This window comes from Podarcis muralis, chromosome 1 (genome assembly GCF_964188315.1).
Source record: "Podarcis muralis chromosome 1, rPodMur119.hap1.1, whole genome shotgun sequence".
Classification (NCBI taxonomy): Eukaryota; Metazoa; Chordata; class Lepidosauria; order Squamata; family Lacertidae; genus Podarcis; species Podarcis muralis.
The window spans coordinates 96,629,014-97,205,729 of NC_135655.1; the positions used below are offsets into that span (position 1 = coordinate 96,629,014).

General features: G+C 41.7%; 3 protein-coding genes across 4 annotated transcripts; all 3 read left to right on the forward strand.

Annotated features, from left to right (window-relative positions):
- Positions 1-66,793: 66,793 nt before the first annotated feature.
- On the forward strand, positions 66,794-423,629 carry THSD7B (thrombospondin type 1 domain containing 7B). Its single transcript, XM_028744996.2, has 28 exons — positions 66,794-66,994; positions 127,755-127,929; positions 209,799-210,636; positions 213,117-213,368; positions 219,096-219,262; positions 228,433-228,588; positions 230,621-230,818; positions 278,010-278,204; positions 281,266-281,500; positions 285,145-285,260; positions 290,899-291,031; positions 293,576-293,679; positions 321,472-321,666; positions 328,855-329,118; positions 340,642-340,820; positions 387,634-387,767; positions 388,670-388,823; positions 398,199-398,340; positions 400,165-400,280; positions 401,295-401,412; positions 410,630-410,775; positions 412,036-412,195; positions 413,807-413,980; positions 414,709-414,804; positions 416,756-416,838; positions 419,134-419,326; positions 420,190-420,277; positions 422,464-423,629. The coding sequence occupies exons 2-28, from the start codon at positions 127,791-127,793 to the stop codon at positions 422,543-422,545; spliced, it is 4,857 nt and encodes a 1,618-aa protein (XP_028600829.2). The 5' UTR covers positions 66,794-66,994; positions 127,755-127,790; the 3' UTR covers positions 422,546-423,629.
- A 32,914-nt stretch (positions 423,630-456,543) lies between these two features.
- On the forward strand, positions 456,544-473,571 carry LOC114604668 (carnosine N-methyltransferase 2-like). The gene is made up of 10 exons (XM_028745024.2): positions 456,544-456,849; positions 462,332-462,551; positions 463,956-464,093; positions 464,226-464,284; positions 468,596-468,734; positions 469,693-469,745; positions 470,519-470,626; positions 470,716-470,846; positions 471,342-471,435; positions 472,544-473,571. Exons 2-10 carry the CDS (start codon positions 462,526-462,528, stop codon positions 472,897-472,899), a joined length of 1,104 nt encoding a protein of 367 aa, XP_028600857.1. The 5' UTR covers positions 456,544-456,849; positions 462,332-462,525; the 3' UTR covers positions 472,900-473,571.
- A 37,346-nt stretch (positions 473,572-510,917) lies between these two features.
- LOC114604687 (histamine N-methyltransferase-like) lies at positions 510,918-534,281 on the forward strand. 2 transcript variants are annotated; one of them, XM_077935718.1, is made up of 7 exons: positions 510,918-510,997; positions 513,826-513,970; positions 514,691-514,743; positions 517,467-517,574; positions 521,074-521,204; positions 523,303-523,396; positions 531,733-534,281. In XM_077935718.1, exons 2-7 carry the CDS (start codon positions 513,840-513,842, stop codon positions 532,086-532,088), a joined length of 873 nt encoding a protein of 290 aa, XP_077791844.1. In that variant the 5' UTR covers positions 510,918-510,997; positions 513,826-513,839; the 3' UTR covers positions 532,089-534,281. The 2 variants fall into 2 exon arrangements, with proteins under 2 accessions (XP_077791844.1, XP_077791852.1); XM_077935726.1 differs by lacking the exon at positions 531,733-534,281 and adding an exon at positions 530,791-531,726.
- The last annotated feature ends 42,435 nt before the right edge of the window (positions 534,282-576,716 follow it).

Genomic DNA, 576,716 nt, shown 5'->3' on the forward strand with positions numbered 1-576,716 from the left:
GGGTCACCATTTAACAAGACTTATGAAAGCTGCTTTCAGTTCAGTTGAGCTGTAAGGTCCAAGTGGCTCTGCAAGATATCATGGGTGTTCAGGGGGCGGTGGATGTTGGTCTTTGTCTTTTCTGCTGGTTTCACTTAAGTGCCCACACACAATAGAGATTTCAACTGAGTGTAGGAACAAGGGACAGAAAGGTCACCTTCTGGAGGAGTTCTTCTGAACAGTTGGTAATAAGGGTTGAACAGTTTGGGGATAGGAGCATGACAGGCTGCTGTGCTTGAGACTAAGTAGAACTCTCAAAAGTACCTTGTAGTTTGGGATGTCATGCTTGTGACAGTTATTAATAGGGGTGGAAGTTGTAAGATAGCTATTTAAAAATCTATGTTCTAACCCAGGGTGGCTTCTTTTAGGAGCTCTGAGGCTGGATTCTGAGCGACATAATTTGTACTCTATTGGAGAAGATGCCAGTTTTCTAACACACCGTGTTAAATAATCTTTCTTGTATGGGCATATCAGTGCTGTTTTTGTTTACCTCCATTTAGTTTTTGGTTTTTTAGAGTGTCCCTTGCTGGGATTCTTGCTTCCTATGTTTATTGCTGTTTTATTATGATGGTGGTTTGATGCATTTTGTGGTTTTGTATTGGGTTGTTTGATATTTTATGGTGCCTTGAATTCTTAAAAAAAAAAAAAGCAGGAAATAAGTTTGTTTGTTTTTTAAAAAAAGGTGGCCCTAATATAGTTGGCAATCACAGAAAAATCAAAGGGTGATTCAAGCTACTTCATAGGCACCAACCAGCACCCATAGTGAGCTCCCTATTTGCTATAGATGGGTGTTGGTTGGTACCCAGGGCGCATGGATCATTTACAACGTATCTGCTTGAAAAGAGAGGACCAGGTGAACTAATTATTTGTCCTGACCCGTAACAATTTATATATTCAGAAGGCACTGATTGACCCAAACAAGATGGTGGAAGCATGCTCAGAACTACCCAAGATGGTTTCATGCTTTTGATCATGTGGTTGACCTTTCTGGTAAATAGTAATAACTGGGGGGAGGGCAGAATTCCATCCCTCTCATCTCCTGGACAAATTAAAGCCACATGCTGTGGCCACAGCAAGTTTGTTACACTCTTCCCTCCTTGCCCCTTATGTATGACTCTGACATGCACCATGTTCACCCTGTAGCCATCCCAAACTACCATAGGAATTATTGCAAATCCTATTTAAATTCCCTCACCTGCCCAGACAAAATACTAATTGGGCCAAATAAAGAACATGCCTCTGGTCACACAGATGACACCAAACAGTGTGGAGCACAGGTGAAAAAGAGGAGACCCAGGGCCAATGAGGAGCTCTCCCCCAAATTCCTACTCAGCCCCCCTCCAAAAGGGTGAATAGTAATGCCTACACTGCAAAGGGTGAGATGGCGGGTGCCAACCAAAGGAAAGTGGGGGCAGGGCAGAGCTGGCTTGAGTAGCCTGCTCTCTGCCTCTTCCCTATTGGACAATGCAGCCCATGTGTTTGCCTCCCCCAGCCTAACCATCTCTCCTGTTCTTCCAGCACCATTATACCAACTCCTGCCACACTATCAGTTGTCAGTGGGAGAGTGGTATAAAGAAAGGGATCAACAGGTAACTCTTTGGGGTACAGGTAACTCTTCAAGGGTTACTCACTTGGTATCAATTGTGTGAAACAAATATTTTCTAGCTGTTCAATCAGAGGGCTTTTCCAGCAGTGTTCTGCTTATGGCTTTAACAAGTAATGCATTGGACCCCCAAAACAGCATGTTTACTGAATCTCTGTTCAGAAAAATATCAGCTCTTAGGAAGCATTATATCTTCCACTGAATTATTACAAACGTAATTTGATGCAATTATACTTCCAAATTATACTATATACCCCCATTGTGTTTGCTTTGTATATTTACATGAACTAGGCTAAGGATGAGTTTATTATTGGGTTTCAGAACAGTAATTATAACGTAGTTATTTCATCCAACTTCTAATGAAGCTTACAGTCAGGCAAAGCCAATGGAACATTAACATCAGAGTGCAAACACTCCTTAAAGCAATCCACAGGAAAGGATCAATCAGTGTAAAAAGTCACAGCCTTCATGCGGTATCGCTGTGCTCTGATAGTCTCTAAAAATGAATTCTTAAGGATCATTTAACAAGGACTGTTTATCACTTAATATACAGTAACCATTCTGAATACACAATCATGGCAGTTAAAAAGACGGTGGAAGAAAGTTGCATTTTAATTATTATTTTTACCTTTTTACCACTATAGAGTGGTAGTGAACAGAGAACCAGGGTGAAATTACCCTGGGGTCCTCCAGATGGGTGTTTTATTACAGGTGTCTGCTCTTTGACACCCTAATGGTGCATTAGTGATGGATTTCTTCTGCTTTAGTTTGTTCTATGATGCTTTCCCAATGCTACCAAATTGGTGGCATTCTGGCATGGGGTTTGTTGCATTAGTTTTTCTGGTTATATTGCTAGCACTTCTGTCTGGACTTTGAACATTCCAAGTGTTGCCGGACTACAATTTCCATTAGCCCCAGCATAGCAAATAGTGAAAAATAATAGGAAGCAGAGTCCAGCAATATCTGGAGGGTATCCGGGTGGCTACCCCTGCATTATAGCCTGCCTATCCAACATCTAGAGCTACAGACAGACACAAAAAATTAAATTAGTTCCTCTGCAATCTCCTTTTCCTCCTTTAGCACACCTTTCAGTCCCTTGTCATCTAAAGGTTCAACCTACTCCCCAGCCAGTTTTCTGCTTCTGATTTATTTAAATACTTTTTGTTCTTATTGTAATTGGTCCTAATGCTTTTAGCAGTATGTTCCTTGTCTTGAATTATCCCCCTCACTGATCCCTCATTGTCCACTTGCATTTCTTTCGCCCACTTGCATTTCTTTTGTGTTCTTTTTTGTCCTCCACATTTGGGCAAGATTTCCATTTTCCGAAAGAAGCCTTCTTGCCTCCAGATGCTTCCTTGATTCTGCTCCTTAATGACATCCTGTTAGACCTTTCTGCTCTGTTGTATCTGATCTTTTTCTGTTGCGGTTTTAATAACCCCTAAGCATTCTGGTGAGATTTGACCCTCCTGACTTTTCCAGGAGTATGTCCTAACTGAATTCTGTGGGACACCACACCTCTGAGTAGACATACTAGAATGGTGCTCTTAAGTCTGTGTTAGAATATGGAAGAAACACTGAAGCAGCTTCAAAACAAATGGAAGCAATAACAATTGGTGGCAAGTATCTATTATTTGTCATTTCTGACCAGAAAGCATTGCTGTGTCTGTCATGGGTGTAGCCAGGATTTTTGTGGGGGGCATGCCTTTTATTGTGGGGCCAGCAGTGGCGTAGCGTGGGGGGTGCAGGGGGGGCCGGCCGCACCGGGCGCAACATCTGGGGTTAGGGCAAATCCATGGGTTAGGGGGCACAAATCCACAGGTTAGGGGGCGCAAATCCACGGGTTAGGGGGCGCAAATTACTTGCCTTGCCCCGGGTGCTGACAACCCACGCTACGCCACTGGGGGCCAGAACCTCAGTCAGCTTTGTATTTATTTATTTATTGGGGGGGCAGCTGTCCCTCCCTGCCCCCCTTGGCTACACCCATGGTGTCAGTGGTGGGAAACCTGTGGCCTTCCAGATGTTATTGGACCCCAACTCCCATAATGTCTGACCATTGGCCATGCTAGCTAGGGCTGGTGGGGTTTTGATTCCAGCAACATTGGGGGGGGGCAGCACAGGTTTTCCACTGCTACACTATTTGCTTCAGATAGCATGTATATATTACCTGTATATACTTTGAAAGGAATGCCTCATTGCCTTGCCTATCACAACCTAAGCAGAAACTCTTTTAGCACGCTCTTATTGAAGACATTAAGCTGGGGGACATCTCCATACTTGATTAAATGGAGAGACAGAAATGGCCATTTCACTTTGCTGGTAAATCGTTTTGCCCAGCTTTGACACAATAATTTGCTTAATTTCTTAATGCGCTTCTACAGTTCAGACTGCGCTCCCAGCTTTTAAGTGCCATCATTAAATTCTCATTTCAAATCAATGTACTAGTTGCACATTGCTGGGCAAACAAAGTATTTAAAGAGTTTCCCCCATAATGCAAGGTAATTGGTGGATCCTCAGCAAGGCCCATGAAGTTGCAGTTGTCTTTGCCAGTAGAAGGCCAGCAAAAGGAGAGGGAGTCTAGAAAAGACTCATTTGCTGCCAGTATCACAGTGTTTGGCCTGGAAGTCAGCTGCCCTTTACAGAAAGAGCCTGAATAAACCAGCAGCACAAAACACAGCTGACAAGGCCCAGCAGCTGAACAAATGGACAAGTATGTAATTTAGCTCAGCCTTCCTTTTGGGTGTGGGTGTGCTTAATTAATGAGGGTGGTATAAAAGGGTGGTAATGAATACTGAGTGTCTGTGAGGTCAGTTAAAGATCATTTTTGTGCACACAATGGCTTCATTTTCGACTAAATCTTTCAGCCTATGATAAAAGAGCTTACCTTGAGAGAGTTCAAGGAATTGAAAGCAGAACAGGGTTTTTTTTTTGGGGGGGGGGAGGGATATTCAAAAACATAAGAAAAGAAAAGAGGGGGGATTGATACCAAATGGGACAATGAAAAGATACAAAGCAAAGAGAGATAATTGGGCGCTTGTGAAGAGCAAATAGGAAAGTATGGTGACGTGAGATACAAAATTATACAATAAACACCTGGTCTTCAATAAATGTGCCATATTCCACAACTGAATCACATTGTAATGTAAAATCATACCATTCATACCAACCTTTTTTGTCTTTCTGTTTACAGATTTTTAAGAGAAGGGAAGTTAAAAGTAGTTCTCAGGATTAATTTTTTTTAACACTACCACAATAAAAACATCAAGTTAAAGGAGTGAGCATAATAATATGTTTTGGAATTTTTGCTCCCTATTTTTCTTGATTTGTTATTTTCTTTCTTTCTTATAATTATTGTCTATGTCCCCTCCCCCCCTTTGCCAGAGATGTAGTTGTTTTGAAGGGACTAAGGCAAACTCATAGAATTGTAGAAATGTAGAGTTGGGAGTGACCTGAAGGGTCATCTGGTCCAACCCCCTGCAATGCAGGAATCTAAACTAAAGCATCCATGTCAGATGTCCATCCAACCTCAGAGATGGCCATCCACATAGGCGCCGACTCCATGGGGCTTGAGGGGGCCCGAGCCCCCTCAAAAATTCGTTTGGGGGGGGGCTCTGCCCCCCCAATAATCTCCGGCGCCCCTCCAGCAGAGCGCCATCGCCGCCCCTCCCCCAGCCCAAAATGCACAGGGAGGGGAGGGCTGCATGCCTCCTGCCCTCCCTCCCGAGCAAAAGCTCCACCCAATTTCCTTTGGAGCTGATTAATAGGCGCAGCACGCTCTCCCCTATTCGCTCACGAGGAGGCGGCGCCACTTTATTTGCATATTCATGAGCTTATTTATTATTCATGAGCTTTCCCGGGCCCCCCCAATATTTTTTATAAGTCTGCGTCCCTGGCCATCCAAATGGTCTCAGAGCTGCAAAAAGGAAACCATGGTTCCAAACTGACCTCATCGCTTCATATTATAGCATTGTGCACAAAATACCCAACAAAGGGAGGCTATTTTAGTTCCCTGCTGTGGTGAATGTTTCCATCTGGTTAGGTATTCATGTGCACTCATTTGCAGTCAGAGTACGTGATAAGGATAGACTCGACTCAAGATCTGAAACAAGGTTTGCCACATGAAGACAGCCACCGAAGGCAGCAATATAGTCGCTATTATGGTTGTTCTGGCCATTTTTGGACTACACTTCCCATCATCCCTAATCATTGGCAGTGATGACTGGGACTGATAGGTGCTGGAAATCAATAGCACCTGGAGGGGCACAGATTCCCTATCCCTGTGTTATGAAATCACACTGTTTATGTAATGGAATATCAAAGATCGCAGCTGCATAAGCAATTTTCTATGCTGGGAAGAAAGGTGAGAGCAGCATAATAATTCAAAGCAATTCCAATTCATTTCAAATGCAACATGCAAGTGACCATGATTTGTTCACGCTGGACCATTGTGCTCAACAAGGTGTCATAAATAGACCTCTGCTGAATATTCACGGGAAATCAGTTTTTTGACCACTAGAGGGCTTCCATATTTTTATTTAAAGCAATAGAAACACAACATGGGGCATAAGTGTAAATCTATAAGATGACTGTATGCAGACATACAGGATCTACATTATCGAAGAAATATATATTTCAGTGACTAACATAGCAGAACTTTTAAATTCTTGCAGCAAAACATTTTTGCTTCTGCCTTCATCAGTTGCTCTGATTAAAATGTTGCTGTTTCCAAGGTGGCAGTTACAGTGTGTGTGTGTGTGTGTGTGTGTGTGTGTGTGTGTGTGTATGCAACATTGTCTCTATCATTATGTTGCCAGTATCTTGCAAAAGAAACAGCAGCTATAAACATCTAATATGTGAATCCTAATGGGAAAGCTAGCAAAAAACCAGAACAAAGTTGTCAGAGCAAATAGTTTAAAAAATTTAACATTGTATATGAAATTTAAATAGCAATACATAGGATAGTATGTATCATCAAGTCTCAGTAGCATATCATCAAGTCTCAGGAGTTCCACAGGTCTGGGTATAAATTACTCAGGTTTGAATAGAAGTTCATCTCTTGCTTTGGATGCATGGCATTTTAGTTTTGTTCCACCCTTCATCATTGCAGACATTTATTTCATTTTTTAAGACCTGGATCTGACAGAAGATCATGATTGCAATAAAAATCTAGGCTGAGTTTCAAATTGGTAAGAGGCAGCACACTTCATACTACACAGTGTAGAAGTCCTGAAATATAGATAGCTTCTTATCTTCCACATGCCCCAAGCTCAGTCCACAACAGCCATAGTGTGCTTACAGCCTAAATGTGTTTAATTTGCTCAAATTGAAGGTTGGGAGAGAGATGGGGAGAGAGGGGGGGAGGGGGAGAGAGAGAGAGATTATAGTGCCATTCTAACAGATATGATGCTAACTGAAGGTTTGGGATGTGGGAGTAAGTTAATTGGTAGCTCTTAACATAAGCTCTTGCTTATTAGACCCCCACCTGATCTATACATAAGGGAAAGGGCATCTGAGGTTTAATTGGGTGAAAGGAGAAGGGATGTGCAAGGACATCTTATGTTTGGTTCTGAATGCTTGATTATAGCCTGTCTTAAAAGACTTAAGAAGAACTGCATCCCAGTGGATTTAGTTGGCTTCCTAGCTTTGTGTATCTCCATTTTCTTTTTAATGGACCTAAAGGGGTTTAATAACTTGATCTCATAAAATCTGGGGGGGGGGGGGGCTGAAGATTGTTTTGCTGGGCAGGTACAGAAGCTGACCTAGCTGCTAAATATTACATCAAAACTGGTGATGGAACATGACCTCTTCAGAACTTATGGGCAGGAGGCTAGTTCAGGCGGTCCCACAGCAGACACTACTCCATCTTTACTACCGCTTCCGACATCACAGCATTTGTCGCCTCAGGCAGCTGCCTCATTCTGCCTAAACGGTCGGGCTGGACCTGACAAAACATGTCCTGAGGAAGCTGTCCTGCTTCACATATGTTACTATTATTGCGAGAGGAAAACCATATTGCAGATGCCTTTGGTAACTGCCCTTGCTAGAATTACAGAATACTTTGCTATGATATTTCAGGGACAGAATGGATCTTGCAAATGCTCTGTTGAGCAAAGTGCTGAAATGCTATAAGCATAGAAAAGGTACAATAGGCAGTTTTTCAGGCAGAGTGAGAATGGCCTTCCGTACAGCCTAGTATTGCTTATTATGAGGCTATAGGGTGGGAGGGATGCACAATGGATGTTTACAGACCAGTTTCACAACTGTACCTTTAAAAGGGAAGGAATCTCAGAAACTATTTTTAGCTGCTGCCAGCTTCATTATATTTTAAACTGAAAGACAGATGAATTGCCTTGAGAATACAGCAAGAGGTTTCTTGGAAGCAAAGCTCAAATGGCCACATTATTCATGGCCCAAAAACTATAGTTGGTGAATCCAGAATTGCCATGAACCTGCCCCAGGGGCTTGTGGTGTATACGGTGTCAAAGACCAAATGAGGCAGCTAACAGCTTTTTGCTCAGAGAAGAGGCAGAGCTAGCAGGCTGGATCCAGACTTAGGTTGCAATTTTATTCTCAGTTACCTGGGAGTAAACCCCGCTGAAATCAGTGGAACTTACTTCGAGTTTATGTTGTTAGGATTCCAGCCTTAGTCATGCTTAGGGTAGACACATTGAAATGAACTGGGCAAGTAATGATTAGGAATGGGCAAATCTGTCAGTTCTTTCAACTTCTCGTCCCCCCCCCCGCCCCAATCTTCAGTTCATTCCTCCACATTTCCTCATCAGTTTGCAATGCTTTCTCATAAAAATTCTTAAGTGTTTTACTGTGAATTCCTCCTAATATTCACATTTTTGTATGCAGTTTTGCCTAACAAACATAAATTTTCAAAGAAATTTCCCCCTATACAATACATCTTTTAAATGTTATTTTCTCCAATATATGCATTCTTATTCAAACTTTGTCCTAATGTATACATTTTTGCACACAGGAAATCTCTGGAGAACAGGACTGCATAATTTGAAGAAGTGCAAATTTTTCAATGGGTGGCTGTGTTTTGGTTCCCATTTTATTTCAGGATGTGCAAATAAGGTAGGTTCTCTTTCAATGTGAACTGAATTGTATTTTCCATACCCTATAATGGTTAGGTCCCATTGATTTCAGTGCGTCTACCTTAAGCATGGTGGTGTCTGGTTCCAATGGAATAGGTAATATCAGAGTAAGTAATACTTACATTGTCTATCACTCAATGTTTTTAATAAGGCTGGAAATCATGGCACTTTTTATTTTAATCAAGCAGTCAACCTAGTAACAAACATTGAGTCAAGTTATTAAATAACTCATACAACATGAAGTCAATAGGTAAACTGTGTCAGTTTATGTTGCACATCACACCAATCTCAGAATGACGCGATGTTCCAGGGACATACCCAGGGTTTACGTTTCCTTTGGGAATGAGGCAGAGCAGAGACTGTGGTGTCTTAATGATATATGGTTTACACAAATATACAACCTAAGCCTGCAATGGTGGGATTCACAGCATTAACACCCCAAGAGGGTCTTGCTTCTCCCATGGCCACAGCTTTGGATTCAAATGGAAATCAAACATTGCTCTCAAATGTTGCTTTGACTCTCTCTCCAGATTGCTGCTTTACCTCTAGGTCACATCACTGTAAACACTCAACTCTCACCTTTCTCTTTTCCTAACTACCAGCCAGTTGAAGGTGATGGTGGTACCAGCTGTCTCACCCAGATCTGCTTCCTTTGTTCCCTTAATGGCCCACCACCCAGGCCATCACCTCAACAGGAAGCTAGCCTGGCTATTCCAAGAATTAGAATGGGCGGCAGCATTAGAAGGGTCTTGGCCTACAGCCTACTCCCACCACCCAAACTCATAACAATAATCAATCAAATAAGCTACTGATAGAGTCAGCAAAGTAAACCAGTCCCAACATGTTTTGGCTTGCAACTATTACTCATAGCATGTTAAGACTCTTCTGTTGTCTCCTTCATCTGTGTTTTGTTACACCAAATTCTTTCCCAGGTGCCTTCAGGTTCACTGACCTAGTTTTCTCAATAATAACTAATGACCCTGTTCAATGTGGCTTCTTCTTTGATGCAAGCAGCACCTTGAATTAAGGCTGTGAGAGAAGAGATGAAAGGTCAACAAAGGTTGCTCCTGATTTGTTCCATGCCAGTTTGTCCCTGTGGTCCGGTAGCAGCTAATGCCTTTGTTTCCCCTTTGCTCACTCACTAAGACAACGGAGCAACAGAGCACTTGTGAAGAAGGGATGTGCCCACTGTTCTCTGGCCAGCTAGATAGCACTTTGATATTTGGATCAAAAGTCTTGCTTTCAAGGGGACAGAAGTTATTTCCTGGGGAGGGGGGAAGAGGAGAGAGGCCTAAATGGAGAGAGATTTCACCTATGTCCAATCCTGTTCTGTGTAATTATCTCCTGTATCTGCTTTAGCAGTGGGATTCTAATGGGATTCTAGCCCATTAATGACAACATTGTAAATAAGATAACAGCACAGTGCCATGTAGCTGGCTAGCCAGATTTGGTTGTGTGATGAGACTGGTGGCAAATAAAGTCTACCATGAATGATGGCAGTGCTTCCTGGATCAGTCCTATGCAGCCAACTGGAAATCATACAGGTAGTAGGATGGTGCCACAACTATTTGCAATGTCACCAAAGGCAAACAAAGTGCATTCAGACTGAGGGCAATGCTTCCTGAATATGAAACTAGCTTTGATCATTATGGCAGCTGTGGAGAGGCAGCGGACTGGACAAACTGGAAGCAATGCCTGTTTATGTAGTATGACTTACTGGTTCGCGTACAGATGATTACTGCCCACTCCCCTACATGCTTATTCATTTTGAAGATGAACATGTGGCGGAGCATATTTGCTTTCTGTTTGTGCAGAGTAGGACCCATTTCAACAAGTTCAAATGATAAGAAAGGAGATTTCAGCTAAATATTAGGATGGTATGAGCTGTTTAACAGTGAAGCAATCTGTGTCAAAAGGAGACGGAGCTTTTTAAGCAGACCACTGATGACCGCCTCTCGGTGATTTAGTAGCGGTGGCTTTTCTGCCTAGGTGGGTGCTGGACTAGATGACTTTTGAGGCTCCTTCCAACTCTATGCATCTATGATTGCACTGGGAAAGACTCCTTAACTACAGCATGCAATTTGTAGCTTATTTCCAAACTGTAAATTGGATGATTTTTATGATTTTTAGTGTCAATCTTATGTTGTATTTATTGTATCCCTTGCATACCTCCTATATATCTCTTTTATCGCTTTAGTTGAAGGGCATTTTAAAAATGTAACAAATGAAAAGTAGTCTGTCATACTTGCTCAGGACTCTTTTTCTGTTTAGGTTAGGGTCCTTTGGTCACCATCTCCCTTTGCCATAATGCCCTTGTATGACTTGAATTATCTGCACTCGGACAGCAGAATCCAATCTGTCTTTTACTAAAAAAAAAAAAACAACCTCCACTGAGTTATGTGACACTTCTAAGAAAAAATGCTTCTGACTATAGCCAGAGAGTACTCATGGTCCATAGCATCTGTAAAGATAGATAGATAAAAATCCTGCACATAAGAGTCATGATATCTTTATATTTTTTTTTTTAAATATTTTTTATTGCTTTGTTTTCCAGGGTCAAAGTACAGCATTAATACATCGTCAATAACACAACAAAAGCTTTTTTTTTTTTTTTACAAAGTAAAGAAAAATTCACTTTTTCAAGTCCTTTTTCAACATCAACTGGACTTCCCCACATCCTCCGTCCCTGCATTCTTTACAATAAAAATCAATCAGCAAATTAAAACCTTGTTTCATGTGTATTTGTATTTTCGTCTAATTATTTACTCTAAAAGTTGAACTTTTCTCAAACATAACTTAGTTTCAATCATTTCCGAATCTCAATACTGAAGCATGTTTTTCTCAAAACTTAGCAAATTCTCAACATTCATATAACTTAAAATGTTTTTGTAAATAGTCCTTAAATTTTTTCCAGTCCTCTTCCACTGCCTCTTCTCCCTGGTCTCGGATTCTGCCGGTCATTTCAGCCAATTCCATGTAGTCCATCAGTTGCGTGTGCCATTCTTCCAGTGTGGGTAACTCCTGTGTCTTCCAGTATTTGGCTATAAGAATTCTTGCTGCTGTAGTTGCATATAAAAAGAAAGTTCTATCTTTCTTTAGCACTCTCTGGCCCACAATGCCCAGGAGGAAGGCTTCTGGTTTCTTATGAAAGGTATACTTAAATACCTTTTTCAACTCGTTGTAAATCATTTCCCAAAAAGCCTTCACCCTCGGGCATGTCCACCAGAGGTGAAAGAATGTTCCTTCAGCCTCCTTACATTTCCAACATTTATTATCAGACAAATGATATATCTTTGCAAGTTTGACTGGGGTCATGTACCACCTGTACATCATTTTCATAATATTTTCTTTTAAGGCACTACATGCCGTAAATTTCATACTGGTGGTCCATAACCTTTCCCAGTCTTCAAACATAATGTTGTATCCAATATCTTGTGCCCATTTTATCATGGCTGATTTAACTGTCTCATCTTGAGTATTCCATTTAAGCAACAAGTTATACATTCTTGAAAGCACTTTCGTCTTGGGTTCAAGTTCTGACTCTAATTTTGATTTTTCCACCTGGAAACCAATTTTTTTGTCCTTTTTAAAAATCTCTAAAATTTGGGCGTAATGAAACCAGTCTCGCACCTTTCCTTTCAATTTTTCAAAGCTCTGCAACCTCCAAGTGTCCCCTACTTTTTCTATTATTTCACAGTATTTTGCCCAGCCACCCCCCATATTAAGTATTTTTGTGGCCTTAGCCTCCATTGGTGACAGCCACCTCGGAGTCTTGTTTTCAAGTAAGTCCTTGTATTTAGTCCAGACAGTAAACAAAGATTTCCTGACAATATGGTTTTTAAATAACTTATGAGACTTTACCTTGTCGTACCACAAATATGCATGCCATCCAAAAGCATTATTGAACCCTTCCAGATCTAGGACATCAGTGTTTTCTAGCAAAAACCAATCTTTCATCCAGCAGAGGGATGCAGCTTCATAGTACAACCTTAAGTCCGGCAGGGCAAATCCCCCTCTTTCTTTCGCGTCTGTTAAAATTTTAAATTTTATTCGGGGCTTTTTGCCCTGCCAGACAAACTTCATAATGTCCCTCTGCCACTTTCCAAAGCACTCCACCCTGTCCACGATCTGCAGGGCCTGAAACAGAAACAGCATTCTTGATATCTTTATAAAACCCTTTGCAAAAATTGACTCTGTTCACAGCTAAGAGTCAGGGACATGTCACAACAGCATCGGAATTTGCTGTTATTTCTGCGGCATGTTGTTTTCCTCTGTTCTCTGTTCCCTTCACTCCTGGCTTTTGTACAACACCCAGGTCCATGTCTCTGAACATCTGATCAACTGTAGTACTTCTTAGTCACGCACAGTTTCTTATAGAATGGGAAGCTTGCATGACAGTCTAGATAGGTTTGGCTATTCCTCATGGATGAGCATCCCTCTCTTTTCCCCCTCTGATGCATTGTGAGCATAATGTGTCCTGTCCTGCTGCCAATACATCCACAATAGATGGCACCACTTCTCTGCATACAGATGCACAGGAGTAATTCCCCTCCTGTTGCAATTATTTATTCATTTCTTCTGGATTCTTTGGCCTTCTTGCTCCCTGCCCCCAAGAGAAGAGATGCATTGGGAATTGGACCTGTTGTGATTTCTGAAATGAAATGGCCCGATTTGCACTTCCCAGAGTCATGTGTGGATCAGGTCACAGCTCTCTATGAGATTCTGCACTTTTTCTGAATGTTGCAACATGATTCTTAGAAAGAAAAGATAGATATTTAAATAATCCAATGCAGATACAGTGGTACCTCAGGTTAAGTATTTAATTTGTTCCGGAGGTCCATTCTTAACCTGAAACTGTACTTAACCTGAAGCACCACTTTAGCTAATGGGGTCTCCCGCTGCTGCCGTGCCACCGGAGCCCGATTTCTGTTCTTATCCTAAGCAAAGTTCTTAACCTGAAGCACTATTTCTGAGTTAGCGGAGTCTGTAACCTGAAGCGTATGTAACCTGAAGCGTATGTAACCTGAGGTACCACTATATATATAATTTAAAATCCCAATGCAGATCCAAGTGGAGATGGGAATGGGTTCATGGTGCAAATGTGTGAAAATGGCCAGTACTGCAAATAGTATCTGTCTATCCCTGTTTAATATACAACAGAACTTAATTTAAATCACCTTCTAGACAACTTGAGTTATGATCATCACAGGGACTGCATCCTCATGCCTGGTCCTTCTGGCTTTTTAAGATCTATGCATTTTGTCTTGCTGTACTGAGTCTACTCCGCAGATATTGGGTGTGGAGCAGGTGGGCATGGATTGGGGAAACTTGTGGGCTCTCTTAGGTTTGCATGGTTAGAGGTTGCCCTCTGCTCCTCTACTGAACTTTAACCTGCAAGGCCATGTGGCCAGGCTCTGAGTGGTGCCCAGATAATGAAATCCCTTTCTTAGTGTTCTGCCCCTTTATTTGCTTTGATTTGCTATCAAGTTAAATGCAAAAATGTATCCTGAGGAGCTAGCACTGGGGAGAAGAGTGGCTAATGAAAGCACTGTGCTCTGATTTTTTAAAAAATGAAATGAAATGGTACAATTCAAACATTGTACAATTTAAATATTGTTTCAGAAATGAAACTGTTTTCATTATGCATGCACGTGAAGGGATGGTGTGTGCCCTGATGTGCATAATAAGCTTCAACATAATCAGTTTTATCATGTACTTGACAAAGTAGGCTTTAGTGCACAATAGCTTGTGCCATAGAACATTTGATACGTACTGTGTGCATTTTCCCTATGAGGAAAGGTTGCAGCATTTGGGACTTTTTAGTTTAGAGAAAAGGTGAGTAGGAGGTGACATGACAGAAGTTTATAAAGTTATGCATGCCATGGAGAAAGTGGCTAGAGAAAGATTCTTCTCCTCCCTCTCATAATGCTAGGACTTGGGGACATCCAATGAAGCTGAATTTTGGAAGTTTCAGGACATATAAATGAAACTACGTCTTTACACGGTGCATAGTTTAACTACAGAGTTGGCTCTCACAGGACACAGTCATGGCCAGCAATCTAGATGGCTTTAATGGAGAAGTAGACAAATTCAAGGAGAGTTCAATCAGTGGCTACAAGCCATGATGGCTGTGTTCTGCCTCCGCAGTCAGAGGCAGTAGTGTTTCTGAATGCCAGTTGCTGAGAACCATGGCAGGACAGGGTCCTGCTTGCATCCTTCCCACAAGCATCCTTCTGGCCAGAACAGGATGCTGACTAGATGGACCATTGGCCTGATCTAGCAGATTTTTCTTATGTTCTTATGATTGTTGTTTAGTTGTTTAGTCGTGTCCGACTATTCGTGACCCCATGGACCAGAGCACGCCAGGCACTCCTGTCTTCCACTGCCTCCCGCAGTTTGGTCAGGCTCATGTTTGTAGCTTCGAGAACACTGTCCAACCATCGTTCTTATGATAGGCAACAAAAATAACCCCTCTTAAGCCACCTTCAGAACTCCTCCAATCATTTCAGTGAATGTATGGGAATGGTAGTGAGATTTTACTCACTACTCATGCTCCATGTTCACAGTTGGGTGAAGGTGGCCTGTATGCATATAGATGCTATGGTTTCCACTTCATTGGAGGTGGCCTTCATGCATCTGTTTATATGGCAGCCCCGTACAGGCTACCACTGAATATGTGGCCATCAGGCTGCATCATCCATGGATGAGATCCTTCTATCCCTTCACATGTTCATTGAATCCATAGGCTGGGAAATGACTTTAATTGAACTTAGTGGGTCTGAATGTTTAGGACTTCTCTCTTTGTCTGTTAGATGCTGTTACTACTTTTGCTGCAAGAGAACATGGCTACTGTTTTGGAACTCATGACATCACTCAAGGCTCTTCTGTGTGTGATTCCAAGCAATGCTCACAAAGGTAAAGTGAGAGTGCTTCTAATATTCTCTTCAAAATAGAGAATGTACGCCTTTATATGCCTGGAAATGGAGGTGTTATGTCTTCATTTTTGCTCCCATGATGCTTTCTATATGGGTGTAAATTGACTCATGATCTGCTCCCAAGGGTGGCTTTTGAGAAACTTGTGGGATTTTATCCATACTCTAATTGGAAATCCTGCTTCTCTTTGTGTTTATTGTGCTTAGATTATCCGATACAGTTCAATGAAAATCAGTTCAATGAAAGCATGACATGCCCAATTTGTCAGCTACATTACCTTGGTGATTCCTCTCTCTGCTTCCTTTCTTGTCAATGCAGCACCCAAGATCAGAGTGAATTTGCACTAGGGCTTTCTTTATGTCTGATCCTATTAGTACTCATTTTGATATAGTAGAGTTATTCTCCAAAATGGAAATAAGGAGAGGGAAAGTGTTCACATAATATAGAAATGATTTGAAATCCGTTAGAGTGGAACAAAAATGTAGCTCAAGAGGAAAATGGCATGGAGATGAAAATTAAAAATAATAATGAAACCGGAGTGTTGAGTGCCCACTAAATCATTCCCAAAAATTTGTGTAAAAAGTGAAGGTTATTGCATAATCTTTTGGGCTAGATGATGGGAATGGAATTGGCATGTAACTCCCCAGTCACTGTAAATTACAGTGATCACTATACTACATTTTATTTTAGCAGAAATGCTGCAGAGTTCCTTATTGGGCCTTGATTGCTTTGCTCCTGCGACTCCCTTAGTAGGCAATGCAGAAGAACTACCTCCATGCACATTTCTGGAATGCTTTTGTGAAATACCTCCATTCATCAAGGGGGTTGTGAGAGATACTGCAATACTTATTCATGTCTAGGCATATACTATGAAAGGTACAAGAAAAACGTGTCTCCTAATATACTGCTGTATGCTACCCACTTCCTTGAATGATGAGTGGTTCCAATGTAAGTACTACCTGGGTTTGGCTTCCTTTGAAGGAGAGAGAGGGAGAGAGAGAGAGAGAGAGAGAGAGACAGAGAGACACAGAGAGCGTACACACTAATCTGGTTCATTACATTTTTTGTAGCATTTCAGTAGTTACCTGCAAATATGCAAAGCCTAGGCAAGCAACATATACCCCTCCAAGACAACCATAACAGCCAGAAGTCCTCTCTCTCTGACTCTCTGTCTGTCTGTTCCAAATTGCAAGTTCTTGTTTCATCTCTCTCTCTCTCCCCTGACTCCTCATAGCTAGGAAAGTTCCTCAATATTGGTTCGGTAGGTTCTCATTATGATGCAAACTGAGCAAACCCATCCCTCTGCACTCTAGAATGCTTCCCAGTGACTGCCAGTGAATTGCTTTCCTCATCTACCCTGCCCTACTTAATTATAAAATGTAACCCAACCCAATAGAAAAGCTTCTATTATTGTAGGAACAGTGTTGGGGAAGTGAAAAAACCTGCTTCTCTTGATCAATTTTGTTGACTGGCCAAACAAACAAACAAACAAACAAACCTATCACCACCCCTATTTGACCCAGAAGCAACCAACTGTTCCTACACTGCCTTTGCTATGTGAGGTGTGTGTGAGAGAGTACCGCTGAGCAAAATTCAAAGAGGGCTGGCAAAGGGGTGGACACCCTGTGACTGGTTTCTTACAATCAACTCTAAGAATGTGCTACAGAAGTCTAGTGCTGGCAGGAATTTCAAGGTAATAGAGCGTGATTAGCTGTCCCAAAGCCAGAATAGCTGCACAGTAACCCCTTTTGGTTAACCTGTGTAAATGAGCCTTAGTCGCAAAAAGTTCTCTTACTTAACAATAACATTCTGAATCTTTGTTTAAATTTGTTTTCTTTTTTAACACTCTGCATTAAAAAGCGGGGTACAGAAGAAGCAGCCCAGCCCTCGTACTCTTTGATTGAGCTAGAGAAGTCAGGGCTTCAAATTAGAATAATTTTAGTGGCCAGAAACTCAGACAATAGCAAGAGCAATTTTCTTCAAATTTTGCAGGCAAATCTCGTTTGACTTCACAGCAAACCTGGCAATTTTCAGGCCAAACCAATTTGTGTCATTTTTTCCCCCTGGCCAAAATTACAGGGGTATAAAAATAGGGTTTAGATTATAATGACAGTTTCTGCCTTTAACCTGTGAACATGAAATACAAGTCTCCATTATACTGCAGTTCTTGCTAATTAAGTTGGGGGGGTAGCGACAGGGGAAGAAAGTCAAGTAAACCATTAAAGCCGTAGTGTTGCCCTAAGTCAACTATTCTGAGCTTTTTCCTGCGAGCTTTTTTTGGTCTCTCGATACGATCTCAGAGATAGGACTTTATAAGTAGCATCTATGAAATGTTTTTGATCATTGTCATTCTGTCTTATTGTCTTTGACAAATGATTGTGATTTGGGGGGCACTTTTGTTCTAATGGGAGGGAGTCCTGCAGTGTGGAACTATTGAATAGTAGTGGCAGGTTGATTTTAGACCCTAGACTGCAACATGCTGCTATACAAAGCTATGGACTGAACCTTAAGCGTAACAACAATTTTTTGTTCCTATTGTGCTTTAAAGAAGCACCCACAGCCCAAAATAATTTTGCTCTTAAACAAAGCTTTCAGATAAACTACAAACTTTTTGTAAATGCTTCACAGATACGTTGGGGGCAGAACCCAATATTGATTTCAACCCATCTGAAGTAGTTTTATTCAGTTTATATATGACTTCATACAAAAAGAATCCCAAATATATTTGCAGGGGCACCAACAATGAATAACCACTTAAACAGAAAGGATTTAGATATAGTGTTGAAATCTTATCTGTTATTTAAATATCCCAGGGTACTTTCCGAACTATGTTGTTGTTGTTTAGTCGTTTGGTCGTGTCCGACTCTTCGTGACCCCATGGACCAGAGCACGCCAGGCACTTCTGTCCTCCACTGCCTCCCGCAGTTTGATCAAACTCATGCTGGTAGCTTCAAGAACACCATCCAACCATCTCATCCTCTGTCGTCCCCTTCTCCTTGTGCCCTCCATCTTTCCCAACATCAGGGTCTTTTCCAGGGAGTCTTCTCTTCTCACGAGGTGGCCAAAGTATTGGAGCCTCAGCTTCATGATCTGTCCTTCCAGTGAGCACTCAGGGCTGATTTCCTTAAGAATGGATACGTTTGATCTTCTTGCAGTCCATGGGACTCTCAAGGGTCTCCTCCAGCACCATAATTCAAAAGCATCAATTCTTCGGCGATCAGCCTTCTTTATGGTCCAGCTCTCACTTCCATACATCACTACTGGGAAAACCATAGCTTTTACTATACGGACCTTTGTTGGCAAGGTGATGTCTCTACTTTTTAACTATGTGTTACTATAATAAAACCAATACTTTGTTGTAAGACCACTGTTGTTCAACATGTGTTTTCTTAGCTGAGCTCATGGTAAGTGACTCTTACCTGGTTTGGGGTGGGTGCTGGTTTCACCCCCCACCCCAGGAGCAGAAAATCCTTCCCCTCACAACTAGCCATTGGACATCTCCACAACAGGACACAATGGGTTCTGGGATCACCCAGGTCCACTTCATTCCAGTCCGCTGTTGGAGAATAAAAGCCTGCTGTGGTGGGGACTGTCAACACAGTTGGCGGAAAAGCAACCTACCTGCCTCACATGTTGCTTTTAGTTGATTAGTATAATGACCTTGCTGTGGTTTAAAAATGGTTGCCATATTTGGAGCCAGGAAGGAATTTGCCTGCAAAGACATTGGACTTGTTTGGGGTTTCTGCTTTCCTCACAGCTATTGTCACATCTTTCGGCAAATAAAGCATTGGGTAATCCTTAGTCTGGTTTCTGGGTCCAGGGTGATTTGGGGCATCGCCCTGACCTCAGGCAGGTGTGTTCTCAGGGTACCCTAGTAAAGCGGTCTGAATGGAAGCTTCTGTCCTGAAGCCAAGCATGGGGCAGAAGGGCCATAGAAGCTCTTTTTTTTACCCATATGTGACTCTCTCCCTCTCTCTCTCTCTCTCTCTCTCTCTCTCTCTCTCTCTCTCTCTCACACACACACACACACACACACACACAACATACTCACCCCCCAGAATAGTATTCCAGTACCTTGCTGTAGGCAGTATAACAACATATTCACAGGGCTTCAATGACTCCATAAGTACATAAAAAGAGCCTGCTGGATCAGGCCAATGGCCCATTTAGTTCAGCATCCCCACCGTGGCTGAACAAATGTCTGTGGAAAACCTGCAATTGGTACGCAAGCAAGCAGTCTCCCCTCCTGTGGTTTACAGAATCTCCTATTCAGAAGCATGCTGCCTTCCTATGGAGGCAGAGCACAGCCACCATGGCTGGTAGCCATCGATAGCCTTATCTTCCATGAATCTGCCTAATCCTCTTTTAAAGCTATCCAATTTGGCTTTCTATCACCTGTCTGGATTCTTCCAACATGCAGCTTCATTGGATGTCCACAATTTCTAGCTTTATGAGAAACTAGAGCTTTCTCCATGCCATGCATATATATCCCCCCCCCCCAGTTCTATCATGTCACCTTTTACTCGATTTTTCTCTAAACTAAAAAAAATCCTACAAACCTTTCTCATAGAGGAGTTGCTCTGTCCCCATATCATTTTGGTTGCCCTTTTCCAAACCTCTTCCAACTCCAACGTCCATTTTGAAGTGAGAAGACCAGACAGGTACACAGGATTTCAAATGCGGCTACACGGCATTTACATTGACAAGTTTGTTTTCCTTTCCTAATGATCCCTTGCATGGAATTTGCCCTTTTTACAAGTGAAATGATGATTACTGCATTACTGTACACTTGTTTACACTGAATTGCCTTTGCCATTTTACCGCCTATGCACTTAGTCTCTTTACAGCATTTTAGAATCTCTTTTTAACTATCCTGAACAGTTTAGTATCATCAGAAAACTGGGCCACCTCGCTGCTCACCCACAACTCTAGATCATTTATGAACTAGTTAAAAAGCAACATATCCCTCTGTCCATCCATTCAGGGAACCATCCCTTTATTCCTACTGTTTCCTAGTCCACAAGAGGAGCTTCTCCTCTTATTTCATGACTGCTCAGCTTACTCAAGAGTCTTTGGTTTGGGGATGTCAAGCTGGGAATCACTCCTTTGAATTGTTTCAGACTAGATATGTTGATCAAAATGTTATTTATTGTAACTTTCTTTCATGGCTGTCATTGTGCATTTATCCATTTTCACCGTAATGACATCTTCCTTTCTCTCTCCTCCTCTGGGTCTCATTATCTAATTCAAAACTGGCAGGATTCCTGCTTTAATTGGATGGTCTTGGCTGTGTTTCCTGGGCACTGATACGCTGATTCCAAGGTGAAGGAGTGGTGCCCTTGTAGTTGACAGCTGGGATAGATTTTCAGCAGTCGCTGTTTAGAATTGTCACCTTGCAGCTGGGCCTTTGCCCAGACCTTGGACTGGGTATTGAATGCCAAGGACCCAGAAGCCAAGTTGCAGCCTTGCACTGTGATCTGGAGTACAAGCTGGTAGCTGTCACTCTGAACAGACACTAACGGCTTCCTGCTGACATCTTCTGTAGACCATGGTGGCCAATTGGGAGTAAAGTGTGTGTGACCAGTCAGCTAATTAGAGAAAACATTGCCTGCACACAAATGAAGCCATTGATGGGAAGCCTCCACTGTATATTCACAGAACTTTTCTACATGTCCAGGTTTTATTAAGTGAGCATTTGTTATAAACTACATTAATATCTAAAATGAAAAGTCCTTAAAGCCTGCCTGCGCATATCACATTTTCCCGGGAAGCCGAAATCCACAATGAGAGACACTTCTTTTAGTGCCAAGCGACAAACACTTTGCACATGCTTAGACACATTCTTCTTGGTCTGATTTTTGTCAGTTCCAGCCTAAGCCCTAGCTCATATTAAGCCCTGATTATAAATGAATCTTTCCATTGGGCTTTGCCAAGGAAGGAATCTTCTGATTTTGTTGACTGTTTTATCATAAACTGAATCCACAGAGTCTATAAGCACCAATAAACTTTTGTGCTTCCCCCTTTATCTCTACAATATATTTTCTTTTAATATTTACTACGGACTATTTTATTACAGGTTAGAAAGAAAACTGGGAATTATCTGACAGATAAAGAACAGAGAAGCGGCTGAACTCTAAATTACGAACCATAGCAAATAACTGTTATAATCCATTTGCGGTTTCCCACCCCGCTCTTCCCCTCCTTCCTTCTCCTGTCTTAATAGAATATAACTGATGTTTCACACTGTGGCCTGCATTATAACTTCACAGTGGCTGTAGAGATGTATTAATGTGCTTATAAATCTTTTATATTTCAGCAGGTTTTTAAAAAATCACACCATCATTCCTAATATAATTTTGAACAGTCATAGTGGATTTTCTGGCGTTGTTTCTTTCTTTCTTTTTTTAACAAAACAGTGAATGACAAGCTTACCCTGGGCCTTTTAACTTCTCCATCCATTCCTTCTCTGGCATCTAAAATATGCCCCGGAGGCTGCATCAATGTTTATTTAGGAAAAACATTCATGACGACATTTCAAAATGTGCAAAGACAGATTAGTTTAGCAAAGGAAATCGCTAATGTAATTCTGTTCATCATTTCCAGCGAGATTTTTCTTTCCCTATCGATTCTCCAGTGTGCTCTTCTAGGAGCCAAGCAGAACCCCCTTCTCACTGCTGGACCCGCCACTTAAGTAGAGCTTGGGAGGGGACCATGGCTGAGGTTTTTGCATGCAGAACATCACAGGTTCAAGCCCCAGTATCTCTGATTAGGAAGTATCTCAGATAGGTGATAGGAAGGACTAGAGACAAAGTAAAGAATCCTGGCAAAAAAAGACTAAGCGTTTGATCTGGTAGGCTGAATTCTGTGGGTCAAACTGAACAAGAGATAATCACGTAGCAGGCAACTACAGAACAAGTGGGGAAGTCTGATTCTCACTGCAAAGGCAGCATGTGGGAAGGAAGGGCTTATCTATTCACTCCCACACTGAGCCTAGAACAAACATGTCCCTTGTCATTGTTCACTGCCCATGGGGGAGCCTTAAAAGAAGGTCCCCGTTGGCACCAATGGGACTTCTCTCCTAAGACTTCTAGCCCAACAGTGGATAGTGTGGTGTGGGGACACTGTCATGGGCCAGGAGTCATCTTCACCTGCTGAACATCAGCCTGAAGAGGGGATAGAATGACTCCACCTGTAGCTGATCAGCCTTCAAGGACACAGAGGAAAAGGGACTTATGAGAACCAGCTAGCTTTAGCCTTCTTAAGCAGAGCTTCCAGCTGCAGTCAGATGCTGATAACAATGCTTGTAGTTCGTGGCCCCTGTCTTGCTGCTTCCTGCTCATCTTGACCCTTGACCCCCTGTTCATCAGATTCCCTGAGCCCTGGACTGTCTGACAATGTGGATTGCTCTTCACCTGACCCTTGGACTGGACCTAACTTTGGACACTGACTCTGTCTCCAAGCAAGTATACCTCAGACACTCTTTGGGTTGGTCCCACTGAGTTCTGCACATTGTGGCTTAGCAATGAGACCGACAGACACTTCCATTCCAATCCAGGTTGAGCACTGAAGAGATAAACCCCCTTTTCTTGTGTGCTGCTTTTACAACATTAATTTACATCCCCTACTATATATTCAAGCACACATCTAGAGATTATTTCATATTTTACATAGCAAAATTGACAAACCTGTTAATTCCTGGGGTGAATTAAGTGATATCATGAGAACCACAGTTATCCTATTGTATGTCTTGAATGATTCAAGTGCAGCACATCTGCATTCAGGGTCTCCCTGTATTCATCATAACAGCTTTGAGAAATCACATGAGCTTACTAGTGCTAGGGGGATGCACACTCATACTCACACCAAACACATCTAGTTTCCTACTCCATGCCATGATATGTGAGTGTGATGAAGTAATTTTTTTTCTCCGTTCACTTTAAATGCCAGGGCTATGTGTCTAAGTAGAATTTTATTAGATTGTTTTTATGGACTAATACAGACAGAGGCAGTGATGGCGCAATAAAACGGTTAGGTTCCCTTTGAGAATTTGGAGGAGCAGACTTTGGTTTTCTGTCAGAACTTCCTGCCACCATCCATCTCTATGGATTGCTGCTTGCAGTGCACACAAGAAGTAAATTGTTTTATTGCTATTAACTGCAAATGCTATGGAAACCCAAAATAATTCTTCCCCTATGATCAGGGTCTGTAGAGCCTGCTAGTTGGATCTACCTACATTTTCATGGCGTGAGTGCCATGTTTCTGGCTGTCAGTATCGCTTTTCCAAAAAAACTTCAGGCCCCATTCAGCAGAAGCTGGCTTATCACACTTTGAACTAAGTGAAGTAATATGCACATTATCACTGTAAGTTCAGAATCCAGAATGACCCAAATGAACCACTGCAGCTACAAAGCTATTCATGTAGGAGATGTGCTACCTACAATTGCTGGTCAGGAGCACCTCCCCCCCCCCCCCACTAATTCACTGATTTTGTGCAATGAGTAAGTATTGTTATAAACAATGAAATGGCCCTATGACCTTTGAAGAACCACTCTAAGAAAGGGGCAAGTGCTGTATCTACATCTCCTAAAGAAATCTACCAGCAAGGCTTTTTTTTTTTTGCCACATATACACTTCCAACATACTCTGCTGGGGAGAAAGGTAGCCCTTTCAAGGGGCCATATTTCTTCCAAGGGTTCCAGTTGCTACCACCTTGTACAGTGTCAAAGGTATTAAAAATAACTGTGCTACACAACAAAGGTACTAATCAAAGTGTTTGTGTGTGAGAGAGAGTGCGAGGGGGGAGGGGAGATTGAGAGACAATTTGACCTGTGGTAATTAATTCTGGTAGTATAGTTTGTTATTTTCAGTGCTAATTGCATGCTTCAAAGCAGCTTACAAAATCAAAGCATTAAACTTTCCCCCCATTTTTTTTAATCAAATAAAACCATACTGCTGGGCTGGAGAAGCTGTGATTCCCCAGCTGTTCTTCTCTAGCTGTTGATACAGCTCCTCTCATCCTTTACTTTTCATTGGCCATGCTGACTGCTGGCCATTGGAGTATGGAGGGCCACAGCTTCCCCACCCTACAAAGCCTCCAACATTTCTCTGATGAAATAGGGACGTCCCATTCCATAGTGATAATTTTACTGCTTATACCCAACACATCTTACTGGGTTGCCCCAGCCACTCTGAGTAACTTCCAACATATATGCAAACATAATAAAACATTAGAAAGAAAGAAAAATTCCCTATACATGAGTTGCCTTCAGATGTCTCGGGGGTTGGATAACCTCATACCCTCCAACATTTCTCCAATGAAAATAGGGATGTCTTAAGGGAAAGTGGGACATTTCAGGATAAAGTCAGAAAGCGGGACAGCTTCTCTAAATCAGGGACATCCCTGGAAAATAAGGACACTTGGAGGGTCTGCACCCCCTCATAACAGATCACATCATAAAATATCTATATGTTAAAATATCAAAAAATGTTTGACTAAATTAAATGGTTTTTACCTGATGGAATTTCAGTTGCAGAACTTTGCAATGGAAAAGACCACCCACCTTTCTTCAGAAGGCAGAGGACATGGAGGTCTATGATAATATACCTTATTATGAGGTATTATTTGCCGCAGTATGTGCCCATAAAATACACTACTTACCTAGACTAGAGCCTGGTTTTCAATCTCATTAGTATATTTGCCTTTTCCTTGCTGAGATCTGGAGTGAGCTGTTAAAACCAGTCTTTCTTGAATGCTACCAGGAACTGAATAATCATTGGTAGGTTCTGCCATATTAAGGTGACGACTCTAGCATGTCAAAATGCACACAGCCTCCAGAAGGTAGAAGGTGCAGTGTCCAAATGCAGTGGTGCTACAAGGTTTAGTCACAGGGCCACTGGGCTAAACCATGACTACATTTGGGGGAAATGAGCCAAGTGCAAGCTAGGTACCAAGAAATGCCTGACAATCCAAATTTGGTGCATCTGTATCCAGATCATGAAGATAATCATCTAGATGATGATGATGATGATATAACAATAACAGTTTTCATTTCACTAGGAAGAAGCAAAGTCAGGGTGATGTCATCTAGATGTAGGCAGAACGGGGAGTCCCAATCTCTTGCTCTGTCAGACTTTTCAGGAGTTGTTGAGGGAAGGAAAATAAGAATATATGTATGGAAAAATCTGCACAAAATGTGGCAATCTCATCTTATTTCATGCAAAGCACTTTGAAGCTCTTTGAAACAGCATGCGATCCTTTATCTTTCTTTAGCCTTCATGTGACATGATACTTCTGTAAGTAACTGAGATAAAGCATCACAAGAAGAAAATCTTTTGAATTACCTTGGTGACCTTGCTTTTTCAAAAAATGCAAATGTGTGTGGGAAATGTGATAGCCCAGAAAAGCAAAAGTTGAAGAGAGCCTGTCTTCCCTAAACGAATGAGAGAGAAAGCATATCTCTCTCTCTCTCTCTCTCTCTCTCTCTCTATATATATATATATATGTTCTGTGGCGCCTTAAAGGCCCACTGGTTTATTGTTGCAGTGACACGCCCCCCCCCCAAAACTGTATCCATGGTAGAAATGGCTGTGGAATGGCTAAGTTTGGACAGGGCCAGTGGGCCTATAGTAATTTATCCAGGATCAGGCTGCATACACAAGATACCCTTAAGCCTGTGGTTCCCAATTAGTGGGTTGTTCTAAAGTGAATTTCTTAGGATGTTTTCAAAGGGTTTTGTTCTTTAGATATGTTCCAAATTCTTTTTAATGTATTATTTGGTGGTTTTGCATGTTCCTCTGAAGAAGGAAAACTTTTTCTAAATGTAGTTGGCATTAACAACCACAATAAACCTTAAGAGGGCATGTTTAAAACTAATTTGGCTGTATCCAATGCTAGTCCTAGGGACGCGGGTGGCGCTGTGGGTAAAACCTCAGCACCTAGGACTTGCCGATCACATGGTCGGCGGTTCGAATCCCCACGGCAGGGTGCGCTCCCGTCATTCGGTCCCAGCGCCTGCCAACCTAGCAGTTCGAAAGCACCCCCGGGTGCAAGTAGATAAATAAGGTAAAGGTAAAGGTACCCCTGCCCGTACAGGCCAGTCTTGACAGACTCTAGGGTTGTGCGCTCATCTCACTCTAGAGGCCGGGAGCCAGCGCTGTCCGCAGACACTTCCGGGTCACGTGGCCAGCGTGACGAAGCTGCTCTGGCGAGCCAGCGCAGCACACGGAAACGCCGTTTACCTTCCCGCTAGTAAGCGGTCCCTATTTATCTACTTGCACCCGGGGGTGCTTTCGAACTGCTAGGTTGGCAGGCGCTGGGACCGAGCAACAGGAGCGCACCCCGCCGCGGGGATTCGAACCACCAACCATGCGATCGGCAAGTCCTAGGTGCTGAGGTTTTACCCACAGCGCCACCCGCGTAGATTAGAATTAGAATTCATCATGCGAAAGGCTGGGCTGGATGAATCCCAAGCCGGAATTAAGATCGCCAGAAGAAATATCAACAACCTCAGATATGCTGATGACACAACCTTGATGGCAGAAAGTGAGGAGGAATTAAAGAACCTTTTAATGAGGGTGAAAGAGGAGAGCGCAAAATATGGTCTGAAGCTCAACATCAAAAAAACGAAAATCATGGCCACTGGGCCCATCACCTCCTGGCAAATAGAAGGGGGAGAAATGGAGGCAGTAAGAGATTTTACTTTCTTGGGCTCCATGATCACTGCAGATGGTGACAGCAGTCACGAAATTAAAAGACGCCTGCTCCTTGCGAGAAAGGCGATGGCAAACCTAGACAGGATCTTAAAAAGCAGAGACATCACCTTGCCAACAAAGGTCCGTATAGTTAAAGCCATGGTTTTCCCAGTAGTGATGTATGGAAGTGAGAGCTGGACCATCAAGAAGGCTGATCGCCAAAGAATTGATGCTTTTGAATTATGGTGCTGGAGGAGACTCTTGAGAGTCCCATGGACTGCAAGAAGATCAAACGCATCCATTCTTAAGGAAATTAGCCCTGAGTGCTCACTGGAAGGACAGATCATGAAGCTGGGGCTCCAATATTTGGCCATCTCATGAGAAGAGAAGACTCTCTGGAAAAGACCCTGATGTTAGGAAAGATTGAGGGGACAAGGAGAAGGGGACGACAGAGGACAAGATGGTTGGACAGTGTTCTCAAAGCTACAAACATGAGTCTGACCAAACTGTGGGAGGCAGTGGAAGACAGAAGTGCCTGGCGTGCTCTGGTCCAGGGGGTCACAAAGAGTCGGACATGACTAAACAACTAAACAACAACAACAGCCTGAGCCTGCAATTGAGAGACTCACAGCACTGAGACCTCAAGAGGGTCTTGCTTTTCACAGAGCCCCAGCTTTGTATTCTAGTGGTCATCAGGCATGGCTCTCTTTCTCTCTCAAGCTTTTGCCTGCTCCTAGCCTCTAGCTTCTAGTTCACACACCTCAACTCTGGCTTTCATCTTTCTAACTAGCAGGCAGTTGAGGGGGAAGGGTTGCTTCCATTTGTCATCTGGCACAGAGCCACTTACTTTGTTACCTTAACGCATAGGTTCCAACTCATTGTAGCCCTGGGTGCCCGAGCAGCCACAAAATTCCGCATGAAGGGGTCGGGCACCCACAAATTTCAGTGTCAGGGCCATGCACACTGCCTGGCACCCATGGCCCTGAGCACCCATGGTCGTGGGGCCAAGTTGGCATTGCTGCCTTAACAACTCATACTATGGAAGGGCATTATCAAGACACTTGTCTTGCTATTCCAGCTACTGGATTCTTGTTAGAAGGATTAGAAGGAACTCGGGCATACAACATACCCCTCCCACCCCTCACGAAACTCACAGCAATACTTTTCAAATGTAGCCTTTGAAGGGTAACACAAGAGCACAGTATTAACACATTAAAAGCTGTAACAGAAAATAGGGCAATCTTCCAGGTTACAACACAAGTCCACATCCGACCCCATAACGGAACTCGTGTATTTTATTCGGCTGGTTCTTGTTTGCTAAATCTTGCTGTTTCGGACAAAGGACAAAGAAACCTGAATCTGCTAAACCAAAGCTTCCTTTTAATGCTAAATTCACTTTTATGGCCTTTTAAGAACTGACAGAGTAACATAAAAAGGAGAGAGAGATGGAAAAGCAAAACCCTAAAGAACTAGAACATGTTTTGAGGTATAACACAGCAGGGGGATATTGTAGACTGATCAAGTGGCAGTTAGAGAGAGGAGAGGGAGAAATAAGAACCCAAAGGAAAACAAAATGTAAGGCTGAGCAAAAAAGCCTGGCTTTGGTAAAGGTAAAAGAGAACAATTTTATGCCTTAATAAAAGATTGCTTATTTTATTGATTTCAAAATAAACTAGCCTGTTCACTCCTGAATAAACCAGCTGAAGCTTGAAAAACACAGGCATTCATATGGCCTTGGGCAGCACTGAAGCCCCAAGCTAATAACTCTTGCCTCAGCCAAATAAGTATACCAAAACTGGTGTTCTCTCACTGCAAGGGCATTCATCTCCAGGGTGAGGGACATGTGGGATAAAGGAAAACCATTGCAGCTATCAGATCTCTTTAACTATGTACCAATCTAAATAAAATGAGGATGCCAGTGCTGCTATTTGTTCTGCTTTCATTGCTACTAAATGGAAGCATCTACAAAAGCTAAATTTTTAGCACTCCGGCAGCAAGAATTTTGCCAATATTTCTATTTTCCAATGGGATGGTTTTACGTTTTAAAGCCGTTTGCTCTGCCATAAGCAAGAACTTCCCTTCACTGTCTTACAACGATAAGGCAACAGAATTAAATAAGGACAAATCAATACAAAGGAGGGAGGTAAGGGGAAAAACTACCGTATTTCTAACAACCAATGTCCAGGAGGAAAGCTAGGCAAAATAAAGCAAGCAAGCAAGTAAGAGAAGTACCCAGGAATACCTTTTGCCAGTATCTCGCTAGTAGGGCAGCTAAGGCCATTCCTGAACAGAAACAGCATGACCTCAGTTGTCCATGCATTAGAATAATAGAATTATAGAGTTGGAAGATACCACGAGAGTAATCTAGTCCAACCCTCTGCAATGGAGGACTCTTTTGCCCAACGTGGTGCTCCAACGCATGACCCTGAGATTAAGAATCTCATGGTCCACTGACTGAGCTATACTGGTGCCTTCAAGATTAGTTTATTGCAATGTGCTCTGTTAGAGGCTGCCCTTAAGGTTGGCCTAGAAGCTGCAGCTGCTGTGTGTCATTGTGGCTTGACTGCTGATTTGTGTCATCAGATAGCACCTTTGCTGAGGGACTAGCATTGGCTCTAGTAGCAGGGCATGGGTGGCAGTGGTGCAGTGAGAGTGCCCTCCCAGCAGCAGAGGTGCTACATTTGCTGGGGAAGGGCAACAGTGAGGACAGGGGAGCTCCAGGCTGGTGGCAATGGCTGCTCACAAGTAGGTGCATCATAAGCGATGCCAGAGGGGGGCACAGTCCCATCCACCACAAAACGTAAGATAGCATAAAGGAGGAGGCAGCTTTCTTGATGCATTAAGCTCAAGCCAATTAGGAGTATTGGGAAGCCTATTTGTAATTGAATTTGAGATATCATCTTAACCCACGTTCCACCAAACCCAAAAGGTTTCTACAATATGGCGAAAAACACAGTGAAATTAGGGTTGTTGACTTTTCAGAGATTATGGGTGGTATTCAACTACATTTTACTCAGAACTGACTCCCTGAAATGAATGAACATTCATTAGGTCCATTACTTTCATTGGGTTTACTCTGAGTAAAACTTAGTTGAATACCACCCTATTCCAAGCTTTTTTGGCCTACCATTTCATCACTAGGTTTAGGTACATATAACATTAAAAGAAATCAATGAAGCTCTGCGGGCCATTTAGGGAACATATAAAATATTCTTTTCACTGCATTTAAGCAGAATACTTGTAGGATAACCATCTATGTCCTAGTGAGCGATGAAAATGTACTTTGAGATAACAGTGCTTTCGATCTCACCTAAATGTTGGTGTGGGGACTCCAAAATAAATTGAAACATTTGTCTATTTTACTTGTTTAGCCAGTTGCATTGCTTTTAAATTTTGAGATGGCTGATGTTTGTTAAAATGATTTTTAACAAAATGATTGCCTGCTGCTGGTTATGGCCTCTCAATAAAAATAGCACATTAGTCAGTGAGGAGGCTGCCAGCATGATATATAATTTACTGGTTTACTGTTTTAGGATCTCTGCTGTTTTAAGATATCTTACTGTCTGGTATGATCAAAACAAAGATGGATTTTATGCATCTGTTTTGCAATACCACGGTGCTGCGGTCTGTGAAAAATTGGCACGCTTTCCTTGCTGACTGTTTATGGCTTATTTCAATATTAATGCTATGGCAACCTCTAGTGCCCCTACAATTTCTGGGTATTGTTACAGATCTGGGGTAATGGAGTTTGGGGATGCAAAGGCACCCATAGCTTCTATTCACAGAACTTTAGCCACATTCCATGTTGATTCTGTAGTTTCTTGACAAATATTGCTTTTCGACGTGTTTTATTTCCTCAAAGCACCTTCAGTCTGATTTGATGAGAAAACTTAACTCACATTCACTTTGTACTGCTTTGATGCCAACAACATCTGGGGACCCAAAGTTGAGAAAGACTGAATTAGAGACTTGGACGCCAATCATTGACCCATTTGCCTGTGAGTAAGTCCCACTGAATTCAATAGGACTGACTTCTGAGTGGATGTGATTATGGTTGTGCTGTTAGTTACAATGGGCAATGGAGGCTAAGGTCTCATATCTTACGAATCTCAACATACTAACTGTTCATTAGTTCACTTAAAAATGATGTCCTGCTTTATCTGTATTCAAACCTCACAGTGGTGCACATAGGCTTCCATTAGCATGAATCAAAGTATACTGTATAGCAAGGTAATCTCCTAATGTAAAATAACTATGTCAACTTTATATTAGAACCTCTATCAAGTAGGCAAACCCTCTGTAGGTTTTGATTCTCATCAAATCACCACTGGGATTTGATGGTGGTTTCTTTGCAGATGTCTGCTTCTTCCCTATGATTTCTGCACAGTGAGCTGGATCATAAATATCATCCCAAGCAAGTATAAATGTACGGCATCTATTGCTGTGGTACCTTCAGGCTGAGCAACAGCTTCAATAGTGTGGCTCACCACCAACCAGGGGAAGAAATAAGATTTTAATCCAGAAGAAGTAAAAAGTGACTTTGGTTTATTTATAACTGTTGGAAAGAGATGAGAAATCAAGGAAGGTTTAGATTGTTCACAAGGCTATCAAATACTTAGAACCCCACAAACATTTAATAGTAGCGGGTCTTCTGTTCCTCAAATCCCTGCAGATTAGGCTTCACCACTGGGAAGCAGTAGAATTAGATGGCAGCTCCGCTCCCAATATATGTTTCTGTCCTGGGGGATTCTGGATTTGTAGCTTTGTCTGTCAGGGCTCAATTAGGCTTCCTTAGAAATCTTTACAAGGCCTCTACTGCATAAGCTCTCCTAGCTCTGTAAAGGCGGCTCTGATCTCTCTTGTTCACAGAGATGGGCCGTCATACCTGGTGCCCGTGGGGAGCCCAGACAGGAAATGGAGCCAGAGGCAGTGGCAGGCAGAGCCATACCCCTCAAATGTCCTGATTTAAGCATGGCATCTTGTTTTGGGGGACCGTGCTTTCATGATTCATCTGGTTCTTGCAAGATCACAGCTCTGAAAGACGTGTGTTTTGTGGTGCTGTGCTGCTGTGCGAGTCACCAGGCTCCTGCGAGATCACGGTCCCCAGAGACACGCATTCCAGTTTTCCTCTGGGCCTCATTGGAAGGTACACACCTCTTGCCTTCTGTTCAATGCCCAGTGTGGCAGAACAAGCTACGCTGCCCTAAATCCGTCTCTGATGCTCAGCTCCTTGGCTTGAGTTGAGCGGCCATTTTCTCCTCTGCCTCAGGCAGCAAAATGATTATGAGCCATTCAGTACATGTAAGATATTGCCAGGGCTTTCTGGAGGCTTCATTAGTGTCAATAGCACATTTAAAAGGGCTATCCCTCTCCTCAGAGGGTCAGTTACCAATTTTTGGAATGTGGAGGGGGGAGCCCACCATGGAGCACAGCTACTTGCAATATTTCTTTGGCAATTCTAAACCTGTGCAGTGTAAGCTAATATCTGAAGGAGGACGAGAGAGATCTGTCTACTCATTTCCCCCCGCCCCACCATCCGTAACACTTATTTCACTGTAATTATTCTACTGTTACTGCTCCCAGCACCTCAGTTAAGAGTGTGTCAGCACTTTCATTATGAAAGATCTATTTACAGGGCCTAAGGATTTGGCTCAGGAGGAGACTGTGAACAATCTTGTATTGTGAAACTTTTGTGTGTGTAAGAGAGAGACTGTTTATCTAAATTACATGAATATCACTTAAAAAGAAAGAAGGAAACGAGGCTAGCTGAACATAAATCTGTTAAGCCATACTACCCTTGTCAGGTCTGATTCATGCAGCCACTGAGCAGGCATGGCCATCTGATTTCTTTTGTGCCCTGACATACACAGTTTCTGAACTTGGAGGAAGTTCTGAAAACAGGTGGCTAAGTGACACAGTACAATAACAAAGTTCAATAGCAAACAGCAAATATTTGAAGCACATTTAAAGTTCCTGAAGAATCCTGGGCACTAGTTTGTTAATGGTGCTGGGAACTGTAGCTCTGCGATGGGGTAAACTACAGTTCCCATGATTCTTTCGGGGAAGCCATGTGCTTTAAACATGCTTGAAATGTATTGGGTGGCTGTGGCTGTAAAGTCATCATCCCATAATCCCATTTACTATGAACAAACGGCATACTGGCGAGGCATGCTGTTAACTCAAGCTGTGTGAAGTGGCCATTAATCAGCTTAAATCTGAGAGGTCTTGTTTAACTTGCTTGTGGAATAAGCTTCCCCTACAGGACTGAAATGAAGAGATTGGATGTGAAATACGATTCATGCTACCTGGTGTCATTCATTCCTGCCCTTAATTAGGTAGGCTGCAGTATGGGAGCAGGGGGACGACAACATGAGTCAAACATTTTAAAACTTTGGCTTGGCTCCAGGGTTGTACGGAACAGAATTCTTCCAACTGCATGCTCCCAAGGGAGGAAGGGAAGAGACAACCCCTCTCCCTTGCCAGTCCCCAGTGTCCCCTAAAATCTGCTCTCACTTCTGCGAATGAGCAGGTCTGGAGTTAACTCTTTGAAAAAGATACTGTTAATAAGAGAGTTACCACTGACTTTTGCTCAAGAATGAACTGAGGCCAGATCAATTCCAAGTTCAACCTTAAGTAGGCTGTGGATTTGTGGAAGGAGAGGTTGGGCTCATCATAATCTGAGGAGCTCTGATGTATCCCAGCCCTTGGACTTTTCCAGATGATCTGTTTATTGAGAATTCATCTACATTTGCTTGTGCAAAGTTAGACCAGGGCTGCATTTGCACACCACACATATAAAGCAATCCTAGGAGCTGCAGTTTAAGAGTTGCAAGGGTCCTTCTATTCCTCCTCCTAGAGCTACAATTCTCAGAGTAGCTCACAATAGAGTTCCCAGAGGGATTGAGAATCTGTTAACAATTCTCAATCCCTCTGGGAACTCTAATGTGAGGCATCTCCTAACAACTCTCAACAACTCCTAGGATTGTTCCGGGGGAAGCCATGACTTTATTGACAATTAGATGGTCCTGTTTCCCATTTCTATATCTATGTGTCTCTTCCTTGATTGACTTTATTGAGTATTCATTCTGATTTGTTTACATTCCTTCTTGTTAGCCATCCATTCACCCCACGTTTTTCAGAGCATCTCCTTGTCACTCTCCAAATTGAAAAAAGTGCAACCGGGATATATTTTTTAAGTGGTTTTTTTTTGGGAGGGGGAGCTTTGTTGCAGCAGGGTGACAGGCCCTTTAATCCACTTTAATTGTCCCAAAGGGATACCATCAAATCCCTCCCCCAAAATACTGACAGTCTGGAAGCAGCCACTATCTCCGATGTACACAGCAATCCCTATCAAAACTCCTATTTGGGACATTGCAAATGCATTGGAAGCGACCATTTTGTGAGCTCATCAAGAAGACTCTTTGTCTCCTTTGTACAAGTGCATTAAACCACCCGGGTAGTTTTGATACATTTCAATTCCACCACCCATCCCATGGCTTTTCCTGAGGCAGGTTATTTATTTATTTATAAAGAAATAAAACGATTGTATTTCTATCCTATCCTCTTCTCAGTAAGGTGGCATGTGAGGCATAACCGTAGGGTTCAGTGAGTCGCCTTTGATTTAATAACATTTGCTTCACATAACTTATCTACAGGTAGCAAGAGATAAATCAGCCACAGGTTAATTCTTGAAAGTTCAAAAGCATTTTGGATAAGCTGCATATTTGTGCATGTTGAGGCTGCCCTTAAGCTGCTTTAATTTATGCAACCAGGACTTACTCAGCAAGTCACCATAACTCTTATTGACCTTGGCAGCTGTCGAATTGCTCATCCACTTTTATGTAGCCTGGGTGTCAACATTCAGGGAAAGTAACTGGAGTTTATAGGCACAGTTTTATTTTCAGGTCAGAACAAAACTTACCTTTCCAAAAGCACTCGGTAGCAACCAGTCATGATCAATCAAGATCTCCCTTGCAGGGCAGATTCTCAGGAGCAGTTATCTTGCCATGTAGTATGATCCATGTGGTATGATTTCCACATCTTAGGGCCTAATTTCATGCAACTTTAAATGTGTAGCTTGAAATGATTTTTTTTTAAAATGAAAGTAAGTGCCTGGACAGAGATCCAGATGGAGATCACAATAGAGAGGGAAGGGAGGTTTAACCCTTCCCTCTCCTTGCAATTTTGAGGGGCAAAGAGCATTCTCCAGCACAGCAAACAGTAAGGGTGAAAAACACCCTTCTATTTGCCTTTTTTTCCCCAGGATTGCGAGTCCTGTTGAACTCAATAGGAGTTACTTCTGAGTAGGCATAAATAGGATTGCACAGTAAAAGACAACAGTGTATCACATCAAGGGTCAACACATGGATAACATACACAATGGTGTTGTGGTAACAAAAATATGTATCCATAGACACTAAGCATATTTATTTTATTAATTTCCCCCATATAATATCAGAAAGCGATTTCAAAAACAATTCCAAATATAAAATAACAATTCCATATATAAAAAATCCACATATAAAAACAGTTTCATATGTGAAAATAGTTTCAGAACCTGCCCATTATGTTGTGGTATGTAAGTTGAAATTTGTCTTTGAAGTTGTTGTCCTTATTTATTCATTCAGCAATGTGTACCCAAAATGGCCCATTGGTTAGTTGCCATTGCTATTGTTGCACTAAAGAAGGCTTAGGCTGCAATCCTAGGCATACTTACCCGAGAGGAAGTCCCACTGAACTCAGTGGAGCTGACTCCAAAGAAAGTGTTCACAGGATTGCAGTCTTAGTGGTGTCAAGCTCGGCTGATGGACAGGTCTTGGAACAATTATCCCCCAGAGTAGCCTGGCACAAACAATCAGGGCATAGTGCCATCTGCTGCAGTAACTCTTGATGACAGATGTCACCACTGTTGGACAGTCAGTGTAATATGTGGCATTTTTGTTTTGACCTAAAATTGATTACCTCACCTTTTGAAAAAAGACTAGCAAATAACTATGCTAATCAAGATGTATCAAGTCACACAGGTCACCATCAAACTGCCAAGGTCTGCATCATTTAGGCAACAAAACACTCTTTAGGTATTATCTCAGAAGGGCTAAATCTGTACCAAAAATATGGAGCACAGCATTTTTATTACCCACCTATTGGATATTTGCCCAATGTGCTTTTGCTATTTATTCTCTATCTGGCAAATAAAGTGGGGGAGATACATAAAAATAAAAATTAGCAAGTATTAAATATACGGTATGTTCCATCACAGACCTACAATTTTTCAGAGTGGTTTAACAAGAGCACTTCCTGGGGAACTCGTAGCTGTGTGAAGGGCCAGTATGTCAGCCCTTTTCTAAATAAATAAATACAGGTAACTCACAGCTTACACTTGTTACATTTATGCGATCACAGCTTTACATGGGTCGGTGGGTAATAAATAAATGGAGAGCAGAGGAACCTCACCATTCCCTACTATTTATTTATTTCCCACCCTTTGTGCACACCTGCAGTTGTGGGCTTGCCAGGCTTTGGGGGAAAGGTGGAAGGGCTCTGGCAGCATCCTAGAGCCCTCGTGAAGCCTTCCCAGAGCTCAATAAGCAGCCCCTCCACCTTATGGGCTGGAGGCGGTTCCTGGGGTTCCTGGCTTTACTGGGTTTTGTGTTTACATGTGGGCCCCCAAACTGAACCCTCACATCAGATGCGATTTACCTATACAGACGCCAATAAGAGGTGAGAATAATCTATTCATCTAGGCTCAAATTTTAAAAGGCCACGAGAAATACTTAAATCTATAGTACTTAAATATATATTTAAGCTTTCTACCACATCAGCTTGCCCAGTCCATTAAGATAAACTTGGGAGGCCCTGCTCTGAATTCATATCTGGAACCCATTCTGATGTCTTTCTGGTAACTGGCTAAAACACCTTTTTATTTTTCCAAGCCTTCTTAAATTATTGCTTTTAGCTTTTATTTCACGTACTTTTTCTTACTGCTTTGGTTTTTCATATTACTCTTTGATTGTTAATAGGTTTATTTGACTGTAATGCTGCAGTCCTTATGCATACTTTGCTCAGGGGAGGGGCAAATGAACAACTTACTTCTGAGTAGGCATCTACAGAATTGAACTCTGAGCTGTCTTGATGGTCAGCGCTCATCGTCTTTCTTATATGACTTTTCATTGACGTGCAATTGTTTGTTAACCTTTCTAGACAAACTTGTCCTTAACCTCAAGGCTGTCATAGGTGGCCAGTAAAGATATCCAAATGTGTGCTGAGGTGAGAAAACCCTTGGAGCAATCTCCGGAAAGGAATCCTCCAGACACATGAAGTACCTGCCATTAGAAATTCACCAGAGAAACTGAGAAGGAAAACAGGAGCCCACCATTTGCAAGTTCAGCTTTTCAAGGGACTACTTGACCTGCTTCTACACATCTTCCTTTGCCAATGAAAAACAGAATCTCTCACTGGCCAAAAGGTGATAGAACACACATTTCTCTTAAATGCCTGAGGATCTGAACTTTTGAGGCCACATAAACTAATATTTACTTCTAAGCCAGCATGTATAATATCAGAATGCAGAGCAATGATTCCACCCTTCCACATTGCTAAAGGGATATGAAAATGATGTCTTCAACCTGACACAGGATTCACAATAAAAAAACCCCTGACTCTTGACACTAAACCTAATGATCAATAAAGGTAAAGGTAAAGGGACCCCTGACCATTAGGTCCAGTCGTGACCGACTCTGGGGTTGCGGCGCTCATCTCGCTTTATTGGCCGAGGGAGCCAGCGTACAGCTTCTGGGTCATGTGGCCAGCAGGATTAAGCCGCTTCTGGCGAACCAGAGCAGCGCACGGAAACGCCATTTACCTTCCCGATGGAGCGGTACCTATTTATCTACTTGCACTTTGACATGCTTTTGAACTGCTAGGTGGGCAGGAGCTGGGACTGAGCAACGGGAGCTCATCCCGTCGTGGGGATTTGAACCGCCGAACTTCTGATCGGCAACTCCTAGGCTCTGTGGTTTAACCCACATCAAATGGCACGTTAAGATCCCCTGTGCCTTTTCGGCTTCATTTTTATGTACACACACACATACCTGCTCATACACACAATGTCCAATGTAAAATGCATATTTATTTATTTGATTCCATTTACAAATTGCTTCCCATAATATATATATCTATAGGACATCAAGAGATTTCACACTAAAAATATCAACAATTCTGCCTGCAAGAACAATTCCATCTATGTAAACAGTTAAAACAATAACATATATAAAAACAATTCAAAACTGAAAGAGATACGGCAGCCTCATCTTCCCAAGAGTAGTGCAATTTTTTTCTTAACTGAGTGCACTGTTCCCACGTGGAAGGAGCCTCTCAAACAAGATCTGAGAATCATATGTTCATTTTTATCAGACATCAGTTGTCACCATCACTGTGAAGGTTTCTTCACAATGCAGTAAATCAGATGTGCTGAGAGCTGTCATCAAATGGCTTCAGCCTTAAATATGTGGATGTTCCTGGCAACATGTTTACTTCTGGAGTCTGTGACACTCTGGCTGTTGTTGGGCTACAACTCCCATCATCCCTGACCACTGGACATGCTGGCTGGGACTGATGGGAGTTTGAGCCCAACAACTCCAGGTCTGCCACAGGTTAGTTACCCCTGCTTTGAATGGTCCACTTCTGCCCATCATCAAAGGATTTATGGGCATGTGTGAATGAGCTCAGTTCCTTGTATGCACATATGATTTCACTTGATTATAAGTGCATTAGTAGATAATTATTAATACTCCAGACCACTTATTTTGGATCTTAGGTGCAGATATTTAGAAAGATTTCCATCACCAAAGACTGTTGCACCATTCTAAAGAGTTTTCTTTGCTGACTTTTTGCACCCAAAACACATTGATTTTATTGACTGTGCTAAGTTAGCAGTTCTGAGGGCTGATGATCATAATTCTAGTATACTGCACAGCTTGAAGAAAGAGATACGTTGAGAGGTTAATGCTTTCAGTTATCTAATTGCAAATTAACATCATTCTTTGTAAATGACAAGTAAATGGGTTTTCCCCTTCCTTCTCATCGCAAGTCACATTAAATAGCTCAATTATTCGGGGGACCATTGCCAGTTTGGTCTGGAGAGGGAAACTAGCCAAGGAATTATTTTTTTCTGCCTCACAAAGAATCTGTATCTGCAGATTTTGAAAGTTCTCCTGCAGAAGGATGCTCAGACTCTTGCCTTCTCTTCTACTAAGAGAAATTAGTCCAATAAAAAGTCACATTATCTGCTTTATGTCAAGAATTCTGGTGACAAATTGCAAGATAATTTTGAATCACATCCACCTAATTACAACCTCTTTACTTACACTAATGAGATAAATATTATGCTTGGATATCCTCTGTTTTGACAGCTGCAGATGAGTGCAGGCACTTAGCAGACTACATTAAAATTAAAGAAAGGCTTGTTTTTAAAGTTGAATAATAATGGAACTGGATTACACAAAGCTGACTGCTTCCAATACAACATTTCTATACAATTCTGTGACTCAGTCCCAGGAAAAGTGCTGAGAAACCACTCATTTGCAAAGTGGAACACGAAGATAGCCTCCTGTTAAACTAACATTGTCATTAAAGACAAGGATAAAATGTTACACTCAGGTCAATTTTGGCCACCCATTGCTACACCCTTTTAGAGTGGGGTGGTTTTTTGTCTGGTTCATGGCCAGGGAGGGACGGGGGGGGGGGGAACCTCCCTCCCTGTACACTGCAATGCAGTTGAGAATTGGTTTAGGTAGGAAAAATCCGTATGAGACTACAAATATAGTGTGACCCTCCACAAAAGGTGTTAGTGCTGTAGCAAGATAAGTGAACAAGAAATGATGTTGAAGTGAAACAGGTTTGGACTTGGCTGGTTTCTGGATGGGAGACTGTTTGGTAACTATCTGTTTAATGCCTTTAGAGATTCCAGAATAATAGCTGTCATTTGCGCTTACTGATGAAATGTTGCTCAGTTAATTTCTGATCCAACAAAGGATGGTAGCTATGCTTTCACACATAGTATGTAGTAGTAGTAGTAGTAGTAGTAGTAGTAGTAGTAGTAGTAGTAGTAAAATAACCTTCAGTGTATTCAATAACGGGCCTTTGAGCCTTGCTGTGAATGTTGCCACTCTCAGATTAAAAATTGACTCTTTCTTTCTTTCTTTCTTTCTTTCTTTCTTTCTTTCTTTCTTTCTTTCTTTCTTTTCAAAAACCCACAATAACTTTCAGGGCTGTTGTAAATATTGATTAGATGAAAATCATAAAGTACTTTGTACATTGTTTTAAAGTCCAAGGCACTTTTTAATATTTTGTTTAGCAGCATGAACGAGGCATGAAAACTATGGAAGACTTCTGCCAACAATTGGACTGGATGAAAGTGATGCATTTTCCATTGTTCTATACCAAAAAATAGGAGAGATGTAGTATGTAGACAGTGGGGCTGACAACTGAAGAAGAGGTGGAAAAGAAACATGGGAAACAGTCAGGGAATGTGAACAAATGGAGCTCTGTGTTTGGAAGGTGCAGCCAGTTTGAACCTGGGTCATCCCTAGTGTGGGCTCACAGTGTGCCAGAATGGGGAGAACATGGGATGTCTCCTGATAGGAACAGAAAGGAGATGCCATGGTTATCATGGAAAAAAACATCTTTCCCCCCACCAACTGCTTCAGAAAGATGCCAATTATGGATGGAATATAGCACAGCAATTCTCATTTTGCATGAGTGGCACTCTCTTAAGCAAATAATCCCACTGATGTCAATGTGACTTCAGAGTACTTCTCAACTTAACCAATTAGAATATTTATTGTGTCACGCCTCTGTGCTACAGGAGCTAGCTTCACCTCATTTCATATGAATATTGCATTACTTCTTGGCTTGTCGGTACGAAATTATTGCACATCAGCTACAACTATAGCTGTCTGCCACCTCCAGTCTTGGGGATTTGCAAGCAATCTCAGCCTTGCAAAATGTGGGCTGTGCTAAGTAGCCTTTTTCTAAACTTCCCATCTGCTTTTGAAATCTACCAGATCCATCCCCTCCCCAAAAGCTGAATTTTAAAAATGAATTGCATGTATAATACATTTTCCATTCCGTTTCCCAATGGAAAATGTATTTTACCCTCTGTCAAATAGAAAATGAGTCCTGTGCAGTATAGGTAACAAGATTAATGAGCCTCGGCACTTATTTCTTAAGTGTATTTTAAAGGCAAGCAGTAACTTTTAGTCCAAGGGAAGTTTCCATTCCCTTTATTACATTTTTGCATTTGATTTTGTTTGGCAGCTTAAGACAGCAACTTTACATAAAATGGAAGATAGGCTAAGATTGCACGAATTCCTATTTCCATGTTATTGCATTCCTAATAAATCATTTGTGGCGAAAAAATTGGGTTCTCTCATCAGCATGATTTGAAACAGACAGCAGTTTATTTATGGTCAATTTCTGAGGGTATATACATTGTTCATCAAGAGTCTCCTCTGCTCTCCCTCTGTGCTCCTTTCATTTGATTTTAGATTTTGATTATGAATGGAGCTATAAAAGCAATCTTCTAAAGCTCATCAACACTAAAACTCTTTGTCCTGGCATCCAAGATCTCATCCATCATGTAGAAATCTATGGACAACTGTGGGCATGAACTTGCTGAAAGTATTATGTTTGTGTTTACAAAGTCTTATGCAAAAAGCAATTTTTGGCAAAAGGTTCAGGATGAAATGTGTCGTTGAAAGATGATCAAATCATCCAGAGATCTGCCAGTAGACATCTATCTTCCAGCAGGTTTACACATCTTTGTTGTGGATTATTTTACTGCTGGTGGACTCACCTGAACCTTGTCTTAAAAGCCAGCTCTTCCAACAGGAGGCAGTAGTAGGAACCATTCCAACACATAGTACTTTCGCTTCTTAGACCTAAACAAGCCCTTTCATTAATTAGGGTTCTTATGTGAATGTAAAATCTATTTGTCCAAAGTGTTCATGTGCATCACATCTATACAAGCAGCACTCAGGGTTAATGTAAATGATGCAAGAGGCTCCAGACTACTGCAGCCTCATATGTGAATGTGCCATTTGATGCTGTGATTATGACCAACCCAGTCAACATGGTCTTGTACAAGGAACTGAGACAGACTGAAAAGCCTTACTGCTGATCCGACCACCAGGCATTCTAAATTAGGTCAGGTATCAATAGGTATAAAAAGAAAATGCTATCAGTTTTCACCTGTGGAACAGACCTGGAAATGAGCTCTGAGCCCTACAGAAGAGTTTCTTATAAATCACCCTTGAAATATTTCTATGAAACATAGAAATTGCTTTATAACAAGTCCAAATGGCTCAGTATTGTCTACACTGACTGGCAGAAGTGATGGGGTCTCTCCCAAGGCTACCCAGAGGCCCTGGGGATTGAAACTAAGACTTTTTGCTTGCAAAACAGATGTTCTCCTGAGCTATGGTCCTTCTCTGAGTGAATTATTAGTGGATGACACATAGATTCCTGTGCTGGAGCTCACACAGTGCTATATTAGCAGTTCATACATCTACTTGTGCAAGAGGTTGTGTGATATATCACACTACCTATGTTGAACAAGCAGATGCACATCAGAGTTTTGGTCTTCTTGCCCTATCCTGTTGTCAGCGTGTAAAGTTGCCCTCGTGGGAGCGGAAGACACCTTCCACATGTCGTAGCTCATTTCCAGACTACTGTGCTCATTCCTAGATTTTGCAAAATACTACTATATTCTCTCATTATCTGCTAAAACCATTTGAGTTTGTGTAACATGTTTAAAATAACAAAAATACAAATATTACGGCTGATAATTATTCTATATAACAACTAACCATCACCCTTTCCTTTCTTTTTGAAGCACACTTTCTGATGTTTTCTGCTGTCGCCTTCTCTAACATTGTATTGATTTATTTAACACATTTTTATCCTGTTCTTCAGCCAAAAACAGGGACCTGGAGCAGCTTACAAATGAAAATGAAAAGACAGTCCCTGGCCTAAGGCTTAACGCAGACTTACAAAGCTGCTCGTAAGTTTGTTCAGATGCACAGCTCTGCCCTCACAAAGTATAGGAGCAAACTCCCTAAAAAGTTCTCGACTTCTTATGGATGGAGCTTCTGAAATATGAACCATCAGTAACAACTTTGCTCGGGTTGCAACCATTTATGCTTCACATAAACAGCTCTTAAATCAAAACCGTCTCCCAATAGAAATGCAACCAGCCAAGGTCACTGCCTCAAGCACTTGGCTTGTGCATTTGTTTCCTCTTAGGATACTAGTCATCTTTCTCAGTTTTGTTTTTCCAGTACATGCTGCATATTTTCTTACAGGTTTGCAGAGCAGAGCCTCGCATTACCTATAATAATAGGGGACTGTTTGTGTAGCAAAATGTACATCAAGAATGAAATGAAAATGGGGGAGACTTTGAACAATTTAGTACTATGTTGCCTAGCTGTTAAAATAATTGTTGCCGATTCTTTTGTAAACTAGCTACTGTTGTACAACATATCACAGAAGTGATTGTTTTTTTAATCACTCCTAAAGCTTATAGAAACGTTATCTATGTAGACACCTGAAATCTGAGTTATATAGCTAAGTTAACCTGGTGCTAATGCACCTTTTTGCTGGCTGCTCAAATAGTTAATAAACGACGAGAAATCTGTCCAGTGACTTGGAAATATTACAGACTGGAAAACTGCGTGAACACCCAATCTTTCCAAATGGAGCACAGAGATAAAACTCTTTTAAAAAAAATCAAAACATGGAATGGTGATACTTTGCATACTTTAAAAAAGTTCCTTTTATTGTCTTTGTTTCAGCCATCATGTTTAATGAATCAGGTTGGAACATACATAGCCCAGAACAGTGTTTTTCAACCTTTTTTGGGCAAAGGCACACTTGTTTCATGAAAAAAAATCACGAGGCACACCAGCACTGTGAGCAGAGGGAGATGTCAGAGCCCCGCTGCTCTCTATGGGGAATCGGATGAGAGCGGACCGCCTGTGGGCGAAAATTTGACTTTAAAAAAAAAAAAAATCTTTCAAATTTTTCAATTTTTCCCATGGCACACCAGGCAACATCTCGCGGCACACTAGTGTTGAAAAACACTGGCCTAGAAGATAGTATGTTATTTATTGAATTTATATCCTGCCGTTTCTCCTAAAGGAGCTCAGGGTGGCAAACAATAAGTAGCAATTAGCACATGGATTCCTAAAAAGGGTTGGAAAGCAGGGTTCTAGTCTGACTCCAACAAAATTTCAGAGTGTTCTGCCCTGACTATAACTTCTGAGAATAAAAACCTTATCACACAAAATGAAAAAAATAAAATAAAAATCCCTCCCTCAGAGATGTGTTTTGGAGGTGAAATGGATGGGGAGCAGGAATGGAACACACAGAACCTTTTCTGTTTAGTGAGTGGAAATCCTTCCCCACAAATTTCTCCTCAGCTAAGTTAGGACAAAAGTGAAACAGCTCCCTTACTCTATGACAGTTGATTGTGGCAGCTGGTAAGATTTTTACTTGGTAGGGCTGCAAGTTTCAACCTTACAATATTTATTTATTTTTTCAGCCCATGAAATTTATGCGCTGCTCAAAGTGGTTTACAAAAGGAATGAAAGAATACAATTATGAGCAAGAACCATTAAACATTCAAAAAATTTAAACCAGGACTTGCACACCACTTATTTAGGAAAGTGTGCCATTAAACATATGCAGAATTCCATTGTCCTCTCACTAAACAAAATATCAATCATTCTCTGCACATCTATGGACAGAGGAGGAGATTTTGCTTAAGAGGATCCAGGTATGATATTCAGACTCCATACCTCTTATTTAGAAATCAAGCCATATCATATGGCATATGTTTTTCAATTTCTGTATTGATTACACCTAACATCCATTGCCAAAAAAGCTAAACAAGCAAAAAATTCTTTAAAAATAGAAGTAAGTAACACTTGCTTCCAGGTGCATGCAGTTTTCCTTGCCCTAAAGTAAATGTAACTTTTCATTTTCCAAAACATTTTCCACCCTTTAAATTTGAATCAAGTATTCCAACCAACAGAGAAAACAATGATTGCTTCATTTGAGCCAGGGTACATCAGAGCGCATCAGAATGTATTTACAGTGCATGGCTCAGTCATGAAAATGTGAAGTAATAATATATGTTCGTGTGCAGAGTAGATCACACTGAAGTAATCATAATCAACCTCTTTTGTCTGAGATTAGGAAGAATATCTCCAAGGTTTGATGAAGGATGTAGAATCAATCAGAGTGACACCCAGACAGGCATAGAGCCCAAACTTTTCATTTTACAAATTCATTGGGGGGTGGGGGAAGCAAGCAAGAAATAAGAGCAAGAACATTTTGCTCAGTTCTGCAGTCCATAGGCTTGCCATATGTCTGGAAAATTCTGGACATGTATGGAAATCAGATGCCTAAAATGGTGGCTGGCGGGAAATTTTTGAATTTTAAGAGATGTCCGGAATTTCCTGCATGCATGGCAACCTGGGATTTTTGGGTTTCTGTTTGTGTGTATGTGTGTGCCACCGAAGCTTTCTGTCTTGCTTCAGCCGCTGTCTGCTTCCCTTTTGGCCCTGTCCTCTGCCTCCTGGCACGTCTGCTTGGCCCACTGCTAAGGCTCCACCCACCATATTGCAACCGTCTTTGTAGGGAAGAGAGAGCGACGGATGAACACAGGCATGGGTGAGGCAAAGCATTCGGCAGGGAGGGTCTGCTCCAGGCATGGAGTGTATCCCTTCCTTGAGCACCTGTCTCTCTCTGGGTTCTGGGGGTGAACATCTCCCCTCTTTGATGGGGGTCATCTCCCCTCCATGACGGCCTCTTTGGTCCTTCTCCCCCGGAGGTCTCTGGATCTCCTCCCCAGCTTTGCATCTCTGCACTCTGGGGTCGCTGCTCCGGTGAGGCCTTTGCGCTCCATCCCTTGTACATGGGGTGGGGGCTGCACCCTTGGGCTGGGCGCAGGGCTCTGCTGAGGCCGGGGCTGTATTCTGCTGCCCTTCCGGGCTGCCTCACAGCAGCAGCAGCAGGAAGAGGGAGTCAACACTTTCTCCACCCACAGCTGAGTTTGAGGGAGGATAATAGTGGAAGCCCTTCACAATACGTCTGTATGTGAGGGGCAATATAGAAATAACCAGCAGGATGGCGGGCAGGTCGTCAGGCAATTCTTCCTCCTCAGCTTCTTCCTGAATCAAGATAATTAACAGTCCAACCCTATGCATATGTACTGCTGTGTTCACTGAGACCTATTCCTATGCAAGTGTGAACAGGACTGCAACCTAAAGATGGTTTTTAGAAAGCTGATGAGCTCATCAAAGTCTGCTATCTTTTCACAATGTTTTATTGTACAAGATCTCACAAAACTAAATGCAGCCCATTAACCTTGTATGGTCACCAGTTGCAGATGGCATGGTGGAGCAGAGGCACTTTCCTGACCTCCTAGGCAGTGAGTCATTGATGCTTACTGGCAGGGGTGAGGTGGCAGAGCAAGCACAGTGCAGTGGAAATGTATCAGCAGAACCAATCTGGCACTCCTGCCAATGTGTTTGCACTGTATCACCCTCACTGCCTAAGCAGCAGTGACTCACCTTCTGCATGGTCAGGTAACTGCCTCTGCACCACCACACCATCTGCTACTGGTGGTGACTAGCAGGGTTTGACATGCTCCCTTGCTGTCTGCCTGGGTTATCTAGCTCTTGGTAAGTCTCAGTATATGGTTGATTACCTGCATTTAGCCATTGTGGGTCAGGCTATGCAGACCCGCATGAACAACTTTCTGTAATTGTAGACTCTAGAACTATAGAGCCCCGTGCAGTGTGTGCAACTGAATGCACAATCTAGAGAAGCCAAATGCAAAAACTAGATAAATGCAGTAAATGCACACTTCTTCTTGTTGTTGTTAAAAAGCAGCTATCATGCAATTTCTTTGTTGCAAGGCTACCTCTTTCCATTGTTTGGGAACAAAATATTGCACTTCTGGCATAGGATCAAGATTAGCTCTACTTCAGCACTATATAAACCTAGGTGTTCTTGATTCGCAAGAAAGACCCTGAGGGAGTTCTATACAATTGGTTTTGTGCAACTAGTGAATTACAGCTTCATAAGTGACATCACAGATGTGGATTTCATTATTTTTGTATATACAATCGACAATGGCTACCTTGAAAAAATACAGAGCTAATCAATTGACTACTTTAGCAGTTCTAAAAATAAGTGACTAAGCCTTAGGCTACTACATACTGAGAGCCTGTAAGTTCAAGGACTAGATAAAGAAGCTGCCATTTTTATTCTGAATGTTAATCTTCAAACATAGCCCATCCCCCTGCACAGTTTGTTATTGTCAGAAACACTGTTATGTATATTGTGAAGTAAAAATAAGCCAAGATGGGGAATGTTTTAGACCAAGGTAATAGAACTGTACGAGAACAGAATAGAGATGTTTTAATCATGCTTGCTGCTGATCTTTATATGTATATGTATATAAAATTATTAATCTGAGTAGTTAGGGGGGAAATGACACAATGACAGTTAATTATAAGTAATCCTGCAGCACTTCAACACAGACTAATAAGAACAGAGAGCTCTGCCAGCAGTTGGTTATATCCTCAAGGGGGAAAAGTGATTTATTTTATTTTTTGCCTAAAATAATTTCACTTGCTTCAGATTCAAAACTGAAGTATAATTTGCTTAGTAAATATACCAGATGATTGGTTTCTAGTACTCAGAAAATCAAGAATGTAAGAAAGGAACTGGTTGTTTAGATCTAAATGCCTGTGGAGGTTTTTCAAGAAGCGAAGTTGGGAAAGAGACTTATCCACATCTTGCTTTATTCAAATAACCACAGCAACTGAATAAAAACCCTGCCCCTTCTTAGAGGACCATCCCCATTCCATCATGTGGGATGAGGGACTGGTCACCATTTAATTTCCAGGAGGGCTGTTGCACAATACAAGCAGAAGGTTCATGGATCTTCTTGGACTCCATTTGCAAAGGAGACAGATCAGACTCTTCTGCTTCCTCATATTATCTATAACAGAGGTGGGCAGAAAGTAGAGCAGATTCTACTGGTAGATCTCTGGGTGATTTGCAGTAGGTTTACAAAGATTTCTGACTCCCAATGGTTTGACAATAGCAATAAATGAAAAAGGGCTCCGACTCAAATTTTGCTGTTGAAATTAAGGATGCTTAGGAAGCGGAACTCAGTCTGGGTTTGTGGGTGACAGAAATGCAAGCTGTGTTCTGTTACTGAAAACAAATTCCCTGGGCTAAGAATTGCTCAGAGTTATCCTTTTCTTAATTCTAAATGTATGCCTGCTCCATGAACCACTATGCTTCACTAAAACCTGGCTGATGATCTTGGGATTCTAGCTAAAACCTGAAGGTGATCATGTAAGATAGCAGTCTGTTCACTCCTATTCTCTAATTCTCAGAGAATTCAAAGGAAAGGTGTTCACCCAAGGAGGAGGTCTCTTTCTATCTAAGAGCTGGTAAAAGGATTTGTGGAGCTTTGTGTATATTCTTTAGTGGATTTTAGTCTTACTAATCACAGGAACAATGCTTTATTAATTACCACTCCTTTGTGAGAAGTTGAGCACTGTTAATCCCCACAGAGCCATAAGAGGAGAGGGCTTGCATAGCACCTTGAGGCTTCTATACAACGTTGGTCAGACTTTCTGAATTTGGCTCCTTTTTTTTTTATCTCCTCCTAACCTAATATTAGTAATCTGCTGCATTGATAAGCATGTGGAGAGACTCATCTTCAGTTGCATCTAGACTGCTACTGCATGCAAGGATCATATAAATTGGAGGTAAACAGCAAGAGGAGTATTAGAAGAGAGATATCACAGGACATATCTGATTCTTTATTAAAATAGCAAATCAGGAAGGAATCATCAGCAGAATAAAGAAACAGCTCTTCCTGAGCTTCTTTAGCCCAAAATCAGTTTGGGTTCATAAGGGCACTGGAGGTGCAGTCATCTCCACTAATTCTTTTTTTTTTAAAATGATATTTATTAAAGATTTAATAGTTACAGAAAAAAAGGAAAATAGAAACAATAAAAAGTTAAACAAAACAAAACAATACCTTACAATACATCAAAGAAGAAAGAAAAAAAGCAAAAAACAATACATCAGAACAATAAGAAAAACAAAAACATTTAAAAACACATCCAATATTTCCGTATCTTTATCTTTCATTTACTTGTTTCATCGACCTCCTCACACCTCCCTTTTTTGTATTCTAGTTCAATTAGCTATTTCAGCAAATCCTTTTCATCTTTCTCAATTTTTGTTCTATAATTTATCTTAACACAATCTGACCTTAAATTTTACACTTTGGCCCATTAACAATCTATTTTTACTTAATTCTTAATAACATTTCTGCTAAAACCATATAACTTCATTCTAGCATCCTTCTAACATTCATTAATTTTACAATATTTCTGTAAATATACTTTAATTTTTTTCCAATCTTCTTCCACCGACTCTTCTCCCTGGTCTCGGATTCTGCCAGTCATTTCCGCCAATTCCATGTAGTCCACATCTCCACTAATTCAAAGGAAATCAGGAAGGGTCTTCTGCCAGATGGATATGGGAAGCAAGTCCCCACCTGCTGTAGAACCTTATTTCCCCTCCCCATGTAATTTGTGCCCTCCATTAGGTCTCCTATAGACCCCAGTTTGAGTATCACTGGCTGTAATGATCCAAAGATGCTTGAATTCCACTCTTGCATATTTCCCTCATAAAGATCAGCCTGACTTCCTAACAATTAATGCTGTCTTCACAGTACCATGGACAGCTCCCAAACACACGTTCTGTGTTCTTTCTCTTAATCCATATTCTTAGGAGGCGCTCTTTGAATCCCAACCTAAAAGCTTTATTCTACATGTTATTAAATTAGTGGTGAGATTCCTGTATTGCAAGTGGCTGGACTAGATGACCCTCAGGATCCCTTCCATCCCTACAATTCTATGATACTATGGGTGTATGATTCTATTTTTAAGAAATACTAGTTAAAATGTTTTTTTAAAAATAAAAACAACCTCTTTGAAGCATTGGGCATCCCTATTTATTAAATTATTGTATTAGTGCTCAGATATTCATGAAAAGGCAAGCCTGCCCAATCTGCAAGACATCAAGTCAAATAAATATAGTTCAACAGCAGTAGAACTGCCCAGACTAGCAGGAGAAACATGGTGTTTATGAAGCTGTCATGCATGGCTGGTGTGCTGTGTTTGACTTTGTGGGTTTCAGACTGTGCAGGTCTGATGTAAATATTTTAAATACCATTTTCTTATATGATCCATATAATTCCAAAGTCAGCTGTGCCTATCCTCTATATCAGCCATTCCCTCTTTCCATAACAGATTCGAGTTTTCAATGCAAGGTTATTCTGACTGCTCTATCTAAAATTGTCACACAAAGGCACATGTAGGGAGCCTGGTTTACAATTATACAATTGCTGGCAATTTCAGTATTAGACTCCAAAAGGCCTTCAAAACTAGAAAAGATTAAATTGCACTGCTGTCAAGAAGTCTGCATAATCAGGGTCATGAAATGCTATGCAGAAAACTCTTTGGAAGAATTATATTAGAATTTTATGGTTGGTTCACACATACACATGATTGGCATGTGTGGATGAGCTATCAGATTAAGCTCTATTTTCAATATAAGCTCACATCACGAGAATCCCACTTTTTCTGTTTAGTTAATTCAGACACACCAGTTGAATCATCAAGGGCTGAGTACTCGAGTGACCAGAAACCAAGTTTATGTACATGCATATAGGAATCTTGCACTACCTTTGAAAAAGAAAACAAGTTTCTAGACCTTCTGGTTTATGGAGAAGGTTTTAAAGTCTGCTAATGTCTTGGCAGTAAAAAAATAATAAAAAAAAATTCCCCTGAACCATAACTTGCTTTTCAGGGACAGTCTTGTCAGAACAGGCATAAGGCATCAAGGATGAGACAGGGAGTCCCAATGATTCCCTTACAGCACAGGGAGTGGCTGTAAAACACTTGTCCTTTTCCCTTTCAGTTTGAAGAAGTAGGGTTGACCTCTTTGTCTTTGCACTGCAATCAACAGACTTTGTTGCCACTGATTGAAATGTTGATCTAATCCTCAGTTGTGCCACTCCGCCATGCTTGTGAGGAAGGAGGTTTCCTGCTTTTTCTTTTTGATTAAAAGCACCACTTGTATGTTTATGCAAATGAAAGTTATTTTAAAACAAACCCTCTCAAACATCTTTTTAAAAACTTTGGAAAAAGTTCTCTGGGCTGGGAGCATAGATTCAAAACATCACAGGCACCCCTCATTCTGAATTTTATACCACAAAGTTTTCCAGTGAATTGGCAAATGGCAAAACTCATTTTCCCTAGTGGTGTTGCCAGTACCCATAATTAGCTTGGTATGTATAATTTAATTTATTTGGCTCGTAACGCTCAGCTATTATGTTCCCAGAAACATCTTCTCTGATATTAAAACAGATTATGTGCATTTAGACCAAGAGAATTAGAGTGGTGATACTCTTTAATGTTAACCACTTATTCTCAATTAAGCCTTCAGTAAGCTTTCAGTAATTGCTGTGAATACATGTCAGGATCACTCAGATAAGCAGCTTTTTGTTGGGTGAGTATCCTGACTATTTGGGCTGCCATACATCCAGAATTTCTAGGATATAGCTGAAAGCAGTGTCTGGATGGAAAACTTGAAGCAAAGCTTTAAAAAGCTCAACAACGTTTGTGTCCAGATATCCACTTTTTGAAATATGGCAACTCTATATTTGGTTAAATCAATAAACTCTTTCATTCCTGGGAACATTTTTATGGGGTCAGAGTTGACTTTCCAAACAGCAAACCACCATGCACGATGCTACTAAAAGTGGATGCAGGGCAGGTGAAAATAAAGCAGTTTCCAGAGATCTTCAGTTACATCATTAATGTTCCATCATGCGCCATGCACAATGTCAGGCTCAAAAACTAGTTTCTGAGGTTGATAATGATTTTTAATTTTGTCTCCATTCATAATGGAGCCCTGCTTTGAAATAGGTGAGCTGTGGGTCAGGTGAAGCTGATTCAACTTCTCCAGGGAACTTCTCTGAGGAACTCCCAATTTTCTTCCAATTGCTCTTCCTTCCCTTGCCTACCGCCACCACCACTGTGGTCAAACTTTATAATGCTTCTTCATGCGCCCTTAAATATGGTATGAACTATGAATCACTGGATGTAAATAAATCTGGTGGTACTTGCAGGCATCCATTTTATGCACAATGTTGATAAGAAAGCATGAGGAGAGGAAGTGGAACTGCAAAAGCCAGAAGAAGCTGTAGCAATGATTGCTTTGGCGAGAGAGGCCAGGAATGTGGTTGGCCCTTCTGACAATGGATACCAATGTCCTAGAGCAGCTTACATGATGCAATATTATTCCATCTTATCAGAACAGTAATAAATCAGAGGAAGAATATACTTGAGAAGCAAATCTGAGCTTGACAACAGGTAGCATGCAGCCACCTTCTCTAGCTGTATGTTCAAGACTCCAATCAGGAAAGGTTAATAGCTTGTAAATTTCTTTGCCAGGCTTCTCTTGTTTTGCACGACAGGTAAAATTCCTGCCCTCTTAAAATGGTTGAATAACTGGGGAGGGGAAATACATTGCTTTAGGCTACACTTTACTAAAATTTCATTTCCTCCTTTCCCCAGCATCTTTGATACATAGCCCATCAGGGAGACAGTGTTGACCACTGTACTTTCTAATTGTCCTTTTCAAGTGTTGTAATACTTGCTATATATTAAAAAAAAACTCATAGCAATAGGCTTCCCAAATATTTATCTCTCCTCTCTTGTCGCTGATAACTCAAGTTTTGACTCACAACCTTGTAATACAATCTTTTTGTTACATCAACACTCTTCACTGGCAAATCACCCACCAGTCAAGGGAACTGGTGTGGCAGCTGGTGCCCATTGGTATGGTAGGGTGGAAGGCCAACACCAGGTGGAGCCAGAGTCGATGGTAGACAGAGACAGAGACAATGAGGGGCAGAGCCAATTAAATCCAGCTTTGCTCTTGTCGTCCTCCTTGGTGAATTCTGCAAGGGCAACACTGAGACCAAGGAGAAGCAAGCTGACAATGCCATCCTTTTGGAATGGTCATAGATAGGAAGGCAGGCAGGCAGCTGGCTGAGGCTGGTGGGGCTGTGTCTGATTTGGATCAACCTCCACTGGTAGAAGGACAAGCCAGTGTGATATCATGGGTAAATAATGTTTAGTCGGCAGAATGCTTCTATGCTTTAAATATATAGCCAAGAATATATACTTAGCTTTCTAAGAGGACTGGCCCTTACATGAAGCAGAGTAAAGATACCGCCTTGAGTGACAGATGCAGTGAGTGGTGGCAAGGTGTTGGAGCAACGTGTGCCAAGTGGAGGACACTGTCCCATCACCAGTGCTGAACTAAGATTTAACTGCCAGTCCAGTCAGCTTCTCTTCGTGGAATGGAGTTGGGAAGGATGCCATGCTGCCTCAGGCACCAAAAGTCTTGGGCCAACTTTGCTTCCAACCACGTCTAACATTATTCTTTGCAAGTCAGCTACTACATCAGCTATAGGAGGAGCAAGGCAGTATTCAAAGCACCAGCATAGTGGAAGATTACTTAGAAGTTCCTTCGTGTGGACTGTAGCTAGGTTTTCATCCAAGTGCATGTAAAAGTGTGTGTGTGTGTGGAGGGGGGGGGGGGCTTTATCCTCCTAAGCCAGATAAATCATTATGAAATAATGTATTTTCTCTCCCTACACAAATATGCGGTGAAATATAGTGATACAACACTTGCAGAAGTTTGGGCTCAGTTTTCTCTTCTAACAAACTTCCTAATAGAAATAGCATTGGGATTCACCTCCACAACCACTTGCCTCTCAGTATCTCTGTCTTTCCATCCCCAAATAAAGTAGCTGCGATTGGTTTGTGAAATAAATGTTCTGTTTACTTGCACAGAAGTGGCAAAAAAGCAGCAGCTTTATGCCCTAATCTTGCTTTGCCTGATATTTTGGGTGCGATAGAACCTATTTGGTAACCAGTGTGGTACCTGCAGATAATGAGGAGCCTGATTGGACTGGGAAACATCTCCATAGCATCCGCATTCAGTCATTATCTGATCCACCACCACTAGTAATAGTCTAGCTAAATATTCTGTCTATCTGCATTTTTTCATATTCTCTGGGGATCTGCTGACCTATCCTATCTTGAAAAGTTGTTGTTGCCACAAAATGAGGTGCTTTCTTTTCTTTCTTGCTTCTTCATTATTTCATTCTGTTTTTGCTGGGGTTTCTCTCTGCCTCTCTCCTCCTCCCCCACTACACAGGAATATTATTAAATGGAATGTTTTGTTAATCAATCTGTGCTCAAGCTGCCAGGCAAGGAGATAATACCCTGTGTAAACCATGGATGAATGACTTCCTGCCTATCTCCTCTGCTCTTCTAATTGCACACGACAACACTCTGAGGGGCCCCTGTGAATCTCTGGCACTGACAGAGCAGAGGAGACACCAGCTTCCCGTTGCTACTCTCTGTTCATTAGCATTGATGCTGCTGAGCAACCATCCCTAGGGATGAGATGGGGAGTTCTTTATTCCTTTCCTTTTCTAGGCCTCCTAAACCAGCACAGGAGCTCCGATCTAAAAATATATCTATGATAACTAAGAAAACAGCTGGTTGACCAATACACAACAATACTTTTAAAACAAGGCCTTTCCGTAGGTAGTTTCATGCCTAGCACAACAGCTCTCCTTGAGTAGTTTCATGCCCCCAGCTGATACTTCTCCATTCTTGCCGACCCCTCTGTAGCATGTACCACCATCTGGGCCATTATATTGCATAGTCCTTTGGGATTTTAGACCTATTATCTGCTTGGCTGTTTGCTTCCACTACTGGAATAGTTATCACAGGAGAAATTAGGTGATAAAAGAGTACAGAGTTGCTGTGGTTGAGATATGCCAGTATAAATAATGGTGTGTGTTCTCTTAGGCTCAAGGATCGTCTTAACCATTCCTATCCAGACAGAGGTCTGATGGGAATAACAAGATTTTGCTTCTAATTAGATGTGTTTCAGATAGGAGAGTCAGTTGTGTTCCTTCCTGTCTTCTTGCCATAAAACACAGTCCCAAGTGTTTTGCAATTGTCTAAAGCCAGAGAACAACAAGCAGCATTTACAGATCAAGTTAATCACCTTGAAGTCCAATGGATTGCAGTGGGAAAATTAAGCAAACCACTCGTATTGAAATCAATGAGGCTTTAAAGTCCATAATGTTTACTGGATCACACCCAACAGTTCTGGAGCAAATTGAAATGGCATAAAGGAGACGTGTTCCCTTTGGAATATGCAAATATTTATTTTGCTCACTCTTGTGTCTGACCATATGTTTTTGCGGGATTTTCTGGTAGTCAAAATGTCTGCAAACTCTGTAAACAGAGGCAATCATGAAGTGAACATACACTGCAGACAAGGATCCTTCCTTCAACAATTCTTTTGGGGGGAGGGATTTTGTGTCACCAGCTTCTGTTCATTTCTAGAGTTATCTCCCCACCACCACCTAAGAGACTATAGACAAGTACTAAAATTTTATGGAAAAAATTTAATTTTAAATTTGATCGCAGACTTATCCCAGTAATGCTTTGTTTATGTGTTATTATTTATTGCACCTCCTCCAGAAACCATTCTGTACGCCTAGGGTGATGAACTCCACAAAATAAACATGCAGCAGGAAATAATTAAAGCAAATATTTCAGGAACCAGCCACATGCTCAAGAGGTGCTTGTTCAAACTTTTCCAGGTATGTCAGCAAATAATTATTTCCATCCAGAAATGAACCAGGAGTATTTCTTTCAAAATGAGCTGGTATTTGTAATGAGTCAGGCTGACTGCTTCTAAGACAGGAAAAGGAAGAAGACAGTGACCCTATGTATTAGTTATAAAATGGGAACTTTCCATATTGCTTGTTATAATCCAAGGGGGTTTTGTGAGAAGAATCCTCACAGTGATACATTTGTTAAATACATGGTGCTAAATTCAGACTTCCTTTGCCTTTTGAGATTCAGCTTGCGTGCTCTCCTAGAAGCTCTTCAAAAGAACTGAAGATACAGCAGCAGGCTTCCCATGCCCATGGGACACAAGCAAAAAAAAAAGGGAGCACCCCTTGTCTGCCTGGTTTAGTATAGGACTTGCTTGAGCAAATGGCTTTGTGCCCAGCTTTCTTGGAACTATCAGTTGAGCAGCAGGGTTGCCAAAATGATGCACAATAACAAGCTCCAATCTACATAACACCTGGCCTATACAAACCAGGTCATTATGAATTTGATCCAAGCTGTCATTCACGTTGCTTTGTTATTCCCATACAGGTTTGCACTACTCATCCATGAAAGGGAATCGTCTCTTAGCGTTTCCATTCTCACTTCCAGGTGCCATCCTCCTTTACCTGAGCATCACATAGGAGGACTTGCAAGATCCATTTAAGCAACAGGGACAGCGATGAAAAGAAGAAGCATCTGAATGCTAGATGAGGCAGGAGGATAGCTGGAGGAATCCTGTGGGTTCAAACTCCTGCTTCTGGCTGCTTGCACCAGGTTAGTCATTCCTTTTTCTTTCACTGATACTCTGCTTTGCAATTCTAATCCCCCAAATGCCTTTGATCAACTTTGGAAGGAATGCACATCTTAAAAATTTACTCAAGGTGTATATCTTTAAAATACAGTAGATCAGTAGATGATATAGTATAGAACAGGAAGATGCAATAACAGTATGTGGTCCATTAAGCTCCTCCCCGTCCCCCAAATCCATACAGATTCTCACTGCCATCTTGTGGCATCCTATCTGCACAACAACCATTCCATATAAACTCTTTTCCTGGGTGAAAGACTTTGCTGGGTTTTCCTGATGCACACAACAGGTTTTTATGTTGCATAGGCATTGTGTACAAAAAATGGAAATTTGTTAAACTTGTCTGCCTATTCAGATTGCTCAGTTTCGGTAAACATGGTGGATGTTTTGTGTAGGGAGTCACCTACCACCACCACCACATGTCTCTTTCTCCTCTGGGCAGTAGCAGGAATAGATAGTTCTATACACTGTACCTTCCACATCCACCTCAATGTATTCTGAGATCTGCAACTGCTGTTCTTGCTCTTCTGGCCCAGAATCGGTGTCTGACGTGAGGGCATGGAATCGATTTTGCAGCTCCAGCGACACAACATTACTTCTGACAGTCCTGCTTCTGAGTGTCATGATCCTCCAGGGGTTCATCTTCTGCAATGGACAATCTCCCTTCTCCTTAGGGGCACCCCACCTGTGTTGTTCCAGGGCAGTCCATTTTGCTGTATTTAGAATTTCCTTCTCTTGCTCAGTAGCTCAAAGTGTGTATAGGCAGGCCTCAAGTTGCTGTACCTTCTCTTGCACTTGCTGCAGGTGTAGTTTTGCACATTCTCAGGCAGGAAGGCAAACATGGCACAAGTGCTGCAGGCCACATGCCATCTATGTTTCTTGGTTCTATGTACACTGTGAGACAGCACTCTTGGCCTCCCCTTCAGAATACCCTCACAAAGGCTCCTGTTTACAAGTCTGGTCACAAGCTCCCAGAGGCTACAATCAGCTAAATAGAATTGATAAGCTTCATCAGATAATCTTTGGTTGGCAAGAAGTCACAAATTTTGGCCTGGCAAATTCTTGCCAGAAGTTATTCCAGTAACATGTGGTAACTTTACCTGTTTGCCATCTGATCCCTAAACCTGTTAGTTCAGTTTAAAGGAATGAAATTTCAAGCAGGCATGCTTTAGGAAAGCACACTACCTGGGTTGAATCCAGGGATCTTGTGAGTGAGGTTGTGCTCATGGAAACTCCTAGCCTTGGAAGGAGAGGGGAGGCAGTCATCAGCAAGTCCCCACTCAGAACCTGTCGAGAGATAGAGGACTTATGGAGAAATGGTATGGGAATCTGCAGTGGAAAGCAGTCATTGGTAAAAATGTCCTTTCCTCTCTCTGCCAGTAGCAGTCTGTGTGTGATTACAAGGCTTTTGGCAAATGGAAGGAGCTCTTCTATTCATGAAAGGAATCCTCTGAATCCCAGCCAAGGCACTTTTGGGGTTCAACTGTGGCTCCTGGGGGCTGCAGCTGTTCACATTTTTAGACCTTTTCACTTTGTTCTTGGCTCGTTTTTTGTGCATAGTTGACACTCAGGTCATTCACTCTACTTGGAGAATCTGAAAGTGCAATGTAGTTTGAAGTCTACAGTGGGCTAGAAGCAGGAGGGGAACACCTATTAGCCTAGATTTGGCTTTAGAGAAGTGACAGCCTTGGAGATTTCTGTGTTGCTACAGTTTTACAAGAGCTTGTGTGCTAATCCCTTCAGGACTGCAGCATTTATCACCTACCACATAGGTGTTAAGCGCTGCTTTCTAGGGGAATTAGTGCTTCCTCTCTCAGCTGCTTTTCCACTGAAAAATAAGCAAGGAAAAAGGATGGCCCACAGAAGGAAAGCTAGAGAATAATCTTTTGTCTTTTTGTTTGTAGATTCTTCTTCTGGAAGACATAGCTCATCGGGGTTTAATGTCACTTCTAGCTGGTAAGCTCAAAGAAAGAGTCATTCTTCAGAGGTATTGCTGCCACTTCAGAATGCAAATGAAAGTAGGTCCCTTTTCCTCTTCCTGGGTAAACAGACGGTTTCTAAAAGAGGGCATATCATGGTCAACGAAGCTTTGTTTATAAAATGGTGGTTGTCCTGCTCTATCTGGGGTTGCCCCTCTCCCAAAATCCTAGCTCCAGCTTTGTCACTTGTGGTTTAGGAGGCCTGCTTCATAAGGTGTGCCTCTCATCAGCTTAGACTGCTGCACCAGCTGTGACTTCTCCAGGACAGAGGTGGCCTGGCTGCTAACTTCTGAATTCACTGCTGTCTTTGAAGACAGTAATGTAGGAAATGGGGCGGGAGCCAGCCACTGGCAGAGGAACGGGAGTGCAGAGGGAGCGGTCCACCCCCAGCATCCTATTCCAGTAGGGTGCCATTGCAGCGGGCCCCCCCGAACTGCGGGTGGCGTACCATACCCCCAGGATGTACGCCACACCCCTGGGGCACACGCCATGCTCACCGCCCCCAGTAGCGGAGCATGCAGCTTCGCCACTGGAGCAGGCACCCATCAATTAGTATTTGCAAATACAGCACATCATAACAGATTTAGTAAGATTATTTGCTGTACTAAGAAAGCAATCCAATGGTACAGCCTGCCAGGATGAGCAGCTTAAGATGCAGCAGATCTCCCAAGAGACACCAATGTCGCTCATCCCAGTTTAGTGAGAGCTCAAGCAGTGTATGTCCCCCAACCAGGGTATAGTGGAAGTGTGATGTGGCAGGGAACAAGAGAGGCAGGACTTGGGCTAGATTTTAATCCTGATCCTGTTCAGCTCAGTCACATGACCTGGCAACCAAGCGTACAACACTGTTTTAAATGCTTGCTTTTCTTCTGCTGGGCTTTGGGTTTGGTGGGCTGCTGCTGCTGAATGGCATTTGTTGTATCACAGTATTTTAATATTTTTTTGGAAGCCGCCCAGAGTGACTGGGGAAGCCCAGCCAGATGGGCGGGGTATAAATAATAAATTATTATTAGTAGTATTATTAATATTATTAATTATTAATTATTATTATTATTATTATTATTATTATTATGCCAGCTTCTTGTACATAGGAGTGTGTTCCCTCAGAAACAGCATAAGATCTGAAGTATTAATTTCAAAAAGTGACAGGTCCAAAGTAAATTTAGGAGAAATCTATAAAATAATTACAGAACTGGAATCATCACAACAAATCTATTGATCAAAATGGGATGCAGATATGTCTAGCAACATATCTTAGCGAAATATGGACATAGATCTGGGAAAAAAATGTTTTCAAACTTTGTAGGATATTAAAATAAAATTTCTATAAAATCGTGACTCGTTGGTATCTGACTCCAGCTAGACTGACTAAAATATATCCAACAATAAATAATCAATGCTCAAGATTCAGAAAAGTCCAAACACAAACATTTATTATATAATTTTGGAATGCCCAAGTTTTAAAATTATTTTGGGAGTCCGTATTAAGAGAAATAAATAATTTCCTAGGTCAGTATCTTCCAATAGTAGTATACTTTAAAATATCTCTGAAGAGTCTTATTCCACCCCACCCTCCTTTGTGGAGATCCCATTAGAGAGAAGGGAAAAGCAAAGCAGCAATATCAAAAAACCCCAAACAGGTCCTTCTGCAGTGCTAAGAAATGTTAATCTAAAGGCAGATTTGGAGTGGGAGATGCTGCTGGTGCTCAGCGGATGTGTTGATTAATTGCCCCAAGTCAATCTCTGCTACCCCAAATACAGATAAAGAAGCTGAACACCAAAACACATTGCAAAGCGATCACTCTAATCAATCCAAGCCCACTCCTATGGTGCCCACAATTTACATGGAATAAGTTCATTTAGGTTCACCCTTAGCCACACTTACTTGGAAATAAATAATGACTGGATTTCACTTGTGTATAAACTTGCATATCAAAAGCGTGCAAATGGGAAGTGGCTTTTCAAAAGAAAGATGTTGTCGCTGCCTGTAGTAGGACAGGCATAGGAATAAAGGAAGCCTTTAAACCAAGACAGACAACTGGTCCATCTAGATTGTCAGACTGGTAAGAGCTTTCCAGGGTTGTAGTCAGGCATCTTTCCCAGTCTCCCACCCAGAGGTGATGACAATTGAATATTGCACCTTTTGCATGTAAAGCATGTGCTCTACCACTGACTTACCACCCCTTCCTTTAATATGTTGCATACTGCAGCTTAGTTTCATCTTGCCGGGCATGTCTAGTTACAAAAAAAAAAAAAACATCCCACGTTAGGTAGTAGGCGATGTGAAAACCCTCTTCCTGAAATACTGGAATGCTGCTGCTGCTAGTCCATGTAGTCGCTACTGGTGTGGATAAACAAACAGACTGGCCTTGAATAAGGCAGCTTCTGATGTTCCTAATAGCAGCTTAGTCTGCAGCTGGTGAAGTTTCTAAAAGCATAAATATCTGCTCTACCCAGTCTTCCGTTCATAAAAGAGATCACTGGAGGCTTATTTACTGATTTTATATTATTTAATAAAACATTTATACCAATAACTGGAATAAAAAAAGCTGTTTTTATTCCCCACCCCTTCAATATTTGGGTTAGTTACAGTTATGAAGCTGTCCCATAATGCAGCTCTCCACAGCAAGCCACCCTTTGCCTCAGATGCTTTGAGCTATAGCTACCTCTGTGCCTCTTTGTTCTTTTCTCCAAACTACAGTTTCTTAAGAACATATAAATCTGCCTAAGGTTGAGTCAGATCCTTGTTCCATATAGCTCAATATTGTCTACACAGACAGGCAGTAGTTTTCTATGGGATTTTGGGTGAGTTCTCACCCAGCCGTACCTCAAGATGATAGGGATTAAATTAGGGACCTTTTGTTTGCAAAGAAGGTGCTTTACTAGTTAGCTACAGCCCTTATCCACACACTGACCATTAAATTCTAGGAACAGCAGCTGGTGAGGATGGGTGAGAAATGATGAGTCCACCATCTTCAAAAGCAGGGGTCGGCAAGCTTTTTCAGCAGGGGGCCGGTCCACTGTCCTTCAGACCTTGTGGGGGGCCGGACTATATTTTTTTTTGGGGGAAATGAACGAATTCCTATGCCCCACAAATAACCCAGAGATGCATTTTAAATAAAAGGACACATTCTACTCATGTAAAAACATGTTGATTCCCGGAATGTCCGTGGGCCAGATTTAGAAGGCGATTGGGCCGGATCCGGCCCTGGGCCTTAGTTTGCCTACCGATGTTTAAAAGGGTTTCACATTTCAGCAATTATCTCTGTAAGGTCCTCCAACCTTTGCTCCCACAGAGGAAACATGAACAGCCATCCTAGTAATTTGCTTAACAAGAGATCATAGACAGCGGCATTCATCATAACTCTATTGTCGCCTTCTGATGTCTGCACATCAACCTGCCATTAAAGCTACAGGGGCAGTTCAAAAGCTGGCAGTCCCTTTTGGATGCTTCACACTGAAAGGGACAGTGATCACCAAACTGCCCTCCTTGCCCTTTCCACCCTGGCAACCTCAGAGGCAATTGTGACAGCAGCCTCCATAAACTGCTGTACAGCCACCGTCAGCAAAGCTCTTTCTATATTATTTAACAAACCACAAAATAATCTGTGAAAGATAAATTGGTTTCCTTCTTAGGAAAAAAAGAAAGAAAAAAGAACAACCACATTTTTACCTTGTAGACACCAATTAACAATCTGTAAGATTCAAAAGTGGAGAAGGAAAAATTGCTTGCTTCATTGACTTCAAAAACAAAAAGTGTTTTGACTCCATCTGGAACACAATAATCATAAATTACTACAAAGTGGAACCTGAGGGGAAAACATGACTTCTTCAAAATCAAAGTACAAAACAAGGCAAACAATGGGAAAGCAGAAAATATTTTTTAAAAGCAGGGTGGGGGGAAGCCAACAGAATTCTTCAAAGGAAAAGAGTAATGTATAAAATTCAAACCATATTCAACTTGATATATCAGTGACTTACATATCTTAATAAGTGAATACCTGAGACCTGAACATTCGCCAAGTAGGGTTCTCAACCGTTCAGAATAAACCAAAACAGACAAAAAAAATACAGTCTTGTCTTTCAACAGCAACATAATCTGTGGAAATCGGCAGGCATGCTTAAATTTAGGGGGAGCCACCCAAGTGAGTGTGTGTATGTGCTTGGTTTCGGGAGGGTGCCTGTCATGAATAATCTACTTGAGTGTTCTCTTAACAGCTGGAACAAAAAGTACAAAACAGTTCATTTTCAGGTGTAAAGCTGGTGATACTGGTCATCACGTGGCCATCGCTGTATTAATTATTGCTTTTGTTTTTAATTTAATGGGGGGAGGGATGCACAACACCAGTGCCCATTCAGTGAGTGACATGCATGTGAGAGGCTGTGACCAGATCCATGCAACATGGATAAATCATCCAAGAAAATCATGCATCAAAGTTGTGAAAAAGGGAAAAGCCATAAAAAGCATGAAAACTTTTGTGTACTTTGGGTTGTTTTTAATGGCTACTGTTGCCTGTTTCACAACTTTGATGCATTATCTTCTTGGATGCTTTATCTGTGTGATATAGGACGTTAAATCTGTATGCATGGATCTGGTCACAGTCTTCCGCAAGCATCTACTGGAATATGGGAGCTGATTGCTCCTAATGTTCCTGTGTACACAGGGTGTTTGAGCAGAGAGGGACTTGAAAGAGTTTCAGCCAAATGTGCTTACAAAGTCTCCTTGTGATCAGGACTCCAATAATGCTGGATGTGCTTATAAGCTGGGATAGCTCAGTTGGTTAAAGCATGGTGCTGATAACACCAAGGTTGCAGGTTTGATCCCCATATGGGACAGCTGCATATTCCTGCATTGCAGGGGTTTAAACTAGATGATCTTCAGGGTCCCTTCCAGCTCTATGATTCTAAGCCTCCTTTATTGGACTGGAGAGGCACCCCCACTCCTCTTTCCTGATTTTAACCCTCATGCGTTTGTTTTGCATGAATATGGCTAGGCGTACTTGGTGGTGGGTAATAACACTCTTTAATCTGTGTAGTGTTGACACACTCAGATATGACATCATTCACACAACTAGTTTATCTTCCTGAATATGATACATAAATCACCTGCTGTCCCTTAAACAGGATCACTATGGAAAGCGACTGATCTAGTTGATTGTACACCCATGGTATTGTCAGAACACATAGTTTCTTAGTTTTTAGCACTCTTAAGCAAGGCCTTTTCTTATTCTTAAGACATGACCTTAATTCTCAGTAACAAGAGGTAGGCCTTTTGCAAAGGTTCATGTGTTCCTTATCTCAAGGCAGGTTATTTGTCTTCCTTTTTGCTTAACCAAACAGCCAAGACAGTGAGAATCTCTTGCTGTGTGTTCTACAGCTTCCCTCCTCTAGAATGCCTCCTAAGGCAGACAATCAGTCAACCCTTCCCTTCAGAGCACACCAAGACACTTCTGCCATTAGTACTTCTGGCCAATGGACAGATGCAACCCAAGACTGCATGCAGCAGCTGAGGTCAGAAATCTATAGAAGCAATGGGATATATTACCATTTCCTGCTTACAAACCGTGTGGCTTGCTATTACTGTACCTGTGTATGGGCCATTTCCTCCCCTTCCAAGATCTTAATAAACATATGTTTTTACAAAGCTCATCATCACGATGTTTTACACTGTTAACCACCATTAACACTAATTTTGGAAAGAGAAGGGCTGTTATTGACTGAATTGGAAAGGTTTCATTTGTAAGAAGGCAAATTGGAGAAGTCATGTGGGCAACAAGCTTGCAGCTGTTTGGTCATTTGTGATGCTTTGGATGTGTATCTGGACACCCTTTCCAAGATTTTTCAGGGCTGCTGAAATATGTTACCTGACTACTGCTCCTACTGTCTCTTTGTTGTACAATGTGGGTGTAACTGGTTGGGTTGATCTCTGGCAAGCAACTGCAGTGGATAGTTGGGGTGCCAGTTTTTCAACTGGCATTTGTAGCTGTGTCTTAAACAGTGGCACAGTCTGTATAAATTAGCAGAGAAAAGGTTTTCACGAGTAGATATGGAGGTCGGCAAAGCAGGCACCTAATTGCCGGAATCAAGCTTTGGCAAAAAGCTAGAAGCAGTAGTATCAGCTGTAATTTCTTTTTGTATTCACTCTAAGTCACAACAAAAGAAACAATGTCTGTTATGCAAGTTCCAACGTTACACATAAAAAACCCTCACCTAAATATAATAAGTGTGGATATCAGTAAAGAAACAGCTGTCTGTCTATCATCACACATCACCCACATAAGTATCAAGAAATCTGACACGGGGGCTGACTGAAAAATTGCCCCCCTTAATTGCTGAAAACTTCTCTGATTCAGAAGCGCCTCTATTAGCTACAGACAAAAACTAATGGTACTAGGTTTATTCAGAGCTGGGAGTACGCAAACAAATGAGGTGGCACAATGGACTATACCATTTCAGATACAGTTTGTACTCCTTCCAAATAGAAAAAAAGCACAGCAGGAAAAGAGTTGTGTTACAACATTCTTGTATGCTATTGTGTTGTTGCTTTTATTCCAACAGGATTTTTTTACAAACAAACAAACAAAAAAAAAAAAACAATGGGAAGTAAAAAGTGGTACCCCTCACTTACAGTATTGCTGTGGTACAATCCATACCTCAGAGCTCTACCACTTCATTTACCCTGTTGTGTAGGTCCATCCTGAGTACAGGTGCACCATATGCAAGCACAGAGACCCTATTTTCCTCCTCATTATGACTTTATACAGACAGGCAGGCAGGCGTCAGGAAGCAGCACCCTGGAGTAACTGCTAGCCAGTCTTGTTGGGTGGATGGGGACCTGGTCTGTGCTGTGCCCAGCAACAATATCTCGTCCCCTTCGCACCCAGGTAGTGCAGGGCATAGGCAGGGAGGCCAACAATCTGCAGAGCCAATGACAGGCCAAGTCAGCACATCCTAGCTTGGTGCCCCTCCTGTTCCCTGCTAGTTCCACACAGGCAAAATGGATCCTGAGGAGGAAGCTGGCAGCCAAGGCCGCCTTCTGGTTTGGAAGTAAGTCAGAACCCAGGTTGGCTGAGGGTCGGGAGGGCAGTGCCCCCTTTGCCTTAATGGACCAGTCTTCCTTGGACTCCTTTGGCAAAAGGATGGCTTTAAGCTTTTTAATGCTTTTCAATGCATGGTTTCATTTCTTTTTATTGCTGCTTTTGATTCGATGCACAGGGGCATACAAATGTTTGTCTCTCTCTCTTTTTAAATAAACCAACAAATAAATAAAGGTTCCAAGGAAGGGTCGCTGTTGCCCCTCGCTCCCAAGGCTGCGGGCGAGCAAGTGGCACCAGTGGGACTGCACTGCCGGGGGCCCAACTTATTACCTCAGCCCACTAATTTGCTCCCCTCCCCCCCCCTCACGGAGCTCCAGGTGAGGAGCATTGTGGTGACGCTGCGGGGGGCGGGGCAAATGGCCCTCCTCTCCCCGAGAGTCTTTCTTAAAGTTCCAGAACTTGCCCTTTCTTCCCCTGGCTTGTGTTCTGGGTCTAAACCAAAGAGCTCCCTTGGGCGGCAGCAGCAGCAGCAGCCGCCCTGTCTGCGGGGCCCCCGCCTTCCCTCTCTCCCTCCGCCTCTCCTCCTGAGCTGAGCGTCCCCCTGCCATTGATTCCTCTCGCCCTTCCTTGGCGGAGGCAGGTGGACGGGCTGCGCTGGGCTGGGCTGGGCTGGGTTGGTTGGCTGGCTGGCTGCCGGCGGGAGCCTCTGCGCAGCCAATCGGGTGGCGGCGCCGTGGAGCAGCTGGCGCGTTGGGCCGGCGCGCCTTTCGCTCCTCGCTGTTCCCCTGCGAAGCGGCCGAGCGCCGGGCGGCTGTTGCACAGGGGCGCCGGGCTATGGGTGCGCTGCTGCCGAGCCACCATCTTCCTCTGCCCGGGGAAGTGCGCCGCCGCCGCCCACTTGGCCAGACCCAGGCGAGCCCGGTAAGTGCGGAGCTGCTTCGCAGCCACGAGCGGGGAGGCAGCCGCAGCAGCCTCCTCTTCGGCGCCGCCTCCTCTCGCTGCGCCCGTGCAGGATGCCAACTTGGGAGCAGGAGGGCGCGGGCTCCCCTCCTCGACCTGTTAGTTTCCCGGCCGCCTTTTCTTTAGGATCGCGAAGGGATCGGGCGGGGCAAGCCCTTGGACCTCCGGAGGCTGCAGTCCGGGTCTCGCTTACCTGCGCGTAGGCTCCATTGAACTCGGCAGGACTTACTTCGGAGTAGGCAGGCAGATAGAATCGCGCTATTCGTCTGCATGCTAATAACTGCGAGGAGGGTTGCGCTCCCCGTACTGCTGACTTTTTTGGGGGGGTGGTTGTGGTGGTATATCATTGCTTTCATTTCTTTTGCTTTGTTTTCAGCGCGCGTCCTCGGAATATTCAGGGAAGGTGTAAAATCTATATTGCCTTTGTAGTGAACTGTCCGTGCACAATTGATCCAAAGGGCTGCCCTCTCGGGAGTGATCCAGCGAGCTCCCAGGACCGTTCATTTTCGCTTTCTGACTCTCTTTTGGGGGGGGGGGGCGGCCGTCAATCTGCATTGCGATTGTTCAGATCTGCAGCCCCCAATACAGGAAAGAAGTTTGCGGGCGTCTGCGGAAGGGAACGTGATAGCAGCTGATCCCTACATGAGATCATGTAGTCTGTTCCGTAGTGTTCACTTTGGCGAGGAAAAAACGACAGCGAACGGGAGTTGCAAAGGAGTCGCTGTAGCATCAGCTGTAGCTGACAGCGCGGTCCTTAGGTATGTTTTGGCCAGAAGCAGTTCCTAGAGTCCAATGGCACGGAACTGCTCAGTATACCAGCGCAAGATTGCAACAGAGCAATCCGAGGTATTAATTGGAAACCAAGCCCTCCTTTAATTCAGTGGGATTTAACTCTTAGCAGACAGACATAGGATTTGGTTGCGCACCTTTTGGCCAGGGTGTTTGAAGGGCTTTGATCCCAAACACGCTTGCTAGGCAGTAAATCACCGCTGAACTCCGTGAGGCTTATTCTTGGGTAACGCGATTAGGTTTGGTGTGAATGTGCCTTTAAAGTGAAACTGCTTAGTTCAGTCATTCTGTCTCCCTATCTTAATTTCAAGCATGTCGCTGTATAAAAGGAGTTTCAGTATCTTGGGAATTCTAAACACACTCGCCTAAAAACACACACAACCCCATCAACTATCTTCCTACCGCTTCAAGTACATTCATTTTCCTTGTAACACTTTTCTAGAGATCTTAAGAATGGGATCAGTTGCTTATCATTTCCTTGGAACAGATAGTCTCTTATCAACGTGGTTAAAATGCCTTGCAGGTTTGTTCCTTAGTATGTGTCTTGGTTGTATTTCATGGGGGGGGGGAGAGGAGAGATGTATTTAATTGGGAAAGTGATAGATGCTGTCATGGCATTTCTGAATGCATGCTATATTTTTTGATACTGTGTATGATTAAAATTTTCGGGGGGGGGGGAATCCAAGTAGTTTCCCCCTCCCTCCTTCCTTTAAGTGTGCCTCAATATTTTCACTGTGTTTTATTAACCATGCCTGGTACAAGGCGTATGGTAAAACGTTTCCTGGTGTGTGTGTGTGTTTCCAGGCAGTTGCTGAATGTCAAGATGATGAATTTATGTTTCAGATGTAGTGTCAAGGATAGCACAGGTTTGTTGGGTAACTAGAAGGCAGCTAATCTTCAGGGACATCCCTTTTGTGCTTTCTGGTACGTGAATCTAATAGCTGCTTTAAGGTTGTTCCATGGAAGAGGGGGGTAGGAAACTTTTTCCCTTTCTAATAAAGGCAAAGCCTTTTATTAAGACTGCAAGCTCTTCATTGTGAATGTGATTAATTTTTTCATGTGTAGCAAGAAATATATAGTCTTGGGAAGAAAAAAACCCTCTGCATAAATTGAAGATTTCTCTCCTTTTTTCAAAAGTAGCTATCACATTATTCTTATTGAGCTGTCATTTTTTAAATATATTTTTCATACTATGCTACACTTCTCTCTCCCAGTAAAATACACTAACCCCTGAAGTTGTTTCCTGCACATTAAACCTGCATCATAACCCTTTTTATTTGTCTTCTGCTTTCTTTGAAAGACTGAAATTGACCCTTTGAGTCAATGGATTTCACTGTTCTTCTTACCTGCATAACCTTTTGGTTTGGGTCAGCTATTGAAAAGCCATTACTCTTGGGGTCGATCAGGTCATCTTCACATTTCAGTTTCTTCCCCCAGTGTTCTGATAAATGCACCAAGGTCAAGCCATGTAGAAATTTGTTCTTTGATAAAGAGCAATTGGCAGCAATAGGTTTTTGATTCCAAGTCTCCCCCCCTTTATACTTCAAAACTCCAGGAGTAATCTTGCCCTTGCTGTAGGATCATTCTCTAATTGTGTAGACGCTATTTGAAAAAGTTGGATGTTCCTAAAAATAATAAAATCAATTTACACAATTAAGAATACGGTCATCTTGTAGTCACTATGCTTAGCTGAACTCTGTGAGGCTTACTTCTGAGTGGACATCTATAGAATTGCACTGCAAAGATGAAACCAGCACACACATGAGTCTTCCTCTAATATTAATAGATTTTAATATCAAAGTATTCATGAAGTACCGTGGTAATTAATAGTATAGCATTCAGTTAGCCTGTGGTGTGCTTCTGCTGGTGTCAGGAAAGTGAGTTCATTTTACATATGAATTCTGCACACCCAACCAAAGTTACTTAGAAGACACTTTCAACTGGAGTGATTGAGGTATGCTTCCATATAAATGTGTTTAGGATTGTGCTAAATGAGATGTTTTATAGAAATTGCTGGTAAAGTGGGAGAAAGGCAGTCATACCACACTGATTTCAACCTATATGAGAAACTACTGAATATTACTAAATCTCAGAAACCTCCAGTCATCTGTTAAACAGGATGCCAATATTTCTGCTTTAAAAATAGTTTGGGCTCACTTTTTAAAATATGTGGTGCTTTGTTCAAGTTAGCGTCACTTGTGCAAGTCAGTTGTGTTGTGGTCACTTCTTAATTGATTAGTCTGTACACACTCAGCAGGACATTTTGTGTGTGACTTGTGTATAGGAGACTTTATATGGAATGCAGATAACATTCAGGATGCTGAACTTTCTCTCCTGCCTGTTTTTGAATTCCACCTGTCCCCATTAAAAAGAGGGGGGAAATAAACTCTCCTTATGGGAAATATGCCATATATTTGCCCAGAAGAAGTGTGTCAGGTGGTGTGAAGACTGTAATGTCCACATCTGAATGATAGTGGGAGAGGTAATCGACCAGCTGAAGAACTGGTTTGCAACGCACAAGTTCTTAGGACAGGTTGTTACATGTCTTCAAGCCTGGCTGCTATTTTTATTTATTTATTTAGAAAATTTATACCGTGCCCTTGAGTAAAAACTCTCAGAGCAGCTCCCAATCAATAAAGTATAATAGATTGATCAGAAACAGGGAGGCTTTGGAGCTGACACTGTGCTCTACTTGATTGCAGTTTCTCTTTTATCCTTGATACCGAAGGATGTGCAAGACGTAAGAAAATCTACATTAGGAAGTTATAATATGAGCATCTATGTAATTTTGTTTCAGAGTTTGCATTGTAATACTCTCAGTGTGCAACAAAGTACTCCGACAATGCCATCCTATATATACATGTCAGCCCAGAAGTAGGTAAGCAAGTAAAGGATTGCAGAAGTACATAAGTGTGTATAAACATCGCAGTATGACTGCAAACTTTGACAAATGGGTCTTCCTAAGTGGAACTGTGCTGATAATTCAAGAATACCTTTTCGAAGTACCTTAAGATTGTAGACTCAGGCTGCAATGTTGCTTGTAGGCTGATTAAAATCCCTATCGGGGCTGCTAGGATTTAAGAGGCTTAGTTGTGCACAGGATTGCAACCTCAGTTTGTATTTTTGGCATATCATTTTAGTGCTCATCTTTCACATAGAGGACTAGACAGATGCTAGCTGCTGTGCTCCATATGTATGCATTATGGTAGGCTGTTGACTTGTGCCCTAGGGTCATGTTCCTTCCTACTTCATTACTTCTGTTTGAGCAAGGACATTCAAACAAGCTCTGTGTCTTGTAGCTATTGTTTCCAAGAAGTTATATGGCTTGTTTTTTTAATTCTGGCTTCTGAGCTGCATTTCTTTTTCCAATAGGCTGCCTCGATCATTGTGAAGCATATTTTTTGCGTTGGCAACTGCAGCTTATACGAAATGCTGTGTTATGCTATATGAAATCTGGAAACTTCCCCCCTAGATTTCTTGATCAACGTGCTACTTTGTATGAGGCATATGTAGGAATCCTTTACTTACGTTGTTTTTCAAGGACTGTCTGGGCTTCTTATTGCCTAATTTTTTGGGCTATCCCACCCTGTCCTAAAGGATAAGGGTAGTTTACGAAGTATTGTATGATACGGAACAACCCATGCTCCTTAAGGGTTCTCAGAAACTGACAGAATTTTAGAAAGTGCAAAATAAATATTAGACTAATGTTTAGCTTGTGATGTGAAGGTGGGTGAGTATTGGAGGTATCGGCAACAGCAGATGTAATAATGATATCTCCCTTTAGAGCACAGGTGGGAAGCTCTTGAGATTCTTCTTGGCCATACTCTTGTTCCCCAGACCAGAGGGTGTTTGCCTGGTTGGAATGTGCCCTTGAACTTTGATGATGCCCCTTCCTTGTCTGGATGGAGGATAGGGTGGGCTGGGTGAGTGTGTGTAGAAACCTGCCTCCTGTTCAAAAGTAAAATTTACAATCATTGCTGCACCCACTCTGGCCCCACCTAGCACTGACATGTCCAGGAGTGAATGTGGCCTTCAGTCTGAAAAAGGTTCACCTCCCCTGCACTAAAGTAGGGGTAGGGAATATAGCTTCCCCATGAACCAGCCCGTGTTACATAATAACTGTGGGTGGAGATAAGCCATTTCAGCTTCCTTTTCCTTCTTTGCATGCTACTTAAACATAGCCAGGATTTGTTTTCCTTCTCTGCATGGCAGATTGCAGCCATAGCTTCTCATCCTGTGACAAGGTTGTGGGCCAGGCATGCCGCACGCCTCAGGGATTTGTGCATAGGCAACCCAGGCCGTATGATGAGACTTAGATATGCCTCTGATCTTCTGCAAGAAATATACAGTATATATGAATTAGTATGCATGTATTCCATTGCATGTGATTGCAAATATTCAAGCACTCACACTTCTCCTTCAGGAGCAACTGCATATCCTAGTGTCTGGATGTATTTACTGTTTACATAGCACTTCCTTAGGCATTCATATTTGCATATCTTCTCTATTTCCACATTTGAGGATTCTCATCTTCACACTTCTTAGTGAGGTCTATTGAAAGATGCAAACAAGAATGGCAATCAACTGCAATAACTATAGTGAGAAAACTTGGGTAGCTCTTTCAGAACAAGGGTAAACTGGGAAAAAGGAAGGGCATGTGTGGGAAAGAGTTTTATAAATGCTTTGTAACTGGCAGATGTTCTGAGAAGTGGTGAGAGACGAGTTTCCCGGTTGATATCCAACAGACCAGTAGCATAATTAGTTGGATAACCTGAGAAATTATTCTAAGAATGAGGTCATGAAATCTTCTGGGTAATTATTTTCAGCTAAGTGGCCTCCAACATTGTTGCCATCTGGTTTTCTAAGGAAAAATTATTTAAATGGGTTAGTTCAGTAGTATCAAAACAGTCTTATGTTGCTGTGTATTTCAATATATACTATAGTATTCATATACCCCCTGCTACTGTTGTCTAGGGTTGCCATATTTCAAAAAGTAAAAAACAGGAACCCTGAAAGTTGTTCAGGTTTTTTTAAGGAAGACCCCAAAATTGTATTGCATTAGAGTCCAGGTGGTACTTAGGATGGATAAGTTTTTTATATATTGCTTTATTGATAGTTACATCAGTGCCCAATATAAATAATTGTATTTATGGATTTTTAATTGCATTTCCCATTTAATATATTACACATCACCTAGAGGCATTGGTACAGGTGACACACAAATGAGTAATATTAATTCAGGCAGCATCAGGTCTGAATTTTGGAGGGAAGTGGGGTTGTTGTGCAAGACCTCCCCATTCACTATATTTGTGCAACCCACATTTCTGGTATATGATGGAAACTCACTGGGCCAGTTTCAGTCTGTCTGCCTAACCTACCTTACTGGGTCGTTGTTAAAATGAAATTGGGAGAGAGTGCAGGGAGAACCATGTTCTCCACCTTGAGATCCTGGGGGTGAGTGGGGGAAGGAGAGTATATATGTAATAATAATAAATAATAATAAAAACCTGGCAGAGAAAGATAATCAGATCACATTAATAAACTATTTAGTTTTTGCGAGCCAAACATGGCCCCTTTCTGTTGAATGGTTTGTACCAAAAGGGTCCAAACAGGCTGCTTAGACAGGTAGAGAAAAGGGGGGAGGCTCTTTTGTAGGTCAGCAGCTGTAAGGGAAATGGGTCCAGCAAGAAAGCAGGAGCTGCTTTTAAGAGAGTTAACAAAAACCACATGTGTGAAGGGAGGCTTGGGAAAGATGATTGGAAGTATGGTATGTGAACAAAGACTGAGATGCATGAGTGACAAAGGAAAAGGTGCTGGCCACCCTGAACAGAAATGATATGTGACAAGAAAGAGTTCTGCTGAATGAAAATAGAAGTTGTGGGAGGCAGGAGAGGCGGTGGGGGTGGGGTGGAACCAAGAGGCAAGGTAATATCAAACTGATTGGGACAGTGAATGCATGAACGAGGAGGGTGGAAGAAAAGGCACAGAAAAAGACATGGTATTAAGTGATGTTGAAGCAGAATGAGCGTGGGGGGTGGGGAGGGAGAGACGAGTGTGTATGCCAATCAGATCATGACTTGAATAGGAGATAAGGAGAAAGAGAGAGGAAAGGAGCGTGAATTTGCAAGGCAGGTGTGGAAGGAAATGGCATGGCAGACAGTTTGGCTTTTGCGATGGGAGGATTCCTATAAACAGGGCTGTCTTAAGCATAAGTGGTGCCGGGGTGCAAAGATCTGCCCGGTGCCCCCCCAGGTTGCTCAGTCCCAGGCACGCAGGAGGGTGGAGCCGGCTGGCCACCTCAGCATCTCAGTGGCTCGGTCGTCCCCGAACTCACAGTGCAGAGCCGCCCATAGCAGAAGAGCCTGCTGCAGCGCTCCAACCAACGGGCGGGCTCTTCCCTGGACTCAACTCTTGGGCCCCAGACTCTCGGCCTGGCGCCCCTGAGAGCCTGGTGCCTGGGTGCCCTGCACCCCTAGCGCCTATGGGTTAGATGGCCCTGTAGGCTGAAGAGTTTGGGGGCTCTGTTTCAGTACAGAATTTCATTAGGAGCTAGTTTGCTGCATGCATAAGACTCAGCACAGCTTGTCAGTGTGTGACTTGCAAGTAACAGTAGGAATCCTTCCTACACAGCAGTTGTGCCCCTGGAGTGATTTGGAATGCACTTTCCCGCCCGCCCCCAGGGAAAAATAATGGGGGCAGTGACTTTTGGCAAATGAAAAAGTCACTGGATGCACCCAATTCTTTTGTATTCAAACCTTTAACATGAGTAAGGCAGCTTAATCAAGAGCACATGCAGAAAAGTTACAAAGTAGTAGAAACATTTATTATGATACAACGTTAGCGGGGCTATGGCATGAGCTGCCAGTTTGGAACAGAAAGAAAGATTCTGAATATGAACACATTCATGTAAATGTGCTGCCTCTTTTCTAGATCACTGAGGAGCACATGGAGCCCCAGCAAAAACCCCCATTCACTTTGTGCAGAACCGCCTCTATTCATCTGAATGGGCTGACCTTTTGTGGATGTGGGAACCCCTTTTATGCCAACCTGATTTCCTATATCTGCAAACAACTACAGGTTTGGTGCAGATATGGCAGGTGGAAGTGAGGATAAGCTGGATAGCAGAAACCAGAAAGTCTCTGACCCATACTTGGTGCTTCCCTAATGTTACAGACTTTGCTTCAACTTCTTTGCTTTACTAAAATAACAGAATAAAGCTAGCCACGATTTCTTGGGTAAATAAAGCACTGTCGGAGAAAAGCTCTACCTTCAAGAGGCTGGAAGTATCCTCCAGTGGTTGCTTCACAATATTTCTTGTTGCTTTGGGAAAACTCTGCATGTTCAGAAACACAAGTGGCAGTGCAAGAGAGAAGGACTGGTAGGTTACAGAATATGTGTTTGTTTCTGGGTGCAAGCAGCCACTTCTGTGCCAAGGAGATTTATATGAGAATTGGTGTGATTGTGATTGGTCTTCATTTTTTTTTTTAAAATAAGGACATGTTCTTTTTCTGTTTCCTGCTAAACTTGCAATGTAAAAGCAGAGTGGCCCCCTTGAGGTGAATTTCCTGAAGTCAGAAATACAGCTCTCATGGGAATAATTTTAAAACAGCAAATGATTTAATGTTTTGATGGCGAATCATAAAGAAGTAATCCCTGATGTGAGGATATCTGCCTATACGGGCACAAGTCATAACAGGACTGTTTCTACACAGTCAGAGGTGAACTGACAGACTGAGGCAGTTTGTAATCTGTGGCTAATGAAGGCTACCTACTGAGTCTCCCTGGAGGATGCAGAACTTTGTTAACCCATTTGACAGATTTGCATGTAACCTCATATATATATATATATTTATTAAAAACCCACATTAAACGTTTAATGTATGAAATGGTTGGATTAAATATTTCTAATTATCTCCTGCAAATGCCTTCCACTGATAGGCAAACATGTAATTCTTCCACTGGACACCATTTCCGCTCAAGATGCCTTTATTAATCATTAAAAAAGATTTAGCTACTTGTGCATCTCTATACTTGTGCATCTGCTCTGACACTGAGCTGTTCTCAATAGGTCGAACTTAATAAATGTAGCAAGTGAATTATACCAAGTGCTTGCTGAGCACTGGTATGAATTTTATTCCTCCAGAGTCTTGTCATTTGAATGCATTATAGTACTAACATACACATGTTTCAAGTGTTTTTCTTCTGAGCTAAATATGAACTATAGTTGTGCTCGCATTACTTTTATGTTATCTTGACCCTGTTGGAATGTGAGAAGTGCAAGGCCACACTCGGGGGGGGGGGGAGGAGGGGATCCTCACTACCCACAATGCACATCTTATTTAGAGAATGAAAGTCCAGCAAGACTACAGCAGAGAGTCTTTCCTTTGCAACCACTTCATACTAGGAAAGGGAGCATGAGTGAAGGGCCTTGGGTTATCCGATGGATTAAAACAAGCCCTTTGGAAAGTACCAAAGCGTTGAAATCTGGGACCTAAGGCAAGAAGGGTTTATTATGTACTAATCCACAACATCTTCAAACACAGCATTGTCTGACATATTAGCTTACCAAGAATCCAGATCAGTGTTGCTCACGAAAAAGAAGAAAAGTGCATGCTTCAGCCAGAATGGCCGCTGGACAGGGATGGGGTGCAGGGAGTTGTAGTCCAGAAACAAAAAGTAAGGAAGAACCAGGCAGGAAGAACCAGATGCACAAATAAAGATGGGGGGGGGGGCTCCTGGTGGACTAGTCCATCTAGGGGTGGACTACAAGTGTAACACGAGTCAACAGTGTGATCCTTGGAGGTTTTTAAGTAGAGGTTGGATGCCCATCTGTCATGGATGCTTTAGCTAAGATTCCTGCATTGCAGAGGGTTGGACTAGATGACTCTTGGATCCCTTTCCAACTCTATGGTTTTATGATTTGAAGGGTCACAGGTTCCGCATCCCAGATAGGTTCCCCATCCCTATTCCTGAAAGCTGCTTCAAGTTTTCTGCATCTTGGTACTGTGACTCTATGATTAGTGTTTCTCATTTCTTATTCTCCATGGAAATGCTACATGGAGTAACACTGAGAGTATTGGAAGTGTTGTAGACATAATCGAGATTGTGTGTACCTTTAGATTGGACTATAAAGCCCCCTGTGTTTAGCTTTGACATGCGTTGATTTGATCTTTAGGGTGGCAACCTGGCAAAAAGCAATACAGAATCTGTCTGGCAGCTGTTCACCTGTTTGATCCCTGAAGTCAATTGAGTGCTGCACTTTCTTTCTCAGCTAAATGCCTTTCTGGACTAGGGCAACTATAATGAGACACCCATTGTGGAAGGTACTACACAGGATTTTCTCTAAACATAGGAGTCATTCTTCCTCAACTAGATTAAACGACGACATCACAGATTCATTCTGATTTTTAATTATCTGTTGTTGTTGTGGAAGGATGGAGAAAAAGTATTTTCAAAAAAATATTTGATAGAGGAATGCTTTTAATGAAATGGGGTTTTTTTGCGGGGGATAGAGTGGGTTATTCCCTCTAAAAGATACATGATTAATAGCACCAACACTGCCTTCTGGATCACCTTGCAAGAGGTTTCCTTCATCAATCTGGCAAGTGGATTGTATAGCAGTTTGCACCCTAATTAAACTCCCCAGTTGGGAATGTGCTGTTTAACAGATTACCTGTAGTTAAAGTGCAGTCACTGGAGATGTAGTTAACATGTCAATGTTTAATACCGAGTTCCAAACATCAATTTTTTAAAGGGGAAAAAACAAAAACAAAGAAAGCAGGCTCATTGCAACATAACAAATGCTTCCTTAAAATTAAATACCTAAGTTACAGTGAGTCCTGTCTATTTACTCAGAAGTAAGCCCCACTAAAAAAAAGAAAAAAGAAAAAGAAGTAAGCCCCACTGAGCATATTGAGGTTTACTTCCAGGTAAGCATGCACCGGATTGCAGCTTCAGTAGTATAATAACAGCAATGTTAGGCATCTTATAAGTCCTCCTGTGATTTCGATGCTCTAATGATATCACCAATAATGCCTTAGGTTTATCCAGGGCAGAAATTCAGGTGATTGTCTCCACTTGGAACCCAGGAATAATGTTAAGTATTTGATTATTTCAGAGTGGCTTCTACCCAAGATAAATGCCACTAATTGCAGTTGCTGGGTTGGTTGGATGATCAGGAAGGTACTGAGAGAGTTGTTTTCCTCCTGCCCCCCTCACCACTAAGGGTAATAAGCAATTCCAATCCATTCTTTGCTACCAAATGTAATACACTCCTTAAATGAGGACTTAATGGTGTGGAAACAGAAGGCTTTTTGAACTTTAGATAACTATAACCACAGGCAGTAGCTAATAATGCAGTGGTTATTGCCACACTGAAGTCAAGTTATTCTACAACATAAAAAAATTGCTGATCACTGAGTCTTGGTTTTGGGGTAAAGCAAAGGCAGGTCTATTTTTGAGCTGGTCCAAGTAGTGATCATGTTGGGATCTGCAAATGTAGGCTACTAGAGATACCATTATCTATAGCATGGGTAGGCAAACTAAGGTCCAGGGGCCGGATTCCGCCCAATTGCCTTCTAAATCCGACCTGCAGATGGGAATCAGTGTGTTTTTACATGAGTAGAATGTGTGCTTTTATTTAAAATGCATCTCTGGGTTATTTGTGGGGCATAGGAATTCATTCATTCCCCCTCCAAATATAGTCTGGCCCCCCACAAGGTCTGAGGGACAGTGGACCGGCCCCCTGCTAAAAAAGTTTGCTGACCCCTGATCTATAGTCTAACCTATGGCCTCCAACATTCTTCAGATGAAAACTGGGACATTCTGTTCTACATTGGTACCACTGCTTTAAAGTAATAGGCATCCCCTTTGCCCCCAATTCTCTCCTCTGTCTCCTTCTCCAGCATCCTCCCCCCCCCCCTCCAGCATGCTGTGAGCAGGGAGGAGACGGGTGTGTGGTTACCCCTGGTACTTCCATCTGCATGCCAAAGGGAAAGAGAGGGGTCCCCCCCCTTCTTCCCACACTGCTACAAGACAGCAAAAGGGAGCTGGAGCGCTCAAATGATAGGAGGTTGTGGAGGCGAAACATCCCTCCTTGTTAATGTTACAGCTCATCCTAGAGCATCAAAATATTCCGCACAATTTATTTTGTTGCAATAAATTAATTTTGTTGCAATAAATCTGTTTCTATTCTTGAAACCCAGGATTTGTGCATTAGATGTGTACGGGGCCTAAATAATGTATGTATGTGTGTATGTATGTGTAATTCATACATTCATTCTACATATATTGCTCCTCCTCTTATTTTACTCTCATGGTGCAAGCCTGGATGTTTAACTCCTTGGAAGTAACCCCTGCAGAGTGCTAAGGATTTTGCTCACAGGAAAATGGGAGATGTGTATAGGATCGCACCTTCAGTTGTGACATACTTTTTGAATGTGTGGTGTGTACAGTAGATTGTAAATTCCTGCAGGCAGGGACCTAATTATCCCAGTGCCGCTCTGTGTATATATACCCAGCAACAAAATAACCATAGCAATAATAATAGTGTATTAATGTGAGAGAGTTATTTCTCCCACTGGTATTGGAAAACAGGATACCTCCGCGTATATTTTTCAGGCTGAAGCCCTGTACTTTATACATTTACCTGGGAGTAAGTATCAATGAACTTAATGGCTTTTGCTTATGAATAGGCACATGTAAGGCTCGCATTGCATTTTGACCTGATCAGGTCAGCGCACACGGAGTTGCGGTCCTGTTCTGTGGGTCACAGTCTGATAACCCGATTCAGTGCATACTTACTCAGGTGTAAATCCCATTATGTTTAGGAGTACTTACCTTCATGACGTGTATGTGGAAGATTGCATCCTGGTGCCTCAGAAGTAAGTCCACTTGATCCCATGTCCGTGTTTGGGTGCAATAGGACCCTCCACACAATTACTCTGAATAAGATTTCATTGAGCTTGGTGGGAGTAATTACTTCACCTCCCTAGCCCTGCATAATAATAATAATAATAATAATAATAATAATAATTTATTATTTGTACCCCGCTCATCTGGCTGGGTTTCCCCAGCCACTCTGGGCAGCTTCCATAGAAACCAAAAATACACTAAAATATCACAGATTAAAAACTTCCCTGAACAGGGCTGCCTTAAGATGTCTTCTGAATGTCAGGTAGTTATTTATCGCTTTGACATCTGATGGGAGGGCGTTCCACAGGGCGGGTGCCACTACCGAGAAGGCCCTCTGCCTGGTTCCCTGTAGCTTTGCTTCTCGCAATGAGGGAACCGCCAGAAGGCCCTCGGCGCTGGACCTCAGTGTCCGGGCAGAACGATGGGGGTGGAGACGCTCCTGCAGGTATACTGGGCCGAGGCCGTTTAGGGATTTAAAGGTCAACACCAGCACTTTGAATTGTGCTCGGAAACGTACTGGGAGCCAATGTAGGTCTTTCAAGACCGGTGTTATGTGGTCTTGGCGGCCGCCTCCAGTCACCAGTCTAGCTGCTGCATTCTGGATTAGTTGTAGTTTCCAAGTCACCTTCAAAGGTAGCCCCACGTAGAGTGCATTGCAGTAGTCCAAGCAGGAGATAACTAGAGCATGCACCACGAATAACATTACTCTTATACATGCCTGCTCATAAGTAAGCTCTGCCTCGTTCAGTGGAATTTATTCTCAGGTAAAGGCATGGGATGAAGGGAGTCAATACAGCTCCTTGCCAAGGGAGCCTCGGTATGCCTCTGCATGTGGGTAAAGGTAAAGGTGAAGGGACACTGGACCATTAGGTCCAGTTGTGACCGACTCTGGGATTGCAGCGCTCATCTTGCTTTATTGGCCGAGGGAGCCGGCGTACAGCTCATGTGGCCAGCATGACTAAGCCGCTTTTGGCGAACCAGAGCAGCACACGGAAACGCCGTTTACCTTCCCGCCAGAGTGGTACCTATTTATCTACTTGCACTTTGACATGCTTCCAAACTGCTAGGTGGGCAGGGGCAGGGACCGAGCAACGGGAGCTCACCCCGTCGCGGGGATTCGAACCACCGACCTTCTGATCGGCAAGTCCTAGGCTCTGTGGTTTAACCCACAGCGCCACCAAAGCAGAGAATGAGAATGTGGGTGGATCCCTGGGAGGGACAGAGTCCATTGAACAAAGGCTGCCTGCCTTGCCGGGTGAAAGGACTGAAGGAGGCGGTGAGACGCACAGGCATAACTGGGCAACCACCCTTCCTTCCCTGGCTGAAAGGGAGCCCCATGTGGAAGAACCTCAATGGGCAGAGTTCTCTGCTGCCTTCCAGCCAACACTGGCAATGAAACCAAAAAGCAAGCCCTGAGGAAGAACTTGTGATGGATGCCAAAGGTCTGGCTTCTGGAAGGAGATGTGAGGGTTTTGACAGGGTCCACTTGCCTTCTTCCCAAAGCCTGGTAAGCGCTAACTAGGTTTTGGGCAGGAGCCCTCATGTCTCCTTCCAGTGTCTCCCTTGCCGCCTTAGGAACTGCTTCTGTGGCACCTGTCCGTTGGCCAAGGGAATTTGGGATTCTGAATGGCCAAGTGAGAAGCTGTGATAAGGGTTTTCATGACTGTCTCGGCATTTTCGAGGCAGTTGGAGGGTATGCTAACGTAGATGTCAGGGTTGATGAGCAGCACAGACATGTATCCCTCATGACCTCTTATTTTTATTAGATAATCTTCATTTTATTGATGCCTCAGATGTTCACAAAAAGCTTGGAATTATGATGCATATTTCCTTGATCCATGTCAATTACTTAGCATCTCTTACTTTTCTAGTAGAGATGTTAATTTCCTACATATTCTTTGATCAAAAAGAAGAAAGTTGACCTTTTGTGTTGACATTGGTTGGAGCTGCCTTTGTTCTATGTATGATTACGATAGCTATAATCCTTGAATGTTATGCCTTTCTGTTTGTAGAAGTGATCTGGTTCTCCAGTGTTGTTAACTTGGCCTTGGTTGTAATTACATCTATTGTCTATTGTCTATAATTATATCTATTGTCTGATATTTTTCAACTGGGTGCCTTGAGGAGGCTGTTTGAGTTTCTGCATCAGTGTTGCGAAAAAACACATCTGATGATGTCATGCATATAAATTGCAAAATGACACATTGCCTGTTACTTAATGTTAGAAAGCATTGTTTAGCTTTTTACTTATTGTTTTAAGAACAGATGAGTGCATGTTCTGAAGACAGAATGCATTCACCCTTCAGTAAACTTAGCAAACGGAAACATACGCTAGCTGGAGAGAGTTTATTTTGGCTTTGAGCCTATGCGAATAGTGCCATCATATAGTTCAGACAATAGGGTGGAATCTAGACACATATTAAAAATGCTGTGAAAATGTTTTTTAAAAAGTTTTGAAAAATATTGAATTTGGCATAGCTCACCATCACCATCTAGCGTCACATTTGTATAATGCACTCTACCATACACTTAAAACATTTTATTTTCAGATGTATAGCTGAGTCCCCAGTGTCACGGGACTTAGTTGTATCTGGGTGGAGTCAGGTGTGCCATGGTGTGTTTGTCTTTCTTGTTTTAAGAGACAGTAAAATTATTGTTTGCTTCCTGACTGGCCTGCCCTCTAAGCCTTCTGTGGCAGGATTCGGTCATACTGTATACAGATGAATAAATTAGATGCTTAGTATTTCAAGCTTTACCTGGATTAAACATTTTTTTATGTACTGGAAACCTATCTACTCCTGCGGCCACCATGTTTCACATGGAAGGAGGCTTGAGTACATTTATCAGTGCTTGCAACTGGAAAAGAGAGATTTGATTCTCTAACTGCTAATTGAAACCCAGCCTTTTAGATCAACTTTTAATTGGCAAAAATAGACCTGCAAGCACATGCAGATCTTGCCCCCCTCGGTTTGGAATGCTGTTTTTACAATTCAAACGGAAGCCTGGTTACTTGGCAACTACATAAGCTCTTATAATGAAGCCCAGAAGTTATAAAACAGATTACTATAAATGAATAGTTCATGTACATATTTTTTCACAAGTTAATTGAGATTATGTTTAGGAGCCTTCACTAGGTGCTAATTCAGATGCATCTCCTCCTCCTTGAAAGAAAAGAAAGAAATGATAGAATGGCAGGAAGACTTTTGAGAAGTCAAATGATTATCTTAAATAAAATGTTAAAGAAGATGCATAGGATGCTAAAGAGTAATAATTTAAGTGTATTTAAAGGGTGTTCCAAGTCATGAGATGTTTTGAATGGTACCTACTTGCTGGGGAGAGTGTGGCTTTCTTCCTGTATACAGAACACTGGAGCCTTTTTTGTAATATTCTTGCAACTATACAAGTTGCAAGCATTAAACCCTAGCACAAGCATTCAACCCTAGAAGACATCAGGTTGACCCCACACCAAAGCACAAGAAATAGGCCCTGTACCCTCAAACTGTTAACCCACAGTTTTCTATGCCTTTGTCTCACTTTGAGCCAAAATTGCTGTTATGAAGTCACAGGCAAATATAAAGAGTTTCATCAGCCTCACCCTTTAACTGTGTGTCTGTGTGTGAGAGAGACCGGTCCAATTATTCTTTCATTCAAACACTGAGAGAGTGTCAATGATATCCCAGGCATTAGCTCCCATCAGAAGATTATTATGTACTATTAACGAAAGAACAACCAGTCAGAAGCTGCAAGTGGGACATGCAACAAAGGGAGTGCTCCAGTTCAGAATACTCAGTACCATTTCCCATCTCTCTCAGCTTTCCTTTATTTCTCTCTGCTTCTTTGTCCACTCCATCTGCTAGTCAGCATTCTCTGGGTCTAATTTTGGTGATTCCTCCTTATGTTTTTTTTTTCTCCTTTGAAGAACTTTTGTATTCTGAAAACCTCAGACCCCTGTGCCCCACCCAGCAACCTACTGATATTGCCATCTTGTGCATGGGTGGTTCTGTTTGTCTACATCAGCAATGGCAGTCCCTCCTGATCACTGGAAATAGATGGAGTGCTAACCTCACCAGGTAAACTGTTGTTATTCAATCAAAGGCTATGACAGACATGTAAAGCAATGAATCAATATTACACTGCAAAGCTAGAATTTCAAACCGTCTATTATAACACAAATAAATGGCAGAGGTGCAAACACAGAGTCAAGGAGCACTAACAATGGAAAGAAGTGTGCCGAGTCAAAAGACGGTTGAAGATGGGCAGCAATGAGACAGATCTCTGTTAGCAATAACTTTTGCAGGTGTGGAAAACTAAGCCAAAAAATTCACTCACAAACTGGGAAGATCACTGTGGGTTCAGCTTCCTGGTGTACAGAGCAATGCCAGATGAACCCAGTCAAATAGCAGCTCAATCTTCAATATCCCTCTTTGTGAAAAGGTTATGGCTGCCTTTGAGAAGGCAACCTGATGATTTGGAGCAGCGGGTGGAGAATCATTTTCAGATAAGTGGGTGAAGCCAGAGGCAAAAGTGGACAGAGTAATGGATGTGCCTATTACCTTTTGTCCTGTTCACCTGCATTCTGGCCTCACAAAAGTCAAGAGTTTTCTGCACACCCACACCTACCTCTCCCTTCACCATCTAGGCAAGAAAGAGGCATCACCACAGCTCATGAACACATTCACAGCCAGGCAAAATCACTTGAGGCAGTTGTGAAGCAGGGCCAGTGAAGGGCATGGCCAGAGGAGGTGGCAACAGTCCTGAAGACCTGGTAGAGAGGACTGGAGGGCTTAGAGGGCAACACTTGGTCCCCCTGCCTGGCATTAGAGGAGTCTTGTTTAGCATCAAGGTAAATGTTGCTGCATTCGTTGCTAAGAATTGCAGCTTTAAATTGGATGTGAAATTCCAGAATGAGGTCTGGGGCCTAATAAAATTTTGTGGGGAAGAAAGATACACATGGGATATAGAGACCCACCTCCTGACCATTATAAGCTTTGATTCCCAGCAGGCCCCACACTCCCTGAAGCCACAACCTTTGTCTTTGTGTACTTCGCTTGAATTCCTTATAATGCTAAATCATATGTACTGTACTATTATAACAATCTTGGCTGCTTTTTGGAAGGAAGTGGTGGACCATAATGGCAGGGGTTTAAAGTCCCCAAGAACAAATACGTAAATCACGAAACGGTATGAAGATTCCTACAGGAAGACTTCCCTCCATCTTTAATTACACACACAAAACAAACTCTAGAAGCCTTTAAAAAAAAAAAAAGCTTTCCTCCATAGCCCCAAGAGGCAAGACGCATGGCTGTTTCACAGTAATTAAATTCTTTTAACGCCAAATTGCATGCAAAATAACTGTTAATAAATTCGCCAAGCTTTGTCATGGAGATCAGAAAGTATCTGGCATGCTCTTTGGTCAGAAGGTACAGCTCTTGAGATACGATTCTGATTGGGTTACTGCTGAAAACTGTAGGGACATCCCCTCCCACACCTTTAATGGGTCCTGTGCCCTCACCAGGCAAGCCCATCATTCTTGTTTGGTTAAAGCTCTCCTATCCCCAGGTCACATTAATCATTTTACAGATCAGTCTGTTCCTAGAGCTGTAGATATATAAGCTGTTGAAATGGAGAGTGAAATTCCTCTTGTACGAAAGCTCTTGTAAGGTTTTCAGATTCTTTTTAGAAATATAGGTTTGTGATTTCAGAAAGTTTTAAAGCCACTGATACCAACTTTTTAAAAGCAGCAGTGACTAGAAATCAAGGTTTAGACATGGGGGGGAAATGGAGGGTTCTTATTTTCACTATTTTTGCTGGACTTGTCTAAACTTTCTCTTGAGAAATCATGTCTGAAAAGCTGTTTATCAGTTTCCATATGCACTGCTTCTTCTGTCATTGTTCTTTGTTTTTGGCTGCTGTGACCTAGAGTTGCACCTTCTTCAGAAATTCCTTCTTGTTTATGGAAAACACCTCTCTTCTGCTTGTACTCGAAGCACAGCTTAATCTTTAGATTCACTGACCTTTATTCCTGAGTTCCAATCAAGACTGTCACTTACTGTGGGTTGGTTGAGACACATTATAAATCATTACTTCCTCCACCAGTCAATCAATGGCCAGTTCTGTTCTTTAGCATTCTGAAACTTCCTTTCCTTGTTAAATGCGACTTTCTTCTGTTTTCTAACCTTAGCTCAATTCCCACCCTGCCCCTAGCTCTGTTAGTTTGGTTGGGAATTTCTAGGGGCCAAAGCACATGTACTGAATGAGATCTATGAATGACTCTTCCAATTTTTATAACTGGCACAGGGGACACTTAATTTCATTGGCAGAATTGTGCTGGAGCAGGTTGTGTTTAATCTTCCAAAATCTGCCATTAACCTTGCAGAAGAAAAAGTAAATTACTGTTTCTGTACCTCTTTTTCCACTCTAGAGGGCTGAGAGATACTGTGTTTTGGAGAAACCTCAACCTTCTTCATGCTCTGGATATATGCTGCATAAGCATTATCACTTATTCTGGTTCTAGTGCAGTCCCACAGCTGTTGTTTGAAGCTAAGTACAAATGATGTTAGGCACTAATTCATTCGCATTCTATAGTTTCTCAAGAAATACTGCTGTTCCCTCAAACCAACTCCTATCCATTTTGAAAATGTATGCTGTAGTTAAGGTGAGATATGTGCTTTTGAGACATCCACTGCACATATGCAGATGACAGTCCATGCACAGATGATGGCTTCATTGAAAAGGTGTTTGAGTGGTTTGCATGAGCAAAATAGTACCAGTCACCACTGGATTAAATTTGGACTTTTAAAAAATGATTGGTCCATTTCCCCCCCAAACTCTATACTAGAAAGAGTGTGGGGAAAATGTTTATGCAGTTCACAGGTATTTAGAATGTACTGTTAATATATTCAATATTTTGGCATATTACACAGTTTCTTGTTCATTAAAATGATTGCAACTACAGTAAATTCCAAGACTCTGAAGCTACTAGACTTTGAAACATAATACTTTGATAAAAAAGGAAAAAAATTAAAGAGCTAGCACCCTTTTAATTTTTTTTTTAAAAATCCGACTGTAAAAGTTAGATTGGAATTAAACATAATTTTAAAATGATAAAATATCTCTTTTCTTGAGGCAGATGGCACTAAAAGGATACTTATTATAAATCAAATGCAAGCTGAGACTTTCATCCCATCTTTTTTGCTTCCTCTTGGCCTATGATTTCTTTTTGTTTTGAAAGTGCCTCCATTTCAGTTGACTTTTTTTCCTTTTTTGGCTACTGTGGGTGGAGAATGAATTATCATTACAGACAGTTTCTGTTTATGTGTGAAGACTGTATTTCCAATTATAGCTTCCAATTATAGCTTCCAATTGGAAATAAAATAAGGAAAGAACACAGGAAGGACCGGGTTACTAAATAATATAATACAGTATTTTATTTTATTTTATTTTTTATCTTATTTTATTTTTGTTCCTTAGACCAGATGGATGGGAGGTTGCCTGCTCTTACATTCCCTTCTAAGGAGCAGGTACCATGTTTGAAACTCCCATTGCTCTAGGCACATTTTATGACAGGGAATTTCATTAGCGCAAGCAGTTTCTGAGGTCTGGGTGCAGTACTGCGCCTAAGATTTCAGATTAAAACTGCAGAGTGGAAGGAAAGGAGGACCTTTTTCTGCCTCCCCACTTCCAGCTACTCTCCGTAGACTGGAGAAGAGACCCTCTTAAGAATATTGGGAGGGTGGGCAGGGGAAGGACTAGACCACATGAAAAATGAACATAATATTTTAGCTGCATTTTCAGCTGCATGTGTGCATAGGCATTCCATTGCTGCGCCCATAACCTAGGTTTAAGGTGCCATTTAGCTCCTAGCTTTCATATCTCAGTTTCTAACACTGGCAGGTGCATAGTTTTGGGGGTACTTCTGGATCTGGAAGTGCAGGTATCTTCTATGAGATTTCTGTGACGTGAGAGTGGTGTGGCTACCTTTTATATATTTTCCTTGTACTGAGGAATGTTTTTGTTATTAGATAGCACCAGTGTGTGCATGCATGTTTGATCTCCATAATTGGGACCAGCAGGACATAGTTGATCTCCCATGCTAAGCATAAGGTGGTCAGGGGTGTCTCTTAATTTTGTGTTATGCTTCAACTCCTCCGTGGCAGCCATTTTGTGAGTAGAACCCCCAGCACTCTCTCAAATTCCAAAATGTGTCCGAAACAGTTGTTTACTCCTGCAATACAACTTTCAGCAACTGTGGTGGTTGTATGGGAACTTACCACGTGGCTGCCCCATACATTGCATACTGTGGAGGTCGCCATATGGAAACACTTAATTAGGGACGGTCACATACTGTATTTGCTTCGTCGCCGTCGCCATCATAAGGCTATAGACATTTTTACTGCTGGTTTGTAAGCTACTTAAAGTGCATCTTCAGTACCTCTGTCATTCAGTACCTGAAATACAGGCCAGATGAATAGTGAGGCAGTTGCCCATCTTCTCGCTTGTTCTATCTGATATATACTGTTCTTGCATGTTTTAAGAAGAAGGGGTTTTAGTGGCCAGGACTAATCACCTTTCCTTTATTTCTGCTTTCACTGGGGTTGTATCTTTCCAGCTCTTTTGTGAATGAAATATCCTATAAAAATTAAATGACTATTAAAGTGTGTTTTAAAGTCCTCTGCCCTTTACTTTAAAGCATCTTAATGTTTTATGAGGCAATTCTTGAAAGATTTTATAGGATAGCCCTTTAAAAAAAACCCTGGAAGTGTGCATTTTATAGGGGCATTTGTACCTGTAAAACTGTATGGACATATGGTGTCTGTTCTTTAAATCTTACAACAAAACAAATAAGCTTGAACATTCAGTCAGGAATAGGCCTGTCGGTGGCTATTACAAAGAGCAAGGCTGTTGTGGATGACCAGGGGATATGATGTTATGCCATATTGCCCCCTAATCACTCCTGAGAGTGAATAACTAGACCTGAATGTTTTCCTAATTGTATGGTTGTGCTTTCTGAAACATTAATTACTGGCCACAGTTGGAGATTATAGTTGGGCTAAATAGATCATTTGTGTGGCTCAGTATGATATTTATTGTATCTATTTATTAAGATGTTTAGATAGAACAGAAAAAAAATGAACTGAGTTTTAGCATCGAGCATCTTAACTTACATGACACCATGCTTCTTATCATTAAAAATAAAATTTAACAGCTGGTTTGAGTCAACATCTAAATTTATGCTGTAAAACCTGGAAAATAAAGAAGTAAAGGGTCCTTTATCTTAAATGGTGGTTTCATCCTTTCCTTTAGAATAATTTGGGCTGTTGCAGATAAGACTTGCATTCTGGTTTCTAAGTAGGGCAGACAAATGATGAAAGGGGGGAAATGTCTTTCAAAATGGTGGACACTTCAGTGTCTCCTCCTTCTAAATAGGATTATTTGGAGAGAGAAAAGATCTTTGAGGATTGTTATAAATATGTGATAGTGCTAAAATGATTTAAGATCTTGAATACAAACAGCTTACATATCCACAGGGTGGCAAAATGCAGCATTTTACCTACATTGCAGCAATTTTATGCTGGTTGCAGATAAAAACAATAGACTAAGATCTTCTTGTAGAAGCAGCATGTATCTGATGCAGATGTGCCTATCCTATCTAACTCTGTTAGAAAGTTCATTGAACTAGAGGATATGGTTTTTAAAGGCACCAGAAACTTACATGTATATATATCTAGTCACATGCAAGTTGGACTGGAGTTAGATCATTTGTACCAGAATACAACTGAGTCCCCAACATATCTGTGCCAGGTTCCCTTTAGGGTAAAGGCTTGGGAGAACCTACTAATTTGAGGGATGATTGGTGATAGGTCGTTTTAGATCCTACAAGAGGGTCATATTGTGAGGAGCAGAAGTGAACATTCAATTTGCTAGTGACGTGATTAGAATTTTACCTTTAAATATATGGGGGACTTGCCCACAGAAGCAGGATTAGTGGATTTCTAGTCCACCAGTGACTACTAGTCTGGATCTGAGTGCCAAGGCTGTGTGCGTTTGCCACAACCTGTTGTGATTGCACTATTTTTGCAATGGAGCAAGTAGATAAAAAACAAAGACTTTTGTAAACATGAACAGAGATTTTTCACTGCATTTGGTTGTTTTTATAATCTGAGAATTGCCTGGTGTAAATCCTTAAATTGTAAATCCTGTTCAGTGAGTTGGGGCAGATAGAGTTGTACCCGCATGTAGCCTGTGTGTGACTATTTGCCTTGTCAGATATGGCCCTGTTACCTCTTGTCCCTTCCCATTTTATGCATTTTAGTGAGGCAGAGAGAGACAGAAGCAGACAGGGAGACATACACAAAAGCTTGGAGGTCCAGCCACTGAGTGTGATGTAAAGTATTCTTCAGAAAGGCAATCTAGCCACCATGCTCCATGGCTGAGCCTCCAAGCTCATGTATGAGCTTACAGGGAACCAGGCATGAGGGCCTTGTCAGTAGTGGTGTTCACCCCATGAAATGCCCTCCCATCAGATGTCAAGGAGATAAGTAACTATACAACCTTTAGAAAACACCTGAAGGCAGCCTGTATAGGGAAGTTTTTAAATTTTTAATTTAAAATGTTTTTAAACATGTTGAAAGCTGCCCAAAGTGGCTGGGGCAACCCAGTCAGATGGTAAAGGTAAAGGTAACCCTGACCATTAGCTCCAGTCGTGACTGACTCTGGGGTTGTGGCACTCATCTTGCTTTATTGGCCAAGGGAGCTGGCGTACAGCTTCCGGGTCATGTATCCAGCATGACTAAGCCGCTTCTGGCGAACCAGAGCAGCGCACGGAAACACCGTTTACCTTCCCGCCGGAGCGGTACCTATTTATCTACTTGCACTTTGGCATGCTTTCGAACTGCTAGGTTTGCAGGAGCAGGGACCGAGCAACAGGAGTTCACCCCATCATGGGGATTCAAACCGCCGACCTTCTGATTGGCAAGTCCTAGGCTCTGTGGTTTAACCCACAGTGCCACCTGCGTCCCTAGTCAGATGGTAGGGGTACAAATAATAATTTTACTATTATTATTACCTGCTTCCTTTTTGCTCATCTAGCCTGCAGTGATCTAGGCTCTGCTGCAAGAAGATAGACTGGAAGGCGCACCCTGCAAATTCATATGGTGAAACATGGAGCATGGCAACTAGAGCAGCACAGCATCCTGCTGTAAGGGTTAATGGAATTGGTTTATTTGTGTGTATGTGAGTGGATGGGCTGTTGGGCTGCATAAATGGATGGATATGGTAGGAGTGAGACATGGAGAACATGGGAAGAGTATTCCTTTGTAGAAATGTCTTTAACTCAAGCTGGGCTACAATGGAAGAAAGGAATAATGGAAAGGGCACTTACGTTTCCTTTGAAGTTCAATAATTCCTTTGAAGTTCACTAATTTGAAATCATAGCTGAATGATAGGTAGGTGGCTAGATCCTCTTGCTCAGGATCCTTACTGCTTAGGTATAGTTTCATCAAGGATAATCACAGAGTTTACAAGGTCAGATAAATTGTTCAGCACCTTGGAAAGCTCCCGTTGGAATGGGCCTGCCTGGAACTTTCCCCTCAGAATAGGACATAGGGTGAAGTTGCCACTGTGAAGATTTGGAGCCTGTTTTGTTTCAGGACTCACCCTCTGAAAAGAGCTGGCTATACTGTTTGAAGGGCCTGGTCTGTTTTCCTGTTCCAAGCTTCTGCAGAGCTGAGGAGAGCTCTGTGCAGCTGCTGGCCTATCCTTTGAGTCTGAGGATGAGGCTAGCACTACTATACCTTCTGACCAGGAGGACATAAAGTAGGGTCCTCAGTGATCCCCATTGGGTACAGCTCTCTGAACCTCATCTTCCTCCCTGTGCCCTGTAAGACCCTAGGGTCAGGCGTCATGACACTAAAGAATGATAAATACTCTTAGTATTTTAAATTGCAACCAGGATGTACTGGTTAGTATTCATGTACAGCCGACACATGTTTTCTCCCAAGGAAGGACAAAACTAATTTCTGTTGTCTCTCATTAAATATTAAAGATTTTTGTGTGATAAATATTTAATTGGCCAGGTATATTATGAGTAATGATGAAATATATAATATTTGTCTTTAGCTTCTGTTTGTGTTAGCTTGTCTAAACAGTTTAATTTCACCAAGCAGTAGTTAAATGCCTAAAAATACTGTAATAATGCAGTTCACTTCTCTTGCACCATGCAGCATGAATTGACTTTTATAAAGCTGCTGTATCTAGAATTGCATGACCTATGTTCAGATCTCTCTTTTCCATTTCAAAGATTTGTTGGCAGGGGAGGGATTAAAGATTTTCTATTTTTTAATTGAAAAATGTATTCATATTTCCCGATATACAAATTGCTAATACATCAGCCTATAAAAGACAAATGGATCTTTAAAAAAAACTATAAGGCTCTGTTGGAAATGAGTTCATGGAAAAAAAGAAAATATGAAAAATCAATCAAGGCATAGTTGATCATTATGTTGGCAGTGTTAAATGTACAATTAGGTTATTCACCAAGGACTAATTTGGAAACTATACTACAGATTGAGCCTGCCATACAAATATTCTCTTGGAGATGCTTCCCATTCCAAAAAGTAGTAAGTTTTCCGCATTCTTTAATGTACTTGGAAATTTCCATTAATTGCCATTCCACATCCTAAATAATGCAGAAAGAATAGCAATACTTCTGTTTCAATAAACAGAGTATAGAAAGACAAGTATAGCCACTCTCCTTGCTCAGTAATTTTCCATAGGTAGTTTCAGAGTCCAATTAGATTTTTTATTATGTTACACCTCCTCAAATGACCTTAATCCACATGGTCCTTGGGTAGTTTCCATCCAGACACAATATCAAAGAAAACTTGGCTTAAGCAGTAGAATGAGCAGATTTCATGCTTCAGAGATTTGCATTCTAATCCATTGACCTGTTCTACCTCTAGCCATCAAGCAAGGATATCTATCTACAGGTTTCCTATAGAAACAAAGTTACAAAGATATATTATTATGATATATGCTCTGATACCTTAGTATATTCCAGATTACAAGTAGCAAGAAAACAGCCCCAGTTGCCTCAGTCAAGCAACCCATACATCCCAGAAATTGTTCCTGCTCATTGAATGGCTCCATTAATTCCCTCTTTGCTCACATATTAATTTTTTTCCATATAGGTCCAAGGGTAAACACCCACAGAAACAGTTTTCCATTGTATTAGGGGTCAATGTGGTATAGGAGGTCTGATGAAGGTCACTCAGAGCTGCTAAAGAGTCTTGTATATTCTTCATTCTGGTGCATGATTGTAGCTTGACATATCTTTCTATTTCTCACACCCCAGCAAGGTCCAGGCAGGCAGAGACAGTTCTGCCCCTAAGACAGATATACAGGCCTTCTTAAGCCATTAGCTAAGTCTCATTGACCAAAGTTTGTTTCATTTCTTTCCATAGCTTCCGGGGTGATCACTTTCACCATGCACACAGATTTGCCTCTGACAGTTGAGCTCAGTAGCAAGCTTGAGCCAGCACTGGGCCCAACATTGTCTCTAGTTGTTGCAGTCCTCAAAACCACTGAGGAGATGGGACCTCAAAATTATACTGCAAGAATTCTAACTTCTAGAATTCCCTGAATTTTGATTAAGATACCAGAACAAACATTGCAATGTATCATCTGTGAATGTATCCAATTCTGGTTCAAATTCAGTGAAACTATTTGTTCCCTCTGTTGTCACAGGCACATTTCTGGATTTTTTACACATTTCATCTTCTAATATATTCCTTTTTATATTAAGAGACTTAGGCCTGTTTGGCACAGTGAGACTTACATGCATAGGATTATGCTGTAAATTTGGTAATGGCCACTAGTTCATAGGTCAGCCATCCCCTCCTTGAGTAGCCTTTTGTCTTCTGATTACTGAAATAGCTTCATATTTTCACCATGCCTTTCAGTGACAACAGTGAAAGGAGGTGGGAAATAATGGCTAACTCTGCATGCTTATAAAAATGAATCTTTATTCATTGAGATGTTTCTAGAGAAGAACTGAAATGTTTTCAAAATGTCCAAATGTTCTTGCAAAAACCCAACCAAATCCGTTCTTTGTACTATTGGGGTTAATTTTGTTTTGTAAATGGGTTTAGCGACAGACCAGCTTTTACTGGAAATGCAGCAGAAGTGCATTGTTAAAAATTGTATGGATTCCGTGTCCATAAATGCAAAGGATTAAAACTTAGAAAATAGCTAGTAGACTGCTCCAGGGTGCTTTGCCAATTTCCTGACATACTGTGATTCTGCCAGTACACCTGATTCCTGACATTTAATATTTCTGCTGTTCTGGTTTTTAGCTTCTAAGTTCTGAATGTCAATTGGAGGTGAGGAAACTCTTTGACATATGCAGTAATTTTTCCAGTACCTTTTGGGTACTTTTTTTTTATTTGCATGTACTGCTGCTTTCATTACTGCATTTATGTTTATTGTGGTTAGCTTTTGTGTACATCAGCTTTGTGGATTATGCTGGAAATTGGCCTTAGCAGAATACATGCATAAAAAATCTGTCACTTTCTAAAACTTTAGTTATTTACATTGCCCTTATTTACATTGCCACAGTTTGTCATAAAACAGAGATTTGTGCAGGCTTATGACACTTAGCATCCCATCAAAATATTAAAATGGTTGTCCCTCCCCCCCCCCCATGCTAGCTAGGGAATGTTAAACTTGTGGAAGCATGGGGAGGTGTCCATTAATTCCGTTAATGGTGCAACATGCATCAGTGATTTATATTTCAGTGAATGAAAATTGCGTATTGGCAGCTGCAGATAAGTGCCTCAGTTGTAGCAACAGGTTTCCAAACAATTACTGCAGGGAGAAAGAAGAGCTACTTGTCATGCGGATAAGCCAGTGGCACAAAGTTGTATAGGCTTCATAGTAGCCAATATCTACATTTGAGTACAGTTGCCATACATCCAGGAATTCCCGGACATGTCCTCTTTTGAGGGTCCTACATGCCCCTCCGGGGGGATTTTTACATTTTAAAGCAACTGTCATAGATTTGGGGTTGTTGTTGTTTTAAAAATATTTGTGTGCAGGTGACACTGGCTCTGGCGTAGGCGGCTCAGGCTTGGCAGTGGCCGAGGGGATGTCGGGCGATTGCCCTAAAAGAGCTCAACAACTTTTTGTGTCTGGATTTTTACCTCTTGAAATATGGCAGCCCTACATTTGAGGCACCTGTATTCAGATGCCCATATGTAGGTCTGTTAGAGAATAACTAAGCACGCTGTGTGGGTGTAAGCTCATTTCCTTTAACACAATCAAGGAGAGAGGCTTGATAATGATGAGGCAGATGTGCAGATTCTATGCTGCAGAAGCTTCTCATTCCCTGTAGTCATCTTGTGGTGCTGAGTAGCCATATATGCCAGTTTGCCACAGGGGAAGGGAGGACGCAGGTGGTACAGTGGTCTAAACCACTGAGCCTCTTGGGCTTGCCGATCGTAAGGTCGGCAGTTCGAATCTGCATGATGGGGTGAGCTCCTGTTGCTTTGTCTCAGCTTCTGCCAACCTAGCAGCTCGAAGGCGTACCAGCATGAGTAGATAAATAGGTACCACTGTGGCGGAAAGGTAAAAGACATTTCCATGCACTCTGGCTTCCGTCACGGTGTCCCATTGCACCAGAAGTGGTTTAGTCATGCTGGCCACATGACCCTGAAAGCTGTCTGTGGACAAATGCCAGCTCCCTCGGCCTGAAGCGAGACAAATGTTGCACACCAGTCGATTTTGACTGGACTTAACCATCCAGGTGTCCTTTACCTTATTTATTTTTTTACAGGAGAAGAGGCAGAAATATTTTCTTACATCAAAAGGGAATCACTTTGTATGTGCATGCTGTATTCACATAGGATTTGACTGAGCCTAAAACAGTTTTTCATGTTATATTTTGTAACTTCTTATTTCCCCCCCCCCCAAATAAAAGCCAGGAACAACAGGTAACACTGATGCAACTTAATTTATTTGCCTAAATTGTCAGCTGTGAATAATAGCTGATCACAACAGTTCAGAATCTACTTTTTCCTATTTCAGATCATTAAGTAATTTTGTTGTGATTAGCTTAAATTATGGTTCTATTGAATTAATGCTCTGTGCAGAGTGCTTTGAACACTTGACATGCACTTTAGAAATGCTAAAGGATTATTCTTACCTATCCATTATTTAAATGGTAAACTGAGAATTTTTAAAATACATGTCAAGTGGCCAAACTGATCTAAACAATCTGTCCCACTTAGAAATAGAAAACAACCATTGTTTAGTGTCAGACAAAAATACTGCTGGAATCACCTGTATGTTAGCCATGTCAGGAGAGTGGTGAGCTTTTAGTGGGAAGTGTAATGCAATCCGCAAGAGGGGGGAAACAATTGATCTACTCTATTTAAGACCAGATGCATGTGATGCTGAAAATCCTCTTCCCTTTTAATTTCCCATTTGAAACCACAGCAGTTTGCTGAGTCCACCTAGCTTTCACCATTGCTTCCTTTGGATCTTGCACTTCAACAGGATTTTTGCATTCTTCTGCTTCCTTCAGCCACACTGAATCCCAGCCAGCCACTCCTGCCACCCAGGCATTTCATCTCTTTTCCTGTCAGCAGCACATCACCTCTTATTTTCTTAACCAATGTATGGTCTTTCTCTGCTGCTCTCCTCCCCCTGCTGCCTTTTCCCTGGAGTCTCTTTTTGCATGTATTTCCATCAGGTTTCATAGGATTTTCACAGAATTGCAGAGTTCTCATGTTGCCCGCTATGACTTTTTCCTCTATATGCTTTGTTCCCAACCTTCCCTACCTTATGAGATACTTCTGGCCTTTAGCCTTTTCTGCACAGTGCCTCTCCATTTTTAACATCTCAGCCAAACTAGGAACTTACCCTTCCCTCAGTGGAATCATGTTGTTGACACCTTCCTTCTCTGAGCTGTTTGAATATTTGTGAATATTCCATGATGGGCCTGTTGCCAGACAATTATCACAGAAGTCTTTAGTATGCTGCACTGAGATCTTCAGTGGCAAATGCAAATTGCAGGATTTAAAAGTAAGTTGAAAGTATTGTGTCTTTTCTGATGAGCTTCATATATTCTAAGAAAGTACAGAGGAGAATTCAGTTTATGCATCAATGGAGAAAAGTTTAATGAATGGGAAAAAGACATTCTTTACTCATTTTAGAATCTACTTCAAATGAAGTCCTCAAAGAAGCTGCATTATTAACACCATGCACCAAAATTCCCCGTGGTTTTCTTAATGTGTATGCAAAGAAATTGGAGAAGCTGGACGATTCTCCAATTTCCAATTGGACGAATAAGTCAGGAGAGTATTGGCAGATTGAGAAAGTTATGGCAAGCATTGATAAGATCTTTGGCTTCAGAATATAGATGTATTTAAAGGATGACCGCATTACACATACAACAATAACATAAATACAAGATCAACTTGTATGTCTTTTCTTCCATCGTTTGGCAATGGCATTGGGGACAATAAAGAACACAACACAGAGGAAAACGTCCCTACAGCTGAAGTGGTGCTGAATTAGGAATAATTAAAACTTAGAGATGTGGACGTTTGTTTTTCTTTAACAAAGGATGGTTATAATGGTCATGAAGTTTAAGGAACAATAGCCTTTTTTTCTGAAGGCGTACTAGTCAGTCAGGTGGCAGTATAGCTAAAACAAAAGGTTAAATGTTGTCTCTCACATACACCCTAATTGTATAAGAGTCACACAAATTTTACAGAAGTTATTTTGATCATCCAGTTTGGGGAAAGGTGGATGACCAAATCCAGCTATTTGTTCCTTTTCTTCTCACCTTTCTATATCTGCTAAGCAACAGACTATAGACATTTTTTAAAAAACAGGCAATATTTTATTTGCTATAGGAAAGGAGGATTAAAAATATTCATTCTGAAAATTTCGTCCTCTGTGACTGACAACTTTGTGTATGGGAATCATTCTGCAAACTGTTGTCTGCAAGAATTTTATGGTGCCATTTTTGTGTGGCTTTGAATTACATTTCTCATACAACATTCGCCTTAGAAGACCATATGTTTAGTCCTTGGTTCTTGTTGTAACCATTTTCTTTTTTGTGATATACCTGTTGGAGTGAGATTACATGGCCCAGGTTTTTCTCATATCCTGTACCCCCAAACACCCTTAGTATATTTCGGTTGGGGTTACATGATTGAGCCAAGTGCAAAATTGGGGTAGGTACGAGTTTATGTGGGGCTGGGAGAAATAGATGAATGGAGTCGGTGTGGAAGCAATAGAGGTCACGAGGACATCACTGGCTCACGTGGTTCAGCCATCACATCCAAGGGGGTTGTTTCTGTGGGACTTCTGTAAATTGAAGCACATGAGAAATCCCATTTTGGACCAAACTAGTTTTTGCACAATAACTCAGGGACTTTCCTATTTCCCAGCTGTGCCTATTTAAGATGCCACAGGTAAAATCAAGATTGATTAATGCACAGTAAGGCACTGATGAAGCAGCCTTCTGGCTTCTGGCTGCACCAAACACAGTCATTTTTTCACCTTATTACATATGGTACCTGCCACCTATTTTATTATGTTTGGGAACTTCTAATATAGTGCCTCCTGTCTTGTTGCTGATAGCAAAAAGTCATGGAAAAAAAAAGATATTTAATATACGTCCCCCTTCTGTTTTCTCTGATAAGATATTTCTGTCGAAATGGATAAGGAGATGAGATGAGGATCAGTCACGATTCATATGCAAAATCAGTGCTGTAGGATGCATGTTAAATCCTTGATGCAGCATCTCATTAACTTCCCATACGTTTAGTGATAGGCACACGGACTGCCTGTAACAGGCAGCTATGAATTATTGGTGATGGTAAACTTCCATTTACTAAAGCGCTGACAAGATATGCATGTCAGTATATCTTGTAGCTAGTTTTATGTTCACCTAATGTGAAGATTGTGTCTGTTTAACCATATCTTTCATGACGGTAATAGATATGGGGAATTTACATTTATTTCTGATTGATTGACTCCTGAAATGCAATGTTACAAAGGGAGAGTGACGATCAGCTTTTCAGTATGCAAATTTGATCATAACCAGAAACAACAGCAGCGGCTTAAAAAATTGTCACATTAATATTTGATGTACATTTTTTCTTCGGCTACATATTTCAAAGTCTCTTTTCCAGGGCTTATGGTTAAGACAATGTAAATCTTTATGTTTTGCTGTTCCCAAGCACTTTAAATAGTATGCCACTCTTGAGAATTTTAAAATTAGGTATAAGGAACATGGAGGAGATAAATGGCTTTGCTCATCTGCAGCTGGGAACATGATAAGTCAAAATTTTCCTTTCGTACTAGGACTGATCTAGTTAAAATTTCAAGAGAAAAAAAAGAGGGTTTCAAATATGAGAGAAGGAGTGGGGGGAAGGTGCAAGGCTCAAAATGATGTTGAGAGATCTACAGATTGTATTATTGTGTCCCTTGGGCAGGAATGGTTTCACCAAAACACCTTGGGTTAGGTCATGTACTAGTTTAATTCCCTGCATGTGTGAGTACTCTGGCCTGGTAGTTAGCGTTGATGGTCCTAAGACATTTGTTCAGCCCTACAGGTTGTGCAAGATGACAGTTCTTTCGCTGGCATCCCTAGAGCAGAAACCTTTGGATGTACTGTGTCAAATGCTTTTTTCAGAGTAGAGTGGGGATGTGTGGAATCCTGAGGGCCTTTAGAATGGTTCTGGATCCTCAATACTGGCAAAACATCATTTCTGTAAGCTAGGGTTTTGAGCAGGTTTCATACTTGGGCACTGCTGCACTTACCATTGGAGATTTTCCTGCTCAAGTGTTTCAGCTCTGTGACCAGTTTCACCTTGAACTTGGAGGCTGTTTGATATAATCTCAAACGTTGGTTCCATGTGTGATGACAGTTATGCTTGGGCACCACCATACATTACAGGAAGGCTTTACGCTAGAAGATCTATCCTATGCACAGTGGCACTTGTGGATTTGCCAGTTTGCTATGAACAAGGAGGTAACCTATACACTGATTTCAAGTGGGCACTTTGTCATGTGAATCAGCTCTAAGTGTTTAGCTTTGTTTATTCAAGCCAGCGTAGTGCTCTTCAGGGGTTTTCCGCTCCTGCTTTCTTAGACATGTTGCAAGTGATTTGAGAGTTCATAAAATGCAAGAATAACAGCATACATTAATTTGCATATTCTGAAGAGTGCTCAAGGATGATTGAAATGAAGAAAATGGTTCTTCTGCTGAAGCATTACATTGATAGTTATTATTCCTAATGGTTTCTGACTGTGGGTTTTCCCAAAAGCTCTGCAGTTTTCCAGAGCTTTGTTTAAAAAGCAAAGAGGAACAGCACAGCAATCTCTTCCAGTATATTAAGTTAATAAACCCAGAAAAAAGAGCAACATCTGGTATCTTACAAAATTGGAAATGAGGAGAAGGGCTGTGCAGATGCTATTATTTGATAAATTAGATTTGGTATGTAAACCAGTTGGTGCAGATTCAGTTAAATGACAGCTATGTCAAGCTTCAAGGTAAGCATTTAAAATAAATTAAAATAATGACGGTCAGGTAAATTCAAACAATCCGTCATGTTGCGTTTGGACACTGGTCACCACTTGGAGAGGGGCTGTAGCTCAAGGGTGGAGCATCAGCCTTACAGGCCAAGGTCTCCTGCTCAGTCCCTAGCATCTTCAAGTAAGGGTGGGAGAGACTTCCTAACTGAAACCCTGGAGGGTCACTGCCAGTCAAGGTAGCCTTTACTCAGCTAGGTGGCCCCATCTCTCCTGACGCCAGCTCTCAAATGGTTATAGAGTATAAGTCACAAAACAAGGTAAACCCATGCTCAGTGATTTCTTGGAACCGTGTGATAGCCAAAAGCACCATCATCCTGTGCATTCAGAAATAACATTGAAGTCAGCGGAGCTTACATCCAGGCAAGCCTGCTTAGCTTTGAGCTGTCAGGGAATCGCTGTGTAAGTTCACTAGCCAGTTCCATGCCTCTGCCTTGGGATCAGTGAGGGCACGTTGTGGGATATCTTGTCAAACAACTGGATGTGGTAGACCTGGAAGGTAACTGATTACGAAAGATACTTGAAGCGTTAGTAAGTACTGCCAGTTCTGTAGGGACATGTAAAGGTTGTAAAACGTATCTGTTAAATATAAAAAAACCTGCAATAAAAGTGTTAATAAAAGCTGTTTTATTGTGGCATAAATGTCCAAACCATATGAATACCTATAGCTTATGTTGTATATATGCGACACCGGCTACATAATTGGAGAGGCAACCAAGGTTGTTTTGGAAACGGTTGAAATCAGAAGGTTCCATGTTTGTTGCATGCCAAAGAGAGGACTTAATTTAATATATTAATCTTCCTGGGGGCAGGTCAGCTTGTGGAGGGTTCCCAAGCAGTCTCTCATGTGTGATCTGACCGAACCTTGCTTATCTTCAAAGTGGGCCTTTAGATCTTGCCCCAAACACTTATCGCCTGCAAAAAAAGAACTTATTGTGTCATGTGTCACAATGAATTAAATGTGCACTCTCTCCTTAACTTCAGCCTCCAGACTCTCCAGCCCCCCCCCAGCCTTGCTTTGAAACACTTGCTGCAGGCCTCTCTTTCAGAGCTTTATCAGAGCATCCTGTTACATCACCAGTGGGTGCAGAGAGATTAAATCAGTAGTCAAGAAGCACACAACTGTTATGTTTCGAATTCTGTTTGTTTGCCAAGTGAGGACAGGCACCATTTATAAATGCACAAATGCAACCTGAACTGCTAGTGTACTGAAGGACCCCACACATAGTGTTTGGTGTGTTGGTTTGTGATGCTAATACATCATGTCTGTAGCGCCAACATAATTTGTTATGTTCTGTTGGCACAGCAAGTCTTAGGATCACGCTATTTATTGTTAAAGTTGGTTCTTTCTATGTGATTCATTGCTTAGTTCTTTTTTAAACAGGATTAAGGGAATTGTTGAAGTAAGTCTATGCTGTGTGACTTTATTGAGGTTCAAGCATAGGTTAAGTGGTTCAAAAGGGCTCAACAGGATCTTTGTTTGAAATATCTTTTTTATTTTCCATTTCCATACTCAAATGTGTATTTTAAAAAATTGCTGATCTAAGACAAGTCTGGAAATGCAGAAAGATTGTTTTATTGTCTTCCAGAATGTGTTGAAGGCTTCACAGAACAATTTTGCCAGACTTTTAACACCTTATTTTTCTTCTTTAAGAAGCAACTAATTAAAACAAACCTGTTGTAAGAGTGGCTAAAATAGAAATGTTGTGTCTGCGCTGTGAATTCCTGGGACGATTGAGAATGATTAGAGCTTTGCCCTTTGGGGATTCTGGATTTACATGGTGAGTGAGCACAGACTATGTGTATACCTAATATAATAATTAAAAAATAGGAAAAACACCTGGGGCTTGCAAGACTCACTATTGCAAGACTTACTCACTACAGAACAGCTTTTTATTTTCTATTCCAGTTCAGCAAGAGTGATGTTCTTATATGTATATTTTTTAAAATGGTATTGGGAATCTTTTGATTTGACTATTTGCTTTAAAATATCTGATAGCTTGTGATTTTTTTAAAGTGTAATGGCAATAACCAGTTATAGTAAGAAAATGCAGAGCTGCTGATTTGGAATATTGGTGAGGAATGGGGGTCTGCTGACAACTCTCTTAACAGACTACATCTCCCGGGATTCTTAGGGGGAGACTTAGGCCTTGATCTGATTGGGGGTTTGGTTCTCGTACATGCAGTTCAAGGGCTAGAGACACATATTACAGTCAAATAAAGACTGTCAGGTTTTGTATCCGGTAGGCAAGAAGGTTGAGGTGAGATGGGGGCATATTCCATGGGACAAGATGAGGAACCAGTCCTGGAGCAGCTGTGTCAATGGAGACAGCCATGCCCCTATTGTGGTGGGGAACTTGTGACTCTCCAGATGTTATTGGATTCCTAACTCCTATCAGCCCTAGATAGTATGGCAATTGGTCAGGGATTATGGAACTTGTAGTCCTGCAGTATCTGGAGATCCACATATTAGCCACCACTGCCCTCTTGGTTTCTTAGGTTACTTAGCCTTGCAGGGCTAATCAGAAGCAGCATGCTCTCTGTCCTTTATATGGCTTGTAGTGCAATGTAGGAAAGATCAAGTAATGGCTTTGGTGTGCAAGCTTCTTGAGCCAAGCTGCCTGAATTCCCTTTCATGTATCCTGGTGCTTAACAATACGCAATCAAGTTGCCAGATGGTGTGTAGTATTACAGTTGAGGAGGGGCACATTTTCAGCTTGAGCACTGCATCCCATCATGGAGGTGCTGTTTGGTGTGTGGGACCAGATGCAAAGATCAGAGGAGCAACAGATGGGCCTCTTGCCTTTATACCATGCAAAAGTCAGGGGTGTCTGTCTCTCTGTCCAGGCAAGCGAGAGGCATGATGACAATTCAAGGACACATTCCAATGAGGCAAAGACATTTGAGGAGTGCGTAGCGCAGCACTAATGTGGATGGTTCCAGCTGTGGCTTAGGGGGGATAAAGAGAGCATTTGGCTTCTAGGCTTGAGGTTCCCCACCTTCCCCATTAGCAGAAGTACAGATGTTTCCTTTCGCCTACTTTCCTGAAAAGGGATCGCAGGGCACCATCACTGTGAAACAGCTACGGGCAATGTAAGTATCTCCTCTGCCACACTGTTTATATGAGTAGACAACTTGCACAGGCAGTTATTTGTCTATATCAGCTGGCTCAGTGATAGATCTAAGAGCTCTCAGAGGGATGCCTGCTGAGACCCAGAACTGTACAAGAGCCCTGTTCTTTTGCTGCAGCTAAAAATATTTGGCGAGCAACGCTGAAATATCTGTGCATTCTGAAATGTTATCTGTTTTGGTTAAGGAGTTGTTTCTTAATTCCACCCCTCCTTTAAATTATAGGCTATGGCTGTCGTGTCCCTCAGAGCCATTAAGACATGTAGGTGAGCCCCATGTCTCATGGCACCATGAATATTTTTATTATATCTTGTTGCACATAAACTAGTGTATGCTGGAGTTTTCCAGGGGAAAACCTTTAAAAGCAATCATTTTAAGGATTGCTCAAACTATACCATTATCCTTTAGCCTTTTCATCTCAGTGGTTTCTGTATTTTCAGGATAAGCCTTCCACTTATGATGTCTTATTGAAAAATAGCCTCAGATTATTTTATGGGTGTCAAATGCTGTAAAAGGTGCATACTTACTATATATTAAATAGTAAAGCAGTTTGTGTGCCTTGTACCTTGTCCAAAAATAATTGACTCATTAATCTTAGCCATATCAACCTGGTCCCATTAGGAGGGTCAAATGCAGGTTAATTTTAATAGGAGAATGGAAATCAGCTTATGCAGATGTATGCTTTTGCTGGTGATTTTTGCAGTATGCAATTTGTTTCTTATTTTAAGAAGGCACAACTCCAGAAATATAAAGAATTATGGTTGAGCAAAAAATTTGTTGCATACCTGAACAATTCTGGTTTTGGAAATCGGTAATAGCTGAGTAGAAACCTTAGATGATCTCTCAAAGTGATGTGTTGTGAAGGAATTATGTAACCTTTCTTTCAAACTGTCTTAAAATGCCCTTAGCTCACCATTCCCCCACCACCACATCCACTATTTACTTTTATGGTTGAGCTGTAGTGCAGGCACCCCCAACCTGCAGCCCTCCCCTCCAGATGTTTTGGTCTACAACTCCCATCATCATTAGCTAACAGGGCCAGTGGTCAGGGATGATGGGAACTGTAGTCCAAAACATCTGGAGGACCGAAGGTTGGGGATGCCTGCTGTAGTGGATCCAGCTGGATCATCTGATGAGGCCAGCCTAAACAAAAAAATGGCTCATGCCAAATCTCTCTTGGCAAGGAGTTCAGCAGGACAGGGTTTGCCCCTCTAAAGGACAATGCCTCAAGGGGCATATGCAGGCACCAAAAATATCCCATCAGAAGATTTCAGTGATAGAGGTGAATCTTTTATTGGTTTTCAGGTCATCTGCTGCATGCTTGGTAGCCTGTTTACAAAGAAATTGCATCATACTTTGAGATATTATCTTTCCATAGCAACCAAGATTCAAAGATATAAAGGGAAAATCATTAAATAATAAAAGTTTGCTAGCTAGCTACCACCCTATTTTGATCTTATTTAATTGAAACCATTAAGTGTATTGCTGTAGAGGCAAATAGAGTCCACTGAAAATGAACCTGGTTCCCACATATAATTGCTAGACCAAATCCACAGGGAGAGATTCTGTAGAGTTTAAGTAGGATTAAACCAATATGTATTTATAGAAAAATCTTTGATCCTGGAGAATGCTGTAATATACAGCAATATTATTTCTATATATCTAAAAAAATAAAAAGCCATGGTGTCTAGTGGAGGATTATAATAATTTTATATGAAGAGTGACTGTGCTGTATAACATAATTGGATGGAAAGATGAATTGACGCTGGTATTATTTCCTTTATAAAAAATAGAAACTAAAAATAAACTAACTTTGTATCAATTTTCAAAAGGATTAGTATCCTTTCCCCATATATTTTACAAGAGCATTTAATGTCCTACTTCTCTTTGGGAGGGTTTTTTATAGATACATTTGAAAGAATATCGAACGCTGTCTTAATCCACTGTTGATGTTTGCTACTAAGTCTATGAAATGAAGTTTAGTCTTATCAGGAAAATATCCAGTGATTCCAAATAAAATTAATGGGTGGCATTCTTTCATTTGGTTGTTGGTATTGTTCTGTTTTATCAGCAGAACATATGGTTGCATCTGCTGGAGTTAATGTTGTATGACCATTTGCAAGTTTATGAGAAGTTCTGCTTTTATACAAGCTAGCAACATAATGTTAGCCTCTTAATGGATTTGAATGGCAGAATGTTATGGAGGTCTAACTTGGTATCAGCTGTAGGCTTTGGAAAATTCCACCCTGAATCCAACTAATCCTTCTTCTCAAAGGTGTTATGGTGTTAGGCTTACCTTTTTGTTTCTTTGGCTTGTATCTTAAGGGAAATTAGCTCTAGCAAAAAGTGGTTTTGCATGTGCAAGGCAAAGGTCCCAGTTTTCACAACTGCAGTCCTCCGTGGCATATTCTGGACTGTTCCAGAGCCTCAGGAGAAACTGTTTGAGTGGCTCATAAGCCAGCCGAAAGGTACTCGTTTTGATCCATATAGGCCCAAGGGTTTTCATCCTCTTAAGACTTCTCTTCTTTGGGCTTGGTCCCAGTAAGAAGGTGGTGGGGCATAGCCTCTAATTAGCCAGCGGAAGCCTTTATTCAGTAAAATTCACCCATAATATATAATGTGTGTACCTTTGCTGTGATACATGTGTATAATAATATACATGCTATGATACATCCTTCCCAAGTAACATTTGCGTGCATCTTTAGAACACATTTAATATGCATCTCTTTGGAGGGAAGTGGTTCTGAGTTAGGGCTGAAGCTCAGAAGAAAAGGGAGCTGACAAAAGTATAAGAATGGGAACAAGGATGCACACTCTTTAATGAGAAAGGTAGTCTCCGTTGTGTATCATTCATGCTCTTAGCAGTCCTGTGGGAAGATTTTCCCCCCATACATGCTCTCAGCAAAGGGTATAATTGAGGGCTGAAGGACTTGCACATGTTACTCAGTAAGCATGTGCCAGACGATAGATTGCAATCAAAGTCTAGCATACCATTAGTTTCATCCCATTAACTCCCTTGACCATTGGTTAATTGGACAGGTAGAGCTTCTGTTTTGGTCATCTTGGCTTTGTGTGTGTGTGGCGCTTTTGCACGCTCACTGCAATCAAAATTGTGAGCAACAAACGGGGAGTTGTTTCAGTTGCACCAGTGTGTAGGGCCAGCAAAGCACAGTCTTAAATATGTCTTCTTGGATTGTGTAGATGTGGAGGGAATGAAGGGATTGACCCAAAGCTTGTAACTGGATAACTTTGTAGGTTTTCATTTTATTCTCAGATCTTTGAGAGTGTCTTTGCTCCTCCTCAGATCCTGGCTGTCACACTACTGTAAGTATTGCTTGGCTTTGCATTACATCTGAACCTGGGGTCTTGGTTTTTCTCACTCCAGACAAACAATGTGCTGTAGCCAGGGTTTCTTCTGTGCTTTCTACTCATGGGTTGTCTGGGGAATATAAACCAGGAGCCCAGGTTGGACATAACACTGTCAAAACCATGGCTTAGCTCACATCAGTTCAGCACCAGCAGCACTGCAGGAGGAGCAAAGCAGCAACAGCCTTCTCCCTTAGAGCCCACACGTTTGCTCATGCTAAGCCATAGTTTGGCTTACTGATATGTGCAAACTGGACCTAGGAGGTAAATATTCAAACAGAAGCTGGATACGTCTCTCCTTTCCTTTGATGGGGTTCTTACTTCATGCTGGCAATTTAAGTATGACACTTATTCACCAGTTTATTTGCACTTCTAGTTAAAAGCTAATCTTTTGCTAAATTTTGGTGTGTTTTATAAATTAATCCTATGCAGTCAGAAGTAAGCACCACTGAGTTCAGTAATGCTTAACCTCAAATAACTGCACAAGCTTGTAGTCATGCAGTATTAATAAACTGAGTATTATGCTATGTACTGCTGCTGTTTGCACCCTCTCTCTCTCTCTCTCTCTCTCTCTCTCTCTCTCTCTCTCTGTGTGTGTGTGTGTGTGTGTGTGTGTAAGTGTAATAATGGATCAACACTGTGGCCTTCATTTTTGAACTCTCCTTGGGAATGTGGCTCTGAGGGCTGTCATGTTGAACTCCTGCACTTAACAGATTACACCAGCGATAAGGCATATACCGTAGGTTGCCATGGATAGCTGGTGGTATGGTTTTAAATGTTTTTATGTGTTTCCCCCCTGTCGAAGGGAGGCCGCAACCTATGGTCAAGACAATAAACTAAGCAAACTGTAAACTGTTGACTGAGAGATGGCAATCATTACAGGATCATCTCTTGGACAGTACCCTGATGATGTGCTAGTCAATGGGAAGTGGTTTCCTGCAGATAATTTTTTCATTTGTAACATTTCTGTTTTGCTTTTTAAAAATTCATGGCTGACTGGCAGAGCAGCAAATGGCCCCCTCTGCTCCAATCAAGGTACATACTATCTAAAGTCTGTTGAAACATTTTGAAACCAGCAGTAGAAAATATGCCCTCAAAATGCATCAATAATAAATCAAATAACTGACCAATTTGTTGTCCTTTTCTGACATCCCACATCATCTGCTAGAGTGATTCAAGTCACCTGTCTGAGTCAGCTGCCTTGCTCTGTGTCATTTTATTTTATTTTTTTAAAGAAGGCTTGCTTGATGATCAATCAGATTTCTTCCCTCCTTCTGTTCCATGGCAGTATGAATGGCAGGGCAAGTTCCAGACCTGAGGTTGTCAATAAAGCTCCCACCGTCTGCATTGGATCAATCAAGCTCTTATCAGGAGAACTGAAGGAAATATATGTGCACATAAATTTTTCCCTTCCCCTGGACAAGCATTTCAGAATGCACAGGACGAAAGTCTGCAGTTGATTGGAATAGCTAAAAAAAATAAAAATGTGTGGGGTTTGCCCTCCCCCCCCCTGAAATGGTATGTAGTTGTGGATGGAATTGGCAATTCTAAATCATTTCTGCCTTAGTCATTCCCCCATCCCCTTGCAATCGTCCATTCAGAGGGAAACAATTGAGCTGCTAGAGAACTTTTCCCTCTTATTTGTTTTGGCTTGCGTGTCAGCTTGAGAACTTGTGTCCCTTAAGTAGAATCCTCTTAAATGTGTTACTGAAATTAAAACTGAAAACTGGGAGAGCTCTAGAACCATCCATAATATTAGCAGTCATTTTTCAACATTATGGCTTACCTTATGGCATGTGTAGCAGTTCTGCAATTCAGGGCAGGTCTTCAGGCTGAAGTGATAAATAACCCCAGCATCCTGATAATAAATACATGAAAAAGATGCATATGTACAGTCCCACTGGGACTGCAGTGGAAAGAGGTGATTTATGTCCCCATGAGCCTGGGTGGGAGGTTGAGCGCCACCGGAGTGGAGTACTCCACTTGTCAGCCCTGTCAGAATGCTGCCCGGAGTTCTGTTTTGCAGCAAAAGCAGCAGAAATTCCTGAAAATAAGTGGAACAAAATGAATTGAGAGTTTTATTTTGATCTCTTATATGCACAATCAGAAGCAGTGGCTCTATAGCAAAGCCAAGCCTCCTCTGTGGCATGTGGTTGGGTTTGCTTTCTCAAGACATCTGCAGAACCCACCTCTGCAGTTCATCTCTCTCTTTGCACTGCACTATAGTATCTATAACACAGCGATGGGCAGCTTGTGGCCCTCCAGATGTTGCTGGACCAAGTTCCATCATCCCTGACCATTAGCTGGGGCTGACAGGAGTGATGTTGCTGGACTACAAGTCCCATCTTCCATGACGCTCGAGCATGCTTGACAGAGGCTGATGGGAGTCCAACAAGATCTGTTCTAACTAGAACTGTTAAGAGTTAGTGATCCACCAAACCCCATATATACTCTGTCTTATCAGGTGCTTAGCAAGCCTTGAGGTTGTTTGTGGGTTTTTTTTGTTTTTTGTTTTTTGTTTTGCTTTGTTGCCTGCCTGGGATGGCAAAAACAGGTTGGGTGGGTAGATGAGAAAAGTAACTGGCAGGCCATAATACATGACTGGTGATGCCAACTCACTGATGATCGGTTATGTTATGGGTTCATATAAGGCCAGTCCTTCCTTGAGTCAAGAGGGTAACCTTGATGGTCTTTACTCTTTTAAAAAATATAAAGAGAATTTATTTATTTATTTGCATTTATATGCCACTTAATATTTCAAAAATCTCCAAGCAGGTATATATCATAAAACACCGAAACAAAAACACAACCTAAAACCAGTAAAACACAAAGCACATAAAATGGATATGAAGGCAGATCGAACAGAAATCCAGAAGATGCAAACATGGTCCAATCCCAGGGATTAGGAAGAGCCCGGGCAAAAAGATAAGTCTTCACAAGGTGTCTGAAGCAACTAGTGTTTGCTGCTTCATGCATGGAAGAGGGAAGGATCTAAACTAGAATGTAAACATGGCACTTAAGGATTGGGTGGGTGGGGATTAGGTGTCCATTGGATGAGCTCCTGCACCACCCTCCATTACTGCATGGATCACCCTAGAAGATCAGGGAGTATTCTTACTTTGAATAGTTCTTTGAACAAGGCTGGGGAGCCCCTGTGGCCCCTCTGTTGTTCGGTCCCAACTCCCATCTGCCCCAGCCACTATGCCCAATCATCAGGAATCATGGGAGATGTAGTCTACCAATGTTTGGAAGGCAACAGGTTCCTCACCCCGGCTTAAAAGGATCCACTGAGGGCCCCTTAAAATCTTGCCACAAGCACTGATGAGATAGTAGTACATTGTATAAGGGTTAAGATAGAAAGTGAGCTGCATGACTTTTAAAAATGCTTGCTGAGTTTTCCTACAAAACCCATGTGGTATGTCCATTGTTTGAGGGTTAATAATCCTGGTGCTTCAGCCTCAACATATCTACAGCCACTGGGCTGGTACAGATATTCTATTGATGTCCTCCATCCTCATCTCTTGGATTGCCATGGGATATGTTAACTCAGTAGGAGGCTGTGCTACTAGGAGAAGAAAAAGCTGCTTTGTGTCCCAGAATGATTTGATGAAACTTCTAGTGTGAGTTGCCTTGGAACTTAAATTGGGATGGAGAAAAGAATGTTTGCTGTAAAACATGAAAGGATATCAAGTGACTCTTAAGGATGAGGTGTTGTTGCCCAGTAATTATCCGAGTTTATAATTAAATAATAGATTATGTGTGGCTGGCTGTGTCTTTAGATTTTTATTTTACATTTGTGGCAAGATTGCTTTTCTTTCTTTTTAAACCCAGGAGTCAGTTAGTTTTTAAGCAACTGTTATACAGATATAGGTTTTTACTTGATAAATATTTGGGAGAAGGGTTTTTGTGTATGTATCCTGTAGCTTGGTCTGATAGCATATGATGCAGCAACCGTGTTGAAGTGAAGGATGTTTGGCCATGGATAGGAGATCATCTAGGAACTCTAGATATGTTGTCTGTGTCCTGTTCTGTGAGAACCCTAGGCTTGCAGTGGAAGCCAGTCAGAAGCCCATCAGGAGTTCAGAGCGTCCAGAGCACTGCAGGACCTTGGAGAGCTCCAAGCGTCTTGGTGAGTTAGCTTTACAACTGCTTAGCTCTGCAAGTACATAACTCCAGCTGAAGCCTTATATATGTTGTCTGGACTATAGTGACAGATGGGCTGACTGGCTGTTAAATGTAATCTTTGGTTGTTTTTTTAAAAAAAACTAGCTGGATAGAGGCAGTGTTTAAAGTTCATCTTCCCAATCTAGCTGCTAGGGCTGTGTTCCTGAATTTCCCTTAGAAAAAGCAGTAATTGTGCTGAACAGACATTCAGGAGAAACATTGAGATAGGATGGGGTTACACCCTTTCCCCTCTTTGTCACTGAACATTGTTCTAAGAGGGCTCTATGTATGCAGGCATGGCTGTTGGGTATGCATATTGTGCATGGATTGGAGACATAATGTGAAAAGGAAGCTCTTCTCTTAAATCTTATTCTTTGCCCCTGTCACTCATTGTATCACTGAAAGCGTCATGATTTCAAAGACTATTACCCTAATCCACCAATATATCCATGCGTGCTCCTGATGTAGATATGCATTGTGATGCTTATACCATCTCCTGTGAATGTAATTGATGAACCCAGTGCAGAGTTCAAGACCTATCCACATCTGGGGCCACTAGTTGCATGCAACTAGTCCAACAATGTGCAGTTTGGTAGGGAAGCTTTATGCTTTTTAAGTTGCATCAAATCTCCATGGTGCCTCCATGGTGAACCCTTGGAAAATTAGGGTCATTGCTTAGTGGTAGAGCACATGCAACCACTGCAGAAGGTCTCAGTTTAAATCTTCCAATTAAAATCTCTCTTGAGATTTTGGAGAGCTTTAGCTAGGCAGCAGTACAGGACCTGATAGGCCAAACAGTCTTGATAGACCCAGTGTGCAGCAGTTTCATATGTTAGCAAAGTTGACTGTTGTGAGTCGGAAGTCTTGGGAAAATATGAATGCTCTCTGCAGCTTTACCATCCCATGTGCAGTGCTTAACAGATGCGCCTTTCTGAATGGATATGCTGTGTATTTTTATTTATATATTCTTTCTTCACCTTCTCCAAGCCTTGAGGCATCGTGTAAAATGAATAAAAACAATATTCAGGTATAAAATGAAAAAATAAATAAATCTAATATAGCAGAATTAAAACAATAGGTTTAAAGTGCTATAAAATAAAAGCAACACAATTCTCTGAAATGTTTCCCACCTCCCCCCCCCCTTTTGATGTTATACGCACCAAAGTTAATAGTGGGTACAGGATTGATTCTAGTATGAGTAAGTATGGCCTGGTTTTTCAAAAAGTTAACAATTTAACAACTTCTTCAAACTTAATGAGCAGATAATGAGTTCTGTTGCTTGCTTTGGCTAAATGCAACTTTGTTCATGAAGCATTTTAAGTAGGAACAGTTAGGGCTGCCTTTTTCACTTATTCCACTTTTTGGTCTTTAAAAGTTCCTTATTCCATGGACTCTAGGTAACAATGCTGATCTCCATACTATGGAAACCGTCATTTGCCCTGAAAACCTTCACTTGATGACTTCTGCAGATCAGACTGCTGTGAAAGAATAGAGCTGACTATTTTTTTGGCATTTTTTTTCTTTCATCTTCCTCAACACTTGGTTGGCAGCACTGGGAACAATGGTTTGGATCTAAAGAACTGAAAGCAGGAGGAGAAAATGCATATATTTGTACTGATCTGTGAACTCTTGCTGAAGACTTCTTGCAGTGCAGTTGCACAATGTATTGTGGTTTGCATAACGTATCAGAAATGGGGTGAATAAAAAGTTAGTAGCTGTAGTATCAGGGCTGGCCCAAGACATTTTGCTGCCTGAGATGAGGGTCAAGGCAGGATTCCCACACTTTGTACAGAAGCCAACACGACTGGCAGTTGAATCTTATTCCAACCCTGGCAATGAGATAGTATCCTCCTATTGCAGGCATACTGAACTGTGGCTCTCTGGATGCTATTGGAGTCCATCATCCCTGATTCATGATTTTGAAGACTGTTCCCATTATCATCCTAGCTGGAACAGAGGTTGGAGTCTAACAACAGCTGAAAGTCCACAGGTTCCCTTGTTTCACTGCAGCTGTAGTGGGGTAGGTGAGCTGAAAAAAATTCACATCTGGCAACCAATGTGCCTCTTTGGTTTCAAATACATTGATAGATGAGTCTAAAAAGCCTGGGGCACAAAGCGTCAGGCAAAAAGGGTCCATATGTACATACTATTAACACCTTTAGATAACTCTCATTTCTATTTCTTATGAAACAGGTTTAAGCACCATTTTGAACTTTTTTAAAAAAACCCCATATAACTACTTATTTATTTAAGATTGTCCGTATAGTAAAAAAGGTAAAGGTACCCCTGCCCATACGGGCCAGTCTTGACAGACTCTAGGGTTGTGCGCCCATCTCACTCTATAGGCCGGGGGCCAGCGCTGTCCGCAGACACTTCCGGGTCACGTGGCCAGCATGAAAAGCTGCATCTGGCAAGCCAGCGCACACACGGAACGCCGTTTACCTTCCCGCTAGTAAGCGGTCCCTATTTATCTACTTGCACCCGAGGGTGCTTTCGAACTGCTAGGTTGGCAGGCGCTGGGACCGAGCGACGGGAGCGCACCCCGCCACGGGGATTTGAACCACCGACCTTTCGATCGGCAAGTCCTAGACGCTGAGGCTTTAACCCACAGCGCCACCCGCGTCCCTTATAAGATTGTCCGTATAAATAGGATACAAATAAAGGAAATGTAGAACATGAAGAAAAGGAAGGGAAATAATATAAGATGGAGTAGGCAACCTCCAGATATTATTGGATTGCAACCTGCATCATTGTCCATCTGGATGGAGGGTTAGCTATCCCTGATCTAAGACATAGCAAAAGCAGTTTTATAAATGTGTGCAGCTCCTACATAGTTGTTTTAATTTAGTTAGGTTAGTTGATTTAGGGAGCACAGAAATTTGTCTTGTGTCCATTTAGACCATTATTAGTGATTCAGAATGGCACTGGCTTTCCAGGTCTTGGAGAGAGATGCTTCATTAGTTCTGTCACTGAGCTGAGGCCCATTCCCATAGACACTATTTCCCACTATATCTAATGGCAAGAGATGAAGATGTGAATGGTTGGCTGTCAAAGACTCTCAAAACTGCTAGTTAGGAAAGCATCACTGTTTAACACCTGAATCTTTAGAAAGAGTATTCTTTCTTCACCTGATACTTCTGTATAAATCCCAATCTTTGAAAAGGCAACAGAACACAAGGACTCCTGTTAAAGGAGAAAGGTGAAGAATGGCAAGCAAGCGAAACTTCTTCAGCATGTCTGCTTCTCTGTATGTAAGAGAAAATCTTCCGTTTGGACATTAATCTTACAAATAAGGTGCTCACATGAAGCAATTTCTGGCATGGCGACATCCTCATCTTTTAAAAGTGGGACGCGATAGATTTGCCATTTCTTAAGAATCAATCTCTCTCCCTTCAACCCTGAGCAATTGCAGCCCACTTCTAAAATGCTCTTTGAGGTTCATGTATTGAAGAAAAATCATGTAACAAATATAGCTCTAACTCATTCAATAGCATATGATTCTGTACTATTTTGAGGCTTTGAACAAAAATGTCTTTAACAGATGTAAGATTGCTACTATCCTTTCCGAACTGGCTGTGCACTCACACACATTGTTCCCTAGTCGGATGCATTCAAAAACAGAACATGGCCCTCACTTTATTAGGAGGAGGATGCAGAAGCCCCTGCTACTGCTTTGCTGAGTTGGAGAAGTCTTTTTATTTTATTTATTTAGCAAAACTTCTATACTGTTTGATAGTAATAAAACCTCTAGGTGGTTTGCAAGAAATAATAAAAATTATCAATATAAAGCAGTTAAAAATAAATAATTAAAAACATTTTAAAAGGTAATTAAAATTAAGAATAAAAAATGAAAACGCATCAGCACCTGTGCATCTTGGTAGACTAACTGAAACCAAAATGCTTTAAAGAGATGCTGGAAAGAGTATAGTGAAAGTTTCTGGCCAATGTCAACAAGCAGGGATTTTCAATGTGAGAATTCTTACAAATTCTGAACTCCACCAACATACTTGCAAATGGAAACAGGCTGTAGAAAAGCCTCACAGAACTTTAAAAAAAGGGCACATGTTGTCGGAAGAAGAAGGAAGACTGATATTCTGAGCAGATGGGCAGGCTGATAAAGCAGGAAAGGAAAGGTTTAATCCTTCTCTCTCTTGTGATTTTGTGTGATTTTTGTTCTGCAAGTTCATTGTAATGAGTTCACTTTTGGATCCTGCTGATGAAAAGCTGTGTTAGAACATGGTGTAAATGACAGGTGCTGTTATTGCTTCATATTGCATCAACTCTAGGTTTTACGTTGGAGCAGGAAACTGAATGTCTTGTTCCGATGATAGGCCAAATTAAATAAGACAAAATCAAACTGGCCTTTAAAACAAGAATGAACATTTCTTATAAATATTAAAATGCTATTACAGAATTGATTGGAAATTAATTTGCCATACATTTAAATCAAATTAAACTAAAGAATGCACTCCCGGTTCCAGTGAATTTAATGAAATCTAAACTCCCATCTTCAATTATTATTTTAGCATCTCACTAAATTATGACAATATAATAAGTACGCCACCAACGATGTATCAACGTACATAATGATTAAACAGTAACTGGCCAAGTTGAATAATCATACCAGAAAAGTGTTTGGAATGTTATATGGCTATTGGACTTATTTTTCAGTTCTGTGCAGTGTTGGCAATTCATATAGTTATTCTTCACAGCCATCTTTCTTCTTCTCGTCTGTGTTAGACTAAGACCTGGAAAACTTGGGTTCTAGTCCCCACTCAGCCATGAAGATCACTGGGTGACCTTGGCCCAGCCACCAGCTCTCAGGCTGACTTACCTCATACGGTTGCTGTGAGAATGAATTGGGGAGTGGGAGAATCATGTGCTTCCCAAACGTTTCCTGACCGTGGTCCCCTTCCAACCTTGTTTCCTTCCTGTGGTCCTCCAGAGGCATAGCCAAGGGGGCCACCAAATAAGTAAAAATCAATACAAATCTGAGGTTCTGTTACCCTAACAAAAGCCTGCCCCCTAATAAAAATCCTGGCTATGCCCATGCCCCCCACCCTACCAGTAGAAATGTAGCTATTTAAATGTTTTGTTTAAATGTAAAACATGAAAATAGAACATGTTTTATTTTATTTTTATAATTTATACAAAATACAATTACATAAAATGATAGGAACATAATGAAATATTGTCGAAGCAGAAAAACATAGAATCATGGAGCTGGAAGGGACCCCAAGGGCCATCTTTCTAGTGAAACCTCCTTCAAGCAGGAAACTCAGCTTAAGCATCAATGACAGATGGCCATCCAACCTCTGCTTAGAAACCTCCAAGGAAGGAGAGTTTTGACTCATAATCATTGCCATCAATCTATATTCATTTTGTGAAGCACAAGATGACCACTTGCTGCTGCCAGGAGTCTACAATCAACATTTTAATATGTGAGAGACAAAATAGTGGAAGAAACGTAATGGAAATGGTGCTCAACTGGGAAAGTGCCTGGAAACTGCATGGCACTTCCAGGCAGAGGGGATGGCAAGAGCAGCATGAGCAGCAGGCCTTCAGGCAACTGAGGATGGCAGGGAGCTAGAGAAGCAGGAGTCATTGGTATTACTGGGATTTAAGTGTGGACAGATAAGAGTGGGTGCAAGACCATGGAGGGCATTGGAGATAATGGACAAGGAATCTGTGTTGTATCCTAATGAGAAGAGGAAACCAGTGTAGGGATTTTAGGAGAGGTTTCATGTGGGCGGAGTGATGGGGGAAGTGAGTGGCTGTGGCAGCAGAGGGGTCTGAGTGGGCTGAGGTGAGATGTGCTATACAGCCATTTATAAACGCCATCTCCAACTCCTTGAAAGATTCCATCAACAGTGTCTCCAAAAAATTCTATATATCACTTGGGAAGATGGGCGAACTAATGCCAGTGTACTGTAAGAAGCGAAGATTCTTCAACATCAACTTCGTTGGACTGGTCATGTTGTTTGGATGCCTGATTATTGTCTTCCAAAGCAACTACTCTATTCCGAACTTAAAAATGGAAAGTGTAATGCTGGTGATCAACAAAAGAGGTTTAAAGACTGTCTCAAGGCAAATCTAAAAAAATGTAGTATAAACACCAACAATTGGGAAATACTGGCTTGTGAGCACTCCAATTGTAGGACAACCTTTACCAAAGGTGTCATGGACTTTGAAGACGCTCAAACTCAGGGAGAAATGTGCTAAGAAAAAGGCACGCTTGGCAAACCCTCACCATGATCAACTCCCACCCAGAAACCTACCGGTATGTCCTCACTGTGGAGAGACGTGTGGATCCAGAATTGGCCTCCACAGTCACGAACTCACTGTTAAACCCATGTTAATGGAAGACAATCTTACTCGGCTACAAGTAATCGCCAAAGAAGAAGCTATACAGTCATGGAAGCTGTCCCAGGTAGTGCTATTACTACTGTGTTAGGACTCTACGCACTACATAATAGCTTTGCCACTGCTGTTGAACACCTATCCTTAGCAAGAAATGTGGAGCAGTCTCCTGTCTGCTTAGCAAATCTTGCTGTGTTCCAACTAGTAGAGGCACTCATACCTAACCCTGTATTTTCCTGAGCAGTTCATGGGATTGAGTGAAAATCAGACACACATGAAGTGGGTCTGCACATAGAGGAAGGAACAGGACTGTGCCTTACCCTCATGTCACTTGCCCAGCCTAAATCTGCCTGTGACATCCACCCATTGAGTATGGAAGTCTAATGAGGAATCCATACACATGCTCTCTTTGCTCTGCATATGTGTATTGAGTGAAAGGAGCCTGGTCATTTTTTCTGCAGTGAGAAGTTCTGCTGCTAGTCATTTAATGGGTATAGCTAGGCATATAAAATTCTTAAGAATTAAGCTTTCCATTTTACAAAGCATATACTAGCAATGCTTATGTCACAGGAATTTTTTTGTCACAGGACTAAGGAACATCTTGACTTCAGTACAGGTAGAATAAACAAAAGCCTTCATCTTTTCAGGTGGTAATAGCATGTTTAAAATCCAAAATGTGAAATGAGTGGATCATTTTCTGTAGGTCGTGCTCCTTCCCATAAGCCAAGCTGCTCTGCATTCTCAAGGGGAAAAGGAACAACCGAGTTGACTTCTCATTATTTCTTCCTATGGTGCGTTCTTATTGAATTATTGCCAGGTATTGCCAGCAGATGCTCATCAAGCCACTGCAGGGCTCCTCTGTTAATTGAACTATAATGGGTATGACAGCAGGGAAGGTCAAAAATGATAGGACCAGTGATGATATAACATGAACTCTGGTCTCCTACAAACTGAAGAGATAATTGCCCTTGCCAGGGTATGGTTCTGCAAAAGTTTTCTTTGGAGAATCTGCAGTGTTCCTCTTTGTGTGCCATAGTTATACTAGACATCTTGGTAAGAACAAGGTCAATGTTGCACATGGGCCGGTAGCTTTTACTCTGAAACTACAGAAACGGTCACTGTAGAGGGTGAAAGGTAAAAGTGTTGCAAAAAGCAGTGGTCACGGGCTTGAATTTAAGGACAACCCAATTGTTTTCAAAGCTTGTTACCGTAAGTGAGCACAATACAACTATAGGATCTTTTTTCTCATTTGCAGTAGTAATTATTGAATTGTTTGAGAATAAGGCATGTTGTTGGTAAATAAGCGGTTCTTTTCAAGCAAGAATATTTAGCAAACAATAAACATGTTTAAAAGGATGGGGCTTTCCAGGAGTAGCCATTTTTATTTTTTATTTTGCTTACAAATGAAAGAATAATAATATGGGAGTATCTGGTGCCAACTTGATTGCACATGCAAGCCATTTGGTTGTTCTGGACCAACAATATTTTGGGAGCATCTTTCTCTTTCAAAGATGGAAATCCCTAAAAAAGTAATGCTATGTATAGGTGCTTTGTGTTGCTGTTGTGAGACCTGATGATGCACCTGAATGCCCACATTGGTCATGGATTCAGTGTGGACGCATCAGTGGCCAGCTATATTCTGACAGATGGACATTGCTCTGCTGCTAATATCTAAGCGTTAAAGGTGCCTGCCTCTTCCAAGCCATCTTGATGCATTTTTTTGTTTAAGTACTAAACCACAGAGCCAACAACATGGGAGGTTGGCTTTTGGATGTGTGTGTGTGTGGTGGATTGATTTTTAAATCAAGGCAATTTAAATAATTGATATTGTCCTTTGGTCATGCAGCCCTCATACGCTGTCTTTATTTAGAGACGCAGAGACTGATTTCCACTTGACACTTTTTCTCTGCATGCAAGGATTCTAAGCAAGGATACATATTGAAAGCTAAGGCTGTAACGCTAAGCAGCAAAAAGCACTGTGGCATGTTAAAGACTAACAGATTGATGGTGGCATAAAGATTTCGTGGACTAGAGAGCTTACACGAAAGCTTATGTCACAGTAAATCTGTTTGTCTTTATGGTGCTGCAAGACTCTGTTTCAGCAAAAACAACAAATACTTGGGATGCACACTTCCTATCCATGCTTCTAGAATTGTCTAGAAGCAACAGGGTTACTCGGCAAAGTAGTGTTCCTGAAAACAGAAAGCAAATAGCCATGCTGTTTGGCTGAAAGTCATAAAGATTCATAATTTGAGAACTAGACACATTGTGGAAGCACTGGCAGAGGAAGAGGCATGCGGGGGGAGTGCACCGCGCCTGGCAGCGTGATCCCGGCCAGGTGCCATCGTGGCTGCCCCACTGCCCGCACTGGGCACCACACCACTATGGGCGGCACACCACGCCCCCAGGACGTGACCACACCCCTGGGAGGCGTGCCAGCCCCGCCTGCTCTCTGCCCCCCCCCCGGTGCCGGAGCATGAAGCTCCACCACTGTGTGGAAGTCATTTTGTATTTGGTTTGCTGGGGACTCAAAGGTCAGAGTTTGCCAGCTCAGATAATGTGGCCATTTGTGGTTTGCCTTAAATGAAGAAGGGAAGCAAGACATTGTGATGCTTGCTGGAAGTTGGAAATGCTTGGCCAGAGGATCCTGTGAGGCTCGTTCATGTAACAGTGAACCATAGTCTGATATTACATCTGAAGCAGACCAATCTGTTGCTGAGCTTTAAGAGATTAGGCCACAATCAACTTGTATTTAGCATAAGATTTTATTTTAAACATGATTGTATTTTTATAGAAACACTGGTGATAATTAAATTGAATTTTTTTTGTAATCTGCAAATTGATTTTTATATATTGCACATGTGTTTGTGTATGTGTGTATGGTTTTTATTTTACCCACTTATTAACCATTTACTTCCATTTCCCCATAATTTTAACTTGCATTTTATTTTCAGTGTTATTTTACTGCTTGTATTTTTTATTTTTTTTTTGCTAGTGTGACACAAGATCACTTGTGTCGAGAGGTGGGATACTCTCTAAACAAGCAAAATAAATAATATTGTGAACAATGTTATTGCTGATTCTCCCACTGTCTCCTTGTTACTCCCTGTTCTCTGCTCATTTGCATAGCAGGTACAAGGTGCAGAACAGTTTCACTTCCAGCACTATTTCGGCATTATTTCTGAGCACTGCTTGTATCATATTTACGTTTCCCCAAATATTTTCACTTATGCGTGCTGCCTTTCAATTTTCTGTAGCGTAAGGAATCTGTCCCAATCTTTTGATTACGGTTTTATTATGTAAGTGCAGGCATATGGGCAGCAGTGTAATGTGATATATTTGCATACAGATGAAACAAGCCTGGCTTCACTTGCATCTTTTTGAATGACCTGCTCAATCTACACCATCAGGAAATACGGAAAAAACAATGCAGTGCTTTCAGAAAGTATCCAAACTTGGGACTCATTTCTTTGCATGTGCTGGAAGTACCTAATGATAGAATGGAGTATAAGAGTAATATCACTTCACAGAAGAGTTCTGTTCTATGATTCTTTTAATTAAAAACCTTTTTGCTGATGGAAAGTTCATTCTCTGGTGTTTTCCTTAATGTATTCGTAATGCATCTGTTTGGTCTCCCTTGCTAGAGATATCTTTCATTATAATCCACTTAACCGAGTTCATAATTAAACTTCTAAATGCAAAGCTTCCTTCATTAAATTTCCAGGTCGTACACTGAAAATCAAGGTTTGTGGTACTAAAGTAGGAAATGTGTGGGTTTCTTTTCTCTTCCTAATTATATCAACAGAATGAAAGATATATATTTATTACAACAGCCTTCACTCCTCTGTACATTGCAACCCTATATACCCGGAGACAAGGCTTCTTGTACTCCTTGTGGTTTTCTTCTGAAAGTAAATGTAGAGGATCACATTGTTAAAGAGTTCTTCATAACTCTGCCGGGGTGGTGTCAACTAATGATGTAAGGTGGGGCACAATCTAACTAAAAACTAAAAGAAAAAGACTCAAAAACCTGCTTGCTAGATTTTAATGAGTCAGGTCTTTGACTGCAAAGCAATTTATCTCAACATTAAATGACCTCCCCACCCCACCCCTGCTATGGTATCTACCTAACACAATCCATTGCAGACACACATTGTGGAATGGTTGTTTTAAGGTTTTCTGTACACACTGATAGTTCCTGCTTAATGAGGAATGATGCACAATGTGTTGGCATTCCTAGATGCTGGAATACAAGCCAGGGATGGATGTTGAACTACAGTTATTTGTGAGCAAATAGTCTATATCTATATCTATATCTATATCTATATCTATATATCTATATATCTATCGTCTGAATATCTTCAAAGTTTGCTGCATAGCTTCAGTATCTGGGCAAATGCACACTCCTACTCTACACAGTCAAAATGCCCTCTTAACTCCCTTGCCTTTAGGTGAGCTCTTTGTACCCAAAAGGACTTCCATTTGTGATACAACATTAACTCGCAAGCATTTCCTACTAAACACAGGAACTTGCCTTATAGTAAGCCAGATCATTGGTCCACCTTTCTCTGGATTACCTACACTGACTGGCAGCAGGGCTCTGGGGTTTCAGGAAGGGACTGTCCCAGTCCTAGCTGGAGATGGAACCTAGGACCTTTTGCATGCAAAGTAGATGCTCTACCACTGATCCACAGGCCTTAGAAAAAGAGAAACAATCTTTGCCTTTTCTCTTCTGATTTCCCCCCTTCCTGCAGCAGCTCAGCCCTTCACAAACCAGTCTCTTTTTGTTCTGTAATCAGTCTGCAGTTAAGAAATGTTAAGTGGAAATAATAATAATAATAATAAGTTGTTTCCATAGCACAGTTTCAACTTAAAATTTTCATTTATTCTTAATGATTTTCAACTGCAAAAGAAGTGAATCAATTGGCAGAATGCATGAAAGGAATTTGAAATGGCAGGGTATACTACCTGTTTGCATTTAAGTCATATATATCCCCTGCTGAATGCTGAATGGAAAATACACAAGCATTCCCTGCTTCATCAGCCATACTACTACATGTGGAAGCTGAGATACACAGTAACTTAATTTTAATCTGAAAATTGGAGGCCCCCCTAATGCAATTTATTCATGGTGCTGTGGATTGGCATATGGTGTCTGTACGTTTTTATTTTATCACCTTGACAAAAAATTTAGTGTGTCAGATTGTGTTATGGAAACCTTGCATGTGATTCTGATCTTGCTATTTTACTTGGGTGCAAATTATTGGAACCAAGTAGTTAACCTGCCATATGAGAGATGAGAATCTGGCTCAGCCTGGTCTAATTTATTCCTGTTTTCCCTGAATTGATATAACCTCTACATTCATGTCAGAGAAAGCGCCAGCCTGTTTTTGCTGCCTTTCTTAAGAAATTACAATATGCTGAGACTTAGAAGCAACAGCCTCATAATATACACAAATTTCCTTCCAGCCATTGTCTTCTATGAACACGGTCTTAACAGTGTGTTCATAAGTGACTGTGGAGGCCAATTCTGGATCCCCACATCTTTCCACAGTGGGGACGTAGGTTTCTGGGTGGTAGTTGATCATGGTGAGGGTTTGCCAAGCCTTCCTCTTAGCACGTTTCTCCCTTTCATCCCAACTTCAAGCGTCTTCAAAGTCCATGACACCTTTGGTAAAGGTTGTTCTACAGTTGGAGTGCTCACAAGCCAGTGTTTCCCAATTGTTGGTGTTTATACTACATTTTTTTAGATTTACCTTGAGAGAATCATTGCTTTGACACTAGTGATCTTTGCTTCTTCCAGTACACTGGCAGTAGTTCGCCTGTATTCCCAAGTGATGTGTAAATTTTTTTGGAGACATCATTTATGGAATATTTCGAGGAGTTGGAGATGGTGTTTATAAGTGGTCCGTGTTTCACAAGCATACTGTAAGGTTGGAAGTACTTTACAAAATGCTTTGTAAACAAGCATTTTGGTTTCCCAAACACTGCACTTCAGTCGGGAGAAAGCTGCACTCACCGAGCTCAGGTGATGCTGGATTTTGGCATCAGTGTCGGCCCTTGTGGAAAGGTAACTGCCCGGGTATGAGAAGTGATCAACACTTTCCAATGTTACACTATTGAGTTGGATTTGTGGTGCTACGGGGGGCAGGGTATTTTTATGCTTGTTGGAAGTTTACTCATAAGCCACCTCCACTGTGTTCAGTAGGCATGCCAGTATTGTAGCATGAGTGTGGTTTTTCAATAACATGCAGAAACGAGAACAAAGCAAAATACGAATATTCTCACTGGATTTGGGTTCTGCAGTAAAATCTGGGATTTGCAGTTTAGGAACCTGCTCAACTCAGGGAAGAACAGTTTAGTAATATATTCATCTCCAGCAGGATCATGGGCACTGGGATACGTTTTCACTTGCAGCTGTCACCATCTGCAAGAAAAGGGAGAGGGTGACTAGGGCTGAGCTAAGTATGGGCTGAGTGTGAATTTCAGTAAGGCTGGGGCTCAGATTGTAATTAGCTGGGAAATTCTGAATGCGTTAGTATTCCAAAGTTCTCAATGATCCATCCAATGATGTAGGTGCTTCAGGAGGTGCAGGAGAGATTTTAAATAATAGTAGCAATTATTTTCCTGCCCCAGCACAGGCTCTGGAGTCTAATTCAAACTGAATGAGTGTTTACTGTTTTCACAGAGAAGCTCCATTGAATGGCTAAACTAACTTACGTTGCTTCTTCTTTTCCAGCAAGACCAGCTCTATAGCTTCTAAATTATTGCCATTTGCTATTGGCTAAGCTATATACGTGAATGAAGTTAGATAAAAATGTCATTTCACTTCCATTTTGGGTAGCCTCTATCTGATAAATATAATTGCATACGTTTATCATGATAGAGACTGTTTCAGAGTAATTTAAATAAAACTATCTTTTTTTAAAAAAAGTTTTTTTTTTATTTTGTACATCTACTTTGTGTGGTATTTTCAGGCTTATCTTTGCCTTATCTGCACACCATGTATTGTGTATAGTAATAATAGTTCATTTTATAAGGTTACAAATGTAATAGTTTGGAAAGAAGCTTTTAATAACTGATAACTATAAAGAAAAGCACCAAAAATGATGCAACTAACCTTTTGTGGAACGAAACCTGTTCCTAATATTTGACTCTTCGTATTATGAGATATGAAGCTTCACGCTACAAAACATGAGGGAAATGACCAGTAGCAAATGTAAAATGTTAGAATCTGAGATAAATGCCTGGCAGGCAGAATAATTGCATGGAATGGGAAAGGGAGTTCGATGTTTTATAAATTTGTTCTTGGTAACAAAGCAATTGACTTTTGTTGATGCATTTATTTTGGTGTTTGAGATGCTACCATTTGTATTTCAGCTTTGTGAAACATCCTGCAAGTTGGCAGTATGCTTTCCTATTACAAATATGGGTCCTAACATACCGACATAGCAATCCTGTACTCTATAATTATTCTGTCACAGGGAGAGAAGATATGCTGCTATTGCTCTAGTGGATATGGCCACTGTATCCCTATGCAAGATTATCCTCATAGTATTTTTGTGTGTGTTGTACACTCCCTTGTTATCTTTTCTAGGCAAATATAAATAAAGCAAAACAACTGGTTTGCAGCTCATGAAACTCAATTTTTACACGGTTTAGGGATGGCACAAGACTACTGGAAGAATCTTGTGCCTTTATCAGCTGTGTGGCAGGCAGAAATTCAACAGATTTAGCTATATCTTGTAAGAAAATGTAAATCTGGGAAAAGCTTCACTTGTTGACATTCTGTCTATCAAACATCGCCCTGATTTATTTTGGTGCTCTCTGCCCCAAATTTACCTAACTTTGAGAATGGCACAAAGCATACACAGCTGTCATGTAAGTTTGTGTGTGTCCTCTTTTGTACATGTGGTAGAGGATCAAATCCACATGTAGTGTACTGGACCCAGAAAACCCTGTTAGCAACCTGGATCACTTCTGCTTTGCAGAGATCTTCATATTCTCCTCAAAATGTCACTGTAAGCGACATTTGATGCCACCTCGTATCCCAAGTCATATTAATTTTGCTATTGCAAAGCGGTATATTTCCACCAGAGAGGTGGATTATATTAAATATGCTAGTAAGGTAAATAAGAAATAGGAGTATCAAATCTCAAAGGGCCTTTGCAGAAATTCTGTGAAAGTGGAGAGTGGCGGTGGCAAGCAGACGTGGGAATAAGAATCTCTTCCATTTATCCAGTCGCTTCCTCGTTAAAACACTATTTCTTTGAAGGGAAAGGGCTAACAGGGTCCAGTGATGTATGCGCTTTTGTGTGTGTAATATGTAGTTCAACCATGTAGTGTAAGACTTATTTCCGTATAAAATACCTTAGTGAAATATTAGGGCCCGCTTCAAGTTGGCTGTCACTTCTGCACAGGGGAAACCACGTACATTTTCTTTTTCTTTTTTTTTGAATAAATTTTTATTAGTTTTCCATAAGTAAAAAAGAAACAAAGCAAAAACATAAACAAACACAAAATCAACTTCCCCATACCACCCCTTTTCTGCATTCTTGTTTCAAGATTTTTCAGCAACCCTTTCGTAATAAACTTGTTTATATTTCATAAATTTAACTTCTATAAGTTATTAATACAACTGTAGTTCTTTATCTCTTATTACCCTGAGCCCCTAATTTTCCAAATTACAGCAGTTTTTAAGATAAACTTTGAATTTGTTCCAATCTTCATCCACCGCCTCTTTCCCCCGGTCTCGAATTCTGCCAGTCATCTCTGCCAGTCCCATATAGTCGATCACCTTCGTCTGCCATTCTTCCAACGTGGGTAAATCTTGCGTCTTCCAATACTTTGCTAGAAGATTCCAGTTACAGATGGGTAGCCGTGTTGGTCTGCCATAGTCAAAACAAAAAAAATTCCTTGCAGTAGCACCTTAAAGACCAACTAAGTTAGTTCTTGGTATGAGCTTTCGTGTGCATGCACACTTCTTCAGATACACTGAAACAGAAGTTGCCAGATCCTTCTATATAGTGAGAAGGTGGGGAGGGGTATTACTCCCCTCTGAGTAATACCCCTCCCCACCTTCTCACTATATAGAAGGATCTGGCAACTTCTGTTTCAGTGTATCTGAAGAAGTGTGCATGCACACGAAAGCTCATACCAAGAACTAACTTAGTTGGTCTTTAAGGTGCTACTGCAAGGAATTTTTTTTGTTTTTGCTAGAAGAATTCTTGCTGCTGTTGTGGCATACATAAAAAATGTCCTATCCTTCTTTGGCACCATTTGGCCCACCATGCCCAAGAGAAAGGCTTCTGGTTTTTTAATAAAGGTTCTCTTCAGAACTTTTTTAATTTCATTATAGATCATTTCCCAGAAAGCCTTAATCTTCGGGCAGGTCCACCAAAGGTGATAGAAGGTTCCCTCCGTTTCATTGCATTTCCAACACTTATTGTTGGGCAAATGATAGATCTTTGCTAACTTGGCCGGAGTCATGTACCACCTGTAGATCATTTTCATAATGTTTTCTCTTAAGGCATTACATGCCGTGAATTTAACACCAGTGGTCCATAACTGCTCCCAGTCAGCAAGCTCAATGTCATGCCCCATATCCTGTGCCCATTTAATCATACTAGATTTCACCATTTCATCTTGAGTATTCCATTTCAACAGCAAGTTGTACATTCTTGACAAATTTTTAGTATTGGGTTCTAACCACGTACATTTTCTGCTGTAGTGAGTGCCACCCATATTTGTCTTGTTGTATATACAACCAATCCCAGCTACTTAACATATATGTTGTTGTTGTTTAGTCGTTTAGTCGTGTCCGACTCTTCGTGACCCCATGGACCAAAGCACGCCAGGCACTTCTGTCTTCCACTGCCTCCCGCAGTTTGGTCAAACTTACCATATATACATAGGCGTAAAAAATGCATGTGCATAAAATGGTGTATATGTTGCATTAGGGTTGCCATATTTCAAAAAGTGATTTTTAGATGTTTTTGAGCAGTTTTTCAGGAAAATCGGCAAAAGCAACACTGCAGACATGGGTTGCCATACATTTGTATTTTCCTGGACATTTTGCCAATTTCTGCCCGGACACTGCTTCCGACAACAGTATTCCAGATATGTCCAGGAAATTCCAGACGTATGGCAACCCTAGTCGTATACATGTTTGTTTTTAACATGTGACTGGCAATCTGTGTATGAAAATGTGAGACACCACTTAGAGGTGAATGTTCTTATGAACATAGTAGTCTTATGGCCCATACCATAGGCTATAAGACTGCTACATTCCTTCATAAAATCTGTACAAGTGGCATATTTAAAGGGTTAGCTGGTGACTCTGCTCCTCTTTAATTAACTCTTTCTCTATTTCCCACCTCCCTTCTCTTTATTTTAGGAATAGTGAAGTGATCTGGATTGAACTTCATGAAGTATGGTTCTAAGCGATAGCTGGCTTTGCGCTCACTGGGCATGGCAGAGCACAAGAAGGTGCTTGGTTGTGCTTGCTCTCTTATTATTACACACATCTGATTTGGAAGGCAGGAAATCACATCCATTTGTCTGGAAAACAGGTAGGGATGCACATATTCTTCCTTACTGTGACTGTGGTTCTGTGTGAGTTTAGGCTGGTGGTCCTCAAACCTGTACCTCCATGGTCCACTGGAAAACGACTGCAGGTCTTGGAAGTCCGCTTAATGATTTTACCTACCCGTTGTAGCAATTATAATGTGCTGTATGTTTTTTAAGATCAAACGTCTTAATTTTAGCTCCCTGTTAACTTTGCTGCTAATCCTTTTCACCGCTTTCAAGTGCCTCTTCCTCTTGTCACTTCCAGTTTGTTCTGTTCACCTTCCAGGTGACAATGCTCCTGCTGTTCTTCACAGGTGTGCAGCAGAGCACCTGAATGAAGCTTGTGGATCACGGTTTGGGAATCCCTAACTTAGATGCATTGAGCCAAACTGCTTTTTCAGAATATCAGGTGGTTCAAGCTCTTCAGAACATAGGTGAAGTTGACTCCTCTGAGTATAAATCTTTCTTCATGTAAAAACAAATTAGTAAGTGTGGGGCTAGATGCCATCTTCTTGATAGACTAGCTTTCCACATGCATTTTTAAAAAAAATGTGGCACGGGAGTATGAAGATTCCTCTACACATTTCCCCCACCTGTATTCTGGTATAATTCCAGGGGGCTGTACTGCACATTTTACTTGAAGCTGTAGAGGAGTTGTTAGTTCTTTTTTTTTTTATTAAAGATGAATAGTCTCAAAGATGCATAAGATAAAAAAATATATTCAAATTTATCCTGATAGCTGGGCCTACAATAGCTAAGTACTGTTCCTATTTGCTTGTCTGTTCAACTTGAAGGAAGACCAGAGGAGAGAACTTTGGACCAATTTAAATTCATGCATTTCTTTGGCAGAGTGACTGATTTTTGCACATGAACAGAGCAGGAATTAGTCTACATCTGCAAGTTGTACAAGGGGAAGTGGTCATTCCCTGAAGCAATCAGCCCATAATTTGAGTTTTAGTAGTTAATCAAGCACAGCTCTTCAAAGTCATTCTGGGGTTATGCCAAGACAAAGTGGTAGTTTCTTTCTCCCTCCACCCCACAAGTCTGGGTTTCTGTAGGTCCAAATGCCTTGTTATATCTGGAGTGCCACATGTTCATCATCCCTGGGACTTCATTCAAAAAATTTCAAGGGCCTAGAGGCAAGGGGAACAAATATATCCAACAAAATTTTAAAGAGATGTAAGACTGACCACTATTCTTTTTTACTGTAGTATCTTAACTTAATGTCCCAAATTATATCACACCTAAAAGATGTCTTAGAGATAAACATGTGTAACAGACTATGCATCTCATTCTTTTTTCCTTCAAAAAAGGCATAACTTATATTTCACTAACCTTCCCTGTCTTGTCCAACAAGTAGCAAATGCAAAAGCAGTCATGTTGGGATTTCTCAAGGCCACTTTTCTTTGCTTACCTCTGACAGTTTAAACAATAAGTTCATTACTTGTTGGTTAAGAAGAAGAAAACTTTGCCTGAGCCTTCCCCAAGGGTATGTTTATATATAATTATGTCTTCTCCGAGTATGACATAATCAGATACAGCCCAATAACACAAGAATAAAATACCACTAAAATCATAAAAAATATGATAGAACAATCACAACGAATAGTAGCAGTACCTACATAACCCCTCCCAAAAAAAGTTGACTAGCTTAAGTTAAATTGCAACAAGTATGTTTTAATCCAGAGTCCAAACCTCTGCAAATTTGGAGCACTGGTTGCCTCGAGTGGGAGAGAATTCCACACTGCAAATTACATAGGATTCCTGACCCCATGTCCCTACCTTGGGGGCCAAACCAGAGAGTGAGAAAGACCCCTCTTCTGACCCCAGAGCCCAGGTCAGCTGATATGGGGAAGTGTTCTGTTAAATACCAGGGTTCAAGACAATGGAGATATTTATAAGTCAATACCAACACCTTAAATTTGTCCTGGTGGCATAGAAACAGCCAGTGCAGGCTCCACAAACTAGACGTTACATGACTGTGCAGACACACAGGCAGTGGCGGAGCTTCATGCTGTGGCACTGGGGGGCAGAGAGCAGGCGGGGGCGGGGCTGGCGCGCATCCCGGGGGTGTTGTGGATGTCCTGGGGCATGGCATGCTGCTTGCAGGGGCGGGGCACCCAGCACGGGCGGGGGGGGGCAGCTGCGATGGCACCCCACCAGGATTGCACTGCTGGGGGCGGTGCGCTCCCCCTGCACTCCTCCTCTTCCGCCAGTGCACACAGGTCAATTTTCTAAAGGCTGCATATTCTGCACCAGTTGCAGTTTCCAGAACATCTTCAAGCGAAGCCCATCACAGAGTTCATTTTGGCAATATCATACCTGAAAGTCCAAACCATCACCTTTTTATGTTGAGAAGAATGGTCAGTTCCACCTATCAGGTTTACTCTGTGTATTTTTATTGCACAGAAAGGAGAATGCATGGGGCCAAAGTTTAACTATCTTGTGGGCCAATTGATTCAATTGTAATATATACATATAGCAATATGCAGTAGAAAATAGGAATCGTCTGCCTGTTTTCCTTAATGTCACTTTCAGTCATGTGAATGAGACAATTATTATCATGATTGTTATTATTTGGTTCCTGATTTCCATGCTCGGTTTTGACTTGGTAGTTTCCTTTTCCCTGTGGAAAATGCAAAGATTCAGGCTCTGCAGCTGCTTTCTTGCACTCAGGCTGTAATGAGCACACTGGAATGCAACAAGCAAGAAGTAAGCATGCTTAGGTTTGTAGCCTTGACTTTTAAAACTTGAAGATGCTGAAATTAGATTACATAAGAAATAACCTAATGCAATTTGGAGCATTCTAAAAATAGATGTTATTGTCACTTATATTCACTTAGTGAAAATTTTAAGAAAGAAAAATAGCTATGTTACATATTTTTCTCAGAGCATAGCACATTCAGCAGAGATTTGGAGTGCTGATCTCATGAAGTAGCTTGGGGGGGAATGTTTCAAGATATAATTTCAGAGTAAGTGAAGTTTCTCATGTTCATTGTTACATTTCTATTGTGAACTGAAAGTGTTTAGAGATGTGCATTGTTGTTCATAAGAAAGTGAACACCCTCTTTGGGTGCTTCTCCTGGAAATATTTTGACCTTTGCAGTTATGCCTTCATTGATTATATGAAATACCTCAGAAGTTTTAAAGATTCTTAAAATGCCATTGAAAATGAGCTAATCTCTATTTCTGTTTGTGATATTTGTGATCAAAACACTTGTGAGGAACATACTGGTTTCTGATTTCTAAATAGAGAAGTATCGGGGTAAACATGGAAAAGTATGTTAAGGGAAACAAAACAGAATAAAGCATTTGGTTCCTTTTCCTCACTGATAATTGAATTATAGATAATAAGTACAGTCATTGTTTTGCATGTCTTTAATGGACATGGTTGCATTCAACAAATGTTATTGTACTGGACATAATTATTTTGTAAGTACTATCCTTATTTTAGGATAAATTAACAGAAGTTTGCTTGGAGGATTTTCCTATGCTTTGAATATTTATTTACACAAAATGCTCAACAAGGAGTGACATGGTTTTTTTTAATGGTTATTTTATTATTGTTATTTTTTATCATGTGTTAAATTTGTATACCACACTTCATACGAATATCACAGGGTGGTTCACAACATAAAAACACAAAATAAAACACAAAATAAAACACAAAATACATAATAAACACACCCACACACCCAATATGTTTCTCAGAAATCGCCAATAAAGTATGAGAGTACTAAATGCTTTTATTTGGGGGAGATAATGGTTTGCATTTTCCTGCAAGGATCCCAGCTAGATATAGTTTAGAAGCAGGGATAGGGTGAAAGCAGGGTAAGGGTGAGGAATCTAGCTAAGGAAAGGAAATCTTTTCTCCGAAGCCATTCATGAAAAGAGTGGTGTGGATCAGTATATGAGGAGCACAGAGCTTCCTGATGAGCATGGGATCTGACACACAGAGTAATCTCATTCAGGACAGGCCCGGTTGAGGGACAATACATGGCAAAGGGCAGAGGCAGTGAACTGCCACGAAACACCACAATAGGATTTTTTCGCTGGGGGATCACAAGAGATCTCTGAGCCAATCAGTGTCCACTGCAGGAAAGGTAGTGGTACTATCCTAGAAATTGTAAATTTGGACTTAATCCAATTACAGGAGAACATGCTTGCTGGAGGCTGCGCCTTAATTTCTTTGAAAGAAGGGCATCTACTTGCAATAGATGTAGCACATATTCCAGGGACTGATTAGACTTGCAGTTACATGATCCATTATGCATATCAGTTATTGTGAGAAATTACCTTATGCAGCAGCCACTCTGGGGATGATCTTCGGTGTGAACCACTGGGGCTTTCCTTAGATAAATGATACTGGGGTTAAGCTTCCTCTGAATAACGCTGGAGCTGTTTCTGATTACGAGCGCTTCACCATGTTGCTTAGAGCGATGCCAAAATAAATACTTTGGGAAGGATTCACCTAATGAGCCCCGCCAGTGGAAGTCCTGTCTAAGAGCAGGCAGTAATAACAACAATACAAATAAGAATAGGAAAAACAACAGTAGCAGCAAAATTTTTATTTTCTGGAGCTTTTAAAAACTGATTTTGTCTATACTGTTGCAACTTTCATTGCAATTTTTTTTTAGTTATTACATTCTTTGCTTATGTGGCTTTATTATTCAGATTTCCCCACTTTTTTGTCAACATTAAAATCCATCATTTCCAAAAGTTGAAAAAAATCAATTTAATATTAGAAATCCCACAGAAGTGTTATTTTTCTTGCTGATCATTAAATAAATGCATTAATTTAGGGTGAGTGAGCCTTGTTTATCCATTTTTGTGTGGCTACGACCTGCCTTCCTCATTTAATTCTAATATAGGTAGCCAAATTAAACCGAATATTCACTTACTCTGTTTTTCCACCAAAGTTGATGTGAGAAATGCTCTCCCAGCATTTAGCATAATGTATTGCTGCAGTGACTATGGGATTGTGTTGTTATATCGTTTTGATTTTTAAAAAAATCATATTGATTAATAAAAGTAGCATTGTCAATGTTTATAGTTTTCTTTTCTGTTGCATGCCTTTGTTCCTTCTAGTATATCTTAACCTGATCACATCTGCCACACCTTGAAACTGCTGTCCTCTCCCTTCTATCTGTGACCCAACATTTGGTGTTAATTATGTCTTACATTTCATAGTTTCCAAAGGGCAATACACCATCTGGTCATGGTCTTAAAAGAAAAACAACATCAACAACAATTTTTGGTCATCCGAAATGTATTGCATTCATCAGGGATAGGGTAACACGTGGTGTTGGACCCCAAAGCTCACCAACCCCAGCCACCATGGGTTGTAATCTGGCAAAATCTGAAAGGCCACGGGTTCCTCACCCACTCCTGCCATACCTCTAAAGTCACCAGCTAACAGAAATTCTGTACCCACCTTATTATCTAGCTCTTAACATGTTCTTACCCACTGGAAACTGGTCCATTAGGGCAAATGGAGGCAATACCCCACCAACTTCAGTCTGCACTTAGTCCTCACCTGGCTGCTGCCTTCAACTACTCACAGTGTGAGCTTTGTCAGGCATTGGCCCTGTCTCCACCTACTGGTGGTTTCCCAGCCTTCTGCGTTAGCCACCATGGCTCTTAACTGTACATCTTTGCACTTCTTAACTTATTCTTCACTGTGAAGTTTTATGAGTTTTTTTTTTAAAAAAACCCTCTGAGATATTTATTTTACTCTGTGTGTGTGTTTAATATTTCCACAGTTATAGATATTCAGAGCACAGCAACTGACAGACATTCATTAATGGCTTAATATCTTAATATGTCCAGATTGATTGCAACTGAACAGATCCATATACACATTTCCCCCCCACACAATTCAAAATGCCCCTGCTCAGCATTTTAAACAAAATTATAGATAGCAGCGATGGGTGATTTTAGTAGGGCTAATTTTCCTCAGCATCCCTCTGTGTGCCACTGCAGTGTGATTCAACCAAAGTTAAGCTCTTTTCAAGCTTTTTGACTTCAATAGAACTGATTTGTAAGAATGCCCTGAAATCTCTCCCACTGAAGTCAATGGGATGCAAAAAAAGAGAGAAGATGATTCGCTTTCACTGGATTATAATGTATGATTATTACATTCAAATGTACATTTTTTTTCTTTTTTAAAAAGCATAATTAAAAGTGTTTCACTTTATCGCAGTTTGGAATATGTATACTGGGCAGAAACTCGCAGGCTTTGCTGAAGCAGAGTTTCCTTTTATGCCCTGTGTCTTGGAAGGCTGGTCATGAAAAATCACTTTTCAAATTAGAACTTAATAAAAAACTTTCCTGCTCCGAACAGTAAGCCCTACTCCCTATGCGATTAGTGGTTTCATTTCTTTCTCAGCAGTTGGGTAATGATTATAGCTCCAGATGCTGCGGGAGCGATAAAGAGATTGATTAATTTCACTTGAAAGGGCATATGTTCAAAGAGAATCCAATCGGAACACCACGAAAAGGGTGCTGACATCCTTGCAGCAAGAAAGCTTAACACAACTTGCTCCCCGACTGTTTCTCGGGAAAAGGATCCGCACACAAATATTATTCATCAAGTCAACATATGAAACGTTTAGCTTTTGCCTACTCAACAATGAGAGAGGTTTCATTTCTGGGTGGTAGTTGTTTCACGAGTTTATGCTGAATCATTCTAAAACACACACACACAACACAACACAATAGAGGTTCTGTTGTACTGGAAACTGCCAGCGAAACTAGAGTGAGTGCCTTCAGAGCTGACCTAAGCATTGAAGTATATTTGTTGAATGATTTATATGGATAACCCAAGGCTAATTGCTCAATAATATTGCTGTGTCTGAAGATCAGTTGAAATGCCTGTGAATCAGCATGCTTGTAAGGACGATGCTTTGGAGGGAGGGAGGCAGCCTAGCATCATCCTGCGCTACAGTTTAGTTGTGTCAGCTTGTACCATTGAACCAGGCAGAGTAAAACCTAGCTTTTCTCCAGTACCTTCTCCCCCAAATTCTAGTTCTAACAGTACAATAAATCAGGTGGGGGACCCCTTAGGCCTGGGGCCCCCAAATATGGTCCTTCAAACATCTGTCTGGCCCTTGGAAACCTCCTTCGCTGGTCCTGCTTTGCACCCCAACTTTTTTGAATGACTAGAACGTGCCCTTGAATTCTGAGATTGCTTGCTTATCTGGGTGGAGAACAGAGAGGGGCATGTGGGGGCGAATAAAAAAGTAGGCTACTAGACAAAGATTTTAAAAAAATAACATTTGTCACTCTGTTCACTTTTGCCTGTGGTCCTTCCCACCACCACTGTCAAATGGCCCTTGGAATATTGACCAGGAGGAATGTGGCCCTTGAGGTAAAAAAGGGTTCACTACCCCTGAAGTAGGAAGTAGGAAGGAACGTGCTGGACACAGCAGCTAAGGTTTGTGTGTATGCGTTAAAAGAGAAATCCTTAGCTATGTGGTCTGGAATGGTAAGCCCCACCTCTAAATGCTTGGAATTTGTCCCCACTCCCAGCAATTTTACTGAATATCCTGCCAACTTCTGTGGGCAACAAATGGGTTCTGTGAAAGGGGACAGGGATACTCACCTCAGCTTTATTTTAGTTATTGCAGGTTCTTCAACAACCCACTTTTGATTTTTAAGTGTTTTTTTTTAATTTCTGGTTTAAAAAAGAACCTTTGCAAATCATTCAATAGCCTATTACTTTTTGTATTTAAGTATGTATTTACTGTGCTTTCATAAACAAAAATAACAAGGCGGTATACAACATATTGCAATGACAAACCTAGACAGCATCTTAAAAAGTAGAGACATCACGTTGCCAACAAAGGTTTGTATAGTAAAAGCTATGGTTTTCCCAGTAGTGATGTATGGAAGTGAGAGCTGGACCATAAAGAAGGCTGATCGCCGAAGAATTGATGCTTTTGAATTATGGTGCTGGAGGAGACTCTTTAGAGTCCCATGGACTGCAAGAAGATCAAACCTATCCATTCTTAAGGAAATCAGCCCTGAGTGCTCACTGGAAGGACAGATCCCGAAGCTGAGGCTCCAATATTTTGGCCACCTCCTGAGAAGAGAAGACTCCCTGGAAAAGACCCTGATGTTGGGAAAGATGCAGGGCACAAGGAGAAGGGGATGACAGAGGACGAGATGGTTGGACAGTGTTGTCGAAGCTACCAGCATGAGTTTGACCAAACTGTGGGAGGCAGTGGAAGACAGGAGTGCCTGGCATGCTCTGGTCCATGGGGTCACGAAGAGTCGGACACGACTAAACGACTAAACAACAACAACAAATACAACATATTAAAAAAACCCCACTATGACATCAATAAAGACTGATTGCTTTAAAAAAATCACATCCCAAAGGCCTGCCTGAATGGTAGATATTTTAAAAGGTATCTGAAAGGAGGCAGAATAGAAATCCTGAAGGACTTCTGTTGGCAAGGAGCTCCACAGGGCAGGGCCTGCCACACCAAAAGCTTGGTTCTTGGTGAAGGCCAGCTGCAATGCAACATCAAGGGGGAATCACTGAAAGTGCCCTGTAAGAAGATGTCAGTTGTCAAGGATGGACGATAAGCAGTCAGGCTAATGTACTTTGGGCCCAAGTTGTTTAGAATTAAGCACAGGAACCTTGAACCTAACCAGGTAGCAAATTGGGAGCCTACCAGTAGACCCCTCTCTGCCTTTGGACTGCCTTTGCTCTTTGCCTTCATCTGTGCCCTTCTGCCTCACCACAATAACACACAGTCTTAGATTATCAGTCCAAATAGTATGTTCATATTTTCTTTTTAGATTTTATTACTCATATTTTTGCATAATGAGAAAAAAATTGATTAGTTTCAGCAAGCTAAGGCATCTAGATAGCAGTGGCTGGCGATAATCTTGCCGTTAAACTGCATCTTCCCACGATAGCTTATCATATATTACTAGTAATCTAATCTATATTTTGCCTGACAATTTCATTTATCTGGAATACATTATGGAACCATAATCCTCACACAAGTTTCCAAAATCCATTATTATTTTCCCCAAGTCTAGCCTAGTCAAGAAACATTCTCAACTTTCCTCAGTGTGAAGTTAATGTCAGGCAACATTAAATTCCAGACCAGTAACAAGGTTAAAGTCCATTCTCTTTTGATCCTTCAGAAATGGTTCTATGTGTCATTTTATATGCCTTCTTAATAGGGCAAATCATTTTTGCTTCTAGTCCCTTGGAAGCTCTGAGACATCACTGTCTTTAGTTACGACATTTTATGCGTATGGAAGATTCCATAATTAAATTAGTAATGTGCATTAATTATACATTTCTTTCCATAGTAGTTGTCTGTGCTGTTGGCTCTATTAGAAAATGGCAGAATACCATCAGTAAATTTAAAAATATACAGCAGTAATTAAAATCTTTTAAAACTATTCTAACCAGCTTTCCATCTGTTAAGATGTACTGGGGTGTGTGGTATTACACAGAAATTGGTAAGCAATGCATTTTAGGTGTTTTTTCCTGTGTATAATTAGGCATTTCTGAACTCATGACGAAATGCATGTTGGTATTTGTATCCAAGCAGCCCATGTTCTTGACACCGTCCAGTCAATTTTCAAACTGTTCTGTTCCAACTCCATTGATATGGTTTGAGGCCTGAGCAGCACGGCTACTGTGGTTCATAGATAAGATGTGGGGTTTTTTTCTGGATCTTTGTATTCTCCACAGTCTCTTAGCAGCAGCTGATGGAGCACAAATTGATTTTCAGTGGGACTGATTAAGGTTTATTTTTTATCAATTAACTGTCTTGCTTTTAACTAATTAATCTGTCAAGGTATATAATATATTATTCTAAAGGGGACATTTTGGGAATGTTAAATATAAGATGCTCTTAATTAAATAACAAAAGAAAATTATTCAGGCTGCAATTTGCACCAGGTTACTGTATAATTTGCCCTACCAAAGGCAACAAGGGTTAGATAGCGCTTAAACTTAGGGGCACCTTGTTGGTTTGAGAGCATACATGTAATAGGCACCTTACTGGTTTGAATCAATCTTATGTCTATTTCCTAACTCAAGGGTCAGATACGCAGTATTTTGTACCACATTTTTACAAACAACATTTGGTTTTAATCTTATAACAAATGTACTATTAAAGTCCACAATAGGGAAATGACACTATCACTGCTTTCAACTCTACTTGGGAAAGTGAAACAGTGCTTCTACACGGTTGGGAAAGGACCCATGCAATCATGAAACAAGCCCTGGTGGGGCTTTAGACTCCTTTCTCTAGAACAAGGATAGGGAACCTTTTTCAGCCTAAGGGCTGCATTTCCTCTTGAATAACTTTCCAGTGGGAGGTAGGGGGAGTCTTCCCCCTTGGGTATTCTGTGTTTCTCCTTTTGATATACAGAGCAAGGCCACCTCCAGAATAGCCTTCCCTGTCCTTCCTGTAGAGACAAACATGCCACACTGGTTATTTCCATTCTACAGTCGTACCTTGGTTCTCAAACACCTTGTGACTCAAACGTTTTGGCTCTCAAACTCCACAAACCTGGAGGTGAGTATTCCGGTTTGCGAACTTTTTTTGGAAACTGAATGTCCGACTCGACTTCCATGGCTTCCAATTGAGTGCAGGAAGCTCCTGCAGCCAATCGGAAGCCACGCCTTGGCTTTCGAATGTTTTCGGAAGTCGAACAGACTTCTGGAACGGATTACGTTCAAGAACCAAGGTATGACTTTACTAGGTTTCTGTTATGCTTACTTGATCTCCTTTAAGATCAAGCATCATGGCTTGGAGGCTTCTAGTGCTAACCTACAAACACTTATGTATGGTATTTCTCTCTTCAAATGTCTTCAGTATTCCTGGTCTAGCCTACGGTGCTTTGGTGTCCTTGAAATACTAACATATGTCCCTGCAATCTTGGTGCTTAATTCTACCTCCCCTCCTTTGAACAATCATTAACATCTCCCTGCTCATCCCTGGGAGTTGATTTGTTCTGAACAGCATGCTCCTTATCGCCTGCTGGGTCTTTAGAAGCTTGACTCCACCTTTTTTTATTTTAAGGGCAAGCAGTCTAGTTCCATCTGGCTCAAGTGGAGCCCATTCCTTTTGTCTAGTCCAGGGGTCTGCAACCTTTAAGACAAAAAGAGCCACTTGGACCCATTTCCGAAGAAAAAAAAACTGGGAGCTGCAAAACCACTGCGACATTTAAAACAAATATAACACTGCATATATTGTTTCTTACCTTAATGTCCAATCTGACAGCGGGCGGGAAGGTGACACCGGGACGGTGCGTGACTAATGCACGCACTGCCCCCATGTGACGTCACAGCCAGTACAGCACAATGCGCCTCCTCCCCTCGCTAGTATCCGCCCCGGAGCCGCGGCAAAGGTGTAAAAGAGCCACATGCGGCTCCGGAGCCGCGGGTTGCAGACTCCTGGTCTAGTCTAGTTCCATCTGGCTCAAGTGGAGCCCATTCCCAGCGCCTATCCACGTCCCACTGTGTCTTAACAAAGTCAAACCCCTTCTCCCAGCACTACCATATCATTCAGACTACACAGCTGAGTCTTTCTAGTTGGCATTGTGCAGGGAACCTGTCTAGGTGGTCCTGTGCATGGAAACTGTAGCGTTTCAGAGAAAGTCATGTTGAAGATCTTAGCTTTCAACATCCTACTTAGCAGGCTCTCCCGGACCTTCTGCAAGCTGCACACTCACCACACACTTAGCTATCAAAGTTGCTAATGATTGAATCACCCCTACAAGGATCTTCCCTTTCCTCAGGAGGAGTATTCTAGGTGCAAAGGGATAACTGTTCATCTCCCAAGTAGTAGGCCCCTTCTAAGGGATTATTTCTGTCTTCCTTTCTCTTCTGTCTGTCTACCTCCCCCTAGACCCTCATATTCCATGGCAAGAGGGGAACTATCATCCTGGTATTGGAATGCAGTTATCACACCCCCAGAGGTCTTGTCTGCCAGCCTCTCTGCCTCTCTCAGCCACCTTGGCCATGAGGCAATGACCCAAGAGCTCATTGCACCGAATACAAATTCACAATTTCTGTCCAGTAGGCAGAGAGTCATCCTTGTGACACTCTCGGCAGTAGACTGGAAAAAACCCACACCCTGCTGTCTTTCAACCTGCAACAGAAAAAGAAAATGCTTCATGTAGATTAGCAGGATGAATGAAGGTACAAAACAAAAATTTTAGACATGGCAGCTGGAGAAACCCTTGGCATCTAAATGTAGGCCATAAAAGTAGGAAAAACAACAACCTTTGGTTCAGCCAAGGCACAATAGGAGATTAAATCTGCATGAGTGTGAACAATAGAGCAAAGCAGGGAGAATGCAGCCAGAGAGGTAATGATATTGGACTGTAGGCAAAAGAGAGAGGTTGGGCAAAAAGGGGGACGTGGTGATGGGAGAGAAGAGGAAAAAAAATACAAGGAGCTTGCTTTAATATACCCCTATAGTTCCCAGCTAGTCAAATTATTGGCTATCTTCAGGATTACTTCTATTCTTTCCACATTTGCCACTGATGTATTGCAGGTCTGCATAACTAATCAGCCAGCAAGCATATTTCAACCCACTATCCATGAAATGAGTTTCACCAGAAATTTAGGCTCCCTCCCATTTTAATGTCTGCCTGGGACTAGTGAAACGGGGGTTATCTGTCAGACGATGATATACAGAGTATAATCCAACATAATGCTATTATGATTGCTCCATCAGAACCCCCACCCAGCTGATTTGGAAGGGGCGGGACACACACCAGGGGAGGAGATGAGAGAAAGTCCCATTGCACTAGTGGGGCTCATTGTGCTTGCTCCCTCCAATGCAACTATTTAGTGCATTGGTGCCCTATGTTTGGCCTGGCGGCTCTCAAGCGGGACCTAGTTTTTGCCCTCCTAGAAAGTTATGTGAAGTCAGAATACAATTTAGGAAGTTTAGCAATGAAGGTGTACTAGGGTAGCTCCAGTACTTAACATTTTCACCTCTTTAGTGTGTATTGATGGGCGTTTGACTGCTGACCTTTACTAGCATACCTTCTGAAAATGCACAGACGGTGGATGAATGATATTTGAGGATAACAAGCCTATGACACTGGAATAAATTGGGCTTTTGAGGAAGATAAGGGATTAAAGCTGTCCCCTGCAAATGGATCTTTCTGAAAAACAGCATCTGTACGTACTTCTTAAAGTCTCAAGGGATGGTGTTGCCACACCTGTACATGAATTTTGCACTATTACCATAAATAATAAAAGCTAATCTTGGGATTTTTCTACTTTTAATGCCATCCCCATCAGCATTTATCCTCAATACTTGCTGTGGAAACAGCAAAAGGATGTATGTACCGCAAATTAAAAAGTTGCCAGGTGAATATCTTCACCTTTGCTGATATTCTCATTAGTTTGTCCTTGATTGATTCTGGGAGGGGTAGACCAGCTTTTGGAGCCCTCACAATGATTTAATCATTACAGCACACGAGGTCCCAAATCAGATTTGAGGTACATTTATAAGTCTATGGGGGGGGGGGAGGAACTAGTGAACAGCTGCAGCGCATATGAGGTGGCTGATAACTGATAGCACCCAACTGGCCTGTTACTAATGGATTCCCTCTAGGCCTTCTCTGAAAGATCATAGGGATGAAAGTAAAAACGCTATTTCATCTGCAAAATATCTGGGGCTTTATTCACAGATACCTGTGTTTACACAGGTGCTATATGCTTACAGTACCATGTGCAAGAGCAAGATTCACCAAGGCTTTTTCTTCTTCCTGCAAAACCATGGTTTTGCATATAAGAATATATGCAACACACCTGTGTGTGTGTGGATCTGTGTCTGCAAACATATGCAGATATATACTACACTATAAAAATGTTGCTGTATCATAAACGTAAAGATAAAGGTACCCCTGCCCGTACGGGCCAGTCTTGACAGACTCTGGGGTTGTGCGCCCATCTCACTTAAGAGGCCAGGGGCCAGCGCTGTCCGGAGACACTTCCGGGTCACGTGGCCAGCTTGACATCGCTGCTCTGGCGAGCCAGCGCAGCACATGGAAACGCCGTTTACCTTCCCGCCAGTAAGCGGTCCCTATTTATCTACTTGCACCCGGGGGTGCTTTCGAACTGCTAGGTTGGCAGGCGCTGGGACCGAGCAGCGGGAGCGCACCCCGCTGCGGGGATTCGAACCGCGACCTTTCGATCGGCAAGCCCTAGGCGCCACCCGCGTCCCTTGCTGTATCATAGCAATAATTAAATACTCATAGACACTAGAAAACAATCCCCCTTTCCTTTTCATCTTTTATGAAAACAATAATACTAAATCATTTTCTTTGTACTTGTGTTACACATTATTTGTGCACGTGTATATGTATGTATCAGGAGAAGCTCTTCAATGTCCCATGCTTTGAGCTGCATAACTTAAGCCTCTTGGTAGAAAATAAAATAAAAGGACTCCTCTCAAGATCTACTGTCTTCTTCCCCTTTGGGGAACTGTGTAACTACAGCCTCTCAGGGAAGAGCCTTCCAGATCTGGCATGGTTCCCCTCATCCAGATTGCTTCCTCCTAGGCAGGAAGGATTATTAAAAAATGCTTCTTTTTCCAGTTGACCTTTGCCTTCACAACAAGGTTGTTGGAACTCCACTGTGTCCTGAACTGCTTTTTTTTTTTTTTTTTGGAAAGTCCTAAATCTTAGCTTGTTCTCTGGTCAGCTGAACTAAGTGACTGCACTCTCTATTTAGAACTAGTAACAGAATAATTAAATAAAAGCACTTTTAACTTAAGCGGCAGTTTCAGTATTAACACCAGTGACCCATGGTTAACTATGTGAGCCTCAGCAGAACATTCTAATTGAAACATAATAAGTCAATCTCATCTGCCACTATGTAATAACATGGAGAAACTTGTTTTGTGTTTTTTTTAAAAAACCCTGGCTGGAAAGAAGCATTTCAGTTTAAAGTGTTGTAAATTTAAACAGGAAAAACAAGTAGAGAAAAGCAGGACTCTGCATCGCCATCTGGTGGCACAATGTTGTATCGCATATACAATGCATATAAATCGTTTTTTTCTTTACCAGTCTAGCTGAGTCTCCTGCCTTTTCACCATTCCCATTCATGCAAAATGGCTCACAGTGTCCAGGGGCTAAATAAATCTCATGTACTTATAGATGAGTTGTCAAATGAACATAAATCATCAACAGGGTTTTTTCTTTAGTGTGCAACAGCTCACTCCTAACCGTGTCTACTCAGAAGTAAGTCCTATTGAATTAAATGGGGACCTACCCCCTAATAAATGGGGTTTAGGATTGCAGCTCTTGGAAACTTGGGAAGAGAATGTTTTCCCCCTCTTGGTGTATGTTGCTAAATTCTTGATGCTGATCATTTGTGCAGTTTCATACACTGACATCTTATGCAAAAAATGTAGATGGAGGAAATCATTTGATGCTCTGCTTGCTTTAACATTTTTATGCATATCAAACTGTGGTGTGTATCTGACCCAATTCTCTCTTCAAATTCGTGGGGGGGTTATGTGGAAAATATTACTTTAATTAATTACTTGTTTTGATCTGTTTTTTTTTACTCTGATGGCTGAAATTTCATGTACAATTTCATCCACTTCTAATAATAAAAAAACCACCCTTCCATTGCTTCCCTGGAGATGCTATTGATGTCCTCTCCTTTAAGGCATACATTACAAATTAAATGTGAGAACCTGCAGCTAAAAGAAATTGCTCTAAGGCACTGATTTGCAGGGATGAAAAATCAATAACAGTTTCATTAAGGAAAAGAAGGATGGGAAGTTTAGACATGCTTTTCTTTTTCCTTTTTATGAAAAAAAGAAAAGAAAAGGGACAATCACTGATCATTTTGCTCTGTTGTATCCTAAGAAATTAGTTACACCACACAGCACTGATTGGGTGGACTTTCAAGCCTGTACGACTGTCCTGAAACAGCCAAGTAGAAAAGGCAGATTAAGAAATCTTGCTATGTAGAGGAAAATGGGGTGAGGTGCTCTTAGTTGTTGTTGATATCCAGTTCTGCTTTCCTTTAACATCTGAATCAGGAGAGGCTGTGCAAGCTCTGGACTGGTGCCTGAATTCAGCGGTGAGCAGAGTCATAAACCAACTCTGAATCTTGGCAAGATGGTGGGATTGTGGGTGGCTCCCTAGTCCAGGTAATTGGTCAATTTCCTGCTTTAGATGGGGTCATCCTTCCCTTGAAAGAGCAGGTTCATAGTCCAGGGCTTCTCCTGGATCCATCTTTATCACTAGAGACCCAGATGACCTCAGTGGCTAGGAGAGCCTTCTGTCACCTTCAGCTGGGAAGACAGCTACCACCATATCTGCACCAGGGTAGCTGGACCACTGTCATCCATGCTCTGGTAACATCCATCTGTATTTGGGTGTGCTGTATTTTGGGTTGCCCTTGAGGTTGGTGCAAAAGCTGTAGCTGGTGCAAAATACGGCAGCTGGACTGCTCACTGGGGCAGGATATTGCCAACGCATCACCTCACTGTTGAAAGATTTGCACTGCCAGTTAGCTACGAGGCTATTTTCAAAGTGCTGATTTTGGTGTCTAAAGCCTTATACAACTTGGGACCAAGGTGCCTGAAAGATGGTTTCACTCCTTATATACCCAATCAACCTCCACACTCTGTAGGTGAAGGCATTCCGCCACTACCATCGTATCAAGTAGCTGGCTCCACACATTGTAGGAATTGGGCCTTTAATGTTGTAGCAACTTTGGGATTCACCTCCCCTTGAATATTAGCTGTCATCTTGGTTGTCTTTTAAGTTAAGACATTTCCTAGTCTGTATCGGTATTGTAATTGTTTTTAAGATGGGTTTTATTGTTTTATCACATGTTGTTTGCCTCCTGGGCTCCTTGGAGTGTGTGTGGGGGGGGGGGGAGAGTGGGCTGTTCAACAAATTAAGTTTGAGGCAGCTTAAATCTATTTTCATATATAATAGGTTTACACAATCTGTAACCTCCATGCTATATGTGAGCCACCAAACATGTCTTTTGGCTTGGTAACAGTCTTTCTTGTTGGCTTGCCTGGGATTGTATAAATAAAATGAAAGCAACTTAAAAACCAGACTACATAGTTTATGGACTCCATAAAAATGTGGGGGGACCACCTGTTGTGCAAATATATCACATTTTGAGTCTTTTGACCATGCCTTTTGTGTGTGTGCCATGAATGTTTAATGTATGTTCACTTTCTTCTCTGCTGGGATGAGGGAGGTTAGTTACAAAGCTGAACAAAAGACAGATTCAACCCCCTCCCTTGTGGTGGGTTGTAAGATTTAGTTTGGGCAGCCTCCCACTGGTAACCACCAGTGGAGTGATGCGAGTGCCATTTGGCTGGTACAGAGTTTATCCTTCCACCTGCTGTGGGCAGGTGGAAGTGCCACTGGTGGAATCCCTGTTGGCAGCAGTCACCGGAAGACCCCAAACATGGTGCTCTGGAGCTAAGGAGGGGCTGAGTAGTCTAGGATCTGTTGGATCTCAAGCTGGATCCGCTGCTATTGTGTGATGGCATTGGACCTGTTTGAGGCCCTGCTACTCTGTAAAGCCTCGACAGGCAACAGCCAGGGTTTGGGATGCCCCCTAGTTGGCGGAGAAGAAGGAACGCGTCTCATTGTTTGCAAGATTATAAAGTGCCTGTAAACCGCAGAATCCACTTATTGCTTGATAACAGTTCCACATGTCCTTGCTGTATGCAAGGTGTTTTGTCTTTTTGAGGCATTGGACTTAGTCAGCCCTGCAGCTGCCAGAGCATTTCAGAGTTCTGTAGCGGAGATTTATCTGTGCACATTTGGGTTGTAAAATGTCTCGTATCGTATGCGGTGAACAAAACAGAGAACACTATCATGTATGGCATATTAATCCCAGGTCCTGTTCAGATGTCACAAAAGCAGATGGCATGGGATAACCAGTGCTATTTAAAGGTCTTTTGTAGCAGGCCAGACTTAATGCTTTCCTTCTCCTCCCTAAGGGCTTCTATACCTCCTGCTGACATCAGTATCAATCATGGAAAGATGGGAGTAATGAAAATGGAACTCTGGCAATCGCTCGATGCCATAAAGGTAGAAAGGTAAAGGCATCATGAGAGGGTCAATGCCACTGGCTTTACCAAAACAGGCAAAGAAAACAAATGTACTCTAGATTCCAGCCCAAATTTGTTTGCAGTGATCATGGCAGTGCAATAATATCCAAGAGCATTGATGTTTCCACTTCTGCTGCTGCTGCTTAGAAATATTATTTAGGTTTTAAAATCAAGTTTTTATTTGCCTGCTGCCATTTAAAAATTCTTCACGTCTTGCCCCTCTCAACTACTTAGCTGAAAAACCAGCCACACCAGGTTTCTCTATTTTCAGGGAAATCAAAGGGAGAAAGTGAAAGGCCACTCCACTGACCAAACTGTTAGCAACTTTTGGCTCCTCCTCTCCTGTGTTCCATCCCAGCTGGTCCTTATAAGAAGTTTGTTACTATAAGAAGTAGCACCTGAGGTTGTTTTCTCTCTCTACCTTCTGTGAAAATGGATGCTGGACAAGATAAAACTTTGGTCTGCTTGAGGAGTGATCTTCTTGGGTCCTTATTTATCTACTAAAGTAAGACCTCTACTAGTAGAAAACTGTGAACTTGAAGAAAAAGTTAAGAATTTAATATGCATATGTTCAAATAGTCTCTTTAAAACACGGTCTCAGTTTTTTTGAGTCAGATTAATTTTCTGTTTGGGAGTCATTCTCCAGCCTTCTTAGGAAGCTCCTGCATTTTCGTAAATTTGTGGGCACTCATTAATTGCATTCAGATCCTTAAAAGTCTTTTGGTATTCATGTAAAGGCTGAATTGATACCCAGTTGTCTTCACAGCAGATATAGGGAACCTCCCATTGTCTATTGGTGCCTCAAATAGAAAGCTGAAATGTTGGCATCAAAGGACAGATGCTGGATTACCTTATGCAATTGAGCTGTATGATCAAGAACATTGCCAACTTAGAATGTGGAGAACAAGAAAGAGAATGAATGCCTTTCACATGTGCTGCATCTCTGCCGTTATATAGGTAGCATTTAATGGTAATCAGAATTTCCTTTGCCAAAATAAGGTTTGTTGTATACCGTGTCCATTCATCCAGTGCGCACAGATATTGGTTACAATCTGAAATTGTCTTAAAGTTCTATCTTATTATCCACTGAGGAGCACAAATGTGGGAAGTACTGGGGAAGGTGACTGAAGGTGACATTTGTCTATGAATGCATTTGCCATCGTTGTAGTTGCGGACAGCGCAGAATATAAACTCACAATTTGTGTATATTTAGAGAATGTATGTCTTTCAGCTTTACATCTACCCTATACTTTTTGATGCCATTTTAGCTTTGTATTATTATGCCTTGGTGATAATAACACATTGAGACAAATGCTGTCAATGCATATGGCAGTTATAGGCCTGTTTAGTGTTCCCATTATACACTCCCATTCTGGAAAATGTAATGACCAACCCATTAAAATGTACTTAGGACTGATTATTTTGGTCAGCAGCAAGATTTATTTGCAAAAGCCTGCATGGCTTTCTCTCTGGCTTTTTAATTTTAGCATAAAAACTGAAAGGAGAGCACAAGTGATCATGAGAATGAGCCTCTTTCGTAGCTGTATTGTTTGAGTCTTTTCAGGGCTGCATGGTTTTTTAGGATTATGCTGTGGAATGGACAATTTACTTGGGTATCCAAATACATATATACCCAGGAGAATAACCTTCCTGTTAAGACACAGTGTTTTTACAGGTTTTAATCCCTAAACTTTTCTGTGATGGCTGTGTTTCAGCTTTGTGGCTGTTCAGATTTATAGATCAGGAGTAGAAAACAACATCCTACACAGCCAGTTTCAGAATGAAGCAAAGGTAACTTTTGACTTGTTATTCTTGAATAGCATACTAATTCATGCTACATGGAAAAATGATTTAGAGACTTAGGACACTTTTTAAAATGGTTTGTGATGTGGCCTGCCGATAGCATGGAAAAATTACAATTCTATTGCTAAACAGGTTTACCTCTTTCAATCCAAAGCAGTTTTACTGAGATACTTTTTGTATTGTGTGGAGCCTTCCTTGTTCATATAATCAGCATTTTATTTGTCTTATGTGATAGCTCTAAGGCATTCACTTACTTACACTATTGAGAAGCTAAGTTGCTATATGTTTTCATCTGTACAAACAAACATGGATCCAGATATGGAAAGCTGGGAAGAGCAGTATGATGGCAGTATGATGATATATCTTGCTCAATGGTTTAGTAGCTGAACTTTATCTTTGGAAGCATTGAATGTATTGGTTTGCTGTTGATCCTGGACTAGATTGCCGGCGGATGTTGATGTTAGTGCAAAAGACATTCATATCAGGTCGTCACGGTGGGATAGGAAAGAGAATGCTATGTCTTATAATTGTGTTTTCCAGTAGGCAGGGAGGGAACACGAGACAGTGTTTAGCCTATTCATACTTGCCCACATGTGTTCACATCCAGTTGTGTTCTTGTGTGATCCATGATGGTTTAGATTTGCATGAAGATTCAGATCATTGTATAGAGTGCAAGGTTGACAGGTTTTGCAAGGTGAGTTGGAAGAATACAGATCAGACTTGACTGAAAGATACAGTGCAGACTTGGGGTGTGGAGTGAAAAACTGAGAAGTGAAGCTGCAATTGGTGGAGACAGCAATTTGCCACACAAAGGAAGTCTGGGTGGAAAGAGGGCCTGTAGAAAAATCACAATAGATATAAGTATAGAATGTGCTATGGATTGCTGAATGGAAAGAAAAGTGGATAGACAAGTTTGGAGCTTTATGGGCATTGAAGACTAAAAACATGATAGGAGAAAAATTTGCAACATGATTTTAACTGATAATCTCTAAATCTGGCTATGATCGTTTCCTCACGATTGTGGGTGTTTTGTTTTCTAAATTGTACTGGTGTATTGTATGGTATAATCATGAGTTATATCCTACCTAACAATGTGAGGTCAGATCTTAGTATAATCAGCAAAATAGATTTTATTTACCTGTTCTAAGTTTTCCGTTATACTATCCTTCAGTCATATTCACATGGCTATTTACAAAAAGAATGAAACAATTAAAATGTAAATACAATGTGTGTGTGTGTGTGTGTGTGTGTGTGTAAACGAAAAGTCACACAATCATAAAAGAAACAAGCAAAATCCCCAACTGGGACAGTAGAAATGATGCCAGTTAACCCTCAGGAAAGGTTTCCTTGCATAACATAGCTAGGTATTGGTGTAAACACAAACTGTACTTTTATATATGGATGTGATTTTAAAACAATCGTGCACAGATGCTGTGCAAGTCTTTAAAAAAAATTGTTCAAGACCATGGCAAGTGATCAAGAGACAAATTCTCAAAACTGACTTAGCCCCTGTCTTAGCAGGGTTGTACACAAAGCTTTGGTTAATGTATACTGTGCGTACTGAGCTAATTATACAGTACAGCAGTTAGTGAACTTAGTTTTTCATGGGTTGTAGATTTGTTCTGGGTTGTTTTTTTTAAAGTCAATTAGCTGAAGAGATCTTTGTGGTTCCTCTTCAACTTACACTTTGTTGTATAAGATATTTTTAATAGGACCAAACAGCTGTTCAGTGCTTAAGTTTCAAGTCCCTGGGAGACCTTTTCCTGACTAATGGGCTCTGTCCACCTTTCCTAGTCTTAGAATACCAATTAGCGTACAGAGTGAGACAGATCTCATTTCAGCGCAGTCTGTTCTTTGAATTGAAATGCTCACATCATATCAATTATTGAAGATACAGGATATGTGTAACTGGAGCCACAGGTAATGGCTATGGGCTCGTCTGTTTATAGAGTGTGGAAACGTCCAGTTTGCCTCAAGCTGTTGCTGCACATTTAAGGACCATCTAACATCAACGTGGGAGTCTCCCATAACTGCCATTCATTTCACTAGAATTCCTCCAGGGATACTTTGGGCACAGCAGTTAGCAATCTCCAGTTGAAATTTAAACCAGATGCTTTAGACTTCCAGAGATGGTGAATTTTGCACTGGTATATGGTGTATAAGCAGGAAACCAGTGCATGAAAGCCTTCCATTGAAAAACCCAAGGGGCAATACATGCAGTGTTCATGTGACCTAGTTTTTAATTTAATCAACCAGTCAGTTCACTCCCTGAAGAATCCTCAAAGTAGTGACCAACATTCATTTCAAAACAATTCATAAAAGAAGAGGCAGCATGAATTAGAAGAATACCAGTACAAGAGGAAATCAGCCTGAAGTCATCAGCTGGTGATGGGTGACAAATAAAAAGGTGCAATTGTGTGCTCCATTTTAAGTGGGATAAGCACCCCTGGTCAACACTGCCGCCATTTGAGAACGTAGGAGCAAGGCCAAGTGTAGGAACACCCATCACCTGTAAACTTGACCCTTGAAAGGGAATACAATCCTGTCCCAAACAGGATTTTTTCCTGCTTGGCAGGGGGTTGGACTCGATGGCCCTTGTGGTCTCTTCCAACTCTATGATTCTATGATTCTAGGTGAAGTTTCTATCAGCATGCATATTGGCCAAGAGAACTGTGTCATCCAGATTGAGTTTGGATTGTTAGCCCATATTTGGTCCATTACCATTCTCAGACAGCAGTTCATAACTTTCCCTAAATAACGTTGGGAAAGAGAACCAGTGTTGCATAACATATGCATGCTGATGACAGCAAAACACCATCTCTCAATCTGATAGCTTCCTACAGGTGCATGCAAATGTTAAGCAGCATGTGATAAGGGTGAGGTGCAATCCTGTGCAACACTAAAGGCTGAAGCCTCAACCGTAAATCACCCAGGACCACATTCCGTAATTGCCTATCAGGAAGAATAGAAAACTCTGCTAAATAGTACCCCTTATCCTCAAGCCTAGAAATGTGTTAACACAGATTTGTCAGTCTTTAGTTTGCCTCCATAGCTAATAGCAAAGCCAAAGGGTTGTCACTGAGTACATTAATTCACTCTGATTTGGAATAAAAGTGGGAGAGACTTGGGAGTTTTGATGGGCATTTCTTTTGTGTACATGTGCATTTGCATTCATATATTCCTTCTTAGTGAGCCATTTACAAGAGATGTGATGCCTTCGACTTATTTATGATCACTCTTCAGGAGTACTTAATGTAACAAGGGCAACATATCAAAACACTGCTCAAGGGTTTGTGGGGATTTGTTCTCGTCTGGTGTCATTCTTCTGCTTCCATGTGGTATTCTTTCCCTGAAACCCTGGAGAGCTGCTCCCGATCATTGCATACAATGCCAAGCTATATGGACCAGTGATCTGACTCAGTAGGAGGCAGCATCCTATGTTGAATCTGAAGAACCCCAAGGACTCCGAATCATACAGGGAAGCTCCATAAGCAGAAAAGACTCCTCACGGCAGAAGTATATCCAAACACAGGGAATCTGTGGGGAAGCACTGGGCAGCTGAGTTTCCTTGAAGAAGTGAGAGGACTCAAGAGGATGAAGGTCAGTTGGATGATAGGCCCATCTGGCACTTGTAGCACATAGTTTATGCTTGGTTCTTGCTGCTAAGCCAGCAGCTAACCATTCTCCCTTGCAGTGGACAGCAGCCTATTTAAGACTGTAAAAATGTTGCCTGACCAGCTGATGCTGCCTCACAAGTCCTGTAGAGTAAATGGAACTCTTTATCGCCACATACCAAAGCAGGAATTTAATAAAAGAAATATCCTTTCTAAAGACCAACATAATTGTTTTATTTTTCTGTGTCTCGCCCCCCCCCCCAAGTCTTACAAGATTGTACCGGAGTACAATCCTCTGTGTTCCATTGTGTTCAGTGTGGATTTCTCCTGGATAAGTGTTTTTAAGTTGGCAGTCCTATGACAGAATCCCATGCATACTTACTTGGAAAGAAGTACAAGTAAATTCAAGAGGCTTCCGCTCAGGGAATATAGAATTGCAGACTTAATCCCTGAAGCTTCAAGGCTTCAGAAACACAACAGTATACTTCTTAGCATTTGCAACTCTCTGTACTCTTCATAATTTATTCCTTTAAGACACGCATAGGGGACTTGTGGACATCCAGATATTGTTGGGGTACAAATCCCTTCATCCCTAACCAATGGCCATGCTGGCTGGACCTGCTAGAAGTTGTTCCAGTCTAGCAACATCTGTTCCCCATTCTTGCCTTAAAGGTAAAGGTAAAGGGACCCCTGACCATTAGGTCCAGTCGTGACCGACTCTGGGGTTGTGGCACTCATCTCGCTTTATTGGCCGAGGGAGCCAGCGTACAGCTTCCGGGTCATATGGCCAGCATGACTAAGCCACTTCTGGCAAACCAGAGCAGCACACGTTTACCTTCCTACCAGAGCGGTACCTATTTATCTACTTGCACTTTGACGTGCTTTTGAACTGCTAGGTTGGCAGGAGCAGGGACCGAGCAACGGGAGCTCACCCCGTCATGGGGATTCGAACTGCTGACCTTCTGATCGGCAAGTCCTAGGCTCTGTGGTTTAACCCACAGCGCCACCCGCATTGCTCTCATTCCTGCCTTAAGGAACATAAATTCATTTGTACTTTGGGGTCGCCACCTTTCTGAAGTCATTTGGAGATTTACCCATATATTCTTCATAAGACCAAAAGTTTGGAGTGTTCTGTGCTGGCTTTTTTTCAGACAATTTCAGAATCGTGAATGAAGTGAATTTTTCAGCCCATAGAAAGGAATAGTTTATCTGAGGAGGGGACCCCCACACCCTTCAGTAGCACCTGTAGGCACAGCTTAATTACTGATTTAATGATTTCAGCTGTCCTATGTCTATAGCTTGTTCATCATGCAGTGGTGCACAATGCTCAGCCTTGGAAATAGCATGCTAGCATCAAGGATTTGTCCAACCGAGAAAGAATACAGAAATGTAATCCCCCAACCCCTCTTTATATAGTATTTATTCTAGCTTCACAAGGTTTCCCTTCTGTGCCATTATTACTATGATTTGCCTGCACAGAAATGTAGAAAGTACAAAAGCACGAAAGCTCAACAATCAGACATACATTTCCCCGTAGCAGTCCCATTGGCTGACTGCTGCTGGAAGGCTCATGTAAACCTTCTGTCTGATTTATGTTTTTCAGTAGAATTTCTGCTTCTAACAACATGATGTCGGGTTATGTAGTTCTGAAGATACCCAGCTTTTCTGTGTGTTGTGCTTTCACTGTGAAGTGGCCTTTCTCCACCTTCCACACCACAATTTCCAAGATTTGGAGAAAGGCCAAATACAGAAGCCATCTCCTATCAAACTGCAAATCTGTTGCCTGCAGTTTCCAGGCATATGCTGGAGCTGGGTATTCCAGTTGCAGCTGTAAATATGTTTTACAGACCAGGTGTTCCAAAAGGCACATTAGATTTGTCGTCTTTTGGGGATGGGGCTTCTGAGAAGCAGCTGGGGAGGGGATCAAATAAGTGCAGTGAACTACGATGCCTCAAGGTGACCTCTTAGTTTCCCCAGTAACTCTGACTGCATTCTCAAGTGAAGCTTTCTGGTCATGAATATTGAATGTGCTGAAGATTTTAAGGCTAATATAACTTAAACTGTCTAAGCTTATTTTCAGCGCTTTCGGGCTCAAGAAATCACGTTGTTAGGACTTGCGTAATGGTTGCTGCTACACTTGCTAATTATTGCTTTTAAGTCCCTTGGGGTGATATCCAATGTCATGAAAATGAATGTCCCCTTGTGTAACAGGTCTTCCTCTCCTTATCCTTCCTTCAGCAGCCCTCCATCTGCTCTGCAGGATCCCCAAACCTCTGGAGATAATTTGGGAATTGCACTTTGGCCATAGAAGGAGGGGGACCCTCAAACAGCGTCTATCCTGTTGGTGTTGGGTATCACCCTTGAGCTTTTTTGCACAGTGTTTCCTGGTGTACTCATCAGTGACAGAGTTATGTTGAAGATGTACTTGTTTTTTTAAATATTAATATCTCAGTTATTGATATTAATTAATAAATTGGCAAGGAGAGCCATATCACGTAATTTCTGTCCTGGGTAACGTGTGCAGTTGGGTAGCTTTTGGATGAAATGTCTGGATCACAAAGTGCTCTTTAGCAAGCCTTTGATGTATGATGCTACACTGCTGCGAGTAATTCATGTTTATAATCAAAGAATAGCCCAAGGACTCAGTTCCATGTAGGTGATACTTCCTAGGGATTTTTTTTCCTCCTTCAGAATAAGACTCTCATAGGGCTTACTTATTACCCTCTGATGCTAAATAGCCATGGGGAGGAAATGGTTGTGAGAAACATCATGTTCCTTTTCAGCAATTCATTTAGTACTGTGAAAGAAGTAATTTCAGTTGCCGGTTGTAAAGAAATAACTGAAGATGTTAGCTCATGGTAGTGAGTTATTGACCTGTGTGAGAATAGTATGAAGAGCACATCATTTTTCTGATACGAGTCAAGATAATTTACTGGGGTGAAAAACAGGAAATCAAATTTACTTATTGGGGTGAAAACAAAGAAGTAAAATTTACTTTGTTTAGCATATAACTTTCATGGTCATCCAGTGACATATGGAAGACCTGGGGAAAAATAAGATTTTTTTTCTAAACACGTGCACATGTATATTATGCTTATTCCTGGTTACTTACTTACTCTTATAAAAGAAGAGGATTCACTGTCCTTTACACCTCTTTCAAGATGCCAGTAAAGTAACTGTCAATGTCCCTTCTTGTTCTTTCACCTTCTTTGGATTTTTGTAATACTAATTTTCTGGCCAAGCCTACAGAGTAGTCTACTCATCTTAGTAACTCTAGGCAATGCCCAGGTCATTTCAAGATGAAAAGTGAAATACAAGATTTGGTTGGGCATATGCTGCATGTGGGGGGAACCACTTACTTCTGTGAATTCATTATAGCAGGTGTTCTCAAATTGTGGTCCACAGACCACCAGTGGTTCATTCAGGGGGGCTGAATTGTAGAAATTGTAGAGTTGGAAGGGACCCCAAGGTTCATCTAGTCCAACCCCCAGCAATGCACGGCACATTACAATTGCTACAACAGGCAGAAAATTCATTAAGTTGTATACCAGTGCTCTCAGCAATGGTTTCTTGCCCAGTCACCAAAAGTAAGAGTAGACCACCAAGTCACCCAGTCCAACCTTCTGTATAATTTCTTTGCTGTTAACAACTGGGAATAGCTGTGAAGGAGTTCCTTTAAATCACAATAGTAAGTGCCCAAATTATTATTCCGCTGTGTCAGACTGTATCTGGAGTATTGTGTCCAGTCCTGGGTTCCACATTTTAAGATAGGAAAGTATCCAGAGGCGGGTGGCCAGCATGATGAGGAGTATGAAAACCAAGGCCTGTGAGAAATGCTTGAAAGAGCTGGACATGTTTAGCTTGAAGAACAGAAGATTAAGGGGAAGTGTGGTAGCCATCTTTATATATCTGAACAGATTTATTCTCTTGCTCCAGAGGGGAAGACAATAACCAATGGATGTAAATTGCAGGGAAGTAGTTTTCAGCCAAATGTTGTAAGTAATAGAACAGGGCACCTTGGGAGGTGATAGGCTTTCCTGCATTGGAGGCAATTCTGCAGAGACTAAATCAACATCCATCAGGGATGCCATAGCTGCATCCTGTATTGCAGGTTCTGCACTGAGCAGGGGGTGAGCTAGTTGAAATCCAAGTTCCCTTCCTGTTCTATGTTTCTGTGAAAGAAAAGGAAAATGTGTACACTAAGTGTATCCTCAAATGTAGCATTTGCTGATTCTGGTGCTTGGAAAAGATACTGAAACCAGAATGCATACACAGCAAGAGCCACAAATGAGGCAGGTATATGTACCTCAGCAGAAGATGCTGTCCTTATTTTATCAAATAATTCCCAGGTGAACGCTCAAATTGTGTCTGGCTTAGAATCTGTGTTGTCAGTGACTAGGCTCGCACGACTTTCTGCCAATTAAGTTGCAATATAATTAAAGTACAAATTAAGTTTAGATGCCCCATCTGTCCTTCATTCTGTGTTACATCCAATCTTAAAACTATACTGAGGTTGTATGTATGTTTTCCATGCATAATTTTGTTTTATTAGATTCCTTAAACAGCTATTTCTTTAAAAGACCAAGGTGTCTTGCAGAAGATTATAGTATACAAAATTAAAACAAAATGATACAAAGCAGTATTAACAATATTCCCCAGAGTGGCTGGGGAAACCCAGCCAGATGGGTAGAACATAGATAATAAAATTATTATTAATAATATCACCTCAACTCAACAAACAAACAAAAAACAAAACAAAACAGGGATGATCAGTTTAAAAAGCCACAAAAGCAAACATTCCATCAAATCCCTGAAACGTATTGATCTGGCATCAAAAAGATGGCAAAGTCATGTGCCAGGTGGCATCAGGGGGGCATAAGAATAAGAATAATCAATGAGATATTAAAATTTGGGAAGGAACTGCTATTGGGAACTAATATATAGTTAAAATGTTAGAATCCAAAAGCTCATTCTGTAGTAGTCTTAGTTAAAGGAAGTCATATAGCCTTAGAGCCAGAGAAATGTTGGTGGAAGAAGGGTGGAAAAGATTATATCCCCTCTAGAAGCCCCCAAGCTGCCTTCTATGGCCAGGCACACTTTGAAGCTGGGATTGCACTTTCAGGAAAAGGAGCCTCTCCCTTCTCCCCTCCACCCACAGTAGAGGTAGAGGGTGTTTTTTGGGTTTTTTTTGGAGGGGCAGGGGGACAGTAAGGGGTGGGATGGTGAGAGAAGGTGACATTCTACCAACCCCCTTGTGCTGGCGCTTCTCTGCATCGAAGCCATAGATGTCTATAACGCTTTACTAGTTTTTTAAATATTAGACCAAAAGTCAAAGACAGAATCATTTAAAGGTACTGATTTATTTGTCAAGGATTTTCCTTCTTTGAGTAGTTGCTCCCTTTGATATTGTGTCACTGATGGCATAGCTCTACAAGGTAATGTATTCTGTATCTGCAGAGATATCCTGGCCAGAGAAACCTTCATTTAGGTAGAAACAAGCAAGATGTGTGTGTGTGTGTGTGTGTGTGTGTGTGTGTGTGTGTGTGTTTCATCCTTCTGCCCCTTTATCTATTTATTTATTTAAAAAACCCCTCACTAACTTTTATACTGTTCACACCACACTGTCCCTACTGGAAAACATACGTGCAGTTTTATGGTTCAGTTCATGATCCCAATTCTCACTACATTTTATTTCCTATTTTCTGCTTCTCATAAGTGTTTTTTCTCCAGTGTTTGAGTACTTCAGGTTGGCAGTAGGTCATGGAAAATAATCTTCCTTTTTGAAAAGCTACTGAGCAGGGGATGTATAACTTCTGTGGGTCTGTGTGGAGTGCAGAGCACAATACTGTGGATTGTGCTGTTCCATGAATGCAAGCAAGCCATCTCTCTTAAGTGAAATGGTTGGATCCAACAGCAGTTCCCAGTGGTGAAAGTGAGTATGTGGAGGGATGATATTTTTTTGCTGAGTTCACCTCCTTCCTGCAAGCCTCCAGCACCACTTCTCATAATGTTCTGAAGCACCCCCCCCCACACACACTATCTCCGGTGCAGGTTATCAGAGAGACAATTCTCCCATGAGCAGAAGCCAGAGTTTCTAAACACAAGAGGAACGCTCATTCACACAAATGGGGTGTTTTTGCACATTGAAGGGCAGTTTACACCTGCACTAGAAAGCTGTGTGAGACAAGTGAACCCCAATCCAAATATGTTCTTTCAGTTGCACAAGCAGTTGTGCAAGCTCTTTCAGAAGCTTGAGTTACTGACATGACAAGGATCCTCTTTTGGACCAATACTGCTGCGCTTTTACTCCTCCCCCACTCATTTTCTCTTTTTTTCTAAGTGTCAAGCTATGAAAAAACATTTCCTTTATGCTATCTAGCATTTGCATGTATTTTTTATTTTTTGCACGTTGATCAGGAGCCAGTTTGACCTAAACAGCCCAACGGTCCTGCTGAATTATTTTAGCAAAAAAATGTTGGGTGATACATGGTTTGGTCATGTACAATAATTTTTGGAATCCATTCAACTGTTGGCTCATACAACAATAAAGCCAATGGATCAATAGTTCTTATAAAGTGATTAGCTTCAGTGAATAAGAACCTGGATAAAATACTGAGTTAAAGGTTAAACCGTAAATAAGTCAGGAAATACCACCTGAAGAGTCTAGGCATACAAATACCCTGTTATTTTTACATCTGTGTATTGTGTATTGCATATTTTAAATGACTGCTTGCTTCCAACAGATTTTCCTTTAGTTAAAGCAAAATATAGAAGTGTTTATGAATGAACTACACAGGAAAGGGCTGTAGCTCAGCAGCGAAACACATTCTCTGCATAAAGAAGGCCCCAGGTTATTATTTTTATTGTTGTTTTCTATCCTCTGTATCTTTACATACTGTTGGGAAGGACTCCTGATGTGCTGCCAGTCAATGGTGGTTGTTTTCTTTCTAATAAAAGATTTTATTGATTTTTCAACAAAATATGAACAGAGCATTAAGTTTCTTCCAGTTTCACCCCCCTGTTTCTGGAACAGAAGATGAATCTGCCAGATTTTGCCAGAAGCCCGCTTGCAAAGTTGGTGGTTGCCAGTCATCACAGTGTTCCTTTGGATATTTTATAAATATTTTGATAAAACCATCCACATCATACATGTTATTCAAGGCAGGCACCCTCTTTGTCAGTTTCTCAGATAAGCCAATTGCCCATACATTCTGTCACTATTGTGTGATGTGTTTAACCTGGTCGGTAGCTAATAGGCAGATTGTGAAATCTTCCAACATGGTGTAATATATGTATAGTGTCCCACAAAGCATCATAGTAACTGGGTTATGAAGCTTCTGAACCAGGCACAAGGGTGGCACATGACAGTAGTCTAACTGTGAGGTTATATATATATATATTGATCACCAGGTCAAAGCTATTCCTGTCCAGGAATAGTTATAGTTCATATTGGATAATGGGATAAACATGGGAGGAAGTGTAGTTATAGACAGAGGCTTCAGGCAAACAGGTCCCACTGTGCCTGGCAATTCCTTCTTGGGATACCGCAGAACTCACTTCTACCTGTCTCTGTGGCTTTAAGGAGACTGCTTTTTTTACCAGAAAAAAGAAAGAAAAATGAGCCAGAGTGTTCCAGCAAACCCAGTCTCAATTCCTCAAGCCCAGTAGCGTAGCCTGTGATCCAGCATTTTCCCAATAGCAGTCTTGGAGATTTCTCTGTTTCCCTGCCCCTGGCTCCAAGCCTCTGCCAGCCCTGACAAGGTACAGCGGCATCTTTTGTAGGTTTTTAAAGAGATGGCGTTCTGGCATACCTTTCTTGTGCAGGCCACCCTGATTATCTGGGTTTAAATGACATACCCTTTTGGGTGGGTGGTGTATATGTCTCCTCCTGAAGCAATTGTGTTCTGCTTTTTTCACAGAAGTTTTCATGTGATTCTAACTGTATAGTGTAGAGTTAAAGCTGGAAAATAAGTGAAAGGAAAAACCCCTCTTGACTTTGGCTTAGTGAATCTTAATTACATGGAATATCCCCTTGTGACCTGGCATTTTCAGAGCCAAAGGCTTATTTCAGTGAGATCTATTAGGCTGAAGAGCACTTTCCCAAAGGAGATGGCAGAATCTCTGATATTTGATATATTTAAAAGTACACTTGGGAGATAGCTAGAAAAACCTTAACTGCAGCTGGGGCCAATTTGTGTGTTGTCAAAGGCATGGGCTCAAGGGACGATTAGGAACATGTAAAGGTGCCCTAGACCTAATCAGACCTTTGGTACATCTATATTGGCATTGTCTGTAGTGACTGGCAGTTGGCTCTCCAGGGTTTCTGACAGGAACCTTTCCCAGCTGTACCTGGAAATGTCAGGGATTGAACCTGGACCTTTTGCATGCACAGCATGTGCTCCACCACAGAGCTATGGCCTTTCCCTGCCTAGCTTGCATGAATTTCCAGCAGGAAATGAGGTCTGCCAGTGTGATTGTGGTCAAACATTTACTTATTCTTGGAGCACACTGATTATTAACATTCATTCCAATCTGGCTTTCAACCTCAGTTTTGCCTTGGTGAATCATTGGCTGTTGGGAGTGCAAATCTGCTAGTTCTCTTGCATTCACTTCAATTGGGTCAGTTCAACTACTCAGTGAGTCACCTCCACAAGGTTTCTTTTAGTTGTGACTTCTACATTCTGGTCTTCTTCATAGAGCCTGTAATTCCAGTAGATGATTTCTTTCTGCCTTTGGAAATTGGCTGGAACTAAGACAATAAATAAGTAACACAGATTAATTAAATCAACTTTCACTCTTCTTTGGTACTAAGTTATTATACACGAAATTGTCCAGTTCTGATAAATCTGACAGGTGTAATCAGTGGTTGTTTAAAGGCATTCAGTACCATTTCCCATTTCCGTGTAATGAGCTCTTTTGAGTAAGAGCCACCTTCATCAGATGCGACTGGCGACATGGGCTCTGGCCATAAATATATTCATGCCACAGTAAACCAGTTAATTGCTAAGAACACCGTGTTCTCATAGGTTTTTTTTTTTGTCACTATAAGTTTCATTCTTTTGTCTTGGATCAAAATCTTTGTTTCCAAGGCCATTACTATATTAAGTCCCTACTATATTAAGTCCTTAGGCAACAATGCTGTGATGTCTGTATAATTACGCTATCATAAATTTAATAAACTACAGATTGCTCATTTTCTGAACACATAAAGTGCAAATTGCAAAATGCACTTGTCCTTCCCTATGCTGAACACTTATAAGTACGTGGTCTTATTCCGCTCCACCTTCAAAATTTAAAAGAGAGGATATATCTAGCTCATGTTTATGCTGTAGTTTGATTAAAGTTGGAATTGTTTATTTTTGTGTGTGTGCAGCATTTTTGAGATGTGGGGGATGTTCATTTGGCTATTGTTGAGTCTTCAAATCATAGTGCCAGATTCTTCCACAATGGAATGACTGAAACAGAAAAACTGAAATGATAGCAATTGTAAATGTTTAAATATTTTGTGGTATTTCAAAGAGATACAGAGGTTTGTCCCATTCTTTAGCACCACAAATGAACCAGAAGCGCACCTCATATCAACAAGGAGTTCGGACTTCCGTGTATGGTGGGCCCAACTCTGTGGAATCCCCTCCCATCAGAAATCAGGATGCTGAGTTTCCGGTATAGAAGGTTTTATTTCAGTAGGCCTTTGCATTTTGAACATTGCTCTAATGTTTCTATTTTCTGATGTTTTATTTAGCATATGTTTTGAACCTTGCACATTGTGTGGTTTTGTTGCTTCCCTTCTGTAAGTCATTTTGAGACATAGTGAAAAGTGGGGTGTGTGAATTCCTTAAATCAATGGATAAATACAAAACGTCTCATTTTCAATTTCTCATAAGTAAAATAATCAGGTAGTAATAGATGTTGTTCTAATGTTCCACACAAGTGCTGTCCTGGAAAGGGAGAGGATAGAGAATCAGACCTAAGAACAGGCATTTATCTGGATGCTCAAAAGGTCATTGGCAAATCTCATCTGGCAAAGCAACCAGCTATGCTTTCAACATTTAATTTCCCCCAATATAATCAAAGAGGAAATTAAGCTAAAACAAATATAGATCCATACTTTTTTTTGAGGGTGGGGGAAGCAGTATGTTGAGATGCAATGCATTGTTGACAACTTTGTTATCTAAGCAGACCACTTGGCCTGTGGCACATTAAGAAGCTTCTAGTACATACTCCCTTTTCTTCCCTTTGTCTCCTTCTCCTTCCTCAATAAACAATCAGAGAAGTGTGAAGGCAAATTTCCAGGCAGTCCTCGGTATAATTCTTCTGTGCTGCTTTGCAATCTACTTTCAAATGTGGTGGGATAATAAATCCACAGTGTGCGCGCAAGCCCCTGGGTGAGCATATAACCCGCAAGAAGTAGTTTTCTGTTGTAAACCGATTACCTCTAAGCAGGCAAGAAAAGGAGGGTTAGTTATTCCCACAACTCCTAGCCATAATGAGGTTGAAGGATGTGCTGTGGGATACATAATTTGCCCTGTTGTAATACTTTCAGAACTTGTTTGGGCCTGTAAGATAGTTCACTTGATATTTAGGATTGAAATAAAATCAACCAGGTGCCAGATCAATGCTTTTGGGCTGCGGCATATACCCATGGCAGTGTCGGGGGCACTTCCCAGCCAAAGGAATGCACACACAGTTAACTCTTTATTGTCAAAGCTGATACAGTAGTTTCTATGGCTCTGAATACCCACCCAGGCTAGCATCTAGGCAACTATTCCCAGGACTGCACTCTATGGAACAGTTGCAGCAACAGGGGGGCCACACTCCCCTCCATCAGTTTATGTACCCTCCCCCCCGACATGGGCTGTTTGCACACAGCTCCCTCTACCCATCTCTCTTCAATCTCCTCCTGCAGTGGTGTGGAAGCATCTAACCCTTCACTTGCCTGGTCTGTCTCTTTCTCATCTTTTGACCCCGTTCTGTGCTCCACCCTCCAGCTCTGAAGCTTCCCTTGCCTCTCACTCTTGCCTCCTGGCTGGTACAGTTCCTTACAAATCACTGGCCCCCTCTCTTGATTCATACTCTAGCCTCCCTTCCCCCGGTGCACACTCATCAGAATCTTGCCAGCCCCTGACATGAAGCATCCAACTAACACATTCCATAAGTGCAAAGATTTGTGCTTGTGCAAAAAATCACCACTCTGCCCTCCACGATCCCTAAACCTGTTCTAGAGGTTATCCCAACCTTCTGGAGCAGATTAGGGGAGGGTGTGGGGATGCACAGGAAGAGGAGAGGGGGAAATGTTCTATTGCACGAGCACAAATCCTTGTGCTGACATGATGTGTTAATTAGATACTACCCATAATCTCCACTGTGTATAGAAACACGTCATACGTGCAGTTAACTCAGGCAAATTCAGCTATATGTACAGTACTTGGCAAAAAAGTGCTCTGCAATAGGAAGCCTACTGCAGCAGTTCCTGCAAAGGCATCTAGGAATCTTTTGTTTTCCTTGTTTCTCCTTCCCTCTAACTAGGATCCCACCCCCCACAAGTGCGGGAAGGTCCAGCAGTTGCCCATCGAATATGGCGGTGGTTAGGTTAGGTCAGCCTATAGGCAGGGGCTTCCCCCCAGCTTGCCAAGTGGTAGCCACTGCCTACCCAAGGAGCCACCAGCTCCCAAGCTGTCTCCTGGTCCATCAATTCACCTAGCTCTTGCTTGCTGGCCTCAGGAAGGCGCAGTGACTGAGGGAGGAATAGGTAGAGGCATGGCCTCTGCGTAAACAAACAGTTGGTGCCCTTAGGATAGACAGGGAAGTGAGAGTGAACCAAAAGACTCCTTATAGCCCAGGGCCCCCTCCCCAACCACAGGGCATTCATAAGCGGAGTGTACTTTGAGGAATTTTCAAGCATACTGTGATTTTTACTATTTGTGTTTTTCGCTTTATTCGCTGAATTTAGAACCTACTCCCCACCTAAAAGCTTATTCTGCTGCACTCTGTGGATGTTAATATAGGAAAAGAAATCCAACTAAAATAAGAAAATGAAGCCTGTCAGCCATTTACAGCTGGGTAGTTACAGTGGTGCCTCGCAAGACGAAATTAATTCGTTCCGCAAGTCTCTTCGTCTTGCGGTTTTTTCGTCTTGCGATGCACGGTTTCCCATAGGAATGCATTGAAAATCAATTAATGCGTTCCTAGGGAAACCGCCTTCAGACCAGGTCCGGGGACAGACTGTCCCCGGACCTCTTCTGAAGGCTGGGGGGGGGGGGACAAGGGCTTTTCTTCCCACCCCCAGCATTTTAAAAAACCCTGGGACAGCGGAGGACTTCTCCGCTGTCCGGGCGATCTTAAAATGCTGGCGGGCGGCATTTTAAAATCGCCCCGGGACAGCGGAGGACTTCTCCGCTGTCCGGGGCGATTTAAAAGCCCCTGGGAAGGCAGGCAGGCGGGACAAAGACTTTCGCCCCCCGCCCGCCTTCAGAAGGTGTTCCCGCCCCCCCCCCGCTTCGGAGCAGTGTTCCGAAGCGGGGTGGCTGGGGCAGGTGTTCCCGCCCCCCGCCCGGCTTCGCAGCAGCGCTACGAAGCCCGGCGGCTGGGGCAGGTGTTCCCGCCCCCCCACCCCGCTTCGGAGCACCGGGAGAAGCGATCTCCCCGCAGCCCCTTGCTTCAAAAGAGGTCCGGGGGCAGACCTCTTTTGAAGCAAGGGGCGGTGGGGAGAAGCGATCTCCCCGCCGCCCCTTGCTTCAAAAGAGAAGACCCGCTGTCCCCGGGGCAAGCTTCGTTTTGCGAAGCAAGCCCATAGGGAAATTCGTCTTGCGAGGCAACTCAGAAATGAAAAAACCTTTCGTTTTGCGAGTTTTTCGTCTCGCGAGGCGTTCGTCTTGCGGGGTACCACTGTGCAGAATTTTTCTAATAATGATGCAGGCTCTTCGTAAAACTGCTTTTGTTACTGTTTTAACTAACTGAGTAAATTAACTTCCAGGCGCTCATTTTGACTCAGAACACCATGTGCCCATGGATCTCCTCAGTGTGGAGGCTTCCTCATATGTTTCAAATGGAGATGGGAGCTCTACTGCTTGGTTATGTGATTACAGGCATTTCATATCTCCGGTAAAAATTGTATGTCCCATGCCAAATGCTCTGGGGGCAAGTTTCTTGACCTTTTCATTCACTTAAAAATCTCTCCAGCATTTTGAAATTGTTTATACCCTCTTTTGGTTCTTCAGCTGGGTTTAATTCTTGCCGAGCAGATGTTGCAATTGCAGCTAACACAATTCATGCAATTCTCTGTTTGTATCAATATGCAATATACTTCTATGCTTCCTTCTCTGCATGGAGTGTTTCATCTTATTATTCTACTGTCTCCAGAAACACTTTTTTTTGGTGAGTAAATAGAGAGAATACTGGTTTTAAATTTGCTTTTTCTTTTGGCAGTGGTTGTATTGATGGAGTCAATGATTAAAAATAAAGTTATAATGAACACAGCTAAAGCTATTTTTTCTGCTTTGTTTTATTTCAGTATGAAAAAGCAGAAAAAGAATAATATAAACCCAAACAAGTTTTGAAAATATAACAGCAGTGTACATTTCTGAAAATACAGAAATGATTTTTTAGAAGTACATTTATCATGGTATTTCTTTTAATTTGCACTCCTGCTGTACTATAAATGTAATAACCATCAAAATGAAAAATGCAACAGATTGATAATACCATTGAGTTTTAATTAAAGCACTGAATTGAAAAAGGCCCAGATGGATAACAGGATAATGTAGTTATAACCCTGTTATGAAAAATGCTGGGCTGCCAGTTATAGCATCTTATAAATAAAATGTATGCCAAAATAACATAGTTTTTTTTTTAGAAGAGTACCCAAAAATTAATCATTTAAGTCTGCAAAACAGATGGTTTCTCTGTTTTATTTGGTTTGTCTGAAAGGCACAGATCTCTTTAAATCAGTAAATGTTCCTTTCCTCCCAATTGCCCAGATCCCTCTCCAGCTACTCCATCCAGTTCTGTCACTACTGGTTCACAGTTGTAAAATCTCTGCAACATTAAACTCTGAAAGGTCAGTAGGTGTTTGTATTTGACTATTTAGCATACTGAAATACTAATGGAGTTTAAAACAGAAAGCCAGCACTGCAACCATATGTCTTGTCTACTTAGAGGTATGCCCAATTGATTTCAGTGGGATCTACTCTCCAGTGGGTGTGCATAGCATTGCAGCCTGAATATCTCACGATGGCTATAAAACCTGTGTCTCCATTACAGGTGGCAGTGTGCCCTGTTCAACTATTGCTATCTGTGACATTGCTGTCACTAACTATATTAAAGGAAGTCACCATCCACATCTGAAAATCACTCAGCGATGAAAGCCATATGCCATTGCTGTGTTGTGTGTGTTTTGACAGCTCCATAATAATAATAATAATAACCATAGGTTGTGCCCGTCATTTTAAATGAAACTCAGTCAGCTACACTTAGTATAACAGTCCAGAGCTGACCATTTGTTTAGCCAAGAGGCCTAACTTGGAAAAGCTTTAGGAGCTGGGCAGCTGAAGATAGCTAAGGCTTCAATCCTATACCTGGGCATAAGACCTCATGAACTCAGGTTCCTGGCTCTGCAGCTGATCCAGGGGTCAAGGCACCTGAAGGTCAGTCTCACACAAACACAGTCCCAAAGAGCTCTCTAGAACACCTGAGCTGCGTTTCAACTAACGAGGGCAGTTGAGCAAACACAGCACCTCAGCTCTGCTTTCCTTTGCCTGCTGATTGCAGCATCTGGGCTTGATGAGGCATGTGACTCTCACCTGCTCCAAGCCTACTCCAGCTGAGGAATCACACATCTCCTCCTAGAGCTAACAAGCCCCACCTGGCCAGCTGTGGACTCTTGCCTGCCTCAGTCTCCCAGAGTGCCACTCCCTTACACCTCAGAGCCCTTTGTGTTTGAGGAGACAGAGGCCTCTCTGGCTATGGTGATGGGTCCTGCTGCTCTGGTTCCTGTGCACTGACCACCATCCTCTGTTGTCCCGTGAGTATTTTCTACATCAACCTCTCCTCAGTCCCCAGCCTGCCTTTTTGTCCCAGTCATGGCTACACCCCTCTTCCTCCTCCCCACTGTCCTGCCAGTTCATGACGCATATAATCTTGCCAGTCTTGTTTAAATGGTAATGAGCTTCTTTGAAACCCTAGTTTGAATTTTGAAGATTCCCTATGCCCTGCCTAGTCTAACTTTCTGTGTTCTTCATGCACTGGGAATGTCATGAATGGGAAGCTATTATTTTACCAGCAAGGGGTCAACATGGAGCATGATTATTCAAAGTCATTTGCCTTCCAAGGCATGAGGTTAGGGTGATGAGGATTGAATTGTAGTTTATAAATGTGGAGCATTTCCTGGAGCATGTCTTACTTTTCCAAGTTTTACTTTAAGATAGAAGCTTAAATTTCATTGTAAAAATCAGAAAAAGGTGAAGACTGATAATTTCAGAACTGAAGGGTGCACATTCCTGATGAAATACAATTTGAAAAGAAATGTCTAATAATGCATTTGAAAAGAAATTTTTAAATCAGGAAGGAAACTTGCAGAAACTCCTATTTGAACTTAGTAAGAGTATATTTAAGAAAGGGCTTCCACAAATTGCATGACAATTGATATGAACACTTGCAAAAACTGGTGATCAAGAATTGTCATCTAGAATTGTTAGCTAGCTGCTTGTAAATTCATTAACTTGTATTTTGCAACACTGGCACTTATTTGTATTGAATGCTTTTATAATCACCACATTATTATTGGCTGAAATATACAACAACTATAAAAATTCATAGAATGAGAGACACACCATTATCAAGACTTTTATTTAGGTATAGCGGCTAATGGAGTGTGCAGAATAATAGAACAGGCTTTCATTTGCTAGTAGGCATCAAATTTATTGCTTACGTTATTTCAAATTTGAACATGGATAACTTCACATCTTTATAACTGCATAAACAAATTATTCCAATTGTGCCAGGAAGTTTGCAAGTACCTGTCTGTGTGGCAAAGCTTAAGCAATTTTTTATAGCTTATTCCAGAGGTTTCTGATTTAAAAAATAATAATCTTCAAAGCTAGTAGAAATGCTAGTTCTTTTCTATAGCTCACATTGAGTAATGCGCAGCAGCACATCTGGTCTTGCTACCAATTTTTCTTTCAGCAGGACCCCTATTCAGAAATTAAGTAGCAGCATGAATGTGGGGGCCTGCCCTTCTAGATGCCAATGTGTGCTCTGACTGTACCCTCTGGCCAATGTCTTGTCAGTCTCAGTCTGAAGAGGCCATATGTACTCACATAGGGATCTCTGCAGGGGTGAGAATGCCTAGCCAGCTTATCCTTGCCAGCTCATTCATGCATTTAGTACCCTCAAAAAGCCACAACTAGTCCCAGCCTTCTAAAGGATATACATATGATATATGTTTCCAAACTCCCACCTGGAAGTTTCAGAACAATTCCATCTTCATGTGCCAGGTATGACTCTGCAGGTACAGTAATGTTACATGGATGTTTCCTGCAGGCAGCACACAGTATGTGTGACGTGCATCTATACTATGCAGGTGTTTAAAGATGCGGGTGTGTGAGCCATACTTTGATTTTGATAGGGTGAACATAACTGAAATGCTAATGAATCTGTGGCAATTGTGTCTGCAGTGTAGAGCTGGCATCGCAGGGTCTGTTTTTTTTGGGGGGGGGGCATGCATTTGCAATAACAATCGATGTAGTCCTAAAATTGTGCTCTTATGTGAAGAGGCCCTCAAGTTAACTTTGTAAGACACACTCCTGGAGTTAGACGGGAAGCTCTAGAAAGGGCTCGTAGCAGTTTTGAGAACCATTAGAAGGAAAATTTTAGACGTCGGAAGGAAATATTTCAGGCACTTTATTCTTCCTGCATACAGATTAGTACAAATGAGATGGGCTGGTGTTGGATGGAGTTGTCCAAGTAAATTATAGCCTCCCTGCAAAAGGGAGAGGATTATCTAGCTGCTATATTTTACATGCTGATTCCTATTTCAGTCCCTTTCTGTGTGTGCTTTAAAAGGACAGCTTAATCCTGATTAATCATTTGGAATACTCTTTTTTTTAAAAAATAGTCTATCTAGTTAAATATTTGGAATAGCCCAAATATTCTTGTCTGCAGTTTGACTTCAGCTGACTAATTTTCTCCATCATAGCATGGGGAAGGCATCAACTTTATATTGTCCACAGTATAAATCAATGTTAGTGTGTAGCATGCTGTGGTAAGGCTGAGATCCCCTACTGGGACTGAGCCCCAGTAAACTCAATGGGACTTACTGCTGAGTAGGCATGTAGAGGATTACATTGCTAACTTCAGTTGAAACTTGGAGCCACCAACTTGCGAATAATTACACTTTATTTTAAGTTGTGACTTTACATGGATTTTGCACAACGTTTGCTTTCTTTTTTAAAAAAATGTATTGGGCTGTGTATTCAATGAAGTTGTCCTTTCCACTCAAGGACTTCTATTTGGATTATGCGACTTCCCTTTCCTCTCCTCCTCTTATGCACCCTCCAAATTTGTTCTGCTGTTGTTTGGGGGGTGGGGATGGGCACACCCTTGCACAAATGGGACACGTTTGTGGGTTGTAATCAGTTGATCCCTCTGTGGCTGTTACTATTGAACTGCAGCCAAGAAAGTGTTGCTAGCAATACATTAATTTTACAGAACTTTTAAAAAGAAAGCAAACTTTGCTCAAGTTACAGTTTAAACTGACTTTGCTCAGTTAACATAAACCCATCATTCCATTGCAGTGCTATAAACAAGGAGTGATACATTTTGTAAAAAATTGGTGCAGGTCTAGGGGCCTGAACATCCTGGCTGAACACTACCTACAGTCCCTGTATTGTGACTTTCCAGGTGCTTGATAACCCTCTTGAGAACCATCTATGGAATACTTTTTCCAGGGAGGCTCATTGGATGCCAACTTTGTCATTGTTTTGATACCATACAAAAATGTTTTTCATTTGGGGAAGCACTTAGGGAGCATCACTGATTAGTTGTTATTACTCTACTCGGATTATGTTTTTAATATGTTTTTTATATACTGCATCACTGCATTTTATCCTTGTGAATCACTTTGGGACTTCCCGCTCTGTGAAGGGATTCATAAATTGATAAACTGAAAAGCTGCCAAAAACAGTTGGTTTGACTTTGCATCTCTCCCCTGTCCCACAGCTTTGAGCCTTGGGGGCGGTTTTGATTTTGATCTGTTAATGTGGGGGGTGGCCACACTCCTTCTGTCAGCTGTCAGGTTCCCTTGATCACAGCATGTGTCTGGACAAAAGCAAGAGCAAATTAAAATCATTACATTTCTAGCCTGCATGCACATATACACACCTGCAGAATTTTCCTAGCATTCAGGGGTCCCTCTTCTACACCTGTTAAATTTCTTGGCCCATCCTAGAGCTGCGTTTGAAATATTCCAGAATTGGTCCCATACCGCACCACAGTTGTTCCTATTGACCTCAAGGGATCCCAACAGCAATACATACCTGCAGTTGTTTGTAGGTCACAAGTTATGGGAGAGTTGGGGAAGGTTTAGAGAACTGAGGACTGTGGAACCGCAGAAGAGAACAGGTATAGCATAGTGTTTAAGAGTAAGAGCTGCAAGTCTCCATTTTGAATCTCAGCTTAGCCATGATCTCATTCATTAAGGTCCTCAGGAAAGTCAGTATTTATAAGCTACATATTGTAATATGACCATTTGTCACCCATCGGTGAGCTCCTTTGGCTCATGTTAGATTGGCTCCAAAATAAGTTCATACCCTTACCCCCAAATCTCCAGTCCTCTCTTTCTTTTCTACCTACCGCCTTACTTTACTAGGGTGCTCTGATGGAATCATCAATACTCACAAACTGTAGGGCGCAGAAGGAAATCTGTCTCCTTATCTCTCTCGAACCTGGCACCCTACATAACTGGTCACTCGTCCTATTCCAGTGTCTGTATTCCTTGCAAAAGCTACATTTCCCAGGAGTTATGGGCAGCCTAGTACACTAGTATATGGTGCACTAGATATGGGAGGGGGGGGGGAGATCTTCATCTCCTCTCTTTGTTGCTTTCCCAGGCAACCATTGTATGAATGATAGGTAGAATTGAATGGAACTGAGGATGTTGTTTGGCCAGTGAGATGGGTATTGCTACTCTGGCTCAGATTAAAATCATACCCAGGGAAGAATTTGAGGGCTGAAATACTCACTTTGTATTGGAGGAGAATGTTTCAGGTTCTTGAAACTTAACTCATTCCAAGCCTGGAAGTACGAGTTTGATGGCATCACTTGTGAGACTAATAACACTGGTTTACTTTCCAGGATTACTATACGTGAAGTGCCGTGAGCATCTGTGGAGGTGAAATTATAAATACTAGCATTATGGAATTAACTCTCTCTAAAAAATTCAGTCAACTTTCTTAAGTTCAGGAATGCACAAATGCACAAATGTTTAACTTTTTCTAAAAGCAGCATATTGAAAATAGTGGAAAATGAGAGAAGTTTTATGTCTGGCATGTTTTGATCACTACCTAATGTGGCGAATACTTTGCATTGGCATCCCATCTGTATCAAACAGTTGTAAATAATGACCCATCTGCTTGAAAATGGTGATTTCGTTAGCACATTCATGAATTCAGTGCTTTGCATAATTATGTTTATTAAAGAAATGCACCTGAGTTTCCATTTTTAAACTGTTTTTCTGAACTGCAACATTTCAGTGAGTCTATGTTAATAGTAATGGTTTGCAGAAAACACACACACACACACACCAAAGTCCTGTTTAGGCTGTGTGTGCTGCTTTTTGTTTTGCTTAGCTTGAGTCGTTTTTCAAAATAATATTTGGGAGTGACAGTGGCTGTACAGAATCGTGAAGACCTAATTGTATTTCCATATCATGTAAATGATTTTAAATAAAAAAACATCCAATTTATTTTAAAGGCAACCATTCTTGAGTTGAAATCGAAGGCTGAAAAGTCCACCTCTTGGGAATGTCACATCTTGAGAGTTGGGCAAAATAAATGTCAGGGATGATTAACTTAAAATCATCATTTCTTTGCAGTTTAATTTAGTAGTTGTTCACAAACCTCTATTAAATATGACTGAACAGTCAGATGTATAGGGGGAGAAAACACTAGCACAGGATCAGAGAGAGAGAGAAGCAATCTATACAACTCAGTAGTTTTATGGCAAGCCATAAATCATCACTAAGGCCCTCTCCCTCCTCCTGTATATGTGTATCTTTCACGTCTCGGGTTTGTTCATTTCCCTCTCATTTATCTTATCTGCTTGTGCCTTTTTTTGTCTGTTTCTTTTAAAAAAAGAAGTTTAGAAAAATTGTGACTTCTTAGCATTCCTTCCTACTGTCCTTCATGCCCATAAACAGCTTAGTTTGATTTGACATTTAGTTCTGTGTTTCTGGTTGGATCAAAAGGAAAGTCCTGTTAGAAATGGGCTCCCCCACCCTTCTTCCCCCTTCTCACCCCCCAGTGGCCCCCAAACTCTCTCCAGCAGTCTGTAGGTCACTGCTGAATGGGGTGGGCTCTGGCATGGAGCAACCCCAAGTATACGAAGCCTGCGCAATTTATGCCAGTTTAATTTCCAACATCATAAATTAGCCCTGTTCCAAACTCCATTCAGGAGCAGGGTTCCTGCTAGCTTAGCCAGCCTAAGTGCAGCAGAGGGAAAACAAGCTGTTAAAATAGCGATTGGTTTACTCTTTTTGCTGGTGTGAGTTCTGCCAGGTTGCTTCCTGCCTCTTCCACTCCCCTAGAACACCCATTTTACAGAGCTTAGGCCAGCGTAAGATCCAGCGGACTCAGCTCAGCTGGCTAAATCCAGGCTAAGCCCAGGGGAGGGAGTTACACTGGCATATCTCTGGCTCAGCTGGGATATGGGTTTTTTTTTAATTATCATTTTTTTGCAAGCTGTACCAGGAAGCAGCCTGTTGAGCCGGAGAGCTGCTGGGTCTTAATTTGCTCATCCCAGTGGACCTTGGGTTTGGATTGCTTCCTTAGACTGCAAGGTGTAAGCAGAGATCAATAGTTGCTTCTGAGAGCAATTTTTAAAATATTATGTAAAGAAATCTGTCTGCTGGAGGCTATTTTGACTCCCGTCATGGGGAATAACTAAGGGAATAGTTGCTATATTTCCATCGGAAACCCCCCCCAGAGCTTTTCTGTTATATTGGGGTGGGAAACTCCAGGTCCAGGAGCCAACCTGCAGTCTTCTCTACCTGGCCTCAGAACCCTCACGCGGTGAGGGCCCAGATGTTCTTCAGATTGTAGCTTGGCTTCTGTTTAAATCCGTGCATGAAAAACAGCTTGCCCTGCACCCTTCGGCCCATGAATCCACACCCCACACCTCAGCTTTTTCACAGAAAATTGCAGTAATTGCCTCAACTGTCTCATGAATCCTAGCAGGGTCCAAGAATTAAGCAAATGTTACCTACTGTCTTTCTTGCTCTGCTTGCCGTTGCACTGTTTTGCATCATCTAAAACTCATTTAGTTGATTGATATAGCAATAAAAATACATTTACTAGCAGCCAAGATAAAAAGCTTTGCTAAACAGTCTTTGTCAAATACGAATCTTCTTCACATGATTTCATCTCTCCCCCCCCTTTTTTTAAAGGAAAAAAAAGACAAGGGCTCAGTAGGGAGGGAAAAAACAGGATACCTGACAACCTTACAGCAGATGAGAGATTGTTTTCAGCATGGGAATATCAATTCATAGAATTTAAAGCGATAACATTTTGTATGATAAGGACTGGAAAACAAACCGAAACCAGCAGGTAGTAACCATAAATGTTTCAAAATGATTCAACAGCAATGCAAATAGGGCCAGCGCAAGACATGTCGATGTTTGAGCCAAGGGAAGTCACCACTCTCCCTCTTCTCTGCCATGGCTCCCCCTTCTCGTTCCCTGTTTACTTCTAAATGCTTTTGTCCTGTTATCTTGGAGGTATTGTGCCTCCCTCTCTTTGCCCTGTCCCCTCTTCCTTGCTCTGAGGATGCAAAGGTGGGCTTTCCTCGGAGCAAGACATTCTGGGAGAGGAGGCTTAGGAGAGTGCTATTTGGCCACGAAGGTAACTTTTTATTATTTAGAAAAAAATTAGCACCTTGCCCTGGGTGCTTAACACTGAGTAATGGGTTGTGTGGGAAGCCTGTATTGGCCAAGGGCTCTGATTGGTGGCAGCAGCAGCAATGCACTTGCTGCTGAACAGTGTCTCAGCACAAATAGATAGCACCAATCTGTAGCTGTACGAAATCTATAGATTCCATAGATCTGTGGGCCAGACCGTTCCATTTTGGGTAAATGAAAACGGCACCTTTTCCCTGTGGATGGAAGCAGCCCCACTGCCTGCCTGTAACTACAATTGGCACCCGAGGGTCTGCTGGGAGGGCAGTGACTGGCAGTGCAGTGAGGAACCCTTCTTACTGCTCAGGGCCCCAGCCAATGCCCAACCTGACTGACTGCTGGCACCTGATAGTGGAGACCTGATAGATGCAGTTTTCTTCCCTGAGTGTGCAGCTGCTGTAATGCACATTAGTTTGGGGCGTGTTGGAGGAAGGGGTGTGACATTCTGTGATACTGAGCCACAGAACAGCCCGTTGGATGGTACTGCAGGTTATGTTGCTCTCTGTCATATTTGAGCATTTTATACAAACTCTTGCAAGACATCCTTTGGAAGTCAATTTTAAGTATCTCAGTGTCTTATCACAATGGAAGAAGACCTCTAGCACCCAAATGAACTCATTAAAGGGCAGATCCTGCTGTGCACCATCCAGCCACAGCTTTGTGCTTAATTCAAAACAGTAACCTGTGTGGGAAGAGGCTTTGTGTGTGACAGGTGCAGTTGCGTCTGTTTCAAAAGCATATCAGTGTGGTGTTGCATTGCGTAGGCAAAGGAAAACTGAAATAGCAATTGTGAAATCTCCTCCCTTCCCTTGAAGAAAATGATACGGTTGAAATCTACTCAGCTTCGATGATACCCTGTCATCTGTGAGACACAGTAAGAGGACAGTGATTTGAAGGGAAAAGGTGGTGCAAATCAGTGATCTCTCCACCCACCCTGCAAGAAAATATCTTAAATAATCAGAACACCAGTGGGTTTCAGTTGGTGGCTGAGCTTGAAGGAGTATACTCTTTATCACTTTCCCTGTAACTTAGGTAACTTGAGAGCTGAATCTCCTGCCCACATTTGATTTAGTAAAGCCAATATGTCTTTTGCTTATTCCGTTTGATAAAGGGCCTTGCTCATGGTAAGACATTGTTGCATCCCTGGCATGGTAAATACCATCTTTTACCACATGGGGGAGTATTGGCAAGAAATACGCATCACATGAGACTGGCAAAGTAGAATAATCTTGTGATTAATCTGACCATTAACTGGTTTTAAAATAGCAGCCCACAGGCAATTTCAGCCCTTGGATTTTTGGTGGTGGTGGTGGGAATCTTACCTGTTCCTAATTCTGGCCTGAACCCTGATTGATTTGGGTCTAGATTTGGTTCATAATGCCTTGCATTTCTTAACACCATATACAGTGGTACCTCGGGTTAAGAACTTAATTCGTTCTGGAGGTCCGTTCTTAACCTGAAACTGTTCTTAACCTGAGGTACCACTTTAGCTAATGGGGCCTCCCACTGCCTCTGCGCTGTGCTGCGCAATTTCTCTTCTCATCCTGAAGCAAAGTTCTTAACCTGAGGAACTATTTCTGGGTTAGCGGAGTCTGTAACCTGAAGCGTCTGTAACCCGAGGTACCACTGTACAGTGATTTTAGTTATGCTTTTGTGGTTTGTTTTGTTACGATTTCATTTCTTACTTATCAGTACAGGGCTACAAGAAGGTGGTGTCAAAATCCAAAACAACCTAATGCTAAAATTCATTAGAAATTGTTTGTGCGTTAACCTTAAACGTATTTTAAGTAGTGAACAATTCCACACACAAATTGAAACTAGTTTATACAACTCTGAACATGGCTTAGGGCTGTAACATTGGGATGTGGGTCAAGACTTTCTTCTCATTCCTTCTCTGGCTGGGTTTTGTTCTGCATCAATAATGTCTTTGCCCCTTTGGCATTGAGGAAAACTTGACACTTTTTTTGGTCATACTCTGCTGCCTCATAGGCCTTTTCCTACAGATTTACATCTCCAAACTTGGGTATTCAGTCATAGGAGTAAAAATATGTGTTGAGTACAATTCTGCTTTGCCATAATCTAGCACAGGGGTTCCCAAAGTGACCACCAGAGGTTTGTGAGCTTCATTCATGTGGTCAGCATGGGTGACATTTCTGTGTGCTAACTTAACAGCTAGTGAGGTTTTCTGTTATGCAGAGAAAGATATATCAGGATAATACTCATAACAGGACTGGTAGACTTCCTTTTTAATTTTGTATTTCTGAACAGAATGGTTGGGTGTGTTTTATTATATTTAATTATTTGAAGAGGAAAGACATTTTAATGCTGTTGCTTGGGGATTCTAAATGCATTAGCAAAGGATTGGCTCTAATTAATTCCACAGTCTATGATAATTATCAAGTAAAGCAGCCTCATAAAAGCATACAATTACATTGAAGCAAATGCATATTTGATCATTAATTAGTAAACCATCAAAAGCAACGCTGCAGATGTTTGTCGTTTTGTATAACAGAATTAAATCTGGTCACAGTAATCATGGTATACCTAAATGGGTATCTTGGCAGCAGCAATAATTTTGAAGCCTTTATGTGGTCGTTTTCCTGCAGTGTATGTTTATGGTAATGTGTTTACATATGTCTGAGCATGTTGAAGTGTTAATCTGCTGCTGGGGTGGCTATCCTCCAGAAGCTCCTACTTCCATCAGCCCCTGCCCCCGTAGCCAGGATGATGATCAAAAGAGCCATAGGTCATCCATCCTTGATCTATTACAAGCCTAGTTGTACTTGGTTAAAATCACCAACTCTACACCACACACAGAAGTGCTCTCTCTCTCTCTCTCTCTCTCTCTCTCTCTCTCTCTCTCACTCTCTCTCACACACACACACACACACACACACCCGAGCTGTCCCAGATACTGTACTGTATATCCCATGATATTTTGTTTTAATGGTGTCTATGCTAGGTACAAGGGACACGGGTGGCGCTGTGGGTAAAACCTCAGTGCCTAGGACTTGCCGATCGCATGGCCGGCGGTTCGAATCCCCGCGGCGGGGTGCGCTCCCGCTGCTCGGTCCCAGCGCCTGCCATCCTAGCAGTTCGAAAGCACCCCCGGGTGCAAGTAGATAAATAGGGACCGCTTACTAGTGGGAAGGTAAACGGCGCTTCCGTGTGTGGCTCTGGCTCGCCAGAGTAGCTTTGTCACACTGGCCACGTGACCTGGAAGTGTCTGTGGACAGCGCTGGCTCCCGGCATTTAGAGTGAGATGAGTGCACAACCCTAGAGTCTGTCAAGACAGGCCCGGGCAGGGGTACCTTTACCTTTATGCTAGGTACAATTATCCTGTATACAGTACCCCAAGTATTATTTAACACCATTCCCCCTATTTCTGAAGTTCAGATGTGAGCGATGAGCCTTCTATAGTCAAAACTGCTCGCAGCATTCATGCACGAGATGTAGATGTCAGCAGGCCTGAGGGGATTCCAGGGTTTTGAGAAGTGAGGCACCACTGCTGAAGGAGGGATGGATGCCTCTGACACCCTATTGAGGACTGAGCACACTCAGTAGCCACAGACTATTGCATCTCTGTAGGGTGCAGAGAAACATGGCATCACCTGGAAGTGGTCAGAGAGAAAAGGAAGGCATGGCTGCAGCTGCCCAAAAGATGTCAGCTTGTGGCAGATCAGCTGGCAGGAAAAGTTAGCTGGGAAAGAAGGCAAGGGTAGAGGAGAGGTCCAGAGGAGAGCAGTAGGTAAGCAAGTAAATCTGTGCATCTTTTCCTCTGTTGTTCTTGGCTCCAATTCTCTCCCTCTGCTTCCTTGTCCAAGAGGATGCAGAAGAGATACAGAGATATAAAAAGGATGGAGAGAAACATTCTCATTTTCTGGAGAGGTAATTTCCCGGTTCGAACTGGGAAGGTATTGTTAAACACCTTCAGGGGCAAAAGGAAAAGCTGCCCATAGAGAGGAAGAGAGAAATCCAGCGTTGGGCATCAGTAAGTTAAGTGCCCCTCCCCACTACCAAAAAAATTAAGGATAGCAGCAAATAATGCAAATTCAAAACAAATGTAGTGCATTGGCCCCATGGTTCAAATTAGAAGGGGATGTGATTTTAAGCCAGACATGCTAGAGCTGAGGTAGACCTTGGTGCTTGAGTGAGGCTTGTCTGTAACAGGAAGTTCCTTTATATGTCTTCCTGTCCAGGAGGAGCCTATGGTCAACCTTGGATGGTTGCACCCAAGCCTGTGTGAAAGGTTCTTTTTTGAGACACAGCAGTTCATTTATTAAGAGGCTGTATATGCCTCCTTTTGTTTCTAAACAAAATGCCAAGGTGGTTCACAATCAAGAGCCAAGAGTGAAGGGAAAATGTTCCCCACATGAAGACATCCACACAGCCTGGAACCTTGGATTGCACAGGCTTCCCATGGATGCCTTCTTGGGCATGTAGAAGGTTCAATCACTGACATGTCCAGTTAAAAAGAATTAGCAGGTGTCAGGGGTTCAGGAGCAGAGGGACAGGAAAGGGAGGAATTAGAGACCGAGGGAGAGGATTCTGAGGGGGAAGTCAGCGATGAGAGCCATCCGAGGTCTCTAAGTCTCTCCAGTGAATCAGAGGATTCACAGAAAGGGGCTCCAGTGGTCAGAGCCAGGGGGTTGCCAGAGGGAACACCCCAGGAAGGAGGGGCCAGAGGGGACTCAGAGAGCAGCAGCTGGAAATCGGGACCAGCTTCTCCACCGGAGAGCAGTAAGGGGGAGGAGTCCCAAACATCGGCAGCAGGCAGCCTTCCGTCAGCGGAAGGACAGGAGTCAGGGTTAGCCACGCCTGCATCAGAGAGCGAGGTAACGGTCAAAAGGAAGGTCAGGGGCAGCGCGCGCGCGCCAAGTTCAAATGTACAAGAGGGGGGCGCAATGGGCAGTCCGGAGAGAGAGCCGGGTCCCAAAGCCCGCCGGAGAGAAGGGGAGGAGTCTGAAGGGTCCGCTTCCGAGGCATCCAGGAAGGAAGGCACCCAGGGGGGTAGTAGGACCCAGAGGAGGAAGGAGAAACGTAGAAGGTGGAGTAAGGCTAGAGTCTTAAGCTGGTGTACAGGGGGCGGAGACTCAGACGAGGCTTCGCTGGTCTAGGGTCTAGACGTAGAGACGCACGCTAGTGCTTGAAAATGGAAACTAAACGTCAATAAAGACTTCTGTACAGTTCTACTGGCTAGCGTTGGTCTTCTGTGAGCTGAGACCTGGAGGCAGTCTCTGACAGCAGGTGATGGGAAATACTTCAGATGGAGACCCCGGAAAGTTGTTGCCAGGCGGAGTAGATCATATTATATTAGACAGATATTCCGACATAGCTTAAGGCAGCTTCCTGTTTGTAGCTATGATTAGGGTAAATAACATCATTGGTAAAGTAATTAATTGCATGCTGTCAGCATTTATGGAGCAAGCAAGTAGTAGTGGATAAAAGCTTTGTCTGGAGTCTTCATTTGCGAGGATATGAAATATTTGACATGCTAGAGGGAGGGTGAAGTTCATCCCGTGGTGCCTTTTATGCCACATCTACTGAGAGACAGTGAAGATATTAAGTGTTTTGAAAGTTCAAGATAATTTTCATGCCAAGTACAATAGGAGTTCAACTCTATTTTAGTCAATGAATGCATATCTACTGTTATAAGAACCTTGCGACTCTATCTCTACCATTATTATCATTCAAATATTTCACTAGATTGCTCTCATGGTTGGGTCTCTTTTATTCCACCTGCAATCACATAGTTGCAGCTATAGCTTGTTCTGTGTTTAATCCTCAGTATTTTCCACCCAGATAATTGCTTCTTTCGGTTTAATCCCCTTTTCCTCCTTTCTTTTCTTCCATAAACCTGGCTGTGCTCTTGTTTGCAAGGCACAGGTCACTTATGTATGTCATTTTTTTCTCTTTGTTCCCTGAACTGTCAGCCAGTTATGCCAGGGAGGAGCTAATTCTGCCCTCTCTCCATGTGATGGGAGGTAATGGTATAAACAGACCTGGCAATTAGGCAGTGGCTTTTGAGTATCCTGAAAGTGCAGGAGATTGTTGGCTATTTGATTTAGTACTATTATATTTTTACTCCCAAGGAGCAGCACGTGTGTGGGATTTTCTACCCCAGGTGCCAAAATGAATTGGCTGGGTTTGGTTATTACGCACCTTCACTCTGGCAAGTTGGCTATTCTGCCTTAGGCTTCAAAATGCCTTCAGCATAAAAGTTAAGCCTGTTTAATTCCACATCAATTTCTGTGGGAGAGTGAAGCACAAGCCTAACTCTGTCCCTTTGAAGCTGCTGTGATCTGAAATTCTTTTTACTAGGTCAATTATATTCAAAATGCACATGCCATTTGCCTGACAGGGAGAAGTATTCATAATTTACCACATTATCACAAGTCCTATTATGTCATGGTAATAGCACCTAGTTAGAATGCTTCCCTTGAACCCCCTCACTCATAGAAACAAAGGAGGGGGTTGTGGGTTCCCAAGCACTGCCTGCAGCCCTTGGCAGTAAAGTGGGTCCTATGCTTTTAAGATTCCTCCACATGATGGGGATCCTGCACCAGTTAGGTTCCTCAGTTGCATGGAAAAGCTCTGTGCATGTAGGGATGCCATACGTCCAGGAATTCCCTGGCATGTCCTCTTTTGGGGTTCCTACATGCCTATCCAGGGGGGATTTTATATTTGAAAGCAAATGTTCTGGATTTTGGGTTGGTTTTTTTAAATGTGTGCATGGGCAGTTCTGGTTCAGGCTCTGGCTTTGGTGTGCTAGGCCTGGGCTCTGACACGGGTGCCCTGGGGACGATGGTGGCAGAAGGGCTATCAGGCAATTGCCCTAAAAATGCTCTACATCTTTTTGTGTCTGGAATTTTACCTCTTGAAGTATGGCCACCCTAAGTACATCTAAACATGAATGGCATTCAGGTGTGTCCTTCACACACCCACACACCAAACAGTGCCAGCAGTTGCATTGGCACTGGGCGCCAAGCTTGGCCCTCTCACACTTTGGATAGATGCCTGAGGCTCCTCCTGCCCTCATGAATCCATGTTTTGAAATGTAATTGAAGTTTTTAACTTGAGTCAATGGGTCTTCTAAAATCAGAACTTGCTGGCACCATGTTGTCATATTATAGCCTGGTGTATTATGTACTGTACTGATATGGGCTCTGCATGTGCAGTCAGGATTGTATATGAGAAGGATAAGAGACTGTAGGCTTCTTTATATACATATGGGCCTCTTTATATACATTAAAATAGTAGCCTGTGTAATTGTAGGGAATGGATGGAAGTTGATTTGGCTTTGTTTAGTCTTTCCAGAGGAAACTCTTTCCCCCTGGTAATTGCTGTGAGGAGACTATAAACTCTTATCTTGGAAAAATGAATATGAATGATTGTAAACAACTTACTTTTTTAAAAGAAAGAAAGTGTTCCTTGGTTTATTGCCCCTGTAGTATTTTTCCATTTTAAGTTACTGTACAAGAAAAGTTATTTTTGTTAGCTGGTGCATGTTCTGCATATAGCAACAATAGCCCTCAGGCAACTGAAAGCAAAATGCTTACATGTGTTTGTCGCAGACCAAGCCCGATTGTATTTTCAGCTTTATTTGTGTTAATGAGAAATAACTCCATTAACACCGGTGAAGTAAGTGAGAGCAAGGTAAGCAAAAGCAGAATTTTCTTGTCAAATTTTCTTGTCAAAATAGACAGGGACAGGTGTGTATGTCAGGGGAGAGGGACTGTAATGTATGAATCTTACAGAATCCGTTTTTTGTTGTTCTTCAGCCAGGAAGCGTTTATGTAAAAATGCTCTGTAGCCCTGCCAAACTAATTCAGTTGTTTGGAGTTTGTATTCCCCAAAGAAGTGCAAGACAGAGGGCCCTACAGGAAATGACACCTGTCCACTATCCTTCTAAGGGCAAGAGGCATAAATCCTGATCAGGGGAAATGCTTACCTTAAACCTTGTTTGCTTGACATGTACTGACTTGTCATATCAATCCAGCTGTTAAAACACTTGTCATTTTTGTCAAGTCGAGCTGCGTTACATATGCTGGCCTTACTGCTTTGAGGAACGGAGCCACCTGACTAAGCAAGGCACTGAATGCCTATTACAAAACGTACCTGGCATTTTGTCTTACAAGGACAGCAGATTCCAGAGTCTTTAAAAGAAAAGGGAACAGGATTGGGCTTCCTGGTAGGTCTAGAGTAGCTCTCTGCTTTCTGAACCATGATTGTTTTCGGAAGAAAGGATTACTCATGTTGCATTAAAAATATAAATAGTGTTGAAAGGGATACCAAGGGTCATGTAGCCCAACTCCCTGCAATGCAGGGGGTACAGGCCGTTTGTATTACCTATAGAGCAGGTGTGGTGGTACCTCAGAGCTGAAGGCAAAATGCAGCCCTTCAGGTCCACACCCCAGTCCATTCCCCACCAGCCCTGTTTTGCACCCCCCATGGATGTATTTGCCAGGTTCAAATATGTCCTTGCATTCTAAAATGCTTCTTGCTTGCCTTGATGGAGGATAGAGAGGGCTGTGCATGGAAACTAGCCTACAGTATAAAGGTAGAATTAGTTATCATCTTTTTTTCTGCCCACCTTTGCTTCTGGCTTCACCCATCACTTCCATATGTCTCCAGAAAGTAGCCCACAGGAAATGTGGCCCTGGCACTGGGGAAAAAAGTGCATAGGTTTCTGGTATGGTTTATCCTAAACATTGGATTATCAGATTACCCAACTGGATGGGCACACACGTACAGTGCACCTTTCTACATTGGTGTGGATAACTGTGTTGCTAGAATCAACCATGCATAAGGCAGGCTCACCTTCTCTCAGGAAATGGCTCAGAAACCTTTGGAGGGCAGTCTTCTATTTTCTGACAAAACCTGGTGCTAGCCAGCTGGAAAGAGGCCTGCCAGCTCAACTCTTTCCAAGCAACTTGGAGGACAGCCCTTGATTCTCAAAGTTGAGAAAATCAGTGATAGCTGCAGTTGTCTAAGACAGGCACCCCCAAACTCGACCCTCCAGATGTTTTGGGACTACAACTCCCATCATCCCTAGCTAGCCAGGGCCAGTGGTCAGGGATGATGGGAATTGTAGTCCTAAAACATCTGGAGGGCTGAGTTTGGGGATGCCTGGTCTAAGGGATAAAGACCAGCATGCTGTGTGCTGCGCTTGCCTACCCACTTTCCCCTTTTACTATTGCTGCTTGCTTTCAGCCTTGTCTACAGGTTTTGTAATGTCTGGGACGTTGCTACATCTGCCTCAGCAGCTGGATTCCATCCAAATACAAGTCGGGATGGGGAATCTGTGCCCCTAAGACTAATTTCACACAGCCATAATTTCATGTGGCTTGCAGAGATGGTATAGAGCAGAGAGAAAGATGCAGTGGGGTGGCACAGGGAAAGGAGGGGATGAGGTGTGTGAAGAGAGATAAGGAATACAGTTCAATAATGCTGAAAACTCCACCCACTATCAGCTCTGGCTCCACTCACCTTATGGTTGCTGTCACTTACACTTCACAGGGAAAAGTATCCTCATCTCTGAATTAAAGCAGTGTCCTGTAACTGGCAAGTGCCATAAAGACCATGGAGTCTTCTTCATTTGCCCCAGCAACCCCCAAATGAGCTTTGGTAATCCAGTGGATAAAGCATTCATGGGATAAAAGGCAAGGTTGTCCCTGGGCATGCCTCCTCCTGGTTCCCGCCTAAGAAGACCTTTACCTTTGCTATGCAGAAAAGAGGAGTGTTTCATTATTGAGAGGAGCTATAGCGTTGGCCTTGGGTAGGATTTCAGTAATCCTGCAAGAGACTTGCATATCTTCCTCATTGCATTGGGACCCTTGCCCCTACCTAATCTTTGGGAAGTCCATGGTGCTGGCAGGGGAGACTTGAAGCTGGCTCCAGCAATCCTAAGCCAGCCAAGATTGCTGCAGACACCAGTCTGGGCTTCACTGGAAGTGTTGAGGCAGAGGGAAGGCTGTGTGTGTGTGTGTGTGTGTGTGTGTGTGTGTGTGTGTGTGTGTCTAAGAGAAAGATGGGGGAGAGGAGATGTTTGTATGCATGTTTGTGCATGGGCGTGTCTGACTATGACCACCAACCTCCACTACATATGATCCTGAGAGCCAAAAGGGTTGCTCATCCTAGTTGAAAACAATAACCCTTTCTCCAAGTGAGAAAACTAGTGAAATTTACACTGGCCTTATTAGGAAGCAGCGTTGGGTCAAGAGCTGGTGTAATAGAAAGAGAAGAATGCACAAACTGAGCAGACCCACTACAGTATGAACAAGTCTGGAGGCTGAGAAAATCAAGAGAGAAAACCAGAAAGAATTATTCATGACTGTAGGAAATAGTTATTAGGGGAGAGCAGAAGGTACTTTAACAGAGTCTTTGCTGCCCATGGTGTACAGACTCATTCATTTTGTTCCACGTGTTCTGTGGCCAAAAAGGTTTTCAAAGCAGTACAAATCCCTGCAAAATATGTTCACAAGAAATGATAGTGGGGTGAGTATGTTTATCATCGGCAAGAGCATTGCTGTCCTTCTGTGTTCAGCACTCTCTGGAGAAAAGAAAACAAGCACCCTGCCCCTGAGGGCCAGCCTGAGGCATTTTGCTGCCTGAAGCAAAGGGCAAGTTGGTGCTCCCCCCCTCCTGTTTTTTGTATAGAAGTTGGCTGGAATGGAAGTTAAACCACACTTCAATACCAGCAATAGGTTGGCATCCTGCAGCACACTTGAGGACAGAAGACTAGAGAGTACAGTACAAGCCCTGTGGCATTCACAGCTCTATCATGGGCTCAGGAGAATCACCCTGGGGGGGTGGTGGTTTCCACTGCCCCCTCCCACACCTAATTGTCTGAGGCAGGCTCCTCACTCTGCCTAAGGATAGGGCCATTCCTGTTGTCTGCATCCATACAAGGCTGAACTTGGCCACTTTCTAACAATTGATGGCATAATTATTCAGACACCCTCTGTCTATGCATGAGCTCCTGGTTCAAATCCAATGCCTTCTATGCCTAAGTGTGCTCTGAGCTCCTGTAAAAAGGACTGCATGCACCAGACAATCACTCATTTCTCTCCATCTGCGAGCAACTTCCATTATGTACTTTCATATAAAATTTGATAAATGAAAAGATTGAATAGGTAATCATTAATGCCGTGCACTTGCATAGATAAGGATTAAGGTAAGAAAGCATGAAGTCATTCATTTTGAGCTGCCAAGATTATTTTTATGGGTTTGAATTAGAATCAGGATATTTAGAGTAAGAAGACCCTATCCTGTGGTGATTATTGAGAGAAATTTATACAGGGTGGCAGCAATTTATCTTTGGAAAACCACAAGGGAATAAAGTTAGGTGCACATTTAACATTTTGATCTGTAAATTATCTGTGTGGTCCTGAGCATCTTTCCCCAGAAGTAAGCATCATGGATTTGAAAGATTCTTACGTTTTAGCATGCTTAAGATTATAACTTTCGTAATGCTTTCACATTATTTATGCAGTAGTAAATATATTTTAAATGATGTTTGGAAAAGGGAGTCTTTACAGATGCAAAATAATAAGAGTGGCTTGTGTGTGTAGTCTGTCGGTCCGTGTGTGAGCCAGAGCAGAATCATGCAAAAGTGGATTAGGACACAAATATGTCTTATTGGATCTCTCAGTGTTTTTGGTGGTAACTCCAGATTTGATCAGAGCTATGACTTTGGGACAGGGTAGTTTAGATCTCTCTCCTAATACGTTATTTTCCTCTAGTCTAAATTGCCCCTGAAGCTGTTAGTAGGGCTAACAGCAGTTTAGGGCAAGTTGAAGTGGGGAAAGGTATTAAACAAAGGGATTGCTGTAAATTCAAGTAAACTTGCAAGCCACAAGTGAGAAGAGTACAGATTACTGTACTGAGTTGCTTGACCCAACAGTTTGTCTTGGTTTAAGGCAGCTCCTTTTGTTCCTGAGGCATCCCCAACCTTCGGCCCTCCAGATGTTTTGAACTACAATTCCCATGATCCCTGACCACTGGTCCTGTTAGCTAGGGATCATGGGAGTTGTAGGCTAAAACATCTGGAGGGCTGCAGGTTGGGGGTGCCTGCAATAGCATATTAGAGAAGGGCTCTAGTTGAGCCTAATCCATGACATATAATCATAGAATGGTAGACTTGGAGGGGACCCTGAGGGTCATCTGGTCCAAATCCCCGCAGTGCAGGAATCTCCATGACAAATGGCCACCAACCTCTGCTTAAAAACCTCCAATGAAGGAGAGTCCACACCATCTCTCATGGAAGTTTGTTCCATTGCTGAACAGATCTTACAGTCAGAAAGTTCTTCCTGATGTTTAGTCGGAGTCTCCTTCTTTGGCACTTGAAGCCATTGGTTGGGGTCCTACTCTCCAGAGCAGAAGAAAAAAGCTTGCGCCATCTTCCATGTGACAGCCCTTTAGATATTGGAAGATAGGAGGAACATCCAGTCACGTGATCCACCCTATCTCCATTCTGATGCATGTCAGTTTGAGATTTACTCTCTCCTCCCCTTGTGAGCACTAAGCATTAAATGTAAGATAAACTGGTGTTTGGGCATCTATCACACTGTTACGCTATATGAATTTAGCAGATGGAAGTGCATTATGTCCTGTGGCATGAACCTGAAAATGATTGTGTTTAAACCGATGCCAGCTTCTGACAAGGATGCCGTGCTTTCTAAAAATCTCTTTGAAACAACATCTGAAAAGTTGCCCGTGTTCCTTGAAGTGTAGTTAATAGCCATTACATTTTCTTGACAGTACTGTTCAAGATAATGTGGGAGCTCTATTATTCAGAGCTAGTTATCTATCATTTACCAGTTAAAAAAAAAACACACACACCCCAAAAGCCCAACAACAGAAAATGATAAATGAACATATTCTCCAAATGGTATTTGAAAACATTTGATTTGATTTGTTGGTGACGTGGAAGAACAAAGATGCAATGGAAAGATTACTGCTGCTGATGTTCAATTCACAACTGCCTACAGATTTATGCATGTTCCTTTCTTATCAAAGGAATGCTGTTGAAATGCAGGTGTGGTTTGTGTTGCTTTCAGAGGCAGCCATGACAATTCTGCAAGGTTTAGGTTTGCTTAGAAATGGATATGTGGAATTAGTGCTCATATTAAGCTATTCAAAAAAACCACACGGGCCTGCAGTAGTAAGCTCTTTCCGATTGAAATTTTATGCAAATACCTGTATTTGCAGTGTGCGAGAGATGAAGGAAACCACCTTTGAATATTTTTGTTCAGCTTGTGTAAAATGATAGCTCTGTGCAGAAAATGCATCTGCAGCTTTGTGGCACCAGAGGAAACAGATGAATGGCTCTGGGGACAAAAGTATGTGCATTAGGGAAAAGAAGAAGGAGAAGGTGATGATGTATTGTAAACACATGCAGAAGTTATCTTCATAGTTTTGCCTTTAGGAAGGCATCATCTAAGACGATAAAATGAGAAACAACCAGAGACCATCTCCAACAGAGGACTGCACAAGCACAGTAAATTCCTGGTGTCCTCTGTTGCCCCTCAAACATGATAGCATCTGGGGTGATCTGTATGGTATTCACCTGTGCAGAACAGAAGGTCCGCACCTGGGTTGGTATATACACAACTCCCATTAAACACTTCTGTCACTTATCGAAACCACATCCCTGTTGTCCAGGGTTTGTGAATTGGCTCCCACGCTGCCAGGTGATTGTATGTGTGTTTGAGAAAGTGGGGCATTTTTATAATTATTCAATAAACTGAGGTGATAGGTCATGGAACAGTAAGGAAGAAGAGGAAAGATGGAGGGATCTCTCTCTCTCTCTCTCTATATATATATATATATATATCAATCATCTATCTATTGCACAATAGAGTTAAAACTTACATAGCAGTTTTCCTCCAAAGAGCTCAGAGTGCCTCCTCCAGCATTTCCAAGGAGTGTTTTCCAGTGGAGACTGATCTTGCTTACAACCAGTCGAGGGATTGGCCCTGGCTGTCATCTGTCAAGGGTTGTCCTTATGTGTTGCATCAGAAAGGAGGATAGGGACAAAAACTAGAAATGGTTCTCCTTGTCTGCCATTGGCTCTGGCTCCAGCTACTATTGATCTCCCTGCGTTCTGCCTTACCAGTCGCAGTGGACACCAGCCGCCACCAGGTCCTATTCAGGCAACTACCAGAGCTAAACCAGCCTAGCCTCAACTGTAGGGTGAATCTGGGCAGTCACCAACTAAATGTGATTACAATGTGCTGATACGTTAATTTTTGTTGTTGTTGGCAACTCTCTTATGAATGGGAAAGCAAATTTCTGAAGCAGGGGTTCGCCTACTGGAACCCTACTTAGGTGGCGAGGACATGCAAATAAGACAAAGGTGATGCGCCTGAGCTCATGGAACCTGGCTGTGCACCCCTCCCTCTCTTAAATGATTTGCTTTGCATGTAAGGCGTGAACACCCAAACAGGGCTGAGCTCTTTATCATGTGTTTTCTGAACCAATCTAATTGCCACTGGCAACACAGAATATCCTTCAACTAATTTTGACAGTTAAATAAGCTCATCAGTTGAATGGGTGGCAGGGATTTAACAAGTCTCCTGGCTCTAGTAATTCTGTGCTTCCCTTGTCTTCAGGATCATTGTACTTACTTGTCAAATGCCAAGAAAGGTCTGGAAACTCTTGTAGCAGCCAGCCTTGAGAATTGTTATAATTATTACATATTTATTCACACCCCGCTAAATAATTTATACCCTGACAGGGACTCAAGGTGGCTTACAGATAAAATAAGAACATGGAAACGGGAGTTCCAATGTCTTTTTGTGTCTCTTGTAGGTCTGGCACCAGTCTGTTGACGCAAAGTGTGTTCTAGAATTAAAAGTAGCACTAGTGCTTAAATGCATTTTCCAGTTGGAGTTATTCATTTTTAATTATCACATCTATATGCCACGTTTTGCCTCATCTAAAGGTGGTGTACATTGTTCTTCCCTCTCAATTTCATCCTTGCCACAGCCCTGTGAGGTAGGTTAGGTTAAGAGACTAGCCAAAGGTGAGCTCTACAAGGGGGCTTCATGGCTGGGTGGTGATTCTTGCAGCGCAAGGTTGTCCCCTGTTTATACCACTAACCTTAGAATTGAAAACAGTGCCTCTCTCTTACTTCAGAATGACTCTTCTACATTTTTTTTTACCCTTTTTAGTACCATGGATGTCAGCTGGGATTTTTTGTTTTATGTCAGGTTCTTTTTTAAAAAATCAACTGTAAAAATTCAATAGAATGTGCAAATCGATTAAAAGGAGAAATTTTTTTAAAGAAAGCATAACTGTAACTTCAGTGTTTGAAGTTAATACAGATGCTAACTTCCTGCTGTGGTCTGTGGGAGAGTTTCTCCTGCAAGTTGCAGAGATCTCAGAAGCCACAGTAACCTGGAGCAGGACTTTTAGTGTGGCTGCCTCTGTTCTGTGGAACAGCATTACTGATGATCTACAACAGGCACCCACTATCAGCTTTTTCCGGGGGGAAACCTGAAGACGTTTTTGTTTCAACAGGCTTTCTCGGCTGGATAAATGTGTCTTTGTCACAAATGCCTACTTTGGTATAGTTTTTGTCTTGTATCAAATGCATTTGCTGTCTTTGTGTGTGTGTTTTTAAACTGTTTTTAATCGTCTGATGTGTAAATGAGTGAACTGACCTCTTGGTTCTTCAGCTGAAAGTGCAGACAAGTCAATAGTGAGTCTTTTCCCCTTTTGTTCAAATGCTGTACTGCGCAAACCCAAGAGAAAGGCATGTCTGCTCCTGGAAGAGAACTGTCAGTTAACATTCTGCCCACCACAGTAGCTGCTGCTCTTGTGCTCTTAGAGATTTACAGCCACAAATTTATGACTGAGCCTGAAGTCTCAGCTCCCTAGTTTTTCTTTTTTTCCCCTTTCCCCCTGCCTTCCCTCATTTCTCAATTTCTCTTTGCCCTTTACACACACACAGAGAATTCTTGGCTGAAGGAGAAAACATACCATCCCCCAAAAGAAGAAAGACATTTTAGCAGTAGAACTTTTAATTTGTCCCTTTCTTGCCTTCACCCCAGCCAGAGTGAAAACAGGAATCGAATGCTGACTGACTTAGTCATGTTCATTAATTTCAGTTTGTCTTCTCTGAGTAAAACTTCACCACCCAAGTTCTTTGGATAGATAGCTCAGTTGGTTAGAGCAAGGTGCTGATAATGCCAAGGTTGCAGGTTTGATCCCTGTATGGGACAGCTGCATATTCCTGCATTGCTGGAGGAATGCAGGTTGGACTAGATGATCCTCAGGATCCCTTCCAACTCTGCAATTCTGTGAACTTGATTTCTCATCATTTGGTGCTGACTGTTGAATGAGCATTTCTTTGAAGTATTGTGTGTGCTGATATTAAATTTCTCTGTTGGCTCACATGCAAACCACCACCTGATTCTGCAGTCATCAGTAAAGCTTGAGTTGACTGAAACTCTGCAACACCCTGAGACTACTGTATTTGTGTAATTTGGATTTACTTTGAGTGAAATGTGCTACAGTGGTACAGCACATTTAACTGGAGGAAGCACAAGCCCACTATCATTTATTCAGGAGAATCCCCAGTGGTTCCCACCAAACATAGATCTCAGAGTGACTGCAGAACAGAGGATTCCCCCTCAGGGACAAATGAGTCACATTAATGCATTCCTAATTAATCCTCTGGAATCAGTGTCGTATCTGATGGTCATATCTGATGCAGGTAACAGCTCTTATTCTGCTATTGATTTATGTCTTAGAAGGAACAGATTCCCTTCAGCAAGAGTACCTTTGCCTTAATTGAAGTAATTACTCTTGTTTGCATTTTCTGAGAAATCCAAACCAGTTTCTTTCAGCAAGAACCTGGTTCCCTTTGCAAACACACAGATTAGTAGAATGCACTTTGTGACCGTGCTACACCTCTGTGGTGGGGAATTCAATTTCTCTAACTTATGACAGCTAGTACCTGTGCCCTTTGTTATTTACATCGCTTATGTTTTCATTTGGGCCCCTGCAAAAGTTCTTTACAAATCCAAGCTGCTGCTTGGTGATAAATCCTAACCTTGCATCTCCATCGTCTGCAGTTGTTGGGGGGGTATGTCTAGGAATCTTGCCCATGTTCTCCCTTGTCAACATGCCCTGACCCTGTGGATCACTGTGGGAGCCATCTCTTTTTCTTCAGTTCTAGTTAGCATTCCTCCTTGCCTCACATTCCCATTTAACAGACAAATGCATCAATTTCCTTTTGCTGTCCGTTACTTGCACCTCCAGGATTGGATTCAAAGGTGTCTTTTGTGAGTAGAAGAGCACTACCACTTGTTAAAGGCAGCCTGGTTGATTTCTCTCTCCACTACAGCCCACCTGCGTCCCATCTAATGCTGTTCTGGAGGGTCCACTTACCATCAGAAGAAGCTTCTGGGAACACAGTGGGCTATATAGTGGGTGACGGAACCAAAAAAGTTCTACTGCAGAAGCAAAGGTTGATTTGCTGTTCTCTGGCTCTTTGCTGAGACTACCAGTTCAGGAGTTTCTGGCAAGACATAACCAGACATATTAATTGGGAACATGTAGAGGGAAATGTTGTTCTGGGCCATTTATTGCCGCCTATGTTTAAAGCTTCTAAAAAATTTACCCAAATGACCAGATCTTTCCCAGCCTGACTCTTCAGATTATTCTGTAAATCTTTTTAACCTTCCAAAGTGTCAGGTACCATGTGAATAAAATAGTAGAGTGTGATTGCCTCAAAGTCATATGGGTTGTTGCCATCACCAATCCACATATAATACAAATCCATCCACACCATTCAAAATAATGTTAAAGTCAAATTCCTTTTTTAAAAAAAGATATTTATTAAAGTTTTCAAATTTAATACAATAAAAAAGAATCAAAAAGAAAAAGTTTAAAAGCACATAAGGTTCACAATACCTGTTTTTCAATAACATATTTCACTGACTTCCTCATACCTCCCCTTCTTGTATTCCAGTTCAAATTGTTAGTTCAGCAAATCCTTATCCATAAATTTAACCTGTTTCTATACCCTATTTTCCCCCCCATATCACATTACAGCTATGAACCCCTTAATTTCTATCCAACATCATTCAACACTCATTAATTTTGCAATATTTCTGTAAATAGTCCTTGAATTTCTTCCAATCTTCTTCTGCCGACTCTTCTCCCTGGTCTCGGATCCTGCCAGTCATTTCTGCCAATCCCATACAGTCGATCATCTTCATCTGCCATTCTTCCAGAGTGGGTAAATCTTGCACCTTCCAGTACTTTGCGATAAGTATTCTTGCAGCTGTTGTAGCATACATAAAGAAAGTTCTATCTTTCTTTGACACCAATTGGCCGACCATGCCCAAGAGAAAGGCCTCTGGTTTCTTCAGGAAGGTATATTTAAATACCTTTTTCAGTTCATTATAGATCATTTCCCAGAAAGCCTTAATCTTAGGGCACGTCCACCAAAGGTGAAAGAATGTACCTTCATTTTCTTTACATTTCCAGCATTTATTATCGGGCAAATGGTAAATTTTTGCAAGCTTGACTAGAGTCATGTACCACCTATGTTAAAGTCAAATTCCTGTTGTCCAACTTAAAGAATGCATTTCAGGAGATAAATATGCAAGATTCCTATATGAAGCATTCTCCCTACTCCCCACCCCACCCCAAAAAACCATTGTTACCATTGAAGGCATGCATCTGGTTGGGGTTGGGGCTGGGGACTGCCCTATCTGAAAGAACAGAAATAATAATTGTGTTGTTCTTTGATTGTCGAAATGCATACTTCTATAGGAAATCAATTTATCAATGTGGAAGCAGAGAAAAAAAATCTTTTAATCTTGCTAAATAGTGCATTTCCCATCTTGAAAAAAACTTCCCATAACATTTTTTTTGGGTTAAAGATTGCATCAATAGCACATGGAATCAACTGGCAGGTAACAGGTTTTTAAATGTCACGGCTGCAACATGACCCAGATTAGGCTTGCCTGAACTCATTAGAATCAATGCGTTTGAAGCACGGCAAAATCGGTATAGCATTTTGACTTCTGAATTTATTCCAAATGTTTGTGAATGGTGCCATAAAACAACTTTTCTGACTTCAACCAACTCTTTCACTATGAAGGATCTGCAAACAGACATTTTAAAAGAACTCTATAGATTGCTCAACAAGTCTCTTGTTAACCACTCAGATACAAGGGCTGGTTAGTACATTGAATAGCTGGCATATCAGTCTGGAGTTGCATAGCTTGGTGCCCTCTATCACTGTAAACCTATGAACCTCAGATGAAGGACATTTAATAAACAAGGAGTGTAACAGTACTTGGTACTTGATAGTGGAGAGTGAATTGGCTTTGTAAATTACCTGGTGTGAGGTTCTGGAAGACACCAGTGTCATGTTACAGGGAACCAGGCAGAGGGCCTTCTCTGTAGGGCCACCCTCCCTGTGGAATGACCTCCCATTAGGGCAAGGCGATAAATAACTATACAACTTTAAGAAGATATCTGAAGGGAGCCCTGTGTTGGGAGGTTTTCAATGTTTGATGTTTTATTATGTTTTTATATGTGTTGGAAGCTGCCCAGAGTGGCTGGGGCAACCCAGCCAGATGGGTGGGATATAAATAAAATTATTTTATTTTATTTTATTTTATTATTTTACAAGTTGTGCTTGGACAGGATAAAGCACTTCTAAATGCAGACATCTATCAGATACATTGTTAAGAGATCTAGATCTCTGTTCTAGCACTGTGATGAATAGCATGTTTATTTGCAAACTTTCTATCTTGCCCTTCATTGTAAACGATCGCAGGTGAGGTTGCAAAACTTAACAAATTGGCATAGTCCAATCAATTAAAGTTGGAACAAAATGCACCGTATTCTTTTGTACAAGTGTGTTGTTTTTTGGGGGGAGGGTGGAATGGAGAACATTGAAGAACCCTGCAACCACACAAGTAGTTTGATGAAGGAAGGATATCTGAGACATTCCACAGCTTTTCTGTAGGTGATTTGTAAGAGTAGGGAGACAAAGCAGAAAACTGTAGAAATAAAGGGACAGGCTTCCCATGTCTCTGTAAGCAATAGATGTGTTATTTCCATTTCTCAGAAACAGAACAAATGTGCCTTCGTACATACTACCAATAATATGCAGTGTTCAGAAATGGCTACCCATGAGATTTAATGCAGCTGACCCTCAAGACTGGGTGTACTTTGTATATGGATTGAATATTAATTAGTAGCAATGTGAACATCAAGGGTATGTGCTCTGCATAGTGCTAATAAATCTGTCAGTACCCCTCATCAGAGCTATACAAGTGCATTAGAAGACTAATGACAGGACTCCACCATGCATGGCTGTTATCCCATTTGCTGATATTAAACAGAATGACGGGAGTACCTTTTGTAGGCCAGCCAGCTTGTAGGAGCAATATGCTTGCATCAGTGGCTCCCTCCCACTTTGGCTTGCACAGCAGGGGCTGTCATTCCATTCAAACAGCAGCTTCCCAAAACTTAATCTACAGCTGCTTCCAGCACACAGCTTCCAGTACAGAGGCAGCTTCTAGTATAACCAAGGGAAACATCTTTTTGAAAAACTCCTGCTGATTCTTTGGGGGCCTGAGGTTTTCCTCTTGAAATAGAACAGGGATGAATGAAAAATTACATGCGACTTAATCTGCTCCTTCCAGGGTTGTTATATTTCTCAACCTTCATTGTTAATTTAGAGCCATAATGATATTTGTAGGATCCTATAATGGGAGGGAGTTGTGGCTACACATCCCCTTGTTGATAATAGGAAGAGGATTCATATCTAAATCCTCAACCTATTTTAGCCATCAAATCCTACAATAAGCTATTTCAGTGGGTAAGCGGTACTATTGAAAGTCAGTGTGGCGTGGTTGTTGGACAAGGACCAGGAGACCCAGGTTCAGATAAGGAAAGCTTATTGGGTGATCTTGGACCAATCAATAACTCTCAGCCTAACATACCTTACAGAATTATTATGAAGATAAGACAGGATAGATTAATGTAAGCACCCCTTTGCTCTTTGGTGGAGGAGTGGCATATAAATATAATACACAATAATTTTTTCTCTGTGTGTGCTCTGTAAAGGTGTTGTAAGGGAATAAACCTGTTTAAAGCTTCCTAGATTGGATGTGTTCAGTGGATATTTCTGTTCATTATTTGGAGTGGAGTTGGAAGCATTGTCCATTTTGCAGTATGTAGGTATGAGAGTATGGCATTCTTATTGAAGAAAGGTGTAAGGTTGAATACACACAGTTCAGTCTCTGGTTTTCACATCTTTGTTAAAGGAAGTAGCAGAGAGAGTGACAAGATGCACAGAGGCAAAGGCTCCTGTCCCTTTAACAGTTGCTCAGAGAGAAAGAGAAATTAAATCAATGGAAGAAGGAACTTTGCAGTCAAGTTTTGTCTTGTAGGGGAAGCTGTTAAAATTTCCTCTTCCATATAGCAGTTAAAAGTATAGGAGCTCTGTCTTCCTTTGCATGTGGCTATAATAGGTAAATTCATTGAATTACTAATACAGTTTGGGTTTTTCTTGCTGCATCTAAATTTACAAGCCCTGTTGAGATCAATGGGAGTTCTGCACTGGTAACTGTAAAGCGTTGCTGACTTAATCAATCTTAGAAGAAGTGGAAAATGGTGCTTCACATTCTCAATATATTAAAAGTACTAAAAGAGATGAACAAGGGTCCTTTCTGCCTGATGCTAATCCTGGCCAGGGCATTTAGCTGAGAAATAAAATAACTGATGTGAGTCAACATGGTTTAATTGAAAATGCTTTTGCCAAACATCCTGTTATTCCTTTGTGACGAGATTAACAGTCTGCTGGATAAAGGCATTTGTGATGTAATATTATACCCTCAATTAAAAGGAGGTATTATATAGAACACAATCAGGGTTCACATTGTATGGATTAAAATTATCTTTTGTACAGCTGTGAATAGAGATACCAGTTAACAACACAGTGTATAGCCAAGGTTAATTTCTTAGTTCAACATTGTTCTACTATCTACAGTTGTAATGACATTATAAAATGTTTGCTGAAAAAGTTTTTACAGTTAACCATATGACAGCTGCTGAAGAATAGCCCGTGAAATGGAGGGAGTGCAGGGGAGTTAAGCCTACCTGGTAAATTATCAATCGCAAGCAAATTAATACCATTTGAAGGAAGACGATAAATTTGATAACCAAAAGGCATCCTGTGTCCATGAGGAAGCAAGTCTGCCCTCTCTTGTTGGCTCACCACTTGCTCATTTTGAGATGCTGCCATATTGCCAAAGGAGCCAAGGAGGTTGATGAATGTGCGTGAGGTTCCAAAAACCACAGTGGCTGTAAGTACTTGGCAGGAATAAAAATTACCGTATTTTTCGCACGATTGGACGCACCGGACCATAGGACGCACCTAGTTTTTTGGGGGGGAAATAAAGGAAAAAAATTTCCCCTTTATTTCCCCCCCAAAAGCAGGTCAGGGAAACCGAACCAGGTCGTGGAACAGCGGGATAGTGGCGCTGCGCCTCCCTGCTGTCCCCCGAGCTTGTGGGGCTGGCCGATGTCTGTCCGGCGGGCGGGGCGCTCTGCTTCAGGGCGCCCCACCCGCCAGGCAGCAGGCTGCTATCCGCAGCGTGGGGAGCCCTGTGGGGAACTCCTGCAAGGCTCCCCACTCTGCGGATGTATGCCTGGCGCGAGGGGCGCTCTGCTTCAGGGCGCCCCACCCGCTAGGCAGCAGGCTGCTATCCGCAGCGTGGGGAGCCCTGTGGGGAACTCCTGCAAGGCTCCCCACTCTGCGGATGTATGCCTGGCGCAAGGGGCGCTCTGCTTCAGGGCGCCCCACCCGCTAGGCAGCAGGCTGCTATCCGCAGCGTGGGGAGCCTTGTGGGGAACTCCTGCAAGGCTCCCCACTCTGCGGATGTATGCCTGGCGCGAGGGGCACTCTGCTTCAGGGCGCCCCACCCGCCAGGCAGCAGGCTGCTATCCGCAGCGTGGGGAGCCTTGTGGGGAACTCCTGCAAGGCTCCCCACTCTGCGGATGTATGCCTGGCGCGAGGGGCGCTCTGCTTCAGGGCGCCCCACCCGCCAGGCAGCAGGCTGCTATCCGCAGCGTGGGGAGCCCTGTGGGGAATTCCTGCAAGGCTCCCCACGCTGCGGATGTGTTCCCGAAGCGCCTGGAGCTCTGCTTTCAGGGCGCCCGACGCTCCGGGAAGCAGGCTGCTATCCGCAGCCTAGACACGGCTAGCGGAGCGCTAATCCCGAAGCTTGGGGCGTGCGGAGCTCAGCGCGCCCCAAGCTTCTGGGCGCTAGCGGAGACCTTGCTGGCGCCCAGAAGCTTGGGGCGCGCTGAGCTCCGCACGCCCCAAGCTTCGGGATTAGCCCGGCGCTTCGCTAGCCCTGGGAGAGCCACGCAACGTCGCGGGGCTCTCCCAGGGCTAGCGAGACCTTGCCGGCACCTAGAAGCTTGGGGCGCGCTGAGCTCCGCACGCCCCAAGCTTCGGGATTAGCGCGGCGCTTCGCTAGCCCTGGGAGAGCCCCGCGACGTCGCGGGGCTCTCCCAGGGCTAGCGGAGACCTTTCCGGCACCCAGAAGCTTGGGGTGCGCTGAGCTCCGCACGCCCCAAGCGTCGGGATTAATGCAGCGCTCCGCTAGCCGTGGGAGAGCTGGGTCTCCCACGGCTAGCGGATAGCTTCCTGAAGCCTTTGGAGCGAGAGGGGTCGGTGCGCACCGACCCCTCTCACTCTCCAGGCTTCAGCGAAAGCCTGCATTCGCTCCATAGGACGCACACACATTTTCCCTTGCTTTTTAGGAGGGAAAAAGTGCGTCCTATGGTGCGAAAAATACGGTAAGTCAAGTGACATGACCAGATGAAGAATTAATATTTGTATTCAATTAATATTTACACCCCACCTTTCTTCCATCATGGAACCCAAGGCAGCTTACATGGGGTTCCCAAGGGCTCTCCCTAATGCACTGGAGGATGGATCATTAGGGTGCATAGAGCATGACCTCACCAGTCTCAAGTCTGTCCTCAGTCAGCCCTCATCAGCCAGTCTTCTTTCTTACAGCCAGTCCAGAGGGTCAGGGTAGCCATGGTTGTCAGCTTTCTCCTCTTTTCTATTAGTGTAGCATTTTAGGAGGAGGATGGTGGAGAAAATGAGAATTAGTTGGCACTGCCTGTCATCAGCTTGGCCTCTGGCTACTGTTGGTCTCCCTGCTTTCTGCCCTGCCAGTCCATATGGACACTAACCACAAATGCGTCCAGGCATTGATCAGACCCCTCTGCCTTGAAACCTTTAACAGGGGAATGTTCTTGTTCAATCAGCAGCAACTGCTACAAATATTACTACAAATATTTTAATGTAAACTATTATTATTATTATTATTTATTTATTTATTTCATTTCATTTTGTTGCCTCTTTTATAGTTTTAAGAGGGGTGGGATCTCCAAGCAGTTTACAACACATTAAAACATCAAATGAAACACTCCAGAACAAAACATTAGAGAAGAGAGTCAAATATAAAGTATACATTCAAAGCAACATGATTAACAGGAAACTAAAATATTAGCTTAAAGATTTCAAAATAAAACATTACAAGGTCAGCTACAGCATAAACATTTAATGCAGCAAAGTTAACGACACTAACAAAAACTATTTTAAACATTTCAGATGAAAATATTGCTAAATTAAGTCTGGTACTAAATGTGCATTTAAAACAGCATGAGTAGGAAAAGAATAAAATATTATAAGCACGGGGACGCGGGTGGTGCTGTGGGTAAAAGCCTCAGCGCCTAGGGCTTGCCGATCGAAAGGTCGGCGGTTCGAATCCCCGCGGCGGGGTGCGTTCCCGTTGTTTGGTCCCAGCACCTGCCAACCTAGCAGTTCGAAAGCACCCCCGGGTGCAAGTAGATAAATAGGGACCGCTTACTGGCGGGAAGGTAAACGGCGTTTCCGTGTGCTGCGCTGGCTCGCCAGATGCAGCTTTGTCACGCTGGCCACGTGACCCGGAAGTGTCTCCGGACAGCGCTGGCCCCCGGCCTCTTAAGTGAGATGGGCGCACAACCCTAGAGTCTGTCAAGACTGGCCCATACGGGCAGGGGTACCTTTACCTTTACCTTTATTATAAGCACAGAACATATATGCTTCTGTTGCTGCCAGTCCTACCAATGGTAGTGCATGGTGGGCGGTGGCTATGGAAGCTCAGGCTCAGTGACCTGGGTCTGCATTCAAAGACAGCCAAGATAGTCTCTGGCATCTTCAGCACCCTCAGCTTTTTTAGTTGGAGTCAGTGAGGGCCCTGCTCTCCCATGCCAGGTGAAAAAAGGCCTGCACTCCAGGGAGCAGGACTTCCAGATCTTTCACTCAAAATGATGTCAACTTGGGTTTGAGAACAGGACATTACTTAATACAGGGATGGGCCAGGTTTCCTCACTTAGTAGAAAGTAAATCTCATGTAATTTTGTTTATGGGACTGGTTCATGTATCTTGTGCCTAATCTGAATTTCCTGCGAAGCTTCTCTTGCTTGTGAGCATAATGGGATTTTGGTTTTGTGGGCCATACCAATCCAAACAAATATGGCTAGCTCTAGTAATCTGAACATTAGTTTCCAAGATCTTGAGAACAAGGCCAGCTTTCGGCACCACCTCTCCACCCCCATAATATACACATGCATATACATATACATATACATATACATATACATATACATATACATATACATATACATATACATATATACATATAGTGCTCAGCATCTGGCTAGGTTCTGTTGCCACATAATAACTAGGTTTTAACTCCACTGTTAGAAGGGAAATCCTTCTGAATGCCACTTGCTGGAAACTGCAGGTGGGGAGAGAACTCTTGGTCACTGTGAGAACAGATTTCTGGACTCGATGGGTCTTTGGACACATCCAGCAGACACTTCCTATGTTCTTTCATTCTTGGTACCTGTGGTTACCTAACCATCATGTAAATAGTTTAGAGAAGAGGTTTGTGTGAGAGGGGGCGGGGGGAGAGAGAATCTTTATAATGGATAAAAATGAGCAGGTTGGATCTGTGAACGGAAAGTGATTAGCTCTGTGTTTCCATTTTATCCAACCCCCCATGTTTATAAATAGTGTTTTGCAAAACATCCTAATATGTATTCAGCTATTATTTAAGTTAATGGAGGGCTTGATTTTATGGTTTCTTCCTTCATATTGTTAGACAAGCTAATGGGATTTTATAAGCAAGTTCATAATGCAGTGTTCTATGTAGCCATCTCAGAATTGATTATCCATTAACTACTGATTAAAAAATACCCTCCAGACAAATTGGAAATAGAACGGACTTTTTATTTTGAGTCAGCAGCATCTGTCCATGACGATAAAAGCACAACAACTCAGAGCTTTCTTCTAAGTGTCAGACTGTCAGGCTAGAACGTGATCATATGGAGAGAGGCTGGAGTTGTGCCAACAGTACTTATGCTAGACGTCAACTACAAATATTCAGCCAAAGTGAACTGGGATGATCTTGAAGAACAGTAATAGCAGCTGCCTAAAGTAATTCTCCAGACTGGCGGTAATGAAATCATGATTTGCTGCTATTATGTCTGGTAGTTGCTGTCTATTCCAAGAATTAATCCATGCTTTTAAAAGGCATATCACTTGAATCCCATACAAGAGCTGTGTAATGCGTTTTTACTTTTTGTGGGTGATCCATCTTTGGTGGATGGAAGTGAAGAAACAGATATTTCTTTTAATAAAATGCTAATGAGTGCAGTTAGTAACTAGCAGCAAAAGCAATATATTCATTCCCTTGCCCCCAGGGCTCTGTCTCTAGTATGAATTGCAAGATGCAGCTTAGACAGTACCTGCCTAAAATGAATCCGGGTATTGAATTAATAATTTAATCTGTATCCCACAGAAATGAATGGGACTTAAGTTCGTAATGTGTAACTTAAATCTCATTGATTTCAGTGGAAACTAAGTGAAACCTATTGGATGCAAACCACTGTGTGTATACAGTAACACACACACACACACACACACACACACACACACAGAGAGAGAGAGAGGGGGGGGGGGGACTGGCTTCCAAACTTGAATGAACTGTGGAATGGTGAGCTGTTGACAAAATGTCAAACTGCAAACATGATTATAATTGCCATCCTTATTAAACTACATATTTTTAGGGCTGATGATGCCATTTTGTCCCCTAATATATGATCATTATCCAAACAGCTTGTTTTCCAATGTACGTGTGCCCTGCGTGTCAAAAGTGTGCGCAAATGTCATTGTGCCCTTGTGAGCGTAATTATTGTATAATTTTTTTTACTCTGCGGGCATGAAAAGCAATTCGGCCTACACCACATAAAGCAAGTTGTAACTACTATTATGTGCTGGTTAACTGAATTAGATAAGCAATATGGGCTGACATCATAGTACTTTTCCCATCAAATAAAAAGCTTACAAATATTGACTGCTTTAAAATATAGCTGCATTCACATTTCTTTTTAACTCAGGGCTACTGATGATAGCTTTTCAGGCACACTGTGATTTTATTATTTATTATGTTGCCAAACTTATGTTAGTTTGCGATTTTAAAACTTCAGTACCTTCCTTCCTTCCTTCCTTCCTTCCTTCCTTCCTTCCTTCCTTCCTTCCTTCCTTCCTTCCTTCCCCAAGTCTGCCATTTTACTGCATCACCCCTTTGTTTTGGGCTGTATACTATGGTGATGAATTATTTTCCCCATACTACTGTGACTTAATCAATCTCTGATCCCTCTCTGATCCCTCCCTTTACAAGGCGCTCTGTTAACAGGCTTGTAAATCCTATCTCATCCACCTTTTCACCTGAGAAGATCTTTAGCTACTTTAATTTACTGACTAATAATGGCAAATGGCGGGGCTGCAAGAGCGTAAACTGCACATGAATCAGCAATGTGAAGCTGTTCTGAAATGGATGGGGGTGTAGTACCTTACTTAGGGAACATAGGAAGGAGAACTAATGATGACTGGGCACAAATTAGGATTCAGGAGCAGCTGCTACTTAACAACCATTTTAAATGGTTCCTGTGGAGGGCAGGGCTACTCTGTCTTTTAGTGGTTGTATACAGCAGGTACTTTCTGGAGGTACAGTTTATCATGCAGGTATGAGAGAAGCCTCAAGTACTGGCAAATCCCACAGGGATCTCATCCTGATACTTCCCCAGTTGGATTACTGCAATGCATTACACATGGGGCTATCCTCAAAGATGTCTTGGACGCTTCTACAAGTACAGTGGTACCTCGGGTTACATACACTTCAGGTTACATACGCTTCAGGTTACACACTCCGCTAACCCAGAAATAGTGCTTCAGGTTAAGAACTTTGCTTCAGGATGAGAACAGAAATTGGGCTCTGGCGGCGCAGCAGCAGCAGGAGGCCCCATTAGCTAAAGTGGTGCTTCAGGTTAAGAACAGTTTCAGGTTAAGAACGGACCTCCGGAACGAATTAAGTACTTAACCCGAGGTACCACTGTATAGAATATGACTGTCAGTGCCTCATTCATTGGAACTTGTGCTTGGATTATTTCAGAGGGGAGGGAGTTCCACAAGTTGAGCACCACTACAGAAAAGACCTTCCCTGGGATGGTGCATAATGCACCCCAGCCAGCAGCGGCAAAATCAGTCTCAAGAAATGGACAGGTCTGTGTCAAAGCAGGTGTTCCTTTGCACGTGCACACCCCAAATTGTTTAGACCTTTCGATGCCAACATTGTGGGTGCCTGCCCCAAAGTCCTGCTCGTTATGCCCTACTGCCGTTGACCTGAGGCTGAGAAACCCTAAGGATTTGTGAAGCATGGCATTCAAACACTGTGTGAATACATTTCAATTCACTGTCAAATAACCCAAACAAGACTACTTTGGGGCGATTGTTCGAAACCTAGGGCATCTAACAGAAGGCCCTCTCTGTGCAATGCTTCCTCATTTTTTTTAATTGTTTTGATCACAACCCATAATGTTGCTTCTTCAGTGATGGGTGTGAGGTTTGTGATCATGCCTTTTAATCTTCTCATGCTTAAATGCACAAGGATTTATGTTAGCACTTCAGGTGGAGAAAGAAGGATTCTTGTATCACTGGGTATTTGTGCTTCCCTGCAGTACAGATTAAACTGAGGGTTTAGAGACTGTTGGTTTAATGTTACAAAGACACAGTTTCTCACTAGAAATGGCTCATTTGTCAGCAGGTTAAATTCCAGAGGGCTTTGCTTCATGTTTTGTTTTACTTTTTAGAAATGAATCTCACGTGAGCATTTACCATTTCTGACAGCTGCTGAATGCTCCCTTCTGTGGATTTTCCCGGCATAAAAGAATCATTTGTTGTTGTTTCAAGTATCTCTTGTGGTCAGGGACATTTCTGCTACTCCTCTGCTCATGCTTACTGTTTGCATTCTTCCCCTTGCATTATCCCTAAATGAATGAATACCTACTGCTTCTAACCTCTACCTAATGCCTCTAGCCCTCTACATTTGTTAAGTGTTTGATGGTTTGTTTGCCAGGCACTCATATTTGCCATTTATAGCTTTAACAAAAGATAGAGAATGGTGTTACTCCTCATCGTGATGATGCTATATTTCCTAATTTTCTGACAATAAAAAGCTATCAAAGCAAAAGAAAAAACCCGCGATTGATGCAAAGATATTGATGGTACTCAAAGATGCTTAGAGATGAATGAGTTATTATGCCTCGTGGCTCTGGCAGGGGCCTTTCTCTTGCTTGTTTGCCGAGACACAAACGATTGAATTGGGGACCTTGTGTGTGCTATGTTTCTCTCCACAAAGGTGGTGCTGGTAGCCTGTTTTTCCCCCCTCACTGAGCTTTTATGTGCAGTGCGCTCTCTCTCTCTCTCTCTCTCTCTCTCTCTCTCTCTCTCTCTCTTATACACAAGACTACTGGAAGAATTCATCCAGTGTTTTCAAGTGGGTTGCTGGCAGCTTGCCATTGTCACTTGACTCTATTTCTCCTTTCCATCTGAATAAGGTATGGTGGTTTTACCTTTGAATGGGTGTTTCGGATCAGTTTCGGCTGAAACATAATCCAGACGAGAAGGAATTTTTCATGATGGGTGGTCTTAAAGTACAGGAGCCTCCCCATTTACGTGGGGGTTACATTCCCAGCTACCACGAGTATACATGAATTGCGTATAGTGGGAAGCACCATCTTAAAAGCCTGTAAACGCCTTCTAAACCTTTGGAAACTGTTGAAACCGCCATTCCCGAACACCAACTCTCTACAGGCCTTAAAGGTCAGTGCAAAGGCTCATGAGATTGCAGTTGCCATTTCCCCACCCTTTTCTGTCTGTTTTTGCATCTTTTTGCAGTTTAAATCAATTGTACTTAATTACCTGTATTTCCCGGTGCCGTGTGTATACATGGTTGTGCATCAGTCGAACATGCGTGGGTGTGGGTGTGCATGAAGTTGCACGCACCAGGCACCCATAACCTGGGGACCAAGTCGGCTCTCCTGATAGCAGCTATTTTATGATTGGCATCCCCAGGACTCCCTCAAAGTTAAAATGTGCCCACTATCTCAAAAATGTTGGCGGCTTTTGCATTAGGGCATTTAAGGTACTGTGCCATCAACTTCAGCCTTCCCACTCCACCACTTTCTGATCTCTTACTGACAAGTCAGGGTGACAATGCCTGCCATTACCTCTGGTCCCATTTATGGTTGGTCTCCATGCATTCCACCCCACCAGTGTCAATGTGCACCAATACACCACTGAAATGTAGTATGATAAACTCTAGGTTCTCATAATCTCTGAAATAATAACACAAAAAGTCTGACTAGCTAGAGGGCAAAGCAAACAAGACACTTCCTAAGGTGAATGGAGAGATTTCATTATGTATATAAACTGAAAAGACCGAGACAGACGAGTTGCATCAAAATATCTGAGTTTGTGGAAGACTTTGGGGGGGGGGAAAGCCTTTTCTTGAATAAAAAGCAAGTCATCTGCATTTAAATATGTATTTCTAATGCATTTTATCTCAAAGTGCACATGCCTAAACTTCTGCATTAAAAGCACGTTTTGAGATAAAATATTTTGTAACTGTTTTGAGCCTGAGGACTATGTAAAGCATTTTGGAAATGCAAGAGCTGGTGGATATCTGTCCTGATCCACAGATTAAGATGGGGAATGTGGATCAGGCTAGTTCATATCACAATTTGCAACTGGAGGCATTCCTGCAATATTGATGTTATATACTCTTTGTGACTATTGCTTATTGCTATCAGCAGTCTGGCTGTTACATTCTGGGCAAACTGTTTACAAATCGCCCTCATGAGAAGCCTCACGTGCAGTAGCACATGACATCAATCCAGCGGTGCAGATGTACAGTATCTTTTCCCAATAGCAGGCTATATAACCAGGAAACCTATTATTTGAATACTGTAAGTACCCTGGTGGTTTGCTCCATTAGTTGTTTACTTGAAATGAAGGAACAAACTTGTTGACACAGAGGCAACATGTGTTTGAACATTGTAGTTCAAAAAATGTGTGTTCCCCCATTGGGTAACCATGCAAATACAAATCCTGGAGCATGGATGCAGATTTTTGTGCAGATTTTCTTTCTTTCTTTCTTTCTTTTTTTCTTTCTTTCGAATAGAAAGGACATAATAACCAAACACATGCATAAGTGATGCAGACCAGAAACTACAGTTCGCAGGATTTTGGGGGGTGGCCTTGGTGAAATCTACTTTAAAGGTAATGGTGTGTACACAGCCAATGTGTGCAGGGTGTGTTTACTTCCCTCTTGCTACACCTCAATGCTTCTGAATATACAGAGACTACAAAGGCACCGTGGCTCTCCAGTAATTTCTTCCTACGAGAAAACTGTTCCTGGATGTTTCTATTACTTGAAAATGAGAGGCTGTATTTATATTGTGAAGAAACCAAGGGAAAGCATGCAGACTGGTGATTGACAGGAGTTTTTAGATTAGGGCAGGATGCAGACTTGGGAGCTGAAGGCCTATATGTCTTTGTGAATCACTTCAATGCCAGCCCATAATTATGGCTTTTTAAAGCCACTGTTTCCTTTGGTTTTTAATAAATGTAAGCACATTCTTGTTCACTCTCTGCAGCTATTTCTGGTAATGGATCATGGATTTATGGAGAAAAACTGCTCATTATAGCCTTTTAAAGGATCTAATTAATTGCTAATTACCAAGCACTATTTAGTGGGAAGATCTGGAGCTTTCTACTCTGTTTAAACTACGGAAGTGGAAATTTGGTGGCGCAATGAGGCATCATAGATTAGTTTGCTGCTGTGTTTAACAGCGAATGTCAAGAGGCACTGAGAACCCATCAGAATAAATTCTATATGTTTGTTATAGTTTCTTTTAAAAACAGAATAGAAAAGATTAGGGTTTTTTGTGGGGGGGGGGGGCAGAAGGAATAAGTTGAACATACATATGCATTGTGCATTTTGGCTTCAGTGTTATCAGCCTGTCCAAGTGTCAGGAGTTGGAGTCCATGATACGATGTCTGTCTGACGTGGACACACACAACCAGATTTTGGTTATTTTTATACTATAAATTCTTCTTTGACGAGTCTTATTTTTATGTTCACTATGGCCTTGTTTATATTGGGGTGGGGAATGATGTGTAGGAGTTGCTTCCTTTGTGATTATGTTGTACTCCCACTGAGAGGAGAAATGTGAGAAAGTGAGCATCTGTAAGGGGGCTAGACATGTGGATATGATGACTTGTGCAGTCACAGCAACCCTTCTCTGCAAATTACTGTGGCTGCCCATATACGTTGTTTACATGTGTGCTAATTATAATCACAAATCTTGCCTCTGAAACAGAAAGAGAGAGGACAAAGGAGGCCTCTCAGGCAAAGCCAACCGTGAAATAAAAAAGTTAATAATAGAATAATAGAGTGGCAGAGTTGGAAGGGACCCTAAGGAGCATCTAGTCCAAACCCCTGCAATGCAGGAACATGTGGCCCTCTCATTGATTGAACCTGCAACCTTGGCATATCATCACCAAGTTCTAACCAACTGAGCTATCCATAGTATAGAACAGTTTGGTTGACTTCCACAGTCTTCAATAAGCAGAAATGCAGATTCACACACTATGTAACTGCTGTGTACATATTCAGTAGGAGATGTTCAGTAGGGAGGTGCTTAATGCCTCCTTGAAGGAGGCGGTGGAAAAACCACTCCTCAAGAAAACCTGGATTTGGAAATTTCAAATAACTACTGGCCGGTTGCCAATGTCTCCTTCTTGGGCAAGGTTTTGGAGTGGGTGTCCGCAGACCAGATCAGGCTCTGTTGAAGGAAACTGATTTTCTGGATCCATTTCAGTCTGGGTTTTGGCCCGGATGTTGCTCTGTCAGGAGAGAGACAGAGGAAATGTGTCCCTAATAATTCTCCTCAACCTCTTGGTGGCTTTCAATACCATTGACCATGGTATCCTTCTGGGAGGGCTGTCCGAGTTGGGAGTGGGCGGTCCCACTTTGCATTGGTTCCTGTACCACTTGGATGGTCATTTGCAGAGGGTGATGCTCTGGTTGTCAATTAGTTCCCGGGCCCAATTCAAAGTGCTATTTTTTTTACCTGTAAAGACTTAAAACACTATCTCATGATGGTCTCTATATTAAATCTATCTCATGATGGTCTGTTAGTGGTTAAACAATCCAATGCTTGATGAATTTTGCTTCACAATGGTGGAAAGAGCTGACATTGAAGGATTAGAAAGTGAGGTCTTAATGATGCAGCAATTTTAGCTATTCATTTTATTTGTTATTCCTGTTTAAAAATTGTTTTCTTAAACCTTTCAGAAATGAGTTTTACATTGTGACTATATCATTTCTTTATAAATTTTGTTCTAATTCATTCAACACATTAAAAAAAACTTTTTTATGTATAAATTGATATTAATTCTGCATGTGCCTCTAGGCCATTTTTACTTTTCAAATGAGTTTTTGTATATATTTCCCATTTTCCTGCTTATAATTGAAGATGCTAGAAGGTATATATGAAGAAGCTGAGAGAAAATTTGATTAATATATGTTAGCCTTTAAGAGAGGATAATTTTCTTTTTGTATGCAGAAGTACTAAATGCAACTTCTGTTCATGGTAGAATAATAAGTAAATGTACCTTTCATCACTTCTATGTTTGCCTGCATTTCTTTTATTTTTAGTGTTTAACTCACCTCAAATATCTCTAATGCTAAAAAACAGCAAATCACAATCAAAGTTGTGGGAGGCAAGGGTTTCTTACCTTCTCAATTTGATGCCATCCTGTTCTGACATACTGACAGTGGAAAACTATCTGTGTCTATTCGGAAGTAAATCCCTTTGATTCCATTGGTGCTTACTCCCAGGCAACTCAGTTTAGGATTGCATCTTGAGGTTATGCAAATTATTTCCTTCAGAATCTCTGTATATCGGATCTTTTGATCAATCTGTTATCAGAAGCTTATACAGTTCAAATACTTGGACATCTAGAAAATGTGCTGCCATGATATACCTACAATGGAGACTTCAGCTGGTTTAACAAAGCCCCGAAGACCCTAGGAACTGTGTGTATGTATGTGTGGCTATCACATTAATCAGACAAAATTTCCCAGCATTCTTTAAGAGAAGCCATGAAAGCTGTGGTATAGATGTTCTTTGGCTGAGGACCACTTTCCAACCAAAGTATGCACACATTCTCTGCCCGGTAGGCAGAGTTTTTCTGAAATTTTGGCATAAGTGAAATCTGAAAAGAATCTGGGCAAAACTTGAGGAAGGCTAAAGAATTTTGATATGTGTTTTGTGGAAGACAGCCACGTGTCACTTGGGGAAAAGAATTTGATAGTTTGTGTCCTCTGACGTAATGCAGGCGTTGGCTACTTAAATGGTTTTAATGGGTCTGTACAGCTCTTTGGCATGGGTGTTAATGCATATCTGTATCAAGGTTTATCCTCTGTTAGGGGTGGGGAGCCTTTTTCAGCTCATGGGCTGGATAGAGAGGTCAGAAGGGGCATATTTGACCCCCTAGGCCTCATATTTCCTACCCTGACCCTCCTGGGTCAAAGGAAGAGAGTCAAAGAGGTTCAAAAGCTGGGTAGTGTTTAAGAAGACAGTGCACAGATAATTTATTATTATAATAAATTTATTTATTAAGAGAGTCTTCAACCATTTTCTATAATTCTCATGGGTTTACTTTTGGGCTTTGTATGCTAACAGATGGCAGTTTTATATCTAACCTGGTGGAAATATTACCTAGGTGGGTGTATTGCATGAATATAGGTTTAATCAATCCACTGGGCTCACTCTGCATCCAATCGAAAACTAATCCTCAGTGATGACAAAAACAAAACAATACCTCTTTCCCTTTTGCTTTCACATTTTGTCCTGGATCCCTCTCAATTTGCGCTCATGACTATTCTGCATTTCTTCCCTCTTCCTTATTAGTAAATGTGACCAGGCCTCCATGAAAGAGCTGCCAAGAGATAATTGTTCAGCAAAGATGGATGACCTGCCTACTTCAGTAGGTGCACATCAGGGGGAAACTTGGACAGACTTGAATAAAAGCTGACTCAAAGCCAGCAGAATTCCAGTCTCAGCTCTTAAAACACTGTATTTTAAATGTGGGCTGAAATAAACGGATAGTGGTTTTATAGAATCATAGAGCTTGAAGGGACCACGAGGGTCATCTAGTCCAACCCCCTGCAATGCAGGAGACTTTTGCTCAAGGTGGGGCTTGAACCTACAACCCTGAAATTAAGAGTTTCATGCTCTGCCAACTGAGCTACGTCTTAATATTTATTGCAAAACTGGTAGAAACAGGATCTATAAATTGCAAGGTTCAGACACAACCCCCACCACAACCCATTCTACAGGTGTGGGTGTGTTTAAAAATAAATAGGTATATAGGGTTTTTTTTAAAAGAAGCTTTCCCCACAAATTGTGAAAACCCTGCAGAAGACAGCGCTGAAATGCAAGAAGCCTGGATTGGGTGTGTCTTGCTGGGCATAATTCCTTGCTTGCAGCTGTTTGTTCTGGTCTGTAGTTGCATTGTGTTTCCCCATTTTCTGTTAGTGAAGGATGGTGAATTTGAGAAACGGGGGGTTCTAAAGAGACAGAGATCATTTTACACGTCAAGCCAGTTATTCCCTTCATAGATGCAAACTTTAACAAATTCTTTAAGATTTCCTTTCCTTTCCTTTTTTTAGGTCATTGGGGACGATGTATAGGTGATTGTGGTTCGGGCGGTGTTCAGAGCCGAGTAGTCTGGTGTGTTCATTCTGAAGGGTGGACAACCCATCATTCAAATTGTGAACAAAGTGACAGACCTGAAAGCCAGAGGAGCTGTTTTAAAATATGTGACTGGCATCTTGAACTCTTTGAGTGGGAAGTTTCAGAATGGCACCTGTGTGTTCTTGTTCCTTTTGCCCTTGGTGAAGTCAGACCAAGAACTTCAGCATGTGTAACAGCCCAGCATGGATTACAACACAGAAAGGTACAATGTATACAGAAGTTGAACAGAACAGTAGTTGCGAATGAGATATGTGAATATTTTACCCCTCAGCCACCTATGGAACAAGCTTGCCTAATACCTTGCCCACGGGATTGTGTAGTGTCTGAGTTTTCCTCCTGGTCTATATGTGGCAGACACTGTGGAAAGAGTTTACAACACAGGACCCGTTCTGTTATTGCGCCGCCACTCTATGGCGGAGCCAAATGCCCAAATCTAACTGAATCGAGGGTTTGCGATGTTTGGATGTCTTGTCCTCATGGTGAAGAGGAATATACATACAGTCTTAAAGTTGGACCCTGGAGTAAGTGTCGGATGCCTCACCTTAAGGAAATGAATATGATTGGGAGAACTATGCTGGATTTTGGTTCCGAATCAACAGAACGAAGCACCTTCAAACTTCAAGTGGTGGAGAATTTCCAGAATTTTCATAGATCTAGGTCACACTACAGTTCCAAGCCTTGGGATATAGAAATTGGTTACCAAACAAGGCAGGTGAGATGTACGAGAAGCGATGGGAAGAATGCTATGCTGAGGTAAGAGATCAGCTTCATTCCTAAGAGATGTATGCTTTAAAGACTACTAAAAATAGCTACTTCTCTAGTTTTGAATGTGCATTTTGCCATGTACAGTGTTTTGGTTTCATTTACATGTAGTCTCATTTAGCGCTAAAGTTTCATATGTTGAAGAGACACTTTTGGTAGTGGTGGATGCATATAAACTACAATTTAAATGAGGTTTTGTTTTGCTGATTTTCAACAGCATTCAAGTTTTCTTCCATCAAAGGGAGCGGATAGTTATTTGTTTCCAGAGCTTCCGTGGCTATTGAGAGCCAGTGCAGACATATGTAAGTCATCCGAAGCCTGGAAGAAACACCTTTGTGGATGAAATAATTGCAGCCCAGCATAGGAGCCAACTCCTAGGGGCTGAGGAGTCTTCACCGCCTCCAATAAAATATTTGAGAGGGCCTGCCATTCATATGGTGTGCATACATCACGTCATGTGATCGACTGTACAGGGCAGGGCTTACCTACCCCCCCCCCCATATTTCATTCAAGTTGGCACATCTTAAACTTAGTTAATGGCTCTCACTTTCAGTGGCAATTCACAGGCTCAGAATAGCTGGAACACATGCTGTTGTACTCATACATACTGCTGGGAATAAACTGCTGCATTCAGAGATGTGCTGTGTTCGGCACTCTTCCTTTCATGCAACTGAATCTCTGGTCAGGCCAATCCATGAGAATAATTTGTAGTTTGCTGAGCTAGCAACAATATTATTCTGGTTCATTACTGTACTTCCATTATTACCATACAGGCCACATTAATCCTTCTATCATGGTGAGTGAGGTGGAGCAACACTGCTGTATTTTTGGCAGAGTATGCCTCAACAGGAAATCCTGAGGAAGAAAAAAAACCATTCCATGTTCTTCTGGAACAGTTAAATGTAAAATATATTGGCACTGATATTTGGCTTAAGTTGGTGTGTTTGTCTGTGATATGAAAAACATTAAAAGTTTTTGGAAGTAATTGTGCTCATAAGTTTCTCAGGCTGTTCCAAGTGTTTTCTCATAACCTGTAGTTCTCAATGGGTTGGTCATTGCATGTGAGGCGCATGTATTTTATTAATGTTGCTGAACATCTTGTACAACCACTGAAATAGCCTTTTAAGGACCTGCTGTTTATTATGCTATATCTTTTAAGGGGGCATTGGTTAGGCGAAAAGTTGATCTTTTTTATTGGTTAGAGAAAGAGTACTTGGGTTCAAAGATATAGCTTGTCTTAATCTTGTTAGCACCAGTTGCACCAAGAGTTTCGGTGGTTGGCTTCAATATATACCAGTTAAAATTGCAATATGGTTCACAGATGGAAAAGTAAACTGTTAAAATAGCTTCACCAGTTTACATTTTTTAAAATTGGCAACAAGTGCTAATGACACCATTTTCCTTTACCACATTGGGAACAGGAATGTGGAAAGTTGTTTCTTTGGATCAGATACGGATGGTAGTAGTGTCCCTTTTCTACTGGGGATTGGCATTCCCAGTGCAGTCCCTGGTGGAAAAAGACACTCCACTTGGATTCTGTCCATGCCCATCCCTGATTCTGCCTCCTTTGCATGATCCAGGGTCAGTTACCAGGCCTTAAAGCAATGGAATGAGAGGTAGCAGCAGTGGTGAGTTTTGCTATACAGTACTGAGCTCAGCTGGGACCTGCCCATCCCATTTGCCTTGATACTAAGCTGCAAGCACTCAAACAGGGGCAATCACTTTTGTGGTCACCTCTGTTGGAATGTTCATACCAACTAGTAATAGCACCCCTCCTAATAATGTATCTAAATAAAATACCTGAAAGATCCTATTCAGATTTTCACATGGACCAAATATCAATTAAATTAGTTTTCCATCTGCAAAGCAGAAACAACCCTTTAGTACCTTTGCAATTTTATGCTACATTTAGTGTAATTAACCTCACATTATGGGTAATTAAACACCGTGATCCTGTTTTAAAAATGTAGCGTCGTGAGACATTATGAAGAAAGGGGGCGTTTCAGCTTGTCTTTCATTTCATGAAATTTATGATTTAGATATTTATTTATTTGGGGAATAAACACATTAGTGGAGGTGTCTTCTAAATGGCATTTGCATGCAGCTTTTGCCTAGGTTGTTTAAAGTTTCCAAGCAGTGGCTTGGCTTTGCCATGCAAACAGTTGCAAATAGTGTCCCTGAAGTTGAGAGTGGAAGGGAAATGGTAGCACCCTTGCAAGCTAGCTGTGGACTTACATGATTTTAAAGAAACATGAATTTTAACCAGATATGGAGTTGTTGCCTTTGCCATGACCCTGGAATTTCTTGGGTTTCTCTCTTCCCAATGGAAGCTTGGTAGAATGTAACTTGCAGATCTGGCTATTACGGAATGCTTCATAGTCTTCCTGCTTCTGTTTAATCACAGACCAGGTATAAGAGAGAATGCTTCAGGGTTCTTGTGGTGTTGTTAACAAAATACTTTCTTATCACAGCCTTTGTGTGCAAGAAACCATCCCTTTGACCTTTCAGTCCTGTGTTATGCCTAAAGACTGTGAGACATCAGATTGGTCTTCATGGAGCTCCTGTTCAAAGACTTGTCACTCAGGGGATCTCTCACCAGGATACCGAATTAGAACTCGGAGTATAAAGCATGTTGCTGTAGGAGCCGGCCGAGAATGTCCTGAAACAGAAGAAAGGGAAGCCTGCAATGTTGGAGGAGGTGATCGTGCTCATCCATGTCCAAGGTAGATTCAATAATAATAATAATAATAATAATAATAATAATAATAATAATAATAAATTATTTATACCCCACCCATCTGGCTGGGTTTCCCCAGACACTCTGGGCAGCTTCCAACGAAATATTAAAATACAGTGGTCTGTTAAACATCCTTGCCTTCCTTTTTCCTTTATTCAAAGAGAGTCTGAACCTCAAATACATTGGATGGTTTAGTAATTTTTGTTCATCTGGTATCACTTGCTTGGCCTGTGGCCCAGTGAGGGCATGCCTCAGTGCAGATTTGTCTGTACATCTGTGTGTATGTCTGTACATGTGCATGCATGTGCACTCTCTCTGACTCCCTCTGTGGCATCTTTTAAAGAGAACCCCATTTTTACTCTCTCCATTCCTTCTGTCAGCACCGAAAGCAAGAGTGACTTGAAATACAGCCACATAAATTGCTTGTCTTAGACCATCTTAGATGGTCCTGGGTGGGACTGCCAGCCCACAGACCTAATCATCAGGTGTATTGACAGGTCAAGGTGGGTTTTGGATGAAAGATGCTTTGCTGATTGGTGGTGCCTGCAAAGTGTTTTGCACAGTGCTTGCCAATAACCAACTATTAGTTGCTTTTCAATGCTAGGAGAGCACTGAGCAAGCTGTTCAGGCAAAAACAGGTCACCTGACATCATTGCTCCTGTGTTATAGGGACAGGAAGTCAACAGCTTTTTGTGAGCTGCTCTCTGCTGTCTGCCTCTTTTATTCCTATTCCTGTTCTCAGCCAGCATCAGTCCTGACAGCCCTATTGGTGACACAGAAGGTGGGCAGAAGGGACAGAGGCATCAAAGGGAGGTTGTGGCCATGTAAAATCCAGCTCCAGATCTGCAGGGTACATGGTGTGAAGTTGACCAGGAACTTAATCTTCCATGTGTACAGGAAGGTGTGTGCAGTCTTGACTCACTGCATTGCCTTCTTGTGATGATGAACTATGGTTTGTTGCTATGTCTGAAAGTGTTCCCAGGGAAATGTGAAGTTTGTCAAGATGAAAGTTTCACGTTAGGATTTGAATGTAATTGAAGGTTTGTGTAGTAGGCTAGAAATCTAGCTACTCGTTTGCAGAAAGTGGGATAACAGAAAGGGGTATTTAATTGAAACCTGCTATGCAGTTTGACATGGTTAACCAACCAACCAAACAAACAAACAGCAGTCACATATAGCGGCTGGTCATGTAGCAGGGTGGTTCAGCTGCACAGTTTTCAGACAGTAATGTTAGATTTATGGGTTTGGAAGCCATGCAGATTCATGTTTACAGAATGGAAGCTGCTACAGCAGCATGCTGGGCATCTATGCTTTGCAAAGGTGTATAAGGAAGACAATGTGGTCATTTTCTGAGCTACCCAGCCAAGTGCAGAGAGGAGCATGCTCAAAATGATTTCTATACTTCCACCCAAACCTCACCCCACCCTGCAGTTTCTAAGAGACACAGATGTGCATATACTGTCTTGTATGCAGGCAAGGGGTTGGATCCTTTGCAGACAAGTTTGTAGCTGATAGTCATTGAAGTGACTTCTGCTCTTATCATAGATTAGTGGTTGCCATATTTCAAAAAGTGAAAATTCAGACACATTAAGTTTAGTTTTGGTTTTCTTTGGACAAAGTTGTTGGGCTTTTCTTAGTTTTGCAAGACATCTGGATTTTCCCAAACATTTCGGCAATTTCTGCCTGGACATTGTTTCACACTGCCCTATTCTGGTTATGTATAGCTACCCTATCATAGATATATTTCCTTAGGATTGGTCATATCATTGTTGAGCTTGGTGCTCGTATTTAGTTCATTTCTTTAATTTCTATCTGGTGATTTAGCTTCAAGAGTCTTCATTCTATCATAATGGTAGAAGTTTTTCTTGAGTGGTTGTAGTTTCAAGTGCCTTTTAAAAGTTTCATATACTTAGATTATTGTTGTATTGAAAAGAGCCCTGAATTTTGCTATCTGCTCCTGGCTCTTCTGAAGCAGGTGGTGTAATACTTACAAAATCTTTCTGAGGGGAAAAAAAACAGTGCAGAGGGCGTGAGTGTGGTGTGCACTATACAATTGTGTTACTTTAAAATCGGCAACCTGCTCATCATCCATGTATGTCTTGCTATCAGTAGAAGAGAGAGGGCACTTACATTTGTTGCTTGATTAGATCTTGCGGGCGGGGGGGGGGGGGAAGAGCTCTTGTATGCTGATTTTTACTTTTCCATCCCCAATTCATGTCAATCAGTAAGACAAAAGGGTAGATTGCATGACTGATTTTGTTCTCTGTGCACAATGCGTTGTTACGCATGACAGTCATGTGACTGAAATATACCAGCTGCCAGCTAAGGAGTGAGGAAAGAGATTTGTATCTGCAGCATCTTCCTACAATTTTTATCAGTAGCAGGAGACATAAAATATGAGGCATGAACAATGGTCCAAGGTTGAAGTATTTTGTTGTGTCTGATGTGTTGTATGGGTGGCCACTTGCACAATCACCCCAAAGATGAAACGCGTCACTAAAAAAGAAGGGTACAGATTTGCATAAACATGCATATATGTAGATGCCACTTTATAAGTAATTATGATAAATAGAAATGCACTGGAGTAAGCAAGACTGTGATTAGGTGCCAAGTCTGCTGTCCAAGTGCTAACCTGCTCTCCCTTCTTATGCTATTTAGTCTTTAAAAAAAAAACCCAGTCAGATGAGCAGAGAATAATCATGATCATCATCAGACTTGGGCCAGACAGCACTTCAGCTAGAGGATGACTTCAGAAGACTATCCTCTGTATGACACAGAACCACTCTATATGACATTCCAACCTCATAGCTATGTTTTTTTCCTGGTATTTCTTTCCTTTCCGGTTGAGGGGCATGGAGAGATTGAAACAGATCTACATCAATATTCCACACTTGTGGGTTAACTAGAAAGTGCTTCTTTGTTTACTTTTGTCATATACACACAGGTCCCGCTATCAACCCACTTATTATGTGAAAATTCAGTTAACCAAACATAAAGAATCATGCCCAGACTTCCTTCCTTGTTTGTGCTTTGCTGGTCAGCACCAGCAGTGCTATTTTTCTAAAAAAAGAGGTGTCAGAACTCACCATGAATGCCTCCCCTGTTCTCTTATAATGGCAATGGTGCCTACCTGAGTTTCAGCACATTGCAGGAGAGGGAGGGCTTTGCATCCAGCAAATCTGAAGCCTCCATGGATCCACCTTGAGACAGGTCCCTAGAACATCTCCCTTTTACTGTCTCCTTCATCAGAGCACTTGCAGTGGAGGAGAGGAAACATCTGCAGATGTTTCCACAGCTGAAAAGAGGATGCTTCTGTGGGCATACCTTCTTCTTCACCCACAAAGTTCACTCTCCATATTCTTAAGGCCCCTTGAGATGTTCTCCCATGGCCCATAGGATTTCAGCCTAAACTTTGTTGTACCATTTTAATGCTTTTCTCTTTCTAGTTTAGAAATGTGCTACACAGCCCTGATTCTGCTGTCCGTCTGTGCTTCAGCAATGCTAAACATTTTCAGTGGGGTTCACACCTGCAGTGACTCTTTGCTTATTTGCCTAAACACTAATTTAAATCAACACACATCTACTTAAAGCAAGAGTTGTTAGTGACTAAATGAGAGTGTGTACCTGCCCTTAAGCATTTGGTGTTATAAATCGGTTTCCATTTAGCCCTGAGAAATGTGACATTAATGTGATGGGAAACAAAACACAGTACTTTGCCTTGTTGCTGTTCAGCTAACTACTTCAGAATTGAAATTGTCTGTATGGAAGAAAAGATAAGCCACATTAAGGAAGGGTGTGTGTTTTTTAAAGTTACACCTACGAAAAGTTACACCTCCTATTCTGATTTTATGCATTGTGGGAGGACAATGTCATATTTGTCATGTAAGAAGGCTGTCTTGCAGAGATTCTGTTCCTTTGTTTGTTCTTTTCTTTTTCCTAATAATAAATTTTGTCTGTCTTCCCAACTGCACACAAAACAGTGTGTATTTAAATGAGAGAATGACAGTTCATCTAAAAAGTACTGTGAATTAGAAGTAATCAGTATTTTTGTAAGCATCTCCATGCAGAACAGAATTCTAAAGACCTTTCAAAATAGACACTGATAGTTTGGATAATTTAAGCTGATGCTGAGAAGTGTAAGCATCAACTTCATTTTCCATTATTATTATTTTGTAAATAATTTGAGTCTGGAATAATTGGTTGGAATATTTTACTTTATGAAAGACAGTCTGAAACACTGGTGCTCATAATAATTAATCAATAGTAGCACCAATAGTGTGCACCAGATTGAGCCAGATCCCAAACCGATTCTGGTTGACCTGGAATTTACGTGGATTCGGTTGAAGGAATCCCAGATCACCCTGGGTCGAATTGAGTCCACCTAGTACTACCCAGGGCTGTTAAAAGGGTGTGTGTATATTTATGTAGCCTGAGATTTATGTTATATTTTATTACACTATTACTGCTTAAATTTCAGGCTAAGTTTGCATTGTTTTCTTCAGCTTTTAATGGTAACTTCGCTGCTTTTTAATTGCTGTGTACCTTATTACTCCCTGCCTCTTTAGCCCATTTATTGATGATATATTATAGTGTTTTAAATTGACTTTGTCAAGTGCCATAAAGGCCACCATAGTTAAATTATGGAATACAAATATTTTGAAGAAGCAAAATGAAACCAATGGCAGCACTAGTAGTTTCCTGTTTATTGGGATATGAAGAAAGTGTGTGGAATTGAGTTGGTGCTTTTGGTTGCCTGTTGGTGGTAAGGGAACACCTAGCTATTTTAAATGAATTCAGATCTCCAGGGCCAGATGAGCTGCACCCAGGGGTACTAAAGGAGCTTGCAGGTGTAATCTCAGAGCCTATAATCTTTGAGAACTTTTGGAGAACAGGTGAGGTCCCTGAGGACTGAAAGTGGGCAAACAAAGAAGATCTAGGTAACTACTGACCAGTGAGTTTGATTGACCAGTGAGCATTGATACCAGGAAAGATCCTAGAACAGATAATTAAACAGTTGATCAGTGAGCACTTAAAAAAGGCTGCTGTGATTATTAAGACCCATCACGGGTTTCTCAAAAATAAGTCATGCCAGACAAATCTCATTTCTTTTTTTGATAGTGTTACAAGCTTAGTGGATCCAGGGGAATGCTGTGGACGTAGTGTCTCTTGATTTCAAGGCTTTTGACAAAGTCCCCCATGTTATTCATGTTAAGTATAATTGTTTAATTCACACTGAAACGGAGCATGCCTGAATGTGTATCCTAATATCATGAAACTGTTTTGGGTGGTACTGAAGACTGCGGAGGGGAGAACGAATGGACAAATATTGTCCCTCATCTATTAATGACAGCAACCACTGGATCAAAAGCCCCTTTCTTGAGCACAAAGGCACCAGCTGGATTCTATTCAGTCCTTTAAAGTGTTTTCATCAGGCTTCAGAGTTATTTTTAAAAAGAAAGAAAAATGTATAGCTTTTCTTATTTACAGATAAACTATAAGTATTGTGGGAATTTTATTCCCTTAGCAATTTTTCTGGCAGTTGCGTTTTGATTTGGGGAGTACCGAGACGTGCAGAGGAATCCAAAGCAAGTCCTTTTGTGTTTAATGGGATTTATTCCCAACAAGTGTCTTTAGGATTGCAGCCTCAATAATTTGTTAGCTACTTATAACAAACACGTTTTTACATGAATTAATGTTTGTGATTTTCTGCAAGATATTCATGGAGAACATCTGAATGGAAAGGATGTGACGTCACTCTCCTCCTAGAACAGCAGGACCCCCGACACCATAAGCACTCAGCCCTTTGTGGAGGTGGGGTACAGGTCCGGGAAGTATACTGTGCCCAGATCACACTGGAGGAAACACACAAGTTAAAGGAAGGTATGCTAGAAATTACTTGTATTACCTATAAATAAATAATTGGTATGAAATGATGAAAAGAATGTTGAGGTTGTACTGCAGTGAAATGCTGGATATAGGGTTCCAGATTCTACAATTAGAAGTGTAGAGCCTTGGAGGTAGCATTATTTGCTTGCACATTTGTGCCAGGGGTTTCCAAGGTGGTGCACATGGGCACACATGCGCCTGTAGGAGCTGCCCATGGTGCCTAGGGGGTGTCCTCCCCTTTCTGAAATTAGGCTTGAAAGAGGCATTCTCTTATTGCCAATAGAATTGGTTGGGTGTGTGTGTGTGTGTGTGTGTGTGTGTGTGATACTTGCAACTATTTTCTGTTTTGCAAATGTGCTCATGGACCAAACAGGTTGACAACCCCTGATCTATGCTGTCGATTCTAAAGGATCCAGAATGGATGACGATTTGGCTGTCCCTTTCATGCACAAATGAGAAGCTAATGGTGTACTCAAAGGCTTTACCATTCACTGCAATGGAAGAGTCAGACTAGAATATGGGGAAGCCCGTAAACATTTTTGAAGTTCCAATTTATAAAGATGCTTATACCCTGGTTTTCATAACAGATAGATAGATAAATTGTAAAGGGAAAATTGGAGACGCCACTTTCAAACAGTTCTCACAATAGACAATTGTCAGAAAGGTTTGTTTCTCCTATCCCCTTTCCCTTTCCTTTCTCTCTCTGCAGTAGGTCCAAGAATCAAATATTTTTTCTATATTCAGAAGAAAAGCAAGTGGATAGACAGATGCCTGATGAATAATTTATCTTTGTCTATTTTCTTCACTATGCCTACTGCTCCTGCAAAATATGGCTTTGTACAGAGATGTAAGATAGCAAGAGCGTGGCATCACAGCTGAGGACTGACTTGTTTACAAAGGCAAAGCAAGTCTATCTTAGGGCAGATGGTTTGCCCTCATCATCCCTCTTGAGCAGTCCACCTGCTGCAAGCTGATTATCTATGCCGTCAGTTTGAAGGAGGATATCTGTTCTGTCACTATGTAGAAGGATTTGTTTCTGTCACCTGTTTGAGCCTCCCACAAATACAGCAGATCATTTGCAAGAGGAATCTTCATTAAGTGATGTTACTTTCTCTGTAACATCAGTTGCTTTCTATGGCTTTTGGGGTTGTCTGGATTGCCCTTGCCTCAATTTCTTTTCTACACATAGCTGCCCTTGTGACACATTCTTTGTTTCCCCTAAATTTTCAGAAACTTACTACCCACTTGAAAGTAAGGGGGGGGGGATGGATTGACACAAAGAAACTAGGAAAACCAGGTTTATTTGCTTTATGAAAGGCATAAAGTAAGGCTTTGGTATTTTCCAGTTTTAAGCTATTAAAAGCGTTCTAAAACAGCCAGCTTCTGGAATGCTGGAAATTAATTATGAAACCCTGGCGTATTGGCATTGGTTAATTTCCATGCATTTATCTGGGTAAGTAACTTTAATCAAATGTTTATTGTGTTTTAAACTGGAAATACTGGAGAGCTGTTTCACTTGAGAGTCCTGCAACTATAAAGACTAGTTCACCCATCCACTTCACTATATTAAAATGACAGGCATACAAGAGTGGCCCTGTAGTTAAGGCAAGCAGGAAAAACAACTTTCCACCATTACAAGACTCAAGATTCCTAAGGTTCATAAAAATGGCAGCGGTTGAGCTATTTGAAGCTTGAAGCTTGGCGTACACGATCTTCCTGATTAATTCCATGAGTGTGCCGTATTTCCAACCAATCTAAAAAGATGCCATAGGTACAACAAATTTAAAAGTGCTAAAAATTGACACTTTCCTTCACACACACGTGCGCACGCACGCACACACACACACCCAAGAAACATATATACTGTCTATTTCCAATTTTTGCAATGTACTTTGTTCGGGTGTATTGTGGAGTGCAATCCTGCATTGCTTTGGCAAAGTCATGAGTAAGGGTTCAAAAGTTAATAGAGTTTTCCTGCCTCATGGAAGTCTGTGGAGAACAAAGAACTGACAGATAGTGCAGAGCGCGGCCAGATTGAAAAATCAAGCCCAAGGTCCTACCAGTGCTGAAGTACCTGTAGAGGGAACCACATAACGAATTCTCTGTATAAAGCCTATTGCTTTAATTAAGGAATACAAAAGGTGCAGAGGTTAAACATGGGGCTCACTAAGCTTTTTGGAATCACAGAAACCTGCGCAAGTATATCTGACCCTGCCCAACAGACACAGCAGCCCTCCATGATATAGCCTTAACTCTGATTTTAACTCTCACCTGTCTGTTCTGTTGATCAAATTATATAGAAACAATACATTGGCATATATTAGCTGTATGAATACTTGACTACAGTAACAGAACAAAACCGACCTTCAGCAGCGTGTGTGGTGGGGCGTAATGCAAGCACTTGATTCTCATTTGCACTGTTGTAGTCTTATCATCTCCATTAGGGCAGTCTCACTGGTTGCATTCTCCAAAGGCAGGACTATTCCTTTGAGTGCTTTTCATACTTGGATATAAGTTAAGACCTAATGTGTGATCCAGGTAACTCGCTGAGTTCAAAGAACATACAGAAAGTTTCTAAAATTTAGTTCATTTAGAAGAGAAGTTGTCACCAGCTGTGTAAACCCTTTTGAATTCCACTGATTCTGGTGAGAGAGGCTTAAATATTTATTTAATTATCCAATTGAAATTTGTAGGCTTTGGGCTTAATTTGCCTTGATCAAATATAAGTTTAGTGTCTAGGAGTGACACTCAGATTAGAACTGTAATGTCTACATTGGACCTTCAGTGGTTTCAGATGTGGGTTCCACTGCTGACATCTACTAGAGACCCACCTTTAATTTTGAACTAAATGGCTCTCTGTGTTTCCTTTGTATATTTCTATTTTCATATTCTCTCTCTCTCTTCAAAATGTAAGAAGCAGAAGAAAACAGTGATCACTTAACTTCTACAAGTCACTGTAGGCTAAAGTGTGACCCAAGTCCACTGTATTAATCAGCCATGTGCCCTTGAAGTAAATTTCCAGCGGTGTGACAGCAGCTCTTTCATGAATTTATCACATGGGACTTGGGCTATGTCTCACAGCTGCAACCATGCCAGCAGAGCTGGTTTCATGAGAGTCAAATGTGTGATATTGATTCTGTGAGAAAGACCCACATGACTGGACCCTGGACATGTGGCTGTGTGATTCAGATACAGCCCATAGTCGCATGGGATTGATTCAAAAAACAGCAGCTTTCACACAGCTGGAGGTATATCTAAAGGGCACTTCAAGAAATCTTAAGATGGTGATACAGTAAGTAAGATTTTTAGACCTTTGTTTGCTCAGAGAGAGGAAGCAGGCCTGTCACAGGATAACATACAGAGCTACTGATCTAGTGTATTGATTCCCCACCCCCCTGCCCAAAGGAAATGGTTAGTACTGTACAAAATAAATATTTCTCCTGAATGACCTAATTTACTTGATAAAGGACATACCTTCACAGCAGGGAATAAATATATTCTAACCTGGTGGTATGAAATTTACATTGTTGGGATGTTCATCTATTGATCCGTAGGTTTTCCACCAAACATTTCTGTGAGTCAAATTGGTGAGATTAAAGCCACATAATGGGATGATAAATATGTAACAGCTGAGTTCTTTGTTGGAGAGCCTTTGAAACAAGACAGAAAAGGATTCTTCTCAGATCTTTGGGGTGTACAGCTGCAATGCTTCACATTCAGAAATAGAAGGGTTTAAATTCATGAAAGGATGAAAATATTGGTAATCACACAAGTGGAACATTTCTGGTTTTCAAACGTTATGGATCTTCTTAAAGTAGAAGGAACAAGCCCCCACCCCCCAAAAAGCACCACTCTGAATAAGCATGTTTTTAGAGCAAATAACCACCTTCATTTTGCTGCATTTTCTGACTTTCCTTCTGTAGTCTATTGTTTCTGGTTCTATCATAAACACAATATTTTTCTGTGGCTCACTGCTGGCTCCCATGTGGCTTCTTCTAGTGTTTCTAGAGCCTTCCTTACTTTACCCTTTGGGACTGGCAAGTCTTTTAGAGCTATCATGAGAAACAAGCCAAAAGCACCTTTACCTACAATGAATACCCTATGCCAGTGATGGCCAAACTTGGCTCTCCAGCTGTTTTGGGACTACAGTTCCCATCATCCCTGACCACTGGTCCTGTTAGCTAGGGATGATGGGAGTCCCAAAACATCTGGAGGGCCAGGTTCAGCCATCACTGCCCTTTGCAATAATGGTAACATTTGCAGTAGTCTCTTGTTGGTGCTCAGCTTTGTACAAACCCTACTGTGGCACTTCCCACTCACTGCATCATTTTTCTTTTGCAAGCCTCCCATCACAACTTAATTGGGCCAAGGTTGCAAGTTTTTCAACCACACAGAGAAATAAAGAGGCAAGATGGAAAAGGTTGGGTGAACTTGGCCATGTTTATTTAAACATTTACACCTCTGCATTGTAGTCAATTCCCAGGCCCCTCCATTCTCTGAGCAGCCAACTGCAGCTGCTTCTGACACAACAGTTCATGCTCCCACAAATTGGTAGTTAGTATATATTCATTACTGTAACCATAGAAGTATCTTCATGCATGATTCCAATCAGCGGGTCTTGGAGATACCATATCTTTCATGATCAGACTCCAGTGGTATTTTCCAAGCTTATTTTCCTGAATGCACTTGCTCTATTGATTGAGATTAGATTGTAAGGAATTTATTTTTCATTTACAAACTTGGTGAATGGTCCAAAGGGATGCTAATTTGTCTTATCTTCTTGGAAGATCAATGCCACTGCCTTGCTAAAGGTGAATAAATATTGCAATCTTGCATCTGTAATTGGGACCATCATTTGTTTTAAATGATCAGTTCATTTATACCAGTTAAGCCAAACATGATTTGCCAGCTCTTTACTAATTTGTGCCTGTTGTCTGAGAGACAATATTTCATATTATAACTCGAGATCCATCATTTCCCCCCTGCCAATTTATAACAGTGGTGAAAGGACACAATAATGTGATTCACAAGTAGGTATATTGATGGCTAAAGGACATTAGCGTAAGTGGTTTGTAGATTGTAACCTATGCAAAAAGAGATTTAAAAATAATAATAAATAGACACTGTTCCTATATTGAACTCAGGTAACAATTCCATAGGCTTCTGCTGGATATTAGGCTTAACTTTTGGTGGATATCAAGATGCATTGCCCTCAGAGTTTAATATTGGCTGTAGGGAAGTCAAATCCAATAGCCATCTTGAAGGACAATCTGTCCTGAAGTTCCCATTTTCTTACATCCATTCAAATTTATTTGTAGGTGTTTGGAAAGCTCTCCAACCTAGCTCTGAATTCTTCCAAATGCTTGTTTTCTTCTCAGTCTGTAGGGAGCATAAAGTTAAAGATCCATGAGAAAATATAATCCACTTCCTAAGAGAGTGACAAATGGCTGTGAGAGAACTTAATTATTGCCAGTAAAGAATGCATCCATTTGTGCATGACCTGTAATTGCTTAATGTTGTTGTCTCCATCGACATGAGAGTGTGAAGATGTAAGTAGTTAAAGCCTACTGACCCAGCATGGCAGTTCAGTTAATTTTACTAAGTAGCTGCTTTTTGTAAAACCTGGTGTTCAGTATTGTTGAGTTCATCCCTCTTGGATCAAGCATTCAAGTGCAAGCCTACAGAAAATCAGCTCTTTTCCCCCTAATTGAATTTATCATCTTAGGTAGAGTGCTGTAGAATTTTCAATCACAACACTAGTATTGTGGGGTAAAGTAAATGTTACAAATGGATGGATTGAATATAAAAGCTACAATGTGTAATGTTCTGAGAGGCATGACAGATTGCATTTAACAGCAGTGTTATGTTTATTAAAGTAAAAATGATTTAAAAAACAACAACTGAGCTTAGGAATAGCTGGTAATTAACTCAGGTGACCTGAAGGAAAGACAGCTTATTGGATTGGATACAGATCTGCTCTTCCATGAGTGAAAAAGCTCTTTTCATATCACTCCCTGTCTGGACCAGGGAGGTGATTAATGTCTCCTTCTGAGTGGGGGGTCCTGCATGCTTGAAGAAGCTCATGGTAAAACCACTCCACAAAAAACCCTCCCTATATTTAGAATATCTAAGTAACTACCAGCCAGCTGCTAATCTCTCCTTCTTGGGCAAAGTTCTTAAGTGGGTGGTTGCAGATCAGATCCATGCACTCCTGGAAGAAACTCCATCCTTATAATATTTAGATATTCCCATATATAGAGAGAGATGAGCACCAGAGACTAGGAAATAATAATAATAATAATAATAATAATAATAATAATAATAATAATAATAATAATAATAATAGGATTTTGATAGCAAGCTTATGGTTGTGTTTGCATTCATTTTGCAGACTCTTAAATGCCTGCTCATCAGAGAATCTGACAGGTATTAAGAATGCAAAAGGAATGTTAGTTCTTGTTTATTAATTGGTTGAGCATACATTCGTACTTGCATGTTTCAGAAGATGACTATCTTTGAAGAAGGAGGAACGGATACATTGAGACTGACCCATTTGGAATGTTTAAAGTGTGTGTGTGTGTTGTGTTTTGGTCATGCCCCTGAATCAGAGGTTTTGTGTGTTCTCTGTGCCAAGGTTGCTGACTGAGACCAGTCCCTTCACTTCAAAACAACAACAACAACAAACCCACCAACCCTGCCCCCCACAAAACCACACAGCTTCTCTTGAATAAATGTTTGCAGACAGTTGAATTCTATGAGCATATTGAAACTCCTGTTCCTCCAAAGATTACTGTGAGGTTTAGTGGTAGTAATCCCACATAGCTGGTCCCAGACACGATATGAGTTTTTCTATTGTGGCCTTTTGGGGAAGCAAAGAACCCCTTACTGTAGTGTTTCTTTCCATTCTGCAGCTTCCCGGTGTCCACGCAAGGCTGTACTCATCCTGGGACAGTGTATTTTTCAGCAAGTGGTTGGAATTGATAACGGTTGAAAACTTCAAGCCAGTAACAAATATGATCTGGCTCATGCTTGCATCTCATACTAAGAACATTTCTCCATTATCATTACAATAAAAGTTTATTACTTACCTGTTGTGTTTCATTCTTTTTTTTCATTTTGATTTCATTTCTGCAAATTTTTTTCACAAGGTGAAGTGTTCATCTACTTTTCTTACTCCAATAACTTGCATTATTTATTATAGTGTGTGGTCTATATTGCTGGTGTGCTCCAAAATAAATGGATTGCTGCCAAAAGGCATTGGAAAACAGTGTCAAAACAAGTGACATGGCTTCAACAACATGGCTAGTATTGCTTTCTTATAGATGAAACGGAATCCGTTTTTGATGACAAAATGCAGTGAGCCCGATTTGCTGGCTTGTGTATTACCAGAATGATAAATTATTTTGCAAAGCCTAATGCTGAAGGGCATATTAAGAAATGCATGAGACTCTTTGAAAGGGAATAGCTTGATGGTTAAAACTGACTAATATTTATCTTGCACTTTCTGCCAGTTGACTTTTAGAACCTGTAGAAAAGGGCTATTTGCTTTAGAAGCAAGGTGAATTGGATTTCTGCCATCTTGGTGTAGTCCCTAAATGAATATGTCAAAGGCAATATTGTCTCTAAAATAAAAATAATATTTCCGAAAGCAGTCTTTTCATCTAAGCAGAACTTTTCATTAGTTTTTTGAATTAAATTTGGGTAATTACCATTTGATTATGAAGTAATATCCTGCAAGTGCCTGAGGAACAAGATATTTATGGTGGTGGTGGGGAGAGATTCCTGTGAGTTTTTAAAACTCCTGTTAATTCTTGTCATTTCTGCATTTCAGCTTTGCAATGGAATTCTCAGCACATAAAAATGTAGAATAAAATATATATTAAAAACCCAACTTACTCTAACATGGTAAATAAAAACTAATATTGAAATTGACTGATAAAGACCAGGAAAAAAATTGCATACATTTATAGCAATGTGTAACTTTTTTCAGAAGAACTGAACTATTGTGCATTGACACAGCTCTATCTTTTCACATGCATGGAAGTCAGGTTTTAATTTCTTTGGAAATCAGATTTCATACTGAATTATAGGTTTCATTATTTTCCCAGTATGTAACATGAAAGACCATAGAATTGGAAGGGAGTCCCAGGGTCATCTAGTCCAACCCCTGCAATGCAGGAATCTCAGCATGTGGCCCACTATACAATTTGAAACCATATCGGAGACTCCTGGAAGGCAAATTAGCTTATTTCCACTAATTTCCTCTGAAATGGTCTCCTATGGGTTGGGGAATGCTGCAGAACAATATGGTATATAAGGCATGGTGGACTGCAGTAGGTAGAGAAATTTGGCAGAAAAATCAGGTCTCCCATTTTCTGCAATCAGAAGTGTTTTCCATATGGTGCAATAACTGGATGCAATGTTTAGAAATTAATTGCATTCATTTCTACCAATATCTTTTTGTATCTCAATGTTTGTGAATAAGTATTTAAAGTAATTAGGGCATTTTAGACTATGTGAGTGCCTTGTTTTAGGTTCTGTCCATTTTGATTCTCTCAATCAGTCACTGAGGCTCTTTAAAAAAACAAAAACAAAAAAACCCATCTCGCTCACCTAATATTTCCTTATCAAGCTCTTTACTCTTGGAACTCAGCTAAACTGGTAAAGAAAAAGTGATTATACACATTGTATGTGTGATATAACATTTTGCCACCAGATGGCGACGTGGAGTCCCGTTTGTCTCTACCCGTTTTCCCTCTTTAAATTTACAACACTTTAAACTGAAACGCTTCTTTGATGTGTCTAGATCCAGCCTAATAATGTCACACAAGTAAGGAGAAGGAGCTTTTGCTTTAGAGATTACATATGTAGTAAGGGCTTCTAAATGCACTCCCCGCCCCCAGATTAGACAGAGTTTGCTGTGATCCTTTTAAAAAAGTAAAGAACACTATATCCGTTTTAAACAAATTGTTCTTAGCTGCAGTGCTAAACTGCATCAGGGACACTAATTATTGTGCTGATTACACTGTTGTTAGCTTGGATTCTGAAATAATTTTGATGGTTGCTTGAGAATATATTTGTTCTGCATTGCAAAACACGCCACGGTTTGAAGGAATAATCTCTGTGTTTTTTGCTCCCTCTTGTTTTCTTTTTTCTTCCTTAAGTGGCTAGACCTGTTGAAAAAAAGCTATGTCTCGCTCCTGCTCCCCCGGCTTCCCAACTGTGCAATATCCCATGCCCTCCTGAATGCCTGGTTTCTTCCTGGTTGGGATGGGGGCCTTGCATTCATGAAAACTGCCAAGATAATCAAGGGAAAAAAGGTGAGTTCTGAACCACTTTCTAACAGCTTTTTGTAGGAGTGGGGCCATTACAAAACTGGATGAATCTAATGTATAAAAGCTGACTTAATTAATCATTTTCAGTGTGTTTTGTGGGGGGGGGGGACTGCTAGTTTCTCCACAGCTTATTGATACCAATGGACATCACAGCCCGAAATGTGTAACCTGATTATTATTATTTTTTACTATGTAAATAATTTTATAACTATTTGGGTCATTATATTAAAACGTAAAACTGCATAAGGCAAAGGACTGTAATTCAGTGGCATAGCATCAGCTTTGTGTGGGAAAAAATATTTTTAGATACCTGTTTTGTCTTCTATTGGCAGGGTTTTTGTTTTTTTAAAATCTTTTTGTCAACTGCTTGCAGGTTCTATTCACAACAAAGCAGTATATAAACTCTGTTAAATAAATAAATACATAAATAAACAGACCCGTGTCATCTCCAGGCAAGTTTGAGAACATCCCCTGTCTGAAACCCTGGAGAGGCTACTGATTGGTGGCAAGGACAATACTGTACTAGATGAATAAATGAACACAGTGCATAGTTAAACTATGCTACTTGCTCCAATGAGAGTCAGTGGTGGCCACCAATTGGATGGCTTTAAAAGAGAATTAGACCCATTCATGGAGGATAAGGCTGCACAGTGGTTGCTCACCATGATGGCTATTCTTTATTTCCATTGTTGGAGACAGTATGCTTCTGAAAACCAGTTACTGGAAACAGCAGGAGATGAGAGCGCCGTTGCACTCAGATCTTGCTTGTTGGCTTCCCACAGGATGCTGGATCAGATGGGACATTGACCTGATGCAACAGGCTTTAATTGTTGGCATCCATCTGTCTTGAGAGACAATGGAATTCACCTCCAGGGGTGAAGTCAAGCTGCTGTGTTGGCAGCACTGAAGAGGCCTCCCTGAGGCGTAAGCCCAGGCAGTTGTGTTTGGAAGTCCTGGACTGGCCAGATGCTGATGCAGTTCAAAAGGAAAGCAGAGCAATATGTTTGGCCGGATATGAAGACTGCGGAATATCAGCTCCTCATTGCTTCATAATGCAGAATAATTAATTATTTCCATGGGCAAGCTTTTAGGTCTCCTTAGAACCTGAGCTAAAGCTCATGTAGGGGCCACAGAACTGCATATGCTCTCTTCCACTTAATGGACTCATCTTTCCCTCTTCACTGTTGACCTTCATGTGTTGAGTGTGAAGGTCTGAATGGTTTTGTGTTTTTTTTAAATCTATGGTCAGCTGAATGTATTCAAAAGTGTCTGCAGAACCCAGATCGCACAGGGTTCCTGGTTCAGAAAGGCTACAGTGGTACCTCGGGTTACATACGCTGCAGATTACATACACTTCAGGTTAGACTCCGCTAACCCAGGAATAATACCTCGGGTTAAGAACTTTGCTTCAGGACAGAAATCGTGCTCCGGTGGCGCAGTGGCAGCAGGAGGCTCCATTAGCTAAAGTGGTGCTTCAGGTTAAGAACAGTTTCAGGTTAAGAACGGACCTCCGGAATGAATTAAGTACTTAGCCCAAGGTACCACTGTACCACTGAATAGACTTTCACACCCAGCATGAAGTTTGGAAGTGAAACTAGCAGGGAATTGGCATTTGGTGGGGTGACACCGGCACACAGGGAGTGGTAGGTAGTGGATTCACTCCCCCCCCCCCACTTCCAAATTTGCTGAATACATGGGAGCTCATGGTCCTAATACCTTAAACTGTTTTAGGATCAGAAATTGTGACAGGAATCGGAGCATGTGAGGGATGGAGGGTGTGCATGAGCCTATGCCTCATTCATGTAATCCCAAAGCATGGGCGTTATGCAGCATTCATGATGCAGCTTGGCACATGTTGAAAACAACAACAACACAACTACAAATAATACTTTTAAAGGGGTATTTGTTCTTTCTTCAGACAGACTGTAATTTGGAAGTTATGCAATCAGTTTATGTAACTTATTTCCTTCCTTATCAGGTGCAACCTAGCTATCACTTTTGTCCCCCCCCCCCCCAGGTTTCAAAATGAGGCAAAGACACATCATTGTGGAACCCACAGGCACTTCTGGCAATTGCCCGCACTTGATAGAATCTATTCCATGTGAAAACCCAGTGTGTTACAAGTGGATCATTTCAGAAGGAGTCTGTTTACCTTATAACGGAATATGTGGACAAGGGAATCGTGTGCAGCACGCTGTATGCAAGAACTACAAGGGTATGTGGTACAAACTGCACTTTATTTAAATATATTTTGCATATTCTAAGAGATTTCAGAATTGCGCATTAAGCAAAATTCCATGATGTGATGCAAGGCTTCCAGTTTTATAATAAGATATGAATTTCCCCAGAGCTTATGGCTTTATCATACTCTGGCTTTAGGTCTTAAATGAGATCTGTGATCTTAAAATAAATACTTCATGCTTCCAGTCACTTTCTATAACACGGTATCCTACCCTGAAAGCATGTTAAGGGGGCAGGGAGGCAGTGCACACTAGCTCTACCCCCAGTGTCATGGTTCCATCAACTACAGCTTCAAACATTCTTCACACGTTCAGTAGAAGGTCTGAATGGAGATCCTTCCTATCTCTGGTTCATTGTGCTTAGAATTCTCCCTGCATTCGAGAACTCTTGTTACAGGGAACCTCTTAAACATGTTCCTTAGAATGCATTTAAGATCCCCTTCCAGAAATGTGGTGGTGGAAGAAGAAGAAGTAGGAATGACGCATGTCAGAGACATTAGGTGTGGAATAACTGCATATGGCCCTGAATCCCTGACATGATTTATGTGTCCCATATGTTGCATTGAATGTCTGAATAGGGCTTGTAGAAAATCTTATGAAATCGTGTCTTATTCCCCACAGTGTCAGCCTGAGGCCTAGCTTGCAACAGGTGGCCACAGAGTTTGAATTCAGCACTGGCAGAGCACTTGTCCTGTAGACCAGAGGCAGGATGCATGCTTGCAAATCAGATACTTGATTAGGCAAACAGAAACTTAGGGCCAAAGATGGGCATGGTGGGTATGTAGTTGGATATCATTTTGAAAAGATGATGTGGGGGGAAATGGCAGCAGGGCTGGTATGAGTTGAGATGAGGCAAGGGTGGAGACAGTCTGTGTTGTTGACGCAGTGCGTTGTCGGATTAACCTAGAAGAGAGGGCCTGGTGCCTCTCCATCAGTTTGGGAGGTCAAATGAGCATCTTTAGGCTATGTGATCAGCTCATAGTTCTGCAGTCCAGAAAATGACCAATAGTTAGGTGTGAGAGTGAGACTCTTGAGGGTGCACGTAAAGAAGGGGACTGTTTTCCTGCTGAACAGGTATGGAACTTGTGGCGCTCCAGATGTTTTTGCACTCCCAAGTCCCTTTAGGCCCAACCAACATGGCCAGTGATCAGGGATGATGGGAACATCATCTGGTGAGCCATAGGTTCCAAGCTCCTGTCCTACAAGTGGAGTGGTCCCCCCCCTCCTGAAAGTACATACCTGTTCATCAGAGTAAATGACTGCACAACACTTAGGCTCCTTGACACCAAATAGCAGGCACGTTCCTTCACCTTGCATGCCCAGCTTAATACAGTACTTTCTGGTTTGTCAAACTGTGGCTTGCTGGGAACTCTGAACCAAGGAAACTATGGACTGATTGTTCCCTACATACCAGGATTGCAAACTATGCTCTTGCAATAATTTCACAGCTAGTCAGTCAAACAGGGCTTGGAATTTTGCACCATATTAAACTAAGTAGTTGCACAAGCAGAATGAGTCCCAGTTACACAACAGGACTCCCCACCCCCACCCCTTCTCCCCACCCCTTTCCTCACATCTGCTCCAGAGAGGGTTAGGCGAGTTGCTAGAACCATGCACAAGGAGAGAGATCATTCAGTCAGACAAGCAAATTTAAATACAGCCCTATATTAGAACCAAAGATAGACTTCTCATTCCGGCTTGGACATAACTACAAAAAACAGCAAGCAAAGTAAAACAACTAAAGGAACTACCATACTCTGCTCCTAAGGGGTGTTTCACAATTACTAAGCTGTAGGTAGGGAACATTCTTGAATGCCAGCAAGGCATTGTTTGCAATCCTGGTTTATAATGAGAGCTGAAACCATAGTTATGGCAAACTGTGGTTTGATATTAATCCAGCCATGCAAGAGGAGGAGGAAGTGAATGAGCATGCACCACATTCCTTGTGCAACAAACCATCCTTGGGCTATTATATCCATTGCTCATGTTATCCTGTTGGTGGCATGGTATAGTAGAAATCTTTTAAATAAATAGGACTATTTAATATGAATTAAGGAATTTGCATTTCTGAAAACTTTGAACTCTCTGTGTCTCCCCCCCCCCCTGCCTTACTACAGCTTTTCAAAAAGTGTAGTCGAGGAATATGTTGTTGCCTTGCAACAGCTGATTTATGCTACATGATTCTGATGATATGTAAATGAAAACATTGTGTTGAGTAATATGGTGTTTACTTAGCAACATTTCAAGTCTGGAATGTGTTCAGCTTACAGCTTGTTAATAATTAGTAAGCATACATTTTTATATGAAACGTGCAAACAAACAGTGGGTGGTGTTTTCCTACCGGCAGGTTGAAATGCATCCAAAAGCATCATATTTTCTGATGAGGTCAATGTAGTCCCATCACAGGATTGTATTATAGCTTATCCTTCAGTCTTTAAACATATAGAATAGTGTCATAATTTGAGACACTGCCAAGTTGATACAAATATTTGAAATAAAGGAGCACCGTTAACGACATGGAGTTAATACCACAGCAGAAATGCTGCTGAGAAGAAACAAATGAGGTTAATTATCAAGTGGTCTCAGTTACTGTGTAACCTCCCTCCCCAAGTTGTTCAAAGTATCGTTGAACTCTTCCCACAATCAGGGACCCTGATAAGGCATGCAGAGCATTCTTGGGTTCAAGCAAATGCAACCAGAATGCAGAATCCCTAGGCAGACCTTCTCTGTGCAGCATGGAAAAGGTCAGGGACAGAGCAGGAGGAACCACTTAGACATGATTGTAATTAAGTTTGATTTGATTTATATATCCATGGTGCTTTTCATTCAAATGAATCCCAAAGCAGCTTACAAGCGATAAATAGCAATAGCATGATAGAACATGATTAGGCCTCATCATGGGACTGAAACTGTCTTGGCCGTGCTGGTCGATGATCTCCAGCAGGCTAGGGACAAAGGTGAGAGCTGTTTCCTAGTTCTGCTGGATCTCTCAGTGGCCTTCCATACCATCGACCATGATATCCTTCTGGACCGTCTAGAGGGGCTGGGAGCTGGGGGGTACTGTTATACAGTGGTTCTGCTCCTTCCTCCTGGGCCGTGTCCAGAAAGTGGTGTTGGGGGATGAGTGTTCAGACCCCTGGGAGCTCTGCTGAAATGTAAACATTTCCCCAAATCTAGGAATGTGTATTCCCCCCATCAGCCTCCATTGGTTACACTAATGGAAGGCAGGACACACAACTGATCTTTTTCTTAACCCTTTGCATCCCCTGAAAATGATCTCCTTACTCCAGTCCTTGCAAAATCTTTCTGCCCTCTTCAACTGCAGCCCCATGCAGCATGATCCACATTCTTCATTAGTGCCCCCCAACCACATGTAGAAGATTTTCAGTGGGTGTAGGAACTGGAAATGAAGGGAAAATATTGGTTGTACAAGCTGCATTCCACTTACACAACCACTGGACACAGCTCTTTGCATGACCCCACTTTTATAGTGGTCTGTACACCTTGTGATAATTAGTTTCTTCAGAGTTGAAGCACTTAGAAAGCCAAGCTCTATCTCATCAGAATATTCTGTTGTGGAATAGTCAAACTTTATTAGGCCAGACTGAGTAGTCAACGTTTGCCTGATATCCCTGCCCTCAAACAAGTAGTTTCACTGCTGAGTCTGTGTTTTAATTGACATTACAAATTGTGAAAGATGCTGCCAGTTTCTCTCTTAGTTCTGTCATTGAGGGGAGAAAGATGTTATAGTTCTTTTGCATAATGGATACAAAAAGCTAGGAATGTATGATGGAAGTAAGAAGTTTGTGATTGAAACAATTCTTCCTTTGCACCAAGTGTTGTAGGAAAGGACCTCTTGAATTCAATTTGGCATTTCCTTTGCAGCTGGACATTTGTTTTCTAATCATGTCCTGTTTAAATTTGGAAAGATTTCTCGGGACACGTTCAGCTCAACTGACTCATTAAAAACAGCAGCACGGCTAACTATTATGTAAGTCTGGGATACTCCTTGAAAAGTTTTTTTTCTTCCTTTTTTAAAAAAATAAATTTACTAGAATTGATAGACCTTTCTTCAGATTTTACTTATCTTAGATGTTGACATGCTTAAAAATCAGCAATTACTTCTGCCCATTCCTGGCAGTCCTCGCACAGCTTGCTCCTGCTGAGACCAGTAGGGCAGATGAAGACTGTAGAATTTATCATCCTAATTGTGCAACAGTAATGTTGGCTCTACTAGTCCTCTGACTAATCTTGGTACACAGTGCATATAAGAGAGTGAGAACATAATGTTTCCCTCTCCTTCAGAGCAATGTAAAGATAATTAGCACAGGTAGCTGTAAATCTAGCCCTTGGCTGATATCTTTGCTACTGGTGTGGAGTACGCCACAGTATTCTGCAGTGAGTCCTTGTTCAATTCTGTTGCGTCAAATGTCAAGTATCAAATGCCTATGAGCACATACTACAGACTATGTCAAGAATCTTAGAGTTGGAAGGGACCCCAAGGGCCATCTAGTCCAACCCCCTGCAATGCAGAAATTCCAATAAAGGAGTTCCAAGAAAGTAAAGATATGCCCAATAAATTAGCTGGACTGTACACAAGTATCTTATCCCATGGTGAATGTAATGCTTCTTGAGCAACAGTGTTAAAAAAGTGACAGATATGTGTGCTCTGCTTGCCTCTCTCTCCCTCTCTCTCCCCTTCTGTGCTTACGTACTTTACGGCTAGCCAGAGCAGCTAGGCATATGGCTAACTAGGAGGGTGTCCTGATCCCAGCTAAAATGAGTCCATGTCCCTGTTCTGAGATTCTGAAAACATTCCAAAAGGAGGCCTCTGGGAATTACAAAGTAGGACTTGCTAGTATCAGGAAGTGGCAACTCTTTTCAAAGGAGCTGGAGGGTTTCCTTATACATTAGAACAGAGTTGGGGGGGACCTGCAGTCCTCCAAATGTGCAGGACTGCAACTCCCATCATTCCTGCCAAGGCCATGCTATCTGGGTGTGGTGTGAGTTGGAGTCCAACAATATATGGATGGTTGCAGGTTAGCCATTTGTGAATTGCAGAGAATAAGGGCTGGTAAATGCATACATGTTTGTCACTTGATTGCTAAACATTTCGTAATTGACAGCCAAATGTAGCTACATTAAAAAGCTACTCTCTTAAGTGGATAATGTTGGTAAAGCCACAAAAGCTTTCACTAATATTTGCCTGAGTGCCAGATATGTCTGCTTAGCTAACCTGCACTTCATTTGTGTCTTATGGTTTCTCTGTCAGAAATAATAGCAGAGCATTATTTAACTTTCTGATTCCAGAATTCATTGTCAACTGTGTGGTTTAATTTGCAGTGGTTTTGCATTTTCTTGCATTCTTCCAAAGGACTCTGGCTTTGCCAGGTCAAATAAAACTTTGAATCCTATTATAGCTGCATTAAGTGGTTATACATTTTAGTACACAAGCCGTAGTGAGGGATTGTTTCAGAGATATATATTGAGGTTTTAATTTTGCTTTGAAGACTGATGTACCTTTCCTTAAAGACATTGTGTAAGTTTTGCTAGTGGATTGTCTTTGGAAGAATGATCTGCTCTGCTCATGAAACAAAACTGAAGCAATTGATTGAGAGAGAATGAATGATGTGCCATCCTCCTACAGATATCCAGTGAATTGGACCTGATTAACCTAATTTAGGAGAATACTCAGCAGAGAAGAGAAATTTACACATTAGCTGTATTATTTAAGTAAGATTGATCTAATTGTATTTGGCTAGATAGGCCTTTAATAGGATTCTCCTGTTGTTGTTGTTTTATCATTGAAACTATATATGTTACCACAGGGATAAAATGAAAAGTACCCATGGTTGTAAAAGCTTTGCATATTAAGTTAGATTTATAGCCAATTCTTTCTCAAATGCTCACTGCTGGATTAGCCAACCACCTGTCTCCTGGATCCTTGCCCATCCTGGCTTATAAAAGCTAGCCGGGAAGGACTGGGCGATGGGCTTCGTGGGGTGGTGAATGCTTCCCTCCGTGAGGGAGCCTTCCCAGACCCGCTGAAAGAGGCGGTTATTAAACCACTTCTTAAAAAACCATCTTTAGATGCGGCCACGATGGCCAATTATCGCCCAGTCTCAAATCTTCCATTCTTGGGCAAGGTGATTGAGCGAGTGGTTGCTGAACAACTCAAGGCACACCTGGAAGAAGCGGACCATTTGGATCCCTTCCAGTCGGGATTCAGGCCTCATCATGGGACTGAAACTGCCTTGGTCGCACTGGTTGATGATCTACGGCAGGCTAGGGACAAAGATGAGAGCAGTTTCCTAGTTCTGCTGGATCTCTCAGCGGCGTTTGATACCATTGACCATAACATCCTTCTGGACCGTCTTGAGGGGCTGGGAGCTGGGGGCACTGTCATACAGTGGTTCCGCTCCTTCCTCCTGGGCCGTGTTCAGAAAGTGGTGGTGGGGGATGAGTGTTCAGACCCCTGGGCTCTCACTTGTGGGGTGCCTCAGGGTTCTGTCCTCTCCCCCATGCTTTTCAACATTTACATGCAGCCACTGGGAGAGATCATCAGGAGGTTTGGGCTGGGTGTTCATCAGTATGTGGATGATACCCATCTCTACCTCTCTTTTAAATCAGAACCAGTGAGGGCGGTGAAGGCCCTGTGTGAGTGTCTGGAGGCGGTTGGAGGATGGATGGCGGCTAACAGATTGAGGTTGAATCCTGACAAGACAGAAGTACTGTTTTTGGGGGACAGGAGGCGGGCAGGTGTGGAGGATTCCCTGGTCCTGAATGGGGTAACTGTGCCCCTGAAGGACCAGGTGCGCAGCCTGGGAGTCATTTTGGACTCACAGCTGTCCATGGAGGCACAGGTCAAATCTGTATCCAGGGCAGCTGTTTACCAGCTCCATCTGGTACGTAGGCTGAGACCCTATCTGTCTGCGACTGTCTCGCCAGAGTGGTGCATGCTCTGGTTATCTCCCGCTTGGACTACTGCAATGCGCTCTACGTGGGGCTACCTTTGAAGGTGACCCAGAAACTACAACTAATCCAGAATGCGGCAGCTGACCTTTAATGCTGACCTTTAAAGCCCTAAACGGCCTCGGTCCAGTATATCTGAAGGAGCGTCTCCTCCCCCATCGTTCTGCCTGGACACTGAGGTCCAGTTCCGAGGGCCTTCTGGCGGTTCCCTCACTGCGAGAGGCCAAGTTACAGGGAACCAGGCAGAGGGCCTTCTCGGTAGTGGCGCCCGCCCTGTGGAACGCCCTCCCATCAGATGTCAAAGCGATAAACAACTACCTGACATTCAGAAGACATCTGAAGGCAGCCCTGTTCAGGGAAGTTTTTAATATGTGACATTTTAGTTTATTTTTCATCTTTGTTGGAAGCCACCCAGAGTGGCTGGGGAAACCCAGCCAGATGGGCGGGGTACAAATAATAAATTATTATTGTTGTTGTTGTTGTTTGTTGTTGTTATTAGCAGCAATAATTTCACATGAAACAGAACCAATGTGGCATATAAGTTGTTTTAGCAGCAAATGAAACAAGCCATTTCTGTGGGGTATTTTGGTGACATGAGACTGAACTAACTTTTGAGCCTTACTTGTTCTGTGGGTGTGTTGAACTGGTGGTTTAGAGGCAAGCTAGGAAACATGCAGGTGGTCTGAGAGCTCAGTTGTGCATCACCTCCCATATCCTTCTCTGGCAGGAATGCTTTAATTTTTGAGGGACCTTCTTGATGCTTGGTGAGACTGCTTCTTGCAATATGCTCCAGCTGTACAGCAAAGACAGTGGCTGGCTTGGTGGGGAGCATCCCTTCAGTGAAACATCTTTAAAGGCATATACTGTGCTGGCATGGTGAGCCAATGTGGAAGGGGAAAGACCAAAGGAAGATAAACTTTTTGTGGGTCACCAAAAGGGCAAGGGTGTTAATCCCCCTAAGACCTTGTTGAAGGTCCGCAGCCTGGATGAATGTATGCTGCTTGGTGAGATAGCATAGACAGAAAGTTATTGGCTTCCATGTGGGGTAAGAACTAAGGGTAATGGTGGGGATAAGCCATCTCTGGGTAAAAGCCAGGGTAGAATCCCATCCCAAATGAGAGATGGGATGATGTTCTTGGATATTTGAAGACTTGAGTCTTGGATCCAAACCTTTGGGATGCAGGTGCATTGCCTTGAACATGGTGATGTTTCTCATGCAGCTGTTCTACTTTTGATTTTATATTATTCTCTCTTGTTTATTTATCATTATTATCATTCCACCATTCGCAGATCTCAGGGTGGTTCACAACATAAAAATTCAAGATGAAAGCACAAAATACATAGTAACTCCCCACTCTCTTTAGTTTAGTTTAATCTATTAAATTAATTAAATTAGGTAAGTTTATTTGTATTGTTTTATATCATATAAAACAGATTAATTTTTCTATTTGCATATTGATGTGATTATTTCTAATTGTTTCTAGGTTTTTTGTAAAAAAATGTTTTAATCTTAATCTTAACTATGGTTTGTTTGAAACAAATAATCTTCAAACCATGGATTATGAAGCTCCCTTGTTTCAACAAACTATATTTAACAATAACCGTAGTCTACAGTTCAAAGGTAATGTTCAACAGTGGTTAATTCAAATCAGAAGTCAAAGCTTCAGATCCTCATTCTGGTTGCACCAGAGGAGGGTAGGGAGGAAGCAGCACATCAGCGCATGGTTCTGGTAGGTTCCCATAACAATAAAACCATAGTTAAGTATGTCATCAAAGCACAGATATTTTCCTCTCTTGAAAGTACTAGGTTACGCTTTGCAAAGACTAAATAGCATCATAGATAAATTGGTAATGCTACATATCACACCACTGTTTATCTTAATTTTGTTTTGCCGTATTTCTTAAGGTTAGAAAAAAATTATACTATACAGCAGGCATGAAATATTCCAATCAATTCATTACACACTTACATATTGTTTGGGGGAAAATAATAATTTATCCATCCCACTGTTTCCTTAGAGTGAATCAGATAATGACAGTGTCCATAAGCTGATTATATGTGATGATTTTTTTATTAAAAAAATGAGAGCCTTATCTATCAATGCCCCTTGTAGTCAGCATTTTGCTTTGTTGCAATTCCCTCACAGTCATTTGCTAATTTGCTTTTTTGATATTGTGCTACCTAGCAAGAAATAAAATTAAGAACAAAGAAGATTACTTGGGGATAATAAACAGCTTCAATAAAAATCTAAATGACTAATCAGACAAAATAAGTCCTGTGGCATAAATTAGAAGAAAATTGCAAGACTGAGAAAAGTGGTTGAGAATGCTAAAATAGTTTTCACTAATGTATGTCTCTTTCTGAAGACTTCCAGGGCCCCTTTGCTCATGAAACTCTCAGGCCAACAACAGTAGGCTCTGAAGACATTCGGAAACCAATCAGTCTAGGCCAGCCTTTCCCGACATGCCACCCTCCTTATGATTTGAATAAAGACTTCCATCATGCCTTACTACTGACCATGCTATCTGTGGCTAACTGAAGTCTTCAAAACATTTGGAGAAATGTCAGGATAGAGACCAGGTGGTCAATACATTTGAGAGCAGCCGTGAGTCTCTTTCTCTGAGAATCCTTATAGTCTACTGTAGAACCCATTCTGCATTCCACAATTCATTTTAGGATTAGGATGAAATGGAATGGAGCAATTTCTAGCTCTACCAAAACTTTCAGAGCAGAACTGCTTGGGGTGCTTGAGAGAGTAGGGAGGGGGGGAGAACATCTGCTTTGTTATAATAATGAGGCTCCTACTACAATAGCTGAGCTATTAACCACTTGAATGTATGAGCCATTGTGCAGTTTTGTGACTTGTGGGATCCAAAAATAGTTTCCCGTATCTGGTGCCTTAGTGCCAGACCATGGTCCCCATTCCAATTCTGCTTCTCAGCTCTAAACAGCAGGCTGTGCTGTCAGTTCTGCTCTGTCCTTGTCATGGCATCATTACTATGTAGGTTTATTGAGGGCAAGAAAGGAGATGCCTCACTGTAGCCTCTTTGTTTGACGTTCTTTCAGATTCATACAAGCCATAGAAGCCAATGCAAATGAGTGCCTTAGCTAGTAATAAAGGATGGTAAGAGTATGACTCTTTGCCAAGTACAAGTTCAAGCTTATGAATGTCTTGCCATTGCAGTAATAGCTTACATAAAAGAAGCAGAATGCCTAAATTTTGCTGTGATTATATTTAAGGTCAACAAAGAGAGCCTCTGCTGTGATACTCACTAGTATGTATTAAGAGGAATGAACATTTATGAAAACCAGTTTCTTGCTGTGTGAAAAATGAACCATTATTATCCTTTTAACAGAGACTCACTTTGATCTGATTAAAATACTGGCATTATGAGAAGAAAAGAAATAGTTTAAAGGCAGAGTTGGGAGTTTTCAGACAGGCTTATGGATTCAGAAAGCATACTCAGCCAAAAACAAACAAAAATTGTTGCAGTTTAATCCTTTTTTTTAAGGCTTCATGCTAGCTTTTTGTTTTTGTTTTATTTAAAAGATTACAGCACATTGATCAACTGCTGAAGTTACTTCCTAGTTTTCTGTCCCATTTAGAACAGGTTAAAAATGATGGGCAAGATTCACTAATGAGTCCTGTCAGTGGAAGCTGTGCAAGGACTTCTGTTTGTACAATGCTTCCTCTCCCTGAACTCACTGAGAATGGAAGAGGAAAGAATTGCAGAAACTGAGTCACTGCATGAAAATGAAAAACACATATGACATACTTTAAGTCCATAGAGGAACATCTGTGTTTGCTGTGCTGCTGCAGGAAATGGATTATTATCTGGTAGGCACCTGAATCTGGCCCTTGAGAGAGTCTATAATAAATCTGGTGTAGGACAGACCGTTTCTAACATTACTCTACTGGGGTAGAATTCAGTGAAACATTTTTGTCTCTATGTATACATTATTATTACTATTAGAAATATTTGACAGTTGCGTTTGACAGTAAAGGATTCCTGAGTGGCTTGCCAAAAATGAAAACACAACATATGAAAACAATTTAAAACCAGGAAAAGAGTAAAGCAGTGGGGATCCAAAATACATAAAGTGCTCATCCAGAGCAAGTTCAATCCAGCCCACAAAAAGATGAGCGCCACCATAGGAAGCAACATTAACTAACCAGTGGCCTGGGCAAAAAAGAAAAGTCTTAGCTTGGCACCTAAAACCCCCACAAAGAGCATTCGACAGACAGGGAGCTTCCACCAGAAAGGTCCGTTCTCTTGTGGCCACCCACTCCGTACCTCCCAGCCAGTTGAGAGCTCTGTTATCAGGTGCAAGAGGGCACTCAGGGGTGATTGCATCGGTGGCCCTGGTCATCCATGTATTCCACAGATCAACCAGGGTTTTAGCAGGGGGGCCCCGGCCATACATCAGCCAGAAAATCTCCCTGAACCATCTCAAAATCAATTGGATTCATCACTCTCTGAGGGCAGAACATTCTCTAATAGTTCCCCCCACCCCTGCGGAAGAGGGAACGCCACTGAAAGCCTAAAACTAAACATTGGAGAACTCAGACACTTTTGGCTATGTGATTCTTTTCTTTACCTTTTGAAGCTAGTTTTTAAAGACATTTGGATTCAGTTAGAGACTGCTTGGCTGATCTGTAAGCTTTTGTCACTTCTGTGAAATAGGGAAGGCCATAGTGCACTTAGAACACAAGGGGCCATGTCCATTCCTTGGCATATCATAGAAGGACTGGGGAAAACTACTGTCCAAAATCCTGGAGAGTCACTATCATTCAGTGTAGTAGGATATACAGAGCTGGATGGACACTACTAGGCTAGATGGTACATGGCAGCACCCTAGCTTCTTATGTGAGAGACAGTATTTTTTTCCCCCTAATTCAAAAAAACAAGCACCTAAACCTGAAATTTTAATGTAACTATTAGGCAGCTACAAGCTGTGAGACAACAAGAATCCATTTAGAATACCCATGTCTTAACCTGACTCTGGATTGTTTTCTTTCTTTCTCTCTCTCTCTCTCTCTCTCTCTCTCTCTCTCCCCCCCCTCCCCCATTCTGTGAGGTGATTTTTGCAGCCAATAAATCTCATAAACTGCTTTAGTCAGAGGTTAAGACTTTTTGCTGTCTGAAAGAAAAGAATTTCAGGATGCTGTTAGCCTTATGTTCTGCAGAGACCAGTCACTCAGCATCCTGTTGCAATTCTAACACAAAGTGAAGGAAAGCACAGCCAACAAGGTGATATCCTGTTAAGGTCTGATGCTGTGATCTGCCAGTAGTAGAAAGAGAGGCTTTATATCACAGGATGGCTGGGGACCCTTAGCAGTCAGATACTAATTGTGATGTATTTAGCTGTTTAACTGTATGACTTTGTTTTCTTTTGTACCTTTATTCTTTGGGGACTATAGTTCTCACACAGATAGACAGGTGTGTTCTCTGTGTTGCAGATTGTCATTGACACCAGCTGGGTTCTTGTAATCAGAAGTTTACATAAGTCATACATTTTGCTGTTAGAGGTGAAAAATCCATATTTTGACATTTTTTAAAGATGGAGCAAAATTATTATTATTATTACTATTATTATTATTCTTTACATACACACACAAACACACATATATCACAGGACAGTTTACAGTATAAAAAACACAAAAGACATAACACGACAACAAAACAATTCCCTTAAAATGTGCTTTAAAAAAAAATATCAAATTCCTTTCCCTAATAGATTGTTGATATATTATATGTGGTAACATTTCTACAGGTGCTGAAACACAAAAGGTCCATTTAGTCCTTTGCATTTATTGGAACCAGTGGCTTCCTAGCTTAGATCGAAATGAGCTCATGAATTTTTTAACAACAGTAGGAATATATTAAATATATGGCTCACAACTGAATGATGGTTTATAATTGACATTCTTAATATCACCATGACATAAAATTAATCCCTCACCTTCTGAGTCTATTGTCATCAGCAGTATGAAGGCTTTATTCCTAGGTCAAATGGTTGTTGCTGCTAGGACTCGAAGCTGCTGATCAGATTTAGAGGATCCAGCTTTTCTAAGACATATAATGTCAGTTCTTTCAGTCTTTTTAATTATTAGCATCATCATCTTTTTTCTTACTGGTGTACGCATATTACTGCCTTGAACACATGAAGGATCTTGCTAGTCTCTCTCACCCCTCCCTTTCAGCAGCATATCAATCTCTTTAACATGCATGCGACTAAAAGTGATGGAATGGGACAAACGTATTTCTATAGACCGCATCTTTGTTCCACCTTTCCTTTGAGGAGCTTGGAGTCACATTAAGGGTTCTTTCTTCCTGTCCGTTTTACCATCCTCCTGTGAGGAAAGGGACAGAAGGAGGGGCCAAGTCACCCAGTAAGCCTCCTAGCTGAGTGGGTGACACTGGAAGATAAGATAGGGATCTCTTAGAAATAAGTAATTTACAGTGAGGGGAAAATGTATTTGATCCCCTGCTTAATTTGCCTGTTTGCCCTCTGACGAAGAAATGACTAGTCCATAATTTTAATGGTAGGTTTATTGTAGCTGTGAGAGACAGAATAACAGGAAAATCCCCAGAAACCCAGAAAACAAAAGTCAGAGATTGATGTGCATTATAATGAGTGAAATAAGTATTTGACCCCCTATCAACCAGCCAGATGTCAGGCTACCTGGTATCTTCACTGTATGTAACGAGCTGAGATTAGAAGCACCTTGCTGTAAGGGAGAGGTTTTACCTGTAATCCCAGCTCATTACAGTACCTGTACAAAAGACACCTGTCAACAGAAGCAACCAATCCAGCAGATTCCAAAGTAGCTACCATGATCAAGACCAAAGAGCTGTCCAAGGATGTCAGGGACAAGATTGTAGACCTGCACAAGGCTGGACTGGGCTACAAGCAGCTTGGAAGAAGATGACAACAGTTGGTGCAATAATTATGGAAGAAACACAAAATAACTGTCAACCTTCCTTGGTCTGGGGCTCCATGCAAGATCTCATCTCATGGAGTTGCAATGATCAGGAGAACGGTGATGAAGCAGCCCAGAACTACACGGAGGGAACTTGTCAATGATCTCAGGGCAACTGGGACCACAGTCACCATGAAAACAGTTGGTAACACACTACGTTGTGAAGGACTGAGATCTTGCAGAGCCCGCAAGGTCCTCTTGCTCAAGACAGTACATGTACAGGCCCGTCTGCAATTTGCCAATGCACAGCTGAATGACCCAGAGGAGAACTGGGTGAAAGTGTTGTGGTCAGATGAGACCAAAATCGAGCTCTTTGGCATCAACTCAACACCATGTTTGGAGAAGGAATGCTGCCTACAACCCCAAGAATACCATCCCCACCGTCAAACATGGAGGGGGGACATATTATGCTTTGGGGGTGTTTTTCTGCTAAGGGAACAGGACACCTTCACCACATCGATGGACGGGACCATGTATCATCAAATCTTGGGTAAGCACCTCCATCCCTCAGCCAGGGCATTGAAAATGGGTCGAGGATGGGTATGACCCAAAACACACGGCCAAGGCAACAAAGGAATGGCTCAAGAAGAAGCACATTAAGGTCCTGGAGTGGCCTAGCCAGTCTCCAGACCTTAATCCCATTGAAAATCTGTGGACGGAGCTGAAGGTTCGAGTAGCTACACATCAGCCTCGAAATCTTACTGACTTGGAGAGAATCTGCAAAGAGGAGTGGGACAAAATACCTCCTGAGATGTGTGCAAACCTGGTGGCAAGAAACGTCTGACCTCTGTAATTGCCAACAAGGGTTTTGCCACCAAGTACTAAGCCATATTTTGCAAAGGGATCAAATACTTATTTCACTCATTATAATGCACATCAATCTCTGACTTTTGTCTTCTGGGTTTCTGGTGTAGTGGTTAAGAGCAGTAGTCTCGTAATCTGGTGAACTGGGTTTGCGTCTCCGCTCCTCCACATGCAGCTGCTGGGTGACCTTGGGCTAGTCACACTTCTCTGAAGTCTCTAAGCCTCACTCACCTCACAGAGTGTTTGTTGTGGGGGAGGAAGGGAAAGGAGATTGTTAGCCGCTTTGAGACTCCTTAGGGTAGTGATAAAGCGGGATATCAAATCCAAACCCTCCTCCTCCTCCCTTTTGTTATTCTCAGGGGCGCCGACTTATAAAAAATATTGGGGGGGCCCATACCGGGGTCCTGCCCCGGGAAGTTTTCTAAGTTCCAATGTCAGCGGCGCCCGGCAGAGCAGCCCTCTCGGCCACGGCAGCCCGGCTCTCCCAGCCCCCGGAGGCCGCCCTCCTCCCTCGCGCACCCGCAGCGTTCCTGCCCGGGGAGGCGGCGCCCCCAGGAGAGGCGGCGGCAGCAGCAGCCGCGCGCAGCCCGGGCTCCCCTCGCCGGCCGCGGGAGCCAAGGCACGCGACGAGGGCAGCCGAGGAAAGGAGCGCGCGGCCCCGTCCCGCCCTCGCCACTCACCCTTCTGCAGCGGCCCCGCGGCGGCGGCGACTCCCGCAGCGCCTTTTCCGCAAGGCCCGGGTGACGTCACCGGCGGAGGACGTTTCCGCTGTGTGCGCCCAATAATTTTCTTAAATTATTGGGGGGGCCGAGCCCCCCCAATAAAATTTTTGAGGGGGCTCGGGCCCCCTCAGGCCCCATGGAGTCGGCGCCTATGGTTATTCTGTCTCTCACAGCTACAGTAAACCTACCATTAAAATTATGGACCGGTCATTTCTTTGTCAGAGGGCAAACAGGCAAATTTAGCAGGGGTTCAAATACTTTCCCCCTCACTGTAAATGTAAAGTCAGGTGTGTAATGTTGGGCTTGATGTGTTCAAGCACATCAGTCCAACACAAATATGAATAGCTCCTATAAAAGACTTCAACCCAGTCCTTTTCACAGCAGGATATATGATTTCTGTTATATTTGCAGTGATAGTCATGCCACAGCTGCCACTGGGGATGTGTGGCATTGGTATAGACATTGACTCATAAGGTCAATGAACAAAGTGAGGAGAACCTCAAATATTTATTGTTTATCATGCCTGATGCATTCAATGCATAACGTAACTCTTCTTCATAGGGAAATTATTATTTTTTGTCTTCTGCGTTATACTCTTGTTTTCCTTGAAAGGTTGTAGGCATCATCATGAAGTCTATTCATACAGAGTGATGTGCTTGTCTTCCTGCATGATTCAGTTACATGACATACACCCTGATTGGCTAGCTGAGGTCATAGAGCCTATCTGCCAACAAAATGCTGTTTGTTTGTTTTAATTGAAAACAGGATCTACTGAAACTGCACTGCAAATGTTAGCCTCCAAATATTCAGCGTAGTCCTAATATGAAGGTACTCACTTGCAAAGCCAAACACTTTAGAACTTTGCTTCAGTACAGCAAAAAAACCTTTCTTTTCCTCCTCACCCTTACTTTTTTCCTTGAACGTGTTTTGAAATGATGAAAGCTTGATCAGGAAGTCAGACATAACCTTTTGCAGTGTGTAAAATTCTCTGAAAAGTGCTTGACCCAGGAAGCTTAGTATTGGTGATAAAGGTCACCTTAACACTGTGTTCATTATGGCATTGAAGTGGATATGTTTAGTAGAATTCACATGTAGAACAACTTTAGCATTTATTAAAAGTAGAGTGCTTCTAAGCCAATTCAGGAAAAAATCATCCAAGTTACCAAGCCAGGCGAATGAAGATACTCAGTCAATCTACAAAAGCTTTAGCATTCAAAGTTCAAAAATAACTCAATATTAAATAGATCTTCTGTCACTTTAAAATAGATTACAGATACTGTTATTCACATGTTTACTTAGTACCGATCAGAAGATAGTAATATCTGTAAATGTCAATAGTAATTATTGCTTCATTCAATGAAGTAAAGCATGCAACACAAAAAAACTTAAGACTGAACACAGCACCACATCTGTATTTCCACACAGTTTATTTTCTGATTATGTCTTTGATGGATGCTTACGAGTGATATGAAGGAGATAAATGGCATGATACCCCCTATCTAAGGTCAAATAATTACCTATAGTACCAATCAGTTGTTCAGAGAGAGTGGAAAGTGGCAGTACTAAATCATTGGCTATTACCAATTTTTTTATTTATTCCAGCTATGTGTGTGCAGGTACAGAATTGGGAGGGAGCAGCTGCACACACATGCACTCTTGTTCACATTAAGGTTAGGAGGCAATGATGGGATTAGCAATTCCTTCTTCCTCAAATCTACCTCTGCCCTAACCGGGAGGAGCTTTCAAAGGTCTAAAGTAGAAGGATTCCCCAGCCCTGCCATCTGATATCATTTTAACTAGAAATGTCAGGGGTTTCCATAAGATTTTGTGGCTACAAAGCATGTACTCTTCCACCACTGATCTGTGAGACCTTCGCAGATTCTTTTGATAAAGCATACTATCAGCTGGCATCTTCATACATATTCTTGGCTGACAGTGCCAAGGCTAATTCAAGTGTGTGAAAATGGGAGCTGAACCTTCCACAGCTCAGCGTTCCTTCCTATGCTGGCCTCTATTAAGAGAGCATCACCTGATACATTCATAATCTTCACTGACATCAAAGTTCTTTTCTTCCTGCTGAGGGAGAATGTCCTTAAGCACCGCTACTAATCCTTGCTCCCTATCTGAGAGTTTAAGTCTCAGTCCCAGGCAGCTGGTGCCTTACATTACCATGAGGAAGCATGTAAGCTATTATGAGGTTTCAGCTGTCTAAGATAACTTAAGCATTTTCGGGTAAACTTCATGTATCCCATTTAAAGGGAGAAGCATATAAATCTATTGATGTTTGATATATATTACTTAGTAGGTTGCTACATGTCATCAGTCTCCCTAGATATCTGAATGGAAACAAGAACAACTGGATGACAGCATGCTCCACATATTTTTTGATACTTAGTTAAGAATAGTTGGGGGATTCCCTTCCAAGTATCAATGTAGGGTTGCAGGGAGATTGTGATTGGACACATAGGAGGTTGCATGCTCTTGATGGGGTTACACTCCCTCTGAAGGAGGCACTGGTCTAATATTACACAGTGGCTGTTTTCCCATCTACTCGGCACTTGGTATTGGGAAGATAGGTATATTAGGCCAAAGGCCCCATTAGTCCAGCATCCTGTTCTCACAGTGGTCAACTTGATGGCAAACCCACCAGGAGATCCTGGGTGCATCATTGACCTGTGACTCTCAGAAACTGGTGTTCAGAGGAATGCTGTCTCTGGCAGTGGAAGAATGTAGCTATTGTGGCTAGTAGCCATTGATAGATGTCTTCTATGAATTTGCCTAAGCTGTTTAAAGCCATCACTACCACTTGATCCCTGGAGGGTGGTTGCGTGGCGAGTTCCCGCCCCCCACCAAGATAAATAAACACACGAGACACCATAATTAAGGTTAATTGGGCGAATTAGGCCACAACTTTATTGAATTCAGGAATGAGAGGCATTGGCTTAGGCATTGGTCCTATCGACTATCCGGCTCCAGCCCATTTGCTGGAGACACGGGGAAGGGTTAACACTAATCGGGGGAGTTTCCCGCCGAGGCACGTCAGCTAGGAGCTCCCCCGGGTCACCGCTCTGGGGCGTGCCTTTGGCCCTCACCTCCATAGGCTTCGGACAGGGCCACGCCCCCCAGAGTCCTTTAACGGACCACCCTTCGTTCATTGGGGGGAGGTGATGGCGTTCCTCCCCCCCCCACACATCCTCTTAACCCCATCTTACCAATGGCTACCGCCAATGCCGAAGAGTTGTGACGAGTTGCTACGAGGTAGGCGAAAAACCAAAAGGCTGTAAATGGCCAATTGGGAAAAATTCCTACCATGCCCCTTGCGGCAGCAGACCGAAGTCCATAGCAAAGTCAGACCTACCTAAAACCCCAACTAAAGGGAGGGAGGGTGGGAAAACGTGGGGGCTAGCCGGAGAAGAGAGGGCGAGCCCCCTCCGCTCCGGCCCTAAATAGGGCAAGCCACGCCCCCCCAGCCAGCCGATTGGCTGGCTGGGAGGCGTGGACGGTCGGGATTCCCCTGTTCTCGCGGGGGCTGAACCCCGCCCCCGCTCACGTGGGGAGGGCGTGATGCCCGCAACCCCACCTCCTGGGGCAGGCCCGGAAGTGGCTATGTAGAGCCAAAAGGAGACTGGGAGGAAAGTGCTAACAAAAGCTGCTTGCCAATGAAACAGTTTATGCAAATTTACCTGGGAATATATCCAGTGGGTTAAGGAAACAGAGCATCATATAAACTTACCCTTTACAAACCTTTATGTGAGTGACCTATGTGTCCTTACTTACAGCAGGTATGTCAGGTTGTCCTATAGATGATATTTGAGAAAGATAACTATCTGTATCTGTCACAACAAAAATAAAATAATCCTATATAACTTAGAAGAAGAAGAAACCCTAAAGGCTGAAATCATAAGCAAATTCACTTGGGAATATATCCGTTGAGTTAAGGAAAACTCAAGTATGCTGAAGATTGCATATCCTTTTGTGGGCTTGCTCCTGCTTTGTCAGACGCAGCCTAAGTCACGAAGGTTACGAGATCTATTTTAGTATCCTAATTGAGCATGAAGAAGATGGTGTGGTGATGTAAAACAATTTTCAAACGTAATTGCAATTTTAAGCATAAGTTATAATTTTATCTTAAAACAAAATTCAATTTCATGCTTAAAACTTATCATTTAAACCTTTCATGCAGAGCTGGAGCTTAAGAAAGACAATAGCAGGTAATTTAAAATCCTATTATTTTCATGTTTTCTTTTCATTCTGTCTGTCTGAAGATGTCTGATTATCTGAAACTAGATAGCTCCTTTGTTTAATTGATTTAAGCGAGGAGATAAGATTAGCAGCTCCCTTTCAAAATTTATTTTTAGGCAGTCTCTAAATGGCTGCACAAAACATTTGTAATATAGCATACACATATGTGAGAAATTGCTGTATAAATTGAGCCATTCATGTAGTGTTCAGATTTCATTTTTCTCTACTCTTTTGTTAGAACAAATTTCTCCATTGTGACAGTTTTGTAGATCTTTTCTCCACCATTCCCCTCAATATTCATGCATTTCCTCCTATCCTTTTTATCAGGTTCCTGCTAAGAATTGGCAGTTGGGCTACAAGTGTTGAATTATTGTTGAATTGTTAGATTCTTTCTTGTGAACTGTAGTCTATTTTTAACAGCTGTTTGGGTGTTAGATTTATTGTTGCAATTGATACTCTGAAACGGGTGGCATGTTAACCCCAGAACCTACCAGATAAGCATCCTGGAAAGATAAATGCCAATCATAAATCAAATGACAGCTTTGATTGACAGCAACAGCAACAAAAAAGGGGAGAAGGTGGTAGAAATCCAAGCACAATAATGACTAGGTCACTTGGCAGCAGTGGCTCCAACCTCTCAGTGTTCCAGCCATTTACAGTAAGAGAAGTTGCTCCAGCTAAAGCACATTTTAATTTCTGGGAGATAATAGGGGGCAGATTGAGTTAGTTTAGTCATAACACAAGTTCATCACTACTAGGATGAGCCTTGTGCTTACATAGTCCCCTCTCCCCTTTACCTTCTATTTTCTCTCTCTTTGTTTGCTCTTATTCACTGCTTTACTTTCAGGTTAGTGGCAAACCATAGGTTGGCCAGGGCAGATGTTAAGCAAACCATAGGTTGCCACCAAGGCAGAGGCGAGGGAGAGGATCAGAGTGCACAGATGTGGAAGGCAGCATGCAATCCCAGAGTATGTCTACAAAGCATCAAACCATGGTTTGGGGTTATGTGTGTCTGAAGTAATATCCCCATCTGTCAGGGAACTGCCATCAGTGCCGGAGGGAGAGAGCAAAATCCAGAGGGATTCCAGAGAGCGTCCCGGGAGTGGGAGAGGCAGCCCATCTTCTGGGGAAGAGAATCAGCGTAGCACCAGTGGAGAAGGGGGGGCAGATGGGGGAAGCGGCGAGGCGGTCCCATGACTCCTTGCCGGGGACCAGCGGGGAGAGTAGAGGTCCTCCGCTGCCTACGCCCTCCTTGCGCAGAAGGCTTTCGCGCAGAGAGAGTAGGAGGAGACTAGGCGTCAAAGAGCTTCTTTGCTGGAAGAAGTTTAAGAAACGCCCACTGACGGATTCTGCCAGCGATTGAGACAGCCACGGGTGAGTGGCTGTCCGGACAGAAAAGGTTCACTCAGGCAACCCAGCCAGGTGTTTGCACCGGCTTACGCACGAGCAACCCCTAGAACCACTACACCATCCATCCAGCACATTATTCGGCACTCTGCAGCTTCTTTGACGCCTGCATCCACTGACATTTGTTTGTGATTGTATAGCACACATAGGACAGAGATGGGGAACCTGTAAGTCTCCTGATGTTGCTAGAGTACAGCTTCCATCACCCCTAACCCAATGGTCACACTGACCGGATTTGATGGGAGTTGGAGTTAGATTGTGCAGAGGGTTTATAAAGTGGTAGAGGAGATATGGGACTTCTGGGGGATGGTGCACCTTCTTTCACCACTGTTCCAGTTGTCTCCACACTTCTACCTCTAAACATCATTTCCCATCAGTGACCAGAGATTTCCAAGCCTTATTCTGGCAATCCACACAATCTTACATTAAATAAATAAAAAGGTACCAGGTGTTGCTTGCTGGAAATTCTGATGATGCTCTCTGGTTGACACCTGAGAAAAGCTTGAAGGCATTTGTTTTGACGTCATCCTAGAAGAGAGGAAGAAGCACTGTTGACATGAGTTTTTATCTCTTGTTCTTTTGCTCAGCTAATTTCCCTTGCTTCTCAGTTGCTAGAGGAAATTAGCTGAGCAAGCTGGTTGGAGATAAAAGCCCATCATCCAGCCATGGCTGATTCTCTCTCAGCCTGATGTTCTGAAAAATGCCTCCAAGCTTGCCTGCAGCCTCAGCTGTCAGGAAGTCACCTTCAGAATTGGAACCTGGCTACTTTTCACATCACTGGCCACCACTTGCACTATTCCCACCTGAGGCAGGTGTTTCACCCCGCATCATTGGTGTGTCAGCTCTGAATGTATAGCCAGGCTCTAAAACCCAACATTCAAAACCATCATCACCATCACACATTGAAATAATAACATGAAATGAAATATTCTTGCAGTATTTGTAGATTTTACCAAAATCATAGAACTATCCATTCCAGTTGCAGAATATGACATTTCTAAACACCATTGCTTCCTCTCATTGCAAATACTAGGCACTGGGCCCCCTGATCAAAATTGGGACTGCGACAGCGCACCCCTAAAATAACTGGAATTTGTTTAACAAAAGCCAAGCTGCACAATGCCAAATTACCTGAAAAAGTAATGTCTACATCTGAATCTAACTCTGATTTTCCGTTAGAACCTGAGTGCATATCTTGAATTTTGGGTACATTATCTGTGCTTTCACCTCTTCCACACTTCTCATGCTGCTCTGGTCTATGCTTATATCTTCTGTTCACAAGCTCAGAGTTTACATTCCATGCTGGCAGTGCCCATTCCATTAAGGATTTGTTCCTAGTATGGTACATTACCATGGAACCCATAACCGGGTTGGTAGAAAATGTATGTATGATGCCTTGAAATGTCCTGTGTCTGGACTTTGCACTTGACTGCATTGCCACAGATGCACCCATAGCTGCAGTGCAGTCTCCCACTCCCAGCTACCCAAACACCACTCCCAAGCAGCAACTGCAGAGAGTAGGATTGCAGCCAAAATCAACATATTTGTTAACAAAAATATTCCATATGCATATTGAGCTGCACGTTGAAATTTTAGGCCATCGTTGACCCTTAAAATTATATACATTTCTTTGCTGCTGTTTTTTATATATTTGTTTTGCAAGATCATCTACTTTACATTTTATAGCTTCTATAACTTATTCATACAATAATACAGCCTACAATTTTCCCCCAGACCATCGTCTTAAATGCCAGAGGATAGAAAGAGGAATTTTTAAATCTGATATTACCAGACTTGTTTTCTTTTAATATAAAGTCCATGGGAAGTAATACATTTAAACTATGTTTAAGTAGACAAGAGTAAGGAATCAAAGGCTAAAAAAGCAATCAACATTAATTTTCTTTTGACTGTCTTTTTCTTTGTGCTTTATGTTCTTTCCATGCTATGCAATTTAGTGCTATTGCATTCTGCTTAAAATAAAAAAGATTGCTTAGATGGTGTGTTTTTACTTCATGCGATTAAGGGTGAACTGTCTGGACATGTCTACAAAACATAATGTTTATCAACTTTAATTGATAAAATATTTTGAAGTGAGGTCTCATGTGGATAATTGGCTTGTAACTAAGGTTCGCATAGACCTCCATCAGCCTGTTACTGATTGTTTGTGGCTTCCCTCAAGCCCTGTTCACTTGGGTATAAAGGGGAGGGGTGTAGTGTAGCCTCAGCAGCTAGATGGGTCCTGCATAACAGAGTCTGTTTTTTGTCTCTGCTGTAATGGACACAAAGGAGTCACTACAGAATATGTCAGAGGAGGCATATGAGATCACTCAAAGCAGTAACTGAAATGGGGTGCTTATATTTGTGACCCCTATTGATGCTCATTTCTTCCTGTTTTAAAATGAAATTCTTACACTGTGCTATTCATATGTGTTCTAAGGATCCACGTGATGGGTGACTTGCAGCGAACTCCACCCATGTATACAACCAAAATCCACTTCTGATTTCTCTCCCTGCGCCTCACTCAATTGCTGCATGCCCAAGGAGCAGACTTGGTAGGTTATCAGGGGCTTCAGGGAGGAAGAGAGAAAGCAGAAGCCCCACCTACTCACACTACGACCTGCTATTTTGAAATGGGTTCCCATGTTGATTCACCGTACACTGGCTGCGTTGCATTGCATGCTCCATGCAGATAGGATGGTAACTTCTTCTGCATTGCTAAAAATGGCATAGGAACCTACATTTATTATCAGGTATGAACTGAACCACATTGTCAGCCTGAATAGCTCAATTGGTTAGAGCATGGTGCTGATAATGCCAAGTTTTCAGGTTCAATCCCAATATGTGACAGCTGCATATTCCTGCATTGCAGGGGGTTGGACTAGATGGCCCTCAGGGTACCTTCCAACTTTACAACTCTTTGCTTCTATGACTCTCTGGGTCATGATCTTACTCTTCTTGCCTTTACAGAAGCTAATTGCCTATCTGCCAGTGCTTACTCAAAGTGTTGGCACATCATGGCTCCATTTCCTCTTCTTTCATTTCTTTTTGTGTCTTCTGGATACATCCCAGCTCCCTTCTTATTCTTTTACTTCAGTTCCAGTAAACCATTTTGCTTTGGTCCCTTGACAGCATGTGTGGCTCTTCATTGCAGTACAGAACATCACAAGCTTGGCAGCTTGAAAGTCTTTTGAATAATTGTTGTTGTTGCACATAAGAGCATTTCTAGCATAATGATGGCATTTGAAAAAGGGGGCCTGTGGCCAGCTAAGTTCTACTCATTGCAGACCCATTGTTAGTCAATAAGTAAGCCATGCCCATTGATTTCAGTGAGTCTTCTTGGAGTATGTTACTTTGTGTCAGTGGCGTAGCGTGGGGGGTGCAGGGGGGGCGGGCCGCACTGGGCGCAACATCTGGGGTTAGGGCAAATCCACAGGTTAGGGGGCGCAAATCCACGGGTTAGGGGGCACAAATTACTTGCCTTGCCCCGGGTGCTGACAACCCACGCTACGCCACTGCTTTGTGTACAGCTCAAGGTGCTTAAAGCAGCCTTGGGGTTAAGCACTCATCTCACGCAGGCAAGTGAGTGGGCTAGCAAAGGAGGGGTGAGGTGGAGGGAATGCTTCATCTCTATTCTGAACCCAACATAGAAACCATTTGGGCTGCCAAAGGAAGGAAGTCACTTCCTGCTTGCCCAGGAAAGAAATGTTGGACGGATAGAGCTCTTCATCCTTCTTCTACAGGCTAGTAATTTTCTACTTTATTTGTGCAAATCAGTAGGTTTTGTGAGCCTATTTACATGGCTGGCTTAAAACACAAACTGTAGGCTTTTTCTTCAGAATCTTCAGGGGATCTGAACTTTTATTTATTTTGGAAGAGGGAGAAGCTGAGGGACTTTCTCTCTCTTTTTAAAAAAGCAACTCTTCTTTCTACTAAACCACAGTGATCAGAGTATTCATATGCATGGAAGCAAGCTTTGTGTTGGGATTTTATAATGTGTGGTTGCTATTCATTCCTGATAAAAGGACCTGGACTTGTTCCCTCTTATTTTCAGACCTGGCTTTAGCCTTTGTGTCCATTCCAATTCCCTCAGGGAATAATTTTATTTTCAGGTAGAGGCAATACATTCTGGCTGCTCAGATGAGTGACTACAGAGGTTCATCATTGGAATTTGAGAAAATAAGACCAGCAGAAAGATGGATGACAACAGGGGACGGGAAAGTTGTTATCCTAGCATTTGTCATGGTCTGGAACATTGAGATAGATGGGCAAGGCTCCTTAAGGTGTGTAAGAGGTTCCTTTCTCTGGCAGTCTGTTGTCTTGTAATAAATTTATCTTCTTGGATAAGATGGGGATTGTGTGCTTTATTTAAGCTCATTTTATTAGAGTTGTTAGACTTCCACACTTCCAACCATCCCACTGGGAATGTTTTGGACATCAGAGGTGGTTTTAGGGTGGTGTGAACTGTGCAGTCATACTGGTTGACGCCTAGCAGGGGGCGCTAAAACAACACTGTAGAACAGGGGTCAGCAAACTTCTTCAGTAGGGTGCTGGTTCACTGTCCCTCAGACCTTGTGGGGAGCTGGACTATATTTTTTTGGGGGAAATGAACGCATTCCTATGCCCCACAAATAACCAGAGATGCGTTTTAAATAAAAGGACACATTCTACTCATGTAGAATGGACCATCCGCGGGCCGGATTTAGAAGGCGATTGGACTGCATCTGTCCCCCGGGCCTTAGTTTGCCTACCCATGCTGTAGAACATAGCACCTAATTTTAGCACTACACAGGTTGCCACTGAAATTTGAGAGCCCAAAGTCTCTGTGATCTAGCCACTGATCTAGGCTTATAATCAGGCAGCATTCACACAGAAATGCTGTTTGTGAGAACCAGTTGCTTATGCGTTGAGCCTGAGTCACACAATCAGAGCTGCCCCCTTTTGGGCCACCACAGTTGTGCAAAGCACAACAGCTGTATGTGTAACCCATGACTCCCACAATGGTGCTGACATTCACAAAAAGTCCTTAGCAGTCACTACTCACTTCCATGGTGTTGCTATACATACATAAAATAACCAGTGTTCGAAAACCCCATTATTCTAGGTGCATTTTGCAACAGGGAATTTCATCAGCACAAGCAGTTTCTGAGCACTGGGTGCAGTACTGTACCTAAGATTTCAAATTAAAGCTGCAGAGTGGAAGGAAAGGAGGACCTTTTTCTGCCTCCCCACTTCCAGCTACTCTCTGAAGACTGGACTCATTTGTTTTCAGCTTTGTATTCTTGTTATAAAAATGTGCGCCTAGACATTCTGTTGTTGTGCCCACAACCTAGGTTGAAGGTGCCATTTAGCTCCTAGCATACATATCTCAGTTTCTAAATCTGAAAATGTCACAAAGTGTCAGTGGAAGAGAGAACAGATCGCATTTCTACAACCCCTAGAGCTGCTCTGCTTGCAAAGCTTGTGCTGTAGCACCAAGCTAAGTCAATGGAAAAAGAAAGGCAGATAATATCAAAGTGGAAAATGGATTGGAAGTTTTCTCTTATGATCAAGCAGTATTTAAGTTTTTTGAAATAAATAAAGTTATGGAGTCGGTACACAAAGGAATATGCAGTAGAATATTTTGCTTATTTTATTAAGTATCTTCCTCCCAAGAAAGTACTGGATAATGGCTGGACTAGCTACTATCTCTTTTATTTCCTTGTTTAGTAAACAGCTAAATCTACAGTTATGAGACAGGCAGTTTTCAATATCCCTAATGATTATGATTATTGATCCATTTCATTGACTCAGGTCAGGTAACAGTAATTTTAGCAAGGTATATACAGATGAAATAAAACTTTCTCATTCTTGTAGTATGGTATGTGATTAAGTCTGTATAATAACTTTTCTTAGTTTCATGGCATTTTTACAAAGTTAACTTAGTAGGCAGTGGTGGAGAGCCTTGAGATTGGAGGCTGTAGGCTTCATGTCCCAGTACTGCATGTGCGTCTGTAGTTTAGACTTGTGCAGGGCTGAGATACTAGACTTGCACTGCTTTGGCATCTGACAGCCTACTTTAAAAAAAAAAAAAATGCTGCTGAGTTTAATGTGAAGCTTGTGTTCATATTAAGTATGGGTTATACCATGTCGTCAAAGGCAACCATCCTGCACAGTGAGGCTACCATTGAAGCCAGTGAAATTTAAATGGTCTAAGTTCTTGCTGGAGGGCAGCCCTTCCCCTTTTTGGCACATGCTTTGTTGCTGTGTGGGACGCGGGTGGCGCTGTGGGTAAAACCCCTAGGACTTGCTGATCGTAAGGTCGGCGGTTCGAATCCCCGCGGCGGGGTGAGCTCCCACCGTTCGGTCCCAGCTCCTGCCCACCTAGCAGTTCAAAAGCACCCCTAAGTGCAAGTAGATAAATAGGGACCGCTTACTGGCTCGCCAGAGCAGCGATGTCACGCTGGCCACGTGACCCGGAAGTGTCTTTGGACAGCGCTGGCTCCTGGCCTCTGGAGCGAGATGAGCGCGCAACCCCAGAGTCGGTCACGACTGGCCCGTACGGGCAGGGGTACCTTTACCTTTTACCTTGTTGCCGTGTCTTTCCTCAACCTCTGTTGCTCAAGGTAGCAGGCAAGTGGGGATTGTGCTGCTCTGAGACATCCTCCTGTGAAATATAGAGCCTAGGACTTGCCGATGAGAAAGTCGGTGGTGAGAAAGTGGGTGAGCTCCCGTTGCTCGGTCCCTGCTCCTGCCAATCTAGCAGTTCAAAAGCACGTCAAAGTGCAAGTAGATAAATAGGTACCGCTCCGGTGGGAAGGTAAACAGCGTTTCCGTGCGCTGCTCTGGTTCGCCAGAAGCAGCTTAGTCATGCTGGCCACATGACCAGGAAGCTGTAGGCCAGCTCCCTTGGCCAATAAAGCGAGATGAGCGCCGCAACCCCAGAGTCGGTCACGACTGGACCTAATGGTCAGGGGTCCCTTTACCTTTACCTTTAATGGTATAAAGGAATGTAAAATTGCATAGGACTCACCCTACAGATTTACACAGCTGTGCAAGGAATAATCAATTGCTTCTGGATAGAGTTGCAATTTGTGTCATATCAAGTGAACAAAAGCAATACTACAAGAATAAAATACAAAGAGACCAGTTCAGGCACTACATGGTGGCTACAGTGATATAAGTACACACCTTTTTTTTTTTTTAATCATGTTGAGTTTCAGTGGAGGGACTAGTTTCTGATGATGCCTCCTCTAGTTAGGAACATTGGGATAGGCTGAATCAGACCATTGATCCATCTAGCTTATCATTGTGTGTAGACCGATGGTGGCCAACATGGTGGCCTCTAGATGATATTGGACTATATAACTTGCATCAGTGCTGACCATTGGCCATGCTAGTTTAGGCTGATGGTAGTATAAGTTACTACTATTGGAAGGGCACAACTTTGTCTGCCTCCGGGCTGTACTGGCTGGCAGAAGATCTCTGAGGTTTCAGACAGGAGTCTTTGCCAGCCCTGCTTGGAGTTGTTCTGTATCTGGATAAATCAGTTGGTTAGTGCATGGGGCTGATAATGCCACGCTTGCAGGTTTGATCCCCGTATGGGACAGCTACATATTCCTGCATTGCAGGGGGTTGGACTAGATGGTCCTCAGGGTACCTTCCAACTTTACAACTCTATGATTCTGTGTCATGAACTGAGTCTGGGACTGTTTGTATGCGCACATACCCATGTTCTCTGCCTCTGAGCTGTGGTCCTCCCTAAGATCTAGTTCCTAGACAATTTGACAATCCATTTCAGCTGCTTAACACACCCAACTGAACTCAGTGCCTATCCATTCATGAAGTTATGTGTAATGAAGAGTGTACTGCTCCCTGGATTGATGACACCTAAAGTTCCCAGTACTGTTCAGCTGATTAGCATTTCTCCGATCAGTATGAGGCATACAAAGAAGGAGATAAAAGAGGATTATTATTTTATTACATTTGTATCTCACCCCTTCTCATAGGAACTCAAATTGGCATTTCCCTCCAGCTTCATAATAACCCTATCAAGTGCTGAACAGATTCTGCTATCATAACATAATCCTCTCCTCAAGATCTATTTGCCAAAGCAAATTCACCGGATTGAGTCAGTTATGTAGAAACCTTCAGTAACCTGCTCTGTTTTTCCTTCTGCTTCCACATTTATGCCTCCATCCTTTTTTTTTTGCAAGATACATGAGTGCATTGTAAAGCTGGTTGAAAGCAAAATGAAAAGTGATGTTGGTGAAACGCTCCGTATAATCATCTGATTAATTTAATCCCCTCTGTAAGCTTCAAATGAAGGTGAGCTGCAGATAAAAGGCTGCCCACGAGAGCTAGTGTTCTTCAGTATGTCTTAAATTACATATTTCGGCATCATTGAAAATCTTTTATAAGAGAGGATTTATTCTGGATTCACAAAGGCAGAGTTCTCATTACAATAGGAGCCCAGCAAGGAAGTTTTCCTCTCAGCACTAAAGTCCTTCTCATTTATGCAGCTTGAACTAGAACTAGTGTCAGTTCTACAGATATGTTTTGTTCAACAGAGAATTCCCTTTCAACTTCCACATTGATCAGCTCTGTTTGGCTAGGTGCAATACAGGCACTGATGCCCGATTCCAAGTGCAGATATCTTTAAACTGAACGGGAAAGGGGCCTGAGCAGATAGTTTTGATTCTGCTGCTGGGACTTTGCTTGTGGAACCTCATCAGGAAATTGGCTCTTGGCAGGTTTTTCTGTGACTAATATGTAGTTCAGCTTCTTCAGGGGTATGGTGTCTGGCCTTGAGACATCCACTCCCATCCCTCCACAATGAGCTCATCTATAAAAACATGTACGTTTCCCCCTCCAGCAGCCTCTTGCTGTGGAACTTCAGTTCAAATTGTGGTGGGATGGAAGGTGCCGTTATAATGCCGGGGTGGAAAAATGGTGTGTGGCATTTTCAACCAATCAGCCATGCATTTCTTGACAGGAGGTAAGGGGGAAATCGCAGGCGAATGTGCCACAACGGAAAACAATGACAACAATTAGCATAGGCAAAAGAGAAAGCAAGAGGAACAGTTCAAATAAGTATAAAAGTAAATGAAATTGGGAAGGAATACAGATGTTTTGCACTTGCTAACCAATATACAACACTTGGAAAGAAAGGGGCACCAATGTCAATTCGGCCTCTTACATCTAACAGTCTTCGTTGAAGGATGGTTATGTTACAGTTCTAGCTGAATTCAGTGTGTGCTCAGAGAATCCATGATAGTAACTATGATTTTTATATATATATAAAAAAATGTACCCAGAGCTAGTGCCATTTGATCCTCAATGCAGATTAATCCTGATCCATGGAAGAGGCAATTTGTCCTAAGTATAATCAGAAATCATACATTTTTGCAAAATCATATAGTTGTTCCTTACCTTTTCTTTTAGATTAAGTGATGTGTTCAGAGTGCAAACAAGAAAACAAACAAAACAAAACATCAGAACAGAACCTAATGGTTCTGTTAACCTACCCATCTCTGTAAATGATTTTGAGGTTCCTCAGAGTAGGAGTTATTTTGCATTCCAAATCAGTAAGACTAAATCTCATGTGCTACGTGACCTTTCGGATGAAAAAGGAGATTGCGCCAGTAATCTTATCTGCAGTTTAGTACTGCATTTCCTGTTACATTTGCATTTATGGTTGCTTTGACTGTATTAACTACTACATGATGTGGTCCAGTCATTTTATATTCCTCTATACATATTAGTCAGTTTATTAGTTTTTACACCCAATTACTGCATAGCTCCCATTATTTAACAATCTAGCTTGATGCGACAAAAGAAGAGGAAACTTAGCAATGAGAAAGGTATATTAAAAAACACCCCTATACTATGAGAGGACAAATCCAGACCTGTAGTGACTGTAGTGTTTCTTACGTATAATGTAGTAATGATACAGTATGATAAAACAGTCCAATGGCTGGGAGAAATACCCAAATCTGCATGATTCCAGAGCTCATAGTATGCTAAATTTATTCCAAAGTGTTCAGGTTTCATGCATGAGGTTACCCTGTTTTACAGAGTAAAGGCCAAGCAAAATTTGGGGTGCTCTGGGCCTTGTGCCTTGTCCCTCCCGCACCCACCCCAGCTTCAGAGTTAGGAGGGAAGCTGGGACTCCAATGCTGCACTTCTGAGCTACCTGTTAAAACACACACCCAGAGAAGCACAAACAACATACGCTATATAAATATATATTGCCAAGTCAGAGTTTAAGAATGCATGAAGACAGCAAGATTCTCTTTTCTGTGTGAGGGCTTCAATAATTTATAGAATTAGTAAAAGCTTTATTATATTTTTTTGTGCCTGCATGGACTCAATTCACTCAGCTATGCTACATAAAAGTTCAAAGGTAGTATTTTATTGTCATGCATGAGAGGAGAGAAATAAATTGGAGACAGTAATGTAATCATGCTCGCCGATGTGCTCTGAATTTTGAACACCATCTATTAGGAAGTTTGTCACAAAATACTTAGCTTGGGAAATATTTATTAATACTGAAGGTTTTAATATTTTTCCCTGCCCACGTTCTCATTTCTTGAACATGCAAGTGGGAAATATATCCTGTAGAAAGCAGTTGCCACTTCTCCATTTTAATATCTGAATGAGTGGAAGTGGCTTTTCCCTCCCCTTAAGTTATAGAAAGATTATTACTTTTTTCATTAGTGTGTTGGGGGGCGGCGGGCTAGGGTACATTTTAAGACACCCTTTAATGTCCCCCTTCCATTGTGGAAAACCAACACAATTTCTACCACCAGCACTATGGTGAGCTTAAAATGGTAGAACTCATTTGATTTTTATTTGATTTTATTGATTTTATGTGTTTGTTTTAACTCAGAATAGCATGTGGAACTGCGACATTTGAATAGTGTGCATTGTTCAGGATGTTGGACCAAAAGAGCAAACAAATTGGTGAATGCAATCAGTACAATTAAAGAAAAACCCCTCAAATATTATACAACAAAATTTATCACATTTTATAACTACAGTAATTAAAAACAAATGCCTCGATACATGAAAAATAGACAAACAAATGCTGGTATATGATAAACGCCAATGTATATTAAAAAACAACAACACCAAACATGCTTTGACCAAACATTGGTTTTCTTCAGTACTATGATAGTCAGTCACAAGTTCTCACATATACCGTATTGGCCTGAATATAAGCCTCACTTTTTTCCTCCAGATTCTGACTGAAAATTTAAGTGTGGCTTAAATTTGTGACCTTACAAAAATTGGCTTTTATGATATTGCTGCTGAAGCAGACATATGGTAAAACAGAAGGGGTGTGACTGCCTGCGGAATTTTAAAGGTGTGGTTTATATTTGGGTGCGGCTTATATTCGGGCCAATACGGTACTCATATTCAAAGCAAAGCAAACCTCTTGGTCTAATATGCCACAGTATATAACCATGGGACATGGTTACTTTTTAGAAACAGCTGTAGCACATGTGTGGGCAAGTTTAAAAAACACTGAAAATGTTTATATAATCCAAAACTTAAGCTCTCTGGGACAGCACCAAAGGCTCATATGCAGACAGAGGAAAATTGGAGAGCCAGAGCTATTTCTCTCAAATCTCTTTTTCTTCAGTCCCCTGGTCTACCTACCATGCTGCTCCAAAGGGTCTCCTAGCCCCCTTAAGCTGATGGCATTCAGATTAGCCAGAAAGAAATCGCACCACTTTCCCATGAATGGAAGTCTCTGCTAGATCAAACAGCTTTCTGCCAATGGAAGGGCACCATTTAAGATGCAAACATGTGATTGTGACTTATGTTGCCTCAGATATTATGCCTATCTTTTGATACTTACTTATGTCAGTGACTTGCTCACTCATTTCCTCACAGGAATATGGCTGCCAAACTGTCCCCTGATAGATTCCTATAGTACCACAACATGTGTCTCTAAATGAATATGAACCCCCCAGATACAATACATATCGTAATAATACATAGTCCACAATCTAAAGAGAGGTCATTTAGGCATACCCATGGCATTTTCTTTCATGTCTGGTTTTGACTCCCCCACCCCCCATTTATGCCATTCCTTCCATGTGATATCACCCACACCTTTTGGAATGCCTTCAAATTCTTGTGGCTTTTAGATGAGTTTTAATCATTAATATGGTGTAGTTTTGTTGTTGTAAATGTTCGTTGCTTTGCAACTTGTTTTTTTTTTTTTTTTTTTTTTTTTATAACTAGTCCTAAGGACCTGTTATGTGATGTGGCTGGAATACAAAAATAAATAGTATGCCATTCTTCACATGAATTGAGGGTGGAGGAAGGCTGCAGAACACAAGCCCAAAGTCCTATTGGGCATGCAGTTCTTTCACTTTGCTGTGTTACAACATAGCCTTTTCATGTCTACACAGAAGTACCATATTTTTCTGTGTATTGAATGAGGTTTTTTGACTCAAAAGTTGCATTAAAAAACTGGGGTCGTCCATTACATGCATAGTAGCATGGCAGGGGGAGAAGCGGTGTGCCGTCAGCCATTCGGTTGGTGGGAGCGTGGCTTCCCCAGATGCCGCAGCAAGTGGGGAACGATCGGGGGGGGGATGTTTCCTGCCCGCAGCTGCATGGGGGGGGGGAGGAGCTGCATGTCGCCAGCCAGCTCTTTGGCGGGAGTGCAAATTTACCCGATGCCACTGCCACAGGAAGCACTCGTTTTCCGTGCATGGTGGCATTGGGGAAGGTTGCACTCCTGCAAACCAGATGGCTGGAGGGGGTGCAAATTCACCCAATGCCCCTGCACACAGGAAATGATTTAAGGAGTGTTTCCTGCCCACAGCTGCGTGGGGGGAGAGGCTCAACAACTTTGGGCCATCTCCCCTCATTTTCTTAAAATTTAGTCCCCAAAATGTTGGGGAGTCTTATACAAGGGGGCGTCTTATAGACAGAAAAGTACGGTAAGTCCCATCAATGGGGCTTACTCCCTGGTAAGTGTATGTAGGATTGCATACACTACATACACTGCATCTGCAGAAATATGCAGAATCCTATTGAAAATCCAACTCTTGAACTTTCCTTGAAATGTCCTGGTTTGCCATGCTGTAGGCAATCATTGGACTGAATTCAGCCATTTACTGAACTTTACTCTCCTTGGAATCTCTTAGATGTTTTCCCAAGGGTGAAATATTTGCCTGGGTGGGTTGTGCAGAATAAGAATAGATGAGAGCACAAATTTGTGAGGGACCCTAACAGATAGACAAAAAATTAGAGAAAGAGCTTTCCACCTATGGAAACACTGAAGTAAAACCAGGTGATGACAGAGATCTCAGGAATAAATGGATTCAAGCAAAAAGAAAGTCACAAACTGCACTGAGGATGAGAATTGAGTAGAGACTTGTGGAGATAAATGACCATCTTGGAAATGGCAATTTCAGTGGAGTGCTGAGAGTGGAAGCCAAATTGCACGATGTCAAGAGTGCAGTGAGAGAAGGATAAAAGGGAAGTGAGGGGGGGGGGGAAGGAAGATGGGTCAAGCCATGGCTTTTTGAGAACAGGTGACATAGTGGCATGTTAAGGAAGGAAGCGAGCATAGGAAGGGAAAGAGGGATAATGGTGGAGAAATGGCAACCATGAGTTATGAGATCAAGGGCATCCATGGCAATGATGGATGATGGTGAGTGGTGGGGGTGAGGGAAATCACGTACTGGAAATTGGAAAGGGAGGATAGAAAAATAAATATCAAAAGAATAGGCAATGTATTTACCGTGTGCTTTCCCTAATGAACCAATAGAATGTCTCTGAAATGGAGATAGTCCCAGGAGTGCAGCCCAGTAGACAGTGGTGGTGAAGTGGTGGCCCTCATACAGCAGGAGAACTGGCAGGGCCCCTTCAAAGAAGAAAGAGATGGCCCTGTATAGACAATTCTGTCTCTTCATGCTGGGGGTGATCTCCTTTCTAGCTGCCACATCTGCCGCTGGTCCCCCCTGCTGGCCATGGGGAGGAGTTAGGACATATATTTTTCTTCATTGCAGAGGTCTGGAATGTCTTGTTTTAATGGACACTTCAACTGTCTAATGATTCTATCCTTTGAAAGAGGAGCAAGTGTTCGTGCCAGTGGCAGACTTGAATGAATTTGAGAATCCTTATCATCATTAGGTTTGGGAAAGAAAAACAATATTTTTTCCCAGGTGGACTGTTTCCTTTTTATAGTATCATAAATTATCTATCCCTATGAATGGTTTTATAGATGCCATCATAACTGAATTGTGTGTAGAATTAGACAGTTGTTATAAGATAACCGGTAGACCGGTTATAGAAGATAGAGCTGCTTTGATATTTAATACTCTTTAAATGCCTCCTTAGGAATCATGTGCTATGGGCTGTAAATGATGGCATAATTATTAATGATGTAATTAAAATTTGAGGCTCAGAGGCAAAACAGAAGCACACTAGAAAGATAACATTTATGTTGTGGTATAGTGGCTCAATTGTGTGTGTGTGTGTGTGGTCTGCGTGTCTTCAGCTAAAAGTAAAACACTTTATATATCTAAGGAAGGATCTCAGTGAGAAAAAGAGGACAGTATTAAATTTAAATACTTTTGGACCTATCACCTATCCTACAAATAAGCTTGAAGCACAAAAGTAAGCATAACTGAAACACACTTGTGCCATTGCTCTGAACTGGTTTATTGCCCCAGCAACACTGGTGGGCAGGACAGGAATGGGTGGGGCCAGTGTTAGCATAACAATTGTTGCAGTGTGTCTTGATACACACACGGAGCTGCTGCATAAATTGGCTCCTTCTATTTCAGTGGAACAAGCAAAGCATTGAATGCAAGCTGAGGAGTTGCTAAATAACAGTGATAATCTGGGCTAGACAATTTAATCATCTCAGAGGAATTATGAACACCGGTGAGCGAGCTATAAGTATTTACTAAAACCTCCTGTAATGTACTTGTCAGGGAGATGATAGTATAGGATAGCAGCTGCCTCTCATCACACTGGGATCATGTTGCTGTGTTTGTATTGCACATGATTAAACATACCTGCATAGGTGCAAGCTACTTTACATAATGTCACTGTCATTCAAATCTTTGTGCGTGGGGTGCCAGCCATTCCTAATTTGTCAAAAGTGGCACAAATTGATCTCATATGTACACTCCAGTCACACGTTTCTGCTTGTTAATTCCTTTAGCTGAAATTATTTTTTTGGTTTTCCACTCACAACAGATGGTGACTAAGCACCTATATTTATTTTTTGAATTATTCTTAAATTTCTGCATGTCAAGGCCTTCATACAACTTTGTTTCTGACATCACTGTAGACTTTGGGTTCATGTATTTATGGAAGAGGGATTCCATGCCAGGCACTTAAAGGTAAAGGGACTCCTGACCCTTAGGTCCAGTCGCGTACGACTCTGGGGTTGCGGCGCTCATCTCGCTTTACAGGCCGAGGGAGCCAGCGTTTGTCTGCTTTGCAGACAGTTTTTCTGGGGTATGTGGCCAGCATGACTAAGCAAAGATGAAACTTCTGGTTAAATTCTGAATATTGATGAGAACGTTCGTCTGCCTATAGCTGGCAAAATTGGGGATACTTAAGGTGATTTCTGTTTTCTGCCCAGAATGCTTCTTGATGATACTATCTTAATGCTGGGTGTTCTTCTCGTTTCACCCCAAATAGCCTTCAAATTGCATGGCTATGGCTGTAGTCCTTATGCATTCTTACCTGAAATAAAACTGCACTGAACACAATGAGCATCATGGTGGTTGTTGCTGTTCTTTTCTCTTCCTGCCCCCACTGATCTGGATTAGAACCTTCTAATCCATTTTTAATCACGGTGCTTATAAGTAAAGCATGTGTGGTTAAAAGGTGCCAAGGAGTAACTATTCCAGGTTAAGTAGTACATACCAGACCCAGATTAGTTGCAGGATTGGGCCAAATCTGAGTATTAGATATACTGGTTCTTTCATTGTAGAAATGCTCCTGTCATTCCCACAAACATTTATCCTTTAATTTTGGAGATTTCCAGGTGTTTTGGAAAAAGGTTGTTGATTCCCTTGAAAAATCCACAATGCATTTATAATCATTCATTGTCATTATCATCCAGTGTTTTGGAAAACAGAAACTTTACCAATTCAAATCATATTTGCAAGCCTATTAGATTTGCTCCCTCCCTTGTAAGTAGGTAAATTATTTTATGTACATGGGCAGAGCAATCCTATACTACCATGCCAGGACTAGAGATGCTCCACCACTCCATGGCCAATGAGGACACACACTTTCCAATCTTGAATGTCATTTGTATGTCGTGATGTAGCAGGTGCACTTTGTCATAAGAATGCAACTGGAAGAGCAAGTTTCCACAAAAGTGTCGGGGAATATTCAGCCCAGTTATCACCATCTGCATCATCAAATAATAACAACTATCCTGCATCAAAGCAATAGACATTTGGCAACAAAATCCACAATATATATAACAATGCTCCGAGGAAATAATCTTAGTTTTCATATGCATCAGAATGAGGTGGCAGAGTGAGCTGTGCCACTTCAGGCATGTAGAGAATTGCATTTTTTATGCTCCGCTGTGCAACACACAAACACAATCAAATAATATAAAACTGTCTGTAGGTAGAAAACTCTCTCTTCAGGGAGCAGGCTGGGCTGAAAACCTTTCTGCATGACGTGCTGCTTGGTGGTGGTTTTTCTTTTCCTGGTAGTCACATGTGTTTGTGTGTGCTTAACTTGGGACCCATACAAAAGTGTCACCCTACAGCTGCAACCTGCAATGGCACTGTCCATTATGCCTCCTCATTCTGCTATGTGTATAAACCAGTCAGTGTTAGCTGGGTTGTCTGAACATTGAGTACAATTTGCAAGGTGGAAAGGATCAAGGACAGAAGAGAGATGTTATCTGTGACGATAGAAGCAGATGAACATTAACTAAAAGCTTCATGGGGATCATAAAGGGTAGAGAGACCTTAGTAATGGATTTTTTTCTTCAAGGTTTTAGTATGTTATGTGATCCAGCCATGAACTGGAACTGAGGAGTGAAAAATGAAGAGAACTAAATTTTACACCAAGGTTACATGCCTGGAAAGAATGGTGGATTATAAGATAATTAAGGTTCAGAAACTGTTGGATAGGCAGAGATTTATTGCTGATGAATTACAAGAAATTCAGTTTTATCAAGGTTAATTTAAGAAAATGAGCAGACATCCATGAAGTGATAATAGCCAAAAGACAATTAGCCACTGTAGAAAGTACCAATGCTTAAAGATCAGGAATTCAGAGTTAAAGTGACAGATCATCAATTTTTTTTTTAAAAGACAGACTAAGACTGCCATCCTAACTCTATTGATCTGGGAGCAAGCCCTATTCAATTCAACAGGATTTACTTCTGAGTAGATGGACATAGCATTGCACTGTGAAAGACCAGGAGCTGGGGAGAGAAATAGGGCAAAGTACTGACATCTTGAAAATACCATGAGGGATTATATATAAAGAGAACTGTTAAGGAGAATTTGAAAGGGAAAATGAGAGACAGAAGAATTAAACCAAGCCAGAACTAAACCTCCCCCCAAAAACAGAGAGGAGAGGAGAGAATTTATTTATTACTGTGTATTACACTTGCATACCACCATCCAACCAAGTTCTCTTTGTAATTTGCATAAACAATAAAATGCAGATGTGATTCACAATAAACACTCACACAAATCACAAAACAAAACAAAAAAGCCCAGCAAAACATCAACAACTGAAATCAGCATAAAACATAGGATCTAAAAAAAAGCAGAAAATCAGTGAGTGACAAATTGGTGCAAAAAAATGGAAGCACCTAATTTATGACAAATGAAGACAGAAGATACACTGAACAGCAAAGGAACAGAGGGAACTTCTGTGCAGGTATTTAAATGTAGCTAAGTTAAAAGTGGATTCAGTGAAATGGAGAGCCAGTCTTTTTTTTTATTTTTTAAAAAGGCATGTCTCCAGTTTTCACTCTTCTCCTCCTGTGGCTGTTTTTCCAGGGCAGCCTCTATTTTTCCCTAAAAAAAAAAAAGATCCCAAGATGCAATGTATAGCTAATATCCCCTTTGTGTCTCTTGTCACCAGATTCTAAGGGTTTTCAAGTGTCTGGACACGTTTGGGGGGGAGATTCCCCTTGTGTGGATGTTGTAGCTATAAATCATCTTCATAGAAATCTCTCATAGGCTCTTGCACAGATTGTGCAGTTGAAGATGAAGAATATGCTTTGGGCAGGAGTTCATTGAGTAATACTGTGGGTCTGATACAAACAAAACTTAAGAAAACTATTTCCTTCCTTTATATTTTCTTTTGTGTGATTTTAATTGAAATGCTTTATGTTCTAATAGTTATCAGACAAGCCCTTTGGGTAGACCAAAACTCCCATCTAGTTTTCCACGGGGGCCCTGCTAGATTATTCTGGGAAGATTGCCAGGCAGGCATAAGGACAATTGCTACCACCAGAACTACGGATGTCTCTAGAAATTAGTTGGTGGTATAATGCCTCTAAACTTGGGATTCCGTCTAGCCACCTTTGCTAACAGCCACTGATCTATTCCCCGTGAAATTTGTATAACCCCCTTTTGGAATTATGTAAGCTAGTGGCCATAACTACATATTACAGCTGCAGGTTTTTCAAATTAATTTTGCATTGTGTGGAATGACAAAGCCCTGACAATTTTCAAAAATTGATTTTGGGCCAGACTTAAATGTTGCGCCTAATGAATAGCATGCAAATGCATCTCTCATTTTGCTTTAATTAATTACAGGCTCAGGAAGGATTGTTACCAGGATTGCAGCATGTGGGGAAAGATCTTTATTCCCCCTTTCACATCGGTATGAGGCTGCGGGAAGTGCTGGTGGTGATGGGCAATCTATTGGCACTAATGGGAACTTTTGTAGGCACACAGGAAAGATATAAGGTACAACAGGGATAAACCTTCCTTTTTGTGCAGTAATCCCAACAGCAATCTGGAGTCAGAGCAAGAGGGTGTACCTGTAATTAACGAGAAACGGGGAGGGGGGGGGGAAGGCACCTGCACACTATGCATTCAGTCTACTTTGGTATTTATCTATTTATTTATCACCATTCTTTATATGCCACCTTTCAGGATACAAATGCTTCCAAGGCAGTTTACAACTAGCATCGCTGCACATTTTAACACACACCTCCATTAACATGTCACAGGTCATAAAGATCCCTTCCAACAGGCAGCTGGTGGTATATGACCCTGTGGAGAGGGAAGGGGGGAAAGGCTTTGGTTATTCCTTCACCTTCTCTCCTCACATGGCCCTTTTCGGGGAGGAAAGAGGAGTCTTCCATGTTCCCGTTCCTCTATCCCATGTGTTTATCACCTGTTCCCTTGATTCTTGTGTGTGTGTGTGTTCTGAAACAGGCATGCAGCTTTATTTCTCCCTTTGTCACATATTAAGTCTTTACTACTTGTTTTCTGCTTTGTCATTTCCTGCCTTGGCTGTTCTTTTCTTGGCTTTTCTGTTGTTATTGTTTTTTTATTCTCCCTTTCTGTTGCTGGAATAGTGATGGGGCCAAAGCAATTAGATTTACTTCTCACCCTGCTGGTTACACTGACAAACTGACAATGCTTCTCACAGAAGTTCTTAACTATGGATTGGCATTAGCAAAAGTCAGCGCCCAGGTAGAAATTTCTGTGAAGTGTGACATAGACCTTCTTGCTGGCCGTGCAGTGCAGTCAGAGGAATAAATCTGTACTCAGACTTATTAGCGTTTGATTTGGTGTCTCAACATGGAAAAAAAAGTCAATGGCGAGATTACGAAGAGCTGAGTACATTTATAGATGGCTGTATCAAATCAATCTTACACTCCTCAGCTCTGGCGTTGTTGTGAAATGTTTAAATGTAACAGTTCCATTAGCTAATTAGATGTCTGGGGAAATACTTTTACCCTGTTAAGCCTATTTATGCTGAAAGATTTGAAATTGCTATTAGTAAGCAGGCAAATGGCAACTTTGATTTCCCCATCTCCTCCCCACTCTTAAAATTTACTACTATCTACTGACATCTTTGTTATAGACAAGCAGTTACTCAAGGTTTATTGGCATTGTTTCCAGAGATTTAAATGAGATATAAAATTTTATAGCAGCATAGTATTTTAATGACTGTTTCATTATTTTACATGGAGGACATGAATGAATAGAAGGAGTAATATTGATGGACAGCATGTCATTAGAAGATACAAAAAAAAAGTTCTGTGAGTCATTTATGTGCAAATTAGGGTCTTCTGTGTTTGAGAGCTTAGTTGCAGAATTATATATAGTCCAATATCTCCTAGTGTAACAGGGCAAAAGAGAATCTATGTGCCATATATATCCTGGAGAAGATATATTTTGATATGCTTAGCATAACTTGACTCATCTGCTGGATCAGGAAGTATATCATATGCTTTTATTAGCAATGATCCAAGTGCTGCTAGGCTCTTGCTCTTACTGCCCTTTATACTTGGAGTGCCCTTTAGGAACACCTGGGAAGTGGCAGGTCCATAGCTTCCTTCCTTCAGTGCATTCCTCAAAGCTTGCTTCTGCTAAAAAGCCTTTGGTTCAACCTTAAATCTTCATCCCCAACTAGGAATGAAGGAGGATTTTGTCCTGTCGACATTTTTAAGTGGACCTCTTGGACTTTTGCACCTCTTGGACTTGTACACAAATCAGGACATAATTATATTATTCATATTTCACAGTTCTCTGAATTTTGTGGTGCAGTTCTCAGCTCAAAAACATTTAAAAAAAGTGTTTGGATAAAATATATTTAGAAATGTGTACATTAAATAAAATGCATATTTGAATTGCCATGGCTGTAAATTGACTGATCCATCTAGACCCTGTCCACAACTGTAATGAAGTTTTAAGTATGTGTAGCTGAATTTGCGTGCCCCCTGTTATGCCCCCTGGATGCGGGATTGCGTTGTGGTCTAAACCACAGAGCCTTGGGCTTGCCAATCAGAAGGTCAGTGGTTTGAATTCCCATGACGGAGTAAGCACCCATTGCTCCGTCCCTGCTCCTGCCACCTAGCAGTTTGAAAGCACTTCAAGTGCAAGTAGATAAATAGGTACTGCTCTGGCGGGAAGGTAAATGGTGTTTCCGTGCGCTGCTCTGGTTTGCTAGAAGCAGCTTAGTCATGATGGCCACATGACCCGGAAGCTGTCTGCGGACAAACATCGGCTCCCTCGGCCAGTAAAGCGAGATGAGCACCGCAACCCCAGAGTTGTCCACGACTGGACTTAATGGTCAGGGGTCCCTTTACCTTTACCTTCTTATCCTTGCTTCTTCTACTATCCTTTCAGTCTGTTTGTTTGTCAAAATGTAGACTGTCTTCAGACAGAACTAAAAGTGACAATAGATTCTGTACTAGCAAATGCAAGTAACGAATGCCTTATTAGTGTTGTATGTAGCAATGTGGTATAATCATGCAGTTGCTGAGCTTTTTAAAGGATTTTACCCCAGGACATATACTGCCATGGGGGCCAGATTAAATCGACCAGCAGGCTGGATTTGGCACCCTGAAACAGACTTTGGACATGTTTGGCATAATGTAATGCCTTTTTACATGACCCATTAATAGGAAAATGGGTGAGGACCATGTTATGATGAAGTGAGACTGAAGACTGCCCAATAAACCTCTCTTTGGAACAGTAAGCCTGCAACTTGGACACATTTAACTTAAGTGTATTCAGCTTTATGTGCTTGGGGGGAAAACAAAGAAACAAACAAAGAAACAGGGACAGGCGTCTAAGAAAAAAATCCTTTCGCAATTCTACCCATAATTGAATGAAGTGCTTTGGGTATAAACAATCCACACACACACCCCATCCGCCTTGACTAAGGATACAACCCCAATACCTTACTTGCCAAAGTTGTGACAATTGTTATGAGGAAGGCAAAACCTCCAGATGGGCCCAATTTGTCTGGAAGACAAATTCAACCTTGACCCCAAGTATGGCAAGTCGATGCTTCCATTTTTGTTGTTTAGTTGTCTTAGTTGTGTTCAACTCTCCATGACACCATGAAAACAGAGCATGCCTTGGAAACTCTCGCTTTCTTCTCAAAGCTTCTCCTTTTTTTTATGTCCATGGAGTTTTCTTGGCAAAATACTGGAGTGGTTTGCCAGTTCCTTCTCCAGGTGGATCACATTTAGTCTAAACTCTTGGCTATGACCTGTCTGTCTAGGGTGGCCCTGCATGGCATAGCTCATAGCTTCTCTGAGTTATTCAAGCCCCTTCACCACAACAAGGCAGTGATCCATGAAGGGGGGATGCTTCCATAGCAAGGTCTGCTCACTCTCAAGCAGAACCTTAGCATAACAAAAAGGGTGGGTGGGGAAGCTGATTGGACAAAATCATGGACAAACCACTGGAAGCCTATGTGACTGCTGGGAAAGGAAATGATGCCCTCCAAGGTTGTGTGGGAAACAGGTGCACACCCCTTGCCCCAGTGCTGCCTCCTCCCACGCCAGGTTGCAACCACTGCTGCCAGATGTAATAAGGCCGCGAATGGCCAAGAACTATCATGAAGATGAAATTATCACAGGACAATTAGTTTGGGATAAAATAGGCCACAATGTTGTTGATTACAGTTTTAAGTTGGTCTTGGCATAGGCACTGGGTGTGTACCTTGAATCACACAGCCCGACTGCTGGTTGATTATTGAGTAGGGTTAATTCCAGATTAAGGCTCATCCCATAACGTACATCAAATCAGGGCAGTCCCTCTCAGATCACCATGGGGGGGGGGGGGAGTCCTGGCTTACCAGGCCCCATCTGGGAAGCACACCAGAATATAACCCCTGTGCAAGTTGCAGGCTTACTGTATTTCTAGTCTTTTTAAACAAAAGATTTCTGTAATTCATTGGGAGAATGGCCCAGACTTACAAAACTTTTGAGAAAATTTTGCATTCTGCACTTGTTACACATCTGGAAACTTACTTCCCACCACACTTGAATAGAATTGCTTGAAATCACTTGAGTCCCAAGATCCACTTATATTTTTTCCAGTAGGATCCAGTCTCACTCGGGTGGTTTTAAATATACCTTGTGGATGAGAGTCTTTCTTCCCTTTTTTCATAACAAAATATTCAAAATGTTTTCAAGAGTGATAGATTTTCAATCACATCTCTTTCTCCTACATAAAAACAAAAGCATATATTTTCCCCAAGGCCAACTTAGGTTCCTCTGCCAGAAGCTATCCGCTGTCTTGTAGGTACCACCCACACAGATTGAGCCAAGTGTTAAATATGGGCAACTCATTCTACTATGAGTGAAAAAGAAGAGATGGAAGTTAGTCTTCTGTCTGCTGTAGACCATAAACCTGACAGGAACTGACTATTTTGTATATTACTTGTAAACAGAGATGGTGAAACAGAACAGATTTTCACAGTTCAGCTACTTTAAAGTATTGCTGTCTCCCCATCCTACCTTTTCCTTGAAGGACTCCTCACAACTTCCACCTTGACCCCAGTTCTCTGAGATGTGGTAACAACTGCCATACAGGCAGGATGTCAAAATGCTTGCAAGGACTATAATGCTAGCATGACTTGTAGAGGCAAGCACATAATTGGTGCGCAGTTTAAGAGTTCCTCTTCTCTCCCCAACCCCAAACCCTTAGCTTGCTCAGCTGTCAGCTCAGTGTTGAACACACAGAGTGCTGCTACTGAAATGGGCCATTCAGAGAGAATGATTGAATAGAGGTAGATGCAGTGAGAGAATCTTTCCAAACACGTCACAGAAAAGATTGATACTCATTCATGATGAGATGCGCTCCTGTAGGAGAGGGATTTTAAAACTTAATTCATCTTTCGGCAGGCTAGAATAATAGTATAGCGATTAGGCAAGTCAAATTTTGTCTGATCAGCAGAGGCATGCATATATATATATATAGAACATATCTTGTAGTGGGATTGCCTGCTCAATTCTCTCTATTACTCCCCATAATGTGCTTGAAAAGTTTTATTCATACTTCGGGGACTAAGAGGCTGTCCTCATTTAGGAATATGAATGCAGAAATTACTGCTGCACAATTGACAGCTTTAAGCACTTCCACTGACTTCCACTTCCACTCATTTGCAAGCTGGTATATGCATGTTGCCCCACAAAAGCAATAGAAACCTTTACCCTCAACTTTATAATTCTTTGCCAGGCAGCTTCATGGTAATCACAACTCTAGTTTCCAGTGAAGAGATGGTTTTCTTTGGCAATTGCAGTTCTAAGTTTTATTGCTCCCCCACTCCATGTTTAAATGATTGATCTTGTTGGTTTAGTCTTGGGTTCATTAAAGATAATGAAAGCTTTGCAGGTGTCCTAAAAGGAGGAGCATTCAGAGTGGTAATGTTGTTCATATGGGGTTATAGATTTGGGCTTTTAAAGAATTCAAACATGAGAATTATCCAAGATTCCATAGCCCATGATCAAGTCTCTTTCCCTGCCCTTTTTATATATTTGCACATGTGTTAATGTGTACTGTTGAGTCAGAGTGTAGCAAGGGTTATGTTTGACAAACCACAAGTATTTCCGTTACCCTTCCAGATTAATATGTGCATTTCTATTAGTGTTCAAGCATTTTTTTTTAAAAAAGGAAATAATTTATTGAATATCTGCTTAAGGCTTGCAGCTCACTAGACATGATTTCCTCAACACTTCATAAATATCAGTTATATACTGAATATCCAGCTTTTATGAAAATGTTGAAGAAATTATTCAGCATCTTTTCTAAAGTATACAAAACAGAAGGAAAGAAACTGAGGAGGCCATCTGCTGGTGTGCATAGGAGAGCTGAGGGCAAACACAGATGTTTGAGAATAAGAGGGCATCTGGGGTGGAACTAAACATTGGGAGAAATTTATGAAGTAATGTTAGCCATGTTTGCCCATGAGAAAAATTCTGAAGTACAGTACTTGTTAATTAGGACAATGGCCAGTTTGTATTTATTCCCCCTACAAAAGCACCCTGTTTGTTTCACCTCAGGATGGAGGCGGAACTGAGTAACAGCTGTTGCATTTGCAGAGACAGGGCCTCAGTCATTATGAGATTCTTATTTTCCATGAGGCCCAGGTGCAGCCTGAAAGGGCCTCCTTTGAATGTCTGATATCTCCTCTCCCTATTGAAATCTATTTTGTTAGTTTGAGCCCAGTTCTCGAATCTGTTAAGGTCATCTTGAATCTTGATTTCATCTTCTGTGGCATTAGCTACCCCACCCAGTTTGGTGTCATCTGAAAATTTAAAGAGGATCCCCTCCATTCCTTCATCTAAGTTGTTTATAAAGATGTTGAACAACAACAGGTCCAGGATAGAACCCTGCAGCACCCCACTAATCACTTTCCCCCCAGTGAATGGTCTATGAGGAAGGATTCATGAGCACCTTTTGAGTTCAGTCTGTCAACCAGCTACAAATCTACCTAACAGTTACTTTCTCCCTTCCTTCATAGCAACTAGTGCAGGTTAAGACATTTCTTAACATGCTGTATATTTTCTTGAAATGCCAGCAGCAGCAAGTTAGGTGCAGTGATGGCACAGGATCATGCAGCATAATGATGTTTGGAATGTGGGGTTAGTTACATTAGATATCATGAAGAGCGATGGGTCTAAGACATAGGGCTGCCTGTGGCCTGTTTTTCATTTTCCAAATGTCACATGAAAAATAATAAAGTTTTAATTATTGAGAATGTGATGCAAGGTGAACAAGAATGTGTTCTCGCACATTCTACAAGAGTCCTCTAATCCAGAACAGGCAGCAGAGGACTCCCACTGGTAGTGTTTCCATAAGGACAAATCCCAGAAGTCTGATCATAAAGAACAAAAGAAGCCCATGAAGTTTTGTAATTGAAGAGGGTATGAAGTGCACACGTGAAACATACCTTGGCATCCCTGCTGCAGTACTTCTGTGAACCAATCAAAGTCTTCTCCCTGCCATGCTTTTATATTGCTACGACTACTCATATATTTTAAACTGGTCATATTCTTAACATGGGCTTCTTCTTTTTCTCTTCCCATTTTGTGTTGATTTTAGGTGAAGATGTGTCAGGTGATCTCTGTACAGACTCCCCTTCGCCTTCCAAGACCATAACATGTGAAGTTCCGTGTGGAATGGACTGTGTTGTGACTGAATGGTCACAGTGGTCATCTTGTTCTCACTCATGCACCAGTAAAAATGCTGAAGGCAGGCAAAGCAGAACGAGGTCAATACTGGCATTACCAGGAGAAGGTGAACAGCGCATCTCTTATGGTTATTTCTTTGTTTTCTTTACAGACTTCCTGTGGCATGGCAAGGTTAGGAACTGTATATACTAGAACTATGGGAGTCTCATTTGGTACTTCCTTATTCACTGAGGATAAGACTTTCCCTCTTGAATGATGTGCTTTCAAACTATTTTTTGTCCTTGAACCAGTAACAGACTGCAAATGAGTAACATTACTTTCTTCTGACATGGCTTCAGATATGGCCGGAATGCTACAATACTAAATATCTGAGGTGGATGTTAAAAACTTGAAGAGCTGTTCTAGAAACTCTGCCTTATACTTTAGCTTTCCTCATGGCTGTATGTGTTGAAATGTGTTATTTTTAATATAACCATAGCGTGTTCTCTCACCAGCATCAAAATCTTCAAAACGTAGCAGCAGATGGGTGCTGCATTAGCAGTTGAATAGTGGCCCCCTGTGATCAGTTAAAAACACCCCAAAAATGCAGTTGGGAAAGAGCAAAGTTATGAATGCACATGCCTAGGATTATTAGATTAACATTTTTAAAAAGAAAAAATATAGCATGCAAATATTATGTATATTTCGGTGTGGTGAGGAGTGATTGTGAGTTGTGCCTCCTCAAGGTCATGTATCATTCCACATTTTCCTAGAGAACTGTTTGGATTAGTCCCCAGCCCCAGTGAAATAAGAGTAATTAATAATCTTTATCACTTGAAAAGAATTTTCACCTACAAAGCTCTGTACAAATATTCATTAATCCATTCTGTTTCCAAATTGTATCTGATAACATTGAAGTCATGAGTTAATGAAGCTTTTTAATATATCAGAATATTTGATTTTTAAACAGATAAATTTACATAGAAAAATTAATTAAATGATGATGCATGTTCCTAATAATATTGATGGTAACTGTAGAGCCATAAATCCAAGAAAGCAAACTAAAGACACAGTGGAGGAAACAGTGTTTAGCTAGGGCCAAATATTTTTCTGTGAAAACTTAAGTGTATCATTAAAAAAATGAATGCACATATTGGAATACTTAAATATTGAATTACACATTAAATATTTCATAGGTTAATTCCTTTGCAGGGGCATGGGATAATTAAAGTCTGGAATATGTAATTTCAAGATCATTCCATTTGACTTCAGTGGTGACCTGTTTGTTCTACTTTACCCAACTTATGGATTTAGGGAAGGGTAATGTGCTAGCTTTTAATGGCCCCAAATATGTCTGAAAACAGTACAGTGACTTTGAAGCTTTAGAAGAAGCAATGAAAAGCAGTTTATGCAGTGTTGCCAAGTATTGATAAAGTGGACCAACAGAACAATGCTGGTTAGATCAGGGGGGTTTATTGGTTTTTTTAAAGTGAAACTATTTTATATCATAGAGTCATAGAATTGTAGAGTTGGAAGGGATCCTGAGGAACATCTAGTCCAATCCGCTGCATTGCAGGAGTATGCAGCTGTCCCATATGGGATCGAACCTGCGTTATCAGCACCACACTCTAATCAACTGAACTATATGTTTTTATATTGTGAGTTGCTTCAGGATGCCTCATGGGAAGTGATCCATAAATGAAATTATCATTTCTCTGGTCATTGACTATCTTGGCTGGGGCTGATGAGAACTGGAATCCCACACCTGGAGGGTGCCAGCTTCTTCACCCCTGGACTATAAATTTATATAACCCCTAGGTGAATGCCTATCATCATTTTGGATTGTGGCATTTCGGATTCATAGGTATGCATTTTCAAGATGAATTCTTAGAGAATTCTGGGTGGCAGTCTGGACCACCTTTTTCCTAATTTTTATGCGAAAGGCCACACATAGTACCTTCACGTCTACAAGATATGCAGTTTGCACTTTGTTGGTGCAAAATGGCATCAGCTGGGCAGCTTAGGGAATGAAATTTAACAATTTGAACTTTTTTCTCCTCCATAAGAACAACTTAAGAACTTGGAAATTATAGTTTTCCAATGGGAATTATATCACTAAATTTTTCAATAAGTATGCAGAACAAAGGATGGTTGTGTTTCAGTAGGCACTTAATTTCCTTGGTGCTGGTCCCTGCCTCACTATCCCCCCCCCCCCATTGTAAGTGGTGGTGGTGGTATTGTTTATATGGTCATTTGAACACTGCAGCCTCAGGAAAGCAATGGCAGTAAAGATAAGCTTGTGCATCTATAGTTTTCTCCAAGTTTCTATGATGTTTGGTATTTCATAGAACTATAATTAATCACCAGCTAGGGAATTCAGTTTTATCAACTCATACCAAATTCAAAGTTGGCTCTGTGTGGCTCCATTTTCTGCTACACTTTGTAACTTAGCATACAAATTGAAAAATCAACAACAGATCCTGTGAGTATTCCACAGAGTATGCATCGGGTCCTGTATCCCAGGGCTGCTACTTGAGGGCAGCAGCGTACTGTAGTGATAACATGTTCAGATCCCAATCTTAGCTCCATCATGACTGTTGTAATTGCTACTCATTGCTACCTCAGTGCTCTTTGTCAGCTTGTATGCTGGAACTGTGTTGGGCAGCCAGTTTTGGGTCTCTGTACATGGAATACTGAAAGCACTGCCATGTGTCTCTGAAGCTTAAGTCAATGTGCATAGGCTTCCAGAGTGGATGCTTATGACTTATAATAATGTATGGCTCAAATAAATGGCAATTATGTTATTTGAGCAATACTTGATTATAAGTCATAGGATCGTGAAACTAGTATCATAAGTTGGGGAAATTGTCCTTTTGTGTGTGACTGAACACAGCCTTGTGCAATACAGGCAACTTCCATTTTGTGCACATTCAAGGCACACGTGATGGATGACATGCACACCACTTTTTGCCCCAGAATAGGGCAGGCTTACATGCACCCCACCAATGCGCACTGTAACCCAGAACACAACCCCCACGCAAATGGGGAGTTACCTGTACTAGTTCTTGGAAGATCCTTTATTGCAGCAGGAATGCAACCAGTGTTTTACACACACACACACACACACACACACACACACACACACACTGCTACACACTGCTACACACTGTTGCTTTTATTCTATACAGGTGGAAAGTCATGCCCTCCTAATCATGCACTAGAAGAATATCGTACATGCAACGAGCACACTTGCAACCAGATCTACTGGGAAACATCAACATGGAGTCCCTGTTCAGAAAACATCTTGGTAACAGCTCTGAATGCTACCATTAACTGGAATGGTGAGCCTACCTGTGGAGTGGGCATGCAGACAAGGAAGGTCTTCTGTGTGAAGAATAATTCTGGCCAGGTCCCAGCCAAAAGGTATTGTTCAGAAATGCATGGCACTGGAGACACACCATGTCCATAGTCTTTGGTTTGTCTTCTTCTAACTTAATTTCCTTCAGACCTAAGAATGTCATTGTAGAAGTGTCAGTTTGCTAAGATGGTATGCAGACCACCACCACATGACTCTTCCTTCTTTCTGTACTGGTTGGGTGCTTCTGGGGCTTGGTGATACTAAGCTAGGCTGCAAGAGGTGAAACAGACAGAGCTCTCTATCCACTTCATTCACTTAAAGAGGCTGCTGATTTAATGCAATCTGTTCCCTTTTCTGGCACTTTTTTAAAAATGGAGGGAGATTCAAATGCCTTCCTACTGAGAAAAATAAATAATACAAGATAATACACATAGATAATACAAGAACAATAAATTATTATTATTATTATTTCTTAAATTTGTATACTGCCCTTTGTCCAAAGATCCCAGGGTGGTTTACAACATACAAATTGAGAAAGGAAAATGCATAATAAGGTAAAAACCAATACAAACCAATAACCCCCGTCCCACAAAAGACATAGAATGTTAATCAGCCAAACATCTGATTGAAGAGAAATGTTTTCTCCTGGTGCCTAAATATATGTAACAAAGGCGAGTCTTTTCTGGGGACAGCATTCAACAGATGGGGAGCCACTGCAGAAATGGGCTGTTCCCATTTTTTGCCACCCTCGGGACCCCTTGTGGAGGCAAGTACACAAAGAAGGGCTTCAGATGATCATTGCAGTGCCCAAATCAGTTCATATGGGAAGAGGCAGTCAGAGGATGTTATAAGGAATGCAGATCTACTGCTGTAACTTCCATAGTTACTGGTTTAAAAAAAACAAAAAAAACATTTTTAATTCTGGTGGAAGAATTGATGAAAGGGAAATGGCTTCCACTCTAAATGGGGTATTTTTTCAGAGTTATCCTTTTAGGAGGTCTTGTACCAAACCCCTTTTTGTTTTTGTTTGATGGGATCTTTAAGCTCAACTGCTGAGAGAGATTTTCCCCCCTCAGAAAACAAACAAACATTTTCCTGAGCTTTAGAATGTGTGCACATTTGGATACTAGTCTAGATTACACCCTGCTAGCAGAATTATCCCAGCAAAACACAAAAAGGTGGAGAATCATTTAGCATATGTTGACTCCCATAAAAGAAAGGTATGTGTGAAATGTTCATTGCTATGTTGATTTATAGCATAGTAATATATTTATATAGTATGTTATTCTAAACAATATTTATCCCTATGTATGACTTAACCGTCTGCTTTGCTTTAGAAGCTCAGAAAAGTCAGAAGCACATTTGTTTCCCTATACATACATATATACATACAATCAAGACATTGCTAATTACTTTCTGCACCGTTAATTAGTCTGGAGAATGACAGCCTAGTTTTAATCCTTGTATCTCTCAGAACAATTCTGCTAAAAATGAGCAGGCTACGTTGAAAGTTAATTAAAATTCTTTAGATTAATGAGATTAATTGAGGAAAGAAATGTCTAGTGCCCGTTGATAACCAGGAAAATTGTCAGCATGAGGGTTTTTTTGCCATTTGCTGCATCACACACTCTTTCAAGCATATTTTGTTCTTCATCCCTTATGTAGAAGTCTAAGTGAGGGACAGTGATCTTCAGTGGCACTCTAAAACAGTGATGGCCCAAGGAGATGCCCTGCAGATGTTGATGGACTACAACTCCCATCATCACTGCTGGGTTTACCATACTTGCTTTGGGCCGATGGGAATTGGAGTCCAACAGCATCTGGAGGGCATCTTGTTGGCTGCCCCTGCTTTAAAGTGTTCAGATAAGTCTTGAAAGTCGGAATAGTCTTTAATTGAAAAGAGAAAGTGTTAAAGGAATGCAAATCTGCCTTGTACTGAAGAGGTAGAACAAAGTGACTTCAAGTACTGAGATTTCTGAAATTGGAACTTTAACCTATTATGGCTTCAGTGGGGGGCGGGAGGAATGGTTTATATTGTTCACACCATGAGCTGGTTTGACTAATAGTATCAGCAGACCATTGCAGAATCATAGCAGATGGGCTAGCCCTGTATGATCACAGTTAGGGATGTGTGTGCACACATGTGCAAGAGAAGGGTTACCGCAGTGGAGATACCCCAGAACCTATAACAGAAAAATGCAAAGTGTATTGACAAACAAAATACCAATTCTTTAACTAGTTCGTTTGCTGACTTTTGCATACCAAATATGTACATCTTTGCAGGATAAGACTTTTACCCCTTACTCCATCAGTAAGCTCTGTGTCCTTTATCCTCCTTAACTCATTGAAAGCTTAGGCTGCCCGAGACTTGTGGTTTCAAAGTATAGGTTTCTGAATTTAATCATAATAATGAGCAGGAAAATTGTTTGTGACTAGACCTGCTTATTATATTGCATTTGACTATTTATGAAAATTTGAGCTTCCAGTGATTCTCTAAAAGCTATGGGAAGTGCTTAACCGCAGGGTAACTTTGAGAAGAAGATTTATGTATCTGCATAAATATTCAATTTAGGTTTTGCTGAAGTTATGAAATGTGGATTTTCGCTCCTATTACTTTGAAGGAGGTGGGAGCTAAATTCATTTTCCATTTTACAGACCTCCAAGTGGATAGAAAAATGAACAGTTCCTAGAAATAAATTTCAACGAGATAATGGAAACATTATATACCAAGAATTCATTTGAGAACAATATACACACTTATTAAAACAATGCATTTCACTGTTTCACTTGGATTAATTTTAAAAACTTTTTGTTTGATGTTATTAAATATTTCACAAAAGCAGCTTTGTGACCTATGTTTAACTCCTACCATACTTTGAAAACTGTCAGTGATTAAGGTACTGATTGGTTTGGAAGTTATATTTCACTTGTGGGTGTTTCTGAAGCAATCTGTCTGCATGGAAATTAAGACTGTGAAAAGCTCATTCTTTCCTCTCCTTTGTTTTACTGTCCCATTTAGAACAGCTGATCTTCCACAGCATATAGAACTGCCCCTTTTACCTCCCTCTCATAATTCAAATTAGGGATTGCTGACATATGAATTTTATTCGTATTTTATATTAGAGAGTTGGGGGAAGGAAACCATCCATCCAGGATTACCAGGCAATAAAGATTAGGGCAAAGATGTATAAATGGGAGGAATGGGATCAAAAAAATTAGCAGCTATTGGAAGCCTCTCTTTATAAAAGAACCTTCAAGAGATGACTGTTTTCTGGATTTTATGTTAAAAGCTGGGGCACAAAAAAGTAGGGGGCATTAAATTCAATGTGAACACTTTCAGGAGGGTGGTATGTTTGGATTTGATTATGCTGCCTTTAAGACAAGTTAAGTGATGGCTTGTTTTAACCATGATCTGTTCAACAAGTCACCAAGTATGACACAGCTAAACGAATTCCAGCTTATTTCTCAAAAAAATGTGTTTTGTTTTCCAGCTGCTCTTGTCTTGTGCTTATGTATTTCTAGTATTATCTATGAAAACCTATACATGTCTACTTAGACGTAAGGGCTTGTGTATAGTGCGTGTGTATAGTGTGGAGCTCTTTAACAGAGGTCTGTGTTTTATTGCACAGCAGAGATTTCCCCCCCTAAATAATTTTGGGGCTTTCTTAAAGGCAGTTCTCATACGTTACACTTAAAATTGTGTTCTCAGGTGCCCAGAATCCACCCGGCCAGACACAGTCCGCCCATGTTTGCTGCCATGCAAGAAGGATTGTGTGGTGACCCCTTTCAGCGAATGGACACACTGCCCTACCACCTGCCAACGTGGTAAGCTGCTTTAAAAGAGGGATAAAGAAGTTCTGGTCAGAACAAATAAACAATCCCTATCATATCGGCACAGAAGATAAAGTGATAAGCTTTTGTTTTCGTTTGGATTCAGGTAGTGAGCAATAGTATGTACCAAGCACCTTAATCCTATGAATTGGCTTTTTGTGCAGCAGTACTGATGCGCACTACTGTAGCTAAAGCATTGCAAGCCGAGAAGAGCTCCATAGGTCTGTACCACTTGCCAGAAAACTCAACCCAGCCTCTGATTTTTTAATATTACATTTTCATCGTTAATTTCTCAGTACTTGCAATCTACTAAACCCTTCACAAAATGTGTTAAGAACACAAGGACCTGTCTACAGATTCACAGTTTAGAGCCAAACTATACATATTAATTTATGGGTCAAATTAACCTGCATGTGATTTAATTAAAAAAACAAACAACCCCGACATGTAAATAGCTACTGAGAAGCAGAGCAGCCTTGGAACTATTTCTGTCCTTCTGATGGTAAGTTGCATCCCTGGTGGAGAAAGGACTCTAACTCTCTCTTTTCTCCATCCCATGGAAAACAGCCTTTCTGAAGCTGCTGTTTTCATTAGTGGCAGTGGAGGCTTTCCATGAAATGCAAAGGACACACAAAAAAGTAGGCAAGTATAAGACAGACAGAGCTGGACTGCTGTGAAAACAGCTCACTCCTCTCTGCTTTCCCCATTGGATCAAATCTTAAATGTTTTCAGCTTGCAAAGGTAGTATAACCATTGCCCTAATCTGAATTGGGCTGTGGCTCAATCCAAATCCAACATAGCCACACATCACTCTTTTGCACAGACTTCAATGTCATGTGCATGTTATGGAGCAATGATCTGGAAAAGTTGGAAAATTCTGTTTGAAGACCTTGAAGATATGGGCTCATTTTCAGCACAGGGCTATTTGTTGTTTGTTCTAATTTGATAGGATAGTCAGGTTCCCCCTCCCATCTCCTAAAGTACAGAACTATGCTTTGAGCTAAATCATTGGATAGTGGAAGTTTTCCCATGTGTCCAGTGGCTTTCTCAGAAGCTCGATGCTAAGTGGAGTTGGTGGTGGCAAAACATTCTAGAAATATAGTGTGTCGAGTATCAAACAATCCATAGCCATTTCATTCCCCCTTGAGATTTCACAGCAAAACTGCCATCAGAAATGTGGTTTTCAGTGAGCACTGAAAGCACAGGAAAAGCTCAGTCCAGCTAAGTCATACTCAGAATAAAGCCACTGAGATCAATGGACTTAAGATGATCATAATTGATTCCAGTGGGTTTACTCTGAGTATGACTTAGATACAACTCTCAGGAAAACGTAGTGTCAATATTGTTCTCCCCTTCACCATCACCTTTTTTAAAAATACAAGTCATTCCATCTGAAATTAAAATGTGATTTGCACATCAGATAATATTTTTTTTCCAGATAAGTAGATTTATACATGCTTTATGCAGAAAGTTCTCCTGATTTTTGTACAGTAATGCCTAATTCTGTTGTCTGCATGAAAGTTATAATTGTTCCCATCATCTTTGGTCTTGTGTTCTCTGCCTCTACAAAAATTGCAATACACACAGTAAGTTTTTCTCGACAGATTTTTCCTGTCTTGAATATTGCTTTAATTAGTTGTTTGCTTTTTGTACTCTCAACAAACTGTATATGAATAAGGAGAATAAATTAACTACTAAATGACTCTGTTTATTAAATAATCCTGTAAAATAAAAAAAAAAACCGTCCTCCAAATTAATTATTTAACCTCATTGGCAGAGTTATCATTCTAATATGATTCTAAATTAAAACTGAGTTGTGGGAATTTTGTTGCTCACTTGGTTTACTATTGAGATGGCTATACTGGAAGTTCTTTCATTTGTGCTGCACAATGAAAAATGCAACATGATTGGAAGTTTAGAACTCAGTTCATGTTCTATGCATATGAATTAAATAGGAGAGATTATTTAACAAAGACAATATGTAACTAAATGCCTAAGCCACAGACAAAGCAGGAGGCAGTTTTACATATCAGATATTAAATTAAATATCTGCCAAAATAACAAGCAGCTAGGCAAGCAACTTTCAAACAAACAAACAAACAAACAGAACAGATATTGGCATTGGAGCAAATCCTTTGCCTCAGATAAAATACAAAAATCTGAACTGGGGAATTGGTGTCCAACTTTCCCACCTATTGCTTGTCCTTCAGCTAAATGTCATCAGACTCTTTTCTGCAAAGAGTTGTCATACACTACAAATGCACGTTGATGATATTTTGCTTAAGGAGATAAAGAGGTGGAAACTAGTAATTTACAACAAGGATTTGGAACAAAGCGCAGAGGTCCTGCCAAAAGCACAGCTCACAGTGGCACCATCACCAGCAGGGCTTCCTCTTCCGGTCCTAAGGCCCAAGGTGGTTGATATTAGGTCCTTGGGTCCCAAGTCATTTAGAGCTTTCCATGCTAGTTCAACCACCTTATATTGGGTGCAGTAGCTCACTGGCATCCTGTGCAGTGCTCTGAGGAGCAGTGACACACCGCCCCGTTTGGCTGCCGACTGACCAACTTGGCAGCAGCAGTCTACACTAGCTGCCAGACCATCTTCAAGGACAGTTTCACATGACATGCATTGCTGTAGTTTGGACAAGACATCACTAGGGCATGGAAGGAAAGTACAAAAGCAGAAGAACATTCAAAGCGATATAAATAAAAAATTGTTCAGCAGCACATTAGAGACCAACTAAGTTTGTGCTGGGTATAAGCTTTTGTGTGCATGCACACTTCTTCAGATACACTGAAACAGAAGTCACCAGACCCTTATATATAGTGGGAGGGTGTGGTGGGATTTTTCTCAGAAGTGTAGTAGGAGGTGGGTGATTGACTCAATGGGAATAATAATAATAATAATAATAATAATAATAATAATAATAATAATAATTTATTTACACCCCACCCATCTGGCTGAGTTTCCCCAGCCACTCTGGGCGGCTCTCAGTCGAGTATTAAAAACAATACAGCATTAAATATTAAAAACTTCCCTAAACAGGGCTGCCTTCAGATGTCTTTTAAAAATAAGATAGCTGCTTATTTCCTTGACATCTGATGGGAGGGCGTTCCACAGGGCGGGTGCCACTACCAAGAAGGCCCTCTCTCTGGTTCCCTGTAGCTTTGCTTCTCGCAATGAGGGAACCGCCAAAAGGCCCTCGGTGCTGGATCTCAGTGTCCAGGCTGAACGATGGGGGTGGAGACGCTCCTTCAGGTATGGTAAACAAAGCAATGTGCCTCAAGATGCTGGGGGTGGGGTGGGGTGGATATGGATTTTATTTCCAAAGCAGACCAACACGTTTTGGCCAACTTGTATTTAAAGGTCTTCTTCAGAAGTTAAATTGGAAAGCAGCCTGCAGAGATTCCTGTTAGATATATCTCTCATAAACATTATAATCAAGCACCATATATGACATCAGGTATGGGGCAGCTGGGCATCGCTTGAGGAAAATGTCCTCATGAGCCAAGTGAAGGTCCCTGCTGGACCCAATAATGCATGCAAGCATAGATTCACAACACCTGCTGTTTTGTCTTAGTAAACTTGAAAGAGCTTCAACAAAAAATAAATAAATGCTGCCTTATTTTTGGGATAAAAGAGATAACAGCATTCTAAATAAAGTGATGTTTGGAAAATTTGGGAAAGAAGTCAGGCAATTATTCTTCAATATTAACATAGTCTGAGGTTTAAAGAAGGAAGGAGGGGGTAAATGGCTGCGTTGAATGCTGTATTTCCCCCATATCTGCGAGAATAATTGGAGTGGATCTCAATGGGTGGTTGAAGTTGTTTAGATCACATATAACTGAGTTTTTAAAATATGAATTTGGAGTGCTCTTCATATTGGATTGAATTGATGACATTGCTGAAATGGTTAAAGTTGTGTACAATTTTTTGAAAATGTTTTGACATGTCAGGTTATGTAAAAATCCATATAAATAATAAAAAAACTTATTTTAAGAAATGGCATGATCTAGATCAGCCTTCCCAAGCCTGATGCCCTCCAGATATTTTCAGCTACAAATCCCATTACCTATGAGTATTTACCATATTGCCTGGGGCTGAAAGGAATTGCAACCAAAAACATCTGGAGGACACCAAGTTGAGGAACAATCTACAAAATTAGAGGATTAGAGTTGACCATGGAGGTCATAGTTATGGGAAGGGGGTGCCTGCCCGTAGGAGGAACAGCCTGCTATTTTCCATCCATATGGGAACATGTTGTTGTTGTTTAGTCGTTTAGTTGTGTCCGACTCTTCGTGACCCCATGGACCAGAGCACGCCAGGCACTCCTGTCTTCCACTGCTTTCCACAGTTTGGTCAGACTCATGTCTGTAGCTTCGAGAACACTGTTGAACCATCTCGTCCTCTGTCGTCCCCTTCTCCTTGTGCCCTCCATCTTTCCCAACATCAGGGTCTTTTCCAGGGAGTCTTCTCTTCTCATGAGGTGGCCAAAGTATTGGAGCCTCAGCTTCAGGTTCTGTCCTTCCAGCGAGCACTCAGGGCTGATTTCCTTAAGAATGGAAAGGTTTGATCTTCTTGCAGTCCATGGGACTCTCAAGAGTCTCCTCCAGCACCATAATTCAAAAGCATCAATTCTTCGGCGATCAGCCTTCTTTATTCTTTATTCTTCAGCAATCAGCCTTCTTTATAGGAAAATACAGGAAGGAATTATTATTATTATTATTATTATTATTATTATTATTATTATTATTATTATACCCCACCTATCTGACTGGGTTCCCCCAGCCACTCTGGGCGGTTCACAGCATATATCGAAACATAATAAAACATGAAACACTAAAAACTTCCCTAAACAGGACTGCCTTCAAATGTCTTCTAAAAGTCAGATAGTTGTTTCTTTCCTTGACATCTGAAGGGAGGGTTTTCAACAGGGAGGGTGTCACTACCGAGAATATGTGTCATACAATCCCTGGATATGCAGAATGAGTCTATTATATCCTAATTCATTAGGTCTAGAAAAAATCTCAAGTAGCATGGCATTGTTTAGCAATAGCATGTATAGAACACCATGCTTAGTGGCACAGATGTTAGATATGAATATACATTGACATCTTGTGATGGTTCATCATCATTGCCTATAGAAGGATAACAAGGTTAACACTTTAGGGGTTACAGTGGCCAAGGAGACCTGCTGCCCTGTCCTAGCAAGTGCCTTCTGTTTCTTGCAATCCACAACAACCAACTACTATCCACATGTATAAAAAACACAGTTCTGGGTTTGTTTGTTTTTAATCTTTCCTTGAACCCTCCACAGGAGCAAGGCCTGTCCCACACATGTAAGAAGATTGTGGGACTGGTGTAAGAATATGATGCTTTAGATGCCACATGTTTGTTAATCTCTAACCCTTTTCAACTCTTTCTCTCTCTAGATTGTACCTAGAATTTTCAACTTGGTAACAAATGGAAATAAAATCATATGTTTTACTAGATTCAGTGTAACCAAAGGCAGGATTTGAAGTTTGACACTTTTCAAATCAAAGGCAAAATCACTAATGCATGAAATTACCTAACTGTGAAAGAAAGAAAGATAAACCAACATTTTGCTACCGTTTTAAAATATTTTCTCAGGTAATGCTCCTGCAATGAAACAGTCCCGCTACAGGATTATTATTCATGATGCTGTTAATGGAGGACAGGAATGTCCAGACACCTTGTTTGAAGAAAGGGAATGTGAAGACATCCCTCTTTGTGCTGTGTACAGGTATTATATATATACATATGTATATAAGAATGTCTAAATATGAGGGTTGCAGTACTGTATTCACAAAACAGCCAGTAAATTTAATCCATGTTTGTTGATTTTCATTGGGACATTGAAAATAGGCTAATATCTTTTTGGAAATATAGGATGGTATCCAGCCAACTCTTTTTTGTCAGAACATGGAATTTCTATTTGTGCAAGGAACTCCCCCATGTGCTCTCTCCCTTCCCAAATCTGCTTCAGAGGGCTGGGCTGAAACCCATAATAGCTTTAGGGGGTGTATGGGGGCAACAGGAGGAGATGGAGGAAGGTTCCATTGCAAAGGCAGATATTCTTGTTCAGTATACTTTTTATCTTCAGTCACAAGGCAGTAGTTCAGTTTAACCTGATTTCTGCAAATCACCGCATTGATGTTGAGTTTGGGAAGATTGCACCAGCACTAAAATCCAACATCAATCATCTGACTTTGTGCGGTGGTGTGGTGTCTGCTACCCTTGAACACGTGGTACCGTGTTCATTCCTGGAGAAGCCCAACCTGGATCCTATTGTTTATAACAATTAGCATCTGGTGGCAAATGCACATTTCTGGGGTAAAGTGGTGGAGAGAGTAGTACAGGAGAGAGTTGCAGGAGTTCCTTGAAGATATAAATCAGCTACAGTCATACCTCGTGTTGCATTTGCTTCAGGTTGAGCGTTTTCAGGTTGCATCCTGCGGCGACCCGGAAGTACCCGAAAGAGTTACTTCCGGGTTTCACCACTCATGTATGCGCAGATGCTCAAAAGGACGTCTTGCGCATGTGCAGAAGCGACGAATCGCTACACATGCACACGCAGATGTGGGTTGCATTCTGTTCATGTTGTGAACAGGGCTCCCGAACGGATCACGTTCGCAACCAGAGGTACCACTGTACTGTAGATCCATCTGGGTTCAGGACTGAATCAGCTGTGGTTGTCCTGATGGCTGACTTAAATTGAGACAGGGATGAAAGGAGTATGATTCTGCTTCTTGATATCTCAGTGCTTTTTGATAACATTGATCATGGGTTGGGTATTGGGGTTACTGTTCTTCAGTGGTTCTGCACTTACCTACAGGGTCAAATCTAGAGAGTTACATTGAGAGGCTGTGTTTGGCCCCGTGGTCTTTGTGCTATGGTGTGCACAGGGTACATTCCTATTCTTATGCTGTCCTGGGGGATTCCCTAACCCTCCATAGCAGGCTTTTGACGGGCAATGGTACGGCAGTAGGAGTCTGATTTGGCAAAAGTTGTCTCTTCCCCTTCTCTCTGCTTTCTGGCGGTGGGAGTGTCCCATGGATGAAACTCCATTCACAGAATTTCTGGATTAAAGCCATAGTTATTAATTTATCCAATGTGACCACTTGCTCCACCCCGCAATAATAATTAAAGTATAATTCAAACTCTGTAATTAGTTGTTGTCTTTTTTTAAACACGTTTTGAAATACCGACACATTGCTTAACCTACTGAGACAACATAGCTATCTTATCATTGAAAAAATGTATATTGCCTGTTTGAACACTCCAAATAGATGTTTATTTTAATAAGTGATTCACATAACTCTTAAAAAGTATGATTGTTTCAATTAAGCCTAGTGTAAATTTAGACATGTGCTAAGAGCTTAAAAACCCAAAGCACAATTTTGAACTCATCTGTGTGCATTCATCTGTATACTTTTGCAAATAAGGATGCTTTTGTTGGATTGAAGCTCAAATGGATAAATGACCCTGAGCTGGTTCATGGTTTATCATGATGAGAACTTGTTGCAGTGAGCCTGAGGCTGATTCATGCTTCCCCTCTCCTCTTCCCCACAATGACAATATCTGAAGCTTTTGCTTCTGCTTTTGAGCATACTTACGTTTAGCTAAACTGTGGTTTGCTGAAGCAGACTCACGTTCTGAAGTTGGCTTAAAAAACACACAATTGCCAAGATTAACCACATTTTGTCAGGTTTGGAAGAAAGAATGAGCTGTGGCTAATTGAAAGCTTCAGATCTGGTCATGGCAGCAGCAGATGAGGAGAGAGGAGGTGGATTTCATGAGGAGGAGGCTTGCTGCAGATGAAGCCATACTTTTTCACGTCCAAACCTGCCCATTTAACCAGTAGAAATATATGTTGTTCTTCACCTAAGTGAATGAGAGAACAGAATGCCTTCACTCCTTCTATAGCAGGAGTGAGAAGTCTTCTTCAGCCTGAGGGACATGTTTTGTCATGAACCACCTTCCAGGGTCGGCATGCCAGTGGTGAGCATGGCTGGAGGTACAGGGTGATGGATGGATTACTGTAACAAGATAAATAAGGTGTCATTTATTGCAAATATAGGCTTCAATCAGAAGCGCCTTGGTACGTTCCAAACGTTTTGCATTGCATCCCAAGTCATCACAGCCAATGTTCAGAGAAGGAGAGACTTGGTGTTTAAAGTGTCAGGAGAATGAGACTGAATCAGAAGCTGTAATTAATCGTTCTTTTCTGAAACAAATAAGTAAATCAGAGTATATAATCATAGCTCTTCTTTTGCTGCAATTCCAGCTGGAAGATCCACAAGTGGAGCTGGTGTATGTTGGTGCCAGATTCTGTAAGACAAGGTGTGCTAGGAGTCAATGAAGCATGTGGTCAAGGTTTGCAGTCAAGAGGTAAGAATGCACATTTTGAAATGCTGGTTTCCAGAATATATTTTTGTTAGCCAGCTGCACCTTATGCCATCTAACACTTGGGCTTACATTGGAGTGGGAAGCTACCTTTTTTGGCATTCAGCCATTCCTCCAAAGGCCAGAAGTAGGCATAGCTTATTGTATATGTGTGTGTATGGATACAAGCTATAGAAACAGCAGACATATGCACATGCAGACAACACACACACATGCACACACCCTCACACACCACCCACACACATTCATGCACATTTAGCACACCCACAGTCTTTCTCACATACAACATTGCACACACGCACAAACACACACACTCAGAGGTATACACAATCAGCATCACAGCCCTGGGATGGGGAGAGCTGGAAAGTTACGTGCATAGTAAAATGCAATCTTTCCCCCTGCCACTCGTACCAGTGCTGGGATACGGGTGAAATGCTGCCTTTTACTCTGAGAATAATGGGGTTATTTCCAACCGCACCACTGTGGTGCTAAGCGCTAAAGTTGGAGAGAAAAGATCCAGTCTTAGTTCTAATCAGCACAGCACTAAGATGGGAGATAAAGCCCGCTGCTTATACTTTAAGAGTACCTATACTTCTCATTTATTGCCTCCCACTCTGCTTTGTACTTTGCTTGGGTTTTAAGCCATTCTGGTGACTGTTTTGGTTTTTCTTTAGTATTGATAGTGTTACTGTATTATGATTTACTAGTGTTGTTTCCTGTTTCAAGTCTTAATAATAAAATGTATTATTTTTTTAAAAAAGGTTTTTTTTGTAATCTTAGTGGTGTGGTGATTAGTGCAAAGATCAGAGATTTAAGATCCTTCTACCTTCTCTTTATTTAAGATTTATTTTATGAGGCCTTTGTTGGCCACTGATAAATCAGTTGGCTTCTTTTTAACTTGTTTGTTAACCACCTAATGACTGCTGTTTTGTTTTGAGTGGTGATTTTATTGAACTTCTGGTTTGTAAAGTAATTTAGTAATTTATGCAGAGTTTTTAATGCACAATCCAGACACAAATAATTGACATGGGCAGGAAGAGGAATATAGATGCTGATGTGTCTATACACGATGCAAGAGAAGTGCATGCAACAAAAGTGTCGGTCAAGGTGCTTCCTAAAATATTCCATTGCTGACTCAAGAATGGATACAATGGAAATGGAAATGGTTGTCAATAATTAAGTCCATGCTTTCTGAGGAATGACAAAAACTGTAGGAGAACTTGTCTTCCAAAAAGCATGTTATTCCATATTTTAGTATGACTTGTTGGCTCTATGAGTATTAGTTCCTGGAGCATGATAATTAAATTATAAAAGTGCAACTTTGAGAGCACTAATGTGGGAACCTGAAACAGACTGGTGCTATTGAGAGGTTAAGCACACCCCTTGATAACAGTTTTAGTACAGTAGCTGAGGTATCTGGTTGTTAGTCATTCCTGCTAGAAAAACAAACAAAACACTTTAATGGAAGGTTATCCCAGTAGAAGATGATCACATGTACAGTACCATATGTTTGAAAGTTTAGAATTTCAGTTTTTAGTGATGAGCTGTAACATGTGCATAATTTGGGAGCAATAAAAAAAAGTCTGTGCAGGGAATTGAAGTAAGTAAATGTTTTAGAAAAATAGAGAATAAAGTTACCTGGGAGGTTTGGCTGCACGGATTTTCATTTCAGAGGTATGAAGGCAGTTGCTTCTATTGGAATACCATTCCAGATTTATTTCTCTTTCTATTTGCTTTATGATTTGTTGTTCTTGGTTTCTTTTCCCAGTAGATATGTGAGCTGTCTGGATTCATTGTCAAAACTTTAAATCCTTTTGTAAGACTTAGGTTGGTTTTTGTTGTTGGGTTTTTTTAAAGATAAAAAGATTCCAAAACAAAAACTCTTACACTTTCCAAGTTGATGTTCAACATCTCCCTCTGCAAATCTGAGTTTATGTTTGTGAAATAATAGTCATAGATATTTCTTAGGAAAAGTTCTATAGAAACCTTTTTTTTTTTAAACCAAACAAACAGTTCCCAATTATCTCCTCCATTTTAAGTCAGTTGAAAACATGCAAAGAGTCGGATGATATGGACTACAAAGAACTTCCAAATTGCTTTTGGGTTCTGTAGCACATTGGGGAGACAAATTGAATTAAAACAATTCTCATAGATGGGCAGCAGAGGGATAAGAACAAGAAATGTGAGAAACAAGGTACTAGGATGTGGGATTAGATATTATTGTCCATTTAACATGGGTAGCTCAATAGTACAGTTTCCTCATCTTGGCCAGTGGTGAGGTAACATTTTACATTGTCTCTGGAACCAAGAGACCTAAGAACTCTGCTTGCAGAATATCTATTTGTTTGTTTTGGAGTTTTTTAATTATGTGTTTTGTGTTTTTTATCTTGTATTTTTATGTTGTGAACTGTGCTGGGATTGTCGGGTGAAGGGTGGTGCTCAAATCTAATAAATGTGACGTCTCACCAGTTAAGCAAAAGACATTAAATGTTGTGGTGCTCTGTGGGTGGGGCAAGCTGTGAGGTGAGGGTGGAGGTCTGAGCAAGCTGTGAGGAGATAGGTGCAAGGAGGTCAGTGAGGTATAAAGGGAGGAGGAGATGGTTAGGTGCAAAGAGAGGAGGGTTTGGCCAGGTGTGGGGGAAACATTGGCAGAGGGGCTGCTGGGTAAGCAAGGTGGGAGAAGAGAAGTGAGAAGCATGGTGTATATACGGTAAATATAGATATAGATATATATTTTTCAGTCATCCCAGTGCACGGCCAAGAAATAACTCTAAAACAACAAGATAATAAACTAGGTACTTAATTACCACTATCTATCAATATTATAATTCTTTTGAGGTTAAAATATCCTTGACATATCCTTGCTTGGTAGTTACATGAACTTATTTACTAATTATGAGTCATTTCCTGAAAATAATATTTCAAAATTGAGCATGTACATCTAAGGTTACATTTATGATTGGCGATAAGTGGTAGAGCAGTCATTTGAGGTTTCGCTATAGCAACCTTGTGGCAGAAAATGAATCACTGTCCTATTATTTCAGGGTTCTAAAGAATGACTTGCATGTAAAGGGGCACCCTAACGTAAAATACTTTTGTGTGTGTAAGAAATTCCTGGGGGGGGGGGAGGGGTGTATAGATAATTTTCTGGTTCGGAATACAGTGGTACCTCGGGTTACATACGCTTCAGGTTACATATGCTTCAGGTTACAGACGGCGCTAACCCAGAAATAGTACCTCGGGTTAAGAACTTTGGTTCAGGATGAGAACAGAAATCGTGCGGCGGCGGTGCAGTGGCAGCGGGAGGCCCCATTAGCTAAAGTGGTGTTTCAGGTTAAGAACAGTTTCAGGTTAAGAACGGACCTCTGGAACGAATTAAGTACTTAACCCGAGGTACCAGTGTATAGTTGTGGTGCTTCTGAAACTACCGCTCCAAAAGAAAGAGCTCCTGTCCCTTGTTGGACATACTAGACTGTACTGATGTGCAAACTCCGTGCAGTGTCAATGGGGGCTGAGCTGACCTTTCCCACTCCCCTCAATGTACCAGCCTGCCTGGAGTTCTTTTCTTAGATTACCGTATTTTTTGCTCTATAAGACTCACTTTTCCCCTCCTAAAAAGTAAGGGGGAATGTGTGTGTGTCTTATGGAGCGAATGCAGGCTGCGCAGCTATCCCAGAAGCCAGAACAGCAAGAGGGATTGCCGCTTTCACTGCGCAGCAATCCCTCTTGCTGTTCTGGCTTCTGAGATTCAGAATATTTTTTTTCTTGTTTCCCTCCTCCAAAAACTAGGTGTGTCTTGTGGCCTAGTGCGTCTTATAGAGCGAAAAATATGGTGCATGTTTATGTAGCTGCCTACACTTACAGAGCCTGGTGCTCTATTTTGTGGCATTTGCACTTTGATTTTGTAGCGGTATGAATGGAACCTAGCCATTTTTATTTATTTATTTGCATTTTGGCTGTTCCTGTGCAAACACTGGGTTGCCATTCTGCTTGTGCAATGGAACTGCCCCCTCCTCTCCTATTCCCTGCAGCCTCCACCCCCATGCACCCTCAAAATGTGCTTCATAGAGTTGGTAGACCCTCTAGAGTAGATTTTGTGGATGCACACAGAGCGGAGAGGAAGTCCCACCGCACACGTGGAACTATGCACTTGCAACATTGGATGCAATCCATTGTCTCCAATGCATGCACTTAGGGAGAAAAGAAAATGGCCTGGTGCAGCCTCAAACCTCCTGACTTCACACAGAGTTTGACCACGTGTATATAGCTTAAATCCTCTCCTTATTGAATGTTAGAGAACTGGAGCTCCTTATGTGTCAGTTGCAATTTTAGTAGCAGCGCTCTGGTTGCCACTGCATAGGCTCCCCCCCCCTTAACTGTAGTCACCCCAACATCATTTGCACCCACATATTTTGACAGTACAGCTCTGGAAATGATCCACTGGAAACAATGAGTTCTCAGAGCAATTCAGGACAGACTCTCCAGATCTCAGAGTTTCTGAAAGAACCCCTTTCTACCTTCTTCTGCATCTGAGAACCTCCTGGGGGGATAAATAATTGGCCATGCCAGTATACAATACATTAATCAGTTAACTTTAAATGACTGCATACGAAACTATCATTGATGACCTGATTATTATTATTTTTGCAGAAGTCCTGGGTACGCATTAACCTTGGGGAAATCTGTAAAGGATTGCCATTGGCATACTATCCATTAGACAAGTGCTTGAATTACAGCACAATGTTATTTCACCTTGCTAATTCACTGCTTGCTATAGTCTTATGTCACATCCACTTTTTCATCTAGGGTTTTTATCATAATAAATTCATTCATGTTCTTAAGATAGAACAGCAATTTAAATAATTGGATGGTTATATGGTCAGAAGGGTGGGGAAAGGGATATATCTATCTAGTATCTTTTTTTGCTTTCAGTTCCTATTACATGTACACCAGTTAAGTATTGTTTTTATGTTATTAATCTGCACTCAAATGTAAAAATACAGTAGTACCTCAGGTTACAGACGCTTCAGGTTACAAACTCCGCTAACCCAGAAATAGTACCTCGGGTTAAGAACTTTGCTTCAGGATGAGAACAGAAATCGTGTGGCGGCAGCAGGAGGCTCCATTAGCTAAAGTGGTACCTCAGGTTAAGAACAGTTTCAGGTTAAGAACGGACCTCCAGAACGAATTAAGTTCTTAACCCGAGGTACCACTGTATTGCCTTTTTTGTAGCCATCAAAATAACAGCTTGTGCATGTTGAGTCAAATTAAATGCTTTCTTCAAAGGTGTCCTTTATATCCTGCAGACCAAAGAGTCCCTCTGTTATAAAAACATTCCTAAGAAGATGGATCCCTGTTTCATGTTATGCCCCTAATTCAAGGACAAAGCAGAGCTTTTCCAAAGCCATCTTGTTTATTTTCTTGTCAATGCTATCAGCCCCATTCCAAACATGTATAGTTGGGAGTAAGTCTCACTAGGACTTTCATGTGGAATATTAAAGGTGACTCCAACATTGTAAGCTGCCTCTCATCTAGAAGCAAAAGCGTTTGAACTTCTCCTCACAACCACACCAGAACAGGGGGTGGCGAGTGCAGAGGCCTGAGGCTCACTGTGGTTCATTCTTGCAATGCTAAATTTCATTTTAACATTAAGTGCAATCTAGCCCAAAATCGTTCTATCAACACTCTGAAAACCAAGAAAAGTCTTTATAGCAATCTGACCTGACAGTGATATGTGCAGTGTTACATTTTAACCAAAGGCAATTTAGTAATGTGCTGAGTTTCAGCAAAAGGAAGATGATAAACATTGTGTCAGGCAAAATTATACACGTGACTTCAGTGCAAAAATAGGCAATGTTCCCCCTCGGATGGCTTTTTATATATAGTGCTTGCACATGAAAAGTAAGGCACAGGGAGGCCGGAGTTTAGAGCACCAGACTTCTATCCAAACTAGGTATTTTCTCCTAGCATAATACAGAAGACTTGAATTACAAGATAAATGCCTTATGCAAGAAACATTAACAAAATCAAAAATAATGAGAGCAAAAGACTTGAAGGAACATCAAAGCTTTTCACACTATGGCTTTCTCCGTTAATGGGAAGGGATGAGAGACCCACCACCAGATCAATGAGAAATGCGCCTGTTAAAGTCAGGTCTAAATGTACACAGTTCAGAAGCGTTATTAGCATCTCTCACTCATCATCAGACAGCTGGTTGTGTGGAAGCTTTATTTAATAGTTTGGGGAAAATAAAGGCCACTTTTGTTTAAGGTGCTCCTACTTTAATGTGGAAAATGGTGAAGGGGTGATGAGAGAGTGCAGGGGTCCTTTTAAATATCATTCCTTTATTAAGTTTGGTCCTCCTTAGATTTCTTTTATCTACTGTTCAGTGCCTTTGATTCAAGTGACCATCTTAGGCAGTGTATTCCTCCCTTCTTTTTCTTTCTGTTGTTTTTTTTTTTAAGTGACAGCAGAGCACTAAGCGAGAGTATATAGTAGATGAAAGATGTCTTTAGAGATCCAAACTGTTCAGGGACTTGCTCAAGAGGATGAAAGACATAATGAGAGAGGAAATGAACAGCAATCTCTCTTGAACACTGAAGTGAGTTTCTTCTAGTTGTTATTCACTTTACACTATTTCATAGTGAAACTCCTATTCCTCTGTTTAAGTGTTGTGTCATTCCAGTGGCCTGGTTGAGACTTTTCACAAGGATTATTTTGTCAGAACAGAATTTGGCTCCTCCTTATTTGAATTTGGTATGGTATTTGGTATTCGGCTGTGGCCTGCGGGTAGCATTCTGAGGAGAACGAGACATGAAGAATCACAAGCTATGGATTAAAGCCAATAGTACGAACCAAAGTCCAAACCAAGAGGCAGGATCAAGATGTAACCCATAAATCTGGATATTGGTATATTTTTATGAATGGCATGTGTCAACAACAGAAGTATGGCTTCTAACTTTAAGTATAAAGACATGCCATGCCATGGGGGACATTGTATTTTGTAGGCTGGAAATATTGAGGGTGAGGGAGAGAAATCCCCGGGGGTAAGGGAACACAAGGTGCAAACATACAGGAGTAGGCCACACCAGAAAAAGCATGGCTTGACTGGTAGCTAATTTGATTCTTTTATTCTGTGACTGTGTCGACCACAGCAAACTATGGCAAGTTCTTAAAGAAATGGGAGTGGCTGATCACCTCATCTGTCTCCTGAGAAATCTCTATGTGGGACAAGAAGCTACAGTTAGAACTGGATATGGAACAACTGATTGGTTCAAAATTGGGAAAGGAGTACGACAAGGCTGCATATTGTCTCCCTGCTTATTTAACTTATATGCAGAATTCATCATGCGAAAGGCTGGGCTGGATGAATCCCTAGCCGGAATTAAGATCGCCGGAAGAAATATCAACAACCTCAGATATGCAGATGACACAACCTTGATGGCAGAAAGTGAGGAGGAATTAAAGAATCTTTTATTGAGGGTGAAAGAGGAGAGCGCAAAATATGGTCTGAAACTCAACATCAAAAAAATGAAGATCATGGCCACTGGTCCCATCACCTCCTGGCAAATAGAAGGGGAAGAAATGGAGGCAGTGAGAGATTTTACTTTCTTGGGCTCCATGATCACTGCAGATGGTGACAGCAGCCATGAAATTAAAAGACACCTGCTTCTTGGGAGAAAAGCAATGACAAACCTAGACAGCATCTTAAAAAGTAGAGACATCACCTTGCCAACAAAGGTCCGTATAGTAAAAGCTATGGTTTTCCCAGTACCGATGTATGGAAATGAAAGCTGGACCATAAAGAAGGCTGATCGCCGAAGAATTGATGCTTTTGAATTATGGTGCTGGAGGAGACTCTTGAGAGTCCCATGGACTGCAAGAAGATCAAACGTATCCATTCTTAAGGAAATCAGCCCTGAGTGCTCACTGGAAGAGCAGATCGTGAAGCTGAGGCTCCAATACTTTGGCCACCTCATGAGAAGAGAAGACTCCCTGGAAAAGACCCTGATGTTGGGAAAGATGGAGGGCACAAGGAGAAGGGACGACAGAGGACGAGATGGTTAGATAGTGTTCTCGAAGCTACCAGCATGAGTTTGACCAGACTGTGGGAGGCAGCAGAAGACAGAAGTGCCTGGTGCGCTCTGGTCCATGGGGTCATGAAGAGTCGGACATAACTAAACGACTAAACAACAACAACATTCTGTGAAGGAGGAAGAAGGAGAGGGAAAGAGGGAAAGGCAATGGTGATGGGAAAACTATTGTTGCCATATAAGGAGAAAGGACGGCACTGGGGATTTGGCAGGCATGGATGCTTAGATGCAGCAAGTCAAGCTTGGGATGTAAATAGGGCTGGGTAAATCTGCCCTTAAGAGGGCAGGTAATTAGGGAGAGAAACCAAGAGATTGAAGTAGAAAAGTTGTAATGTGAATATTCCCTTCTTCAGAGAAAGGGGGAGTGAAGAACTTCCCTTTCAGTTGCTCATGGTGACATGTAAGTTCAAGGCTAGGCCTGAATGCCAGAGGCCTTAAGGCCAGGACTGCCCTTCCTTGACAGGACTGCAGGTTATTTCCTTTTCCATACAACAGAGACAGATGGGGAAATAAATGTAGATAAGACTGTGGTTCCTTTTGGCCCTGTGCTGGTTCAGTTCCCAGAGCAAGTTATGTGGGATCATTGACCCCCCAAACTGAAAAACTGAAATGGCTTCAAAGGTGAAGCTTGATGGTGTATGCTTCCTTGGGTTCAATCTATACATATACATATAACTTCTCCTGCAAGTAGGAGATCCTAGGGTTCAATGTCCTCCTCACATGATTTTAAGACAGTGTGATGTTGATTTGAATTATTCTATGAGTCTATGAACCTCCTATGGTTTCTGCCCTCTTCCCCAAATGATTTCTTCCACAGCATGTTTCAATGTATTCTTAAAAGCAGTACTTCTTTTCCTAGCCTTTTTTAATGTGGAAGACTTAACATATTCTTGCCATGTTTCTCTGATCTGCTAGCTTTTCATATGCAGAAGTGATTGGCATGAGGGTTCTCTCCAAGACATGCACACACATATGCGTGCAGTTTGCATTCTGAGGTGGTAAAGGAGGCCATTTCTTCTTCTTTGCCCTTACACTTCACTCTACTATCTGCCCATCCCCTGTGCATGGACCTTTCTTCCATACAGAAAAGGGATAAGCTGTGTTTAGGTATTTTCCTGAACGTTCAAAGGGTTAAACTGGGGTATGGAGTGCACATGCAACACTTTTCCAATGTCCCTGGTCTGCTCTTCAGAACTTTCTGCAAGTACTGTGAAGTTCCAAAGAAGCTTTTGAAGTGTGTTCAATTAAAAGTGCTTGCAAGCCCCTGGCTTATCAGGGTTTTTGATTGCAGGGACAATTTATAAGTGAATGTTCGTAACAACTGACTTCAGACCCAATCATGCAAAGATCTGCATGATCTGCAATCATGCATACCTGGGGATGCTGGGAGGTGGGGCTTTCATGCAAGCGTCTTTCCCACCTCCAGTTTAACCCTTCACCTGCTCAGGTTAATGCCTGAACAAAGCTATATCCCCCCCCCCAAGAAAAATCCATGATTATATTATAAATGCATACTGTGAGTGAGTATTCAGTTTCATGAAAAAATAAAATTTGATTTATTCTAAGCACATTTGGTGCATCGTAATTAACTCATGTGGTAGGTGATTAGAAAAATGACATTGGCTTTGTGGAACGGTGGGTTTTATATTTATTTTCAGAATGATTAATTACCGTATCCACATAAAAACAGCTTTAAAAATGCTTTTGTTGTCTATTTCATCTCTCGCTTGCAACGGCTGATAGCTTATTCAAATAGTACATAGCTTCATCCGGTACAAAAAGAAGAGCAAAGAGATTTAGATTATCTGCACTGATGAGCAAAGCCTAACGGCGGGCATGTCCTGCCGTTGTCAAACCTAGCTTAAAATGTTATCTTACACCTTAGAGTAGTGTATACTTTTTCTATTTTATACACCCCCCCCCGTATTTTTCGCTCTATAAGACGCACCTAGTTTTTGGAGGAGGAAAACAAGAAAAAAAATATTCTGAATCTTAGAAGCCAGAACAGCAAGAGGGATCGCTGCGCAGTGAAAGCAGCAATCCCTCTTGCTGTTCTGGCTTCTGGGATAGTTGCGCAGCCTGCATTCGCTCCATAACATGCACACAGATTTCCCCTTACTTTTTAGGAGGGAAAAAGTGAGTCTTATAGAGCAAAAAATACGGTATATATGGTAAACTTTAAAGGTGAGTGGAAACGAAGAAAGAAAATCCTACTGGATGTGTTTTCAACATTTTGAAAGGTAAATAGAATTAATCCGAAGCACATTACCTGCTGAAAGTGGACCTCTAGACCTGTACACTTTAAATCTTAACATGCAAGTGATATCTGCCAGTTGTCTTTCCAGCTGTGAAATAAATCTAAGTTTATTTAAGTTTATTTCCCTGGGAGTGTTGCAAAATGCTAGTATGTGTTGAGATTTCTGATTAGGATGGTTATTTTAATATCAGGCAGAGTTGAGAAGAGAGTGATCCCTGAGGGAATCAAATAACCTTCTATACCCACTTGTTTAGCTGTTGGCTTTGCCCAGCATGAAAATAAAACACATAGGATGCATGTTATTTAAAATAGGTATATATCTTCTCTCCATCCCATTATTCTGGTTTCCTTCTATTAGCAAATGATTTGCAATGCCGTTTCAGCTGTGACAGGTAATAATCCTATTTGGCTGCAGAATTAAATATGAAAAGTACTTTATATAGCTAGATGGGTCCCAACAGTGGCAAATGGAAAGGTGAGTGTTAAGTGCCCCATTTGTTTGGTTTGTGTCACAAACACCACTGGGGAAAGATGCTTAATATTTTCCTTGCCACTGAATGCCCTTTTAAACCGCCAGGAAAATATATTTTGAAAATTACAGCCTTAGCAGGGGGGTTCTGGTTTTTAGTGAGGAAAACAACTCCGTAAATGTAACCATTTGAGACATTTTAAGTAATTTAGGAATGAATCGGAAACTTTGATGCAATTATGTTCTCTCATATTTTCAGTGGTAGAAACAAGGAGTTCCATCTCTCCCTCTCTCTCTCTCTCTCTCTCTATATATATATATATATATATAAAACAGAAAGGATTTCTACCCATTCGGCATTTAATTTACATTCTAGCTTCACTCTACCCTCCCCACCCTGATTTTCTTCCTCTTAGAGAAAGCAGAAGGTGTCTCTGTGATACAAGCCTATACTTTATGAGATAAACAAATGAGTAATTCAGCGTTTGTCATCGGGTATGTTCCGTATACGGACCAAGTCATAATTTTTGAATTGTCAGTTAACAAACACTAAATCAGAACCTCTTGTTTTGAAACAATAGTTGTATTTCATAAGGTATATATGACACTTCATTATCTTATCTGTGAGAACTCCCTTCTTCTCTGAAACAATATCCCTTCAGTTGAACTTGCAGTAAAAGTCAAGGTCGTAGCAGCTTGAGAATAAAGTTTTATATGGGAATTACCTGCCCTGCTATGGAGAATACAAGTAAATCAAATGTGCTGATAGGATATCTAAGTCTACAGCTCCTTGGCTTGTGTTTTATTTGAATCCAGTTGAGAAGAATTTGTACTGCACCTTTTTATAACTCTATCCTCCTTGGCGAGTCTTTCTACAGAAAGTTTTCTACCAGAGCTAAACCCATTGATATAGTGGGGGGAGGTGGTTGATATATGTGACTGAAATGAGGAAACACTTTCCCACATTTTGTGCATTGCTATTTCTAGTGGGATATCATAGACATTCTCAAATAAATCTAACTTGCTTTTTTGGTTGATTACTGCCTTTGCAGTTTGAATTTATCAGTTGGTTCCCCCATCCAGCCTTTCATTTTGCTGTAGAACAAATTTTCATGGAAATTGAAAAGGCAAGAATTGATGGTGTTTTGTTTCATCTGAATAAAAAAGAGTTGCAAAGAGATGTTGCTGTTTATAGATATCATACCTAACACTTGCAAGATGTTTTCCATGAATAAATCCATTGCAACTAATGAAATATTTGATATGACTAGATAAGTTTCAGTACATTAAGGACAGAAATCTTTAATTCATAAGTTTTATAATTGCTTTCTAAAATGTTGCCAGTAGGCAAAGCCTGTGTGTTCTGCTAATCTTTGCTTTAAGGTATAATTTGCCAATAGTCTAATGTTGTTGGCATTTATCATGTTAAAAAGGTTTTCTGTTTCTACTTACAGAATGTCTCTGGATTGATTGATGGGAGCAATCTAGTTTTTATAGCATGCTGAAACTATTTAAAACATTTTTTTTATTGATGATCCCTTTCTAGAGTAGCATAAAATGCTTTAAGCACTATGGCCACAGTCCAACAGCAGCTTGAACATGTCTATTGAACTTCTGTGACTTCACTGTCCATTGGATTGTGGCCTAAGGCTACAAGTCACATCTGAAACTTAATGGCAGTATTCCCATTTATTAGAAGTGATGAGTTAAGGTTACATTTATAGCTCAAGTGGCTACCTAGTAGGAACTCTAGTTCTCTATGGATCGACCATTCCAATATACAACAAGGTAATATAATTAACTCTTGCAGTTTTGTCAGCTATATTTCTTGCTTGCAGAAGAGTTTTTGCCCCTTCAGTGCATTGACCACCTGCTTCCACCACCGCGGACCCACAACCTCTTATCTCCTGTACTTATGTTCAGATGTGCTGTACATTTACAAATACATTTTTGAAGCAGCTAGTGTTTTTCTTGGCTTCAGGCATCATAAAAGGATAACGGCTACTTACGCTGTGTAACAAAAATGGCAAACCATCTGAAGATAAGTAATCCTAAACAATAATGAGATGAAACATCATCTTTCTCTCAACTTGTTCAGTAATTGTTCCTTGTGGCCAGATTTTTATTTGTTAATCCCTTCCACATCCTCATGACCTTGTATATTCCAAGCCCCACAGTGCCCTCAAGTGTTTGCGTAAACTTTTCTCATGGCATTTTCTGTGGGTTTTTATGATCCAGAGACACGTTTTCAACCTTAATTATCTACCCAATCTTAACTTGCCCTCAATAATCATCTAGCAAGCATGGTTCATAAATTTGCCGAGAGTTCCTTAGAAAACATTTTACCTGCAGAATGCATTATCTTTTATTGAGCCCCATAAAGAGGCAATTCTTCTGTAGTGTAGTGTTTTGATGACACAGTAGTTTTCTTGCCTGTTTTCTCCCCCTCCCTGTCCATTGGCCTACTACATACACTTAGCTGCTGTTATGCTTGTCTGAAACATCCAGCATAAAGAGAAGAGCCCTTGACCTTCATTAATTGATCACCTTGCATTTAAAATGTTAGGTTTCTAAGAAAGTGCTCAGTGAAATTTCTCTTTGGTTATCTTTCTGATCTTCTCTACCAGATCCTTGCCCACTTTACTCTAGCTTTGCTTTTTCTCTGTGTGATTGGTGAGCTGCACCTTGCCTCTGATCATACAGACTTCACATAAATGTAAAAACCACAGATCATTCATGTTTCCTGAGAAGCATAGACATGTGTCAGAGAGCAGTTCTGTAATGGCAAACAACTTTGTAGTGGTATCCACCTTTTTGAAGATTCATTTTTACCTCTCTGAAACCTAATTAAGATTTTTAATTTCTGGAGCAGTTTGTCACTAGAGTCATGCAGTACACAACCCATCCTCAACCTGATTATGCCACTAGCACTGCCACCAATAATGAATAAGCAAAACAATTAGACAAAAGTAAGTGGAATAAGAGAGGGAGGAGAGGTAGAGGAATAGGAATGCTCTCTTAATCTTCCTTACCCTTTGGAAATCTCCCCCCCCCCCCTTACTTTTCTTAATCACACTCTTTCTCTTTGCTTTTACCATTGGAAACAAATAGCCAGTAATGTGGAACTAAAATGGTGCTACACAAGGCTTCTACCTTTCTCCCTTGTCACATTATATGTGCCACCTTCTTTCCAATTAAGATTCAGCTCTCTGTCTGTAAATGGCGGGCAGTCATCTCAGCTTTTGAATATGCAGTGAAAGAGCACATCAATCCAGTAATTCCAGTCCATGTTGCTGAACCAGAGTGGCCCCATGGCTACTTTTCATGGTTTTGCTGCTGGCTGCAGCCATTAGCTGACTATGTATTTAGCCTTAGAGCGTTCAGCTACGCATTACATGTCCATGTTTGTAGAAGGGAAAAGGCTGTTTCCTTGCTGCAAAGCAGCACTGCGAAGAGGAGTAGGAAAACAGTGGGGTTGGGTTGCTTAAGGCTTCCCCACCCTACCACTTGATTTGCATAATTAGCAAAACATGCATAATGTGCAAATTAGGCCACCTGGATTTCGGGGACTGGAATATAGCAGCTATATCCTGACTGCAGATGTGGTAATGATGGGCTTAATGTGTCTTCAGCAACTACAAAGCTACCCTCACCCCCTTCTTGAAGTGTCACTCAAAGAGGAATGAGGAATTGTCATTCACCAGATGTTGCTAGACTCACAGCTCCCATTATCCCTGACCTTTGGCCATCCTGGCTGGAGCTGATGGGAGTTGCAATCCAAAAACATCTTGGGGTGGGTGGGTTCTCTACTTCTGCAGTGAGCACTTAAGGGGATACTGTGGTGCTGTTTTCTGAATTTAGTCTGTGGCTCATTGAATCACAGACATTGCTTCAAAAATTTCTTCTCCTTTTTACTATACCAGAAGAGAAGAACCAGTTGATACAGCAAAAGGGAATTGCATTTTAGTTCAAATAAATAGGATGCTGAGGTTGGGATGGGGAGGATGAGAACAAATTGGGGGTGACTGTGAAACTCTGAAAGGGTGGGTTTTAGGATCCTTAGCCCCCACCAATTACAGAAGACATGGTAAAGAATGTGTTCCAGAAGAAGGCAACTACCATTCATAAAGAGTCCTAAATCACACCTGCAAATTAGCAACACTGATTAGCTTTTTACTTTGATTCTTACTCCCATGTAAATATGGGGGGGGGAAAAGAATACCTTAACACATATTTATATTTTTATCGGGGAAATAGTGAGAATTTATAAAACTTGCCAAGTGTTGCATATTTGTATTTTGTTTTAGTCTGTTTTTGTGCATGCTTCTGGGGAAACAGCTGCTATTTACTGTATCTCTGACACTAAACATTTCAAACTTCAGTGCTCTCTTAAGCGAGGAATATGCTTGAGGAATTCTAATGGCTGCTCGAAGCTTTGAATTGTTTTCTTATTACATTTTATTTCCTAAGTAACCCATTTAAGAATGAAACAGATAATTATACTTTTTTTTACATATTTACTTGATTTTCAGTGAAATGAGGACTGTCCAGATATTTGCTCTTGCATATTTTAGAATGCCTCGCAGATGCATGTATCCTTTTGATGGTTCTGCTGTAGGAATGACCCTTCTACACTAGGAATGACTGGTCATGATAGCAGAACCAATATGTTGTATCATTGGCATTTCATAAGTTAAACAAAAATATGCTGATCATAGGAGCTGCTCCCAGTAGTGGGTGGGGTGGTGGGCTAGAGATGCTTATCTGACCTGTTAGATGATGAATTGCTGTTGCTTACCAAGGGAAGGTGGGGTGGTGCAAACACACCATCAGGACCACCAGATTGCCTCCAGTGGTGCATTTATCCCATGCTGACCTCAACACCACCTCACCCCTCCCAGTAAGCAGCAGCAATGCACTTGCCAGGAGGCTAGATAAGCATTTCTGCTTCAGGGTGCCATCTGCTACCAGCTGCCCCTCTTCAGGCCAAGATTAATTCTACACTAGCTGTTTTCTAAAGAATTGCCATCCTATCAAGGTCAAACCGCTACACTACCCTGATTTCTTTTTTAGTTGTGCTCCTGTTTTTGAGATCTGGTTTATGGATTTTTTCTGACTTTGAATAAAGTTGCAATACCAACCTATCTAGTGTAGACTAGCAAAGAGCTATTGGTGCATCAAGCTGTAAGAATGGTCCATGAAGCAGTGGATGAGGTGGTTGGTGATACACTTCCTCGCATTATTGTGGTGTTGGTGGGGACATGGTTGGTTGTGGACCCATGTGCAGTATACCCCGGGATGGGAAGGGGCAAGGTGGTGAACAGGTGAAAGAACTGATGCAGCAATGTTCTGGAATTAAAACTGGCCACAACTTTATTGATTACAGATGTAGGTAGGCTTTGGCCTCGGCACTGGGTATTCATCCTGAATCAGCCTCCCACCTGATGACTGAAGTTTACAGGGGTTGTGCCCAGGTTAAGGAGCACCTGATGACATAGGTCAACTAAGCTGGCTCCATGGACCACAATCAGAAGTCTTATGACCTGTCTGCTCACCTCTTTTCCTTCAGGACAGGAATTCCCACCTAGACCTCTTTAAAGGGGTACCCTGAGATACCACACTGGGTGTGTGTGTGTGTGTGTGTGTGTGTGTGTGTGTGATGCAGCAGTTCACCCCCTTCCTGGGAAGAAAGCTTAAGAATTCAATGCAATGCCTTATACACCAGAAGGTGTGACAATTGCAATGAGGAAGGCAAAACCCCAAACAGATCCAATTTGTTTCCTTCCCACCCCCGAATACAACAGCCGATTACATTGACAGCAAGGTCTTTTAAACACAGTGCTTGCTGGCCTGTATTTAGGCTGGGCAGGTGGGTAGAAATGACACCAACTTTGCTGCTGGCTCATCAATGCAGCCGACCTTTATACCACTGTGGCAGACCAGAGTGAAGACGTGCTCATGCTGGTCTGCCACCAAGGCCCCACCCCCTTTGAAGGCCTCTATTGGCCAATTCAAATTTGAAATCTTGGCAGGCTATCCTATTGTCCCCCATGGCTAGCTGGGTGCAAGGACTACCGGCAGCCATGAAGGAGAGGGGCCTGATCTCCCCCCTTCCCTGCTCCCAGGAGCCATGCAGAGCTACAACAGTCGCTGACCAAAAGAGGGTAAGCGATCTTTTCTGACCCTTTACTAATTCTGTGTTTACAGCCGTAGCAATTGCTTATACATATTAACCAATACAGGGCCAGTAGTCCAGGATACACACCCACAGGGTTCCAACTGTGCTTTGACTATGTAATTTACACAGCCAAAATCCCCCATTAGTGAGTAAGCTTCTCCCTAGGCTGTAATGCTGTAGTTATTCCACAAACTAAGGACTGTAATCAGTAGGTTGTCCATATCCCTTGATTAGTGATCTTGTTGTATCATGTGCTTTGTTTTGCTTGTTTCAAGCTTAATTTCAAAATAAAAACCCAATGCTTAAAAAAACGCAAAAACCCCAAAGGAAGTGATTGGCCACATTCTGGAGAATGTGAACAAGCAATTGTTTTGGCTGCAAAGAGAAGGAAAGTAAAAGGTCAAGTGCAAGTAATACAAAACATAAAGGTAAAGTAGAGCCGACAATGCAATGATCACTATGTCACCAAGTGCCTTGTGGGCCATTTGGCCTCACCATTAGGAGGAGAAGGAGGTGTTTGCATCATGGTGACTTTGCCATGTTTCATTTTTTAGTTTTACATTTTAATGCAGATTAACTAAGGGAAGAGAGAAACGCCTGTCGGCTCACATTAGCTATGCAATCTGTACATCTTTCTTAGATTATACATACAGATCAAATTTTTGCCATCCAGTGCCTGAGTAGACAACTAAGCAAAGCTGGTGTTTGTCAAATGTAGCAAGGGCTATGCTCCATATTAAAACATCTTAATACTGTGTCTTAAATGAGGGCACGACGACTGAAGTTACAAGGAAAACCAGAAGACCTCCCTGGGTTTAGTCTAAAGAAAGAAAAAACAAGTGACAGATATGTTGACAGAAGACTATAGTCCTGGACATTCTTACCTGGAAATAATGTATGGAACACCATACATTGAAAGCAGGATCTTTTGAGGGGAGGTGTTGTGCTTTAAATGGATGTTGCAGATATGACCTTAGAAGTCAGGATAAACAATGGATTAGCAAGTAACATCATCATAATTTTCCTAAATATACAGGGATCCAAAGATCTACTTTAGGTGCACCAAAGGGATCACAGAAGATTTTTGATATTTGTTTTTCCTTTGGACACCAGATAAACAAATATTGCATCTCATTTCAGAACCTGCTTTTGCTTCCTTCTGTTTCAAAGGCAACACACCACAAGACATGGACAGCTCCTGTTTGAAAAGCACAAGTGCAGATCTTCCCTGGAAATGCAGAACTAGTTGTGTTCCAACCAAGGGAAATAAATATAAAAATGTTGTTACCAGCTGTCTACAAATAGCACAATAATCTTCCCTGGGAGTTGTTAAAAGAAAAGTAGGCTGGATTTGCTGTAAAGTGAACATACTCCTGATGGTAGCATTTTACTGTAGGAAGAGATGATTGTGTTGTGTTGGGTGATCATTGGGGTGCTGCTTCTGGAATATACATATATGAAGTGATCTTTGTTTCAGCAGCTACTGTACTTTAAAAGAATGAATTAAGCTGTTCTTTGTAATGAGTTGTGCATTATCTTCATGCCATTAAACTTAACACGATCAGAGTAAGAACCCGCATATCTGCTAAGTTTTAATAATATAGTACAAACACTACCTGAGTTGCAGATATAATTAAGATGTCTCCTTTTCCCCTCATTTTCTTTCTTCTTCTTTTTGCTAATATAAAGGAAGAAAACCTAAGTATAAAGAGCAAGTGACATACTGCAGATGGAGTCTCCGTAATATTCATTTCCCCATTCTTCTTTCCTTTTCATTTTAAAGCAACAGAAATGGAAGAAGGAAGCCACAGTGGCATAGCTGCTAACAACTACAGAAAAGAAAGTGTTTTGACTGATAATGACCTCAGCAACAAACATTACCATAGGATCAGTAAATCTAATTGCAGGCTCATCTCTCCTTAGGACATAACACTTTCAATACTCCTCTGCTGGCATTATAGGACTTGATCATTCTTACATGACAAATAAGCAGAATGCCTCTCCTTATTTGTGGCGGAGATCAAAGTTTTAGAACACAATATAGGAAATGGATCTTTCAGCATCTTCCCCTTGCCAGCCTGTATGTGATGGTGATTTATTTTCCTCTCAAGATAGCAGTTCTGTAAAGGATTTCATTGCCCCATGATAAAGAATACTTAAGAAGGTGTGTTAAAACATGGAGATTTGCACATGCAGCCTTGTATTATTCCCTTAAAAAAAGAAAAAAAGAAAACTTCCACACATCACAACTAGATTTTGCTGTTAATAGTATTCAAAGCTCTGTATACATTATATTTTCAAGGTTCTACATCAGAAGCTTTTAACCATCACCTTCCTTCCCTCACTTTCTTTCTTTCCCCACCTTTCCATTTAAGAGCGACCTTCCATTTACAACACAGTATTTGTTTTCATTTCACAGACACTGGGCAACGTTCTGTAATGACTGAGAAAGGTATTTGATTTTTTATGTAATGGAAGATAAAATATATTTTTATTACTACTCCTTGGAGTAGATTTAGCTGTTTACCAGTTTGAGATGTGTATGTCAGAAGGTAATCTGAGATCAGACTAACATAGGATTAAACACATGTATCCATTCATTCGTACGCAAAGCATGTCTTTAAATTGTCTTCAACCAACCCAAGCAACTGTATAACATTTTTCATGGGTGGCACAACCCATTTTGCTGCTTGTGGTGGAATGGCAAGTGCTGCCCTGCTACCACTGCCACTACCACCACCACCACCACATCTGCTGCTGCCACTCCTGCCTGCTGACTGTCACATCTTCCATTGGCAGAGAAGTGGTGCCACTGTTGGCACCAATTTCAGGCAGGATCATGCCGATTTGGGATGAGATCTTGCCCCAAATAGATGTGGGATGTGATCTTGCTTGAAATTGGTGCTAATGGCTCTGGTGTTTCTCTGTCACTGGCAGAGGACAGGCAGGGTGCACAGAGGTGTGCTGCATCAGGAGCTTCTGCTGCCATGGCAGTGGCCTCACCCTGCTTAATAGCTGGGCCCACTCTTTCATTTTCACATAAATCCAGAATAAGAGTCGGTTCCAAAATGATGCTGGTTAGGTAAAATCTAGTGTACATTTTTCCTGCAGTGCAGTGGTTTGTCTGATTTCCCCAGGGTTCTAACTTCCCGTCTTCAAGGAAAGAGGGAGAAGGTATGGACCTCAGAACCAGTCTTTGATGTACCCACCTTCTCTGAAGCTCCATTACCCAAGGAACCAGTTTCTTTCTGCTCTGAAGCATTGGATTACTTTCTTCAAACTCTGATGACTCCAGCTCAGAGGTTATAATAGAACCTCTCCGCTCGCCATGTTACTGGAGTCAATGCCTCTTAAAATAAGCTGGGCCTCTTAAGAGAAAAGTCTCCACTCATTAAGGTTGGGGCAAGATGGAATCCTGCTTAAGGCTCCATAAGGACTTTCTGGTTGCTAGAGTAACATTCAAGCCTTGCTTGCCTAACTTGAGCCCATGCATCACTTGGAGCTATCCAGAGTGCTAGCTGTTTTACTCACTTGCCTTTACATCTGTTTTGCCTGGAATTTCTTATCTGGCCCAATCCTCTGAATTATGTCACTTTGACCTGTTGGAACCTGACCGCCATTTGACCTGACTTTTGCTTACTGGATCCTGAACTGTGATTAGCAGTCTATTGACCTTTCATCACTTGATATGTGCCTGTCACATATCCCAAGATGGGATTACTGCCTGCCACAGACCAGCCTTATTATCACCTTGTTCCCTTTCCAAAACAAGGAGAGGCTGCCATAGCATGATGTCATTGCTCCTGCTAAGAAGAAGAAGAAAGTCCTGGAGTTGTACTTCCTTGTGTTCCCTCTCCACTACACCACTGCCAAGGAGCAAGTCAGCAGCAAAGGACAAGCCAGGAGATCAAAGCAAGAAACAGGCCAAAAGTCAGGACTGAAGAATAATGTAAGATTCAGGAACCAGAGCTTCAGCCTTGAAATTTGGTACCTCAAGCCATGTTGCCTCTCATAACTATTCCTGGCTGACCCAAGACTACTGGGGCCTCCTGGTGAGCCACAACCCACCCTTCTGGAATCGTTGGCATCTGTGGAGTGGAACAGTTCATCTGTTACCTGGGATAGTCGCTGGAATGATATAGAAGTGCAGTGTATGACAGCAAGACCAAGGACTCTTCCTCACAACTTGCCCTGTATTCTGCCCTAAGAAATTGTCCTATTCTATAAAGTTTCTTTGTTCTCCCTTGATAAACACTTTACCATGGGCAGAAGAAAGGAGAATGAATTGTCTTTTGGGGGCTTTGTTTTGGGAATCAGACAAAACAGGAATTGTTGCCTCAGGTTGCTTAAGCGATACTCTTAAAGCCTGACATCAAACAGCTTGAAGTCCAACATTTCTTTACAATGAAGTCATTTGGATTATGTCATTACATTCATATAACCTGGTGCAACAAACTCTGCACCAGACAATAAGGAATACAGCCTTTGCGCTGCTGGTGTGAGCCAACATGGCTTGTAGTAGCGCACTAGATTTGAAGCCACTATTATGAAACACAGCACTGTGCTATCACTCAAAGTTGTCACGTAGCATGAAATGGTTGAGTAGGGAAGAGCAGTATAGTCAACTCACTTGACATGCTGTCATGGGAAAGCTTGTGTATTAGCATGCACAATGTGATGGATAGTTGAAAATTGTCTGGCCTATCAGTGGTATTGAAATATACAGCATGGGAGAGTGTTGCTGTAGCCATATCAATGCAAGGTATGATTCTCTCACATCTTTGAATATAATGAAGTATCCTTGTGGTATTGATTTTATAGAAATTGTGATATCCATGTGATACTAATTTTACAGGAATTGTTGTGACCATGAAACAACTAAACAAAAATACCATGGCTTATTTGTTCCTTCAATACCATTAAAAAATTATTACTTTTTATTATTAGAACAAAAAGCCTTTTCTTTTTTTTAACTTAAATTTTTTCTTAGGGGCTTACTTAAAGCTTTAGGCATTAAAGCAGTGGTGGATAATATCAAGGAGTAGAAGCCTTTTTGAATCAATAACCTTTTGGAACACAAGGCCTCAATTATCTGCTGCTAACTGTCCATCACTTTCAAAGGCATCCATTATGGCTGTGTAAGTATACTCCAGTAATGCAGCTGAAGTCATTTTGAGTGACTGTCTCTCAGGCCTGCCAGTGAAGTGCAAATCAGGCAAGGAAGTGTTTGCTGTCTTCACTCTGCCTTTAAACCATTTGTGGCAGGGGGCTTGAGAGAAATGTTGGTCCCCAGAGAAAACTAAAGCTCATTGGTTTTTACTTGCCCTGAAATAATACGTAGCCCACTCACAGGTCCTTATAATATCAGTGGAAATAGTTGGTCCTGGTGAGTATTACTGGTAACTGCTTTCAATTTTAACTTGAGGATGGCCATTTGTCGAGCCTAATTTTAATTTTAATTTTATTTGAATTAATTTTGGGATGAATTTTAATCAATTGTTTGTTTGTTTTCATGTATATTGTGTTTTTATATGATGTTAGCCGCTCTGAGCCGAGCTCCAGCAGGAGGGTGGGATACAAATAAATTATTATTATTATTATTATTATTATTATTATTATTATTATTATTACTCACCAGTGACAGCTTCAAATCAGAATAATCCAGTTCCCAGTTAGGAGTATTCCATAATCTAAAAAAAAGCAAACTTTGATTAAAGGAAATAACATAATTAACTTGCAAGCTATTTCTGTATCTGATCTGATCCAACAAAACATTTTGTTATGTTTTTAATATATGTTCCATCAACATGTTCAAAGTGGCGTACATGGTTTTATCCTACTCCCAGTTTTATTTTCACAGTCCTGTGAGGTAAGCTAGACTGGGGGATAAGGGCCTGTTCCAAGGTCACATAGGGAACTTTGGCACTGAGTAAGGATTTGAACCTGAGTCTCCACAGTCCTCATGAAATGGTCTAACCATTACAATCAGAGACATATTTAGGGCAACACAACTGGTTCAGTTGCACTGGGCGCGGAACCTAGAGGGTGCCACAACTATTATATAGACTGAAAGGCGGGGAAATTTGAGACCTCGAGACCTGCCACTGCTACAGTGCACTGTCTCTTCAAGTGACCAGGCAGGGAGCAGGGAATTACGTCTGCCTCAGAGTTGATGGCTTCTCATGTTTCTGCAGTGGTAAAGTGATTGTAAGAACCAGATGTTAAAAGGTGGTGCTAATTTCTTCCTGCAGTTCATTAAACTTTGCATTGGGAACAAACAGCTGTTGTAACATTCTCCAGCATCAAATTGCAATTGTACCATACTGCAGATAACCCTGGAGGTGACATTTCCATCTACTAATACATGCACCAGCAGTAACAGTGGCATGTATTTTTTAAACTGGAGGCATGTTAATACTGCGAAAGCTTTCAGTGACCCCACTATACCAGCATTTTAAGACAACTCCAGCAAAAGGGTTGTGAGCTTTAGTTAATAGCCATTGAATATCTTCATGCCCATTGGTTCTCTCTCGTATCTTTTTTTACTCAGTTATTACTTGCCATTAGGACACCTTGCGCCAAATTGTAAGATGTATGGAAAGAAATCTCTTCCTTTCATATATTTCAAAGTTGCTACCTGTTGTTTTTATTGAATGCCCCCTAGTTCTAGTAATGATGTCAAATAGTAAGAAACACTTACTGGTTTCTATCCAAACTCGTCATGTTTTAATTTACTTCTTACCATCTCACTTTACCAGTCAATCGATCAGTCAATCCCCTTTTCTCTCACTAGCCTTTTTAAATGCAGAGTCAGCCCTGTAAAAAGGCTTCCTGATGGAGTATACTTATTTTCCCCTTTCCCCTTTTTTCCATCTATCTGTCTGTGAGTGTTAGTGTTCCTTTGATAAATTATCAGAAGTCTTCTGGAGATCGTAAAGCCCTCTTAGATATACTGTGCTGAATTTTTCGTTCCCCACATTTGTCAAACATTTTTCTGTTAGCTATAGCTGCTGAAGGTTGTGACTGTAAGCCAGTTTGTTTCTTTTCATCTGGCCGCATTCTGTTTTTTTGCTTGGTTTTTCTAAAGCTGGCACTCCTACTAACCTTGTGTGTGACTTTAGAAGGAAATATGAAATTCTTCCAGCACAAGGTCCTTTGAATTGCAGGAATCATTCTCTTCAAACCGATCTCTGCAACTGGTTTGGTATTCAGATAGCGATGCATTCAGAACTTCAGAATATTTTGAAAAATATTCTGTTTGTGCCAATGACACTCTACGTATTTCTCTCTGCATGCTCATTTTTAATGTCCTTTCATTCTATGAGATTGTTATAATATCAATAAGAGCCAGCTACTGCAACTAATGAAAGGGTTTAATGCAGATTTACTGCACATTTTAATACTAGTGTATTCTCCATAGCTATAGCACTATAAATCAGTCAAGACTTGGTTAGCTGTCTTAAAAAAGGAAATTCTCCAATACTTTCCTCTTTGTAGCTCGGACTTGGAAAACCAGTGCAAATAAAACAGCAAAATCATAAGAAATTTCTGTGTCATCAGTTTGAAGGCAAAGTTGCCTCAGTGTCCTTCTTGCACCTTGAACAGATATTGGTAAATGTTTTCAGTGAAGGCCAAATCATTCATTTCTATGGGAGCTGTAGGAATGACCTTCTGCCTTCTTAAAATTGCAAATGATTGTCGAAGGGGGAGTGGACATCCAAAGCTTATAGTTGGCTTATTCTTTTCCAGCAAAGCATGCATACATAGATTTGCTCAAACTTGAGGGTTGCTTTCTTCAGCACTATTCAGATATTCAATTATATTCAGAATGTAGGCCAATGAATGCAATGTACTCAACACTACGAAAATCCACGGGATATTTTTATTCAGTTCAATTTGTGGGAGCAATGAATGCAAAGTGTGAAAAATGCCTACTATTTCAATAGCTAGAAGTTACAATAAAGCTTGTTTAAAGATTTGCTCAGCATTTCAGAATACCAAATACATAAAATCCATTCGATTCTACCATAAAAAGTTTTATAGCAAAATCTCTGAAATCTACATTTGATGAGAACGAATTGTAATTAAACTTTAGAGCTTACAGATGCTGTATTCCAAGTCTGATACGCATGTTGAGAAAGAGACAGCTATGCAAATAAAACTCTGGGCCACAAACACTAACTTGCTTGCTGAAATTCCTAGTCCTTTGCAATGATCGAACATTCTGTACTATTCAAAGCACACCCAGGAATTCACAAGAGTAGCACCTTCCTACTTTTCTGCAGTGTCTAGTGGGGCAAAATGTTCTAAGATTAATATGTTCGGTTTGAGAGGATGGCTGCTAAGGGGTGAAAGATTAATCAAAGTCCGCTTCCGTGCTTATCTTTCTTTGTCATTCATTTGGTATAATCATTCCATTATGAGGTTCATAATGTGTTTCCTACTGCTTAGGTGTATTTTTTCAAATGTGACTTTAAGACAGCAAGTGTTTGCAGGTCCAGTCACTACTTTTCTTTTAATTTCTTCTGAGTGTAATAACAGCTGACATCTATGGTCAGGTTGCAGGACTGTGAAAATTTATATAGACCTAAAGGAAAGCTTTTGTATTCTTCTAATGTAAACTAATACTGGATTTCAGAGAGAAGCATGAAAGATATAAATACAGAGGGCTGGATCCAACAAAGCCATTTCATGAGAAGAATGACTTCTGCCCACACAGTGGAATTTCCTTTCCCTCTCCTCCCTCTGTGCATTCATTTTTTTTTTTTGGGGGGGGGGTTACTAGTGGTACATGGGGTGAGAAAGAGAACTGCAGTCCCATTGTGAGAGTGGAAATTGTTCCACTAATGTAGTGACATTGTTGAATACAGCCCAGAGATACAACTACCTAGATTTTTTAGAAGTGGCATTCCTTCTTACAATCAATATTATATATGGGGAAATGTTAGTTTACTACAGGAGCTGATGTGGTGGCTTCTTTCTACATACAAGAAATAGGTGGGGTTGCTGTCCTCTGTTCAGAACACACAGATGTGTAGTACATAATTTTATGAAAGAGAAAGGGCATGCATATATGAGTCTAGTACTCCCAGAGATAATGAGTACCTTCATTTATAACATTTAGTCTTCTAGAGAGGATATCCCTCTTCACTGACAAGGGTAACCTTTATGTCGACTGCTGGATGCGCTGCCAGTTAAAAGAGAATTTAAGAGACAAAGCAATCACAATTTAACTATTAGCATTTTAGGAGTCATTATTAAAATATTGATTTAAGGTTCTGCTGGGTCTGTGCAGACTGATTAAAGTATTGTCTTGACATGGCGGCGGGGGCGGGGGGGGGGGCGGAATCCCCAATATTTTCAAGTTGTTATTTTTCTTCACTGATATAACTTTCATCCAAATAAATCTATTCCAGCTTTTATTTATTTATTTAATAAAAAAAATTGTGTGTGTATATAAACATGCGTTTAACTTTATTCCCTTTTCTTCTCATTTTGCAATTCCAATCCACTTCAGAGGCAATGAAAACAACACAGATAGCCATTAAAGTGTGGATTAATCAGTAATCTTTGTAATGATGCAGCCAGCTTGTTGAAGATGTAATAGAATCTCAGTCCAATTATTGCATCATTCCACAGCTTTATAGGACAAAATATCAGCCTAACATGAAATCATAGAGCTTAACTAGATCGCTGGAGCTGAATTGTAATGTGTGAGAAAAGAACCAGCCATTAATATGGGACAGCGTTCTCTGGAGGAATCTTGCCATCTTAAGATCTAGCCTCATTTTTTAAAAGTATTAATTTAATCAAAACGTATCAGCTTACATTTTTTTTAAAAAAAAACCCAATTTTTTTCATTGCCTAAAATAAATTCACTCAGGTTGAAATTTGAGCAACCAAAACAACACACTTTAGCTGGGTTCATGATCACATGAAACACACTTATACCTGGAAATCGTTTTGAATTCAGCAGTCCCTTCCAAATCCCCAATTCTGTACAATTTTTGGGTCAATGTGAACTGGGTCAAATATCACTGCAACCTCTGTGAGAGTGCACTGTAAATTGTCAGCAATAACAGCCCGTGGAAATAAGGGGGAAATTATTCTTAATATACCTTTCATACTACTTTGCCATAGAACTGGCTAACAAACTGGTGGACAAGAAGCTATTATTAATAGGGCAACTGAGGAAAACTGTTGTGTAATGTAGCTTGCAAGTTTAGTTGCTGCAGGCAGATCCACAGCATTTTATGCACATAAATAAATGTTGTAATATATATATGTAGGAGTTTATAGTGCCAATAGGCCATGCTCGAGTTTCTGTGTCCTTTGAGCACATGGAGACTTTGAGACCCCTTCCTTGCTGCAAATAATTTATGCTAAATGCCAAGATCTTTCTGCTGTGTTTGTGCAGTTCAGAAAAGACAATCTGTTATGGGAAGCAGTGCTCTAAAATTGCACTGAAACACCAGTGTCCCCCAAAGGTTCTGTCGCTGGGGTCATGGGACAGAATACATCAGAATGTGTATTAATCATTTCATCACTACATTAAACTATGCATTCTTTGTTCCAGGGACCTATGTACTTTCAATTCTGAAAAACAAACAAGCATCTTCTTAAATAACCTGTATACAGATTTAAAAAATGTTATTGACTTCATTAGTTCAGTGCTTTTGAGATCTTGGTTGGAAGGAACACACTATAGATACTTGCTTCTTAACTTTTCCTATGCCTCTGCAGCACTCACTGTTTTCTTTTGTGCATTTATTTTGTCCAGTTGTTACATGTGTCTTGGAAAGCAACCATTCAGTAGATGTCAGTGAGTGCTTGAAGTGGGCAGAACCTATGCCATCCCTTGTTCAGGACTGCCTGATTCCATGCAAAGATGACTGCACATTCACCCCTTGGTCTAAATTTTCCGCATGTGCTTCAGACTGTGAATCAACGCGAAGTAGAAGACGAACCCTCACAGGTAGTATCAATATTTTATACTTCATCCTTTAGTCCTTTTGTTTCGATATGACTTTGGTGTAGACTTTGAAAATTTGTCAGATACAGTTACGGCATTGTTCATAGAAGGTGCTTTACATTTATGTTGAAGTAGCACAATACAGTTATGATTACTGAAATTAGTGCTCCACCACTGTGCCACTGCAGGAGTTTGGCCAGGAGGGACATAGAAGTGGCCACTGAGTATCTCAACCACCACGGTTTCAAAGTCAACGCAGGAAGGGGCTCCCTTAAACTAGTACAATCAAAGCAGTGGCTTTGGTTACAAAATGACAGCAAAATACAAAACTTGGCTGTCACTGACAGGCCAAATGGGATTCTAGTTGTCATCATCTTTTTATAATGGTAGCCCATCAACGAAGTTTCATAGTAGCTGACTATGACTGGCTACTAGTCGTGTGACCAAATGGATGAGTGGCAGCATCACTCCAAATACCAGTTGCTGGAAAACACAAGAAAAGTGTGTGCTGTTGCCCTCACATCTTAGTTGTAGGAAACAGTGAACAAGCCCTTGGTTTGATCCAGCCACACACTTATTATATTCTTATGTCCCATCAGTCCACAGGTAGCCCCAACTTTTACTGCTTTTTTTCATGCACAAACCCTTCAGCTAGCCTAACTGGTCACAACCAGTCACTGTTCTCTCTCCAAGCATATTCTATGTGTCCATCCATAGGCAACACCTCTTGCCTGAACTATTCCTCTGTTGTCAGACTACATGAATCATTTGGGGATATGAAGGATTGTCTGGAAAGTGACATACTTGGCACAGCACTAAAACATATTTGTCTCTCAGAGAAAACAGCCTAGAGGCCGCTTAGGAAAGATCCGCTGGACAGCACTTCACAAACGGCTTGTCAGTGGAGAACAGCACTTCTGTGTTGCTGTGATGAACTCTTTTTTTGACAGCTAGCGTAGTATTGAGCTGTTGTCGTTGCAATGTGGTCTCTGTTCAGAACTAGGGTATTAGAGTGATTATAAGGCTAATCAATGGAACAGGAAATCTGTTTATATCTAACTGCACCCTGACACAGGAAGTGCCCAGTTCAAATGCCATGTCAGCTATGAACTCACTAGCGGCCAATCTAAACATAAACTTTAATGTGCAGCATGTAGCTCTCTCTCTCTCCCTTCCTACTTTTATTCATTACAGGTGTATGGGGGGCATCCTTACAAAAAAAAATGTAGTGTGTCTGAAGTGGGGGGCTTATTTCTTTGCTCCCAAACACAGTCAGAAAGAAAATCTGCCCTGCCCCATTCCTAGGAAGAAAGGAAAAAATATTCCCATTAGTTCCAATGACAAGTCCCCCCCCCTCCCTCCTATGTGTTCTAGTTGTGCAGGAGAGGATTATTTTAGTTCCAGTTGAATTTGGGAGGGAAGAGATAAGCTGCATGACTTTAATTAAGAAAGCAAAGGCCTAAGAGACACGTAAAGTGGATTTGGGAGTGAGAGATTGTAGGCTCCTACCATTTCCCCAGCCTCCCAATTTTGATGTGAGGATCATCATCATCCTTTATGTGTGCCTCCTGGGGACATAGGGGATTCACGACACCCTTCCCCTGATGTCCCTCTTCCAAGCCCATGTTGAGTGTGAGGGTCTGAAGTGGGCTTCCGAGTGCATTCAGATGACCACACCTAGAAAACTCAGCATGCTGAGCATACTTGCAACTTCCCTTGAGTCCCTCATGCTAAAAGTCATAAGGGAGTGGAGAGGACTAGGCTGGCACACAGAGATGTTGGGAACATGGGCAGCGCACATACTTCCAGCCCCCCACATACTTGTTGCCATTGTGTGTTCAGGCTAAATGCCTCAAGAGGACTATACTGACATACCCTACTGTGTTGTTGTGGGCAGTCCCATCCCGCTGAATGCTCTAAAGGAAGGATTAACAAAAAGGGAAAAAATCCTTGCTTTAATTAGTGAGAGAAGGTGTAAGTGTAGCACCATTTGAACTCCTCTTGTCTAATGTACTGCTTAAGTAGTTCACCCAGATGGCTGACAATGTCTCTAAGTGAGTATATTCCAGGAAGGATTGGAATCTATTCTGTTTAGCTCCACAGAGAAATGAATCATCAGTCATCTCAGCACTCTCAATTAGGGGTGTCATGAGAAATTGAATATGGGCACTCATGTAGGTAAATTTCCCAGTCAGTTCTTTCTTTCTTTCTTTCTTTCTTTCTTTCTTTCTTTCTTTCTTTCTTTCTTTCTTTCTTTCTTTCTCAAACCAAAGTGGTCAATTCAGTCCACCTTGAGTGGACAGCCCACCTGGATTTTGCTTGGGCACAGTCCTTGCTCAAAGGGGGGGGCCGTACATTGTGGGCTGTTGCCAGTTCCTTTTTGAATGGGAGAGGTCTGCCAGAGAGGCCTCTCCCATTCAGGGATCGTCCACAGCTCCCCCAGGCAAACCTGCAGTTTACCACTGAATTGGGCCAAACAGCAATTGGGTTTTCTCTAGATTGCTGATTGCCCAATTCAGTGGTAAAGAGAGTGTTTTTCAGGAGAAAGCTGTGGGGAAATATAAAACTTGGGACAGGTGGAAGTCTGGAGAAGCTCTCAGGGATGAGCCACCATGCTGGCTATCTCACAAGGCAAGATTTGTCCCTTGGTAGGAGGACGGGGGTGGTGCTGTGGTCTAAACTACTGAGCGTAGGGCTTGCCAACCGGAAGGTCGGCAGTTCGAATCCCCGCGACAGAGGTGAGCTCCTGTTGCTCGGTCCCAGCTCCTGCCAACCTAGCAGTTTGAAAGCACAGATAAATAGATACCACTCGCGTGGTAAGGTAAACAGCATTTCTGTGCACTGCTCTGGTTTTGCTAGAAACAGCTTAGTCATGCTGGCCACGTGACCCGGGAAAACTTTCTGCAGACAAACGTTGGCTCCCTCAGCCAGTAAAGCGAGATGAGCGCCGCAACCCCAGAGTCATTCGTGACTGCACTTAACTGTCAGGGGTCCTTTACCTTTACTTTTTTTTAGAAGGGCTTGGGGGGAAGGGAAAATAATCACGTGAGCAGTTGGAAGAAAGGATGGAAAGGTCTGAGATTTGGGGAAACCAGGGGCCCGTTAGCAGTCTAGTTAAACAACAACCCCATGCTCAATGAGTTTCAGTTTTTGATGGGCCTGGTTGAGGGGACCCAGCTCATTTTCAGAGTGAGCTTTTAGTCTATTGCTCTCAGTTACCTATATTTCCATGTTGGTGCCAATCCTCAGATTCACTTTGTGCATTTAGTCAATGTACAGTATAGCTATTTACAGTGACCACTTGCATGCACAGAGACCCAAATAGTGTGTGTGTGTGGGGGGGGTGTTATCTGAAGAAGAGGAGGAAGATGCAGTTCAGTCCTCTATGCATTTGCACAGAACATTACCCTGTGAGCATGGTAGAAACACACACAGGTCAAGGACCAAACCTGAGCTTTCAAGAGCATCAGGCTAATATTAAATCCTTTGCCTGGGCACCATTGCCACTGTACTTCAACCTTAGGCAGCAATAACCGGATCTGACTCTCCATTTGACATTAAAGTGTTTACTGCTTTGCTCTAGTAAATACAGCAAGATCAAACAATTGCAAAAGAGAATCCACTTACCCCCTCTATTATATGGCAAAATGTTTTTGTTTTTTTAAAGGAATAATATAACGTTGGCTTTTATATTATTAAAGGTGGAAATGCTGCCTCTAGCATATCACTGTTATAACTCACAAGAGAATTACTTTAGGGTATAATACCAGGTGTAAAAAAAAGCAGAACCATAAATGTTACTCTACTGCAAAATGGCCATTCAGTGTTTTATGATAAGAATTTAACTATATGTATTGGTAAGCCATGGCTTCAGGGAGACTGAGAATTCCTGTTGGTTTTTAAATACAGGCATCACAGTGAAAGCCATTATAGTGTAAACTCTATACACACACACACACACACACACAGGCAAGAATAATCAGAAAATGGTATAATAATACCCATGCCTGAGTAACTCTTGTTCTTTAATGAGCCATGCTCATGAATTCTCATGTGAACAGATAATGCAATAATGTTATTGAAAAGCTGCATGATGCCTTGCTTACAGTAGCAGAGCACCCTTTAATTGGTTGCATGTTACTTTAAAACAAACAAACAAAAAGGCAATAGCTACTGTGCATTTTTGATATTCAGTCCTGGAACCTCTTTATGCTGTCATGTTTATTTCTTTCCGCACTTTGTTGTTGAAGCCTTTGATGTATCACCTCGGCTAATAGAATGTCCCGATAACTAAAGCATTCTTCTTTTAAGTGGAAATAGAAAATATTAAATGTTATAAGTGCAAAGTGTGACAGCAAAATGTTTCTCATGTGTTTTATTCTTATTCATTCAGATTTGGTATATCATAGCATAGGACAGTAGACACAGAGTTTGGCTCAGGATCATAAGAGATGTTACTCCTACAGCCACTGTGGTGTAGTGGCTAAGAACAGTGGACTCGTAATCTGGGGAACCGGGTTCGCTTCCCCGCTCTTCCACATGCAGCTGCTGGGTGACCTTGGGCTAGTCATACTTCTCTGAAGTCTCCCAGCCTCACTCACATCACAGAGTGTTTGTTGTTAGCCGCTTTGATACTCCTTAGGGTAGTGAAAAAGCGGGATATCAAATCCAAACTCTTCTTCATCTTACTAACGCCCATCCTTGCTGTTCCTACGGAAGTCATCTAGGTCTCATGTATGGGAGTAGCTGAAGACTGTGGACTGCACAGTACAGATGTGGGCCTCCCCATTTCCTAATGCATGACACATGGGACTAAACAGAGACCGCTAAAGTCTTAATGCAGCAAAGGAGCCTGACAAGTCTTCTTGCTTTATTTTGAGCAGAATAAGGTTGGAGAGACTACAACGCTGCAGAAGTTCAGTAGCAGGTTATATGCTTAGCTCAGACTTATGTGGTGCAACCACAACATAGCCTATAAAGCTGTGCTGTTGACATGGCAGCTTTCCAATCCCACATGACCCCCACTTTCCTGTGTTATTCCTTTATTCCTGGGACTCACCCAGAAGGGTGGCTCCCATGCCACTCTTGTAATGTATGAATCAGCTGGACCTTATTTCCTCTAGAACAGGCATAGGCAAACTGGGCCCTCCAGATGTTTTTGGCCTACAACTCCCATGATCCCTAGCTAACAGGACCAGCGGTCAGGGATGATGGGAAGTGTAGTCTGAAAACATCTGGAGGGCCGAGTTTGCCTATGCCTGCTCTAGAACACCCACATCCCTCCATAATCAACGCATAGTTACACACCAAACACTCCATTTAAGCAAATCACAAAAAAGTGAAAGTAAGCAAAGAAGGAAACACTGTTTAAATCTTGAGGCTATGAGAAGTGCTGCCTTGGTTGATTTATTAAAAAGGAAAGTGAGGTAGCTGGTATTAATATTTTTCTCAAATAAATGTATCTGATTCATCATGAAAATTGGTCAATTTTATGGCTTTTATTGAAAATCATCCTGCTGCTTAGAGTATGTTAATGTGCACGTGGATTAGCTTCCTTCTTACTTTGTATTTAATAGCATGATTTATTTTATGCTTAAATACATGTGTGGGCTTTACATTTAGCATTATTCGTTACAGAAGCATCCCCAAGCAAATGCTGGTTAGAAGGTAATTTGAGGTTACGCTACTTTGAAATCTGTATTATGCAGCTAACATTTTTGAATAAAAGCTTTATGTTGAAGAAAGGCATATTTATCTTCTTTAATCATTAACTCAGTCAAATGTGCAGGCATTGAAACTGACTGTTTTGTGTGAAGCAGAAATTGACTATTGCAAAATATTGTTGGGTGACGTCCTCCCCGTCACCGTCCCCCCAAAAAAACTGAACACGTTTTTGTTAATGTTCAAAAACCATTTTTATTTAAATAGAAAAAGTCTTTAAGACTGCTGGGTCTTGATTAAAAATAATTTCTGATCATCATTTTTAAAACCAGCTCTGAGAATGTTAACGTGCTAATTAAAAACCATTTGGAAAATAGAGTGGAATGAATATTCTTTGATGCAAGCAATCCAGTTAAATTGTCTTAATATCTCAATATCTGTGGAGAGAACTCGTGGTTGGCTTACATGCAACTTTTCACTTTCAAAAGTATTACTTGACAGCTGCTGAGTGTGCATACTTATTGTGTCACCTGTTAATGCAAAGTGAAATTAAGCCCTTGATGCCGAGATACAATGGGATAAAGAAAAGTTATGTTTAAAGATTGTCCTCTCAGGACAAGTCCACTTCTGGAATACATTGGTAGATTTGCTGAAGTCAGGAAAGAGGGAAGGGGAGGAAGAATTGTAACTTGTTTCTCTCAGTAGAGAACCTTGTGGTAAACTGAAAGTGTGATACAACACATTGAAAGACCTTAAAAGAAATAACAGTTTTTTTTAGCTTCATATTCTCCAGGTGATGAGAAGTTTCAGTGGTGCAGTGCTTCCCTGGGCTGGACTTGGGCTGATGATGTCACTGGAAGTTTGTTGGCATTGTGTAATTTCTTTGTGTTTATTTACAAATATACAAGTTGAACATGGATGGTGTTACAGTGTTAAACATTCTTGACCAAAATACCCTGCCGGGCCTTAAGCATTTCTTGTCTACTCATAGAGTTATCCTTGATCTCATGAAGATCTAGTACATATCCCTGTTGTGTATTCAGCTAATTTGCAAAATAACTTTGAAGGAAGAGCCACAGCTTGCTGAATCTACCTAGTGGGTTTCCCTAAGCAACCAGTGATGAGGTTGCAGGGCTTAAAGTGAGGGGAGAGAAGGGAGATAATAAATTTACTTTCTTAAGATAATTATGGGACAAATTAAGAGCTTTTTCAGGTGTGTTTTTTCTTAATAAGAGTAGGCAGACAGTTGTTCTCTTTCTATCATTTTGTGCTTCATCCCAAACAATCCCCCCTCCTCCACAAGTTCCTTTAGGTTCTCTGGTTGCCCTGGAGACAGCGACATTTTCTCGGCCCTCTGGAGCACGGGCAACAACAACTAACAGATGTCTTTGAACCAGCTCTTCTGTATTTACATTTCGGATCGTGTTGGTTCTAACTGTATCAAACCCCTTCAAGTGTAAATAATACGACATATTGTTATCAAAAGCAGCAGATGCTACGCTAACAAGCATATTTTCCCGGTCGGAACAGGGAGAAGCAGAAAGCGAGACAAGTGCCAGAATACAGAAGTGTATCCCCTTGTTGAAGCGGAACCATGCCCTTGCACAATATTTACCAGCCGGCCCCATGGAAATTGGTCGGAATGCATAATTTCCGTAGGGAAAACAGAGCTGCAGCTAGAACAGAGATTTCACGGGCATGCCAAGGAATGCGGAGAAGGGGTGCGCTTCAGAGCCCTGGCCTGCTACGATAAGACCGGCAGACTTGTGGAACCGTCTCATTGCAACCATTCAGGTAAGTTAGAGTGCCCCATATAAACAATGGAGGCCCAGAATCTACCACTGGTCATGCAGCGTTTGATACCTTTCTATTTCCTGTGTCAAACATTAGCTGAATCCCAGATAAAAGAAGACAGGAAAATTTAAGTAACGTTGTGTTAATCACGCTTAATATGTCAGTGGGCTTCTAAAGAGGTCCGCCTCTTTGAAGTGACTCATTTCAGTTTGGAATTTGTTTGAATTGAATGCACACCCTTAGTTGAAGCTGGTGGCAGCAACTGTTCACAGCGTCCTGATCTCCTGGGCACAATCTTTAGTGCATGCTGGAGGTAGGGGGCATCTTTATTTGTTATCCAGAAGGGAGGATTTCAGCAGGGATACCTTTCCTGACAAATGACATCTGCTGAAATTCCTTCTTCTGCACACCTATTAAAGGTATAGGAACCCTCTCCTCCTTTGCACCTGTGCATCCCCATCATTCTACCCTGACACTGAGGTCCAACACCGAGGGCCTTCTGGCGGTTCCCTCAGCCACGTTACAGGGAACCAGGCAGAGGGCCTTCTTGGTAGTGGCACCCACCCTGTGGAACGCCCTCCCATCAGATGTCAAAGAGAACAACAACTACCAGACTTTTAGAAGACATCTGAAGGCAACCCTGTTTAGGGAAGCTTTTAATGTTTGATGGATTACTGTATTTTAATATTTTGTTGGAAGCCGCCCAGAGTGGTTGGGGAAGCCCAGCCAGATGGGCGGGGTATAAATAAATAAATTAATAATAATAATAATAATAATAATAATAATAATAATAATAATAATTAGCGCTCCTGTGGAGGGTAAGCAGTGTAGTCTTGCACTGAAGTCTCAGCCCTACCATCTGCACTCCATTGCTGGAGTTTGGGTAGCACTGTTTGATCCTGTTCTTTGACTGTGAGGTTTGTATGGCTTTCTTTAGGATTGCTGTGTGCCAGCAAATCAAATGTTGGTTTAGTCATTGGTTGTACTCCTCTCTCAGCCATGTTTCAGATGAGCTGCCTTTTTATTTGTTTGTCGAGGTGCCATATCAATGCTTATCCATTCGTAACATCTATCATTTCCTTAAGTTTAAAAAGAAAAGAGCCAATTTTTAAATGTTGCACAGTTGTTGTTTTTATAATTTGTGGGGAGATGTCACAAGTGCTAGCTAATTACCAATGTTCACAATCAGTTCCTACTGCAAATTTACAGAACCCTTTCCCCGCCTAAACCCAAGGTGTGGAAATGTATTTTTAAACTGAAGTCTGCAAGGCTATACACATTTAGTCAGGGTTCAGTGGAGCTGACGATTCTGTAAACATGCACAAGAATGCGTTACGTAATTCATTTGGCATGTATAAGACATATCAGGGATTGCACTGCACTATAAGTGTAGTGTCAGTCTTCAATTGTAGACCGCTATTACCATGGTTTGTAGATTAGAAACTTAAATTTATATGCTGCCTTTCTACAAAGGAAATCGTGTCCAAGGCAATTGTAATCAACGAAGAATAAACAAACTGCAATAAAGGTAAAGGGTAAAGGGACCCCTGACCATTAGGTCCAGTCGCGGACGACTCTGGGGTTGCGGCGCTCATCTTGCTTTAATGGCAACCCACACACCATGCTGCCCCTGCACCATGCTTACACACCATGCTGCCCCTGCACTCTAGGGGCATTCTGAATTAGTTCTCTTCCTTTGGCAGGGCTAAGGGTGAGATGACACCCTTTCACATAGTTTAATGGCAGCCCGCCTCCCATGCCTTACAGCTTCGTTTTGAATTCTCCTTGAGCTGAGAGCTGGGATAAAACAAGTGGAAGCAGCCAAGGCCTTGATGATAGCCAGTATATCTCTCTCCCCCTGCAGATCTGACAGCTGGTTAATTGTCTTCTAATTACTTCGTTATAGAGAAACAATGGTATTGAGTGTGGCATCCCACCCAATAGGTATGACCTAAAAATAACAGCGCAGAGGTGGCAGGATTTATGGAAAGAGAAAGAAGCAGGGGAATTAAGGAAGGGTGGGAGTCAGTACAGCAGAACATTGAACACAGGCCAAAGGACTAGTAGTCTGTTGCCTGCAAACATGAGCTGGAGATACAGACTATTTGTTACCCTATCCTGCTAAAGAGTTTATTCTCCCATCAAGCTGCTGCCTTTTGCTTTAGCTCTTCCCTTTGCCTGCTGTCACTTTCTGTCACTCTTTTTGTTTTGGTCATTTCCTTCCCGTATACCCTGCACATATTCCAGTTTGCTCTGCTTTTCTCATTTTGGGCTTTGTCATGCGCTGCCTCCCACTATCCCCAGTGGGGAGAAAGGGTTGTTAGCAGAGCTGGTGTTGTGCCGATCAATTTGGTTGTAATGAGAATCCAAGGAGGGAAACCAAACAGGAGCAGACAATATGAAGATATTCTGTAATGGAGGAGTTCATTGGAGTATAACAGTTTCATTCTAGCGCTGACAGTAAATTCAGGGAAGGCAGCTTCTTATGAATCATTGCACACCTTTCCAGATTTTGCCTTCTCAAACTTTTTATCAGTAAAGGCAGCACAAGCAAACTATTTCATTAACAGGGAGGGTTTCCCCATTCTTTCCTTTCCTGTGGGCAGCAATTTTAATCAGGTAAAAACTCTTTGGCAATTATGGCGTATTTTGATTTCTTGTTAGTATGCCTCATTGAAAAACCAAATTAAAAAATAAATAAACAGCAGCATTGCTTGTGAAATTATTATTTAGCCCTTATACACTTGAAAATACTGCTTTATACAATAATCATATATGCTGCAACTGTCTCAATGTGCAGAGTGCTATGTCACTCACCATCTCCTTCTTTGTGACAATTTCACCATGGCTATTTTTTGGTTGACAAATAGAGACATGAGTCTGAGAGATGGTGAGTCTTTAGCTGGGTGCTCTTGAATAAAATACAGTTGCCTACACGCTGGACCACCTCAAATGTACCCCACTAGCCGTGTACTGTGCCTCTCAGAAACTTGACAGTCCACCTGGGTTTGCAGTCCTAAGCAGACAGCAACATGTGGGTGGGGTGTTATCGAGCCCTTAGCTGTCTGTTTTCAACTTGGCAGATTGCAAGTTGTGCAGACTTTCATCTGGGCTCTTAGGAGCTAACTAAAGAGTTTCTCCTTACATTCCACCTCAAATCAGCACCATTATCGAAATTAATTATGTACACTCATACCTCGGGTTAAAGTTGCTTCAGTTTGAGCGTTTTCGGGTTGCACTCCGCGGCGACCCGGAAGTAACAGAATGTGTTACTTCTGGGTTTCACCAATCGCGCATGCGCAGACACTCAAAATGGCGTCACAAGCATTTGCAGAAGCGGCGAATCGCGATGCACAAACGCACAGACGCGGTTTGCATTCTCTTCAGGATGCGAACGGGACTCCAAAATGGATCCTGTTCACATCCAGAGGTACCACTGTATATGAGGCACAGTTGAGACCTCTGCTTTTGGACACACGTAGCTTGGCCACATGGGTTTTGATTTTGGAATTGCATATTCTTCCCTAAAAAGCTATGAGATAACCACCGGTTAGTGTCAGGTCCTGAAATGGCAATCATTTTGTCATACCTGCAAACTGCTGTTGCTGTCAATGGGATGCAGCTGCCTGGAACACACATCTGCAGAGCAGCTGTTTGAGCTGTTACAAATCACATTGTTAAAGCAATCCATAGATAGGTGCAGGTGGAAACGTGTCAGTCTAGATATAAAGGAATAGAGTTGGTCCCCAACTGAGACTTTGAAAAGAAAAAGGAAGTTCACCAAGAAAATTCTTGACTTGCTTGTTTGCTTGAGGATTAACCTTAATTAACACCGGCAGTACCCCCCTGCCCCCTGCTCTGGACCCTTCTCTAGATCTTTCCTTCTTTTGCTGTAATTGTGGGAATTTGCCTCCTGCAGAATGAAAATGTCACAAATTGGCCTCTGCTGAGCCACTGAAATAACTGGCATTGTTGATATGTGTCTAAACACAGCTGCATCACACAGAGAGAATGAAGACTTGTGCTTGGAAACAAGCTCTCTGGGTAATTCTGGTTTAAAGCTATTATCCATTTCTTGGGACATTGTTTAGGACTGAAACAGTGAAATGCAGGCCTCCTCAAGGTCACGTCCTCAAAATATAAGCTTCATCCCTTGCAACCTTGGAAACTGTTGCTTAAGTACAGGTGCATGAAGCATACACTGAGAACATAGGCAGAGGCTACAACTGCTGACAGCTTGTTCTGTTTCCAGGATTTTTCACCCAGGGGCGTAGCAATAGCGCTGTCCACTGAGGTGTGCTGGCCCAGGCCCTTTCCCTCACAGTCCCTTAGGGGGACCTATCCCATGTGACTAAGAAACTTGCCAGATGCCCTGACACCAGTTGTAAGGTGCGTCAAACAGTTGTGACAAATAAATAAACAGCCCTGCAAGTGCAACAGAATAAGTATACATATATACAGAATTAGTATGGATAAGGTAAAAACAACAACCCAGGAACGAGATGACCAGTTATATCCTGATTAAGATTCCTTCCTTACCTTGACAAGCAGCAGCTAATCTGGGTCCATAGCAGTCACAATAGTAGCTTAAGACTTAGTTAGCACCATGTGAAATGGTAGGTAGGTCTGAACAGGCAAGAAACACAATGCCTGTGCCTTTGGAAGGCCTACCCTTGTATACTTAATGAGTGGACCAGCCTACCTAATGAGCAAGCGTATGCCTACCAGCCATTCCAGGTCAACCTTCATCCACTCCCTTCCAGCCACTTTGTGACTGGCCGGGAGAGGAACTGAGAGCCAGGCAGTCCTCTGTGGCTGCAGCAGCCAGGCATGCAGCTCACCTTTTGTCTTTGCCTCCATCATTATGTCACAGATACAAAGTGTCTAGTGTCATTGGGAATCTGGGGTTAGTATTCAGTGACACTTTGGCCAGAAGGATGCAGAGCCTGTCGTGCACTTCCTCTAAATCCAGCGCTCAAAAAAGGATCCTTTCAGTGGTTAGCAAATTGCCTCTTTGCCACTGTGAGGTATGGTAATCTTGCTGATAAAAAGGTAAAGGGACCCCTAATCCCAGTTCACCATGTCACAGAAGATGCTGCTGTATTTGTCCTATCACTGTCAGCTAGAACTGTCAATACACTTGACATATGTGCAATGCTGTTTTAGAGTGTCATCAGTTAATTAATCAGTGCTGATTATTTATTTATACTTCAAGCGTTTCTCCCACATCACAATAAGCTAAGTGCAAGAAAGAAAAAAGAAGTGATCCTGCATGTATGCCTTGGTAACGTGTTGGAAAAAGACTATTCCAGGACTCATGATGTTGTTCAAATGAAAAGCACTGAGACAGAGGGAATTTCATACGATTCTGGCACATAGCCATAGCTCTTGTATTGCAACCATGCCCTGGTGTCCTGAGGGCAGAAGGCCTCTGTTGCCTATTAACATAAATATTATTTGCATATGCAAAACCAATGAATCTGGAGGGGTTTTCTAGCCTCCATTGTTATACACCTTTCATGTTTTGTTTCAAGAAAACAGTGTTTTTATTTGGTCTGCTTCCAGGGAAATCATCCTTGTCATTGTCACTGACACCTGGAGTGACACAAGAAATCCAGTCAAAAGACCTTGAATTCTGTGAGGCACCTTTAGGCTTTCTTTCCAAGTACTACAGCTGTTAAAAGTTTGTTAATTAAAATGGTGAAATATGTTAGGAGTAGATGCAAATGAGATTAAAACTAATTAGATTTGACGTGCATCTGCTTCAAAAGCAGCCTGCATAGAAGGTTTTCTTTCCTAAACCATCTCCTACATTCACACAGTTGCATTAAGATTCATATATTCTGTGCAAATATAATGCACCAAGCAAAGTTAAGATGAGCCAAGAAACAGTTCCAGAAATGCCACTGGTTTCTATAAAATGCAGATTGTATACCTTTATTCATTACATTCTTAGAAGTCCACCTTTGACTACAGAAAGCTGTTTTTCTCAATCTTTTTCTTAGGCCTGAAACCATAGATTTTACTTTATTTTTGGCTTCTGTATCTGAAAAGGAGAAATAATGTGTCCATGTACACTATTGTGCCACTCATCAGCCCCTCACTGTGCTCAGTATAAATGTTTGTGCTTGTTTTCAATGTATTTGATTGCTCTTCTGCCTTGGGCTTCACAGTCCAATGAAAGCACTGATGGGTAGGAAAACTATCTACTCATATACTGAACAAGACATTTACTTAATAAACTTGAGCAGCTAATGCTTTTAAAAAGCAGCTAATAAAGACTCTGGGCAAAATAGTGTTGGAGACAACCCTATGCACCCAACCAGTCCTCTCTCATATGCAAACACAAAACCACAGACTCAGTTTGGGTCCTATGTACATAGTCTCACCCCATTCTTGTTGTTTCTTTCCCTCCTTGCACCCACTAAATTTATACTCTACCTTTCTACCCAACAGTGCTAACAACAATCATGAAAATACAATAAAATACAGCTAAAAATCAATAAAAGGCAAAGTACAAAAATCTGCTAAATCTCTTCAGATTTTTCAATACATACTTGTACTCTTTAAGTAGAGAGGGCCTAGGTGCATCTGCTGATAACAGATGTATTCCTACACAGTAACTGGTGACAAAGTAACATGCAAGCCTAGAAAGGAATTGGGGGGGGGGGTGAGTAACCTTATTGCCTGCAAAACTTAAGTGTGTGGTTGAGAGTACTTAACTATGAAATCTAGCCCCCCCCCCAAATCAACACAATTATTCACTGTGGACCCTGAACCAACATTAGCTTTGCTGCATCATAAGTAGTTGGTGCAAACAGAGCTACTAATATTGTGGAGTGTGTTTGCTAAATGCTGTTGCAGTTAAACAGACTGAAGCACTAGAAACCATCCAAATAGTTACATTTCATAGTTACTTAACTTACAGAGATAAAAGCCCTCTTCCAGTTATGGGGCAGCATACAAATGCCATCACTAAAGGACATAGGCAATTTTATTTTTTTTAAATGGCAGTAAGGGTCCCAAGAACATAGTCTGATGGTACATGATGCAGCCCCTTTGGAGTTAAGCAGGTCTGAGTTGGCCAGTCCCTGGGCAGGCGATTGCCGTTGGCACTGTCCACAATACCCAGGACCTAGCACTGCTCCAGAGCTTTGTGTTAGAAAATGGCAGCTGCCAACTTGCCCCCCTCCCCAAATGGTAGAGAGTGTATAAAGAAAATTCTGCAAAGCGGCCTTTTACTGGGGGGATGAAAACAAAAAGCTCAAACATTCCCAGAAATTGTCTTCTGAAAATTTTTGGCTCAACTCTCATATTGTCCAATACAGTGGTACCTTGGGTTACATACGCTTCAGGTTACAGACTCCGCTAGCCCAGAAATAGTGCTTCAGGTTAAGAACTTTGCTTCAGGATGAGAACAGAAATCGTGCTCTGGCGGCGCAGCAGCAGCAGGAGGCCCCATTAGCTAAAGTGGTACTTCAGGTTAAGAACAGTTTCAGGTTAAGAACCAACCTCCAGGACGAATTAAATACGTAACCAGAGGTACCACTGTATGTAGGTTGACCATAAGACCCTAAGCTTCTAAATCCTTCCTGAAGCTTAATTGATTTTGCCTCCATTAATCTGCCTGGACAAGGCATTTTACATTTCTATGGAAGGTCCACTATTATCCAGGCTCACAAACAATAAGAAACCAAAGAATCATATTGCACCGGAGTTTATATAAAGAGCTCCATTGCTAACTCAAGACATGTTGCTCCCTGAGGGAAAGGATAAGATGGTGCATTTCCATGTACAGAACCCAATTAGACTGGAAGTTGACTCTTACTTCGAACACCAGTGATACAACAGATCCCTCCACTACACCTGAGGGCAGAAAGCTAGCTCAGAGCGATGTAGGCTGCATGGCACACCAGGCACTGTCTTCCCCCAAGCACCTACCACCTGAGGCAGCTGTCTTAGTTTGCCTAATGGTAGGGCTGGTCCTAACAAGCTCCCCCCCCCTTTAATTTATTCTATCTTACTTTTCTTCAGTGAAAGCTGAAAAGCAGACAATCACACAAGATATTTTTTTGACCTTCTGTTATTTATAATGCATAATCACAAAGTGCACATGAAATCCGATTGAATCTACTGATGGTGGGTGTAAGGGAACTGCTGATAAATAATAGAGAGCAGTGATACTGCCTAATCTAAATGGATTTGGAGACGTAAGTGGCTATGATGAAGCATTTGTCTGCAAAGTAACAAACCAAATTAGTGTACATTTTAAATTAAACCATTATGCAGCTTGGGGGAAGAGCTGCAATAAAGAGCTATTATGGAAAAAATGTTAAAGCTATCAGTCTGTTGTCAAACTGCAGTGCAAAAGGTTAACAAAATGCAGATTTGAAACAAAAAAAAAAGAGGAAAGGAAACGATACTACTAATCTTTGTATTTATTGTTTTTACCCTTGTCTGCAAAATTGATTTCATTGCAGCTTAGCTATTCAGGCAGTTTCAACTGGCTGTGGGTATTTTACTAATATAGTTCTGTGATAAGAAAAGTTGGCTTTACTATAAGCAATTTTAATGCAAAAGCCAACAAATCATACTGCCAAATGGTTTTATAGCTTAAGCCTGGATCTCAGCCTCTTACATTCGATGTAATAGAGCCGTGTGATCAATTTTGTCATTTGGGGATGAATCTAGTTCAGTTGACCTTGGAAGCTTGTGGGTCCCCCCCCCCTTAATTTTGAGAGATTGGGGGCACTCAAGAACTTGAGTGGTGACATGAGACAGAATTGTTGCAGCATCCAGATCAAGTGATAAAGCCGAGGCAATCAAGCAGATCTTAGCAGCAAGAGAAATAGCAAGTGATTTCAAGCATATTTTAAAAATGGTGATTCAGTGATTGAAAATAGTTTACTTGCAGGTGGTCCTACAATGAGCACCATGTTAGTCAGGATTTTCCTGGAACTTTTCTTTTTCTTTTTGTCATGAGCTAGAAAGAAGCTTGTCTCATCAGCAGCATAAGCAGATGAAACAGAAATCTTAAATTTCAGCATGGGGATGATTCTTACCAAAGTTGAAAGATTCTCACTGAAGGACACAAGAAGAGTTCAGCAGGATCACACCAAAGGCCCATCTAGTCTAGCATTCTGTTTCTCACAGTGGCCTATGGAAAGCCTACAGGCATGACATGTGGTCAATAACCCTCTTCCTCTGTGATTCTCCAGCAACTGGTATTCTGAGGCCTCTGATTCTGGAAGTTCAGGTTTTGTATTTTATTTTTCTTACCCCAGTGTGCATCACTTTAAACTTATACATCAGGCTTCATTGGCCCATTTAATTGGCCCAATAACCCAGTCTGGAGTTTATCTTGAAGCTGATCGCAGTTCCTTTCAGTGCAAGACTTTATTGCAATAATACACGGAATTTTAAAAGCATTTCTTTGGGTTCCCTTTTCAGCTCTTATTATAACTTCAACTGTGTCAATGCAGGCTAAAGCAGCCTTACCAAACCTAGATACTCTCCAGATGCTTTAGACTACATTCCTAGCCAATGCCTATGCTGGCTGATGATGATGGGAGTTGTAATCCAAAATGTCAGTTGGGCTAAACTACCAGCTTTGATTGTGAGAAGGGGTTTGTCCCTTTGCCATACTTGCATACTGCATAGGCCTCCTCTAATTGTTGATAGCAATAGTCATTCAGTGAGCTGGTTCAGGCATCAAGCCAAAGTTAAACCAGGATTTAAAAAAAAATATTATTATTATATAAAAAAACCACACTTAAACCACAGGCCACCTCACAGACGATCTAAAACATTCTGGCTTGTTTGTGAGAGTTTGGCTTGTTTTCCCCTGCCTACTTCCTGCCTTTTTCATATTTCATGAAAACCTTTGCAGTATCCTACCACTGGCACTGCATCACTGCATCTCCATATCTCCTTCCCATTGGCTAGCTGCAAAATCAAGGGTATGGAAATCTTCCTGGCATTCTTTGCCAGCTCTTGTCAACAGCTGGTTGTTGCTACAAGATCTTGGCGTTTCTTGAACCTTTCCTTCCACTGCTCATCTTTATCCTCCAATCACTCTTAACATTGCATTGTAACATAATTTCTTCCCTGTTATATAGCACCCACATCAACCCCCCCCCCCATGAATGCTTGCTATGTGAATGTATCTCGGGGAGGAGGGAGTCACAATCTAACTTCATTGCAAACTGCAAAAAACAAAAGCATGGAGAGGGGAGAGACTCACTTTCTTTCACAGGCGAGATTCTGTGCCCCACAACTTGACTCTTGTCTCCTGAGGGAAAGAGATGAAGGGTTGGACTACAGTGTGTGTGCATATATATAGGTTTAGGGAATGTCCCAAGGGAAATTATTGTAGAGGTGCTGCTGCTCCAGCTAACATCACATCACCACCTGTCTCACCCCATCTCCTATCTGTCTTTCGTGTGCTGGGGCTTCCAATATGATTTGAACTCTCCCTCCCCTTCTACTGCTTAGAATTCAGCTTTGGGGCTTTCTGGCATGCTTAGAATGCAGCCTGGCCACAAGCCCCACTAAGCTTAATGGAATTTACTTCAGAGTAAACATGCACTGGATTGTGATGTCATGTGGATAGGGGAGGGAAGAAATGAAGACAACAGAAATGGTGCTTTGAAGCCAAGGCAGGGAGGAGAGAATCCCTCAAATGGCTGCTTATGGGGAGGAAACCTAAGATAAATTTGTCGATAGGGGGATCAGCATATACATTAAATAACTTATCAAGTTGGCTGTTCAGCGGAGGTATTTGTCTTGCTCTTAAAACATTTTTAGGAGCCCCATGCTCACGTGCACAGGCATGACTTGTACAATTTTAACAACAGGCTTTGAAACTTTTATTTTAAAAATAACTAAAGTGAAAGCTAGTCCTCATGGAGAACAGCCTCTTTAACTTTCCTCCAGATGTTCATCTCCACTCTGTGCCCTGGCTGTGTAAGGAAGGCAAGTCGGCGTGGGGAAAGGTTCCTGTCTCCAGACAGACTTAGCAGTGGTGTCATCTTCAGTGACATGTCTAGCAGTAGCAGCTGAGCATGGAGAGTAGTTCAACTTTTCAGTCACTGTTCTCTAGCATCTCAAGCTTGAAGGACAAACAAATAAACCACACTTAAACTGTAATTTTAAAAACTTTCCAGGTTCAAGCGTAATGCTAAATCATAGTTAAGGTCAGTAAGCTATGGCTTATTTTTGCTAACAAATCAGTAGGCCTAGTATGCACATAATGTGAAACCACAGTTTATCAATTTAAGGTTTATTTAAACCATAGTTTAGTGTTATGTACGAACCAGACCAATGTGAAGAACCAATGAGTTGACAGAAATATAGGACTCCTAAGCAACAATCACTTGTTTGAAATGCCCAACCCTCCTAGTTCCCATGTAACTTTCCAGATACACCATTCCAAGACAGATGACCTTCAGACTATTAATTAGATAAATATCTCAGTGTTAAGATAATTTTCACTGTTCTGTCTTTCCTACATTTTTATTTTAGGTTATGTTGAACAGCCTTGTATGGTACCTTGTCCATTTGATTGCAAATTAAGTGACTGGTCTAGTTGGGCCCCTTGCAGTTCGTCTTGTGGAACAGGAGTGAAAATCCGGTCCAAGTGGCTTAAGGAGAAGCCTTACAATGGAGGACGTCCATGTCCAAAACTGGATCCTAAGAATCAGGTGAGGTATATCAAGAAACCAGTAGAACACTTTTACAGTGTATCAGATACATTTAGGGAATGATCTGGATGATATAAAGAAGACAGCTTCCCTTTAGTAAATATTCTCCCTCACCTGGTCATACTTTTCCCTAGGAATATATATTGATACAGCCTTTCATGTTTATTTCAGAGTTCCTTCCTTATTCTCAAAAATACTCCAGTCTCTTTGGCATTGTGAGTAAATATTTATACCATGTTTCCGCTGTATCTCACAAATCACTAATAACAGAGTGCAATCAGCGAGACTCACTTAAAATAGTCTGTGAAGATTGATTCTTTGAACCTATTCTTCATTATTTCCCTCCCCCCAACAAATTCAATTCCACTCTGTTCTAATAAGTTTCTATCTGACAATTACAAGGTAATTTTCTAGTGTATACTCTTATTAGGAGAAGACACAGATATAAATGAGAATATTCAGATGGAAAATTAGGAGTAAAATATTTTTCAATTAATGTTGCAATTTAATGTAATAAAGGAACTTGGCAGTTAATGCAGGCAGGATAATATATGGGCTCATACAATTAAAAATGTTTAATGCTTTTAAAGTCTATTGAAAGAAACTCAGTATCCTACTCTTTGTGCTGGTTATTTCTAAAGAAGATGTGTTAGTATTTCCTTCATTTCATCTTTTCTGTTTCTAATACAAGCATACTCAGGAAAGTCACTTGCGGAACTTTGACTATAGCGTGCAGGTTATCTTAACATTAAAAAAAGCAAAGAAAGTAAGAAAGTGATCTAATATTACAGTCCTACAGATGCTGGAAATAAGGAGCATGGAACACACTGTGACTTACTACTGCACTGTGTTCATTCTGCCTCTGGTCATGGTTTCGCTTTGGTAATGCTTTGCATAAAATAAGAGCTGCTTGCATGGGATGCACTTTTACACAACCTATTTAAAAGCAAGGTGCAATTCAAATAGACTTTATTTCTTAGGCTTGGTTCATGCTGCACCCTGGCAGGTAGTTATGATGAAGAATCCTGAATACCCTGGGTTAGGGGCTTTAACTCTGATATTTTCCCCACAATAGTTTGTATACACAACAGGGTGCTGGAGTGAACCTGAAGCTTGTGACCTCCCCCCACCATGCAGAGAACTGTTGGTGTGAATTATGCGCATACGTTCTGGTCACACAATTTGTCCATTGTGGAAGAGGTGCAGGCAGATCATAAAAGCAAGGCCTTGTTCTTTATGCACAAACGTACTTTGAACCCTGGTTCATCACAGAAATTTGGGGGAAGGTATGTCAATTTCGCGGCTCACTTTAGCATTCAGTTTTATATCCAATGCTACTCCTACTCAGAGCAGACCCATTGAAGTTAATGGTCCTAACTAATTTAGGTTTGTTAGTTTCAACATGTCTTCTTCTTCTTTGGCAATCACTTGTAGACAAGTAAGATTGTCTTCGATAAACACAGTCTTAACAGTGCCCATAGGTGACCGTGGAGGCCAATTCTGGAGCCTCATGTCCTTCCACAATGGGGACATAGGTTTCTGGGCAGGCGTTAATCATGGTGAGGGTTTGCCAAACATGCCTTCCTCTTAGCACATATCTCCCTTTCATCCTGTTCTCCACCTGGAGCGCTCGCAGGCCAATGTTTCCCGATTGTCGGTGTTTATACTACATTTTTTTAGATTTGCCTTGAGACAGTCTTTAAACCTCTTTTGTTGACCACCAGCATTACATTACGCTTTCCATTTTTAAGTTCGGAATAGCTTTGGAAGACAATAATTAGGCATCCGAACAACATGACCAGTCCAACGAAGTTGATGTTGAAGAATTATTGCTTCAACACTGGTGATCTTTGCTTCTTCTAGTACACTGACATTAGTTTGCCTGTCTTCCCAAGTGATATGTAAAATTTTTCGGAGACACCATTGATGGAATCTTTTGAGGAGATGGTGTTTACACGTGGGCCATGTTTCACAAGCATATAGTAAGATTGGTAGTACAATACCAACCCTCAGCGAAGCAACTGTCCAGGCAACTCTAGCAGTCTAAATGCTGAGCTAAATGATCAGCCAAGCTAGAAAACTAGCTTTCAGTCTCTGTGGCAAGCGAACAGGACAGGAACACTACTCTCTGCCACCTAAAGTGAGGGAAGAGACATTGTCACACCTCCACCTTTTCTTTCTCCCCTCTGCCACGTCTGGTCTCCCTCTTCTTCCCCTCCCAGCTGCTGCTTCTGTCACTGCTGCACCTCAACCCTCATCCTGGCCCACTTATATTTGTTTGGGTTTGCCTCTGCAGTGGCCACAATGCCAATGGGCTTTCCTCCTCTATTGTGTCTTGGTTCACTTTGAGAAAGGACTAAGGGAGAAGGCCATTCCTAACAGCAGGCATTCCTGGCAAGGTGGCTAGGTGACCTCTTCTTGGGCACAGCACCTAGAAGCTTTGTTTAAAGTTAGATAAACTTGTAAAGTTACTTGAAAGTAACTTTAATGTTTTGCCGAACCTGCTGCTCACATCTTTTCTCAGAGCATGCCAGGATGGGGAGGGGGGAATGGTGTTAGTCCTGCAGACACCTCTCATCCATGCAAAGATTCTGTAGGTCCACCTGGACTGGCAGCAAGACAAGAGAGCAGTGTCCCAGAGGATACCAGTTCCTCCAAAATACACATGCTTGCTGCCTGAAACAATGGTGTGAAATTGCTTTGTGATTGGACCACCCCTGCAAGTGAATATAATGTGAGGTACGGTCAACACATTTTATTCAAACCCTGCTTTGAAAAGCTGGATTCAAATTGGCCTTAATGCTATTTGCAATCTTTCCATTTTCTACAGCTAGGTTTAGACAAAGCTTTGAAGTTTCTTATTGCTTTCTTACATATTAACATACATAAGCAATAGTGTAATAGAAACAGAGCCCAAGGAAATATGATGATGCTCAATAAGATAAATAATGCCCATATCTCAGTACTTTCCCTCATAAATCTCGGAGATCACCTAACAGGTAAAATGAAATTCCACTGTAAATAATGCACAGATGATAAGCTTGAGGAAGATATAGTAAGGCACATCATCCACAAACATGGCAGAATATTTATGTCAAAATTCAAACACATTTTTTTTGTAAGCTTTCTAATTTCAAAATTGGTTTAGCACCTCTTTGAATGGAATTCTTAAATTTAATGGTAGATAAACGTCATGGGAAACTATGAGATAGACACAATAGTGTTCTGTATGTCTTCATAGACCAATGAGACACATGAAGATTTATTTCTGTTTTGGAATCGTGCCTGTGGATAGCAAATTCTGATATTTTCCAGATTGCCATTAGATTCTATTGCTACCCAAAGAGTAGGAAACACAATAGCATAATGAATACCATTTCTTATTTTCTGTCAGGATGCACATATTGGCTTTGAAGTGCAACAGAAGAATAATGTTGACAACTGGATTTTATAAATTGAGTTGATACTTATAGTGTGCACTCCTTTAGAAAGCTGAGAGCAGCTTATATGAAGATGCTAGTGATCTTCACCCAGACACTGATCAACTCCACACTTCCTTAGCTTCACATTTCCTTCAGAGATAGGTACTTTTAGACCAGGGTAGCTAAAGCCAGAGGGACGCGGGTGGCGCTGTGGGTAAAAGCCTCAGTGCCTAGGGCTTGCTGATCGAAAGGTCGGCGGTTCGAATCCCCGCGGCGGGGTGCGCTCCCGTTGCTCGGTCCCAGCGCCTGCCAACCTAGCAGTTCGAAAGCACCCCTAAAAGTGCAAGTAGATAAATAGGGACCGCTCTGGCGGGAAGGTAAACGGCGTTTCCGTGTGCTGCGCTGGCTCGCCAGATGCAGCTTTGTCACACTGGCCACGTGACCCGGAAGTGTCTCCGGACAGCGCTGGCCCCTGGCCTCTTAAGTGAGATGGGCGCACAACCCCAGAGTCTGTCAAGACTGGCCCGTACGGGCAGGGGTACCTTTACCTTTACTAGCTAAAGCCAGGTTGTGCAGGTCTTGTTGGACTCCAGCTCCCATCAGTCTTGGCCACTGGCTGGGCAGGCTGGGGCTGATGGGAGTTGGAATCCCTTTGGAAGGCAGCAAATTGGCTACCGCATCCTAATCCATTCACATTCATCAAGAATGTATACATAGATAGAATGTTCTACTATACTTTAAGTCTATTAACTTAAGCGGGTGGCGCTGTGGTCTCTAAACCACAGAGCCCAGGGCTTGCCGATCAGAAGTTCGGTGGTTTGAATCCCCATGACAGAGTGAGCTCCCGTTGCTCGCTCCCTGCTCCTGCCAACCTAGCAGTTTGAAAGCACATCAAGTGCAAGTAGATATATAGGTACCGCTCCGGCGGGAAGGTAAACACCATTTCCATGAGCTGCTCTGGCTTGCCAGAAGCGGCTTAGTCATACTAGCCACATGACTCAGAAGCTGTATACCAGCTCCCTCGGCCAGTAAAGCAAGATGAGCACCGCAACCCCAGAGTTGTCTGTGACTGGACCTAATGGTCAGGGGTCCCTTTACCTATACCTTTACTATCCTCAACAGAGAGAACAAACAATTAGGTATTTAGCCCCTTTATGTCTTTTAAAGGTTTGAAAAGTAAAATATGTTTCCTTTTTGGGATACTCCTATGAAGAGTTTGTGCAGTAGTGTTGCAAATTCCTAGTAGTGCTTATAGTGCCATGGAGGCTATCGCCATATGATTCAGAAGAAAAACTTGTAATGCAGCCTGCCCTTAAGCTTATTTTCTGAAGGCTTACTGTAGATTGACTGTAGATGCAGATGTCACAAGACTACTGCCTCCCTCAGCTGCTAGGGCTGGCTTGCCTGATGGTGAGAGGCTCAGCAGGTGCAAAGTTAGCAGGAGGGAGAAGGAAGCTGTAGGCGGTGAGAGGACTGAAGTCTCTCCTCTTACCTTCTCTCTCTCTTCTTCACCTCCTTTCCACAAACAGCAGTTCTTGGGTGCTAGTTGTGGGTTCTGCAACTATATTCAATTATCCCCATGTCTGTTGCTTGCTTGCTTCTCCCCCTCTGCACAGCAGCACTTTAAAAAAAAAAAAGCAGTTCCATAATGGATGAAATTTTCTTCTATTTTTAATAAATTTCTACAAAATTAGAAAGGCAACTAGAGAGGGTCAAACTGCCTGAAAGGAAAAAAAAAAATCATTTCACCTCAGTCACTGAAGTTCAATTAGTTTGGAGCAGTATTTTTAAGAAATAAGTTTGGTCCCTGCCAAATCTCTAGTGGACAGTGTGGCATGTTGCTAGACTTGCATAGCTTGGGTGTCATAAATCAGCATGACAACAGCTAACACTGAGGTTGAACTTATTCTAACGTCTTTGTCTAGGGAACAAAGGAGCACAGTAGGATTGATGCCTTTGTTGCCCTTTGGCAGCAGGTTTAGACCCCCCCCCCCACACACACCTTAACTTTTCAAAACTATACTAAGAAACTTCTTAAATTATCTACATGTCCATTGTAAATATTCACGTTGCTGTACTTGCTGGCTTCCCCGGGTGTTACATTGTCACTTGCGATGCAGTACCAGCATGCTTTTCCCCCCTCAAGGAGACAAAGAGGAACCATCAGGGAAGTTTTAATATGTTGTCTTTATTCACATAAATGAATGTATCTCTCTGGAGGAGACTTGAGGGGTCTTGCTGTCCAGATCTGCAGCCCAGTGTCTAATAAACAGGTCGCCAGTGTAGTGACTTCCAGATGTTGTTGGGCTACAACTCTTATTGATCATGCTGTCCAGTGCTGACAGGAGTTGTCTGATAACATACGGAAGCCGTATTAGCTACTCCAGTCCTATAATTTCATTGAGTTAATCATAGTTCTCTATTATGCAGGCACTTTTGTCCCCATGATGGAACAGGGAAGGTGAGATGTACAAGCTGAGCTGGATCAGGTTGCCCAAGTTCCATGCCCTCTTTTCCTCTTTTCTCCTCTATAAATCTCCCTAGAGCAGGCTTAGGGCACTTTCAGATGACTTGCTTATTGAGCATTAATACTGATTTGTTTGCAAAGAGATTAGACAGCATTGGCCATTTAATGGAGGCTGGATGGTGTTACATCAAAGCAATTGTTATCCCACACTTTCCCAATCCCTTTTCTCATGGCAAAAACTTCAATTTTTTGTGGAAGCAGCTCTGTTGTGCAAGCCACTTACTCAGCTATAATTATGCAGCCTGAATTTGCTGCGTTTGATTGAATCCCACCTGAAACTAGCAACATTCAGGAAGTGAGACAATCTTCATTCAGGTTTGTCCAAGCCAAGCAGCATCCCTCAGGCCATTGCAGTGCCATGGTGTATATAGGCTGAAGGGGAGAGTGAGGAGTCCACTTGCTACCATAAAACATTTACCACATGACCATTCACTGTCTTCCTGCTCTTTTCCACTTATGAGGCCAGAGGCAGCAATGCCATGGAACATCTCCATTAGCTCATCCAGTTTTGTCCCACCACTTTCCCCCAGGAAAACCCAATCTTTACTGCTGAATTGGAGCAAATGTCAACCAGGTTTTTCTCACATTGATGTTTGCTCCAATTCAGCACAAAAGAGTGGTTTTCCAGGAAAAAGTGATGGGGCAAACAGAAAACCCATGAGGCCCATGCCTAGAAAATATGGGACAAGCAGAAAACTGCTCATACTCAAGCTTTTTAGGCACAGAACAAGGGGAAATGTAGACAATCCCAGAGTTAGAACTAGATAGGGGTGACAGTAAGTAAAATACCCGTATAGCTTGATTAAGAGATGGATCTTCATGCTATTAGAAGAAGCTATGAAGAAGCTTGGTCAATGCTTATTGGACTATCTTATATGGAAGAAAGTCCCACCGTGCTCAGCAGAACTCACTCCCATATAGAGTGTGCACACGACTGTGCATTTTAGCTCATTATATGATGTCTCAAAATAGTCACTGGTAGCCTTGCTTTAAGCCTTGTGTCTTGCTGCTGAAGTCATGTGTGATGTATTGATATTCTGTACAGACAGAACTTCACTTAATTTGCTTTTACTGGGAGGGAGGTAACAGAGAAGGAGAGAAACTCAGGAACTATTATGTGGCAGGTAATAGTGACACGCATGGCCGTGCTGCTGAAGATTCTGCCGTGTTATCTATAATAATAAATTCCAGCTTTGGATTCTGCTGCCATTTGATTTTACACTGAGCTTCTTTTTCTTTGAGCATATGGCAACATTAGTGGGGAATCCATAACTATACTCTGGTGTCCCATCATCTTTGTGAAAACTGCATTGCAATGTTTTCTCTCCATAAATAAAGTACGCTGAAGTAGGCTATCCCTGGCATAAAGGGGGGTGGGAGGGGACATAACAATTTAATGGTGGAGACATCAACAAGAAAATTTTGGGTTGCATTCAGTGCAGCACTAAGGCTTTGGTTCTATAAGCACAAGAATTTCTCCTGCATGATGGAACATTTTCCTCCTCTCCTCCCTCCTGCACTGCTAAATCTGTTCTGTGAATCCAGTTGGTGCCCTTATAGAAAGCATCCAGCAATGGAAGGGGAGCCAATGCTTTGCAGATTCACCCTCCTGTTGTAGCCTCTGTTACCCCCTGGAAATCGGTTCCAGGGAATTTGGGATCCTTCCAGGACAGAGAAGAAAGTGAGAAGACTGCAAGGCAGGATTTGGCAAGAATGTCCTTCCCTTTTCCTGCATTAGTGGATGCCTCTGCTGAGCTAAAAGCCCTTCTGTGAGTGCATCTGAACCCCACCCAATAGCAATCATGTATAGGTGGAGCTTCATGCATGCCAATCTGTCCGATACATTGCTCTTAATCCACTTTGGTGATGGTCTAATAAAAGTCAGAGTTTAAGTGGTCTTTATGCCTTGTCTTGAGATCTCACACTGTGATGAGTGAGAACTAACAGGCATGGCTCCTCAAGCAGCCGAGTATATGAATGTGACATATTTCTAAGTTGTCAGCATTAGACAGAGGATCTCATTAAAAGTTTAGAGCCCAATCCCAATTATAGCTCAGAGTAGTTGTCAAATGTCATAGCCATGTCTGAGGTGTCCAGGAAATAATTTCTCTATAAGAGAAGAGGTAATTTGGTGTCATAATGGCCAGGAATTCATTGCACGCAATAATATTGAGACCTTTCACTGCCTTTTCTTGTTCTGCATACCTGAGCTTATGGAATGTCACTAAAGGTTTTCAGTGCACTGAACTTTCTCTCTAGTTAAAATCATTTGTGGGTGTGGCAAGGTGAGAGAAGAACCCTCATTTATTTCTCCAGCATTCTTCTGACTTCAATTAAGGACAGGTGATGACATGCATAAGACATCTATTGTCCACTGTCTTGAAAATGCAGGGCCTTTGTATTTTCTCAAACAGGAGGGGGAAAGCCTGCATATGCTGCAGTGTGCCTTGAGCATTTTACTGCACAGAAGGGACAAAGAAGCCCTCCAGGATTGGGGCCCACACATCCTATTTCTAAGTGTAAGGGAACAGTTCAAGGTCTGCTTATACTGGTATGACACTGTGATACTACAGGGATGGCTGTCTGTAACTGAGAGGGTGTGGGGGACCTAAACCCTTTTTTTGCCAGAATCTAGACTATAATAGGTTTAAAAAAATCATCTGATTGACAATTTATTAACTGCTTTACTTACTAAAGTGGCCCACAGTGACTTACAAAAATAGTATAAACACTAAAACTAAACGTCACACATTTTTCATAAAATCGAAGGTTAGAAACTGGGCAGCTGATCAGAGTTGTGTCCCTGTTTATGTCATAGCTTCCCAGAACGTATTCGTTCTTTTCAAGGTTGCCCACACAGTGCAAATAGCTGTGAAACATATCTCACCCCTATCCATAACACTATAATATACTTACGGTGCAATCCTATGCATGCCGATTCCAAAGTTCAATGAGTCCCAGGTAAGTGTCTTGAGGATTCCAGCCTTAATGGATTTCAAACATTGTACAGATACACACATAAATGCATAAAATTATGTTATAATTTGATCTCATAAGTCCTCTCCATAGGATATGTCACTTGCTGTTGTTTCTAGGCCTAGATTGCGGTAAATACAGCACCTGACAAATGCCTCCTCAGTCATATATTACTTTGGGATGCTATTCACAGGCAGATTAGTTTTTTATTTGTTTTATTTGATGTTTTCCCATCAGCTAATAACAGTTACTAAATCTGGACAGCAAACAGAGGATTTATATAATTTGGAACGCGTACCTAGAGGAAGTAAACATCGGATAATAGTTACTTCAACATCAAGAAGACCAGTAGGCATTCATTAGAAAAACCTAATGGAAGAATTAGCTATAATTCAGAGCATCTCAGTGGGAAAGTCTGAAAACTGTGTATACAAAAGCATGTATTAAGACAACCGGTCTGCAAATAAGCCAAAGAAAATTGGCTTCATAAGACTGTATTGCGTGCAATTTTGAAGAAAATGAATTTACTAGAAAATATTATGCCATTTCAAAAGAATAATCACAACAGTTAAGGATTGGTGTGTGAGTGTATGTGCATCTCTGTTTGTTTCATTGTGTATATATAGGTACAGAAGGAGATGTGATAGACAATCAGCAGTGCAAACATAGCATAGTTTTGCCTGGAATCCTGAGATTCTTGGCTTCATTTTAATGACAAAGCAAAGTTGGAAGATCTGGAAAAAACATTGGCAGTCCTGAGTAAAATCTTACTAACCAGAGTGACTTCTTACCAAGCCAGAGCAAATTGTGACATCAAGCCAAATGCAGCCCACCAACCATTTATTTTTGTGGTCCACCAGGACTTGCATACTGTTCTGTTTGCAGTCCCAGAGAGATGGCAAAAACAGAAGGTCCCTGATAAGGTGGACCACAGGCATACTAGTTCTGCCCCCCTCAAATAAATGCTTTTATGACTTTCAGGCTTTGAGTGGTTTTCAACTAAGTTTTAGTCAGAGTAGATCCATTGAAATCTGAGCACATGACTAGGTTAGGTCAATTAACATCAGTCTCTGATGTGTCAGAGGTAAGTTCTTATTACCTGTGATCTAACACATCAGTACTGTAGTTTGTGTAAGGCTTTTCCCAAAGCAGTGGGATTAGCTTACTTGGCTTAACTGAAAAGCTTGGTCATGATGCTTGTGTGAACTGTAATGTTTTGTCTTGCCAAATATTATATCACGCAGTTAAGCAGGCAACTACAAGTCTTTTTTGTATTTACGTATATATTACTTACTGTGTAAGTAAGCTATATGATATTTTCATGCAGAATGTTGAGGATTATTAGTTGCCTTGAGTATCTTAGTAGTTATTGCTCAATTTGTGACCATGCATATGTTACCATATTCAAGTTTTTCCCCTCTCTTTTTTCTCTATATTTTAAATGTTAACACCTTATTTTTGGCTGATGCATAACCCTGCTTCAAAATTTCAAAAGAAATAGGCTGCTGTTTGCAGATATCTCCAGGACAATTCATTGTGGAGCGTGTTCCACTGCAGGGTTTCTGGGACTCCATTCAACCATGAACACTTTGGAAGCATCTCCACCATCAAAAGAGAGCTAAGCCCCACTGCACACACTCAGTCTCTTGCAGGCTCTTGCATTTGGAACATGGCCTAGATCTCTCAAATGTATTGTAGGATAATATGCACACAGTGGGCTGTAGATGCTTACCTCCTTGAGATTCTGCCAAGCTGCCTGTCTGTGCAGATACATACTTTCATAGTTCAATAAATAACAATATAACATTGTAATTCTTGAGGCTGGCATAACTGTTTTGATCAGACTTTGCACAGCTTGTGACCATGTAGCTCAATCAGTCATGCAGCCTCTCAGGTTCTCAGTAAGCCCTACAGTCTCTGGAGTAATACTAGGGCAGGCAGCAAAATCAAGAGCCTTAATGAGGTGCCAGGTAGGCTGCCATATGCTGTCAATGGGCTGCATTAAACTTAATGTGTCTTTTAGCCACACAGACTTGATTTAGCTATATGTACACGGGAAGCTGCCTTGTTGTTGTTGTTTAGTTGTTCAGTCGTGTCCGACTCTTCGAGACCCCATGGACCAGAGCATGCCAGGCACTCCTGTCTTCCACTGCCTCCCACAGTTTGGTCAAACTCATGCTGGTAGCTTCAAGAACACTGTCCAACCATCTCGTCCCCTTCTCCTTGTGCCCTCCATCTTTCCCAACATCAGGGTCTTTTCCAGGGAGTCTTCTCTTCTCATGAGGTGGCCAAAGTATTGAAGCCTCAGCTTCAGGATCTGTCCTTCCAGTGAGCACTCAGGGCTGATTTCCTTAAGAATGGATAGACCTGATCTTCTTGCAGTCCATGGGACTCTCAAGAAGCTGCCTTATAATGAATCAAATGGTTGGTTCACTAGTGCAGCTCTCCAGTCTCTCTGGCTAAGGCATTTCACAAGCTGCAGTCATTTAAGTGGAGATGGCAGGGTCTGAAGCTAGGGCCAGATGCATGCACACTGCCACTGACCTAGATTAGCACCTATTAATTCACATTATGCTAGTTATCTAATTTAATGTCATATTGGACTCACGTGTAAATCTTTGTAGCAGAGTATCTTAAAATGTTTTCCCTTAGTGTGCTTATTTTAATGAGAAAACACGAGCCTTAAACCATTTCATAATTAAGCAAATCCCAAATCTTCTGAAATCTCTTCTGTTCTGTCCCAGATAGCTATACTGATGGAGGACCAAGGAGGCCACTGTTATGGCCTCCTGAAACATAATTGTATTCACCCAGCAGGTGCTGCATTAGCTTGAAATACCTTGGCCGTAATGCTATAATCAATAACCTATGTGGATTTTGTAATAAACTGTTAAATGAGCTTGAGTAGATAACAAAATAGAGATTTGGGCAGATGGTATTAATGGGAATAACAAGTAAAAGTTCTTTTGCAATTACATGGTCTAAAGTCAGTGAAAACTGTTTCTTCAATTAACACTTCCAATCAACCTCATATTAAATTCAGTTAATTAAAACTTTTAGTAATCCTCACACAAAAGAGGTTAGCACCATAGCTCAAAGACACAAAACTGGATTTTCTATAAGGTGTAAGAAATGATATTATTATGGGGGAGTACAGGACCCTTAAACAATTAAACAGTACTTTGTTATTTTTTGTATGTCACTTTAACAAAAGTGTATAGACTTGTTCTTTCAATGTTTGAATTGTCATTTATTGGTATCTTTGATGTCCCCGAGGAAGACACACCTTTGAGATGTCTCTATTGATGCACATAATTTATTTAGGCGTGTCAAATTGACAGTGTTGCCAGAGACCATCAGTTCATCCCTATACAGATTCCAATATAGTGCAATGTGTGATGGAGGCAGGAGATTCCCCTTTCCCCCTTTCCCTTTTAAAGAAATTGCTATACCTTTTCTCCTAATGTACACTATTTCCATTACATTATCTAATTTATTTACATTTCAGATTGTTTTAAAACTCCTTGCAGTGCTTTGCCTAAATCACAACAGTTTTGGTTAATTTTGCTAAAGGCAAAAGCAAGAAACAAATTGTAACACTTCACTGTATCCTCCTTATCAAAAAGAGCACCTTTCATTTGCAAGATTTACCAAAAAAAAAGTCATCTATGCACCTACCTCTTTAATTGTGATGGAGTGAGAGAACAAACAGGGAGAACAAGTGAAGGATATAGCATAACCCATGTATTACATTGACATATTTGTTATATAGACTATAAAGAGGACTGATTCCTCCTCCCAGTAGTTACCTGGGGCTGCCCTATAACCAGGATGGGGAACCAATGTAGGACTCATTTGCCATCAACCCAAGCCAACATGGCTGATGGGAGCTGTAATCCAAAAGTATCTGGAGGGCCACAGGTCCCTCACCTGCATTTTATAATGCAAAATTTGGACATTGTTATTTGGGAAATGCCATAGCTGCATGAAACCATCAACATCCTGATCCAGCAAGGGAGATTACCATATGAAAATTGGGCTTTGCCCAGATAGCCAATGTGCATGTGGATCTGAACATCTTTGTTCAGTCCTATTGAACCGTTTGGGTGCTATTGCTGAAGTGCATTCCTATCGAGAGCCACAAATTGACCACAGCACCTTTGTACCTGCTCTGTCTGCTGTCCAAGTACTAATAGTTGATGGACAACTTCAAAGCCCCTGCTCTACCTTTCTCATGCTTCTTTGCCTTTAAACTGGACTTAGCCTGGATTCCTTCTGGCAGCTATTCAAATCAAGGGTTGTCCTCTGTAAAGTTGTACATATGGGCATCCTAGTTTCCTGCTTGCCTAATCCCAGTGCCAAAGTAATTACTTCCCACACCAGTTTCCCAATGGCTGAGGCAATGCCGGCATGGAAAGGGGTCGTTTTGTTAGCTGCTCTCACTTGACTTTATATTACTGTATAACCTGTACCTAGACTGTCACACTTCAGTCTAAAATTCTCTCCAGAAATCTTCATTTGTTGGGAGAAGCATTCAGCCATGTGAGTCATCCACCTATAACCTGAAGTTGTGCCGTCAAGATTCCTGTTTAGCACTTCATCTCCCACATGTGAGAAATAGATTGGTTGTCTTGTTAACTCATACCGGCACCTTCTGAGCCTTTGTCTGCTTACTCAGAAGTAAGTGCCATGAAGTTCAGTAGAACTTCCTCCCTCATTAGTAGGTTTAGTACTGCTGTGCTAATATAAGAATGCAACAAATGCTGGTTGCCAGAAGAAGAAAAAAGCACAACAGATTATCACATTAGAATGCCACTTATTTAAGTGACTATTTCCGTATAAAATAATTTATTGCACAGATTGGAAAGCATCAAATGCTTCCCTAGCATTCCAGTGACTGGCATGCATCTTTGTTCCTACTAGTACCTTGGGAATTCTTTTCCCTTTTCAGTGAAAGGTTTTAGGGCAACCCCCACCACCTTCTGACACTTTGACAGCTTACAGATTCACACTGGAATATTGTTATCTTTTTCATGATACAATCGCCTGCAATGTCATCACAGCATAGGGTGAGCTGAGGGGGGTTGAGTTCACAATGCGCCTTCTGCAAGATGCTACTTAATGCGTTTTATAAAATCCACTGATGATATATATATATGCCAGTGATTTCTAATGAACCTAAGTTGGTCAACATGAGTAATTGCCTTTATACCAACACCAAAACCCCCCACATTATTTCTGTTTTCATTGCAGACAGTAAAGAGGGCAATTAACTCTATATTTTTAGAATCAGGAATCTAATATTTTATATATGCAATGGTTGTTCTCAAACTGTGAATTACTTCAATTCATTTGCCATATAATAATTTTTATTTCTGACATTGATACAGTTTGACATTAAATATGCTTTTCTTGTTTCATAGCTTTTAATCTACATCCCCTTCCTGTTTATATTATTGCTGTTGGATTTGACTTCTAAAACCTAAACATTCGTAAATTGGGAGCCAATCTAAAATTGCTGCAAGACACATAGTATGCCCTCTGCTACCTATACCACTCATCATAGAATTGTAGCATTGGAAGGGACCACCCCCTACAATGTAGGTATCTTTTGCCCAATGTGGGGCATGAACCCACGACCCTGAGGTTAAAAGTCTCAGGCTCTACCACCTGAGCTATTATGTAGGTGTGGAATCATGTCCCTGAATGCCGCCCCACTTCAAAGTCTCCTTGTGTGAGCAATGCAAGCACATTAGGGAAAAGAGTCCTCAGTCCTGCTGAATATTTGCATTCCACAGAGTTCCACAGAATTCAAGTATGTTCACCTGAGATCAGCTAGTCTTCCCTCAGTATGTTAAGGACTGCAGCAAGAAGCTGCCATCCTGCAGCTGCTTGCGGCCACAAATGTCCTAGTGATTACAATGGGAACTAGGGACACATAACTCTGAACATGACTGAAACCCTAAGAGTACAATCTAGCATATTTAAGGTTCCATTGATGAGATTTAAACGGATCTAATTGTACACTAGATAGCACCCTCTGGGCAGCATCAATCACATAGCTTGCTCTGTCACCACCATTCATTTCATAACTCCCTAGTGCTTTGTGGATTATTCCTTGAACGTTTTAAAGAGCTGATTTCTGGCAAAACACAAAGATGGGAGAGCAGCCTTTACCGTTTTGACAATATCAAGTAACTTAGTTTCTTATTTTCAAACCTGGATGTTTAATTAATTCTGCATAATGGTACTTATTATAAATTTAATGGAAGCTATTTTTATGGGACAGTTTAATATGCTTGTGTGCTAAATATACACAGGTGCTCGAAATGTATTTCATTTGACCCATTAAACTATCAAAGGTAGTTGTGCTTGAGTTCCATCATGAATTTGTGAGCTATAATGTTTAACTGATAGCCCCCTAGATTCCATACCCTGCTGTAACAGCCTATAACTATCTACCCAGGCAAAAATTGAGTAGCGCACTCTATTAGTGGTTCATTTGCTTGGTTTTCAGGAAGAGCCAGCCAAGACTGATTGCCAATGGCAGACACTGTGTCTGACTTTACCATCAGCCCCACAGGGGCTTAAAAGGAATGTTGCCTAAGGTGGCAGGCCTGCTACTGCCAGGGTCACCACAAGTAGGTTGACACCAAAGGAATTTGTCCTTAAGAAGTCTCTTTGAGAGACGCTAGGGCGAGGACAGCACCCCTTAGTAATTTTGACTCCCTGATTGGGCTGAATTCTTGGTGAGAGGCAGGAGCAACCGGAAGTGTGTGTGTATGTGTCTGACCTAGCCTTTTGGTAACAGAGAGAATTGCTGGGGAATTATGACCTAGTACATATCCTCCAACACATCAAAGACAAAAACCGGGATGCCATTTTCCAATTTTTTCTTACAAGAGGATGGCAGCCATTTTGGGCATTGTGATCTCACACCATTTCACACCCTATTTTTCCCCAAGTGATTTATTTGGGCACAGCATTTAAAAACATGTGTTTGGGGGGCACCGCCTGAGCTCGCAGCCCTGAAAAAAAATAGTTTTTTTGGGAGGGAGAGTTGTGGTGCGAAATCGTACGAGATCATGGTGCCCAAAATGGCTGCCATCCTCTCATGAGAAAAAACAGGATGTCCTGGTTTTTCTGGGATACTTGCAGGGTATGGTAATGAGGGCATGAAAACTATTCAAGGGCACCTATGCAGGGTGCATGATTTGTGGTAATGTAATATTATTGAATTTTATTCAAGATTTATCTTGAATTTTATTCAAGATTTATCTTGAATTTTATTCAAGATTCTGAGATTTTGGTGTCCATGTGAATGAGTCAGGATGTGCTTGAGAGGGGAGAAGGTTGATTATGCCCCTATAGAAGTGATCACAGGTAGAGTTTCTAGAGGGAGGGTGAGAGGCACAAAAGATGTCATTGCTCCATGTGATTATAAAATTGCATGTTGCACCAATGGCATATTATTGTCACCTTTTTAATGACTGATATAAAAAGAGGCACATATATCACTCAAGTAATTTTCTTCACTGCGGATATCCCCCCCCCCCCCAGGAATTGTTTTCTGAAAATCTGGAAACCATACTGTAGATAAATATTAGCTCAGATTTAAAGAAACAAAACTTGAGATCCCTTCTACAATCGAAAATCAGCCGTCAAGTGTGGTGCAGTGCATGCCACTTGTATCGCATACTAATTTTTGCCATCCAAATGTAAGTGAAGACCTTAAAACTGCTCCTGTCACTTAGTTTGAGGGTTTCACTCTAATCACTCCTTGCAGGGGTAGCCACTTATAAGTTTTTCTATCTTAGGCTATTTCACCTTAGACTCTTCACCACTGGTTAATGATCCAGGCCAATGTGGGTAGGTGATAATTATGGATGATGCAGAAGATTGCAGAATTCCTGCTTCAGCTCTGACACAGAGTCACTGTCTGGGCAAGGGTGTCTGCTGCAGTTCCTTAATCACTGTGGGTGGACTAGTACTTAAACAGCAGATGGAGATGTAAATCTTGGGTGCATTATGCTGAGTTTTTATATTTTATATGTAAAGCTAGATGTCAAGGAAAGGTGTGCTGGCTTATCCTTCTCCCTGACATTTATGTGGAGACAAACATTCAATCATCTGAGCTCCTAACTACACTCTGAGTAAAATTCAAGCACAGGCTTCTCATCTATGGGCTCTTAGAACTAGGTCCATCACAGAGGAGTGAGTGGAGCAGGTGGAGGGACGAGTTTGTGTGGTGCCAGGGAGAGACTAATAAAAGTGTTGCTATATTGGCACTGAGCAGATCAAGAGCAGCTTAACATTGACAATGGAATGCAATGCTTCTGTCCTAATCCCGCTTTCTGGGCCTCATCACAAGGCCTCTGCCTTCAGATATCAGTCAGTTGCTACTTGAGCAAGTAGGAAAGGTCCTCATCAGGCCTCTATCATCATCATTATTATTTACTTATTAAATTTGTATACTATCCTTCACCTGAAGATCACATGGAGGTTACAAACAATATAAGCCCTACTAATGTGTTTCTGAAGTAGAATTCTAGTTGTATCAGAGCAGCCACCACAAATAGAGCTGGCTCCCAACACTGCATTGTTTACCTATCTAATATTGCTGTCCCTACAGGCCTATTCCAGGTTTGATTCCAAATCTTGGCAATTATTAAGCGGACTTATCCCAAGTCAGACCATTGTTTGTCCAGCCAAGTACTGCTTTCTTTGACAATCAGCTGCACTCCGAGAGTCTTGTGCAAGGGTCTTTCCCATCACTTCCTACATAGAGAGAACTGAGAGCAGAGAGATTAGGTAGTTGAAAATAATCCTTGACATTATGCTGACCATTGGAAGAGCTCTGTACATTACACAGGCGTGTGCTTGAGCAGATGAAGGAGGAACTCATGCAGCAGTTGAAGGATCTTGCTTGGTCTCTGAGCACTCGGGGGAAGCCTGTGCTAAGTCTGTTCTAATGTATTATGGGCTCCTTTACACATGCCGTTGCTCCTCTGCAAGTACGCAGAGGTATCAGGGGTGAGGTGTACACCCATGTACACATATGAAAATCATGCAGTTTTACCACTGATGGTTGTAGTATTAGGAAGTTGGTGCAGACTGTGGCTTCCAAACCAGTGCTACCAACCTATATACATAAAATGGAACTACTTCAAACTTCATTCTGCCAAACTTTTTATTTTACTTTTTAAGCTGCATATCATGGCAGTCGGGTTGTCTGGCACATGAAAGTTGCTGATACGTTTAAAGTCATTTGGAAGTAATGTATTGTCTGTGGCGTTAGCTTATGAAAATGCATGATTAAATTACTCTGGCATAGTTCTTATTATGATAAATTGTCACACATCCCTGCTTGTTTTAATTTAGCCAGGGTATTCTTTGGGGGAACAGATTGTGTGCTTGTGCATGATGAACCAATGCAGGAAGGTCCTTTGGGCACTACTATAATACAAATCACAAAATAAGGGCTTCTTCACAGTTATTAAGTGTATTCACCCTAGGGTCTTTCTATGCTAAAAATGAAGCTCAGGACTCACACTACCTGCTGAAGACTCACATATTGTTTTGCAGTTAAATAGTTGTAGATAATGCACATATGCTTTAAAAGATTTTGTTTGCAGTTATAAGTACCACTGCCTATAACCCTGCCTATATATGTGTACTGTATAGACATTATGTAGACAAAGAACTTGCATTTGTGATCTTGCCCATGCTTACTTGGAGCTACATCCCAACACATTAAGTGGAGTTTATTTCTAAGTAAATAATGATAATTAACATTTATCTTACATTTAAATTAGGAGTAAGGAACATCAGGTCCAGGTTCCAAATGTAGCCCTTCAGGACTAGCTCGCTCGCTCGCTCTCAAAACTCTCCCTAGGCCACCCACTTTCCCCTCTGGCTCCACCCACTACTGAAATGCAGCCCCCAGAAAATTCCCCAGGAGATACATGGGCCCTTAGACCACGTGTCCAAAGTGTGCAATCCTAACAAAAAACCAAGTTAGTATTACTGCCTAACTTGTTAAAGGTTGGAGGTTGGGGAGAGACGGGGGGTGGGGGAGAGAGAGAGAGCGAGAGAGAGAGCATGGCTTGCTTAGGTCTGCCTAGTGATTCCATGGCAGAAGTGAAGTCTGAACCAGAGAATTTCTCTTAGCCACAACTCTGCAACAGCTCTCTTTGGGTTGCATCAGGCTAAGTCACACTCAGAGGGAAAACCCCATTGAAATCATGGTTAACTTAAGCCTGTTGATGTCAGTGGTTTCTTTGTTTCTTTGTTTTTGAAAGGATGACTCTCTGTTAATACACAGGGCTGCAACTCTATGTATTCTGCTCTTACTCTGCTCTTATTCAATAGTAAGCATGCAAACAGTGCATTTTGAGACATTCATGGAAATATGTCAGATGATAATGCATTTGGGATAAGAGCATGTATTATTTACCAAAATAGTTGTCAACAAAACAATGGGAAAGTGGCAAACAAGGAGATAAAGCAAGTATAACACAAGGCATGAAAATACAAAGGCATGGCACTTGCAAGCTGATATTAAATACTGGGTGGTTAAATGAGGAGGTGCAGTTTTTCTGTTGCTAGTAAACCAGAGGAACAGCCAGGTGTAAACACCATGCCTGCATCGTAGGTGAGGTGCTGTTTAGTAACAGGGAAATGATTTTTGTGTGGTTGTGCAGTCTCTCCCCTCTTCATGTGTTTACCTAAGCCATTTGCAGAAAGACTGAATAGGACTTAGGACATCTGCTTTTCATGCTTCATCTGCCACATCTGAAGAAGGAAGTCATCTTCCAGAGAATAAAAGGCATAACCTGTTGCCATTACATGGGTGTTCTTGGTGACATGTATGTCTTTTTTCTTTACTTTTCTGTAACATCTGAGACAGATCTTACTTGTCTAACCTCTTTATAGTTTCTTAACCTCTTTATAGTTTTAATGAGCTCTCCAGTAACTTCTCCAAGTGCAGAAAAGCTTTGATGGCTACTATAAAACTCAAGGTGGATTCTCTGAGTGGCTGCAGTCCATATTGCATCAAGTGTAGAAAGCAGCAAGTGCAGAAGCTGGCCAGTCCTGCATCTTCAAGCCTTAGTCTCACCTGGGGATGCTGATATAATATGAGGGAAAACAAACTACCTGCAGCCTGTGAGTAGGATTCTCTCTTGAATCTAACACACTAATTACAATCATTGCTCCTGGAGAACTCCTAACCTTCAGGGGCTATTCAAATGTTATCCTTGCCAGATGGGAGCTGCTTTCACCCCCAAGCACTACATCTATACAGCTGGGATAATATTTAAAAGAAACTGAAAAAGAAAAAAAGAGGCAGGCAAAAGTAGCATAGAAATAGTGTATTTTATTTACAAAAGCGCTGCAACTTTCTGTTATTATGCTGGATGTGTTTCAAGTACAAGCCTTCATCAAGGACAGTAGTTATTTATTGTCGCCTGTGAAGGAGTTTCTTTGCCCTTTGGGAGAACAATCTATGAATAAGCTACCAATTTTTTGGGCACTTGTGAGGTTCACTTCTTTGAGAGTTTTCATTTGTTTTGAGGTGGCGCTGCCTATTTTCCCTGACATTTTTTTAAATGACTGAGCCATGTAGTCAGGAGCCAGTCTTTGTAGGTTCTGGCTACAGAATCCATGCCATTAACCCCCAGGCAATATAGGTCACTTGTATGTCTAGACTGCCATTGTTAGACATTTGTGCTTTGGATCAGTTCTTGTTCATCACTTCTAACTGGACAAATGGCATTTTAAAAGCCAGGTCTAGCACACAGCAAACTCGCATGGCAAAGAACCGGGTCTTCAGTCATCTTTTTGCTGAGATAATCTGTGCCTGAACTCAAGCACACAAAGACACTTATTTTAACTTATTTTTTATTAAAATGTGTGCTAGTATAGTATGTTCCTTATTCCTTGGCGATATGGTAGTATCCAAAAATATATGCTATCTAAGTTGGGCTGCATAATCTACCCATCTAAACACTCTCAATATTTTGTGAACAACTCCTCAGACTGTTTTACTTCTATTTTGCCACTATTCTAACTGCCCTACACTGTATACTAAGGACTATTATAAGTGAATTTTATTTCCCCTTTATTCAGTGATGGGGAAACTGGACTTCCAAATGTACAGTTCCAAATTCAATCAGCCCCAACCAGCATGGATAATGGTCAAGGATGATGGAAGTTGGTAGTCCAGCAATATCTGGTTCTCCATTCTTTTCTTAATAAGTATTATTCTTGTCTTGTTATGTGTGTTCTTGCCTGTGCTTTTGGTTTTCTTTAAATCCACTTCTTGTGGAAAAAAAGAACGTGCGTTTTCCATGCAGGATGGTACTATAGCATCAGCAATGATTACAAACACAACAGTTGCTCCTAGCAATTGTGAAGGAATGCCTTACAGTTTCATAGTTTCTTCTTGAAGGGAGGAGGAGGTCTTTCTCAGCCTCACAATAAGCAGCAAATTGGCTTGGTGCCTTGTTTTTCTCAGCCTGATGATATTTATGCTCACAGGCGCAAAAAAATCCTGGCTTCTAAAAATTGGTTTTGACTGACTCAACACCCATGCATGTTTTCTTTCCAATCAAGATATTTGATGAATAAAAAGTTTCTATAGCAACAGGTTAAAGAAGAGGAAAGGATCTGCTTCTAGGATTTTATCCGGCGTATGATGAAAATACAAAAAAAAAGTAGCTCTGCTACTCTGATTTAGTTTGTGTGGCCTTCTGTAGATTGTTGCTCATCAGTTCTGATTGCTTGGAGATGACAAAAATTAAGTTGGAGAAGAAAGTGAGTTCTTAGGGTTGAGACCACCAGTTCCCATCAAATCACTGACAAACATTTCAGAGCAGTTTTTAATGGTACAGAATTAAGGATTCGGGACAGCTACAGCAATCCCTTTCTTTTTCCCCTTTTTTAAAGCATCTGTCGCTTAAAAAATATATTTTTATTAGAAGTCTGCAAAATTCTTAAAATAAGAGTTTTTTTAAAAAACTATTTAAAAGAGGGAAATGCAATGGAAGAGCAAAGTTACAGATAGACAAAATAGACATATGGATGAAAAATGTTAAGGGCCTGCAGTTATGCAACAGGCAGGTCCATCCAAAGAAGGTTTCAGGACAACAGGGTTGACTTCTACAAAGGATCAGTGCTGCCTTGCCTCAAGGCAAAGTGATGTACTTCAGAGGGGGGTGCAGCTACGGAGTATAGTTAATGGTAGGATTTGGTTCCTGAGTGATGCCATGAGACTTTTAAAAGTGTTGCCCTTGCTGGAAGGCACCATTAGGGTTCTGCTTCAGATAGCAAAATATCTCGAGCTAGCATTATCATAAGCATTTTGCTTGAAAGGGGTTTGGTTTTTAGTCATGCTTGGAAACAATTCTCCAGGCAATATACATTGCATGGAAGAAGAGGGAAGGCTGAGACCACTGGCCCTGACTCCGCAGTTATGTCCCCCCTCTGGCCTTACCATACACACCCACACCACCCACCATCCACACATTGTCATCATGGTGTTTCCTCCTAATCATATTTTCATTCAAGATGGCAAGGTCTCACATAGCAATCAGTGAAATCTAGCACAAAGTTTCAAGCAGCTTGCACTTAAGTGGCGCAGTGTTGAACTTTTGATCCATCCATACTGTGTACTTAACAGTTTCTGTGGTCAGTGGTTCTGCAGGGTCCAGATTAGCAACTAATAGGACCTTTGGATTTAGGAAACTGTGGATTTTTAACATTTCCAAATTCTGTTAGGAACAGAATGCCTACTGCATAATCTTGTGATTTGTGAAGAAATGTCAACTCTGATAAATCTGAAACCAATTGATTTTTGTTTTTGTACCATGAAAATTGGATAAGATTTGCTCTCCTGGTAATGATTGATCTCTTTTAGCATCTGTTTCTTCAGAACACAATGTAGCAATTTATTTAATTTTTTTATTACTAATCTTTAATCTAGTGCTGTGTTTGTGGAATGCAGCGGACAGCATGACCAAACAGGCTGTGCTCAACTGGACAATAATTGGAATAATTTTTTTAAGACACAAATTTATTGATGTGCTCATTGGTTTCTTTGAGCCCATTATATTGCTGAGTTATTGGATGACATGGTGATTTGATTGCAAATGGCTAAATGACGTTCTGTCAATCCAGTCAGACTTGGAAAACACTGTTGTCATAAAATCAAGGACTGATGTCTCTTCTTCATTTGTTGCAGTTGCTTAGATCATTTGACATGGTAACCTGAAGATCGTGATAAGTTATAAGAACATCATTTTTTAATGGCCCTAGGAATGCTCCTTTCCATCTTAGACAAGGACTTGCAGAGGATAAAGAAGCTGTGGGGTTCATATGGTGAGAGGGAGGGGGTTCAAATTTCACATGCAAGAGGTGTGGTTATGGAGTTACAGTAGAGATCTGTCCTTTTCCTCAAATAGCTAAGGCTCATGAACTTCCATAACTGAGCATCCTTAACCCAAGGCCTCATATACTCAGATGTGTAACAGCATTGTTTTAACAAACAAGTTATTGTAAAAAATAAAAAATAAAGCAAGCAAATCAATCTACCCTAGATTAGTTCACAATTCTCAACAGCCCTATGTAGGCTCCTTCAGATTATAACTTGGGCAATCTGAAGAAATGCCCTGTTTCCAATGTATCTTCTTCCATCTCCAGGTCACTTTTTAGAGTATCAAAGGGTTCCGTTAGGACAACGCCCTCTTAAACTGGGGGAAGTTGTTTATAATGCTCTGAGGTAATATCCCCATTTGTAGCATAAGGGCACCCAAATGCAACCTTGGCATTAATTTTAAAAAATGTGTGTGTGCGTGCATGCACGCGCGCACACACACACACAAACATTGATGCCCCTGTCTGCAGTTCAGATGTACCACAAAGATTATTGACATGGCTACTAAAGAGGCATAAGAAGAAGATATGTCTAAAATGTGATATTCTAAGGGCTGCCAGAAGAGCTCAGATTTACCTCTGTCTTCACAAACTTCAGTGGCAAGTATGGCTTTGTGATACTTACTCTGCATCAGATTCTGAATCATCAAGGCTGCTCCAAGACATTTTGCTACCTTAGGCAAAGGACAAGATGGCACCTCCTGTCATTCCATGTACAGAAGGTGGTCAGACTGCCAGTTGAGTCTTACTTCAATGTGGGCTGCCTCCACTGCACCTGATGGCCTCCGGCTGGCTTATGGAACCCAGGTTATGTACTACTCGGCCCATATAGCTCTGCCCTCCAACATCTCTCTGCCACTCCCTCCTTCCAGCATCAACTGTCCAAGGCAGTGGTTTTCAATCCCTGCTGTGGCACCCTGGGGTGCCTTGAGGGGTGCCACAGGCAACACTGGCCTCTGTCCCTCTTTCCTTCCCTCCCTCCTCAGATGCCTTTTCATGTCTCTGCCTACCAAAGGTTTGCATAGCTGTTTGTTGCAGCAGCCCTGGCTACAGGTTCCTCAGTCAAATGGTGCCTCTGGGGCTGGCCTAAGGGTGCTTCCCAGTCCCCTGTGGGGCAGTGTGAGGAGGCAGCTCCCAAGGAGACTCCCCAGGAGAGGGAAGAGGAGGCTGAGGGAACCCTCCACAAGGAACGGTGTTCAGAAAGGGGTGAGGGGCTGCCAGCTCTGCAGGCAACAGGTGACATAACTGGGCTCCTGAGCCCCACAGGGGTGCTGCAGAAAGAAGGGAGTTGATCAAGGGAGTCGTGGACTCAGAAAGGTTGAAAACCTCTGGCCCAAGGCATCTGGTAGAGCCACCCCTGCAAGTCAGCTATAATGCAGTCAGTGTGTTTACCCGTGATCCTTTCACTTTATCTATTTACTACTCCTTTGTTGCACAGTGAAAGTTAAAGCCCTCTTATCCTGTCAGTTTTATGTAAAGCAGGAACCCCCCCCTTTTTTTTTGGTACAGTAAGCAGCACTTCATTAGTTGCTCATCACTTTTTTTAGCTGCTCGTCACTATTTTATGTCTGATTGAAAGTTATTCAAATGTACCCAAAGCTTTTTCCTGTGCTGCAGAGTTCAGAGAAGCTCCCTGGGAATGTGCAAATGTAGTGGAAGTTTTCCAAGCGATGAAAGAATTGCTAATGTTTTATGTTAACAACAATTTTTTGAAGAGTTTCATCCATTCTATAATTCCAAGCTGCTTTGTTGCAACATTATTTGAAGTCTTCAAATAGAGATTGTCCTTTATTACCAGAACGGTAGAAATAACCTAGTAGTAAGAGCCAGTTCTGGCCACAACTTTGTTTAATGCTTATACAGTGGTACCTTGGTTCTCAAACAGCTTAGTTGTTGAACAAATCGGCTCCTGAATGCTGCAAACTCGGAAGTAAGTGTTCTGGTTTGCGAATGTTTCTCGGAAGCCGAACATCCAATACAGCTTCTGCTTGAGTGCAGGAAGCTCCTGCAGACAACCGGAAGCCACGCCTTGGTTTTTGAATGGTTCCAGGAGTCGAATGGACTCCCGGAATGGATTAAGTTCGAGAACCAAGGTACCACTGTAATATAAAAAATATTAATAGGCCATTCATACCATAAGTTCAAACAAACACACTTGAATGTCTTATAATCAGATTTCTTCCAAGCAGTCATGTGCCTGCCTATAAACTATTGACCGGTTCAGATAAGTCACTCTCCAGATCAATTTCTGCAAGCAGTGGATAGCACAGTCCATACCACATTAAGAACATAAGAGTCCTGCAACAGACTAAACACCCATCTAGCCCAACATCACGTTCTTATAGTGGCCAACCAGATAGCTGCTGGAAGCCCAAAAGTGTAGGACCTGAGTACAAGCGATTCTTGTCCTATATCCGCACCCACCAGCTCATCCTGGTCCCTAGGAGAGAAAAGCTTCCCATGGGGTTCAGGACAGGGAAGCAAGAGATGGCAGCACAGCAGCTCTTCCTTGGGTGCAAGAGGACCTCCCTGCTTTCCACATATTCTTCTTTCAAAACAGGAGAAGACACATGAAGCACATTGACCCCTGTAGCATCTCCACCCAACTGGGATCATGGGAACTGAATTACAACTCCCATCATCCCCAGCTGCTGAGATTTTCACTGGGGACAGTGGGAGTTCATGCCAGCAGAAATTCCCTCTTCTCCACAACTATTAAATACCGCAGGACCCCTGGCCTCTTTTGATCTGGCCACCCTAGCTCGAAGTATCTTCCTATATTTCAAAGAAGCATGTAGGGAACAGAGAGAGATCCAGACAAGCCTTTCCTATTGAAGGACAAGCTGTTGACCCACTTCCCTATTCTGAATCCCAAAAAAGTTTCATTCTTTGAGGACCAGGATCGGCTGGCTAGTGAGGGCAAGGCCAACAGTTGGATGAATTGTTAGATTTCAAGTGGCCTAATCATACAATAAAACACCCCTTAGTTCAGTTGGGCCACTTTAAGGACCCAACTTATTTTAAACAGATATTTTTCAGTGTGGTCTTGATTGCAGAGAGACTGCCCAGTGGAACCCCTGTATTTCCCTTTTCTCTTGTTTCAGTGCAGATGTTTCAGGGCTACAGGAGCAGGCAATCTTAGATACCACTGAGCATGCTCAGCAGCTTCAGTGCAGGATCAGTCACAGCTCTATATCCATCTGATCTATATCCATCTGGGAGGAAATATTGACAAACTATGCCTAGCAGTATATGAAAAGTGTTGCGAATGAACTTCTGTTACTACTTAAAGAGTCTGTCTTCCGAGAGCGTGATTTTAAATGGCCAGTTAAAAAGTCAATTCTCTGTGCTACTTTTATCAGTGTAAATGAATAAAAAAAAATTGAAATCCTGTACAACCCCTCTTATTGCAGTCTATATTGAAACAGATTGTTTCATTTGTCATGAATCATATTCACTTTTTCAGTCTTGGAGCACCAGGTAAAAAAATATGCCTGTTTATGGAATTTGCATGGGTACAGCTGCAGGCTAAAATGCTTTGATGTAAATCTGATGAGGCTTGACTCCATCCTCTACAGCTGAACAAAAAAATACATTGCGATAGTAAGAACAAATTGGCTTTAATGTGTTTCTGGTTGCTTGTTGCCATTAAACAAGGAAAGAGGAAATGATAAATCAATATCTGGTTCTTCACGTAGTGGAGAATGCACATAATATCAATTATCATTCTTAGCAAAGTTAATTCTCAAGATATACTTTCCAGCCTTATCTGGGTTATTTACCTGGGTGACCAGAATGTTTCATCCGTATTTTAGACACAGACAAATTGAAATACCTGACAGTTGCATGATACAGATAATCCTGGGGCAGTGATGTAGGCACTATGAATGCCATACTTTCTTTATCTGTCTAAAGTCCGCCCCCTCCCAATTTTTATGTGAGGGGTGAAGAGCCCTCAACCTGTGGGTCAGACACGGCCCATCGTTGGGTTTCATTCACCCCAGAGGTCTTTTCCCACCCACTAGCAGTTCAGCAGGAAGCAGCTGAGAAGAGAAAGGGCTTTGACGTTGTGCAAAGTGCAAGATCTTCTGAAAAGCAGATCAACACAAAAGGAAAATGCCTCAGTAGGGTGGTAGGTTCGTAGTGCTTGTAAATGTGCAGAAAGTGTGCCTGCATTTTGCAGTTGCTTGTGTGCGGTTCTTTGAAGTTTGAGGGTTTGACTGGTTTCAAGGCAGGGCATCCAGTTTAGCTGTCCGCTGGTGCTGTTAGCAATCTTCTGCTGGGATTATAGAAGGGTGGGGTTTTGTTTTGTTTGCATGCTTGGAGAGTGACCCCCCCCATTTCCCCCTACAAACTTTGTAGGAAAAAGTTTGTGGAGAAAATAAAAGGTGAAAATTAACTACCGTATTTTTCGCTCTATAACACGCACCTGACCATAACACGCACGTAGTTTTTAGAGGAGGAAAGCAAGAAAAAAATATTCTAAACAAAACAGTGGATGTATGATTTTTGTGGTTCATGCTGTGGCCACAAACGTGATCTGACTGTGAGTTTGGGGTAGCCCAATGCAAAAATCCTGTGGATCCATGTGGATCCATGCTTTGTAACCACGTTTTTGCGCCATTGCAGCCCCATGAAACAGTGGATGCGTGATTTTTTTGGTGCAGGCTGTAGCCATGGACATTTTATGTGATCTGATGGTGAACCTGGGGTGACCCAGTGCAAAAATCCTGAGGATCCATGTGGATCCGTGCTTTGTAACCACGTTTTAAGTAGGGAGGGAAGGAAAAGCATTCAAGGGACAAGGAGCACGCGTGGGGTGTGTAGAGAATGATGTGGCTAATGATGCAGGAGAGGGATTTAAGGGGAGAAGGAACACGCGTGGGGTGTGTGGAAAAGGATGTGGCTAATGATGCAGGAGAGGGATTTAAGGGGAGAAGGAACACGCGTGGGGTGTGTGGAAAAGGAGCTTTTCGGCGAGCTGAGAGGGGAGGGGGGGAGGGAAAGAGCACTGTTGCTTTAAAGGAGCCAACCAGACAGCAGCCACTTACAGCAGTGTAAGCAGCTCCTTTCCTCTCCCACTTTGCTCCTTCTCTCCCTCTTTGCTGCTTTACGCAGCTAATGGCGAATCCCCTGCAACCCAAGTCCTGCTCAGCGGATCAGCTGAGACGCTGGGAGAATCGTAATTTCCCTCTCTCCCTCATCCCGTGCCCTCCTGTCCCCAGCAGCCTTTTTAAAAACTTTTTTACTGGTTTTCACTGCGCTCGTGGCTCAGAGCCCTCCTGTGCCCTGCCGTCCCTCTGCAGCCTCATTGCTCCGTTTAGAGAGCGTTGCTAGCTGAGGCTGCAGCAGCTGTTGCTGGCTACGCGGCGCTTTTCCGGCTCCCTATGGCTCCCGTCTGTCCCTCCTCGCGTGTAAGCGGCTGCTGCCCGCTTTGCTGCCATGGCTCTCCTTCCCTCCCTCCCTCCTCGGCTCCTCCCCCTCCTCCTGGCTGTAAAGCAAGCAAAGCTTGCTTTGCTTGACTGACGGCAGCCATGGATCCAGTCGAGTGCATTCGCTCCTTAACACGCACAGGCATTTTCCCTTACTTTCTAGGAGCAAAAAAGTGCGTGTTTTGGAGCGAAAATTACGGTATATACTTCAGTTTCCATGGGAAATAACTGTTTATAAGTGGGGGGGGGGGAATGAATGTGTGCATAAAGGATGTGTCATTGGGTGTGGGTTTCACTTACCCACTTTTGGAATATGCCCGGCCCAGCAGCTCTCCACCAGGTTATGCAGCCCTTTCCCCCAAAATGGTACCCAACCCCTGATTCATATACTGAGCTTCAGCAAAGCTTCCAAGACTGTTTACAACCCCCACTTTTTATTTTTGCTGCTGCTGCTGTTGTTGTTTCACTTCCTTTTTCTTAAATATACATTTGCAGTAGATGAATAATTTAAAAACAAGATAAAAATACACAAGATAACAGTGTGTTGTTTTAAAAACACAACAACAACATTTTTAAAGTGTTTAAACTGGGAGAACAGAAACGTATTTGGCTGATCACAATGTTGGCACCCAGTGAGGCTCCCTGCATATAGAATTTAAAAAAAAAAAAGGGGGGGGGAGAGTATCACCACTGAAGAGATTTTCTCTCTACCTGCCACTGATCTCAGATGTCACTTGCTTTATCTCAGATGTCAGGTGTACCTAGAGGTTATTTGGGGGGGGGGGGGGAGAGAATGCCTGCCCAAGACTCCAGAGAGTTGCTGCCAATCGGAGCAGATAAAACTGGATTAGGCAGATAGTCTGGCCCCGTCTAAGGCTGCTTCCTATGTTGCTGGCTGCACTCAGGCTTCAAAACCCCATTCACTATTGAACAGCTGAAAAGGGAGGGTGTACGGTAATTTGGAGGAGACAAGGGCTAAATGCTACCAACACTCTGTTAACCTTAACCTTACAGGAAGCTTAATGTGTAAAATGCTACAATCATAGGCATTGCAAGACATGGAGATGTTTTTCTGCCCTCCCCCCTTCTTTCGGGAAATTTTGTTTAATATGTTCTGTGCAGAGCGGCTTAAGATAGGAAGCACAACCAGCTTCTACTTAGCACAGTTGGTAGAATGAAGCTCCCTTTGTGCTTAATTCTCATTCAGCTGCCATTGAGTTCTCTTAACAATGGAACTGTCCAAGAGAACCCATTATTTGTCAGATTGCAGCAACCTCAGAATACAGCTTGAATATGTGCTGCTGTGGCTACTAGACTGCTATTAAAGCTTTTGGAATTATTCTTTATTCTGCTAGCTTGAAAGTAATATAGGTTGATATACCAATCTATTAGTACAAAGAAGCAGTATTTCCTCCTAACAATTACAGGGCGGTGGTGGGGGAGAGGAGGATGCTCTTAATAATACCTGGGTAGAAAGTGCTGTACTGGTGAAATTACCAAGGTAGCATTTTTACTTGACCTATTGTTTGAGGCATCATCATGTGTTGAAGTCACTGGCATATGTAGCCTAATCAGCTTTGTTGTCTCTTGGATAGGCATTCATTGCCCTTCAAAAGTTTTGTGTACTTATATTCTACCATTCTGGCTACATGACCGTGCAGAGTTGTTATTTTGTCATCCGAAAACACTGGATGTCACTGGGACTTTGCTGTACTCTTCTTGGGGGGGGGGGAAGCACCCCAAATTTAATTGTGGGTTTAAAAAGGAGCTAATTTCTTCAAGCTACATTGACGCAATATTCTTCCATGGTTTATCTAACCTACAATGTATTTATTCGATTACTAAACTATTTTCTTTGAAACTTGTCAAACTCCTCTATTTGTAAGCACTCTTGCTTTTACATCCCCCAAGCTGACTATCAACAGCGTTTAGTACTTCTCTGGAGTTAGAGCCTTTGACCTAAAGGAGCTGCGGTAATGGACCAGCTAATTATAGTAATTACACAACAAAGAACCCTGCACATTTGTCCCATTGCCACTTGAGATTAGGAAGGAAGGAAAGTGCTTCTACTTGACTGCTGGTGCTTAACAGCAGCTGGCCAGTGGTTAAGATACCAGGGTATGTGCTGAAACTGTGCATTAAGCTTCCAGAGAATGGATATTTAGCATGTCGCTGACAAACATTTGTTGATTCTTTTCAGCAAAGGCCCCAGATTGAAGAAGTCATTTTAGGACAGGGACATATTAATTAAGTGTGAGTGTTAATTGAGGGGACTCCAGTAGCAATGGGCTCCAAGAAAGCAGCTTTTCTCTTTCAGGGACACCTATGCACGGAACTCCTGTTTCCTATTAAATAATTGAAAAGTAAAGTAGGATTTAAGAAAAGTCCACCAACAGCCCAAAAATATGGCAGCCCATAGTACTGCTGCACACCTGTACTTGGAAAACACAGTGCTACCAATCCTGTTGGCTTAACCAACAAACAATGAATCAGTGAACCGGGAAAGAGATGTACAGAATGAACCCATCTGCTTCCCAAAGAAAGCACCATGAAGATGTGCATTAGATGCTAAAATATGATGGTACTATGCTCTGCCTTTCTCTCTCTTCTGTTCTTGTGTTCTTTCCTGTAGTAGCACTTCCTTAGATTTCAACATGGCTCTCAAAATTGAAAGCTCTCACTGAGCATTTACCTTAGTAGCTTTATTGCACTAGTGCTGCCTTAAAATCCTCTTTCTATCGCTGATATTTTGTTCACGTTGCTTTTCCTTCACACATTTCTCTTCCTCGCTTATCCAGCCACTCTTGAGTTGACCAGCTTCACATGTTTTTCATCCTGCTCTCCATCTGCCTTTCCCTACTATCCTCTTTCATTGTTTCTTAGAGATCTATTATCTCCTGAGTCTTCATAGCTCTTTACTTCCTCTGCTTCCACTTCTATTCTGTCAAGCAAGTTTCTAATGTGCAGAAATATTACAAAGAGGTTAATGTGCTATAGAGCACATCACAAAATGCTTCTCGGGATGCTCTTCAGAAAGCTGGCGTGATGTTCAGAAACACCCAGGGTCTTGTAGGAACAAAGCACTGGGAAACTGCTTTGGACATCTGGAATAGGGATTTAATGCTTTGCATGTGCTTAATAAGTGAAAAATAAAACATTGTTTATGTTTGTGCACTGTTCCAACATTTTCTTCAAGTAGTAGAAGTAGGAGAAGACTTACAAATGTAGTTCAAGATGATCTTTCAAGAATACTTGAAAAATTAAATCCTTGTAATTCTACTACTTTGGAGATTGCTTAGCAATTTATAGAGATTGGGTACCATGTGATAGAGGCTGCCAACACATAATGTATCTGGCTGTGTGAGTATGTATGTATGTCTGTCACCCAAGCACACAAATATGCATTTATGCCAGTCACGAACTGATACCCAGTTTAAATTTATGTTTCTGCAAGGATCAGTGTCTGAAGTAATTGATAAACCTCAATTTCAGGGTATTCTGCATCGTCCTGTCCATAAAGCATCTTTGATTTTCAGTACCTATCTATTATGCTGTAATAATAAAGGTTAATAATGCAATTCATTCATTTACTTAGTCATTTTATTCACAATAGTTTACACTGGATGTGTATCTAGAATAATTATTTTTTTAAAGAAAAGAACAAAGACAGGGCGTTTCAGGAATCAAATACAAACCTTGTGTTATAGACACTATAGTTTTAAACGGGGTTTGTGCTCTTTCAGTATTCTCCTGCAACAACAAAACTAATGAATATATAATTTTCTCTCCTTTTTGCTTGTCACGACTTGCTAACATGGACATCTACAAAGGCTCAGGTTGGTGATGCAATCTGTATTGATATTTATTGTTTAGTTGAGGAGGGTCTCTCTGATGTTGTTCTTCACCACAAAGCACCCCTCGCTCACACAAACAATCTCCCCACCCGTGACAGTAATCTCTTAGCTGAGTGTGTTGACAGGATTGTAGCCAAAACCAGGAACAAGAGGGAAGGCTTCTCAGGGGAAGGAAACATTAATATAGAGAGAGGGAGGACTGAGCATGCTCAGTAGCTGAATAATGTTGAGTGTAAGTTGGAAAAGAAAATAAGGAAACTTGTAGGAGGGTACGGAATGAAGGGGTATGTGGTTGTCTGGCTGCCTGGCTGGCTGGCTAATATCAGAAAGTGTGAATACATTTATATATGTCCCAGTTGTCCCTCTTTAAATCCAAAAAAGTATTACCGCATAACTTAGAGGTGTCCAGACTCTACCATCATCACTATTTTTCTTCACTGAGCACATCCTTAAAGTTTAGCCAAATGTACAAAATCACAGAGATTATAGCTTTATCTATCTCTCTTTAACTTTTTATCTCCTTTTAAATTTGCCATGGTTGCCTTCCTTTATGGAGGAAGCAGAAACGATAGTATCTAAAGATTCTTGAATCAGCAGGAAATGCATAAATGTTCAACAGATTTCCCACTAATAAGTCTGCTTCTTAGGTTAGGAATTGCAGCAGCACAGCAAAACACTTTGTTTTGGGTCTGAAACGTTGATGAGAATAGCATTCCCCTGTGTGCATTTCAAAGGCCCAAACCACTTTGGATGAAATATTTTCCCTGATAATAAAACTGAGGAACCTAGCTTTCTTTTTTAAAATAAATAAATAAAAAGGTTTTAGAGAGTTGGTCATTTGTCATTTTAAAAGCATGCATAAAGTACACCACATTGCTGTCTTGAGATCTTCCATATAATCAAAGATTAATTTTTCTATATAGGGCAATCAGCCTGCACACAGGATATGATCCTGTCTTCCACTCTGGAAGGTGCAGAATGCTTTGTGCCTTTTGCTCAGCACCAAATAGCATGCAACCACTAGTTACAGTAAATCTCTAGTGCTATTTTTTGCCTTGGTTCCTGTTGGAAGTATTTGCAGTCGCATAATAGATACAAGAAATCATTAGTGTTTTTAGATCTGTCAATATTTTAGAAAAAAACAACTATTCATATTCAGCCTCTGGAGTCAACTGATAAGTGCGGCTGAAGTCTGCAGTGTGGTCTCCAAGGGAATTCTTCAGGACGATTCTGCTGTGTTGAAAGTGAAGCTCAGAACGGAGTGTGATGGAAAAGGTTGTGTCTCTTGCCTTCCGAGTAGGAAGAAAGGTGCCAGCAGCTATAACATTGTTGCTCAGTGGCAGCGAGAAGTGAGCTGCTTACTTTCTAGCACTTTAATGGGAGGCATTTTTTCTCCCCACACGCACACACTCATACCATTTCCCCTTTGAAAACATTTAGCACTGCACCAGATTGGAGCAGCAGTGTGGTTTACAGGCTGGGAGCCTGTTGTTCACACAAAGCTTTAGGGTCTCATAACTCCTGCTGCTACTAATTAGAGACCTGGAGTTTATTGAAATGAACAATCACTCAGAGAATATTTTATCCCATATTTTCACATTTAATTACACCAGCTCATTTTAAACTCTGTGGAAGGATGCCAGTGCTTTAACACATTGTAAGCAGATGATTAAAAAAAAAAACCAACCATGAGAGTTACAGGAAATAAAACCGTTTAGTATTATAAATATGAATGAATTGTAGTCACGAAGGTTTCACTTTGGAGTGGAATGGCGGGACTGAGAGAGAGCTCGTTTCAGCGTGTTTTGATGTTTTTAAGAAACCATTTTCTTTTTGTTGCACCTCCCAATTTGAACAGAGGTACCTATCTCTGAATATTTAACAGCCCATTGGACCATATCTAGAGACAAGTCGCTTAAGAGAATTTAGAAAATCAGATGAGCTGGAAGAGAAAACAAGAAAAGCAGAACTATAAGAGTTCGTTTAATGTAATTATTTCTATAGCATCTTCAAGCCATTTTACAAAGGGAAATTGTGACTGTGACTTGCCCAAGGACACTTATCCCGAAAGGATAAGGAAGGAGATCAAGCTCCAAGGGACAGCAACTTCCTTGCATGCAGAAAGTCTCAGATTCAATCTCCAGTGTTTCTCATTTAAACATCTTGGCTCTGCGTTCTGGGAAGGACCTCCACCTGTCTCTGAGCTCAGAATTCACTGCCACAGTAAACGGTACTAGGCTAGATAGATGACTGGCAAGCAGCCTCATACAATAGGGTTCTTTAGTGTTTGGTCTCTGCTTTTGGACTTAAAAGTTAGAATAAACTTCTCTTCTATAGCAATTTGTAAGGGTTTCTTCTACCTACCTAAATGTTTGATGATTCAGTTACAGAAACTTAACAGACCTTATTAATACTTCTGAGTGCCTTTCTGTGTTTTGTACCTATTGAGCTGTGAAAAGAGATTTTTAAAAAAAAACACACACACACACACACACATTAATCATGCATGTTTCCAGCTGCAAAAATGTTTTGTGGGGAAGGTGAGTTTCCCCAGGATTGTGTGGTTTGGGAAACCATAAGTAGTCATGAGAAAGTTAGAAAACATCTAACCAACCCACCCCTACAAAAAAGCCCCTAAGAATTATTAATCTTTTGATTTCAGCATCTCTCACCATCTAGTCAATGCTAGCCTGTCACCCTCTTAGAGAACACGAATGCATTATAACCCTCATTGGTGGATATACATTATATCTCCTAAATTTGAAGTACCTAAATGCAATATTCATAAAGTTATCTAGGGCTCTAGCCTGTAATGTATGGAAGGGTAAACATGGGCATGATTCAAGTTGATTGGCAGCATAATCCATCTTGAGGTGTAGGCAAATGTATAGTCTGGGTGGAGGGGGGAATGAATCTTGGATCCTGGTGATCATGAGATACAGATAAACTTGATATGTCACTACTCCCCCTCCTTTATGCATAGGGAGGAGGGTTGGGAGATAGTTTGTGTGAACCTAACACTGACCTCCTCTGTAATGTGTTGACTTTCTAGGCAGCAAAGTTATGGCTGGTCAGGCCCTCAGCTGGGGAATAAACAAGAGCAAAACTCTTTGAAATTAGAGAAATGGTGAGATGTTCATACAGGGAAATAAAGCAAAACTCTGTACAGAGAGCTGCAACTTTCTTTAAGGTTTTCAAGACCTGAAAGTGTGTAGGACTTTGTGGGAATGTTTTGCAGAGAGCTTTATTCCCAGTTACTTGTGCTGACCTCTGTTATCTGTTCACACAATATGCTTGGAGCCAGCCCAGGTGAAACAGTCTTTGTAAATGCTTCACCTAGCACTTTCATAATGATAAACTGCCCAAAATGGGAGCTTTAGAAAACCAAAGGTGTAAGTTTGATGAAACGGAGATGCTCTGAAATGAGGTACATTTTAATGTACAGTTGTGGTACATATTATAAAAAGATAGGTAGGTTTGTGAGTGGGAAGCGTGTCTGATCATTGACTCCTTTGCTGTTAGCTTGGTGACTAATGCATTAGGCACAGCAAATCCTTCCAAACAAGAATGCATAATGTGGACTGGTAACTTTACAAGGATAATAAGGGATGGCTTAAAAACCATGTCATTTCTGACAAGGAGGGATGCTGTGGTTATCTGAGCTCAGCTTCATGAAAGTGCATGAAAAAAGCCAAACCCTGTATTATATTGCAGGGGGGGGGCTTTTCTGTTGATTATACATTTGATAACTCACATGTAAACCAGATTGAGTTCAATGGAATTTATTCCCAGTTAGGTATGCAGAGGATTGCAATCTAAGGATTTGTTCTGGATGTGATGCTTTGGTGAATTAACCCAAAGACATTCTGCAAGAACAGAAATTGAAAATAAATGAAAATACAATTAACAAGTTTTATTTGTATTAGTGTAAGCCTGGAGTGTATTAATAGGTTTGAAACTGAGTGGAAATTGTTTGAAATGTATTGGAGTGCCTGACAAAATTGGCAGCCCTTTTCCATTTTTACATTAATATAACACACCCACTTTCGGCTGTTTTTGGACTACAACTCCCTTCACCCTAGCTAACAGTTCCAGTGGCCAGGGATGATGGGAATTGTAGTCCCAAAACAGCTGTAGGGCCAAGTTTGGCCACCACTGATCTAGGGGGAAGTAGCACCCTCAAAGGCTTGGCAACTGACTTGTACAGGATCACTGGCTAAGTCTTTACAGAAGTGGCCTTGCAGTCATGAGTCTGGATTTCATTTTTATAGCTTGCTTCCCCCCTCCTTGCTAAAGGGGAGCCAGCACCTGCCCAAGTCATGAAATATCAAAACAGCTGTCTCTATTATTTCCGTGCAGCCTGAGCTGTATGAGTTTGACTGTGAGAGCTGTGCTGACCCAAGTTCAGATTCTTTTAAAAAATCACCTGAGCTCCACATGGACCCTGGTGTAACAAAAGAAGAGAGACATTACAGAATCACTTCATGCTAACAGCTGCCTGATTGTGAACTCTGAACACTTGGGGAAAAGAGTAAAGTGGATATAACAAATCCTACAAAGTGAAAACCTCAGTTGGAGAGTCTTGGTAGTAGCGTTTAATATCTAAACTTTCTTGCCACCCGACCTAGTGCTTCAGTAAATCAAAGCATGTCAGCCAGCTCTTCTAAAGAACTTGATTATTTAGCACTGGCTGTATTTTATAGTGGGGTTTCCCTTTAGTCTCTATATTTCTTTTCTCCTGGTACTTTAACACATATGGCCACAATCATCTTGGAAGGAATGGTCAAGTATTAAATTCATCCCCATTTTGAAAGGAATGGTCTAAAAGCTTTCTTCAGTGTTCCATTGCTAACCATCTGATTCAGTCATCGGTTACTTCTAATATAATAAGAAGATATTGACTTTTCTTGAGGGGGATATCAAGATTTACTGACTTGGAGACTGAGGTATTTGCTGAGGGGAAATTGGAGTCAATATTTTACTCAAGGGACAATAAGTCCTGATAGTCACTGGTATATTGAGCCATTGTGTGATTTTCAGAAGTGCTGAGCAACACCAATTCCAACTGATGAGAGCTGAAAGCGTCTAATACTTGGAATGCTGGGATGGTGTCTGGGTAAAATAACTTAGATTCAAGGAAGAAACAGGTCAGAGGATCACAGACTCCTTATTCAACTTCAGTCAGAAGCTTACTGATAACCAACCTGTTAAGTGGCAGAAACTTTTCAAATAGCTTTAGTGTTAATTGTGTAAGCACATACACATATAAATTTATAGATGATTGAAATGGCCACCATAGAACAGAGTAGCAAGGGTCCATACAAACCTCACAATGTTAACTTACAGATGGCAATAGGAGAAATTCAATTTGGCTTGCATTTAAAGCCAAATATATCAAATTCACACTTTCTGAAACAATATGAGATCCCAAACCAGCCATTCTTCAGCATTCACACTTATCTGAATTTTGTGATGTGGCTGTCCGACCAAATGATGCTTACGAAGACACATATATCAGAGGAAAGTGCGCATAAAAATGAATATATTCATAAAATCATAAAACTGTACATGAGGGTCATCTAGTCCAACCCTCTGCTATGCTGGAATCTTTTCTTGAACCCATGACCCTGAGATTAAGAGAATCATGCTCTACCAACTGAGCTATCCCAGATCATGAAAATAAAGTACATAATGCATTATATCAGGATGAAATGCTTGTAAAAATGTGCTCATTAGTCAAAACTACATTAAAAAATTGTTTTATTGGGAGAAATTTGCACCAAAGTGTTGAAGAATTTTCATGAGAATTTTTTTTTTTAAATTGCAAATTCTTGCAGAAACGTCGAGAACTGAATTTAAGGTTGGAAAAATGAGAAACCTGGAGAATTGAAATTGACCAATCCTTTCATTTCTGGATGGCAAATATGTGTGTGCACTGACATAAAAACAAATATGCAAATCTTTAGAGTTGGTTTGCATGGGGTTGGGGGTCCTGCTAGCTTTCAGGTATCAGTTTAAACCCCAACCTCCATCTTAAAGAGCATAACCAGAAGGCTCTTAAAGTTTGCAGCTAATACTCATCTGCTCCAACTAGCCTTAATTAGTCATAAGCACCAATTCTGAGCATGATCTTTCTAAGGCGGAAATCCTCAAAAACCTCTCAGCTCACACAGCTGAGTAGGTTCCCCTCTATCAAAGTACTTATCTAGTACTTTGAGATTCAGTAATTTTCGAACTTCCCTGTAATGCCCATATTCACCCATCTCAATCAGCACATGATGATTCTTAATCAGAATGATACTTGTATGCAGGTGCAAGTAACCATATGAAGACACTATTTTGTGCAAATTGTATTTAAGTTAGGAACTTCTTACGTTCTGCAATGGCAGATCCCCTAGTTAAAACATTCCATCTTCTCCAGAACATAGATATGAAAATTGATACTGAGCTGAAATTTCCTGGTGGGTTCTAGCCTTATTTAGGGCCCTTCCAGAATGGTGCTTTATGTTTTTGACACATCGCTGGTGGATATTTTCTGCATTAATTTGCTCTGCAATGCTTCTCCAGTGCTACCACTGTGTTGCTGTCTAGAGGGCTTATAGCACAACTAAAGCCAAGCAAAACTAAATCAGGACATTAGTAGTAGTATAAGTTGTGGGCTTTCAGCAGGCCGTCATAGCAGATGCAAACAGTAAATAAAGCTGTGTGAAACAGTATTGAATCTGAGATTACATATGACTGCCCCAATAGCTTCATTAGCATGAATCGTCATGAATGTGCAGTGAAAAGGGACATCTGGAGGGGCCCTTCCTTGAGGTCCTGGTCTTTACAAAATCTCTATTATTCCTGTGGCGTGTGCTGATTTCACGGTGTGATAGCTGTGTCTCAAGCGCTGCATTTAGTTGCGCCATTGAGCAAACATTTTCTTGTGTGAACCAGTTTTGGCAGCCATTAAGGGTATGTTGCAACTAACAACTGTAGCTTTCAAAGCATACTCATGAACATTGTAAATACCTTTGAACATTGATCTGTTGCTTGCTCTACTAATTTCCTCACACAGAGGTTTTAATCAGGATTCAGCAAAAGTGTCAAAGAGCATTTGGTTTTACCTTTCTATTTCTGTTTCACATTGACATTTTGTTCTGTACAAGCTGCTAAGTTATTCTTCTGTCATCATCATCTTCTTAACATAACGCTACCACTTGATAGTGTGTAGTAAGAACTATATAGCTGAACAGATAAATAACTGTGTAACAGTTTAGGGTGGAAGGAACCTATTTTGACTGCAGTGCTTGCCATTCTGCATTGTTCTGTCTTAGAATTCGCTTTGTTCAGGCTACCTTCCAGTGCTACTATGCCAAGCCTGAAAATCAAAGCCCTTTACTTTGTCAGTCAGAAAGCTATTCCATCCGCATGCCGGTTTATTTGTTTTCAGGTAGCTATAGCTGGTTGAACCTCCAGCTATATTGCATTATGCTATGTGGGGCGATGGTGTGGGGGGAAGGTTTTCCCTCAAAACAAATACCCGACATTCCTAAATCCTTTGAGGGTCTGGCATTGACCATGCTGACTGATACGTGCTAAACAGTGTCCATGGTTGCAGGCAAAAGCAGTCCAGTACTTTTGGATCCTGCTTGTGGTGGCAGGGGTGAAGATGGGAGAAGGAACTTGAAGATTGATGACTATCATCGATTTCTTATCAGATGATGCAAAATTACAGACAGATCCTCAAACTGCATCTCTTAATCAGTGTTTTATAGCTTAGCGATGTAAATTGCTCAATTGACTTCAATTGATAATCTTCCTAAGTAGTGCCCTTACTTGAGCGGTAGTGGTGAATTTTCATTGGGGGGGGGTGGGTGTCCTTCCTTATTTCTGCACTGTTTAGCACTGCAATTTCATTTAGCTGGGAGCTAAAAATATAAATATGTGTGTGAGAGACCTGGGACCTTTTTCAAAGGTTTCCCAGACCAAAGTGTCCTCGTAACTTAGTCTGAAACAACTGCTTGCTCAATAAAATGGGGTGAAAGAGTGGGTAGAGATCACATTGGTAATAAGTAGGCATTGAAACTGCAGAAGGAAAATTTTTGAGTGTGTATGAGAGAGAGAGAGGGTGGGTGGGTAGGTGAGAATGAATAAGAGAGAACAAATAAGTTCCCTGGTCGTTCTGGAGTTACTGAATTGAAGAGGAGCCCCATGAAGGCAGCTGCTCTGGTGCAGGTGAGAGTTCAGCAGGACATGAACTCTGTTTTAGATTACACAGAGAAAGAAAGAGGCAGTGTGGTGTAGTAGTCAGAGAGCTGGACTAGGACCTTAACGGTGATGGTAGAAGAACCTGAGAAGGAAAACCAAAAAAAGGTGATTTAGAAAAGCAAAGAATGTCAGCAAGAGATGCACCTGAGCTTGCTGACTCTAAGACAGGCAGCAGAGAAATCAGCATTTACAACAACAAGCAGCTGTAACACCTTAAACCGGGGGGAAACTGAACTGTGATGGGAATAAACTTCAGTCACAGAAAATACTTAACAGGGATAATGTGAACCTTTCCATCCAGAAAGAGATTTAGTTCTTTCCAGTGCTATTTTTCTAGAAAAAGAGGTGCCAGAACTCACCATGAACTTGTTCTCTTATAATGGCAATGGCGCCCACCAGAGAGGTGCCTTAACTGAGTTCCACTGAGTTCCGGCTGAACAAAAGCCCTGGTTCTTTCCTATGATACAGACAGATAGCTCAGGAGAAAGATGCTCTTGTCAGTGCAGTGCTTAGCTGATAAAACCTTTCCAGATTTTGTGTCTGATCTGTATCTCCTTTTCTCACCTTGGCAACAGAAGAAGACACAAACAGGAATGAGCTGTGGTTGTGTAAAAATACGTTTCCAGGCAGTCGGAAAGACACCACATCTACTAATGTAAATGTACTTCCAGCCCAAGGGATTATCATCTAGGTCTTAGTATTAATGATGTGCTGTAAAAGTACTGACTGGGTTATAAATGAAATATGTACAAATCGAGCAGCCTAGTGGTGCGTCTGCTTGGCCATATTTGATAGGTTACCTAATGGACACCTAGCCTCTGCAACTCACCGGAGCCTGCGTTCTTCACTTCCCACTCGTCAGATTTAGTGCTAAAGCACTGAGCTATGGGCACGGGAAACTGCAATGCAGATGTGTCCCCAGAGGAACAGAATGAGTATGAACTCTGGGATCTGGCCCAGTTTATAAAAATACTAAACTGAATTTCCATCTGGCTGCTTCTGTACGTCTCATAACTTGCTTCCACTGAATATATCTTGTAGGTTTCTTATGTAAAAATCTTAGCACTGCAGACACTAAAATAGCACTAAAAATGCTCAATTGAAAGTCAGGGCATTAAAAAAAAATGTGTTAACTTGGTGCCTAAAACTTAACAGAAAGCATGCCAGGTGAGCAGCCCTGGGAAAAGCATTCCATAATTGGATACCATTTATCCAGCCATCAGCTGCCTGACCTCGGACGATAAGCAATATCATAATGACTTCAGTGGCAGGCGCTGATGATGCTCAGTATGTTACCTTCACCTTAATCGCTTTTGCCACCAGCTCCAAAAAGTCTCCAGAAGGTTTCTAGAACGATTTGGCCATTGGCTCAATAGTTGCAAGTTTTGGGGGCATATCTTGGGGGGGGGGGCCTGTGTGTTCTGAGAGAATGCAGTATGCAATTATTGCTTCAAGGATGCTTAACGTCTTCGTAGTGTTTTTTTATTCAAAAACACTCAAAGTGCTTCACATACAGTATCTCAGTAATCCTTTCAAAATCCTTGTTATGGTTGCAGTGTTGTAGATTTGAGGATGACAAATGGTGTCTTACCTAAGTCTATGTGGTGATCCCCATTGTTATATTTGATTGATCAGGGCCTGATTTATTATTATTTATTATTTATTAAATTTCTATATCACCCTTCATCTGAGGACCACAGGGTGGATTACAATATAAAATCACAAAAATACATAACACAGTAACAAACAATTGCACACACACACACACAGAGAGAGAGAGAGAGAGAGAGAGAGAGAGAGAGAGAGAGAGAGAGTTTATAGTTCCAAAGATTGCTTAATTAGCCAGACCCCTAGGAAAAGAGGCCTGGCACCTAAAAATATGCAATGAAGGTGCCAAGTGAGCCTCCCTGAGGAGAGCACTCTCCACAAGCAGGGAACCACCACAGAAATTACAGCTCACATTCTTAACCAGTTCACCACACTTGCTTCCAAAATATGTTCAGCTGCACTTTTACTCCTTTCGTGTTCTCCTATAATCCACAGTGATAAGGATCAGGATACCGTCTGGAAGGCCAAAGAAGACTGCTTCTAACTTTGTATGGAAATAAGCCTTCTTTCTTGGCAAACCTGGATTTTCAACCCCACATTTGCCCCACAACAGTTGGATGGGGGCGGGTGGGCGGTGTTAGTGGGGAGGAAGACTTGAATGAGTAAATCAGCAAGTGGGAACACCCCATACCATGTTTCCCTTGAAATATTTAGAACTAAATAATTTAGAGTAAGGAAAAGCAGCATGTTCATAAGCTCGAATAATTTTGACTCCATAGCTCTAACTGTTAAAGGACAATTGGCCGCTTTGCATTTATTCTCCTTCATTTCAGTTTTATTGGTACAATAAAACTCTGAATCTCTCATTATTAGTTAATTCTTCTTTTCTCCCTCTCCAGTTCTATCTTCCAGATGCCATCTCATTTTAAATTTCACCTGATTCTTTCCATCTAAATCTTATTTCCCTGTATGCACTGTGGAAAATACTGAGTTCAGAAGCAAGATCACTTTTAGATGACCCATTTAATGCACTCCAGCGAGCATGTTTTAACCCGTGGAAAACCAATGCGTGTGTGATTCACTCCCCCTCCCAACACAGATACCCTTAGCATAGAAGAGCACCATTACATGAAATACTTTGGTGCATTGTTTTCTCCAGGAGCTTCCTTTCATAATAAAAAGCCAGCTGCAGATGAAAAAATTGCCCCCCCCTTTTTCATATTGGAGAGAAAAACAGATTTGGAAGGAGGGTTTCTGAGCAAACAACTACCAAGAAATTATTCAGGTGAAAACACACACAAACTCACACACAGACACCATCCTCCCACTTTGCTACTCAATCAAAAAACAACATTTGTTTTTTGTGATGAAAGAAATCTTTTGTGGAAAAACAATACCATGTATTCTGTGACTCTGCCCTCACACATAGGGACAAGCATCTCTGCATCCCTTGCTCTCCTCAAGGAAGAATAAAAACTTCCAAATATTTTCTACTCTTTGTATATCGTATTGTTGTTTTATTGCTATGGCCGATGGCTGACACAAATAAAGATTCATTCATTCAAACACAGACAAGAATTGACTCAGAGGCACTCACTCCTATGACAGACAGCCAAAGGCTAACAGTCTTCCATCCTGCCATATCCTCCAAGTGTTCATAGAATTGTAGAGTTGGTACTCTAACCTACTGCAATACAGGAATCTTTCACCCAACGTGGGGCTTGAACCCACAGCCCAGAGAGTCTAATGGTCCCTCTCCCAGATAATTCTCTGTAAAAGTGGGTGGATGCACCTTTTCTGGAACACATATTGATAATTGTATGTGTGTGAACACTAAAGACTATGCCGTGCACAATATCCCTTCTTGTCTATAGCAGTTGCTGAGATATACATCTCACCTCAGAAGAGCCATGCTGAAAGACCCAGCTTCAAACCCCAAAATCTCCAGGTAGGGCTGGGAAAGGTTCACTGCCTGAAACCCTAGGCCTAGAAAGTTGCTTTCAGCCAGTATAAAAACATAAGAAAGGCTCTGCTGAATCAGGCCAAAGACCCATCCACAGTATTCCAGCATCCTCTTCTCACAATGGTCAACTGGGTGCCTAAGGAAAGCCCACAAGCAGGGCCTGAGTATTATATTACTCTCCTCATTTGTGATTCCCATCAACTGGTATCGCAAGGCGTACTTTCTCCAACAGAGGAGGTAGAATGTAGCTGCCTTGACTAGTAGCTTTTGATTACCTTATATTTAACAGGGAGCTTCAGGTTAAGGTATAGGAACAACTATGTTTTTCTTTTATATATTTATCCAAAGAAAGAATAACTCTTCTATTGCACAGTAAACAAATACAGCATATAAGCAATGTATGTTAGAGCCTTCAATGGTATGTCATACTGAAAGTGGCAGAGCACACTAAGTGATGCAGAGTGAAGTGTTAATTTTTCATCTGTGAAATGCTAAATAGGATCTCCGACATCTGTTTCAGTATCTCCCTGTCTGCATGCGATCTGGGATTAGCATGTTCAAACTTCTGTCTAGCCAATGTGGAAGGGGTTGCCACATTGGCATAAGGGGTGTAAGGAGACTGAAGAAGAATACTAACTTCCTCAGCACTACCAAGATGGCCATAGTTCCAGTTAAATTGATGAAGGAGTAAATATTATACCAATTCCTTTCCCCTTATACATACTCTCAAAATATTAGCCAGAGGTGTTCTGCTGGTAAATTCTCATGGATTTAGCAACAAACTAGTTATCTGTGCAGTGTGTGTGAAAATCCCCAGTCCTTGCAATGAGATTTTCACAGAATGATGGAGCTGGAAAGAATTAGGGTTAGAATCATTCAGTCTAACGGGCCTTCCTCTTTAGGAGCCTCCTACTTTTTTCTAGCTCCACAGATGCAACAGAATGAAGTGTAGAGGCCTATGCTGGTAGAATGGATGGTATGATTTCAGAGTGCAGATGAAGGACCACATTTTGAATGCTTCTCTAGGGGGGGGGGGAACTCTCTCAGCAAATAGAAAACTGGTACTGTCACATGCAGGCTAAGATGGAATCTTTTCTTCTGATGCACTGGTTTCACTTTGTTTCTGTGGGGAATATTTATGTGGAAGAGCATTCCAAAAATGTAACCCCCTACCTCACGGATAGCTAATGTGGTGTCTTCTAGAAGTTGCTGGGTTGCGACTCCCACCATCCCTGACCATTAGCCATTGTAGCTGGGGCTAAAGGGAGCTGCAACATCTGAAGTGCACCACATTGGCTAACCCTGCCCTAACTGTATCCTCAAGTACGTAGTGCCGTCTGTTCTGCTACTTCAACATTCGTCCACCCCACCTTGTGTCACATGTGTTGGCCAGCCCATACAGACTAATACAAGAAATCCAAACCAAAGCATGCCACATCAACAAAAAAAGCTACAAGCTGAGAAAACTCTGAAAGTAAGCCAGGCTGTTCAATATTTGGTAAAGCAATAACCCAGCAGACCTCATAATTTTAAACATTTCCAGCTATTTGTCCAATAACATAGTTGTCTTAAAATTATGTTCTCTTCGCACAGTACATGTTTTACATTGAGCGACAGAGGATGGTCTCTGGAGCTCAGCTTTAAGCAAGCAGGCAGCCTTAATTTATTATCCACATTCTGATATTCAATATAAGTTAAATAAATAGACTGAATTTTTTAAATCCTTCCAAGAGAATACAACTTTACACATTCATGATTTTCAAGCAGAATGATGCAATTTTAAATATGTTTTTGAGACAAATGGGCTGTGAACTGACGGTTTCTGCTGTATTCTTTATTTCATATATTGGAAAATATAGTTGAAGTGAAAGCACAATTGTGTGCCCTTGAGACTTATTAAACGTAAGGAACTATCATCATCATCAACAACAACAATGGCTTTTTATATGCTTATTAAATACATTTCCCCCATAAAGGTTATTTCCTTTGCTTTAGCCTTAGGAGCACACAAAATAGAAGATTTTTTTTTTTGCCATAAATAAGTTTTAGAAAAATATGCATGGTTTTAGAAAAAAAATACAATGTGTTGTATAATTTCAGGAGGGAGGATTTGATAGATGTTATGTGAGCTATTGGAGGAAATGACATTGTAATGGAATTCTTGTGTAGCTGCATATATATTACATTTTCTGCACATCTTTTAGCAAGTCTGTAATGAATCAATGAATTTAAACACTACAATACTCTCAGAACAGTGGATGAAATCCAGCATGTTCCTTAGTGATATGTGTGTGTGCTTTGATTTTTGCTTTTTTGGAAAAAAATGTTGTTTTACCGAAGTATTTCTGCAGAGCTGTTCACTTGGATGATTGATTATGTATAATTTTGCATGTTTTCCCTGGAAGGTGTATGAGGCAGTCCCATGTTACAGTGAATGCAATCAGTATTCCTGGATAGCAGAACCATGGTCTCCTTGCGAAATCAACAGCGAGCTAAACTCCCTGCACTGTGGTGAAGGAATACAAACTAGAAAAATAAGGTGAGTAGATATAAAAACAGTAGGTTTTGAACAGAAACATTAAGAAACTGTAACTTTGAGAACTCTATAGACCCACAACCAGCCTTTGTAATGCTCTTCTATGTGATGAGAAACATGCCTTCCATCTTTCTACAACCATCTCTAGAGTTCTGGAATAGCCTTTCTGGTCCATATTGTAGAAGAGATGCATGAAATGATGCTGGTCTGTAGGGCGAGAACCCTGTCCCAAATGGTGTGAACACATCTCTACTTTCAGTAGCAGAACCTTATTCAATTAATTGTAGCATTTCTACACAGTGTGCTTAATATTGCCTTTCACCTTTTCTGCTTCTGTATAAGAGGCATATGGCAAAAAGCAAATATTCTGAGAGGTAATGAAATGCTAAAGCAGTCAGAAATTCTGTGTAATGAATATAAATGCATGAACAGACCACTTAAAAGGTAAAGGTAAAGGTACCCCTGCCCGTACGGGCCTGTCTTGACAGACTCTGGGGTTGTGCGCCCATCTCACTCAAGAGGCTGGGGGCCAGCGCTGTCCGGAGACACTTCCGGGTCACGTGGCCAGTGTGACATCGCTGCCAGAGCTGCACACGGAACGCCGTTTACCTCCCCGCCAGTAAGCGGTCCCTATTTATCTACTTGCACCTGGGGGTGCTTTCGAACTGCTAGGTTGGCAGGCGCTGGGACCGAGCAACGGGAGCGCACCCCGCCGCGGGGATTCGAACCGCCGACCTTTCAATCGGCAAGTCCTAGGCGCTGAGGCTTTTACCCACAGCGCCACCCGCGTCCCTCTGAACAGACCACTTACAGCACTACCAAAAATTGTTTGTTTTTTTAAAAAAAGACTGATTTAATCTCTTTGTTCTTGACGGGATGCTTACTTCACATTTCCCCCTCTGTAGATGTATAAATACCACCGAAGACGGCAGTGGCGAGTCTGTAGCCAACATGCTCTGTAATCAGTCCGAAATCCCCCTTGAAAGACAAAAGTGTACCCTCTACTGTCCCAGTGAGTGTGTTGTGTCTGAGTGGGGTCGCTGGAGCCAGTGCCCAAAGGTAAATTACTTCTCTGCATTTCAAACTCTTGGCTATTTTCTAAATTACATGTTTGTCAGTATAAAGTATTAGGAACTTACCTTTTGCTGTTCAGACAGGAAACCTGCTGAAATAATACCAAGTGAAAAGATACAAGGAGATATTCTAGGAGAAAAACACTGATTACTTATTTTCTCTGATAAAAATGTCATTATAGGATACTCATTAAAGCCTAGAAGCAAAGATGCTGCTTTGGAGATTTTTGTTTTGCTTAAAAGAAAAAAAAAGATTGTCACTTAATGTGTGTGACAAGATGGCTAGGTGGATACAAAGCTTGGTGCAAAGAAATACAAAGAGGTTGTTGCAGCTGAGACAGAATGTGTGTTGCAAATTGAACAAGAGCACAAACTCTCTCCAAGTTACTATTTGAGGGTAAAGGTAAAGGGACCCCTGACCGTTAGGTCTAGTCGCGGACGCCATTTACCTTCCTGCCACAGCGGTACCTATTTATCTACTTGCACTTTGACATGTTTTTTAACTGCTGGGTTGGCAGGAGCTGGGACTGAGCAATGGGAGCTCACCCCATTGTGGGGATTCGATCCACCAACCTTCTGATCAGCAAGCCCTAGGCTCTGTGGTTTAGAGCACAGCGCCACCCGCGTACAGTACAATTAATATACCCAGTGGTTGGATAGCCAAAGCCAAACCAAGAATTTGTTATGTTCTTGCCATTAAACCTGGCCCACTGAAGTATTTTGAAATCTCCCACCTGGAAGAGTTTTGTATGCTGCTGTTAAATACAATGTAGTCAGCTGGAAACTATGTGAAGGCAGATATCTACAACAGTGATTTGGTTTACGCATGGGCACTACCACCCATGTAAAAACATTATCATAAATGCAACCTTTGTTTGGAAATGAGTTTTCAGCTATTCCACCAGTCTTGTTTGATGAATATAATAATCATATTTCCTTAGAGCCCAAGCTAATGAATGAGCTGAGAATCCAGGCATCTCCAAAGGGTAAATTGGTAGAAGTACTAATTAGTGATGCAGGTACTCTCCTGTGGCATATTCATTGGCCAAAGGATTAAAGTGTGAAGACACATATATTGACAATTTGATGAGGATTGTCATAAAGAACATTTAGGAATTAGCTAGCATTTGGTAGGTTCAGTAGCTACTCCTTTATTAATTATTATGGAGAGGTGTCTTGCAAATTAGTTTCCCCTCCTTATCTATAACCTATTTCTTAATTTTTTCTCATTCCTTTGTTACAGCTGCCACCAAGTACTAATACCGTCTGTTTTCTATTTCAGTTTAACCACCAGTAGGTACTTATGGATAAGCATAGGACAAAACAGTGCAAAGATCTGAATATGAAATACAAAGTAGATTTATTTTATTTATAACAGTTATTAATATAAATATATAATGTTTGTATGCACAGGTGCTTCATAATTAGATTGCTAACTCCTTTTTGTTATAGTTGCTTTAAATAAGAATGTTTACACTGTATGGTTACTGTCACTATAGTAAATACAACCAAGGGGTCCTTAAGACAATAGTTATGCGAGTTTCCATTCCTTCCTCTATCCAATTTCCCTGTATCAATCCACCTCAGTTAACACTCAGCAACCAGTCACTGCATATACTTGCAGTCTTCAGTCAGGTCCACAACTTCTTCCCTCTGTAGTCTCTCAGGCCTCTCTTAGGACATCTGCTGCAGCCTTCCCTCTGCCCCAGGTTTTCAGCAATCCCACTGGCACTTAGCTGCAGAGCTCTTCTGAAGGCTGCCCTTGGAGTTGAACAAACCTCCTTCAGCTCTAGCCAGTGATGTCTGCTCTCATCTCCTCTCAGGCTTCAATGAGCCTCTCTGAGCCACTTCTTTAAGTCCTTCTATTTCCACTGTATGAGTCCAGCTACCAGCTGAGCAGCAGCCCCTGTCAGTAACTCCCTGTCTTTTGACCAGACCCTGGCCTTTTTATTATCTCTAGCCAGGACCACCCAAGGCAATCATTTCAACTTGAGTGGAATTCTGCCCCCTGGTGGGCCTGTGAACTATAATAAGTATGTACTTGGCAAGCTCTCTTTCTCACTGTCCAGTGTATTGGGCATTATTTTATTTTATTTTATTTTTTGGCTTCCTCCACCCCAGAATGGTCTCTTTTTCAATGACTGGGAGGGTGAGGAAAACCAATCATTGTAAATCTCTGTGTAGTACCAATATCATGGATATGACATTGTGCAAGTCTAATGAGGGGAAAAAACCACATTGTTGATATAAACATACTTCAGCAAAGGCAAAAATAGCCATATGTTGGTCTGGGGAAAAACTGATTTAAACAAAAATGTTTTGAATGTGCCAGCAATAAATTGGCTGAGTTTGTTAAAGCTGACAGTATATGAGATTTGCTATGTGGTGCTACATGTACAATCTGCATATCAGGTTGCAGCTTTTCTTCTCTACAACTGCTCAGTTACAGATTTTTAGTATTTAGGGTGGTGCGGAAGGTTTGGGACTCTGATGGTTAAAGATTGGGTCAAGTGGAGAAAGGGATAAATGCCCTTTCCTCATGTGACCAGTTACAGCCCTATCAGGGCCTTACACTCTTGCTATTTAAATAATAAAAATCAGATGCATCAAATTCATACACACATTTAACATATCATCCCTCTTGGCCCTACCTATGCCACATTAGTATAGTTGTTTCTTGTATTATTTATAATCTAGTCAAATATTCCATTTCCTTCTTCCTACCAAAGGACCAGCTGGGGAATTCTTCTATCCAGACTGGATTCATGTCTTGTCTGTTTCAATAAACACTGGCAAATTAAAGTAAAGCACCTTTTTCTTCAGAGGCTTCATATTAATTCCAGTGACAACGGTGTGTTCACACATCATCACTTGATTGCTTCTTCTTCACAAACAACTGAAAGGCTATCATCTCCCCTTAAATATTCACCATTGAAGTAACATAGCAGTACCTGTCGTGTCCTGACTCCGTCTTCATCTGACTTGGAAATGTAATTAATTGACTTCAGTTGAATTCGTCAAAGCATTCTTAAACTGAGCTTAATATGCAAGTTGCACTACAAGTCCCTGAAATAATTATCTCAGATATATTGCATCAGCTGTCAGCTTTCTTGCTTGCAACAATTGATAACCCCAATAGCAGATCTGAGTGGCCTCCTTGTTCTCAGCAACTGTTAACATTTACAGTAGTTAATTCAGGAGGGTTTGATAACAGTTCATTTAATTATGTAAATTTATAGCACAAGGAACAGAATGAAAGAAGAAATGCTACTGTTCCTTGTGGATCAGCCGCAGCTTCGTGGACTTATATGCATATCAAGTAGGTTTAGATTTTCATAAATCAGATATAAGTTCCTGAATTATTTGATGGATGACTCTGAAAGCAGAAGAAAGACACAGGTTCACATGTCAGTGGTTGGTTTTTGTTTTTTTACTGCATCCCCTGGGTATTTTGGGTCATAAATCTGAATTTTTTCCAAACTGAAACGAGATTAGTAGCTTAATTCATTTTCTTAAATATCACTTTTACAGAGCCACTTGAATGGCTGTGGCACTGGAACTGACAAACAAACAGCAAAAATAGTATACTCCGTAGGGCATAAGACTCTTAATCTCAGAGTCATGGGTTCAAACCCTACCTTGGGCAAAATATTCCTGCACTGCAAGGGGTTGGACTAGATGACCCTCGAGGTACCTTCCAACTTTAAAATTCTGTGATTCTAGGTTTGCCGCAGGAACCGATGCGACACTTATGCTGCAATATGATCCTGTTCTTGGAAACATTTCCCAGGAAACCTCTATGCCTCTCTCATGCTCAATTACGGCAGTCGCAGCTTATGGCAGCCTTCCCTAGGTTGGGGGCCTGCAGAGATTTGGGACTACAGCTCCCATCAACCCCAGCCAGCTTGGGAAAAGCTAAACCATGGTCTCTGTGGCCCCTATAATCCCCAAAGATCTATTATTCCAGCCTTTTCTCTTTCCCTGAAAAAAATGCAGCAACATGCTAACCAATAGCTTTGGGGTTCTTGCACTGAGGATAAAACCTAGCATTGATCCAAAAGGAAAGATTGCTGTAATGTATTTCTAGAGTTCTTTCACTGCCTCAGAGGAATAGCATTGGGCTGTGTGTGTATGTGTGTGTATTAGAAGTATTTTGTAAGACATTTACCACACACCTAGGTACTTCTTCAACACTAGCTGCATATGCATGTGCACAGTCCTGTAAAATGTGGTTGTCCTGGGACCAGGTTACATGAAAGATCGCCTCTTGTCATATGTATACCTACCTAAATCTTAATAGTGGGGCTTTCCCCGACTTATTCCAAACAGCCCCTGAAATTGGTCCCAGGGGAGGGTCAGGATAACCCCCAGAACAGTGTGTGGAGAAAGTAGGGATGGGATTGTTTGATCTAGCAAGTTGCAATGTCTGTGCAGAAAGAACAGTTGGGAGAGTTTGGCATTGAATTCTACGTGTTTTTCTATTTTATTTTAATCATGATATATTGCATTTTTGTTACTACATTTTTTGTAAGCTCCCCCGGGAATAATTTCTGATGGGCAAATATACAAATTAAAAGAACAACAATCAGCAAGCAAAACAGACACTATCCAAAGCTCTTGAATAGAAGCATGTTTCATTCATTTCAGTGGAAGCTACTTCTATGTAAGTGACTGTAACTGCAATTGACATGTAATAAAGCACAATTTTTTTCATGAAGATTGCAAAAGTATTAATATTAGTCCACTCTTGGCCAAACAAAATATTAATAAATGTTATATAGTGACACTGAAAAGCCTGAATATGAATAGATTTTCTGTCTCACACATATATACATGTCCTTTGGGTAAGATTTGCTTTTTGCTGGGACCCAGGAAAGTTCAAAATGCCATTATAGATTTGACTGTGGATCTATTTTTATTTATTTATTTGTTAAAAAAAACAGAGCTCATGTTGTAAATAGCTTATGAAATTGTTACACTGGGGTGTTCACATCTGCATGCAGATTGTTTTGTATGGTTCATTAAGCAGTTAGAAGTGGTCAAATCCCTTCTCTGCAAAAGCATTTTCTGCAGCACAAGCCTTGACTTGCACATTTCATTATGAATAGCTTGTTAAACATCATGTTCCTGTTTCCATATGCAAGCATTCCAATAAATTGCAGGGACAGTGAGCATTCTACAACCTTTGTAGCCAGCAATTGAGAGGGCTGTGTGAAAAACTAGACAGAGAAGAATTACAGATTGCTCACAGAGAAGGTATTTAGATAGTACTGTACACAACAAAACACAGCATTTTTAGGTAGATCTCTTTCCTCACAAATGTACTCCTGGTGTTTTGTCTCTTTGGTCCCCAAACATATTTCTGTGTTAAATCTTGCAGTGTATGTGTGGTAAAACATGACTAATTAATTGAGGTAGCTGGCAACACATCATGTTCATGCATGAAAAGGTGATCATTGCATGTACCAATGTGGAGCTACTCAATATGGTGGCTTTGATAGGACCAGGGAAGTCCTCTTCTGCAGACGAGCTGCAGTGCATGTGGCTCCAGTGTGTAGTCTCAAGACTCATGAGTAAACAGGTCTGGATCTGGTCAGTGTCTGGATGAGTCACACGTACAGTGCCTTGGGTTATGCTAGAATAAAAGTGGGATGTGAATGTAAGGTAACAACAAACAATGCATTGGCACGCACAGAGAGTCCCTTTAGACATGTGCCAAATGCACAGGTGGTGGGAGCACACCTGTTAGGCACATTGGTGTTGAGACTCACATAGCCCTGTGACCACTACCACTACCACCCTACAGTTAAACAAACTTGGCATGTTCCATGTCTAAATGAATAGGGCTTCCCCCCAATATTTCTGCTCAGTTACTTGCACCCCAAAACAAACTGGGATATTAAAACTAGTCACTGTATGCTTAAGCATGAGATCCAAATGTATATCAAAATCCACATTTGAAGTAGCACTTGGAGATTTCCCACAAGCTCTCTCACTTCTTTGAAGGTTACTTCAAGATGTTTGGCTCTCTAGCTTATAGAGAAATGCAGGTGTGCAGCGAATTTTTTTGAGGTTCCATAATTCTTCCTGGAACCCTAGTAACAGGCCTAGTAAGGATGCCAGTGTTGTTTATTTTACTGATGGTATTCAAAAAGTGTTGCATTGTTACTGTGTTTTAATTTCTCCTCACTTCCTGTGTCTGATGGTAATAAGCTACCACCAGACACACCTAAAGAGCATGAAAGCAACTTTGTTCAAAGGCAGCACTCATCTTGCAAACCATTAGTGACTATGCCTCACTGTCAAGGTGTTTTTCACCTGTCCTGCCCCACCTTCGGGTCTTCAGAAGGAGCAGCTGTTCCCTACGTGTGTTTTCTCTCACACACACACTCAAACACACTTTTGTGAGGAGTACCCTTTGCCTTCTGCCAGGAACATGGATGCATTTGGCTTTTTGTCTTTCTATTTTTCAGTTTTAAATGTTGAGATTGTGTTGTCTTAATTTTTTCTGATTTGCTCTTTTTCCTTGAATTTTGTATTTCTCCATGGAACGGTTGTCAGTGCATGTTTTCATGCTAAAGAAGCCAGAAGTGGTCATTCAGCAGCTGGGCCCTCTCTCCTTCCTGCAGCACGATGATTGATTTTAACAAAGCAAAGCAAATGCAGTAGAGCTTTAATTGGGAGCACCTAGCGAGATACTTCTCTTTGATTTTTATTGGCAAATCATTTATGCTACAGTTCTTGCCTGCAAGGACAAACAATCAGATTAATTGCATGAAAGGTAATAAACGATTCGTAAACACTTTGCAATGGGATTAGTTTTCAGGTAATTAAGAGTAATGGCTTACCTTAGATGTATCTGGGTGACCATACCCCAGGTAGCAGCAGAGGTTTCAATAAGGTTCCTTTCTGTGTGAAATTATACCACAAGGTGATAGATAACTGTAAGCGCCTGATGGCATTTGCTTAACTGGGAGAACAGGGGGCTGCATCTCCCTGGCAGCTCTCCAAGAGCTATCCAACACTTGGAACCAGCCTCTGTTGTCTGTCTCGCTTTTCTTATAGGGTAGGGTGCAGAAATATATGCACTGCAGTCAGCTGGAGCTGTGCCAGAAGTATATTGGGCTAAAGCCACAGCAGAATTTAACTTCTGAGCTGTAATGGCTCAAGCCTTCAGCTGAATATTCAGGAGGAAAAATGAGTCTGTTCTCATCCTCTGACTCTGCCTGTCTCTTCTTTTCAAGTTCTGCCTTCGATGACAGCTACAAGGCAATAAAAGCATGAGCTCTTTAAAAAAAATAAAAATAACACTTCTGTCTCTGTAGTTAATGAGCTTTTAAATAGGAAAAATAGAACCCTCAATGTGATTTATGGAAGGACGTTGCTGAAAGAATCCTCAATATTTAGGGGGGAGGGGGAGGATTTGTGTTGTTCTTGTTACAGTACTTGCCCAGCTCATGGCACTTAAAAAAAAAAGTCCTTTGATTTCTTTTCTCCCCACCCAGTGAGCAGGCACAAGCTCATTACCATCAGTTAAATATAATCAAGGCTATCTAACTAAACTTTTTATGTGGATTTTATTTCAGTATTTAGAAGCATCTCTCCCCTGCTCTACTCTTCATCGCTTGTCTCATTTCACTTCACTTGGAATCAATAACAGTGCTGCTACTGATGTCAAACGGTCTAGAATTTGCCACTATTTTATGGCATAATTCTGCCATTCTTAATCACTTAAGTAACCCCCATTAGCCCCAGTGTCACTACCATCATGATGGAGTGTAGTGGGTTAAGACACTTACAAGTGTATGCTGACATAATTGCCCTTTATGAGCTTCTGAAAAGCTATTGAACTACTGGAGTTGCTGCCTATTCACTTGGCCGCTGCTCAGAGGTCCCCATGCAATTGTGTCCTGGGGCAGACAGGGACATGTTGCATTCCTCATCTTCTTACCCCAGCCGACGGGCAGGATCTCTCATGGCCAGTCAAGGGGTCATCTGCAAAATGTCTCATTCCTACAACAAGGTACTCTGAGGCATAACCATGTTTAGCTTAACATTTTGTATACAGCAATAACAAAGAATTCTCCATTTCTTGGCATGTTTGATTGCAATAGTAGCAGCAGGAAGCAGAAATTCTGTACAGGTTGCTTGGAAGCATCTTAACTTCCTTTTCAGTGTGTTAGGGTTGCTGCTTTTGTTGAAGAGAGTGCCATATAATGAGATAGGTTACACCTTCTCCACATACCCTCTCTCAAGGTAACGAAAAGAACTGGATTCTTCCCATTTCATTCAAGCCGCAATCCCAAGGGCACCACATATGGTCTGACACCCATAGCTCTCTGCTTGCAATATTCATCTATTTATGAGTTTAAGAAACTATTAGTTGAACTTTATGTACATTAAATCAGTAACAGTATGACATGTTCAGTCTGCCAGCCTTCCCTGAACCACACCCATGTGAAAGTTTCATGTCTCAGTTTCTCTTTCTTGGTTCATCTCCTGAAGAAAGCCTTAACTAGGGAGGTTTACTAGTTCCTCATTTACTTAGTAGGAAAAGTGTATCATTTTAATGGTAATGGTTGTAATAGCTAGAGTTCTGGCTCCTTCCAATCTAATGGTTCTTTGCTTACATTTATTCATTGCTAGAAAAAGTAGGCACATGCATTGAGAGAATGAATTTGATTTGTTTAACAGGGTCAGTGGTCAATGGAACTTGATTTGAGTCTATTGTCTTTCTGCTGATCGGGTTGGAACATATTTGCAACTTCTAACACACATTACTTTTCAATAAATCTACATCCAATTTTCTTTTACACTAAAAGGCTGTTACTTCTTTTTTTAAAAATGTGTGTGTTCTATTGCTGTCTGACTTTTATAGAAATGTGGCTTCTTACTGATTTTTGAGAATGATGGGAGATGTTTTCTGAGGCAGACACCATCTAATACAGGCATCCCCAAACTTGGCCATCCAGATGTTTTGGGACTACAATTTCCATAATCTCTGACCTATGGTCCTGTTAGCTAGGGATGATGGGAGTTGTAGTCCCAAAACGTGTGGAGGGTCAAGATTGGGGGTGCCTGATATAATACCATCAGGAATTCCAGTCCTTCTCTAGTATAGCATGGAAAGTTGATGAAAGAAAACAGATGTAGCATTTTTTTCCCATTGCTAGAGAATTTGATGAGCAGATTTGATGAGGAATACAAGAGAATATCCCATTGACTATTTCTGTTCACAAGCAGGTATAACACAGTCCTTTCCCTCTACTTAGGAAATCACTCAAGATCTGCTAACAAAAATTCAAATACACATCTTTTAACATATAGGTAATCTTTATCTTAACTCTTTCCCCCCCCCCAGCCATGTGACCCCAATATAATGCAAACACGGACTCGGCATGTACTGAGGTCTCCTTTAAATCCCAAGACCTGCCCTGATGGTTCACAAATGCGACCGTGTGTCCTGAATCAAAATTGTTTTCAGTTTCACTACAATTTAACAGGTAAGAACCCTTCACTTTTGCTGGAACAGAATTTAGTGCTATGCCTGTATCTGAAGTGGAGAGAGGTGATGGTAAAGTGGTTGAGCATTAGAGAACCTAAGGCTTGTTAGGTGACTTATGCCAAGTCCTTCCTTTTCGACGAGGCATATAGATTGTCTACCATCTTTATTTAGATGTTTGTTTTTTGAAGCTTTGGAAAAACAAAGTACTTTGGACCCTGAAACACACTTTATGAGGGAAAAACCAATTAAAAATAGATGCATGTGTCCAGGAAACATTTAGAAGCTTGCCTGCATTTAAAAGTCTTTAGCTACAATTCTGTTTTTACCTGTGTTTTCAGTTACTGCCTCCTTACAGCCCAATGTCATGTATGTTTACTTAAAGATAAGTCCTACTGAGTTCAAAATAACATATCATGTTAACATATTATGTATATTTGTATGTGCAAGTGTCTCTAAATGGCAGCTATCGAGGGCATTGATGTGGTTCAAGACCGTGGTATGGGTGGAAATAGCAGGCTAAGTCCCCACAAAGCTTGTCGAGTTTCTGTCCTGAAGTAAGAACTGCAGACAAAATAAAATAGGAGTATTTTTGTTTAAGTTTTCTTTTTTTTTGGGGGGGGGAGTCCTAAGTGGGTTGTAAAGGTTTATGCAGAGGCAAAATTCAAATGTCCAACTTTGACCATTAAATAAGGATGTTGCTGGTGATTCAAAAAATGGGGAAAGTGTTCCATTAGGGCTTTTACAAAACATTATATTTCAGTAGCATGTACCTTAGTATCATTGCTGTGTATCACTTTGGTGCACTCTCTCCATAGAGATAGGCATGTAACAGCATAGAAGCAAATGAAACCATCACCTCTTGATAAATTCAGCAGAAGCAAAACTTGATGTCCTCGTGCAAAAACCACTCCCATGCATAGAGTGCAGAATCAAAATCCAGTACTAGATTTTTCCATACATTGGGTAATCTCTGTGCAGGCAAAATAAGGTGTATATAGACAACTCTCCTCCATTGAAATGAATGGGGAATGCCACATATGCAAGAGTTTTACATCTAATTTGGTGTGAAGTTAGCTATTAAGTTGTGTGTATGTTTAGAAAATTCTTCATAAGTCAATAGGAAAGAATATGTCTTGATTTTCATATTCTGGTAACCAGCATGGAAAACACATCCATCCATACAAACTGAACATTTTAAAGACCATTGAGAGGCAAAAGCACAACACCTTGGTGAATAATCTTTTTACTTACACTTTGAAGATGGAAGAGACTTCCAATTACTTATGATTTATAGTCATTTTCAACATTACCTTTGCAGAATGATACAGTGAAGATCAACAGCCTCTTTAAATTGTTTACACTGGCTTGAAGAAGACATTAATGTTTCAAAAGCACTTTATTTTTTAGAATGAAACATGGCTTGCTTTGTCAGACAAAATTCAATTGGAGGTTGTGACAAGCTTTGCTTTGAAGCAGTAACACTTCAGAAAATGGTTATAACTTTATTATCCAGGGGACAGTCTAGAACTTGATAATGCATGGACTGCTTTTAAATCCTACATTTTATCACCACTGGACAATTTGCAGTATACTCAAGGGGAATGTTATTTTTCAGGGGCACTTCAAACTGCCCATAGGTGACTAGGCATAATATAATAATAGTAACAACAACAACAACAACAACAACAACAACAACAACAACAACAACCTCTTTCCTTGACTTCTATATGCTCCTATCAAGCAAATATAGTTTCATCAAGCTTAGAAATTAAAGATTTCTCCAATAGTGGATGGCATAACTAAATGCTGACGTTTCTTATAGACTGGAGCACATGCCAGCTAAATGAAAATGCAACCTGTGGACAAGGGATTAGGAATCGCCTTCTGAGCTGTGTTCGGAGTGATGGGAAAGTCGTGGCTATGACCTACTGTGAGCAGGTGAGGTTTCATGTATACCACTAGTGCAGATGTGCATCAGTAGGATGTGCCATGTAGGACAGAATCTGGCTTTCCAGCAAAGCTTGGTTTTTAAAAAATCTCATTTGTCTCATTAAATGAGTTGAATTTTTCTTTGTAATTATTTATTCCTCTTGCTGCTGTCTGGTTACCATGCAGCTCGGTATTCTGAATCTTCTAGATATGGTTTCATTGCAGTCCTAGGTTCTTCATTTGTAGCCTGTGTAGGAATGAAGAATTCAGGATCCAAAACCCAAGAAAGACACATTTAGGGCAAACCCTGGACAATTTTTAGGCCTACACCTGTGTTACACAATTGGCTTTTTTTCTTGTTCTTTTCATTAGATCCAGGAGTGACTTGCAAGTGGTCTTTCAAAGGTTTTGCCACTGTTATTGTCCTTGTCTTTGAAAGCAATGTGCAAGGTGGATGCAACACACACACGAGTTATACAGTACAAGGCTATAAAGGCAGGATAGGGGATGTTGCTTGACTGCAACTCTCCTCATCACTGTTCATTAACCATATTGGCTGGGATGGATGAGAACCAAAGCCCAACAACATCTGGAAAGCCACAGTTTTCCCACTCTTAGTAGCTTAGTCGATAGAGCATGAGACTCTTAATCTCAGAGTTTGAGCCCCATGTTGGGAACGTTTCCTGCACTGGGGGGAGGGGCTAGATGACCCTGGTGACCCCTTCCAAATCTACAATTCTATAATCCTGCTGTGACCACCTGGGAATCAGCCCCATTGGAAGTCCATGGGGCTTACTTCTGAGTAGACATGTATAGGATTGCAGAGCAAACATGTTTCTACATTGTGACCACACAGTCCAGGTGCAGTTAGTGGCATAACTGGAACACCTATGAGGGGGGTGGCGTACCCAAGTAAGCCACCTTAATTCATTTAGATGGGTGTTGGCTTGCTAAAAGCTAGAAGCATTTTTCATTCCTTCCCAGCCACCAGTGACAAGTAACTCAGTCTCTGTTTGCTTACAGCTAAATTTGGAAACCCCTGCACAAATGGTTGTTGACTGCCTTGTGGAATGTGTCGTCAGCTGCCAGTTCTCTGAGTGGTCCGCCTGGTCAGAATGTTCACATACGTGTGGCCTTGCAGGTAACCGTCCGTCAATGTTCTATCTATGTTTCTTAGAATAGAAATATACTATAAAGCACACCATCAATAATAAATGCCCCGTTTCTGATCACAAGGTTATGAAATTACATAGGCTTAGATCCAGAGGCAGGCTGGAAGAAGGGGCTGAGGGGAAGGTGATTTTCTTCTACATGTACTCTCTTAGTGACAGCCCTTTTCCTGCAGAGGGTGTGAAGTAAGGGACTGCAGACCTTATCTGTGGTGATGTCTCTAGAGCTTACTGGAGGGTGATTCGCAGAATACAGCATGCCAGCTACAAAGTTAATGACCTTAGCAGCAGCCTCACTCATTGAGGTGGACGTTGTTCTGAGGCAGACAATGGACAGACTTCCTCATCTTCTGTCCAAAAGTCATAAGGATATTCAGATGCTGCCAATACATAAAGGAAGAGCTCCCATATCTTGTGCATAATACAGTGGTACCTCGGGTTACATATGCTTCAGGTTACATACGCTTCAGGTTACAGACTCCACTAACCCAGAAATAGTACCTCGGGTTAAGAACTTTGCTTCAGGATGAGAACAGAAATTGTGCTACGGCGGCAGAGGGAGGCCCCATTAGCTAAAGTGGTGCTTAAGGTTAAGAACAGCTTCAGGTTAAGAACGGACCTCCGGAACAAATTAAGTACTTGACCCGAGGTACCACTGTAATATAGGCAGTGGTGCATTTGATATCATGTGTCCCCTCTTTAAGCAGGGGCAATATATAATTGAGTCTTGCTGCAGATGTGAAGCTGGGATTTTTCATTACATCTGCAAGTCTGTTGCCCAAATCAGACTTGGTGTGAGACTTTTTTTTTCCTCTTCAAGAAGCACAATGGAAATAAATTGGAATGAACACCTTTGGAAAATGAAAGATAGTCATATTCATTTTCTGTTATCAACACCAATGCCCACAGCACCTCTGTCATATACATCATTTCACAAACTATGGTATAAAGTTTATATCATGGTGATATATTTTAGTGACCCATGGGACTGTTCCAGTTGTTTTCAGTTCAGGCTTTATGTTATGGAACGGTACACAAAATATGATTTGCTCCTGTTGCTGCACTACAGGTGGGAGGTGTTTTCCGTGACTGGTGGTAAAACGTTTTGATTTCTTTCTATAGCTTTCGACCAACAGAATTGTGTGTGTGTGTGTGTGTGTGTGTGTGTGTGTGTGTGTCCAGCCCAGTTCTATGCAGCCCATTTAAAGTAAAATATGAGATGTTTCTGTAGCTGTACATTGTTCTGTGGATCCCATTAGCTCTCTCGGCAGAGGGAGGCCCCATTAGCTAAAGTGGTGCTTAAGGTTAAGAACAGCTTCAGGTTAAGAACGGACCTCCGGAACAAATTAAGTACTTGACCCGAGGTACCACTGTAATATAGGCAGTGGTGCATTTGATATCATGTGTCCCCTCTTTAAGCAGGGGCAATATATAATTGAGTCTTGCTGCAGATGTGAAGCTGGGATTTTTCATTACATCTGCAAGTCTGTTGCCCAAATCAGACTTGGTGTGAGACTTTTTTTTTCCTCTTCAAGAAGCACAATGGAAATAAATTGGAATGAACACCTTTGGAAAATGAAAGATAGTCATATTCATTTTCTGTTATCAACACCAATGCCCACAGCACCTCTGTCATATACATCATTTCACAAACTATGGTATAAAGTTTATATCATGGTGATATATTTTAGTGACCCATGGGACTGTTCCAGTTGTTTTCAGTTCAGGCTTTATGTTATGGAACGGTACACAAAATATGATTTGCTCCTGTTGCTGCACTACAGGTGGGAGGTGTTTTCCGTGACTGGTGGTAAAACGTTTTGATTTCTTTCTATAGCTTTCGACCAACAGAATTGTGTGTGTGTGTGTGTGTGTGTGTGTGTGTGTGTGTCCAGCCCAGTTCTATGCAGCCCATTTAAAGTAAAATATGAGATGTTTCTGTAGCTGTACATTGTTCTGTGGATCCCATTAGCTCTCAGTGTGTGTTTTTTACTCATTGTAATACTGTTAGATGAATATTTATTCATATAAGCATTGATGTAAAAGGCATATCAGCAATTCACACTAGCAAAATGCATAGCTGTCAACTTTTCCCTTTTCTTGCAAGGAATCCTATTCAGAATAAGGGAATTTCCCTTTAAGAAAGGGAAAAGTTGACAGCTATGGTGCAATGTGACTTCCTCCTGTCCTCTCCTTCATAGCTCACCCCCAAATCTGCTTCGGAGGGTTGGGAGAACCCTCAGAATAGAAGGGGGGAATCATTCATTGGGAACGCAAAACAGCTTGGGCTGATGGAACAATCTCCTTAGCGCTACATGTAGCCCAATGTTTTAACAATGCAAATGCAAAATGTGCATATTTCAAATGACTATAAGGTAATTAACTCAAAATTAAAACATTGTTGGAAAGGTCCACAGGAATTCCACAGGAATACTGAGGCAGCTGGTCAAATGTTCCATTTGAGGAGAAATCAGCAAGACTACTGCTGCCTTTAAAACATGAAAAACTTTTTAACTTCAGCTGTGGAAGATAAGAGATGTAGACTTTCTAGGTGTAAATGCAGGTTGTTCTGGATTGGCATTTTTTAAACACAGACAAGCATTATAGTCCTTGTGGGTTATCCTGTTCAGTTTCCGAGGAGATTAATTTCTATGCATAGTTAGGTGTTTACATGCAGAACTTCAGCAATCACATTTTGTTCTGCAACAGATTGTTGGATTAGGGCCTGGGAGACCAAGATTCAAACCCCCACTCAGCCATGAAGCTCACTGGCTGACTTTGGGCCAGTCACTGCCTCTCAGCACCACCTACCTCACAGGGTTGTTGTGGTGTTATAGGAGAAGGAAGAGGACCATGCACACCACCTTGATCTCCTTGGAGATAAGATGGGATATAAATGCAATAAACAAACTATAAACAATTCTCAATGACCTGATGGTTTTTTCGTTCCTGTATGTGGGAATGTCTTGAGGCACACAATAATATACACCATACTGGTAGCAAGAAGCCTAATTTGCTTCTTGGGCACAGGAAAAAAAATACTTGCCCATATCAATATTACTAGTTTCTATGTTTGAATATATGAAAACATCCTCCAGATTCTTGATGCATCTGAATCCAAATCTTGCAGGTCAATAATGCCCTGATATGATGTCCAAAATATTGTTTTGGTATAGTTTATTTAATATAAAAGCAGGAAGTGCTTTTAATATAAAAGCAGGAAGTGTAGCTACACTGGGCACTTAAACCAGTTCAAATATTAGGGCTCCCCACCTCCACATATTGTGATTCTTTTAATGTTTTTTATTTGCAATTTCTCCCTCCAACACAAAATTACAATTTTCAAAGTTCAATGTTTAGGACATAGTAGTTTAGAGTCTTTACAATTGCTCCACATTCCTCGTGCTGGTGATGTGTCCAAAGAGAGCCTTTATTTCAAACCAAGGTTGAGGCAACAGGTTTCAGTGCTGAGAATAGTCAGAAAGAAGGAAAACATTTCCCTCCCCCCCTCGTTCTTGCTGCCACTAGATGTTACTAGAATATAGGAAGAGCCGCAGAGTGGTGGTGAACATGAACTGAACTTATAGATTCCACATACACAGATAATCCCATGGGAGGCTGTCTCTTTCAGAAAACTCCTTTTAAACCTGAGTCACTCACTGCTTTCATTGTGTAATGATTTATTTATAGTATGTACAGAAAGATGATGGCAGAGAAGAGACAAACCCAAGAAGAACAGGGTGAACCTGTGAGGGTTTTTTCTGATCAAAAATAGCTCTTAGGGAAATATTTCAGGTGGTGGTGCAGCTAGGGATCCCAAAAGCCTTTGGCACACAAGGTGATCTCATGGGTCCACTATGCTGTCAAGTGCTTATGCCATCATTGCAAAGCAGTGCCAAACTGATAGCAAAGTAAACAAAACAAAACAAAGGAACAAGTTTCAGTTGCACACCAGAAACTGCCAGTCTGCCAGCTTTTTACATTGGAACAACATCCTTTCAAATGAATTTATAACTTTACCTTCATAATGTTATTATTTCTCCACAGGATCTAAGCTGCATGGCCCTTGCCTGTTGGGGTTTGCTGTTCATGCAAAGTGACCCCTCACCATGTTTCCATTCATGTGATCCTAGTTCTCTAGACATGGCATCACAGGGCAAGAGGCCTTGCACTGGCAGCTTGCAGAGTTTAAGAGTCACAACAAAGAAATCCAGTGCAACAGTTACACCAGCAGATGCTGGTTCTTGTTGTAAAGTAGTACAGTGGTACCTTGGGTTACAGACGCTTCAGGTTACAGACTCTGCTAACCCAGAAATAGTACCGTATTTTTCGCTCGATAACACGCACCTGACCATAACACGCACGTAGTTTTTAGAGGAGGAAAACAAGAAAAAAAATATTCTAAACGAAACAGTAGATGTATGATTTTTGTGGTTCATGCTGTGGCCACAGACATGTGATCTGATGGTGAGTTTGGGGTGACCCAGTGCAAAAATCCTGAGGATCCATGTGGATCCGTGCTTTGTAACCACGTTTTAAGTGGGGAGGGAAGGAAACACGTGGGGTGTGTGGAGAAGGAGCTTTTCTGTGAGCTGAGCGGGGAGGGAAAGAACACTGTTGCTTTAAAGGTATACTTAAGGTATTTGCCCTGTGGCTGGGGTTTTTTCCATTTAACAGTTTGCAGCCTTTTAATTCTGCTCCTTGTTTTGAGGCAGAATAGATTTGAGCAAGTGAGGATTTGGATTGCAGGGGATTCGCCATTAGCTGTGTAAAAGCGCTCCTCCTTGCAGCCTGAGTGATAAGCAGCCACCAGCAGCAATAGAATGGAGCACAAAAAAGCGGTAGGGGCACTAGGACCCAGACAATGCTCAAATCTATCCTGCCTGAAAACAGCTGAGAAGCGGGGGATAGCCTTTTTTTTTACTTCCTGGTTTTCACTGCGCTCGTGGCTCAGAGCTCCAGGTTGGTTTTGTTGTTGTTGTTTTTTGCTGCTGGTTGCTTAAATTTTATCCTTCCTGATCCAAGCCCTCCTGTCCCTCTGCAGCCTCATTGCTCCGTTTAGAGAGCGCGCGGACCTTTGCTAGCTGAGGCTGCAGCAGCTGTTGCTGGCTACTTTAAAAGCGCTTGCTGGCTTTGAACCGCCTGCCTTCTCCCGGCTCGCTATGGCTCCCGTCTGTCCCTCCTCCCGTGTAAGCGGCTGCTGCCCGCTTTGCTGCCATGGCTCTCCTTCCCTCCCTCCTCCCCGGCTCCTCCGTAGGTAGCTTTAAAGCAAGCAAAGGAGCCCCTCCTCCTGGCTATAAAGCAAGCAAAGCTAGAGCCGTGCAAAGCCCTGCAAGTGGCTCCCGCTTTGCTTGACTGACGGCAGCCACGGCTCCGATCCAGTGCATTCGCTCCTTAACACGCACAGGCATTTTCCCTTACTTTCTAGGAGCAAAAAAGTGTGTGTTATGGAGCGAAAATTATGGTACCTCGGGTTAAGAACTTTGCTTCAGGATGAGAACAGAAATCATGCAGTGCAGCGCGGCGGCAGCGGGATGCCCCATTAACTAAAGTGGTACCTCAGGTTAAGAACAGTTTCATGTTAAGAACAGACCTTCAGAACGAATTAAGTTCTTAGCCCGAGGTACCACTGTATTGTGCAACAATATTCTGCCAGTGCAAGAATGCTCCTCAGTGACCTTAATTAAGTGACAACTTCCCTTGTCCCACTGTTTTCCCCTGGAGAAAACTACTCTTTAGTGCTCAGTTGGAACAAACAGCAATTCATCCCCCCCCCTGCAAATTGCTGTTTGTTCTGATTTAGAGCTAAAGAGCAGAAAACCACTTGGATGTGCTTTCTAGGCATGGGACAAGCAGAAGTATGGACGAGTCCATAGTGTTATGCATTGGATACAACCCAGTGATACAGCCCAGTGACACATATATTGATATATGAGATCTAACTTCCTTATTTCAGTCTTTGTATACTCCACATTCTGTACCTTGATTGTGTACTGTGGTGGCCCGAATCCTTTTGGAGGGGACAGTGAAGGCAATGGTGGTGGGGCATTTATTTTGGGCACTCTATTGATCTCATTGAAGGTGTTCTAAAATGCTACCTCTTTTGCAAGTGTAACGTTATGGCAACATCAGTAGCAAATCTGATCTTTGTGCAAGAATAGAGTTCCAACTAAGAACTCTATTCCCCACCCATTCCTTGAACCCATTTTCCCTTCTTGTGCTGTTGGTGTTCAGCCACTGGCAGTAGTTCCTGTTGATGGAATGGCAGAACTCTACTACTGTGTCTTTTACTTCTGACCGTGCAATGGGAATGAGGGGTCACCACCATCCCAAAAGGCACTTGGGCAGTGGAGTTATTGTTTTGCTACTAGAAGGATGCTGCTTGTGCTGTTTAACTTGCTCATTCACAACTTATGCAAAAGCAGAGGTGTTTGCAGATGGAACCAAATTACTGTGATGAGGAATGTTTTACTCAACACATAACTTAAGTTGTAGAATTCATATTTACAAGATGTGGTGACGTCAAGTAGCTTAAATGGTTTTAGTAATGGATAAGGCAAGTTCATGTGGGATGGTTGATCAGTCATTGTCTATTTTCCATGGTAGCTGCAAATCGATTCTTAATGTTCCAGATATGATCTTCCCAGGACAGCCAGCTCTCCACTACTGTAGGCAGAATACTAGGCAAGATGGACTTTGAATATGATTGACAGAAGGGCATCCCTAGCATATTAGCAAATAGGATGGTTGCAGCTGTTGTTCGAAGAGTGTTTTTTCCCCCCCGGGAGTGAACATTTACAATTTAAGAACTATGTATTTTTTCCCAATTTGCCAAAAGGATATGCAAATAACAGCATGGATAAAAGCAAAGGACTTCATTAATTTCAAACAGTTTTTCAATATCTTGCCTCAATAGACTTAACTTAAAAGACAGTTCTGAGTATAAAATGCTGGGGTTCTTTGTCAATTTCTAAGGAAACTGGTGGAACACCAAGGCTCCTGAGAAAACTCTAAACCTAATGAGTAAAATAATAATATTGGCTATTATCCCATGTATGGTTAGGCTGCATAAATTCCACTGAAGCCAAGTAATATGCAAAATTGTAACTATCATTAGAAAGAATCCTTTACCAAAGATTGAAAACTGCCACTTAACTTGTTGAGTTCTGTGGCAGCATTTCCATTCAAACTCCACATGCAATTTCCCAGAAGAATCCAATTAAAATGACTTTTTAAAAAATAATATTTGCAGACTTTTAAAAGAATGAGTCGTGAAATCACACTAATAAAAGGGAAAAGAAATGGAAACGGGAAACCATGGACTTCAATCTATATCAGAATGTACATAATGAAATGCCCTGTTGTCTGAGTTATTACCTATGCTGCTGCTACTGCTGCTAATTATTAGATTTCTATATACCACCCTTCATTCGAGGATCACAGGGCAGTTTACAATATAAATGAATCTGTATTTTTAATAGTGATAGATACATGTTTTCTTCACCCAAGCATGCCTGCTATGTGTTGTTAATTAGTAGCAGCTGATAGAAATGCTTCGCTGTTTCCTTAATTAAACTCATTTTTAAGTTCCATCTCTTTAGGCAAAGGCTTAATAGAACTGATGACAGACTAGCATATTGTGCTGCTTTCATGTTCTTCTATGGCAAGTTAATCAATAAAGATAAGGTGGATCATAATGAAGTATTGCAGAAGCAAAAAATCCTTATTATTAAGCTCATTTCCCCTTTCATAATTAACCTTAATGAAAACGATGGCTTGCAAAGTATATAAATGCAGAATATAAAGTAGGGCTGGTGAACTTGTTTAGTCACCCCCTTGTTTATATTTTAGGTTAATCATATGTTTATTTTAAAACATACAGTATCTTAGCATACTTTCTGGTGAATATTTCTTTGTATATGTGATAGACTTCATTAAATCTCAAAATCATGATGTAGCGGGGAATATTCCCCAAAATTAATAATTATGGCAGTGCTGTGTTTCGCAGTAACAATTGCCATATGTTTCCACTGCCTCTTTCCCCCCTCCAGATGAAGTTTGAGTTTTACGACCAAATTACATTTATTGTTGCTGAAAAATTGCAAGCATTGTAATGGCCATTACTGTCCATAACCACTTTTACAATTTCCATTAAGAACCTATTTATTTTCAGTGAAATATCCCTAACTCGGTGAATAGAAAAAGAAATTAGGTTACCATTTCTGGAATAATAGTGCTGAATGCCATTCATTAAAGTATCAGCTATCTCATTTTTTAATCCTCTGCTGCCCAGGCACAGAGGACGACCCAGAGAAGAAATGTTTTCTCTTACCCTATTCCAATTAGAAGACAGCTTGTTATTGAAATGGAAAGAGTTTCCTGAATGGTAGCCGTGTAATTCGGAAGACTGTGTTAAACTGGCAGGCTTTCTGTCTTTATCAAGTTGAGTAACCAACAGAGGCTCTCATTAAGGGAAGGAGAGGGCAGATCTGCCAGGGACGTAAGCAAGAAACATCCTATTACAGTCTTCAGACACTGAATGTTCATATGCTCTCATTAGTACAACAACACCATTGGTATTATAGCTCCAGCAATGTTCTGCAGGCCCAGGTCTTTGCCTTCTTGCAGTGATTCCCCATTAGCTTGGAGGGAGGGGGTGTTCTTCCATCCTTCTGCCCCAAAGGAAATGCACATAGAAAATAGATCTGTAGAGTTGGAACGGACCACAAGGATCATCTAGTCCAACTGTAGAGGTTTCACTTCCATTGAAGTGCATAGGGAATTTTGTGTGTGTGTGTGTGTGTGTGTGTGTGTGTGTGTGTGTGCGCGCGCGCGCATGTGTGGGTGGGTGTGGTGCTAAATACTCTTGAGTATGACATTGGGACATGCATGATCCACAGCTTGATGTGCAGTAAGGCTTCTTATTCTCTGTTATAAGAGGAAAAAGCCAGCCCTTACATGGTGATTCATAGGCAGAGTGGCAGCCACTCTTAGGAGTGGCAGCAGGTGAGTCAGGGAGAGAATTTTGTAAGCGCCTTTGCTTCCCCAGTAATTGTTGCATCTGCTCCCAGCAACAGAGGTTGCAAGGGACAGAGTTCCTATGTGATTTGAGCCTCTGCAGGCAACTCTGAGAACTTTTCTAATACAGTGTATGATCAGTTTAAGAATAACCCTCTTCTGCTTGTTTAGGTCAGATGCTACGTACCAGATATATAATTCTACAAGCACAAGGAGAAGGAAGACCCTGCCCAACTGAGCTCACCCAGTACAGAAGCTGTGTTGTAAAGCCCTGCTACAGCTGGGTTATTGGCGAGTGGTCCCCGTGCAAAGTCAAGGTATCTGTTGCGTGCTGGCTTATAGGAAGATCTCCTAGCATTGCCGGTAGAAAAAGTGCATAGCTGTTCTCCACGTGCTGCAAAACTATAAGACAACTGAATATATGCTTTTAAGGTTAGAAAGCTATGCCATTTTAATATTCCTGAAAACAGGAGGAAATTCCTATCAAATTGTGGCGAATTCATCATAAATGCTAGTAAGCAGCTGATTAAAAACCAATTTAATAGCAAATGCCAAAGGAACATACATTTCTAATAGCACTGGGATGAGTGCCATAGATCTTTTTTATAGCAGCAACCCTAGATCAAAGCATGATTTAATTTCAGTGAATTCTGCCACGAAGGAAATTGACTTTTGCACTAAGAATACTATGTAGTCTGTCTCAGTACCTCAAAAGGCCTTGAAACAGTATAGTTTAAAGCTGTTGCATGAAGTGCTGAGTGTGACTTTTCTCCTTGGGGTGATTATTTTTTTTTAATGGTCTGAAAATGTAAACGCTGACGTGAGTTGTGGAGCCTCAAAAATATATACCTCTGCTTTGTCAGCACCAGCAGCCTGCATGCCCTCTCTGCCTTCATGCCACATTCAGCTTGCACTGACTTACCTCATGTGCTTCTCCACCCCTCTCCCCATTTATATCTCTTAGATCATGCTTCTTCTGAAACATTTGATCCAATATATTGCCTTAACTTTAAACTGATTTTCCACACTCAATTTTTTTCATGTGGGAGAGGATGGGGTCTGCTTTGCTTTCTTCATGTCAAAATAATTGGATGATGCGCAGGGGAAACTATGGCAGAGAGAAAGTTGTGATATATGCTTAAAAGACACATATAAAATTGTCACCATTAACATCTCTTCTGAGAAACGAACAAAGCCCCTTCCTCTCGCATATAATTTTATTAGCACATAGAGCAATGTATGGAGCTAGGCTTTTAGTTCATCTAGGTCTTCCAGAAGTTCAAAGAGGATTAGTCTTTGTCTTTGCCTCCAGTGAAGTGACACTTTCTGAAGATCTGATGCTCAGAGTGTACTGGATACACATTCTTTGGTAACCTAACAAATCTCTCTCAGTTGTGTGGACTGCAGGCAAATGCTGGAAATAGGAAAGGCCACATCTTCCATCTGGACATAATCTGCTCACTTTACAAATGCTCTGGGATGCTTCCAGGAGACAGGATCTATACAGTATACTTAGCATTCATTATTAATGTAGTAAGAGCTATTTTAGTACTATAAACTTCCATTATTTCTCTTAGGGTGGACAGTGCGGGGACGGATTCCAAGTACGGGACCTCACATGTATGATACATGATGGCTCTTTATCGGCAACATCTAAACAAGCGGAAAGTTCGTTGTGTGGAGAGCTTCCATCTAAAGATGGTGCATTGCAGCTTCCGTGTTCTGTGCCTTGCCCAGGTAAACTCTGTGGAGGACTTTGTTTTGCCCTTGCAATAGCGCACACATGTTCTGCAAGACAATATGACACTATAATTTGATTCACATTTGCAGCCTAATAATATGCTTATCTGCAGCCTACTCTGAGCTTCCTTGATCTCCAATCCTAAACATGACTCCTCTGGAGCAAGTCACACAGAGTCCATTTTGACTTCCAAGACAATCTCATTGTGTTCAGTGGGGCTTGTTCCCAGTTAAACGTGCATAAGATTGCAGTCTTAGTCCCTTAAGAGACTGGCCTTTAAGACAAAGTAAATATTCTTGATTTCACATATTGCCCTTTCATAATTGATGCTCTCCCATTTATAATATACTGTAAAACCTCTTCTAATTAGAGTTCCATCACATTAAGAAAGGCATTCACAATCCTACAGTTCTTAAGAATTCTATGCAAAGCTAGAGCAATATTGCAGTTCTCTCTATGATTCTTCCCAGGCTTCTATTGGGAACATGCACACCTTCGTTCTACATGGTTCAGCTTTACTGAATGTGTGCATAGCATACAAGTGAGTCATATGGGCATACATATCTAGAATGACTAGGTTGGATGGTCATTTGTCATGGTATTCTTTAGCAGAGATTCCTGAATTGCAGGGGCTTGGACTAGATGACCCTTGGGATCCCTTCCAGCTTTACAATTCTATGATTCTATGACTAGTAGTGATGATGAGATTTATAAATAATGGATACATCATATGAATTATCACTACACATTGTTTTCATAACAAGTCGTGTGCACATACTCCCAAACTGTGACCCTGCACTTATGTCTAATGAGACTTATTTCAAGCTGATGTTACAATTTTTCACATGTGAGGCTTTTAGCACATGCTCAGAATTTGATTGAGCCCTTACTCTGCTTCAGTGACAAATTGTCCTTCCTTCCTGATATCTGCATTGCAAATCAGGCGTGGTTTTCCACAATCCTGGGTCTAGAGGGACTTCCCAATCCAACACTTGCTGCTTGGCGCTGTGATTTTCACTTCTGTGAGGAGGCCATGTTCCTCAACAGTTGAATATGAGAGTCATCAGTCATGGGGGACTGAACCATCTTCAACCCAACCCAAAGGAATAGATGGTGGGGAGGCCAATAAGGGAATGCAGTGGCAGGGATGAACACATTGGGTAAAGCCAAGATCTAAGCATCCAAACAGAACCTTTCTCTACCATCCTGCAACAGCAATGACCCTTACACTTTAATATTTCATGCCACTTTACTAGATGCAAATATCAGATCTATGCAGTAAAATGTTAACTAAAACACCATGTAGATGAATTCAAGCAAGCAAGTTATATTATCCTCTGTCAGGAAAGAAGAAGAAGAAAAATAGTCAAGATGTCAGCCTAACGTGTATTAACTGGAAAAATGTCTCCCTAGACCTTAAAAAAGTCATTACCGTGAATGGTCTAAACCTTTTAAGAATCTGATTTTGAATGATAAGAGATAGCAGAACAAGTAGTGTTACCTATTAAGTTCCAACTGGCATTGCCGTGATTTCAAGTTCAAACCTTCAGAGACATAAGTAATAGAGCTATAGAAGTTCCCTCTTTCCCCCTTCTTCTTACACACAGGTGATTGTCATTTGACAGAATGGTCAGAGTGGAGCTCTTGTGAATTAACGTGTATAGATGGCAGGAGCTTTGAGACTATGGGTCGTCAGTCTCGGTCAAGAACGTTTATAATTCAGTCTTTTGAAAACCAAGACAGCTGCCCTGAACAAGAATTGGAGACGCGGCCATGCTCCGGTAGGGAATGTTTCTTGCTCAGCCCTTTCGCTGTATTTTACAGAAGCGTTCACACTACTTTGTTATTGCTGTCAAGGCCAGCCCAAGACGCTTTGCTGCCTGAGGCAGAACAGAAAATGACACCTCCCCAAGTCAAGGTGCATAGTACTCAATGCCAGTCAGGTTGTTTACACATGAGGCAGAATATCTCACCTGCATCTCTCACCCTCCTTGACAAGAAAAATAAAAATTCCCTGCCCTTTCATGAGACCCAGAATTAGCTGCCTTAGGTGACCGCTTCACTCAGCCTGAAAGGAGCACCATCTCATTATTATTGCGTATTTGGTGTTTAATCATGCCTTGAAATTAGACTTTAAATGTTCTTTTTTCTCACCCCACAATGACCAAAAAATTTCAAAGGTAATAGCAGGCGAATGGCAGGGGGGGGGGGATGGGGTGGACTAAATGGGGAAACAATGAGCACAGCCAAATGCCCTCATGTGTGTCCTCTTTGCATGTTTTGGTATAATTTATTTACAGTGCAATCCCATAAACCTTTGTTTTGAAATAAGCCAGTTGAACTTAGTGGGGCTTACCTCCAACTAAGTGTATATAGAATTACAGCCTTAACTGTTTGCCTATTAGGAAATTTTGAATTTCATCTGAAAGAAAAACAGGATACATTGTAAATGTGTGCATACATGCTACCTTGAAAACTGATTAATGTTGTCCTGTTGTTTGGACTATAGGAGGGAAGTGCTATAATTATGTATGGAAAACGAGTCTTTGGCGAGATAATGAACGCACAGTGTGGTGCCAGCGTTCTGATGGGGTGAATGTCACAGGTAGGGACATCCTCGAGTCTACTGCACACAGTCTAGAAATGTTCCAGAACTATGACTTATACAGTTGATGATAATGATGACAATGTTGTTTAAGAGGAAAGGGAAATGTTCCTGTACGTGGGATTCTCTTTGAGGGCTATTTTAGTGGTCTCTTGAGAACCAGAATTTGGAGGAACACAGTATCTATTTAACCTGAAATGTCCTCCTCTCATTTGTTCACCTAGTTTCACCCCTGCTGTATTTTAGAAATAGATTAAAACAATGGCCATTTACTTCAGCTTTTTAAAAATAGGACTCATTGTTGCTGACAGGCCATAGCTCAGTGGTAGAACAAGTATTTTCAATACCAGCAGTTCCAGCTTCAATCCCTACCATTACCAGGTAAACCTAGGAATGTATCCAGTTTGGAACCCTTAAGAGCCACTTCAATTCAGTATATACAAGACTGAGCTGACGTAGCATAAGGCAGTTGTCATATTTTTATTTTAGTTGTTGTTGTTCCTATTGTTTGGTTGTGATTCATTTTTGATTTTCAGCCGCTTCATGAATCCCCGTTGATTGAATCAGATTATAAATATCTTACATAAAATAATAGTTCAGCCACCTAGTGCAGGCAGGAATATGCACACACAAGGACTATGACATGGAGGGATCAGCCCACCCAAATAAAGAATGATTTGAGAGCAGGTATCAGAAGGTCGGCGGTTTGAATCCCCGCGTGGGGGTGAGCTCCCGTTGCTCGGTCCCAGCTTCTGCCAACCTAGCAGTTCGAAAGCACGTCAAAGTGCAAGTAGATAAATAGGGACTGCTCCGGCAGGAAGGTAAACGGCGTTTCCGTGCACTGCTCTGGTTCGCCAGAAGCGGCTTAGTCATGCTGGCCACATGACCCGGAAGCTGTACGCCGGCTCCCTCGGCCAATAAAGCAAGCAACCCCAGAGTCGGCCACGACTGGACCTAATGGTCAGGGGTCCCTTTACCTTTACATGCATGGCAGAAAGCTGCCAGGAAGCAATTAGCTCTGGCTGACTCTGCCATTAATTTACCCACTTGATTTCGTTGTTAATGGAATGTGCATTTTACAAATATTGTACAGAGACCAGGTTTCAAATAATAATCATGCTAACAGAACTGAAGGATAAGTGCTTAAGTTGGAATATCCATTTTCACTGACAACACAATGAATGTCAGAGACAAAAGGAGAATCCACATGTACAAGTAGGAATAGCCAATTCTCCAGTTCTTCATCTCTGTACCATTCATTCCTCCATTCCCTAGAGCCTTCCCCCTTGTTCCTCTTAGAAATGCTTGGGGCATTCAGATTCAGTATGGATAGTGACTTGGTTTGAATTATCACCAAATTCACGAAGGGCTGAATCACATTTGCCGGCAGACTCAACATGATCTCTTTAAAACCAAGTGGGAATGCCATTAGTGAGCAATGGGGGATAAAGTCACTTCAGTTCATTTCATTTAAAGGCTAATGCATCTCAGGAGTAATATCAAACAATAACTCATTTTATTTGTATGCTGCCTTTCCTAAGTTAAAGCCATGCATAAGGCAGCTTACAACGTATACAAAAGTACGTACCTACAAAGTACACAGGCGGACTGAAAAAAATACACATAAATAATAAGATACAAAAAAAGTAACTTCAACAACAGCAACAGCCCTCCCCCAACAGCGCCCCCTAAATAACACCGCACCCAAGAGTCTGTTCAGCAGCCTTGGCTTTTGTAGCTGGAGTCAGTCAGGGCCCTGCCCTCCCAGGCCAGGTGGGAAAAGGCCTGCAGTGCAGGGAGCAGATATTCTAGGACTTACAGCAAAATTGATATGAATGCACTGGCATTTGTATCTTTTTTTGCCAAAGGCAGTGTTGCAGCAAAGTAAAGTTTTCCCCACAGATATCACTAACTCTTTTTGAGATGTACCTCTTGACATTTGCCCTTACAGGGGGTTGTTCCGTTCAGATGCAGCCAGCTACAACCAGGCATTGCAGCCCAGCCTGTCGGAAGCCCTTTTCTTACTGCACGCAGGTAATCCAGATTGTGTACTTTACATAGTCAGAATTAACATTTGTTCACAGCTAATACATTGTGCTTAGGCTTTGCAACACCCACCCACAGCCTAGAGGCATTGTTTAGTATGTGTAGGACACCACCTAGTGAGATAATCCAATAATTTAATTAGACATATATGCATTGTGGAAAAATAATGCATGAATGTATATGCATGGTGGTTTATTGTGGTTTGCCAAGCCTAGTTAACTTTGGTTCTTCTTATTTTCATTCACATGTCCAGGGAAGGTTGATTGTAATTTTAGATATAAGGCTGTGAGCCCCCCCCCAAAACATTATCCTTGTCCACCAGAAAGAATATTCAGTTCATATGCCATCAGCAGCCTGGTCCCCTCTCTGTTCAGAAGCTGTGTTATTCTTCCTCCTCCTCCAGAATTATTTGAAATAAAATTATCCTACTAGGATAGCTTCCCTTCCTTTTTGACTTTGGCCCAGTTAGAATATAATGCTAAGCCAAACCATAGTTTACTTAGCACAAATAATAACATCCACAACAACCTATGAGGAGTAAGCCAAAAACAAAGCTTCATCACAGCTAATGGTGTCTCTGGATCAGGACAGGATTGTATTTCCTGCTAAGCCAAACCATGACTTTGCTGGTTTGCAGTCTTTGCTCCAGGAACCCACAAGTTTGCTCCTTTGTGCTAAGCCATAGTTTGGTTTAACATGATGTGTAAGCCAGGTCATTGTGTCTAACGGTTGTGAATTTCTCCACCAAAGAAAAGTGCATACAGGTGACTGAGTGGCATTCCACCACAAGGTGTTAACCATGTAACCATGGCTTGTATTCAGGCGGTGTCCCTCTGCTGGCAGAAGGCTCTTGGTTAAGAACATAAGACAAACCTGCTGAATCAGGCCAATGGCCGGTCTCATCCAGCTTCCTGTTCACCTGTTGGAAGCTTGCAAGGTGTGTGACAACACACTGCAACCTTTGGCAATTTTCTCTCACACCCTCAGCCCCTTCCTCAAATCTAGAGATGAAGGAGGAATCACTGAAAATTGCTTTTCCATTTTGCTGATGGAAGCCTCCCCTAGATCAATCAGCCTTCTCTCACAGGAGGGATGCCAGCTGGAACCAGTCCATGACATTCACTCATGTGGCGAGGAGAATTTTGCCACACATTTGCACCCATTTATATATTCCACAAGGAATATCAGGCAGTGGGTTATTTGTGGGGTGGCGCTGTGGTCTAAACCACAGAGCCTAGGACTTGCCGATCAGAAGGTCGGCGGTTTGAATCCCCACGACGGGGTGAGCTCCCGTTGCTTGGTCCCAGCTCCTGCCCACCTAGCAGTTCGAAAGCACAACAAAGTACAAGTAGATAAATAGGTACTGCTCCGGTGGGAAGGTAAACGGCATTTCCGTGCGCTGCTCTGGCGCACCAGAAGCGGCTTAGTCATGCCGGCCACATGACCTGGAAGCTGTCTGCGGACAAACACCAGTTCCCTCAGCCTATAGAACGAGATGAGTGCGCAACCCCAGAGACATCCGCAACTGGACCTAACGGTCAGGGGTACCTTTACCTTTAAAGTGTAATGAAAATGTAGGATAGGTCTGGTACAAGTAGTCAGGTAGATGTCACACCTTGAAAAGTTAACATGTTGAAAATCAATGCCTACAGAGTGATAGCAACCATGACTGGGAGCCATGATGTACCTGCTGTTTGGCTGAGGGTATGTTTGCAGCAGGGTATGTTTGTACATCCCTACACTTACAAACCCTGCAGGTTGGGAAGGTTAGCATTTGTATCTTTGATCTTCCAGCTACAATATGAAATGATATAGACAAGCAACAGCCGCACTGCATATGTGTGAGTTCATGCATGCCTATCTGAAATAAGTCCAATTGAATGCAAAGGCGGTTGCTCCCATGTCAGTCTGCCTAGCCTTAGGTATTTTTTACTAACTTAGCCTTTCTAACGTTGCAGGATTTGTACTGGCGTGAACTTCCCCCCCCCAAAGATAGATTTTGTGATCCGTGTTTCTGTTACGATGCTTTTATCCAAACCAAGCAAAAAAGGGGCAGATCCCCCATTGCTTTACTATGATAAAAGAAACCCTTTTATCAGTTTGTACAATACTGGCAATCTGTCCTAAGCCTTTGGGATAGGTTGGGCTTTAAACTTAAACAAATACATAAACCATTTGGCATCAGGTTAACCTGTGAAAAGCCAGCAACCTCTCAGCAGAAACATCTTTTGTGGTGAGTTTCTATGGGCTGATTTCAGTGCTGAATACATTCTTATTACCTAGAGTGGAACCTGCGGTTGCGAGAGAGGCTATACAGAAATAATGAGATCAAATGGCTTCCTGGATTACTGCATGAAGATACCTGGTTTAGAAGATAAGAAAGCTGATGTCAAAACGAATGCTGCAAAACATAAACCCGTCAACTCAAAAATGCATGATATTTTCAAAGGATGGTCCATTCAGCCTTTTAATCCAGGTAAAAAAAGATAAAATATGGTGAGATATTTTTTTTAATCCACACACTATAAAAATAAAATTAGTGCACAGTGGATCATGCAATTAGAAATGTTGCTGCAGGATATGCAAACTCTCATTTGCAGCTTAATTAAATGCATTGAATTCCATTTACATTACATTGTAAAATTGTGCCGAAACATCACTGTAATATTTGCAGTGTTACAGCCAATGCCATTTTTATAATTCTTACATAATTAACCAAGAAAGGTACAGTTGTCTTTAGTAGATGAGACTGCCATACAATGAAGAAAAAAACTAGTCTAATTCCTAGATTGATATTTTCTGCAAAACTCTTAATTGCATCTGTCGGTCACCTCCATGTTGCTTTGGGCTCTAATCACAGTGGTCCCAATCCAGGGAACTGGGAATCAAGCAGACGGCTGCACACCTGCTGCTGGGCTGATGAAGATGCCCTTTATCCCAAGATTGCTTGTCACTGTGAGCGCTGACAGTGCTGATGACCTGCCAGGCAAACAGGAGGATTCAGCATAGTCTTCTGCTCTTATTTACTTAACAAGTAGATGATTCGGGCAGCATTGATTATGTATTAGGTACAGGTCCACCCATAGTGCTGAATGCAGTCTCACACCCACAGACCAGAATTTGGAGAAGTTGATGTGCATAGAGAAGCTTATTTTTGTATCCAGATTGACATCTCTAATAGGAGCAACTGAGCAGCATTTGTTATCTCACCATTGCATACTACGTGGATTTCTGTTTATATGCTTCCTTTTACTATATTCAAAGCTAGATAATCACTTCGTTTCAATGTTTAAAAGGTACAATTTGCCTCGTTTTGTTTTCTTCCCTTTTCTGATCCAGATGGAAAACTTAAAATATGGGTCTATGGAGTATCAGCGGGTGGGTTTCTCATGATAGTTTCCCTAATATTCACCTCATACCTTGTTTGGTAAGTATTCTGTCTACTTATTATTTTCTTTGTTTTATTTTTATTTTACTTATTGCATTTATATCCCAAGGTGGTATAAATGCCCCCCCCCCTTTTCTCAGGCTTTCCCCACAACCACCCTGTGAGGTACGTTAGGCTGGGAGGCAGGGACTGGCCTAATGTCACCCAGGGAGCTTCATGACATTCTAACCACTAGACCACACCAGCTCCTTATTTTATAGGTTTTTATCTCAATTTCAGACACTTCACTAGAACCAGGATGGATGAACTCAAATCAAGTTAATATAAATCAAAATGATAAATGACTTGCAAGGACAACACTCCAATGTCACATTGTTTTCTGTTGGATGTAATTAGGAAACAATCTGGTATTTGAGAACATTGTCACTTTGTCTTAGGATGAAGCACAAAATAATATGTATATACAAGAGAGAACCATGTGTACTTTCAGAGCTTCATTTTATGTTGTCACTACACCCACAGGAACAGAGCTGGAAGGGAGTTGGAAGTCATCTAGTCTTTTAGGAATCTAGACTTTGCAGGAATCACAGCTAAAGAATCCCCAACAGATGGCTGGCTATCCATTCCTTGTTGAAAAACCTCAAGAGCCCACTGCCTTCTGAGGGAGTCTGTCCCGATATTGAGCAGCTCTTATCAAAGCTGTTACTGGGAGGTTTAATCCCATACAATTCCAAACAGAAAGGAAAAATGGAAGGCACTTTTAAAAAGCAGGATGAGCTGAAAATAAAAAGGGTATAGTGTAAGAAACAGAAGGTAGATTGCTGAGGATGAGCACCAGTGGAGGAGCAAAGTGCTGTCACTTATCCCATAGCAGGGAACACAATAGAGTGCTGTTTGCCAGTCCTCTGCATGCCAAATTAATACACTTCTGCCCAACCCCAGAAAGAATCCCACAAAATAAGCAAAGCAGAAGAGGTAGGCTATGATCTCATGCATATTGAGAGGGGTTCAACAGTCACTTTTATGCTGGTATTTTTTGCAGTCCCTGATAGTGATGACCCACTGAAATGTGACAAAATTGTGAGCGAGCTTTTGAGCCCAACAGACTAGTTGTTAAGAAAAGTGGAAGGAAATGGCTTAAAGCATGGAGGAGATTCATGGAGGAAAAGTTAGCAGTGCCTACTAGCCAGAATACCTATGCTCTGTCTCAGGGAAGCCCCAAGACATTTTGCTGCCTGAGGCAAAGGATAAAATGGCATCTCCTCCCAATTATGTACAAAAGATTGGTAGTTGGTCTCAATTCATTGCTGGCAAATAGAGAGTGCCTTCCACTGCACTTGAAGACAGCAGACTAGCTTAGGGTGTATAGAGCAGGAACACATAGTTCTGTTCATTCCCTGGCTCTCAGAATCTGCCACCTGAGGCTGCTTCCTAAAGGTAGGGTCAGCACTTTTTTGCCTCCACTGTCAGAGCCTCCCTTACCTGGGTTGTGCAGCAGCAATGGTGAATTCTGGCAAGATTTGATGAGATCTTGTAGAGTGCATAAGATCTCACAAAATTCCTAATTTACATTTTGAATTGTCATTTAACAAACAAATTTAAAGCTTTTTAATGCAACCTTAGATTGTGTCCTTAGAATTTATATTTTCTGCCAACTAACAGCTGGACATTCTTGTAGAGTTGTCAGATTTTCCATATTTTAACTGCATGGGGGAAATAGCTAGCTATAGCTGCAATTCAGCATTCCAGTTTTGCATGACCCAGCCACTTTTAAGTCCAATTTATTTCAGTGCAAAAAGCTTTAGCCACGTGCTTAAATCACCCATCACAATCAATAGTGTTTAACTTTGGTTGGATCATGCCCATTGTATTATTTTACTTTAGTCTAATTAACAAGAGAACCTCTACTTCTTAATGGCAGCGTTGGGGGGTTTTCGGCAGGCTAAGTGCTTTTGCACTCAGCGCCTCCTTGTCCAGCCCCCATATTCCATGCTGGAGCAAGAGCCAGGTACCAAGATGAACTGCGAGTGAAGCCTGTTTCTCTGGTCCCTGGGGGGAAATTACAAGGATGATTACCCTCAATCATCCTTGTTCTTCCTTCACCAACTATCTCCTGCTGTCGTAGGGGCTGCCTCCATTAAGGCAGAGCTGACCTGGAAGCCCACTGCATTATATTTAATTCATATTTTAAGTTTTCTAAAGAGATGTTTTCTCCCCCCTTTTAGCAAAAAGCCAAAGCAGCAGCAACATGCTCCTCCACAACCGAAGTGTCTGACCCTAGCCTACGATGGAGATGTTGACATGTGACGTGGACCGAAATCCAAATGTAGACATCAACTGCCTTAACTGCTTCCCCACCCACCATTTTTTCCCTGTTCTCGGTTTGGATCTTATTTATGTTTTTTGGAAGCATCTCACAATTGCTGATACACATGGGCAGAATACAGTTTGCAAATGTAGCAGTTTTGCCTTTTGGTTTATCTGAAGAACATGGCACTCAAGGACCTTCTATAACTTGGCAACACTTTTCCCAAGGGGGACCTGGGAAATGCATCTTTCCTGTTTATCAATGGGAATAAGGATGAAGAAGTCAATCTGCAGACTACTACTGATTTTTACCTTTAAAAGCATGACAATCCTGGGGGGAGGAAAGGTGACATTTACTGTAAAGGACAAGTTCGACATGGCATCATTACGCACTATATTAGTGCAAGCTTCTTTATTCTTCACCTCTTTCGGCAATGAGTTTTCTAGTGTTTACATTTGAGTTACATTTGGACTGTGAAACTGATTCATACGTTTCTCAAAAATGTCTGGAATTCCCTTCGTTTTCTAAGTTCTTGGGTTTCTTAGATGGGAAAACAATCTGATTTCCCTTCAGATTGAGATCAGAGGAGCAGGATAACAAGCACTGGGAAAAATTTTGCAGCACAAGACCCAGATCGCTTTGTAACCCTGTTTTTTTGGAAGAGGAAGAAGAAGAAAAAACAAACTGGCAGATGTTTTGATGACTAGGAAGATGAAAGTGCTCAAATATATATTTTAAATTAGTATTAAGCCATTTAGATACATTTTTAACCATTGAAAACTGTAATTCAGTTTGTTTAATATGAATTCTGCTTTTGTATTTTAAACTTTATTATCTGGAATATTTGTAAATTCTTTTTTTTTAAAGTTTATTCTTGACCTTATTTATTATACATATTAACACACACACAAAGTACTGTTTGTAGAAGGCCTTGCGTTTTAAAAAGGTTTCCAAGTCTACATTCTGAACATCCTGAAGAAGATATGTGTTTGTAATAGTATATGTTGCAAGTAAGGAAGTGCCATCTTGTGGTATTGACATGTATTTATAAGCAAATAAAAAGCTAAAGAGTGTGGGAATGTTGATCCAGGCACACTGCAATCTCTGTCAGTAAAAGGTTTTCTTTTTGGTCCAACAGAATGAAAATCTCCTGATAGTCTAATCATACCACATTCATGAGCCAAATGTATGAGAGAGGGATTCAAAATGGGTTCATGTTGCAATTATGTATGAAAAACCAGATTCAGTAAGTCTCAAGAGGTGAAGATGTTCTCCATTACAGGTCTGTTTCTCTGAATGAAGAACTTCTTTAGATGTTCTCAAAAGAGCTGCATGTATCTCTCTACTACAGCGGGTATATCCACAATTGAAAGCTACTCTTCCCCCTGCATTGGCCATACCTGTCAACTTTTCCCTTTTTTAAATGGGAAATTCCCTTATTCTGAATAGGATTCCTCGCAAGAAAAGGGAAAAGTTGACAGCTATGGCATTGGCCAATAAATAAACAAGCAGCCAACAGAAAATAATCTAGCTGTCATTACTAAGTTAAAAATGGTCCAGCCATCACCCTGAATGGTTTTGGAGATTTTGGTGCTATTTCTCTGGAAAAAGAGGTGTCAAAACTCACCGTGAATGCCTCTCTTGTTCTCTTATAATGGTAATGGCGCCCATCTGAGAGTTCTGAGTTCTGGTGATTTCCATCTGAAAAGAAGCCATAGATATGAATTTTCTCCCTTAAGGCCAGAGCACTACAAGCAGGGATGTTGTTAGGTAGTTAAAATGACCTCACCAGCAAGCTGTTCTGGGAATTCTCCTGTCCCCGCTCAAGCCAATTTAAAGGGTATGTAGGGGGGTGAAGGGACAAAAGCCCCACTGTGCTAGCAGAAGACCTTATGTAGGCTTCTGCGACTAGGACTAGTTTGTTGAATCCCCCCTCTTTTTCTAATGGGTAGTGGAAGAGAAAGGGCAGGAGATCTCATATCCATCTCAAAAGCCTGTTTCTGACAAGGCCCCTGCCTACAATGACACCTAATTTAGCACTATGATGGTTGAAAGGTCAGTTTGCTGCCTGGCTTCTCACCAGAGCAGAAGCAACCAGCCCCACACAACTAGATGGGTCGTAAATGGCACGGCTGCCCTCATCTTAGGTTTTATTCCACTCTTGAGCTTCAACTTATGCCACAGTGACTGCTCTGACAAAGGCAGAATGAAATTCGTCATAATATAATCCTTAAAAGATAGTAAAGAATTTCCTTTTGTCCATAACGGGCTCGTGGGAAGACAATTACCATTAGCTAAATTGACATCTCTATTGTTCTGAAAGAAAGGAAAGATTGGCCCATTTATGGTTAGCACAAGCTTTGCTAAATATTTAACCAAGTTCTACAAGATTGACGTTAATTTCCCCGGAACGTAATTTTATTACCATATGTGAGTGAAGGGGCAGATTATTTTAAAAGCAATGTCATTCTATTCTAAACTGCAAGGCAGTATATCAGATATTCACAACCCGACTTTTTGGATGTATTAAAGTTGTTACCCATCAGAATGGATTAAGCTTCCGCACAATGTGAACAATTTTTGTTCCAAGTCAGTTAAGAGTCTAAGTGATCACTTTTGAATACAGTCTTTCAGTGGAGTGGTATTTGACTTTTCTTTAGCACTTATTCCAATGAAATCATTACCATGAACTCAACCTTCTTCCCAGCCACCTAAATTATAATAGCATTCTAATCTTCATGCATTCAATAAAAAAGTTCATGCTTATTACATTGGGTCTACACCTGCAGGCAGAATAAGATGGGAGAATACTGAAGTGGTAGAACAGAGTGCTCAACTTTACACTGTAGGTGAGTATTATAATTTCTCAAGGTGGTAGTGTAGAACAGGCAACTTCAAATTGGGAGAAATGCCACTTTTGTTTGTTCCCACTGCTCTCAAGGTGCTCTGCCTCGCTGAGCCAAGGTGCTTGGGCTTCCATCTAAGCCAGGCATGTCCAAAGTCCATTTTGGGGGCCCAATCCAGCCCACCGGTCGGTTTAATCCAGCCTCTGTCTGTGGCAGTTTATTTGTTGGGTAAAATCCTCAAAAAACCTCAAGAATTACAACCCTAAAAAAAGCTCAACAACTTCAATCCTAAAAATAGCTCCACAACTTTGGGGGGAAATCCTTAAACAAAGGTCAACAACTTTGGTTGGGCTTAGGGACAGTCAGGGCAACAATTGTATTGGCTGACCTTAATTTGTAGCAATTAATGATATTGTCTCATTATGTATTCGGTATATCTGCTTGAGAACACTTCTTGTGCAAATGGCTCTCGCGTCACTCAGTTCATAACTTAAGCACAGAATCATAGAGTTGGAAGGGACTCTGAGAATCATCTAGTATTCTAGTACAACCCCCTGCAATGCAGGAATATGCAGCTGCCCCTTACGGGGAACGAACCTGCAACCTTGACATATCAACATCACGCTCAAACCAACTGGGCTATCCAACCATCCAAGAGCAGACCCCGAATTTGCACCTTCTTAGAGCCTTGTTGCATGGAAGTGCTGCCGCCACCACCACTGAACAGCTCCTTGGCAGCCATTAATATAGGAACCTTCCAGCCCATGCAATTTTTCGTTGCCCATCAAAACCCTGCTTTTCTATGGCTTGTAGTTAGTTACCTGGGCTCCATTCCTCTCCTGCCTCCTGGTACTCATTTCCTTTCTCCATTTTTTGCTGCTGTTCTGAACTCAGTTCCATTGAGGAGCCTAGGGAACAAACACATCACTATGTGATGTACAGCCTCGTACAAGAAAGCCTCAATTCTCTCTCTAACTTTTCTGTTTCCAAGCTTAGCTACACTGGTGCCAGTGACCCGCTCTTATCCAACTCCTCTCATTTTTAACAATTGGGGCGCCCACTTGTCTGTCTGGCATCTCTCGCCATACATTTTCCTCCATATTTGGCATGTGAGTTTTCCTACCTCCATTTGCCCTCTTTCATTCTGTAACAAGCCTCCTATTAATCCAAAATCAATCAACCTGTCTGTCTTTCTGTCTGTGTGTCTTGATTCTGAACCTTGGCTTGTCCTCTGAATACTCATTTCCTAGTATGCAGTATAATATCCCCAAGGCAAACAAGACTCTAAGCTAAAGATCTCATTGCATGTGTCCGCCGAGTACACACGTACATATTTGTCACCATGCACGCACGTAATGGAAAACATCTAGTAATATCACCACAATAAGAATAAATAATGTCCCTGCAAGTAGAAAGGTAGTATATCAGGGGGAAAGATTATAGTCCAAGTCCAGACCTGTGCTTTAAAAAAAATATCCAGTTTTTAAAATAGGGAAACATTCAAAAATGGGTATGAAATAGAGTGGTCCACCTCCATCACCTCACCTCATTCTGTTGCACGTGTAGACAAGTCCTGTCAGCACCCCTTGTTACTAGTGGCCTCTTGAATGTGGATAAGAAGCGGCATATATGAAATCTCAGTTTTGAGTAGTTATTAGTGATTATCACAGTTCTTATTTAGTTTTCCTATGTATTTTAGTGCCTACAGTTATATTTCAGTCAAATGCATTATACCCTCGTTTAAAAAATACCGCTGCTCCTGTATCTTGAATAATGAATTCCACTGAAGAAATGGCTACAAGCAAATATTTCCACTTTGATAAATGTACTTAGTTTTGCCGGTTAACACACTCAGTTACAGAATAATGCAAAACTGGCTTGGGCAAAAATGTGGGTTAAAAGTTTAGAGGATGACTATCCATTTGGAAAAGCTATTTGCACGGAATAGGAAGCAAAAATCAATGTTACTGTTTTTTTTCCTCCTGGTAAATACAATAACTTCAAGCAAAGAGGTACAATTATTTCTGAATTTAATACAATGGTAAAACTCCTACTTATCCCAGTAGAGTAATAATTTTCCTCTGAATGCGAGTGAGAGAGAATTCTTTAAAGTTTATTCCTAATGCAGGCATTTCACTTGTGAGGGGAGAACCATTTAATACAAATTCATTATGCTTTAATCAGCCATTAGTTCAGGCAGATGGGATGTCCAAAGGATAGTAGAAAAGGAATGCTTTTCACTTTTTCAAATTGCTCTTAAAGGCATTGCTAGGATACTGGCATTCCATCCCACTTGTGTGCGATGTGCAATCGATGGTTTGTAGGCGCATCTCCTAAAGAGCCCAATTTATAGGAAAGATCTTCCATTTCAACCCAGCCCCTGCATTCTATTAGTAAAATAGCCACAGTGTTTTCTTAATGCATGTCACAGGAGTTCAAAGAAGGTTGAATCTACACCAAGGGGAGTTTACATGTGTGTAGCTAATGCCTATTGGCAGCCAGCACACTAACAGCAAAGGCCAATGTGTTCATTTGGCATTTTGAGCCTCTGTTCGCTCAAGCCATTAAATGGCTTCCATTGATTTCAGAAGAGCTGACTCAGGGCTTGGTGACCTGCAATTTATTGCTCAGTTGCAGTTTTTTGTCTTCAGAGCTCCTCGCAGCCGTGTTAGCTAATCAATCCTCCAAACACCTCTGCGCAGTCGGTAAGTAATACAACTTAAATAATTAAGTAATTTGGATTTGCCATTTTCCACCTTTCTTTGTTTAAGAGGTGGCTGAATCAGTTAAGACAAGCGATGATGGATGACTTATAGATCCCTGGGAGAGCAAAAATGCCAACTGTAGGGGAAAGTACCAGGGCTGATTTCCACACAACAGCAAAGCTTGGGGGGGGGGGATATTTGCAGGTACCCAGAGGGATGTGGAAGTGGGCCTTGTAAATTTAGATCTGAGACTGACCATGGAGCCAAGCCTTCATTTCAGATTCCTGCATCAGACCACACACAGCCAGCTGGGCAATGGAGTGCTCAGAAAGGAATGCAGAGTGAGTTCCTCCAGGGAACTAAAGGTTGAAAATCCTCAACCAGGCATTCATACTGCACACCCTGCAAAGCCCTCCCACCATGTTAACCCACAGACATTGGCATGTGTATATGAAATGCAGGAGATTTGGAAATAATTTGCAATACTGAAATGCTGTTTCTTAACCATCAAACTATGTGTTTAAAGATCGGAACGTTGTTGAAATTTGGGAGCTGGCATAAAGAGTAACTTTGTTGTTACTTCTTCCATTCAATGAAGAGCTGAAAGTTTTATTTTTGTCAATGCCTTTCAAAAAATGGCATAGTCTATGCACCTGGACTGGAGAGAGATTATATTGACAATTCTATGATGGCTAGATGCGAGAATGTCTATTGATTTGTTGTTGCTCCTGAAGAAGCAAATGAAAGTATATATCAGATATATTACCTTTTTGACTATTCCAACTCTTTCTCCCAAATCTCCAATCTTAGTCTGTTGTCCCAAGTTCTCCTAGGTTTCCCTACAATGCAGGCAAGGGGGCCATTGCTATACATCAGAACTCCCTTTAACAGTGTCATAAAAAGGGAATTTCAGCATATGTAGATTGTGCAACACCCTATATTATTAATATTAGGTATGTATGCAATGCTAGAATGCAATAACTAGGGGTGTGCATTGGTTATGCGCATGATCTGAATAGTGAGGTGTATTGATGTGGGGTGGTTTATTTTTGAGGGTGTGGGTCTTCCTCTTCTTCTGTGTCAAAGCACAATGTCAATAACCTCCCTCCAGTTGGATCAGGGCTGCTACAAAGCCTTCTGTTGCTTTATCCTTTTGCTACTTTTCTGTACCTTATAGAAAGCTTTACATGCTTTTCTATATCTCTATGTTTCTTTGGGTCCATGGGCTTTTCAAGCAGTGAGGTCATCCAAAAGTTGCCTGTGGACGACTGAAAAAGACTAGATTTATTTATCTGTTAAAGCACTGTTGTGGATGTTTTAAAAAAGAAGAAGTTAAAAGCTTCTTTTTAAAATCCTACATCTCTCTGCTTTAACAACAAAACCCAGAGCTCTTCAGAACTCCACTCTGTGTTCTAAACATCATCATATTGTAAGGCCTGTTGTAGGACAGAAACAAGCACTGGAAAAACCAGTGTGAAGCTGCAAGGTTTTTAAAAAATGTACAGCCAATAATACACACCATTTGGCCACCTCTTAATTATTTTAAGGAGGGAGAGAGACAAACCCCTGCTCTCCCTTTGCTGTAATGCAGGGACGTCCAACTCTCAATAGACTGCGATCTACTCACAGTATAAAAAAACTGGCAGTGATCTACCCAAAGTTGTGGAGCTTTTTTTAGGAAACCAAAGTTGTGGAGCTTGAGCTTTTTTTAGAAAGCCAAAGTTGGGGGGGGGGGGTTGCTTTTTTTGCTTTTTTGTAAGGAGATCACTGAGGGGCCAGAGGTCAACCAGGATCTACCAGGAACACTCCGTGATCTACCAGTAGATCACGATCTACCTGTTGGACATGCCTGCAATGGATTATGGAGGAAAGTGAATCCCTTTTATCTTCCCCTGCAAAAGTGACCTGGGCCTATTTGTCTGCAATTTGGAAGGCTTAATGCACTATGGAGGGCTCTCCAAGGCCTGTACATTTCATCCACTTTGGCCAAAAGGGTTAGAGTTATAGTCATTTTTAGATTCCTTATTATAGTGAATGGAGGGACACAGAGCTTCATATTACAGTGGCACCTCGGCTTACAGACGCTTCAGGTTACAGACTCCGCTAACCCAGAAATAGTACCTCGGGTTAAGAACTTTGCTTCAGGATGAGAACAGAAATCGCGCACCGGTGGCGTGGCGGCAGTAGGAGGCCCCATTAGCTAAAGCGGTACCTCAGGTTAAGAACAGACCTCCAGAATGAATTAAGTTCTTAACCCGAGGTACCACTGTATACAGAGTGGCTGAGAACACAAATTAGTGATAAAAGTAGAGAGTGTGTGTAGCAAATCAGAAACAAGTAAGGTTTTTTCAAAAAACACAGATACAGTGGTACCTCGGGTTAAGTACTTAATTCATTCCGGAAGTCCGTTCTTAACCTGAAACTGTTCTTAACCTGAAGCACCACTTTAGCTAATGGGGCCTCCTGCTGCCGCCGCGCCACCGGAGCACAATTTCTGTTCTCATCCTGAAGCAAAGTTCTTAGCCCGAGGTACTATTTCTGGGTTAGCGGAGTCTGTAACCTGAAGCGTATGTAACCCGAGGTACCACTGTATAAAAATAAGGTGGATGTTGGGGAGGGGTCAGTGCACTCCTCCCCTGGGAATAACATGAATTATATGTATTCCTTTACAAGAAAGAGAAAACGGTAGGCTCTGGTTGAAAATGTAAAAATCACGGAAGGCAAAAATGTGTTTCTTTTTTGTGTTTAAAAGAAATTCTAAGAAATTCATTCCTCTCTTAGATCCATGGATACAAAAGAAATATATAGAAAGGACTTCCTTCTCTTAAACTTCCACAGGCACCTTCATTCATCACACCAAGAATCCACACCAGCAGACAATATTCCACTGGACAAATCTTGGTCTTCACTGGCCTCTTTGTGATGTGGAAAGGGGTGGAAACACCGAATCCACACACAATGCAGAACCCTCCTATTTCAAAGAATCAAAGCCTTCCTTTTCATTGGCCTCAGACAAGGTTAAAAACTTTTATAGTTGATTTCTTCAAAAAATACTCAATAAGTTACTTTCCCTTTATTCTCTCTTGATCCTATAAGGTTTTTATATGCAACTTTCTGCTATAACACGCTGTCATAAAGTGTTTGTGTGTTTGGGACTTCTTAACTACAGAAGTCCACTCGCCTCTGAATTGTTGACAGCAATTTCAAGTGTAGGACTGAATAGTTCATCCCTTTGTAACTGGTATGTTGTCAGAAGATTGTTTGACTCTTAGTACAGTTTAAAGAAACACACAACAGGCTCAGGATCTCCGCTATTAAACTTGTAAATATTGCATATGTCTGGCAGACTGACTGACTGACTGATTGACTGACACACACTCTCTATGTGTCCTTCTGTCTCTCTTACACACACACACAGGAAAAGCATTCCTATAACCTATTACCAAGCCCCCACAACTATTTTAAAAGACTGGGAATGTTTGTAATCAACACTGACACAGTTAAAGGGAAAAGATGGGTCCTTTTTGTCTTTCAGAGAGACAAGATCATTCACCAATTTTTATCTTTTTCAGGTTGTGTACCATAACCAGATTTTTGTCAAAATGCAGGAACAAGGCCGACACATGAACTAGGGTCACATTTTATTAATGGCAACACCAGGGGAAATGAGAATTGTGAGAACTGCAACCTCAACCTTAGGTGAGCTGAATTCTGACCACACCCAAGAGCATTAGGCATAGCCCCAAATCCAGGGCCCCACCTTAAAGCGAGTAGGAAGGTCTTCCTTATGCAGCCCCACAAACCCTCATGAAGCCCCACAACTCTGGCTGGGTGTGGCAGGATAGCCTCAAGGACATCCCATATCCAAGCTATGGGTCCCCAAACTCAGAGCAGCTGGCCTCCAGAAACGCCTTTCAACTCCGAAGGTGCTTAAGTTCCCATAAACTTTTCCCTTATGTAACATAAATTCCCCCTGCACCTTCCTGCCAGACAATGTGACCAAACCCATCTAGTTAACTGTACCCATCCCAAGAGACTTACCACCTTCTGCATCCAGTACAGAGTGGGCCAAGCAGACTGGGGTAAGCAAAGTAGAAACAACAACAACAACAACAACAACAACAACAACAACAACAACAACAACAACAACAACAACAAACTTAGTTCCAAAGCCTGCACTTGAACAGAGAATGGACTGAGAAGGTGCAGAAAGGCTGAAGAGTCCTCTGTAGGCATGGCATGAGTCTATAAACTACACAGCCACACATGCAGACACCAGTGTGTGAACACATGCCTACCACTGCAATGCCCCGTCTTCCTCCCTGGCTGGCCACGATGTTATTCACTGTCACAGCACAGCACGGCCAGACGGAGCAAATTAATCTAAGTCAGAGCTTTCCAAACTTTTCATGTTGGTGACACACTTCTTAGACATGCACCATTTTGCAACATGGTAATTCAGTTTTACTAGCAAACCGGAAGTTAAACTAACACCTTTCCAGCCCCGGGAGGAGTGTGGGGAGGGTTTGCGCAACACACCTACACACTGCAGCCGACACACTAACATGTTGCGACACACAGTTTGGAAAGCGCTGATCTAAGTACTCGTATAAAGTCAGAAATGTGTGGGGTTTTTTTAAAAAAAATGTGAGTCCTGGAAGACCTTACCACATATCACCCATGGCCTGGGAAGGGCCCTGACTGACTCCAGCTACAAAAGCTTAAGCTGCTGAACTGACTCCTGGGCTGGGGCATTGTTTGGAGGGAGTTTTTGTTGGAGAGAGGGTTGCTGCTGTTGGGTATTTATTTTAGCTCTTGCGATTTACAGGGAAATTGCTAAGTTTGCTTGTGTCTTTTTAATCTTTTGTTTATGGTTTTATAACTACTTTGGTTATGTTGTATTTTTTCATATTGTAAGCCGCCTTGAGCATAGTTTGAATTGTGGAAAGACGTCATACAAATAAATTTATATATGTATATATGTATACAGTGCTTTTTTCTAGGGGGCAACAGGAGTACGCATACTACTAAACATTTTGTGAATCTTTGTACTTTTGTCCATTTACTGTATTCCCCCCCCCCCCATCTGAACTATAAAATGATGATTTTCTTGAGTCAAAATGAGAGTAACACTAAACTTTTATTTTATTTTTTAAGAAAAAAGCACTGAATGTATATCTTAACTTCCATTTGAGGGCTTTGTAGCACTGCAGGAAAATTGCTTCCTGGGGGATTTAAATAACGTGTTTAAGGAAACTGCAAAGCACCGTCAAGCAATGGTCTTATAGCAGCTGGCCCTTTATATTTGTCTATATTGTCTTTCTCTCCCATAGTCTCTAATAAAACTGTGGGAGTGTGTGTTCAAAAAACAAACAAGCAATCAAAATAGTGTCCCATTTCTATGTTGAAAAAGCAGCTTCCAGATGCGGGGGAGGGTATGCCTATTCAGAGTGAGAGCAGGAAGCATTTCCCTCACTCTGAACTGGCTTTGAGATGGCGTCATTTAGCTACTTAGCTATGTGATCACACACCATGACATCCACAACATAATCCCCGGTTGACTAGGAACATAATTATTGACAACAACTTGTTTTATATGGGCCGATTGGAGGCAAGGTCAGGGACCAAAATGCAATGAAGTGTGTGTGTGTTTGAAGGAATGTTTCAGCCCCTGAAAACTTCCTTTCTGCACTACAAATGTTCATCTGTGCACTTTTGACCTTGCCCCCATCACTAGCAAGAGGAGAACTACCATGGGTGCTTTGGCTGAGATTCCTGCATTGCAGGGGTGTTGGGCTTGATGACCCTCAGGGGTCCCTTCCAGCGCTACAACTCTATGATTCTATGATCATCACTTCCTCCTCCTTTCAGCTGCAGAAGGGGCTTTGTTCCTGTGTTATTCTGTCCCAGGTCTCCCCCTTGTAGCTGTTGTGATAAGTGTGAGGTGCCACAGTACATGCTGTTACGTACTGTATCTTAGGCTTCTGCTCCTGCTGATCAAAGAAGCTTGGAAAGTTTAAATATGCTGTTCCTAAACACATTTAAATACTTTAGATATAGACCCAAATAATGCCTTTGAGTCTGTGGGAAGTCAAGCTCGAAGGGGTTTAAGAATAAGATATAGATTGAATGCACAAGTCAAAGCAATCTAAATCGTAAAAGATGAACCAAGCAGAAAAAGCTGGTGAGGAACATATTTCCACAAGCAACTACCCACCAGAAAACAATTGGCATCATATATTAAACTTTGCATCAGATTTAATCCCAAGCCGTCCTGAATTCCCTTACCTTTGAGTTCACCTCAAAGAGTCACCCTTGATTATTCTCTCTAAATGAAAGCTGTAGCACCATCTAGTGCACTACAATGGTAACGATCAACCAGAAAGTTATTGTGCGCTGTGTGTGTGAGGATTAATACATCCTCTTTTAACCTTCTCTATGCATCTAGCTAGTTTCCAATGTTTACTGTACAACTGGAGGCTCCATGCCTGATTCGAAACCCCAGAAGGTCAGGGTTCTAAATCACATGGGGAGCCTCCATGGGTATTCCCCACTCCAGAAGTTTGCTCTCCAACTCATGGGGAGTGACAGAGACACACGCAGAGGTAGATGTCATCACACTCAGCTGGGGGAAAATATATGCTCCCTATCCCTGGACACAGACCACTTGAATATTCCAGTATATCCCTCCTTTGTCAAGCCCAAGACTCTGATCAGGTATCACCCATAGGACATAACCCAGACTGATAGTCCATTCGACAGAAAATCAATAGAAAACCCAGAAAAAAGTATTTGATAACCTTGAAATTGCCACAGGTTTTGTAATTTTATTGCAACGGATTAAACATATTTATTAATTTTCTTACATTAGTATCCTGCTTTTCAGCTATCTTGGGAACATACTCTAGGCCATACCCTAGTAATCACAGAATCATAGAATGGTAGAGTTGGAAGGGACCCCAAGGGTCATCTAGTCCAACCCCCTGCAATGCCCAATGTCAGGCTTGAACCCACGACTCTGAGATTATCAGTGTCATGCTTTATCAACTGAGCTATCACTCTCATTAGATACAGTGGAATAGACAGTGGGAACCTATCCAGGACAACGCAACAACCAGAGAAGTCCCCCAAGACCTAGCCTTTCGATCCAGTGCAGAATAAAATGATGAAGGGAAGCAAGAGGTGTTGGCATTTGTTTCTGAGCATACCCTCACGCCTGGCCCCTCGAGGAAAGAGCACAACCCTGATTTGCAAATGGACAGAGCAGCAGGGATGCAGCTGACACTAGACTGCACACCTCCAAACTGCCCAGCAGTTTCTGAACAGGATGAAGTAGACAATCATGAATTCATGGGTGGTGGCAATGTTCAGAATAATGAATCCACACACGAGATTTTGAGGAAGGGGATCTCTGCTATGAGATGTGGTCTCTCTCTCTCTCTCTCTCTCTCTCTCTCACACACACACACACACACACACACACACACACACCTGCCTCTGTAGTGGGAACAATACTAATGATCTGAAATGCTTTGTGACAATCTCACTACACAGATGGTGCAAAATGTTTATCAGAACCTGAGGTACGCTGTTCCCTGGGGCAAAGGAACTGTAATCCACCCGCCCTGCCAAAGCTGTTTTATATATTGCAAAAAATAATGAATTAACTGCTTAGAGAAGTGCTGGGGTCCCTTGGGCAATTATAGCGGCACCTTCCCTAGCAGGTTCAATTTGTCCAGTATTGAATGCAATCCCCCACACCACTCTGAACAATGACTTCTGTTGCGGCAACTAATCACCCATGAATGTGTGGTGCGGCTGTTTCTGCTCAACTGGTTCTGAAGCGATGTACTGACTGCTAGAAATAGGAATGTGTGTGTCCTGTTTTGTACTCGTCGCCCTTCGGGAGCAACAGAGTTACTTAATAATATGAGCCACCGAGCATGTTGCCAGCAGCGGATGCTTCTGTGTTGAAAGACAAAGAGGCAGAGGAAGAACTCTTGTCTTCTTCTCCCAAGAAGAAGCAGAGTTTCTGGGTGTCCTTTTGCCCTAAAGGAGGAGATGGCTTAAGGCCCCACTTTGTGCATTTATCTAGGGTGATGGGATGGAAAAGATGACAGGGCCTTAAAAACCTGTGTAGAAGAGGGATTTTCAGCACCTTTCACCATGTCTACTAGCTGTTCCCTTTCCACTGTTGTAGAAAGTATCCCTCAGAATACCAGATTCTGGGCATCACGAGTGGGGAGAGTGTTCCAGCACACTCAGTGCCTCCTTGGGAGCTTCCCCCATAAATCTGGTTGGTCACTGTGAGAACAGGATGCTGGACTAGATGGACCACTGGCCTGATCCAGCAGGGGTCTTATGTTCTTATGCTGCCCTACGTGAAAAGCCTCATATGTTTGAGGTCTCTCTTTCAGACCCTCCAAGTGCCCCTATTTTCCAGGGACAGTCCCAGATTTCCAGAAGCCATCCCGGTTTCTGATTTGATCTTGGGATGCCCTGTTTTCCCTTAGGACGTGTTTTCATTGGAGAACTGTTGGAGGGTATGGAGTTATGCAACCCCTGAGCCAAGGTGATACATAACTATACAACCTTTGGAAATTTTAAAAATCTTTTTAAATATTTAATGCTCTGTTATGCTTTTATATATCTTGGAAGCTACCCAGAGTGGTGGGGGCAAACCAGTCAGATGGGTGGGGTATAAATATTATTATTATTTCTGAATAGGACATCCCCATTTTAATTGGAGAAATATTGGAGGTTATGCTCTTTAAGAGCAGGCTTGGATTGTAAGAGCAGTTCTCCTTCCTCCTTACATGCATGTGGCTTCTTCCTTTATCCAATTCTGGCTAGTTAGGATGTTTTAGTCAGTTAGTCTCCAGGCATGGAGAACCTTAGGCACAGCCACTCCTGGCCTCTGTCTCTGGTCCTCAGAAGTCTCCCCAGACCACACTCCTCGTTGGTCCTGTTTTGCAAACTGAGTGCATGATTACTCTTGCTTTTTCCGGAGGAAGGACAGAGAGGAGTGAGTGAGTGTGTGTCGAAAGCAATCTACTGTACAACAGTAAAAACTCCATGCATTGCTCTGCCCACTTTTGTCTCTGCCCACCCCTGGCATGGGGCTATGGGAAGGTTGCTGAGAAGTGAAGGCAATTGTTTGGGCTGACAAATCCTTCTTATACCTGTATTGTCCAAGGTTTTGGGTGCGGGTGTGTTTGTTTTGTTTTGTTTTATTTTGTTTTTAATGTGTGCCTGTTCTTCCTGGATAAAAGAAGGTTCTGCAAGATGCCTTGACTCCTCGATTTAGGGGGAGGAAGATCATCATCATCACCATCATCATCATCTTGGTCGGTGAGTAGACTTCACCATTCCTGTCTGACTCAAAACATGCATCCCACTCAGTCAGTAAGGCATGGTTGTCTTGCCTGTTAGATCAGTGCAAAAATAAGCTAGATTGTTCACCAGTTTTATAGGACAGTCTGGGTCTATCTGATCTGATGCCAACTCTTGCTTCCAAGCTTCAGGAAGGCGTCTGCTACTAACAGATCTTTTTTATCAGCCGCTTGGGAATGAAACAGTTTGAAAATGCTGCTTTGTTTTTCTTTATAAAAGTCAACAGAAATGCTGCAAAAAAAATAAAAATCCTTGCATAGTATCAACAGACTGCTCTTTATGTCATGTGACAGCAAAAGTCTGTTTAGCCCATCTGCTTATAGGCGAGTTTCAAATGGGGGCTGTGGATCCAAACACTGTCCATCATCCCCAAACACTGTTTGTTTTTAATACATCAAGCCGACAGTATTGTTAGGAAATAGCCTGTGGTTCATTGCCAAAGAGAACAGCATTTTCATAACTGCGGTGTTTGCCAATAAAATGTCAGCACTTCCTCAGACATATTGATGTCAATGACATTCAGCTCCGGTATGCTTAGGACAGGAGGTTTGCATAGCAAAAACATATGGTACAAGTTAGCAGATGCTAATTTTTTAAGCGCTGCTGCATCCCAGTTCCATTGAAACAGATCTGCCAAATAGCAGATATACACATGCCTTGCCTTCGCTCCCTGTTGTCTGGTCACCTGTCTTTTATTTATTGTGATTATAATATGTCTCATAAAATAAATCTCCTAGACACTGTATACATAAAATGAGAACAACAACAATAATAGAACCATACTACACTAAAACCACAACAAGACACAACTGGCAACCCCCCCCCTCCTAGATATAACACAACACACACAAACTTTTCCAACATGATAAAAATGAGACCAGTTTTACCCTCAACTTAGCCATGTGGCATGACTGACCTAACTTGGGGCTTCCATCACTAAATCAGTCCTGCAAAGACAGTGATGGGAACCTTTCTGCAGTCTGAGGGCCACATTTCCTTCTCTTTCATTTTCTGTGGGGCCACATTCCATTGGGAGGCAATGTGTGTGGAGCAAGGAATTTTAGCTTTGTACAGTAGGCTAATTTCTACAGATACTTACCCCTCTGTCCAGGGAAGCAAGAAGTGTTATCAGGTTTCAAGGACACATTCCAGCGAGGCAAAAACACCGGGGGGGGGGGGGGGGAGTGTGAAGCAGGGCTGTTGAGGGATGTGGCCTGAGGAGAGTCTGAAAGGACACAGAGAGATGCCTCAAGGGCGGCATTTGGCCCCCAGGCTTAAGGTTCTCTACCTTCCTGCAACATATTGCTACAGACTCCCCATTTCCCTGAGTGGAGAAAAGCCCACAAGCATCTATGAAACAGTTTAATATATTCGATAGAGACAGGACATACTGGAGCCATACAAAGCAAACTCAGGGCAAGCAACACTGTGGATCTACTCTCGCATTCCAAGTCCTTGTGTTGTGTGTGCTTGTGGGTAGGCCCTTCACAATTTTTCGCTATGGCACAGCTGAGGGCCTAAGGGTTGGGCCCTTCTGGGATCCTTGAGGCTATGGATCCAGCAGATCCAAACCCCCAGTACCCTGCTCCCAACCCACCATTTCAGAGCTTTCTTATTTCTACTACAGGCATGAGAACTGCCAGTGGTAGGTCTTTTTGCCCTCTTCCCACTAGTAGGCCAGTGGAGGAGCATGCCCACAACCTTCTCAGTCACCAGCATCAGGGTGGAGGAATTAGGATTTTGCTTTTAGGGATTTTCCCTCCCATATCTGTTTTATTTACAACAAGTAAGATGAAAAACAACCACTCTTGCAGTAGGTAGCAAAACAGCTGATCCTGCATCAGGTTACCAGAAAAACAATTGTTTCAGCTGACACGAAGGCTGCACTACATTTCTAAATAACTGCAGGCAGAATTTCTCTATGTGCTTCTCTATTTATAATCTCCAAACTCAAAACTGTGAGAGTGCCTCTAAAACTGTTTCTCTGAACTCCCACTCTCTCTTCCAAAAGCAGAAGAGAGAAAGAGAAAGAGAAAGAGAGAGAGGTTGATTCCCAAACATCAAGGAGAATGTCCTCCGTGAACAAACATAATTAGCCATCATTCCCCATGAGCATCACTGCCCCCTCCACAGTGCTAAGTTGAATTCCACCCTATATCACAAAGACACTGCAGTGTCCAGTAACCTTCATCTTAAGGAAAGCAAATTCGAGGTATGCAATGACACCCCTGAAGCCTGCTTGGAGAACAAAGCGGTTTCTGTGGTGGCAAACCTTTCTGTTCAAGGAAAGTCACCCTAACATCATCTTGTGACATTTCCTCCTGCCAGCAAACAGAGCTCGCAAGATTAGCTGTTCAGCTCTGGATGAAGCACCGTTGCCTTGTAATTAGATGCCGCACCATGCGTCTCACTCTGAGCACCGCTCCGCAATGAGGTCCCCCACACACTGAGGAACCCTTGATTTCTGCTGCTTTCAATGAGACTCTCATGCGCACTTCTACTTTTCACATCAGCAGAGAGGCGGCACTTATGTTCCTAGTGGTATTTGATCACCTGCAGCAGCTGTGAACTGCAGAGGAAGGCTGTGAGCTTTAATTGTTTTCAATCATTTTGGAAAGAACAGCCGCAACAGCACTCATCCGATGTGGCAGTTCCCGATTCTGCTTTCCTGGCGGAAGGGAACTTGTTGTCTTGAGTTCTTTCCCTTTGGAGATACTTTGGCAGCAGTGTGAAAGTTGCACTGCGAAGAGCCAACTCCAATGGTGAAGTTGATTCCTCTTGCTGCCAACACCAGGACCCCCCACCTTCTGTGTGAAGTAACACGGTGCAGTCAAACAACAGTTTGGGGGGGGGGAGAGGTGGCAGCATCTGCGATGATCTTTGCCACTTGGCACTCGAAACAGGTAACTTGTTCAGGTGCGGAGTGAGATGCTGGCAGGGAGCAGAAAATAATGGATGGCATCAGCATGAAAGAGAGCCCCCCCCCCCGAGCTGGAAGATGCAGGTGGAAGTAAGGAGGGGGTGCCAACAGCAAGGGATCACCTCTGCTCATTTAGATGATTTACAGCAAACATTAGAACCTCCCACCACATGATGGCAGCAGGCAAACAGCAGTTTGCTCCATTTCCCCGACAATTGAATCTAGAACTGCAAAGCAGATATTCTGTTAAGCCTAATATACCTTGTGGGATTTGTAGTGAGACAAACTGGGGAGGGAGGAACCATTTATGCCGCCTTGAGCTGCTTGGAGTAAATGGAATAAACAAGGAATAAAAACGCTTAGGAGGACTGCACTGCAAGAAAATGTGACGGGCACCCTTGCCGCCATCTTTTTTTAAAAAATATTGAATTTGTTACAGCTACTGGCCAGCCATTCCTTTGCTAGGAAGATTGTTTGTTCATGACGCAGAGCAACGGACTATCCATGGGAGGTACCAACAAGTCATTTCATGAACAAGTGTTAGCTCATATACCTGAGTAGTTGCCTACATTGAATTCCACCCCCTGCATTTAAAGTGCATGACTTCTCCAAAAGAATCCTGGGAACTGTGGATGTCTTAGGGTGCTGGGAATGGTAGCTCTGTGACAGGTAAACTACAATTCCCAGAATTCTCTGGGGGAAATAATGTGCTTTGAATGTGTGGGTTGGAATTCAACATCTTCCAGTTGTTCCATCTTCATAAGCCAGACAAAATTATGCCCCCGAGCCAGTTTTTGGGGGGCATGTGGGGGAAGGAGAGTGGGGAAAACCTCATTGCACAAGGGCAAATCTTTGCATGGGCTTCCCCTGATGGCACTGGTTAGGTGAACCCCATCCATGAAATTCACAATTTTGGGTGGCATGGCTACTGTACTATATCTGAAACACTGGATAGCATATTGCAGTCATTGAGCTGGGTGGACCAACGATCTGATTCTGTTTAAGGCATTTTCCTGTTTTCCTATTAGCGAGATAGTAACTGATCCAAGGTCACCTAGCAAGCTTCATGGCTGAGTGGGGATTTGAACCCTGAGCAACCAGCTTCTACTTCCACCACTACACCATGCTGGCTTGCCTTTAATGCTCCACCTCCCAGGAAACATCTATTTGGCTGCTCTATGGTGTGAATGTAGGGACACAGCTCTTGCTGTGGGCAAGCTGTACCTCAGGGTCTCAGCAGGTCTCTGAAAGCAGTTATCAACTTGACATATACGCATAATTTTTGCAGCAGGACCACAAAATCAACTTCCCATGCCGAGACAAGCAATCATAGCTCACACTGACTGGGAGTCACAACTTGCATCAATTAGAATAATGGAGATTTGCTAGTGATAGTAACATGAAATGAATCGGTTGTGTTTCAACTCCAGACAAATGCCATATCGAGAGCCGCAGGCATCTTATTACAATTGTCTATTTATTTATTTATTTATTTATTGCCAATTGGTATTGATTTTCCAAATTTGGAAAAACTGTCTCTTTCAGTATGTGAAATGGTATGGTTTGGGGGCTGCCTTCTGTCTTAGCAACTCTCATGAGAATCATGGAATGGAAAAAGAAATATAATTTTTTTTGGGGGGGAGGGAGGGAGATCAGGCATCCAATGAGGGGACAGCTCCTTGTTACCCATTGCTAAATGAGATTAGCAACCCAATCAAAATTTGATAATCAGGTTTTGCTGGACTGCAGTTCTCAGCATCCATGACCATGTACCATCCTGGCTGGGGCTGAAGGAAGCCCGAAAACATCCAGAGGGCCACTGGCTCCTCACACCCGCCCTCCCAAGTCCTACATAAACACAGCACATTCTGTTTGTTTGAGTTTGGGAGACCTGGGTCCAAATCCCTCCTCAGCCATGAGCAAGGCACTACCTCACAGCCTAACATAAACGGAAAGCTTTTGTGAAGCTGAAAGGTTGGGGAGGCCCTCCTGGATCCCCGGAGAACACAAATGTATGAAAAATCCAACTGCTGATGATGGATCCCGTCTATGATCCTAACCAACATTCCCCGGTAGTTTCAGCCTGCCCCATTCTATGTTGTGCTGCCTGAGCTGGACAAGGAAGGTGAGAAGGGACCCCATCTAGTCAGCCTGGGTTTATCGGTGTGGCATTTGTGAGCTTTAAGGAGAGATGCACAGAGTGGTGGGAGACATGGGACTTTCCCTTCTATCTGCCCTTAGATTAGATAATTCATAGGAACCTGGGGAACAGTGTAAGACCAAGTCAGATCATTGCTCCATCTCACTCAGTATTGTCTACACTGATTGGCAGCAGCTCTCCAGGGTTTCAGGCAGGGGACATTCAAGGCCCTATTCCTGCATTGGACTAGATGACCCTCGGGGGTCTCTGAGACCTTGCATGCAAAGCAGATGCTCGATCGCTATGTTATGGCCCTTCCCCAACTAATTCAGCAAAAGCTCCCTGCCTGCCTACCTCTACCCCGGCTATCAACTCTGTCTTATTAGGAAACAAAAACAACAGGGAATTAGAGGCTAATCCAGAATCCCAGCTTTTCGGGTTGTTTAGGGTAAGATGGAGGTGGGGTGAGAGGGAGAGCATTTCATAAGCAGAATAATAACAGGGGAGAGAGAGAGAGAGAGAGAGAGAGAGAGAGAGAGAGAGAGAGAGAAGTAAAATTATCAACCTCAAAACTTTTGCCTTGTAGCGCCATCTGGTGGCGAAATGTTGTTAAACGCCTTCAAGCAGAGGCTCCCCAAGTGGGACTTCTATTTTAACTGCATTGAATTGGGGTTTGGTGGCGCCTCAGGCAGCAGATGCTTGAGGACAGGGAGTGGCAGGGAGGCGGGGAAGAGCTGTGTGTTTGCTATGCAGCCGCCCTAAGCTAGCCTGATGCCCTCAGGTGCAGCCACGGCAGCCCATGTAAAAGTAAAATTTACCGGTAGCTGAAAGTCCGTACAGTTTCTGTGCATGGAACTAAATGGAGTGCTACCTCCCCTTCCACCACAGGCACCCCACTATCTTGGGGCTGTCCCGAGTATGGAATCAAAAGCACTCTACTGGGGACGTTGTGAGGATTGTTCACTATTGCATATTCGTCAAGTTTCAGATTCCAGACTATCTAAAAGTGCCCATATCTTAACCCATTGTATCATTTGTTTTTAATGATCATAGCATTGTAGAGTTTGAAATGGATCCAAAGGCCATCTAGTCCAACCCCCTGCAATGCAGGAATCTCAGCTGAAGCATCCATGACAGATGACCATCCAAGCTCTGTTTAAAAACTCTGATGAAGGAGAGTCCACAAGCTCCCGAGTGAGTCTGTTCCACTGTCTAACAGCTCTTACTGTCAGAAAGTTATTCCTGATGTTTAGTTGGAATGTGTATTTTCTTGTAACTTGAAGCCATTGGTCCAAGTTCTACCCTCCTGAGCAGGAGGAAACAAGCTTGCTCCATCTTCCATGTGGCAGCCCTTAAGATATTTGAAGACGGCTATCATTAGTCATAGGGACGCGGGTGGCGCTGTGGGTTAAACCACAGAGCCTAGGACTTGCCGATCAGAAGGTCGGTGATTCGAATCCCTGCGACAGAGTGAGCTCCCGTTGCTTGGTCCCTGCTCCTGCCAACCTAGCAGTTCGAAAGCACGTCAAAGTGCAAGTAGATAAATAGGTACCGCTCCGGCGGGAAGGTAAACAGCGTTTCCGTGCGCTGCTCTGGTTCACCAGAAGTGGCTTCGTCATGCTGGCCACATGACCCGGAAGCTGTACGCCGGCTCCCTCGGCCAATAAAGTGAGATGAGCACCGCAACCCCAGAGTCGGCCACGACTGGACCTAATGGTCAGGGGTCCCTTTACCTTTACTTTATCATTAGTCATGCTGGCCACATGACTTGGAAAAACTGTCTGCGGAATGGACAAACACCGGCTCCCTTGGCCTGTAAAGTGAGATGAATGCTGCAACCCCAGAGTCGTTCGCAACTAGACTTAACTGTCAGGGGTCTCTTTACCTTTATCATATCTCCTTTCAGTCTCCTCTTTTACAGGCAAAACATACCCAACTCCCTCAACTGTTCCTCATAAGGCTTGCTTTCCAGACCCTTGATCATCTTGGTTGCCCTCCTCTGCACACATTCCAGCTTGTCAATATCCTCCTTAAATTGTGATGCCCAGAACTGGACACAGTATTGTACTGAAGGTGTGGCCTAACCAAGGCAGAATAGAGTGCTGCTATTACTTCCCATGATCTGAAGCCTAGAATAGCAATAGCTTTTTCTTGCTGCTGCATCACACTGATATTTCACAGAAGGGGAGAGCAAACTTTAGGCTTGTGGGGTTTTCTTTTTCTGCAGAACCCAAGGATCCAGAAACCAGAACCGGGTACAAAAGAGAGGTTTGCAGGAAGAGGGCCACAAACTCTTGAGGCAGGGTCTAGGCGAAATGTTGATGAGTTCCCTGGACTTTCCTCTCAGTGTAGTTGGTACGTACTGATTAAATTTCTCACAGTGCACCTGAGCACTCACTGTGGTGTCATTCTAGTAGCAGACAGGTGCTACTCCTCTGATCATTGTCCAGTTGTGTTGCAGCTTTTTACTGGAAGGCAGAGGGGCAAGTACCATGTATTGGGGAGGTTGGCTTGGTGCAAACACACCAGCAATGCCACTGGTTTGGCTCAGCCACTGTGTTTGTACCCCGCTGACCTTGCTGCCATCTTGCACCTTCCCCATCTATCTCCTGTTAAGCAGCAGCAATGTGACTAACCAGAGGTCAGGTGAGCAGTACTGCTCCACCAGCTCATCCAGTACTGACTCCAGGGCACTGGGAAAATTAAAATGGAGGAAGGCAGGCCCAGCTGTCCAGTGTGGAGAGGCCTAGTGGTGGGACTCCTGAGGCCCTGGCAGTTGCTTGAAAATGCCAGGCATTGATCTAGGGCCTAGGTTATAGATATTTAATATGAAGGTAGGAGTGCCACCTGTCACTTGTGTAATGTTGGAGGCTCTGCTTTTTCTCTCTGGTACACCCCCACCCCCCCAGTTATGAAATGATTAAGTTCCTTTGTGCCTCTTTCCCCCTCTTCTGCCAAGTTTCCTTGGCAACATCACATGACCTGCATAACGGATGCCAATTTCTGGCCATTTTCCTTTGCCGTGTGTGTGTGTAAAAAGATGTATCCTGAGGTAACTAAAGCCATTCCACGGACCCCTGCACTCAGATCTATCTGCTTATGCGGGAAAAGCAATTTAGTGTGAGAGGATTATGAACAAAATCACAAAGGCACAATCAGCCTCGCAGCTATTCAGGCTACTGAAGGAAGTTAATCCCTTGTATTAAGCAGCCAAAGACTGCACATTCCTTAGGGCCAGGGTGCAACAACTGCGCTTTCCTTTGTTGAACAGACTTCACAACCTTCCCCGCTGTTTTACATGGAATTCGGGGCCGATTCTCACAGAAGTGTTTTGCACAGGGCCTGTCGACAGTCAATGGAAGCAGGTTGGAATTGTCAGCCACAGACCATCTGCTGGCTATTATGGTTTCTTTCATTGTTTGCTAGAAAACATGCCCACCCTGCCATAATCCTCAGTTATGTTGCTGGGATATTAGAAAAGAAGCCATTTCACACGACCAGGTAGAATGCATTGTTACAAAGGTTGTGTACTGCCCCCAGTCTGTGCTCAAGATTCCAGGCACTCACCCAGAGTCATGTTCCCGTTGAGAAGCAAGATGCAGCAGAGGCTCTAATATGGTTTAACTACACATATTTACACCTGAGTTTAGGTGAAAGGGGTGCAGATCTTACATCATTGTCATCGCAAGAGCAGCCCAGCATTGCAGACAGAGCCATCCTAAGAAGCATCGTTTGTTCCTGGCTTCCCAGTCAGCTCCAATGGTCTCTGCCTTCATCCCCACCACATGGTTTTCTACCTACTGCCTTTATTGCTTCCAAGCAACCCCTCCCCACCCAGCTGCTATTCTAACCCAGTTTTTAAAAGGCACATTTTTCCTCTGAGCACAACCTGCCCCCTCTCCTGTTTTCAATCCTAAACCTTTCTCCACCCCTGATAAGCATGGCAATTCTGTTTTGCACACACCCAAGGATTTCTCTTGGATGGGCCATCAACACATTTTGTCATGTAAACAGCCTCTATTCCAGGTGAGGGCCTAGCTTAGCCTGTATTTTCCCCCTGGCCTGAAATTTTCCATTCTGTACTCCAAATGTTATCTAAATACTGCTGCCTATTGATTCCTACCATTCCATAACAGACTCTGGTACCCCAGCTATAAGGTAAAAAGGTAAATGGTAAAGGACCCCTGGATGGTTAAGTCGAGTCAAAGGTGATTATGGGGTGCAACACTCATCTTGCTTCAGGCTGAGGGAGCCGACATTTGTCCAGAGACAGTTTTCCAGGTCATGTGGCCAGCATGACTGAACTGCTTCTGGCGCAACAGGACATCGTGACGGAAGCAAGAGTGCACAGAGGGGCCACTTACCTTCCCGCCACAGCTATAACAGTGTGATGGTGAAAAAAGGGGACAGGACCCTTGCACTTTTATTCATGATCATGCAAGCTACACCTGCTGAAATGACCTCATATTCACAACTATTAAAGGTGCAAGAGTCCTGTTCCCTTTCCCATCAAGAACACCCTCATAGTATTCCACCGCAAGATTATAATGAACAGTAAAGGTGCTATTATAAATGATTACTAAGTAGCTAATTAATATCCCATTATTTAAACCACTGTATATTTAAAAACTTAGTAGCTGACAGTCTATTTGCATTATGCGTCTGCAGAGTGATGGTGCTGTTCTTGAAAGTGTTTAACTTGACTGAAATGTTTATTTGCTGGCACCTTAGCTATAACATAATTCAACCACCTCCCCTCCCATGAACGAGGCTTACCCAACACCTAACTGCCACTTGAGCCAAATGGCTCGCCGCCAACATCTTCACACCTGCAACCAACACATACATAATGCCCTCAACAATATCAGTCAGCCAAATATCATTTCCCATTTTGGAAAGATGAACACCATCAGTACGAAATAAGACCTCCTGGTCAAAAGTAATGCTGGGGTGCTGTATCACCCGACCATTAAAGAATTGCATGGCTAGCAATTTTCCTGGCCCTGTTGATAGCCACTGGGTAGGGGCAATCTTGCCAACAACGCCTCTCCAACAGTTGGGACCAGATTAACGTCAAGTCCAGCAGCCTATCAAAGTCCTCTTTGATGTTCTTGTTCAGGTCAATGTCCTTCCTTAGAAGCAAGTTGTTCTCTCCTAGTTGAACAATCAAAGCATTGGGGGGACCATGCAAGGCAGCCTGGCCGTCACAATTGCATAACTCCTCCCACTTCATTCCACACCTCGTGACCAGTGATCCAAACCCATGCGTGCAGAGCACAATGGATTAGCAGCCCATCACTCGGCCACCTTGAAAGGAGGTCGCCCCCAGCCATGCTGTGATTTAAATGGCAGCAGCCCCCACCCCCGCTAACCCGATTGTTCAGTTGGGGGGTTTGTCGTGGCTCGGAGTCCCAATTATGTGGGTGGCATTACTCCACCCCCTGCCGGGTCACAGTGAGGTCCCGGATGCCCACCCACAAATCCATCCCCCAGAGAAGGGGGATAGATTACTGTAGAAAACAAGGCGTATCTTACTACATGGCTTAGCAAGGCATTAACAGATGAAAAGGAAGGACCTACTTAGTGCATACAAAAACAGGCTTTGACCCGAACTTGTTCTTGAAACACAAGCACATATCCAGGCAAGAAAAAGATTCATTGACTCTCCTGTGAGATATGGGCCAGCGAATCTGCACCATTTGCACTGGAAACCCTTTCCTAAAAATCCTAGCCATCCCGGTGTGTGTTACTTATTCCACCACTTTGCTGTAATTCTCCCACTGCACTTCTCATTTCATTATCTAAATCCTCTCTTGTTCTAACCCTTTTACCTCTCAGTGAACCATTTCAGATTCTGGAGGCTGTACTCTGTACTCCTTTGAAAGTGAATATGAAATATAATTCAAGCAGACTTGCAAAGAAAAATGCTAATCCACGGCAAAAAAAAAAAAAAAGGAAGACGAACAAAAGAGAAGTTATGCTAAAATTTAGAGTTAGGAAAGTCGTTAGTATTCTGAGGCTGTAGAGGAATTTGTGGGAAATCTAAGCAATTAGGAGCTAGAGAGGCTGATGCAAAAGTACTCCTGTCTCACTTGAAAATGAGGGAAGAGACGGGGGGTTTTCTTTGGTCTGGCTTCCCAGGTATAGGACTGTATTTCAGCGATGACAGGGCCCATTACTATATCAGTGTTTCATCTAAGGAATTGTGGTGCTGGGCTGGTAAGTTCTGTGCCAAAACCACTGCAAAATTCAAGGGCAACACACACAACCTATATCTGTTCCGGTCAGTGTTTGGTCAGTTGCATGATTTGGCAACTGATCCAGCTTAGGGGAGCTAGGACTTCAATAGGCCTTACGTCAACAGTGCAGTTAGGCTACGTGCTGGCATTAGGGCAAGGGCAGGAGGGAGAAGATTGTGCTTGTCTGAGAGAATGTGGCATCTTAATAACCTTATCCAACCTCGGCTGGGAATTCATCCAGACTCCCTCTGCTGGAGGAACGAACTGTGTCTGGGTTTCCTTTTTCACCTTCAGCCTACCGTGGAAGGTACTCCAATTTGCTTCTTTGACAGACATAATGCAGAAAACAGAGAGTATGCATATCTGAAGGGTTATGGCGACAATGTGGGACCTCGTCTATGCACAAATGTGTTTTTGGAAGTCGCAGTCCCCAAGGTATCATATCGGCTGTGCTTAACAGGGCAGTCTTGAGCATATTTATTGAACAAAGCCTCATTTCAATTCGGTAGATTTATTTCTGAATAAATCAGGCTAGGATTGGACTGTAAAGAGTTCAGGCATCTTAATACTCTAGAGGACTAGAGGGATAGAAACGAGTCTGTGTGCCAGCATAGCTAGGCAGCAGAAATGCCATGAAAGGCTGTAGAGCAGCCTTCCCTGAGCAGCTGGTATGCCCAGATGATGTTCAACTACAAATCCCAGCAGCCCCATAGTTGGGGATGATTACAGTTGTAGTTCAACAACATCTGGAGAGCACTAGGCACTAGCACATAGCAAGATAACAAAGAGTCACTAATGACACACTGTGACACACTGTGACACACCATGTTAGGGTGTATTAAAAGGAACATCATTTCCCAGAACAGAGACAGTCAACATGGTGTCCTCCAACTCTCATCAGCCCAGCCAGAAAAGCCAATGTTCACAGATGGTGCAAGATGTAGTCCAACAAGATCTGGAGAGTACCACATTGTAACCTAATGTCCAAAAAACCTCTGAAAGATACATGTCCTAAACTTAGGAATTAATAGAATGGTTCTAATCAACATAGAAAATACTGGGTTCATCCTGGGCACCACAATTCAAAAAGATGCAGACAAAATATAATAAATTCAGAGCAGAGGATGATGAAGGTGAGACCTATGTGCTCTGCTCTTTCCCTTCTGCCCATCTTCAGATTTCATGACACAGGTCTTGTCCTGAACCCCTGGCCTACCTGGCAGCAAGTCAGCATGTCAAGTCCCCACTCCAGGATCAATCTATGCATCCAAAGTCCAAACCAAAGCACAGTCCCATGGAGATCCTGGAGCATCCAAGCTGAGATCCATTAACATGGGCAGTTGAGCAGTCACAGCACCTCAGCTCTGCTTTCCCTTGCCTGCTGATTGCAGCATCTGGGCTTGATGAGGCATGTGACTCTCACCTGCTCCAAGCCTACTCCAGCTGAGGAATCACACACCTCCTCCTGGAGCCAGCGAGCCCCACCTGGCCAGCTGTGGACCCTTGCCTGCCTCAGCCTCCCAGAGTGCCACTCCCATTGCTCCCTACACCCCAGAGCCCACTGTGTTCAAGGAGATAGGGGCCCCTCTTTCTCTGGTGATGGGTCTTGCTGCTCTGATTCCTGTGCACTGACCCTCATCCCCACCCAATCCTCCATCACCCCATGAGTACTTCCTGCACCAACCTTTCCCTCCCCATCCCTAACTCACCCGGTTTGTCCCACTCCTGGCTACAGCCCTCGCCAGAATCCTCTTCCTCTTTTCTGTTGTCCTGCCAGTTCATGACAGGTCTACCCTGTCCTGCCATTCTCACCTGTCATGGGGTAGCCATTGTGGTGACCTCCAGATTTTTCAGACTATAATTCCCTTCATCTCTGATCATTGGCCATACCGACTGGGGCTGATGAGAGTTGGAGTCCACAACATCTAGGGGGCACCATGATGGCAACCCTTGTAGACATAGAAAAGCCCAAGCAGAGCAGTGATGCAATTGAGTAATTTTAGACTTTGGACCTACTAATGTTACAGATGGCAAAATGTGGCAAGCCAGTCCAGCTGCACTTGGGGGTGCTCCTACTCTTCCTGCTCAGTGGGGATCTGGACATTGGCCCCAAAGTCCTGCCTCGGCAGTAACCAGTGGCTTCTCTGGAGAATATTTTTCCCAAGACTAGTTTGTAGCACTGGCTTTATGCTCCCTCTCTTCAAGGCCTCTGCTTCCCCATGCTAACCCATCCATTTTGCTACTACCTCCCCACTTAAGTACTGGTTAGCTCACTCAGCAGAGCCTTGCCTTCTGACCAAGGGCTTCCTGGCTGGCTTCCCAGTCTGAACCCTAGCTGCCAAACTTCCAGGAACGAGGGGCCTTAGTTATCTCCCTGTCCCTGTTGCTTGGCAGCCTATTCCCATTTGAGGAACACAGGAAGTTGTCTTTCATCAAGTCAGGCCATTGGCATTGTCTTCAGTGAGTGGCAGCAGCTCTCTAGGATTTCACACAGCCTTATCTGGGATTGAACCTGGCACCTTCTGCATGCAGAGCCACTGCTATGCCATTGAGCAGTTGATCTGTTCTCCCTGCCCTCACAGCTCCACCCAAGACTCATTTTAAAGCCCCATTGGCTGCAGCTGTAGAATTTGCCTCCTTCTGCCATGATCCTGTGGTGCTGGAGGCCACATTTTCCTCAGCTATATGAGGTCTTCCGCCCAACCTTCTGATCTTGGGAGAACGATGCTCCACAGGGCAAGACCAGGCCAACAGGGGTGAGTTAGGCCTCAGCCACATAGTCCTTGATATTTATTTAGGTTTCCAAATCTCATCCCCAAGACACCTAACTAGGGTCTTCAAACATGTAATGAGACTTTAAAATGTAATATTTTAAGTGCCTATATGAAATTAAAATGAACCCAAGTCAGCCTAGCCACCAAAAGTCAACCCAAAGAGAAGATGCTCACATTTTGGGGGAAGAGAAGCAGTCATTTAGACTCTTGCATGCTCTTGAGGGACATTGGATTTGATGCTAAGATGGAACAGGCAGATCGGATAGATTTTATGAGGAAATATATACAGATCCGGTGAGGAAATGTTGCAGTTGTCTGGGATTCTTTACTTAGAAAAGAGGTGCGTAAGAGGTGGCATGACAGAAGTTTATAAAATCATGCACTGAATGGAGAAAGTTGGATAGAGAAAAGTTTTTCTGCCTCTTTCATAATGCTAAAACTTGTGGCCATCCAATGAAGCCAAATGCTGGAAGATTCAGGGCAGATAAAAAGGAAGAGGAGGAGGAAGTACTTCTTCACACACTGCATAGTTAAACTTTGCAACTTGCTCAGTAGTGGAGGAGGAGGAGGCAGTAGTGACCACACCGACATGGACGGCTTTAGAAGAAGGTTAGACAAATGCTTGGATGATAAAAAGCTAATGGCAGCTACTAGCCATGAAGGCTATGCCCTGCCTCCATGATCAGGGGCAGCCATGGGATCCACAAGAGGGGAGAGTGCCCTTGTGCTGAAGTCCTGCTTGTGGGTTTCCCATAGGCATCCGGGTTGCCACTGTGAGAGCAGGATGCCAGACTAGATGAGCCATGGGCATGATCCAGCAAGCTTTTCTCATGTTCTTATTGTGAGAGAGGGAGCAGTTCAGGAAGAAGCCAGACTAGGGTGCAGGCATCCAAGAAACCACAGTGCACAGTTATACCTGAAACTGCAGATGCTACATTGTAGAGCTGCCATCTAATTTTTTGTATGGTTAAGATTATTTATTCCCTGTATTGTAGTTTTTCTTTTCTTAACCCCCTTTCTTCTTTAATGTGCATTAGATATACCCTTCCTGCAGCCCAGACAGCCTCCGTTTCCTCAAAGCATACTCTAGCACATGGTTGACAGGATTGCAAATGCTATTTTTAGAAGTGGCTTAAGGGGGCATTGGGGGCATTTATTTCCAGTGTATATCTGAGCTTCAAAGAAGCCATGTTTGTCAGCATCACAACAGAGGATCACCTGTTACAATCCCCATAATTATCACCCTCTCACTTCCAGGAGCAATCGGCATATTAAACACAAATATACATTTAATGTCACATCTAATTTGGCCCTTAATAAGGAAACTAAATCTGCATTAACTAAAAAGATGAGGAGTATTGGTTAGTTTATGCTTAACCTGTCTAATCACAGGAACATGGTATAAAATAATTCCCAGTAGAGCTGCATAAAGGATGAAGCTAATCAGATCCACGCTGTGCACCAAGTCAGAAATGCTTGGGTAATAATACCAGTGCAGAAAGGCCATGGGGTGGTGGTCTTGGGTCACTGGGGGTGTCAAAGACCTATTACTATTTCTGCAACAAGGTCCCTCCAGTTAGCACGAAAGGAGAGCTTTTAAGCTACTGTATGCTCCGAAGCTAAGCATTTGGGACAACTAAAAACATAAGGTGCTTCAGTTTGAAAAGAAAGATATACCAGTTCTGTCCCATACAATGGAACTTCATGGAAAACACAACTTAAGTCACTCTGAAAGATGATATTGGATCATGCCAAATCATTTGCCCATGTATGTACACTGAAAAGAGTAGATCTAGCTGAAAGGCAACACAGAGAAGTCTGCAGTGATTGCTGCAGTACAACCCAAATTATTATAATTATTGAATAGTTTTAAGATTATCATATAATCTTAGAATTTTCCACTATGCTACTGAAGAAAGGATGGCTCAATAACAATTTCAGTGATAGTACAGTGAAGTCTCTTGTATCTTTACCAATTTACCAAGTGCATCTTGACCAACCCCACTTCCCAAGTTCCAGGAAACTCCAGTGGCAGAACCAGCTTGATGGTCAGACCAGAACTGGTATTCTGTGACATTTCTATACTTATTTTGCTGGCAAGAGATGCTGCAACAGCCGTATCCCAGATTGAAGGACCCTTGGGAAACCACGAGAAACCCTGAAGGTACTCAAAGCTATATGTAAATATACTTAAAAAATAAAGTAGGTGTGAAAGACCTATAGTCAAGCAGAGGTTTTCACAATCCTATGGGACTTACAATCTCTGTTAATTCCCTGCTTTATTTCCAAACCCGCCCCCTCAAATTATGATTATTACAACTTACTACCAGCCCTTCACCCTAAGGTCCCAGGGTGGACACAATGATAATATTGAAACACAATGCTACACAATATTAAAAACAGTTTAAAATGACCTTAAGATTACAAAATAAGGTGGGTCTTAAAAATAGAGTGATAATTACCAGCTGCCCAAGCAGGCTTTTGATAGTTGTTCCTTCATAATTAATTCTTTTCTTAGGGGTGTTCAGTTTCTCAATAAAACCAAAATATCCACTTAACTGTAGCATGTTGTACAAGACACTCTGTAAGCATAGGTAGAGAGAAAAGGTGTAAATCTACACGTGATTTAGTGAAGTTTGACTTAAAAGAAAGCAAAATTCAAACTCCTTAAGGCAGTCTACCCTGCCCCCCCCTGCCCCCCAGCTTGGCTAAGGTCTTAGGTATCATGCAGAACCCAACAACATACAGATTCCTGGTGCCCTTTGTTTTTAAGCCCTTTCAAAATGTCCAGTATTGCTTCATCCACATGGTTTCCAGGCTCTGGAGCAGCTCCAGTTGTACCATGTATTACATATAGAATCTCTCAAATGTGTTAATTGCCAATGGATACCAGCAAAACAGGGTTATGAAGCTAATCCAAAAAGAAACACCCCCCAAAAACCAAGACACAGAAGAAAACAATGGCATGGCCCTCCTTCCTTATATCAAGGGCACTACAGATAAAATTAGCAAAATCCTCCATAAACACAATATCAAAACAGCCTTTTGCGCCAACCAAAAAATAGCCAATATCCTCAGAAACCCCAAGGATAAAATCCAGTTGGAAAACCAAGGGGTCTATGAAATACCCTGCAAAGTCTGCCCAGCCACGTACATTGGACAAACAAACAGACGAATAAATGCACGTATCGCAGAACACAAGAATGCCGTCAAAAAAGAAGAAAAAACTTCCTCTCTCTTCCAACACATGAAAGAAACAGGACACGAAATTAATTTTGCAGATTCCAAATTGCTCTCTAACATGGAACATCACCACAAGAGAATAATCATGGAAGCCATCGAGATAGAGAAACACCCTCACAACATGAACAAGCGTGACGACACATCCCGCTTGCCAGACATCTGGAAATTAGCCCTCCCCACAAAAACTGACACCAGATCCAGAGGCACACAGAACGCCATCACCAATCAACCACACCAGACCCAAACCCAGACCCTCTCCACAGATAAATTACAGACACCATCCAGTAGCCAAACCATGATGGCACCTCCGGATGCTGCACCCCCCTGCAATCCCTACACAGATCTGGCTGGCACAGGCCACAAAACCACAGCTCGCCCCTATACACGAAGCCAAGCCAGAGCACAACTAAATGTAGTACAGCCATCTTCTCAGAAAAACTCTTCACAAAGTTCAAGAGGTCAAGACACAAAGGCTTTAGCAACTAATCCACACCTAATGACCCACCTAAGTGGTACTCAGGATATCACTCAAGAAATCACTCAAGATATCCCTCAAGCAATTAAGGAACAAAAGAAGAAAAGGCACACTAGCCTGGGAACTTCCTCTCTGCCCAGAACATTGGAGGCTATACACCATACCTCCTCAACAGTATTTATAGGAACTCAAACACTGAGATCCTGCTCTGTTCCAGTAACAAGAAGCCGAAAGCACCAGCCTGAAGATGACGAGTGAGACCTCGTCGAAACGTCGCCTAGACACCCCAACTTTTACACGGGAAGACACCCGAGGACACCAAAACCTGCATATATATATATATATATATATATATATATATATATATATTCAAACCTTGGAAAGAAGGAAAGCAAGAGATACTTGTGTCTGCCCCCACCCCTTAAAATCTAGAGAGCCAACCCGGGGAAAAAACATACAATAAAATATGTTTCAGTTCTTTATGTTAATGAAGGCTGATTCAAATGGCCAAGATGGATCATGTTTCTGCTTGTCCCCAATTCACCTTCAACAAAGCTGAATAGCTGGTCAGCTGAGCTTTCCAGGAAAAGAAGTGGCGTCAAGGAAAGCCTCTGGGGGGACATGTGTGACCATAGGGATCATGATGGCAACCTGTGCATTAAACATTGGCTGTTTTGTGCCTCCTCCTCATATTGGTCAATGTTGTAGACCCGTTACATGATGCTGCTAGTGCAAACCTAGAACAGTTTGGAAACCACCTGACCACATGGGCTCCATTTCCTCTCACTTTTCTCTATTGGCAGATAGGCAAAAACACACGATAAGACACTCTCAACCCCAGAGTTACTTGGTCATTTTGACCCTAAGAAACAATGATTTCTGCTTGGATGGAGTGTCTAGATTAGATTTTAAACAGTTGACCAAGGATGTGAGGCCATCTTGCATTTCTGACGCAACTGGTAAGACCCTATCCAGCAATTAACAGACTTTCTCCAGAGCTTGGCTGGTTTTCATCCATCTCGTCCACGTGTACCTGAGATCCTGCCCCTGCGCTTGAACTTGCATTTCCCCAAAGGCACCGAATACAAGTTTCTTTGTGTGCAAAGTAAGTAGCAAATTCATCACAATGGGATTGATGACATAAATCCAGCAACTTTTGTAGAAGCAGCTTTGTGCTGGAGCCCAATATACAGTCAGCTGTTGTTATAAACAGGATAAAACTGTCACGAATATGACTCATGCATCATTGCTCCCTTTGTAGGCAGGCAGAGAATGCGGCAAGTGGTCCAATAACTGAGCTCATTAAAGAGACAGTTCACCTCCCACGGGAGGCCAAACAGACTTGCTTGGGCATACCACTTGCGCAGGAATAGTTATACCAGGAACTTGCATTGGGGATCTTGCTTCTGCTTCCTTAAAACTGGAGGAAAGGAATTGGCACCTTCTCATGCACAATTGCTACTGCCACCACCTCGCTGTTTGCAACCTGCTTTTCAGCTGACTAAACTCAGTGAACTGAAAGACTTAGTCCAATGGAGAGCGGAACGAGAGACCTTAAAATAAAGGAGGTAAGCCACCTAGAAATATAAATAAATATTGCAAACCTACCCCTTTGAGGCTTGCTTTCCGACCATTTAGTCCCATTGTGACCATTTAGGGAAGGGGGTTGGGGACCAATAGCCGCATCCTCCTTTAAGGGGTCATTTGTCCCCAGAGAAAGTGTACGTTAGACAACTTTTCTGAGGGTATGTGTGGCAAAATTCTAAAATCTTCTGTGGGTATCCCATTACTTTGATATTCAGGGTTTAACAGCGTTCTGAGTCTTTCCCTGGCATTGCTCTGTTCTTTCCTACGGGTCGTTCTGTTCAGGAAACACCTAGAAGGTGCAGAAAAGTTTTTGTGAAGGTAAACAAGCTAAAGAAAACCTTAGCTGTTTCTATTTAAAAGGTAAGAACTCCACCCCAAATAACTCCCCTCCCCCAATTGATCTTAAGGAGCAGGTTTGCCCTAGCTTCACGAAATGCTGAAAAGGCCGGGCCAAATAGTTCAGTCCACCACTCTTTTCTTAAAATTATTTTGCGCTAGGAGAATCTAATACGTTTTGTAGGGTCTCAGTAAGGCAGGTGTGGAGAACCTGTGCTGCACTACAAATCCTGTTATGCCTACAATTCATTGGCTACACTTGCTGGAGGTGATGGAAGTTGTAGTTCAGCAACATCTTGTGGGTCAAACATTCCCCACATTTGTATCAGGGCATCAGTCAGTACAGCTTTATAGACTTCCGTTAGCCTCATTCTTCCTGAGGTGGTAACTCTATCTCTGGGCTGTATGGCTTCAGAATGGAAATGGAGGCTTATGCGATGAAAATGAGCATGTAAGGGAAAGACTAGGTCAGGATCTTCCACCCATTGTCAACATGGAGGTTTTTGTATTTGTAATACTTGGGCTTGTGAGCCTCTTGCTGCACTCTGAAGTCATATAGCTCAGGCATAGATTTACCACCTCTGGGAGAATTGGGCTCAGCCAGTCTTTCTGCCTCCTTTCCATTAACCTTCTATCGAACCCAGGAACTATACAGAGTCAGACTACTGCTGCATCCAGCTCATTATTGTTGACACTGACATACTGGCAATGTTAAACGCAGGGCTCATATTTACTAGTTCATGCCATGTTTATGTAAAAACACACCGGTTTGAAATCCTGGACGCCTTCTGCCTAACATCTAAATTATTTTGCTTAGAAATGCTTCCGCCAAATTCCTGAGTTTTATTTTAAACCGTAAGCATGATATTCAATTGTGGTGTGTTTCAAAAGGCTTGCACTTGGTTTGGACTTTATGCATGTATACTCAGAAGGCTATCCCTGCTGTGCTCTCTTGGGCTTACTTCCAAGTAAGTAAGTGTATATAGCACTGCAGCCGAAAACCTAATCTGAGGGTACCATGGCTGCTGGTTTTGTTTAGGGGCCCAGCCAAGTTGAGCAAATTTAATCTGCCGTCTGAAATTCTCCAGCCTATCATTATATTTCCAATGGTTGTCCTTAGCCCACAGGGTCACTGGTACACTTGTGCTCACAAAAGCACAGGATATATTTTACCAGTTGCTGGTCCTTAATTGCCCTCGGGCAAATTCTCCCAACTGAAACATTCTTCCCAGGTCAGTTCCTGAGCAACTGTCCTCATAATGGGACGACAGCCTGTTTCCTCCCCTATTCCCTTCCCATTCAGAAAACCTGCTGAGAGATTCTGCTGCCCTCTGCTGCCCCAGGAGTGTCAAGCCAAAGACATCTCTATCTGATTTTCCACAAGGGCATGAGGTTAAGTAAAAGATCTAACTATATGGATGGAAAATCCAGCAATAAAACAAATGAGTGGTGAAGGCTGCCTAACACATCAGGTTTAGTACGTGAAACAAGACCAGGTAATTTGGCATTCCAAGATTCATGGAGAAGATCAGCTGATAATACCCTGAATTCTGACCATTGAACATAATACAGGGGTACCTCGGGTAACAGACGCTTCAGGTTACAGACTCCACTAACCCAGAAATAGTACCTCGGGTTAAGAACTTTGCTTCAGGATAAGAACAGAAATCGTGTGGTGGCAGCAGGAGGCCCCATTAGCTAAAGTGGTACCTCAGGTTAAGAACAGTTTCAGGTTAAGAACAGACCTCTGGAACGAATTAAGTTCTTAACCAGAGGTACCACTGTAAAAAGATTGATAATAAGACTGTTGGAAGCATTCCTAGAATTTACATGTTTTAAATCCTTGTTTCCACCAAAGGTAAGGCTACCCTCCTTTCTTAATGTTGCAGATGAGATATCACTGGATAGACAGAGCAGGGTGTGAGTGAGTACTTCTGTAACTCCTCAATAAAGAAGGAAAAGTAATGGATATGTGCATTTAGAGTTGCATTTGGAAATGCACACCCATTTGGAAGTAGCACAGCAAGAGTAGGTGACATTTGCATCTGGGGGACAACTGAATTCAGGTGCTACCCACCTGCAGCTCCCTTTTCCCAATGAGATGTGAAGCCCATCTGAGCAGGATCCCCCATCGATGTTCTGCCCCAACTTGGAATGCATAACTGCTCTTTATTAGAACTACAATGAAGCATAACTCTTCCTATGGAGTACTGAAACTGCAGCAGAGTGGCAACACTGGTAGCATCCACAAAGTTTCCTGAACAGTACTACTTCTTCTTCTCCCCTCTGATTCCCACTGAAGATAATCGAGATGGCATAGTTTGTCATGTAGATAAATCTGATTAGTTCAATGGCAACAGTGATGCTAATGTTCCCTAAGTTATCTATGATCCCATGATTGGCTAGAATCTTGCAAGGAAGAAGCTCTTTCAGATCATTTAAATGGCAGCAGTGATGTTAGCATGTTCACTGATTGGTTGGCTATAGTGACTCAGTTAAGAAGCTTTTCCAAATCATTTAAAACTGTCCAAAGTCAAGGTAACAATGGCCGCAAATAGGCATGAAAAAGCTATAAAAGAGTATAAAGCAGCAGTTTTCACAAACATTTTCATACTTCATGAAACAGCAACTTTCACACTGAAAACCAAGCTCTAATGATAGAATACCTTCAGTTGGCAAAGTTATCAGGAAGAGTAAGGAATGACATGAAACAGAGAGTCTATAAGGAATGGAGAATATTTAAAGAATACTTAAAAAATCATTATAAGAGTGAAATTCTCTTGGCAGAACTAGACTGATTCTTGTAAAACAAGAAGTGTAAATAATATTATGTTAGGTTAGGGTATATGAAGATAATTGAATGTAATATGAGGCTGTGTGTTATAAAGGAAAGATTAGACAGAGTAAATGAAAATTTTGGAAGTCTTTTAAAAGTTTATTTATAGAAATCCCCCCCCCCCTTTCCCCCTTCTTTTTATGAAATTGTATTTGTATGAACATAAGGTCGATTTGTTATTATATTCGTACAGAAGATTTGTATAAAATTATGTACTTGTTTTTCCTTTCTTCTTCTTCTTTGTTCCAGCTTTTGTATTGAATACTGTTGTATATATAGACTTCATTTTTTAACTGAAACTAATAAAGATTATTAAAAAAGAAGGGGGGGACCCCAAGCTCACGAAAATTCAGCGCAGCACTAATTTTCACTTACTTTGCTAACTATGCAGCCTTGCAGCACAGTCCTATGCATGTTTAGTTGAAAGATGCTTTCATGGTGTTCACAGTGTGCCTAGTTTTGTAGCTTGATAATACCAAGCAGTCATCTGTCTTGAACTAATGTTATATAAAGTTTTATTGATGGTTGGTATACATTTGGCCAGCAGAGGGAACAATAGACCTTGTTCTTGAGCAATATAAAGAGGGGAAAGCCTTTATCGTTCCTGCTAAGGAAATATAAATATGAAGAGGGAAATGTCAACAAGAATGACTGACAACAACCATGACTGTAAATATTTTCACTGACTTAAGACAATTCAGGCAGAAAGGGTGCCTTTAAACATTTATTTCTTACATTGTGAAGTGACTTTTGTGGCTGCTTCACAGGAAATTCTTATACAAGAGTGCCATTTATGACTGAGACAACAACCTTCAGACTCCCAAAGTTTCACTCCTGGGCTTTCTCCAGGAGTGTCACGAGTGACTGGCCAAGGAAGAGATTTGGAGGCATGGTGAAAACATGACCCAGAATCTAGCAGCTCTGGGAAAAAGCAAATTGAGTGTTAGGAATCTGTAGGGAAATGTTCAAAACTAAATTGGCCTATATTGCAATATCTTTATAAGTCTGCTGTGAAGCCACACTTGGAATACGGGGTACAGTTCCAGTTGGCACAACTTGAAAAGAACTAGAAAACGAAAGGATAATAAACATGATCAGATGATTGGAACAACTTCCCTACCAAGAAAGGTTACAAGGTGGAGATTGTAAACTTATGCATCGTGTAAAGAAAGTGGATAGAGAGAAATTTCCTACAGCCCTCAGAACCTGCAGCCATCCAACTGCTGCCTAATGCTGACGTCAGTGAATAAAACAGTTTTATCTGCTTGGGGAGAAATTGCTAGCATAAAGTTTGTCTCACATGTTTTTAATCCTTCAATGGGAAACACATCACGGGAAAGGGATTTGGAGTGTAGAAGCTGTAGGCAGAAAAAGCACCCATCCCATCATTGTTTCTGTGTTCCGGATTCCCAGCCCTCAAAGCTGCTTTTCTTTGAAAATGTTTCTGTCTTTTGCTACATGTGTTCATACAGTAGAGAGCAAGGACAAATGAGCAGAACCTTTATACAGGGTAGGAGAGGTGAGATTCTAAAGTCCACTTGTCCAGAAAGAAACTGCCTCTTGGCTTAAGCTAAGTTTTGGAACCAAGTACTTGGTCAATAATACTTGCTACTTCTTGTCTCATACTTTGTAACTTGGTGAATGTTTGGGGTAGTATGTTGTGGTCCAGCAAACTGTTTTTAAGGAAGGGCACTGAGTTCACATGCAACACCAAACCATTGTTAGAACAAACGAAGGCTCATAAGCTAACAATCAACCATTACTTAGATCATGGTTTGTTGGCAATAAACAAACCATAGATTGAGCAGGTTTTAGACTTGATGCTAAGCCATGGTTCAATAAATCAGAATTTAATAAACTATGGGTTAATGCTATGTGTGAATGAGGCCAATAAATATTGAGTATATTGTAAAATTTAGTATGGCAAATTGTTCTTTGTATGTTTCATAGCTATACAATGCTAGCTGCTGAACAGAACTGAGAAGGGGCATACTTCTTGACCTATTTAAATATCACCCTTTCCCCATACACTTTGTATGCCAAGTTTCTTGTGCACTCCCTAAAGGGGTAACATTATGACTTCATATGTTATCTATGGTCTTCAGGATAAGGTATCTTCTTAGAGCATACTAATTCAAGCGACTGGGGGGAGGGTGATAACAGGTGTGAGGAAGGACATTCTGAGATACTACAGGTCATAGAAAGCTCCTCAGTGGGCCAGGAGACTGACATACAGTGACAGTAACAGATGGAAATATCAACTAAGAGTCAAATCTGTCTCTAACCTTTAGCACTGCTGAGCCAAAATGCATATCACTTTGAAATGGATGAGGGGGGTATAGGAAAGTACCAGTAGAGACTGAAGACCAGCTGTGCCTGCCTTCTGTACTTCAACACACTGGAGTTCATCTGGAGTATATAAGCCAAAAGAGAGCAAGAACGGGTCCTTAAAGAAGAGAGAGACTGGAGAAGGCCTATAGAAGACATGGAGCCAAAAGCCAAGGTGAAAAGGTAAGAATGATATGAAGAGCCGCTCTGATTGTATAAGAAGATAGACATCTCTATTCAGAAGGATTTTATATTATATACACATCTATTTTTACAGTATAATATATATTTACATCCATTCTTACAGATTACTGTAATGTTGAGAAGTTATCAGGACCATTATTGCAGACTGAGATTTAGAGACAATGATTTTTCCAGCACCATTCAATCAGAGCAGAGGAACTTAAATATTTATGCTCATGTTTGGATTAGATGACCTTTAAGGTCCCCCCCCCAAAAAAACCCCTCTATCATTTATTTGAGACACAACACTGAATATGCCCCACCCACAAATAAAAACCCAATGTTTAAAATATTTAATTTAGTTACTAGTCCTTATGGTTTTAAAATGTGGAGAGCAGCTCATGAAGTGGGGTTTTTTTTATCGTGTGTTTTTGTGTTGTGAACCACCCTGGGATATATAGATGAAAGGCGGTATGCAATTTTAATAAATGATAATGATAAGAAGCAAAAACTAACCCAAGGCTGTGTAGGATTTTGTGTCATCATGGGGCAGGGATTCAGTGTCCTAAAGACTTCTGTGTCCCTCTGCAAGAGAAGCAAATGAAGTCCAAACTGATGTGGGGGTGGCGCTGTGAGTTTGTGTAGATATAGTATGTGGGGTAGAAGCCTAGCCTTAGAGGTCACCTCAATCAGGGACCTAGACAAGAACTTTGTTGTCCGTCTCCAGCAAGAACGCCACAGATGCTGTGAACTGCCCTGAGATCTAAGGATGAAGGGTGGTAGACAAAACAAACAAACAAATAAGGTGTAGGAAAGGCCTGACTTCACCCAGATACAACAAAGTTTAGTGCTGCTTAGCAATTAAACAGTAGAGTGCAGTGGGTGTTTTGACAGACTGCATCACAGAAATAGGGAACTAATTAATATGATGGTCTAACTCAGCATAATGCTGCTCTGTATGCAGACCACTAAGGCTAAGTCAATAATTTCCAAGCTTTGCTCTTAAGCAATAAAAAATGAACCTGGCATAAGATAGTTCTGCATTTGTATTCAACCTAAAATCTTTTTTTGCTGAAATAAATTCCAAATGCTTCTGCAAGTTCTCCCTGTGTACATTTTTTATGTCTCACTAAGCCTGTGTGTTGCAAACACACATACACATATAAACATATATCGCCAGAGAGGTGTGGCTTTTCAAGATTGCGGCCTAGAATGGAACAGACACGCATCACAAATATGCACTCACACAATGCTGTGCTGTAGTGATGACTCCTTGAACCTGATTGGCTATCAGTTACTTCCAGGGGGTTGGCATGTATGGCTGTGCTACTTAGGCCAGGAAGGGGCTGGGTCATTCTGGTGCAGTTAGCCATAAGCAATGTTTTTTTATCATCACCAATGCAGAGTCTCCAAAACAAAGCAAAGCAAAAGTGCAGATGGCTGCTTCCAAAATGGCGTGTTTTCCAATGGATTTTGCTCCATGAATGGTGCCAAGCTGCCTGTGGTCAGAGCCATAGATGATGATGAAGAGTATGGAAAAAGGTACGCCAGGGAGCACCAAAGCCCATGTCCCGGGGTTGGGAGAGTAACTGTGAAATTACTGCCCAGCTGACATAGGAACAGGTGAGGGATTGCTCAAATCGCTAAATAAATACCATATTTTCTTTGCTGCAGGAAAACACAAGATGCCAATTTTGAGAAAGAGATATTGGTGACATCTGCAAACAATTCAGGTAATTTTGAAGCTTAGCAAGTTGCAAGACAGATATATATTATTGTGGCTACTTGGCAAAATGGTGCCATGGCAAGGCAGGGAAAACCTAGAGTCCAATTAAGACCACTGCTTCTACATCGGAGCTCACGCCAGCATAAGTTGGAATCTTACCTTGCCTCAGTTGCAGAATCAAAAGCAGTGAAAAAGGCAAGAATGGGAGGTGTTCTCAACATGCATTAATAAGACGAAGATGATAAAATGATTGCTAACTGGGTTTAGAAATCCTGCATGAGAAGCCATAAGCAACAGCAGCTCCATGCCCATCTGCTACCTGGAGAAGGGTACATGTCCCACTGTCACACCATGGATTATTTACTGGCAGTGCGACTGGAGCTGGACATAGTTGTGTCTGTGTGAGGAGACCATGTTATTTTGAAAGAGGGCACTGGGGCAGCCAGAGAGACAAAGAAGAGTGGATACTACAAGAGTAGGTCATTAGTTGGTAGTTCAGTAGGAAGGTGTAGGGTGTGTGTGTGTGTGTGTGTGTGTGTGTGTGTGTGTGTGTGTGTTTACATCCTACTGAATATAGGTGTGTATCCACAGAACATCTTGGTGGATTCTGCTAGCAACAATTATTTTAGATAGAAAAGGCAGAGATCTGGGTTCTGGTCCTCTGACTTCAGTGGACAGGACTTCTAGCATCTAACCAGAAGATCAAACAGGAAAGAGGTTAATGATGGGATTTACACCATAACATGACAGTCATCTAGACTAGACCAGTAGCAAAAAGGGCTTTCAGTGGAACAGCACAAGTTTCCTACACAAGAAGTTTGATCCCTAACTATGGTATTGAAGAGGAATGGGTACTTGTGACCCTCCAGATGCTGTTGTCTCCAGCTATAACTCTTCTCAGTTCCAGATGGTAAGGCCAATGGTTGGGGATGGGAGTTGTAGTCCAGCAACATCTGGACACATCTGGGGCCACAAGTTCCCCATTCCTTGCCTTGAGAGCATGAGATTTGGAAGAGCTTAAAATACATGTACATTCTTGAGACAATGGCATATAATAGGCAGAATGATTGGCACATGATTAGATAGAAACAGTAAGTATCTGACTCATTCATACAGGATGCTTTTCATTAGCCCAGTCCTTTTCATCCCATCTAGCAATTCCTGCCTCCTCCTCAACCCCTGGTCAATTTAGTTGTCATACATCATGGCAGCAACACTGATCCTTTCATTGAACCAAGAGTAATGGAGGAAGGTAAAGTCAAGAAGGCTTTGAGCTCTTGGGACCTCTCATTAGCTGGTACTCCAGCAGCAAGTCCACACAAGCTCTCAGCTCTGGTACAGTGTTGTGCTGGGCCCTTGTCCCCCATGCTATGTGGAGCATCATGAAACAACAAAGGTAGAGGAAAGTTCACCATCCCATGAGTACTTTTTTTAACAGCTATGGCTTGTATGTCAACTATGATTGTTCTTGGACAGGGATAGTCTTGACATGGTGATCTATGTGTTGGTAACCTTAACCCCACCCTTTATGTGGGGCTTCCCTTGTGCCAGGTCTTGGAGCTCCATCTGGTGCAAAACACTATGACTTGTCTATTGTTGGAGACAGATTATTGCCGGTACATAACTTTGGTGCTCAAGAGTTGCAGTGGCTTCAATACACTACCTAGCCAGGTTCAAGGCTCTTGGATTAATTTACAAGACCCATAACAAACTGGGTCCAGGATACCTCAAGGACCATCTAATCCCCTATATTCCTGCCCAATCATGGATGTCTTCAGAGGAGTCACAATTGTACAGTCCTGATGCTGTGTCATGATTAGCTACAGAGACAGAATCCTGGCTATCTACATGCCTTGGAGGCTGGGTGGATTATATGTTTGGCAGCAATCTCGAGTTCATCAACAGCTATATATTTAGTTACAGCAGCTATTCTGCTGCATAACTTTAGGTAAGGCTGTATTAGCCAAGTCCCTGCTGCTTACATACTGTGCCCCCATCTCTGCCCTTTTTTATGACAGCAAATTTCCTGCTAAAATTTATGCTAGTGTAAGAATGCCATTACGTTGGCCATTGGCCCCAACTAGAATTGTGTTTGGTAGCGGGAATTGGGAGCACTCCTCTACCCATCCAACCAGTATAACTCCCAAGTAAAGCATTCAGAATTTGTCAGTTGCTAGGCACCATTGGCTAAATAAAGCTACATGCTCTATGAAATGTCAGCTGGGTATACATTTGCTGTCAGATGTACATCTTTAAAGACACCCAAGTCTTGGTCTAACAGGGGCAGGTGGTAAGACATGGAAAATCACATGTGCTAGCAGTCTGCCAAAGATGGAGGTCCTTATCTAGCATTTTATTGACACTCCTGTATCTGCAAGGGTTTCTCCATTCATATCAATGGAAGCAAGATGCTTATATGAGTGTTCCTTTGTGTACCCCACTCTGCTGACTCCAGTGAAGTGAATGGGACAGTTGTCCAAGTGCTCTGAATGTGCTCTGGATCAAGATTATGGTTGGCAAGCTTCATAAAAGGCATATCAAAAGATATATATATATATATATATATATATATATGCAGGTTTTGGTGTCCTCGGGTATCTTCCCGTGTAAAAGTTGGGGTGTCTAGGCGACGTTTCGACGAGGTCTCACTCGTCATCTTCAGGCTGGTGCTTTCGGCTTCTTGTTACTGGAACAGAGCAGGATCTCAGTGTTTGAGTTCCTATAAATACTGTTGAGGAGGTGTGGCCTCCTATGTTCTGGGCAGAGAGGAAGTTCCCAGGCTAGTGTGCCTTTTCTTCTTTTGTTCCTTAATTGCTTGAGGGATATCTTGAGTGATTTCTTGAGTGATATCCTGAGTACCACTTAGGTGGGTCATTAGGTGTGGATTAGTTGTTAAAGCCTTTGTGTCTTGACCTCTTGAACTTTGTGAAGAGTTTTTCTGAGAAGATGGGTGTACTACATTTAGTTGTGCTCTGGCTTGGCTTCGTGTATAGGGGCGAGCTGTGGTTTTGTGGCCTGTGCCAGCCAGATCTGTGTAGGGATTGCAGGGGGGTGCAGCATCCGGAGGTGCCACCATGGTTTGGCTACTGGATGGTGTCTGTAATTTATCTGTGGAGAGGGTCTGGGTTTGGGTCTGGTGTGGTTGATTGGTGATGGCGTTCTGTGTGCCTCTGGATCTGGTGTCAGTTTTTGTGGGGAGGGCTAATTTCCAGATGTCTGGCAAGCGGGATGTGTCGTCACGCTTGTTCATGTTGTGAGGGTGTTTCTCTATCTCGATGGCTTCCATGATTATTCTCTTGTGGTGATGTTCCATGTTAGAGAGCAATTTGGAATCTGCAAAATTAATTTCGTGTCCTGTTTCTTTCATGTGTTGGAAGAGAGAGGAAGTTTTTTTCTTCTTTTTTGACGGCATTCTTGTGTTCTGCGATACGTGCATTTATTCGTCTGTTTGTTTGTCCAATGTACGTGGCTGGGCAGACTTTGCAGGGATCTGGCTGGCACAGGCCACAAAACCACAGCTCGCCCCTATACACGAAGCCAAGCCAGAGCACAACTAAATGTAGTACACCCATCTTCTCAGAAAAACTCTTCACAAAGTTCAAGAGGTCAAGACACAAAGGCTTTAACAACTAATCCACACCTAATGACCCACCTAAGTGGTACTCAGGATATCACTCAAGAAATCACTCAAGATATCCCTCAAGCAATTAAGGAACAAAAGAAGAAAAGGCACACTAGCCTGGGAACTTCCTCTCTGCCCAGAACATAGGAGGCCACACCTCCTCAACAGTATTTATAGGAACTCAAACACTGAGATCCTGCTCTGTTCCAGTAACAAGAAGCCGAAAGCACCAGCCTGAAGATGACGAGTGAGACCTCGTCGAAACGTCGCCTAGACACCCCAACTTTTACACGGGAAGATACCCGAGGACACCAAAACCTGCATTCCTGTACCCGTGAAAATCTACGAAAGCATATATATATATATATATATATATATATATATATATATATATATATATATATATATAATGTCCTTTATTGGCCTTAATTCTCCCCCCTACTTGTGTCATACCTCTCACATTCTTTGAGGATGAGTCATGTATGTTAAATGTATAGCCACTATACACTATACCGTAGTGTGGGTGCACAGCCTAGTCTTATTTCATTGCTTTCAGTGGAATCTGTCATAAACTAATCTTTGGTGCAATGAAGTTATTTACTATTGCTATCAATGCACCTCTGAAGTTTTCTATGAGGTATAGTGGCATTTATTTCCAGCTCTTAACAAACACCAATTTGGCTTTACATTCCAAAGAGCTTTGTGTGACCCAGCCCATGAGAAGCCTTACAGTGGATGAATACGCAAAAGCCTTTAAGTCATTCTTAGACCATTCAACTGAGCACCAATGCATGGGCCAGTTCAATAAGGAGGAGCTGCCAGGTATAATAGCCAGGTAAGGAAAAAAACCCAGAATGCTTAAAAATATGAATTTTGGGAAATGGTCAAATGTCTGTAGCTTCCTGCACTCTAATGCTCATCCTTCTCTAAAGGTCTCAAGGAATATTTATTTATTTTTCATTTATGTCCATTTCATTTATGTCCATTCTATGATAATGGACGTGCAACGTGCAAACAAATCTCATGGGATGCCTTACAACCAATCCTGAGTTCAGTAGGGTTTGCTCTTACTTAAGTGCAAAGGATTGTGATCCAAGTCTTGGTGAAACTCCATATGGGAACTCTAGATGGGAACTCCTTTGTTTTGTGCATTATTTGCCCATTTGGCTTCCCCAAGTTAAATTATTTGGATGAAACACTCTTAATTTAAGGCAATCAATCTTAATTTAAACCGTTACAGCTTCACAGAGCATCACTGATGTTGCTTAATTCAGGGCAGTTTGATCTAGTGACTCTAGTGCTCAAGAACTGTACACTTATATGACACAGAAATGCTAGCCTGAGTTCATTATGGTTATTGGTGTGTACACATAAATTTATTCGACAAAAATGACGAACACAAATCTTCTAGAAATATCTATGGAAGCGGGGGGAAGCATATATTGTGATATATATTGCTCAAACCACATTTTGCTGTGAGAAAGTTTTGGCAATGCATTAGTGACAGCAGCATACGGTTTAGCAAAATAAATGTAGGGCTGCCATACATCCGGATTTTCCCAGTTGAAACTGGGATTTCAAAGGCGGAATTGACATGTGGGGGGAATTTCTGAAAGGTGGCGCTTTGCCCTGGATCTTAGGCAAGTCAATAGAAAAATCATGGGTTGTTGTTTTTTTGCGTTTTTGTAAACTTTTGGGGTGTCCCAGATTTTACTTTTTGAAATATAGCAACCCTAAATAAATATCAAAACTCCTGTATTTTAATGCTGTATAATAAATGCTTATCCTTTTAGCCTTGGAAATGGAAAATCTACCATCAATGTGCTAGGTGTGGGAAGTGGCACAGGTAAGGAACAAAAATCTAAAAAAAATAATTCAGTTATGTATCTGCTTTGAGTGGGACACTCATGGTGGCAGCTGCCAATGCTTTGTTGTTGATTTTTCCTTTCTTTCAATATAGACACACAGCCTATTTTGCTTTCAGGCTAAGGCATCCATTGGTCAAAATTATAAATAATATGTGGCTTATTCCCTGTGCACATTTTCCTGAATCTGGATTTATATAAGTGCAATGAAGTTGGATTATTTCCTTTCAGTGTCCATTATTCCACTTGGAGTACAGTTCCAGGTGTTATAAGGCTTCAGTGTCTGGTACTGTTTCTGTATAATGTCTGAGAGGAATTTTTTGTAGGGTTTTTATTATTATTAATTTTTGCATAGACTATAGAAGGAATGGGTGTTGCTCAATAGTTAAAGCCCGTTTTCCAAGCAGAAGGGCCTACGATTGATCCCTGGCATCTCTGGGTAGGGCTAGGAAAGATCGTTGAAGGGCCATTGTCCATCTATGTCAACAATACAGGGCTAAATGGACAAACAGTCCGAGTCACAATCAGGCAGCTTCCTATGCCAATGCTGGGGAAATGGCTAGTAGCACTTGTTTAAAACACCTGAAGCTTCTCTGAGGTATACCTGAAATACAGCATGATCCTCAGCATGTTTACTTTGAGATCAGCCACACTGAGTTCAGTGGAAATAAATTCTAGATAAATATGCACATGATTTCAACCTTAAGGACCGACTGATTTTAATGAATGAATTTGCTTTGAACTTATCTTATAGGTGAGCAAGACTTGAAAATGATTAGGATAATTCAGGCTGTGCATCCAGGAATCTTTATCAAAAATGAAGTCATAGAGCCCAACCCTCAACACATTTTGGCGTATAAAGGTACAGCATTGCATTCTTTCACTATCAGGATAACTGAGCTTATGTTTTGATCCACATGAAGTTCACTTTATCGATTATTTCATAAACAGAGGCTGTAAGAAATTCAACTGACCTAAAGAATGTCTCATTCAGCTGGCACCAGTTGACATCCATGGAATACGAGAAGCAGGCAAAAGAGCAGAACGTTCAAAAGAAATACGACTTCATACACCTGATCCAGGTAAATTAAGGACCGATCATATGACATTCTCTGTTTTTGTATTAGCTCACATTCTTTCTTCAATATAATCAACAACACTTAGGTGTCCTGGTATATGACAGGCCATATTTCACCAGTTCATCGGAATGGAAAGGAAATGGATGTGATGTTGATAATTCCTGCCAAATTATACTTTAGCCTTTACATAGGATTTTCTTAGTTTTGTGTGAGCAGCAATACATGTCTGGGACGCAGACTAAAACCATTTTTTGTGCATGTAAAATCTGACAAAAAAACGAGGGTTAAGGAAGGAAGGGGAGCACTCTTTTCCCCATGAGACTGCCCATACAGATACAACCTTGTATTGTCCCAATCTGTAAAATTAGAATTAATGTGTTTTTTTTAAATGGAGAATAAAAGCAATGGGGCATTTATTAGTTTTCATATGCAGAAGCCCTCTATGAAGTTCATAATGATATATTAACAACAAAATGTTTCTGACATTATACCTTTTAGATGCTGTACCGTGTGGAGGATATTGCAAGCACTATCCGATTTTTTCACAGCTGCCTAGATTGTTATGCTAAGCTTCTGATTATAATCTTATCAGGTGAGTGGTTTTTGTTGTTTTTGTTTTTGAAGTACTGATTCCCCAACTTGAGTAAGATTCTCCTGGAATTAATGGGGGCCCAGTTCAGGCACCAGCCAGGGACTGCCAATGTGAACAGTGCTGTGTGAGTGTGGGCCAGCCTGCCTGTCTGCCTTCAGTGCACCCATCCCTGTGCACTCCATGTTCACCCTTGACCTTTTCACATTGAGCAAGATGGGCAGAAGGGGGTTTCTAAGCATGTTCATAGAAACCTAGCCAAGTGCCCTATACAGTCAGACTTCTCCTTATTTGCCATCCTCTGTTCTGTATATAAGGGACGTGGGTGGCGCTGTGGGTTAAACCACAGAGCCTAGGACTTGCCGATCAGAAGGTCGGCAGTTCGAATCCCCGCGATGGGGTGAGCTCCCGTTGCTTGGTCCCTGCTCCTGCCAACCTAGCAGTTTGAAAGCATGTCAAAGTGCAAGTAGATAAATAGGTACCACTCCAGCGGGAAGGTAAACGGCGTTTCCATGTGCTGCTCTGGTTCGCCAGAAGCAGCTTAGTCATGCTGGCCACATGACCCGGAAGCTGTACGCTGGCTCCCTCAGCCAATAAAGCGAGATGAGCACCGCAACCCCAGTCGGTCACGACTGGACCTAATGGTCAGGGGTCCCTTTACCTTTATCTGCCTCCCTTTCCCTTCCTGTCCAGAAGGCTGCCAGGGAAGGAGCAGATTCCTGTTGTGAGATATCTGAACTGTTTGCTTGCAGAGGGCTTCCTAATCCATCTTCCACTGCTCTATCTCTTAGTTTAATTTGTCATTTCAGCTTTGCCTCCTCTTTCAGGCTTTGCCCACCCACATAAGATCAGACCTCAGGTCTAATGTGTGAAATGGGGGCTTGCCCATTTATTTATTTTTTTAGACAGTAGGTGTGGTATTGGAGGCTCTTGATCAAGAGATTCTACAACTTATCAAGGAAAATTACTATTTATTAACTACAATATACTCGTATACAGGGTGTGTGGGTGTGATTTCTATGTAGTAAGTGTGCCTACAATATTGGCTTTGGTTTATGTCGCCTTAATTCTGCACAATGGCTCAGTGAAACTCACAATTCCCTTCCCATAGGTAAGAGTGGGTGGGCCTCCATATGGAAAAATTACAGACACTGTCTTCCCCCAACCGACAGCGGCCACTACATCACAGCTGATGACATCAAAGTTGTCTTGGAAGGAATGGGAGTTACATACCAAGTATACAATTTCCCTTCTTATTGGGATATAACTGAATGCTTTATTGAAGGAGATACCACTGGAGGTCAAACAATGGACTTTCTGACAGGAACTAAAGACTTTATGAATTCAGCACCCCAGGATCTGAAGCAGAGTCTTCTGCAGGCTTTGGGCCAGCCAGAATGCAGCACCAAGAAGGATGGAAGGGTTATGTTTGGAAATGATTTGAGTATGTTTGTCGTAAATTCCTAATACCAGTCAAAATAGTAGACACCATTTTAGTTTGTGTTTGGTTAGGTACTGAGCAAGCAGAATCAGTTCTCTGTTGTGAAGAGAACTTGCTCAATACTGGAGAAGAAAGGAGCACAAACGGGGGAAGCTTATAAACATTAAGAACTGGAAGCAAATGTATTAGTGGATCTTTTGTGATTAAAATGGTATATATCTTGTTTATCATAGCAGGAGATTGACATTAGTTTTCATGGATACACACTGCCTCTGAGGCACAGGAAAGTGTTGCAACATAGAGCGTGATAATTTGAGTATATCAGGAAACTTTAAATTATGTTCACATAGCAGAAAACAGGTACGGGGGACTAATATTTAATGTATTGTATATATTTAAGAAAGATCAGTAGCCTAATTGTGTACACATTACATGATCCCTAGGTGTTTAGCCCAGCAAATATTCTGTCCTGTGGTGCATTTCTCTCTTTATTACTTTGCATTGTAATATGAATTTTGGATAATAGGAGCTCCTTACAACCAACAGTTAGAGGCCCTGAGGACTTTCGTACCTTTAAGATTTGAGAATTATTCAACACTGGCACACCATCAGCATGAGTATGTTTATGTACATCAGCCCCAAAGTAATATGGCAAGCCTGCCACTGTAATTTTTGTACTTTCATACTGTGTCCTTCCTTTTTAAAATAAATTGTTTCACACAGAGAGTTAATGTTTTCTTCTGTCATCAGACACATGGTATAGTTTCTCCAAAGAAAAAACATCTAGCTGGAGTTGAGAAAACATACATCACACACACACACACACACACACACACACACACACACACTGGTACCTCGGGTTAAGAACTTAATTCATTCCGGAGGTCCATTCTTAACCTGAAACTGTTCTTAACCTCAGGCACCACTTTAGCTAATGGGGCCCCCACTGCTGCCGAGCCACCACAGCGCAATTTCTGTTCTCATCTTGAAGCAAAGTTCTTAACCTGAGGTACTATTTCTGGGTTAGTGGAGTCTGTAACCTGAAGCGTCTGTAACCCAAGGTACCACAGTAATATATATATGGGGGGGGGGGGAGGAGCAGGCAGGGAGTTTGATAGATGTACCAGAACTTGCACCCCATTCTCTTGAAATAGACTTGCCTTATGTTTTCAGTGTTCCTAAACGCTTGCCTTTGGAGCGTACAGTGGCTAAAATGCTTCCCTTTTGTGCTGCCTGGATGGCTCTAAAACACTGCTGAAGAAATAGTAATGGGTCATCAACCCCCTCCCCCTCCAACTCTGAACTGCTATATCCCTGTGTTTGTTGGTTCTGTACTGTTCCCGTTGCCTCCCAGACGGACATGGTATATAACCTGCTCCACTAGCACAGTGATGGTGCATCTCTGTCCCATATTTTTTTATTTTTTATTTATTATAACTGGTGTGTAGGATCAGTTTGCCTGTTACCAATCACCAGTTATTTTAGGACTTCTGTTGGTAAGGAAGAGGTCACAGAGGATTCAAGAAAAGAAGCAGTTAAATTATGGTTGTGGGGAGAAAATTAAATATCTACCGTTAATTAACAGGCAATTCTCCAAGGAGGCAAAGCAATTAAAATAGGATAGGAAACTCTAAGCTGAAACCCAAAATGTGAATACTGTACACTTTTTTTTTTTGCTTCACATGTTTTAACGATCATTTAACAAAAAAGGAAATTTGTCAGAATTACAGAATGGTAGAGTTGGAAGGCACCCCTAGGGGTCATCTCGTCCAACCCCTTAAATGCAGGAATCTCAGCTAACTCATACACGACAGAGGGCCATCCAACCTCTGCTTAAAAATCTCCAGTGAAGGAGAGTCTACAAGTCCTCCCGAATGAGGGCTAGATGACCCCCCTAGTTGCTGCTTCTGCCTTCTGGGAAATCAAATTATCAGTGAGGTAATGGAGAATTTTGTTGGACCTTAAATTCTTGGCAGAGTTTGAGTTCCAGCAGATATTGAGCAAGTTGAAGTCTCCCATGACTACAACTACAGTTCTCCTTTTTGAATGTTTGGTAATCTGTTCTAGGGAGACATCATTCAAGTCTTCAGTCTGGTTTGGATGTCTATAACACCCACAGTAAGGTCACTGTTTCTTTCTAGAATTTCCCCCATATCTTCTCAATTGTCTTCCATACTCCAAGTCATGTACACATCATTTACATAAAATGTGATTCCTGCATATTGTTTAATTATGAGAAACCTTGCATCGTGCCCTTTATTTTGTGACCATTAAGAGCAGTGGACTCGTAATCTGGTGAACCGGGTTCGATTCCCCGCTCCTCCACATGCAGCTGCTGGGTGACCTTGGGCTAGTCACACTTCTCTGAAGTCTCTCACCTCACAGTGTTTGTTGTGGGGGAGGAGGGGAAAGGAGAATGTTAGCTGCTTTGAGACTCCTTAGAGTAGTGATAAAGCAGGATATCAAATCCAAACTCCTTTTCTTCTTATTGTTTCTTTGCCAGTAACATAAACTTTGCTTCACTGTCTAGCCTTCACATAGCTTGCTTCCCGCCCCCCCCATCAAATCAATATCAACACACACACACTGCTCAAGCACACTGGAATTAGTGTGGCCACTAGAGGGCTATGTAACTCAACACTTTTGATCATCTCCATTTCAAAGCTGTGTTAAGTTTTAACAGAAACATGAAGCTTGCTGCAAGGGTTTGCTCTGGGCTTCGTTTTGCTGGATCAGGGCACTATGGCATCTGCTGCTCAGAAGAGCGGTGACGGCGGGGCGGGGGGAATCTGACCTATTTCAAAGTCCGGTTGTTGCCTTGATCATTCTTACCGCAGGCTGTCAGACCACTATGCGGATGTTCCCTTTGTCTGTCTGCCAGGAACTGGAGCTAAAATTCAAATTGGAATCTTTCGATGCCAGGGAATCATTGGGAGGCAAGGGTGTCATCTATTTAAAGAACCCGTAGAGAAATAAATGAGCTGCATGCTACTGATCAGTTATTGTATACTAAGTCCAGTATGGTGCAGTGTTTAGAGGGTTGAAAAAGGAGCTGGGACACCTGGGTTCAAATCCACACTAAGCAGTGAAGTTCACTGGGCGAACTTGGGCCAGTCACTGTCTCTCAGCCTAACCTACCTCACAGGGTTGTTGTGAGAATAAAATAGGGTGAAAGAGAACTATGAATGCCACTTAGAGCTCCTTGGGAGGAAGGTAGGATATAAATACTACAAACAAAACAAAACCCAATTGTTAATCAACTGGGAACAGGACACTGTCATGGGTACTTCCTTCCCCCAGCCCTATATGGAATGGCTAGGATGGTCATGCCCTACTTTACAGCAGGTTGTCTTCTGTTTAGTAGCAGCTGTGTGAGGGGGCAGTCCTAATCGTAGGCTGTGTACATACGTACATTTAAAACACATTCAAACCCACCCCCCCCCCCCGAATTCAGAGAACTGTAGTTTACCTTCACAAAGCTTCAATTCCCTTAACAAACTGCAGTTCCCAGGGTTCTTTTTGGGAAGAGGGTGCCTTAAATGTGTTCTCAATGTGCGTATGTTATGCATGCAACTTAAAAGAGGTCTTCCTTCCTCAAGGAAGGGATCATTATGGTTTTTGCACAGAATTCCCCCTCCTCCAAAACCCACATAACACATATGGGGCCCCAAATGTGATATATGCTTTGGAGGACCTGCCTTGTAGAAATCTTGAATCCACAAACTGTGTGGAGGGGAAATCGCATACCTAGCAGTTGTCAGTGCCACCATGGCACTAAAACATTGATCCTAGGTGCAGATCCTCATGATTTTAACAAGGCATTCCCACCCACCCACCCCACCATCAATTTAAAGGGAGAGGGATACGAAGGCAGGTATTAGAATGGGATCATACGACAAACTGATCCAGAGATTGAAACCCAAATGGTAGGGTCAGAGATGTCTCTCCAACCTGATGCTTACTGTTCTGTAAGGAAGAGAAAGTACCTGGGGTGGGAGAAAGAGGGGAAAGATGGGGTAGCCACAGGTGGGTAGGAGCCTTGGCCTCACTGGTTTATCTGGGTGAGGAAGGGGAAAGTAGCTGAATTCTTTCCAGTGTGGCCTTTGGGGGGAGGGGATCCCACAAGCTCTCCAAGGATCAGGGAAATATCCTATTGCCTTTGCTGTTATAACCAAAAGGCAATTGCATTAATATTATTTCATATTCAGCTAATGTTATTTAATAAACTATTAAAAGCCTCCCTCTGCATTTCCATCAGGAAATGTTCAAGGCAGCTTGCAAAGTGTAGATGCATGGCATGATCCATGCATTCTTCCCTTCCCTGGTCAGCTGGCAGTGCCTGCTGTAACTCACCGGCAGCCACAATCCTTTGCATGTTACATAGAAGCAAAGTCCCACCGGGGTTGGAAGGGATTTACTGCAAGTGTAGACAGGATTGCATCCGAAATGCTACTTCTATCTGCAGTGTTGCAAGGTACACTTAAAAAAAAAAAGATACATATAGCCATTGTTATAGACAGATTTGTAGCTGTAGTTAAAAGAAGCCGTAGCCAAGGCACCGTCCCAAAGTAGATGCTGTACACAAATTGAATGTTTTTGCTTTTTAAGAAGAGTAAACAAGTAAGGGGGAAAGGCATCATATACTTCAATCTTTCTTGGACTGGAAGTGAGTTACAGTGCTATTTATGTTTCATCTTCTTTATAGCTTCCACTTGGCATGCTGCAAAATCACACCTTAGGTTTTTCACTTTATTTATTTATTTTGCTTATAGCCATTTGGAAGTTTGTGAAACAACTTGAACTTCCGATATACTGCTTTACTAGGAGTCTCCGTAACACAATGTCCTCAAAAGCTTAGTATGGTATAAGAGTGCTTTAAATGTATAGGTTGAATGTGTGCCAGTGTTGGATTTTAAATGTGTGTTAGTTAATTTCAGAAGTTACTTTTTATGCATTTCTTTGTTTTTGTTACATAACCCATAGTCTGAGTCTTTCAGCCACAAATAAATACAAATGAAAAACGATTTCCTTGCAAAATGCTTGTGAGTTTGCTAAAAGGTAGGCCCCACTGGGTTCAGTGAGGATTATGGCCTAATGATTGCTGCTGTCCAGCTCTAGTCTTAGCTTGTCTAGGCCCAGTGTTTCTCAAACTTGGGTTCCCTGTTGCTGTTGGACTACAGCTCCCATAATCCCTAGCCCCTGGGCCTGCTAGCTAGGGATGATGGGAGTTGTAGTCCACAAACAGATGGTTAGATGGCATCTTGTATGCCACCTTCCGGCAACTCCTGCAGCCAAGCTGGTGCCAAATGTTTTGCTCTGCTTTCCTTTGGACCACATCAGCAAAACCGTGAAAGGTGTTGTCATCTGCGTAGCCCAGGACCACCATACACACTGTCCAGGCTTGCCCTCCAGAGAAGTTACTTCGAAGCGGCTAACACAGCAAAAACAACATGGGAGGCAGCAGTTGTGAGTTACAAGTCTCTGCAGCCACAGCAGGTGCTGTGATTCTCCAGCAGCTTGACTTCACCCTTGGAGCTGCACTCCATTGTCTCTCAAGAAAGATGGATGCCAACAACAGCAATCCTATAAATGTCTACTAAGAAGTCCCATTGGGCTCTATGAGCTAATTCCAAAGTAAGTCTGTGTATGATTGCAGCCCAAGTGATAAATGGTGCTTACTTCTGAGTAGGTATGTACAAGACTGCTGTAAATGAATTAGCTACCAGGACTGGCTCAATACATTTTTTTATGCATATGTCAAAGACAAAATGGCCCCCATTCCATGTAAAGAAGCCAAATAGATTGGCAGTTGAATCTGGGCTGATCTGATCTATGGGCGGTATGCATATCTATGGTAGGAAAGAAACAGGGCTCACAAGGGTTTCTTTAACCACATGATTAGGCGAAGTCTATTTAAGCTCTGGACTACACATAAAGACATTTTAGAAAGAAAGACCCCTGGTTGGATCTCACCAGTAGAAGCTGTAGCAGTAAAAAGGAAAAAATATGGATAGGGCTTGGGGAAAGTACCAATATCTTCTTGATTACAAAGAGGGCAACATAAAACTAAGAGACAGGCAGAAGATTTCTAATTGGATACCGGACTGGTTTCAATACTTCCAAACTAATGAGAAGTTCAAAAAAGATAAGGAAAAAGGATTTACTCAAGAAGGTTCAGAATTTGAAAAAAGTGATTTTGGGACTGAATAAAAAAACTAATTTCTAAAATATATAAGCTATTGCTAGAGTGGGAAACTAAAGATCAACTTATAAAGGAAGCAATGATTAAGTGGGCCATCGATACTGGACATAATGTTGAAATTGATGGATGGGGAAAATTATTGAACTGAACAATGAACGTATCTGCATGTTATCAAATTAGAGAAAATATGCCGGGGGGGGGGGGGGCGATGCAATACAGGTGGTATTTGACACTGGTCAAAGTAGCCAAAACATATAAAAAAGACTCAAAACTCTGTTGGAAAGGTCTAGAAGCTGAAGAGACATTTTTTCACTTATGGTGGAAATGCAATTAGGCAAAGGAATTTTGGGAAATGGTGTACAATGAGCTAAAAATAATAATTTATATTTACATTTTCTTAAAAACTGGAAGAATTCCTTCTTGGTACAATTGGGAATGAGTTACCAAAAAAAAGCCCATAACTTATTCCTATATGCTAGAACAGCTGCAAGGATAGTATTCGCAAGATACTGGAAACAAAGAGAGACCCCAGGGAAAGAACAATGGTTAAACAAAATCATTGAATAGGCTGAGCTTGCAAATACAACATCCAAAATAAGAAATGTAGATGATAAACAGACGAGGAGTGAGTAGGAGTATTTAGGGGAATATTTACAAAAATTCAATCTTAAATACAAATTCCAAATAGGGGAAATCTTCTGACAAGCAGTTGACAATATAAAGGATACGAGAAGGGTGAAAATAAGGTGGAGGTATTACTGCATATAGGGACGTGGGTGGTGCTGTGGGTTAAACCACAGAGCCTAGGGCTTGCCGATCAGAAAGTCGGCGGTTCAAATCCCCGTGACGGGGTGAGCTCCTGTTGCTCGTTCCCTGCTCCTGCCAACCTAGCAGTTCGAAAGCAGGCCAAAGTGCAAGTAGATAAATAGGTACCGCTCCGGCAGGAAGGTAAACAGTGTTTCCATGCGCTGCTCTGGTTTGCCAGAAGCAGCTGAGTCATGCTGGCCACATGACCCAGAAGCAGTACGCTGGCTCCCTCAGCCAGTAAAGCGAATGAGCGCCACAACCCCAGAATCGTCCGTGACTGGACCTAATGGTCAGGGTTCCCTTTACCTTTATTACTGTATATGCAGCTAATTAAGATGCACAAAGAACTGTCATGGAATGTTGGGTGGGAAGTCCAAAATAATCCCTGTATAAGAATGGAAAATGATATCACTGTATAACTGAAAACTTATAAAAATGTAAATAATAAAGGGATTGGCAGTTGAATCTTACTTCAGTACTAGTAACGAGATTGTGTCCTGCACCAAATCTGAGGACAGCAGTTACCGGAGGGACAGGGGTCCAGGACATGCTTATGGCAAACACAGCCCTGACCTCTCACACTGGGCTCAGGAGGAATGGTTGGGAAGCTGCTGCCACCACTGCCCCCTAGCATCTGCTATCTGAGGCAGTCACCTCCATCTGCCTAACAGTAGGGTCAATCTGATCAGCTAACAGAAAGGAGAAATGGGCTTTGCTTTTTTGTTTTTTGCTGAGACAGCTACTTATCTGTAGACTCCATTTCAAAAGACAAAGCAACCCTTCTCCTATCCCTCCCCGCCAGTCTGCCCGCATTAAACACCTGTTTTCTAAGGGCTACCAAATCAATCTGTTTATTTGCTTCAATGGCTTTTTCTACCCGGACCTTAAAAGACTCAGTGATACAAAATTGATTCAAGGGCTAGCTCAGCTCACTGCACCTAAAGTATTTATGGAACTCTGCAAAGGAATCTGGGGATAACAGCACTGTCTTATATAATGGCAATTCCAGAAGGAGGAGATACCAAGTCATCCATGCCACCATTCATTAGCCAAGGTCACTGGCAAATATAAGACAGCAGCTGATACAATTTTCTTGTCCAGATCCTGCCGCTCCTATTCCCCTTTCGTCTTAGGCAGCAAAGACAGTCTCGGTTATAAGCTACAGGCATGCTTCTGAAGTTAATGGATATATATATATATATATATATATATATATATATATATATATATATGAGAGATAGTTGGATCCCTGTGGAACTTTTTTTTTTAAACAATCTTTGAGAAGTGACAGAACACGTTGTAATGGGATTTTCATCTCCTCTATTTGGTTCTCGATAGCCTGATATAAACTTCAGTATGACTCATGAGCAACTTCAGGGAAGAAGCATATGTTTTGTCATCTTTGTAAAAGATGCTGGTGCTGGTTTCACTTCTATTTAAAGTGCCAACATAGCCTGCCTTAACTCCCAACAGGTTTGTCCAGGTTTAGTTAGCATCCAACTCCTAATCACATTGCTAAGTCCCAATGAAATTAAGGTGACAAGTTATTCACATCTTAATTAGAGTTTTTTCTCCCCCCCCAAAAAAAAACCACACCAAAAATATATTGGAAACAGGAGAGTGGGGCTTTTTGGGGGGAACCTACTCAGTGTGAAAAATGAGGAGTTAATATGCATTTATTAATTTTGGAGTTTTATGTAGATTTTTTGTTGAGCCTTTAGCTAAAATGTTTCTTTAGAAAAGTACAAGAGGCAGATGCTCTCTATTCCTTTTAGAATCCTGGAAAAATCAACGTTGAAGGAACCTGCAAGAGTAGAGCAGGCCTCCCACTTCCCCGCAAGAGAAATGGTGATGGAGATGAAGATGGCGGTGGAGTTCATGCACTTTTCCCCATGAGGCACCTTTTGTGTGTTAAACAACCTAAACACCTAAAAAGGATTTATGTTTTGCCTTGTGAAACATTCAAAGGGTGTGTGTGTGTGTGTGTGTGTTAGAATTCCTGTTCCATGATTGCAGTCATAGGATTGTTGTCTTTCACATGACGGTATATGTTTTGACTCCACAGTGGGAAGTGACGGGGATAGGATGTTTGTGTTACTGTGTTCTGTGAAGTGGGACTATTGTCCTTTGCTCTTTTTCTTTTTGCTGTCTGATGCTAGAGAGAGAGAGGGAGCCATGTTGCAGTGCTCCAAGTGTGTTTATATGTAAATAAAGTAGATTAACCAAAATGCTGAGTTGCTGAGGTCTGTCACGCATGAGCTGTGAAGACTCTGCGGATCCCTAAGTGTGCTGGTGTCGGCTGGCATCGGTCACTGTGATGTTCGGGTTGAAGAAAGCTTTTGAAGCTCCTGAATGAAAGACCAGGAGGGAGAGAACATGCCAGTCAGACATGTGTCTCTGCCAGGGTCCTACTCAAGTGTAGGCTGAACTCCTGACAGGGGGCAAGCAACATGTTTTGGGGTTGTTGTTTTTTTACCAGAACTGCATATTGTTATCAGATATGTATTTATTCCATAAAAAGGACACCTCTCCAGACATCCTTTTTATTGCACACTTGTGATACCCCTGATAGCATCGTGAGCACAAACTATCATTCACAGCAATCCCATTTTCAAAAACATTTGCACCTGCAAGTGTTTTGGGGCAGTCACTCTGCTTCATTTCCCATCAGTGCATATCCTGTAACTTCCTGTTGAAATCCTGGAATTTTTTATACCACAGATATTTTGGGTTTTTTTCCTTCCACCTTTGTTGCTTCCCTTCGTACAGCAATAATGTGGTAGCACTGGGGCAATGACATCAGAACAAACTAATGCAGAATAAGTCCACCACTAATGCCCTGATATTGTGTCAACAACATGTTGCCAAATATACCTGCAATAAAATACAAGTCTTGTGCATGGTGTGTGTGTGCTCACCAACAGAATTAAGTGCTGCATCCCTGGAAACAATAAAACCACAGAGTGCTCAACTGTGACTAAATTGTGCATATTATTTGCTTAGAACGCATTTGCAGAGGAATTTCCCACTTCTGGTTCAGTTGTTTAGAACAAAACTCAGAGTCCTGGAAAACAGTCGCCAAGAAGTGCCAAATATAAATGAGGCCATTTGTATGTCAACAATACTTATTCCATCACACTAGTTCCACTGCCAATATATTGTGAACAGTCCCAGCTGCTCCCTTTTAATATGTGTATATTTTACAATGGTAAAATAATAAAGTCACAAGTTAGGGGGAAAGAAGTGGGAGAGCAGAACAGGGAGGAAAGGGCTCCCTCATATTTTATATCACATATTCCAAATGGGGAAGCTTTGGTGCTCCAGTAGTTACTGGACTACAACTCCAGTTATCCCTGGCCATTGGTTCTGCTGCTTAGGGCTGATGGGAGTTGGAGTCCAACAGCCTGTGAGGGGGCTGCAGGTTCTTTACCCATCCTTTAAGGGAATATTAGTATACACCCTCAACTGTTCCTATTTACCAGTGAGAGTCCGTATCTTATGGCAAGATTGTCACTATTTGTCAAGAAGACATTGGCAATGAGTTCTTTCCCAGATTTTCTGTACAGAATGGTTCCTGACTGCAGTCAATTGCTGCCCAAGTCATGAAAGGGGTGAGGTGGAAAAACTGGTGTCCTCCAGCCCACTTTCTCATGTGTTAATTTGTCTGCCAAATATTAGCCCCTGAAGAGGGCTAAAAGCAGGGATGTGGAACCACCGGCCTGCTGGCCAGCTTTGGTCCATGAGGCAATTTCACGCAAGCCATGCCCACCTGAGGGAATTATTACATTTTATTTTATTTAACAAAATTTATATAACTCTTGATTGTAATGAAACCGCTAAGAGGTTTATATGAAATATCGAAATTATCAGTAAAAACAGTTCATTAACAGCCGTTAATATCAGCAGTAAACTAAAAAGAGGCTAAAACACACCAACATCTATGGCTTGCAGGACCAAAAAGATCGCAGCAAAGGCAATTGCCTGATGTTGATTGGCAATGAGTTCCAAAGTGTTAGAAGTGCTGCTGCATGAAAACATTGATTTCTTACAGTGCAGCATGAATATTGTTTGGCACCTGTAACGCTGCCTGTTCCACATATCAAAGCAGTCAGGTAGGCCAAGTTGTGGGGAAGGCAAGGGCAGGGCTTGGCTGAAAGGAGTTTGCAGTGCTTCCCAGGCTCCTGGCAATGGATTAATGGGTTCATGCAAAGCACTGCAGTAAAGGCTTGGCAACCACTGTGCTTAGTCCTCCCCCAAGTACCAATCACAGGGCTTGCAAAGCTTGCTCTGCCCTGTGTGCAATGCTTCCTACAGAACTGAGCAAGCCTTTCAAACTACCTCCCCCACTCCCGTGGGCCACCATTGACAGCTGTCAATCACTTGATGTCATTATGATGTTAGATAATTGACAGATGGGGGGGGCTTGTCTGCACCTTTGGGATATTTTCATCATTGTTTTCATCAGCACACTCCCTTTTTGTCCTCCTAGAATCCTGACAGCCTCTGGAAGGACTGATTTCCAAGTATTTCAAATGTATTTCTAAGTAACTCTTCATGCAGAATAAAGAACACTAGATTAATCACCATTCTATTTCCACATAGACTTCGAGTTTGCGCTGCTTGGGGATATGTACAAAGCTAGGGAAAAGTCATCCAGAGTTCATTTTACGGCAAGTTTTAATTCTGTAGGGAAGGCAAAACCAATCTTTTCAATATGACATTGAAAATGTTTCTCGCTAACATCTGGCAAATCTGTTTGTTTGCATTTTCCACCATTGCAGGACTGTTATTTATAGTGTTCGTATTCTAATTTACATTTTAATTTTATGAGTGGATTGAGAATTCTTTAGAAGCTGCCGCAGTTGGTGTCGCTCTGCACAGAGTAGAATAAGCAGCCCCACGCTGTACTGGAAGTTATATTTAAAAATACCTGAATTGAGGCCTGGCTTGATTCTCCAGGGAACTTTTAACCCACTGGTGCATATGCTCACCAAATGAAGCTAGGCTTTTCCCCATTTTATTTTGATGCTATGTCCCTTTTTCCAAACGTGGGATAATCACAGATTTGCAGCTTGTGGGTACAGTGGGAATAATACACACCAGGCAACTGTCTTGGGTGAAAACTTGCCACCATTTTATTCATTATGCCGCAGGTAAGTGGGGTTGACATGGCAGTAGGGTGGGAATAATGCCTTCATTCCAACCAGGCCTTGTTGGGGTGTCATTCCTTCAGTTGGTTGGGATATACCCCAGCCACCCATGGGAGTTGACCAGTGTCGGGTCCCTCCATGGTACAGATCAAATATCCAAGATCCTGCTGGCCAAACAGGGAAGGTTGTAGACAAGGTTGGGCCCCAATTAAGCTAGGGGCATGCCTGCATCATAGCTTCTCCCAGGGTTCTACTTTTTTGATCCTGCCTCATGTTATAGCTGTGACAAGAGCATGAGAGCACTTGACAATATAGATGCACACACAAAGGGAAAGGAAAGAGACTCGCAACCCAGAGGTTGGGAACAAAATTCCTTTTTGGGTTATGTTTCCCAGTGACCCAAGCAACCCAGTGAGGCACTAGCACTGAGGAAAGGTAGGTGGGGAAGCTCGTGGGGCAAAGTGGCCCTTAGCCACCTGATTCCTCATGGGATTCTGCAAGATCCCTCAGCCAAAGGAGCCAATTCCTAGGGGCTGGGGTCCCTTTGTCTTTGCAACAAATTTTTCGAGGGGGCTACCTCTCCCCAAATTGAAGGGCATTGCCATTCAAATGGTCTATGTGTGCCATGTCATATGATCAGTTATGTGGGGCCGGGCTCACCTGGGCCCCCCAATATTTTGTTCAAGTTGGCACTTTTGCCTCAGCCTTTTGTGGGATCTCACAGGAGCACAGCAGAAAGGCTAATCCCTGGCTACCTGACATCCTGGGCGCTGCTGCACCACCAGACTATGGTGTGCCCCCTGCAGAGGCATGCAGAATGGCCCTTTTGGAACCATTCAGAGAAATGCCACATGCCAGCTGAAGGTGGGCTGCTAATCTAGCTCTTAGAATTCTCTGCTTCCGACTGTCAAGATAAAACTAGACTAGAAAGGCTCTTTAATTTCATTCTTGACTTAGTCACTGTACAAACAGATACAGTAATTACTGAACTGTTAGAATGGAGACGTTAGCGTCTTCTTTAGGGGTGTGCTGAACATTCTCTTGATTTTGAGGTCGACAATTGCAGAAAACGTTATTGAACAATTTAAGTTCCTGTTTGGTACCAAGAGCAATCACCAAGCGCAAGGGAATGCAAGTGGAAGTGATAGCAAATGGGGATGATGTAAACGATGAGGGGAACACTTTTGCCCCAGAAAAACACGGAAAAGGGACGGTGGTTTTCAGCACTGCTGAATATATTTGCAAGAAAATCTCTGTGAATAGCTTTGCTTTTCCCTAGTATTGCTTAAACACCGACACTTAATTTTTAAAGGCCTATGTTCTGAAGAGTGTAAGCTCCATAACCTCAGGATGCTTTCCTGTGATTCATCCCTGCATTGCAGGGGTTGGACTAGATGACCCTTGGGGTCCATCCAACTCTACAGTTCTAATATTTTAGAATTTTAAATACAGAACCATTGGGATTCTGTTCTTTGGGCGGAGCTACAACTCATAGCATCAATCTAACGAGGACTCTTTCTCCAAATGTACACAATCCATACAAATCATGAATGAGTGCTAGTCAGGGCAACAAAGAGAAGGCAGGCGTTTTTATGCAGTTGCCATGATTTTGGTGGTGATGGAAGGAATAACTTCAGAAGAAGCTTGATCTCTAAGGATAGGTGCCCTTTGATTTAAAAGAAAGGAGATATATCTAGTTATCTTAAATGCTCTGTTCAGGCATACACACCCTACTGGGGTCATTATTGTACCTCAACAGAAGTAGGGCCTCTTTTTCCTCCCCCACCCCATATGTTGCCTTTCATCTCTTTTGCGTGGGGAAAAGAAGCTTCAATCACCTTTTAAAGGAGCAATCACCACGCCATTGAATTGTGAAATGAAGATGCATATGGGGGACTTTGTGCTACCCCTTGTATAGCCTTAGTGGCTTTGTGCCGTTAACTGCTTTTGTGATTGAATTGTGCTCTTAGACTGTGAAAAACGCTTTAACTGGAATATTCCAGGTAAAGTCATTGTTGAATGAGACATCTTTGATTTTATATCATACCATTTTGTTCTTAAATCATATTTTGAAATCTTGGTTATAAAATGTATGGGTCTGTGTGTGTGAGAGAGAGAGAGAGAGAGGGAGATGCTATTTCTAAACACACATTCAGTATGCCGAAATTTGGAAATTAAGTGGCGATCAAGTTTATATGATCACTGTCTTTTATCTGAAATGTCCGGTTTCCATAATTTCGGTACTTCATTTAATTGCTGCTCCCTTTTAAACTATACCTGGCAGTAGGGTTGTCATATTTCAGACAATAAAAATTCAGATAGAAAAGTTGTTGGCCTTTCTTTGGCAAAACTGCAACCACCACCACCACCATTTTTGAGCTATTTTTATGGAAAATCGGCAAAAACAGCATTGCCAACATAGGCTGCCATACGTCCGGATATTTTAAACTGATTTCTGCCTGGACACTGCTAGGGGCATCAGTATTCCACATGTGTCTGGGAAATTCTAGACATATGGCAACTCAATCCTATGGGTTTCCATTCATCTGAATTTACGTTTAGTCAAATATCTGCATGGGCAAAGAAATTTAGTGGGTTTTAGCTTGTACAGCAATGAGTTAAAATACATGAACTTAAAGTCTACAAATCTCAGCTTAGCCATGGACACTTCTCAATTGTTATAAATTCACCTCTTGGCCATAATCTGCTGCCAACTAGTTTTGTCCACTCCTCTGCTCTGTCCATGTTATAGCTGCATTGTGAGTCCAGAAATCAACTCTCTTACAGGTTTTACATGACACCTTGCACACCACAAAGACAACACTAAACAATAGTATCAAAATAGAGCAGCTGCAAGCATGCTCTCTTAGCCTGCATCACTGCAAAAGATCCATCCAAGTCCTCTGCTTTGGTGCGTGTCTGCACTAAAACACAAGAAGAGCCTGGCTGGATCAGGCCAGTTGTCCATCCTGTTCTCCTAATGGCCATCCAGATGCATAGGAGAAGCCTAACAGCAGGTCAGGGAGACAATAGGCCTTTGCTGCCATTGCACACTGTTCAGAGGCACACTGACTTGACCTTAGAGGAAGCATGTTGCATTTGTGGCTTGTAACCATGGGCAGCCTTGCCCTCCACAAATCTGCCTGATTACTTGGTACCAGCCCCTTCCTTGGGTAAACATGCTTCTGTGAGCTTGATGAAGTGGTCTGCACTTCCTAACTTCTTGATTTGCAACACCTCTTGTAACGCAGCCAAATCAAAGCCCGTTTTCTCTATTTCAGGTATTTTAGAGGAACCCTGATGGGAAGTGGTTATTATTTTCAAAACTCTTAGAAAAGGCAAACTCTGCTTAAATTGACACTCAAGCATAAAAACAAGTTTTGAGGGAAAAGTTAGTTTCAGGAACTCTCCCATAGATGAAAGCAAGAAGCATGAACTGAAACATCTTGACTACAGTAGTTAACAACTGGAATAGTAATGTGTTAAAATGGCATATCTTATTTTTAAAAAAGTAATGCAGCATGCTTCGTATCGACTGAAAATCCACACACCTTGAACACAATTTGACTATCTGCCTAAAAGAGTTCTGGCATTAACTTACTTATTAGAATTTTGTGTTAGTGGTAGGTGGTGTGTGGATATGTAAAAACAAAACAATTTGCTTTTAATGTTAAATATTAATGACTTATTAGAGGAAAATGATTTGAAATTCCAATGCACAAGCAAGTACTTTGGAACTGCTATCAGTTAAAAAAACACCTCCCAAGAAAATGGGTGGTTAAGAATAAATAATAGCTTCATTTATTTCAATTTTATAATGCAAGACTGATGAGAAGTATAGTTTTTAAAGTGGCAATAGGAATATTGAGATTATTATTAATTTATTATCTGCCCTTCATCCTAGGTTTTCTGGGTGGACTGAAACATTAAAACACAATATTAAAATCAGTTTAAAACAACTTACAATAGAGACGATAGTTAGGGGTACATAGTAGCTCAAGTACAGGACAGGATTCCTATGGCTGCAAGTTTAGGAGAGAAAAATCACGTTTCATTTTTTCTTTGTAATCAACAGCAGTTTGGTGACCTCCTTGATCTCATTTTATAACCACCAAGTTCTCCTGTTTGGCTTGAAATGAGACTGATGATGACTGAATGAGTCCACTAATTATCAGACTCTGGATGTAAATAAAAGCAGCCAATAGCAGAGACCATTAATTTTTTGTTATCATGGGAAGCATTGCTACAGATCAGTGTGAAAACGCTGGCTTATGCCTCACTGCTCTGACGAGCACAAGCCAATTACTGCAGATGAATTAGCTGGTGTGGTAGGAAGAAATAAACATCCCACAACAGACTGCTTTCATCCCAGTCAGCCGCAACGTTGTTTCTGATCACTGACTACGTGAAGATTCATCTAATTAATTCTTCATCTAATGGAGGACAAACAACAAACCATGCAGTTGGAGATGAGATTTGATTTAACAGTGGGTTAAACTTACTTTATATTTTGGGTCTGTTCACTTTACTTAGCTGCAGTTCGGGCTAAGCAATGAATGCTCAGTTTACACAGAAGTAACTGAAATCAATGGGATTTAGTAACTGTTTAGAACCATAGGCTTATTATTGTTTATTGAATTTATATACCGCCCTTCATCCGAAGATCCCAGGGTGGTTCACAGTATAAAACCACAACATAACATAACAACACCAATAACCCGCCCCCAGCCAACTGAAACTTTTTAAAAACCAGATTGTTTGATCAGCCCAAGGTCTGGGTGAAGAGTGTTTTTGCCTGGTGCCTAAAAATATTCAATGAGGGTGTCAGGTGAGCCTCCCTGGAGCAAGAATAATTTATATAAGTGTTTGTCTAGTGGCTATTGCTGTCAGCATCACTACCAGTACCATAATTTCAAGCATTTACATTCATACCTCATGTTACGTTTGCTTCATGTTACGTTCTTTCAGGTTACGCCCACGGCGACCCGGAAGTACTGGAAAGGGTTACTTCCAGGTTTTGCCACTCGCACATGCACAGAAGCACTAAATCTTGCTTCGCGCACGAGCGCCAAATCGCACCGCACACCTGCGCAGATACAGCGCTTCAGGTTGCACTCTTTTCATGTTGCGAACAGGTATCCGGAATGGATCCCGTTCGCAACCAGAGGTACCACTGTATTTAACTCTGAAGTCCTAAAGTTAGGGCAATATCCAAACAAAAGTAATCACCTTTCAGGTTTGCACTGTTAAAGTATGTGTTTGACCTTCGTACCGTAGAGCGTGCCAGACTCAGGCCCTCAGGGTGAGAGAGAGAGTAAAGGAATGCTTTTGCATTCTTCTGTTTCTGCTTAAATTATATTTAGTTTCCCCCCACTGGAAACAAGGCAGAGAGGGAGAGGTGGGCAGAGCAATCAAATCCCCTGATTCTTCCAACAGCCTTGCCCATCTCTGCTGCTTCTAGAATGCTTATTGGAGTATCGTGAGAAAATTAAAGAGATCTACTAAGTCGCCATGTGTTCTATGCTTCCTCTGTGTTAAGGAAACAGTGATAATAATAATAATAATAATAATAATAATTTATTAATACCCTGCTTATCTGGCTGAGTTTCCCCAGCCACTCTGGGCAGTGTTCCATTTCTGATTCGTACAGCCCTCCACCATCTATTGCTATGCTTGCCATGCCCAATTTTCTTGATGCCCATTACCTTGATGCCCATTTTAAAATTGGACCACTGTCCTCATCTCCTCTTTAGTGGATTTGCAACAGTACTTGGATTTCACAAGGTGACTGCCTACATGTTTTTAGATGGTCTCATTAGCTATAGTTTTAAGAAAGCTAAAGGAAAAGCTTTTCAGATAATGGTTGGCTGACCAGAGCAGAGAAAACTGGAAACAGGCATACACTGACAGAGGCCCACTGGATCATTAAGATAACCAGAGGAGGCTTTCCATGGTGGTCCTTACCCTCTGGAATCCCCCCCCCCCCATTATTTGGCAGACATTTGGCCTGCTGGGTATAAAAACCTGTCTGTTTGCTTGGCCGTTCCCTGACCTATAGCTAGGGAGAGAAATTTGATTCAATAAGCATCTAAAGGTGAGTATACCGAATTCACAATTTCAGAAACAATATGAGAACTGAAACGCGGCCATTCTTTGAAAATTGCACTTCTTTGAACTTTGCATTCCAGTTATCCGGCCAAATAACATGTAGGAAAAATGTCCAGTCAAATGCACAGATATTTGAAAATAATCCATAATTCTGTTAGAGGAAATTGATTTGGCAAAAATATAACACAGAAAATGGCATACAAAAAAAGTATTTTGTGAGATTTAATTTTTGCAAACTGATGTATAAATGTGAAGAACCAAACCTAAGGTTGGGAAAATGAAACCTGTGATGAACCAGCAATGAATTAGTTGTTCATTCTTACCCTTAGCACTGTGTCCTTCTGTTCTATTATCCATTATTTTGTTTTTCTCTTTTAATTTGCATTTTTATTGTTGGAAACTGCTTTGAGATTTTGCTGTAAGTGATCTAGCGATATTATTAAATCAATAAAACTACATAAGGGAAGGCCATGATATGGCTCAAATTCGTGAGGGTCAGGAGACAGAACTTTCACCTTTCATTGAGACCCAATATTTTCCCCATAATCTGAGCATTGCATTGCTATTGCTTTTCAAATTTGGAATTCTTGAAGTAGAACTAAGTTTGCTTGCCTGAAATAATAGATACTGGGAACTCAGAGGTCTGCTTTCTCTATATATATATATAACCTTGGCATTTGCTACTGCTTTAAAATCATGCTATGTGAGTAACAGGTCTTACTGATGTCTTTTCATGCTCTTAAACTTATTAACTGAATTGCTGACCCACTGAGCCAATTGTTACATGCCTGTATTCTTTCCCTCCAAATGGACCACATAGCAGTTTCACTGTTAGGCACCAGAGGTCAGCCTTGTTCTGTTCATTAAAACAAACAAACAACCTACAATATAGTCTGGGTTCTTTCAGATGGAGAAATAGTTAGTATCATTTTCTGATCCATCTCACTAGCTTAGTACACAAGATGAGTGCAATCTGGTGAAGATCCATAATCAGCTGGCTTGGTACTTATATAAAACTCAAAATGAATAATCCATTTTTAAAAAGAAGTTCACCCTCTTCAGAGGGAAGCTCAGGGTGAATTCACATATGCCTTGAGGATAATGAGAAAAATAGCAAAAGTGTCGATATTTCTCTCCCAGCTTGGCCACCATATATAGGTGCCACCCATGAAATGAGGTTATTTCTAGAAATTTCTGACAACACTCAGACAAAAAGTCCTGAAAGGAAGCTGTAAGTCTGAAGTTTAATGCGTTTTTAACCAGTATGGTGCATTCAAGGGGTTTGGGGTAAAACTCCCACCAGGAGTTGGCCATGCATACAGCATTTTAGCTAAATCAAAGTCACCCTGTGGCCTTCTAAACTCCCTAGCTAGGATAGCAGTCATGGCAGCTCAAGGAACTGGGCCCCTTCAGGAGACGCTCAATGGCATAGTATTTCCATCAGCCAGAACTCGAATTGTTTGACTCCACAACCGCTACACATTTCAAGGCATCACAGCACCATTCCATAGTTCCTCCAGCTCTTTTGTTCACTCTTTTCTCATCCGCTTTAGCCAGCAGGACTGTACCTTTGTCCCACATTATTTATTGCATTTGTAGCCAACTGTTTTTGCTCCAAGGACCTCAAGGTTGCACATACGGCCACCTTCATTTAATCCCCACAAAAACCCTGTGAGGTAGGTTAGGCTGAGAGGCAAAGACTGCCCAAGGCAGAGTGGGGATTTCTAGTCTTGACACCCTAACCCCTACACCACACTGGCTATCACCAGGCAGAAAACGAATGAAAAGATTGGCGGATGAACAGGCTGTGCCGAGGAATATGGGCTTCCTCTTCAGTGCATAAACCAGGAATGGTGAACCTCTGACTCTCCAGATGTTGTTGGATTGCAACATCACCCTTAATCCTTTTGGCTGGGGCTGATGGGAGTTGGAACCCAACAACATCTGGAGAGCCACTGTGGTGTAGTGGTTAGGAGCAGTGGACTCATAATCTGGTGAACTGGGTTCACTTCCCTGCTCCTCCATATGCAGTTGCTGGGTGACCTTGGGCCAGTCACACTTCTCTGAAGTCTCTCAGCCTCACTCACCTCACAGAACGTTTGTTGTGGGGGAGGAAGGGAAAGGAGATTGTTAGCCACTTTGAGACTCCTTAGGGTAGTGATAAAGCAGGATATCAAATCCAAACTCCTCCTCCTCTTCCTCCAAGCAGTAGCAGGGGTGCTCACTTGTGCCCCCTGCAGCCTTAGAACCTGACTTCTGGTGGTACCAGTCTCTTGTTCCCAGAGGAAGAAGGCTTGAAGCCAGGGGAGTGGTGGTGGGATGATGATAAGTGGTCAAAGGGAGAAGGACTAGACCGGGAGGAGGAGATGTCAGAAGCAGAAGCAGTGAACAGGAAGAGGCTATGGCAGAGCACTGTTCAGACTCCGAGGCAGAAGCAGGGGCTGGGGAGGAGTGGGGCAAAGAGGCAGAGGGGCTGGCTGTGGAAGAAGCCAGGGAGTCTCCCCTTCCTGCTGTGACTGGCTCCCCTCCTCCCCTGGTCTCCTAGAACATGCTGAGAAATAAGGAAGACAGAAGAGGGAGGCTGTGCGAAGATGCAGCCTGAGACTGTGTGGGAAAGACCCTGGAGATACGGAATCCTAGTGGACACTGGGAAAGTTTCATCTTCACGTCACTGTGAAGGACACAGCGAGACCTTCAGTCCTCGCAACTGTTTCATTGGGGCAAGACCTCCTTTAAAGAGTCACTGAGGCCACTAGGCCAGTGCTGTAGATTTCCTTGAATAAAGAGTTAACTGAATCGAGTGATTCATTGTGTTGTGCTAGCCTATTGCCTGACTCCAGCCCTGACACTCTGGTGTGACCCCCAAATCTCAGGGAAACCTGCATGAAGGAGCCTTAAGATGCTTTTCACTTCAGCTCTGCTAAGTAGTTGCGCCGTTCTGGCATGAAACTACATAGTATCGTCAGCAGTAAAAGTTATATTCAGGCCAACAAAGGCACATTTCTGTTTACTGCTATATATAAAAAAAAACAATCCACAAAGAAGCAAAGGCAGAAAGCTATAAGATTAACTAATGCGATTATATGGATTAATTCTTTAAATGCAGATTACAAATGTGGATTTTTAATCAATGATGCTCACTAGGGAAGCATGTTTGCTGAAGGCACCGGCTGTAAATATTCTAGTCACATCTCCAGAGGGTGGCCATGCATTTAAGAACCCGGTCTTGCCACTAAATGATACTTCTGTTTATTTCACTTCTCACTTACCCTCAACTTTTTTGGGGGGGGGGAGGAGGGGGTTCACTGATATTGACACAGCACTTCATAGCCTGTTTATTGCAGCACTTTCGGTGTTGATGATCAGTGAACACAGAGAGAAAACCAGCAGACAAACAATTTTCAAAGCAAGGTAGGCATTTTTTAAATATATATCTGTTCAATAGGCAGTTCCTGTATGTTATGCTCATAGACCTAGGACCAGTGGCGGAGCTTCATGCTCCGGCACCGAGGGGTGGAGAGCAGGCGGGGAGGGGCTGGTGCGCGTCCTGGGGGCGGGGCGCCCAGTGCGGGTGGGGAGACAGCCACGATGGCACCCCACCAGGATTGCGCTGCAGGGGGCGGTGCGCTCCCCCCGCACTCCTCTTCCTCTGCCACTGCCTAGGACACATCTCTACATATCTGGGTCCTGCTCACATAGAACCAAAGAGTTGGAGATGACTGTACAGGCCATATTATCCACTCCCAACCAATGCAGAAATTCTGTCATGACAGCATCCCAAATAGGCAGCCATGCCGCCACTGCTTGAAAACCTTTAATGACAGAGAACCCATTGCCTTCCAAGCAGGGATCCGTGTTGAAGGTCCCGGATTCAAACCCATGCATTTCCAGGAAGGCCTGGTAACAACTCCATGAATCAGTGGAGAAAGTACATTCAGATCTCCCAGCATAGCTTTACAAAATCTGTTCATTCAGAAACACTGCTACTTATATCACAATCTTGTTTTAATTTAGATTTTAAACAAAAACAAGAACCCTACAACTTATCTTTCCAAAGAGCATTCAAGGCAGTTCCAGTATAAACCAACTAATAAAACACAATCATTTCTATCTTGTTCTAGCTGTGCACAGCCAAACCTTTCCCTTTAGATACCGCTTAACAAAAGTAGCATTTGAATTTAGTTGTAGCGGAGCTGGAAAAGTATATCTTGCTGACGTGAAACTGCAAACTGCAAAAAAGAAGCAATTATTTGTCACATTTTTATTTAAATGTTTCAAAAACGGTACGGCTTGTTCAAACTGTTAGAGAAGTGTGCCTTCCCGGCGTACATTAATGGAAAGGACTGCAAACAAATGAGAGACTTTGTTTAATTAGCACTGAAATTGAGTGTGCATGGCTGGCGACTGTTAAAAGTCCATCTGGCCAAAGACAAATGAGGACCAAAATGTACAGAAGTCTCCCAAACCTGGCTTGGCAGAACACACTAACTGCAGCCTTGGAAAAGGGCAGGGTTTCAAAGGAGAAAATGATGCCTCTTTAGAAGTCCCAAGTAAATAAAGCAATACTCCCAGGTCACTGTGGATACAGGCAGGCAGACATAATAAGGGGTGAAGGCAAGACGGGACATGAAAAGCTCTTTTTGCACTTCCTGCCGCTTCACTGTGGCAGGGGGCGAGTGAAGTGAAAGTGAAGTCCCTGGGGTGAGTTTTCATAACCATTTCTGACAGGCAGGAATAATTACACAGAGATTTTCTCCTCTGAGGTTTGAACTTTCTTGTGCAGGCAGTCCTATGTAGACAGGTTTAAAATCTCACTCCGCTTTGAACTACTTCCACAAACTATTCAGATACGTAATGCAGCAGAGCAAAGATGGGCACAGGGTTGAGGTGTGCGTGTGCCAGTGGCTTCAGGAGAGAATGCCATCACCCACTTCCTCCTCCCGGCCAAGCCCTTCCTTTGCTCTTCACCTGTCAGCAAGGCTAAACTGCCTTATTATAAAGCTAGTTTGTCTTCACAGGGCTCTCAAGTGCTTTTGTGATTCATGACACAGGAAACGTATATTCTCTGAACCCACAACTAAGGCTGCATGTACACTGTACATTTAAAACACATTTAAAGCAACTGATCCCCCCCCCCAAAAAAAAAAATCCTGGTAGTTTTCCCCTCACAGAACAACTATTCCTGGCAACCTTAAACAACAGTTCACAGGAGTCTTTAGGGAAAGTCATGTGGTTTAAATGTATGGTGTCTCTGCAGCCAGAGAGTTGTGTGTCCATATTATAGTCAGCGGGGGGGGGGGGGGGGGAGAGAGATAAAAGTACTCATATCCAGAGCTTTTTTTTCATCCAGAGCTCAACTCAGGCACCGCTCAGGTGGGCGCCATTGCCATTCTAAGAGAACCATGGAGAAGTTCATGGTGAGCTCCGGCTCCTCTTTTTCTAGAACTATAGTACTGCTTATATCTTGAGCAGTTGAATATCATCACAAAAAAGCACTGACTATAGCAGAGAAAGGATCTTAATCACCATGTCTGTTGCCTACACCTTACAAGAACTAAGGTAAGCAAAAAAATCTGATCAATATTTTCAGATCTGCGCATGTATCCATACACATGAACTTATGTCTTAGATAAGAATCCACAGAATTACCAGGGGGATGTTTACTGGAGACAATTGTGTGCCACAGACATCAATACAATAGACACAATTACTCTATAAGTACATATATTGCCTTGCTTATTTGGGGGAATTAGCAAGCACCAGACAGCAAGTGAAATTACTTCTCCAGACTGAAGCACCTGTGCACAAATAGAAACGAGCAAGATGCTTCATTGTTACAATTTGCAAAGGCAACCCAAACCCATATGTACTTATCCGTAAGCATAACCAGCTCCTAATACAAATATAGAAATGGGCAGCTTTAAATGCATAGTGCTGATGGGGCCTTAGCCTGTGATTATGAAAGCAAAGTAAGTCCATTTGAACTTCCTTAAGAAATAATTTTCTTGCTTCATACACTTACATCTATTAATAGTGCCTTGTAACGTCAGGTAGTAAGTGTGGTATACTAAGAATTTTAGGGTGCGATCTACAAACCATATAAAGATTACATACCCAATGTCCATTTACTTATGCTATACTTTTGTTGAATTCCCTGTAGTTCTCAAGAACAAATGCAAAGGGTGTTTGTTTGAAGAAGCAGCTTTGGCGATTGTTCCCCAGCTTTGAAAATTCATCTACTCACTCCTTGATAGCATCTTGGTGTGATTCCAGAAGTAATACAACTGAGGTTGGATTGCACTGTTAAGATATAATTAACTTGTGCCATTGATGTTTAATGGAATGTTAGCCATGACTAACTTTCACTGGAAAAGGGCCAATGTGTCTTAATGAGTGGAAGAACAGTGGTGTGCAAGGCAATCCTAACCATGTCTACTCAGAAGTAAGTGCTACTGAATTTAACAGGGTGCAATGTCACATAGACAGGGTTAGGAACTGTAACCTTATCATCTCATTACTTTTGATGGAATGTGGCTACTGAAGCCATTGCAAATATGCCACCTTAAGTGATTTCGATTATGATGTTAGGGAAACAATGAGTCTTTTTCAAAGGTATGGATGTTGTTATGTATGCAAAGGGTTACAGATAGCTCAGAGTCTGTGTGACATTGTGGGTACACAGCGGTATGCAGGGTACCTAGGGGATAGAGCTCTCCTTTGAATTTCTCTCCACACTGAAGAGAAATACCATTTAGAAGCCCCATCCTAGCAGGGCTAGATTAAATCAGTCTCAGCCCATTACTTTAAATAATCAATACCCATAAGTACCAGGCGTCTGTCTCTCACTCCATCATGAAAGCTGGAAAGCTAAAGGAGGAGACATGTAATTATAGACATTTTCAAGGTTCATTTTTAGGAAAATTAAACATCTAACATTATGACACTTGACAGGCTGCTTCTTTCAATAGCTCTGGCACATCCTACACAAATACAAGACGGAGCCAGAGATCAGAGGCAGAGAAAAGGCAATTTCGCTTAATCTTCTAACTGCTACCTTCACTTTTTCAACAAACCTAACAATGCCGTGTGCATCCTATTGAAGACAGGGAGTAAAACTCCCATTAATTTTTATGGATCAGGATTGTATCAAGAGAGCTTGGCTGTCTACCTGGGAAATGTTTACTTTATGGTTTTGTTTCTCCTGTCAACATCTTTTTCATGGCTTGTGCAGGAGAGTTAACCTATGAGGATTATCTGCTACAAAATACACTGTTGTGCAGTAGGCAGCAACAAAGAGAACAAATTCTACTGCTCTGTTACAGTGGTTTTGGACACTGGTTTTAAAATCTCTATGACAGGGGCTAGCAGACTTCAGACTTTTGGGATCCACCAAGTGGAGCCATGTGTGATAAGACACACACTTAGGCTTCACCATTACTACTAGTCTATGTTAAAGGTAGAGAACCTGTAGCCCTCGAAATGCTTCTTGTGTTCCAGGTCCCATCAGCCCTGGCAGTTGTAGTCCAACAACATATGTAAGGCCAGTTTTCCTGGACAGTATTCAAAGCTGTTCCATGCAGAATGCACAGTGAGAAATACTGTGAAAAGGAAATGTGTGGCTAGGCACATACACAAATCACTATATTTTACACCACTGTAATAACCCCTTTTAGGGATTTCTTGAGATATCGTATTTTTCGCTGTATAAGACGCACCAGACCACAAGAAGCACCTGGTTTTTGGAGGAAGAAAACAAGAAGAAAAATATTCTGAATCTCAGAAGCCAGAACAGCAAGAGGGATCGCTGCGCAGTGAAAGCAGCGATCCCTCTTGCTGTTCTGGCTTCTGGGATAGCTGCACAGCCTGAATTCGCTCCATAAGATGCACACACATTTTCCCTTACTTTTTAGGAGGGAAAAAGTGAGTCTTATAGAACAAAAAATACGGTAATTCTTACCCTCATGCACACAGACATGCAGTAGTGTTTGCAATTTGCATACAGCCATACTCCTCCTCCTCCAAACCTAGTCTCCTCCAAGAATCTTAGCCTTTCTTCTACAGTGCAGTATCTATGGCAAAATTATAAGAAGAATATCCCCAAGCAGACAAGAATTGGCATTCTTTCACCAATACCAAAACTGCTGCCTTCAGTTTTTTGACACTTATACCAGACTTTTGACTTGTACTTCCTTAACCTTTATACAGATCAATTATGTTCAGTTTTCAATTATGCAGTGATTTGGCATGATGGTACGCAATGGACAAGAGGATGATACTGTTGCCTGCTTAGGTCATGCCATCTCATAAACCGCTTGCATACTCAGAAGTAAGCCATGCTTTTTTTCAATAGTATTTCTTCTCTTGCTTAGGAGTGCAGCCAAATAGCTCTTTTTGTGCTGTTTTGAATACAAATGCTTGAGGAATACGATTTCTATGGATTTTTGATACCAATGAACCCGATCCACACCATATGAACTCAAGTGTGTAACTAACCTTCAGATTTTGCCTTTCTCCAAATTTCGCAATATGCTTATTGTAGTTTAATGTACAAATTAATAAAATGAATATTTCAGGATAAAATGTGTTTAGAAATGTGCAACTTGAAACTTGTAAGCCCAGCTACCTCCCTCTGTATTTGGAATAAGGTGGTTTTGTGCACATAAGCTACAGTGGGAGTCGATTTGTGTTACCCACAGCAAACTCTTTCTGGAAGCGGGAAAAGCTTCACCTGATTTATTTACTTATTTGCTAAATCTATGATTCACCATGAGCTTATTTCAGGGTTGATTCAAACCTTATTGTATAGGATGGTACTGAAACTGCTTCTGTGCCTCAGGAGATACAAGGGGGTTGAAATTATAGGTGTTAGTTCTTTTTAAGATGGGTTAACATAAGATGGGTTAACCTAGACAGCATCTTAAAAAGTAGAGACATCACCTTGCCAACAAAGGTCCGTATAGTAAAAGCTATGTTTTCCCAGTAGTGATGTATGGAAGTGAAAGCTGGACCATAAAAAAGGCTGATCGCCAAAGAATTGATGCTTTTGAATTATGGTGCTGGAGGAGACTCTTGAGAGCCCCATGGATGCAAGAAGATCAAACACATCCATTCTTAAGGAAATCAGCCCTGAGTGCTCACTGGAAGGACAGATCCTGAAGCTGAGACTCCAATACTTTGGCCGTCTCATGAGAAGAGAAGACTCCCTGGAAAAGACCCTGATGTTGGGAAAGATTGAGGGCACAAGGAGAAGGGGACGACAGAGGACGAGATGGTTGGACAGTGTTCTCGAAGCTACCAGCATGAGTTTGACCAAACTGCGGGAGGCAGTGGAAGACAGGAGTGCCTGGCGTGCTCTGGTCCAGGGGGTCACGAAGAGTCGGACACGACTAAACTACTAAACAAACAACCACCTAAGGAAAATAGCCTGCTGGATCAGGTCGATGGCCCATCTAACTTAGTATCCTTTTTCTTATAGCGGCCAACCAAATGTCTGTGGGAAACCAGGGAGCAGACATGAGCAGAACTCCTGTGGTTTTCAGCATCCCGGATATTTTGGAAGCTTTGCTGCCTTTGATTGTACAAGTAGAGCAGAACCATCATGGCTAGTAGCCGCTGATAGCCCTCTTTCTCCATGTGTTAGTCCTCGCCTCCATGGTTACTGGACCATTTAAAGGAGAATTAAAACTGCATCATTGTGATACATCTTGAGATAATTTTATTGGAATAAGATACAAAGTCATCGGTATATTTGGTAGCTTATTATATTTATGTGGAAAGTGTTTTAGTTGCAATGCACAAATCTTTGAGCTTAGAGGATAGGAGCAAAATGAGATTCCTTGGCCTAACATCTGCTTTAAGAGAAGGCAGAGTGAGAAAGTGGGAGGGGTGTTTGAAAGGTGTTCTACACTGCCAAGAGGAATTGGAGGGGGCAGTTCTTTGCAGGAGGATTATTAATTATGAAACAAACAACTGGGAATAATACGATTTGGGCTAATAACTTTTGGCATGGTTAGTTGAACACCTGAATTCGTCTAGGCATGCATGCAAAGCTACAAATATGGAAAATTTACTTTTTCTCCAATTAGCCATGACACCTAAACTAGAATTCCCATATTCAGATGCAGTGCAGCTTTTGGCTCACAGATCAACTTGGGGTAAACAGTAGGAGACTTCTCTCTCCACCACATGTTGATTGAGAGTTTCTGAGGCACATCTTACTGGGAGCTGTTGGAGAGAGAAAGCTGAACTAGAAGGATCTTGCATGGCATTTCCTACATTCATAGCTGGCAAAGCAGTGAAGCCAATGAAGCCATGCATTTCCCCCCCAAATCATTTTGGGATTCCCTTCCATTTTTCAGGATTGCAGGTGTTCAGCACATCTCCAATTCAAACAAGAGCATGACAGAATGGAGGCATTTCCCTCCAGCAAGGAATAAAATACCATTGACAACAGGTAATATATATCATAAAGTGAATTGGGGAGAAGAGGATGCTAATGAGCTAGTCAGACCCTCCAGGGATCTCCTTTGAATTCACGCCTTGATGTGATCGAATTGAACCTTTCTGTAAAATTATTCCTTTTCAAACCATTTTATAAAATCCTGTACTTGTATGGAATTCTCCCAATGGATCTATATCTGAGTAGTCTTGAACTGAGGAAATGTGCATTCATCATCTCTGGAAAAGAATTGTCATGGCACTGTTTTCCATCCTGCATTTCTTTTCATTCTTTTCATTTTTAAAAACTGATTTAATAAATATCCATCCTCTTTCAGAAGAGCCTAAGACAGTGCAAATACCACCTTCGTTGCCCCCGAGTAATAACTCTGTTAAAAGCGAAGATAAAAATGTTTCACACAGACTACAACACAAATAAAAGGATGCAAATTGAATGCAATGTACAGTGCTTAATCTGATGCATGGTTCTTCCCTGGAACCTCTTTTGTAGTTGTTCTCTATTTTAAAGTGCTAGAACTATTAACCCATAATTAATAAAGTCTTTAAATTTAGCTTGTACCCTTGCATAGGTGTGCTAATAGGTTAAAAGAACAAATTCCCTAAATGTTTGCCTCTTTCAGACTTTCCGTGTTAAAGAAAGGTCATGGTCAAAAAGAGAAAACCATATCTGAACACAAGGATAGTGAAGATTACTGCATCTCATTAAAAGAAGGCACAGACAACTCAAGAAATTGAAGGTGCCATTCAGAACATGCAACTAGGCAAATCTCCAGGCCCGGACGGGCTTACCTCCAAATACTACAAGACTTTGAAGGATTATTTGATACAACCTTTGTTGGAGGTATGCAACCAGATTTTGGATGGGAAGAGGGCACCAGAAACGTGGAAAGAAGCCTTCATCACATTGATACTTAAGACAGAATCTGAAAAGACTCAGCTCAAGAACTACCGCCCCATCTCACTCCTGAATGTGGATTACAAAATATTTGCAGACATTTTGGCAAGTAGACTTAAAAAAGTCTTAAATGAAGTAATTCACAAAGACCAAGCAGGCTTTCTCCCTGGTAGACATTTATATGAGAATACCAGAAACATCATTGATATTTTGGAACTTTTACAAACCAACATGAACACAAGGGCGGTGTTAATTTTTATTGATGCGGAGAAAGCATTTGACAATATATCTTGGAGGTTCATGAAGAAAAACTTGGAAGGGATGGGAGTGGGGCGGGGGTTTGAAAATGGGTTACGAGCAATTTATTCAGAGCAAAAGGCTAAATTAATAGTGAACAATGTGGTGACGGAGGAGTTTAAAATTGAAAAAGGGACACGACAAGGGTGCCCTCTATCCCCTCTTTTATTCATTTCAGTCCTGGAGGTGCTATTGAATATGATAAGGAAGGACCGGTTGGTACAAGGGATAGAGGTCGGAGTGAAACAATACAAATTGAAAGCTTTTGCAGATGATCTAGTTTTGACACTGCAGGAGCCAGAATCCAGTACAAAAAGAGCTCTTGAACTTATATCTGAGTTTGGTCGGGTGGCGGGATTTAAGTTGAACAAGCAAAAAACCAAGGTTTTGACCAAGAATTTGACACTTACAGAAACAGAGGGGTTTCAGAGAGAAACAGAACTGAATGTGGTAAAAAAAGTGAAGTACCTAGGGATCTATTTGTCTTCCAAAAATTTGAATTTATTTAAGGACAACTATGAAAAATGTTGGTCGGAAGTTAAGAAGGATTTAGAAATTTGGTCAAGATTGAAACTTTCCTTGTTGGGAAGGATTGCAGCAATAAAAATGAATGTGTTGCCGAAAATGTTATTTTTGTTTCAAACCCTACAGATCGTGGACAGAGTGGAATGCTTTGGAAAATGGCAGAAGGATATATCTAGGTTTGTCTGGCAGGGCAAAAAGCCCCGAATAAAGTATAAAATATTAACAGATTCAAAAGAAAGAGGGGGGTTTGCCCTGCCGGATTTGAGGTTGTATTATGAAGCTGCAGCCTTCTGCTGGTTGAAAGATTGGTTTTTGTTGGAAAACACCGATGTCCTAGATCTGGAAGGTTTTGATAACGCCTTTGGCTGGCACGCATACCTATGGTATGACAAGGTTAAAGTTCACAAATTGTTTAAAAGCCATATTGTTAGAAAAGCAATTTTTGCAGTCTGGACGAAATACAAAGACTTATTAGAGAGTAAAACACCGAGGTGGTTGTCACCGGTGGAGGCCAAGGCTCAAAAAAGACCCAATATGGAGGCCTATTGGCCGAAATATTGGGAATTAATTGAAAAAATTGGAGACAGTTGGAAGTTGCAGAGCCAGGATAAATTAAAAAACAAGGTGCGAGATTGGTTACATTATGCTCAAATTCAAGAGGTTTTTAAAATGGATAAAAAAGTTGGTTTCCAGGAGGAGAAATCGAAACTAGAGACAGAATTGTTAGAACCAAAGACCAAGATTTTATCTAGAATGTATAACTTGCTGCTTATGTGGAACACACAGGATGAATTAGTTAAATCTGCTATGATAAAATGGGCACAGGATGTTGGACATAATATTATGTTTGAAGACTGGGAAAGGTTATGGAACACCGGAATGAAATTTACGGCATGTAGTGCCTTGAAGGAAAACATTATGAAAATGATATACCGGTGGTACATGACCCCAGTCAAGTTAGCTAAGATACATCACCTGTCTGACAATAAATGTTGGAAGTGTAAGGAAGCAGAGGGGACTTTCTTCCATCTCTGGTGGACCTGCCCAAAAGTGAAGACCTTCTGGGAAATGATTTATAATGAATTGAAAAAGGTATTTAGGTATACCTTTCCCAAGAAACCAGAGGCCTTCCTGCTGGGCATGGTGGACCAGAAATTGCCAAAGAAAGACAGAACTTTGTTTATGTATGCTAGCACAGCAGCAAGAATACTCATTGCTAAGAGTTGGAAGACACAAGATTTGCCCACGCTGGAGGAATGGCAGAAGCAGTTGATGGACTACATGGAGTTAGCTGAACTGACCGGCAGAATCCGAGATCTGGATAAAGAAACAATTGAGGAGGACTGGAAAAAATTTAAAGACTATTTGCAAAAATACTACAAGCTGTATGAATCTTAAGATAGTGCATGATTAGGAAAAGTTATGCTTTTGTAATCATGATTAAGTAAATTGTAAAATAAGTGATAAAAGAGAAAAGGAGACAATGTGAATTGAACATGTTATGTTTATTTTAAAGGTACTGAAACTGAGATACAATATATTGAATTTGGGTACATAACATTTGAAAGTTACAATAAGGCATGAAATAAGGTAACAAAATGCTGACATTGTTAAATTTAAATAACGCAGAATCGGAAGGGGTGGGGAAGTCCAAGTTGTTTTTGTTTGTTTTTGTTGTTAAAAAAAGGGAAAATTTGTTTCTTGCAATTATGTTATTTGTTTGTAACCTATAAAACTATGGAAAGAAACGCAATAAAAAATTTATAAAAAAAAAAAAAGAAGGCACAGACATAGATGCTTAAATTAAAATTCAGGATGAATAGGAAGCTGAGGAGGCAAACAACAGTGGACAGTTATAACTTTGAAGTCACTACTCTATGGTTTATTTAATAAAATGAACAAACAAACAAACAGCAGCTTGTTTTTTGCAATTCCAAGGTGACCCAAAGGAGTGCTTGAACAGATGAAATAGTTCAGGCATTTCTTAGAGGAGGCTATGGCGCTTGAATTAAGTAATGATACATGGAGAGTGCCCACAGTGGCATGGAAGTAGGTTGAAATGAGTAACATAAACGTTATGAGGAAAACCCTATTAGTAGCACTTGTGGGTCTCCAATGTGGAGCAGAAAGAGTAGGAGGCTTTCAATTGACTTACCGCCTGTTCCTCCTATCAAGCAATAACTCCTTATTTAATATTAATCTTTAGGGTGCTTCCAGACAGTCATTATTTTGGGATGGGATTTAATAACATACTGGCAAAAAAGAAAAGAAAAAAAAGATATGGAGCTCTTATGCAACAAATGCACTTTCTCAAAAGATCAGACTTTTTGCAATAAGGAAAGTCACAGGAAAATGCAGTGGAAGTGTGGGATAACCCATGCTTTGGTACCACATTGTCGAGCCTCCCTGCAAGCAAATTGGGATGCTTAATAAACAGAAAATTTGGAAGAGAGAGGCTTTAGTATTCCTAAATACAGGCACTCCCCTTTTCGCCTCCATTCTGCCCTCTTCCAGGTCCAAAAGGACCCGGGTGTCAGTGATTGCACATCAATTGGACACATCTAAAATGGCCGCCACCTGTATAGAACTAGTGTCGTGGTGGTAATCATAGCATTTTTGTTTTTCTAAGAAGGTGCCTAAGCAAGTTCATTCATCACTCTTGCTCTTTCCTGGGAATCTCTTATCTCTATGTGAAATCCACCTGGAGTTGAGTGTTGATTTCATGCTCTTTATTTCAGCTCATGGCAAACAGGGAGTGAGTCTTCCCAAAAACCTCTGGCTATATGTACAATGGGTCCCACGTGATCAGCTGATTCAACTCCCCTCCTGGAGCCGGATTGGGCTGCTGCTGCTGCAGGCCAATCAGGTTGCTGATTCACTTCCTCCTGGAGCCGGATTGGGCAGCTCTTGCAGACCAATCAGGATGCTACCTTCTAGGATCCTACGGTACTTGCCTATTGTTCTAGGATCCGAGCTCAGTACATAACACTATGGATGAAGCGCAAACTTTGCAAATAAATATTTCTGGCACATTAACCAAACCATGCAATCGTAAGACAGAACAAACTGGGGGTGCTCCCAGACTGCCAGTATTTTATGCATTGGATTCTATAAAAGCAAATTCAGGTCACATAATTAATCCAGATTTGGAACCAGCCCCCTTCCAAAACTAATGGGCTTTTTCTGGTAAGGAAAGTGATACACTAGAAAATACACTAGAAAGTATGGGGTAACCACTGCTTGACATGACACTGTATAACCTCTCTGCAAGCTTTACACAGACAGATCACAATGAATACTCAATAAGCAGGTCATCTGGAAGCAACACAATCTACTAGATGGCAACTGTGAATCCATGTTCAAATTGCCTCTCACCCATGAAACTCACCTCATGACCCTGGGCCAGTCACCTTCTCTCAGCTTGACCTACATCACAGGACTTATGAGGATAAAATTGTGAAGAGGAAAACCAGGAAAGATGGAATATAAATCTAAGGGGGGGGGAAACAATATTGATTTGGGAGTGTGTCTAAGGTCTTATATTTAATATTCAACCCCTTATCATTCCATGTCAAGGTTAATTTTGTTTGTGCTGCATTTTCTGGCAATACTTTCTCAATCATCTTTTTCCCATCAGATTTTCCCTTTTATTCAAGTTCATATCCTATCAGGCAACAGTATAGAAAGAAACACATGTCCATATGTCTTGACTTTGGCCTAAGTGAAAAACAAATGTGTAAGAGAAGCAGATCTCACAATGCAAACTGAACATTTTATAAAAATGGTGTGATAAGTACTATTCAATACCTGAAATTACTTTGTTTCAGTGCCAGGTAACTTTTTCTTATTAGACTGAAGCATTAATTGGTCATTTCAGCACCTGCTGATAATGGATGCTACAGACATTGTTCACATGTTAATAAGAGCAGATTACACATTAAAAGAGAACTGTTGAAAAATGATCCACAGGTGGTACTTGACTCCAAATGAACTAGCTAAAATGTTTAGATCTAAAAGTGACCTATGCTGGACAAGTAAAGAAACAATTGGCACATTTCATCATTCATGGTGGTCTTGCAGAATAATTAAAGGATTATGGGAGATGGTTTATAACAAACTTAAGAAAATGTTTAAGAGAACATTTCCTAAAATCCCAGAAGCTTTCCTTCTGGGAATAATAGCAGTGGAATTCCCAAAAATCACTCTACAGCAGCCCAAACTCTGGTAGCACAAAAGTGGAGAACAGATGCAGTACCATCACAAGAAGAATGGCATCTTAAAATATTAGATTATGTAGAACTTGCCAGCATGACAAACGGATTAAGAAATAAAGATGATGAACTAAAAGCAGAATGGACATTATATATAGGTTATATGGAAAAATACTATAACAAAAAACAAGCAACAGACTGAAAAAATAATCAGCAGTAGACATGACAAAGTGGGATAGTGTATGGTATGGAAAACAATTTAGTAGAGTAAAAAAACACAGTTTGAAAAGATATCAGATAGGGAACCAGGGAAAGAGTGGAAGGGGAGTTAAAGTCAAAATATATAAGAGTATACTGTATAACTGACTTTCATACATGAGGGTTCTATTCTCATGAGGATACTGCCTTTGATGTCTGCTATTTAATTTACACTTGTTCTCAATGTATTTATTTATTTTATCTATTAGATTTATATAGCACCATTCATCATAAGATCTCAGGGCGGTACACAGAAACATGAAATAAACTAAACTCCAACTCCCATCAGCCCCAACAAACATGGATAATGTTCAAGGATGATGGGAGTTGCTGCCCAATGATGTCTGGAGGACGCCATATTGGCTACCACTGCTGTAGCATGTAAACACCCTGAATATCAGTTTTTGGAAGCTGCAGTAATGGAAAATGTGTTGTTGCGCGTGTGTCCTGCTTATGGGCTTCTCATAAGCGAACGTTGCCATATTTGAAAAAAGGGGAAATCTGAACACAAAAGTTGAGTTGGGTTTTTTTTCCAAATCTTGAAAAAAGAAGCTTTTTGAGCTTTTTTAAAAAATGGAATTTGCCCAAATCCACACTGCCAACATAGGTTGCCATACATCTGGATTTTCCCAGACATTTCAGTGATTTCTACCCGTACACTATTTCTGATGGCCAAATTCTGGCTATGTCTGGGAAGTTTCAGACATATGGGAACCCTACATAAGCATCTCATTGGTCACCAAAAGAACAGGATGCTGGACTAGATGGGCCACTGGTCAGTCTAGAAGGCCTATTCTTATGTTCTTAAGAAAACAGTTGATGCTGAAATGCTTGGGTTTCCAACATAACATAATAGGATATGATAAAAACATGGAATTTGGTGTCACACTATTACAAATGTTCTACTTGCGCAAATGTGCAGCTTTCAAGATGGATGATCACTCTCTGTCCCTGTGCACTGTTTGGCAGGAGGTGTGCGAGTGCTCTTCCCAATCCTCCAAGCCAATTTTGTGGGGCACTGGGAGGGAATAGGGAGGATGCCCTGTTGTACAAGCAGAAGTGCTTGTAGGGCTCCCTAGGTGAATCCTGCCCTATGTGCTCTGTGTATGGTTTTTAAAAAATCATTTTAATACAATTTTAGTGGAGGTTATGATTTTATGAAGATTATTTATTTTTGTTTGCGACTTTCATTTGTTTTTACTTTACCCCCCTTCACATTTGGCCTATAAAGCCTTGCTTGTAAAAGTTACTGATGCTTACTCACTTCTGAGAAATAGAAGATAAAGGGGGAAAAGACAGTGCAGATGGGCAACAGACTGCTAGAGCGCCCAGGGCATGAGAATTTTGGTAGCCCTGGGAGACAAAGCAAGCACATATTTCATACCCTGAAGTAGCACACCATCTATAAATACATTTTGTGTGTTGATAGACATGCACAGCTGAAATGAGTGTGTTTAAAAAATCATGATTTTTTTTTTTAATGGAAGCAGTTTCCACTGTGAGTCCTCAGAGTTGAGAGACCAAATGAACTGGTCATGAAACAAGTGGTGATGAAGCTCAAATGTGTCAAGAATTTATGCCAGCTTCCCAGTTTTACACCCCATTCAGTCGGATGGAGGTTCTGAAAATGGAGGGCTTTACTTGCTTTATTGACTAATATTACACAAGCGTCTATAGCCAAATGAAAACCTCTACTATAGTTACTGGGGTTGTGGGGAGAGAGACCTGACTCTTACTTTCCATAAAATTGTGCCCTCTTCGGCTTCTGTCTGCTGCTTTTCTCTCAGAGCTGATTCAAGAAACTGAAAGAAAAGGTTGAGTGCCTTGGACTTTTGCTTCCCCTGTTTCTACAGTAACATATGAAGTGGTGCTTACAAATCTCGCTTCACATTTACAAGTGGAAGCAAGCAAACAAGCAAGCAAGCACATGACTCTTTGTGCTTCTGCTTCTCACATCTAACATTTGAACCATTCCAAGGACCAAACTAGATGTCTACTTCAACAGGACTGCTGCAAAAAAAAGGAAGCTGTGTGTTTAAGCTCCCATTTTTATCAGCAGCTGCATTAGTGACCCTCTGACACAAAGAGAAGAACACATCCATGTCAGAGTCAGCATAGATTAGAAGATTTTGATGTGAGGTCACAATCTACTTATTGTAACAGCATACCCTCCAACTTTTCGGGAGGGTAAATCAGGACGCACACACCCTGCACCATGCACCCCGCCCTGCCCCCCACCGCCTTAGTTTCTGTGGCTCGGGCCATGGCAACCTGAGGCCTACCTGCATGGCTAATCTCAATGACAACACTGTCCCCCCTCTGCTGCCACCGTGGCCTCTGCCTCGACACCACTGTGGCCACAGCCTTTGCTGTTGGCACCGTGGCCGTCACCATACTTTCGGAAGCTGGCGCCCACTCAGGCCTGAGGTTCCACATCCCTGATTTAAAGAATAGCAACGGATCTGGCAAATTCGGGAAATGGTTTTTAAAACCGTCATTTTGAACATTCCTGCAATTCTTGAATGGGCATGGGACCCACAAAGTTGTCCTCAGCATGTTGCCATCAACTTTGGGAAGGAGCAACGAAGCAATGAGCACTAGGCTCAAATGGCATAGTAAAGATGGTGATTCAAAACTGTGAAACCACATCACATGAGGAGCAACTCATATGAAGTGGCATCCACATGAGATTGTCCACAATTTAGTTCCTCGGGTAACTGCTGTTGGGGAATTTTGCTAAATGTAAACAAAGTCTCTTTCTAGCTGGATCCTTGGAGATTTCTGTAAAGTTCCTATAACTGCTTAAATATTCTGATGTGTTCAAAAAATTCTGCCTGGGCAGCAGAATTTTACAAGGTGGTGGTGGGGAATCATATTCTGTTATGAAAGTAAGCACATTTTCACATTTTGTTTTTTTTTAATTAAATGCCTGCAGCTGAATTCTCTCCATACAGTAATATAAAAATGTGATATTTTCAGATTTACATTAGTGAAAATGAAAGCACTTGAGTTTTCAGTCCTACTCAGAACTGCTCCTGCTTCTTTCCTGAGCAGGAATACCCTGCTTGCCAAGACTCTGATTTTGTGGGTGGAGATAGAGTCAGCTTGTAAAATATGCTTGCTCTGTAACAGAATCCATTTCCTGCTAACTACAATATTGCAACACACCCACAAATAGAAACTAGCACTTCCTTAAGGCAGAGACTTTTACATGTAAGTACTGTATTGATATTTTCAAACACTGTCCTTAACGTCCTTGAAAGTAAAAGCTGAAAGAAACTGTGTTTTTCTACTCAAAACCAAAAGAACATTATCTTAAAACTTTTTTTTTCCTGTTGCAATTGTTCTAAAGTTCCTCAAGTAGGGTTTGTTTTGAAATCAGATTTTTTTTTTAATCCACAGTGTTCATGGGGTTTTGCTGTTTGGCTATTTGACAGTCTAAATTCTGGAATGGGGAAATGTAAACAGTTCCACTTTATAACTACTGATGCAAAACTGCTTTAAACCAGGCCTCTGATTTATGAGAGAGTGTGGCAAAAAAGAACAAAAATGCAGCAATCTTGTGCATGCTTACTTTGAAGTAAATCTTACTGAACTCAGAGAGGCTTTCTTCTGAGCAAATTTGTATAGGAGAAGGCTGTGCAAAACGTTACAGCATATGCATTTAGAAGAATAACAAATTAAATCACCATCCTTGTAATAATGAATGCTGGTGAAGAACTCATATACATGATTTCACACGGGAACCAATTTTGCATGCTTCATTGTAGTTAGAGCCCACTGAATCCAACCTATAAATAAAATTACAACTGCTGCTATATGTGCAGGCTGAATCCAGAAATAATTTACTCAATTTCTCCACAGTAAATATACATAGGAGTGTAATCTAAGGAAGGATACAGACCAACCGTTAATATGTGAATTTTTGAAAGACTGAAGGTTTATTATTATTATTTTGTGGAAATTAAAGCACACACAGTAGTTGTAAAACATTTGAAATGCCACGTAGTTCTTCCCAACTTCCTCTAAAAGACAGAAGAGGCTGGTTAGCATAAGACTGCATAAACATGGGCAGAATTGCTCTTTGATAACGCAGGGCAATGTGTCATGTACAGTAAGCCCACACTGAACTTGTGTACATTCAGATTTATGTGCTTGGCAAAAAAAAAAAAAAAAAAACTTTAAAATTTTGCTCCCAGTTTGTGTTTGGCTTGGTAGGCTGCAATCTGTACAGGCCTGCCCCAACACAGAATACCATATGAATTAGCGGTACCGAGAATTTTTTCACAGTAGTTTTTCTGTTGTGGTAACAGTACTTTTTCCAATGGGTAATGGGAACTAGCGCGATTGTGTCTGTGGATTTCTTGGTTTGCCTCATCGTATGTTGGGGCTGAACACAGGGAGGAAAGATTAGCTATCCAGGCCAGCTGTGTATATATATTTGTACACTGTAAACGTCAGCACTATTCTTCAGCTGGAACTCACCAGAACTCAGTTCCAGCACCACTTAGGTGAGAACCATTGCCATTATAAGGGAACAAGGGAGGCATTCATGGTGAGTTCTGGCACCTCTTTCCAGGGCTAGAAAAATAGCAGTGGAAAATGTCATTTTGAACACACAAAATACACAGCAAGTAGATCGTTTGGTGGTAAGTTAATATTTTCCTGAACCCCACTTGGTTCCCCAACCATCCCTTAGTTCAGGGGTTGTCAACCTGGTCCCTACCACCCACTAGTGGGCATTTCAGGATTCTAGGTGGGCAGTAGGGGGTTCTACAGCACAAGCTGAATCCTCCTTCTATTGAGCACGGGTGGGCAGTAAGAAAATTTTACTATCAAGAAAGATGCATTAGGGGGCAGTAGGTATAAAAAGGTTGACTACCCCTGCCTTAGTTCATTTGCATGAAGTTGGGAAGCCAAGTCAAAGTACAGTGGTACCTCGGGTTAAGAACTTAATTCATTCTGGAGGTCCATTCTTAACCTGAAACTGTTCTTAACCTGAGGTACCACTTTAGCTAATGGGGCCTCCCGCTGCTGCTGCGCCACCACGCGATTTCTGTTCTCATCCTGAAGCAAAGTTCTTAACCCGAGGTACTATTTCTGGGTTAGCGGAGTCTGTAACCTGAAGCATCTGTAACCCAAGGTACCATTGTATGGTCAAGAAAGAAGGTTGTAGCATGGAACAGCCCAGGGGGAAATAATGACTAGAAAATGAAGAGAATGAGGGATATAGGAGACATGAACTTGATGAGATGAGGGCAATCAAAAGGGGGCTTAGAAAAGTTTCTTAAATAAAAGGGACTGCATGTGGTAGAGAGTAGAGAGAAAGGGGACGACTGTAGCAATGGAGGATGCCAGGGAGTCTAAGCAAAAGCAACTAGAGTGCAATTTGTTGTATTGATTTCAACTAATCAACCAGTGTTTGGTTACAGGTCTTTTATCATTTGCTGAAAACATACCAAATGCTGAGTGTTTTATGGCTGTGTGAGCATGATTAAAACTCAGAGTAAATGCTTACCAAGGCATTATTTTAATAGGTCCAGATCTTTAGGGAGAAGACTCTAATTCAATTTTAAAATAAAACATATTTTCTAGCTAGGCAGTAAACAAACAAAAAAACCCAAAACAAAACCCACCATTTCTTAGATGTCACCTTGGAGATTCAGCAAACCAAGCCACGGAAATGATTCCTGATAGAAATCACTTATTGCTCAGACTTACAGCAGTGGCTACGTTTACAAAGGAGCTGTACTCCACAGCTCTGTACAGGCTGGGGGAAAAAATAGCTATTTGCTGCGGTCAAGGTCTCTGTTCAAAGTCCGATAAAAATGCCGATATGCTGCTTTAGTAAGTGCTTTCGTCTACTTACTTGCGTAATACTTGGCAGCTATACATTTCTAAGCAGTCCTTGACGTGGGAGAACTGCCGACTCTGCTCTGTAGCCTTGCTTTTGCTTTTCTTTGTGCCTCACCCTACTCAAATTGCAGCTAAATAACTCTGCTTTTGCTGTATATATCTTCTTTTTTTAAAAAAAAAAATAGGTTGGTATTCTGCCATGGCTATGAGAAGCTTGCTTTCTAACCATAGCCACTATGTCGAATCCTTTCGTCTGTTCCTTGAGAATTCGACGGAGCATCAATGCATGCTGGAATTCATTCAGAAGAAGCTGCCAGGCATATTATCAAGGTAAAAGCATCAGGCATCTTATCAGAAGGACAAACTATTGATACGCTCTGGCATACATGATGTTTGTTTGTGTGTGCAACAGAGCCAGGTTTGCAAGAACTGCTGGAGAGTATCAGACTGCTGTTTCTGTCCTTCCCTCCCTCCCCCCTTCTCTAGATCTTTAATAATGTTTTACTTCAGACATCCCAGTAGAAAGCTTTTCTTTGTGATAGGGTTTGCCTAGCAGAAGACAGAGATCTCATTGTTTGCTCTCATGTAAATATAGCTCAACTTCCATGTATTCATATACAATAATGAACAGCAATCACAATTTATCAGAATGTACTTTCCTTTGCAAAACAAAAACCTTAATAAAAAAATTTAACCTCATCGATGATTCATGTGTGGAAGCTAAACACACACATGTGGCATATTGGCTTAGGGGACCTGAATGCCCTAACCACAAGAGTTTGTCTAAGCATAGTATCTTAGTATATGGAAGCCCCATAAAGGTGTGCACTTTGGAACAAACCACCAAGACCCAAACCTGCTCCTGTCTTCATAACTCCACCTTTTCATTTATATAGGCCCATCCTGGGTTCTGCTAAACTAGACCAAGACCATTTCTGGGTTCTGTCAAGCTGAACTGATTGAAAATTTCTGAAAATAAATGTCATTGAACTTTTTGAATACCTACTGATCTCTTACTGTTTTAAAAAGATGCACTCTTTACCTCCTCAGTATAGGCAGTGGAAAATCTACAATCAATATTCTAAGTGTTGGTGGCGGGGCAGGTAAGTAAAGTATGAAGACATGCATTTAATTATTTGAACTACAGGTTTATATTATGTATATAACAGATTATAATTCATTTAATTTACAATTTAGTTTCCAAGGTAGCTGTCAATAAAACCAGAAGCAATAGGATTATCTCTACAATATGTTGTATGGAGGAAAAAGACACAGAATGACATCCAGTCTAATCCTTTGTATATTTACAGTTTTAAGATTTTACATTTTGTATGTTGAGACCTAGATGGTGAAAAGTGGGATCTATAGATATAGATATGTATATATTTACACACACACACACACACACACACACACACACACACACACACACAATATTAGTAAGAGCTGGGCATTGTTGAACCCACTGAAATTAATAGGTTTGATGTACCTAATTCTGCATTGGATCGGGGTACATCATATCTGACTTTGGATTCCATTTCCTTTTCCATTACCAAATATTATACTAGTTGACCAAATGTCCAGAACACAGAGGGGATATGAAATGGACCGACTGAGCAATCTCCACTAAAAATTGTATGTCGCACTGTGACTACGATCTCAAAACAGCTTAATTTGTAAATTAATCAACTTGTGCCATTATTGTCTTATCAGTAGTGTGAGTGGTGAGGGCAAAGAGAATAGGCAAACATGGGGAAGAGACAGATAAGTGAGCCATTGAATACACTATTTTGTTTTCTGGTGATAACCAACTAGATATCAGATCACACTATCCTTCATGGTGGTCATACTCATTTGCTGCAGGTCTGTGCAAGCTATTTTCAATGGTTGTTGTTTTTTTTAAATACTGAATTTAGCAAAGAAAAAAGAAAGAAAACTAGAGAGGGGAAAGAAAAAAAACCCACCAGCTCACATTAAAAATACGATTACTATTAATACATCCATTTTTATTTTATCTAAATATTTATAAACTGCACTTTTGTTTTTTAAAAATACAAGGAGGTAGTGTACACCATATGAAAGTTACAATGATACAAAAAATCATTTTTAAAAAACCATCCATAAATACAGGTTGGCCAAAAGAAAGTGTGCATTTCAGAGGCCTGTCTAAACACAATTATAAGGTGGATTTGTAAGAAGGCAGGAATGATTCCTGCTGAACCTCTGCTAGTAGGGCATAGTAGTAAAGGCTCACTCCCTAGTAAAGGCCAACCAAAACCTCTGGGGGCATGAGTAGCCACAAGAAGTGCCACATCAGAGGATCTCAGTGATTGAGGTGGAGCATTAAACACATAAATTAATATAGACCATCCAAATGTCCAAACAGGTATTCACACAAAGTCAGTGTTTATAAGAAATGTCCTCAAATTTAGCAGGGGCAGCAAGGTCCTCAGACCATTGTGAAACAGAAGGTGGGTGATTGTCCTTCCAAGCTTGAAGTAGAAATGTTTTGGTGAGGGAGGGCTCACAAAATCCACTTTTGTCACCCTGCTATTAATACCCATGCTACAGGGCCATAATTAAAAAGTACATGGATATCTGCACTAGTTTAGTGACTGAACAACCCTGACAGGGAGCCCCACTTGTTCTGGGAAACAGCTCTACTCACCACAGTGTGGCAGCAGGTACTATGGAGTCATGTATCTGTCTGCCATGACTGTTAGCCATACATAGGCTAATTCTCCATTATTTTAACTAATCTTAAAAAACAAACAAACTCAGGTGTGCTACCAAAAGGCACCTATCCATCAGTCTTAGTGCAGTGTTATCATTGACTCTTGGTATGAGAAGCACCCGACAGTAAAATGCGTAAAAGCAGCGTCTTTTAGACAGTCTCACTATAAGTGGCAATAACTAATAGTGAGAATGTGTTATGCCAGTCCATAAAGAAAGTACGCCTTGTTTTCACCCTTTATCTTATTAATGTTGCCAACTCACACCCTCCAATCACAAAAGGCATTTGCTGTGCTATAAAACAGCAAATGTGCCATAAACAATCCATTTCCTTGAAAAGTTTAATTGGAATCTTAATGGTGAACATAGTGATAGCCTTTTTAAGGTAATTGTATCGGAGAGCTTAAATAATTCCTATAGCTTAATTTGAAAGTTGTTGATAGTGCAGGCTGCAACATATTCAGCTCTTGAATCCCCCAAAGCACTTGTTTGCATATAAACAACTAACTGAACTCAATTAAGGTCGTAGATTAAGCTACAAATCAAAGGGGTTGGGGGAAGGGGTGGTTTATAATAACCTGGGAGGGGTGGTGAGTTGATTACTTGTGAATGGGGAACGATACAACAGAAATATGACTTTTTTAAATTTGGAGGAACAGGTTTTTATATCGGTACAGAGGTTGTTTTTTTTAAAGGAAAGAATAGTATTTGTACAAAAGGCACAGGAACTTCTGTATGCTTAGAATTAAGGACCAGTGTGCTTCTGAGCACATGCTCAGCTCATGAATTTGCTTACAGGATCAGAAATGTTCTCATTGTTAATACACACACTCCTGGTTTCCCCTCTACCCCAAATATTCATTTCAACAATTTTTTTTTTTGGGGGGGGGAGCCTTTTGTTGCTGTTATTGTTAAACCATTGGGAATCAGATACATTGGTCAATATGCCACAAATCACTCAGATCTACCAGATCAGCCTTCTGCCAATCCATCTACATTGCTAAACCAAGTAATATATGTCAAGTCCTGTTACAAATACTGGCAGCTCTCCCTCTCATTCTCTCTCCCTCCCTTTTTCTTTCTTGTGTCCTAGGAGAAGTTGACCTTCAGATTCTTGCAGAAGTACGGGCTAAATATCCTGGAGTCGTCATTTGTAACGATGTGGTAGAACCAAGTGCTGAACAAATAAGTGCCTACAAAGGTATGAGCGCCGCAATCCCAGAGTTGGTCACGACTGGACCTAATGGTCAGGGGTCCCTTTACCTTTTATGCTTTCTTGGTTTCATTTCTTAAAAAGCAGAGTACAAAATAATTTGCCAGATAATTTGTCCTATCTGTTGTATCATTCTCATCCCGGGAAGTAAAACTTCCAGGGAGCATTCATTCATCCCAATTCTATTGCAAGGGAATGGGATAGCTATTGTTTGGTAGCATGGCAGTGATCCAGAGGAGAGCAACAATAGCTTAATCCCTTCTGAAGCAGAAGTGGAAACAGTACAAGCGAAGAAACTTGCTGCTGAAACTAAGAGGAATAGACTGCAACTGCCTGAAAAGTTAGTTTTGAACTCACTCCGAAGTGAAGGGCTACTTCATATTAATTTCCTAGATGGATATAAACGCACACAATCTGTATGTTGCCAGTTCTGATGAAAGCACATGTCTGTTTTGACACGTGTGTTCATAATGGGAAGCTAATTTGTTGTATACTTGGCAAAGTAGGCGTATTTCCATTCCATGTGAAGTGGACCTGAGAGATACTAGCTCTCTTCAGATGTTCAGCCTGACCACATAAGCACCAAAGGAGAGTTGTGGGACTGGAGCATGCAGGCCATCCCTGACCCCCAGTGTCCCTGTGTGTGCTAGCCCCACTTCTACTCCTGAGTTTTGCAGGAGTGGGACAGGGCCAGCACTCAAGGGAAAGCTGGAGACAGGGCTGCGGGTGTCAGTGGCATAGTGTGGGTTGCCAAGTGCCCGGGGCTGTGCAGAGGGGTGGGGTGGGGATAGAAATGGATGGAGTACATTCAACTGCCTAACAGTGTCCACATCACCCAGGAGATCGCAGCCACAGAGATAAGAAAAGAAGACTTGTTCCATAGTCTGGAGAGGTCACCTTCCTAGAGAAGCCTTTTTCAATGCAGCCCAGTGATGGAAGCGCACAGCTGTATTGAGGCAGCACTGGGTGTTGAAATTTTGTGCCCCCTAACATTTTTGCACCTGGGACAACTGCCCCTGCAGCCCTCCACTCCCTACTACACCACTAGCAGAAGAAGCTACATGTTTTTGTCCTCCCATGGTCAGGCTGAACACCTGAAAAGGGCCATTGTCTTGTGGACTTTCTAAACTTCTTTGGTCATTAGCCCAATTCTGATTTTTGGCATAGGGAAGCCACATTGACAGGCATTAGCTTTCTTTCCCTACTCTTCATTTCCTGATGTCTCCTCACAGACTGTCTAGTGATTAAATAGAAGCAGACTGAGTCAGATTATTTTCAGTGCTGATATGGATTACTGCTCAATGATCTCCGAGTTTAAAATAGCAAATTAGATTTGAACTGTGGTCGTATAGGCTAGAGACTGATAAATGGAAGAGAGGACTGAGCAACAGCCGCAGCATTCAGAAGTGGTAGCCCATGTCCAAGAAGGAATGCAAAGGAAGAGAGATAAGTGCAGGTGGAACATTTCTCATCTATTTCACAGGGATGTATCCTAATCGGAGCCCTGAAAAATGTAAGACTTTGATTTGATGTGCTAAGTTAAAGCTGTACCAAAGCACAATGTGTTTGCATGCTATGTGTATACAAAGCCCTTAGAGCACCTCCAGACTGTCAATTTTTTCAGGTGGGATTCTATTATATTCTGGCAAATTCAGGTTGTATAATTACAGTTGATTGGGAGGTCTTGTGCAGCAAACCCCGCTCCCCCTCCCCCACTTTGCTATAAGGAAAGTGACAGGGAATTGCATTGGAAAGTGAGGGAATAACACTTGCTTTGATGCCAAATAATCTCTCCAACAAATCACCAATGCCACCTAATCTCCCTGAACACAAGGGCCTTTCCACACTCTCTATTTATAGTGCTGCTATAGTTGCTGTTTGATCCAATGTAAAAGCTGAATTTGGAGCTGATTGTTTGCACCTTTGTTCACATTAGAGAGTGAGGGTGGGGCTTTCCTTTGCACACTAATGGTTATTTCTGTGAGAAAGGTTTTTTGGCTGTAGTCACACCCCTTGTGTATCCTTGTGCTCCCTCAGCCATTAAATGTCAGAGCTGAAAATGGGGATAGCAATTTTGTAGCTTTTTGTGTGTGTATTTAGTGTCTAGTATACCGGAATCCTATTATTGTGGGAGTACAGGAAATTAGAAGACAAACAATGGGTCAACCTGAGCTATGGTGAACCTGGTTATTGTGATGAAATTTTGTCTGCAGCTAATGATTGTTTTCACAGGCAGTACTTTGACTCAGCACCATCATTCCTATCTGCCATCTCTCTCCTCTGAATAGCTCACAAATTCATAGTTTGCACTGGCCAGAGGGAAGCAGCATGAAACAGACATCTCCCAAACCACTCAGCAGCCATCCCCTCTACATAGAAACCAGGGCAATGCTTCCACACATGCTAATAAAAAATTATTATTATTAGTCACACAAATGGATATATTGAGGATCCATTCCAGTTTTTTCACAAAAGTCAGATTTCTTGTGGTAGATTTTCTTTTTTTAAGTACAGTATTCTGGCATGCTAACTGAATAATGATGACATCATGTGACAGAGTATGCAAAAAAGAAAAAGTCCAGAAAACAAAGCCACTATACCACTATAAATGGAAATGGCCCTTAGAGCTATTAGGGGACTTTCTGCCAATAAACAGTGGAATCAAAGCTTGGAACAGGGTCCAAGTAGCTGTGAAACAGGTTCCTGGTTTTCTTTATTTCTGATAACTTTTGGGGCACCAAGAAAGGAGCATGACATATGTCATGCTTTCAGCCTGGGATGCTAGAGAAATAGCAAGTATTTTCTGCAAATCAGGAAAGCACAGCAACCACCTCTGTCATTCAGTGCTCACAGCTGTGCTTAATTCAGAACTGATTTCATGAGGAGTTAAAATGAGGCACAATGGGGTTAAGTTTCCTATGGATTCTGGGGGATCAAAAGCCAATTGCATAATATATGAAAACACCTTATACACAATCTAGCCAATGTTATCAGTGGATATCAAAAGTAGCTGCCATTGGGCTTCAATTTCTCCCATGGAACCAAGTAACATTTTATTCTGTTTCACTTTGTCCAGATAGCTTTACTCTACAATCCAGCCACTGCCTTAAGATATTTCTTCTCCATTGCCTTGTAAATCTAAAATGTGACCCTGGAATCTGAGTTCTAGATATAAAATAGCAAGTATATATAAGAACATATTTTTCTCCTGATTGGATTCATCAAACTACTAGAGAGGATGGAACTGGGGACAGATTCTGAAACAGCCGTATGATTTATGCTGCTCCAAAGTGTTCCTTCCACTTTGCTTTGCTCTGTGGAAGTGAGTGAATGGAAGGTGGCACCTGGCAGCTCAAGACTGGTCCCGCCAGTGACACCAGCGCGTTGTGTTTTTTAAAATATATGGCTTTCAGTTGCTTTAAAATTTGAAATGGAAATTTATTCTGTATTTGCAATTGAGATAAACTGTGGAGCTATCATATTTTAGAACGAGTAGCAAAGACAGAAAACCTTGAGAACATAAAGTTTTCTTGGCACAAGGAGACTTCACTGGAATATGAAAGTCGAATGAAGGCCAGCAAAGAGGTGAAGAAATGGAACTTCATCCACATGATCCAGGTAAAGGGAAGCCTCAATTGTGGGACAGTTGTGGTTGTTGGGACAACCGTTTTTCCTCATGCTACCTTTCGTGTGCGATAATACCGCTTGAATGTCAAAGCAGTGCTCCAGTCCCTTGTATTCTATAAGTTTGTTCTGTTCACAAGCAATAATATATTTGTTCCAAAGAATCAAGCCCAAAGAAAACAAAGGATGCATGCAAAACTTGCTGTAGAATAATAAGGACAAAACTCTGCTTTGCATTAGCTAGCGCATCTGGATAAAAAGTGAGTAGAGCTTAATATTGCTGCACCCCTTTCCCCTCAGCTATGCGGTTCTCTGGCACAAAACTCAGTTCCACCTCCAGCTTCCCTGCTTCACCTCTCTCTGAGGTCTACCGCCCTGGGCTGGATTTCTGCTAGGTATTTTAAACCCTCTTTATTTTTGCTGCCACCACCAGGTACGAGAATAATTGCCATCTCTAGCATAGCCAGTCAAGAGGCAAGTGTGTATGATACAACAATATCATCAATAACAGAATAAAATATTGCAGAATTATTCAGTGCTGAGAAGCATGTGGTTTCAGTTAAATACTTTCTTAGATGCTGCTTTAATCCATAGAAACACCTCTACCTAACTCCATGCTTCTAAATGTACCTAAGTAAAATCCACCCTCCCCATCTATCCCAAATGCTGTCCCTACTTGCTAAATCCGTCACAATCTACCCAACACTATCCATCCAGTTCTGAGGACCTTCTGAGGGACCTCAGCGTGAGAAGTGAAGTTACAAGGAACCAGGCAGAGGGCCTTCTTGGTAGTGGAACCTGCCCTGTGCAACACCCTCTCATCATATGCCAAACACAAACTTTCTGGAGACATATGAAGGCAGCCATGTATTGGGAAATTTTTAATGTTTGATGTTTTGCTGTGCTTTTATTATGCTGGAAGCCACCCAGGGTGGCCGGGGCAACCCAGGCAAAAGGCTGGGGTATAAGTAACAGATTATTATTATTGCTATTAATTCACCAACCTTCTCCCACTACTCACTTCCAATATTACAAGCACACCCCATCCCCCTCCTAATCCAATACTGACCCTAATCCATGTACTGTCCTGAACCCCCGGCCTACCTGGCAGCAAGTCAGTATGTCAAGTCCAAAGTCCAAGTCCAGGGACCGAGCCACACAAGCAAATTCAAAAGCTCAGGAAATGCAGTCCAGTGTCAATCCAAGTAGCCAAGTCTGAAGTGCTGTAGTCAGAATACAGTTCAGAGTCACACCCAAAGCACAGTGCAGGAAAATGCAAGTCAAGGTCCAGCAACATGGGGAGTTGAGCAGAAACAATGCCTCAGCTCTGCTTCCCTTTTCTACCTTGCCTGCTGATTGCAGCATCTGGGCTTGATGAGGCATGTGACCCTCACCTGCTCTAAGCCTACTCTAGCTGAGGAATCACACACCTCCTCCCAGAGCTAATGAGCTCCACCTGGCCAGCTATGGGCCCTTGCCTGCCTCAGCCTCCTGCAGCTCCCTATACCTTAGAGCAGTGATGGCCAAATTCGGCCCTCCAGCTGTTTTGGGACTACAATTTCCATCATCCCTGACCACTGGTCCTGTTAGCTAGGGATGTTGGGAGTTGTAGTCCCAAAACAGCTGGGGGGCTGAGTTTAGCCATCACTGCCTTAGAGCTGTGTTCGTGGAGACAGGGGCTCCTCTGGCTCTGGTGATAGGTCCTGCTGCTCTGGTTCCTGTGCACTGACCCCCATCCCCACCCCATCCTCCGTAACCCTGTGAATACTTCCTACACCAACCTCTCCTTGCCCCTCCCCACCTTGTCCCAGTGTGTTCCAGTCCTGGCTACACCCCTCGCCAGGATCCCCTCCCTCCTCTCCATTGTCCTGCGGGTTCATGATGCTACTTGCCTACACATTTAGCACAATACATACTACCATATACTCCTTTACTGTAGTTGCTCTAATGTGTACGCAGTATCATTTAGATACACATCACAAATACATTTTTGGTTTGGGTATATTTGAGTCATTTCACACAAAAATGGGAGCATTCACGGAAAAGCTTCAGTGAGCTTATTCTACATTAAAGTGGTTCTTATATTTTCTAGATGCTGTATTATGTAAAAGACATCCCAGCTACTATCAGGTTTTTCCACAGCCTCTTGGAACCTGGGGCCAAGCTCCTTATTATTCTTGTTTCAGGTAAGTACTGATCTCAGTAGTTCAGGCACTGGTAATCTCAAGATTGAATTTCTGCAATGCGCTCTATGCAGAGCTTACTTTCTGCTTCCAGAAAGTGCAGTTAGCACAGAATGCTGCAGTGCGATTGCTGACAGGAGCGAGGCCCACTCAACCTATAACACCTCTGCTCAGAGATACACACTGGTTGCCATTTTCTTACCAGGCCAAGTTCAAGGCGTAACTACAGGTATATAAAGCCCTAAAGGCTTGGAACCAGTTTACTTGTGGGATCACGTTATCCCATACTCAACTTCTTTGATCTGTGAAACTGGCGCTGTTCCACATACCACATAATACTCATTCTGCAGTTTTAAGAAATCAACCTTTTACCTACACTTTTGCCTACACTTTGGAACTCACTGCCTATTGATATCAGGCAGGTGCCTTCGCTGCAATCTTTTTGGCAACTGCTTAAAACATTTTCGTTTAGGCATGGCTATCCAGACATTTAGATGCTTACACACAGCCCCTTTTACAGTTAATTATCTTTAAATGCTTTAAGTGTTTTTTGTTGAATTTTAATATTACTTGTAAACTGCTTGGGTGTATTATTACAATCAAGTGGGGTATAAATTTTGTTAAATAAATAAATACTACCAAGTACATTTCTTACACACTTCAAGGTTGTAATTTAGACTTGTATGTGATTTCCTATGAATGTGTCTGTTTTCATAATGGAACACCAAGGCCCAGCTGCTTATACAAATCTATTTCTCAGAGATTAAAAATACAAAAATTAAATAATCATACAAGTTATATAAAAATTTCTCATATTAAAATGCACCATACAAACATTCTGATTTAAACAATCTTATCTATTTATGCACCCTGTCCCAGTCTTCAACACACTTTTGACCACATAGACTATTATACATGTGTGTCAATTGTACACACCCAAACTCTACTTTTTTTAAAAAAAGGATTTTAAAATACTTGTGTTAATCTGCCCTTTCAGCCTCCTCCTGCGCATGTTTTCTTGGATATAAGTCCCACTGAGCTTAATGGAGCTTACTTGGAGTTTAATGGTGCATAGAATTAGCATGTCTATTCTGTAGCATCATGAACAGCTTCATAGATTAATGATATGCAATGAGTTCGAGAAATCTATGCAATATTTCTTCTGGTATTGGTACCAAATAATTAGCAGCTAAAGTGGAAGTTAATCTCCTTTGTGGGGAGATACCTGTTCTCATGATGTGGGGGAGGTGTGTCTTTTTCTACCTTCTAAACAAGGCATATCTCTTACAAACACATTTATTTATTACAGTTATGATATGCAGTGCTTTTTTTCTAAAAAATAATGTTTAGGGGTACTCTCCTTTTCCTACTCATATTGAAATTCTGTCCCTCAATGAGGCCAAACGTAGATTCACAAAATGTTTAGGGGTATGCGTACCCCTGCATCCCCCAGAAAAAAAGCACTGATAATACGTTATAATATAAAACTGAGGTAAGATAACCCTTTCTTCAAGAATGGAATTCAAAGCAGGATTTCTAGATTCCAGGCACAGAAGCTACACATGTTGAACCTCTGCAAAATTGTTGCATTGTGTATGAGTCAGTTACAATCTAGAAGAGTGATGGGGAATTATCAGTTTATTCAGCTAGGAATGGGGAAGGAAGAGTTTACTTTTTATCCCTGAATTGCACCGAGCCATTGAGTTAATTAAGACTGTCGCTTAAGCACTACAGGGGAAGTAAGGCCCATTCAATGCAGTGGATGTTTATTCTGAGTAAACATGCACTGGTTTGTGTGTTGCCCTCATTAGAAGGTCTCTGATTCTTTGGATGTCATGGAATGTAATGGAGTTGTCTATCACAGAGATACGAGTTAATTATATAAACAGTAGAAGAATTCACAGAGTTATAAAATAGCTTTATAAAGTTCATAGCAGACAACAACAGCCCAAAATGTTCCATTAATTGCAGAATATCCCCGTTTCCCCTCCCCTAACTGCACACAAATGTCACAACAAATGTTGCAAACAGAATAGGCACTAAATCTGAAATCTCAACTCATGCAAGAAACCAAATTGTTCTTAATGAATCCATTAATCTGCTGCAGATTTTTCAGAATAGCACATGTCGTAACACCTGACTGCATGTGGCATTAAGTAAATCTCTACAATGGAGCTCTGTTGTGCTATTTTGCTGGCTCATTGCCCATGTTTACTGCCCATTTTGTTTAATATTGCGATACAGTGTTAAAAAAAAAAAGAATCCCATCTTAGGCTGGTTGTATTTGACACCTGAATAAGAAAGTTGTGATCAAGTCAATTGCAAAATAGAATACCAGAGGAAGTGGCATTTATACGTTCATGTGGATATAGTACCGAGGCAGCAGAGCAAATTGAACAGATTACACACAGCAGGTTTCAGTGCCTAATGGGCATCTTATGAGTACAACCAGCCAAAGTTAACCGTTTTCAAGTTCCACTGATTTCAATGGGCAAGTTAAACATGTATGAAAAACTCTTCCATTAAATTCAATGGACCTAGCAAGTGATTGAATAGCCTAGTTTGTGCCTGAAGTGTCCTATTCAGTTACAACAGTGGCATATTTTTTTCTAGACATAACAGATGATTTTGTTACGAGTTCATGCCTAATTTCATCACTCATTTTGAAAATGTGTATCTGTTTAATAGTACAAATTTTAAAAAGGGGAGGATAGAATTCTTCACAAATGTTTGGTGCAGCTGTGGCTGCACTTTGCTCTTAAAACTGGGCCTCTAAACTGGGGGCTGCTTCTCCTCCATAAAGCTCATTGTGTGACTAAAATAATAAATTTGATAGGGTTTATATAAATGGCTGCCTTTCTATCATAGGAATACGAAAAAAACCAGGAACACAGCAGCACACAATTGTGTGAATTACTAAGAGCCACACATACATCTCATTACATTGAGCATGGTTAAACTGTTCCCAGACTGCATTTTTCCCTGATTGCACATCGAAGATGGCATGTCTGCATGTTGTCTCCCCCAAATCCTCACACGTAGAATACGAGCATGCCAGGGAAAAGTCCAACCTAGCAAACGAATTCCCACAGCCATTTCAAAATCAGGAGATGTTGCAGTTCTGTATTTCGAAAGTAATTGTCTCTATGTACCCAGATACAAAAGTAAACTTAAAATCAACTCCAAGAGAAATTTGAAAAGTTTAATCTACATTCTGGAAGAGGCTGAGGTACTGTATTTCACTGCATAATGGTCACTACCGCATAATAGTCGCACCCCCTTTCTTCAGTCCCTAAAATTGGTCCCAAAGCATTCAGGGGGTTTCTGAGCACCAAGGGAAGACCTCAAGGGCACCTTTGCTGCCAGGTTGGTACAGGACACTGAAGCAAGGGAGGGGGTAACACGGAGGGCTTGTGACAACTGTAGACCTCCAGTGAAACAATAAGCCCTAATGAAGCTTAAGGTAAAGGTAAAGGGACCCCTGACCATTAGGTCCAGTCGTGACCGACTCTGGGGTTGCGGTGCTCATCTCGCTTTATTGGCCGAGGGAGCCGGCGTACAGCTTCCGGGTCATGGGGCCAACATGACTAAGCCGCTTCTGGTGAACCAGAGCAGCGCACGGAAACGCTGTTTACCTTCCCGCCGGAGCGGTACCTATTTATCTACTTGCACTTTGACGTGCTTTCGAACTGCTAGGTTGGCAGGAGCTGGGACCGAACAACAGGAGCTCACCCGGTCATGGGGATTCGAACCGCCGACCTTCTGATCAGCAAGTCCTAGGCTCTGTGGTTTAACCCACAGCGCCACCCTTGTCCCTTGAATGAATGAATGAAGCTTAGATACTGATAAAAAGTATGCTTGAGTCAGTGTCCACTGGTGCCAGAGAAAGCCCGGGTCTCAGTTTGGGCTGTAAACCCACCAGCTCCCCTTGCCTAGGGTAAGTTTGGCAAAGGAGATATAGAAGGGCAGCAGGGTGGGTTTGTGGCCCAGATACTAGGAATAATCAGGAGTGGAGATATGGATAGACATGAGCGGTAAGACAGGTGCAATGGGGAAGGGGGAAGGCTATCAAGGAAACCATGGGGTTAAGAGGAAGAGAGGCAAGGGAATAAAAGCACTAGACCAGGTGAAATAGGAAAAACAGCAACCGAAGAAACCATCTTTGAAATAATACTCCCACTTAAATAATACATAAAAGCAATTTCTGCAGTTCACCAATGTGACACCTGTGAAAGACTTGCTGTTCTTTGGCAACTCCTGTGCTTTTCAGCGGAGCTTGTCCATGTAGGAGTTCTTAGCAGATTCTTCTCGGTGTAAACTTTTCCCTACAGAAGTAACAGGAGATATTCATGAGAAACTGGGAGTATAGGCTAAAAAGAGCAAAATGGTAAGGACACGGTTTGAAGGCTTCAGATCCCCCTACATTCTGCTTGTCAACAAGACCGAGGCAGCTCTGAAGAGTTATGTAGTGTTGTTTTTAAGATAATAGTCTCCCCACACATTCAGTTCTCAACAAAGTATTGAAAAACAAAAGTAGTGCCATATGTTGCATCTACAGGGAGTGATTATTTTAATGTGCCAGTCAGGTAGTGTATAATTGCTCCGTTCAGAAATGGTGTTGAGTCACAGAACACTGACACCAGCACATTTCCTGCAATTAGTGCTCTGCATTCATTTTCCGCCAGGTGGAGAAGGGAGGTGGGGGGAAATATACACAAATTTGTTGTGCGGCATCGATTCTAAACAGCCAGAGTGTTTATGTTTCAAAAAGAAACTGTTTAAAGATATACTGCTTTCCAAAAAGGCAGGCAAATGGCTTTATTAGCAATGGGGATTTGCAGTCATACCTCTCAGCAAGCCCTCATTAGTCTTGAATTTATTGCTTTCCTACCCAACGGGGCTGGTGGCTTTGGCCTTTTATAAATGATTCACATCAGAAATGCTGAATCATGCCACCAAGGGTACCAAATAAATGGATTAGCCTGAATTCACTTCCCACTGTTCCTGCATGTGGATATATATATATATATCCACCCGCAGGATCTTATCTGTGTCCCTTATGCTAGTTTTTAGTAGATTTCTATAAGAATAGCTCCCTTGTCACAGTAGGATGCAATCTGACTGGCCTAAGGTTGCCAAATGTTCTTTATATTTTGAGATATCCCCTATTCCAGAACTTCACAAATGAGCAGAACATAATGGATGTCCCTTATCAGAGAATCTTGTCATTTCATACTTCTTGGAATAGACACCAAAGCTCTTTGATGTCTTGGGCTGCTTGCTTCTCTTTGGCCTGCTTTAAATCGGTGTAATTGTTTGTCAGTGGTCTGGCATTTCCTTGCAGCTTAGCCTCAATGCTAGGCTGCGGCCTCTTTTAAATGTGCATACATTGGGCAAGTTCTCTGAGTCTTGACAAAATTCCATGAAAATGAATGGGGTTTTAATTGGTCAGCATGACTCAGATAATAATCCTGCATGGACTTGCACAGGTGAGATTTATTTCCTATTAAGCAGGCATAGGATCTGGCTGAATGTTCTATTCCTTTACTTTAAATGGGCTTAATCCATGAGTAATTTGAGAGCTGCAAAATAAAAGTGTTTGTTGGTTTGTTTATAACATTTCTACCACACTCTTCAAGCTCCCAGAAAGTATATATAATAAAACAATTCATCAAAAAGCAGGGAACTTCTAGGCTCTTACTGTTTTGCAGATGAGATTCAAACAAGTTGCACAATTAAGGTAGATTTGGCACTCTTGTGCAATACACTCACTCAACACACCTCTTGCTCCTCTGGCCTGGAATCAGTGTCTGAGGAGAGGGCATGGAATCCATTTTACAACTCCAGTGACACAGTATGGCTCCTGACAGTCCCCCTTCTTTGTGTTCCTCCAGGAGTTTGTTTCCAGCAATGGGTGATTTCCCTCTTCCATAAGGGCACCCCACCTGCATTGCTGTTCCGGGATAGTCCTCTCTTCTCTGTTGAGAAATTCCTCTTCTTGCACAGTAGCTCAAAGTGTGGACAGGCGGTTCTCAAGTTGCTGTACCTTGTCTTCCAGCAAGGGAACCAGCTTGCACTTGCTACAGGTGTAGTTCTGCATGTTCGCAGGCAGGAAGAGATAGATGGCACAGGTGTTGCAGTCACTGCAGCAGTTCCCTCGCCATCCATGTCTCTTGGCCCTAGGCACACCATGAGACATTACTCTGGGCCTCTCCTTCCAACTCCCCTGCTAGATGCCCTCAAAAACACCCCTGTTTACAAGTCCTATTCATGAGCTCCTGGTCACGGGCTCCCAGAGGCTGCAAACAGCTAAATAGAACTGCTGCTGGCTGCTAACTCCTTCCCTGTGACATGATGCCATATAAATTCCCCCCAAACAAACCAGTACAATTGCTCAATAAACATATGGTGTATAACCTCTGCACAAACTTTGTTCAACTGTATTAGGATGAATGCTTCATAAACAGATCACCTGGGAGCTAGCCTAGTATCATATCAGGATTAAATTAGCATCCAGAACAGAGCAGATAATCTTCATTGCTGAAACTGATGAGTGAGTCCTACTCATGTATCAGCCACTTTAGCTTTGCCTCTAATTAGACATTAGAGTCTAATGTCTAATAATTTCTCAATAGTTCATCTCTGTTAGCATTGTAGGGGGGAGGAATTCACACAGTGCTATTAGGTATATTACAGTGACTTTGGAATCCACTAACGCAGGCATCCCCAAACTTGGCCCTCTGGATGTTTTGGGACTACAACTCCCATGATTCCTAGCTAACAGGACCAGTGGTCAGGGATGATGGGAACTGTAGTGCCAAAACATCTGGAGGTCTGGGTTTGCCTATGCCTGCACTAACCAGTAGTTCATGCAAACTATATCCTCATTAAGATCAAGAATTTGGGAAAAGTTATCTTGTAATGTATAACCATGGTTTGTACTTGAAAACAATCCTAGCACCACCACTGATGGTTTCAGGTGGTGTTAGGATGGCATGTGAGTGCTTTTCTGCTGGCAGAGAGAAGTGCAGATGGGGGATGGGAGCTTCTCCATGGTGGAGGTCCCAGCTGCGCCCTAGCAGGTAAAAGCTACTACCAGCAGTTATGTTTACTCAGAAACAAATCCTGTAGTATTTAATGAGGATTTCTGTGAAGTACGTTTTCATAGGATTGCAAGCTTGGCATCCAGTGTGTCCTCTGCTGAATTTGTTCATGCACTCACTTATTCATACTGGACCCATAAATGGCTGGCATTTGTAAAAATTGCTCTCCTCATATGGACAACCATACATATCTTGATGAGATATCGAGGAAGAGGCAAAAATCTAAGGGCTTGTTTACCTAATCAGTTAAACTTGAATAACATCTCCTTACTTCAACTTCTGATTTGATTGCAGATTCAGAGGATGAATCAAAAGCTGAAAAGAGTTAAACGAAAGACAATAACCTGCTAAAATCAAAGACTTGCTTTCTGACTAGAGATGAGATAATGAGAGGACATTCTAAATGTTTTCTCCTCTCCACCCCCATCCCACCCTATGAATGTTCTGTCCCTTCAGTGATGTGTAGGGCAGCTATGGTAATTTCATTGTTTACTCTTGCAGCACCATGTGACAAGACAAGAACATCAAAAGTGGCTCTGGTCTATGACCACTATTAAGCATCTTTCCCTCTCTCTGGATGGTTAGGAAAATTATCAGCCTTGGTCTAATTTACCATGATGGGCCAAAGGACGGGCTTAGCACAGACTTCCATGCAGCTCCCTCTATAATCAGCGATTGGCTATTATTATTTTTAAATAAATATATATACCACCCTTCATCCAAGGATCACAGAGTGGTTCAGCACATAAAAATACAAAACAAGAACCCATAATAACTAATGAAAACAAGGATAAAAACAAACCAATAACCCCCCTCCCACAAACACATATGAAAGGCTGTAGAACAGAGCTTTCCAAACTGCAAGTTCCAGGGAGCTCAGAAGCCCTCTCCACATTAACCTAGACCAGGACATTTAGTGTGGCTGCCCCTGCCCTGTGGAATACCATTCATGACAAGAAACAACAGGTGACCACTATTTGGACTTTCCAGAAACAATAGAAGACGTTTTTGTTCTGACAGGCTTTCCCAAGCTGCATAAATAGGCCTTTGCCACAAGTGTCTGCTTGTTAAGCGTTTTAGTATTGTTTTAAATGTATTTGTTGTTTTTCTGTTTTTAACTGTTTATAATTATTGTATGTGTAAATTGCCTCAAGAGAAAGTGCTTTACAAGGTGATTAATAAATCAGCAATAATAGTAACGATGAAAATAAAACTGCAATATGATTTATTTGGCAGGAACCAGTGGCTGGGCCAGGCTCTGGGAGAAATACGGTTCTTGCCTGCCTCTGAATGATCTCTGCTTGTATGTTTCATCTGCTCACATTGAAGAGATACTTGATGGGGCTGGTCTAAAGTACAAGTCCTATGAGCTTCCATCTGATATGGACATAACTGATTGCTTCACTGATGGAAACAGAAATGGGGAGCTGCTGCTTGATTTTTTGACCGAAACCTGTAATTTTAGTAAAACTGCCCCCACTGAATTAAAAAATGAAGTTATCAGAGACCTTAAAAGGCCTGAATACAGCGAAAAGAGGGGTGACAAGTATTTTTTTAATAACAATCTGAGTGCAATAGTGATTGAACCCTAAATGTGTTCAGCTGTTAAGCAGCCACTCAGTTGAATATTTATTATTTGTTACCAAACTAATAAAGTATTTAACAAATAATAAATATTCAACTGAGTGGCTGTTTAACAGCTGTGATTAAAGTATGTGATGCTTGAGTAAAATACACATATATCCACAGGATCCAACCTTTTTTTGCCACTATTACAGCTGCTTAACAATATTGTTAGGTGTTTACAATGCTACATATTAAGACTTTGCTAACAGATTAAAACATAGCTTGCAGAGTTGTACATCATTATCCTTGCGCAGTGGTTCTGTTGTTGGCTATCGTGTACTGAGATCATTAATCAAAACTTGAAAAATTGCAGGCCTGTGTGCCTCTTGATTGATGGAAAAGGTGTTGCAATGACCTTGAAAAGATGAATCCTTTATGAAGAAAACAGAAAAAGGAAAAACATTTTTAAATAGAACTTTATAGCTGCCTTTACAGTTATTGCAGCACATATTTCAAACCTTTAAATTTTAGAGTCCACAGTCAGTTCTGCTCTTAGCTCTTTAATGTTTTTCTCTTTGGTTTAACGCTGTTTAAAAAGTAATATGTAGTGATAGGCTGGGGAGAAGAGGAGAAGAACCTTAAGATGCAGGTTTAGAGATGGGAAGAACAGGCCAGATGGCTGGGCGTTTGTGCCTGCTTAATGGTTCCGGTGGAAGTGGAAAAATCTAAGTGAAAGGGGACCTCCAGTCAAGGTCATTGTATACAGCTCTGTTACTAATATCAGGAATATCCTGTGTTTGGTGAATCAGTGGCCCTGTGCATACATCTGCTACTGCTTACATTATAGGAGACATGGGCATGCCTGCACACACCTACTGTCCCATCACTCAGAGCATTTAGAGCTTGCTAGCAGTGTGAGGGGTGAACATGTTTGAGCTTCACAGGCATTTCAGAGCAGGCACCAAGCACCTATGAATTCCCATTGGCACTGAGCCATGGAAGAACAACAATGGTGGATGCCTATCCTAGGCTTCTTCCCTTATTGTTCAGATATGTCATCATTGACACAGTGCAGGGGGATTATGAGAGTGAAAAAGCTTGAAGAAAGAAGAAGAGCTGAAGCAGGGCTGGGGGAAAATTATTACCTCAATGGTGAGCACCTGCCTTGCATGTAGAAGATCCCTGCCATGTCAGCTTCACAAAAGCATCATGTAGCAGGTGAATGGCAAAACCCCTCTTTCTGATGTTGATAAACACGTGCAGCTAGTTTAGGGCAGCTTCCTATGTTCCTTGGTAAGGGATGGAGGAACTCCCCAATGAGGAATTGTTGCAGCGTTTTTAGCTTAGAAAAAAAAATGTGAGTAAGAGGTGATATGGTGGAAGTTTATAAAATCATGCATGGCGTGGAGAAAGTGAATAGAGAAAAGTGTTTCTGACCCTCTCATAACACCAGAACTCATGGGCATCTAGTTGAATGTTGCCCCAGTGTAAAGCTCCCAAAGAAATGTGGAGCTACTTCTGCCATAGAATCGCCCCAGTCTGTCCCATGCATTGAGGACTAGGGATATGGCTTCAAAGCTGGAGCATTCATGTTCTGGGCAGGCTTCATTCCTGGCATTTCCCCTGCAAATTATTACAGAGGACCCAGCCATGTGGTTGCTCCCCATCTCTCCATGTAACCCTGTGCTCAAGTGGGGAGTATAGAAACAGAGAAAGGCAGACGCCTCCTGTTTTGCTGTCTCACAGCCTCATCTTGTGCCTGATCAAGATTTGCATGCATTATTTTGCCGGCAACTTTAAAATCCTCCTAAAAGGGATTTTTAGACAGGATGGTGCCTTCTCCATAGTCACCTGATTGACTAATGTAGGGTAGTTAAAAGCTACGGCTCATCTATTCCATTCCTCAAAATGAAACATACGTTGCTCAGATCACTGTAGCAAAAGGATGTGATTTAAGATGATCCCTTAGCAGTGACATTCACAGTTTTCGCACAGGCGAAATGACATTAGCGCTTCATGTCAGCTTCCCAAATGTCGGAAGGAGCGGATTAATGTATGAGCCAACATTTACGTGTTTCTGAACAATCTGTGTTTTTTTAAGGTGCACTCTGCATTTATGGCTTAGAAACGTTGCTTTTTGTATTGATGGTTACAATATGGACACAATTCCACAAGTCTGTGCTCAAATAAAATAAATAAAATACCTGTTTTTAAATGTTCTTTACTGTTCATTCTTCTGTGTTACACACTGATGGATGAGGCCAACTCTAACTCTAGCACAGATTTATCAGTAAGGATTTATGAAAAGAGAAGAATATGAACTGTTTGGGATTCTGCAAGGTCTGTCCAGAGGCGCAGAATGGAGACTCTGTGCTTGTGTGATTCATCCCTAAAAATCTACATAGAAGGTATTTACATCTGTAGTTGACACACTTATTTTGCTATATTTTTTATGGTTACCAACAAAGATGAACGTATCGTCCAAAAGGAACAATATTTTCAAAGGAATTTTAGCACCACTACAGAATTGGGTTCACAGCTGAAAGACCATATTGTTGTACAGTACTCGATTTAAAGCTGGAAGGGAGATTTCCTTCTCCATAGTTGATGTTAATGCACAACATGGTGTGCATTGCAAAACTCATTTGAGCTTGGTGGGTGCATCTCATGCAGACAGGGAAATACATCTCCCTTTGGCACTGATAGTAATGCACAATCAGTATGAATAAATCAAGTTTAGGCTTAACATGGAACTGCAGGGTAATTCCTCGCTGGGTGGGTTTCAGGGCTCTGTGGGCTAATCCTGTCCCCACCACCTGCATATTTGGCTAGTATTTGAAGGAGCTCTTGGTACCTATTGATATAAGCATGGCTTGACTCTTCCACACACAGGAGACTGTCAATGTATTTGGAGCTTGTGAAGAATTCCCAATGGGGACCCTGGGTATGAGCTTCGGAAGCATGGCCCTGCACACACTCCTCATTTTATTTCCCCATGTGTTCTCTGAAAACCTGAAAGCGGTTACTCTCAGCAGCATTTTTCTTCTGACTGCATCCTGCCCATTCAGGGAACAATCCAGAGACGTTATTTATTTATACAGTAGTATTTATTATCCTGGGAGCTCAAGCCATTCTACCTGGTTCTGTCCCATATCATTTAGTCCCTGCAATAACCCTGGGAGGTAGGTTAGGCTGAGAGGCAGTAGCTGGCCCAAGATCACCCAGTGAGCTTCATGGCTGCATAGGAATTTGGATCCTGGTCTCCCAGGTCCTTGTCCAACACTCTAACCACTACACCACAATATTACAAGTCTATAATCCGATCCAAGCCACCAATCAGGCATCCCTTGAGAGCAAATTCTCAGTGACAGACCCACTCAAAACAATCAAGGCAAGGCAAAGTCCTACCATCCATGTCCCTCTTGGACTTCAGTTAACTAAGATGTCATGATATCTGAAATGTATCTGTGTCCGAGATCCATGAACTGCAAACTTCTGGCCAACTTCTGTTAGCTACCAAGCTATTTAACTGGTCCCAGAGTCCCCAGTTGTGTCCAATAGCTTTCTCTCCGTACTGGCTCTGTTGAGAACCCTTCAGGCAGTCAGGCTAAATGTTGATGTGCCATGTCTATTTCTATTATTATTATTATTATTATTATTATTATTATTATTATTATTATTATTATTATTATTTTGACTGTATAATGACTACCAGTAAATTGAACAAATTAATTGACCTCTCAGATTCTATCATCGCTCCCTCCACATTTCTTTCGTTTTAACAGCAGCACCTCTTTTATGCTGGCAGGTGGGTTTTCTTTTCTTTTTCCAGGGAAAAAATAATAAGTTGTAGGGCAGAATCTTCACTTTTAATAAAAGTATAAATGTTCAAATGAAAAGGATTAATATCTAATTTTACATCTTCATTTGCATGATGTGCCAAAATTATCTTAAATATTTGTTATGGATGAAACAGCTTTCCACCAATTTAGTCTCCTGCCCCCCTCCCAGTCTGGAGAATGTTAACATAAATTGTAGCATAAATCTTTGCCTTGTAGAGTAGCAGAAGGCACATATAAAAACCCATATCTTTACTGCACATATTTCCCATTAACCATAATCTATTAGTAATTGAAGTTCATTACCAATTCTTGTAGGCTTTATTGCTATCATGCTGCATGACATACTGAACCTGGCTTGCATAACAAGAAGTCCTTGCTGGGAAATATCCTATTAACAATGACAGTGCATTTGTCATTGTGATAATAAACCCAAGAGCTGCCTGCAGATTATAAATTATTGTGGTGCCATTTGCAACGCTGTAGTTTAAAGTTTTGTCAGCCCTTCCATTTTAAGCCCCCTGTTTTTCAGTGAGTTATAACTCGGCCGTAAAAATCTGCAGCCTGCGAAAAATTTGGCTTACAAGGTCCTTGGCCCAAGAGGCTAAAAATAAGAATAAAAATTGAAAGGCTGGGTTCACTCCCAGTCAAATTATATACAAATGGAAGCCTAGTAATCAAATGGGAAACTGTTTCTTTTGTATTTGCTTACCCTCCTAATTTATTCTCTTTTAAAACAGAGTATTTGATTAGTAGCTAAGTGCCACTATTGCAATGTAATGGCTAAGGGCCAGCACAAATGTAATACTCCCGATCCTCTAGCAACAGTTAGGAGATTGGTAACTGGCCATGAAATTGTGCAATTTATTTGGGAAGGCATGCAGCTCAGTGGGCTTTGTGAACAGGTTCAATCCTCAACATCTCTGGGGTGGGCTGGGAGAGACCACTTTCTAAAAACCTGGAGATTCTCTGCTACCCAGTGCAGGCAATACTGTACTGAGCTCGATGGACCAATAGACTGTCTCAGTATGTGACAGCGGTTCCCTTTGTCCCTCTTTTCCAAGTTCTCCTCCAGTATAAACACACACACACACACAGTCTTAAGTTTGTACTGCCCTAAGCAATAGCTAATGCTAAGGTGTTTCCATGTTAACCAGGGTTTACAGGTTCATTTCAAATTCAGAGCGAGATCAGAACTCTGGTTAGCATTAATTGTGGTTAGGATTGGTGTAAACGTAACCCTTAGCTCAAATAGCTATGGTTGTAACGGAGGGGGGGGGGACAGCAAAGAGCAGTAAGAACACAACATTGCACTCCTTTTAGGCACTTCTCCACCTTTCCCCTTGACAACCAATAGGTTTGGGTCAGAGATTGGGAACATTATAGCAGCAGGAACCTGAAATAATCCAGTTCAGATCTTGTCTTCGTGATGAATTCTACCACCTCTCAGCCTCTGCACCACCACTGCCTATCTGCGACATGAGATAGCAACGCTGACCTACTTTGCAGGGTTCTTAGGAGGAATGCTGAGGTCGTGGGATGCTGGAACACTATTAACTCTGTACAGTGCATCAGAAAGTTGCTGGTTTGAATATCACCTTTGCCATCAGCTTAGTGTGTAGTCTTATGCAAGCTTATTTATTTATTATTAGGTTTCTGTTCCACTTTACTACCAAGGAACTCAAGGTGGCATACGTGATTCTCCTGGCATTCTTCATATTATCCTCACAGCAACCCTGTGAAGTAGGTTGTGACTGGCCCAAGGTCATCCAGTAAGCTTCATGGTTGAATGGGGGTTTGAACCCTGGTCCCCAGGTTGTAGTTTGACACCAACCAATATAATTTTTCTCTTTCTTTCCCTGCCATGTACTTTATGAGGATAATAATAATAATACATTATCCAATACAAGAATACAAGTGTAAAACAACTGTGTAAGGTGAGCCAGGATAGTTTCATAAATACAAGATTCTTAGGCAATTCTGAACTCATGAAGCTGGTTCTGATGTGACATTTAACAAGAATCAAAGAGTTTTGAATCTGTTGTGAGGGGCAGGAGATATTTCTATATGTATTTGCTTCCTTTATTTTTCTCAGTGTGGAACAGCTATTAGTGTGGAATAGCAGAAACTTGTTTCTAAAGCTATGTTGGTAATTTTGTTTATTCTTGACAATTTTGATTTTTTAAAAATATTATTTTAATTTTCTTACCCATTTCTAGAAAGCCATTAAAATAACAAAATTAATACTTCCTCAGCTTTCAATTTTCAATCCTGATTGAAAACTAGAAGTGTGTGTGTGTGTGTTGTAAGAAATTTCCTCACTGGCTATCATGGAATTATTTCTTGAGCTTATATCTATAAAGTGCATTGACTCTCAAAATACAGCAGATGTTTTCACTAGTTGCATAATATATTTTTTTCCAGCATGTAATATAATAATCTTAGATATATGTAGCATTTCTCATCTCCAATTGTCCCTGAACACTTTGCAGTCTTTTAATGTGAAAACTGCTTCACTTTCTACTGAGGTGCTGAAATCTCAGGAGGGCCATCTAACACCTGTTTAATGGCCCCCAGCGCCATTACCTAACAATTTATGGCAGGAAGTAGAACAGAAAACGGTAGCTGAAAATGGAAAAAATTAGCAAAAGCAACTGTAATTATTTAGAAACTCAAGCTTTGCTGCTCGGAACATATACTCTGGAAACAAAATGCTTATCTATCTCTCTGCAGGAGTTCCTATTGGCTGAGGTATCTCATGGTACCATGGACAGCATTTCCAGGATCATTTTCTGTCTTGCACTTTGGCAAAAAGCCTTATAGAGTGGTACCTCAGGTTACATACACTTCAGATTACATATGCTTCAGGTTACATACTCTGCTAACCCAGAAATAGTGCTTCATCTTAAGAACTTTGCTTCAGATTCAGAACAGAAATCGTGCTCCGGCGGTGCGGCAGCAGCAGGAGGCCCCATTAGCTAAAATGGTGCTTCAGGTTAAGAACAATTTCAGGTTAAGTACGGACCTCCGGAACGAATTAAGTACTTAACCCGAGGTACCACTGTACTGTGTGCAGGTGAGCAGAAGATCAAAATTGCAGACTTTCTGCTTTTCAGTAACTCTGCTGGAAGGGGAACTTCAGCGGGTGTCAATTCTACTATTACTGAAGGTCTAAGACAGTTCAGTCAGTGTTCACAAACACAACTCATCCAATTAAACCAGTGTTTCCCAAACTAGGGTCTCCAGCTGTTTTTTGGACCACAGCTCCAGCTTGCAGGAAAATAGACAAATAGACTAAGGAAGGAACTGAGGGCTGTGGTGGTGGTGGTGTCAGCTGTGATATTCTGCTACCACTTTACATGAGGGCGCTGCCACACATGTGGGACTCAGGAAATGCTAAACTGGAAAGAAGGAGAAGGGTAAACAAGAGAGGAGACATATGTGTGGGTCCTGAGCAACTATACAAATCACCCTATTTATAGTAAGTGATTAGGAGAACAAGTATTATTTGTTTAGAGCATGCCATTGTAAACAGAACAGCTGAAATGTATTAAAACATGATTGCCGTGGGCATGTCCATGAGTTCTCCAGTATGAGAGAGCCTCACTAATAAGAATTTAATTGAAAAGGTTTGTGGATAAGCATGATCTCTTCACACATCTTTCACTCACGCATCACACCAGTATTTTTTAAAAATGAAAACGATTCTGTGCTTCACGTTTTTGACTGAGAAATCCAGGAAATAACTGTACATCTGGTGTGCCTGGTGCTTTATGTGGACCATCAAAAGAAATAAATGAAGCTCCCCCTACTCAACATTGGAATATTCTGGAAGGTTGCCTATGAATAAGTGAAGGAAGTGATTCACAATCACATTCTGTGCTGGAGCATGGCCAGGAATGCTTTTTACCAACTCTGCTTGGGAAGAAGATTGAAATCCTTTATTGTTTATTTAATCCTGTTCACCCTCATAGCTGCTTTTGTATCTTTTAGACTAGCCTACTAAAACATGCCCTACACCAGACTGTGAAATAGCCATAGCTTGGAGGCAGAGCTTCCATTCTGCATGCAGAAGGTACAAGTCCAATCCCTGGCTTCTCAAGGTAGGGCTGCAGAAGAGACTCCTGTCTGAAACCTTGAAGAGCCACTGGCAGTCAGTGTAGACAATAATGAGCAAGATGGACTAATGGTCTGGCTTTCAATGTGTGTATAGGCTGTTTGGAAGAATGCTGAGAAACCTTTTTGGTGGAGACAGTAGCACACTGGCTCCCAATATAATTTGTGTCCATTGTGGCAGTGCTCTATCACCCTCATCTGAGAGTCTACCAGTCACCTTTGAAGGCCTTTACCTTGAAAGACAAGCTGGAGGCTATGCAACCTAGTTTCTTGTTTATTTTATGTGGATACTGAAATGAGGTTTATCTGAAAAATGTTTTTCCCACTTTTAAAAAAATAGTATTTTTATTTGTACTTGTCCGAAGATATACAAAAATTCATACACATCACAAAGTATCTTTCTGTAATACACTGAAATACTTAATCTAAAAAAGAACAACAAATGCAAAAGGAATAGAAGGAAGGAAGGAAGAAAAAGCAAAAGAAGAGAAAGGGAGAAGAAAGAAAGAAAGAAAGAAAGAAAGAAAGAAAGAAAGAAAGAAAGAAAGAAAGAAAGACAGACAGACTTCTGGTTCTGTCATGCAGCTAAGTATAGCATTCAGTCATTAACATCCAACCATTCTATCTTCTATAAGCCAGTATTTTTTCAGCCTTCAAATCCCAATATTACAAGTTCATTTTCTCTTTCATGCAAAAAGTCCACAAGAAGTTTCCAGTCCTGAATAAATGCCAATAATGACTTTTCTCTAATTAAACATGTTAACTTTGCCATCTCAGCCAAGTCCAACCTTACCTGAAAAATGCTGTTGCTCAAGTCAAGTGAATAACTAACATTGACATTAAACAGAAATCATTTGTACCCCACTGCTCTGCTGATGTATTGTTTTGTTCATATATTCCTGGACTTGACTCCCACATAGTCTGCAACCTATCACAGCACAACAAAGATCAGTCTTCACCTCCAACAGCTTGACAACACCTCTGCATGGACTCACTGGGGCTGTTGGGAGTTGTGATCCATAACACATGGAGGGCACAAGGTTGGGGATGGGTGATGTAGATAGTACTTCCTGTTTTGCATGGGTTTCTCTGGATAGTTGCCTTTTCAGGCTGTCTGGCGAAACTGACACTTATTTCACTCTCTCCTGAATTGTCTAACCAGCTGCAGACAAATTTATCATGAGACTGCATTCTCTGGGTGCCACTGGTCTCCCTGAAAACTTTACAGTGAGATGACGAGAGTCGACACACACAATGAAGGACTCATGTAGAAACCAGATGAGGCAAACCAAGTCATGTTTTGCACAACCCAGAAAGGAATATCCCATATTGCCTCTATTGGACTTCTATTTTGGACAGTGCTCCCATAAATACCTCAGCCCTAAGACAAATTTGCCTACCCATTGTCAGACAATTCAGGAGAGAGTGAAATACTGTTGTAACGAAACAAAGGGACACAGATGCGATGGCTCACTGTTCAAACGTCTTATTGATGTGTGAGGTCATTTTGGATTTCCAGGCCAACTAGCATAAAAGCTCACATCAAACCAACTACAATCCATTGAGATCCCATCTGCACATACCAAGCCTTCCAATATTGGCTAATTACTCTACTCTGCACTGTTGAGCCAGTTACAGTACTCCAGAAAAAAAATCTATAAATACATTGATGCACTCTAAAAAGAAAATGCATTAACCGATTCAATTGCTGGTTATTAAAAGAGAGCAGCCCCTCTCAGCATATAAACCTCAGATGCAACTATAATCTCAGTTAGGTTACCTTCATTCTGTAGGAGTATTTCCTGAGAACAAATCAATGTGCTTGAAGGTTTATTGTGGGGTGTTTTTTCCCCTTTAAAAGAAAATCAATCCTCCTGCACTTATTGCAGAGGCTGTGAAATGATATAATGTGATCACGTCTCCATGATGTTTGGGGTTTTCTTAATAATGAAAAACCAACAGATTTCTGTTTCTTCCTTACCCATGTTGGGGGCATAAGAATTCATCGGTTACTTTGATGGTTCAGCTAAGGTCTATGAGCATGTGACTCTTGGAATCCAACTCCCATCAACCCCAGCCAGCATAGCCAATTTTCAAGGATGATGGGAGTTGTTGAGCAACAGTTGGAAGGCCAGAAGTTCTCCCCACTTGGTGTTATCAGCTTCTAACTAGATACTTCTGAAAGCTCACAAGCAATGGATTATTGTTTTGGCCTTTTTTCTTTTCTTTTGTCTGCAGCATATGGACCTCAAAGATATACTGCCTCTAAACATTGAGCTTGGGTTCAGGTCAGCTGTCATGACTAACCACTGGAGGACAGGATATAGCATTCTGCTGGTTCTTCACTGCAAGATCCATATGGATTTCCACTACAAACATAATATTTTGAATAAGCAGTCCTTCTATGAGAGTTACGGTATTTCAGAAGGAGATTTTAGAAACCTTACTTTTTCATGAGATCTAGAGCATCACAATATATAAATTTATATTTAGTTTAGATGTGCTCCAAGGAACAGTCGCTCGTTCAGCTTTTGTGGTAGGTGTTTGCTCTGAAGTATGATGACACATATAAACTGATCATCCCCAGACTTTTAATTGCTCCACCTTTTCAAGTGAATTTTAGACAAATTCCTCTTCAATCTGGTAATTGCTATTATTACCCAACAGCCTTTTTTGAAATGCACATCCCTTATTGGCTTTTGCCCATTAGAGTCCTTTGTCTAATGTCAAGAGGGAGAAAAAGTTTTGCAGGGTAAGCTTATCATTTTGTCAGTGTTCTCTGAGTCTACCCTTTGTTTTCTCTTTCCTTTCATCTTGCTCAAAATAGATGAGTCACAAGGAAATTATAATTAGTTTTGATGACAGGGCTTAATTAATATATGGTTGGCAATAGGTATGTAAAGAAAGCAATCAGGAAGACTGATTAGCCCCATTGAATATTTTCTTTTTGACAACCAGGATCCAAACTACATTTAATTCTAGGTAAATCAAGCTTACTAGTGGCCCACAAAAGTTAGGTATATTGACTTTACCAAGTGCTTTAAAAGCCTCTTTACAAAAAAGAAAGAAGAAAGGAATAAACAAAAATAAGAAATCTGGGCTTGGCATGTCAAATGTTGTACAAGCGTCAGGGAGATGCTGATTGTACTGATGACAAGCAACTCTAGATCTGCAATGGGGAACCTTTTCAAGTTTGAGGGCTACATGCTTTTCTAGGCAACCTTCCCGGGGCCACTGATCACACAGAGCCAGAAGCAAAAGTGGATGGACAAGAAAGGTTTGCACAGTAGGCTTCCTTCTATAAACAAATCCCTCTCTGTTTTCCAGCCAGCCAAGTAAAAACCATTGTAGGAGTTAAAGGGTCAGTGAGGGGTGCAGCTTGGTGAGAAAGTGTGTGGCCCTGGATGGATGTGGAATGGGGATAATCCTGAGGCCAAGACAGAGAGGTCTGGAGATGGTGGAGATGGCCAGGAAAGAAATCCTTCTGATGGTGGCATCTCATCAATAGAATGCCATCCTTAGAAAGGCTTGCCCAGTACTAAATGTAGTGACTTACCTGTAGCTGATACAATAAACAACTGTCTATTTACCCTAACCCTATTTCTCTGCTGATATTGCTATTTTGTTTTACCTGCTGATTTTTGTATCTGATGATGTAATATTGTTTGTTTGTTTCTGCTTTGAAGCTTTTCATGCTGCCTTGGAATTAAATCAGTTGATCAGTACAATACAATACAATACAATACAATACAATACAATACAATACAATACAATACAATACAATACAATACAATACAATACAATACAGACAGATTAAAGATACTGTAATACCTATAGTAATAAAGTGTAGAAATGTATGCCTATTCTTTTGCAAAATGGCAAATGGTAAGGACACCCGGTCAAATAACTTTTAGGCTGCCATTGTATCCTTTTAATTAAGACTGGAATGGACCATACATTACTTGGTAAACACCTTCTGTGTCTAGTTTTTGCTAATAGAGGTTTCTCTTATGGCCCAGCTGCTATCAGCCATATGGCCAGTTTTTAAAGTGTTGCCCTGCTGCACATATGTAAATCTGCAGGAAGGTTCAAAGTCAGTGGCACAATCTCTGCAGAGGGCTGCAGGATGGGAAGGAGTTAACACTGTTACTCCCACCATTTGCTGTTGGATGCACTCTCCCTTTTGGCCCCAGTGAACTCATTTCGGCTGCCTTATTTGCTATATGCAGAGCGGCCAAAACAAGTCCATACAAGCTAAACAGCTGAGAACAGATGAAAATAGAGCTAATAATACAGTCATTAGGAAGGGAGCCAATGTGGAAATTGCAGATGTCCATTTATGAAAGCAAAAGTTTTAAATGGGGAGGGAAAGCCAAGGGAAGGAGATAAGTGAAAGGTACAGATTGTACCTTGGGAGTTTCTTTGCAGCTTGCATCATTTTCAGTGAATGGGCAAATCAAAAGGAGATCCTATGAAGCAATAGAGGAAGAATTTAAAGGTGCCCAGAGATTACATTCAGGTTTATAATCTGCCTTCCTGTGTATGCTAATAGTTGAGCTGTACACTTGTATAGTTATACCCATGTAACATTTGACAAGTATGCAGACTGCTTACACACAATAGTTTAGATGTACAAATGAACACATGTACACTCTTTCACGCAAACACTTGCATGTGTGTAGAGACAGTTTAAACCTCTGCCCAGTGTAATCAGTGAACAGGCCTCTTAGGGTGGCTGCTAAGTGGCTGTTCCCTTGTTAGACAGGTTGCTGCTTAATAGTCCCAGGTGATCAGTAGTTATCTCAGACATGGCAGCTACTTGCTAGGAAACATTTTCGTGATAGGTGAGGAATTTCTGTGTTTTAATGGTATATCCATCAGAGCTTGGAAGAAATGAACCATTCTCCCCAGCTGTGTGTGCATATGTAGAAGGGGGCATTTAATTTGGCGGGGGTGGGGGTGGAGAGAGACAGCTTTAGATTCTTATGCTAAAGAAAATGGTTTCCCCTTTTTTTCTGCTCCCCTTATTTTGACTTAGTTACTTCAATGAAGGGGATTATGCTGCTTTAGGGGCTTCACAAAATAAAGCCCTGGACTGATTTCAAAAAGTAACCTTGTCTGGCTGCACTGGTAGTACTAAAGCCTAGCAGCACCATTGACAGCCATATATTTTACACGTCCAATGACCTTAGCTGTCAACTTTCCCCTTTTCTTGCGAGGAATCCTATTCAGAATAAGGGAATTTCCCTTTAAAAAAAGGGAAACGTTGACAGCTATGCCAATGACAAACATGACAGTTATCTACTTAAGAATTTGCTGTGTTGTTGTGTCCCGTAGGCCTGAGGCACTCAGCTTGTAAAGATGAACTACTTACTGTTGACTTATTGATTGTTCTTATACTTTGCCCTTTCTCTTGCCAGAGCCCAGGACAGCTAACAACATTTTGAAAACACAATACAAATATCATATATATATAAAAACAGTAACCTTTAAAATAACGCAGGGGGTAACAAAATCTCTGTGTCACCCAGTGAATTTCATGACTGAGTAGGGATTTGAACTCAAGCCTCCCAGGTCCTAGTCCAACACTTTAACCAGTATACCATACTGACCCACTGATGCTTTTAAAGACTGGTGTAATATAATCTCATCTTGCTGTTTTCAGGTCGGCTATGAGCGAGTGCTATCCTTGGGCAGAGTGGGGCAGCTGTCTCAGGCCGCTGGTTTTGCTCATCATGAAAGGGCAGCAAATGCTTATTTATTTAACTTATTGTTCTTATTGCCAGGGAGAGGCTGCCTCAGGTCCAAAAGTAACTTGGCTGGCCTTGGGTACTCAGCACCATCACATGGGTAGGTAGGTGTCATTTCACTCTCTGCCTCAGGCAGCAAAATGTCTTAGGCTAGCCCTGCATCCACTGGTAGGTTGCAATATATTCCTGCAACCACATAGCTTCACTTGCTCCTTTGAAGTGAGGTGTGGGCAACCTTTGGTCCCCTAGATGTTGTTGAACTACAGTTCCCATCAGCCCAAGCAAGCATGGCCAATGGGATGGTGGTAATTGTAGTTCAGCAACATGTGGCTGAATATCAGTGATAACATTCCTGGGCTTTAGAGACAGACTCTGGGACAGATTTTTTTACTTATTGCTATCTCAAAGGTAGGAGTACTGAAAACAAGGATGCTTCCACAATTGATCTCATGGTGTTATTATTATGTTTTTAAATCACAAGTGATGTGACAAACATGGCTTGATGGTTGGTGAATGGCCCAGCTTTTTGTAGAAGGGGTGTCCGAAGCCGCCCCTTGAGCCTCAGGCAGCATTTTAGCTTGTTATCTAGTGGTTATCTAGGGACGCGGGTGGCGCTGTGGGTTAAACCACAGAGCCTAGGACTTGCCGATCAGAAGGTCAGAGGTTCGAATCCCCACAATGGGGTGAGCTCCCCTTGCTCGGTCCCTGTTCCTGCCAACCTAGCAGTTTGAAAGCATGTCAAAGTGCAAGTAGATAAATAGGTACCGCTCCAGCGGGAAGGTAAACGGCATTTCCGTTTGCTGCTCTGGTTCTCCAGAAGTAGCTTAGTCATGCTGGCCACATGACCCGGAAGCTGTATGCCGGCTCCCTCGGCCAATAAAGCGAGATGAGTGCCGCAACCCCAGAATCAGTCACGACTGGACCTAATGGTCAGGGGTCCATTTACCTTTACCTAGTGGTTAGTGAGTACCTATGGTAATGTATTGAGCTTATGGTCACACATATGGAATAGTTCCATGTGGAGTAGATAATGCAGATTTTGGACATGTGAGTGTAGTCTGCGTACGCATGAATCCTTTGAAATACACAGGGCTCATTTTTCCACTGGGGGCCTTTGTGCACAGCAGTTTGCAATTGTACACACCTTTGTGCAAGGATGTCATCTGAAGCAAAAGCTACTATTTGTGTGGTCAGCACACACAAGTGGCATCAAACTAGATGCTGTTCTCTATTCCTCTCCTCTCAATTAGCAATTCTATTTATTTTTTTAAATATTTTTATTGCGTTTCTTTTCATAATTTTATAGATTCCAAACCATACAGAATAAATCAAATACAAGAAACAATTTTTGATTTTTTTACAAAGAAAAAACATTGTACTTCCCCACACCTTCCAGATCTGCATTCTTTGTAATGACAATATCAGCAATTTGTTACCTTATTTCAAACCTTGTTACAACTTTCAATTATTATGTATCCGTATTCAATACATTTGTATCTCAAATTTGTTACCTTAAAAATAAACATAATATGTTTGGTTCACTTTGTCTTCTTTTTTTCTCTTTTATCCCTTATTTTGCCATTTGCTTAATCATATTTGCTAAAGCATAACATTTCCGATAACATGCACAATCTTAAGATTCATACAATTTGTAATGTTTTTGCAAATAGTCTTTAAGTTTTTTCCAATCCGCCTCAACCGATTCTTCATCCAAATCTCGGATTCTGCCGGTCATTTCAGCTAATTCCATGTAGTCCATCAACTGCGTCTGCCATTCTTCCATAGTGGGTAAATCTTGTGTCTTCCAATTCTTAGCGATGAGAATTCTTGCTGCTGTAGTAGCATACATAAATAATGTTCTGTCTTTCTTATGCACTTTCTGGTCCACCATGCCCAGCAGAAAGGCCTCTGGATTCTTGGGAAAGGTATACCTAAATACCTTTTTCAATTCATTATAAATCATTTCCCAGAAAGCCTTCACTTTTGGGCAGGTCCACCAGAGATGAAAAAAAGTACCTTCTGCCTCCTTACATTTCCAACATCTGTTATCTGACAGGTGATATATCTTAGCAAGTTTGACTGGGGTCATGTACCACCGGTATACCATTTTCATAATGTTTTCTTTCAGGGCAGTACATGCCGTGAATTTTATTCCGGTGTTCCATAACTTTTCCCAGTCTTCAAACATAATGTTATGTCCAACATCCTGTGCCCATTTTATCATAGCAGATTTAACTGTCTCATCCTGTGTGTTCCATTTAAGCAGCAAGTTATACATTCTTGATAATATCTTAGTTTTTGGTTCTAACAATTCTATCTCCAAATTCGATTTTTCCACTTGGAACCCAACTTTTTTATCCATTTTAAAAACCTCTTGAATTTGAGCATAGTGTAGCCAGTCTCGCACCTTATTTTTTAATTTGTCCTGGCTCTGCAACTTCCAATTGTCTCCAGTTTTTTCAATTATTTCCCAATACTTCGGCCAATGAGCCTCCATATTGGGCCTTTTTCGGGCCTTGGCCTCCATCGGTGATAGCCACCTCGGGGTTTTACTTTCTAATAAGTCTTTATATTTCATCCAGACTGCAAAAATTGCTTTTCTGACAATATGATTTTTGAACAGTTTATGAACTTTGACCTTGTCATACCACAAATATGCATGCCAACCAAAAGCATTATCAAAACCCTCCAGATCTAGGACATCAGTGTTTTCCAGCAAAAACCAATCCTTCAACCAGCAGAAGGCTGCAGCTTCGTAGTATAACCTCAAATCCGGCAGGGCAAACCCTCCTCTTTCTTTCGAGTCAGTTAATATTTTGAACTTTATTCGAGGCTTTTTGCCCTGCCAGACAAACTTAGATATGTCCTTCTGCCATTTTCCAAAACATTCCACTCTGTCCACGATCTGTAGGGTTTGGAACAAAAATAACATTTTCGGCAATACATTCATTTTTATAGCTGCAATTCTACCCAACAAGGAAAGTTTCAATCTTGACCAAATTTCTAAATCCTTTTTAATTTCCAACCAACATTTTTCATAATTATCTTTAAATAAATTCAAGTTTTTGGAAGACAAATGAATCCCTAGGTATTTCACTTTTTTCACCACATTTAGTTCTGTTTCTCTCTGGAACCCCTCTGTTTCTGTAGATGTCAAATTTTTGGTCAAAACCTTTGTTTTTTGTTTGTTTAACTTAAATCCCGCCACCCGACCAAACTCTGCTATAAGTTCTAGAACTCTTTTTGTACTGGGTTCTGGCTCCTGTAATGTCAAAACTAAGTCATCTGCAAAAGCTTTCAATTTATATTGTTTCACTCCGACCTCTATCCCTTGTACCAGCCGGTCCTCCCTAATCATGTTCAGTAGCACCTCCAGGACTGAGATAAATAAAAGAGGGGATAGAGAGCACCCTTGTCGTGTCCCTTTTTCAATTTTAAATTCCTCCGTCACCACATTGTTCACTATTAATTTAGCTTTCTGTTCTGAATAAATAGCATCTATTCCATTTTCAAACCCCCGTCCCACTCCCATCCCTTCCAAGTTCTTCTTCATAAACATCCAAGATATGTTGTCAAATGCTTTCTCCGCATCAATAAAGATTAACACCGCCCTTGTGTTCCTATTGGTTTGCAGAAGTTCCAAAATGTCAATGATGTTTCTGGTGTTTTCATACAAATGTCTACCAGGGAGAAAGCCTGCTTGGTCCTTATGAATTGCTTCATTTAAAACCTTTTTAAGTCTATTTGCCAAAATGTCTGCAAATATTTTGTAATCCACATTCAGGAGTGAGATGGGACGGTAGTTCTTAAGCTGCGTCTTTTCAGATTCAGACTTAGGTATCAATGTGATGAAGGCTTCTTTCCACGTTTCTGGTGCCCTCTTCCCATCCATAATCTGGTTACATACTTCCATCAAAGGTTGTATCAGATAATCCTTCAAAGTCTTATAGTATTTGGAGGTAAGCCCATCCGGGCCTGGAGATTTGCCTACTTGCATACTCTGAATGGCACCTTCGATTTCCTGTGGAGTTATTTTAGAGTTCAAGATTGATCTTTTATCTTGAGTTATTTTAGATAATCCATTTGTCTTAAGGAATTGTTCTATCTCGGATTCTTTCTGAGGCCCCTGTGCGTACAGTTCTTTAAAATATCTGTGAAAGCATTTCCTAATTTCCTCTGGTTTCTGGATCATTCTTCCTTCAATCTCTAGATTTGTAACTGTGTTTAACTTTTGTCTTTTTTTCAGCTGCCAAGCTAGCAGCTTTCCACATTTATTTGCTGATTCAAACGATTTTTGCTTCATCTGTTTAATTTTCCATTCAATTTCTTGATTTATTAATTTGGAATATTGTGCTTGATGGAATTTGATTTCTCTCAGCACCTCCTTTGACTTTGGGTTAATTCTTAATTTTTTCTCTCCCTGATGTATCTTCTCCAGTATTTTCTCCTTCTTTCCATTCCAGAGCTTTTTCTTGATTGAGTTTTGCTGTATGAGAAACCCTCTCATGACCGCTTTGCTAGCGTCCCAAATCGTTCTTTTTTCTACTGTAGTATTCAAGTTTATCTCGAAATAGTCCTTTAACGTTTTTTGGGCCTTTTTGACGATCTCTTGATCTCTTAAAAGGGTGTCATTCATCCTCCATCTGAAGGAACCGGTTTCAGTAAGTCTGAATTCTAGTTTCAAGGCGTTATGGTCGGAGCATGTTTTTGGGCAGATTTCCACCTTTCTGGTCTTGGGTGCCAGCCCTCTAGACGTCCAAATTTGGTCGATCCGTGTCCAAGACAGGTGGGCCTCAGAGAAGAAAGTCCCTTCTTTACCTAGTGGGTTCTTTGTCCTCCATATGTCAATCAAATCCAAGTTGTCAATTAGTTCAAAAAAGGTTTTAGGCAGTCTTCCATCTGATGTTAGATTTTGGTTTTGAGACTTATCCATGTGCGTAGACACCACTCCGTTCATGTCTCCCATCATTATGATGTTGTTGTAGTCCAAATAGTCCAGCATAGTCTCCTGCAACTTCTTAAAAAATTCTGATTTCCCATCATTTGGCGCATATATTCCCAATATCAAAATTTTTTCTCCCTGTGTCTGAATTTCAATCGCCAAAATTCTTCCTTGCTCATCTTTGAATACAAATTTTGGTGCCAGGCTCTCTTTAGCATATATCACCACGCCTCTTTTCTTAACCTTGTCAGATGAAATAAATTCTTGGCCTAGTCTTTTATTAACTAAAACTTTCCTGTGGAGCCTGGTCACATGGGTTTCTTGTAAACAAATAATGTCCAATTGTTCTTTCTTCAATATGTGAAATATCTTCCTTCTCTTTTCGGGGGAGTTTCCGCCATTTATATTCCAACTAAGTAGCTGCAGGGACATCCTGTACTATTATGTTACACCTAGAGTGGTGTTTCTTCTTTGTCCTCTGGTTCCGAGGGTGAAGGGCCTGGTCCGCCTCCAGGCGGTATCCCAGATTGTGGTAGAGGCCAATGTGCTGCTGCTTCTTTTTGGAGATCTTCTCCGTGGTCGTGCAGGAACTTCTGTAGGTCCTCTGGTGTTCTTATTTTTACCTTCTTCTGCTTGTACGTAAAAGATAATCCTTGTGGAAACTCCCACCTATAACGAATTGTGTTGAGTCTCAGCAATTTTGCCAGTTCTGAATAGGTGGTTCTCAAGTCCAGTAACTGTTTTGGTATATCTCTGTAAATTTGTGCCCTTTTATCCTGTATCTCCAGTGCGTTTGCAAAGTGAAGGCCTAATATTTTGTCTCTCTCTTCCCTTGATCTCAAGATTATCAAACAATCTCTGGGCCTGTCCTTCCTTACCAATCTTCCCAGTCGAAAAGCTGAAGTTATTTTAAAATCACTTTCTTCCTTTATGTTCCAGAATTTTGAGAATTCTGTTGTCAAAAATCCAATCAGATCTTCTTGTTCAATTTCTGGAATAGCTCTCAATCTGAGGTTCTTCTCCCGGTTTTTCAGTTCCACCAACGAAAGATAGGCTTGCTGTTCACCAATTTGTTTATGCAGAGGTCTGACTTCTCCTTTAACCTCCTCAATCTCTTTTTTTGCTGCCGTTGCAATTTGAATAGCTTCCCCAGCTAGATTACGATTTTCAGCTGTGGCTCCTTGCAATTTTTCAATTGCTTGTGTGTGCTGGGAAACCTGATCAGTCAATTTCTGGATTGAGGATGTGGCTTGGTCTATTTTTAATGATTGGTTGTCAACCTTTTGGTTTAAAGCTGCCAATTGCTCCAGAATTTGTTTCAAAACTCCCTCCGATCCTCCTGCTGCCATATCTTCCTCTGCAGAATTTTTAGGCTTTTCGATTTCTGCCTTTTGTGAGCCCAGCACAGCTGGGACCGAAGATCTACGTCCCTGGGTCAGAGTTGTTTGTACTAGCTGTGTCTGCTTTTTTTCTTTTTCTTTTTCTTTTTCTTTCTCTTTGGCTTCCTTCGCTTTAGCTGCCCTTGTCTTTCCTGTGCCACTCATCAGTCAATGTTCAAGGTCAAATTTTTATTGTCCCATGGGAAAGACAGGTCCAGTTTCAAAACAATCCAGTAAGAGAGAGTAAACATAGAAGACTGTTCCCAGGCCTTTGTAATCTCCAAGTCCTCTAGGGGGAGTACAACCAAAATTCAAAGAGAAGAAGGCAACTTTTCCGCCATTAAAGTCCCTGCTATGTTAAAAGCACACAATAGTCTCAAAAAGGGTAATAGCAAAAGAAAATCTTGCAGAGTACTTTTAACTTTTAACTTTTAACAAAGTTTCAACAAGGTGCGTGCCACTTGTATCTCCTCCAGTTCATTTAAGCTCAAAAGTAACACTTTTAATGAAAGTTTGTAACAGTTCCGCAGTTAAAGCAGTTTCCCTCCGGCAGCCCAGCAGTTTAGAAATTGACTTTCAATAGCCTTTAACCGAGGGGGATTTTTCCAACTTTTTCTTTAAGATTTACTCACAATTAAGTCCGTCTTTCCTTTTCCGCCGCTACTTCTAAGAGTGCATGAAAGGCTCTCTTTAAAGTTCCCCTTTTCCGCTGCTTTACGCTTGGTGGATCCTTTGCTTTGATCTTGTAAGCAGCACCGGAAGACGGACTTCCTTTTTATCGTCTCCCGGTTTCAGCCAATTTAGGAACAATTTATTTCCGAATTTAATGTCCTTACTCACGGGTTCGTTGTTTCAGCCGGATCTTTAAAGGAAGAAAGGTCGGCGCTCATCTGTGACAGCCACGCGGCTTCGCTTCCGCAGAAAGAGCGATGAACTCACAGCACCGCTACCCCTCCTTCGCTCCGGAGCCCCTTACGGGGTCCCTTCCGCGATTTTGGGGTCGCTCCAGGTGCCCGCCGAGTCCCACGGCCACGGGCTCACTCTACCCGTGGTTTATCTTAATGGGTCGTCGCTGTGCCGTAGCGAAACGACCCTTTCCTGCGGAGCCCCTCTTCAAAGAACGAAGAGGACCGCCATCACCGTTTCGCGCCGCCTCCGGAAGTCCCTCAATTAGCAATTCTAAACTTAGCTTTAAAATAAAAAGAAGTATTTTAAAAGGGGTGGGCTGGAAACTGGTGTGTTGATATACTGACATACAGAGGATATTAATCAGGCACTAAGTTACTGTACTGCTTCCTATTTTGTCTGTTTCATTCACAGCCAAATTAAACTTGGAGAGCGGGTGTTGTACAGCCCTGCAATGTCCGTAGGCCTGCCCCAATATAGGAGGCGACCTGAGAAGGTGCTCTGTTTAACCAGCAAGCACTTATAGGTGCCTTCTCAGCACAAAACAGATTCTAGCCTTTCCAGCAAGATATGCATTAGACTGGCAAATAGTGTGAGGCAGGGACAACATGGGTATGATGTATTGTGTACAACACCCCAGAAAGGTGCCTGCATCTAGCACTGAGTGCACATGCAGTATGCACAAGCCCATAGGCAGAGGTGAAGTTAAGACTCCAAAGAGAAGCCAATTTCTCTGCAAAAATGAAAAGCGAAAAAGAGGGTGACTCTATTTTAATAAGAAGTTTTATGTAAAATACTAAATACTGTAATCCTGAGTATTTCCATAATCAAAAAACATTATGCTAAAATAAATAAAAATAAAATAGAAAACACTGTGTTGAAAAAGAGGCTAAGCTATGCTTTAGATATATTGACTAGACAGCTTTATCTCAGCTTCTGTTTCTTTCAGATTTCTCAGGTGGATTCTATAAACTCCTTGGGGTGCTTAAGGCCTTAAAAAAATAAAATCTAATTTCTTAATCACATGTTCTGAATTATTATGATTTCCTTCAATATTTCCCCTGCCCCTGGGGAAATAGACTCTAAGCTTGTTTCTGGCATCTGCCTTCTTTAATTCCTTGTGTACACTTTGCCAGACAATTTATGCAATATTTTAGAAATGTCCAGTGCTTAAATGATTTTTGCTTGCCTTATTCTGTCTTAGTTGGGAGAAAGCCTCAGGCATTTTTTATTTTTATTTGTTAAAGGGGCAGTTTCATCTAAATGCCATTTCTGATATTGGTTTAATCATAGATGGACAAGCACAGCTTATATACAAATTCCAATTAAACAGCAAAAACATGAGGAACTATTCTAGAATTATTATTATTTAATAGGACACTGTCACAGACAACAGGTTAAATTATAATTAAATTTACAAAATGTTTAAGTAGATATATTATCTTTGTTTCCCCTTATATCCTGCCTAACTGCCTTCCTTCTTTCCTAAGTCAAGAGAATACACTGTAGTAAGAAATGTGTGGCCTTGGTTCCAAGTTTGCTCCTAAAGCACTTTTATGCCACTGCATCCATTTCAAACGGGCAATTTCCTATATGTGTAGCACAAAAATGCAACTCCCTGTAGCCTGATACCACTTCCTCTTCCCCTGTGGAGAGAAAAGCCTTACCTTGGGAAAGCAGAAGGTGGCAAGGGACTCTGTGACACAAAGGAGAAACAGAGCCTCCAAGTGTCCCCATTTTCCAGGGATGCCCCTGATTTAGAGAAGCCGTCCTGGTTTCTGATTTGATCCCAGAATGTCCCAATTTTTCCTTAGGATGTCCCTGTTTTCATCAGAGAAAGTGTACAGAGTTGTCCAACCCCCTAGCCATCTGAAGACAATCCTGTATAGGGCAGTTAAAAAAAAAAGTTTAATGTTTTATTAAACTCAGAGTGGGTGGGGGAACCCAGTAAGATGTGTGGGGTACAAATAGTAAAATTATCATTCTGGAACAGGACTTCCCTATTTTCATTGGAGCAATGTTGGAGGGTATGGAGAAATACACAGGGAAAAGTATTCAACACCAGTAAATCTTCATTACTAACTGGGGCTGCAACCCTTCAGTCACTTATCTGGGGGTAAGTCCACCTGAACTTTATGGGATTTGCATCCAAGTAGCAATGTATCTGATTGCTCAGTAAGTTAAACAACCTTTTTCCTGGCTCCTTGTGCACCTCTACTAGCAGCCCGATAAGCAAATATATCTTGCCTCTGAGTCTTTTCCCATTACTTTATCCCACTGCCAGGAAAAGCACTGCCTGCATCATTCTTCCGTGACACATTGGTGCTTTGTTTGCAAAGTGTGGGCATGCTTCCTGCTGGGGAACTAGTAAAACATTCCAGGTGGCTTAAAAAATGCAAACATTCAAAACGACGTTTTAACAAAACCCTGAAAGCAATAAAGAACATAAAACAAGGCCAGACCTTAAAAAACAAGTAGCAGCAGCACAAGTCGGTGTGCAAAGCATAGGAGAAGAAGATGGGGAGCGACCTTAAAGCAACTCAGAACATTGCTCCATCCAGCCTGTGGGGTTGGGGGAAACCAGTGGACTTGCAGATGTGGCCATGCTTGTTGTGGCTGATGGGAGTTGTAGTTCAGCAATACCTGGAAGTTCCCAACCCCTGATTTAGCTCAAGACTGTCCACACTGACTAAGATGTTTAAGGCAGTGGTTCTTCTCAGCTCAGCTAGGATATATTGAGGGTGGAACCTGAGACCTTCCACCTGCAAGAAAGATGCTCTACCAATGAGCTACGGCCCTTATTATTTGGCATCACTATTATTTTGCTCTTGGTTGCATTTTCAAGTTTGTCCCTTTGCATATTACTGCAGTTTTGGTTGGGGTGATGGCTGTAGCTTTCTTTTTTTCAGAAGGCAGGCCGTGGGAACAGACAAAGCAGCAACGGCAAGGGGACATGTGGAAGAATGTGGAGAATGGGCTAAAAAAATGTGTTGCCACCTTAGCTATTCAGCCTCCATCCCTCCCCTTATCAGAATCAAGACGCCAAAACCCTCTGCCTGCTCTTCCCTCATTTGTGACAAAACAAATGGAAGGAAGGCTGAGCAGGAAGTTCATCCAGCTAAGCTCTCGATTGACTTCATCCGACATAATGCTTTTTAATCACTCTTTGAACAAAAGATTTAGTTCTAATCCACCTTTTGCTCAATTTGCTGCTCCTCATTTATTTCAGATCTTGTATTTGTGTAATTCCCTCTGCATATTCCCCCCCCCCCCAAATGGGTTTGCATAAGAAGCAAATTGCTAATATCTTCAGACAAATGAATTTCAAGGACTATAGCCTTCCCCCTCCACCTCTCCCCCCCCCCTCCAGAGCCACCCTCCTCTCTCACAAGGTTTCTTCTTGGGGCATGGTAGGCAAAACGCATCTAATTCTCTCTTCTTCTTTTTCCAGTGTGTAATCTTGCATTCTCTTGCTGTGCTCTTATTGCCTTCATTGCACTGAAGTGCTGTTATTGTGCATTTTTGCTAACAAAAAAGCATATGATAATTAAACCTAGTTTGAATGAGAATGAAGTCTGCCAGCCCTTTCAATTATATTTTAAATATGCACAATAAATGTGCATTTTGCCATAAAATGCACTCCAAGCTCATCCCGAAAGCCACAGCTTGTACAGACAGAGCTGGCTCTTTGAGTGTTGCATCCCCATTTTCTGGATTGCAAAGCAGTTTGAGAATAGCATTTGGATTTGTGGACTGGGGAACAGGCTAGGCAGTCCTGACAGCTTCACTGAGATCAATATGCAAATGACGCCTTACACCTTTGTGTTCATTACTTGCACAGAAGCTGTATCTGCTATATCCATTATTATGAAGAACTATTTTATAAGACAAAATTGCTATCAAGCAATTGGTTATATAAAAAATGTTCCTTCAAATATGGGAATCCCAGTTTCTTAACCAATATGGTGAAGCCAGTGTGGAGTTGTGGTTAGGGAATAACCTGAGAGTGTCTGTAGGAAAGAAGGTGGTCAATGGGGAATGCAGCAGCCACCATGAAGTCCACTGCACTGATTCAATATTGGACTAACAAAAGTTAAAAGGGACGTGGGTGGCGCTGTGGTCTAAACCACTGATCCTCTTGGGCTTGCTGATTGGAAGGTCGGCGGTTCAAATTCCTGCAACGGAGTGAGCTCCCATTGTTCTGTCCCAGCTCCTGCCAACCTAGCAGTTCAAAAGCACACCAGTGCAAGTAGATAAATAGGTACCGCTGTGGCAGGAGGGTAAACGACATTTCTGTGCACTCTGGCTTCTGTCACAGTGTCCTGTTGCACCAGAAGCAGTTCAGTCCTGCTGGCCACATGACCCAGAAAGCTGTCTGCGGACAAATGCTGGCTCCCTCGGCCTGAAAGCGAGACGAGTGCTACAACCCCGTAGTTGCCTTTGACTGGACTTAACCATCCAGGGGTCCTTTACCTTACCTTTACCTAACAAAATGTCAAAATACCTTGTTGTTTTCATTCCGGAGCTGACCAAAGTCCAGGATTTAATTCATTTTGCCTTAAACATCCAAATATAATTTGCCACTTATATTTTGCTCTCTACTCTTCTTCACCTCATTAATGAATTCCTGCTATGAAGACCCAGAAAAATCTACTTTGAAGTGCCTCATGTCTCCTTGCTCGCTCCTATAAGAACAGGCTTTGCAGAGAATCTGATCTTCATGGTCTACACCTTCAGTACATACAAACTGAGACTGCAGTATTGTACCCTGCCAGGAGTTAGCCCCATTGAGCTCAGCAGGATGCACTTCTGTGTACAGATGTATAGGATTGTACCATCACTTAAGATTCTTGATCAAGAGTATGCAAACTAGCAAAATACCCTGCGGGTCCATTTAAGATAAATATAAAAATACTGGTTCATGTCTTTAATGTAGATGAAAACTTACCTGGGGAATGCTATATCAAATACAGAAATACAGTGTCCTAATTTAAGCAATTTCAAGAAACTGAAGTGAGGACTGTAGAATCTACTTCTGCACCCAGTCTGATCAATATTCTCAAATTTGACACAAAATTTATACAGGTGCCTTGCTTCCACATTCAAACTGGCTAAATAAATGCCCTTAAACCATGTGAAGGAGGCCAGTAGGTTCAAATAATATTTACATTAATTTGGAAAGCTGGAACTTGGTCTTCTCGAAATAACTGACAGAGAGCTCCAGGCACTTTCAATGTTCAAAAATCCAACTTACAACTGGCTTACATCTGGCAATGATCCTGTGCACTAAATCCATTTGGCTTGCCAGATGGCCCGAGACTTGAAGCTTTTTAATCTCACACACAAAGCACTTTGGGATGAGGAGAGAAAAATAAATACAGCCTTGTGACAAAAAGCTCGCTTTATTGGTTTTGGAGCTATGGGTGCTAGGAAAAAAATGTGGGCAAAAATAATGTTGTTTTCGCCACTTATTTTCCAAGCACGGCATATTCTGCCATTGTCCCCTCTCAAGCTTATTTATCACTGTTGAAAGGCGAGATTACTTATCAGAGAAGTGAAATGCCAGAGAACTGCATTATTTGCAGACCTTCCCACATTCTGAAGTTGCAAAAGCTTTTCTGTATTCCTGGGATTTTTACTATACTTTCTTCAGGGCCAGCTCAAGGCATTTTGCTGCCTGAGACAAAAAGCAAGATGGCATCCCCTGCCATTCCATGTACAGAAACCAACTGGATCAGCTGCTGAGTCTTTACTTCAAAAGTAGCAGCAAGATAGCACCCTTCAGTGAACCTGAGTGCAGTAGGCTAAATTTGGAGTGAAAACCAGGCCATGTGGTACCCAAAGCTCTGTCCTCCAACACCTTGTCACTGCTCCTTGCTCCTCAGCAACTGCCATCTAAGGCAGCTGCCTCATTCTGCCTAATGGTAGGACTGGCTGAGCTAGATTCATCATGTGAACTATGCATTGTTTCCTGCTCAAGAATCCTGCTTGTAATTTAAAGAAAAATATTTGATTGATTGATTGATTGATTGATTGGCTTGGGTGGCACATAATTCCATTGCCTCCAACACTTCTCTGATGAAAATAGGGATGTCCTACCATACACTCTGACATTTCTCCAATGAAAATAGGGACATCCTAAGGAAAAGTGGGACATTCTAGAATCAAATCAGAAACCGGGATGGCTTCTGTAAATCTGGAATTGTCCCTGGAAAATAGGGACACTTGGAGGGTCTGGCTCTGCCTTCAGCACCCCATCTGAGGCCTACTTCACATTTCTTTTTGGTAAGTGCCAGGAAAAAACAAACAAAATATGCTGTTGCTTTCCATGACAACTCTTGCAAAATGTGAAAACTTTCGGTATATGTACCTCCTTGAGCTTTGTTCTTTAGACAAGGCATTCTTACCACATTCCAATCTATTTCATATCAGTGGGGTTTCTGGAACCTTAATTAGTTTTGTTTAAATCTTCTGAATATGCTTCCAACTTGCTAACAAATCTTTTTGAACAGTGATCCATGCAACTTAAGAAAGCAGACCAAAGGTGGACTTACCTGTGTTCTGTGAACTGCCCTGAGACCTCCGAGTATGGGACGGTATATAAATTCAACAAACAAACAAATGATAAAAGTGTAACACTAGACATTTAAAGCATAAGAATCCTCAGAACTGTAGTTTGTTAAGGGTGCTATAAATGATGGTTCTCCATGGGAGAAAGTGGATCAGTGGATCTGCCAGTAATCTAAGCTTGTGCTCCTCTGAATGCAGCATAAAATGGCACTGGTCACTGGTGCCACACAGCCCTGTGTTGTTATTTTTTTTTTAATGCTATTCTCCACAGCCTGTAAATCTTTTTTGGGAAGTGTTGTTCTGTAGCCATTTATCCTCCATCTCATAACTTGTGCCTTTGCCCCCTGCCACCATGTTTAACACTTTACATTTATCCTCCTTGACTTTCAGTCAGTAGCTGTCTGCCTAGTTCGTGAGATTGCCCTGAATCATAGCCAGCCCTCGAAAGTGTTTGCAATACCTGCCAATGTAGCAAATAGGATAGGGAATTAATGGTACTGGATGTTAAGTATACATCATGTGTTCATCCTGGAGAAGTTTTTAAACTCAACATGGATTGGAATTAAACAACGGCAGCGTAGTGTTTTGAATCACGTCTTCCTGCCTATACATCTGTTTGAAGCAATCTTGTTCTCCTCTGCAGTGGCATATAAAGTAGCAAGAATAAGCCAGAGTCTTACCCACCAAATTATTACCATTTTCTTTTGTTTGACTCACTATTTCTTGGGAACCTTGAAAAGCATGCCTGTGTCATGGAACAATTCAAGCTTCAGAAGCCCTGTCCTCTTTTTCATCTGGCCACCTTACCTGCCCAGGGCAACTGTGGGCGCTTACCCAGAATTGAGAATTGGGATGCTGCTTCCCTAATGCTAGAACTAGACAGATCCCATGAATTAAAGGAAAAAGAGTGGGGCATATCTGCCATGAATGGTTCTCTGTAATGGTGCGTGAGACTTTTAGCAGGCTAAGGAATCCTTAAAGGGGACAACCAGTGCTTTTTTCTAGGAAAAAGAGGTGCCAGTACTCACCATGAAGTTGTTACAATAAGTGCCACACTTTTTAACACAAAAAGAGGTGCCAGTACTGCATACCCTTGAGCACTCCCTGGAAAAAGAGCAGTGGGTGGGGACAACCCTATTAGAGTTTAGGCTATTTCACTATAAAAATGTAGATATCAAAAGGTGTGGTGAGCCCCTATCTTTGCCCATTTCTTGGAGCACTAAGAAGACCACCAAAGTTTCGCCACACCAAAGCTGCCTGGAAAAAAACTGGCAAACTCTCCAGAAGTCTGTCACTTTTTCTAGAAGCACTTCCCAGTTGCAACACTTCACCTTTCCATGTTTTCTATTATTGTAAGCAGAGTTGTGATGACTTTACTGTGCACTGTCTCCTCAAGCAGATCTACAAACAAGACTGCCCCATCCCTCTCTTCTGGATCCCTTGCAGACAGAGCTACAACATCCCCTCCATCTAAGACTAAGGGCTTGCCCAATGCCTAAACCGCCAACCCAGCTAACCAAAGTTCACCGACAAACCCCTCACATCTGCAACCAGCACTTCAAGCCCTCGATGAGATCTTCCAACCAAATGTCATTTCCATCTGCCGATAAATGTACACTATCAGGCCTAAATGATGCATCTTGATCAAAGTTTATTGAGCTGTTCCGATTCATCCAACCATGAAGAAGATATACCTTCCACCCCACAGCTCTGCTAACTTTTTTCCGGGCATGGTTTAGTCCCACCAAGTGGGGGATATCTCACCATTGCCTTCTCTCCAACAGTTCCAACCAGCCGATGGCCATACTTGGATACATATTATGTAGCTTTCGCAAGTCCTTGATTATGGCCCAGGTCAGGTCTAGCTGCTTTAGCTGGCCCAGATCATTTCCCCCAAGCTGTACTATCAAGGCATTTGAGCCTACAGCATACACATGGACTTGTTTTATTCCTCTCCAACCAAGGCATGGGATCAGGAAGTGGGAAACCCAGCTTGCCAAGGTTGCAAGTCCTGCCAGATGAAATCACATGCATATGTGCCATGTGCACTATGTGGTATCTACAGATCCAGATCTTCCTGACAGCCATGCCATAGATGTCAGTCAACCGAAAGGGCATTTCTGGCTTGGAGTGTGTGTGTGTGTGTGTGTGTGTGTGTGTGTGTGTGTGTGTATGTGGACTGTGCCGGATTTACGTATAAGCTAAACAAGCTATAGCTTAGGGCCCCACTCTCTTGCCCCCCCCCCCCCGAAAATGTAAAGGAAAAAAGTGTTTGCATTATTAAGTTTGCTGTGAATAAAAAATCATTTTAAGTTAGTGCTTAATAATTATTTCACTGTTAATAGACTTCTTCTTAATTGTATTTCAGTTCAACAATTACTTTGATAAAATACAAATTTTGTTATGTGCAAATGGCTTTAGACACCTATTAGGTCCATAAATGACCATATAGCATATATTCAACACAAAAAGCAGCGACCATCTGTTGTTGACAAAGGACAGCTGGACATAGAAAGGCCCCCATTACCTTGTAGCCTAGGGCCTCATCAAATCTAAATCCGGACTTGTGTGTGGAGCTGGTGGTGCATTCTCCTAAACTGCAAATAAATAAACCGAGTAAGCACATGCACCACTGGCTTTTCTCTCTGTGTGCTTGGGTGCATGTGACAACGTGGCATACATCCAGTTTTCGGAAGGAGTGAGAGTTTGCCTCAGATGGCAAAATGTCATGGGCCAACCCTGTAACCACATCTGCTTACCTATAAGCATTGTCCCCTTGCTCTAAGTGGCATTCCTGCAATTAATTGCTCACTAAGGTCAAAAGTAGGTACGCGGGTGGCGCTGTGGGTAAAAGCCTCAGTGCCTAGGGCTTGCCGATCGAAAGGTCGGCGGTTCGAATCCCTGTGGCGGGGTGCGCTCCCGTTGCTCGGTCCCAGCGCCTGCCAACCTAGCAGTTCGAAAGCACCCCCGGGTGCAAGTAGATAAATAGGGACCGCTTACCAGCGGGAAGGTAAATGGTGTTCCGTGTGCGGCTCTGGCTCACCAGAGCAGCTTTGTCATGCTGGCCACGTGACCCGGAAGTGTCTGCGGACAGCGCTGGCTCCCGGCCTCTTGAGTGAGATGGGCGCACAACCCCAGAGTCTGGCAAGACTGGCCCGTACGGGCAGGGGTACCTTTACCTTTACCTTTATAGCATAAGTAAATGGACATTGGGTATGTAATCTTTAATCTTTAATCTTTAAGGGGTACCTTTACCTTTTTAAAGTCAAAAGTAAATAGTTGCATGGGGTTAGAGTGAATCCTGCATCTCTATCCATCAAGTACTGTTATGGCAAAAATGTACAAGTCACGTTCAGTACCTTATCCCAAGCCCAGTTGAGATGAATGAAGGTTGTGTTGAATAAAATATTGTGCCAAATGCTATTTAATTGTATTAGCATTCTATTTTCTCCTTTGGTGGAACTATGCCAGATCAATTTGGACACATTTGTCTGAGATCCAACAAACAAGATTATCCATTAATCTGTCTCACAACGTCTGAAATATAGGTATGGACTTAATTTGTGTACCAGTTTTACAACAGTGGGAAGGCTTTTATGAGAATGCTAAAAATGCTGAAATATATGTTTGCTGTTGAACTCTTTTGAAGAGAGAGGGGGGAAAGGGGGGGAGAGAGAATCATTGTCCTCTTTTTATGATGTCACAGTAAAGTGTCTTTCAACCCGCTGTCTAGGCTAATGGTCAAGCAGATGGTTTGAAAGACAATGAGTGGCTCAATCTGTACCTGACAAGTTAAACTGGAAAAGCAAGCCCTTTCTGCAAGCAGAAAGCACCAAATTCAATAACTGGCATCCTCAGGTAGGGCTGGGAATGTTGTTTGTCTGAAACCCTGGAGAGCTCCTGTCAGTTATTGTAGACCAGGGTTTCGAAGCCTCATTTGGAGCCTCAGGACCAGGGTCCAAAAGTAGCCTGCACACACTGTAAACCCCACACTGACTCTGTTTCACAACCTAAGCGGTTTTGACTTTAAATCTAACAATGCCTCACGTCTGTCTGAATGGAGTTGGAGAGTAGTGTGTGATTGTCTGTAAGAAGGTAAATTTTACATCTGTTGCTCTGCCCACTTTTGCAACCGTGGGCTCTGAGGGGAATGTGCCCCTCTGGCTGAAATCGATCCCCTGCTAGTGTAGACATTATGGAGCTAGATGAACCAATGATCTTGCTCAGTATAAGGCAACACCCTATGTTCCAGGGTACCAGGGGTATCAACAAAGCTTTGCTAATCCACACTGGCTGTGGATTAAAAAATTGTCATCGGTAGGATTGTGAAAAAGATGAGATGATAGCATAGAAAACTACAGAGTGTCAGATTCTCCATAGTAACTGAATCAGTTGAAGATTGAGGGCAACCTTGTTGCCACAATAAGATCAGGCATGATTCAGACAAAATAAAGCACTATGTTCCATTGATTTCAAGGTCCACACTCATCAAGTTCTATTGATACAATGAATAAGATCCAACTGCATGCTTAATTCTCCCACTGAAATCAGTGGGGGCAAATACTGCAGTTGGTTATGTTGTTTCCAACATTCTTTGAGAACAACAAATTGCTTTAGAGGTATATATGTGTATATATTACATACATCTGTTGAGTTATATTTTATACTGGAGTTATTTTATACTGGTCAGGAAAAAAATCTTCCCACTTTCTAAAGTAGATCAGGGTAATATGGAATTCATTGATTGGGTGGCACATTGGTAAATTTCAGAATAATCAGTTACATACAGAAACATACACACACAAAAACAGCAAATGCCACCAAAATGAAAGTATAACAGCAAACAAAAGAACTCAGATGCTAAAAATCATTTCTGCCTGGTTATATTATTTCTGACAACTATCCCTTTTAAAGTAAAAAAATAATTAAAAATGCTCATTTCAGATTCTTGGATAGCTCAAAATAAACTGGAGCCAAATGAGGTTCTGGTTGATCAGAGAGTCAGTCACTTGTATGAAGAGCTGTGGATTTCAACGTCCTCAACCTTTTGAGCAATGAAGAGAACGCCATCTGGCTAGGCAGAGCCATTAGGACGTGTAGATTTTGTAAAGATACCCGGAGCTGTCCTCAGAGTGATCTGGAACATTATCAGCTTATACCTTGGCTATTTGTAGCCTTTTCCAGTTCTACCCTCTCTCCACTTTTTCCTGTACTTATTTCTGTGTGCCTAGTGCCACTACCCACTGTCCAGTGGCGAGTATATTGGAAAGGGGGAAACAGGGGGACAAGACAAGAAATCTCAACATTGGTGGTTTATCAGCAGCATCTTCGTTACAAATTTGATATTACAGTGATATTACAGTGAGACAGTCAATAATGGTTTAATGTATAACACACATACACATAGCAGGCCATAACTGAAGGACTTGCAAAAGCTACATGATATGTATGGCCATTGGCTGCTCAGAGCTGTTGGACAGAAGGCAATGGCGATTATGGCCCAGGTCAGGTCTATTCCCTTTCACTGGTCCAGAATGCAAGAATGGTGGAACTTATCTTGACATCAGTTTTCAAAATGGTATTTGAAGCTATGAATTATTCCACAAATGCACACACCCCGCCACCAAAGTTTATTCCCTCTGTCCATCCTGAGAAGTAATTTTGTGTTCTTAAATTTTACACAGATGGAGCAGACAACTTTAGATTTTCTTTGGGAGAAATTGTTTTCTAATATGCTTTTCTCTGGCACTTCCTTTTCCATCCCTGTTTACCACAGTGACGGTATAAGCTGCTTTTGCCGATTAAGCTTTCTGAATCCCATAGGCAGTTTAAATCCTATCAGAAGGATCATTTTGGGAGATGTGCTTTTCATGTTCTTTAGCCCTGTTTCCCCAGCATGTTTCATTGTTCATTTTAACAGGTCTTGTGAGCGTCCTCAGGCGCTTCCTAACTTATCCAATCTTCTGCATGCTTACTTGGGAAAACGACCCACTGAACTTTTGGTTTCTTACTTCTGGGAAAACAGGCAGAGGATCAAATCACCCAATTCATGTCTAACAAATGCAATTCAGACTTACAGTAAAGCCTTGCTTTGCCTCCATTCCAAATGTGATTCCAGGAAATTACACCAATAGACGTATTATAATTGTGATTCAAAAAGACAAGTTAAACAAGACAGATATTTCATCTGTGCCCTATTTATTATTCCTGCTTTCATTTTTCTTCTCCCCTGAAACCACTAGACCCCAAATCTAATCTCTCTCTGTAGCTTAAATCATTGCATTTTTCTTAACCCTCCGTGTTCTTTACTCCTGTTCCATGAACTGATATATCTCATGGTCAAAAGCAACAGATAATCTGCTATAAGCTTTCTTTTTCAAAGTATGGGGGGTGGGAAAGGCAACACATACCTTTCACCCGTGCTTAAAGGCCAGACATGATATTGATGGGTGTTACCAGGCAGAGGGCCTTCTCAGTAGTGGCACCCGCCCTGTGGAATGCCCTCCCATCGGATGTCAAGGAAATAAACAACTACCTGACTGTTTAGGGAAGTTTTTAATGTTGGATATTTTATTGCTTTTTTATTGTTGTTGGTATTCTTTGGGAGCCGCCCAGGGTGGCTCAGGGAACCCAGCCAGATGGGCAGGGTATAAATGAATTATTATCACCATCATCACCACCACCATTATTACTTTTCACATCTCTGTCCCATTCACATATAGGGCACTTCCAGACTGTCAGTATTTTGGGTGCAATTCAATAATATCCTGGCAAATTCAGGCCACACAGTTATACTTGACTGGGAGATCTTGCACAACAAACCCATGCTATTAGGAACTTTCATTGCAGCTTGCCAGCCCACCCCTCCTCTGCCCATGTGCTGTTCAGGGGTTTTCCCCATCTTCCCAAGTGAATTTCAGAAGATGTGTGGAAGTGGGAAAGTCCTGATGTGCAAGCAGAAGTCCTTGCACAGGGTCTCTGCCGACAGTGCACAGTGCATGATAGGTGAATGCCACCCACAGTTTTTGCAATAAGGAAAATGAAGTGGAGATTCCCTGGCAATTGTGGAATAACACTTGATGCAATGTCATCAAACCTCTCTGCAAGCAAATGAGAATGTATGCTCAATAAGCAGGTCATCTGCCAGTGCCCATAAAGAAGGGGCTGGAGGATCTTTACTTTTCTAAAGTAACACCTGCTCCCGTCACTTTGCTCCCTTCCAGGTTCACTTCATATTGAAGCCAGAAAGGGAGAAGGTGATTGGAGCAAATGCCTACAGCAGAGATAGGCAACATAGTGCCCCCTAGATGTCGTTGGACTACAACATCATTGGCAATGCTAACTGAGGCTGATGGAGTCCATCAGTATCTGCAGGTGACCACAGTGGTTACCCCTGGAGACTATAGGATGGCGAGTTGTGGGAAGAGAGAAAGTCCATCAAGCCTCTTTGTAGCTTGGAGACCTGTGTTGGGTTGTCTGTTGCTACATGTTTATTTCCATAAGCAAACAGAAATGGAAGTTGGGGGTAGTGATTGGATTGCCATGCTAGGATGGGGGAGACTCAAATTCAAATCCATACTTGGCCATGAAGGCCACTAGGTGACACACAGAGTTGTTGTCATGGAGGAAAATATTTCTGGGGGCACGTGGGGCATGTATCCCACTCTGAGCTCTTTGAAGGAAAAGTGGGCTTTTGATAAAGAATATAATGTTCATGATAATGCAAAACAGCCATTCTTGGTTCTTTTATGTAAAGCTCTCTTTCTCTTACCGATTTCATAATCAGCATCTGACATTCCTTTGTTTGTACATCCCAGTGGATGGTTTGGCATGGGTTTTGACTTGGATTCAATACATGCAAGACTGACATATTTGATGAAATCTGACATGAGCACACATGGGGCTAGGGCAGGACAATTCCAAGATCAAAGGCAGGACGAACAGATGGATCTAGAACAAAGATAACAAAATTGTTAATGGTTCCCCTTAGTAAGATGCTTGGCAGACTCTTTGAAATTGCCTATTTCATTGTTCTGGTTTTCAGCAAAATACTCATCATCCATCAGATATTGACATTTAGAATTAACAAGGATTCTACATAATTGATTTAGTTGTTTTTAACCACGGTCAGACATGAAACGTATTTTATTTCATTATCTCCTTACAGACAATATTTCAATACCACTTGATGTTTTGCAGCCATAATTGCATGAAATCCCTTCCAAATAAAGGTAACTGAAGCCAGTCAATATCTGCCTGATCCAGAAGCTATTGAGGTCAATATGAATCTTTCCCATGGGATATTGGAAACTGACAGTTTGCATTTCAAAGTGCTGTATGGAGGCAATAGCACTGAAAGAAAGAAGATGAGTTCTGATGAAGCAGGTTGAAGATAGCTGCTTATACAAACTTTTTGCATCACTCTTTGATAGGCATCATTTTTATCATTTCCCTTATGGACTATAGTTTGCTAGTATGGTTTTTAAGCTGACTCAGCTAGCAAACATTTCTCAGCAAGTGCCATCCAATGGATGCAATTAATTTAAATGATAAATCCCCGTCTTTCATTTCTTGCATCCCTTAAGTCCATGTTACAAGAAACCCTGAACAGATCTGTTCTTTTAAAAGGCATTCTAGTCTTCATTTCAAAGATGGAGAGATCAGCCAGGGGTTTCTCTTATGCCCTGGGAATGGACCTGACCAAGAAATCAGGTCTTCTCCCAGGATCTACTCCTGCACAAGAAATTTATTTCTCATTACCTGAAACTTAAGCATGCATTTCAATTCAGAAACACAGTGGTACCTCGGGTTACAGGCGCTTCAGGTTACAGACGCTTCAGGTTACAGACTCCGCTAACCCAGAAATAGTACCTCAGGTTAAGAACTTTGCTTCAGGATGAGAACAGAAATTGCACGGCAGCAACGGGAGGCCCCATTAGCTAAAGTGGTGCTTCAGGTTAAGAACAGTTTCAGGTTAAGAGTGGACCTCCCGAACGAATTAAGTTCTTAACCCGAGGTACCACTGTAGATCTTAAAAAGATTTTTCTTTAAGCGTTTTTGAGAGAACAAGGATATAGTAGTTTCTGTGAAGGTTAATGCTTGTTTCCTTCCCAAATGTAATATGTTCCCCAATAGATTGGCTGTGACCTAGAGTGCTGTGGGATGCTTTTTCACTTTTGGCTATGGCAGTGTGCTTTCAGGACAGTGTGCTTTCAGTCACCCACAAGTAGCAATGGAAACCTAATGTGCAGGCCTTGGGCTCTGGATCACTGCTTTTGCATGATCAGTTGCAGTGGCTATATAAGATGAATGCACACCCAAAGAACTTGAATGATGGGACCCACTGGGTTGTGTATTCATATATTCAGTTCCCTGGTACATACAACTGGCAGACAAGGCGTTAATATCCAGTACTTGGCATTCTCAGCAAAGATTTAGAACACCGCTCTGGAAAGTATATTTCCATTGATATGCAGATAAAGCCTGTGTATTTGAGACATGTTATCAAGGTTAATTAGAAAAATTATCTCATTGAAACAACCCAAAAAAAATATTTAAAAAAAATCAGGTATGTCAACTCTCTTTTCCCGAAACACACTAATCTTCCTTGGCTCTGTTTCAAATGTGACTGTGATCCATCAAAGTCACTTCCTTAGCCTTCCCTAGAGAACATCAGAAGTTTAGCCAAGCTTGGCAATCTTTCTGTTGTGCCTGCTGTGTTAAAAGAAAACAGGGATTTAAGAAAGTCCCAACAGCAGTGTGAACAAGTCATATTCACACACTTTTTTATATTATTATTATTATTATTATTATTATTATTATTATTATTATTACATGCTACCGGTAATTTGTAACTATGCTAGTTAGTGAATAGCAAGTGATTGCTACTTGTGTTCTATAGCCTTATTCACACATTACTCACATGTAGGGCATAGCTATGTTGACTGTAGAGCAGGAATGTGCATTAACCAATCTCTGGCATCACAACTCCATCCCGCAACAGTCATGTGGTACACAGTTGCCTGCAGAAAACACTGGCCATAGTCTGCTGGAAACTTCCAGATTGGATTACTGCAATATTCTCTATGTGGAGCTGCTGTTGAGGTTGACCTGGAAGCTGCAGCTAGTGCAAAATGTGACCGCTTGACTGCTCACTGGGGCAGAATATTGCCATGGTGTTGTGCTGCTGTTGAAAGAATTGCCCTGTTTGCCGCTTCCAGCTACCAGTCTAAATTCAATGTGTTGGCATTGGAATACACAGTCCTGGAGAGACTGGGTTCAGGGTACCTCACAGTTCATCTCATCCATTATCTCGCCAACCAATCACTGCAATCTGCAGGAGAGGGCATCCTGCAGATACCCTCTTATCTGGCAATCCATCCCAATTTATGTCAGACTTGGGCTTTTAGTGTGGTTTCACCTACGCTTTGGAACTCCTTCCCATTACCTAACAGGCAGGTGCCTTCACTGTTATCTTTTCAGCGTCCACACTTTTGGAAGCAGTCAAAAGTGTTATTGAAGCAGATTTGTTATAAGATTCTTCATTCCCATTCTGCATCTCTGACAAACCATGCAGTGGGTGTATGGCAATCACGTGGTTCAGACATGGCCTCACTGTGCGATTCATCCATTTGTGAGCCACACCACGTCACTCATAGTGATTGGACCCATTTATCTTATATTGGCTCTGACTCTTATATTGGCTCTGACTGCAACAATCTCTAGCAACTGCTTCCTGCCTCCACTGCGCTGGCGGCTCTGTGATGTGAATACTGTATGGATTGTTTTATTGCAAATCTATGGCAAGCAGGACATTGTTGTAATGTTCTGAACCTTATTTGTCATTTGGGGTAGCAGTGCTTATGCACAGCAGTGTCCACACTGGAAGGCATTGTGCGGCTCCATTCAAAGTTTCACTGGGGCCAAATGTCCTCAAGGAAGGTGTAAGTAAAGCCTGAACTCTCACGTTTTCTTGCTCATCCCAGCTTTCCCTAACCTTTAATAGTTGGAAATTAGCATTTATCTTGCTGACAGCATAATCCTATGTGTGTTCACTTGAAAGTAAATTCTATTGCCTCCAATCAGCCTTGGTCTACGTTTGGGACTGAAAATCGAGTGTCTTTATTCAAGATCACTAAACACGGATAAATTAATCTATTACAGTGCAATCCTCTACATGTCTACTCAGAAGGAAGTCCCATTGAATTCAGTGGGGTTTACTTCCGGGTAAGTAAGTATAGGATTGCAGTTTAATGTCCCCTAACTACTTTGTTGAATCTGTAATCCAGATAGGGGATTCAATGTTTGGTTATAGGTGGGGGGTTTCCAATAAGACACATTAGTGATTGTAAATTCAAAGGTTTGGAGCATGTTGTTATTTTGCATTAATAAATACGTAATAAAAATTCACACTACCCTGCCTTCACACACATGACCTTATCTTGTAGGCTTTGCTGTGTGAGACAAACATCTACATTGCCTGCTTTGGGGATATACACCTTAGTCTCTAGCTAACCCTCTCATCACTCACAAGTGTTGTCCTTTTGACTTCCATGTAGAAAGAGAGGATTTGCCCTCCCTATTTCCTTCAAGTGAAATAAAGCGGGGATTATGTCTGTAGCTTTTGTTTTCTTTAGATTCGGCCTGTTCGATGAATCCTGTCCTCTGTGTGATCTCTGGCTACTGAAGCATAGTGCCTCACGGATGCGAGTGAAGTGAACTCTGAAGTGCCATCTTGAGATCCAAAAGCAACAAAACTGTCATCTGCCAAAATCTATTTTTGTATTTTGCTACAGGGAATCGTCATAAATAAAGAGGGAGGGGGGAATTACTTGTGTGGCCACTCTTTTTCTTTTACCCCTCCCCACCTTGATCATTCCTTCTCAGATGTCACCTGTCCCATTGCAGTGATGCTATGGAAGCAGGAGTGAAAACAAATTACATTACTCTCCGATGCATGGAATGAAAATGCCATTTTAGCCCAGAGTTTCCGTTAAAATTGCCAGTTTGCAACAAGAAGGGGGGGGGGGGATCAGCAATGTCACTGCTGCTGAGGGTAACATAAAGAAAATAAATTGTATTGTAGGGTATCTTTCATACCGTTATGCTGCATTTGGAAGCAAAATGTGTCCTTTGTATTCACGCTGATTTCTCTGCAAGGAAGGATATACATCTATCATTCCTGCAGTATCTATCCTCACCAGAACCTTCCCTGTTTTTATCCTTGCAGGCAATATAGTTTTGGGATGTAGGGAATACTATTATCTCCATCACACCAGTGGAGAAGTAAGATTTAGCAAGAGATCAGCTAATTTCCCTGAGGCTACAGGCAGCAGATATTTTTGCCCTTTTTATGATTTGGACATACTAATGCCAAAACAGCTTTGAGTGAGTCACACTGGCCATTTATTTAACTCTTCTGTTTCCACATATGCCTAGGAATTGACTGTTGGTATCACCTCGCTCAAAAGATCTACATTAAGCAGCACAGGGGGCAAGTTGAAAATAAGTACGTCTGCCTTTCCAGTGAATAAGGTGGAGTAGGTTGCTTCAGGCAACAGAATGCAGGTGGACAGGAGGAGGTGAGAAATGATGGCTGTATTATACTGGGAATAAAAAAACACACGTGTTGGCCTTAGATTGGGGGAGGGGGCATTTGGGGCTCCACATTAAATAGCACTGTCTTGGGCTGGCACTAACAACAGGGAGACAGCAACATGCCCTCCAGGAACCATAAGAGCACAATATATATTTCCTTCAAGCTTCACCACAGCAGGCAACGGCTAGTCATGCTGAAAGCACCCGCAAGGCACCCTCTAGGAGTGGCCATATAACAATGGTTTATGACAAGGTTGGCACTGTGTGAGTTACGGACTAGCTGGGTTGCAGAAGGTGCTCTTCGTGATAATGGGCTGCTGCACGCCTTCCTTCCCTCATGTCCATGGCATAAACCTAACTCTTTCTCTTTGACCCCATTGGAGGCAAGGGAATAAATTTTCCTCATGTGCAATAAACATGGCTTCTTGAAGTGTGTGTTCGAAACCTAATTTGCAATAAGAGCTCTCCCTTCAGTCAGAATGTGTTTGTTTTGTAATGCAATGATTTTCGTTGTCCCAGAAGAGCAGTTAACAAGATGTCAATTAATCATGCAAATGAGGAGAAGCAGATATTGAGTTGATTATGCTACCTGGAGCTAAACTATGTGACTGCCAGCTGTTAGTTCTTTGCATAAGGCATGCTTCCCTTCGCAACCTGTGACCGGATAAATGTGCCCCATAGCAAATGGTACACATGCTTGAATTCCTTTAGGCACTGACAGGCTTTGTGAGGCTCTCCCCTTCCCACTTTAAGTCCCCAATCTTAAAGAACTGAAAAGGAAGTGGAAGGAGGCTTGCAAAAGGTTTTGTGAATCTCCACTCCCTTTCCCCTTTAAGTCCACACTCTTGAAGACTTAACAGGGAAGCAAGAGGAAACTCACAATGCCTCTTCCATGTTTTCCCACACTTCTCTTACAAATTTCCAAGATAGGGGACTTAAAGAGGGAAGGGAAGATTTGCTTCAAGACAGTCCTGCACTCCCATTGGAGCAAAATTTGAGCAGGGGCTTCCTTAAAGTCTTTGCAAAAGCCCCTTTGAAGTAGCTGGCATACGAGAACTGCTTCAAAGGGCGCATTTGCACAGGGCTTTCATCCTTGCTCAGCTGGATCAGGGTCACACATCCAATGCAGAATTAAGCCTTGTCCTCTTGCCCATCAGTTGATGTCACGGTGTCAGCAGATGGGTGGGTGGGAGAGAGTTGTGGAAAACAGCCTCGCAGGCCGCATTGCACCCCCTGGCAGGCCAGAAATTCCTTACCCCTGATTGTGGGGAAGGGGTGACACAATGAGAGGAGACATTTATTCCCTGCCATTTTCATAGGGATTGGAATACACCACTGCTCCAAAACTGGAGCCTGCTATGGCAGATTGGCATTGTCTGTAGTGGAGTAGAACTGAGAACAATGAATGTTTACTCAGATATAAATATTGTGGGCTTATGGTAGGCTTCTATGCCCCAAAGGGCTCACAATTTCAGTCTTGAAAGTCCTTCCCTCCGCTTGTCTTGAACCAGTGTAGGCTCTAGCATTCAAAATTCAGCTCTTTTTTACAAGGACCTTTTTTATATTAACCAGATCTTCTAGTTTTGTATTTTCTTGAACATGTTTATTGATTCCCACTCTCATGTCAGACCGTATTCGATGAAAGTGTTTGGGGATTTTCACACTTCTGCTGTTATAATTTAAGCTTGAAATTGCTTTAATTGCTGTAGCCTGGACTTCTCATTTTCAGTTCCCAGGTGATTATTTTAATTTATTCCCTTTTATTCCCAGTGACAACTCAGTGGTTTTTTTTGTATACACTGAACAAGTTTCACAGAGATATTTTGAAAGCTCCCTCTTACTCATTGACTCACAGCTTCTGTTACCTCAAACCAAACTAGCAGAACCACACAGAATATCACAGATGGAGCAGAACATTGTTGTTGCTTTATAGATACAGATTATTTATGGAACCCAGGGAACCTCCATTAATGTGAAACATGTAAATTCTGAGGTGGAAAGTGGTGTGCGTGTGTGTTTTGAAAAAATATTTTATATTGGTATGGCTAACATTCTGACCTCCAGACCACAGCTAGACTATGGCTTCCAAGATCCCTGTCATTTAAATCAACAGGCTTTGATTGATATGGCCAACGCTAAACAGGACTGTGCAACTTAACTTTGGCAAACTGAATTTTAAGTTTTCCTGGATTATTACTTTCAGCTGCATAGGAAACAAAACCATAGACACAGAATTTTCTGAGAATACTAGGCAGCTGTTTTTCACCATTAATGCTATGTAATAAGTTGAAAATGAAGTTCTTACTAGAAATGCTGTAACACACAGTGCTATTATGTGCTCTTTATTTAGAAAATGAATGGGCCCTCACTGAATAACTGTAAGTACCTTTATATTGGTAATTAAAATAAGATCTAATTTCACGCTCAATTGACAGTGCATAAGATCTTCCCTGATATCCAAAGCAGCAAAGAGTTTTATGAAGCTGCATATGTATTTATGATTGTTTAAGATTTTGGTTATAATGAAACTCCTTGAAGGATCAGAATAGTGCATTTCCATTTGCATAAAGACAATAAAAACCCTTGCAGAAGCCATTTCGCCTTCTATAAAAAGTGAGAACATAGCACCTTAGTGGCACAGACATCTGTTACTTTAGCAGATGCCACCATGTAAACTCAGTCAAGTAAGACTATTCACCAATCAGAGACTACCCAAATGGCCTCTGAAACTACATCCAATAGGTGACTGGGAGTCCTGAAAAGAGCTTGAGAGATGATAGACTTCCCTTCAAAGTTTCATTATCCAGTTTTAACAGTTGCCTTTTCCAACTTGGCAAACTCTTAGAATCAACATGAAAGGCTAGTGTTATTACCCTTTTCTCTCCTCCCTCCCTAATTCAAATTATTCTTGCCAGAAACAGAAAAGCCATTCCTTTGCCTTCACTGCCACCCTGCCAGTTCATGCCCAGGAGGAGACTGTACTCCCCTTTAGGACTGTAGCTTTAATGGATGGTGCATAGTAATAACTGCCTCATATCCCCAGCAGCACTTGGCAAAAGTAACATTCATATCTTTTTGTCTTACATTCCTATTCCACCTTCCTTCCATCATGAAGCCCAAGATAGCATGTGTGTGGTTCCCAAGTCTCCCATCCAAACAAGGGCCAAATCCAGACCTGCTTAGCTTTAGCAAGACATTGGCTCCACATGCCTTCATGGTGGAATTGTGATGCTGGAAGAGTGGAATGAAGCCATGGATGGAGAGATGGCCTCTATAGGGAAAGGGTTCTCACTTGGAGTGAAATCAGAGGAAAGAACTAGCAAATCCCTGGTGCTTTTCTTGGAAGAAGAATGGAAGAAGTGTAAATGGAAGGGATTTTGTATTTTTAGATAATGGAAAACCACAAGAATCACAACAGGAAATGCGAACTGAACTGGGTGTGAATTAATGGATACGTAACAAGAAAAGAACTATGGCATAATATCTCAATATATGATCACAGCTGAGAGACTGGGAAAATATCGCTTAACAGAAAGTAGAATCATTGGATGCCATCAAAGAGTGAGTGTTTTGAATAATGTCTTTATGTAACTGACTGACAGAAAATCAGAAGTCCCTTTTCTTCTCTTTCTTCCTTGCTTTTCTTCTGTTATCCCCTTCTTTTTATCATTTTCCCCCCTTATTCCTCTTTGATGTCCTCTGCTTTGAGCCGTTATTGGAGTCTAAGGATTACACATACATGAAGGTGGTGGTTGGTTGGTGGAAGGACCCTGAATGAAAGGCAAAGAAGGGAAGACCTCCCAGAGTAAGGCTGGGGGAAGAAAGGAAAGCCTTCAGGTGAGAGCTGGGAGGTTCACCACTTTCTCTGTGTGACAAGAGTTAAGAGCTACCTTTGAGAGAGGACTCTGTGTTTTCTTTTCTCTTTCCTTCTCTGTTTCTATTTTTATTTAGATTACGGTAGTTTCTTCTATCTTACTGTATTATGAAAACGCCTTGATAAAATCTTATAGGAAAAAAATATCTCAATTTATGTTTCAGCTTTCTGTAAAATATTGTATAGAGTATTTGTGATGTTGTATGATCTAAAATTGGGGACGCGGGTGGCACTGTGGGTAAAAGCCTCAGCACCTAGGGCTTGCCGATCGAAAGGTCGTGGTTCGAATCCCCGCGGCGGGGTGCGCTCCCGCTGTTCGGTCCCAGCGCCTGCCAACCTAGCAGTTCGAAAGCACCCCTGGGTGCAAGTAGATAAATAGGGACCGCTTACCAGCGGGAAGGTAAACGGCGTTCCGTGTGCTGCGCTGGCTCGCCAGATGTAGCTTTGTCACGCTGGCCACGTGACCCGGAAGTGTCTCCGGACAGCGCTGGCCCCCGGCCTCTTGAGTGAGATGGGCGCACAACCCCAGAGTCTGTCAAGACTGGCCCGTACGGGCAGGGGTACCTTTACCTTTTTATGATCTAAAATTAATATGAAAAAGCACCTTTGCAAGTACCAACATCATAGCAACTGAATGCTTCTGCCATCACATGAGTTGAAGTGGCCATAGATCCATTACCC

Coding starts and splice junctions, on each gene's coding strand:
- THSD7B (XM_028744996.2), top strand. CDS start 127,791: ATGGTTCTAAGCGATAGCTGGCTTTGCGCTCACTGGGCATGGCAGAGC. Junction 127,930..209,798: donor TCCATTTGTCTGGAAAACAG/GTAGGGATGCAC, acceptor TCCTTTTTTTAG/GTCATTGGGGACGATGTATA. Junction 387,768..388,669: donor ATACAAACTAGAAAAATAAG/GTGAGTAGATAT, acceptor CCCCCTCTGTAG/ATGTATAAATACCACCGAAG.
- LOC114604687 (XM_077935718.1), top strand. CDS start 513,840: ATGGCTATGAGAAGCTTGCTTTCTAACCATAGCCACTATGTCGAATCC. Junction 521,205..523,302: donor ACTTCATCCACATGATCCAG/GTAAAGGGAAGC, acceptor TATATTTTCTAG/ATGCTGTATTATGTAAAAGA. Junction 523,397..531,732: donor CCTTATTATTCTTGTTTCAG/GTAAGTACTGAT, acceptor TTTATTTGGCAG/GAACCAGTGGCTGGGCCAGG.
- LOC114604668 (XM_028745024.2), top strand. CDS start 462,526: ATGGAGCCAAAAGCCAAGGTGAAAAG. Junction 468,735..469,692: donor CTGCCAGGTATAATAGCCAG/GTAAGGAAAAAA, acceptor TTATCCTTTTAG/CCTTGGAAATGGAAAATCTA. Junction 469,746..470,518: donor AGGTGTGGGAAGTGGCACAG/GTAAGGAACAAA, acceptor CTTATCTTATAG/GTGAGCAAGACTTGAAAATG.